The sequence below is a fragment of the Helicoverpa armigera genome, chromosome 2 (genome assembly GCF_030705265.1).
Source record: "Helicoverpa armigera isolate CAAS_96S chromosome 2, ASM3070526v1, whole genome shotgun sequence".
NCBI lineage: Eukaryota > Metazoa > Arthropoda > Insecta > Lepidoptera > Noctuidae > Helicoverpa > Helicoverpa armigera.
The window spans coordinates 13377332-13846549 of record NC_087121.1 but is presented as its reverse complement, the minus strand read 5'-3'; the positions used below and the strand labels follow the sequence as shown (position 1 = coordinate 13846549).

Genomic DNA, 469218 nt, shown 5'->3' with positions numbered 1-469218 from the left:
TCAAAAACCTAGACCACTTCCAATGGTCGTATTGACTTGAAATTTGGCATGGAGGTAGGTCTTTATGTCAAGGTAAAGGAAAAAATCGGAAAATGGCCAAGTGTGAGTCGGTTTCAAAATAATGAAGGTGTAAATTTATATCCCTAAGGAACTAAAACGAACTAAATTTATCTATATTTATATATCTTCGAATGGTCGTACCGATCTGAAATTCGTTACAAAGGTTTGAGTCAAAGTAAAGTAAAAATCTGAAAACGGCCAAGTGTGAGTCACTTTCGATAATAACGAATGTAACTATGATCCACGAACATAATATATGATAACATGTCATGTCAGTCAGTTGGTAAATCTAGTCCATTTAGTTATTCTAGATCACTTCTTTGTAAGAAGCATAGTGCATATTCAAAATCTGAAAGATAGTATAAATGAGACATTTCCTTAACTAACTTAATCATAAAGAAAAAAATAAACAACCTTACAAAAATAAATGAAATCTCGTTGAGAGCTGAATAAATGCCAAGATACATACCTCAGTTAAAATAGTTACTTTTTAATGATGTTACTTGGCAAGTTTTAATAGAAAATTAAATACTTGATTCCTTGCGTTTAGTAGTTTTTTTAACAAGGTGTGTCAAAACTTGCCAAGTAACATTATTAAAAAGTAACTATTTTTAACTGAGGTATGTGTATGGAACTTGGTACCTACTTATTCAGATCTCACTTCTTTTATAGGCGAAGCATTCCCATATCATCGGACTTGGCAGTCTTTCACATTTTTGTTTTGGGTGGGATTTACATGACTCCAATCAAAATGATATCTTAACAAATTATAAAATAAATACTGTTTTCATGGTAGGGCTCTCTCGCTGGGTCTCAATAGCTCCCGTAATAGGTTATTGCAAACAACCAATAACTTTGATGGGCGCTCAAATCTTGATTGATAACTTGAGTTTATCCGCTTCTAAACTTTCCAAATCACCAACTTGGGAAACTATTTTTAATACTCAGTTTCTAAGAAGGAAGGATCTTGAAGGATATAAATGTGTTTTTTGTAAGAATTTGCTTTCTAGTGCTAATGGTCACTGAGATTAAACGAGCGTTCCTAGTTGACAACGAAACCTTAAAAACCCACCTTTATTACTTCGGCAGGCTTTATATACTGGGGAAAATATTAATAAATGTCACTGAAATTAGGTGCCTGTACTTCACTACCTACGAAAAAAAAGGTTATATCACCAAGAACTTTTCTATGTTTCATCATTCGATCATTACAATATTAGATCAACCATAAAAAAACTCAGCCAATCCGATAAAAGGGCTCGAATGCTTTTAGCCTTTTGCCCTCCAAATATCAAATGTGAAACTTGAAATAGTTTCGGGCCTTTCTAAAATATATCGATATAAATAAACTTATTGATAACAACATAGGACTTCCACTTCGAAACACGTGCAAAAGCTTATGAGTTGAGGAAATAATAATAATGTTCGCAAGGGCGTTGTGTAGGCGACAACCCTAATTAGCTGTATTGATTACTACAGTTAATTGTGTAATAACATCCTCCTTTTGTACTCTGTTACTTTACTATTATTCATTTAAGCAAGCTGTCCGTATTTGTAATTTTGTCACTTCACTACGCATGACAAAGGCATATCTTAAAAAACACAAAGGAAGAATAACAAAGCGCACCCTTTGTAAGAGATTTACCAATAAATAAAACATTTAGAACATCTCGTTATTCCCCCGGATGTCAATTCAAACGAATGAGCCGAAAAACATTTTTATCGGGCCGAAAATACACATTCGTTTGCCTTTGTAATTCACAAGCCAGATAAAATTTATCACCGAACAGAAGCAATGTTACATCCATCAATAGAATCCCTACATTGGAAGCCACATGTACATCGATATTAATGACCCAGAGATTTATTACCGACCTACATAAATTAAACATTTTCATAGCTGGCAACATTAACAGGCGAACTTCCCCGTTGCCTTAGTTATTATGCCTTGACAGTTATTGTTGAAAGTTTCACAGCACGACGCTTTGATTGCGACCAAAAGCCTTCTATCCCCCCCAATCGGTATAATACTTACATTCAACAGTGTTGCCATCTCACTTGGTAAAGTAAGAAAGTAGAGGACGGAGATGGTACAGGTGGGAAAGATTATCGGAAGCTGTAAGTCTGATCGGTCAAGGCAGTTATCATGAAGTCGTTTCGAACGTCGAATTTATGGAGTCTGCTAGTCTCTGGAAGATGATAAATGATAATCGAGTGATCGGAAAACTCCTGTTCGATATTTTACCTTTGACGGCAACCTGATTGGTTTTGCACAAAGAATATATTTCGTAAACAATAATATTAGCTCTATTTTTGTGTTGTTTTCCTGCTAAGTTGGATTGTGTTATCTTGTGATAGACGTTCTCGAAGTTTTAATGGGTTTATGTTGTTCCTTTTATAGAAAAATTGGAAAACTCTTTGTTATTATTAGGTAAGGTAGAAAAATAATGCGATTGAAGATAAACAAAAGTATTTCCTTTTTTATATATTTTGAGGCTAATTTTGGTTTGGTCATATTGCCTGAATATACCATTTTATACTTCATCTTCTTTACCATTGGAGAAAACATATATGAAAAAAAAAGGTTTTATTTGCGTACATTTCCGCTGAAACCGAACAAAAGATCTCCACATCCTAAATAACGTACAATATTAAATGACGAACATCATTTATTTAATACATTTGGAATAAACCCTCATTATTGCGAAAGGAAATTAAAAAATGAACTGTGCGAAGGGTTGAGCGATGAGGAATTATAATTGGCTAGGCTGTTGGCTGAAACAAAGGTCCGTAAAGGGCGAGCGAAGCTTCCGCGAGCTGGCTACGTATCGAGTACTCCCCGCCCGGATGGGAGGGTGCCACAGACTAGTTTCACGAAGACTGTGCAATAGGCATGAAGATAACAAGGAAATAAATCCATGATATATTTTTGTTGTCACTATTTTCAAGTTTATACGTTTAGATCAATGAATAACAAATCAGCGTAGAAGATGAGTGTTTATTTGACTACTCGATGTATCAGATATTTTCTAGTATTAATGGTCACTAAAATACTATTTGAATCTACAACCTATTCAATTATTATCACATTGATATTGGTTATCGCACATTAAAAACAAACAATTCAATCAACTTAATATTATTCTTACAATAATACATACTTCTAGAACTTCATTTCATTATTGCCTTTACAAACATAAGCAACCCCTATTGTACCTATTCAGCCATCTTGTCTCCGCCATCTTTCAGGTTTTCGCGCGTTGTTCGCAGCGGGTGGCGCGGCGCAGCCAGTGTTGGTCAGTGCCCCGCGCGTCGCGTACCGAACGATACGCGTATCGCCGAACCCTACGCACACCACTAGCATTCCTATTCTCTTTTTAAAATTTAAATATTCAAACCGATGCTTGACATTTAAATTTTATTTTCGGCCAGTGTTTTTGTAAGGAATGTGGAGGTTAGATTAGGAGGAACGCGATTAAAGAAGGTAAGGTTATATTTTATCCTCTTTTATCAGTTACGTTTCAGGGACTGGCACGTGTTTTTGCTTGAGCAAATGTTGTCTGGAATTATTTATTTAACGTAATGGCAACGGTTAATGGAATGCTTTGTGTTTGCCTTAAAATATTTTTAAAAGGTTGTTTATATTTAATGTGTGTTTATTTACGTGAAGTAGCTCCGGATATTTATTTCACATCAAGTATTCAATAATATTATTATCTATCTCCTAAGAATAATATGCCATGACATCATTGTTTCACGTAAGAAAAATATTTTCCAAAATTCAGTGGAACATATTTCAAAATTAAAAAAGTTAAAAAAACTACATATATTACTTATATCTTTTAAAAAACTTAGGTATTTGATAAAAGCAGTTCTTCTGAGCTCCTTCGCCGTATCAACAGAAAAATAGGGGTCAACGTACTCTTCTTTCACTGGCCTTGGTCATATCACGTAGGCCCGTAAAAAAAAATATTTAAGCCTAGTCTAGATAATATTGCTTTCTTCATCAGTTTTTATGAATTTACCTAGCTTAATATTCCTCGTTGCTACGAGCTACGGTGCCTACGGCGTAGCAGTTTTAATCGTAGCACGTCTACGAATGACTCATTACTCTAGCATGAGTATTATTTTTCACTACTGAATTCATTCTACTGAGTAAATATTTATATTCTGAGACCGTAGAATATCTGTATTTCCTATTTCCTATTTTCATTAAAACAAAGGTATTAGGTAAGACTATACAATAATTACCGTCTGTTTTAATTTTCGCCCTGAGTTTATTTTCACAAAAAGGCTTTCAGAACAGAAATCCTGTTATATTAAACACAATAGGAGCAACCTTATTGTCATTAATTCAGATTCTAGTCTTATTTTGAGAATATAATCTAACTATTAAGTTTTAAAACAATATGTAATAAAAAACTATATGTACCTAATGGTTTTTCAAATATTTGAATACAATCCTAACTTTAATTTTCTTTTATAGTCAGCCATTCTGCAGCGTAGAGTTTTTATTCGCTGTAACGTTAACCCGTAAAACGTCGAGTGTAGTTCTACAGCACCCGTAGACAGCAAACTTTTAGTCGACCGATAGTTGGTTTGGGCTCATGAATCAGTATGATGATAAATTAATGTACTCATATTACTCAGATCAGGCACTTAGTCGGTATCCGGCTGACTAAAAAAATATTGGAACAAGTATAGAAAGATACATTTATTTATTTATTTGTTGGGGACAGCAAACAGTTAAATAATTACTTTATTATGTACCTACACCACACATACATTTTTGATCTTAAAACCAATAAAATTAGGTGACATAATGGGCTGTCTTATCGCTAAGGAAAAAAAATCTTTGCAAAAAAAATGTATGCCAGCCAACGCGTCAACTGTTGGCCGACTGTTTAGTCTATAGTCTGCTACTCTTTCGGTTTAATGACTATGGCTGTTCGTCGTTTGTTTCATTTGAGTTCTGAGACACGACAGGGTTATGGCCCGAATTCTCGCGTTCTGTTTACGAATATTTAATTAATAAAGTTTAGGGTACGCCCTTATTGGCCTTTAAATGAATGCGCCTTTATTTTTTTATGGGCGCTTGTGTTACGAATTTACGGTTCGCTGGAATTAAAAATTTGGATACTTTTATATCTAGTAATCTCCATAATGTTTATTGACATTAGATTTTTCTTATCGTTGAATAAAAAATGCAGATTATTCGTTTTGAACAATTTTTAATGCAATTAATATTTTTACCCAAACCATTCTCAAATCCCGACAATAATTTTCAAAGACCCTCTTAAATTATATGAAAAATTTAATTAAACTGTAGACAAATCATTACAGCCCTAATTATATAACTAATACAAAACATAATTTAATTATATTAGGAGAGGGCTTCATCAAGACCCGTCCTTCAATTTAGGCACGCTCCTTGAGTCGGTTCTAATTGATATAACCTTAGACTCACGTAATCAAGATACCAAGTAATGTTATTAAAAATACTATACTGAAAATCGCTTAAAAATCGGCTCAGACAAATGTGAAATAATCGCGCACATACATACGTACAGGTCAAACTGAGAATTTTCTTTTTTGAATTCGGTCAAAAAGAAAATATGTATTAGTTGGAAATAAAAACAGAATATATCCTTCGCCTATTTCATAAGAAACTGCAGCAGTAATTTGTCTTATATTAACAGTAAAAAATACATCTGGAAAAAACATAAAAATATCAAAATTAATGTCGCTAACATAAACAATAAAAAACAAATGCTTTAACAACAGGTTTCATGCAAACATAAACTTTATTTTTATCCATATAAAGATACATTTACAACTACAAACTGGAAACAAATATTGTCTTTCAAAGAAACCGACAGTTGGGAATAAAACAAGTTAATACGAGTTCCAAAGAAAAAGTATAAATAGCGGAAAAACTTCTTTCACATTAATAGACGAGTTCTTGGAAACAAAACTGAATTATTCACAATTTATTTCAATATGAAGCATAGCAATTTTAATATCGCACACCTCGATCTAAAGAGGTATAACCAGGTATAACTCAAAAAAAAATCTTTTTTGAGAAAGACGAAAAACTGATTCCTTCGCCCCTGTCCGTTGTAGAAAAATTCTATAAAGAACAATGGTCTTTGTACGCATCTAGAACATCTTTTTATATCCGTTTTATTGGTCAATGGGTATTTTTTAAAGGAATTTTATGGTATTAAAAAACTTTTTTTTGAGTTATTATCCCTTAGAATCTGGTGAGCGATATATTCCTTTGAAAACGTAACAGGGAAACGCTTTCAATGCTTGGACTATACCACTACCAATTTAAATAGACACGTCACAGGAGCGCTGTATGTAAAGACAAAGGGTCATTTCAAAACAATATTTTAGTTCCATACTTTTCCGAGTGTCATTATAAATTGGTCGGTTATCATTGAATGAGTTGATATATGTATGAGTGAGCTTATAAAATATTCAATGCAGATAATTTGAAAAGAAGTCTTGTTAGTTATTAGTGACATAGTAAGCCGAACTAATGACTCTTTCGAGTATACATTTATAATGCATATTGGGTATCAACTGGGGTATCATTTGGAGCTATGATTTTATTATTTATTGGTTTAATGGTAGCTTTGTCTACATAGTAATCAATTGTGTGGGCTTCGTTATTAAGACGTATTCGTGAATAAATGATTAATGACTTTTAGAGGATTTACGGGTGGTATATTTGGATTTAGAGAAATAAATAATGTTTAATTACGAACTAAAGTCAGTTTTACCACTCTTTATAAAGCCCTTAAAGCCTTTACAATATGATATATATATAAATATTTTATAAAGAAATAAACAATTCCACGTTGCAACTTATATTCCAGGAGACAGACAGAATGTTCTCAACCACATATGCTAAAACTTAAATAGGTATCTAAAAATACATAAAACCAAAATAAAGCACGCTAGAAACAGCCGAGACAATACGCAGATATGACATTAAAGCCAGTAATTCGACGTAATTGTTAGTACACAGACCGAAGCAGCCATTAGCAGTAACAGAATTAGTAGAGCCGACGTCGCCCAATTAGCGAGGGGGATACACCGACTGCCTTTTATCATTTCCAACTGCGTTTTTTAAAAAACGAAACGTTCGAAAACGAAGTTTGAAATGGTAAAAGCAACCTTTTTGGTGTGACGGTGTCGTATGTATTTTTGAACAAATATTGAGTTAATTGGCCGTTTTTAAACGATGTTTTGTGTGTCAAACGAGCTTTGATTGAATATTTGTGCGATTTCAAACATGGAATATATCGTGTGTCGACTGATGATAGGTTTCGTTTTACGGTCGTTCCCAATATTTTACCTATCTGTTGTTTTGTTTACTAGAGATAGGGGATTTGACATTACATGTATGGGCCTACTGTCAAAATCTCTCTCTAGTAATTAATAGATAGATCGAATATTGGGAACGGTCGTTGTACAATCGGCCGGTCGTTTCGTTTCGTTTCTTCAATTGGATCATAATTCTCTAGTTATAAGTATCTATATTGATTTTGTTTCATGAATTATAAAGGTTGCCTACTTTTATTCGATTTCAATTGTTAAGTTCAAAAGAATCCATTATTAAAGTTCTTGTTAAAAACAGAATTGAAATAGAAGCTTTTTAAATATTTACACAAATATAAAACTGTGTTTTATTTGCTTTAATATTTTATTATGAATAGACGAACTAATAAAAAAATCGTAGAACTGTAGAGAGCTTTGAAGAAATCTTTTTGAACAATTGAATTGTTTTCAAAATGAAATTTTAAAATGAAGTAAAATATTATATAGTATTGGGAAATTTAAAATTACAAATGGACTCGTGTCTTAAAAACTAGATAATGGAGCAGTATTTACTGGCAGATCTACATACTAAAATAATTAATTATAATTAATTATTTTTACATACACAATTACATAAGTAATTACATAAGTAATGGTCAAATTATGCATTTGACAGGATTTAAAGAATCCTAATAAAACGATTAATAATTATTAATCGTACACCAGAGAGTATTTATGGCATCCAGGTACTAGGTACATTACCAACCTATTTTGAGATTCACCAAAAATAATATTTTTCCTCGTCAAAGAAACCTCAAAAATGACACGCAAATACCGAATGGCCAAATTAGAACCAACCTCCCAAAACTTTGGCTGAAACCATTGAAAAACAACCAAATTAAACTGGGACATATTCTTGAGAAGTTTCACAGAAAACATCCATACAGTTTGGGCTGGGTCGTCACAAATACATACCAACATGACGCAAAAATATCTACATAATACACGTATATAGATAAACAAACAAGGTATTTTGAACTTAATTAGCACCTAGTTAAGTATTCAATTGGTGTGGCAAACAATTATGAAATAGTTTAGCTTTTGAATAGCTTCTTGTTTGTTGATCACAGAATTTGATAGTCATAAGATTATTCATTAAGATTTTGAATAATTCATATCACTCTTTGGATTAATTGTAATATATTGTATAGCTTAAGGCAGGAGAGCTGGCTTACGTGACATTTTTTAACATGGAATGAACAATATTTTGTACATAATTGTTCTTGTTCTAGAATGTGAGTTAAAACTTGAATATTAAAACATTATATGAAATAATTAACATAACACATATGCTCTTTTATATAATCCCACATGGATAAGCTTCAGCAAAAACTTTCAAAACAACTTATAAGAAAACCGAAAACATTTCTAACGCGAATCCTCCGAGACTAAAGTTCTTGTAATGGAGTCAAGCTGTCGACATTTCTGTCCGTTCAATTTGGCTCTCTACCCACAAACTGGTCTTATTTTAGACGGCTCTTGTTCCCTAGTTGTTCCTAGAAATTCCTAGAAAATTGTCATTTTACTGTCGGACTTTTAAAAAGAAAGTTCCTTAGAAAAAGTCAGGAAAACGATCGAGAAAATTACAAACGGATGCGTTGCCGAGATAAAAAGAAATGAAAAAATATATACTAGGTATCTGAAGATTACAATAATAATACTGAGATTTAAATAAGCTACATTATTATCTACATTTCGTGAGTTAAGTAATCTAAATAACTTTTCTTGTATCTACTTTGTAAGGATCTCTGAGTCTGAGACGCTCCGACGTGTCCCAAGCGGACTTAGTCTGGAAACTTCTAACTGAGCCAACCTGTCGACAGCTTTTTGTTGAGAGAAACCCGCGAACCAGCACGGAATTACGATAATTCAGTCGACTTTCGTACCTAAATATACGTATCTACAGTTTAGTTATTCTTTATTTTAATATTAGTACATGCCCTTTTAAACTTTCTTCTACTATCAAAAGTCCAAACAATGCGAAAGAAAGATATCTCAAGCACATTTTCTTTATTTGAAATGGACTTTCAAACTTTCACGGTTGCTGTCGTCATCTGTCCGCTCAATTTCGACTTTCTGTTATTTCAACGACTTTTTTGGAGTTCGTAGAGGGTTGAAATCGAAACGGCAGCCACAATTTCGCAGATTCGCAGTTACAAATGACATGAATGAGGGAAGTGAGCGACGATGTGGAGAGCTCTCGTGCGGAACCCTGCAGCCCTTTTCGAGCCTTTCATTTCGAACGGCCCTTGCACGTCGTTTCGGTGCTTGACCTCTCTCGCAAATTAAGAATGTTCTGCTTTATTAATGTTAGTTCGGATGATATTTAAAAATACGTCAGTGATGTGTGAGTGTAATGTAATTATTTCGTAGTAAGCGATCATTGGTTTAGAGGCTTAAAGGCTAGCCATAGAATTTTCTGTTATCGCGTATGTCTAACAACTTTCATATTACGTATTTATGCGACTTACCAAACAAATATATTGCGACGAAGTCAGAAGACTCCTCTATCTCGCTGTCAACAAAGTTAGCAAGTAATATCTGTCGCGCTCGTTTTTCTGTGCGACCGCCCAAAGTTTCAGGATCTTCAAACTTGGGTAACGAAAGCCGAAATTGATCGAAAACTTTACGCCTGATAAACAATTGGTGTATTCGCAATTTGCACACAAATGAAACCGGCTGTTAAGTTAGTTATGGTGCCGGGAGGGGATAAGTGAGTTATGGCGGCCCTCGGCACCTAACAGCCCATTCCTACCCTCGCTCCAAAATCGAAGACGATTATTAAAACCGTTTTAATAGAGGAACGTTTTTATAGCGAGCCGCGGGCAGCGTAAATAACACAGCGAAATTACTTTCAGGAAATTCACGATTTTCGAAAGGCGCTGCGGAGGCGAAAACAGATATTTCTCGCTTGCTATTTTCAGGAGACTTCCATTAAATGTCCTGCTTTTAAAAGCAAATAACAACAAGGCGTCAAACAATGAATGGAATTAATTAAGCATTTGTACTGGAAATGACTCGGTCATCTGTTTACTCTGTGCACCTGTCGCAAAAACCACGCTGTCCCGAATATAATAATTATCTTGGACATTACTGTGGAGTGGTGCCTCTTCCATGAGGAGTAGCAAACAACGCAAACAACCATTATAATAAATGGTTTTGCTGTTCAAACAGAAGCTTGAAAAGGGACTTAGATCTCCCAACAAAGCCAGGGAACGTTTTCTATTGTTGTCGGAGGAAACAAAGAATTTCCCAATACAAATCGAGCACTATTTGCTTTCCATAATTCAGTGTTTGTCGTACAACTGCTGATAGCCGACGTAATGGGAGGTTGAGACTCGTGTAAGTGGAAATGCCTCTGTTTGGAAGGACAGATGGATGTGTGAGAAGCTTTTGGCGTATTTACCTATTGTGCTAAGAATTAAGATAGTGTTTTGTTTGGCCTTGCAATCCATCATGTGTGGTACAGCACTGAGTTGACAAAAATATGAACACCATAATATACCCTCTTCATCTAATAGAGTCTGTTCAGACATCGTAAAAGAATGTTTACCATGTTTTCTTGAACCTTTGAATCATTATTTTTTTCTAAAAATATGATATAGCCATACTTCAAAATGGGCATATACTCATACTCAACATACATTTTTCGTACCACGATTTAACAGTCCAAAAAACAAAGACAATTTTAACGCTCATCAAAACCATACTCATCTAAAACTGCATCAGGCACAGCCATACACACATAACTCAGGACATTCAACAGCTCTCAGTGCACAGTGGGCTGCGAGAGCACATCACTGGGATACAAGGGCCCTCCGTCATGCTCGCTCTAGCCGTATCGACCGACGTATTAATATCCCGACAAATGCCAGGACACTGGTGATAGCTTTGATAATAGAATGTTGAAAAATACCGACCATTTTATCACTCATTCAAAACTGCATCAAACACAGCCACATAACTCAGGACAGTCAAAAGGCCTCAGTGCACAGTGGGCTGCGAGAGCACAACACTGGGACACAAGGGCCCTCCGTCATGCTCGCTCTAGCCGTATCGACCGACGTATTAATATCCCGAACAAATGCAAGGACGGTATTATGCGTAATGGTAACTGCGATAATGGAATGTTGAAAACATTGAAAATAATGTTGAACATTATATGTACCGATGTCAGAATTCAGATAGAGGATATATAAGTATGTAAAGGGCAAGGAAGGGCAGGAGAACGAAGATGATGACTGCGACTATGATGTGAAATAAATAAATTATTTATATAACCATTAACTTCTCCATGCTTATAAGCAATTCTAACCATATTAGAGTCTAAAACAAGGGCATACCTAAATTGAAATATGACACAACAAATAAGACAACAAATGACTGCAGCATTATATAATATATTGCCATGAGTGTGGGAAAAATAGACCTCAAACTACTTATTAAACTTACAAAACGACGAACTTTCTTGCAATTCTTTGTTTCATAGAAATAGTCTTACCTACGTATTTGCTACTCAAAAGATAATGAGTTCACCTATATCGCCTTGCCAACTTCTAGCTTAAAATCTGAATGCATTGTCTCAAAAAACAATAAATATTTAACTGGACATACTATAAAAGGGAAGCAAGGCAACTTTCAGCATGATTAAGTATTTTCCAGCGATTTGAAGGTCAAACTGTATGTAGGTCGACGCTAAGCGACGCGAGCGAAGGTCACGCTCCGAGTTAATTTAAAAGAAGTATGTACTGAAACCTTATTGTTTTACTTATTTATATAGACTGGTTTACTTAAACTGGAATGATTTGACAATCAGCTATCATACGGGTGTCAAAGAGACTGAGTTGCACAATTTAACTGTAACGATATCCATCACCATCATCCATCATCAAATTGGCGATTTCGTTATAATTGAATGGTGCAACTGACTGTAAGGTTTCTAGCTGGTGTTATAGCATTTCCCTTGTTATACTTAAATATGTAACGGCTGAAACTAAATACCTATGTATTGCAATTTGCCATATACAGATACTTTAAGCTATCATCACAAAACTATATTTTGAATTCAGTGGACCAATTTTCAACCCATACCTACCCGAGTTCAAACCAACCCCCGATAAACAAAGGGACCTTTTAAAATAATTACGGGCAGACGCGACTCCTGTTTCAACAAATTCATTAGTACGCACACTTCGTTAAAATGTACGCCAAATGCGAGTTTGATGTTACGCTAATGAGAATCGGCGTTTCTATCAATAGTGTATTATTTTAGCGAGTGTGAAATAATTATACGGGTATTTTACTAGTTGTGCATTGCTGTTTTGAGTAAGCAAGAAAGACGTTAGCCAATGTGGGTGAGAATTTTAGGTAGCCCATAGTACCTATTTATAAGCGTTAATTATCAATTATTTATTTGAAGTTTTAAAGTTTAAGTGTTTGTAACAAAATAAAAAAATTACACGTAAATAAATCATTTAGTAAGTACATCTCAATCTATCAAATTCATTTGACATTCATTCATAAAGGATTTCCGAAACTGCAAAAGGCACTAAAAGGAAAAGAAATTAATGATACTCGGAACGGTATGCATTTTAGTTTGACACATGAGTTATGCTCCTAAACACGACATCGGGTTGTTGAATTTGTAAATCGTAATGTTCAGTTTCCTTTACATTTTAATATTATTTTACCTTTAGGGATTTAAAAAGTATGGTCATGGGAAGGTTTTCATAGTTTTTTATAAATAACTATAACTAAATAATCTTGTTGTATAGAATAAATACATACACAAAAAAGTCGTGTGAGTTACACTACTTATAACTCAAGAATAACTGAATCGTTTAAGCTAAAAATTTGTGGGGAGGAAGCTTACACCCGGGATAAGGACATAGGATTTCAGAAGTTTTTGTTACCATCCGGCTATGGGAACTAGCTATCCTCAAGACGTGGGTAAAACCGCGGGCGGAAGTTTGTTATCAATAAGATAGGTGAAATATGAAAAAAAAAGATGTTAAAATCTTCAAACCAATACAAAGAAAGACCTTGTATATCATTTTCCCCGTTCACAGCAGAAATACAAACATTAACTTACACTGTAATTGCTATACCTTTCTTATTTCACATAGTGACCTAAATAGCGTCGGTTTCAAACAAAACATGACCAAAACCGAAGCGAACTATGTCACGGTCGCACAAGTATTTTCAACTTGTTTTCGCTTCCACAATTGAATTTCAACTTGTTTTAAAGTCAAATAACAATGAAAATAGGTTTAGAATTCATTTTGAATTCTTTCTTTAGTTAGCTTGTATTTTTGGTGCAAATAACGTAATGCAGTAGGTTGAAGTTACTCTACATTATATTTCGGAATTAACATGTCTAATAAATAAAATTTGCCATACCTAACATGAATTATGTAGTATAAGTTATACAAAAATGAAGCCACTTTTATGTCGAGGCTGTAATGTTAGTCAATCACCCCTTTTAATTACTTAACTACTACTATATAAATATTTAAGTGCTCATTTTCTTTGTTCTCTATATGAGTTGAATAGGTTTCCTAACACGCTGCATATAAGGGTTAATCTTTACAACTACTGCAGAGATTTCAAACAAAACGACCACTTATACAAACCTCCTTCCATTATCCAAAGTCTTAACCATCACGTGCAACAGCGATTCTTAAAAACCAACTCCGTTTTATCCTTGTCACTAAAAATAAAGGGAATAGTGTCACTTTACGAGCTTCACCCATGCAACTAGGTACTAACAAGTAAGCACCGAATAAATTGTGCCGATAGCATCCGAAACATAAAGAATTTTTATACAGCAAAGATAGGGTTAAGTCGTAACTTTAGTACGGCAGTTGTAGTACAAGTTAGAACTAGTTTCCGAGGTAGAAAGTATGCGTTTGTGTTACCTTAGTTTCAGGATTCAGGTAACTTTATTTTGTTTAAAGTTTTTGTATCGTTAGGTAGGAATTTGTGGCTGAATTTTGAAGAATATTCTTTGGGAAAAACGCAGTCTTATAATGCAATCCGTATCGGAGATAGGACCCAATCCGCGTGTATTATAAGCAGTGAACGAGCTGTATCATGATTGACAGAATAGATTCCTTTTGTTTTCATTCTTTTCTTTTCAAGGCAAAGAAACTGTCAAGCATTTTAAGATGAAATGAACATCGCAAGTTATAGGTAATAAGGTCTAGTTTCTACTGGTAAAACTATGGGTGCAAAAAGTTCCCTCTGGATGCGGGTGAAAAGGCTATTTAAACAATAAAGCTATCAGCAGTTACTACAGAAAGTGCAATATCTATATACTAACCTAATGTACGGTAACAGTGCAACTGAATGTACGGTGTGAGGTTAAATACATTGACGTGAAGCTCGCGTGCTCTGAACATTTACTCTGTTTATCTATTCCGCGTTGTATAGTGTCGTGTTTTAGCGTTTCTTGTTTATTTTATAAAGCTATATGTACGTAGATACTTGCCCCAAGGTAGGCACTTAAACATAAGTACTTGTACACATTAATGTATCTCTCAAATTCGTATTCCATATTGTGAAAGTAACTCTGTCTGTCTGAAAGTCATTCACTCAAAAACTACAAAGCCGATTTTCTACGGGTACCTTTTATCTGGCTGCGGGAAGTAGTTCCCTTGGGATGCGGGTGAAGACACAGCGAACAGCTAGTATTCATAAAAGCACAAACAAAGCGAACATTTCAAGACCGCTATGACATAGTCAAACCATAAACTTCTTAATCAGATAACAGAAAGTTGTAAAACAAAGCGCCCTAGTTCTGATCAGAACAAAAGATATGAATTCAACACATCCCGAGTTTAACGCGATAATAACTTGCGGTAATACGACTTTAACAAGACTTCTGAAGTTTGTAGTTTTTGTTATACCACCTACAAATTATTTCGACATCGCGAACTAGCCTTGAATCAAATAACTATGGTAGAATCTAAAATTCTGAGAAGTAAAAAACGCATTATCAAAATAAGATAGTTTACTTTGAGAACTAGATGATGCAACTTCATCAATGCATATCATATATGTATAACTTAAAAGTAGGTAATGAAAATCAAAAGCAGCTTCCACTAAATTAAATATCATTCTCTCTATTGTATATTCTTACTTCATACTTCACTATAAAATGTTTTATGTAGAGGTAAATACTACACTAATGTCCATCCAATTATTGAAACCATTGGTTTATGAAACCATCATAGATTCAATGGTATGTAGGTACATACTTACATAATATGAGCCAGTACATGCTTACTGTATCTCTACACACCCATTGAACTGAACCTTTACAATTCCCTTCACAACACTACCGACACCTTTAAAGACACTCACTCACCTAATCCCATATAAATGTAAATGAAAATCTACCCAACTGTCCCATTTCACCAACAAAAATAACTGACTACTACAAAGAAATGTTCCCTAAGCGGCATTTGTGGTAAACTAAAACCTCCAAACTACACACAGAGCCACAAAATTCGCGTGTAAAGCTATCGCATAAAAATTAAAGGAACAAAAAAAAAGGGTAGCACTAAAAAGCCCAAAGTGAAAAGTCTCTGTGGCTTCCCGCGGTAACATTCTTTTGTTTGGCTCCGCAATTATTTTTCAACTGCCGGGCTAGGGTTGCTCAATGCATGGAATGGAATAGACAAGTTGTGTTTGGGAGTTTTATATTTTTGAAAAGATTGAGTGATACTTGAAATTGGAAGAGTAGGTAGACTTGAAAGTATGTAGGTAAGGTTTTATATAATTTCATCATGTTCGTGTGAAAATAGGGATGGGTGATTAAGAATACAATTTTGATCAAATGTATGATCTCAAACCAAAAGCAGCATTTATTCTGTATAAAAAATGAGTAATATCAAAATACGTGCACATTTGTAAAGTCTGAAGTGCCACAACCCTATTCAGTAGAAAGATAAGAATTTATTTACATAGCTCAAACTAGTGTTTTGAGCACTGCCACTGGTAAATTTGCATTTTGTCCACATTTCGTACACATTAAACGGAGAGTGCTTGAAATAATTGTCGCACTGGTTATTGCAGTTTCCTATGTTCGTGAGTTTGTTGTCTGTGGTTGTTTTGGACCTCTGCGCGTGACAAGGAAGGACGTGGCCGAATTAATGTGGAAATTGTACGTCTGCAGTCTGAGTAATGTAGACCAGTGTTTTAGTCATACCTAAAGTAGTGTCCAGTTTTGGGAGTAGCATTTAATATGGGTTACAAGTACAATGTGTATTTACATACCTAACCGCTTGACTGGTATTATGATAGTTAAAAATTATGCCATAAGTAGGTTTTTACATACATGGGATCATACAAATACAAATACTTAATTATGTTTGATTATAACTGGAAGAAAAATTTAATTTATCAAATAAACTTTCTATTTTACGAGTAGGTTCTCTTATTTTCTTCATCACAACACTATAAGATAATCATTTTCATTATAAACTAAATCAAAACTTTACCATATTCAAAGCCACCATAATTTCCAATATGGCGTCCCCGCGTCATTGTTGGGCCAACATGCGCGATCGAGAGTCATCGACTGCGCCGTTCATTATACGGAATTTTGCTTCGCTGTACGATGCTGAAGTACCCTCCTAACGTTACCGGCTCCAATGGGGCTCTATGGCTCGAAAATGTCCCAGTTTTGAGCTCGGAAATGCTTCAGCAGAAGCCTCTTATGATCTTCAGGTGGATTTACGAGTTTTGAAGTGCATGGTAGAGGAAGAGTTGCGTTCGGACTAAGATTTGAAATATGAACTTTGATATTATGGCTAGATATTTTTGGTGCATGATTATCAGTTTATAATGGGTTAATTCAGGAGCTCAGAATTTCTGAATTTCTGCATAGCAATATATTAGTAAGTTATAGTTTTATGCTAAGACTTTTTATTAGTTTATTGAGTAGTAATCTTCTACAATGTTATTGACCTGCGATTGATTCAAGCTTAGCAGCTTTTCTTCGAATAGGGTAATTTTTTTCGCCAAAAAACAACACCACTTTATATTTCGCGTAACTCAATCGTCTCATATTTAATTTATGCACACCCTCACCTTCCGCAGAAGGAAAAGGAAAATACGTATACATTACACCCCTCAAACGTCACGACCCTCAGACGTGACGTATCGATTGACGAATATTAAAATGCTGTGTTGAGTGACACCGCTGATGTAAAAGAGTATTATGCGCGCACAGAGAGCCAAGTTGGTAATATACTAGTACCTACATGAGTACATTTGCTAAATTAATTTAGCAGTTTGTATTTAAGACAAGGTTAGTGAAGTTGTCAAGAATAGTGCCTAGTATCGCTTCGAGTCCCAATAAATTGACTTAACACTTTGCTAAGGCGCATTAGCAGTATGAGAGATTCGATCGAACAGTGTGAGATATAGATACTGACATACCATGCTTTCTCATATTGATTGAAACCTATACATGTGTAGTATTATGTATATCTGAGTAAATCTTTAAAATTTTGCAAAGTTTTAATTACGATTTTACTACAATACTTAAATTATTGTAAAAGTTTTATTTGAAGATGTAATCATTATTTTATCTTGACCTCTCTGTATGTTATTTACTCCGTGGTCAGAGCGGAAGCATAGCCGACTGAACCAACGGTATCAATTCCTTTCATAATAATAGATATTGAAGGTTCACATTAACTGCCATTATTGATGCGTAGATATTATATTAGTCAAACGAATTTTGATACAGATATGTTACACGCAATGCGGGTTAAACAATACCTGTGTATTTTAACCGACATAAACGTATAATTATATCAATTTGTATATTATTCTAATGACCTAAAATAATTTCAGCAAGAATATCCTTTTGATGGGAAATCATCTAATGATACCTCCAGCCTTAAGTGTAGTAGTAGTAGTAGTAGTATTCCTGACTAAAACCTATCTCAGTTTCTTCTTCTAGAACCCTTTGTAAACCAAGGCCGCGGTACCTCTTTCGAACGATCCCTCACCCCTACAGGACAAATAGTATTTCATGAATAGATTGTAAACAATTTGACCTTTAATCACAAAATCTATTTCATTCCCAGCCAAATTCTACTTCTATTAATTTAATATTTCGTTGACCTTTATAAGTTTAGAGACACAAAGCACGGTATTATTATAAAAATATTTAGCGACGGAGCTATTTGGCTGGCGCTAGCTTGAGTGTGCCAAAACCTTGGAACTTAGCTAGCTTAGCTTGGAACTTAGCACAAAACGTTGGCTGCAATGCCACCACAAATGGAAAATGGTAATCACGTGTCTATGTGTAAAAATATAGTGGTTATTTATTATTTATATTGAAAAGAATTAGTTGGGTAGAAAAGTTCGTGTAATTTAAAAAAGCTACTTTCAGACAAAAATAGCAGTAAAAAAATAAACTCACAGCAATGAATTAAAGTTTATCGTTGCAAAAAGCTAAAATATAATGCAGACAAATTAACTTGAACAAACGGCTACACATAGACATACTTACATAGAGCTACACTTTTTACTTTAAGAAATGTAAATACCTATGCACCATGTTTAGTATTAATTATAGCCATATATGAATACACTCTTCTCAACACTAACTCAGGAAATGAGGTACTTTGTAAGAAAATGTAATATTTTCCCAGCAAGATTAAGTTAGTAGCTTAACAAGCGAGCGAGCCAGGACACTAAGTTGATGTTATGCTTTCGCTATCAAATTAACATAGTTGAGACGAGGTGAGACTTTATAAGACTTTGTAGCTAAATCTACTCTAAGAACCTGAGGAGCAAGTTCATTGCAGAACTTGAGTACGGCGCAAATTTTGACAAAATTCTGATGAAGTTCTTTCAAAGAAAAATATTTAACTTTGATTAGGTACCTAAAGTAGATGAAAGATCGTAACACAAGCAATCAACAATAAAATAAAACATATGTTCATGAGATTGTAGCCATCAATACATTTACTAATTTACACAATTATTATCATCATAAGGATCATAATTATAAGCAATGAAGCAGAATGTAGTAAAAATCACGAATGTTAGCTAAGTAATAAAAAATCAAATAAAAACCAAAGATACTTAAACTGTTTTTTTAACAACAATGAAAACCACAGCACCAAAATTGCCACCAAATTCTCAAACCGTAAACGTAAACTCATGCAATCCAACTCGACCAGTGTTTCTCAAACTCGCAAAACTAATTCTAATTCCAAATTAACTGAACCTTAGAAGCAACTCACGCTTAACTAGTAATATAACATCAGATAATTACTCGACTGAAAACTAAGAGGTACTGAAACTTGGCTCCAGTCGACAACTTACAGACTTCAGTAACTTTACAGGTATATTTAGATAGCAAACTATCTCGGATTCATCTGCTTTACCAACTCATGTATTTTTGATTCGATTCGCGAACTATCTTGTGCAAGTATGAAACTGATTTTCTTTACATAAATATGAGGCAGAGTTAGTTGTAATGTTGCTTTTTGAAGTTTTTGTTTTGATATTAATAATGCTGATTTTATTTATGATTTTGTATTTTGATTTTAAATAAAAAAAAATGCCTAATTGCAGAAAAAATTGTAACTAGTCGGCCGATAGTTCTCTTGATTAAAATCGAAGTTTTCAGTCAGTCTGACACCGACTGAAATACCTGATTTCTGAAATGTGCGTAGGTACGTTCATCTCCATACTGATCGGCCGACTAAAATGTTGAATTGTGGTACTCTAAAAGTTACTTAAAACTGGTCTTTTAATTAGCAAATTGTCATAACGTTGTGTTTATGGAATTCTCAAGTAATAAATTGCAGGTGTGCGAAGCTAGGATCAGTCGGTAATAAGTAATTAATATTTTATGACTAACAGCGTACGATATTAATATTAATGTCACGTTTTAATAAAAAGTTAATAAAATATAATTAAATACGTACATAATCTGAAGGAATTTTCCTCATCTATGTACTACTTACGTTGTGTCTAGTATTGAGTTGCTAGCTCATAAAGTTGTTTTTGTTATGTTGGCAGTATTGAACTAAAAAAAATAGATCGCTCTAATAAAAGTGTCCTCCATAAATTCCATAGGACCCTTGGCGACGTATCTAGGTCCTAATGTTCGTCCAGGAGCCCTATTTTCGTGCTTGAGTTACTGTTACTGTCCCTTGTTTGAACCCATATACATGTGTGTTTTGTCTTGGAAATGCTGAAATATACTGCCCGTACCGACATAAAATGTGTAAATGTAAACCTATGTTATTCGGGAAGAGTGTAGCTTTACAACAGTTTAAGAATTTTTCAAATCGGTTCAATAGTTTCGAAGGGGTACATACAAACACAAAAATGTTGTTTGTTAGTATAAATTGTAAACCTTAATTCGTATTTCTGAAATTGCAAATTAAAACATTAGAAGAGCAATAGAAAGTTCTTCATTCAATATATACCTAGAGACAATTATATTTACAATTCAAAAACAAGCAACTAAGTAGGTACATATTTATCAAAACGTCTAAGACAGGGTACCTCACAGAAACATAATTCCGTCCTGTTGGATTCGCTCGCTTGCCCTCCGACCGTTTATCCATCATTCTATCTTTTGTCTTTGTTGGTCCTCAGATCTTAATCACCGTCTTTTTAATTAAACACGAGAAAATTCCTATCTTTACGTCCAATAGGGGAAATTGTTTAAGAAAAATGGTCGACGATGTAACAAAGGAAATTTTGTAATAGCTGCACGTTCTGTCATTATTCTTTTTGAAGCTTTTATGAAACTTTGTCTACGTTTAAGCGTTTATTATGGCGATAAGCAGGAGGTAGAATTCATATTTTCAACATTTGTGCGAGACTTAAGCAAAAGATTCTAAGGATATAATATGATGCTATACAAAACACTGACTCTTAACATTCCACACACACAGTTTTTATTTCACGCCTAACTCCAGTAAATAATTTCTCGAACAATTCTTCACTGAAATATTCACATTTTCCACCATCTTCAAACATAGCCTTCCAATAATAGTAATTCCAAAACCTATCCAACAATTAAAACCGCAAACGGACCCAAACAAACAATAAGTTGTTATAACGCAACTGTCCTTTATACATAATCTGAAGTTTCATTAATTATACCGCGGGAGAGAGCTTTTAATTAAAAGCTAACATTAGGGAGACAAAAGGTCTGTCGCACACGATCTGTAGCCGCCCAGAGTTTTTTAACGATTCAATTAAATGAGAATGCTCGGTATTCGTAAGCCTAGCTAGACGTTTAGTTACTCTTCTTTAATTGCTAATTAAGATTTTTATGTTACGTTTAGGCTATAAGCAACTTGTGATTACTGGCCCGCTTATATGGAAGTCGTAATTTAGCAAAAAAATGCCATTCCACTCTGAAAATGCAGCATATATTTAACATCCGAAAATTAAGATATCATTTTATAACAACGTTGCAACGAGGCTATCAAATAACAAACTTTAGGAGCACCTGCAACAGTTGCCTTTTCAGCTAAATGTGCATAATTATGTGAACATTCTCACTGAATACTCGTGTAAAAGTTTCGAACTGGGTATCTGGCGTTCATTGTCATAAATATGAACATTTCAACTGTAAACTGTTTTTTGTCTGCGGACAATTTTGTCCGTTCAACTTTCAGTGGGGTAGTAAACTTTTATATAACTGAATCAATAGCATTGCTAACAATATTTTGTTATAAATTTTTGTAGTTGAGAACACTATTTCTCATCCTACAAAGACAGTTTACTAACACTAGTTTTACAGTCCATCCATTAACCACATTTAAAAGTATTAAAACCCAATTAAACACTTGACAACGAAGCATATCTCCGATCATTAATCAGACTTGCTTCTGACGGTCCATTAATAATATTAATCACTATCTGTTTACCTTCGTGTTTATCCAGCGGTCAGTTCAAAACATAGAAGATATCTGCAAACTCCGTAATGCTTGTTTAATTAAACTTGTTCCGCAATTTGATATCGTGCCAAATTATCGGACTACCTTTGAAACTGGGAGATCGGAATAACTTCTTTGAACATCCCCCTCTCTCTCCTAGCTACTTTAATGCTGGCTGGTATGTTTGTAGTTGTCGGTTGTAAACAAAGGATTTATTCTGAAGTTGTGAAATGTTTTCTTTGTTTTGTATTTATGTGAAAGAAAAACGAGAAATTCGAAATAAAAATAATACCTAAGTGTGTCTATAGTTCTATTACCTACTGTTAAAGATTAATTGAACTACATAGGTATAACTTTATATAACACTAGCTGTTGCCCGCGACTTCGTACGCGGATCCTGTCCCTTACGCCAGCGACTACGGGGTCAGCAAAATCAAAGATCTAAATAGTCTGATATTGAATTTTAAGGGACCGAAGAGAAACGTTCTATATACTTAATTTTTGTACTTTAACAGCAAAAGCACAGCAGACTAAACAAAACGCTGAGAACTGAACCGCAATAGACGTGACCATAGGGATAAAAGTAGTGATTCTAATTAGTCCGCATTTGTGTGTGGCAAAAATATTACACAAGTATTATTACGTAGAAACACATTAAATAGATGACAAAGTCGTGGCGACTTAGTGGAAGTCGTGGTGGTTTAGTGGGTAGAGAACCAATCTCTCAAGTATGAGCGTGCGTCTTTGATTCCAGGTCTGGCAAGTGCCTGCCAATGCAACTTTTCTAAGTTCATGTGTACTTTCTACGTATATTTTGGATACCAATGACCGTCATTTGGAGGGGATGTTAAACTGTAGGTTCCGGCTGTCATTGAACATTCTTGGCATTCTATAGTCCCGAGGTCTGGAAGAGACATACAATATAATAATGAGATATAACGCAACAAAGTCAGAGAGTGGGGGCTCGTGACGCCACGTCTAGGTATGTAAAATTTGTACTAAGCAGTGAATTCAAGCGTTGTTGTATCTTCGTTATTATTTGTTTGTGAGAGAGAGAAAAGAAAAATACGTGTCTAAAAGACGGACTAATTACTTTTTTGATTCACCATACCTATTTCATAACATTCATTTCTATACATTTCAAGTGTAGTATTGCTCCTGAAGTTCCACATCAGGTGTTCCAGATTTTCGATGTTTATACGTCAATAGAGAGTGCATCAGATTGAACCACTTTTGCTAAAACGTCATATCTTCATATGCTATAGTCTAGCTGGGCTCCTGGAGTTCCATATCAGGTGTAGGTATGGTTCAATTTTTATAAGTCAACAGAGAGTGCTTATCAGATTGAACAACTTTTGCTAAAACGTCATACCTCTATATGCTATAGTCTAGCTGGGCCCCTGGAGTTCCACATCAGGTGTTTTAGATCTTCAATTTGTGTAAGTCAATAGAAAGTGCTTATCAAATTGAACAACTTTTGCTAAAACGTCATACCTCTATATGCTATAGTCTAGCTGGGCCCCTGGAGTTCCACATCAGGTGTTTTAGATCTTCAATTTGTGTAAGTCTTAAAATTTATTATCTCAGCTGAAAATGCTCATCACATGAAACAATTTTTGCCATGGCACCATTTTTGTATCTCTAATAGTTTTGTTGGTCTGTAGGAGTTCTGCATCAGGTCTTCAAGTTTCGAAGATAAATTATAGCCTATATGTTGACCAGGCTTAATACTGATACAACAAAGAAAAAATCATTGAAATCCGTTCAGTAGTTCGGAAGATTAGCGTGTACAAATCTAAGAAGATGTATACAAACTTTCATCCCCTATTTTATCCCCTTAGGGATGGAATTTATCAAAATCCTTTCTTAAGGGTTGCCTACCCCATAGTAGCTTTATGCATGCAAAGTCTCAGTCCGATCGGTTTAAAATTGACAAAGTTTCATACAAACTTTCATCCCCTATTTTATCCCCTTGGGGGTAGAATTGATCAAAATCCTTTCTTAGCGGATGCCTACGTCATAACATCTACCTGCATGCCAAATTTCAGCCCGATCCGTCCAGTGGTTTCAGCTGTGCGTTGATAGATCACTATGTCAGTCAGTCAGTCAGTCAGTCAGTCACCTTTGAGTTTTATATATTTAGATAGGTTAACATAGGTATGTTACTTTATTATTGTACTTTTTATGTTACAATTAATCTCATTACAAAAGCACATAACGACTTAGAGGGTAATTCAGAGTCACAGCCAAATAGGTCGAGGGTGTAGTAAAAATTGGCAGACACACTTGGCCGACATTCGCTGAACAGAGATGCACTTAGACGTTCGTCGACATTAGGCTTATGTGGAATCTATTTAGGTACTATGTGTTGCATTGTGAATTATGCCGTTTCTTACAACAGTAGTAATTTTGTCAGACACGTTAAATTAATAATACGTATGTGATGAGTATTAAAAAATAATGGTATGAATGGATCCCTCTTGTAAATAAGAAGAAGAAGTCTCTGACGCTAGGCTTGTTAGGTGATTAAAACCTGCAGCTCACTCGATAAGAAGAAGAAGCATTTTTGTATCACAGACGTGACGCAAAATAGTATATTGCAATGTTTATGTATAATCGCCAACTATTTTCGTTGTTACTTGTTTTTAATTTCCTCGTCCGCTTTTCTAAAACGCGACCCAAATTGATAAAGCCTATCTGGGTCACGTAACCCTTTACAAATGAACACTATTATCATTAAACCTTTCAATATCCATTGCATTTAGTATAATTAGTCCAATAAAACCCAATCACAATATGTAAATATTAACTCCTTTACATACACATCGATATATCAAAGTAAAAAATAAAGTGGAAAGTCATTACGATGGCTTGGCCGGCTATATATCAACCGCCAACATTAGGTCGGACCTGCAGAGTGTGGGCCCGTCCTACCCTTGTCAAACAGTTAATAATTGCTACCCGGCCGCATCATGTACAGTTTGCACCCTGAATAATAAAACTTTGATAGTAATAATAATAAATGAAGGAGAGTTTTGTGTGAATAGTTTATTTATGGGTTCGGTTGGAGGATAGTTTTTGTTTATTTTTTATTCCTCTTTTTATTGGGCCCACTATTTCCTCGATATAAAAGATAAATACTACGAGATACTACTAGATAAAGTCTACAGTTATTTATAAGAGTGTACAGTCTTCTGCATACGATATTTAAAGCAACACCTACTATTTATTTGGATTGAACAAGGAGGTTTTAGTACTGGGAGTCAAAGTTTCGAGAGACAGTCGTAGTTCGCCTTAATGCACCACTTCGTTACAATAACATGTTTGTTTGAGTATGCGTTTCTCTTCTATGCAGTTATAACAGCTGGGTACTTTATAATAAGGTTTATAAGCTAGAAAGAAATACCCCTTTACCCTGAATTATTTCTTTGAGAAATGGTATTACTCTTATTTCAAAAACACGAAAGTAATAACTAAAAACAATTGAATGTACAAGAAAATAAAATAACCCCAGACAATAAGGTTTCTTATTTTTTTCAATTTTTCCAGAACATCTGAAATTGTACAAAGATTGGCTTAACCATAGAGCCGTGAAATTAGAACAAACATTCTCTGTGGTATTAGCTTGTTGGATTATTATAATCTAGGCTTAGACATAGCTTCTACTGATCTAGACTTACAGCGCTTGAAAGCTGCGTGTTATTGCTAGAATGTGTATTTACTCAGTCTATTGCGCTTAGGATTCAGAAGTTAGTTTTGCTATGTATATTTTAAGATTACGTTTCGGTTTTAATACATTTGTGGATGTTTCAAATTGCTGGTATAAATAAACACAATAAACTTACAGAAAATATTTAAGACATTGTTGTTTGTCGTTTAATAGACGACATATTAAAAAAGTATTGAGAAGTTGGTTAATAATATATTATCCCATTTCTCCTGCAGCAACAAGTAACAAAAATACTAAACATCGATTTAAAGTTCTCGTTCTCGTCAAGTAGATACATACATAACCTAAACTGAAAATCCAATCCCATATTTAATCGATCACATGCAGAGTCAAGTATGCAGCACACAAACCCACTCCCGTTTGCAATTACCAGTCTGCTGATCATGGCACACGGCGCATGGTGTTCCAACCACATCAAAGCCGAACTGAATTGCTTAACCCTTTGAACACTCACTGACTTGCAACCCTTTGTAAACTCGCGCTGCACTACCAAGGGACGTGAAACTGGGAACAAAAAGTGGGAATTTCTTAGCAAACTTGCGGTTTTCTTTATTTTAAAATAGCTTAGAAGTTTCCGTGCAAAGAGGAAAACTTTCCTTCGATTGTTCTTTAAATTTAAGGAGTATTGGAAATAATTGGAGCGACGAATAGAGGGGAACTGTGTGTGTGAACTTTTAGATTTAAATTGTATGAAAAATAGCTCGATGTAGTTTTTATTTGGCATAGCATCGGCTCAGTAGATATAGAGTCATCAATGACCGGTCAAAATTCTCACACCAAGACTACTGAAACATACTTGGATAAAATATAAGTATTTCATTTGAAAACCACGGAGCTTATTATATTTATCTTTTATGAAAGCAAAAAGAAAATTAAATTCAGTTCGTGTAACATCTGTTCGTGCTCCTGCATCGTATCTAAGGAAAAACTTTGTAAAAGATAAATAAACGCAGAGATTACCTTTAACCTCAGCACCTTTACCGGTATTTACTTTTCAACGAAATAAAATGATAAATGAGTAGCCAACTTACCATCTTTAATGGATTTTTAACTTTATCTCCAAAGTATAAGGTTCAATATTGATTGGCAAAAATTACAGATTGGTCTAGCTGGATGTTGGCGTCAGTACCTCCCAACATACAGGCAGACTAAAATGAGAGAAAAAAACCTTTCCTACCTCCGTCCTTTTCGCTTTAAACACCTATCTCCGTTAGGTCCTTTCATGAGGTCCTTCACTGGGGAGCATTTGCAAGTTTAATGATACGCTCTGCTGAAGAAAAGACTTCACTTAGCAACCGCCCCTAAATGAAACCAACGTTAATGTCCCAACTTTGACTTTTCAAAGCGACGAAAATAGCTCCAACGTAGGCAGTTTCGTATAAACACGGCCTTACTGAACCAAGTTTTCTTGTCAATTAAAGTCGCGAACAGAAAATACAAGAATTAATGAAAGCAACAATTTCTAGGCTTACTTATTTCGAATCGTCTGACAGTTCAGTTGCTTTCGTAACAAAAAAACGAGTTCAGTTCGCTTGTACAAGATGAATTCATCAGAGCGAGTTAATGAACGCTGAAAAACTCTTGAATTGAAAATTTTGCTGAGTCAGCGAGTCGGCCGCTGCCGTGGACATCTGCCGCGCCGCTGTTTTTTAGACGTGATAAATTAAAAAATACTTCTCATCTTGCATTTTTAGCGGAACCATTTTTCATAAAATTATCGTGGAAATGGAATTAGCTGCTACATTTATTTATACAGTATCAGCGGTTTAGTGGTTACATATTCAGCACGTATAAAGATTCAGGGTTAAGTTCTGATTAAGTGTCTTTTGGGCAATTCGCATGCAGTAATTCACTGTTCAGTGCCTTTTTGTATCATTCGATGACAATGACTTATCAAGAGGTTTTAACATAAATGGAAAAATGTGCTACTTCTCTGACTACCACTCAGTAAAATACATTTGATATTTAATTGTATTATTGCTTCAATATTCAAAACAATCAATTTCCAATACAACCGTATTGAGAACAGCAGAACGCCGCAGCTTCCTATTTGCAACAGAATTCGATTTAGTTTCGTGTTGCGGTTGCACGCAGTCGGTAATGAACAACCATCTACCCAGTCAGAATGCTAGCTAGGCACTCCATTCCTCCAACGATGGCCTAATTAACGTCCTTAACTATGCCACTAACACTACTGCAGCGATAGAACGGTAACTGACTAAATATGAGCATAAAAACTGAGAAAACCTTTGAGGAATTCAATTTTCCCAAACAAGGTTTACTTAGAATTTAAAAGGGATATTTCTAGCTACACTCTAAAAGTCACTGTAGATACATTACATCTTCCAGGAATCCACCGATTACGTATTTACATCTAAACATTTCTGCGAAACCGTGGGGGGATGAATGTGCCTCATCTTGGGACATAAAAGGTGACCTCCCTTTGAGTGCCCCCTCCACCCACTACCCGTGACACAATGAGAGACGTTGTTTGAAAGTAGGCTACCGTTAAAAGAGTTACATTCAACTTTTGTCGACTGACTCAGGAATTGTTACACATGACATCTGCCCCGCTTATTTTCATGTAAACAGCGACATCTGCAGGCCATTCTATTAAAGTTTATCTTGTTTTTCGTTTTACGCAGCACGGCTGTGCGAAATAAAAGTCTGTGTTGCCGTTCAAATCAAACAAACGTTACGGTGGCATTGCGTTTAGTTTCAGTGGAGAGAAAAGTAATCAAAATAGCAGACGTGCTTTCAAATGTTGAGGTTTTTCATTCGAAAATACTGATCGTTCTAAAAGGATCTGTAGCTATTTTGAAGATATTTCAATAATGTGTTTCTCCATAAAAACAGATATTTTGTAGAAAAACAGGTATAAATCCGTACTCCCCTTTATGATCCTTTCCCTTTGTTTAACTTAAGTTGTCTTGTTTAATTAGGTTGTGTAAAATTTACGGGGAGGTCAACCCTAATGGGAGCCAAAATGTCGTCCGCGGTTGTCACTGCACCTAACTTTGCTCCCCCGGTTAAGTTGAAGTTAGCTTTAGAACGTTTGATTAAGTTATTTGGAAGTCGCTCCCCAATGTATGTTAAATTCAATGTACCACCGTAAGGTGTAAATTCGACTGTAATATGTACCTAAGTGTAACTTTTGGGCGTGAAATGAAATTTCTTGATGAAGGCTAATACGCAATTTTACGGTGTGTCTATTTCCAATATATTTACAGACACCTTTTGCAAAATGGTGTCATTCGCATTTTAAGTATAAATCATCTCGTCAGCTTTATTCAGTAAATGTATATATCAAAAAAATATTTTAGTGCAGTTTCTTATTTTAATTTAGTTAAACTATTTGCGACTATCACGAGTCAGAATCCCAAAATGTACCTTAACTCTTTCCGGATTAGTGAACAAGATCATTAAAAACCAAGTTTCAAACACACAAAAAAAATATATACATACAAATGTCATTATTTCGAAGCGTATATCCAGCATACGTGAATTACTTAAAAGTATTTAAACGACAAAATAAGAACCCTCGTACGTTAGAGTCTCGCTGACGGCAGTTTAATTTTCTACAAATCCCCGTTTACAGAGCAGAACAAAACTTGTATAATCTCTAACCCAAACACCATACGCTTGCTGAAGCTTTCGGTACAAATACTCATGCACATAAGTGTGTATCTTACTTATACGTAACTGTAGGTATTATTGCTTCATGTATATGGTTTTATCGGTCCATATGTCTTAGTACAATTTTCGTTACTTTGTCTATACATATGGTAAATAATAAATATTGTTGAAACTTCTCAATGATAGCTGGACTGCTGTGCACGAGGTCTTAAGTTCGATTTCCTGGTGGGATCTCTGTGTAGGTTTTTAAACAACTTTCACGGTGTATGAATAATGTATGTCGATATGTTCGTTATCTATGAAAATAGCTTTAAAAAATATGTATATTCTTAAATTTTTTTCATTGTTATATTGAATTCAATTTTCTTGTCACATTATAGGTTATAGGAGGGACAGCTATGTAGTTTTCTCATAATTCTAACCTTATCTTCTTGGTTCCAGGTACAATGCTTCGCGCGTGGTGGCTGATGCTGGCGGCTGTGCTCGCGAGCGCCGCCGCTGATGAAGCCTCCGACCCTGAGGGGCTACTCGAACCTGTAGCTGGTAGGTACACTATACTTACATTATGAAATTGATTTTAATTTAATACTTCTTAGGATTTTTTGACAACAACTAGGATGTACATGTGAATTTTACACATTGGTTTTCATGACTTATATCGTAGTAATAATTTTTTGAATTATTAAAAATTTTGCGCACAAATGTCACCAATATTTCTTTAAATCTAAAATATTGACTAATACTTGTAATACGTTACAGAATTTATTTTCATTATTCTCATTCACATCCGGACTTGAGTTAATTAAAGGAAACTGCTATTTAAAAGACAAAAAAACACATCCATAATTTACTCCAAATGAGAAAAGGAACAAGAAAATACTATCTTTAGATTACTTCCTCAATAAAACCCAGCTTAATTACAGCTCGTAGCCTCGTAGCAGCGTAGCACCCTACGACCGCTCGTAGCACGGCGTAGCACATAATTCTCCGTAGCCATTACTCTAGATATTATATAGTCTTATAACTGTTAAGCTGACAAAGAAATTGCCAGATAAAAAAAAAAGTATAATAAGATAACATATTTAATCTGTGTGTTAATAAATAATTTGACAAAGCTATATGTGCTTTGTGATAAAATGAGGTGATTTAGGAGGATTATGAGGGGAAAAGGTGACTCATATATTCACAATTCATTTTTGAATTACAAAAAAATACAGTACGTTTAAAATTCAGCAAAACAATATAAATAAGTGCTTATGATGAATTTAAAATATTCAGCAAAACTAAGTGTTTTGTATACCGATTTAAACTCAATCCTTTGTTTGTTACCAGAATTAACAAAGTAAAACACCAATTTTAATTCGTGAACTAGACAAAAGCTCTTAGATATTTAAAAAAATGTTACATAAAATCCATTACACCACATTATTTTAAAACTAAAAAACTTTTTTACAAAAAAATTAAACCGACTTCCCAAAACACTAAAAAGCCAAAAAATAACTAATTTTAGGTGCATCGGCCTACAAGTCGGTGTCTAATCAAGGATATGCCTAAGTTAATTTTGCCACCGACTTCTAGGCCGATGCACCTAAAATTAGTTATTTTTTGGCTTTTTAGTGTTTTGGGAAGTCGGTTTAATTTTTTTGTAAAAAAGTTTTTTATTTACAGCTTTTCAGTGATACAAATAGCTGTCACTATCCATATAAGTAGAAAGTTCTCATCAATACAAATATTTTAAGCCCAAATACGAGGTATTTTACATATTCAGTTGTCGAGTTCCCTCGACCTTCTCTGGTCTTCATCATCAGGTCAGCTCCGAACCTTCACTGTTGCAAAGATCTCGTCAATACAAATATTATAAGCCCAAACACGAGGTAGTTTACATACCTATTCAGTTGTCGAGTTCCCTCGACCCTCTCTGGTGTCCATCATCAGGTCAGCTCCAAACCTTCACTGTTGAATAATGCTTTCAGGCATACATCTGAGTGTCAACTTTTTACCCTATGTTTGCCTACAACTTTCGAAGGTTGCTCTCGATTTCTCAGGGTTTCCATCATCAGTTCCTGACCTGATGACTATGGGACCATCTGGCAGCTATTCCGCGTCGAACAAAAAAAGAATCACGTAAAACGGTCAATAAACCTCGGCGTAATCGATGTACATACATAGAAAAAAAAAAAAAACATACCGGCCGAATTGATAACCTCCTCCTTTTTGGGAAGTCGGTTAAAAACTATTCCTCTAACACATCAAACACAGAGCCACATAATTCGCGGCGTAACATTTTAAAATTCATAACTTTCAGTTTCGCGTGCCGACCCGAGCCGGACGCCGTCGCGCCTACCGGACCGGCGCGATAAAACTATTTTTAATTAACTAACTGTTTAATATTCTCTGTGAAAAATGTTCACGGAGTAAGTAATGAATGGAGATGCCATAGTGTAGGTAGGTCAGACACCTTCTTGTAAGTCAAATTTGTATTGTGGGCACAACCAAGATGATCAGTTACGGGTGAACAAACGATTTTTTTTTGTGATGGGAATCATCAAATGACCTCTTCCGCTGTGGGTTGGCGTAAGGGCGTGCCAGTCTCTAGCTGACTAAAATCCACCATGTTCTCTCTTAAGCCCCTTATGAACCAGGGCCGCGGTAACTCTTTCGAACAATCCCGCAGCCCCGGCAATTCTTTGAGTCAACGACTTTTGGTATTACAAAACATAGTCGGGTCCAAAGAAAGCGTATAAGGGCGAAAATAGTAACGATCCTCGTCCGCCGCTCACCCGCATTTTGGTGCTCTACTTTCTTAGGCGATTTTCCGTCATGGCACCTCCTTAAAAACGCTATACTTCATACTTAGCTCTTTTCTTAAGTAATTCAAGGTAAAAATTCTTTAAGATTTAGATTAATTTTGTTGTGAAAGGATTCAAGTTTGAACTATGTTGGGAAAGTGCTGGATTACAGCCCCAAGTTTTTAAGAGCAACTTGTTATTTTACAAGTTTTTCATATTAAAGTATAAGTTTTTAGTTGGGCATTCTTCTTTGTACTATGATGCAGAAGTAGCTACTCTTCAGTCTCCTTCTTCTTTAATTTAAGAGCCTAGCTCTTTTCGGCGCAGCTCCTTCCATTTTTGCCTATTGCGAGTCAATTCCTGGGCTAGCTTTTGTCTATTTCAATGAAATTCCAAAGACAACAGAATGGTTCAGAGTTCAAATATTCTTTCAAACAAATAAACTAAGAAACCAAAACAAAACAATAACAGTTGAAAGACTGATAGTTATTCTAAAAAACATTTTAGCAATACCTAAAGATAAGTCTTTTACGACTAATATTACGAACTTATTCACTTCAAATAATAAGAATATGATACATACAAACTTTCTGTGGATAATAAAAGCAACATACTCGTACAATGTTACGACAGTCATATTTAACGACAGCTGCACATATCGTAATGTTGGAGTTACCAGACTATCCCTTTATTGTTCTTGCTAAGTATTTATTTACTTAGACGTGTGTAAGAGCTTGAAATAATATACACAACTTGAAATAACAGAATGGGTAGGTACTAGTATTTTGACAGTCATATTATGAAGATTCTGCCAGTGGTTGCACCCGCGTCTTGTACAAACTTCTTTACGCACCCGGATATAAAAGTAGCCTATAGGTTTAGTTTCTCTCAATAAACGATTCCCCACGTTGTCCAATAATTTTTAAAATCTGACCGTAATGCGTCTCTATCATTAAAAAGAGCACTTTTCTCGTAACAGATATTTTTCTAATGTAATAAAGTCAATTTTTTTTATGAAACCAGTCATTTTAAGTTTTTATTTCTTAAATCTCTTGTTAAGTATTAAAATCACATAACGACTATCTGAGTGTGCCAACTTGGGTCATTCTCTACACCCATAATAAACCACATATGCCATAATAAAATGCTTTACCACGTCAACCATAAAACTAGGAATATTAATGCTCTATGTAGTTAGCAAAGAAATACAAATGTATTAGTATAAACGATTGCGGGCCACGGTATGCTAATTTATGCCATTTATTACACGAACCCTTTTTTTGTTTTTCCTTCACAGCACTTTGCTTATCCAATGCTGTTTTCCACTTATATTTATTCTTATCGTCTGAGTTGTGGATATTGTAAAGTAGTACTAACAACAATGAAACGACTGAAGGAATAAGTTACATTTGCAAGGTGAAGTTTATATTTTATAGTTAAATTACCTCACCATTAAATACATACCAGATACTGTAATCTTTTCAATCCAAAACAAAGTATTTTCAAAATTAAGAAACCTAAATAATGTATATGTTACCGGCCGAACCCGATTTTAGGACAAACCAGTTTTGCCTAGGCTCAACTAGTTCTTCCTATACGCGTTAGGATTAACTAGTATAGCCTAGTCCAAACTAATTTGTCCTAAGCCCGATAGGACGGACCAGTTTAGGCTAGGCAAAACTAGTTGATCCTAATATCAATACGCACACTCTAGGATAAACTGGTTGGGCCTAGTCAACACATAACTTTTAACGACAACAATTTTAATTTGAGATTTGATTATTGCTTCTATTAAAAAAAAAATACTTACCTATTATTTGTTAGTTTGCTACATATATGTAGTATGATTGTTCGTATTATCAATTTATCCATAACGACGAATCATCATAGTTTAATAAAGATGATTATTTTTCTAAACACGGAGTAGTTTATTTAGTTCATCTATTTATTTAGACTTTTAGATATGTATATGTTTTGACTAGGCTATACCAGTTTATCCTAGAGTGTGCTTATTGATATTAGGATCAACTAGTTTTGCCTAGCCTAAACTGGTCCGTCCTATCGGGCTCAGGACAAATTAGTTTGGACTAGGCTATACTAGTTAATCCTAACGCGTATAGGAAGAACTAGTTGAGCCTAGGCAAAACTGGTTTGTCCTAAAATCGGGTTCGGCCGGTAACATATATAAACATAAGAAAAATTCGCTCATGGATTAAAAATACACGAAATCAAATAGATTTGTCGAATACACACCAAAACACCAATAAAATAGATCGATACAAGCTACATTACATAACATATTGTCTATGGGAGTAATATACAAAGAGTTTGCATGTAAATTCAATATTCCCTTGATCCGGGCCATAGAGGCGGAATGCTTTCGCTCCTTTGCCTCAAACGTCATGTTATGTTACGAGCAAAATAAAATAAAATCTCTCGCTGGATTTTATATTACAAGATTTATGATTATTTTGTAATAAAATGTTTTATGCAGCTGTATTTTGAAGATCATAATAAAATGTTACAATGCAATATTTCAAATTGACAATAGCTTTAAAACCTTAAACTTTATAGTTGTTTCTTATAGTTTTTACCACGATTTTACGTTAATATGAATTATGTAACTTAAGCAGCAATACGTATAAGATTTTCCTTGTACGTTCGTATATAAACAAACATGTCTGCCGCTGTGTAAACAGTCCAGTAAACAGATCCCGAGCATTGCAAACAAGCTTACGTGTGTAGTTGGCCCGTTACAAAGATTAGCAAACACATGGATCAACAGCTTGGCGTTTTAAAAAGGAAAATATTCTATAACATATGCATGGGACCTAGAAAAAAATACCTAGCTATTTTGCTTTTGAATATTCGTATATGAAAGATATTTTCACTTATTTGTTCGGTTTTAACGGTAATTAAACTACCCTTGCCCATTGTCTACATCATGCATGCGATTTAATATATAAATATCTTTTTAATAGTGAGATCTTAATTTTGAAAATTAATAATGATATTGTTTGAGTCAGTGCACGATACTTAAACATTCAAAATTTGTTAAACTATGATGAGGCGCTGAAATTCATGCACGTTCAACAACACTCATCTAGAAACTGACATGACCATTCCATTACCTAACTACTCCATGTTCACAACTCACATACATAGCACGCGCCCGCAGATTTAGGCTTAACTTCGTTAAATCAATATTAACACGTTTTCGCCGATGCAACCCGGGAACTGGGTATTACAACGAGGATCTGAACAGTACACTATTACACATCACTTATTAGTGTTCGGGTTGATGGCTTACTTACTAAATAATACGATGGGATGATGTTGCAGAAAAAATGTAGCGAAATATACAAAGAGTTAGGGGTGCGTTACTTCATTATGTAGATGTATTTCTTGACAGTTATTAAACGTTTTAAAAATAATCACAGTTTTAAAGATTTTTTCCTGGTTGAAAGCGATGAGGAATTTTTTTACGCTTTTTAGTTTTAGCGAAAATATGTCTTTTGTAAAAACTTGTAAATAACTCAGTACATTTTTTTATTGTTAATAAAACTGTCTAATACTAAAAAGATAATTTAATAGTATATTCGGCTAAAATATGAACAACGTATTTTATCCTCACTAAAATCCTTCACATGTTATTGACAAAAAAGGCAAAATATAACAGCATAATATGGCCCACAGGGTTCGCTGCCCCAAACATGTTTTTCAGGCACGTCCTATCAAAAAATATTGCATGACCCAAAACAAAACACGGTTGTAACATACCTATATGTGTTCTGATATACCAGAACCCACCCTAAGAGTAGCCGCACACAGCCAGCTAAAAAGTCGGCCGACAGTTGGCCGATGGTTGGCAAAACTGACTTTTTAAATAAAATCAATTTTTTAAAAGAAAATATTGATTCCAATAAAAGTTTTCAGTCGGTCTTATACCGGCTAAATACCTGATCTTTGTAATGTGCGTACTACCATTCATCTTCATACTGATTTATCAGCCCAAAACTATCGGCCGACTAAAACTTAGCAGTATGTGGGAGGTTTAAGACGAAACTGAAGCTGATAAAAACGATATATAAAAGCGCAAATTTCCCCGAAGAATATACACAGTATAATACAAAAGATATTTTCGTAAAATGGCCTGAAAAATTGGCGGCTACCGTCGATAAGTAAAGGTGAATAGTTACCCACGCGGGCTCCCTGACCTAAATAAACACTTGCTGGCTGGCTTATGTTATTATCTTTTCTCGTAAATTTACCGGTTTCGTATTCAGGGTTCTTGTGTATTTTGGTTTAATGTAGATTCTTTCTTGGGATAAGATTTTTGCAGAAAAAACAACCTGTGTAATAAGTAGCGACTGGATTTGAATTGAACTGCTGATATTTACAGCATTTGATTTCTATTTCTTCTTATTTACGACCACGCGCAACTGTTCCGAGCACTTTAAGGTTAAATAACATTACTTATTTTTAGCATTTTTAATTCTACTGCAGAATAAACACACATATTTTTTTCCGAAGAATTGAAAACTTCCTTCTTTGTTGAAAAATCGGCTAAAATATATTCTTATGACCCATTTCTCAATATAAATACTACCAAAACAAAACACAAACCACTCTCCATCACTTACAAACAGCACACATCTCTCCACGACAATCCATTGTATATAATTTTATTTGTATTACATTGAATGCTGCGCTCACGTCTTTGCAGCACTGTCGGAACATTAGCCGACATGTTTGCTCAACTGCTAGCAGACAGAAAAGGCTCGGGCACTGCGAGTTTGACAGGCCGATGTGTCAGCACTTTACTGCAAATGGACGCTTAGATACTTGGAAATATTGAGGGTTTGAAGGAGTCGGTTGTTTCAAGTCTTATGTGATTTTAGGCTAGAAAAGTTTCTAGTGGATCTGACAATATCTTATTCATTTAACTGATAAAAATAAATGACTTATGAACGCTGCGACGCTAAACAAATATGACGCTAAACCTTAGCACGAAAACTGCAAAATGTACAACCATTTTGGCAACGTTAATAATCGAGAACACAAAATTAAACCTTAACCCTCTCAACATAAAGTATGTACATTATAAGAATAACCCACAAACACACATTTCACACATGTACAAAGACAAGAAACTTTTTTATTCGCATAGGGAGGCACTGCCTGGCCTGCCCGATAAGCCACGCTGTCGAATACGGCACCATATTGAGCTCATAGATACTAGCGACCTCCACGCAACCACTAATTGGAACCAAGGTTCTGTATAATTTACTGCTTTGTGGGAACATGATGTATAGATATTATGTAGGTACGTACAGAAACTGATGCCAAATAATTATGTCCTTTGTATATGTTGATTCGATTTATTTGAAGTTATAGTGGCGTAAAGTTCTATGTATCTTACGAGTTTACAAAATTTAAATTAAAAAATATATGTTTATAAAATCAGTTTAACAGTGTTTCTTGGACATCATAAAGTAATTACAATATGAAATACATCAGTATAATTACGATCGAATTTGAGAATTTTAGTTTAGAAAGAGTGAGTTCCCAAACCGCTATAAAAACATAGTGTTTTCTCTCCAAAGTCTTATGAAGATCTAACAATTACAACTATTCTTTATAAGAATCTGTAGCACCTACATACAATCATAACCACTCCAAAAAACAATAATCATTACAGAAAACGTTATTCGCAACAACCGTAACAAAGCACTTAATATTATTCCAATTGAAACAGTTCGAGATTGCCAGCGCTTGATAAAGTTTCCACTATTATTGCGGCTTCCCCCCGTATTGTCTCAACGCTATTGATGCGGAGTTTATAAGCTGGAAGCTGTAATACTTAGCTTTAGGTATTGTAGGCGAACATTAAAGTAATTAGTGTAATACCCTTGTGAATGCTTTCGACTGGAAACAGAGTTTATGGACTAAGTTGTCTATATCTAGTTCGTTATGTTTTGTATGTACTTATTATCGAGACTCTTTTGTGCCCAGGAAACTCGTCCAGCATAGTTTGATGCTTCCTGGTTAAATTGATATAAAATATCAAGTCAGTTTTTTATCTGTGATTACTTCCTGACTTTGTTTTTTGTGCAAAGAGACATCGGTAAAGTTATTTGGTTAAGTGGCATTTGGAATATACTTAAACTCAAAAACGTATACTCACATTTTAGGCTGATAAAACTAAACTTTTTTTAAAACACACCTCTCAAAAATGACTACATTTTACTAATCTTATTTAGAGGTATTTTTGCTGGTAAGAAGTAATGGAACAACATACTCCCCAGCAACTAACTGAAGAACATTCAACTGATCACCCAAAATGTCTTAAAATTGTCCGAAAATAAGTCACGTACTTGTAAAAAACTGGGTTGGTTGGTTAGGCGTCCAGTTCCGGAGTAAGTCGCGCCGGATACAGAGGAAATGAAGACGCGGAGACCACACGACAGTGGCGCCTCTGCCGGATATCGACCAATGTGGCTGACACCTCAACGAACATGTCACTATTGGCAGGGTTTTGGGAACTGGGAAATGGTGTGAGAGCACAATACATATATGTACACACTTACCTTTATTATATAGGTTTTGGTAGGTAGGTACATAGTTACATTACATTGTTGGATATTTTGCACATTTTTATACAGTTATACCTTTTAAGTTTTTCCAATAGGTACTCGGCAATGTTGACGAAAAGCCGATTTCAAATCACAGTGCGAAAGAGCCAATGCATTTAAATATTAAATCTGGTGACAAAATAAGTAACTTTTCCAATGTTTTTGAGTAATTATAGTCGGGTTAAAACTATTGTCCCCTATAAGTTACTTAACTGAACCACATTCTACCATTATCAGTACACTAAAACTAAAAACTGAAGTAAAAATATACATAATTGAATAAAAGTTAAGCCTACTACCTAGCTTCTGATATTCCAGTATATAGCGTCCGCAGAGCGCTATTACAAAATCGAATCGCTCAGGTTTAGGTAAATTAGACGATAGCCGGCAGCACTTGCGCGCGTGTGCGTCTAGTGAAATACGCAACGCACACCTGCGGACCGCTACGCGGCACAAACAAACTTGAGACTTTGCCACTTTTTTTCCGAAATAGTTTATTGGTTTTATAGTTTATGAAATATAATTTGTACTGATGAATTTTATAACCTAGAATAGCTCGATTGAGTTACAATAAACGAATAATCGTTTACAATTTTTTAATTATTTAATCGACAACCAAACTTTTCACCATGTTTATCAATTAGGTATAAGTAATTGATTTATAAAAAAACTAAAATCTATAATTCGTCTTCCATGTATTGTATCTTCATTTTCCTGCAACAATACAAACTAGGAATGTAAATAGTTTATTAAAACAAATATGTCTATTTTTATTTAAAGTTATTATTGCTCCTATAATTTATTTACATAGATATTTACAATACATATTTACAATAAAAATCAAAAACTATCCTAGTAAAACAAACAACTAAAAAGCGTCAAAAAATTCGTCCCCATCGCTGTCAACTGGGAGCGTGCCCAAGAGGCTGGCAGCATTACCTCGTTGGATCGCCATGCTGATTCTTTGTCCGAGGCCAGCCTTCTGGTCACGAGAAGAGTCAACCAGCCGCCTTGAGAGATCTTTAAATAGAATGTGGGCATTCGGACCCCACGACCCGAGGGTTTCAACCCCAAACGGTTCGAAAATATAGTTTCCGACAAGGCCACTATATTTCCGCCGCTTGAGGTTCTCCGCAGCCGCAGCGGCAGCAGCAGCACAGCACGAAGAACTTGGAAGGTGTGATGGCGCAAGAGTATCGACACAGGTTGCGTCCCATACTAAAGGCCTACCCATCTTCCAAGGGAATAACGACATGCCGTCTGGTCTCTTACCGTCGTCGCGTGCTGCCGTTTGGTTCTAATACAGCTGGTACCCCGACGGCAACAAGAGCTCGACGTATAATGTCATTGATGTTTGCATGCCGGGCAATACGGCCCGCACTGCGGCTGCACGACAGGCCGTGGTGTCCGAGGCTGGTGACAGCCTCACCACAGTGGCAGCGATGAGGGGAGCAGCACGGTGCTCCTATACGTAAGCAAGTAGCGAGGCGGAAAGTTGTATCGTCAAACATGGTGCCAATATTTGACGACGGTAGTGCCTGAAGCCAAAGCCCCGACTCCCATCTACCCACAGCCAGTAGGCGAGCTCGCTCAGCAGGAGTAATTGCCGTTTCTATCAAACTATTCCGGGTTACTCTGCAGAGCGGCTCATCCCACTGTCTTTGGGAAGACGGGTTGCTGGGTAAATTTTCGTTCGGGCAAGTAATGTTCCATGTATCCATAGCCTCGGCTAAATACGGCACCTCGAAATCAGCCAGTGTTGGAGTAAGAATATTCCTGGTTAATTTCTCAGTGCCGTGAACCGAGGATAGAGTCTGGCCAACGAAAGCTGACCACGAATTAATTTCTAAACTTTTAATATGGCAATATTTTAGAACTGTCAAAATTGTCCCATTGACGTTTCATAATAAAGTCAGTTTGTTATTTTATTTCATTGATTTTATATAAAATTATGCCGAAAACAATCAAAAGTTCGACGAGAATGCTTCTATTTACCATGATTGACAAATATAAAGACGTACAAAGTGATTTGAATCAGTAATTTGCAGAGAAAATACGACGACTGGATTCAGTCATTTCACTTTTAGGTTAGTTTTTTGAATTTCCATTGAAACATCTTGATACTTTTGACTTATTTGCAAAAAACGCAATAGTTTTCACGGTGTATCTACTTTTCAGATAATATTAACGAGGACAACGACTACGAGGAAACAAACTTACAATTGCGGAAACAGTAAAGAAATTAAAATATCTATTCCATCAAATAAACGTTTTGTAATAACTTTTTTTTTAATTCATCCCTGTGGACTTCAATGCATGCAGAAGTTAATAAATGCCGTACCCTGGCTATGCTATGGCATTGTTTACTAATGTTATTACACTCGTAATGTTCTGATATGAAACACATATAAATATCGCTTATTAGTTTAGAATTATAATAAAGTATCAACTCCGTTTAGGCAGCGTATAACCGGGGTTGGCAGCTCTTGATTTTTTAAAATTGCCGCCTTTTTTCTTGGACAGCTTTCGTTGGCCAGACTCTATGAATACCGGTAAACTAATACTGGTAATTTTGCGGACGCCGAGACCTCCCATCCGGATGGGCAATGTGGCTTGTTGCCAGGCTCGGTCATCCAGGGCCACATTGAGAATGGAGCTGAGGGTATGGCGGATAATTTTATCAATTGGGTCTAAAAGGTGGCTATGTTTAAAGAGATGAGAAGAACGGAGGTAATATGTAAATTTAGGACCAAAACAGCAGTGTCGAATAATTGTGATGGCCGAATGCATTGTAATTTTTTGTAGGCGTTCCGAAATATCGTTGAAATTATCAATTTTTTCCGAAATAAATGTAGAAAAAGATTGGTCTAGGATGGGAGCCCCAAGGAGGCGGAGAGACTGTTTATCTATAATTTTAATCTGTGGTGCTAATGATTAAAATTTGGATATTGTCATTTGTCTGTCAGTCGTGTCAGTAATAAATAATTCACATTTTGTACAATTTAGTTCTAAACCAATGGAATGAAATTTATGTTTTAAATGAATGAAATCCTGAAATACGGTCTCTACATCGCCTCCCAGGGTCCAGGAAATATGTCTGTCGCCAGTGACAAAAAATACTTCTCATATTATTTGTACTTGTATCCGATTGAGTCAGATAATCTGAATTAAACATGTTTTCATTATCCTGCAAGAATCAAATATATCCAATAATATTATTATGCAACAGCGAAACTAACGACGATGACATTTACGTACATATTTCTATATAACCAACATCAAAAAAAGAGAACCCAATCTATAAAATTTTCGCATTAGAATATCATGGGCTAATACTTATGTATATTACATTTCAATCAGATCATTATAACTAATAAATAAATTAAAAACTCACTAGTATCAAAACGTGTTAGATGCGTAGGTTGCGCTATATTTTTCGAACTCCGGCGAGTTTACGCGGCGCAACAGCGAGCGATACGTCCCTCCTCGGTAAGCGCTTGGCGCTGACTAAAGTTGAACACCGCGCGTCACAAGATTTATTTTGATTCTTTGCATTGCAAACAAAAATTATTTTAAAATATTGTTTTACTTTTAAATGGGCCATTTTTTTTTCAAGCATAACAATACCACCCTTATTATTAAATATGTTTTATTTGAATTTGGATTATACTTTCATAGATAAAAAATATAGTTTTGTACGGAAAATTGTCAGTAACTCTCAGTTTTATAGAATTATTTTTGGTGTATTACTGTATGAATTGTAATAAATTGTTGTAAGCAAGCACAAGTACAAGATATAGTTGTATCTTGAACATTTTTATAAATGGTTAAATTCCTATATCCTCGGAGTACTGAAGCATCAAAAGATCCCCAAAAGCAACATTTTATGAAACATCCTTTGCAGAGACAAAGATTTTACTGATGTACGTGGACAAATTAATATATTTATTGAAAACAGCCCCAAGATAAATGATCAAACTTTCTTAATCTTATTTTTGTTTTTTTTTTTGTGACTATATCCAAAGCATAATGACGCATCAAAACTCGTATAAAACTCGAAAATTTGTGATAGCCCTCTTAACTAAATGGACGATTAGTATTTAGTCCGGCTGACTTACATTAAATACAGCCTGATTTTCTCCTCAGAGATTTGTACAATAAACGGAATTGCGAAAACTTTGGAGACCTTTCAAACATTAATGGATGTTAAGAAATAAGATTTTACAGTTCTTGGAAATCAGTCTAAGGAAAAGACTTATTTATTTATTGTAACTTCCTTGTAGAACAATAGTAGTTCCTAAAACAAAAAATAACTTATAAAAACTGTAATCCATCTTAAAATGAAAATAAGATCAATTTCTTATGGGTACCTACAGATGTAACAAAACAACTGAAGCGATTTAAATTCTACGTAGTATAAGTATTCTAACTACATTATCACCGATGTACATACATATATACGTTTTAGAACCCCCTCAACATTTATTTTTTTTATATTTTATTCATAACAAAAGCGGCTGATAAATTCAGAAGCCTTCAAAAATATCGTTGCCCCACACGCCACACTGGATTCAGTAAACTCAGTGACATATTGCGCTCAATGATGCGTTAAGAGGACGAATTGGAATTTTTGGCGCCAAGGATGTCAATTTTTCTCAGTAAATACAAAACGGATCAAAATACAACTTGGTTACCTGAAAGTTCATGATATAAGCCTTATTTTGTTAGTTGTAGAAACATGATTAGGTAACTTTTATAACAGAGAAAAATATATCAAACATACCTCTTTTTAAAAAGAGATTCACATAATATGGGCAAACGGGACCGATTTAAGCCTCGTAACTTTTTTAGTAGTTGAGTATATACATACTCTTTAAAATGGTAGTAGGAATTTTTATTAAATTATCATTTCTAAATATTAAAATTACAAAACCATTTTGTCGCTTACGACTTTTAGTTATAAGCTAGCGCGCGTATTGTTATCCTCGCCCCGCTCAGACGCTCCGACCCCTTTTGGCGCCTTAGATGCGCGTGCCGGTTATGGAATTATTGTTGACCACTTCCTCGCCTTAACCGCTTTCCGATAAACAATCGGTCTCCAATCTGAGTGACAACGGCAAAAATCGGTCAGGACGGCCAATTCAGGTCAATTCCACGCGTTGTTCATTTTTATGTCCATTATTTCGGACAGACTCGGATCTCGGATTCCAATTATGAATTCCTTTTTGACCTTAGTTTGGTTTTATTTTTAGTTGTTACCTAGGTTATTTTCCAAGATTGTTATGTTATACTGTTAGTTTAATTACACTTATATAACAACCTAAACTCTAAGGATTTCATAATGTAAATTCTGAAATCCTTAGATTTTAGGCCACTATTTACAACACCCTATTGGATTCAGTTAAATATTTCAGGAATTTACTTTTCAAATCGATTTAAAATCAATATAGCATAATCTATTTTCACTAGTAAAGGTATGTGAGAATTTAACATAGAATTTTATCCCTATGTTAGTTCTATACAATTCAAAAATAGAAGCTCAATCCCGTCCGTCCTTCATCCGTCGTTTTACAGAGAATTTTTGATTCTATTCATATTTTACCTGCCGACAACACGCCTGGCTTTTTCACAAGGATGACTGAAAGCCAGCCTGCGAGGTTTATCTATTTTCAGACTTCCTTTTTGTGTGAATATTCGTTGCCAGCATTTTATGAAGCATAGAGGTTTTATTTTCCTGCATGCAGAGTAATGGATTTTTAATTTTTGTGAAAGAATGTATTTTTGTGGTGCAAGAATCTCTGTTTTGCGATGTGCTGATTTATGGTTTTATTTTTTCTTTCTATATGTGAGTTTCGTTTGAAAATAAAACCATAGACGAACTTGGGTTAGATACTCTGACTACTACGTGAATATTTTTGGTGGAAAATTGAAAATAAACATGTCGACTTGGGGTTAGGAAACAAAACATTTTTCTTAACCAAATGATAAAAAAGCAACAAGTTAATTTTATAATAACGCCTCCGTGTATCGAGGCCCGTATAATCCGATGAGCCTGTAATCAGATTGGCCCACACCTACGCTCTCGCCGCATAACACGGTACCTACCACGGAGAGAGGAAAGATGAGCGGAGATGCCATAATACAGGTAGGCGCCTTAACCTAAGCGACCAGTTACGAGTGAACTAACGGAGCTTTAGGTTCTTTGAGACTTCTGTCAACGATTTTTGCTATTCCAAAAACTGGTCGAGTCTAATGAAGGTATATAAGGAACAAGACAGTAACGTTCCTCGTCCCCCGCATTTTGGCGCGCTGTTTTCTAAGGAGATGTCCCGTTATGGCACGTCCGCTAGTTATTTTGTTCTCCATGGTGGCTGCCAATTCTACTTAGTTCGGGCTGTGACGGGATACGGGTATGTTATCCAGCCCATTGTTGTGAGTTAAGCAATATTGATGAGGTTTCCAATATCCTAGCCGTTTAATATTCACGTTAGAATTAGGCTGTATCGACAGTTTTGTGTATCGAGTTTGTGATGTGAAAAATAACTTTGATATCCTGTTTTGTGTAGGATTTTCAATACTGTAGCTGTCTGTTTTGTCAAATAAATATCAGCCAAAGGAACAGATTTTTAACATAACAGCGTTTATTTAAACACTAGCCGTTTTATTCTGTTGTTTCACTCGCGTCCCGAGGAAACTACTGCCGGTACCGACATAAAATATAGCCTGCGTTACTCACAAAGAAATAAATAAAATCTCTTTATTATATTGGTAAATGCAGATTACACTTTTGTGGGAAATAAAACGTGAACAAAACTTGAAAGTTTTCTCTTTACAATAAAATTGACATAACTTTAATAACAGCTCGAATGATAGTTACCTATAACATTATCCCTCATAATAGCTGGACTATCATTATCATTTACATGAGTCCATCGATGTTCCACTATTACACCGCTTGGCACTGTAATAACATTAGTTTTTACGAGTTTTTCACCTTATCTCGTCGGCACATGCGTTCATGTGAAATATTTCTTTGGTAGTCTTATTTATGTAACGTGTTTAAACATGTCTGAGTATACTTATGTAAAAATCGTACTGGAAAAGCAGATGATAGATATCGGGTGGTGTTTCGAGGACCGATGTTGATTTTGAATAAAACACATTTAGAATACTGTGTTATTTTTGCAGCTGTAAAAAACTGGATAAAAGCGGTAATGTTTACCGTGCACATAAAAATTACTTGGTTTTTTTTTCTAGTCCCTTTCGATTTTCCTTTTCGATCATTGAAACCTTTTTGTCATAAGTACTCGAGTGATGCTTGAATGTAATCCCGGCTCATCATCTCGTCCATCATCCCGGCTTTATCCCATCAATAACTTACAAATACATTATCCAAATCAAAGAAGAAGACAATGTTTTTTTATTACTTAAAGAAATAATCCCAATACTTGTAATAAAAAACAATGATATTTAGGTTGTATGCACCACATAATTTATTCTTCAAATTCTTTATAAAATAACAACTCTAGTTATCATTTCATTTATTACCTACGTAAGGCCTGAAAAATTATCATCATCATCACATGACCATAGCAATCGTACACTTTCCTAACTTCAATGAACACCATCTTCAGCTCTAGGAGAGCTGAACCTCTCCTATCCTTAACCAATAAGTACAGAGACACAGATAAAATTAAAAATGCGATCCAGTACTTCTAGCTATGAGCACTGAGAGTCTAAAGTGGGGGGGAGAGTAAGTCCAGTGGGTATCAGCGTCCCGCGTCAGTCGGGCCCCGACTGGCTAGCTAGCGGACGAGCCAGTCAACCAATGCGTGGCCTGCGAGAAACCACATGTAGCGCGTGGTTTTTCTAATAAGCTTGTTAATTTAAAATTCTAGTTAAAAAAATGAGACAACTTGTTCTGTTTTTGGATGAAACAAGTTAGAGAATCAAGTTAATTAATAATATAAAGTTAATATAATATACATAATATCAAGTTAATTAATAACTTACCATGGGGCTAACCGACCGTGTGTGAAAAGGTGTTACGACACGACATATTATGCTTTTTTAGACAAAGCATTATGCAATATCGTCGTCGTCACGGTCGTTACGGGTAGTCAGAAGCCAGTAAATCTGACACCAGTCTAACCAAGGGGTATTAGGTTGCCCAGGAAACTGGGTTGAGGAGGTCAGGCAGGGCAGTCGCTCCTTGTAAAGCACTGGTACTCAGCTACATCCGGTTAGACTGGAAGCCGACCCCAACATAGTTTGGGAAAAAGGCTCGGAGGATGGATATGCAATATCTCACCATCTTTCAAAATACATAATTCAGAATATTCATTTCTCAAGATAGTTTTAAACGAAACAGCTTAACTGACACCTAAGCTCTGATTTCCCTTAAAAATGTAAAATCTTTCGCCTTTTATAACACTAAACGCTTGTCTATGAAAATAATTACAACCTGTAAAATCTACATTGACTTATAAATAAAGGTACACAGAATAAGCATAATCATAAAATAATTTACATTAAGAATAATATTAAACCGATCTTCGGATTAAATAGATCACCCCTTTTCTATGCCGCGGGCGTCGTCAATTTGATTGAATTTCAAAATTGAAAATCGGTTTTCATAACAACATGCTATTTAAACCAATAACATGATTTATTGCGAATATTTTGATAAATCGATTTCTTTTCCTTACATTTATTCAAAATACTGCAGCTATTATATAGTCTCTCATACATTTTATAGGTCTTCTTATTCAAAACTGATGAAAACTGAAAACTCTTATTCAAAACTGCAGAAGCTAATAGCTATTCAACTTTTCTCGGTATTTTCATCACGATGCGATGCTCGAGATGACAGCAATTAAAAAATTAAACTTTACAAAGCCCCAATAACATACATAAGAAGTCTATTTTCAGACTGGAGAGATTATTATAATGTTCTTTGACTAAAATCACAAAAGATACTTATACGTAGGAATATTTTTAATTTTAAGAGCAACCATACTATTTTCTTTTGTTTTCTCTAATAAGAAGCCTGCCTGTCCGACACGCCAAAAGTAATACTAGTAATAGTGGTACTTGTACACAGATATTCTACAGCCTAAAAAACCTATAAGCGACTATTTTATGTTTGCGGCAAGTATTTTCCTCGAAACGTAGGTGGATCACGGAAACAGCTTGTGGTTTATAAAACTAATTTTGCTACTACAAACGCATCCTCTCCCAATCAAACATTCATATCATGCCTATACCTAAGTCTTCTGTCTACCGGTAGCCACAAGCCCGTTACTTCCCCACTCTTGTTGGGCAAAACACGGCAAATTGGTTCCATTAGTGTGCATTAGAGGGCGCTTCGGCACAACTGGGACCGTTTCAAAGTGTTTGCCTCGGCGAGCGTCGTCTGGCGCAAATGTTTTGGTCCTTTAGACGTTGTTAATTGTACGTACATTGAATTTGTTCGTAAACTTCGTTAGTATACATACTTTTTTTAGCATTACCTTTTTTCTTCGACAATATAGACATCCGTGAGAGCGAAAGTTCATAGTAAACTGTTGTTTTAAAATAAGTGACGTTTATGTTGTAGGTAAGCTTGGGCCTATCTGTAGTAAATGTGGTAAAACCTTTCCTTAGGATGACTACCTGGAGTGAGAAGTATGAACGTTTAATATTCCTCTCTCCGGGAGGTTATTTTAATTAAGATATATGCTAGCTCCTGCTATAGGTTTAGTAATTTAGGGGCTTATTATTTGATAATATGATGGAAATTTTTAGAAGGCCGAGATTAGCATAAACGTGGTACTAATAAAAAATGGTGGCTTCATTTTTCATAAACAATAACATTGATTAATTCCTTTTTGTAACGGACTTAACGACGTATTTCTGTGCTTATTTTCCTCTCTCCATTATATGTATAATTAATTTCATTACGTAATGTCATGGGGATAGAAAATCCGTTCCACGCAGCTCGTCGTTGGTAAGTTTATACGCGTGTAAATGTCACCGGGTTCAGATTCGCATTGTATATTAGTTTGCGGTGTCTGCATGGCACGGAACGCATGAGTTATGTTGATTATATTGTTCAGCCAGCAGAATAGAGCACTCAGATAATGGGATACTGTTTTTTTATTAACATTCATACATAGTAATTAGATTGTAGAATGTAACATATGAATTTTGCTATACATATTCGTAACTAAGAGGACTTCATCACAATTTGAGCTCTTTCATTTCGGCTTTCAAAACTTTACAATATGTTTCTTCTTTTGCTTCATAAAATCCATACATAAAACCAAAAACAATTCAATAAACGTCCAGCATTGCAATCCTTCTCAATAAATCCTTTCCAAAAACAAATATGAAACGGCTGCTGGCTCTCACAGATTCATGCAAGCCTCCGGGACATACGTAAGCATGTTGGTCTCTGAATATAAACCAGGGTATTGAGCACTGCAGAAATTTTAGCTAGAACATACAAGGTGGACTGCAAAAGGAGCGTTTGGTGACTTTGAGAGTACGTTTATGTGCAACTGGGAATGAGTTTATGTGCAAATGAGAGTTTCTGTGCAATTGAGATTAGGTTTTTGGGTACTATGGTTGTAAACCTCGGTAGAAAGTAAGTTTGGTCTCCCGAGGACTTATTACGATTTTAGGAACTAAGACCACAAAAGTTTTGGTATTACCTAATTAAAAGTGTGTGCTTTAACAATGATTTCATTTTTAATCATCACATAGCGCACACATAAGTTAACAATTACTAACCATTTTTTGTTGCACAAAAAAGCTCTACATTCGTGTCCCTGAATAAAAAATCTTGCTAAAACATTGTCCAACCATTAAATTCAACCCTTTTTCCTCAAAAGGGTTATACAAAATAATTCACTGAAAACGGGCCCTGAAAATCAATGTACTGGAAATCTGTCAATACAAAATGCAATTTCGGAATCGCTCACTAAAATTCAGAACATCATTTCAGTGGAAATAATTGGGAAAATCTCAGCTGAACCCGTTCGATGGAATATGTATGTATGTATGTATGTATATTTGTATACATCAGTGAGTGGCAACTGAAATCGTCATATGCCACAATCAAGGGGTTAAATGTATTCAATACTGTATACATAAGGAAGTAAATAGGTACGTAGTACTATGTTACTGTAAGTAAGATTACACGCTTGCCAATTATTTGAACCCAACAAATAATTTTGTTGAATAAACTGAGTATTTATTTGTTTAGTATGCTTTTACGAAGTTTGTTATTTGTAATCTAAACTTATTCCATTAGTTTAGGACTAGCCTTATTTTAATTTGAAAATATTTGAGATGTATTCTGTGTTTAATTAAATAATCCATAATATACTTACACGTGTTCATATTAACAAAAGCAACTAACACGCACCCATTAAATTCTAATAATAATCGTGAATTCAAACCATTTGTATCTCGTACACAGAACATTACACGCGAACATCAATTTATTTCTATTACATACACGTATTTCTGAAACACAATAATTCGTAATATCATTTAACAAAACACGGAAAAGCTCTACTCGAACAATGTTTCGCGAATATTCCTATAAGTAAATAGAATGAAAATATATTATCAACAAGCTTTTGTTTTTGGGAGGTTAGACAGAAGTGTATAAATGTTTCATGCCGTGTAACTTATAGCGATTTAAACTTCAATAAATAGCTACCTACGTACGTACCCACTTCAATAAATAGCTTATTTCAATATTTTCAAGTACCACGTTCGATACGATTGAAATATATTGAACATACATTTATTATACAGCAATTCAATGAATAACTCACAGAATTATTGAAAATTTCTTTGAAAAAAATACTATTATCGTTCACTCAATAACAAAATAACTAATTCATGAATAAAATCTTCTTTTAACAAGCTTTCGTGAGCTATTTGCGAAAAATAGTAAATACCTAATATTATATGATGCAAACGAACAAAGGCAAACTAAGTCCCTTTGAGAAATAATTTCTCATAGAATATGAGCTTAGAGAGGGTGGTATGAAAGGTCGCGTCGCCGTGACCTAGGCCGATAGGTCAGTTTAAAATAGACCGAGTTGCTGATACTAAAGGTCAACAAACTACGTACTATGTGACATCAACTATATTATTTAGAGAAGTTGGAGTAGGGACTAACTTTGAGATGTTAGGTGTAATTGGTAGCTAATAATATCCTCCTAATTTATACTCTTTACTAGAGACTAAAAGTGTTATTATTTTTCTTAATTATGACTACCTTTTTTTTGTGATTGGAGAAGATACATCACTATTCATATAAAGTTCAGTTAAATTAAGCGTAGCATTGTTGCTTTTCTCAGTGAAAACCATTTAAAAGCAAAATTATTCTTAATTATTTCAGTAAACTGAAGCTCAGATACGAGCTTTTAAAATATAAAAGTATTATCTTTTTCATATGAGCCTCGTAATTCTATATATTCTGTGTATATTAAACGGGCTTTTCAGCTTCTCTCATTAACTTGTAAATGTGTTCATAATATTAAATATTTCATATATTTTTACATTCGTATCGCAAATAATAACTGTGGGATGAGTTTAATTAAAATTTTCTGTTGAAAATATATTAGCTTTAATATTTTATACTTTGATATGCTGTAATATATGAAAAGTCTGAAATTGTATTAATACTAGCACTACTCGCGCTACGTTTAACGTATTTACGCTTAATTACGTTGAAGTCATCATCAAAATATATGATTATGTAAAACAAAATATGATTTATTTTTTGTCATGTTTTTGTAACGATATTAAAATAGTTTATACAATCCGCACTAAGGTTTCTAATAAAACCTTTGTATGAATCTGTAAACTATTAAAAAGCTCGATAAAATCATTTTGCTCAAGCATTAATAACATTACTTAGACGTAATCAAAGTTGTTGAGTAAGTAAATACTAATTATTTCGTAATTTAACATAATCAACGTAATTTTTGCTTTTTCAAATAAAAATAGAAATAGACAAATTACTTTTTGAGGTGACTTTGATCGAAGAAGGTCATATACAAAAAAAAAAACAACATTAAATAAAAAAAAGTTTAAAATGTTAGAGTTCTATTTTCAAACAGATTAAAAAGTAGAGAAGTAAAACATTAATCTCCTTACCTGATAAGGCCCTTGTACATGAGCAGTGTTTAAAAAAGAATGGATTTCCCGGGAACGCTTGAAGATAATCTGGTTTTACCATCATTGCCTGAAAGGTTGAGAGAGTAAAAAGCTTTAATGGATGGGTATGATGTTAAATAATTGCGTTGTTCCTTCATAAAGCAAAGATTTTAATAACTTTGCATAAATTGTTTTTTAAGCAGCCACTTATCTAGATTTTGTTGTTTCGTCGAAACATTCGCCTACGCTGTAGCTGGCGTAGCACTGCTACGAGCTACGGCGTAGTCTTAAGACTAAACTTATAGGTTTACTAAGTAACTTTTTATTTGTATGTTTATATGGTTTATATATAACGTGGCTAACAAAGAAATATTGACTCCCTTAATAACTGTTCACTAATAACTCACACTACACAGATTACCCAATATTTGCCTCACCAAATTGAAGTAAATTTAGGTCAACAAAGAAGAAAATTACAGTCCGTGATATAATGTTAGACCATTTGGTGCTCGGTATTGTCGGTTAACTAAATGTGACTTATATGTGTTCAGCGGACTGAGTTACTGCGCCCTGAGCCTGACAGCAAAATAATAGGGACGAAATAAGCTGTATTACACGACCACCGCCGAACAACATTACGGAATAAATTGAACACAGCTTTGTGACACCGTTGGGTGTGTCTTCAGTTGATTTTGATTACTATTTTAATGAAAATATAATTATTTCTTTCTTCATCAATGTTCGAACATATTTCTTGTAGTCCTTTCGAATGATTGGAAAATTATAAAATTTGTGATTAAATACTAATAAGGCTAGAATAATATTAGTGTAAAGATTTTTTAAAGTTTTTTTTTCTATTCTATGTTCAATTATTGGGCATTCATATCATCTTCAAATTATTTCTCCGAAACTGCATCCCTGTTCCATAGAAAGCACATAGGCACATACTCGGAAAAGGTAACAAAATACAAAACAGAACACAATAACTCAAGTGCTCGTGCACTGTCAACTGTTCAGTCTACTCATCAATATGCCAGTCACCGACTGAAGGCAGGCTGGCATACAAAGCGAATACACTGACGACTCACTTCGTTATTAACTGAACACGAAGCTAATGGAGTCATCAATGTATGCTCTAGTGTGCTCACGCATAATTACGTTTTGTGATTATCTTGAAAAAATATACTTTACGTCTTGTCTTACTGTTTCACCCATGTCCCGTAGAAACTACTGTCCATACCGGGATAAAATATAACCTATGTTACTCGGGAAGAGTACAGCTTTCCAATTGTGTTTTTTATTTCTTTTCAAATCGATTCAGTGGTTTCGGAGTCTTGGCGCAAACTCTTTATCATAATGAAACAGAAAGCTGTCATGTCAATACACTGAAGTTCCTACAGTAAAAGCAAAACAATACAATCCTTGATTCAAAAGCAACTGATAAAGTCTTGCTGTTTATCCTAACTAATATTATAAATGTGAAAGTAACTCTGTCTGTCTGTCTGTCTGTCTATCTGTCTGTCTGTCTGTCTGTCTGTCTTTTCTTCACGCCTAAACTACTGAACCGATTTGTGTGAAATTTGGTACAGACATAGTTTGGAACTTGAGAAAGGACATAGGATAGTTTTTATTAAAAAAAAAAAAAAAATTAAAATTTATTCCGGACATATAGCGCCATCTATTGGTCAAACCAAAAATATGCCGGAAGTCACTATCCCATGCGAACGAAGTCGCGGGCAAAAGCTAGTTCTCTATATACTCTAAAAACACTTTGTATGCCTTACCGTCTGTATTATTGAGTCATCAATCCATAGAAAACTACGAACATCTCAGCGAGCGATGTCTTCACAATAGCGTCGAGATAACATCGTTACATGACGGTGCAAACGCGGCCGAGCGAAGCACTTCACTTCGCTCTCCACAGTACTTCAATATCGCAAGCTTATTGTTGTTATGGAAACAATAGATATTTTACTCCGTCTGATATTTACGAAGTGTAAGCCCATTTTAATTGCAATTATTTCAAGTGCGGAAAATCTCCATGATTGCTAAAATTGATTCACTGAAAATAGCAACATTTCGAGTTCCAATTCTATTTGAAATAACATTTGATGAAATATGCATGATATGTCGTATTTGCGGTTTTATTTTGAATAACTATGCGCTAACTGATGGTACTCTAAATAATTAGTACATACACAAACAGGTAATCAACATTCTCATTAAATGTAAATTACATTCCGTTGTGCTATTGCGGTGCGAGAGAGCAGCGAAAATCACATTTGTACATCGTTAATTAATTGACGGCAAAAATATTTATTTAATCCCATTAAAAACAGGTTAACACTGTGTTCAAAAATATTCTGTGACACCGACTAGTCTGTATCCTGCTTGCAACTTTTGATTCGCAAAAAGATCAAGTGGCAATTTATTTCTAAGCTTGCTTTGATATTTACCAAAGTTTTCCGCATTATTATTCTACAATAGCTTTTACCACTAGTGTCCAAACCAAATGGCTACAACAATAAACAATCAATTAGCTAATAGTCACATTTGTAATTAGTAGAATGCACTCAAACGATAAGCAACATACCAATCATGCGTCTAGCGCATCCATCTGTAATAATTGTTTCGAAGATGCGTCTAACTATATACTGAGTAGAGTCGGCTCAGTCAAGGATATACAAAGATACGTATATTGTATGTGAATATACACATATGTGTTTGAAGCGAGAAATATACGGTAGTTTGTGTTTGCTCGAGTTAACTGATGTGTACTTTAGTGCGTGTATGTCGATTGATAGGCGTCTATCTATGCATCGACATTCATCATAGATGCAATAATTGGAAAGCTATTACTAAGGTCCATCTTTTATATTTTCAGGGTAAACAAATGGTCCAGTAATGACGTTTTGATCCTTCTAAATCTGTACGTTTCGTTAAAACTAAAGTCCCAATTTAATAATAAAAGCCAGTGTTATTATAACATTTCAGCAACAAAACTGTATTAATTTCGCCAACTAAAATTAGTTCACAGACCACTAATTTTAACACTTGCCATCGGCTGGCCTTTTGATACTATTATTGGAATGTTTAATTAATAACAAAAGCTAATAGTTGGGAATGTTACCGTTGGCCATTTATTTTATAGCTATTAGTTCATCGAACTTTAGGCTCAGAATCCCTTCCTATTTATTTTAAACTTAGAATTAGTGCCATAGCCATTGGCGATGCAAAGATTCTAACTAGCGCCTCTAGTGTCAAAATTGTGAAGCAGTCTAAGAACGACACTTTGACAGATATCCGTACATTTTGTGCCAAAATACCGCGCGTCAAATTAAAAAGAAAAAAGTGACAGTGACATAAATTGCATAGAAAAGGCTGTCAGTGTCGTTCTTAGACAGCTTCTTAATGTCGCCACTAGAGGCGTGCGCGTAATCTTTGCATCGCCAATAGTGTCTTAAACATCTCTTGAACACTTGTCTAAAAATGTGTCTGCACTTACCTTACTTCAACAACATTATCTGACATTTTTTTGACAAGTGTTCAACAGACGTCGATGGAATATGTTTACGGTAAAGAGTTTTTAAGCTACAAGCTTCTCTTTGATAAAATGCTGTACCTTTAGGGCCTACGCAGACCGGGACGTCATGGCAAGGGATTTTGTCGTGAGTCAGCGCACACCGGCTGCTTAGATACCGCGGCATACCGGCATTTTACCACGGCATGCCACGGCGTGCCGCGGCATTCCAGCACTTTGCCACGGCATGCCCCGGCATGCCCCGGGGTGCCGCGGCATGACAAAGCACGCCTCAGCGACTCCTGCTGCCTGCAGTATATTAATACCCCGCAGTATATTACTACGAGCGCTGGAGTCCGTGTCATGCCGTTGCCTACCGCAGTATGCCGCGGCATCCCGCCACGGGAGCCTGTGACGAGCGCCGGAGTCCGTGTCATGCCGTTGCCTACCGCAGTATGCCGCGGCATCCCGCCACGGGAGCCTGTGACGAGCGCCGGAGTCCGTGTCATGCCGTTGCCTACCGCAGTATGCCGCGGCATCCCGCCACGGGAGCCTGTGGCGTGTCTTTTCGATTAAATCCCTTTCAATGCCACGGCATCATTTTAAAGCATAGCAATTTATGTCGTATTTCTGTAACAGTACGGTTGAATGTCCATTAGTAAAAATTAAAATCCCTTGCCATTCCGTCCCGGTCTGCGTAGGCCTTTAGCGTACTCTCTCACATGTCTAATACATCAGTATCACTCAACTGTCAATTTACTTCGAAGCCAGAAGTCACTTTGAACATACGTACAGAAAATCCGTCACAAAAAAACTCAGAGTTATTTTCTGGTTGCAAGCGTCAATTAGGACTTGGATAGTTGACTAGGAAAAAAATAAATTGCGTTGCCATATTCATTTAAAGCCTCTAAAAATAATGACACATACTTTTTTCGTTTTGATGGCAAATTGATTTCATGTTTTTCTTGACATTAGAAGCTCAATTAGCATACAGCTTGATGTGAAAAATCTGCGACTTTATAATGCACAGTTTCATACATAGAAAGTTTTTGACAGTTCAGCGCAATACAAGTAATGAATTTGACCCGTTAAAAACTATCGCATTTTTGACAGCCTTTCTACACTTGTAAAGACATAAAATTAAAATGTGTTAAAATTTCGCGTATTTGCGGCCGTCCGCCAACAGTCTGGGTGCAGTAGAGTGACCATCTGTTCGGCGTACTCCGGAAATTCCGGCCCCAAGTCCCATTGTAGTCTGACCTGTTTTTGAATTCAGTCTTTTAACGGCTGCCTTTTGAATGCTTGAATACTCACGGGTATGGTTTAGGCTACTAAAAATCTGTGTGGACCAGCGAAATGTGCAGAAGTTTTTTGTGCTTGGTTTTTTGCTTTAATGCATGTGAACTGCATCTGAATGTTCTTTTAAATAATGATTTACCCTCGTAAAACGTAGAAATGTGCTCATGATTTAAAGGTATTGGTAGACAAGTAAAGGATAAATGCCGTCCAGTAACAACATCAGTTATTTTAAACATCCTTTGCCTAAACAACGATTCGTCAAAAAAAATTAAGAGCCTAAATATAACGTTGCTGAAAAAGTTCATTGACCTTACACCCTTTTCCATCCTACAAAAATGTGCTCAATTAATCAATTACGCAAAAATCAAACGGGAGCAAAATTATCTTTCATAAAATTCATCCGCTAAAATCCGGGCTGCGTCAATATTCTCTGTTTGCAGTCATCTCCACGTATTGGTCTATAGTCTGCAGCATTTTATCGCACCGTGGACTCACGGCTGTGAAGCAGCAGATATAAACCCCCCAGCTTCGTCCTCCCCCCCTCCAACCCCTGAGGGTATTTCCCTCGCCCCCATATCACCCTGTATAATCGATCGACTCTCCGAATACAGTGTTAAGGAGACGTTGAATCGGTAGAAATAAATGTATTTAAACCGACAGCCCCAGATATATGTTGTTACAAATGTGTTTTAGCAATTGACATGTGAGATGTGGCGTCGGTTTCAATATGGATATTCGTATTTCGTTTTGTTTATTTTGTGTGGTTTAAGTACCAAAATTTTCTCGTAATATGTTCCTGTATTCTTTTCTGTGGAATGAATAGACTAGTCGGCATTTGAAAAAAAATAGAATCTTTTAATAACCTTCTATTTTAGACCTCTTGTATTCCGTAAACATTTAGTCGGGTGATAGTTTGATCGGGTTCATAAATCAGTACGGAGACAAATGACAGTGCGCACATTATAACGATCAGGTATCCAGCCGATCACACAGTTAGTAAATAGTTTGATAGAATCCACGATTACCTTCGGCCAACTATCAGCCGATAGGTTAGTCTGTGGGCGACTCTAGCTCGAGCAGATCGGATCGACGCGTAGTCACGCGGGTTACGTAAGGCGAATGGCCACACCGCTTGCGTAACGACGCGCGTGTCTACGTTACGCAAGCGGTGTGGCCTGTCTCATACATTTCCATACATTACAACTCATGGTTACGCCGTAACTACGCGCGTGACTACGCGCGTGGTTACGCATACGCATCCGGTCTGCTCGAGCCTTTCATAGAGTTAATAGTTTACAACTCGAACTAATTAAATAAAGAATTACCTGTACCTACATATTTGTTCAATGAGCAACAAAAACAGGAAAACTTGAGTAGAAAATACACGGTATCCTCTTTTAATGAATTGAAATTAATTCCAGTCGACATTTATTTGTTCCCGAAATGGATGGTAATGATGTTTGTCAAACCGTGTCAAAGCAATGTGACCAATGAGTGTTACGCTTCATTAAATCAAATTAATTGAAACAAAATGGTAAATTATTTACATAATATAAGAAAAATACTGGCAACTTAAAATAAAAACGTTGGCCTCCAAACATTGAGGTTATCTTTCCCAGCTTGTTTAATGAGAACGTAAACATCAAGAACTTGTTAAAAGCCGAGAACCCAAAAGAAACTTCTTAAGAAAGCCCACAAAAACGTGAAATTATGCTAACTACCGAAAATATTTCCTTATGTAAAGAAAACTTTTCTGAACAAATATTTTGACTACTTTGCTGTTTTATTACAAGACGGTGAGCAGAATAAATGTTTATTAAACATTTTTAGGTGGTACTTAAAAATTCACGGTCGCCATTTTTAATTCTAACCCTTCTAGAAAATTCTTTAGAGTTTCGCCGCAACTTCGTTAAAGTGAGTAGAATTCGAAGGCTTTGATGTATCCTCCTTAAGTTGAAGCTTGAAACTCGAGTGTTCGGAACAAGTTCGTGTCACACAGAATCCGATTAACGTAATATATAAAGATGTGGGGGGTGGTAACAGGTTTATAACGATTTATATCATTAAATTAATGATGTGGGAACGGTGGGAAGTAATGGTTACGACTTTAAGCGAGCAAAGATATGACAGTTTTCTGTTGTTTGTGGAGCATTGGTTTTAACCTGTGTTGATGTGATTGAGAAGGTATCTTATATTCTATGTAGGTATATAGTAATTTTATTATAGAATATTTATTTATATAATGCTTCTGCACAATCTGCACATATTGTACAAGGACGGACTTAACGCCTTAGGCGTTTTCTACCAGTCTACCTTTGGGTGGTGGAGAAATAGCAGTGGTAGGTGCAAAGGTTATATATATATATATGATATTAAGTGTAAAAAAATAATAATAATGTCTCAAAAGGGCTTCAGCGTGTTGGCTTCGGCCCCACGTTCGCCTCCCAAAAATCCGGGACTCTGTAGTCCCGAGGTCAAAAAGAGACATATATATTATACATAGTAATACATAAATATACTATACATACATACTTATTACAATTGCCAGGAGAGACAAAAAAAATAATAATCTATGAATATCTGTTCTGTATGAAGGTAAGGATGAGTAGTATGATTACATAAATATATCAATGTTATCCGGTCTAATAATTTTCATATGAAACGCTATAAATATCTCATCTAATTATGTTATAATTGGATATACACACCGTCAATAAATATTGAGAAGCTACAAATTAGGCGGATCGTGTAATGAATATTGATGCTCACTGCTATAGATAAGTAATTAATGGCGCTAATTAATATCTGAGAATCGATGAAAGCTTTTTGTTTATCGCCAATGTTCATAAATAATTGCTTTAATGATGGCTTTACGTCATTTGTATCGGAATTGATCCGGGCTCTAATTATACGGAATATACCTGCCTATTTACCATCCGCATAGGTGTATCTTTTAGAAACACTTATAGAAAAATCATTTTTTTTAAACGGTTTTATTTAGCTCACCCAGTTTGTTTTATTATTTATTCATTCTTGGGTCAAATTTAGTAATTCAAATTTCACCCTCTTCCTGTCAACCGATTAATCTGAAATTTTGTATACACCTTTAATTCCGATGACAATACAATATAGTAATATCAATAACATTGTAAATCCAATATGGCCGCCGGCACAAAATGGCGGATAACGTAGATTTTATCAATCCCATCAATATGGGTATCAAATGAAAGGGCTCAACAAGCAGAATACAATATACTATAAAAAATTGAAATCCAAGATGGCGGCCGCTACAAAATGGCGGATAACGTAGGTACATTTGATACCCATGTTGATGGGTCTCAACAAGTAGAATACAATTTACTATGCAAAATTGAAATCTAAGATGGCCGCCGCTACCAAATGGCTGATAACAATTTTTTATCAATCCCACCAATATGGGTATCAAATGAAAGGGCTTCACAAGTAGAAAACTGTCAGTAACTCCAGCGGGCCCAACAGGCCAAGGCCTGCCTGGGCTGCGAGATTGTTCGAAAGTGTTACCGCGGCCCTGGTACATAAAAGGCCTACGACGGAACAAAACGGTTCTTATTCAAGAGTCTGGCACTCCCTCACCGCTGCTGACCCACAGCAGGAGAGGTCATGTGATGATTTTGGGGTCGTTAAAAAAGTATCTGGAAGGGCTATGTATTGAGGAATTAGATTGTAATAAATTGTCAGGTAAGAGACCGTGTAATAATGATGCACTAAATGAATTAGATAGAATGAGGAATATTCGGTAGGCATTTTCATTAAATACTAAAACTAGAAATAAAATCGGTAAAAACTTTTAGTTAAACGGTTTTATCTTATGTGCACTGAAAACTAGAAAATAAAAATATTACTTATCTGTCCACGTAGGTGGTCCCGGTCATATTAGACTAAAATAAAACGTGGGCCCCTGTGAAATCCTACCTATGGCAAAGCATATCTTTATACTTTGGTAGATCATGAGCTACGGCTGATTATTGATTGTCAAAATCTCCAGTTACGATTATAGTAAGTCGATGCAATCCACACCTATTATACCTCTAGAAGAGAGTCTACAGCAATAGTTAATGGGCCCCACGTTTTTATTTTAGTCTAATATGACCGGGACCACCTACGTAGGTTGACAGATAAGTAACTATTTTTTTATTTTCTAGTTTTCAGTGCACATAAGATAAAACCGTTTAACTTAAAAGTTTTTTTACCGATTTTTTATTTAATCTTTTATTTCTACAGGCTTACGCGCTATGTGCTACGTCAGCCTCGTTGGGTTTGATAAAATAATTAAAAACACAATTATAAAAAAAAAAACTATTTAAAGTTACACAGAGTATCTCGCTCTCCGCTTGGTAACACCTTGTGTGCATTTTTCAATGTTCCTCACAATATTCTACCTAAATCTGTTTCCATGTTATTTATAACCACAAAAAAAGCGGCTTTAACTGTAAAGTTTCACCATCGAAATGTTTAAAACCAATATCCACCGTGAATACAGTATATATGACTTGTAAGTCCCACAAATGTCCAATAATGTTTGTAGCTACAGCAATCTCGTCACATTTCTATTTCCGAACTTTCGACGTTTATCGCGACATAAGAAGCGACGCCAACGATCTTTATGCGATACCAATTGAATCTAGCAGCCAGTTTATATCACTTGGTCAATGCTTGTCAAAACTGATGTATTTTTTAAAGCCAGCTTTTGAAAAATTAATTTATTTTATTTATTTAGGGTTAGCTTTTGCCGATGTTTTGGTGATGAAGTGTTTCAAGTGTTACAAATTAAACTATTTATTCATTATTTAGAAACAATTCTTGCTGTGCCTCTAGAATCTTAGTAGGTACAACAATTGAAAAGCTTTTAATTGGAGGAAATTAATCTCCTATGTTTATTTTGCCTACTACATGTAGCAACAAGTATACCTATATTGGAATAGATCTATAACCAGTAAGGGTATATTTTTTACAACAAATACACAAAAGGCACAAGAAAACTATGAGTTAGAGATTATTAATACCTACCTCTACAAACTATTTCAATAGTCACACACAACTTTTGACATACAAAAACGTTATTCTATAAAACGCTATCTCTTAAAGGTCGGGGCCTTGATCGGACAGACCTTTGTAGTCCCAAAAATATAAAGCGGGGAGGTCAGACTTCTGACACAGAACTCGTAACTACCCACGTTTTATTTACATGATAAAGAGGTAGGTTCACATCTGCGTCATGACAGGCTGGCTGCTGAATAGCAAGAAATCAATAAGTTATAAAAGAAAGATCACCTTTTATCCGAATGGTTTTGATGACACAGAAGTTTTTGTCCAACGCCAGTCCGACTTTTATTAGTAGTAGCCACAGCGTTTATGTTAGAAAGTTTCATGAATGAAAGTTATGCGTGTTATTTAAGAAAAGCTTCTACTTTTCCTGTAAGAATATGGTCAAATATCGCAAAAGGAAAACTTAAAGCTGGATGTAATAGGCGATCGCTGATAATGAAAAAATCTGTGTTATTTCATCCAAAAAGTCAATACATTACAATATTACTGTTGTGAACTCTAATTTCTCTGAAGAACACAAGAGCAGGGCAAACAACATCAAGCTAAATAATAAATCAAATAAACTTCCAGCTTTACATATTACTTTCAACATCCTAAGAATACTTAATCCGTGAGTAAAAACTCTCTAAGTAACAGAGGCTTTCAAGATGAGATTAATTCAGCGCGGGCCGACAGGGTAAATCGTCAGAATTCATTACTCGAATCTGTGTGCCGGATCTGTACTCAGGTGACGGATTCAGAGCTTCGATAATGTGCTCCCAAAGCCGTTTCTAGCAACCTTGACCTCGTTGGATCATAGACCAAGGCGCTAGCTTGAGAACCTCCTTGGAATTCAAGGATTTGTTCTTAAGGTTTCTTTTTAGATCTTCGTATAAAATCACGCAATTACTATTTACACTTACAGTATCTCGAACAGGTCACGAAAGTTTCAAAACTAGATTTGAAGAATAGGATCCTAATTCGGAAATAAATTGAAAAAAAAGAAATTGTCGCTGAAAAATCGCAGACATACGCCAGCTAATTTCAAAAATAAAAGAACGCCATTTACCTTACTTATGAATTAACAAGAGACCCTCATCAAAACTGGAGTTACTCCATTAAATAGCCACTCTTTTCTGAACCAGGAAACAAAAATAAAAATCCTTCAAGGTTTGGGGCATTAGAGCCAGTCATCAATAATGGCAGTCAAGACCGAAATGCGCGCGCTGAGTGAAAGGGGATTATCGCCCTCTAAAAGCAATAGGTGTAAATATATTCATAGTACAGCTTCTCAATACTTTTCTTTCGGGAAACTTGAAAACAAATATTAATATTGGTATTTTATAATGTGACTTCAAGAAGGAAGTAAAATTCTTGGATATAAGTTAAAACTTTCTTTGCATGTTGAATACACATCTTGAAATCACTCGTATAGTATGCCAAAGAAGTCGATTCCTACTTTACAAACATCTGAACATAATAGACTACATAAGTCTGGAACAAGATAACCTTATCCTCTTTGGATCAGTATAAAGAGGAGCACAAAGGAGGCCGGAACAATAGTCCACACGGGCGCTCTTACAACAGTCAAACGATTGCCCCAATGATAAGCATTATGTAGGCCTAGGGATGAATAATGTCGTGTGACATACATAAGCTAACTTATTAAGGTTAATAACATAATATGAATGTTTGTGTACGTAAAAATAGGTAAAGAAATCTAAGAGTTTTGAGCAGAAAAATAACAAGTCCAATTTTTAAACGTCAAATAACAAACTTCTCCGTCCTGAGAAATGAGGAAAATGGCTGTCAATTTAGATGTGAAAATCTGACGTCGAATCGAACTTTATGCGTCAAACAACGCGTAAAAATTGTTGTTCCCTTCCCTTGGCACGTTTTAATATAAGTAGATTTCTACTTCTGAGAAGTTGAGCATGACGTGATTTATTTATAACATGGTTGATGCATTATGGGGGGTTCAAGAGCTTCGAACCATAAGCGTACTTTTTCAAAGTCACGTAAGCTTTTTATGTTCGTGGATGCCACTAAGAGCGAAAAAGAATATCATAAAGAAGCAGTAAAGTTAAAAGACCAAAGTCAAAGTGAAATTTTTCAAATAGCGCGTCACACTAGTTGCACGGTTCCAAAAAGTTGGTGTCATGGAGTCGGTAAGAAACGGACTCCACGGACTTTTTAAGAAGGTAACATGCTCACCATAATTCGACCATAAAGCATCAATAAAAGCGCCAACTTCTAATATTCCATTTTCAAATTCCACAAGAAACATATAAATACTCGTGTAACAAACAGACTAGGGCCGTTACTCGCCGACACGTACACTGCTGATGTATGCATGAGTGCGGTTCCACTGCTCTGATTTATGAGAGTAATCTCCATGGCGACGCCAACACAGTATTTTCCACTTAGGAACACATCCTGACTACTATTTATAGATAATTTTGAGGAATGGAGTTGGTGAGACTCAACCTTATGAATAAGTAATGGAATAATGTGTTGCAATGTAAACAAGTACTTTGTGAGTGTGTGATACATCTTCTCTTTATATGAGTTTACCTTCAGCCAGATTTTACGTAAAAGCAAATTGTCGACTACTTATTTTGGGGATGTTCATGATCTATCCTGATAATAACATATTCAGACTAACAAAAATATAAATTGAACTGAGTTTTTGAATAGCAACCGGCACGTGTATTAAAAATCTTAGACAACCTACGTACTTAACGTGGGACGTCTTTTAACAAAACTGAAAAAAACACCATTAAAATCGTCTTACTGATAAATTATTTTCGACCTTCTATTCAGCGTGGTAGAATATAAAATTGTGTAAAAGATGTTGTGAAAGACACTCAATAGTCCCGTCGTAGACACAAGTAAGCGGCTTATTCCAGAAATAGAATGATTCGTTGACGAAAAGGGTTGTTATTTTAAACCTTCAACGTCGTTACAGAGATAAAATATAACCATTGAAGATGTTCCTACACATAATAAGCAGTATCGTGCCTCTTTGGTGTCTATGACGCTTTATATCTCTTTGTGTGGTTATGATTTTAGACCTACCAGATATTTAAATACTTGTTTATAAATATATATCGCTGTGGTAATTGTATTCGTTTAGATAATTCTGAAAACGAATACAATAGACAGCCTACTAAGTTATTTAGTAAATCTACGTCTACCGTAGTGATTTCAGTACCAATTAAAACTTGTCAAAAATCACTTGTCTTTTTTTGTTACCGATACTTACCAAATAGTTTTGGAGTGAATTTAACGCTGTATTCACGGTTTTACGATCCTGTTCGAAGTGAATGCATTCGTCTGTACCTCAAGTAGTGAGTTCCTGCTTTACCTGGGTGCACTTAATTCCGGTATTTGAGCACGAGACCTGGTCGAATTCCGTTTAAGTGGTGAATAGCATTTTATACGTCGTAAGAAAGTGTTAGTGGAATAGTTTTAAATAAAGGAAACTTTTACTTATATCTTAGACAAAATTACCAACTCTTACAAATGAAGACTACTTTCGCGAAATACGCGAGATAGTATTCCAACAATAGATCTTTTATTTTAAAGATGAGTGACGAGTACAATATTTCTATAATGTAAATGAGTTTTAAGTACTTTTGACGACAGCCAGATAATATTGTTCGTTGGATGAGGAAAATTAATAATTCGAACCGTGTCTTTCGACTAAGCCAGTAACCAAATAATATGAATCCCAAGTGAAGTCACTTATATTCATTATATTGGTAAAACATTTTTGATCAAAAGGAAACCTTCCATATTATTATCTACTGAATTTCAGTGTACATACATAAGGTTTACATATACATATAATAGAAGAGAGAACGTAGATTAAAAACATTGAATAGATTTCGTTAACAAAAAGCTCTTTTGGTCTATTTGTACAAATGGGAGGTTTGCTTCTACGAATATCTCTACCCTTACATGTATATGTAGGTATATTATGTTTGTACATTTGAGTGTGGCCATAAAACGCCGCTATCCGAAATAACCGAAAAAAGCCGGAATATAATATCCGAAAATATCAAGGGTCAACTCGGAATGGATAACAATGGGGAAAATATCGTATTACCGGCCAAGGGTAAAACCGATATTTCATACAAAATAAATATGTCCGGCTTATGAAGGAATTTATGGACAAATGAATAAATCATGTCGAATCGTTGGCGGTAAAACACGGCAGAAAGACGTTTGAGGCCTTATTCTTTTTCTCCAAAGTTTGTGTTGCTATGCGAACCTCGTATCAATGACCACGTTGAAAATAGGTAATATGCTGAAACACAAATACACCTACCTATATTTTCTGGAAAGAATAAAAAATCATTAATGTTATTTCGCACAAAGCGAGAAATCTAGTACCTATGCTATATTTGATAAGACTATATATAGAAAGAAAGAAAGATGCCTTTGTACGTTTATTAGGAACATATGCAGATACAAAAATATAACAAGCTTTTTAATAAAATCCGAACTAATTTGATTCGTTATTTAGTTATTTGCAATCCTGTCATCTGGTATACATTCAGAGCGTCCAATCAAAACTAAATGAATGTAGTTTGCAAAAATAAATGTCGAACAATGCAAGCTACCGCCATTTTGCCGGATTTGATTGGAATATGTTTCATCGCACAAATTCAATATCGTTAATTGTTTTGATAACCATTTTAAACGTAAAAGGCTGAAAGAAGTGCATTCAAAACGTACCGATTGTGCACACACGTAGGTAAATACAATTTTAATTGCTCCCATTGTGTTTTTATATAAATGTTTAACGAGTGGATTGGCTGATTTTTGCTTCCACATATACGTTTTCATAGGCCGTCATATATACATTAAGGCTTAAGATTTCATCATCTAGCTATCATCCTCAATTAAATAATATCTAAATCGGTCTTCTTTCATTAACCCCTCTGCTCGACAAGATTTTGACATATGACTTTACCGTTGATTCGGCGGGATATTTTGAATCGCGACATGGAAGTCAAAAATTTGTACTAACTTTCAACACATGAATTCTAAGTCCGTAATGCCTGATCAGAAGTATTTTAACTATAACTTTAGAGTTCACTTATTTGACAACAACGTGCAAAGGTCAAATGGGGTCAGTTAATTCAGAAAAAGATAATAATTACGGTGTTTTTAAGTCTATCGAAAAGTTAGGCATTTCAAATTTGGTGAAAACTTACCAATAAATAATCGCATCACTTTCTCAAACACAACACAAACGTCATATTTATAACATTTTCAATCCGTTGCAATAGATTTCGTGCACTTATTTATGTTCAATAACTAAAAAATCAGCACATAAAATACACAATAAAAATGAACAATTTACAAGATCAAAGAGAAGTAGACTTTGGAATGGAGTATGTATTTTTTTTTTCAATCAGCGTTGTGCATTCGATACCTAAATCGGATATTTATTATAAAAAATCGAATACCAATTTTATATATACATACCTATTTTTTAATAGCAACTTATTTCAATTTTATTTATTAATTTTAAATTATAGGTTCAATTTGTTTTTGTTGTTAAGAAAAAAGATATTTAAGTTTTATGAAAGTTTTTAGCATTAAATTTTTATATGTATTATTTATTTTGGTGTTGCGTCATTTGTAATAATTTTTAACTTTAATTGAATTTTTATTACCTATTACGGAATTTTAATTTATTCTTATATTATTTCTCAACAATTCTAAGATTTTTGTTTCGGCGGAGGGTAAGCCTGGTGTTCTGAAATATAATGCAATTTGTAACTACCAAAGTAATGTACTTATTTGATGATGAGAAACAATAATAATAATTGATTGATTTTAAAGTCACCAAATATTTTTAACCGAATCCCAAAAAGGAGGTGGTTCTCAATTTGGATGTTTGTTTTTGGTCGAAAGGGTATATTCCCCATATTTGTTATTAGGTCCAGGATCTGATGATGGAAACCTTGAGAAATCGAGGGCAACTCTCGAAAATTGTAAGCATAGATAAGGTTATAACTTGACACTCAGATGTATGTCTGATAACACTATGAAACAGTAAAGGTTTGGAGCTGACCTGATGATGGAGACCAGAGAAGGTCGAGGGAACTCGACAACCGAACTTCTCTCGTCTACATCTCCTTCACTGTTGCAGAGGCCTCGTAAATACGAATAATATAAGCACAAACACGAGAAAGTTTAAATATTCAGTTGTCGAGTTCCCTCGACCTTCACTGGTCTCCATCATCAGGTCAGCTCAAAGCCTTCACTGTTGAATAGTGCTACCAGGCAAACACCTGAGTGATAAGATTTCAACCTATGTATTTCTGCAACTTTCGAAAGTCGCCCTCGATTTCTCAAGGTTCCATCATCAGATCCTGACCTGGGCCCCGATTCTCCTAAGTTAATAATGTCAAAATCGAATAGAAATCGAATCGCAATATGATCGTAATAGCAGTTTTAACCATATCGGGCATTCTGCTACTAATAAAAGACCAATCGTATTCGATTGACATTTGATTGGTGTGCGATTGGTCTGCTATTTTGATGATTTTGGTCTATACGGTAGTTTGCTGTACAATCATTTTGCAATCGTAAATCATTTGCAGACAAAATGATTCATTATTGAATGACAGAAAAGGATAAAAACGTTTATTTCAAAGAAAAAATAGCGGAATGCTACATACGCTTCAATCGTAATCGAGTCGGGATTGGATCTCAGTCGAATCGAGTCGAACGTCAATCGAATGGCGCTTAAGTAAAATTAGGAGAATCGGGCCCCAGATGATAATGGGACCACCTCGGAAGTATACGCTATCAAACAAAAAAAGAATCATCAAAATCGATAAATAAATGGCTGAGTAATCGCGTAACAAACATACAAAAAAAAAACGGTCGAATTGAGAACCTCCGCTTTTTGGGAAGTCGGTTAAAAATAAGTCGGCGGCGGCCATCTTTCCATCTTGGACCAGCTTTCGATGAACAGCGAACTATTTGCCCTTTCAAACAATAAACTCGTCATAAAATTTTGCGATAACTACACCTAACTACGGCTCTCGTCAAATAGCTTTGCCGCTCAGTTAAAAAGTTGGAAGTAACGAATCGCCATTAAGTTTGGCAGGTCTACAGGAATCCTGCACATAAAACACCCGAAGAAATAAATAAGTCTTCATTTGCCGTCTTCAGAAACCCTAAAAACCGAAGATTTTTTTTATTTCCGGCTAGAACGTATTTACCACCACTGATTTTCTAGCATTTTTTTCAAAATAAATTAAGTCATTTTACTTTTCCTAATTTATTTTCAGATTATGGTAAGTATACAAAAGTGCAATTTAGTAATAATATAATATCAAATAAAATAAAATTATTAAATCGATTCTTTATTTTAACGATTCGGATCATTCGATGCAAAACTTCTATCACCGTCGCCATCTTGTCTATGCGTCTTCAAATTTAAAAAAACAACTAATGTAAACAAACATGGCGAGTTCGATCAGAATTCCCGGTAATTACGATTGGATTTTAAAAAGGTATATTTCTAACGGGATGCTAAATATGAAAGGTTTGAATGCGTAAAAATAATTTAAATTTATTGAGTTATTTTATTTAGTACTCACAAATGTGGTTTGATTGGAAAGAAAATAAATATGAGCGTAAATAATTAGGAAAGTGTATGATTGATTCTTAGACCCCAATTGGGGTCTAAACCGAGCTTACGGTAACATTGATGTTCAGACCCCGATTGGGGTCCGCTACGGATTTGACGGTTAAGTAGGTATACTAAATAAGACACATAAGATTTCCACAATCCAACCTACGCTTATTTACACCATGTTGACCCTCGCTTATATACACCATGTCGAAATTAAACTTCAAACATTTAACATTTAAACAAACCGACCAAGGAAAGGGTGTAACTGCCTTTACACAGCACTCTTCACACTCCATATATCTCTGGTGTAACGCTAAAAACTAAAATGGCGTCCGTGCAATAAATCTGGTGCGTGCCGAGGCGATTTTTTACTCAGCTGTGAGAATACAGGCGGCCAGGTTTTCAGGCCTTCAGGGTTTAATGACCCGTTATCTACGTGCCAAGTTTGGGTGATCGTGTCGCCCTGAATTTGGAAACGTTTCACCGGATTTTTAGGTGTCTGTGTACATATAAATATAATTACTCGTTTGTCTAGTACCTACCCTTAATGAAGATGTGTTGGCTAAATGATAACTGTATTGTAAAGAACAAAATACAAATTCAATCTTAAAAGCTATGATCATTTAATAATAATATCTCTTCAATATCTGAACGTCCAAACACTAGCATCAAAACATCAAAATAAATATTCCACGCCAACGATTCCATTCTTCACAAATAGATGTCCATTGATAAAGGTCACTGACCTCGGGATCCACAAAATGGGCGTAGTGGCCTAACCTAAATTGGAAAAGTTTGCTCTAGTAAACGTCTCGCGAGAAATCATAGAGACGTTCCCTCAAAGTTTTAATGGATTCGCAATAGACACCCGAAAATACGCATGAAGTTTTTATGAGCGTTGCTTTAAATATAATGTCTGGGAAGAGGAGGAAAAAAGACAGGTGCCCATATAATATTTACCGTTTCCCATTTAGCGGTAATGTGGTCGTTTATATAAGTTGCCAAGGAGACGTCGTCTTAGCGACGGGAGCTTGACGAGCACAATGAGGCTTCAGACTTTTGTGATAAGAATCCTGTTGCTTAGTTACGGCTAGTAAGCTGGTACCAACGTAACATTATGTAGAGATAATTATTACAGTAGGTACAGTTTCTACTAAATAAGTATTCTATGATTCAATCTTTAAAATATTCAGTAGGTTGGTTCAGAATGTCTTTTTTCTCATTAAAGAAAGCCACATAAAATCCGTTATTCCTACAATAAATCATAATATCTATCGTCTGCGATAAACTCAGTGAACTTCAAATAACGAGCTTCCACCTTTATTGGAAAATGAAAGATAATTCCCTTTCTTTCCGATTTGAACTGAAGTTAATCCTAGTTATTAGTACTTTCTTGTTCCGAGATAAGTTACCTAATACTAAAAATTGAAGTTTGTTACTGTAATAAGCTTCGATTAAAGAGTAATATAATCAAGCTAAAACGGTAATTAGGTACGATACTATAGTAAAAAAAAATATAAAAAATAAAATCAAAACTATGCATTTAAAACACTTGTAACAAACTTTCTATGTTACATCTATGTAAAATATACAGAGTAGGCAGAGCGTTGAGGGCTCTAAACGGGCAGGTGTGGACTTGTGGAGCCGACGATTGCATTAGCCTCGGTCAGGCCGTGGCTCGTTTCGCTCCCACCGCTCCCGTCGCTCCCATCGCTCTCACCGCTCGCTTTCCGCATTCCGCACACCCCCCAGCCTCTTATTAAGGAGCAATGTAGCTGCATTTCAAATGTAACAGGAGAATACTTCAGCATTTCAAATAAGTCTCGCTTTTGAAAAGAATACGTTTGTAGAATATATTTTTGATTACAAATGGACTTTTTAACCGGAGGCGAAAAGGGATGTTGTGAGCAAAAGTTTGACAGAGGTAGTCGTTTCCATTTTGATAGGGTGTGAATTGGCGTGCGTCTATCGAACTCAGCGTATCTTCGAGGTCAGTTACCTTTTCAAAGTTGGGTATACCATTATCTACACACCTACATTTGCTGAAACATTCCAGACTATATTCAAAGAACGTTTATTTAGCATGTATTAAATAGGGAGGCTTAGAACAAAGCCTGAACACAGTAAACAAACATAAACAACATAATTTCGATGTCTTATCGGCATTAAATTACCGGCGGCCGATCGCATAAACCCCAGTCCGGGACCGTTGTACCCACAGGGCCGGTTGTACCCGAATAATCCCGTTCAGCCCATTAGGACTTCCAATTGTCTTAATGTACTTATATCGGTTCATTGAACTAAGAGTTTGATCGGCCTCCGTTTATTAGGTGTCTGATAAATATATTTGCTATAGATATGTAGAAATTAAGCTATATTTTACGCTTGGGGGTTAACAAGTCTTCCACTGAAGTGCAACACAAGCTTGTGCCTGAAAAATAATGACTAACAGGACATTTATGAGCATAATTCAGAACTGCCGAACCCCCGAATAATAATTCAATACTCTATAACAAACTTAAAATTCATACTTCCTGCTCACAATAGCCCAATCTCCGCAATCCTTTAACATGTAAATTGCAGCGTGCCGATTATCCGTACATAAATTATGTATATGCCACGGAGAAAGGAAAGATGGGTGGAGATGCCATCATGCAGGTAGGTCAGGCGCCTTCTTCTAGGTCAAAACGAAAATAATTAGGGTGTGCATTACTTTTAATCAGTTACGAGTAACGAGGCGTTCGGGTTCTTTGAGGCATATGTCAACAATTATTTGTAAGTATTACAAATAATGATCGGATCCAAAGTATGCGTATCAGGGCGAAAACAGTAACGTTGCTCGTCGCTCGCTCACTTGCGCGCTACTTAAGAGATTTTCCGTTATGTTACCTCCGATAGTCATGTTGTTCTCCATGGTACATAGCCGTGTATATATAGATGTACATACACGTGTATATATGTAGGTGTGCGTGTTGAACTACAATAGCCCTTGTTATGATGATCGATATTGTGTCCGCCAGTGTAGAGCGCACATGACAATGTTTAAACAGTCTGCTACATTAAACGTTGACTGTCTGATGCTCGGATGAGTGGTATGAGTGTCGGTTTTGTAGGTTTGTTTGTTAGGATGTAACTACTGTTTCTAAAATTTCATACATGTTATGTAGTTGGCCACTAAATGGTCGAATACGGGTGTTCTTTTCATTTGAGATTTTTAAATGCTAACCATGTACCGAGTAGTAGAATAATATTACCTTTTTTTTAAGGCTTTGTATATGGTCCAATTGATCAACAATAATTTGAGTTGTAAGATCACATATGTATAGTTAGATTTTTAGTACAAACTTGGGGCAGAGCTGATGAATATTCTATAACCCAAACCCACTTAGGACTAAATACGTACTTCAGAAAAAATGCTGTCCAGCCCTTATGAACCCTTCTTCCAAAAAAAATGTATTTTGACACAAAATATCCTAAAGGCTCGAGCAGACCGGATGCGTATGCGTAGACGTAAGCGTAGACGCGCGTTACGCAAGCGGTGTGGCCTGTCTCATACATTTCCATATATTACAACTCAGTGGTACGTGCACGTCTACGCTTACGTCTACGCATACGCATCCGGTCTGCTCGAGCCTTAAATATGAAGAAGGCACACGAAACTTCAGTAGTTCAGTTTGAGAGGTCGCGTATAGTAAACTTTGTCTTATTACATTATGTGAGAGGGCTCAACTCAAGTCTGTTTTACCGTGGAATGGAACGTAAAATTCAAGTAGCTCTAGCAAATGTCTGTGTTTGCATCGTACATAAGTAAAGACAATTGTAAAAATTGAGACAAACACAGGAGAAAAACATGTTTACATGGTTCTGTTTGAAGGTGCCCAGGTTTTGACGTCTCGAAGACTTTACACTAGAAAATTCTTATTCTTAATATATAACATTAAAAATCCAAAAAGAATAAAGATCAAAAAGTCGAGCAGCGATGGGTGGTTCAACTTCTATACCTTTCAACCTCGACACAAGTTTCTCACCTATCTAATCCTTGCAGATTCCAGTTATGTATTAAGTATTTTGTGAACCTATATTATTGTCTTTTATGAATCTGAACTTTAGCAACCACAAACTAAAATTAAATCACGAAGTATTCTTCGTATCCAAAAACTTGTGTCTTTTAAAAATGCAAGAAACAAGGATGTGTGTGTTCTCAAATAAATGCTAAATCATCAATAACTATACACATATACCCCATCTACCCCTTTTTACACAAGATGCTGTACTTATCCTAATTCGAGGGTCTTGGGCTCCAACATTATGGTGTCCGCTGGAAGTTTTACATTGTATCGTTATGCTCCATTTGCCTCTATTATTAGGAGCACCTTATTCAGTAAGCATTTGCATTAAAAGTAGTACAATGCATATTATGGCGAGTTCCCTGAGAAATATAAGCTTTTGTAAATTTTTAAATTACATCATATTTATACGTATACAATTTTGACGTGAAGGATAAATGTGGATGTTATCAAACAAGTATTTTGTATACTTAAAAGCCAGCTTTCTCGTAGAAAATATGATATGTATTTTCGTACATATAAGTAATCTCTTACAAGAAATTGTATGATTTGCCTTCACTGACAACACAATTTCAGCTCAAGTTAATAACAACGATACCGCGGTTCTAAAATGATATTCCCTCTACGAAATGTAACTTACATATTGCAGAGATATTCAAAACGTTATCTAGTCGAGAAATTACATTACCGGTCGAGGATTGAGCGCGCCATCTGTATGCAAATGCATGCCGACTCATAGCGGGTTGTGTTCCCGGACGAAACACGCCGGCAGATCCGACAACATATTGCGTGTATCTGAGGATATAGGGACGTGACGAACTCTGCTTGCAGCCTGCAGGCAGGTTTGTCAATGTCTTAGAAGCTAGATTATAGAATCGATTTTACTTTTGCCGCTGAAAAAGGTAAAGTTGATCAAACCTTTTTTTTCGGAATTAATTAGTGCCGTTATAAATTAGTTAAGTCATAGTTAATGCAAACTAGGGTATTGTCCAAACATTTGCCAAATAGACAGCCACATTAAAATATGTAAAATTAATTTCTGGCAAACACAAACCTACTCAGAGTAAACAATTACAACGTTTTAATTGAATTTGAAATTAAATACACAAACTTCATCAAATATATATTCGAAAATGAGTGTTTTCAATCAACAAGCACTTATAATAAATTACTTTATCGACGGAGCGGCGCGTCGTCCACATTAATTTGATGAAACCCAAACGGCAGCCGACAAATGACTTTACTCGTTAATTTCCTTAGAACCACCCCGCGGACACTGCTCATCATTTATATCAGAAATTCGGCCCTTCACTAAATTGACGTTTATTTTTTTCAATTACGCCGCCCTATTTTCGTAAGCACACCAAATTAAATTAATTTGAAACATCAAACTTATCTAATATTCTAATTATGAATTAACCTTGTCACATTAGCTTAAATATTCAATGTTTCAAGTTTCTGTTCGCAAGATACAAAGTTCTGTATTAAGGTCCACATAGAATTCTAAACTAAACCGAAGTTAGGCGTATTAAAGTAAATTTCGAAGATTATTTCAATTCAACAGGGGCTGAATAACCCAACTGACAATAGAAATTACAATCAGTTACCAAAGTTGGGAATAATTTAATTTCTCACGCTCCCAAGTTTTGGTTGTTGAACGAAAAAGTTGCGAACGAGTTATCCAAATAGAATTTACGACGGTATAAAGTCAATTACCTACAAACATAAGTTAACAGATAAAAAACCGGAAGGGTTTGTATAGATTTGGTTTCGACTTTCCTAAATAAAAAAGTTATGCATTATTGATGCTTCGTAGATTTTAGGGATAACTTTCTAGTGTTAGAAAACTAGCTAGTAGGTAAGTAAATGAAATGTTATCGATGTAGTATCAAAATTCCTTAAAACTTTATCCTAAGAACATACACTGCAAATTAAAAGAACCTTCATTTGGTTAAACGAACCGTACTATTGTACGGTAGGAATATTTTCCTATCTGCAATAAATAAAGCAACCCCAATCACATATGGGGTGAAAAATATATAAAAAATAACAAGCGCCTGGCAACACAGCCACTCTTGTGTCAATGTAAGCGATGAAGATAACAAGCCTGCATAAATAGATCGTATCGCCCCTCGGGCACAGAATATAAATATTTCGCAAAAAGTAGGTCACTAAAATGCTTTGATCACGCCAAAATATAGCATACCTGTTCCGTTTTGTTGGTTCGTGTTGTTATACTAAACATCTCTTTACCTTTTTACGAGAAGGTACTGTACGAAAAATCTCTTTATGTTACCCCACGCTGAGAAAAACAAACAAGTATGATTTCACCTTTTGTTTTTACTACGGCTAAGCAGCGTAGCCACGTAGCAAGCGTAGCACCGTAGTAACTACGAAAACGCTACATAAAGATTCCTACTCAATACATTCAATTACACTACATTGCAGAAAAACATACACACCTTATAAAAAGAAAATGTACGCTTTAATTAAAGACTGCCAGCAATGTATACAAGGACCACTTAAATACAAGGCAATTCATATCCCGACCTCCGTGCTACAAAGTGCGACACGAGCCATCCACTCCGAGCAAAGCACTGCCATTATAGGTTAGAGAGCAAACAAATCGTTCTCCCCAGGCTAATTCGATATCGTGCACTTAATTAATCTGAGTGAAAACTGCCGCGTCTGGGAACTACTCGCTCCCTCTGAACGTGTACGGGAGAACACAGAATAATCACTCTTGAAGTCCTTTAAAAAAAACATACTTTAGTTAGTTAAAAATACTAAAATATTTTAAATTAATATATGATCGTAATATCAAAATAATATGCTCCGCCATATTTGTAAATTCTGTCCTTGTTATGTCAGAATTTAAATTCTGACCTTCTGCATATATTTGTCGGGTACCAACGCCATCTAATCACATTACAGCGAGATTTTAAAAAGGGACCTTCACTGTCTACAGTAATTGTATAGGTTTTTCATTAGTCTGTTGTCTGCTAAGAATTTTAGCTCGTCGTCTCATTGTTTTGTTTACTGGTATTTTTTAGAGATCATTTCAGAAAATTGGAGATGAAAATAGTATTGAAATAATAAAAATGAGGTTTTTTTACGAACATTTTAAGTCTGCTCAGGCCTATTAACCTTATTTTTTTAAGAAATAACCTTCAGAAATAAAATTCTTGGTTTTCATTTGGCAAATTAGTGATGAAATTAGGATTAGACAAAAAGTTTATTATTTTATAAGTCTTTTGAGCCCTATTAGCATCATTCATTGAAGAGAGAATATTCAAAAATAACATTCTTGTCTACATATTGCAATATTTACAAGCGAGTTCACAAAAAAGTAGTCAGCATTTCAGCATTTACTTGTTAAAAAGATTACGAGCACTTCCCGGGGCTATTTTCGCGCGTATAATAGCATTACGTTTAGGCTCGTGCATTATGAAGGAGAGCTTACCACGTCTCTCATGATTAATGCTCTGCAAGCTTCATTATGCACTGAGCTATTACGTCAAGTAGTGCCAGAAATGTACAGAATTTACCTAGAATGCCGAGTCATATTTCTGGGGCGATTTATTTGCAATGCTGTGTAATGCTTTTAATGTTACAGTACAAATTGCAGCCCTATTTTTATGGGATATTTTAACCATTTCAAATAACGGAAAATAAAAACATTTATAATTTCAGTACGCAAGACTAAAATTATTATATCCAAGAGTAAAATACGTACACAATTCTCTGTTTACACGAACGTAATCTAAAATTATTACGAACGCAGCACGTATTGTTCTAGCTGACGGTAGCGCGTACGTGACCAACAGACTGTAGTAGGTAGCACGGAGGAATACACAAACAATTTCATAAACTCACAGTTCTCTGAACATAATTACACGTGCTGAAGACAAGGTGTGTCAATGCAAGTTGCACTTTCAAGCCCACTTATACAAAATGCAAGCTAGTATTTCACACTGTTTAATTTAAACTCGTTTCATGGCATAACATTTAAATTTTGCTAAATTAAGTCACTGTTCCCTACCATGTTGGCCGCATGTGTATTTTACCTTTGTATTCTATATTTAACCGACTGCCTAGTTTGGTTAACTAACCATGGTTTGGATTAAACTTTGGGCTTATGTATTAACAATGAGCTAACCATAGTTTATGCCAACGTTTCTATCAGAAAAGGTTTTATTGAATGTGAAGGTCAGATGAGTAAATACTGGCCACTATCCTATCGAAATATAATAAGCTGCCATTTAAAAAATTAAAGTCGCTCTTTTGTTTTCTTTATTTACCTAATTTGTGTTATGTGAACCATTGAATGATAATAATTAATTACTAATAAGTTGATTAAAATTATGAAACGAAAATAGGTGATTATGAAAGAAAAAATATGTCTAAAATTTCCTCAGTGTAAACCCTTGTTGTTCACCTTTTTGTTTTTCACATAACCATTCAATTATTTTTTCTGTTGTTTCAGAACCATCGACAAATGATTCTGAATTCTCGATCTACGTTGGAAAATGGACTGAATGCAATCCCCTAGGCGCGGGGGAGCACGCCGCCCGTACCATAGAGAGGTACCAAACATTCCACTGTTATTTGCTTTCACAAAAATATATATCTGCATATTTTTTAATCTCTGTGGTACTTATTATTTATCATGTAAAAGTTATATAGTAATAATATTTTTTGGTACATCACAAAAAGTGACCGATATATACAGATCAGGCCCTTGCCCAGCAGTGAGACAGTACAGACCAATAAAAAAAATCAATAAAAAAAGGGTATCCTTCATTGAACTTGAGATAAAAAATTGCGTAGTATTCATAGATCATTAATCTACCTATGCACGGCACGTAGATACCATTATTTTATCCAATTTCATAGTATCATATATCATGTGAAATCTATCTTTTGAAAATTCTTTCGCATTTTGACTAATTGGATGCCAGACGATCCATCTCTATCGCTAGCAACTTGTTTCTAAAAAATCAATTTATCTTCGTAGACTAGATTATTTTGTAGCCTATTTATACTAGATTGTAAATCAATTTGTTATCTGTGCAAAAAATGTATTGGCTGGATATCGAACTTTGATAAAGAACGTTTTCTATAATGAATGAGTTCGATTGAAGTTATTAGACCATCAGTAGATGACATTATGGAGTAAGGTAATCTTTGAATGAAAAATATCAAAGTATAACTACGTTAATAAAGAATATTTTTTGAAATCCTGAAGTAATATAGGTCAAAATAGAAGTCAAACATAGTGGAATGCATTCTATGAAAATTCATTCGAAATAAATGAAGATACTTTGTTCAATATCGATTCTTTACTGAACAAAGTAAGATACTTTTTGATGTAACATTTGCAAGTATTCCCGGACTTTGTGTTATTTGGACCTTTCTTGTATCTTTTTCACGTTCATCCATTCCTCCCTCTAACATTATTCCGCGTAGAGAATTCCTGAGTAAAAAGCACGTATCATCGCTTTTCTATATTACTAGTAACCCGACCCGATGCCGCTTCAATGGAAATTAATTTGTTCTATTTCAAAATATTTCTCGAGAAATTCGTTGGCTTTTATCTAGAACCTCATTCATTGTATCTATCAGTAGAAAGGCATCTAAATACCCAAACAACGGATCTTATTATTTGCTATTTACAAATTGAAAAGCCGTGAGCATGTATGTGAACAAAATGTAGGAGGGGAACGACCAAAGAAACTATGTATAAAATGCGTCTCAAAGGGTATATTACAAAAAGGTCTCTATGTGAAACAACTTATATATTTTTACGGGCAACATTTATACATCTGTGTGTTTATTCTTTCAATAGATACATGCGGACAGAAACGGACTCGTTAGTGCACACGCCCCGGCTGGGCCTGCAGCGGCGGCAAGTGCAGTGTCGCAAGAAGGACGGACAGTTTGTTGAAGCCATGTAAGTTTGATTGCTATAGTTTATCTTTAAATAATGTTAGCTTTTGAACTTCAGTTTGAATTAGCTGAATTGGTACATTATCTAGACTGGGATAGTTAGCAACGCATTTCGGCCTTTTGATGAATACTTTAAAATTATGGGTCATTTAATATGTATTTAAATTATATCATAATTTTATAAGTTACATCAAATTATATCCTTAACGTTAAAAAGGTTGCGTAAACAAGCCGACTATTCTAATATGAAAATAAATGTAAACTTGCAAGCATATTCCTAACATAAATTCCTGTTTCCCGTAAATCTTGTTAAAATTACCTTCTCATACATACTTTAGTGTGGTACAGCATATTTTATTATTCAGATGTTGTGAAAGAAATTTCATATCGTCAAAGTTGTCGGATCTTGGGGCTGAAGCCCTGCATTCTTACGACACTTGTAGAAGTAGGTCAATTTACTCGCATATTGATCTAATGCCACTTGGCCGTATAAAAAGTTTTATATCATAAGTTATGAGATGGGACATTTTTCATCTCCACATCACGTGCCAAGCACAGCTTTACTCGATCATTATGGGACTTTATGCTGACATTTATTTTTGGCATTATAATGGGTAGTGCCGAAAACTGAAGAGGTGCTCTTTGGCAAATGGAGTTTCGATGTACTTATCGTTTAAATCTGGTCATTTCAGTTTCTACGTATTCCTAGAATAAATTAATAGTCAGTCCATAGTCAATCATGAGTAGTTTGGCAAAGTATAGCGTATATTAGACACACAACCTACCGGTGTTAGATACTACAGTATCACTTAGAAATACAATTTTAATCTCTCAGGTACTGCGGTCCGACACTAGCGCAGATAGGAACCGCTCGCGTGTGCGTGATACGGGAAGACTGCGTGCTGGCCGAGTGGTTGCCATGGCGACCGCGGCCTGATGGCGCGCTGGTACGAACGCGGAGGCTCAAACGATTACCACAAGGTTTGTAATCATTCAGTTTTTCAACACTTAAGACATTGAGCAGTTCAGTTAACTTCAAAAGGAGTGGAGGCCACCGTCCTAATAAAAAACACCCGTGACTATTTACTTTTTACCCCATCTCCTCAATACTGATTTCCTCCCAGGTGGAGGTAGGGAATGTGACGTAGTAGAAGAGGTGCGACCTGCGGCGTTAGAAGCGAGCGCGCACTGGACTCCCGGGCCCTGGGGACAGTGTCGCGTGGCTGTTGAGATCGGACACGCTACTGCACTACCAGGTTGGTATTAATTTATTTTATCTTTACAGATTAATAAGTAATAAAAACTAGAGATTACTCACATCTTCTTGATTATCTACTGTATTTGAATATGTTCGAATTTTCGTATATTTGTACATGTTGGAGCTATTTTTTTATTCTGTACCTAAAATAATTTTCTCAGAAATGACAACAGTGCATATTTCTCATTTAACATAATTAGGTTTATTTGACACATAAAGTATATAAATATGTAAATGTTAATAGAGCTCCTTAGATTTTTAACGCGTTTCAATCCAAGGCAATAATTAAGACGGTATGCAATTAATTCCTACCCAATACCAGATGAAAAAGCATTCACAATGTCTTCCTTATTAAACAAAATGGCGACTTAATTACGGCGTTTCTATTATTGGCGTTCTTTTGTTCTGTTAAGCGAGTGTACGATAATAAGCTTCATTTGGATGAGTAATGGCGCGAACGCCGGCTGACCCATTGGGCTGGCTCGATTCATTGATAAACTGGCGTGATTTGTTGCTATCATTATGGTAAACCAGGATGCGAACAGCAATTTGTATATGTGTAGATAAGGGTAATAACCTCACTGCTAAATATATTCGAGGGTAGGATCGAGATCTCTGCACACCTTTTATAATGGTCAATTCCAGGAGAATTAAATAACGTAAGTTACAAAATCAATGTTTTTATAGAAAAGAATCAGGCGAATTTACTTAAAAGATTTTTGAAGACTATATATTCTATATACTTTTTAACTTTCTGTTTAAGATAAAAATACAGACATTTTTAAATATACCCAATCGTTAGAGGTAGAACCAAAATGTCCCTTACGTTTTTTCATATTTTCGGTCAAGTGCTCAAGCAATTTCCAGAAAGATTATAGTAAGTGTAGCTACTGCTTTTGAGTATAGTTAAATTTCTGATACAGTGAACACAGATGACGATGATGACGCAGACGACAACGACGCGATCTACGACGACGATGATGATGATGACGATGAAGACGACGGCAAAGCAGCTCGTGACGCGGGCTGCGGTGGCGGCGTGCAGCGACGCGACGCTACTTGCGTGCGCGCTGACGGACGCGCGTTACATCCCGCACAGTGCGCCCATGCGCCCATGCCGACGCTAGTGCAGCCTTGTGAGGTAAGATATGCAGCTAATGTTATATGATGATGACGGCAAGGCAGCCCCTGACGCCGGCTGCGGTGGCAGCGTGCAGCGACGTTACGCTACTTGCGTGCGCGCTGACGGACGCGCGCTACATCCCGCACAGTGTGCCCATGCGCCCATGCCGACGCTAGTGCAGCCTTGTGAGGTAAGACATGTAGCTAGTATGATGATGAAGATGATGGCAAAGCGGCACGGGACGCCAGATGTTTCTCTAGCTGAATCATGGGAGTGACAAGATCAGAAAGGTTAAGAACCACTATAAAGTCTAGGTTTTATCAGTGTTCAGTGAATATTAATAGTTACTTACTTTCATAATGTGAGTCACTATGACTAATATCGTCATTAAAGTAATAGGTTTCAGGTATAAATGACTCATGATTTCATGGCCAAGTTCCAGCAATATCGTCTGATAATCCAATCAATAACTCCACGTTTCACGGTTAAGCTCATTATTTTATGTTACTCACCAAATAGGGGCGAGTGATGATTCATCAGGGATAACTAACCATATCAATACTGTTTGAAGGTCGAGAAACGTGTCTCACTGTCTCCAACAGGCTTAGTGGCTAAAGATGCAAATATATAAAAAAACAATTCTTTAAACAGTGTCGGATCCTTAGAAACCGTAGCTGAAATTACGATCTTCGAACTAATGTGTTAGGTCCGTTTATGGTAGCTGACAAAACTAATTCGAAATTCTCTTTAAGATGGTCAATAAGTGTTTCTTGTTATCTTATTGTAGGTCCCTTGTCCACGAGATTGTGAAGTTGGTGAATGGAGCGAGTGGGGGGCGTGCCAGCCTACCGATGGATGTCCTCTGTTCCCGGTGCAACAACTTACTACTACTGGTAAATTCTTAACCAATATGATAATTTAAAGTCTGGAAGGTCTATGTAAGGAAGATATATAATATGGCTGGGGCACTGCCGTGCCCTCAGATAATAAATAGCCTTCCTCTCTTCTAATTATCTTGCTGAGCCTATTAGGGTCCTTAATTGTGATAATTATTTTATATTTACCATCTAATGTGTATTATGGATGCAACAAACAATATATATAAATGAATATTCGCCCTCATTTAGTTCAGACGTCAAAAACAAAGTACACACCTTAAAAAAAGTGGGTAGATTTCAATCTCCTCCGTAATCCCCAGGTTACAGTGTCCGCCGTCGCCGCGTGATATCCGCGTCGTCAGGTGGTGGAGCACCTTGCCCCCCTCTAGAAGAGAAGCGAACGTGCAGCACTCCTCGCTGCGCCTCGTGGAAGGCGCTGCCCTGGGGACCGTGCGTGCTCAACCAGCCTCACACTACCTGCGGACCTGGCAAGAGGAGCCGGGAGTTGAGATGCGTTGGACATGATGGGGTAAGAAAATATTTGACAGAATATAATCTCCAATATCGTACTTATTTGATCTTTGCAAGAGACCTGTTACGAAAAATTTATTCTGGATCAGTGAAAATGTTTATGTGTATGTACTTACAATGTTGGGAAATAACTTGAAATCCACTATGAACTTTTAATCCACACCACCACAGTCTATCAGCCTTTTGATGCAGTAAATCTATTTTTTTACCTGATTTTACTTTACCAACGACAAAGCATGTAAAAATGAGAAAATATGTTCTATTTACATATACTTTCTCTTTATTCAATTTAACTTATCTAATACAATATCTAACCATCTCCATATCTCAACAGAAAGAAGCTCAACGCGCTTGGTGCAGCGGTACCGGCGCGCCGCCCCGCAGTGAGAGATGCCGCATCGCCTGCGCGGGCGACTGCGTGGTGTCTTCCTGGGCGGCGTGGAGCCATTGCTCAGCTCCCTGTGCTGCTGCGGCCCATCCTCGACCTTCCAGAACTAGGAGGCGGCATATACTGGCTCATGCTGCTCCAAGTAAGAAAATGTGTAATGCTAAAATACAGTGAGAGATGCCGCATCGCTTGCGCGGGTGAGTGCGTGGTGTCATCCTGGGCGGCGTGGAGCCATTGTTCAGCTCCTTGTGCTGCTGCGGCCCATCCACGACCTTCTAGGACTAGGAGACGGCATATACTGGCTCATGCTGCTCCAAGTAAGGAAATACGATGCTCCCTATGTCTCTTATCGTGGTATAGTGGTAATATATGGTATAAGTATTTTTTCGGGATTTGATGAATTTTCACATCTGGAGACCAGCGAAATAGGTTACACTTTTCTAGCAGTATCGACATCTTCCCCCAATAACATAAGCATATCCTTTTGTCTGCAATTGGTTCATTCCAATAATACTACACAACCAACACCCAAAGACCATTCGCAGGGTAGTAAAAACCGCATAAGCACCTTCTCCCGTATTTCAGACGGCTGGCCATGCCCTCCAGAAGACCAGTTACTTCAGAATGAGACGTGCAACAGCCACGCTTGTGCCACATACTCGTGGCTCGCGACTCCCTGGGGACCCTGCGAGAGACGCCGCCAGGACTACATGCCTGTTAACAATTATACGGATTTACTGGTAAGTTAGCAAAAAGAAAACTTATCAAAAGTTTAGATCCATATTCTTAGATAAATTATTGCAAAGTCTTTACAGTTTTCCTGAAAGGACCCATTTTCAATCTATGATAATATATGATAATTCTTCAATTGATGAGCTAATGTTAAAATGAAACCTAAAGATGGTCCGACAGATATATAAACCTAGAAATGAAGTTTATCCAAGATATGTGTGATATCAAATGTTGAAAATAATCCAGAATATCTATTTTCTGTAAATGTTTGCAGGATGGAGAAACATACAATGAGAGTGACGAAGAAGAACCGTGTATAGAGGAAGGTGAAATGGTGCGGGACGTAATGTGTGTCCAGAACAATGCTGATGTTGTACGCGAGGCTTTGTAAGTATTTCGAGTACACAAAGATATTGCCATTAAAACCCCTTTGTGACGATTTTCACCATCTATCTCTCATAGAATTTCAATTAGAGGTTGCAATCTGGAGATTCTATGTTATCTACTAGTACCATTGTCCTCTGTATAATTTGTTCTTTAGATGTGCTCCCCTGAGACGTCCCGCGTCTCGTCGCGCGTGCACGGTGCGATGTCGCCGTGGATGCAGGGTCGAAGCCTGGATGCCGTGGTCACCATGCCCTAATACTTGCGGTGAGTGCAGTCACTTTGACATTATTTAAGGAGTGACCTTTGTCTCCTACGTCCTGAGGGGAAACTGTCATATTATTAATCATTTACATATCAGCATATTTCTACTTCGACATGAACTTATGTAATTTGATCTATATTCTTCTTTTTGTACTACTTGATTTACTTTCTTAGGTACTTTCTTATGCACTCGCTTATGTCCTCCCTTATGTACTCCTTTATGTACTCCCTTATAACAGTCCTACTGCTACATTCTATGTCATCTCAAAATTTCTTTCTTCCTCCACAGAGCCAGGCAAACAGGTCAGAGTCCGAGTCGTCCATGGCGGCCCAAGCTGCGGGTCCCGCATGGAGACGCGCGACTGCCCCGTGTCACGCACGTGTCGCGCTCGCGACGCCGCCTGGGTAGCGGGAGATTGGAGCACCTGCAAGCTGCCGCCCGTGCAGCGCTGCGGCGTCGGGTACAGGGTTAGGAGTAAGTATCCCTTGTTGGCAAACAAGTCTGCGTCCGCGTAGTCTACGGCGGGCCAAGCTGCGGCTCGCGCATGGAGACGCGCGACTGCCCCGTGTCGCGCACGTGTCGTGCTCGTGACGCCGTGGAGGGGTGAATTAGCATTTGCATAATACCCATGAAAGTAGTACAAGTCCAAGCTTCGGTTTATTGTCTTATGGAATTAATGCTACTTATATTCCTAACATTTTATGTCATGGGTTTCCGCAAAGTCACGCCTGATTCAATAATTCAGCCCATACTGTTTCTGACAGAAGACCCAAATTCCGAGAACCGATAAATAAAGAGAGCAGCATCCCTGATCAAGCAGCTTACCAAGTTACTTATTTTACCAATTTGTTTCAGGCATATGGTGCGGTTCTGAATCTCACCGCGTGGAAGCGGGTGCCTGTGCCGGTCAGCTGATCCCTCGCAGTGTGGCTGCCTGCCGCGTCACTTGCGAACATATCCCGCCTCTGACTTGTGACGTCATCTGCTCTGATCCGCTCAAGTAAGTCACATTAAAAAGACCCCAATATCTGTGGGAAATAAACCTGAGGTAAAATTGACATTATTGGAAACATTCATGTGGTACCAGAGCTAAAATATCTGGAAAACTTTCAAATACTTGGAATACATGGTATACTCTCAACTGGTCTCAAATACTTATAACCACGTACAAAAACATTAAAAGTGAGTCAAATTCGATGCTTTAAATAAGCTATCTTCTTGTTTGCAGATACCTGGACGCTTCGGATCCTGACGTTCCAAACTGCGTTTGCAAAAACGTTTCCTTGGAGCTGTTACCTACTGACTCTGACTGCATTCTACCTTCGGGGTATGCTTAACTTCTTTATTTAAACAGTTTTGTCAAAAGACGACCGGTCTTCCTTTGGTATTCTATATCTATTTGTCTTTTTATTTCAGAATGGAATGCGGTGAAGGTAGATCTCTACGTGCTGCCCGTTGCATGGTGGGAGGAAGAGATGTACCTATGGATGTCTGCAAGAAATATCATCCGCTTACTGGTACCTAGATATTTATATCTCAAAATGATCCTAATTTAGTTAAGCGAAATAAAATATTTGAATCATGAATATTATCCCCTCTTGTATTTACTGAATTGTATTACTGATTGTGAATGTACCTTGCTGATTGAACAGGGCTTACTAAGCTTTGACATAACTACCGAAGTTTTATGAGTTGTTTTCCTTAATAATTAACCAATTGCCAGTTTTTTCTTTTTTATATTCACACACATCACATCATGATTGCTTCCTTCAGGTCCAAGCCGTGTCCGCGAAGCCTCCACTGACGGTTATTCCTACGACATCGAGTTCCCCTCTCTGCTCCGCGGCGCGTGTAGCGTGCGGTGCGCGCGGGACTGCGCCGTCGGCGAGTGGGGCGAATGGGGACCCTGTGCCTCCGAGCCGGGGTCTAGGGCTGCTTTTAGATTCCGGACAAGGTAGGGATATACTTTTAGCAAATATGCTGTGGAATATTGGTGATGATGTCCTCCTAGCCGATTATCGGCTACGGCGGCTGTTCTCATGTAAGGAGATTAGCCAACTACGCAGGACATATTATAGTGCACGAGCATTTGCGCAGACACAAGTGCACTCCCTATTCCTTCACTCTCATAGTCCGATGGGACGGTAATCCGACACGACCGGAGAGAGATCAGGCGCAGGACCGACATTTACGTGCTCTCCGATGCACGGGTGAATCAATCACCAGCTTCCAGGGTCCGGGCTGCTTTGTGAAAGTCTTCTAAAACCCACAAAGCGATTTCGGCCCGACTCGGGAATCGAACCCGAGACCTCGTGCTCAGCAGCCGCACTTGCGACCACTAGACCAACGAGGCAGTTAATATTGGTATTCTTTAGCTAAATCAGTGACTACATCTTTTTAAAAAATATGATTCACAGAGTTGCGTTGATGTCGAATTGATAAAAGGATCCTCCAGTCAATTCCTTAGTTCCTATTCTGTTCTACACATGTATTTCTGTTGTTTTAATCAGATTGATGGTTTATAAAAAGGAGTTTGGTTTTTTGTAATTAAATTGTTCTTGGGAATGCTGTACTAGATTGCCTATCAGGGTCCAAAATTTTGACAACTTTGTAAAATTTTGCATAATGGAATATAATTTTGGTCTCCAGGGAAGTAATTGAGGAAGGATCGGGCGGTGGTCGGGAATGCGGCGCCACGTTACAACGCGCGACATGCGGCGTGTCAGAGCCGCGCTGGCAGCTCGGCGAGTGGAGCGTGTGTGCTCCGCCGCGAGCGCTGTGCGGGAGAGCTCTCATCAACAGGACCGTCACGTATGTACCGACACTGTATAGTACGCGCTGGCAGCTCGGCGAGTGGAGCGTGTGTGCTCCGCCGCGAGCGCTGTGCGGGAGAGCTCTCATCAACAGGACCGTCACGTATGTACCGACACTGTATAGTACGCGCTGGCAGCTCGGCGAGTGGAGCGTGTGTGCTCCGCCGCGAGCGCTGTGCGGGAGAGCTCTCATCAACAGGACCGTCACGTATGTACCGACACTGTATAGTACGCGCTGGCAGCTCGGCGAGTGGAGCGTGTGTGCTCCGCCGCGAGCGCTGTGCGGAGAGCTCTCATCAACAGGACCGTCACGTATGTACCGACACTGTATAGTACGCGCTGGCAGCTCGGCGAGTGGAGCGTGTGTGCTCCGCCGCGAGCGCTGTGCGGGAGAGCTCATCAACAGGACCGTCACGTATGTACCGACACTGTATAGTACGCGCTGGCAGCTCGGCGAGTGGAGCGTGTGTGCCCGCCGCGAGCGCTGTGCGGGAGAGCTCATCAACAGGACCGTCACGTATGTACCGACACTGTATAGTACGCGCTGGCAGCTCGGCGAGTGGAGCGTGTGTGCTCCGCCGCGAGCGCTGTGCGGGAGAGCTCTCATCAACAGGACCGTCACGTATGTACCGACACTGTATAGTACGCGCTGGCAGCTCGGCGAGTGGAGCGTGTGTGCTCCGCCGCGAGCGCTGTGCGGGAGAGCTCTCATCAACAGGACCGTCACGTATGTACCGACACTGTATAGTACGCGCTGGCAGCTCGGCGAGTGGAGCGTGTGCTCCGCCGCGAGCGCTGTGCGGGAGAGCTCATCAACAGGACCGTCACGTATGTACCGACACTGTATAGTACGCGCTGGCAGCTCGGCGAGTGGAGCGTGTGTGCTCCGCCGCGAGCGCTGTGCGGAGAGCTCATCAACAGGACCGTCACGTATGTACCGACACTGTATAGTACGCGCTGGCAGCTCGGCGAGTGGAGCGTGTGTGCCCCGCCGCGAGCGCTGTGCGGGAGAGCTCTCATCAACAGGACCGTCACGTATGTACCGACACTGTATAGTACCTGAGGTGTACCAAAGGTGTATATTTACATAAGTAATAGAAGAGGGATCGGGTGGTGGTCGGGCATGCGGCGCCACGTTACAACGAGCCACAAGCGGCGTGTCGAAGGCAACCCTCGAAGGATTCTTCTATGAGTTTGATTCTTCAGGACTCTTCCAAAATCTCGCTGTAACAGCTCCCCACTGCTATTGCTTTCGTCTGCCTTTTTAAACGTAGCATCTAATTTACACAAGCTACAATTGGTCTGATCATCTACCTTATGTACTATATTTTGTTGGCTATGTGTCATATTCCAGATGTTTTCCACAACATATGGCCTTAAAATATAATCTCACCATTCTGATTTACTCTTGTTTACAGTTGCGTAGACGCAGAAGGCACAATCCTAGAGGCAGCTACATGCGAAGCGGCCGGCGCGGGTCCGGCTCCGTCACGTGACGCCACGTGCCGCGCGCCCTGTCCTAATGATTGCGTCGTCAGCTCCTGGTCCGAGTGGAGTCCTTGTGAACAGGTACTGATTATAAATCTTGATGAATAATTAATTGGAAAATTATAGGTGCAATGAATGAAAGGGTGTGATTAGATTCTTAGGGTGCATCTGTACTTTGCAAGTAGTTGGAGCAAGTTACCACACTCCACCATGCGCAAGTGACAAGAGCACGCGGGTGGGTAATTTGCTTTGGTACATGCGCGAGCGACTGGGCCCACACGTTTTTAAAATGCATGTAACCTTCGCTTGTGCCTCAACATTCGAAAGCTACTTGCACCGTAGATGTACCCTTATATCGAACTGAGAATGGGTATTAGAAAAATGGGCAAATTAATACCTATATCACCAAATTGTAATCCCTAATTATTCTTTAGACGAAGTGGGGAGGACGTCGTGACCGGACTCGAGTGGTGCTCCGCCCCGCTGACGATGGTGGTTCACCTTGCCCGCACCTGGTTGGGGCAGAGCCCTGCTCGCCACATGCTTACTCCTGGCACGTTGCACCCTGGGACGACTGCCAACCTCTTGGTATGTCAAAATCTGAAAAAGTTTAGAGATTCTGTTTCTGCATTTACTTACTTATGTTGGGTGTAATTATTAAAATATTTTATTTTAGGAGGATCACCTTGTGGTGAAGGCACGAAGAAGCGGGCTGTCAGATGTCTTCGAAGTGATGGAATTTTTGTCAACGACTCTTACTGCCCTGTAAGTAACTCAGAAATCCAACAAATGGCAATCTAGCTTTTATCACAAGACAACAAAATCCAAGAAAAGAATAATCATCGTTATTAATAATGGTATTTCTTTACCACAGAACACAACTGCAACTGAAGCCAAAGAGTCTTGGTGCTATGTGCCGTGTGGCGTGGACTGTGAGCTGAGCGAGTGGGGACCCTGGGACACGTCAGCCTGCTCCTGCGGTGACGCCAACACTGCTAGCCATATGCGACGAACCAGGTAATCACGACTTTATTTCAACAGAAACAGAACTTAACCTAAAGTATTCAAAAACTTTCTAAAACCTTTAAAAAAACTATATGCAGATACCTGTAACCTAGCCATTCAACTTCTGCAGCCATCTCTATTTCCTAAACTGTCATTGCGTTAATACCTATCACCAAAAGAACACATGAAATGATTGTTAAAGTTTCGTATTCTCAATTTATGTACTTGATTGCCTCATTATTTATATTAGTAAACTATTTAGTTCTCAGCAATATAAAAACTACACTTCCTGTGCTAAAATATGAATTCCTCTCTCTACAGACAACACCTGACGGCAGCGGTGTGGCCGGGTCGCGCATGCCCGGCGACGGAGCAGCGCGCGCCGTGCCCGCGCGAGCCCTGCCTCAAGCTCGTCGCCAGGCCCACGCTCGGCTGCCACATACAGGTCGCTAACGAGGTAAACCTACGCAATATTTATTTCATTTATTCATAACATAAAATATTTTAGTTTTAAGATTTTATTTATGACAATTTTATACATTTGGACACCAATGCATCATATCCCTACCCTTTTCCCAACCATGTTCGGGTAGGATTCCATTCTCACCGGGCAACCCAATACCCCTTGGTAAGAATGGTCATCACATTTGGACACCAATTATTATGTTTCAGTTACTGTTTATGTTTTGCTGGATGAGTTAGTAGGAAAAACCTGAAGGTAGAGTTCACTGGCGTGCAATGTAACTGATGTCTAGTATTGACACGTGCTGATGTTAAAATCTTTCAAATGGTATTTAAAATCTCTGAGAATTTATTACAAAGCTACTCCATTTCGATATTGTCAGTGGATAATTAGAAATCTTTATATTTCGCCCAGACATCATCAGGCGAGGAAGCGGTAGGCGCGTGTGGCTGGGGTGTGAAGGTGTCCCACGCGCGCTGCGAGCTGACAGCTGCTGCTGACGACGCCGCCGACCTGTTCCTGCAGCCGTGGCGCTGCGCCGCCGTGCTGCCCGGCAGGATCGTCGCCCCACCCATGCATTACCAGGTAACTGTGTTATTATCATCATCCTCCTGCCTTTATCATACAGATAATTTGGAATCACCGCAGCATTTGCTCTCTTCTGTCTGCTACCATCTCACAAGTACCATTATTTCTAGTGTGACATATTTCACTTACATTTATAAATATATAGCATACCTATATGTACAAAAATACAAGCCAACCTCGATAGCAGTTATGAAGTTACAGGAAGCTATTAACCGTATATACCGTTACGTTTTTCAGGAGGATGAAGTGTGCGAGGTTGAATGTGGTTGCAAGCAGTCGGAGTCAGGACAGCCGGGCCCCTGGGGGGCATGGGGTGCATGCCGCGGCGGGGCCCGCTCGCGCACTCGACAGCTGCTCGTGCCCGCGCGACGTGCCTGCAGCACTCCTTCTAGGTAACCGAACGATATTCATATAGCTATTATACCTTCCCGGACAAGCATTTTCTACAACCTATTTCAGTAGATATCAAAATCTTCAGACGCTTATGCATATAATTTCTTTAATGAGGGTATAGGGGGAGCCTTCATTTAAACCGCCTACACCCTATATAGCGAGAGTGCACAAGGGAGTTAATAAGTCACAAGTAAATTGCCCACAGAGCCCACTACGATAGATCCACCACCGTCATAGTACATACATTTGCCATACTCTAACTAAAGGTTCTCCTGAAGTCGTAAGCTGCAAAGAGAATATTACGAATGCTAGCCTGATCGTGCTGACAAAAAAAATATGTTATATACCAGATACGTAACGATCGAGTGGGCGAACTGCACGGGCGAGCTGGACGACATCCCCGACCTGCTGGCGGTGGAGCCGCGCGACGAGCGCCCGCGCCGCGCGCACGTGCATCATGATGTGTACCACGACGGATATATCGGTCAGTGTTGTGTATTCCACCATTAACAGCCGATCCCAATATGCTATCTATCTATTGTGTGTACAGATATGAATTTGACATAGCTTCTATGTGGCTAATGTCAAAATTCTCATAAGATTCCACCAAAAAAATAAATAATTCGGGTGATAACCAATTCTGGAAGATCTAGAGGGGCAATCATAAAATTGAACTGAAATTCGTGTCGTCTATCTAGAATATTCAAGACCTAAAACGTACTCTGAATTTTAATGAGTACAATTAAATAACTGGTCCCCAAACAGTTTTGTCAGCAGAGTCCTTGATATTTCATTTTTAAGCCTTTCGAAAGACCTGTTAAAGTATATAGACTCAACAATGTTTTTCAGAGGAGCAATGTGCAGTGTGGCAAATCTATACTTATGTAAATCCAAGAATCGTCTGAATATCTTTGAGCCTTTAACAAATATTTTGCTACATTACAGAGGGCAGCACTTCAGTTCTGGCGGTGGTGTGGACTGCGACCATCGTACTCAGCTTGTACGGAGCATACATGTTGTACCGCGGCTTTATCAGGTACATATGCTGATCAACTTACACTGACTTGTAGCCAGAACATACTCTTTTATGAAGATCAAGATACCTTACTCCTATAAAATTGTTTCAGATGCTTGAGGAGTAGAAAACTGAAGACCATTACCAAGGTGTAAGGCTGGAGCAGGTAGTACCTGTGAGTAGTCGCTCGCCTGTGACGTCACCAGCGCCGTCGCCGGCTCCACGTCAGAAGGACATCGTTCTGTTGTCTGATCCAATATGTTACCTTCATTGCGTTGTTCTAGTGTTCGCAAGTCTACTGTTGTTGAGTTTCACTATCACCTAAGTTGATGTTAAATTATTACAAACATGAGTTTGCTCATTTTATTCGCGACGATTATTTGCGAATTGTAAAATGTTTACCATTACTACAATATATATCTACAACTGTAACCACATCAACTACTGGCAGTTTGTACTCGTTAGTAATATTACAAATGATAGCCAGCAAAGAGTCTGTCCGCAGGAGTGCTTCCATGTTTTTACTACGTATATAAAAATAATGCTTTAGACGGTTTTTATAACTCCACGCTAAACGATTAGCCGAAGCGTTGGTCGGGCTTTTTGATCGACAATATACTCGTTAGCTGTAATACTGTACTAGCTAGCTACGCCCGTAGCTGTCTCGGTAGACGAGTCTACGCCTTCTATTCGAGTTGTTAAGGAGTAGCCCTCTAGGATCCCGTTACATTCCAGCCGTCGGAAACTGAGGCAATGTGCTTAACACAGAGCCGTCCATTTTAATAAGCGATACTTGAAACGACGACGACGTACGTTCGACACGATATTGTTATCAAACATTCCATTCCAAAACTTGTAATTATGTACTTTCAATTCAACACTTATGAATAATTAAAATAATATATTCAGCAAATTTCTTTACAATTGCAATTTACGCAAAAAGCAGCAAATCTATTTTCATGACTCTTTCAGTGACTACTATTTTTATAAAACAAAACTTTTACAGTATTTCTTTCGCACAAATATTAAACATAATTTTAAGTGTAATTTCAACGCTTAGTTAATTTAACAGTATTTATAATAAGCATTTTAACGATACAGTAAGGTAAGTCGGTGTCGAGGATGATGCGGTACTGACCGGTGAGACTTGTGTTGACCAAGTAAGACGTGACACATCATGCCACATATCAGTGTTTAATATAAAGAATCGTCGTAATTACTATAAAACATCTTCTGCGTATGAATATAAATGAACTCATTACTTTTAACATTTACCAGACTACTATGTCACGTAGGCATCTATCATGTATTAACAGATTTGTAATATCTCATGCGCTGATAGTGTGAATGCAAGTCATGTGCGGAAGATTTTTATATAACGCTTAATATCATCCAAGTAGAGCTTTGGCGCACAAAAACTACCTAATATGAATAGTTTATAAGACCTATTATTAACTGATCATACCGTTTTGAGATAATAATCGTGTATAACACTTTTTTGTAGATTTTGCATTTAAGCCCATGTATTGTGACAAGTATTTATAATGTGAGTGTGTTCTAAGTCTCGTCGACTTCTTTCTCCTATTTTATCTTATTTCCTGTTTCATATTTCATACTTTGAGACTCGTAGACTTTATGAATAAACTTGGTATTTATTCTTCAATAAGTTTCATCGACGTAAGCTTGTCTTTTCTCATTCTTCTGACTTAAGAATTATATGATTGTTTATATCTTTGTATAGTATTGTTAAGTTTTTATGCACGAGTATAATATGTAATTATTATCCTTGGCTACTTCTTGTTCCTTCAAGACAATATTGATGAAAATGTTAATTATATCGTATTCTATAACTGTCTATTGCAACACCTGTGTACTTTCCATTCTGTCCTTTATCTTTTGATCTGTCAATACTTTATCGACCCAATGTATTTGTAACCGTATTATTATTACGCCATTACGAGATATTGATGTGAAACATGATAGTTAAGGAATCGTGTTAGACAATACAATATTTGATATTTAATAAAATTTGATTGTGTTTTTATATTTTTGACTTTAATTTACACCTCAGATCCAAACAAAATCAAATAACTCATTCCTGCTGCACCCTCATATATGCATTTTACACTACGGACGGAGGACATGCATTTACCTTCCTATACTTTTTGAATAAGCAAGGGTAATACTGGCTCTCAAATGAAACTAAATCTTTAAAATAATATTTAATATCTATAAAGTCGTAGCATATCATTGTTATAATCCGTCATTTCATAGCGACATTCAAATTAGTGAGCGCTTTGGGCTCATACTTGAGTTCAGCTAGTCCTCGCTTCACAATATCGTTGACCCTGGCCGATCGCAGCTCTTTCCTGCAATTAGCTACGTCTTTCTCAGCGGCTGTCAAATTCTCCAGGTTGTTGAGTAACACCTAAGTAATTGGGCAGATAGCAAAATATGTGTTAATTAATAATATGTTAACCCAGCTTATTCAACACTCGAATACTTAAAAATAAACTATAAGGGCGCGTTCACACGAGACGAGCACGCCCAGCGCACGCCACCCGCGTCAAACTCGCATTGAAATTTGTTAAATAAGAATTTGAGTCTTATAATGCATCAATAGATATCAAATTGCATTTAACGAGGTCTACACGCGCACGTCATGCGCACGCCCCGCGCCCGCCTCGCGCCAACCCTGCACTCGCCCTGGCCGCGCTCTGCACCCTCCCAGCGTACGCGTTGTGATACCTGGAAGCCACTATGCCTAGTGAACGAAGTAGTCCAGTCACTAGTAGTAGTGGGCGCGAGGCGTGTGCGAGGCGGATGCAACGCGTGTGCGGGTTTAACGCGGGCACAACGCGTGCACGGGTGCTGTGCGTGATCGGCGCGTGTCATCTGAATACGCCCTAACTGAAATTAAACCCGCCAATTTTAGAGATCTCAATTTGAACGGGTTGAGCTAAGCAATAGTTGGTGAGGTTTCAATGGCACTTAACTGATCAAAACGCAGCTATAATCAATTATAGCCTGTTATAGTTCTCGACAAATGTTTTGTCGACACGGAACGGAGTCTCACACACAAACTATTTTAACTAACTGCGAGTGATGGAGGTGTGGAATGCCAAGGACCACATACATGTACTTATCCTCGGAATTTAGTTGCAAAACAACACTGAGTTAAGCGAGAACCATAAATAACTGCAAAAATTAAGAAATAAAACACATAATTTCCAATTGCAAACACTGCTGATCAAATTAAAGCACATATATTTAATTAAAAATAAAGAGCATAGCATAAATGAAAAAATGTTTAAATTGACTACAAAGCGTAATAAGGTGACTTTTCAAAATTGGTTGCCGCTTTCTGAGTCTTTATCATAGTAGGAGAATTGTAACTGAAAACATCGGAACAATAATAGTCTTTCAGAGTTCGCATATCAACGCACATACCATCATCTTTTGATTCAGCTGATTCACTTTCCATTAATTTTGTTACAAAGTCTCCGAATACTTTCGGTTGAAATTTACCTAAACTCGCGAAGTTAGGGCTGATTTGTGCCATTCTGGTGCAGAGAGAATGATGATCGGAGTAAAATAAGCAAAGGTTACAGGACTCGGCTAAAGCACGGAATATTTTCCAGTCAGCTCTCGCTTTCCCTGGAGGAGTGACGGCAGGATAGGCATACTGTGATCTTCCTTCCATATTCAAGTAGAGCCCGCCTGCCTCTGTATATGCACATCCTGGTAAAATCAAATTGGCAAACTCAGATCCACGATCGCCTTGGAAACCGACGTAAATTATTTTACAAGCGGAAGGCGGGTTCCATTGATAGAAAATTTCATCAGCTCCTAAGGATATAATAACTTTTGGGGATTTTGTCTCCAATGCACATAGAGCTCCAGTTTTCCATCCTGCCTCTAAGGCTCCGGCAAAGCTCGCTTCTCTGGTTACGATGTTAACAATGCCATAGCCCGCCTTTAATGATTCAGTCATTTTGTGACACATTTTCATAATCTTAGCACCCGAATTACCTTCCAATTGTGCCACTCCCACTAATACCAAGGGCCTTTTAGCACACTTTAAAATGTCAGCAGCCTTTGGTAGCGCCTTGATATCGTCTCCTAAATAGGTAACACGATAATTATAGTCGCAGCACGGTCCAACCACAAATATATCTGCTTCGTTAGTTCGATACGCCTGTCTAATCCACATATTTAAAATTGGTGCTTCAAATCTAGGATTAGTACCAACTAACAAAATTTTATCAGCTTGAGCAATATCTTTGAACTTGATATTAAATGAATATGACGCTCGAATGTCTGTACCAGTTTTCGTGTAGGACATATCTCGCTCCACGTAAGTATTCTCACACCCCAGCATGTTAAGCATGTCTTTACAAGTTACTAAAGTTTCCACGCTAGCATGTGGTCCTGCTATAGCCAGTATTTTTTCAGGCGCACATTTTCTAATCATTTCACTTGCTGTATCAAGAGCAGCATTCCACTCGAGAGGACAGCAGCACGTTCCCACACGTTTCATAGGTGTCACCAACCTCTGCATCTCGAGCGAGTCTATTGCCCATCTGCCCTTATCAGACACCCATTCCTGATTGATTTCATCATGTTCTCTAGGCAAGACGCGGAGCACTCGGTCAAATCTATAATTTATTATTATGTTAGTACCTGTAGCGTCTGTGACGTCAATTGAATTAGCTTTCTTGAGTTCCCAATGCCTGGCTTTGAATTTATAAGGTATGTTCGTAAGAGCACCCACAGGACATAAGTCAATAATATTCCCAGAAAGTTCAGATAAAAATAGTTTCGGAACAAAAGTTCCAATGAGCATGTCGTGACCGCGCCCCGTAGACCCTAAGATATCGAGACCACATACTTGTGAACCGAAGCGGATGCATCTCGTGCAGTGAATGCATCGATTCATTTCCGCTCGAATAAGTGGACTTAAAGTTTTGTTTTCTACCGCTCTTTTTCCTTCGAAATGTATGTCGGTAAACCGGGAACGATCATTGCCAAATCTCACAGACAAATCTTGTAGGTCACACTCGCCCCCCTGGTCGCATATGGGGCAATCTAAAGGATGGTCTACCAGTATAAACTCTAGAACAGCTTCTTGCGCTTTACCGGTCATTTCAGAGTTTGTGCGGATCTTCATGCCCTTGCCGACATTCACAGCGCAAGCAATTTGTGGTTTGTTCCAGCCCTCTATCTCCACAAGACACATTCGACAGTTCCCGGCTATAGACAAGCGTTCGTGGTAACAAAATGAAGGTATTGTCAGATTTTCTCTGCGCAGGGCTTGCATTATCGTATAATATGAAGGTACAGAAACAGACTTCCCATTTATCACTATGGGGATATTATTGCTTTTTTTTCTCTTTAGCAAAATCTGATGGACCTTGTTGCTTTTCAATACTTTGCTTGAAAATGATTTAAACATTTTCTTCTATATATTTGGAAACTGTCTCATGCATAAACGAATATCAATCAAATAATAAAATTGACATGCATGTCAATTTCGAGCAAAACATTTTTGACATTATTTTGTACGAGGTTTTATTGCTGAGGCTCTACAAAACTACAAAATAAAAACTTCAAATACCTGATGAATTGAGTCGATTAACAACACAAGGGCGTCTTTGAACTGGAAAAAGATTTCTGTAGCTCTCTGGTACCTGTGGAGAAGAACCGGGTCAGTGCAAAACGGTTTGATCACAATAAGTAATTTAATTTCAAATGGAGTATGAGAGAGTAAAGTAAGTAGATGGCCGACGGGGTCGAAACTTGCTAGAGTGACCACGGCCTAGCAAGCGCAGCGTAAGACGTCCACCAACAAGATGGACAGACAGACGACCTAATAGAGGTCGTCGGAAGACGTTTGATGCAGGTCGCTTTCAACCGGTATCTGTGGAGATCTAAGGGGCAGACCTATGTTCAGCAGTGGACGTCCTATGGCTGAGATAATGATGGTGATGATGATGTTGGGTCGGTACATACTTGTGGTCATGCACAGCATCAGTAAAGGCGTAGTCGAGTGCTAGTCGCAGGGACCGCGCGGCTCGAGGCGCGGCCGGCGCGGCCAGAACTCGCCGTGCCCCGCGCTCCGCACAGCGCGCCGCTACCAGTCGCGAGCACGCGTCCGCGCAAGCTGATGTACGCTCCCATCCGCTTCTAGGAAACACTTTACTATGGGAACTACAGAATGTTTCTTGTTCTGTTAGTAATATGAAGTATGTTAGTGTTTCAAAGCCCATAGTAAAAGGATTATCCTAAATTGAATATTACTTAATCTACCTATAGGCATGTAAATACTTGCTAGCTTTTACCTCATAGCTGACCTGACCTGATCTTGCACAAGAAGGAACTTTTAATCTTCCCTTCACAATATTTTTCTTAGGTGGTAAATTATAAATTATGAGATCATCATCATAATGTTCATTATGTGCCATATATTGAACTTTACAAAATAAAATTAACTTTTTAAAACTATTATAGACAGCCAAAAAGTTCTGACCTTCTAAACAAAAAAAGTTAAAATTACTCCTCACTTGCTAACAGTAGTGAGCTTCCAAGCCGGCATTGCATCGTCCAGCACCCTGACCGCCGCGTGCGCATACTCGGCGGCGGCGCGGAGTCGAGCCGACACCGTAGCGAGGGCGTCTCGGAGACCTAATGCCTTCGTCAACTCGCTCTCTTGAGCTGTCCCCGGGCGAGTACCATTGCCCCAGATGGACTCTAGAGATGATGAGTGATCCAAGGGTATAGGAAAAAGAATAAGAACACTGAACTATCAAGAGTAATTTACAATCTTAACAGGAAAGCAATGTATGTATGGTGGCTACGAGTGCTACGATTCTCGTAGTAGTCGTAGCCGCGCTACGTATCTCAGCGCGACTACGCAGCGTCTAAAGCAAACTTATATGCGAGTTCAACAAAAGAGAGAAGTCCTCAATGAAGTACAAGAACTTATTTTAAATACATAACATGTGTCAAATAACGCACTGTGTTTAATTTAGGCTTCATAAAAGATGTTTACGAAACGCGCTACTACATTGGCACGGAAAGTCATGATAGACGAGACCCTTACAAAAATACCCATAACCAAACTGAAAACTTCACCCTTTTTTAATTCGTCTAAAACTTACAACTTACCCAACAAATGTTGTAACTGTGCATACAGTGAGCGAGAACGCAATATCTGCGCGTGTAGAACTCGGCGTTCCCGCACAAGTTCCGCGTAGCGAACTCGCAGCCAGCTCAGTTCCAAACGACGCATTTCCTATATCAAATTACGGAAAAGAAAAAATATTCACTTAAATATGAACATTGAATGTGCCATTCCATTAAGCTATATACGTTTATTTCAATTAATATTAAGAGTTTATAGACACGCCATACCTTTCTATTAACATTAGCAATGAAATCTTCATTTTCTGAAGCCAACATCGGTCGTCTGTAGAGATCTAAATTTATGAACAGCTGAAAACAAAGAAGTGAAGTTCAGTAAATAAGGGTATTAGAAATGAGTACATGTTAGATGTAAATATTTATTACTGACCTGATGAATAGTTTTGGCATAGTTATCCTTAGTTACTGCAGCAGTGATCTCTTCAAACGTCCTAATTTCCTAAAAAGCGAAAATATTTACATATTTAAAACATTTTTCTATAACAAGTAAGTACTGGAAACCTATAACAGAACCAGGAGAGAACTCTCTTCTACGTTGCCGTGCCCTACAGGGTCCATACTGTACTATATTATTATGTAACACCTTTTAAACATATGGAGTGCAATAAACGTATTGAGTATTGAGTATTGAGAAAACTCTGACAATACAGCTTTTTAGGTCTGCAAACTCTTTGCGCTTTGGAATCGAGATTCTAATTTAAGGACAGGGCTCAGGGGCTCGTTATACGTGCTTCTTGGCTTTATTTCTTACCTGTTGTATGCTCTCAAGCTCAATAGCCACTACAGCAAGCCTGGCAGCAGGATGAGTCCTCTCACTCTTAGCTATCTCATCATCAAGTCTTGTCAACGCTGCCAGCACCGTCTCCACTTTACTCGAGTTCGATGTAGATTTCTGGTGTTCGGAGTACTGAGCAAATATAACACGTCGTAACTTTAATGAAAATTGATAAATGAAGAAGAACAATAACTACCCAACGTTTTGCAAAGCACAGGTACGCTTTTGTTTTGAATAGGAAAAGCAACTTATATTTTTTCAAGAATTATAGATCCTTTATTCTAGAGAACTATAACTCTTGAATAAAACTTTATGCAATTTCAAAATTAGGTACAATTTTAAGATGTCTTACAGCAGCAACGCTTCTTTTTTGTGAACTCGCCTTACACCCCATGCCCGACCCATTCACCATCACTGACTTACTACTCCGAGCACGTCTTGAACGACTAAATAGCAAAGCAAATAAAGGCGGTAAACGGGCCAAGGCTACTACGATACGGCCAGTATTCTTCAGGTTTTCATTCCGTAGACAATAGAGCGACGCGCCGCACGGTACCGAATGGCTTGACAAGTACTTTTTAAAATAATTATTGCGATGTATAAAAATGCGATCAAGTGAAAGTTGGATATGTTAAGTAGACAATCGGATTATATGGTGCATAATTATGTTACGAGTGGCTCATGTCTAGCAATAAATAAATAAAAATTGAAATACAGTCTCTTATGTTCTACACCTATGTACTCCCATATACATATACTGCCCCTACATGCTCCCCTTATGTACTACCTTAAACACTCCCGCTATGTACTTACCTCTCTCTCTTTCCTGCTATGCATCCCACATGATGGTTGAGTCAGCTTTCCTTATTTTTCTTCTCCACTTCGCTCTATCCGCTATGTACTTACCTACCTGAACTAAATGAATGTGAATGTACCTATGTAAGTGTAAGTAAATTTTCAGCCATTTCTCTCGCGTCAACACCTTCTTTGAGGGCTGGATCCGTCCCAGAAATCAATGATGTGCAAGCAGCAACCGTGGCATTAGGCCTTGTGTTTTTATACCCTGAAAGATAATATAAACCAGAGCAGAATACTACCTATTAGGTAATTTCTTCTCTTATGTAATTGGCAAATAACCAAATATATTATTCATATAATAGTTTGTGTTTCAATACTTACCGCTTATCCGATTATGCTTTAACAAGAATGTTTCGTACATCAGCGTAACATAATTAGTCACGATCACGGTATGTTTCATACATAACATGAAACTAGCATGATTTGCACCATTCTAAACATAAATAACGATACGCATTGCAGTGATTCAGCGAAACTATCAAATGTAAGGTAGGTTTAATAATATAAAGTACTTTTACCAAACCTGTGATTCATTTTAACAATTTTTTCTTCCAATACTTTTAATTTCTAAGAACCAGCCTAAATTGCGTAGTTCACTAACTATAAAAGGTTTTTCAACTATTTACTAAACGACAGCAAATTCTGTAAATATAACTCACATTACTATTAATTTTTCCCGCCTTTAACAAATGACACGTCGCGTCGTGTCGTAGTTGCGCTTCTGTTTCTGTTGAGACAACGAGAATATCATCCTCAACAATATGACGGCAGTGATTAAAATACTTTGGATTTTGGAACTATGCTGCATTAATATTTTATAAATAATTTACCATGTGATTATGATAAATCTTAGTAATATATTTTTTCTGAGATTTTTTTGTTAGAAATGAAAAATGTATTTTCGCTGATGCAAGCTGCAACGAAAAACTGTCAACGTCGACCGCCCTCCCCTTCACCCTTCTTCCGAATCCGAATCATCCTTGTCATATCGTTAAAGTTATTACAATTTTATAAATTATTAAATTATTTTAGTTTATTTTTTGTTACTTTATAGTTATTTTTAACAAAAACGTATCGATAGAAAAAACAAACAAGTGGTGAGTCAACAACAACATCTTATATTTTAGAAAGTGGCACATGTCGGTTGCTCTCGAATTTGATAACAATTTACCATTTTTAATAATTTCAGGTAGGGTTAAACGGTTAACTCTAGACCTCAGGCTTCGGCCTGCGGTCACAACATCACCGCAACAACAAAAAAAAACAAACGTAAACTGCAAAATTGTTTGCCATACTTCCCCCAGTATAACACAATTATTTCACAACATATTTTGTTACCTCGCTATCATGTCTCAGTGGAACAACACATACGCTTACAACAACCAGTACCAAGCCTGGAACGGCGACCCGAACGTCCAATATGTTAACCAAGCCTACTATCCCAATAGACCAGACCAACCTAATCAGTATGTGAGCTTTAATGAGTTTATTTCTCAAATGCAAAATAATGGTGCCCCAACTGCTAGCAACTATAACAATGTGCAATACGAGAGTTATCCTACTAGACAATATAATTACCAGAACATGCCTGCCACCCCACACAATCCCCAGTTAGACAGCTATGGATATGCAGCAACCGCTACCAACCTAGCTGGCACTGAAGCATACCCAATGAATGTACAAAATCAATACAACCCAGTGGCATCTGATCCCAGTGCATACACAAACGCAATGATACTCAAATCTAATCTCACTCCAACAGCTACTGAATTTGTGCCAAAAAGTTCTATGATGACACCGTCAACAAGCACTCAGAACATTCCTGAATCTAGTACTGTACATGACGACAATGAATCTAGAAGTAATTATAGTAATGTTAATGAATCTAGGAATCACTACAGTAGTGGGAATGATTCACAAAGTAACTATTCTAGTAATAATGAACCTCGAAATACCAACAGTAGTTCATCAGACACTAACTGGAGAGAGAGGTCACAGAACTCCCAGAAAAATGAAATCCATAAATCTGAATCATACCACCGTCCACAAGAGCATTCTAGGAACCAAGAATCTAATGGTCGCTACCGTGATGGGCATTATCGTAATAATGAATCAAACGGTCGAAATTACGAATCAAAGGGCCGTAATCATGAATCTAATAACCGCAATCAGGACCAAGAAGATAGGCAATATGAATCAAATAGCCGCCACCAAGATTCTAGTAGTCGCAACTATGAATCAAATAATCGTAATTATGATTCAAGTAACAAAAGGGGCCAAGGAAAATCTAATTATAAGTCAAAGAATAAAGATGATGCTCGTACCTTCTACAATAGTGCTATCAGTAAAGACAGTCAAGATGTGAGAAATGGCAGAGGAGAAGGTTCAGGTCGGGTAAAATTGGAATGGAACTCAAAGGCTTAAATGGAACCAGGCGTATATGAAGATGATCGTCAGATAGAAGAGAATCAAGATCGAGATCGAAACAGAAAAGGAAAACAGAAGAGAAGACAAAGATCGGCTGAAAAAAGAACGACAAGGCCAGCAAGAGCAGGAACGAAAAAGAGAGGAAAGAAAACAGAAAAGAGAAAGATCAAGAAATCTGATAATGGACCAAGTCCTGCTCGGTCTAAAAGTAAATACAATTTTGATCAAGGTATGTGCATACTTTATTTATTTTCCTAATGACTATTGCTTGGCCATTTATAAATCAAACAGTTTTATGCAATGCATTATTTAATCACCTATATTTTGATGATGTCATTTGACAATATACAATTCTTTAGACCCCTTTACTGCACATAGGTACAACAATAACACAGTTCTTTAATGTTCTATTGTAGCGAACAAAGAGATGACCCAGCGTGAACGCCTCACTGAGCAGTTGGATAAGGGAACGCTGGAATGCCTGGTCTGCTGCGACAGGGTCAAGCAGTTTGACCAGGTCTGGTCTTGCAGCAACTGTTACCATGTGTTACATCTCAGGTGTATTAGGAAGTGGGCCATGAGTAGTATGGTTGGTGAGTAGACTACATATTTACAGATATCCCATAAACATAAATTGTGTTTACGGCGCTCCCTAGACTAAGTAAATTGCGCAAAATTATGTACTGATATTACAAACATTGAAGACTAGCCGTTTTCCCGCGGTTTCACCCGCGTCCCGTTGGAACTACTGCCTGTACCGGAATAAAACATAGCCTGTGGCACTCAGGAACAATGTAGCTACTTTCAGTGTAAGAGTTTTGGAAATCTGACCGTTCTAAAGGTTACCCCCTACATACAAACTTACAAATTTTACCGCTTTATAATATTAGTACAGATTGCACAATTATTTTATGTGACGAAAATTTTTATTGCACAATGTTATTGTAGGTCTAGGTGTCTACCTATCTTGCAAGCTATGCAATATGACCTGAAAATATAACCTAATGCTATAAATGAAAACACAGTAGTTATTACATGAACTTGTTTTACAATAGAGTTAATTTCTCAAAACATTGCACAATATTACTAGACGAATGACTCATCAATTCAATATCTATAACATATCTTACTCATCAAAACATTGTAGTTATAAAAAAATGTTTACAAGATTATTATACAATGTACTCTTAAACTATCTAATATTTTTCCTCAATTTATAGATAACGATATTACCTAATGTCAAAATTGTTTCTATGCTAATATAATCTCAAGGCTCTAAACTATATTTAAAAATTCTTTCACTATTTGTAAGCTAAACTATTGGCATTATTTTGTCCGGGTAAAGGAAGTAGTTTTCAAGGGACGCGGGGGAAACCGCGCTAAACAAGTTTCTGCTATATTTATAAACATTTTAAAAAAGCAATTTCGAACATAAACTTCTTTAACTTCTACCTTTTTTTTTATCAGAGGGCAAATGGCGTTGCCCAGCCTGCCAGAACACGAACGAGGCCATTCCTACGGAATACCGCTGCATGTGCGGGGCTGTGCGAGCGCCTGAGTACCAGCGCGGCGCCGCAGGGGCGCACACCTGTGGTCGTGCCTGTCGCAGGGCAAGGGCCTGTCCGCACCCCTGTACGCTGTTGTGCCATCCCGGACCCTGTCCGCCGTGTCAGGCTACTGTCGTTAAGTACGTATTAGGAACGTTTATCTTGCAGGCACTTTGAAATAGAAGTAATTAGATTTGACTTTATTTTTAAATTTCTTTTTTGTGGATGAATTAATATTCTTATTCTTACTTATTGAATTTACTAGTTTTGTTTATTAACGTTTCAGTTAATTGCTATTGATATTTTTCAAACTAGCTGTGTCCCTTGGTATTATTTACCCTCTGCACTGGTATTGTGTTATATCTACTGCCCACACTATTGTTTTCAGACTACATTCTTCACACTTACCTCATTTTTTCGCGTTATCATTCATCTTTTATATTTTGTACCCCTATTTTATATGATATTCGTATTTATTTTCACACCATCAATATCCAGATAACCATACTTCAATTGCTTACCATGACTATCCTAACAAAATGGTCACTATCCATTTTTCCCACAGACAATGTGGTTGCGGCGCCGAGAGCCGCTCGATCCTCTGCAGCAGCAAGTTACCTCAAGTGTGCGGGCGTACCTGTGGCCGTACCCTGGAGTGTGGCGTGCATACCTGTGCTAAAGACTGCCACGAAGGACCCTGCAATACCTGTACTGAGACTGTCGAACAAGGTACAATCTCTTTAATCACTCATTTGTTACTAACAGTCATTCATTGCTTGATGTTTTAGCAGTAGAAAGATTGATGTTTTAGATATTATTGCTTCTTGATCTCGAGGATATTGATGTCAAAAATCAATAATTTATGTTAGAATCTAAAATTGCCATTGGTGTTGTGCCTGTTTATCAGTGCTTATATCTTTTCCACAGTATGCTTCTGCCCAGCCGCGAAATCCCGTTCAGTTCCCTGCACCGCAGAAACGGGCGGCGTCAGTAGCTGGGAGTGCGGCGACGCGTGCGGACGTGTGCTCGCGTGTGGCGCACACGTGTGTCGCGCTAAGTGTCACGCGCCACCCTGTCCTGCTTGCCAGTTGCTCCCGAAACATGTGAAGACTTGCCCTTGTGGGAATACGCAGTTAGTATATTTATAGATTACCTACCTCGCAAATAAATCAGAAAAAAAGTTTTCAAAAAAATCTTCTAATTTGTACATATTTAAAGTCATAACAATATTATGTAGGCTTTAAGTTGACCGAAACCCATTTCAAGTAGTCGGTTCAGTTGCCAAGAACTTGCTTAGTAAGCTTAGCAAGTCTAAAGTGTACTTACGATGTTACGATTATTGTTATGTTTTTATTCATCAACCCTTAAAATTAAATAGATCAAAATTTTTTACCCGAATTTTCTAAGTAACATGATTGTCCTTAGGTTGGCGAAAGACTCGCGCAAATCGTGCACTGATCCCATCCCACTGTGTGGTAACATTTGCGCCAAGCCTCTGAACTGCGGCCCGGCTGGAGACAAACACTTCTGCAAACTAAACTGCCATGAAGGTAAGACTACTTTCACATAAACCACAAAAAAGAATCTAAGTGTCTTTCTATCACTACTTCTTATGTCTATTCCATAGGATGAACAAAAAAAAGCTTCTTCCCATTGCCAGACTCTGATACCACAAAGATAAAAAAAAAAAAAACAGGTCATTAGATAAATAGCAACATATTTACCCAGAGTACCTGAATTGAACTTGACACTACAACATCCTATCCAAAAGCATATAGCGAAACAGTTTCGCTATATGCTTTTGGATGTATATAGTTTCGCCGAAACTCAAAATCATTTATTGAAAGTACGCTAAATTACCTAATTACATTAGCACTTTTCCAAGTCAAAAATTACAAAAAGACAGTACCCCTAACAACGTATCTCTTACACCATTTTCTTATGTATATGGTTTGCCATCAGGTCCCTGCCCCGAATGTCCCGACAAGACGGTGCTACAATGTCTGTGCGGACACTCCAGCCGCGAGGTGCCGTGCGCCGACCTGCCTGCTATGTACAACAATGTTATGTGCCAAAAGAAGTGTAACAAGGTTGGTTTTTCACTACTCCAAGACTATTGATACTCAGAATCGGTTATATCCAAGTTAGAAAATGAGGATATCTGCTTCAAAATTGAGTTATAAGATTTCAGCTGAACAGACTTTCATTGACATTGCAAGTTAAATGAAAGCTTGTGTTAAAAAAAACAGTACGTAATTCTCATAGCCCTTAGCATTACAATGGCATACAACAGACTGAACAAACAACCAGCATTTATGTTGTAAGAGTTTATTCTTTAGAATTCACTATTCAAACATGGCTTTACATAGCAACAAAAAAATCGCAATAACTGTATTATTGCTGACAAATTAATTCCTCTACAGCAAAAACTTAAGATTTTGTAATTTTTAGCAAATCAGAATATATTTGTAAAATATTGCCTCTATTTTCAAACTCTTATATCCCTGGTCATATTTATCACATTTACTGTACTTGTCTACAGAAATTATCCTGCGGTCGTCACCGCTGCCGCACGCTGTGCTGCGCGGCGACGTCGCACCGCTGCGGCGTGGTGTGCGGCCGCACGCTGTCCTGCCAGACGCACCGCTGTGAGGAGTTCTGTCACACGGGCCACTGTGCTCCATGTCCGCGCGTCAGTCAGTATCCTACATTACGATATTAACACACAATTCTGAACACAATAATGGTGTTTTCATATATAAAATTACCTCCCAGGTTTCGAAGAACTTACATGCGAATGCGGCGCCGAAGTAATCCTACCACCAGTCCGCTGTGGAACTAGACCTCCCGCCTGCAGCGCCCCCTGCATCCGCGAGCGTCCCTGCAAGCATCCACCCCACCACTCGTGCCACTCCGGCGACTGTCCGCCCTGTGTCGTGCTCACTACCAAGCGCTGCCACGGTGACCATGAGGTACGGCTTATGTAGCACCCGCCGCACCACTCGTGCCACTCCGGCGACTGTCCGCCCTGTGTCGTGCTCACTACCAAGCGCTGCCACGGTGACCATGAGGTACGGCTTATGTAGCACCCGCCGCACCACTCGTGCCACTCCGGCGACTGTCCGCCCTGTGTCGTGCTCACTACCAAGCGCTGCCACGGTGACCATGAGGGTACGGCTTATGTAGCACCCGCCGCACCACTCGTGCCACTCCGGCGACTGTCCGCCCTGTGTCGTGCTCACTACCAAGCGCTGCCACGGTGACCATGAGGTACGGCTTATGTAGCACCCGCCGCACCACTCGTGCCACTCCGGCGACTGTCCGCCCTGTGTCGTGCTCACTACCAAGCGCTGCCACGGTGACCATGAGGTACGGCTTATGTAGCACCGCCGCACCACTCGTGCCACTCCGGCCACTGTCCGCCCTGTGTCGTGCTCACTACCAAGCGCTGCCACGGTGACCATGAGGTACGGCTTATGTAGCACCCGCCGCACCACTCGTGCCACTCCGGCCACTGTCCGCCCTGTGTCGTGCTCACTACCAAGCGCTGCCACGGTGACCATGAGGTACGGCTTATGTAGCACCCGCCGCACCACTCGTGCCACTCCGGCCACTGTCCGCCCTGTGTCGTGCTCACTACCAAGCGCTGCCACGGTGACCATGAGGTACGGCTTATGTAGCACCCGCCGCACCACTCGTGCCACTCCGGCGACTGTCCGCCCTGTGTCGTGCTCACTACCAAGCGCTGCCACGGTGACCATGAGGTACGGCTTATGTAGCACCCGCCGCACCACTCGTGCCACTCCGGCGGCTGTCCGCCAGCCCAGGAACTATTATATATCTGGCAAATAATTTTCCCCTTTCCGTAAGATAGATACTTATTAATACTAAAAATTTTCATAATTCATAAGTAATTTCTTCTTCGACAGGAACGCAAAACAATACCGTGTTCTCAAGAAGAGTTCTCGTGCGGATTGCCTTGCGGTAAGCCGCTGCCATGCGGCAAACACACCTGCATCAAGACCTGTCATAAAGGACCTTGTGATACTGGCAAGTGAGTACACTTCGATATATTGAATTTTGTCTGTACATATTCATATCTATAATATAAAAATGAATCGCAAAATGTGTTGGTAAGCGCATAACTCAACAACGCCTGGACCAATTTGGCTAATTCTTTTTTTGTTGTGTTCGTTATTGTCAGGAGAAGGTTCTTATGAAAAAAAAATAGGGTAAAGTAGAGAAGTCAGTTGACGGGAGCGAAGCCGCGGGCAAAAGCTAGTATAAATTATAAAAATATAAAGAAGGTCTAGTTTGGAATATAATTGTGGGTTTGATAATCCAATGGAAATAATCAAGACACTGACCAACTCTTAACGCTCTTCTAAAAACACCGAACGGCTGTCCCAATATACGCATGTGTCTTAAGCGATGTTGCCGCTATATTCCCTACACACTGAGCCACGCCACGCAACGTTGCCACACTTCTCAGAGCACTCCTAACCTCCTACAATTCACCAGGTGCACCCAACCTTGCATGGAGAAGCGTCCCAGCTGCGGTCACCCGTGCGCAGCCCCGTGCCACGTGGCGGCCGGCACAGCCTGCCCCAGCACGGCGCCGTGCCGCCGTCCCGTGCGGGCTACCTGCCCCTGTAACCGCAGGCACGCGGAGCGAGCTTGCGCGGATAATGCACGGGATTTAGCCAAGTAAGTTATTAATATAGATCAAATATAGCTCATTGGTAAGCTCATATTCGGCCAGCACGGCGCCGTGCCGCCGTCCCGTCAGGGCTACCTGCCCCTGTAACCGCAGGCACGCGGAGCGAGCTTGCGCGGATAATGCACGGGATTTAGCTAAGTAAGTCACTGATAATTTATTTATTTATTTTTGTACACACACATAATATACATAGTTAGTTAGATAGGTTAGGTATGTAATTAAGATAATATATGTAGTTGAAATATGGCTTTTTGGCAAAGTCATTTGTATTATTGTATTGTTCCTAGTTTTATTTATTTGTTGTTTCTTGCGTCATTTTTGTGATGAATAAATGGTTTTCTTCTATTATCTTATCAATACGAAATTCATGGTTTCTGTTTTATTTTTGGTCAGTTTTGGGATTTTTTTTTACAATAACAGAAAAACGAGTTTTGTGTTCAAATGGTAGAGTGTTGGGTTATTCACGAATATCACGCATCTCCTGTACAACATTACTAAAAGTTTGAATTGTTTACCTAACTGAATTTATTTTTTTGCAGAATGATGAGTGCTCTAGCGGCCACGAAGATGTCAGAAGGCGGATCAGTAGACCTATCAGATGTACAACGCCCTGGCAACATGCTTAAAACGTAAGTTGTTTCTGCTGCCAATGGTGGGTCTATTGTAGTGGGCACCGGTTTTCCCTTATGTACTTAATTATGTTATCACCCTATGTGCTCTCTAGAGATGTAAAGTGACCGTCACGTTATATGTGACCGATTTATCTGACCGAGCATATTGGACATTTATCCAATTTGACCGGTCACTTATTGTCATTTATTGTCAGCAACGTCAGAATCGTTTTTTTTTTGTATAAAAATAGAATTTATTAGAAATAAACGTTTTTTCTTTCTTTATTTTATAAAACTACAGAAGTTTTAGAATCATCGAAGCTAACCAAATGTCATTCATCGATCTTTAAGATAAGATTTCGCCCGGCGAGAGATGTCGTGCGGTGTTCCGCAGGGGTCGGTTCTGGGCCGCTCTTGTGGAACATCGGCTACGACTAGGTGCTGCGCGCCGACCTCCCTAGCGGCGTCAGCGTGGTCTGCTACGCTGACGACACGCTGGTTCTGGCACAGGGGAGGTCGCACCAGGAGGCGGCCGACATAATGACGCGCGGGGTTGCGACGATCATCGAGAGGATCTAGCTGCTGGGCCTGGAGGTGACCTTGCACTAATCCGAGGCCATGTGCTTTCATGGGCTTCGAAACGCGCCACCTTCAGGCTCCCAAGTCACGGTGGGACTCGTCCTCGACAGCCGGTGGAACTTCGTTGAGCATTTCCGACGTTTGGGCCCCAAACTGGAGAAGGCAGGTGCTGCCTTCAAACGGTTCCTGCCCATTCTGGGAGGCCCAAACGCCCCCTGCCGTAAACTCTACGTGGGGGTCATGCGGTCCATGGCCCTTTACGGGGCCCCGGTATGGGGACGTTCGGTACGGCCGCGGGCTGTACAGTACCTGAACGTGCCCCAAAAGGTGATAGCCATTAGGCTAATCCGGGGGTACCGTACGATCTCCCGCGAAGCAGCTGGCCTACTTGCTGGACTGCCACCGTGGAATCTGGAGGCGAGAGTCTTCTTGCGCCTGTACGACTGGCGCGAGGAGACCCTGCGCCGGGGGGAAACTCCGCTACCGCGGCCAGTTGTCGCGCAGCGGGCGGAGCTCCGGCGCGATCTCATGGTGGCCTGGAGGGAGCGACTGTCGCAACCCAGTAGAGGGCACGCCACCATCGTGGCGGTAAGTCCCCTCTTTGGGGAGTGGCTCGGGAGGAGTCATGGCGCCCTCACGTACCGCATGACGCAGGTCCTCACCGGACACGGTTGTTTCGGGAGGTACCTGCACCGAATCGGTCGTGAGGAGGCGCCCGGGTGTCACCACTGTGCGGACAGCCCCGAGGACATGGTGGAGCACACAGTCCAGGTGTGCCCCGCATGGGATGGGCACCGCCGGGTCCTCGTCGAGGCTTTAGGCGGCGGCGACCTCTCGCGTCCGGCCCTGATCCAGGCCATAGTCCGGGGCGAGAGGGAATGGGATGCCGTCGCCTCCTTCTGCGAAGCAATCATGCTCGAGAAGGAGGAGGCGGAACGCCAGAGAGTTCGCACCTCTCATCCCAGCCGCCGTGCTGGACCAGGCAGACACCACGGGCGCCGGGTGTCGCGAGATGACTCCCGGCCACCGTAGGTGTGGGCCTGTGGGCGGTGAGTTCGGGTGGCTCATCGTCCCTCTGTCTACTTAGACGACAGACCCGTGTCGACGGCGCGCGTTGCTCCACGCGCTCCTCAAAGAGATGTCAGCAACCCCAGAGGGGCCCAGTTGGGCTAAGGCCTGCCGGGGCTGCGGGTTGTTCGAAAGAGTTACCGCGGCTCTGGTACATAAAAGGCCTACGACGGAACACGACGGTTTTTAGGCAGTAAGAGTCTGACACTCCCTCACCGCTGCTAACCCACAGCGGGAGGGCTCATTTGATGATTTTTAACGTCGATAAAAAAAAAAATTTCGCCGACACTCTATGATTAATAAAAATAAATACGTACTTGAGAGTATATCTTTTTAAAAGGTTATCTATGCACTATGTTAGTTTAGAAAGGCAGTAGGTAGGTAGGTATTATTTCACATTCATAATGTTTTTAATTTGCTTGAGACGAAAATAATAATTGTACCAAGTAAAAATACTTATTTAATATATCTGAACAGTCTGACAATAAATGTCCAATGTGACCGGTCATTTAATATTAATTGACGGTCACTTATCGTTTGTGACCGTCAGTTTACAACACTAGTGCTCTCCCATTATTTTCCCTCAATGCACTACCCCTATGAGCTCCCCTGTCTACGCCCTTATTCACTCATACATACCAATACATACTCTCCTATGTAGTTACCCCAATGTACTTCCTTATTTTATCCCCTATGTACTCCCCTACATACACCTTTATGTACTAGCCTTGTTCACTCCCACATGTTCTTGAATTAAATAATGTGCATATGTATGATTTAATGTGTAAAAAAAATAATCCTAGCTATTGGATGTGTCCAATTTTCAACGCAATATTTTATTCTACAGTCTAGAATGCGACGACGAATGCCGCGTCGAAGCCCGCACCCGTCAACTGGCACTAGCCCTTCAGATCCGCAACCCCGACGTATCAGCGAAGCTAGCGCCGCGGTACAGCGAACATGTTCGAGCTACGGCTGCAAGAGAACCTGCTTTTGCCAACCAGATACATGATAAACTTACTGAGCTGGTTCAGCTTGCTAAGAAGGTAATTTTTTAACTAAAATACATGTATTTTACATATGATGTCCTCCTAGCCGATTATCGGCTGCGGTGGCTGTTCTCATGTAAGGAGATTAGCCAACTGCGCAGGACATATTATAGTGCACAAGCAGACACAAGTGCACTCACTATTCCTCCACTCTCATAGCCCGATGGGACGGTAATCCGACATGACCGGAGAGGGATCAGGCAAGAGAAAAGACATGTATGAATAATATAATATAAAAAATAAGTTACAACAAGTCTTGTTAATAAAGTCGAACAAATTCGTACGTAACACTCCCATTTATTCGTGGTTTGTTCCCACTAGTTCTACTGCTTAGTTCTACCGTAGAACTAATGGGAACTTTTTTCCCCACTAGTTCTACTATTTGAGGTGTAACAAAATAGTAGAACTAGTGGGAATTATGGTTTTTATTGGTATTCCCACTAGTTCCACTGAACATTGGCAGTAGAACTAATGGGACATAATTTTGTTCTACTAGACAGAAGAAGTACAATGTGTACATGCTCAAAACTATCCTACTATCAAAACTATCTTCTTATGATTTTTTTTAATGAAAATCTTTGTAACATTAACCTGGTATTTGTTTTGCCAGTCGAAACAGAAGACTCGAGCGCACTCGTTCCCGTCGATGAACTGGCAGAAGCGTCAGTTCATACACGAGCTGTGTGAACACTTCGGCTGTGAGAGCGTCGCCTACGATGCCGAGCCTAACAGAAACGTTGTGGCCACTGCTGATAGAGAGAAGGTGAGTCGAATAAAACTGTTTTTCCTTTGCATTCGAAATTCGATTTATATAATAATAATAATGTCGGGACACCTTTTCAACCACGGTCAGTTAGCCCCATGGTAAGTTATTAATAAACCTGAGTTATGGGTGCTAACACAACTGATAAACTACATTTAGCTACGTAACAAATACATATTTATAAATACATTAACATCCAGACCACGGCCATCAAGCATGCTCATCACACAAATGTCGACCACCGAACCGGGAATCAAACCCGGGACCTCAGGTTCGGCAGTCCAGAAATGAAATCGGTTCGGCTTAAACCAAACCTCAGGTTCGGCAGTCCGGCAAGGTGACATCGTGGTCGTCGTTTTCTTTTTATGGAAAATAACTTATCTTTTTCCAGTCTTGGCTGCCAGCAATGAGTGTATTGGAGGTGTTGGCACGCGAGGCAGGCAAGCGTCGCGTGCCCGGCCCCGTGCTGCGCGCCCCGCCCGCCGCCTCGCCCGCCGCGCCCGCGCCTTCGCACTCCACACAGCATGCAGTCACCAAGTAAGTATAAGCGTAATTTATGAAGGGATTTTGTTTGTGTCTGGTACCCTCACTAATTGAACCATACACAGCTATTACACCGCCGCATTGGTCTTTTGTACGAACTTACTTCCCAGTTTAAGCCAACCGAGATACTCCAGCCAGAGTCTACCACACTTCACACTTCATTTAACTACAAAGTCTCGGGTTCGATTCCCGGGTCGGGACGAAATCGCTTTGTGGGTTTTAGAAGACTCACACGGAGCCTGAAAGTTAGTGATTGATACACCCGTGCATCGGAGAGCACGTAAATGTCGGTCCTGCGCCTGATCTTTCTCCGGTCGCGTCGGATAATATGTCCTTCGCAGTTGGCTTATCTCCTTATATGAGAACACCCGCCGTAGCCGTAAATCGGCTAGGAGGACATCATCATCATATTCCCAGACCTCCAACAATTAACCATCTTTTCAGATCAACAGGCGGCTGGGCGACACTAACGTCCACGAACGCATGGGCGGCTCGCAGCCAGCCGAAGCCACAACCGGCAGCCGCGCCACCCGCCGAGAAGATCGACTACTTCGACAACCCGCCTGACAACTAGGCCAATTAGCTCAAATTATATAGCTTAGTCGTACACTCAGTGCTTATTATGTCAAAATAATTTACTATATTTATTTATTGGGATCAAAATTCTGGCCAGGCGCCATTTTTAACTAATTTGGTCTATAGAACGTGTGTTGGGACCACGGATAACAAATCTATCTACTACTATCGGAGAAGTCATAACGGAAAATCTTCAAAGAAAATAGCACGCCGAAATGCATGTGTTCGGGAACGTTACTGGCTCCGCCCTCATACGCCTTCTTCGTAACCCGCTTAATTTTTCAAAAACCAAATCGCCAATTAATCAAGACCAATCTGTTCACAGATATGTCAAGATATCCAAACTTTCGTTCTAGTAACTTATCGTTTTGGTCACGCCTATCGCATGTTACGTGACCTACAAGAAGCCACCTGACCTATCATGCTTTATGGCATCTCCGCTCATCTTTCCTTCCTCCATGGTTGGGACGTTCAATGAGGGTTTTTGAAATTTTTTCTGCCACCGGGTGGCGCCACGTATGCGTCTGGTCCAAACAGCTGTCAAATAGTATGGAATTGTAGGTGCCGAACTTATTGTTTATTGAAATTCTGTTATATTGGAAGTGTTATTGATTTTATTATGGACTACGGTCAGAATAAGGTTTCCGAACTAAAATTGAGCTAAGAGAGGGTGCAAAAGTCACTGGTACTAAGGAAAAGCTTGTTGAAAAATTTGTTAACACAATATGATTTAGTTTTTTTTATTTACTCAACCTCAATAGTAAAACAATAATGCAGTGCTTTAATTATAAAATAAAAAAAAACCACTAAAATCGTTCACTATTCATAGTAAAGATAAGCACTTTGACAGTTACCTGGACCTGACGACTCAGTGCGCCACCTGGTGGACGCCATTTTAGAAAACCCTCATTCGAAGTGTTCTCAATTTAAAATCACTGAGACGGTAATCTCATCAGATATCAGAGCAAGTAAATTGTTGGAAAATAACTGGTTATTTATTGAGTTGAGATTGTGTTCATTAGAAAATAATGAAGTAGGTTCGAACGGTGAATGAATTTTAGGTTCAGAGTCGAAGGTAATTCTGTCTTAACTACCCAGTGGTGATTGTAATCTACTTAAATTATCTTGTTTATTTAATCAATTTATTAATCCCGCACAAATAATTTTGAATGATGAATATAGAATGTTCTCCTAATTATTTATTGAATTAACAAATTATATTCGTGTTTACGGTATGATACGATTTTATTTTCTTTATTTTTTTCTGCGCTGAGTGTACTTTAACAGACAATAGAGTCAATTTTATAATTGTTTACTATTCTTATTGTAATGTATTGTACACTAAATCAAAATATCAAATAGTTAATGTATAGAGTTTTCTAATGGGGCAACTATATTCATCGTATTGTATGAATTTATCGCACGGCGGAGGAAAGTCTGCTTTTCGCATAATTAAATTAAAACATGTATGCATAATCTCTAAATTGTAATATCCTGTACATATTAGCGGAAGTTCTCGAATTCTCATTGCATGTACTTCAGATACTTTCAAAAAACAACTGCTAATGTGAACAGGAAATTTAAAAAAAATCTAGCACAAATGCACGTAATATTAAAGCCAGCCCCTTTACACATGTTGTTTTTCCCTCTCCAAGCATATTTTGTTGAACATGTTAGTGAGTGAGTACACGCCTTAACAACCAAACAATAGTGAAGCACGCCTTACATTTTAACGTCACACAATATATGTAACGATATATAAAATATGATACATATTTACATGAATGTTTAGAGAATAATAATCGTTTAGATTTGTATTTCACATCTAGCTTTTACCCGACTACGGCGTCACTGGTTTTTATTCTACCGACTTCCCAAAAAGGAGAGGTTCCCAAGTTCCAACCGGTATAGTTTTCGCCAAACTTCGCGTGTGTCGCTGCGCAGAAACCATTTTAAAGTATAGAGGGCGGAGAAGGTTTGCGAAGTTCGCGTTCATGTGTTCGGAAATTAGCTACAAACCGCACCTCAAGTGTGGCGAAAACTGTACTAATTTATGTTGTGCCTCCTATTTTGTTTGTCAACATTTTAACCTAACGTTGACCATACGATAACTCCGCGGGTTAAAAAAAAAAGATTACATTAATTAAATATTCAGTTTTATACAAGGACTATATTTTTATTTATTGACATTATAGAATGCTCACTCTGTAGTCGGGTATAAGTTAATGATTTTTATATATGGCACCCATTCTATGTGAAACCGCAGAAAGCATGGTATGGGTCCATGACACCAATATACAATCTGGCCCTCGATATATGTATACTGGGCATACTGTCGCAATTGTTAATGTTTTTCAAATTGTGACATAGGTTAATAGACTACTTACCGGTTATATATTATATGATTACCATAAATGTTGTTCAACAAGCTCGCTGTTATCATCAAGTTATTTTTTATCCAAGTGATCTATCTTGTTCATATTGTTACGCTTCTTTCCTTATAAATAATTATCATGTCTCACACGGAAGATTTAAAATACAAAATGCACAGTCTTCGGAACGAATGAGTTTTATTTTTTTATAAGGAAAGATTTTAACTACAGAAAACTAGTTTCTTAAAATTTAGGGATTGTTCACACCAAACGTATTGTCCGCCGCTGACTGTGAGTATACTCACTGTCTGCCCCAGTGTGAACGTCGACTCAATCTGCAGTACGCGTACTCACCAAGCCGACAATAGGCTATAGCGTACGATGCGCTACATGTGTGAACAAAAGAATAGGCTCTTATAGGTTCACACTAGATGCGTACGCTGAGCGGCTGACTATTCTACACATAAAAGGGCTCAGTATTTGAAGTTGCTAGTAGTATTTTATAAACGATAAAACTAGCGTAATTTATTTTTTTCAAATCAGACGTACTGATATTTCAATTAAATGATCCGCATTCAGATAGTTGCCATTTGCGAAGCTCTAGAGGAAGACGAAAATAATAAAAAGAAGAGATTGTGGGTACATCCCTTAAATTTGAAGAGATGTTTTCTTGGTCAATTTCATACTTTATATTTCGAATATAGACTTTATCCAAATAAGTTCAAGAAATATTTTCGTATGACAGTAAAACACTATCTTTAATACGTTTAAGTTTATATAAAAGGGACACTAATTATCGACGTGCTATACCGAGGCGCGGCGGTGCGTACGCGGCGGAGCGGCGCTATTCGGCAACTGCGTCCGCGTAGCCAATCCGCGTCCGCCGTGCATAGTCGCGTAGTAAAATAATATGCCACTGAGAGTCAGCTACAACAGACGACGTAACAGCGTATAGTCGGTTCGGTGTGAACGACAATTTCTATATATATGGAAAAGCAATAAACTGCGTAACGCGCGCTCACAGTCAGCGGCTGACAATACGTTTGGTCTGAACGATGCCTTAATTTGATATTATTTTAGTTGACGACCATTTACTACCATTATTTTATTGTCATTGAATGTTTACTGGCCTATTGCGATTTATTCATTTATTCTCATAATTGAGTGTGGAAGTAGGTATCCCCAGTGTTTCTTTTTTTTCCAAACACTGTCTAAATTGCTACTTATTTTAGAAAAGATAGGCACAGAAAAATATTCTAAAGACTTCCAACTGATATTTAAAGAAATTAATTTAAAAATTTTATGTCAATTTTGTTTTACATATATCTTTCTGTGGCTTTCTTTTTAATACGAATTAAAGGTGAAGGGGGATGCGTCCTTGTGAAACATTTTCGAAAACTTCTACGTAGAAATCTTTAAAAAATAATGTAACTGACTTAAATTCGCTGTTGTACAGGCGACAAGTGTATTAAAGTGTTACATATTTGTTATATCTGTTTTAATTTTTCATTAACCTCCTTTTCCAGCCCTTTTTTAAGAGCTCTAGTTCGAAGCTTGAAGGTGTGGCAACACATGCTGGAGGTGTTACCAGGTCTGTCGTGTTATGTCACCCTACAATTTTAGCTACAGGTGCATAAGTCTGCACTCATCTGCGACCATTATAAGTTATCTAGCAATAGCTCGTAGATTCTCACTGATGTCGTTACAATTATTTTCAAAGAAAAACAGGGATTGTAATTATTATTTTAATGTGTAACAAAAATTTCACATATCATGCTTAGAGTCGTCAATGTCCTTTAATATTCTATCTATATAATGAGCTATTTTCAACATTGGATTCAAGGCCTTGTTGTGGTAACAACAATAGCGTTTTCTCGAGAGTTTAGGAACTCGTTCTTGCCAAATGTCTGGCCATATACTGCTACTTGCGGAAGAAGGGAGGCTGTATTCGTCTCTGGAAGTGTAAAACTTGGCAGCACTGCGCCATGGTTCGCTCGCGTGCCGAGTCCTCGGATAGGTATCGGTCCGACCAATCGAATTCTTACCAAGCGCTTGCCAACAGTTTTCTGAGTATTTTCGATTTGACCGTCTTGTTTTGGACCATGTTTTTGCTTTCTTGCTTGATAATGGCTAAAAAGTAGTTTATAAATTATATATATTAAAGTTTGTACTTATAAGCTGTATATATGCTAATAATCATTAGTTGAATATTTTTAACCTGTAAGATTATTGTTAAAAAGAATAATTACCTTATCACATATTTTCCTGCATTTTCTTGATTGTACTAATTTTTTCCGTTTAATATTTAAGTTAAAAATCGGGTTGGACACGTCCGAATCGTCAGTAGCAAACTTTATTGGTGAGACGTAAGGCTGCAAAATATTACCTAAAATTAAAACTTCTACTAATTAATATAAACGAAGGGTGCTCTTTTTTCAATTCTGGCAACAAAATACATATAATTAAAGTATATTTGCAGCTGCACAAAGTACCTACACATACGATCCACAAACTGAAAAAGACAATAAACTGAACCGATTCCCATTTACTAGCAATTAGAACGATAATTACTCACACATTCTGTTGACGCCCCTTCGCAACACATCACACGCCAGCACCGCCGTCAGGAACTGCGAGCTGTAGTCACAGTAGCAGTTGCCTGCAACCAAACATTGCCAGTGTTAAGTCCAAATCTGCGGCTCAGCTAATCCACATTTAATCTTTCAAACAATCACCATGGTTTAATTGTACAACTTGATATGCGAACGAGACTAGCCGGGACCATATTGCGATTACGTTATTATTATATTCCTGAACAGTTTTTTCGCTAACCGTATCAGGCTTCGACTCGCATTCATCAACGGTGTTCAAACTTTCGTCTTCAGATATTTTATCAACGTCTTCAATTTTTGCTAAGTTTTCTAAACATATAATATCCTCTTTGACCGAGTCAAGTTGCATATTTATATCTTCTACTATAGAGTTCTGCGAAAGCTCCATGTTCTCTTTTGTTGGTAAAAACTCGTCGTTAAAAGGTTTCAAATTCTCTACTACGCTATTTACGCTCTCAGTATAGCTGCAGTCATCCTTGTGCTCTTCAGTTTTGAAATCGTTTATGCAGCATTTACTAGCCGACAAGCCGTCTTGACTGAAGGAATCTTCAGAAAACTCTGTTCCCGTAATTTGGGTAACACGTTCGTCGTCTTGCAAGACGCAGAAACTCTCGAAGAAGTCGTCGTTACTGGCACTCACTGAACTCCTGGTGCTGTCGCTCCTCTCTTTCTTTAATCTGGACTCGCTCTGACAAAGTCCGAATTGATCGTATAGTTTGCGTCTGGCTCGTCTTTCCGACAATTCCTGGCGCAGAATTCTCTCCTGGTAGGAGCGATCTTTCAGTTTCTGCGCGGCATCCAACTGACTTCTTTCGAGAGATTTATATTGCTCGTACAGATACCAAGACCGCACCCGGTGCGACTTCTTATCGATCGTGTCTAGATCTACAAAGGAATAAAAAAATTGTATGAGATCCAGATATGCGTGTATAACAATAAAAATAAAAATGTTCTGACTTACCCAGCGAATCCAAAAACTCCATATCACGATTCGAGGCAAATATTATTTGATTGTGTTTTGACTAACTGACGCGCTAAATATATGATTTACATAGTTAAAGCAAATTTTTTCTTCAATTTTCAAGAAATTAGGTGTATCGTAAATTGTGTTTTCAATGCTTTTTCTGCCAGGCCAGAAGTTACCAAATCTTGTTTAATTTTATATGACATACCAGCCTTATGAAAAGTATTTTAAAAGATCTGCTGCCAGTACCTACCGTGACGATAAAAGCTCTTTTGTAATTTGTTAATATTTATGTTGGCCTATTTGGGGCATAGATATCAAGAATTTTGGCGTAGGTACGTTATAGGATAGTAGATAGATCGGCAATGACTCAGACTTTTCATGTGTTAGTAAATATGTGCTGCTTTCTTCAACTTGAAAATCGGTATTCGTGGTGTTACCTACGGGGCCACTACAGGCCTCGTTATTGTAGCCCTCTAGCTAGAGTGCCCGAGTTCTGTTTTTTGAACATACCGTTTTTTGAGGTGCTCGTGCGATGCCATGCGAATGTGGCTTGATTTTTCTTCTTGCACCACATCCAGCAGTGCGTATATTGAATTACTGATAGGCATACCGTTATGGGCCTAGTCTAGAACTTCGTTGGCTATAGGTAGGGCTGCCATCCGTCCGGGTTTCCCCGGATTTGTCCTCGTTTGGAGGCCGTCCGGGGGCCGTCCGGGCGGGGTTTCAAGAAGTGTCCGGGGAAAACCCGGACATTTTTCATAGGGCCATCTTAACCTATGGTGCCTGGGTATGCGATTACCCGGGCGCCTAATATCTGAAGTCGAAGTGTCCCAAAACTCCAAAATTTTCGCGCTCGCTTCGCTCGCGGCTTCTTTTCTAACCACATTTTTTTTACGTTTAGCTACTTTAATATCCCAATATTCAAAAAATTTTGCGCTCGCTTCGCTTGCGGCTTCTTCACTTTGCGGATTTTTTTATTATACAAGTTTAGGTGCTTTAGTGACCCAAAACTCAAAAATTTTCGCGCTCGCTGCGCTCGCAGCGACTTCACTTTACAGTTGTTTGTATTTTTCAACATTTTTTTGGTCTAACCTATCAAGAAGGTAACTCCTAGTTTCCATATGAGCTTTCTTAATTATGGCCTTCGAAATACATTAAGTCACAATCATTCAATACTAGGTACTACATGAGCTAGAGACGGCCCTGACTTTTCATGTAAGGAAGGACTTCATTGAATTTAAGTAATATGGTAATATTAAAAATTAGGTCTTGTTTTGTTAAACAAAAAAAAATCGGACTCGTCCGGGGAAAAAATGCTATTTACGCCAAATGTCCGGGTTTTTTTTAATATTTGTCCGGGTTTGGCGAAATTCGAAATGGCAGCCCTAGCTATAGGTAGCTTGGTGATATTAAGAACTCCTTATTGTTTACTAAGTGGAATTTAGCTATTTATTACCTGAATTGCTGAGTACTCTTAAAAGGGTATACAAGTGAGACAATGACTTGTACTTAAAGGAAACTTCCCTTTGTGTAAAGTTATCGCAATGAGGCTATTTAAAAAGAGCTCCATCTTCCTGGAAAGGTACATACTATACACTCACAAAGTTCAATAACATCGGGATACTGGTAGCTTAGAAACAGGTATTTAAGTAGGTTCTTGGTATTATGAACTTCTTAATGACACGTGCGCTGAGTTCCTACTGTTGAAGTTGGTTAGGACCGGACGAAATCGTTAAAAAAATAAAGCTCTCCCTACATCTTTCATCTTCCTTTCTTTAAACTTTTCAAACCTCGTGTATGAGTATCTTCTCTAGCAGGTGCACGCGCATAAAAAATAAAAATGGAAAATAAAACAGCAATTAAAAAAACTACTACGTATATTTTAACTTGAAGACCAAATATTAACAACAGACGAAAACAAACGAAACACATATTATTGTCAACGAAAACAAAAAGGAAACAGCTGCAATATAATTAAAAATTTTAAAATTACATTAGATTAGTAACATTACAAAAAATAACAGATAGTTCTCTAGAAAACCATTGAATCTTATTTTCGAACGAAATAAGTACAATGTGTACTTGTTAATAAATAATTATAAAGTAAACATAGGAATACTACCTGAACCGGTCCAATAAGACCGAACATGATTATCTTAATTTAATTACATAAGTTTTAGATTTAGGTTCTACAGCTAGCTACACTGTTCTACTTGTTGCCTCTGGGTGTATACTACCCTACACACATTCATTACGCGTCCCCTGATGCCATTGCGACTTTGCGACACATTTGTATATAACGTGGTCTTAAAAAAGTGCTTCTGTAGTGCTAAGTTTAAACCATGCATTGTTTTTGACACTAAGTACGATACTTTTTCAGACCACAGTAAATTTGTCGAGCGTTTTACCTAGATGAAACCAATGTGTGATATTAGTAAACACACAGAGATATAGTACTCCCTACTCATAGAAAAGGTAGATAGCTAATAAAAAGAAATGAGTGCAACTAGTAGAAGAAGATGGCGCCACCAGCGGGCTGTCGGCTGTATCCCGGGTTGGTTTGCGACGAATGGACACCAGAGTTCATGAGTTTCACGCTGAATGGAGATCGGTGCTCCTTTATTCCACCCCGCTTCATTGGGTGGCCCTAAAACCAAGAGACAATATTACGACGAGTAGGGTAGATGCTACCTCTACATGTAATAAAGAATATCCCATATATATAGAATATATATTGCAGCCGAAACCTCTTATTTTTAGCCCTTGAGTATTAAGGCGCTTAAGACAAATGGTCAGTCTGCATACTGGGACAGCAGGGGTATTCTAAAGTACCGAGTGAATGACGCTATCTTCTGTAAAGATTGAAAATATGAATGTCTACCATCAAGACCACGAGAATATAAAATATTACCAAAGGTATAACGACAGGTGGATGTTTGTCGTAAGTATTCCGAAGTCGCCGCCAAGTGTCACAGCCAATCGTCTCTGGCTGTAGATACAGGTCCTCCTGATCCGGGAACCTTTCTGTTGAGTGATTGTACGTGGTAGCCAACATAAAATCCAGACTATCCTTTGGCAAGCTGAAAGGATTAATGAAGGCCTTTACACCAACAATCTTTTATTTACAACCAGTAACACATGATTACACTATTTTCACGACATGCTCAATTTTTATTATTATTACAATCAAGTTTTCTTATAGCCTATATCTTAAATCTATTATTTTTAATTTGCATGAATCGGTTTCCACGAGTTTTGAAGTCCACATAAAGTTATGATTCTCCCCTTAAAAGAGCGCATTCTATCTAATAAATAATATGTCATCATCTCTAGTTTCCCAACTATGTTGGGATCGGCTTCCAGTCTAACCTTATGCAACTGACTACTACTGTGTAGTAAATAAATAGTAATGTAATAGGGATTGACCCTAAGGCAGTAAGCCACTGAAGATCAACCCTCAACTGGGAGATTGAGGATAAAAAGATTTATTCAATAAACTTACAAAAATGGATGGTAAAAACTAAGCCGCCTTATACTTGCAAGTGTATGGTGCGAAAAAAGTCTAGATCCAGCTGGGCCAACATGTTTATCTTGGGTAGAAAGCAGTACGTCTTTGGTAAGTACACCCTCTTTCCTCAAATCAGGCAGTAGACCTTTATTTCTAATTTGTTTTATCCCAGACATTTTCTTGGTAAGCTTGATTTGTGGTTAACTGTACACGGGTTGGACAAATGTAGAAATTATCGGAATCAAATTTTTTGAAGGCAATTTAATACTAGACAATAGATTTCTTGACATAGTTAATAACACCATAGCAACCAATAAATAAACAATTCAGCAAATTATAAGAAGTAATTTCTAAACTTATTATCCAATTTCCTTTAAATTTCGTTAATATGTTATTTAAAGTAATTTTAAATCAATAAAATAAAAACGTTCGACTGCTAAACTATTTCTCTAGCTTTAATTTCTTCTAAAAAAATCATGTTTATATTTTTTTAATTAACAACACTGAAATACACTTCCGCTTGTATTGAAAAAAATCTTTCCATCCGGCACGAACGGCAGCCATATTTTATTGTACGCTTGCACGCCGCGGTCGCCAGAGAAATTTGGTGCCGCCATTTTAGCTTCTTGTTAGTTGTTGTGACCAAACAGTGAAATTTGTAAATTATTGAATACAGTGCAGTAAAATATAAACCAAGATGAGTTACGGAAGGCCGCCGCCGCGTATAGACGGCATGGTGTCGTTGAAAGTGGACAATCTTACTTACCGTACAACGCCTGAAGATCTGCGTCGTGTGTTCGAAAGATGTGGTGAAGTTGGTGATATTTACATACCCAGGGATCGCTACACTAGAGAAAGCAGAGGATTTGCTTTCGTCAGGTAATTACTTTACTAAATCGTCCTTATGACGTCATAAGCCGTTACCGGTAAAATACCACCTGCCCGATGCTCTGCCTTTACCTACTTTTTTCCGCTCCAACCATACAAATGTAAAGTACACATTTTACAAATGATGCAATAGAAGCAAGTTTTGTTCAATCAGCATCTTACACTACCATTATCTCCATTCAAGGTTCTACGACCGCCGCGACGCGGAAGAAGCCCTGGACTCTCTGGATGGACGCATGCTGGATGGCAGGGAGCTTCGTGTACAGATGGCTCGTTATGGGCGGCCATCGTCACCATACAGAAGCCGTTACGACCGTCGTCGCAGGTAATATACAAACATAAATTTTCAAGTCACAATGCCTTCCGCAGCACTAGCTGACCACTAGTATTTGCTTTCAATTTCTTTAGTTTCCAGTTATGTTTACTAAATTTTCACTGATATTTACAGTACATGACTTGTACGTACAGCCAGTGTGCTACAAATTTTATCTAAATTGGGTGTATTGATGCACTAATATCCAAACTGTTTACAATATATATATTCCCACAGTATAATATCTGAACTGACCACAATTCTACTAACAATTTTAATTATGTTTCTTAATCTATATTCATTCTTACTCTAATTTTGATTATGTTGTGGTCAGCTAGTTAAATTAATATGCTGTTTATGTTGTTCAGCTCGCACAGACGGAGGTGGTACATGTCGCAATTGTGTAACTCCAACGTCTCCAGCTGTGTTTATCGCATTGGGAGGGGTGCTTGAAACTTTGGCCGAGGATATATTCATATGTTTTGTGTGATGGTTATTCTTTTAGCAACTCGCGTTCACGGTCTCGTTCACGTCGTCGATCCAGGTCTCGTTCCCGTTCCCGAAGGCGATCGCGCTCGTACAGCCGTAGCCGCTCTCGCTCTCGCAGTCGTTCCGACTCGAAGAGCTCGCGAGGGCGGTCTCGCAGCCGCTCCCGCTCACGATCTCGCTCCAGGCATTGAACTGCTGAGTAAGTTGAAAATCTTTACATTTTTCTACTTTCTGTACAATTTATAGCCTCAGTTTAGATCTCAATACTTTAGCGTTCACTACCCTTTATTGTCAATTTTAACTACATATTTATATCCTGGATTTAATCAGTTTAAATTACAATATTTTTCTTTGGAGATAATAATAATACAAAATTTTCTCTTCCAACAGGTAGAGAGTACCAGCTGTGAGCTGAAGTGCTGTACTACATGTCTCTCTGAGCAGCCTTCAGCCAAGGTACTAAACTCATCAGTAACTCATAAGCCATCCACAGACCTAACTATGATCAACATAGTGGCAAAACATGCAACGTAACAAATTATATTTTAAGTTCCCTTAACTTTAACATAGGCTAACTGCATAATGTAAGAATTGTATCTCTACAGACTTTCACACTTAATTTTTTCTTTGTATAGAACTTTCATGAAATTCTCAAACATATCTTATAATATGGATTACTGAATACAATAAACTGAATTGAGTTTATTTCATGTGTTGAAATACTTTTAGTTTTATCTTTTTTACTGAGTTAGGGAATTTGTTTAGATTAGTCAGTCACTTGTATTTGAGTCTTCATATTCATATTGTACTAGATTAAAATGTATGTAATTAATCAGCACTAGGTGTAAGACCACTGTGGTCTAAGATATTATTTCAGGTTTAATATAACAAAATAACTGGAAGATCATGTGTACTACCACTCCACAAGTGATTATTGGGCTAAATTGGGCATTAATGTGGGACATCATCATTCATAATTCTTGGTAAATAACTCATAAGAATGTGATGCCTGGAGTCCTTAGTTTTGTATTTTTATGTTTAACATTGTCAATGTGTATTATCTTAAGTAGTAGGCCTTTGCTTATGCCAAAACCTTTTGGTCATCAGTTGTTTGTTAGGCTTGTTAATTGAAAACATGAGTGCACTAAATTTTTATTTAAAAGTGAAGCCAACATTAGAGAGTGAAAGGTTTAGGTTGCTTTATTAGTAGACTACAATATAATCAACAAAGTAGAGCATGCGGCCTATTACTTACGAGTTTTACTTTAAGTACAGCATTTGTTGCAAATATTTTAGATAAAACTGATCCTGTAATATTAATTGAAATGTTGGTATGCTCAGGGCGTGGAGTACGCGGGGAGCGAGGCTGTATGCGGGGAGGGGGGGTTTGCTGTTTGCTGACAACTGCTGAATTGCTGTTGTTGCCGTACATAAGTTATGAGTAAACTTTTATATTTATTGACGAGTCACGCATAAAGTAGGTACTTGACGACTTGTACGTAACACCAAAATAATGTATATGATTGGAGTTTTAAAACACGGCACGTAGGACGATTCGCGCACATTACTAAACTAATTTCACTCATTCAATTTATATAAGTGCCAACTCGAAAGTTCTTCGATTTGTCGCCTCTTGTATCAGGGGTATCAATGTAACTGCGTCAACAACCACCAAATTAGAACAAGTGCGCGTCGTAGGTGGCGGCCGACAGACCAGCAGACTGCGAACTAATATACTCGTTTGTTTGGCAGGCCGGTGCAGCACGCTGGCCTGTTTGCTGTGGCAGTATCCTGTGCTGATTTGCAGATTCGCATGCGGCTAGGTTTATTGGTAAAATGGAACGCCCTCCCTGCCTCTCCGGTTAACGAGCGATCTAAGTACATGATGCGGTTAACTTTTTTCTTTTTATTTAGCACTAGGATCTCTCGGTAACAGATACAAAGGATTGATTGTTTGTACCTTTCATTACATGAAGATTACTGAAGATCGTCAAAGATGAAGACGCCGTGCACAGGATTTAAGTAGGTTTTGTCGGAAATAAACTAATTTAAGGAAATATTTTGTTTTTTCTTTAACCAACCGCCTTTACACAACTTAGGGCTGATTTTTCAATCGTCAGATAACTCCTATCTGAGGAATATTTTTAACGTTTTGACAGCTTTTGTATGGAAAATATGTCAAACCGCCATATTTATTCCTCAGATAGAACTTAACTGATGATTGAAAAATCAGCCCTAAGAAAGACAAGTTTACTCCATGGGAGCGATTGGTCCAATTTTTAACAAGGATCAAGTGTAAATAATTTTATTATATTTTAAATTAATATAAATATTTCAATTATATTCAATGTCGTTCATATTTTGCATCAATCTTACTTAGAGAAGTGCAATTGTCTTTTATGCCTCACACGATGCCGATGGCTTCCCAAATTGATAAAAGTTAATTCCAGTCCTTAATTTATAACTTCAAAAAGGGTAGGTAGCAGAGTGTGCGTTCGCGCAGCGGAATGTTGTTGAATTTAAAGATTTTAATTATGCAGATAATTAGTGTAAGACGTCCTTTGTGTATGGTAAATAAAAATTTGTGTATGCAGCCATTGTGGAGAAATTCACCAAAAACAGATTCCGCTGGGCGAACGTTGTCCTGGCGGAACTTTTTTTAATCCATAGACTTTACAAGAAAAGAGATGTGTCCGAAAATTAGTGTGTATTTGTGTATAATTGATTATGTATGAATGAAATCAGTGCATGCATAAACTTCGGAGAAATTCAAGTTTCCGCTACGCGGGTGTTTGGCCATTAGCTAGTTTTCATATAAAGCGCTTACATAGAGAGCTGTAGATTTTTACATACGTTGTTTTGAATTTGTTTATATTTGTTTAAAAAACAGGTTTAGAAAAAGTCGTAGGGTTTAAAAGATAAAAATATAAACGTAAAATACACTTATTAGGTCTTAGTTCTTAAAGTATGCAGTTTGGGGTCTAGATTTTCACGTTTCCACAAACCTTGTAAGTGTCTCCAACATGTTGCCAAGTATCAATGATGTTCCGTTGGTAATTAAAAAGTTATAGGATATTTTACCATGAACAGATCACTGTTTACAAAGCAGTCGAATATCACGACGTTCTAAAGGAATTGCATGGTAAAATGTATGCCAATAATTAGTTTAATCGTTCAACTATTCACTTGCAAAATTTCATGTCATTAAATTCAGTAATTAAAGAAAGACAATTAAAATATCGAAACCCTACATAATCCGACCAAGTTCGGATAGCTACAAAAAAGCGGCCGTGTCATTGTCTAAGCAACGTTCTTAACTTGGTAGGTTAGTATTTATTAATATGGTACAGTTGCGTACACAAGCGTTAGGAAAAAATAAAACAATTGTATTTCTGGATTGTAAATATTTTTTTAATAATAATGCCACAATCTACGATAGAAATAAATCTTCAATTAACAAGTACTTCTCTATTTAAGTATCCGTGTACAAAAATATTTTTATTATTATTACTTACATAAATTACTTGACTACGTGATTAAAAATAACGTTAATAAACGTTACGTATTTTAACTAAAATGTCGTAGATAGTGGCATTTTATTAGAAGAAAAGAGATGTGTCCGAAAATTAGTGTGTATTTGTGTATAATTGATTATGTATGAATGAAATCAGTGCATGCATAAACTTCGGAGAAATTCAAGTTTCCGCTACGCGAACGTTTGGCCATTAGCTAGTTTTCATATAAAGCGCTTACATAGAGAGCTGTAGATTTTTACATACCTTGTTTTGAATTTGTTTATATTTGTTTAAAAAACAGATTTAGAAAAAGTCGTAGGGTTTAAAAGATAAAAATATAAACGTAAAATATACTTATTAGGTCTTAGTTCTTAAAGTATGCAGTTTGGGGTCTAGATTTTCACGTTTACACAAACCTTGTAAGTGTCTCCAACATGTTGCCAAGTATCAATGATGTTCCGTTAGTAATTAAAAAGTTATAGGATATTTTACCATGAACAGGCTCACTGTTTACAAAGCAGTCGAATATCACGACGTTCTAAAGGAATTGCATGGTAAAATGTATGCCAATAATTAGTTTAATCGTTCAACTATTCACTTGCAAAATTTCATGTCATTAAATTCAGTAATTAAAGAAAGACAATTATAATACTGACGGAGCATCGAAACCCTACATTATCCGACCAAGTTCGGATAGCTACAAAAAAGCGGCCGTGCCATTGTCTAAGCACCGTTCTTAACTTGGTAGGTTAGTATTTATTAATATGGCACAGTTGCGTACACAAGCGTTAGGAAAAAATAAAACAATTGTATTTCTTGATTGAAAAATATTTTTTTAATAATAATGCCACTATGTCGACACGGCTGTTGTTGTGCCGATTGTCGTTACGGCCAATGGTTTAATAGCCAAGAGCCTCGACGAACACCTCAGGAGGCTCTCGTTGGGCGGCTGGATCAAGGGACTGATTCAGAAGGCAGTACTCCTTGATACGGCACGTATTGTGAGGAGGTTTCTGTCTCTGGGACCCTAACCACCGGTACCTTGGACCCTGTGCCCGATATCGGTGGCAACCTATTTTTTATATTTTTAAATGTTTTTTATTTTTATATTTAATATTTAAAAATGTAAATCATATGTTAGAAAATAAATAAATGATAAGAAAATGCCACTATCTACGATAAAAATAAATCTTCAATTAACAAGTACTTCTCTATTTAAATATCCGTGTACAAAAATATTTTTATTATTATTACTTACATAAATTACTTGACTACGTGATTAAAAATAACGTTAATAAACGTTACGTATTTTAACTAAAATGTCGCAGATAGTGGCATTATTATTAAAAAAATATTTTTCATTCAAGATATGCAATTGTTTTATTTTTTCCTAACGCTTGTGTACGCAACTGTACCATATTAATAAAGATACTAACCTTCCAAGTTAAGAACGTTGCTTAGACATATGGAACGGCCGCTTTTTTGTAGCTAAGCTAAGAACCTACATTAGTAGCTAAGCTAAGAAACTACATTCCGCTGCGCGAACGCACACATAGTTAGTGTGCGTTCGCGCAGCGGAATGTTGTTGAATTTAAAGATTTTAATTATGCAGATAATTAGTGTAAGACGTCCTATAATTGTGTATGGTAAATAAAAATTTGTGTATGAAGCCATTGTGGAGAAATTCACCAAAAACAGATTCCGCTGGGCGAACGTTGGCGAACGTTGTCCTGGCGGAACTTTTTTTAATCCATAGACTTTAGAAGAAAAGAGATGTGTCCTAAAATTAGTGTGTATTTGTGTATAATTGATTATGTATGAATGAAATCAGTGCATGCATAAACTTCGGAGAAATTCAAGTTTCCGCTACGGTTTGGTTTGCTATTTTCATAGCGCTTACATGTAGATTTTTACATACGTTGTTTTGAATTTGTTTATATTTGTTTAAAAAACAGATTTAGAAAAAGTCGTAGGGTTTAAAAGATAAAAATATAAACGTAAAATACACTTATTAGGTCTTAGTTCTTAAAGTATGCAGTTTGGGGTCTAGATTTTCACGTTCACACAAACCTTGTAAGTGTCTCCAACATGTTGCCAAGTATCAATGATGTTCCGTTAGTAATTAAAAAGTTATAGGATATTTTACCATGAACAGGCTCACTGTTTACAAAGCAGTCGAATATCACGACGTTCTAAAGGAATTGCATGGTAAAATGTATGCCAATAATTAGTTTAATCGTTCAACTATTCACTTGCAAAATTTCATGTCATTAAATTCAGTAATTAAAGAAAGACAATTATAATACTGACGGAGCATCGAAACCCTACATAATCCGACCAAGTTCGGATAGCTACAAAAAAGCGGCCGTTCCATATGTCTAAGCAACGTTCTTAACTTGGAAGGTTAGTATCTTTATTAATATGGTACAGTTGCGTACACAAGCGTTAGGAAAAAATAAAACAATTGCATATCTTGAATGAAAAATATTTTTTTAATAATAATGCCACTATCTGCGACATTTTAGTTAAAATACGTAACGTTTATTAACGTTATTTTTAATCACGTAGTCAAGTAATTTATGTAAGTAATAATAATAAAAATATTTTTGTACACGGATATTTAAATAGAAGTACTTGTTAATTGAAGATTTATTTTTATCGTAGATAGTGGCATTATTATTAAAAATATTTTTCAATCAAAAATACAATTGTTTTATTTTTTCCTAACGCTTGTGTACGCAACTGTGCCATATTAATAAATACTAACCTACCAAGTTAACGTTGTTAGACAATGGCACGGCCGCTTTTTGTAGCTATCCGAACTGGTCGGATTATGTAGGGTTTCGATGCTCCGTCAGTATTATAATTGTCTTTCTTTAATACTGAATTTAATGACATGAAATTTTGCAAGTGAATAGTTGAACGATTAAACTAATTATTGGCATACATTTTACCATGCAATTCCTTTAGAACGTCGTGATATTCGACTGCTTTGTAAACAGTGAGCCTGTTCATGGTAAAATATCCTATAACAATTACTAACGGAACATCATTGATGGCAACATGTTGAGACACTTAGAAGGTTTTGTAAACGTGAAAATCTAGACCCCAAACTGCATACTTTAAAACTAAGAACTAATAAGTATATTTTACGTTTATATTTTTATCTTTTAAACCCTACGACTTTTCTAAATCTGTTTTTAAACAAATATAAACAAATTCAAAACAACGTATGTAAAATCTACAGCTCTCTATGTAAGCGCTTTATATGAAAGCTAATGGCAAACGTTCGCGTAGCAAAAATTTCTCCGAAGTTTATGCATGCACTGATTTCATTCATACATAATCAATTATACACAAATACACTAATTTTCGGACATCTCTTTTCTTCTAAAGTCTATGGATTAAAAGTTCCGCCAGGACAACGTTCGCCAACGTTCGCCTGTTTTGGTGAATTTCTCCACAATGGCTTCATACACAAATTTTTATTTACCATACACAATTATAGGACGTCTTACACTAATTATCTGCATAATTAAAATCTTTAAATTCAACAACATTCCGCTGCGCGAACGCACACTAATAGTAAGTAGTAGTAAAATGTAGAACGCTGAAGTTTGCCTTTTGGATTTTTATTAATAGTACCTATATAGAGAGATTCATAAGAATTTCTTATATTAATTAATCTAAAAAGATGTAGGTAAAACATTAAGTAGGTACTATCAAGATTGTTTACTTTTAGTTAAGTGGCTACTCAAACGGACTGCCTATAGTTGCTTTAATGCCTGTAATCCATTGTAAGGAGAAAATTAGGCTTTAAGTGACAGGAAAATATTTGGGTTATGGTTCTGTAAAACAGAACACAGTTCTTATAATAAAATATACAAATAAAACTACCTTGTGTAAATTAAATTGTTTATTACAACATTATTATATTACTCCTTAATATTAAAATTAACAACTAAAAGTCCATTTTTGGCACCTCCTAACTTGAACCATCTGCCAGCCTTATGTTCCTGGCCAACCGCCACATACAACTGTTTACCATCACTTGTAAACTGCATAGAGTTTACAAAACCACACACATTTACACTAAACATAGGTAAAACTTTCCTATATTGGTCACAGACTCTCCATAGCCTAATACTAAGATCATAGGACCCGGATGCAAAAACATCAGAATTCAATAAAGTTGCCAGACTAGTAATCCACCGAGGTACTTCATTCTCAGAACCATGGGCCTCTGGAACTGTGCACAGAGGCTTCTTTTTAAGCACACTCCATACACATATTGAGCCATTGTCACTGCCTGACACAAAATGCTCCTCATCTAAAAGCTTGACTTCATCAAGACTACCGATTGGTCCATTGTATATCAACTGTGACTCCTCAGCTATCTTCCATATTCTAACTGTAGTGTCTCTGCCTCCTGCAGTCAGTGCTCTCTCCCTGGTCAGTGCATCAATGGAAGTGATGGGTGACTGGTGCCCAAACAATGTTTCAACATATGCCATCTCATCTAAAGACCAAATTTTCACAGATCTATCTTTACTAGCCGAGTATAAATCATGTGTATTCTTTCTAAAAACCAGTCCTGTTACTACGTCTTTGTGTCCCTTGAATGTATGTACATGTTTGAGTGTTTGAGGATCCCACACTTGAATATATGGACTGTCATCAGACGAAACTAAATATTTGCCGTCAGTGGATATTGCAAGAGATTTAACATCACCTTTGATAAAATTGGAATGAGTTTTATAAGTTAAACAACCAAGTTTTCTTTTCTCTTTGATTCCCCATTTAATAACGGAGCCACATTTGCTGCCAGTGAACGCGAAGTTGTTATCACTGCTGATACAAACACATGTCAGTGTTAGACGGTGTTCCTTGGCACGAATGAGTCTCAGCTCATCTTCACTCGGTTCTACGTACTTTTCAGCTACCTCAATTTTTAATTTACCCTTCTGTTCTAAATAGTCTTTCTTTAAACGGTTTTCTACAGCATCGTCGACCTCTTTCAGCTCCGCTCGTTTCGCCTCTTCTTTCTCGATTTCCTCGAGGTACTTCTTAGCTAGCCGCAACTTCTTCTCCTCAGCAGTTTCATGATCACTTTCGGATTCTTCTGCGTCGGAAAACTTTCGTAAATCAAGTTCACTATCTGAAGATTCCTGACCATTTTCTAGGTTAGGCGCGTTCGCTTTCTTCGGAGCCTTTTTCTTTACTTTCTCGCCTTTTCTTTTTTGAACTTGCCTGGATTTCCCTTTCAAAAAGAAGGAGGAAGACATTCTTTACACTAAAATGATTGTCTTATTACAAAAATATAGAAAAACTTTTAAAATTTTGATTCTGAACGGGCATGCTATGCACGTTGACTTATTATTCTAGAATTGACATTGACAATTAGTGTCAAAATTTCGAATGACAGCATCGTGAACTTGTAACGTTCAGAAATATCATAGAAATATTTAGAAAAAAAAAACAGTATCACACTATCAGAAACTCAGTTTTTAAGCATGTGTTTTTGATGATTGCATGCGAGCCTAGACAACTGTTCGATTGAAATGCTGTAGCAAATATGGAGCTGCTCATTTAAATAATTCGATATTAAAGAAGCATCATAACGCGAAGCATCCACATAAACTGTAGGCATAAAAAGAGCATGTCAGAAATGAGCTGATAGAAGTGAAAAAAAAACCATAAGTCAGAAAACCCGCAGCTGCTTTATTCATTGGGGTGAAGTTCTGCAGTTCTGGAGATATTTGAATCTGTAGGCTTTATTGAAAATTACCTTAAAATCAACATGGATGAATAAATACCTTTCTAAAAACTGCTTCCAACACAATCTTCTTTCTCTAAATAAAACAACCTTCTTCATGTCAGTTACTTAACCTTTTTATTTAAGATCATTCATATTTTTATTTATAATTTTATTTTATTTACCAACAGCTTCTATGTAGATAAAGCTTACAAGTACCTACAATTTCTGTTATTAGTAGGACTTTACAAACTAAAATTATTATACATCCAGAACAAGTAAATATCACAATATCAGCATAGATACAACACTGTGGGTATGAAGTCAGCAAATATTCTGCACTATTTAAATATAGGTAACTTATGCTTATCATCTTCACGAAAAGCCATATTGTGAACTTTATAAAAGTTACATAACAAAGGTTCACAAAGTTTATTTCAACACTTGTCTCTAAGTCTTTATAGCTCATCCAACAATTGTGTTAGCTCCTCTCAACTGAAGGTATCCAGCTGTAATATCCATAGGTAAACTTCTAACTGTAGCAAACTCCTCCACGTTGCTGTAAAACAGCTTGGAGTGACGATCTATGTACGGAGCCGGGAGGCCAGATATATCCGAATATTTCTTAGTTGGTTTGAATGTTGGTGGGGCATTGATGGAATAATCTGAAAACGAAAGGTTATAAGTAAATAAAAACTTTATAATTCTCATTCAAATTGAGATAATGAAAATAACTTACATAGAACAGCTTCGTTAGGCCATGGAAGTGCTCTTTCTGCCGTCAATATTTGTTTCAGAGATCTCCACATACGTTTTTTACATCCACTTTTGACGACAAACTTGTTTTCATTTTTGAAGCAATAGGTTTTCTCTGTGTCGCCGGTCATACTTTTGAAACACTATGTGTAACTTACGTTTATAAAAAGCACTCTGTAAGCGGGAGGAGACAACAGTAATTATTATAAAATATAATCGAAACAGTAAAATACAACAACAAACGGCTATCCACCTCACCTCCATCAACAATGCGTCAACGTCAATGTCAATTTTGTCAACGCTGTCCATTTGCAAAGATGGATAAAGCACAAAATGAATAACGATTAATTTTAGCTCTCTCAGTTCTTCGTTGACCCATGATATTTTAAACAAAATAACATAACTATTTGATAAGCTGAATATCTCACCTCAAACCACCGCTGTAAAATACATATTGTTTGGCATTGCATAACGATTCACGGAGATAGCTTTGACTATAGTTGGTTTTGCACGTGTGGATTGCGCGACCGAATGAAATCAAATTAAAACGTCAAAATAAGTTTGAGGTTATTTATTGTGCAGTAGGAAATGTGTTAATATTTTCAATTTCACGAAAATGGATATCGTAAATGAAATACTGCAAAAAGAACACAAGAAGTCTGAGAAGTATAAACCTATAACAGTAGAGAAGCATTTGGATGTCGAACTTGATTTGGGCACACTACTCGCATCAGATACCAACGATTTGGACGTAAAATTACTGCAGTAAGTTTAATTGCATGCATGCTCTCTTTATAAATATGAAATAAACCTCTATATAATAATCTTCACATCTTCCAGGTCTAAGAAAGACTCATATTTAGAGTCGTTAACTCGTGACAACACACAGTTACTGCTGAACAAAATATGGGAGCTCCCTACCGAGCGAGTTGACGAAGCTATCGTGGTCCGCCTGCCTGAGCCCAAGACTGTGCTCCCACGAGCTAAGCCTTGCCCCAAGCCGAAGCCACTGACTAAATGGCAAGAATTCGCCAAAGCTAAGGGCATCACTAAGAAGAAGAAGGATAAACTGCAATGGGATGAACAGCTACAGAAATGGGTGCCATTATATGGGTATGTTCATCTGTCACTAGTACAATGTGTACACTTTGTTCTTTAATTCACATTATAGCTAGCTAGGGAGAATAGAGAGATAGAAACATGCATGTGGTATTTAATACAATACGACACAAACGGCTGATGTAACTATAAGTTTTTTGCAACATATGAATACTGACAAAAAAAAAAACAGTTATTTGTGCTTCCCAAAAGTTTGATCACCATTTATTTCTTCAACAATCCTTTATATGAAGATCAGCTTTAATAAAAACAATGAATTTATTTTAATTTCAGTTTCAAGAAGGCAGCTGCAGAGAAAGAGAAGAATTGGCTGATAGAAGTACCACAGAACCTGGACCCCATGACTGACATGTTTGAGAAGAAAGCCAGTGAGAAGTCAGAGAAAGTTGCCAAGAACGAGTTGCAGAGACTCAAGAATATTGCTAGAGCCCGGAAGGTCAAGATACCTCGAGTTGGCTTGCCTGTCACGTCTGATAAAGCTTCGGCTAACCAGGTAAATTAATTTACCATATACCTATTTATTACCAAAAAGGTTTAACAGTTTTTATAACTTCATGTTATTTATTTACAGTTAGACACTGCAGCAACCATAGCCAAGGCATCCACAGCATCGCTCGGCAAGTTCCAAGACAAACTGCCCAAAGAGAAGGAAGCCAGAGGCAAAGGCATTCATGAACTTATTCCAGGCAAAGACAGGAAGCGCAAACTGCCTATACCAACCCCAGCACAAGAGAGGGAGAATAATTTAAATATGCTTGATAACATTTTGAATAAGAGACCTAAAATTGATATGGAGAAAGCTGTAGCTAAGCACATACATGAAGAACAAGTACAGTAAGTACCTTTACATTTATAACATTTTTAACAGAGCTGTTAGAAATATTTTGGCTTTGAAAAGTGACTACTAATTGAATGTGAACACTTATCAATGTGATGAATAGTGATATTATTATCATCATCAGCCTAGCCTTTTTACTCAACTATGTTGGAGTTAGCTTCCAGTCTAACCGGATTGTCATCATCATCATGATAGTGCTCTTAAATATTGATGTTAGATTAAGGGTCAATTCCCACTGAAAGAGCAGCGGCCGGCAGCGGCCGTAATTGCAAGGGATCGAGCGCGAGCGGGCGGGCCGCGCGGTGCCGCACCGCGCCGCGCTCTTACGGCCGCTGCTCTTTCAGTGGGAATTGACCCTAAAACTTCCCATAACCATGTTTCCAACCAGTTTATTTCTCTTGTAACATTATTTTCTTTCTTTTTACAGCCGATCAGAAGAAAAGAAAACCATGAAACCAGCCAAGGGCAAGCGTAACTTCAAGGCCAAGACCAAGGGAAACAATGCCACTAACTTCACAGCCAAGAAACCTAAGGCTGGCAAAGGACAGAGGAATCCTAGTAAAAAGGCTGGCGGTAGGAAGAGAAGATAAACATTGTGATACTTGAAAACTGACTTTATAATAGTTTAAGGGTGTTTCCACATTTATCGACGCGGAATCGGTCCAACACCAGTCCAGAAAGCATTTTATGCAATGAGGGAATTACTAATACCATTCACATCGGCTCGGCTCAGACGACGTGTAGCGACGCACTTGGCGGCGATAAGTGTGGGAACACCCTAAGACTCAGCTGCACCATTTAACTACGATTAGCAAACCATAACTGTCGTAAAGTTTCCGCCCATTGGTCTAATCGGCGGACAACTGAAAATCGTTTGGTTATCGTTATAGTCAAATGGTGCAACTCACTGTAAAAGTTCTAGAATATTCTTGCATACTTTAAGTGGTTTTCAACATAACACCTGATTTGAATAGGAAAAGTGTTGTCTCTACTTCTTATTTAAGTTATTTTAGTACATGTACATTGTACAAGCAAATGTTTTTCTGATACATGATTTAGGATAAACCAAAAAAAACAGGTGAATAAGTTATATGTATGATTATTCTACTATGTATAAATTCAGAAATACTCCATGAAACAGCTTAGTTAGGACGTAGGCAATTCCTGGAGCTCCGCCTTTTCATGCAATGTAATTACTTTTTATCAAAATATGTTCCATAGATGTGTAAAGGGTTGAAATAATAAACAAGTTAACCTTTTTAAAATTATGTTTTATTTCATTCAACAAAAAGGTTATGGACTAGTAACTGTTTTATAATTGTTTAAAATCTATAAATTATGGCATTATGTTACATGTAAAATTAATTAGATTTTACAAAAACTGCACATGTGAAGAAAATATAGATCTCATTATTTTACTTGATATTGAAAATTCATAACTTTACTTATTCTATGGGCGTATAATGAATCCACTGAGTACTCAGTAGTTAGTATTATCTACAATTTTGCTAGTATGGGTGTGTTCACCTAAATATACGTAAAGTATACAATGTAACAATATTTACGCGCATATTTTATGATCATTTACTTAAAGCCTACATATCCATAAAACAAATTTTCAACAAGAGATCGAGATTGAGATCAAGAAGGACACCTTCACTTTTATTGAACTAATTAGACATAACTTTTTTGATGATGGCACATCATTTATTGCGGATATCGATAACATCTCTAACACAACAGATCGGTTATTGAAATTCGCAGTTGTACAATCCTTACGCAATATTGTTACATTGCATACTCTTCATCACTTAACCTCCTTGGAGCTAAATTAGCATCCTAATTCCAACATGTGCAGTATTAGATCTAGTTTTGTACTAGTGTACTACGTATAATGATATTTCCCTTAGTCTACGGTTACGCAACTACTTAGGCAAAAAGGAGAAGGTATATCGATTAATACTGTATATCGAGAAGTCTACACAACACGCTACACTACGCAAACAACTTCACTATAAGCTATGGAAGCTTCTACTATAAAGTAAGTATTATCTAAATATACTTTACTCCATAGAGTAGAAAATCGTGTCGCCAAACAAGTACAGTGACAAGTCACAAGTGCTGGACAATCTTAAAAAATCAGTAGATGAATAAAAATTGGTAATTTTGCTTTGGATTCAGACGCAATGCAAATAACTTTTGATATCAGCACTTTACATACTTATTTGTCTTTTTATTGATATAATTTTGCTAAACGCAACTTGCAATTAAGCGGTTCATGATTGTTAGATATCATTTGAAGGTAAGTACATACTCTTGCGGTAAATTATTGCAGTAGTTCAATTAGCCAGAAATTCATCAAGTCCCTAAGTGCAATAAGGCAATTTTGGGACCTAACGACCTTTTTCGGCAAGTCCACGGACAAGCAGACTTTCTATCTGTATGGAGCAAGGTATATACATCGCACTATATTTTTTTTCTATTATTGACACTAACCACGTTGATTATTCAGCGAATGGCATCAATAGCTCTAAGACTTATTTACTCGTTTTGCTGGAACACATTCTTACGGTGAGTTTCAAAAAAACATTTTTAGCTGTCAAATCGTCGATTTGACCAATTAGCGGCAAGTATACGGCTGGTTATGGACTGGTTATCGTTAACCCACCCTTAGATATTTTAACGAGTATTATTGCTTCCTTTCACCATTCGCTTATAACCAACGCATCTAAATTCTAATCTACAAACAGCTTACACATTAATATTGCTATGCATTGCTACCCTAATCTATCTAAACAAGTTGGTAAACGATTGTCACAAAATAGGATTTCTGATATATTAACTTACATTACACACTGGTCCAGCTCAGAATCGTCGTCAGCGAAATTTGAACAATATTCGGAAATCGATCCCAATATTAGATAGATAGATAGAATATTGAAACCGGCCGTTAGACGATTGCGAGATAGACAGCCATTAGAATAGTATAGAATGGAAATACATTTTAGCTTAATATAAGAATAGGAAAGGTAAATAGAGATGTCTCGATAATAAAGAAGACATTACTTAGAATAACTTATTAAGAAAATTCGGCACAGTACTCTTGACACAACCATGAGAGGCCTTTCCACATTGTGCTTACAAAATGATGACCTATGTATAGATTTTGCAAATCTATTATTTGGACTCTGTCCTCAATAGGTGAGAAATGAAGATAAAAAGATGAATAACTTTCATAAAAACTGCCATTTGCAAGGAGTTTGTCCCGCTTTGCAGGCTGAAAATATGTACTCCAATTTATCTGTGGTCTCTCGAATTTTGTGGTAAGCCTGTGGAAAAACCCCTCGATCCATTTCATAAGTCCTATCTAAGATTACAATTATTATAAAATTCAATTTACAAATAATACAAAAATCACAAAATTATAATTAATTAAATTGTAACTACATAGATTTGAAATATAAAATATTCTAAATTATTCGATAGTTTGGTACCAAGTACCGAATCAGTCAATAAATAAATCATTTGGCTTGACAAAGCAACGGTCAATTCTCTTTTAGCACCATCTGTTGGTAAAAACAGGTAACTTAAGTAATTCTAGACCAGTTTATCCAAGTTAAAGAACATGAACAATTTTACGTCCCATTAGAGATTATATCTACTGTTTAGGATAACTGATCTAGATAACATTATGCCGTTTTCAAAACGTATTGTGCTTTGCCTAAATCAAAATAAAATCATTTCAGTTTTAAGACTAGGTACATAACAATATAGTTAAGTAGGTAAGTCATAAGGAATGATTATTTTCTTGATTATGATTTGTAGGTTTTAAAATACTCCGTGGCATTTTGATTTTATTGATATTTAAATAGTTTTTTTATTTATTTATTTTGACCACTATCACACTTGTTTTTTTTAGGATTATGCGTGAGAGTTGTTACACGCGACAACTTTAGCCAAAACAGCGTCGACCTTTCTCTATTCAGTAAAACCACGTATCTCTCTTTACAGCAATTCCAAAAAAACATAGTATGATAGGTTTCAAAATATTCCAATTTAAAGATTTTCTCATCCAAACATTTTTATTTCCAATGATATTTATCGATTTTTCCGTTTAAATGATGTTTCGGTTCGTTTGTTAGACAAAAATATTGTTTACGGCTATCTAATAACCCTGTATCAATAATGAGGTTTTTCAAAATCCTGTATTCAACAATATTTCGAACGAATACAACCTCTACACGAGGACAGCTTAGATTTGTAAAAACGTGCCATCAAATATTTAACTTCAACTTAAGACGTTATACAAACCTAAAAAAATAACACAAAAGCATTGAATATTTACAAAATGTCTTAATACTAATAATTAACCGATGAGATGTCGCCGCTCCGCATTCACGATGAGAATCTCGTGAAAATATAGGATAATGGCCAAGAGCCTCGATCAACATCTCAAGAGCCTAGACTCTCGCTAGGCGACTGGGCCAAGGGACTGATTCTAAAGGACGTATCCCGGTAGACCAATATATATTTTTTTCTTTTTATTAAACGAATATTCAAAAAGCATAAATATGCTGTTAAATAAACGGACTTATTTATCGATGTAATAAGACATTTTTATATGAAATGCAACAACTAGGCTGTCGTAAAATAAAACTAAGCTGTCCCCACATAGATTCAAAGAAACACAAAAAACGCACCACAACGCACGGTTTTCGACATTTAGAGCACGTAGTGCTTTTTGTCGGGAATTTATTTGTAGGTGCATTAATAGGTAAAAATAAATACAATTTCAATACATTCTTAAACCACACCTGAAGACGCCTGAAGCCGTTACGCACTTTAGATTTTCCTATAATTTTACATTATGCTACAATCGTGTTATTCCGCCTCACAGCGAAATTGTTTTGGTATAATAATTTTCCGTCTTGATGGGTTTACGTGAAAATGTCCCTGAGCGTTATGAAAATATCGCTCCGTATTCTAAACACAAATATTTCGTAAACATTTTTATAGAAAAATCTATAGCGCAATCACGGACAACATCCAATTCTACTAAGATAAAATCTGGGTAAAGATATGTATTTAAATTAAAAATTAAACTTAATTAAATAAGTACAAATGTGTATAATAGCTCTAATACTATGTCATGAAGGGTTAGGAGATCAATCAAGGAATAGAAATGGTTTAATATCAACAATAAAAAGTTTTAAATATATAGTTATAAAAGGAACAACCACTACGTATAAAAACTACATGATTTCTAGTGAACATAGCCGTTTCATTGCTTAATAAACATTGCAAATAAAAATATATTTAGCTATACATACTTAAAGATAATATGAATAATTCATGAAACTTGCGTAAAAAAATATCTACTGAAACGAAGTCTTTAAAATAAAAACAAGTTTTAGATGTCGTGGACAATTTTACAAAGTACACCAATTTCGATATGCTAAGCAGGCCCGAACAAACTATAAGCCGGGGACATTGCGATGTTGTAGAATACAAAATGTCCAATAAAAAGTTTAATTTGTTTTTCTCAAGCTCGGTATAAAAATGTTGTGTAGCTACTGATTTTATTATCAGACATCGATTCTATTGGAGTTTAGTTGTAAAATATAATGCGCTTTCGCAATTTGTATTATAAATTATAATTATCCCATGATCTTTGGTAAAATAATATAATAAATTATAAGAAATATTTAAATAATAATCAAATCAAGCGATGCAAGACAACAACGCAACAAGATTTCATTCTATCACAGGTTGCGAAGAAAATATCATATAAGTCTATAGCATACAATACAATATAACATATGAATAGAAATATACTTTGTTTGAAAAAATATTGCAGCTATGTGTTCAATTACAAATTCAGTATTCAGAGAACATATTTCATACGAGAAAATAAATTATTATCAGGCCACAGTTGCGTTTGTCTGGCTTGTATTAAACTCCGAGCAAGTACAATAACGCTCGTAAATCTTAAGGACTGGGCAATTTTTCTCGCGTCACAAATACGCCTCTAAATCCTAAATATGTATTGAACGCTTTTTAGAAACATCTCTTACTTATATTCAATACTTTGGCCGCCAAAGCACTTCTTGCACAGAGTGTACACGCCCGACTCGGCGTCATGCTTGCCTTTATAATGGCACACAATGTGTACCAGCTTAAGGTTTTCGCGCGTAAATATTTGCAAGTAATACCTATCGGCTTCGATGCCGCCTACCTTCGAATCCCTATCACATGAAATACATTTAATGTCACCGCTGTACAAGCCGTCGATCGCTTGGAGAATTTTCGGGATTATGGACCTTGATAGCTCAATCTTATGGTCGAGATTCCATGTTTGGAATATGATGCGTTCCTCGCGGCTCCTGTAGGGGTTGATGACGTGCTCGCCTTCGTAGAGACACTTGTCGGTGCTCCAGAGGCCGCCGCATTGGAACAGGCCGCTCTCGTCACAAATGCGCGCGTTTTTGTTTGCTTTGCGGTTGAAGTAAGTCTCGTTGTATTTGTGAGACTCGAGAATGTTCCGCAGATCTGTTAGGAACTGATCTATGAGCTTCTTACCTCGGCCGTTCTTCGAGTGTATGTAAACGTCAGATGACTGGAGAGCAGACTTTGTCTTGTAGTAGTATCCTCGCATTCGTTCTTTAACGCGTTTGGACATCGACTGCTCTTTCGTTTTCTCTGATGGTTCTAGTCCTGGAACATCATAGGCTCTTCAGTTTGAAGGAAAAGTTAATCGCAATAATTAGGTACGATCTCTTTCGTCCACGACCTTCCCAAGTTTAAGCGTAATTGCCACGCGTTAATTTGGATTTAATATGCCTAATTGTAAACTGGGTTCATCTGGGCTTCAAAGGGCTGCCTAATTAATACGTTGGAACAACTTTTTATTTACGCTCCGTAATTTGAAAGAAAAACCAAGCCTTAATTAGCGCGCAGGTACTTTTTCAAGGAGAGTAAAACAGCGTAAAATTAGACAAAAGATAAATGGCCCTTTAGATCCTCGAAAACATTCATTACAGTTAGCTCTGTCCGGTTTTAGAGCCTTATTAATGAGCTAAACAGTACCTACTTGGGCAATTTTAATAAACATAATTAGCTAAATGACGTCTTAAAAAGCCGAAAGAGTGCCTTTCGATGTATAAAAATTGTATGCAGAAAAGTACACATTGAAATTGGCTAACAGTTTCGCTAACTAGGCAATTTCGCGGAACTCAGTCTGGTCCCACAAAACCTCGTTATTTATGTTCAGAGAAGCGTTAAAACAGCGGCTTATTATCTGCAGGACTTTATATACTCAATATTCCGGTTGATTTGGCATTCAATACATTTATGTTGACTGTCTAAGGAAAAATGATTGAAAGTAGGCTATTGTTAGAGAAGGAAATCGAGTCAGTCCCTTGGGGTCTGTGCAGTAGGTACCTTATTGGACATCTTATTTTTTGGAAGAAATATTAATTGAAATGTGACATAACGCTATGTTATAACGTCGTAAATGAACGAAGGCCTAGGATATCCCGCATTTCTGTATCGTAAATGAAAGGTTGTGCTAAAATTACTAGGAAATTACTAATTAGTTAAAAGTCTCACCTTCAAACCAGTCAGGGTCCTGAGCCCTCTCACTAAGCATGGTCTTGGCATCATCAGCAGCCTGAATGTACCTCTGGAACACCTTGAACTTCTCCTTGATGTTGGTGCTAAGGAACTCTTTAGCTGCAGCCCCAGTTTCTATGTACTCTTTCTTTTGTGATCGGATCAAATCATAGTAGTAGTCAAAGTCTGATAAAAGATGATTATTGATTAATTTTATGTGTGCCTTTATCATTTGTTAATTTATTAATTGAGATGTTTTTTTATTCAGATAAAGCTAAAGATGGAGTCTTTGTGCTTATCTACTGTAGTGCAACTTTTGTGACATTGATATTCCTGTAATAAAGCCTATACCTACCATTGACCATTTTTTCAGTATTTTTCAATAATATAAAGAGCGTTTGCGGAGGCAGTGTGGCCAGGTACTCGTCGTCGTCGACGTGCGTCCCGTCCTCCGCCACACATAGCCGGCATTCTGCGCAGCTGACATTGAACTGAAAGTCCCGACTCGCGGAATTAGGTCAAGGTACATGAATATCGGTCAAGGCTTCACCCTGACCCGTTTGTCGCAACGATAAACACAGCTAATCATGACTAAAACTAGCGTCTAAATACATTAAACTAATCAAAAATTTACAATTTATGCACTAAAACTGAATATAAACAAAGAAGTTTCCACTTACGCCTAACTTTTTGCAGGATTTCTCGATCAACTCTTCCAGATTTTCAGCCGCGACGCCAATTTTCTTTTCTCTCTTCACATCAGTAACCTTGTATCCCTTTTTCATGATTGTAGTATTTTTTTACACGGATTAAGTTACATTAATTTATAAAAATAAAAACAAAGAAATCCAACAGCCGAAAGCGGGCCCTTGCAGCGCAGTTTGATTCTGAAATGACATTTGTGAAATCGTGAATGAATATGTCAAATTGATAAGAATGTTACCAGTTGCAAAACATTGCGTTTTTTACCACTGCTGTCAAATCCACGAAGCAAAGAGTAAAGTACCTAATATAGAGGGAAGCCAAGCCACGAAGAAAGACAGCATCAGCATTGACAGCATGTTTCATGTTTCTATGCTGAAGAGAAAAAAAAACGGATACCGAAAGTAAATATTGTTTTGGAACATTCGTTCTTTAGGTTCTTTATCTAAGTATCTTGTGTTGTATTATCCAGAAACTCATAGTTACTGTGTTTAACTGACAGCATCCTGTGTTTATTTTTACACAGGCATTAATTGATTCAACGGCACAGTTCACCGGAACGTACAATAACCCTTCGAATATACTAGGAAGGTCGTTTTTAATTAACAGAAGATACATACTACTGATATAAAGATGAAACGTGGAGCACTAATAGTTATTGAGGGGGTGGATAGGACAGGAAAGTCGACTCAAGCCAGAACGCTTGGTAAGTTTTGTTTTTTCTGCAGTATGTATGCTCTAATGCATAACCGGTTTACCGGACATGTATGCACATACGCCCGAGGGCATTTGCTTATCAAAAATAGAATCTTAAAACCATGTTCAATATAGGACAAAATACATTTTGATCCAGACCTTAACTTTATTTTTAAAGTTCATTTTGTACATAGTAATGCACAGAGCAAGAAGATTCTAGTCATTTTTTTTTAAATGACCCAATTTTGTTATCAAAATATAGTAAAAGTTTTTTTAAATGTTTTCTTTTCCAGTTGAGAATTTGAAAAACAAGAACATCCAGGCTGAGTACACAAATTTCCCGGCCAGAAACACAGATGTTGGGAAAATTATAAATAATTACTTGCAAATGAAGGTATAGCATTCTTTTTTATTTAATTATAATAATTTCAGTTTTATGTAACCTTATCAACAAAACTTGCTATCTATATTTTTTCTATGCCTACGGCAGATTGCTGTAGATAAGATTAAAGAATAACCTACATTTGAGCCTAACACAATCTTATCTATTCTCAATCCTATCCGTTCATGATAAATTAATTGTAAGCATTTTTATCCCACAATGGCACCGCAGAACTAAACTTGTAATTTAAAACCCTATCACATAATTATAACAAAAATTTTGTCTTAACAATTATTTAAATTACAATAGCTTCAAATACAAAAACATGTTAAGGATTTTTGTTTTGTTTATTTTTCAGAATGATTTATCAGATGAAGTAATCCACTTGTTGTTCTCAGCAAATAGATGGGAAAGAGCTAAGAATATAATTAAGAAATTAGAAGCCGGCACCACAATCATTGTAGATAGATATTGCTACTCTGGGGTTGCATTCTCGGCCGCTAAAGGTGTGACTATATTTCTACCCCTTATTGCCATACCAAATCTCATTTATCAATCATTTTAGAGCAAATCCGAAAAAACTCACTTTTACATTTACAGACTGGGTTAAAATGGATGGGTACCTGAAACTTATTATTTAGCTGTGTAGGATGAAGTTCCAAAGGCTTATATCCTTCTTATTGCTAAAGGAATATCATAATTTATATTATATCAATAGTACTTTTATGTAACAATAACAAACCTATTGGTTCCAGGTTTAGATTTCAATTGGTGCAAGTCTCCTGATGTAGGTCTCCCGAAACCAGATAAAGTGTTCTTCCTCACAATGCCTGTTGACTCCATCAAAGAAAGAAATGGCTTTGGAAATGAAAGGTCAGTCACTGAGATAGATAAATGTTATCAAACTAGGCCAAAGATGTTTTGGCTAATGGTCCATTTACAGGTCAATCAACAAAAATATTATTTGCTCACAGGTATGAGGTACTGAACTTCCAAAAGAAAGTATCTGAAACCTATCAGAAGTTAAAAGAAGACAACTGGGAAGTTTTAGATGCTAACAGGTAATTTATTGTAGAATTCTGTATACTTTTTGCTTTTCATGCAGTTTTCAATGGGCAAGCTGCTTGGATACAAACTTACCGTGTAAAGTAAATTATCGTCTTAAAAAAGAATTCTTTTATTTATAGGTCTATTGAGTCCATCCAAGAAGATTTGTTGCAGCAATCACTGAACATTATCAATGATGTGCCAGAGAAGCCTATAGGCAAGCTTTGGAAAAAGGAATGACATCCAAAGTACTTACTTAATAACAAATGTACAAAGTAAGGCCGTATACAGAAAGAAAGCTGGAAGAAGCTGGCGCTTGGCAGCGCTGGTAACCCGCGCCGATAAGTTTCCAGCTTTTGTCTGCGCCGGTCAGCGCTTATCGGCGCGTGTTCATATATTTTCCTGCGCGGGTTACCAGCGCTGTCAAGCGCCGATAAGCGCTGTTTCAGCTTCTTCCAGCTTTCATTCTGTATGCGGCCTAAATAACGGCCGGTTCACACATGTCTCCGTTTTACTGTTCCGTTTTATCGTGTACGTTTTTTTTTCGTCGATGGCGTATGTAGTTGCATGAGTGACTTCACACATGGCACAGTATTCTGTATACAGTAAAAACGCCATCGACGAAGAAAAAACGTACACGATAAAACAGGTAAATAATGTGTGAACCAATTGTAGAAGTTCCTTCAAAATTGGGTTAGAAAATAATGTTTAAAAATAAGTTGTGACTTTTATTAGGGAAATTAACGTAGGTACAAACTTGTGCTGCTAAGCCGCTGTACTAAGCCTCTGTTGTATGTTAACTAGCTGTAAAATAATTATGTAAAAATATTTTTTGAAAAGTTTGTAGTGTCTTAGATGATGTTGAAAGTCAATTATTTTTATAAATCTTATTAATATGCGTAACTCATGCCTCCATTATAATTCGAATGGCTTAAGATATTAATATGGGTACTACTATTGTGGAACTCATATTTTGATTATAATTCGAATAGTTTGTCTTCACTTATAACTCTGGTAGTGAGCTTCTACTTAAGAATTATCTTTAAAAATATTTTGTGTTATTTTAATGCATTTTTTTAAATTAGAGTTTAGCTACTGGTATTCAGAATATCTTAGTCGTAGTTGAGATCTGAAATAGCCCTAACATTATATAAATAGACTGGAATACAACCTACAATATTGCATTTTGTCATAACTAGTTGTAGTAGAAACACTCGAAGTTACAATAATAGCATTTAAGTCTTGCCTCACGTTATACTAATTAAAAAATAATGATTTATTAGCGAATTGTTATTTATAAGTAAGCACAATTGAGTATTTTTGGCCTGTGCATAATAGACATTAATTTCAATAAAGAATTTTAAAAAATTACAATGTGTTTTATATTATATTGTTCTATTGACCACAAGCAGCCAATCAGCTAACTTACCCTGAATAACACTTATGTACCTACTTTAAAATAAAAATATAAAATGCTAAAAAAATACATTTATTTCTTCTGTACATTTTGTAACAGATGTTTTGCACCTTCTGAAGACTGTTGTTTCAGGATATTGATGTGGGGCTTAATTTTCTTTTTCAAAGCACTAGCAATGGCGGCATTATTGCTTTCGATTAACTTTAGGAGGAAGAAGCAACCTCTGTTGGTAGGCAACCACAGCTTAATCTGAAAAAAGTTTGATTAAAAAAATATTTGATATAGGTAAAGAAAAGAAAGAAAGAAAATAAATTTTAGGTACTTCTTTGTGTTAGTTACACTACTTATAATTCAAGAATGGCTGAACCTTTTAAGTTGAAAATTAGACCCGAGAGAAGGGCAATAATAATAATTGATACTTTTTGTCACCATTTGGCAACCGGAAGCAGTTATCTCGGAACGCAGACGGAAGCTAGTATTATGTATTACGAAGTTACTCAGATTAAATTACATGTTTCAGAAAATCTATCATAGACAAAAACTTAAATATAAACTCACAGTTTCATCCTCCAAGTGTTCAGAGATAGCTTCGCCCAAAGTATTGCCATCCTTGTCCTTATCCAGTGTTGCCAGTTTCTTGAGGCACATGTGAATGCCGGCGTCCTCTACCGCCAGTGAATCTTTGCCGTCAGAGGTAATGCGCCAATCAGGTTTGCAAATAACCTTAGCTAAGGCTTCTAGGATCTCCTTACTTGACTCTGTGAGACAAAAATATCGAATTAAATATAGCATAATGAGAATTTTTGTGAAGGCTTCCATCGGAAACAGAGTTCTCAAATAGTAAAAGTTATGCTTGTTTTTTTTTTTATATTTTTTAGTATTCTATTGATGTGCTTCAGAAAAACATAGGCACAGCATTGTAAATGACGACGCAATGCCATTACAAGGTAGCTTTATCAATGACTTAAGTTTAACGTACCTATCGACAACACAGCGACCGCCAAAAGCATATTAGTTTTACTACTGAGCCAGAACTCGGGATCCTCTTCTATATCCTTTTTCAAAGCAGGCAAGATTGCCTCTCTGAGCTCCGACACTCGAAGCTCTGCATCCTTCTTAGAGGTACCGCTTTTGGCCCCCTCTTCAAGGAACTTTATGAAACTGGGGTGGAATGCCCCCGAGTCTTTGGGTTTTACCAGCCAGTGTAATGTCTGAAAAAATATTCATATTTATGGTACACATATCCTTATAAACTGAAGAATAGATTATTTTAAAGCAGTAGTCAGCAAAATGTATGCATATGAAACGTAAAATGTGTGAAAAAACAGTAGTATAAAGACTGTGTTGTGTAAGAATGTGGATGGATAGAGACCAGAAAAGATGGATTGCCAGAAATTTGACATGAATAAGAAGGGGGGGATGTTAGTATGATAGCTGACAAAGATGAATGAAAATGGAAATCACATTGTGACCACAGAAAATAACTTGGGAACAGGGCAGGAAGAAGACACAAATGTAAAACTTACCATGTTACCCCAGTGGTCCTTAGCAATGTCCTTCAGATTACTAGCCAGAGTAGAAACAATAGCTTTCTTCACAAGAACTGTGTCGTCAACAGAGTCAAATATGGCGATGAGTAGGCGGTAGCCAGTCTTGTGCTTGCTGAGAGGTACTGCATGCTCCTTTACTACTTTTAGGATAGTCTGCGAAAGAGGATTAAGTTTATTTAAGAGATTGTCACACGACTATTGTATTTAATATTTTTATAGTGTAAACAATTGTAAATTGTGCCAAATAAATAAAATAAATTTATGTTTCTTCATTCTTAAAATTATTACAACTCAGAAGGTATTGTGATAGCAGATTATAGTATTTATTTTTTTAACTACTATTTTTCGCAACTTTTCATCCAACCTGAGCCATTTAGCGCAAAAGAATGATGCGGTAATAAAATTCAATATCTCTGACATATTTTTAATGATGTGTGTCATTTTAAATAGCTACTTCGCACAATTAGATCATGACAAAGTATACAACATTGGCGTTCAAACGTTGCATTTTTTTAAAGATTCCATACTTATTTATAGTTTGTTTATTTTTCTATTTTCTCACCTTCTTATCTTTATTAGTGCCCTGCCACACACAGATAGACGCGGCGTTGGCGCCCGGCAGCGAGTTGCTGAGCGGCACTATGAGAGGGCTGAGCGTCGATATCAACTCCACGCGGTCTTCAGCGCTGCACTCGCGTATGTAGTCATATAGGATTGAGTGGAATAATCTGGAAAATTGTGGCAAAATTTTAGGTAAAAAATTCACATAACTGCTAAAATGAAAAAAGCTAACATTTGAAGTGCTGGCTGTCTTTCTTATTGTAATGAGTTGCTTTCTTTTTTTACCAGAACTTCTCTTTTGAACTATGCAACTCCTCTAACTTTTCCTGCAAAGGCATATGTTTGAAAAAAAAAACTTGATTTGTTGTCAAGCATTTTAATGGACATGCAAGAAGTTTTTTAATATAACAGCTAAAGTAATTTTAATACTTACTCTCCATCATGTAAGTTTTTGTCCAGAATCTTCTGTATGTTGGCTTTACAGGCCTGCAGTATAGCAGTCTTCATTTCAGGGCTGTCCTTATATGTGTCACTGATTGTCTTCACTTTGTCATCTTTTGTCTGCAAGGGCAAGCAGGGGTAACAATTTATATGTCATCTATTTATACAAAATCTTTATCTATATAAAAGGGCATCTTTTTTTTGTTTGTTTGTATGCTAAAGGCACCAAGCAACATAGTCTATATTTCATATTCTGGTACTGGCAGTAGTCCTCATGGTGCGTGAGACAGTGGTGAAACGGATAGTTATTTTTATTTTAGCACAAAAATGAACTTACATTCTTATAAATATCTCCATAAAACTCCTGCTGCATATGACATTTCTCCTTCTTTGTGGCAAACTCTCCGTACGCATAATCCAACACAGGAGCACTAATCGCATGAGTAGCTATGGACACTATGTGACCGAAAAACTTCTTCAACACTTCATGTCTTATGAACTCGGTACCATATTTCAGAATACGTTTGACCGCATGCTGTCCGTACTTGGACTGTACCATTTGTACCATTAAGTCTAATAATTCTTCTGTAATTTCGTTCTTAATGTCATCTGGTCCGTATTTGAGTAACACTTGTATGACTCGGCTTAGATCATGTGTGAGGGCTATGGACTTGTAATGCCCTTTCAGTAAACAGTGCAGCTCCTTGCAAGAGTTCATTCTGAAATCTTGCTTCACTACTTTCCTGTAAATTGAAGTGTTAGTTATGAAATAATTGTAGATGCATAATTAAAAAGAAATTGGCAAGATGTATTTTACGTTTCATTACTTGCTCCATGTGTTGTAAGAATGTAAATAATTGAGTTTCAAATTAAAAAATACTATGTATACGCCATATCTCCAGAATATAAATTTTGAATTCTTAGATGTTTATAGAACCTGTTAACGTGGTCACATTTTACACAAAACTTACAAATGTTAATAACTTAATATTACCTTTGAATCTGTGCAGCCAACAGCTTAGCCTTGTGTGACACTTCAAACACTTCAGCAGTGGCCTTCGCCTTGCGCCTCACAAGCCTCAATTCCTTCTTCTCTTTCTTCATTTCAGACCATTTTGGTTTCTCTCCATTAGCTTGGTCTTTCGAAAAGTTTGGCTTTCCCTTACCATCTTTGGAGAAATTGGGCTTACCTTTACCATCTTTGGTGAAATTAGGCTTACCTTTATCACCTTTTACAAAATTAGGCTTCCCTTTGCCGTCTTTGTTAAATTTTGGCTTCCCAAACGTATTGGGGCCTTTTGCTCCATCCTTCTTAAAATCCTTCTTGAACTTATTGTTCTTTCCATTCTCGCCCTGCGCAGGTTTGCTGTCAGTGTTTTCAAAGTTTACCTTTTTCTTCTTTGATGGGCTAACACCATCTTCATTGGATTTTCTTTTAACTTTCTGCATTTTTTTAACGGATTACACCAATAACACACGAGGTTATGAAATTTGTGGCAATTTGCGGAGATGCTGAGGATTATTACTGTATACGATGCAAGTAATAAAAAATATCGTAGACTAAGCGATAACTTAATGAATTGTAAAATAGACTTATATTTCCTTAATATAATAACGTGTGTTTAATTTAACCGCACGTGTATTTTCTATTTATTCGACATTTTGCTAGTCTGTCAAGTAAGTACTGATTTCCGTCAATGTCATTACAACATTGACATCACGTAGACTGTTTAAGAAGATTGTGCATTCCCCCGGTTCTAAATTTTTGCAACGATTTTATTGCTTAAAGATATTTTGTTAATCTAAAATCTAGATTTCTGAGAAAAGAATATTTAAAATGAGCAATTACAGCCATTTTTATTCCAGAATTGTGTAGATATAACATATATGTCTGCAGTAACGCTACTGCAGATGACTCAAAGGTGTCTTCGTAATAAGGCATGATAATGTCATTAATGCAGAAAGGAATGCCGACAGGTAGAAACAAGTTAATATTTATTTAATTTTCCAATAAGTTTATGGTTTCGTAAATTTGAAATGAAAGAAATATGTGAAAAAGTAAACAAAACCACATGACTTTCATAGACCATGGTTGATATAAACAAATATTTGGAGAGCCAGCTAGCTCTTGCAAAACAAAGAGAAGTAATTAAAAGTAAGAAGGACAATGTTTCTCAAAAAAGCAAAGCTGCCGCTGAACTTATATCCAAGAAACAATCTAAGCAGTTTGGAAAGCAATCTCCTAAAGAAACGACCAAGGACGCTGCAGTACCCACCACTTCAAGGTCGCGATCAACGACTATTTCGTCAGACAAGGATTCAGATCATGAGTACTTACCCTCAGACGAAGACGTTGATGATGATATAATTAACATAAACTCAGGACCGTCTACCTCAAACACTAGAACTAAGCAAACCCTAAAGAAAATTGTGGACGATGGAGACACAGCTCTCTACAATGAGAGACTGGAAACTTGGAAGGCAAACTTAGCAGCAGCTAAAGCGAGTAATTACGATGGTGGAACTATGACAGCTGATGTACAATATGTGCTGGAGGGAAACACTGACCCTGAGGAACTTCATGAGTTGCAGAATGGCTTAGGTGTACCCAATTTTATTTGGAGACAGTTGTACAAATTTCAAAAGATTGGTGTTAAGTGGCTCTGGGAACTACATCAGGTAGAATCTGGGGGCTTGCTAGGAGATGAAATGGGTCTGGGTAAAACAATCCAGATAATTGCATTCCTAGCTGGCTTGTCTAAAAGTGACTTGGGTGCTTGGGGAGGCCTTGGGCCTACCATCATTGTGGCTCCGGCTACTGTTATTTACCAGTGGGTGTCTCATTTCCACTTTTGGTGTCCACATTTGAGAGTGGCGGTACTCCACCATACTGGTTCTCATGCAGGTAATCATAACCAACTGATTAGGGACCTGCATACATCTCATGGAATACTATTGATAACATATGCTGGCATTGTTAAGTACACAAAAGATCTGACTGCAAGGAAATGGCATTACATCATATTAGATGAAGGTCACAAGATCAGAAACCCTGACACCCAAGTCAGTAAGCTGGTAAAAAAGTTTCAAACTCCTCATAAGATACTTATTACAGGCTCTCCCATGCAAAACAGCCTGCAAGAACTGTGGTCATTGTTTGACTTCATGAGACCAGGACTACTGGGCACATACAATGTTTTTATGGATCATTTTGCTACACCCATCACCCAAGGAGGATATGCTAATGCCACAGAATATCAAGAAGCAACTGCTTTAGAAATAGCAAAAGCCTTAAAAAATATTATTACACCTTACATGTTAAGACGCACAAAGGCTGAAGTTCAAAGTCATATAAAACTGCCGGAGAAGAATGAGCAAGTCTTGTTCTGTGCTTTAACTCAGGAACAAAAAGATCTTTATATGGGCTACCTCACTGGTACCACTGTTAGGAGTATTTTGGACAAAGATAACAAATATGGAGACCCTATAAGAGCAAGAATACTGGTTGCTCTGTGTACTTTAAGGAAGATTTGCAATCACCCTGACTTGTACCTGTACGAAGCTCATGAAGAGTGTGATGAGATTGACGAAGAAAGATTTGGCAACTACAAAAGATCTGGGAAAATGACTGTTGTTAATTCATTATTGAAAATTTGGCAGAAACAAGGTCATAGAGCCCTGATATTTTCTCAGTCAAGAGGTATGTTATGTTTACTAGAGCAGTATTTACAAGTTCAAGAATTTAAGTATTTAAGAATGGATGGCTCAGTAAATGTAGGTCAGAGGCAAAACATGATAAAAACATTTAATGAGAATCCTGAATATTTGGTGTTTCTTGCCACCACAAGAGTTGGAGGATTAGGAGTTAATCTAACAGGTGCTGATAGAGTTATCATTTATGATCCTGATTGGAACCCAGCTACTGATGACCAAGCTAAAGAAAGAGCCTGGAGAATAGGTCAGCAGAGAAATGTTACAGTTTACAGACTTCTGTCAGCTGGAACTATTGAAGAAAAGATATATCAAAGACAGATATTCAAACATTTTCTCAGCAACAAAATATTAATTGACCCCAACCAAAAGAATGTGTTAACCACTAGTACACTACAAGGATTATTCACTCTTGAAGAACTTAACTGTGATGGTGACACTGAAACTGCATCACTTTTCAAACATACAAAAATAAATGTTGATAACAATACCAAAAGTAAGAAAAGTAATGATAAAACTTCTAGTGATGTCTCATTTTCAAAGAAGAAAAAGATAGAAGCTATGAGAAGGATGGCAAGAGAGATAAGTAGGAAGATTTCAAAAGATAAAGTAGATAAAAAGGTTATGAAAGAAGAGAAAGATCCCAGAGAAGAATACAAAAAGAAAAGAGAAATGCTACTCAACCCACCTAAAGTCGAAGTACCTGAAATAAACTTAGTTGATGATCAAGTGACAAATGTTCCTTTTGAAAACATATTGTCAGAATTGGATATAGTAAATATGCATGTAAAGAAAGACTATGAAGAGAATTTGCTGAAAACAGTTTTAAATAGTCAAGAAAAGGCAGCTGAAGATGGTGAGCCTGGTGAAGGAGAGGAAGAGAGTCTTGATAACGATAAAGGAGTTCCTGACCCTCAGGAAACATTTGTAAATGAAAAACCAATCAGAGAAAGAACACCTGAAAGAGATAAACCTTGCATTGATAAGGAAATAAAGAAATCTAAGAAAAGAAAACATTCCCCAAGTCCAGAATCTAAACTAGAAAATCTAGTGGCAGTTAAGAAAGTTAAAAAGAAAAAACATAGACGTAAGGAAAAAGAGGATAATGATGATGATTATGTGTTGAGTAAACTTTTTGCTAAAGCTAATGTTAAGAGCGCATTACAACATGATGTGGTTGTTGGGTTGGCTGAAAAAGAGAAACGGCATAAAATAAAAGAAGACGCAGTCAAGAAAGCGAAGGATGCTATTAGAGCTATCAGATTTTCTTCCAAATAAACCGATCCATGTTTTTTTAAGGGCTGATTTTTCAATCGCCAGATAACTTTTATCTGAAGAATATTTTTAACGAGTTGACAGTTTTTGTATGGAAAATATGTCAACCCGCCATATTTATTCCTCAGATAGGAGTTAACTGATGATTGAAAAATCAGCCCTAAGAAATATTTAAATAGTAACGTAAGAAATAAACGATTATTGTTGTTTAAACATGTTTCATTTACTTAATACCTACCACTTGGTGTCATATTTTCCACTAAATCAATTGAACTTTGATTAGCTGTAATAAATAAGAAGTTTTTGATTGGTAATGTGATTCCTATCTTCAGCCATCATGGCGCAGGGCGCTATGGCGATTAAATAGGCTAAATTATCTATCGAATCGAGAATATCAACCGAAAGAAGCTGTTGGCTTGGTACGAAATTTTGTTTTATTGGCAACACCACCTAATTAAATGTCAAAACCTAGCTGCCTGCTTTCCGAGTGCATAATCTTTAGAATTATTAAAATATTATTGTATAATTCGACATAAACAACTGTAAAGCTTACGCCTAAAATTGCCTTAAAATATGTTCGCGTGATTTAGATGTAAAGTTAGTGTTTTATAACGTAAAGTCAATAATTTGATCTGGAGCAATCGTGGAGGGATTTTGTGAAATTCTAATAGGATTCACAGATTTTAACTTGATTCTCGCTGGGAGGACGTCGGCGCAATGTCGAGGAGAAAACTGCCGCCGCCGGGCTTCAACTTCAAGCCCCCAGAAGAGCAGGTCGTGTAAGTGTCAGCTGAGTATAATTCTGCCTACCTGACATAATAATATCCATTGCCTGGAACTGGAGTTCTATAATTATATCGAAATATATGTATTTATTTATATAATTTTTATGTGCATTTCTTTTTAGCTCACTAGGCACAAGTTGTAGTTCAAAATTGCAAAAAAATTACATCAGATAATAGTAAACAATTGATGGAATAGATAAGTTTTTAAGCAAATATCATGAATACTAATATTATCAATCACCTACGCCCCTTACTCCACAGTTTGTCGAAATTCTGGTTGTACACTAATGAGTTGGTTGCACTAACCTTGACTGAACAAATACTTGTAATCAGCACTGAGGTTACCAGATAGCTAGAGGGTTACTCATTAAATATAAGCAGAGAATAAGCTGACTGTGAAATTATCTTGTTGACGGTTTAATATCATTTTTATAGTGGATTAAACTTGTGAGGGGATATATGGTTACTATCCAATCTTGATTAACGGGTCATTGACCCTGATAACTTTTTTATCCTCATTCTAGTCTTACTAAAATAAATACGTTTTTAATCTTACCATTCTGAACCTAATTTTGGTTAAAATTCTGTAAGTCTAACTAGATCGTGGGTATATCTGACTCTGATTACCTGTATTTTTGAAAACTGCACTATCACATTCTTTGACCAGAACTTGTAAAAGACAACCTATAAAAACATTACCTCTATTGGTAGTATTATGTAAGTACTGATTCTACCATCTTGTTTCCTCAGAACCCCACCAAGGAATTTGGATAAGCAGACAACAATTACAGTTGACGACAAGACATTCACGGTCCACGCAGATGACCTGATAAAGATCTGTGACCTCGGCCGGGGAGCCTACGGCATTGTGGAGAAGATGAAGCATATTCCCAGTGATACTACAATGGCAGTCAAGGTAAAAACTAAATTAAAATAATGTCCAATGTATTTGTAAACTAAATTATTCTTTGGAGGTGTGGAGACAAAATGGGGAGGCCTTTGCCCAGCAGTGGGACAGTTCAGGCACGGGAAAAAATATACATGTACTTGTGTCCACCATTTGAGAATACAAAACTCATTAAATATTTTTTAACATAACTATATTCACACTATATTTTCTTATTTATATTTAGAGAATCACAGCATCATTCAACAGTCAGTCTACAGAACTGAAACGTCTGCTCATGGACCTGGATGTGTCCATGAGAGCCAGTGCCTGCCCATACACGGTGCATTTCTACGGTGCCATGTTCCGCGAGGGAGACGTCTGGATCTGCATGGAGGTCATGGACATGAGCCTCGACAAATTCTATATGAAAGTCTACCATAACAACCGCACCATACCTGAAAACATTCTTGGAAAGATCACATTTTCTGTGGTCAGTGCTTTACACTATTTATATTCTAAGCTCAGAGTCATTCATAGAGATGTGAAACCATCCAATATCCTGATCAATAGGAAAGGAGAGGTGAAGATGTGTGACTTTGGTATCTCTGGATATTTAGTGGATTCTGTTGCTAAGACTATTGACGCAGGGTGTAAACCTTACATGGCTCCCGAGAGGATCGACCCGAGCGGCAACCCGGGACAGTACGACATCCGCAGCGACGTGTGGTCGCTCGGCATATCCCTGATCGAGCTGGCGACGGGCAAGTTCCCCTACAACACGTGGGGCACGCCGTTTGAGCAGCTCAAACAAGTCGTCAAAGACGATCCCCCGAGACTGCCGAGCGGACAGTTCTCTCCAGAGTTCGAGGACCTCATAGTTCAAAGTCTTCAAAAAGATTACAAACAGAGACCGAACTACGACGCGCTGCTGACGCACCCCTTCTGCCTGGAGCACAGTCAGAAGGAGATAGACGTCGCGTCGTTCGTTCAACAAATATTAGACTTACCCGATGAATCCTAGTGATAGGAACATTATTTACGTACCTACTAAGTACAAGCGTTTACCGACTAACCTTAATGTAGTTTAATAATTGAAAAGATATAAAATAATGTTATTAACCATAAAATAAATTAAATTATGTATTCTTTTTAGAGTGCCCATCACTATGGGCGTACGCGGCGTTTTTAAATGTTTGATTTCAAAGATGATTTAGTGTCTACTACAGAAGTAATCAAGTCTCGTGTAAGTGGAACTTTGTCAATTTAGTAATGTAGCAGTAGTTAGAGGGTAGATGAAGTAAGAGTAACATTTCGCTAATATGGTTTTATCTATGTGTAGTCTGTTTTATTATTGACCTCAAAGCGAACAAAGGAATTGGTATAACAAAATAATGACTGGCAACATTTTAAGCATCACAAAATTATAATAATTTAGTTTTAAATAAAAATATTTGTTTTCAATTTGTGGTTTCTTTATTTCACCTATTTTGATATCTAATTAAAATATTTTACTTATACACTATAAGGCTACAAATAAAATCCAGGTGTATATTATGAAATTTATTTAAAATCATCAAAACATCATATAAATAAAGTAAGTACAAAATAGTACTAAGTACAATGTCACATTTCTCTTACAAAATAAACGCCGTAGGCTCTGATAAGTTATATTCACAGTTGAACTAAAGCGTAATTGACTAGACGTGGTTAGAACGGCGAGTTCATCCCCAACTTAGTGCCGAAATCCAGGCGAGCGCGTCTTTGATTGCGCCCGTCCGCTCTGGGAAAGAAAAGTAAAAAAGTTATACATGCAGCAAAATAAAATAATTGTATTTTGTAGAACCTCCTTATACTGCTCAGCATGCTAATTTGTAACACAAAATGTTCTCGGGGTCGCCCATCCTGTCCTATATAAATCAGAAGAATTTGTTTGTTTGAATGTACTAATCCCATTAATTACTTCAGTGAGCTTTCAGTGTTAGATAGCCCATTTATTGGTACAATGTATGTACATTATATCTGGGTGCATGAAGTAGGTATATACCCACGAAACTCCTGGTAGAAGCTAGTCCCAAATAGTTTGTGTGGCATGGAAACCGGCTATTAGACACCCTAAGCTGTTTAAAGGTAAACTTCTGACTTTGGGACGCGGGTGGAACCAAACAGCATAAGCATTTTCACAAATCATAAACTTAGTTATTCCAACATACTTGATCTCCTGCCACTTAATGAACTCGTTGAGCGCGAACACGAGGAACAGTGAGGCGGAGTACCCCACCCCCAGCGGCCACGGCACGAAGTAGCGGAGACCACACACCCCCCATTTGGCACAGAACCCATAGCTACTGCTTAGCATTATGGCGCTGAAACATAGCTGGGCTACGGCTCTGGAAGGTAAAAGGTCGAATTTAGTACGTATAAAAATCTGTATTTGATTGAAAGAGGATTAAGTTAAGTAAGATTGAAGCAGATTTTTATCTACACAAATATCCGAAATTAAAGGTAAAGTATAGGGACTAAATAAAAGAAAATTTTTAGTACCTTTCTTCGCAACTTTGAATGATATATAAAAAAATTAAAACCTGTTGTAAAATCATTGTAAAAAAGAAGTTAAAACTAATAACCAAGTAAAAAGGGTCCTACTGCCATGAAAATAAAATAATTTATTGGTCACATACAAAGATGAAATTAGAATTAGTATTGCTACATCGAAATATTAGTAACAAATGGTAGAAATGTATACTTACAAGACGACGACAGTGACCGACCACACTTTGTTCGCCCAAAAGCTCTTCTGCCATATAGAAGATTGTCGGTGAACAAATGACAATGATATCACGACTGAAAACAATTTACATTTATGAACTATCACTACAGATTATAGAAAATGTACACATATTGAATGGAAATAATGATTATGGGACAACTATGGAATATTCTAAAATGAATAAAATATACATAATTATAATATCACACCGAAACAGGTAATAAAAAAAAGTGTAGGTGACCTAACTCTAACGGCCAAATTTTGACCCAAAAATCGTCCCAAGAATACACTAAGGTCTTACTTTGAAGGGACAAGGAAGTCACAAATATGACTATAGATATAATATATACAAAAATGACTCACTTAAATGCGAAGTAATCAACGCCAGCGTGATATGCTGCGCCAAATAGAACCCATCATAGAAGTCGTCTCCCCACCCGTGCCAACTCTTCAAAGTCAGGTCATGTGTTACATTAAATTCACCCTTATTTATAGGGTAGACGATCCAACACGCGGTGGCGTTGGTCGCTTGAGACAATTGCTCGCAGAAAGTGCGCAATGTAAACGCGTATAGGACTAGTATTGATAGGACCGCTGGTAGAAACTTTAATGCGTAGCACCAGAATACGAAGACCGCCATCTGTGGGGGGAAAAAATAACTTGTTAAAACAAAACTTAAACAAATATTATATGCTATAATAAGGATGTTAACAAAAAGCAAAACAAATAATATCTACTATAATCTAAAGAGATTCAGACATATTTTTTATATGTTATTAACCCTTAGTTTCACCCTGGAAAAGTTCCGTGTTGCGGCACGAACGTGCACAGGGACCCCACCTGTGGTTATCCTAGAGAGAATGTTACCTTAGCATTGAGCACGAGATGCGGCCTCGTGGCGGCGCGCTGCATGAGCGCGGGGTCGAGCGGCGCGAAGGCGAGCGCGGCCGCCAGCGCCGGCACAGGGACCCCACCTGTGGTTATCCTAGAGAGAATGTTACCTTAGCATTGAGCACGAGATGCGGCCTCGTGGCGGCGCGCTGCATGAGCGCGGGGTCGAGCGGCGCGAAGGCGAGCGCGGCCGCCAGCGCCGGCACAGGGACCCACCTGTGGTTATCCTAGAGAGATGTTACCTTAGCATTGAGCACGAGATGCGGCCTCGTGGCGGCGCGCTGCATGAGCGCGGGGTCGAGCGGCGCGAAGGCGAGCGCGGCCGCCAGCGCCGGCACAGGGACCTGTGGTTATCCTAGAGAATGTTACCTTAGCATTGAGCACGAGATGCGGCCTCGTGGCGGCGCGCTGCATGAGCGCGGGGTCGAGCGGCGCGAAGGCGAGCGCGGCCGCCAGCGCCGGCACAGGGACCCCACCTGTGGTTATCCTAGAGAGAATGTTACCTTAGCATTGAGCACGAGATGCGGCCTCGTGGCGGCGCGCTGCATGAGCGCGGGTCGAGCGGCGCGAAGGCGAGCGCGGCCGCCAGCGCCGGCACAGGGACCCCACCTGTGGTTATCCTAGAGAATGTTACCTTAGCATTGAGCACGAGATGCGGCCTCGTGGCGGCGCTGCATGAGCGCGGGGTCGAGCGGCGCGAAGGCGAGCGCGGCCGCCAGCGCCGGCACAGGGACCCCACCTGTGGTTATCCTAGAGAATGTTACCTTAGCATTGAGCACGAGATGCGGCCTCGTGGCGGCGCGCTGCATGAGCGCGGGGTCGAGCGGCGCGAAGGCGAGCGCGGCCGCCAGCGCCGGCACAGGGACCCCACCTGTGGTTATCCTAGAGAATGTTACCTTAGCATTGAGCACGAGATGCGGCCTCGTGGCGGCGCGCTGCATGAGCGCGGGTCGAGCGGCGCGAAGGCGAGCGCGCCGCCAGCGCCGGCACAGGGACCCCACCTGTGGTTATCCTAGAGAATGTTACCTTAGCATTGAGCACGAGATGCGGCCTCGTGGCGGCGCGCTGCATGAGCGCGGGGTCGAGCGGCGCGAAGGCGAGCGCGGCCGCCAGCGCCGGCACAGGGACCCCACCTGTGGTTATCCTAGAGAGAATGTTACCTTAGCATTGAGCACGAGATGCGGCCTCGTGGCGGCGCGCTGCATGAGCGCGGGGTCGAGCGGCGCGAAGGCGAGCGCGGCCGCCAGCGCCGGCACAGGGACCCCACCTGTGGTTATCCTAGAGAATGTTACCTTAGCATTGAGCACGAGATGCGGCCTCGTGGCGGCGCGCTGCATGAGCGCGGGGTCGAGCGGCGCGAAGGCGAGCGCGGCCGCCAGCGCCGGCACGCACACGGCGCCGCCCCACAGTGCTCCGCCCACCGACAGCGACAGCGGCACGAACGCGCACAGGGACCCCACCTGGGGTCATCAAATATATCATTGTACCTACTGAGCAAATCTTAGTAGGGGACGGCACGTGGTAAGAAAATTCAGCTAGATAACGTTGAGGACATAGAGGACATCACGGTGTCCAAAAAGTAGCAAGCGCCCATACGATCTTACAGAAGCTGCGGTGGTTTTTTAAAGTTACTTCTTTCTGCTCCGCCCACGAATGACGTCAACTGACGTGTCCATTTGATGATTGGTAAAGAGGTTGATTGTTGTAGACAAAGTCTTCAAAGTGCCACTTGTGTGTAGGAGCACTTGGGAAGGGGAAAACCCTTTTGGTAGATCAATTGGGCAGTTATCGACTCCGATAAATTTTTAGACATTCACGCAATACCGGTTGCCCTATTAGGCTCAAGTAAATATATTACCTAATTTCGAAAAGAAACTAAAATTTTCGGACCAATATTTATTTACTTAACAAATTACACCTACCTGCAACAGCGCGATGAAGCACACGCTACATATCCAGAACTGCGTGCTGTTCCACAGACACGTCATGTAGTGGCGCGACATCGTGATCAGCGTGAACAGCGACACGTCCGCGTCGCGCGTCATCTGTATTTACAGATAGGTTAAGTTGGTAGGCGTGAGGTTAGAAGTTGAAATGTTCCGGTTAAAGAAATATGGACTTCATGAAGCTTATTTATAGCTTAATTTGCATTGTTCAGCTAGGTTTCTGTATTTGAGTAAATGTACCGCCTACTACGGTAAAAGGTTTTAGGGGCATTTTGTTGAGCTTATAAAAAGCTTGTAAAAATAGACACCAATACAATTTCAATTCGAATGAAGTCAGCTTTACATACCTTTTGGCTACAGTAGTTAGTGAATGGTTGATCCTGCCATTTATTTTGTAACTGAGCAGCGTGAAAACATTCATTTAAAAATTATGAAGCACATGAGTAAATTATTTTATTTGCCTTGAATTTTGTCAGTGTTAGATAGCTTACCGATAGTGAACAAGGTACTGAGTTGAGTGCTCTCGCCAGGTCGATGGGCCCGATGCAGGACTCCGGCACTTGGTACGGCGGCATCTTCTGACATAGTACTGGGTATAACGGCTCTACTGCTATGCTATAATGGAAAAGGAAAAATAAACCCTGGCCGAAAGAAGAAACGAGGTCGTATTGTATGACCTCTTTTCGAACTGGCTGGGGAGAATTGATTATGCTTTTTTTTTATTCTCCCGCTTTTTTATAATTACGTTCAAGTTTTGCAGAATAATCAAATGTCGCCAACTTTTTCTAATTTGAAACAGTTTTTGTTCACCCAAATGAATAACTTCAAAACTGTCGCCAAAATTGCTTTGGTTTATTCTTTATATTTTTTTTTTTTTATCTTTATAGGTACTTATTTATTTATCAAATATTGAATGGATTGTAGAAGATCAAAATACAGTTCCATTATTCTATTTTAATTATATTTTTATTTGGGTAGGTGTTAGTTTGTAATTATTTTTATTTTCTTTTAAAAAGAGTGTCCATGGAGTTTCTTGCCGGTTCTTCTCCATGAGACCAACTCTTTGGAACCGTGCACCTAACTTTAACGTTTCGAAAGAGCTTTCATAGGCCTATTTGAAATAAAAAATTTTGAGTTTGAGTTTGAGTTTGATTCTCTTACGAAAATCAATAACACAATAAGTAGTAATTCCACTTACCTGGCATCAGCCTGCATAAATATCTCCATGTTCAAACAGTTAGCAGCCGACCCCATCACACACACGACTTCTCCGTAATCCTGCATGATCTGTATCATGAGCTGCACGGAGCGAGCCGTACAGTCCGTGAATAGTGACACGAGGAGCGGCACGTTGTCCACCTGCTCTATGTGAGGACGGATGTTCTCGATGCCGCGGGGGAGTTTCGCCTGGTATTAACGATAGATAGATGATGTTATTAGGCGGGTATAACTGTACAGGTGACACAATGGGCGGTCTTATCACTAAGATTGAGAGCTCTTTTAGACAACCTTAGGATGGATTGAGACGACAAGGAAAAGATTACGGTACAAATATGGAATGTTCGAGACTGTTTGATAGTGACTGTATGGAGAGAGGGATATAGTGGGTGAATGACACGAGGAGCGGCACGTTGTCTACTTGTTCTATGTCAGGGCGAATGTTCTCGATGCCGCGGGTGAGTTTCGCTTGGACAAAATTTGAGGGTTCAAGGACATTATATACAAAAAAATATCTAACTTCGACCCGCCCTCCTCGTCCTCGTCTAGTAGCGAGTCGGCTGACGGGTGGCTCGTGGCTATGTATAACACAGTACAGGCAGCACGTACCCTGTTGCTCATGTCGAAGTTGACGGGCGCGGAGTGGTCGGTGGAGTCAGTGAGGCAGGAGAGCGAGCGACACGCGTCCGCCGGCGACCCGCCCTCCTCGTCCTCGTCTAGTAGCGAGTCGGCTGACGGGTGGCTCGTTGATATGCTGCTGCGTTGGAACTGGCCAAATACAAAATAGGTATCATTAGAGTCCGCATTTCAACTCAAGTTTTGCAAGAAAATGTGGAACTAATTTATTTACGTGTGTAGGTAAATTCTAAGCAATGGTACAGACATTATCCCCGAATTATCGGACTTGGATCGTGGCGTTGACTCTACGTTTCAAATCTTGAAAGTCAAGATTGGAATTAAATGTTGTATGGATATTATGTGACGTGGTAATACCAATATGGCGCCGAAACAAATGCGATTGGTTCTCAGGAGTCCGTTGTTTTTTTATTATTTCTGAAGTACCTGACGACCTGAATTAGTCAAGCTGCATTGCCGTAGACTTCGACGCATGATAGCTGCCAAAAAATCTCAAAAAACACATTTACCTTCAAATTAGTATGCGTGGTGATAGAATGCCTCGCCTTCTTGATCTCGTTGTCGAACTTAACGGTGCTGTGGTCCAAGTTGATGGCGCCCGGTGCCGACATAGACAAGGCTTTTGATGTCGCGATGTTCGTACTGTAGTAGTCGGTAGATATTTATAAAATAATTATTAATAATTTGTTTGAGTATTAATATATTATTTGGTTTACTATAAATCATAGATGCTCACTAAATTACATACAATTTTACAGTTGACTAGCACTAAATACATATACCTAATCATTTGTTGACAATATTTTTTTGAATGAAATACATAATGTGGCCTAAGTTTTAATGGCTACGATTTATTTATAAAACCAAATGCAGTAAATATGGCCTTATGTATGGCAATATGGACTGTTCATAAAATGTAACCATATACAAGGGATAATATCTCTCATGCAAGTTATGGTCACCCAAGTCAACTGCAAAATGCAACCGTGGTGGTATCCAGTTTAGGATGGGTATAATTATAAAAGGCGATTGACAATTTTCAGTACTTTAAAGAACTTATAAAGAAAAATTTGTATATAAGTATCTCGTTTTTCATGAACAGTTAAACAGGTACTGAGAATTATTATTCTAAACCTTAATTTTAAAGATATTTGAACCAAAACTTAAAGCAGGTTTACTACGTTTTTCTAGATCTAGTAACTAAATTATTATTTCAATATAAGTATTATTTCACTAGACTAATTATTTCAGTACTAATATTATTTGGCTAAGAATTTGTCCTGGTTCAAATGTTTATTATTGATGTAGGTATACCTTATTATCTAAGTTGTTATGAGATTATACACTGTTGTTAGTTTAGCGTTGAATGTTATAAATGCAGTGTGTATGTGATTATTAAAGTTAGGTTATTACAAATAAGAGTTTAAGTTAGCTCAAGCTAAAGTGCGAAGCGAACTTAAAATAATGTCGTATGATTTTATTCACATTCACCAAGTTAATTTGGATGTCGTGCAAAAGAGAGTCTTATACAGATGTAGATAAAGTCCATTTTACAGTTAAATGGGAATTATGAATATAATCATACGTGAAGATTAATAATAATATGCAGCATTGTTATGTCACGCCTAGACTTAGTTTAATGTCTGTCTAATATAAGAAAGTTATTTGATTTACATCGAATTCACTCCTTTAAATAAATAACGCAACGCTAATAAATAAATGCGTTATAACGATAAATATATTTTAATAATGTGTCAATCAGACACTATTTCTTTTTTGCTCTCTAGCAAGTTTGACATGAATGACGTCAGCCGTGACATAACAAGCAAGCGCGATAGAGCGATAGAAAACAAACCTATAATACAAGCCGAGCGCGGCAGCATCACAGTCAATGTGCCTATTGAGTCTCGAGCCTCGCTCCTTGCCCTGCGCCAGCGTCTGTGACGACAATGGCGACGCGCTCTTGCTGTCAACAACCACTCATAAGTGACCAACCACAGCCCCGAAGCTGGTGAAACACTTCAACATTTTATTTCCGTGGCGTCACAATTTTAATCGTGCAGCAAAGTGGCAACATTTCTTTGCACCTGGCAACACTGGCCATTTTTTTTTCGTGTGGCAACATTACATTGTATCTTGCAACACTGGTCATATTATTTGTGAATGGCAACACAGATCAGAATTCGGAACATCCTTCCCATTTGAATAAAGAATCTCGTCCATAAAGGCTGTAGTTCTTCACAATAAAAAAATTCTAACATTGAGATTTTGAAAGACATTTACTATATTTTCTTTCTAAAGAGGGTTTAAAAGGACAACATTCATTTCTAAACAGTGCTGGGTTCTATATAAGTCGTTTCACATATTTTTTTTATTCCTGTACCCATACACTTTGAAAAACATCAATTTAACATCAAAAAGTTAAATCAAAGACAGAAGAAAACGTCTAACTTGTGCTGTGTATTGTTCAATGGTGTGATAGTTATTTGCCAATCGAAGCTTCCTGTTAATGATACACAAGCATTAAGGACAACCTTTTCAATAGCCAGACAACTTCTATCTGAGGAAAATTTCTGAGCTTTTGTATAGAAAATGTGTCAAACCACTATATTTATTCCTCTATTACTATCGGCTACGTCGGCTGTTCTCAAGTAAGAAGATTAGCCAACTGCGCAGGTCATATAGTGCACAAGCAATTGCGCAGAGCACACGTGCACTCACTATTCCTTCACTCTCATAGGCCGATGGATAGAATGGCCTCAGATAGAAGTTAACTGATGATTGAAAAATCGCCCCTAAATAAATAAATTGGTCCCAAAATATTGAACTTTATTGTGTATGAAGGTTGATTGTAACCCCAATAAGTGTATGCGCTTGCGCATAATGGTATCTTATTTTAGTAAATGCCTTGTATATGTTTATGTACATAATGAAGGGTTATTTTTATATTAATTTTGCCCTTTACAATCTGTTGTGTTTGTATGTTACCAATTGATGAAATGTTTTGTTGGTTAAGTTTCCTTTCGGTTGTATCTTGGTCGGTGTGAGAATAAATGATATCATTTACGAATAAGGTTGAAAATCAGTTGACATTTTGCTTATAACCCAATTTTTTAACCACTTATTCTCACACAAACATAACACAGAAAAAAAATCTATCGAAAAAACCTACATCAAATTAAAAAAAAAAAAACTTTAACGAGTTTCTATAACCAAGAAGTCTACATTACCTGGCACTCTCTTCACTAATGAGCGATATATGGCAGTTCCAGCCAGATTCTAAGCCCATTTTCTCGCTAAACACTCTGGATCTCAGTTCGTTCTCTTTGCTGAAGTGAACGAAGCGAATGCAGGCCCGTTCTAGACGTTCTATTAGTTCTACCATGTCGCTTTGAGCTTGGTACTGCATGGTTACCATGCCTATGAATACCTGTAGAAGTATTTATGTATTACAAAAAAAAAAACTTTACGTATGATTAAGCTGCCGATTTGGTTTGTTTGGTTAAAATGCAGGAACTGCTAATTTGAAATTCGGCCAAAATTTTGGGAAACAGTTTTTAAAACAAGCCCAGTTTTCTGAAGGCATAGAATAATTTCGATTTTGCAAGATGCTTTTCTAAATTACATTTGATCGTTGGGAAAATATAACCGATTTTTTTTACATCACCTGGTTACATTGCATATCGAAGAATCCTTCGGCGTCCTTTACATCGTCATCAGTCACCTCATTGAACAGCAATGAGTCTGCAATTTCAAAAGAAAATATTTAGTTTAAACATAGAACAATGTTTGACATTTGAATTTAAACCTTATTGCCCAAGCAACAGGGTTCAATTTATCTTATATTTTTCGATTGTCAAAACAAAAAAGAATGCGCGGTCTCACCGTTCATTTGTTTAAATACAATCTGTTTTCGACCTTATCACTAAGAACATAGGGTTGAATTTTAGTTGTGTAAGTACCTGTTGAATGGAAGTGCAGTGCTGGAGCATCAGCCCAATGTTGTGAAAGAGGCGCGTACAGTTGTCTACTGTCCGCCGGTAGTTCTAAGTACATCGCCGATAGGGAAGACGAGATGCCACGGGTTAGGGGCCTGAGAAAATGAACTATGTTAAAGGAAGAATATTTATTGGATCAAGACTTACAAATAAAGATGAAGGGAAATGTATTATCAGGAATAAATTATGCAAAAAAAGTTTCATAGCGATTTAGTCAGTAATTGTGAGACAGAAAATTAAAGCTTATGTACTATAAATAAATTGGTAGCTACGAAAGCGTATAAAAGATGTTGTGCTACTTACTTATAAGCGAAGGCGGTACAATATGCTGTAAGGGAGTTTCTTTGGTAGAAGTCAATAATTTTCTTTCGGTCAGCGGGAGAGATCGGGGTGAGATCCCGTCCGTTCCAATAGTCCACGCAAGAGTCTAGGATAATGTCGGCTGTGCCCTATAAGATGAACAAAAACTTAGATGAAATTCCAAAAAAGTATAAATTAAGCGCAGACGATAATTATAGATGGTGTTGCGCAAAGGTGATCTATGCGCAAAAGTTTTGCGCAATGATCGTTCAAAGTTTGCGCAAAGTTAACTTATTGCGCAAAATTTGGGTAACGTTTACTTAATGTGCCTTCATTTTCTCTATTGCTCTGTTCATCATGTTTTATATGGAAGCATGTTTTTAACATGAACACTCAAAGAAACAAGACAAATAAATTTTTGAATTCAATAAATATTTTTAGGCAACTTACCTGTGTAAGCATCTGCAGCTGGTTGGCTTGATCTTTTACGACCACAGCCAACATATGAGGCAGAGGAACTTTCACCTTCGTGCTGAGTTGCAGCGAGCGAACGAAACGCGTCTCGCGGCGTATCGTGTCTGCTTGCTGGAGGTAAATAGACGATATTATTGTACTGAGATATTTTCTGTTTTTTGTATAGTTCTGGGGTGGATCCGATCTAGGCTGTTAGGAAATCCAGGAAGGCACATCATAGAGTATGTAAGGAGAACATAAGCGTACATAAGGTAGTAAATAAGGAACTATCCCTCATAGTGGAGTACATAAGGCCGAGTATATAGAAAAGTAAATAAGGGAGTTTAAAAGGATCCATAACGGAGTATATAAGAGAAGACGATAAGTGAGGTATGTAAGGGAGTTTATAGAGGGAATGAGTATGTCTCCACAAGTACATAATACACAATTTACTCAAAGAATAACTTACCAATTGTCTAAATATAGCTAGGCACTCTTGCACGTGATAGTTCTCGGTGACCGCGTCAGTGAATCCTATCTGCTTGGCGAGCTCGCACAGACATCGTCTGTTCGTCACTGGTACTAGGTCTTCACTGAAATTGACATAATTTATTGTTGGTAAATTTGTGGACCTGAATTTTCAATAGCGGGTCAGATTTGCTAATTGTGATAATCGATAAGAATGAGAAAGAAATATATGTTTCAGGGTTTTTCTTTACCCCTTTTTCGTAGTTTGGACAACCAAAATCAAAGACACATAACTGCTGTTTATTTCACCCAAGCTACACTATATGAGAGGTATGCGCAAAATTGCGGTAATATTTGAGTTATGCGCAAAACTGCGCTAAAATCGTGGTTACAATCAAAAATGAGCTCTTATGTGAGTTATGCGCAAAACTGCGCTTAAAAGTAACTTATGCGCAAAATTGCGCTAACATGTCAATTCTGCGCTTGTGGTGCTGCCGCCAGCGCTGCTCGTGTCACTAACCTGTACTGCGCTTCACAGGTGAGATGTGCGCAGAAGTGCGCATACGTGTGCCTCGGCGCGGGCGCGCACGTGTTCAGCAGCGCGGCCAGCCCCAGCGGCTTGAGGCGGGCCAGGTGCTGCCGCCAGCGCTGCTCGTGTCACTAACCTGTACTGCGCTTCACAGGTGAGATGTGCGCAGAAGTGCGCATACGTGTGCCTCGGCGCGGGCGCGCACGTGTTCAGCAGCGCGGCCAGCCCCAGCGGCAGGCGGGCCAGGTGCTGCCGCCAGCGCTGCTCGTGTCACTAACCTGTACTGCGCTTCACAGGTGAGATGTGCGCAGAAGTGCGCATACGTGTGCCTCGGCGCGGGCGCGCACGTGTTCAGCAGCGCGGCCAGCCCCAGCGGCAGGGCGGGCCAGGTGCTGCCGCCAGCGCTGCTCGTGTCACTAACCTGTACTGCGCTTCACAGGTGAGATGTGCGCAGAAGTGCGCATACGTGTGCCCTCGGCGCGGGCGCACGTGTTCAGCAGCGCGGCCAGCCCAGCGGCTTGAGGCGGGCCAGGTGCTGCCGCCAGCGCTGCTCGTGTCACTAACCTGTACTGCGCTTCACAGGTGAGATGTGCGCAGAAGTGCGCATACGTGTGCCTCGGCGCGGGCGCGCACGTGTTCAGCAGCGCGGCCAGCCCCAGCGGCTTGAGGCGGGCCAGGTGCTGCCGCCAGCGCTGCTCGTGTCACTAACCTGTACTGCGCTTCACAGGTGAGATGTGCGCAGAAGTGCGCATACGTGTGCCTCGGCGCGGGCGCGCACGTGTTCAGCAGCGCGGCCAGCCCCAGCGGCTTGAGGCGGGCCAGGTGCTGCCGCCAGCGCTGCTCGTGTCACTAACCTGTACTGCGCTTCACAGGTGAGATGTGCGCAGAAGTGCGCATACGTGTGCCTCGGCGCGGGCGCGCACGTGTTCAGCAGCGCGGCCAGCCCCAGCGGCTTGAGGCGGGCCAGGTGCTGCCGCCAGCGCTGGTCATCAAATTCCACGCAGAATGGGGCGTTTTGGTCGTGGGTTAAGTCAAGCACCTGAAGGGGACAGGATGGTTTTAAAAGCCAACCAAATAAATTCAAAACTTTCATATTAAATTAGCGCTAATACTGGGACCTAACCTTCATCTGGACGTCGTACAGATTCCCCAAAATTATCATAAGATTTCATTGCTAAAAGTCTCATCATATGTGAATGTCCAATTGATAACGCGTTTCTCTTACGCAAAATACCCTGACTTGACGCTTATAAATCCATTACAAAGACACAATACACGAACAAATTACTCACCTCAACAATAGTAGACGGTTCAACAGTCTTGTTCCCCTCTATGGGCGTATCAACGTGCTCATCACTATGATGACCCATAGAGCCGACCAGGCTGGTCTTACTGGAGTTGTGCGATGAGGGGCTCGAGTTGCGCAGGAAGAACACCTTCTCAGCAGTCGGGTTGGGCCAGGAAAGGATGCCTTTCTTGTCAACGCAGCTCAAGGCCTAGGAAATAGCAAAAATATATTTTCCATGCTGTGGATAGGGGTCTACATAGGTAGATTACTTGGAAGATGAAACAATAAAGATAAAAAAGTTTTTGAGGACTAGTTTCCGCCAGCGATTTCATCCACGTACCACGGCAACTACTTCATGATCTAACTAAATAAAGAAGTAGCCTCGATAAATGGGCTATCTAACACTGAAATAATTTTTCAAATGTTCAGTAGGGCCTAAAATTAGCGCGTTCAAGGGAACATAAAAGTGAACTGCAATATTAATACACATCAAGTTACTTTTGACATCGTCTCCTTATAGTAACCTCAGTTCATCAAAATTGATACTGGCATAATTCATACCTCCTTATGGCTGAGTAACATCTACAAGTACTCACCGACAAAGACCCCAACACGTGCACTATATTAGCAGTTCTGCAGACCATATCCTCTCTCCCAGTGAGTATGCTGAAGAATGTCTTCCCCAAAGACTTGAGGCTCTCCGGCTGTAAGTTGGACTCACTCATCGCTTGTATGAGTGGGTCGCTTGCGTCTTCTGATATCGAACACGATTTCGGACGGACGTATTTCTGACGAGTTTCTGATAGAAGTTTGAATCTGGGAATAAAGGGTAATTAAAATAAATAGATTATGTTCAAGTTATGACAGAGTTTTTGTACCTATAATGCAATAAATAGTAAGTAGGTTAGCATCTGAAAAGCGAAAACATCTATCATCATCAAGGATAGCGGTTACGGGTAGTCAAAAACCAGAAAGTCTGACAAACGGTCATACCAAATATCGGGTTGAACTAAAACTGTTTTTTTTTTTTTTACACATTTTCACACACGGTCGGTTAGCCCCATGGTAAGTTATTAATTAACTTGTGTTATGGGTGCTAACACAACTGATAAACTACATATAGCTACATACATACATATTGATAAATAGATATTGTAACACCCAGACCACGGCCAACAAACATGCTCATTACACACATGTCGACCGAACCGGGAATCGAACCCGGGACCTCAGGTTCGGCAGTCCGGCATGGTGACCATTGCGCCATCGAGGTCGTCAAAATAAGAGGTTTGAGGATGTCGGAAAGGCAGCCGCGCCATATCAAATCTCTGAGGTACTCAGCTTCAACCGGTTAGACTGGAAGCCTACACCTACATAATAGGAAACATATTGAACGATAATAAACAGAAACTCACCTAGCCAACCCATAGCAATTCAAGGTCACCCAAGCAATAGGGAACACAATCTGCAGCAACGGTAACGAAGCGGCGATGGTCTGCAGAAAGTAGATCTCGGTCCAGTGCGTGATCCCTGGCAGGTGGTAGACGTGACGCACGAAGCTTGCGATCACGACTAGAGATATTACTAACGGCAGGACTATGCCTTCCATTATTTTTACTGTGCACTGTAACAAAGTTTAGGACGATTATACAGCAAAAAATATTGGAATGTGGACGCAACTATAGGAAATTAATAAATAATGTATTCAAAAGCCTTAAAATAGAACACATCTGTAGTGTAGTTGCAAAAGATGGCTTTCACCAGCAGTTTCCTGAGTTCTGAGGGTACTTCCTGTACCCAGATAAAAGTAGTCTATTTTATTCCAGTGTATGAGCTACTTTACTGCCGAGTTTTATCAAATTCCGTTGAGACATTTGGCCATGAAGAAGTTACAAACATACACAAACACATACACAAACACACACTTTCAAACATTCGCCTTTAAATATGGCACTTAAAACATAACTATTATATAATCTGTGCTTAAAAGTTAATTTCCAAGCCTGCTGATTATAGATTTAAGAGGGAAAAATAGTTAACTGTTATGAAGAGATGCTTACCAAATACCTTTGTTTCTCAAACACAGTGACAGGCCTGATGGTGGCCTGTTCTAGCGCTAGCTTCAGGTTCTTCAAGTAAGGGGTCTCGCACATCCGGTACGCTTTGTTACGATGCGGGGTGCGAATGCGCGGCGTGCTAAAGTTGTCTTTTTGCTGGAATACATTATTTGCTGTTATTTATTGATATATGCCCTGCATATCTTATGCTGAGCTTTCTTCTGTCATATAGTTTTGTATAGTTCCGAAATTAAGGCCACTGAGAAATGGTGTATAATACATATAGATTAGACGAGAATATAACAGGTTGATTTGATAAATATTCCTTTCATGAGATACTCATTATCACTTCAGCTACATCATAAACTGTGCAAATAACAATATTCATGTTAGTATTATTTACAGACACAGTATAAACAAACATTAAGTGGTCATATGTTCTATTTTCAGACAAGAAAATTGTGCTGCACCTTTAGAGGTCAAAAAAATAAAATAATTACTGGTGTGGTAGGCTGGAAGATCTGTCCAAAGAACTGTTCTGGGTCTTCTGGCTGCAACCCTCGGCAGTGGCCCGGTACTTCCTGACCAGGTCTTAACACTATTACATCCCCTTCCACTAGCAGTGCCCATGGTAAGTTCACTATGGTTGCTGAAATAAGACTTCTTTGTTTTAAATGTTTGGTGAATTGTTAAGGTTTAGTCTTTGCTGCCACTGGTAATGCTGTGTGTGTGGCAAATACTGGGCCTCAACTTTTTTTTGTTGATTTCTATTGACTCCCAGAAAGAATAAGAACTCTTTGGATATCGAATGAATGTCTATGCCCCTATGTTTTGAGTGTTTTTTATATATATTGTATTAATTAATTGGTACTAAAAGAACTTATTGCATTATTTTAAAGATCCTCTGCTGTGCATAAAAGAGTATTTATTCAACTTGTCCCAGTATAGGTATTTTAGTGTAATAATAACAAGAATTCCTTACAATCGCGATAAGTCCACTGAAGGATCACACAAGGGGAATATGGAGCACATAAATGTGGATAGTGATTCTCCTTCCATTTGGAACTTTCTATGGCTTCATCCAACGTTTCTGTAATTAACAAATACTACTATTAACTTATGAATAAACATAATTTCAATTAAGAATGACTTAGAAACTTTTTTTTTAGATTCTTATTAGTCATTAAAATATTATGATTACTGCTAATTAATAAACACAAGTGATTAAGAATGAATGGTTTATTTAAATTCCTAATTATATTGTTTTTATAACATTAGGACCATTTTTTTGGCATTATATCTGACAATGAATACTTTTAACAGATAACATCTTAATTATATATTTCCAATAGATAAAAGATTTACCTTGAAATAACTAGTTCACCAATAGCAAGTAAACAAGTACTTCAATGAGAAATATTAACTTTACCTCTTATTAATTTAATAAGCCACAATAAATCTGGCTTAATGTTTAAGTAATGATAATAATGTAAACATAACATGCATTATCATTAAGTAAACAAACAAAACATGTTGTATACTTACCTAAAACTTTCCTTATCCTATGAGGTATTTCATTCCTGTATAAATACTCTTCATTGAAAGCCACCAAGAAGTTTACTAACAGTATAACAAATAAAAAAAATGCTTCCCATAACAAATAGGCATGGGCTTGTACAGATTCACCAAAGAGGTAAGTAAGTATCAAGCAGACAATGTATACTAGAGTGATTGTGTAAGCGACGCCTGACAATAGCACTTTCTCTGATGAAAACGAAATAATATTCCGCACCAAGCCAAATCTGGAAACAAATGGAGTGTCTATAATTAAACTCATAACCTTATACAATTAATGAAATGTAACTATTTAAAAAATACATACTGACATAATAAAATTACTTTCTTGTTAGATTTATCAGAAAATGATAATCATAACATACCCGGTTGGATTTTTCTTCCTATGTTCTTCAATAACATTACGTATATCATCACGAAGTTTCAAAAGTGCTGTTTTAGTTGTATATCCCAAAGAATGTAAGTTATTATCATCCATTGTATCTTATTCCATTTACATAATTGTTGCTTTAGGTAGTACACTCGGACACAGAATGAGTTTAATTAAATAAATTATTTTTATCAACACCATCAACACAGAGGATTCAGGCAAGGGTGAGGAAGGTACGTTCTGAATCTTAAAAATAATATAGCTTAATTTAAATTGTAAGCATTGTCTTGGTTATTAGACATGGATATTTAATAAATATGTGCATATGAGAACATCTGTGTATAAAATATTTTATTTTGTAAAGAGATTTGAATGAGGAATAATGTAAAGTCAGAAGTAGTTTATTTGTGTTTTTGAACGTACTTTCGTTATAAAATGTCAAGTGAATGTCAAAGTCACATGTTTAATTTGTTCGGATACTTACCGGTGGTTCCTATTCTCCTATCTTTGCTGCAAAAATATATTATGTTAGTTGTTTATCGCAGTTTCACACGCATGCAAGGTGGCTACTCCTAAAGAATATATGTTACCACCAACATTCAGACTCGGGGCTAAAGAAGTCCTAAATGTTACTTAAACCGACGTAGCGATTTCAGCTTGACCCGAGAATCGAACTGTAATCGAATCCGAGATCCTGCACAATACGAGACAATTTATACATTATGCCAATAAAATTATGATAACTTTGAAATATAAAAAAAAAAACATTTTAATCCAAACATGCTTAAACATTTCGTGGACAGCATCTGTTAGCTATATATTTAGAGACTCTGTTGACAGGCTTTGCTGTTTTAAAACACGAATACGCATAAGTACGTGAACAAACCAATAAGTTTTCTGTGAACTGATTTGGGCTGATACGAGGCGCTGCTTTGAGGCAAACTTTATTTACATGCCACTTTTCAAAGCTATTTTACTATATTTATGGGAATACTATTACTGTGGCAACATTTTTTTTAGTTTACATGGTTTTCTATTCTATTCTATTCTATTCTTCTTTATGGCAAATTGTCGATGCCTATGTCGACGATTCTGCCACTGACGAGTGAAAAGAGAAGCACGTAGTGTTGCCATCAAACAAACAACTTTGGAAGAAGAACAAGGATTTTACATAACTGATTGTAGAGCTTGTTGGGTTAGTAGGACGGCACTGAAACAAAAATATACATATATAAATAATAAATACAAGAAGGTTAGAACATTGATATATAATATGTAATATATAGATAAAAAAAAGTAAAACATTAAAACACCACATTCACCTAAACGGTGGCCAACAGTAGGCCACAGTCTATAATTTAATATTATTTCGAAGGATAGATATCATGAGGGCTTGGAGTAGTTCTGGACAGGGATATGTTAAGAGGGCAGGAAAGTTAATTGGTACAGGAATCTTTAATTTTGGGAGACGGCTATAAAGGTCGTAGGATGAGGTGTTGATGGGGCAGTTGAAAAATATGTGCTCCAGGCTACCTTCATCCAGTCCGCACTCACAGAGGGATGAGTCCTGTACATGAATTTTTCGCAGAAAAACAGGAGTACAGCAGTGGCCTAAACGAATTCTGCAAAGGACTGATATTACAAATTTTGGAAACTTTTTGTAACGGAAAAACCAGGGTTTAGTTTGTATGAGGGGTTGGATAGCATAATAGGAACTACCCTTTTTCTTACTTGACAAATTCCAACATTCCTGCCATGAAGTCTCCAGATGCGCTTTTGGAAGGTTTAGCAGATCATACCCTTGAAGGGAGAAGTGGGCAGGATCGGCTGAGACTGACGTGCAAGCATCTTTGGCATTTGCGTCAGCGCATTCATTCCCCTTGATACCGCAATGACTAGGTATCCACACGAGGTGAACTACTTTTTGCTTCTGTGCACAAGATAAAAGGGACTTTTTGATATTGAGGATTATAGGACTGTGGAGTTTGCTTTTAAAGGGATTTTGGGATAGGGCTTGGAGACAGCTTAAGGAATCTGTAAAGATGACACTAAGACTGATTTCATGGGACTCAATGAAAAGACAAGCTTCCAATAATGCCACACACTCGCCTGTAAATACGGAGGACTCCCTTGGACATTTAAATTTTAAAATAATTTTCGAGTTCTGGTAATATACAGCAGCACCAGTGTTACTGCTTGAGGAAAATTTGGAAGCATCCGTGAAAAATCTATGAAATCCATTCCATCGTTCTCCCACCACAGCATTAAAGGTCGAATTTGCCGAAGGGGACTTCTTGGAGATACCAATATCATAGAATATTTGTGGAATAAAGCATAGAACTTCATAAGAAAAGTTGTAAAGAGGAAGTCTAGGATACTGGGCAATAGGACAATTTAAATTTAGGATAAAACGGTAAGCTTTTAGGATGAGAGGGATTTCTTTATGTTCCCAGTACTTTGTGGTTCTACATAAAGCGTCTAAATCTTCAAGTTTAGGGATGAGGGGGTGAGAAGTCTTAGGAATGACTCTTGAAATGAAGCAGGAAGCTAGATACTGCCTCCTTAAGGCCAAAGGAGGTTCGGCACATTCAACCTGTAAAGCGTTGATGGGAGAGGACTTCATGCAACCTGAGATGATCCGAAGGCATTGAGACTGAAGCCTATCTAATTCAGCCAAGGCACCCCTGTTGCAAGGAATCAAAACAAATGAACCATAATCTAATATGCTACGAACGAGGGCGTTATAAACCAGTTTCATGGTGTAAGGGTGAGCCCCACCATACACCAGAAAGGACTTTAGGATCGAAATCACCCTTTCGCACCTTTTGACTAAATAGCAAAATGCTCAACTCCCGTTAATTTTGCGTCCAGATAGACCCCTAAAAATTTTGCCTTTTTAACAACAGGGATCCCTTGGCCCTGAATTTTAATAGCTACCTGAGGGATTGAACGTTTCCGCGAAAAAATGACTACCGAGCTTTTAGGAGCAGACAGAGAAAGGCCGTGGTCAAGAAGCCACTGGTGCAGAGAGTCCAGAGAAAGGCAGAGGGATTTAGATGCATCAACAATCGAGGCATTGGTTACATAAAGTGCCAGATCGTCGGCATATTGCAAAATACGGCAGTCGTTATTTAAGCAGGAACCAATGTCGAAAGTGTATAAGTTGTAGAGCAACGGGCTAAGAACAGAGCCTTGGGGAAGGCCCTTCCAAGTAGTTCTTTCCTCAAATACCTCACCCTGCACTCTCAGCACCAAGGATCGAGACGTAAGTAATCCACATATGCACTGAATCATCCTTACCGGGAGACTCAGCTGTTGCAGTTTCTGCCTGAGAATGGGAAGGAGGACGCTGTCATATGCGGAGGAAACATCTAGGAAGGCGGCTACAGCAGATTCATTTTTAGAAAAGGCTGTGCGAACATCAGTTACCAATGTTGCCACACTATCCATAGTGCCAAGACCCTTTCTGAACCCAAATTGATGGCTCGGCAGCAAGCCCTTAGATTCGACCAACCACTCAAGCCTATTTTTAATGAGGTGTTCTATTAGTTTAGCCAAAACGGAGGACAGGGCAATTGGTCTAAGGCCATTCGGATCATCAGCATTTTTGCCTGGTTTCAAAAGAGGGATAATAATCTGAAGTTTCCATTGATCAGGAACCCAACCAAAGGAATAACAATAATTTACAATACTGAGGAAGTAGCTTTTCGCGTTACTGCTGGCATGAGTAATAAATGAATACGGTATGCCATCAATGCCCGGGGCAGAGTCCCGAACATGACGTAATACCGCATTCAGTTCTTCCATAGTAAATGGATCATCAAAGGGTCGCCCGTTGAACCCACAGGCGAGTGAACGAATTCTGAAAGTAAAGGAACATAGGCTGGAGCAATTTTGTCAAAGAATAATTCAGCCGTCTCTCTAGTTATAGGGGACGAGACAGATGGAGAGCACCCACGTCTGAAGCGGTTTATACTCTTCCATACTGCTGAAACTGGGGTTGAGGGAGAGAGAGAGGTGCAGAACTTTACCCAACCACGACGTTTCTTCTTGCGAAGAAGCCGTTGGGATTGGGCGAACACTCGTCTGTACTGTAGTAGGTTGTCGTTGTTCATCGCTTCATTGTACTGTATTTCAGCTTCCTTTCTATCCCGTATTACTGACGTGCAATCTTGGTCCCACCAAGGAGGTGAGGGGATTTTATTCTTAGCACAATTGCGCAGAGGAAATGAAGAATCAGCGCTAAGAGTAATGGCTGAGACAAAGCCGTCATAGCAACTTTTTGCATGGCAATGATCAGAAGTGGGCGGAAAAGAAGAAGTTAAATTTGGAAGAATACTAATTTTCTCCTCCAATAATGAAGCAAATCTTGACCAGTCCGGTTTCGACAAGTTATACTTCAGAAGTGGAGGAGAAGTTTTCTCTAAATATGTTTTATTTAATAAGGTAACAACAATAGGATAATGATCACTGCCATGGGTCAGAGGAGTACATTGCCAATGAAATGATGCCGCCAACTCTACAGAACAAAATGTGAGATCTACACAACTCTTCTGCTGTCCTGGAAGGGATCTACGAGTAGGACAACCATCATTTAAGATGCAAAGGTTGAGGTCATCGAGGATTGCTACTAAACCTTCCCCAAACGCATCGCAACGGTTGGAGCCCCATCTAAAATGGTGACAATTAAAATCACCCATAACTAACATAGGCCCATCTATGTTAGTAAAAACGTTTCTAAGAGGACCTAAAAAGTTTTGATGTGGGTGAGATATATAAATAGATAATACGGTAATACCTTCGAATTTTGCAGCAACTATATTAATATCACCATCCAGAGCAGGAAGAGACAGGGTCGAGAATGGGACTCTATTATTGAGAAAAAGAGCCGACCCTCCATAACCATCAGACCTATCACATCTTAAAATATTAAAATGTGGCATGCGAAAACTAAGACTTGGGGTAAGCCAAGTCTCAGCAATAGAACAAGCCAAGGGCTTGTATTTGTTGAGTAGGAATATGAGGTCGTGCTTCTTATGAAACACGCTCCTCACATTCCATTGTAGGAACACCTGGCGAGGCGCCATTTTTAATATTAAGCAACATAGTTACAAGTTGATGGGCGACGTTGGACGGTATTTGAGAATTGTTAGACATTATAGTTGTCAGAACTTTAATAAGGATTTCAATTAAAGAAGATGTATTGTTAGAAGCGTAAGGGTTATTAAGAGCGCAGCCATCAGGCTGTGAAAGTGCGGGAGAGTTAACAATACGCTGATGAGCAGCTTTGTCATAAGAAGGCGGGAGGGGAGCATGGGTCTTTGGCTTTAAAAATACTGTTTTGCGATATGACTGAGATTGATTTGGACTTGATGTTACAGCATTCGCATAACTACGGGAAGCAGGTGGAACTGTTTTGCTGACCTCAGCATAAGATAAGGACTTCTCAGCCATAATGGTTTTAATGGCTTTCTGTCTGCCATGCTCCGGGCATGACCTGCTGTTGGCAAAGTGATTACCAGAGCATAACACACAAAGGCCTCATCTTCTGAAATGTTGCAACCATCACCGGGTGATCGTGGCCACATTTACAACAGCGTGGTTTTGACCTACACGGACTCCACATGCCCGAACCTGCAGCACTTGCGGCACTGGATGGTGGGGTATACATATTGCACAACAGGGAGGAGGTGTAACAACAATAGACTCTATTTGGTAAAACCTGGCCATCAAAGGTGATAACACAGGTCTCCGTTGGTTTAAATTCTGTAATACCATCGTTGAAGACTTTTCTATTGATGCGACGAACTTTAAGAATCTGCCCACATCCTGAGGGCACTGTGAGGTATGTTTTTGCTTCCTCTTCACTTAAATCGCTGGGGACGCCAGTGACAACGCCCATGCGGGTTACATTAAAAGTAGGGATTGCTGCAACATAACTGTTTTTGGATAGAATTCCATTGATTATAAATGAGTTTGCATCCTGGGGGGATGAAAACTCGACAGAAACTCTATTGCGGCCAACTTTCTTGACACCATCACGAACAACGTTTGCAATGTTGTTTTTGAGCAAAAACATGCCAAAGGTTACCGGGTGCAGTGTAGTACCAGTATTAGGTTGAGGCTCCAAACGCGACACATGAACTATAAAGGGAGCTTTATCTGTTGCAGAGTATCTGCTGCGACCTACTTGATTTCTCTGCTGTTTTGGTGGTATGCGACTATTTTCAACATCTGCAGTACGCTTCCTACCGTTCGGATTGGGAGGGTTCTGGGATTCGGGATGGGATAGATTTTGGGACTCCGCGACGCTGCAAGCAACCTCAGCGAATTGGGAAAGAGGGAAGTTAGGGGATAACGGTGCATAAGAAGATATATCGGGCGGATCTGGGTCCGGAGGTTTGTTTCGATCCATAATTGTTATTAAAACTTACTTAGCTAGACGAAAAGACGTACACACACGAGAACACACACAAGGACAACACACCGCAACAAAAACAAGTCACAAAAAGCCAGTAATTCACTGAAAATAAACAAAAATCCTAGACACACGTGCTAACCAAAAACACTCTGTGGCGAGAATCTACATGGTTTTCTATTGATTTGTTTTCAACTGCAGTCACATTAATTGCTAACTTCATTTGCTGTCAACCACAATGTTGCTAGCATCAATAGTATACCTGTATTGTTCAGTAATAATGTAAAAACACTGGAATTAACGTTAAAATAGTTATCTGTCTTTGTGTGTTCTACAAAAATAATGAATTCAAAATGACCAGCTATTATTACTGTCTACACTTATAATAATAACACATCACTTATGATAGTCACTCCTCTTTTCTAAAGTAAATTTAATTAAAATGTATTATCAATACATACGTGCTAGATACACAAAGAATCACTTTGCACATTGATTTACGAAGTTAAGTTTGATTTCAGCTATGACGTTCTATTGAGTGCTTCGATACACATGGACGCAATTAATTTTTGAGCACTTATTTTAAAATGCTCATCCCATACCTATACGAAGGAAGATGATCCTCGATTTATTTTTCTTCCAAAATGTAATGTATCGTTTAATCATAACTTATGATAGTTAAAACTGGTTATTATATGGAATGGGCAAATTAATAGATAAACAATGGCAACATCGCTTTCAATCATCGCTGCAACTGCATGAACCGAGCTGAAGTTGGCTTTTCTGAGAATTTCAATACTCCCAAAGTTTTCTTCTATTTTTTTATGTAAGTACAGTACTGCAGGCGTTTCAAAATTTTCAATGCAGAATCATTAGACGACTCCCGAACCCGCGCTCACATCTTTTATCAAGTATTCGAAGTCGGATAATAGTAGCGTTAGATAAATAAATGTGGTGCGCGTATTGTGACGGTGCTCAGTTCAGTCAGTGTGTGTCATCGTGTTGGGACCATCGGTGCGCCATTTAGCTCGCGAGATAAAAAAACAAGGAATGTGTTCATCGCCGCGATCGGTTTAGTTGAAACCAGTGTACCAGTTCGTGATGGAGTGACATATTAACGCAGCAGTTATGGCAAATATATGTACAAATACTCGAAGAAAGTGCAAAGGGTTCCGAAGGGGGCCGCAGTTCGGACTATGGATGTGGTGTATAGTAATCAAATGTTTGATCAGTTTACCGTGTATATTTTCGATGTGTCAAGGAGTAGACATATCAGTTTCAGTGTATCCTCCAAACATGATCAAACTTCTGTATGGAAAGCCACTGGAGATCTTTTGTGTGGCTGATGACAACTATACTGCTGACAACTTGGAGTTCTATATTGGTGGAAAACATATAGACACGGAAATTGTCAACTCCACCACAAGAAGGTTGTATCTTGAAAATTTAGAGAAGAAAGTTTACACATACTATTGCAGAAACACTGTGACAAACAAACAGTGCACCAGCAGAGTGCTAGTGGATGTGCCTCCCTCCAATGTGACTGACTTTGGTTGTGTATCAAAAAACCTTGATGGACTCAACTGTACCTGGACCTCTCCGGAGAACTACAGTGTAATAAACTACAACTTAACATTCTCCATACATGGAAATGAAGTGGATCCGTGCATAGCCACCAGGATTGGCAAATTAAGGTACTGTTCATGGAATACCGTCAGCCAGCCCAGGTACAAACAGATGGAGGAATATTATTATTTTCATTTAAAATCTTGCAATTATTTTGGATGCATTCACCAGAATTTCACTATTGACCATTTTTCTGTGGTGAAACCTTATCCACCTGAACAGCTGAAGGTGCTCGGCAATGACACCCACAGTGTGCTCCTTCAGTGGAAGATTCCAAACAATATCTATGACTTCTTGAAATGTGCCATTGTGCACAGGATAGAGTACCAAATAGCTAAGATTGATAACATGCAGTACTTCCGTAGTGTCAATGCCTCCAGCCTACCACCCAAGAATAAGACTTACACATTTTTGCTGTCCAACCTACCCTATGCACACATGTCATATGAGGTCAGGATCTACATAAAGTCAGAGTCTGCCACTGAAGATAAATTCTGGTCAGATTTTGCTTACGTGATGTTTACAACTGCAAGCGAGAGGCCTCGGCGGCCACCAGACACTATTGCTGGAGCATTTGACCAATCCATATATGAAAATAAAAGGGTAATATATGTGTACTGGAAACAACTTGAGGAATATGAGGAGGCTGGAGCTAATTTCACTTATAGAGTGGTTACAAAAGGCTCTAGGAACCCGCAAACAATATTCCCAGATAAAAACAAAAGCTTGAGTTATGTCATACTTGATGATGCAACTTTAGAAGCTATTGATGTTTCCATTTCATCCGTAAATGCTATGGGCTCATCTGTCAACAGCAGCCATCTTTATATACCATCCAGAGCAGACACAGAATCACTGAATGTACCTTCTTTCACTAAACTTGCTTATGAAAATGGAACATATAAACTGTCATGGGTTGGCATCAGAAAAATTGACAACTACACTCTCTTCTGGTGTCAGCATAATACAAGTCAAATCTGTACTGGACGTATGAATTTCACTGTGTTGGATCCTAATCAGAACACCCACGTCATAGATCTGCCAAGGGATAGCAGGTATCAGTTTGCAATATCAGCTAACAATGGATCCAAAACAAGTGGTATGACATGGGCATCTTGTGACATATCTAAAGATGGTATTCCTATGTATGGGTTTCCTGTAAAGGTAAACCATGATGCTCCAGGAAAGTCTTTTGTCAAAATAACTTGGACAATGTCTTGTACTTTGCAAGAAGGAATAATTAAAGGATACCTCATCTCCTACTGCCCAGTCTTAGCCACTAGCAATGTGTGCGACACTACATTTGGAAACAAATCAACATATTATGTTTCTGATCCAAAACAAAAGGAAGTTAATATTACCGGCCTTAAACCATACACAACATATCAGTTTATCCTGGCTCTGAACACTACTTATGGATTAAAAACTATTGAAAACGCCTCTACAGGTGTGACTACTATTGAAGATACACCCACAAGTCCCAGGAATGTCAGTATTTCTGAAGTGCAGAGTGACTCTCTATTAATATCTTGGTATCCACCAAATCAGAAAAATGGAATTATTGGAAAATATGTAATTTTAAATTATGGAGAAGAATGGAGAGTTGAAAAAGTGGCTGATAAAGATAAGAATATCTCTAGACTGCATGTCCAACTAACTGGTCTTCAGGGATTCACCAATTATTCATTTTCTGTTCAGGCTTGTAACTCGGCTATAAGAAGTTGCTCTAAGCCCAGCCCTGAAAAAGGCATCTTTGTCAGAACTAGAATTGGCCCTCCAAGTATCTTAAAGGCACCTTCTGTTAAAAGCAATCCAGATTACTTGACATGGGAACCTCCAGAATTTCCTGGAGGGACAGTAGATCTCTACCAAATAAAAAGGGTAAAAGACGAAAGCACTTCGGCTAAAACGGAGATACTGAATACAACTAATTTGTCATATTCTCTAATTCTTTGTGAAGGAGTAGATGAAAGTGAAACATATCAAGTTAGAGCAATCAACTTTGACGAAGATCCCTTCTATGGCATATTAACTGATGGATTAGAAGTGGCTATGCCTTCAGTTAAAAATAAAGGACAACTCGAGTATCCTGGTCCATGGAGTCCTGCTAGCTCAGTATCATGCAAGAGCAGGGATGGACTTACCATGATACTTATTCTCACTACAATATGTGCATTAATAGGTGTAATGTATGGTTCAATAAAACTATACAAAAAGTATAGGAAAATGGAAGACATTAAGCCTGTACTACCAAACGGCTTAGGTATACCAGAGAAAGATATATCAAAATACGCATTTGGAGGATGGAATCCCACAAATAAGGATGATAAACCATCTTCAGACGAGATGTTATTGCTACCGAATAGCAGAACTACTGTGTCGACTCCAGAAACTAAACAAAATACTGAAAACAATTGTGGGTCTAGTGACCACACGGACAGCACGGCCCTGTCGGATACGTCGCGCGGAGCCGTCGAGAGACAAGCCTCTACCTCAGATGACGGCTCAGACTCCTCCTTAAATTTGGAAGTCGAACCTGTAAGGGCTGACGATATTACTGCTACCCAAGATGAGGAGTCTTCAAATTCTTCTGATACTGACAATTCTAGAGAAAATACTCCCTATTTTAGTGACAAAGCATTCAAGAAGAATCCTAGTGGTTATGTGCAACCAGTAGTAAATCCCATCAGCGGATACGTACAATCGGCACCGGCACCACATGCGAGTCCTATTGCAAAACCTACAGCACAGCCTGCCAGCTCGAGTTACGTAATGGCTGCTCTAGCCCCGCCTATATTCACGACAGGAGTTGCACAACCTAGCGTCCCGAGCCAACCACCAGCGTCGTCAGGCTATGTGATGCCAGAGGACGCCCAGGCAAAGTCCATGATGAACTTCCCTAAATTGGGACCCTCGCCCACAAAAGTTTTCGGGTCGGAAAGCTTGCCGATAATGCCTACCTTGCCACAGCCAGTGAAACATGGCGCCGACAGCAGCTATATTCAGTTGCAGTCTTTGGACGCTTTACCTAGTCATAAGCAACCGGTACGAAACAGTGTGCCGCTAAAGCCGCCGGCGTCGAGTGGCTACGTGAGCCCCGGCGACGCCGTCATCAACAAGCACCTCAACAACATGCTGTCGGGAGGACAGCACGAGGAGTCCGCCATTCTGGACCCGACCATGTCACCCGATGCTTACTGCCGATTCTCTTGGAGCACTGACCCCGCGAACGATAATCTTCACTCGTTGCTTGCCGACTCGCATACGTTGAACTTGTCGAAAAATTGAGCCCAACCTAGCATACAATAAGTGACACAGTACTGATAAATAAAATAGACTTTTAGTGACTGAGTTGTAAATAATGAACTTTAGGAGCTTTACAAAGTGCTATAAAATTATTGGACATAATATAATTACACACAAGAATGTGGATGTGTTGTCTAGTGATAATTCTTGTGCCTTATTAATTTATTTTAGGTGATTTTTAAGAAGCTTAGTAGGTAAGATTTCATCTGCAGCTTTAATAATGTAGAACTTTGAAATCCGTAGAAGAATTTGTTTATTCGCATTATTTGAACATCGCTAAACCTCCGTGGGCGTTACAACACATAATGTTTGTTACAGAAATTAAATACGCGCGTAAAAGAGGTTAAATATGGAGGGTATTTATAAAGTTAATTTAGTCCCAAGTGATCTGAGCGTTGAGGAGACGATACTGCAAATAGCCGACACTTTGGATAATCTAAACGGCATTGTAGACGACGTGTTCACACGGCTCACGACAAGAATCAAGCAGAACATGGACAAGACAATGAAGTTGAGCGAGAGAATAGAGGCTTCGAGGTGTAAAGTGGAGAAACTCAACGGTATGCAGAAAGCGATCAAGGTGTTCTCGAGTGCCAAGTACCCGGCGTCGATCACTCACGAACATTACCGATCAGTGTTTGATGCTGACGGGTACGAGCACAAGCCCAAAAAGGTTACTCTGAGCGGGAAAACTCAGGGGCAGACTAACGAGAAGGAATTACAGGTACGTCTATCTGTGCAATTTATAATGTTGTGTTACGAGTATGTGCTCATAAACATTGTGTGGGCTTGTTATCGACACTTTGAATTCAATACCATTTCCGAAGTGCATAAGGAAATAATTATCCTATTAACTGCCATCTAACTGTTCAATTTTGTTATTTAATTTGAAAACTAATTTGCTCTTTGGGTTCTTCACGAATTAGGAGTTTCAACCCTATCATATGTAACTCTCGTTTTAACACTACCTCTCTTAACATTTAGTTGCATTTAGTTCATTTCTAAAACACTGGTTCTTTATTTAGTGATAGATTACATCTGTTTTATGAAGGTATCGCATTATTATCGTTAATACCTAATCATATCAGTTGTAGTAAATCATTCTAAAGATTTATGCTCATTAGAGAACGAACAATTAATAAGTTCCATGAAGTCAGAAATAATGTTATTATTTATTTTAGGAAAAACTTCACTTCTACCACGTGAAAGTGGCAGAACCCAGGAATGCGACACCCAAACAGGATTTCAATTTGAGTACTATGATAGATACGTTATCAAGCGTGGGTGACCTGTTAATCTTTAACACTGACGAGAGTCCTTATCTGGGTGGCACTCGGCGGCCATCGGAGTACGTGCCGATAGTGACCTCTAAGGTTGAGAGCAAGAGCCTATTGGAAGCGGCGCCAAGCTCTATCATGAAACGAGATGTTCTGAAGCGCGATGCCGACGAATATCTGTACGCACCGGGAATGGGCATGGTAAGTTTGATTTCCTTTGGGTAGTTTATAGAAAACTCGCCTATAAACATGATCTCAAATATCGTCCCGTATCTACCAGGTTCCCGAGCTGGAGATGCCGCTAGACCTCCCTCACCTGCCAGGCATAGCAGGGGACGTACAATTCTCCAACACGACGGAGGGTTCCATTGCGCCATCAGTCGTAACATCCCCCGTAGCTCCCGTCATGGCTGTACCGGAGTTAGAACTCCCGGATTTAAAGGAATTGCCCGATGTTAGTGTGGCTAAAGAAGAGGTGAATGTGCCTGTGGTGGTGCCTGATATCCCTGACGCGCCGCCCCCGCCGCCTGCGCAGGCCCTGCCCCCGCCCCCGCCACCTCCACCCCCGCCGCCGCCGCCAATGGAGGCCGTACCACCCGTCGATGTCAAACGGTGAGAATTTTGATAGTAATACTTTCTTTCCGAAGATTTTTTAACAGGGATTTTAAAGACACTGTGAACATTGTTTTTTTATAACGTTAACATTTAATAGCAATACATTGTTCTCGAAGGTTTTGGTGAAAAACATTACAATAGGAATACCTATAGGTACCTACATAATCTGCTTTTCATGAAGACTAATATAGTTCATAGATTCGGAGTTCATTAATCCGAATATTGTATAAATCATCAACCCATATTTTCACAGTAATCCAGCCGTATTTTTTTAAAGACCGCTCGAGCCTCTATTTTTAAATAAATATTTTCAATTTCATGAAACCTGAAGCTTTATAATATTATTTTACATTTTTCTATCCGATATGGACAGAATAAGGTTAAACCAATATAACGGGGATAAAATATATATTAATATACGAACAATGAACATTCAGTTATTATTTTCCAGGTCTATTTTTTATCAGCGTTTTGACTAATTAATTGTCTAACCATTTTGAGCAAACCAAATTCGATTGAATGCTATTATCACGTCGTAAACGTCTTCATTGCATAAAACCGCGCATGTATTCATCGATAATAATACCCTTTTCTTCGCCATCATTAATTTTCTTCCTATTGTTTAAGTTACGTAATTATCATCGGAAACGTGTTCTGTTTTCCACTCAGTCATTGTTAATGCCATTCCTAGAACATTCGCGAAATAGATGATACAACAAAAACAGTTTACCGAATTCCTTAGATCCAACACGTGTTTATTTTTTACCCATCAAGACCCATTAGTCTTATCATATATCGTTACCTGATTTTTTTGTGTCTCGCCCCGAGCCATATGCGCTGCGGACAGATTTTTTTCAACCCTAGATAAATAGTTGTAAAGTTAATATTAAATATGAAACTCATTCCAGTGGCAAGGTGCCCGTCAAACCCGCTGTATGCATTAAACATTAATGCTAAAACACTCGATGTATCCACTGATTGACTATGGGATTTTGTGTAATTAAACGTCCATAATAGACGCGACTCAAAAAAGTCGTTTGGTGAATGCATCATATGCTACTAATTAACTAAGCTATTTATGATAGAAGTTCCATAAGATTACTATCAATTGCTCAATTAATTCATTTATGTTCGTGTAAACCTTTGAGAAGACAGCTTTAGGAACGGACCGACCAGTACCACTTTGTTGTATATTCAATACTTGGTACGTAACATGCGAATAAAAATACGCATTTAATGCACATTACCTGGTCATTTTCCCTTGAAAGATAAGAGAAACGAGTTGCTTCTTAATTATTCGTGATGTTCAGATAAGCTATCTGCTTAGTATTAACATATTCATGCCTGTGGTCTGATGCCAGTTTAGGCATCGACTGCAAATTTTCTAGTAGCTACCAGGTTATGGTGCTTGAAGTAAGCTTCTCACGATAGTAATGTGGGAATATTCAAATAAAATACTAATTTAGTGGCAATCGGGGCTGATTCTCACAGTTCGTGGTAAGAGCGCCAAGCTTGCCGACGCTTCAGGGTTTGCCGCCAAGCCACGGTTCCCAGTAGATGCATTGAATTACATGAATCGTAAGCACCTTCGCTACAAAAGAAAGGCGTTATAATAGATACAATTTCGTAGAAAAATGTAAATCGCCGTGTTTTCCACCTCCGGATTAGAGTTATGGGTCACTTGACCCCTGTTTACTCCATCAATGGAATATTAAATAGCTCTAAAGTTGTATAAACAAGCTCTACTGCGTTTTAAAGAGCTTCATAAAATAAATGTTTGTTTTATACGCGGTGTATGCGCGTACATGACAAGTAGAGTGTAGGACCGCGTGCATTATTTAATGTTTACCCAAACTGGACCAGATAATGGAGCAAAAAACTCCATCATCGGTAATTAGGTACTTATTGACAGAAAAGACGTGTCCTGTAGCTTGAATGTACAAACAAGAGTATGGCTCTAGTTGACAGTGAGCTACTTAAAGCGGTCCACATTAATTGATGCGATCACCAATGAGATGAAGTGGTATTAGAAAGAACCTTGATTAATTAACACATGAAACAAAAAATACTGATGATTTAGTTTAATGAATGCTTCGAAGTACTCTCGTTTATGACCAAAGACCACTTTTTCAAAAGTATGCGTGTGGTAACAGAATAAGAATGGTCTGAATTGATGTTGAACGTTACTGCTATGTATTTAATTAAAGATTTTAATTTAAGATTGTTGTCCATGAATCTTGTTAATTAGTCTTGATTTAAAAAAATAATTTCCATTGGGAGTGAAAGAAAAAGTGCTGCTAATCAGGCTGGCTAGGTGTTGCATATATGGGTGTGCGTTGATTAAGGAGGCCGTGCAGACTACGATTAGGGACTCTTTAGGTGGCATCGTGTGGCGCTAATTAATATTGATACTGCGTCCTACTTCTTAGCCTTATTCTCAGGCGAGGAGTACTCGCTAAGTAACTTAAACTAGTTCGTTTAGTCCTCAAAAAACATCGTACACTGGCAATGGTACATCGTTTAATATTGTTTATTGTTTTTTGTGCTAGTAATGTAATAATTACAATCCTAGTAGTCATATGGATAGACAAAGGTTGAATATTAATTATTGATACGTTCATTCATCTGAATATACAAGGAGTTTCCTGGAAACCTATTTTAAACTAGCTGTTGCCCGCGACTTCGTCTGCGTGGGCAATTTGGAATTGTCAAAATACTACTTATGCCGTAGCGTAGGTGTATTCTTTTACATAACAATATAATTAGGATTACCACTTAGCAGCAGCACGGGTTGATCAATCAATGTGGTGTCGACGATGTGTGACTAATTATCTAAACAAAAGAAGTTAAGTTTGTGACGTTGAGGAAATCTCTGGATCTAGTCAACCGTATTACGTAATTCTCACATAAAACAAAGGTCTGACAAAGTTGTCATTTGTACATTTTCTGCAGCAGCTGCGACAAATCAGGAGCCAGAAAGTCTGTCAAACAGTTTTACTTACCATGGATAACGCGGTGTCTAGTTCATTGGGTTGAAGAGATCAGATAGGCACTCCAAGTAAACATTGGTACTCAAAAAGATTCGGTTTGACTGGAAGCCAAGACCCACACAATTGAGGAATAGCTGGGTAGATGATGACTGAGTCATCAGGCAAGCGCATAGTTTCACTACTTGTATTTCGGGGATTTTCTGTGCACTCAGTCACTATGTTATGTTGGAAATCCACCGAAATGTTTGCATTAGTTCACGATCAGGTAAAGTATACGTCCGAGAGAGTAAGTCCAATTCGTGTGTTGGCACTTGAAGCCTGCAGTTCTTCCAAGATTTTCAAAATGTACGCTCGCAATTTGTCATTTCTTGGTGGAGCCAGCAGATCAGAAGAAACATAAGTGCTGTGTATACTGTGCGTCACTACTGCACAACGGTAAAATTTCGTCTTTATAAATAGCACAAACGTTCGCTCTCTTGCCGAGGACGTTTAAATGCCATATTATGTGTCACACGTAGGTAAACAGGACAACAGTATATTATCATCGAACCGCTTTCAAAGATCTGATGAGCGAACAGACCAGAACTGACTTGATCGCCTCGAGAAAATCAGAGCTCTATGAAGCGATCATTCGCTTTGTTTCCTACTGTTATTGTGGTTTCTGAAAATGTATTCAATTAACCAACGATGAATATAATTCTTAGCCGGCCGACTCTTTTGACTTCTCGAAAATCATAACGTTGGTTTTTGTGCAATGCACAAACGGAAATTCGATACATTACACATTCGATATTCACACTTCTACAGAATTGATATTAAAAGGTTTGACAACGGGCTATAGTAGCGTAGTTAAACTAACTGAAACAATTTTAGTGATCCTTCAATAAAGTTAGAGAAGCGGGTGTGCATGATGAACATTAAGAGTTGGCAAATACGTGATGAAGATGACCTAATTCATTACTATTCTAATTTGTTCATGTACCACAAAACTCAAGTTAAGGTGGAGAAAAAGATTACCAACCTCCCAAAGGCCTGGGCATTTGCAACACGTTGCATGGCATCCTGGAAAGTTACGTAATTCTCAGCCATCAGTTTGAGCAGCCTGAGGGAGTGTCAGGCTTTGGCCTAGTGGGCCTCACAGGGTTTGCTGAATCTCCTTGAGGGGCGCGTGAAATAACGGGTCTCCCAGAAGCCAGAACGTCGATGACCCACTCAAAACTAATCGCTGACGCCTACGGTGGCCGGGAGTCATCTCTCGACATCCGGCTTTCGTGGTGTCTTACCGCAGTGGCTGGGATGAGAGTTGGGAATTTTCAGTCGCTCCGCCGCCTCATTCTTTGTCATCCCATTTCTTCTCGCTCCAGATCATGGTTTAAACCGGGGCCGGGTGCGATAGGTCGCACAGTCCGCACAGTGGTGACACCCGGGCGCCACCTCCATGAGATCAGAGTTGGGAATGTATGTTTGCAAAAACTAATAGAACATTTAGCGAAAACACGTTTGCTAGTAATTCTGTCTTTGTAACTGAATAATATAAATGATATAAACGTAGCTATATAAAAGGTGTTTTTTTAGACTCTGTCCGTGGGTCTGACTGTGACTGTTCGTAATTGTAAACCGTGTATTTGTGATATAATTCTTAGCTCGATGATTTGTGATCAGAAGTTGAAAGCAAGTATGTCTCTGGCCTGCGACGCGTAATTTGTACGTTTTCAGAACGAACGAACTCTTGTCTTCTGTTGACATCTTGTTGACGTATTGTGACAGGTAGTTATTCCCATTGATGTTAATTTTAGAAGTGACACAATGTTTTCGGTCGTATTTTGCCTACATTTTTCATTACTCAAAAAGTATATTAATAAGGACCTTCTATTTATATGTAAGTGAATTCAAAATAATGTAATATATTAAAACCAGAAACTTTTTTTTAAGGATGTTTGAATATTAATTACAATGTTTTTTTATAATAATAAAATCTTAGACTCGCAATGCACTTTCAGTGTGATGCATGTTTGTTATTGAATGAAATGAATGGATATTCATGTTTATGAGAGGTATAGCTTATATTATTTCAGAACAACATATGTAGACTTTTTAAGAATGTGGGGAAGTTCATAATTTCTTCGGGACGTGGGTGCCGCTTCCCATGGGAACTACTGCCTGCACCTCGCAGATAATGTAGCTTTCTAATGGTGAAAGAATTATAAAAATGTCCCTGATGATGCGCTGATATTTCTTGTAGTGTTTTTATAGTAGCGAAATACACACGTTGTCATATAATTTTTTCTTAAAAGTAAGAGCATACCATGACAAAGTGAAGTCTGTTTTCATTGATATTTTACCTACTACCAGTTTTATGGCACATCTGTTTCTGCATGATTTTCTTCATCTATAATTTTAGGATATCATTTCTTTAAATTCAGTTTTTTGCTCAAGTTACTCATAAAAGCGTTATTTTCTATGTAAAGATTGATAATAGGTCGATAAACTTACAAAGTTCAACATTCAAATATGTGTCATTATTGCACCCGCTGTTGCAGAAACGTTAACAGAAATTATCGTTCATTGCTCATCCCCCGTAGGTGATAGCGTGATAATATATATCCTATATGTTGAACCGGCTCTCAGATAATATTCATGCAAAATTTGATTTAAATCTATGCAGTACTTTTGGAGTTCAGTGAGACCAAACATACAGACAAACAGACATACAGACAAACAGACAAAAATTCTAAAAACTATATATTTGGGTTCAGAATCGATAATAGATCACCCCCCAAGTATTCTTTTTAAAAAATATTCAATGTACAGTTTTGACTTTTCTATCATTTTATTATATGTATAGATAAGCCTGATTTAATATATGTAATTTTAAGTCATTTCACCCGCGAGTCATGATTGTTCTACAACTTTATTCAAGTGTGAGAAAAACAATTCATTTAGTAAGTAAGTGTATGATGTTTTAGAATTTCCTATCAAATAGACTGATTTATAGATAAGGAAGTGGATCTATAGAACTAGCTATTCAAAATAGAAAATAGTCACGTTCTATACATAGATCATAGTTACGACTGGGCACATACGAAACAATTTTGAAATGTCTTTTTTTCTTGTTTTACATACATTTATAAATGTCGTTGTTTGTAGAAATATATCTTGTTTCAGCGATATATTTGCTTATGGTATACGTACTATCGAAGAGATAAATACAACATTTTTTTTCAAGTACGTTTAATCTTATTTCTTATCAGTATTTGTTTCTCGTAAATTATTATGTCATTGCACTTAATGATATCACACAATTAGTAGGTATATTTTTTAAAGATATGAAATAATACTATTATGTAATAGTCTAAGATAATATACCGTAATGCATACATACATATAATATCGAGAAGAAATGTATCTGTAAGAAACTAAAAACTAAAGACATCAAGCCCGTTAACTGTAAACAAATATTTTTGAAATGAATGAAATGTTAAATATTTCAGTTTTTTCTATAATTACTTTCTTTTTCGAAGAGGCAAACAAATAGAATCTTATATTTGTGCTAAACTTCTACTTGCAGCTGCTGATGCAAAAAAGAATAAATATTTACTTTAAATTAGATTACACAAACGCGAATAGCGATGTGTCGATCGCCAATTACTGCAGAAGTATTGAAGCACTAGACTTTCGAATATTCGAGAATAAGGGGACTATTTACAAACCGCACGGCTTTCCCAGTACCGTGTTCTTAAGTAGAAACAGTCGTTTTGAAAACAAGCCGCGTATGTTCCACAGAACGATGTATTGTACAAATAATATTAATGTTTACTTTCTTATGTTTCTGCGGTTATCCCTCACCTTGATAGCTAACAAACTACCTCTTCAAAATGTCGCTCGATTAGGAGAAGCAAGATGTTAACAAATTCAGCTTTAACCAATGTCTGACTTCTAAAAAACTTTTAATGGTAAGCTATAATACCTAAAAAGTCGCGGTTTCTGGTCTTACAAGTCTTCAAAATAGCTCTGTCGGTAATCTGTTTCAATTATACAAGAGGCCTACAAAGCCAGGATAAATCGATCAAGCTTGGAGACAATGTTCGCAAACCAGCGCTGACAGCTCTTGAGATATCAATGGATGAGTTCCGATGTCCGACAGATACGATATCCAATTAACCGCTCCCCAAGTACCTACTATGTGAAATACGTACCGCAATGAAATTGAACGTGACTTTGACTGGAATCAACCCAATTAGACTTGTTACTGACTTGTGATCAGTTTTCTTATAAGGGAAAATAAATAGATTGTTAGTTTTTGCCGTAACCGAAGCCTATTCAGCTATCAATCTAGTACCAATTCCAAAGAATAGTGCTGAGGAATTAGCAAAATGATCACATTCATAGAAAGTTGCAACACGATGCTTTAACTGTAACGAGTCCTGTTCCCATTCCGCTTACATGAAGTACCTATGGCTTTACTATTGTTATACACATTCAGCTAAATAGGTGTTACAATACGTAGTATTCATACGATTCCTCAACATTTATTATTGAGCTGATTGATAATTCTTGTAACAGTTTGCGTGAACTGAATTTTATTGCTACAAAACAATAGCTGTTATTGTTTTAAAAATTGTTTCGTTAATTTTATGTGAATTGAGGTCTAGAAGGAAGGTCATAGTGTTCTATTGAACTCATTTACACTTCGTGCCATTTAATTAGCCGCCGTTTCGAGAACGCAAGCAAGGCAAGTAGCGCATTAAAGTTATTTTCAGTCGCGATAAAATGCATGAAAAACATTTCTGTCGCCTGATAAAAGTCGCTAATGCGGCGCTTGTATGGCCTATGGTCAACATGGTAGTATTTTTAGCGGTAATAAATCTTGCGTTTAATCGTACCGCGGCGCAGAGCCTAATGCGGCGAGTTGCAGCCTTCAGTAATAAGTATTGCAGTAATGCAGTACAAGTGGCAGCTTATTGACAGCTACCTAGTCATTAGTCCTATTAAAACGTCTATAGTTAAAATATCTTTAACTTTCAGATGTCCGTCACAATGATTGATTATTATTGATTACCATCCGACTTCTGGCTTCTATTAATGGATGTTTCTATTTTAGTCTAGAGTAAAATTATAAGCCGATATATTCACGTTAAAAACGCTATATTCATGGGCACTAATTAAATCGGAGCGAGCATAATAATATCGGCGTACAAACAATTTTGCGAGAGAAAACAATACCGTGAGGTAGTATTCCCGTGAGGGTGGATGCAAATTGCAGCGGCCGCAATTGTTTTCGGATTCGGTTTTCATACAGAAAACCTTACACCAGTGTATTTACCAAACAAAACAACTCCCATTTTACCAGTACCAGTAATCGTAACAGCTAATTATAAATCCTTCAGCAATCTATATTGCACATTTCTCGGTAATTGTCGAAGGTGCACTAGAACAATCAGAAGAATGGTAATTAAGTTTGATTTAACGGTTATTGTTTTGCAGTGTTGGTAAGTGGAATTTACAAAAAATAAACCGTTGGTACTTAAAGGTTTCGGATTAGCTTTGGCGTCGTGCTTGAGGATTTAGGCCTGCCTATTAATCGGGGACGCATTGCGAATCGATTATGTTGGACATTTTTTTCGTGAGATATGAAGAAAAGCAAAATGTATCTACTCGGTGCAGTATCGGCACAATTTATAGAGAAAATGCGATCGTAAAATACATGTTAAACGGCCCTCGCTCCGCATAATGCTGCGACCCTACGAGACAGACTGATTTTCGACGAAATCCGAGGCTGAAGTTAAAATTTCGGTATTGCAATTCCCACTCCCTCAGCTTTTAAACAACATCGCTCCTTACAGTGCAGAATCGAATTTCCGTGTAAATATATTAAACCACAAAAGAACGTATGATTCGCCGAAACGTTTTCCATACAGCGATCAGCCAATAGAGCGGATTTAACAATTGAAGCAGCAGCGAAAGAGTCCAATGATTGTATAAAATATAACGTTGTTACATTGACTGCCAGTAACAGGCGGCTTCCTTCTCGCGAAGTGAGCAGTTATAGAGCTTCAAACGACGTGGACTTTGCACAGTTTTAAAATAGAACGAAAATTGCGAACCAGGTGAAGGATACAATCTTTTACTAGAGGACTTTTTAACATTCTGCGAATATTAAAAGAGAAATTTTGAAACAAATCCTCTACAAAAATTTTAGAAGAATGTAATCGATAAGGAACTCCATAGATTATGCGTAGTATGTAGGCTGAAGAGCGTGCCAGAAATAATTTGTAAAGATCGAAATTTTCAGATACAAAAGCGAATACAATGAATATTATAATGACACAATAGGTTATCGCATTTCTCTGCCAGTTATCAATAGTCTGACAAGGAAAACGAAAGAAAAATTATGTCAGACGGTTTATATCTGTTTGGTTTAACCACCTACATGCTTACATTCTGGCAAGAATAAAAATCTTTTCATAATACATCAGTTTTTCCTCGATGAACTTTTTTCGACTGTTGAGTAAACATTATAAAAGCATTTCGTAGTTCACAGCTTCAAAATGATAAATAACTAATTTCTAATGTGTATTTGATTTGTTATCTATATTTATGATATTTATCTATCTAGCGCGTAGTCAAGCGTCGATTCCTTCACTAATCTTGTCGATTAACTATTTAAACAACATAATGTTTCGATTATATCGATAGTTTTCCGAGAAATTATTACTTAAGACCTTTTAATTCTTATCTTGCAATAATAAAATTCTAACGAAAAGGCATTACTTTATTGCCTTACTTTTTATCTAGGGTATCTGTATTTTAATGGGCTTACGACAAAGGCCTAAATAAGTACCTAATACTGAGTGATTTCTAAGACTCTTACAGCAGCCTGCTTATCTACCGTCAGAAGTAAAGTTGCAGTTTTATTTATTTATTTTTCCTTATCATTCAGGATCGTTTTGGTTAGAAACGTTACTAGGGGCACCTAAAAAAACTCTGCCCCACATTATAAACCCATGTTTCCAATTAACTGTAACAATATCTAGTACTTATAGCGGTCGATCGCGAAGCTTCTGCCTTAAGTCTGTGTCTACATTGCCCAATGAAAAATAAGGGGATTACAACGAAATTATAAAAATGTTTACTACAAAATAATTGAATTTTGTAGCCTGGTCATTAAACCTCACCCAAAAATAATTGCTTGGAACTCTGAAAAGCTCCAGATGATTGAAAAGTTGATCAAGGGGTGCCAAATTGGCCTCCTACGCACTTATTTCTTAGGCTTTATTTTCATAAGCCGCTTTTGTTAGCTTCAACGAAATTCAGAAGTTGGGTAGAACTAGTTATACTTTCCGAGTCGTTCAGTTTAAGGTGTGAGAAATTCTCCACAAATCAAAGAGATCGACAAGGTGGAAGGTAATAAAACAAAGGCTCATCCGTGGAAAAGCTTTCAACCTTGACCAGTGTGTCAATTGGCCGGCCGACAAGGTTAAGAACAATTAAAGATCCCAGTCTATATGGGGTACTGAGTTTTATTCCCAGTGCCTATACAAAAAGTGTTAATTTGAATGTTTATATTCTTACCAAGAATACGCATTTACTACTTATCAGAAGATCGTTAATGTATTTTCCGAGTAGTCTGACATTCAAAAAATCCTCTCCATATTGGTAGTTAAGTTCGCGAAAGATAAATCATCGTCTGCATCGAAATTGTTTATGCAAACGTCCTTGTCGGACTGCATTGTTTCCCGTATGCTAATGACTTTCCCCCTACTTGGGCGTGCCCATAACTGAATGGTTAATGTTATATTATGTATTTACATAAACGTATGTGTGATGCGTTTTGACTCGTATGTACTCCGGGACGGGGTAGCACCTTATTAGGCTAATGGATGGGGTTATGTCACCATGCCGAGTCAATATATGGAACGGTTTGTTCTGAAATATAGGACGTTATTTACCAAGGGTTTTATGTAATTGTTTTATTAAAATACGTGAGGCAGAAAGCGTACACATTGTTGTTGCACATCAAATATATTAAGTTAGCTTGAAATTTGCAGGTACTGCATTGTGCGTCTATTCTATTCTTCGTTCGGCTACTAACTACATTTTCTTTCGAGATAAACGACTATAATTATGTTTGAAATTCAAGTCTAACTTTGCCAGTCTCTGCTAATTAATTTTAACTTCATTGTATGTTTAAAAAAACTTTTTTACAATTCTTAATTAACTCTGCATAATTAGAAAAAACATACATCTACTGTATATGTATGAACACAGTAGCAACTAATATGTTGCTGGACCGACAGTGTACGGAGGACCGCAGTCTATTTATAGATTTCTTATGAACTTGAGAACTTCAATTGGTCGCTTTCTATCGCAGGTGGAAAGTGTACTACGAATGTCTCGTCTCGTATGTGCGTGCAATAACAAATAAGTATTTACTCTCACAGAGAATTGTCTATGATGTGTGTTGTACTTAAAATTAAAATGAAGTGTTCTTTTGCTTTTAAAATATCCAATATTCAGATCTTTGTTTAAAATTTTACCCGCTTTAATTAAAATAATAGTACCTTTCAACCATATTTTTTAACACACGTTGTAACATTAATACGAGCGGCCAGCACACAACTGAAAAAGGAATCATTTATTATGAATTTAAAATCGGTTTCCGATTCTGAAAACCGAACGAGTACAAAAACCACAAAGGCTGAATACACTGTAATATCAAATTCGTGAAGTCAATTTACATGTAGGTAAACATAAAATATTAATTTCTTCATATTTTTGTTATACGTAGAATAATTATTACCAGTATAATATCAAAGTATAACTAAATGTTTATGAAGTTTGTTGGAGCGAATGTTTCGAACTCAAATTATGCACGCTATATAGTTTTCATTGAAGTTTGGCACACTGATTTTCTGCTTAACCAAATACTCATTTATGTAGATAGGAAAACAAAATATATATTTTTCTAGGAAACTAGTGAAACCGGTAGGAAAATCGTACTAACATTGTAAATGCAGAGTGAGGGTTTTTGTTTGAGCGGATTTTCATGAAACTTAATACGTAGAGTACCGGATATAAATTTATCCATACACCCGAATAATTAATTTTGTAAGCATTTTTTTAATCTCTTCACTGAAGCCGTAGATGGGAACTACTCTAGTATGTTTACATGTATGTATGCATCAGGACACATGTACTAAAGCGGCTCGTGTCACTTCTTCGTCGATAGGTTAACAAAGTGTCCGATGATGGTTCGATCATCGATGGCATATTGATCGGTACACGGCCGTCCCTTGCATTCGAAAATAGTGACGCGCACTTTCATCGTAATCGGTATTCCTTATTGTGGTATGGTTCCAAGTGTCAAGGGTATTTAGTGCAATTAATTTCCCGTCAACAGGGTTTATTTACGTCATTTAAGCTGAATATGGTTTTAACTAACGGATGACGTATTCGCACGTAGGCCGTGCCTATTAAATAACGGTCTGACTAAAGACAACCCGTATTGTGTTGTAGCATCAATGGATATTAATATGTAGACTCATCAACACCATTTACAAACACCATTGTTTAATCATGCGATCCTATTCCATAAAGTTCACTTATAAGGCTTCAGCCACGAACCCTAAATCATTATCGGCGACAAATAAACACGCGCACGCGCAAATTAAATTATCGCATGCATGCAAATTATGTATTGTTCTGTAAAAAATGTTCTGTCCGGCTCGTTACGGCGAAACACTTGATTTGAGACACGATAACAGATTTGTTAGGCGGGTTTTATAGACTTGTTTTATGGAGTTCGAAATAACACTCTGACTTACAATCAACATAATTTTTCAAAATACCTTTTTATACAGAAATAGCATCACGGCTGGACTGTATGAGGTAACGTAGATACTTCGCGGAACGTGCGGCCCTAGCTGTTGATATTCATAGAGTAAAAGATTTTGCGAACCTATTACCATCAGCGCCGACTATAAACTGATACTGGAAGATCGCCAAACTATAAGCCTTAAACGAGCCACGTGACTGAAGTTCCATAATAAGGAGTGGGATTCCCTGATTACGTCATGTGGCTACTAGAAGATGTATTATCTCGTCAGGTCGATAAACCTTTTGACGGAAACCATCCTGAAAATGCTCTTACCTGACTTTGAAGTACCTCAATGTCACGGCCGGTAGATCTGCACGTAAAGATACGCTGCAGCACTGGTTCTTAGAAGTAGGTCATTATGTAGATAATAACTTAATAGGTTCTCCTTATAGTTATTTGGTCGGTGGTCACCCACGTAATACAGGTACTTTATATAAGTTTACATGATCAATATTTTGTTATTTCCATATTGGATTACGTCACCCGGAGATGTGTCAATAAACCCTAGTTTCATAACTTTGTCCTGAAATAGCCATGTATCTGTGTTGTGTGCCTATGTGACTCCGATAAAGAGTATCTAGATTTAGCTAGAAGATGAAAGTAATGGAATAAAAAGATAATAATTTTACTTCTGTCGGTTTGGAGAAGTAAGTATCTTGTCCATACACTCTTCTTTTCGGTAAATTAGACATTTGCTTAGTAGGATAAAAGGACCAGCTTGTCAATAACTATAATCACGTTGTACTCGTTGCTATGATCATTTAGGTTAATGGCACTCAGTCCTTTACATTAAGGACGGTAAAATTATTAACATTTGCGGTTTCGTCCTTCTAGAAATGACCGCGGTAGGCCATTCCCTGTTTTCACGAAATAAATAAATGACGTAAATAGCCGCATCATTCCCGTACTTATTAATAGAATTTCCGAGCATATTATTCATTAGCTAGCATCCATTGATATGACGTTGCGTGCTCGCGATAACATGTAATTAGAAGAATAGAGCATCGCGTGTAATCCGCTCAAGTAGGTCTTACGCAAGCGTAACCTGCCAGTACGTTTTAGAACGCAAATTGTACTGATTTATCCATTACACCCAATCTTGTTGTCAATATTTTAGTGTATTATAACCTGTTTCCATAATATTGGCTGTCAAAACAAAACCTTTCACTTGAGAGCCTTGAGTTGAAATTATGATTATTAATTTTAGATAGGGCTTGGATAATGTTGGATCAAATTCATGCAAAGTGTATTACGCGTTGTATTGAGTTTGACAGGTTGCAATCATGTACCGTGTTCGGGTATTTACGAGATTGCTGTTCATTATGGCGCACCGTCTTTTGCATAGGAATATTGATTTTCTAATCGTATACACTTAAGCCCTTTAATTATTTCGATTCAAGTCTTTCACTTTCTATAGCATTCGCATTATAATTCTGTTTATCGATCCATAAAAGGCTTGGAAATACAACAATAGATACAAAAAAAAAATCTTATAATACAATACAATGTAGAGTAATTGTTCAGCTGAAAAGACCTTGCGAACACAATTATGCGGGTGCTCAGAGCCATCTCTCTTAGTTCTAAATACACAGAACTTTATACATCAGTATATGTACATTATATACCACGAAATTCTATTTCTGTAACGGTCTGTTCATACAGGTCGGTCCAAAGCGAATTTTAGCGAAGTGTTTAATTTAGACTTCTAGAAATGGAGAAACTGTTCAAATAGAGCTTGTAATTATTCAAATGTTTAATTAAAATATAGTTACCTAGTTTAGATAAAACAAATACATATCTACATAGTAAAATATTTGTTCATAATATCATGTGTTTTCAGTATCCATATCTAAATACTGACAACTTGCATTACCTATTTTGGTAAGGGGTCACATTGTCAAGTGGCTATAGGTAAACAATTGAATAGTTATCGGTCATTAATTTTTCTGTTCCATCAGTATAATTGCCAGTTATCAAGACTTCGGTAAATAAGGACAGAATGGAGGATTATTGGTATTCCTCTTTAAATAGAATACGTTAGCTGGCTAAGCAATATCAAAATAATTAAGCAATTAAGTTGTTATAATGATATTAACAAAAACTATAATAACCACTATTTAAATAGGAATAATAATTCATTTAAATATCTTTATTGCAGCTTTTGCGAATTTGATCTCATCAGGTTACTTGGAATGATAGCCGGACTGGAATGTCTTGTTTGGTTTCGTTTTGACCGCGCCACTGACTGAATCCTGCCTTACCATTCACACAAATTTCTCCTTTAACACAATGTAACAAGGTTCATATTTGTTTAACTTAGACTCAGTAAATATGAATATGGAAAGAAATATAAAAGCTAGGGTAGTAGGGTTGAGTGTGAAGCTTTTTAACGTTCCCATTCCGATGTTGCAATGTTATGTACTGTCTCGGAATGGCGGGCAATTACGGAGGAGAATCATATTTTTCTTCAACTGTAAATGGGGATAATAAATTGCGTACATGGCTCTTTGTGTTACAACCAGTGGGAGCTAAGCTCGGTTGTTTTTGTTGTAGCTTTAAGTGCTTAGTGCTATGCTGTGAATATTAGCTTTAAGTAAGGAATTCATACCTTGTTAACTACTTTTATTGCAGAAGGTGTGATAATTATGTTTACAGACTATTTTTTGACGCGGTGACGGTTTTGAATCCTACAGTTTTTGTCATCTTTGTAATTCTTAACGAGTGTTCAGTTTTTCTAACGCCGGATACGCATTCAGTTTTAATCATCCCGTACTCACATTGTGATGCTTGTCAATATGCATTATTTATACAAATGCTGAATTAAATTCCAATTAATGTTTTCTTCGTCTTGAGCAAGTTTTTTGTCGCCAAGTAAGCACAATGCTCTGGCTTAGTCGACACATAACTTTGTTTTATGCTTTGCCTTAGGAATGTTTAAATAATGAATTTTCTTGTCATGTATTTAGTTAAGAATCTATATATAGCTCCTTCAAACTCAATAGAACGACGTACATAGTTGCCAGATGGAACAATAGAGACGTCAAAGCTAATAAAGGTCTTTGACTAGGAGAGTTTCAGTGAACGGTCTCCCTGTTCCAAAATAGGTTAGGCGCGTCCATTACGCTTCCCGACCACAACCAAATTACCCGTGTGTCACCGAACCGGGGCCAGCCTTCAACGCACATCAACAGTACATTGATACCGACAGGAGTATAAGTAACGTGGTCATTTTCAAATCATACTGTAAACAGTTGAATTAGTTACGTCCGCTGCAGGTCAAAACCTCAGGCTATCGACGCAATCAGTCGTGACAATAATACTGCCGATTAATAGATTCTTATCGGTGGGAGTGGTCCGATTTGCGACAAGAGCCAACGTACCGGACTAACAAATCTTGCCTAGTAATAGCCGCTATTGTCTTTGCCTAGAGGCTCGTCTTGATGGGTGATTTGGTTTGACGATAGTAAATTGATTACATTTTCATTTAATGTGAAGTTTAATTTATCTACTCTATTTGTAGATAATTGTGCTTTTGCACTACGTATAAACTCCCTTCTCTCAAAGTATAATAAAACTTCCTTTGCTGCTTGTGAATCCCTGACTGCTGCAGATCCAGTATAAGCTACAAATTGATGAAAATTATGAACTGCAAAGCAGGAGTCTTCATAAGTTTCATCGGAGCTTCAAACTAGTTCGTACTACAAATATCAGTTGCATCACTGAATAACTAAACACTTATATCGATCACCCCTACCTTAACAACTTATCGATCGTCATGAAGTTATTTCGAGACGTTAAATTGCCGCTTTATAATTTTTCCATCTCGTCATTAGGTATTTTCCTATAAAAGCTTTTGTATTTATAAAAGCAATTATGAAGATGCTTTGGTTCCATTTAATCACCCTGTCCTTTTCAGCATATTCAGCGTTAAGTAAGCAATATTTTCCGTATTGATACGAAAATAGGGCCGTCTAATAACATCTAACGGACCAATCAGGCTTAAATGATATGCTTATTTCCGTAAAGCCTCCAGGTAAAAGTTGTATGTGTACTAGTAAAATAAAACGTTTAATTGGGTTAGGATATTTTGTGTTTCTTAGGACTTATAGTAAAAATGTATGAGGGAAACTTCGTTCTGAATAAGATTTCAAGCCTGGCTTATCTAAGCAACAACAAAACAACGATGACGCAATGTGGTGTTCTCCTGAAATTGTTGGTTCAGATTCGCTTCCCCAAGGGTCTCTGCGTTTATGTAAGTTTTCGGGTCATGCGGCCTAAAAGAATATTTTCTTTTGTCACCCTTTATTATATAAAATGAGTTACGTTTAGAAATGAGAAACTAATGTCACCCGACAAGAACGTATCTCGTAATTTCATTTACAAATTCAATTTTGTTTTATATTCTCTACAGAATTCTTCTCGCCAAACTTCTGTCTCTCACTCTTAATCAACCTTATAGTTGTGGAACATATTTAATTACGGTGACGTAATAACGTTTGGAACTAGTCTAGACCGTAGACGAGCCTGACCGAATCAATACTCGCCCCAAAGGTCAGAATTAATATAATGCAGTATAAACTTATACACACGTGGATCAGTAGTACTAACAGTAACTCACACATACATACAGCATTGTATTTGTTGTTTATGTTTCTCTGTTATAGATGTTACACGTGTTTTTGCGTGTGTGCGTGACGTTTGCGCCTTACGAAGGATTTGCTTTGAGCTAGCTTTTAGTCATGTCAAGTTGTTATGACGAGGGTACACTCTTGACACGGAATATAAGACGTGTTAAAGTATTCTATGATACACAGCGTGTTAAATGTAGGGCTTTTCTTCATCACTTTTGCTAAGATTAACTTTAATAGACTAAAATCTTTGAGTGTTAGCCTTTTTTTCTTGACACTCCAAACTAATTCTATCATGAAAATTCTATTGAGATTCGCAAGACGTGGGGGTTATCTTTTTATTATCAATCATCTCATCGAGTCGATTTGAATTTAATTTGTTTATTCAATACATTAGAATAAGTACTTTGAACGTCTGAACTTAGTCTGGTGAAGGTGCCCTTTGTATTTGTCATCTCATTTACATAATGGCTACATTTTATTACTCTCCTTCTAAGTACTGAGTTCTAAGTTGCGAGGGTTTTACTGCCCTCGAAATGTTACTTGTAATGCTTAGGACACATCTGCCTTTAATTTAATACCGGACGCGATTTTGTTCCGAGATAAGAGGAAGAATCATCAAGTCACGGTGTATAAACGCAGGTGTGTAACTAACTTAAATTCATATCGTGATTCTATCTATGTAGGTGTAGGTATCATTAATAATACTATACTGAGAATCATACAAGGATCCAGTAAACAAATTAATAGATGTTTAATTTAATTATTAATGCGAATCGCGAGGATTTCGCGAAGAGAATCCTTAGTAATGGGCAGGTTGTAATCTTTTAATTGGTATTGATGTGGTTTCTCACGGTCTGTCATCAGTGTCACTGTCAGTACAAGCTATTAATTAAAAATGTAGAAAATTTTTATGGCTTGTCATTTCTTTACAGATAAGTAATGTAATCTATTCAAGTAAATAGAATATGAGAATCGATATAGGTTTTTCTTACCACAAGTATATTATAGATTCGCGTAATAACCAGGTCTTTCCCCTTTTACAATATGTTGATTGTTACTTACAAATAATTCAATTCATATTAACCAATCGAGGTTTTTTATTTTGAAAATGAGTAATGCCTTATTCAATGTATCGTTTCTTTTGTCCCCAGAGTGGAGAAGGCTGCACCATCACCCTTGCCCCCCTCAGGCGGCGATGCTCACTCAAACCTGATGGAAGCCATTCGCCAAGCGGGCGGGGCTGGTCGCGCCAAGCTTCGCTCTGCTGCAGAGTCCACACCAGCTAAGGTAAGATACACATTATCTTCGCGACTATAGGGGGACAGGAGGACACAATGCGGGAGATTGGAATTTAATTAAACTAAAGCTCAGCTTCCATTAAAACTTTAATTATTTATCTCCAAGCTAATTAATTGGTGTTAAATTCAATTTATCACACGAATTTTAACGAAGATAAGGTTCAAAGTGTCAAAAGTTCGATCCAATCTTTCAAATACTGATGAAACATTCCAAGAATTGTAGGTATCTTATTCAATTTACGAAAGTCGCAAAGTTACGCATTCATAGTGACGCGAACTAGTGCCATTCATAAGGTCAAATTATCTCGCCGGTTCAAAATCGTAAACAGAACAAGTTATTGAAAAGCCGAATTCCATGAATTCAGTTTATTATACAATAACAAGTTTATCTTCGGAATGACCGACCCCTGGTGCAGGGGAATATGAAAATAGACGCCGAGACCTTTGAGATAAGCACTCACTTATTGCTATAGTATTACTAGAATTTATAATGCATAGAAATAATTCGAGAAAATATATCAAAAGAACTTCAAACAACGCTTAAAGAATAAAATATGAATTTGCAGAATTAAATATTTACAAATGTTTGCATTCCCTGTAATCTCAGAATGTTTGCATATGTGTAGTTACCAAGTAAATAGTCCACGTGTAAAAAAGAGGTATTAAGGCGTAAATCTTGCAGTTCGGAGAAATAGTAATAAGCCATTGATGAGCAATTAACATTTTACGACGCGCCCCATTAGCAGCGTACAATCAGCATGAAAATTCTTTCGTGATACGTTACTAAAATACATGTTCGTAATCTTTGGGACTTTTCTATTTTTGTATATTTATGTTCGATGATATCGAAAAAGATTTAATTGGTTATCATTCCAAATATAACCTATTCAAAACTTCTTAATTACTGTAAAGTAATCTGGTCATGATTTTCTCAAAATTAACCAATTATTTGTGAGGTTGTTAAAATCGCCACCGCCTCAGAAGCAAGTTTAATTCGTTACCAAATAAACTTTTGCTCTTGACAGTACTTCGCACAGCCGTTGAAAGTTACTTTTACCATCGAATAAAAGAATTCTAAGAATTAATTTGATGGGAGGGGATTATAGGAATAACTTTGATATTCTTCTGTCTTGTATGCTAAAATATTTTAATACTTGTAATAACGTCTAACGAATTTATATGGATGCTAATTAATTCGCATAACATTGATAGATCATCAATAGATTTTTTTATAAATAAACATGTTTGTTATTGTTAAAGATAAATCAACACGTTATCTTTCCATTCAGCTGTCTTGCAGACTACATTAGTTATTATGTCTGGCAGATAGACTTGGCAGCTAGCTCCGTCGGCAATCTGAACTTAGATTACACATGGGTTTTTACGACCAATTCGACCAATGTGTACTCTCGATTTTCACATTAATTCAACTTCTAGACAATGTTTCAAGAGAAGTATAGCATACACATGTTGTTTTCGTCCTTCAGGGATTTTCGTTTCGTTTGGGTTTTAACTAAATCGTGTCTAACACAGCCTCACATATGTATGTAATGTACCTAGAATATTACGTAATAATACAGTAATGTTACTTATTCTCTAACGTCTAAGTATCTCGGCTGGCGTCCGTGACTCGCGTTACACACATATTTCCCCGTAATCTATTGTTTTCTTATCTAAACTATCTATAATAGTTTCAATTTTTGTAAGTTTAACAACGAAACCTTGGTAGTGGGTACACCCACATAATTACGAGCACAGACTGACGGTTCACAGAAGCAGCGATAATTGTACGCCAGGCTATTTCGCTTCTAAGAAAGCCCATTATAGTGCATGATAACGTTACGATAATGGTATCAGCACCCATTGTGAGCGTCTCCACGTGCTTAATGCATTCTTGTCTACTACAGTTTTTCCTTATTGACGTCGCTACATTTTGCGCATTTTTGTTCCGGAACCTTGATATGATTCCGCTGACTTGCTCAAATCAAATGCAAATAGCCGGCCTATGTGTAAACACACAGCATTGTGAATGAACAGACTGTTTTTTGCGAATGTAAACACTGGCGATTTATGATGGCAACATTGACGCGTTACGATTTTACTTGAAATCTGTACAGCTACACGTACTGGACACCAGAGTATTTGCGTAGCTTGTTGCATTTATCACGAGCGAATGCCACTCACAGTTTACATAAACAGGAGTAAATGAGAAATGTGACTTGAATTCACTAGAGCACATACAGTTACACAGATGTGCCCTCTCGAGGGACTGCTACTGTTTAATATATGTTTAGACGAAGTCCACTCGGAAATTCTCACTGACAAGTGTGTGTCTTTCAGCTGGTCTACATTTGCTTTAAGCACTTGTAGGGACTTAATAAATAGTTAATTCGCTATAAAATACGGTCCCCAAGAGTCTGACTTACAAATAAACAGTAACCAGCATAACTGGTAGCAAAGCTGTTGTAACTACAACCCACAGGTACAATAACGAACAAAAGCCCATAACTGTGTTAAAGAAATATTTCTAAAAGTCATGCATACTAAATGCACATTGTTATTTTAAAGGCGTGCGCTTGCATAAGAGCATCGTAAATGCAGTTATTATCGGGTACAGACGAGAGCACTGTTCAAGCGTGGGCTGTAGCGACAATCTTATCTGTATTTTGTCGAAGATTGTACAAGATAAAGTTCGATTCATAAAAACCTTTTTGTTTTCCGATAGCGATGAGTCAAACTCACGTCACTTGATTCATTCTGTTATTTTAGATCGTGATATGCATTTTTTATTCAGCTCTTATAAGGGGACTTTCCAAACAGGCTTTAATTTTATATCGGCATTTATTTATTTCTCTGTTACTAAGAATGTAGATGCGTTTTATCGGTCCTAAAGTGCTTAGCTGTTAGTTGAGTATGTATCAATTGTTTTTTCCTTTCGGAGTAAAGTGATAACAACGTGAGGCGCCTGGACAGTGGTCGTTTCAATTGCACTTACGTGTAAATAGGTGTCATTTATCGTCTGCGGAGATTGCGATACTTGTAACAGTGACAGGTTAATAGACGCCCGCGAGCGTTGTTATTCTGTATTTATTTGCTAGTTCGTTTTGACACCTGAACTTCAGTAGTACTATGGAATTAATAATAGTGTTGTAGACACTGTTATTATTGTAATAATGTAGCGATTCGCAGTAGGTTTAGAATTAATTAAATATATTCACTGATTTCCCTAATTTTAATAAAATTCTGCTGTACTTAACAAAAAACCGGTAAGGTTAATAACCTATCCTAAAGATCGTCATACAAGTAATTTTACTAGACGGCAGTCGTAGTCCGCACTCAGTAGCGCTCGTATTGGTGTGAATCGCCTTGATGTCCCTTTTGAAGTTCTGCTGGCTCCGCAGTACCAACGACCCGTGAGGATACAAACACAGCAATAAAATGTCTTCCCAAACATTTATTTAGCGCGCGTCGTGTGGTATCGATCGTCTTACAGTTTAACGGAATCCGCGCTTCTCATCATTCCACTTTGTTGTGCGTTTCCAGCTAACATTGTGTATGCTTCCAGCGACCGTATGCATGTATGCATCTCTGGCGTCCATGTGATTTGTCCGTATATTCAAATTGGGCCTTCAATCTCTGAACCTACTGTACTTAGCCAGAATGCGGAACAACTAAACCTTCTATGAATTCAAAGGTTTTTTGTTGGCTCCATTATTCTGTGAATTAGATTATTGAGTTAGGTGTGTTGGGTTTTACAATTTATGTTTTTTGCAATAGAATTAAGTTTCGATTATACGACTCGTGTGTAGGCGCACCAAAAACGAGAATACAAGAAAATAATCTCATATTGTAAAATTTTAAATTTGGACTCGTAAACTGTGTGTAATAAATTACATCCTTTAGATAGCACTTCCACGAAACATTAAAATAATATGATGGTCACTGCTATTTGCCAACGCCTCACACTACGAGAGTGCCAAAATTTGTTAGTAACATTAAGTAATCATTGTCGATGACGCGGCCAGGTATGGCGTAAAATACGTTTCAAAATATTTGCCATACAGTGTCATCTCATGTCACGACTCTTGGTGACCTAACCTTCTCCAGTTATCGTATCCACGTCGCACCGTGAGCTTCAACAAACGAACTCACTTATCATCATTCTGAGAGCATACACTCGCTCAGAATTTATTATGAACGCGTGGGCTTGAATGGACGTTAGCATTTACGTGAACACAACGAATAAATGAATGGTCAGTTTACATTACTTACCCGCTTCACGTTCGCTACAATTCCGTTGAGAACTCGCTAAGGGGTTAATCGTGACGTCACTACAAGTTGACATTTAGCTCTAAGCTCAGATCGCATGGATGACTAACTCTGTTAATAAATAGTTTTTGTTGAACTACCGTCCGTGCGAGGTACAGTAACGCATATTACATTTACGTCGTACATATGGACAGGTTCCTAGAAGAATTGCTGATTTCTAAGTACGGTTTTTGTGGACTCAATAATGGCTATCGTTCGGGATTTTTTCCTTACCACCGTAATAGGAGCTTCGAGCGGTAACCGCGGGATGTGTTAGTTATTATAACAGTGCGAATATATTACAGAAACTGTAACGATTGCCAACGCAAAAAATACATATGGAAAAGTTCTATATTGGCAGTGTTTACGTGACCCAGTATAACACTATTGGGATCCGTCCGGATTAATCTCATCCCAATGTCCCGTGAATGTGATTAGATGTGACTCGAGTGAACTTGCTAATTTGTTGTGACTTGCCCATTAATTCAATCAAGTGTTAAATTTTACCGTCTGCAAACCACTAATTAATACTATAATGTAGTCCTTAACGTTAATTTAGTTGCGCTAATTAGCAGAAAGCAAATTAGCTCTAGGCAAACGTAGACAGCATTTAATTCAAAAGATTGGATGTTCTTTGAGAACTTTGTTAGTGACTTGACTGTACACAACATACTCGTGCGACATTTTGTCTGTCGCTCTAATTAAACGAGTTTACATTAGCTGTTGCCAGTTGGCGCCGCTCGCTGTGACAAACGTTCATCTATTTTAAGTTCTCTGTACGATATTATTAGTGATCTACCTACAGTCGCCAGTAGGCGCCAAAGATCTTCATAGATGATGTGATCGGTCAAAGTCGTCACGGATTCTAAGAAAATACTATTGGGCTTACGATTCTACTAATCTCGTTTATAGAAGCACAAGGTTCAAGTCTAAATCCCAACCATCACCAAGCTGTCTACGTACAAACGTCTTTGATAAATCACCTTTATATAAGTGTTAACTTGGCTTGTTTATTTATTCAGTTTCTTAGTGATGTCTGTTTATTAATATTTATGTAACATAAGATTCGTGGCAATACGATTATTCCACCTAGTGCTCAAATGGTATAATCCATTCGGATCGATCTGTCTAGACTAGTGGCGCCGTCCGTTACGTACCTGTCCGAAATCTAATTACTACATTAACATTGATTTTCATAAAAGGACAGCGAGACTGATTTAATTACAGTTTCACGTTGTCACTTTAAAGTTGAGTAATGGTGGGTGGAATGTTTGAATTTTCAATTCAGTTAATGGATAATTCTGACAAATATGAGCTATATTCTTACACGAAATATAAAATGAAAGCTTTATCATACTCGTATTTAAACTGTCGCCATTCCTTGTGGTCGGGCGGACTGCATTCCGGCCGGCGCAGCCAATTATACGCCACATTTCAGATGTTTGATTTGCCACGGTCCGGCCGAGCTCCGAACAACCCGACGGATCTATACAACGGATCGTGACGACTTATAATGCCCTTTATATTTTACTTATAAGGACTTAGACACAATACAAATTGGTCCTTATTTTATGCCTATACAGCCTGTGGTTTTATTTACGTGGGCTCGAAGCAACTTTTTTGGATTTATTTATTTCGCGAACATTAACGTTGTAGGTGGCGCTTATGGCTCAAAAATGTTGAATATTTATTTTATTCGAATGCGGATTTCATTTTTGTGAGTGCTCTCCAGTAGGTATAATTTGGATATAAAAACGTTGAGTTCCTTTTTGAATAAAATGTTTGGTACATTTCGAATTCAACGTTGATTATGTAAATAAATACAAAGTTGCAGGGATTGTAGGCGGCACTTGACAGACTTATGAGTGGGAGTGGTTATAACCATAATTTACTCTGCGCCTTTACCCGTAAAATGTCGCTGTAATTTGAAAAATCTAAAAAAGTAACTTAAAGGGAAAATCTAAGGCTTCATTCAGTAACTTAATGCAATCAAATAGATGTTGGTTGAGTTTTGCGATACGGCAAGATGTTCATCGGACTCGTTAAGGGTACTAGAAAAATAAAAAGCACGCGCTGTATAAGTTGGGTCCATCAGAAGGACATGACAATGGCGAGGCACTCCTTGAATTCAGGCGCAGGGCTGGAACTGGGACGTGTCCATTGTGGCGCACAATGCGCGATTGGTCGCGGCGCGGCGGGCCCCTGCGGCCTTCAATACAAATAGCCTCGTTACTCTAGAATTTCTATCAACTTTTCGGAACTCGCCTTTAGTACTTGTTTGACAATATGTTGTGCGAAATCACATTTTGTGCTTGTATCTGGTAAATATGCAACTTACTCGTTCGTTAGTCACATTTACCGAGACATTTTTAATTCAATGGAAATTCACAATATAATTTTTTTTATAAAGATATTCCAATGTGACATAAGTATATACGTAGACTTTTTGACATAACATACCAATTACGAAGTCGTTAATTGAATATACCGTACTCACTCATGAATTATTCTTGATGGCAATTAATAATTCAGGCTTGTTCGTAATTAGCTAAGTGTAATTAAGGCATGGTAATTATATTCTTGTCAATTGATTAAAGTTGACAAAGGGAAGCCTCTAGCGACGTGTACTTCTAATTGTGAGTATTTACTGAGCCGTGCAAGAGGGCCTTGTTATCTGAATATTGTCTGCTAACATTCTAGACATCAAAAGCACAAATGGCTCCTTGAGCAGTAACATTGTACATTGTACAGGATGCTAAGATGAACATGTGTAACTGTGTTGCCAGATACAAATGTATTCAGCACATTCCGACTCATGAATTTTTTCCTCGTAAAATATCCCGGCAAGGTTGACAATGCTACGAGAAAGGAGATGGTTTCTGCGAAGTGCACGTCCGTTAAGGTAATGAGTGAGATAAGGTCATAATATATCTGTCAGTGCGCCCGAGGCTCCGGCTGGCATAATGGTCCAGGTGGACCACTTCCACACTTCGGATCTATGCTTTCTTGTACATAAACAACCACAAACTCGCTGGCTGTTTAGAAGCATACCCTCTCAATCCATCATTTATGTCCGTATCTCTCTAAATTGTAGAGTCCAATGTACCTGATGCGGATGTTATAAACCCAGCTGAAACCTACAAAGCAGCATTTCCAAAAGTAGGTTTTACAACGAATAAACGTGAGTAGTATAATCCGTTTTGGCGCGTGCGTAGGATTAAGTGCTTATTGCCGTCCGAAAGTACTAAAGCTCAGTTCCTAGTAGCTTGATCAAGTCTAACCAGTTATTAGGCCGGCTTTACACTGCAGCGAGTTTCTGAAACATTGCACCTTGCCCACTGTACACCGTGTTCCAAGATTGATTGGACAGGCAACAACGGGCGACATGCTAATACTCCCTAGATTAATTAATAGATTAATAAGACGCAATATTGGACGATGATGCCGCGAGCTAAGAAAAGCCGGCTTTAAACAACTTTACCTCTCCACTGAAAGGAAAATATTAAAATTTACAGCAGGATATTTTTCAGCAGTAATAGATTGAAACATACCTCGAATCGCAATTTCGAAAATTTACATAAGCTGGCCTTGTTCGGTTTACATTTTAAGTTATTTATATCGTACATCTTATTTCTCAGAACAAGACGAGTCGTTGCCTTAATAAGATTCTGACAAACAGGCTTTTCGGTCAGAATTCTATATAAATCCCCAAAAAAACAGATTCATTAATTCCTTTGAAAATATCATTAAATAAATTGTTACCTACGTAGGTATCTTAAGGAACCTTTGTCTTCTGTGAATGATATAATAATTATGTAAAATGCGAAACAGGGGAAAAACCGTTATTACTAGAATAGGCAATTTCTGAAGAATCGATTAAATTATTTTGAAGAATATTATCAATTGTCATTTTCTAGTGTATGAAGCTTCCATTTAATTGCATGCCATTGACCTTTATATGTCAGCGAGATAAGTTGTTTGTGTGATAGATAGGCGCTTCTTCGTAAAGCAATGGTTGCGTCCGCGCAGTGTCAGTTATCATCGACTATTTTATAATTAAAACGTTTATCAGCTTGACGCCCGCGGCGCTTACAAGAATCTCTGTCGGAAGTGAACCGGTTACGAATCAAGGTTCATCATCATTTTCTCATTAAATATGTTTACATTTAGATACTTGTAATATACATTAGGTATATTAATTTATTCACTGATTTTGATCTCGCTACACGAACTTCAGTCACTCGAAATGTACCGTGAATTTAGGTAACGAAATATTTTTTTTTACTAAAATATCTAATTGATATTTCTTCTAAAAAAAAAATGTACTAACCATATTCGCCGATCTAGCTTAGTTAAGCTTTGTTTTTATTCGTTTTGACTGACAGGAATAAAAACAATACTGTTATCGTTGTAGTTTCGTATTGTGATAACACTAAACGTCATTGTCCTAATCGGTCAGATAACGATATACGTCAAACATATTTGCGTACATGTTACGCCACAAATCCTTAAGTAAATCCTTTCGGAGAAACAACAAAGGTGACTCATGCTTGTGTACGAGAAACGTCATAGATAAATAATATTTTTGATTGATAATAAGTATAAACGAATGCAATATGTGGGTAATAAATTTTATTCTTCACGTCTTCCACTATGTATCGTTTGTTCGTCTATTTGTATTCAACATAATAAAGAGGGTTTTAGACTCCACAACTACTGAACCGATTTGAAACCGATCTTTCAGTATTAGGAAGGTACGTAGATTGTCCCCGAGTAACATAGGCTATGTATTCTGTCCGGGAACAGGAAGAAACAGCTAGTCGTTGAGGCGTGTAAGATTCCAGTAGTTACTTTGTATTTGTAACAATAAAGTCACGTTTCCCGGACGGGTGCGTTACGTACTCAAAAGGCTTTTAATAACTGCCACACAATACGTCACGTTGGACTCCAGAACACTCTGTTTGTGACTACGGTCCATCGAACTCTCCGCACAATAAAAGTAATTGTGCTTAACAAAAGCAATTAAGCGACAGGACTTACTTGATAGTAACAGGAAAATCAGAATTAGTAGAAACGATTTCTACTTTCACTAGTTTATGTGTTTATTGGCAAGTTTCTATTGACGACGCCCGCACCCAATCACCGTAACACACAGACATATTGACACTTTTTCCTCTAAATCAGGAATGGTAAGCTTGAGGAAACTTTTATTTGCGAATAAACGGGATGATGAACTCCTAAAGCGATTCCTTGAAATCGTCGGGATTGGATTTCCCTATATTGTTAAGTATTTACCACTGCTAAAATATATATTTGGAGATCCTGTACCTACCAGGAAGTGATAAATTATGTTGTTCTGAATATTCAAATGGCTTTTATTAGTTATTGTTATCCCACGTTTTGATCCTTATTCGGTTCAGAATTGTTTCTGGTACAACGGAAATCCCTGTCTTTGAATACAATGAATCTGTTGGCCAAATGTTCTGCGTCTATAATTTAATTAAATTAGTTATTACGACGCAACTTGAACTCGAACATCTTGCTTATTGAAGTCGGATCTTAAACTTTGATGTTTTTTCTCAAGAGAATGAATCGTGTATGTGACGTATCTAAATTGATCGGATTGTGTTGGTATTGTTTGGCAGTGGTGTCAGAAGGCGAGGTTATTGGCACCAGCGGCCGTCGCCCACTGCCGCCCTGGCAATTGGCCGCACTGCCTGACTCGTTCAACTCTTGCTGTAACGAACTACAATGTACACTTCATTAACCACTATTATATCCTCCACGCCTTTCCGTCTAATCAATTGATTGATTGGCGGATTTCGAGAAATTATTTTCCCGTATTTCATGGGTCAAACAATTTAAACGAAATATTATTTATCATATGCATAGCCAACTCCATTCGTAGAAGGCAGGTGACGTACCACTACTGTTAATTGCCTTTGTACTATTTAGAGCACTTGGCCTAGTTCTGCGATGTAATACATTATCTACATACCTTTTAGACGGCGCAAATTAGTTACACAATTTGGTTACGATTCCCCGAAGCGTCCCGCCTGTAAACATGTCAAGGTATCAATTAATGACGATCAAATATTTAACTGTGTATATCATACTTTAATATTTTATTGAGGCGCGCTCTGTGCGAGCTCTTAGCTGTTTGAATATTTAAAGCCCACGCCTCAATCTTCAGTAGCAAGGATTCGAATTACATAATACAAAATCAGATAAAGTACTTACTCTCAGTTAAAATTTATACCGCTTCAGGTGAAAACTGATTCGTTATCTCACGGCCTATTTTCAACCAAGATTTCTACGGAGGTCTGCTGTTGAAAATACATTAAATCATGATATAATTACTGATTCTTCTGCATCATCATTGCAATCTTAAAAAGCTTTTTGCACATTTTTCGAAGTTTACTAAAAAACTGGTTGTTCCTACAGGGTGGGTCCAAACCAAGCGGCGGCGACCTGATGGCAGATCTTCACGCGAAGCTATCAATGCGAAGACGAGGAATATCCGGGGCTGAACGATCAGGGGGCTCCGTACTCCATACCCTGGCCAGCTACATTCCGGAGCCCGAGCAGTCCTCACCAGCGCGCTCCTCCAGCGAAGACGACTGGGAGTAACTCTTGGATATTCACAAGATTTTGTATTTACCATTTAATTACCCGTAAGTGCGCTTAGAAACGAGAAATGCTTACTTTAGACAATCTGAAACAACTGTAAGAGAAGGAATCTTGTTACAAAAAAACTAGGAATACAATCTTCAACATATTTGTCTAAAGCAAGCGTCTCCTGGATCTTATAAGCTTTCCTGTAAATATTTAGCAGCATTCACGTGAACTAAGTTGCAGCTGCAATTAAAAAAAAAACGAGAATACAGAGACAAAGGCGACAGAGATGCAAAGAAAATTCAATAGCGCCATCCTGCTCTTAAGATTTATTCATAGTACCAGTACAGTAATAGATGTAGTATCAAAGTGAGTAATATTCTTAAATAAAGTCCGTACAGAAATATACGGTGGATGTAAATGCAAGTCCTTTGAGTTCTCCGACGATTGAAGAGTGCTTGCCCCGGGCTCGGCTCCCCAGACATGCAGATTAATATTTGTAGCCATTGCGTTTCATTACACTGTATTTTAACTTCTACAAAGAATATCCTTCATTTTGAAATCCGAAATGAAATCGTAAAAGGAAATGTATTTATGTTTTTTACATAATATTTATTAAGAAAAGGTTTATTTGTAAAAATATCGTAATGGTCGGTTATATCTCCGAATGAGTAGTATTTCCTCCCGGCCCCCAATTAAGAGGTTCTCTCGAGATAATTTTCCCGGTACTGCCATCTGTATGTTCTAAGTAAAAACATTAATTTGTTCTCCGAAAACTCGTTATCGATTGTTGGTCTTATAATAGGTATATTTACGGCCATTCCGTATTAGGTTTTTATGTAAGTCTAATCTTCATACCTTCTCGGAAGCCGTGGGACATATAATTGTGAATCGATTAGCGTTGACCTCTATCTCGCCCGCTTCCGAATACTTAGAACAGCCTAATTCATCTAATCAAACCTACCCGTACATGTTGTAAAACAAAAACTGTCCGATTATTTACGAAATTCTTAGTTTTGTTTATTACGATTGCTGGGGCCGTTTCCTGCGATTTTCCTCAATTCTCGCTATGTTTACGAATAACTCGGCAAAGTTCGGTGGGATGGCAAGCAAACTTATAATGGTCACTATTTAGAAAACGGTTTTCCTTATTATACGATAATAGTTGTTAATGTTGAACTAAATAATAAATTAATAGTTTACTATATTGTCGGTGTATCTTCTTTGTGTGTAGATAAGTGTTCTATTCGAATTACTGGCAGTAGCTACATAAATCATAAATATACGGATGTTATGTCTACTTAAACGGACAGCGAAAGGCTGACTTGATTGAATGAAAATTATTACATTTGAAGTTCTATAAGAAATAAAATACGGCGGAATTGATGGTATGTAATGTACTCAAGGAAGAATGATTCGAGTTTATCGATTAATCAGCAAACGTAAGATAGCGTCACAGATAACTGAGAAAACACTTAACGTCAGGCAAACGTCACGGTTGCATAGGAAATAATTAGTACCTACTGAGTGTGCGCTATGCGGGGATTTACCTAGCTAGTTAAAATTTAATTCGTCTACTCTAATAAAAAATATTTTTATCGATAATATTTTATAATTCTTTAAATGTACATGATTAATTAATATAGTTAATTGTATAACGTGAAAATAAATATTTAACTATCTAATTCGAAAATGGAAAACACAATTGGTACTGAATAATGAAAGGGGATCATAGAAACTATCCAATTCTACAACGACGGTAGTATTCCGTGAAGTTTTTAATAGTCAGTTCTATTTACAAACAGAGATTGGAAAAGGGCTCTCGTTCCGGGAGGTTATTACGATAATCGTATTTCTCACTAGTGACTATCTCGCTTTCGTTTCTAGGAAGGAGCTCGGCCACATTAACAGTGTTCCCCGCAAACTATCAACTGGTTCGGCTGATTAGCATTTCCAGAATTGAGAAAAACCTGCCGCGGCTGCACGGCCGACTTCTCGATTTAACCAAATAGGACCATTTCTAACGACCAGACAAATAAATCGATATTTTAGGCCTAATAAGTAGGGAAAGTTACAGGTTAGATTTGAAACGAGTTAGAGAATAGATCAAACACTATTGCTAACGTCACTATGAGTAGCGTTAGTTGTGTCTGAGACTATCATCGAACGCGCAGCAAACAGGATGGAATCTAGGTTGTTAAGAGCTTGTGATGATCATGCCTTCATCGTGCGACAGACAGGTGCTAAATATATAAACGAACGTAGGAAAGTATGCTTAACGAAATTAAAATCTGTGACCAATTTAAAATTTGAATTGCATAGCGTGAGGTAAATGTAAGGTCAAGCAAGACTGGTTGTATACAGGGGACGGGTGACGTAGCCAGCGGTATTCGCACGAGGCGCCGCAAATATTGGCAATGAATGATATTACGCATTTCATTGCGAATGTTCGCGCTTGCCAATAGGAAACTGCCTGGTGTTCAGCGTCATAATACGTAGAATTTCTTTACACTGTTGAAATTGAAACATAGTTCAGATTTTATGCGCAAATTAATTATTCGTCTAGATTGTTTAGGATGTTAGATAAAATAACGTTTTCTAATAACGGCACGTAATTGTTTAGCTCCGAGAATCACCTAAAGGTGTGACTTCTCATTAAAAGTACGTAGTTAGCTTAGCTTTCAAGTAATAAGGAAAAACCTACGTAAAAGTTTATGTAAGTAATAAAAGCAGTGACTAAAAACCCGAGTCGTCTATTAGAAAGGTAAATGTTTAAATTCGTCATTCAAAGTGAATCAATATTATCAGACATGACAGGTTTTTTTACAATCTATTATAGTGCAAAGCTCCAAAAGAATAAACATAAATAACCGTAACCACAGATTACTAGCATAACACGTAGACAATTTGGCTGTTAGTTTATGAGCATTCGCGTGCCGAACACATGTGCTGCATCTGTGCACGTGACGAGGATTTATTATCTGTGAATTAGGTAAAATGGCGGTGTGGCGGTTTATTTTGTTTTGGTAATCAGTATGCATCGCGGAGGCGCGCTGTCAACAGTTATTCACGTGAAATAGCCGTGAGCATCCTTACAACACGGAGTAGGGACAAATAGTAGCCCTCATTTTTTACAATAAGCTTTTTTAATGTTGGTGTTCTAAACTCATCGACAGTTTCTAAAAATAAGGTCTAGCTTTATGATATTGTAATTTGAACGAGAATTTCTATTTTAACACAAATCAATTGGAATAGTTTACATGTACATATTTGTTAAGTTTTCTGATTAATCAGTAACTATTAAATTTGACTATTTTCCGTGATCACGAATCAATATTTGCTATGCAACATTAACTGTTTTAAATTGAATATATTACCTATACGTATAATTAATATTAGCGACCCTTTAAACATTAATCCCTTTGTTATTTTTAAATCCATCCATGGTTCGAATAATTCATGAGTGTATAACATACGTATATTGTAAACTGGACCTTATTGTAAATATATTACGGTGTATTGTAACATCGCAGTATGAATTTGATGTGTTATGAGTTCCGTTGAAATTAATGTTCCGCTTGAGCCGATGGAATATGAAAATACTGGCACATGCTGTCCAAGCGAAATTATGGCGGTACTAAAATCCCTATGATTTTCATATTTGGTGCTTTTTTAAAGAATATTTGAGATTTTATGAAAATATATAAAATACCTTTGATAATGGATTAAGTATATTGCTATGTTTTATATCGCAAGATATGTTTCGTGTTCTGTGAGATTTGAGTCGGCATAGTATTTGTCCAACATGCCAGGTCCGCGTCGTAAGATTTCCGCAATAGCTTAGAAGCCGGGTCTTGCCTGTTACACGTCAGACCTCAAAGCTATCGTTCTGTGCGATTTCCTATAGTTTTAAAGTAGGTATGTAAGTTTAAAGCCGGAAATTGCTTTTCCTACTTTAGAGCAGAGTCGATACGAATTGAAACTTTACGAGCAAGCCTTTCAAAGTACCCGACACGTTATTTCAAAGTCTTGCAAACATGCATAGAGCGATGGACCGTGCTCTGCTTGAAAATATATTGCATTTTACTTGGAAATGAAGTAAAAACTATATCTCTCGGATAGTTAGTTTCGTATCGATTCTCCTGAAAGCGAAAAGTTCAGTAGTTTAGGCAGAATTGCACAGTTACGTCAGAGATTATGTAAACAAATTATAACGCAGCTGTTTGTGTGTGGGTGCTTTACGTAATGCCATTGTTTTAGCTTATATCGTATTAAAAGTTAAGTTTTAAATCCGCCAATATTATACTTATTATAATGAATTATATATTATGCAGGCTGCACTAATCCTCTGCGCCATCACACAGATGTAATATAAAATCAACATTTTACTACTTAATTTTGTAATTAGCTGGTAGTAGTAATTGTGGGGCACACCTACAGGCGTCAGACTGGCGTGTGTCATTGGATGGCTAACGCTAGCCTTCGATGTCTCGTGTCGATTAGCACCATGATGAAGCCGCCATTTGCAATGTTTACCAAACTACGTTTTAAGGAGAGAAATTCATTACACGCATGCTGTGGACATGTGAGAATTTAATTAAGACTTTTTATTCTATCGTTGACCTGTATCAATTAGTTTGCCGAAGGGCTCGTGAATTTACCATCTCGTCAAAAGCGAATTACAGTATTTTTGTAAACGTTGCAAATTGAAGACTTCATGAACTGTCACGATATTGGACATCGAAGCAGCTCTAGCATAAGACTGAAACCACATCTGAACATTTCAAAATTGAACGATTTTAATAAATAATGTAAAATGTATGGTGTAAGTTAAAGTGCATCGTAAGCCTGCTAAGTTGTAAGTAAGCGTTGAAAGAAATCTGAATAGTTATTAAGTTTGAATGAATTCCGACTAACTGTCTGTAGCTTATTGGTAAAGTAAATTAAAACTATGTTGATATTATAATGAATTTAAACGAAATTATGTATATAGGTACATAGAACTTAATGTAGATGTTTTTAATTGTATAAAAACTGTTAGCGTATGTTAAAATTATTACGGTATGACGTCATTGTCCATTGAGGCGTATTGTTATAGATTCGTCTTATACATATTATGTATTTAAGTGAAATGAGGTTTTACGAGGTTTTTATGAATGTTACGTCTCAGTGTTCAGTGCTCCTTAGTGATACTTGCCTTCATAGTTTTATTTAAGTTTTGACTGACTGTTTTAAATGTTCACGTGTTATAGTTTATAGTGACTTTTTTACACTCCATGCATTTTTTTTTTAAGTCAATGCAAATATTTTTTTAACTATTTAGGTACAACAAACAATAGTCAACTACATATTTTAAGATGGATTAGTGTAAATTGTTTATCTATAACGGTGTGTAAGTCATTAATTTATTTGCAGCGAATATTTACAGTAATTTGTTACTATAGTAATAATCTTATTTGTCCTGAATCGAATCCATGTAAAGCACTAATCCGTCTCATAGTTGTAATTTGTAAATATAAAGTCGATATATGTAACTGTTCACTGGATTGTATCACGTTGTCATTTATACGTACGTTTGTTGTATGATGGATTTTACATGTTACGAAGTATGGTATGTTCATTCATTAATTATGTATAACGAAATTTAAAATATCTACAACTACTTATGCAGTTTTATTTCCAATTCCCCGAGGAAGCTGTTCCTCCGAAATATATAATTGTAAGAGAAGCAGAAAAGATGTTTCTCGGTACGAGAAATGATGAGTGTGTGTAATTGAGGGTCAGCGACTCCTTTTTACGCATTCTGATTATTTATAACGGCGGGCAGAGCCACCTCGCTAGAAAGCTACGTGTTTCGGGTTTTACACGGCATTGCCCCAGAATAACACCGTCAAGATTTCCTGGTATCACCGCGCCGAGTATTTCGGATCGGAAATAAGGATTCTAGGAAATCGCTGGCCTCAGCCGGCCGCGTGTGGAGGACGCGCGACGAGCTTACGCGCCTGTGTGGGTGTCGCTAATGGACTTATCGCGGGTAGCTTTGACGAATAGGGTCGTAATTGACTAAGGTCAAGATTTCAATAAATTAGCTAAATACTTAAACAAAAATAAAATGATACCATGTTGGCTGGTAAAATCTAAAAGTGAGTAAAATATTTTTTACGTAGGAGCAGTGACTCGCCATACAAGACGTAGACAACGGAAAACATCATTCAAATAAAAATGTAACGCAGTAAATGTTGAGTACAAGATATGCCGCCTGCGAGTCATGACAATATCCGAGTGTAAACACATCTATCCGTGAGATAGCTTATAAAAAATAATGAATTGTAGATAATAATGTTAGTAATTTAATTTCTTCAAAAGGCATATTTAGCGCCTTCTAAAGTGTAAAAACAAGATATATCATCTGCGAGAATAACTTCCTCTGCAAATGCACCACAAGCACGAGCACAGCTGATCAATGACAGCTGTCACTACAATGACGAACTTGACAGTTGGTTTGCCAAATAATCACAAAATGTTGTTTTTGTGATTATTTACTTTGAAAATAGTAAATAAAAACATTATATCGATCAAATTGGTGCACAACAGGATATTGAACTTGGAGTTAATTTATAGTAGCGATGGCGGCGGCATTCCAACAGCAGATATTTGCACTGGATGCACGGTTCAATGCGTACAGAGCACCAAACAATCCGAATTTCAGTAAGTAAAGCCATGCAAGTTGTAAAACTAGACAAAGAATGAATTCATGCATTACTGGATCATCTTAGGGAAACGCTTACGTACATGTTTTTTACTAAAAAAACTTATAAAAATGTATGTTCACTGTTTTGTTGTTTAATTTTATAGAAACACTGTACATACGTCGCCGAAGTCAACTTCTGAGAGAGAATGCAAAATTTAAGGTATCATAACAACCTATTTCATTAAATACTGACTACCATGACTGTTTTTTCGTTTTAAACTTTAATAGTAAACAATATGGTTGTAGGACATAGAAACTATAAAGAAATACATAAATGTTCGGAGTCAGCTGCTACAGCGTCGGTATGGAGTTCAGGACAACATCTCCATCAGCTCATCTTCCTCTCGACAGCGCTCCAGTAGCAAGGTATCTTGGTGATGGGTTTAACCCATAAGAAGTCTCTGTATGTAGTATGTACTTGAATGAGTATGGTAGGGAATCATAACAAATCAATGGAAATAGAAAGATAACATATTTTAAATAACTCTCTAATTGTTCACAAGTTTTATAAATTCCTTATTAAAATTCTTTAGTTGTAGTAACAACTAAAGAATTTTAATAAGGAATTTGATTAGTGATCTCTAGGTTAGAATTCAGAAGAGTCTTGTTTTATTTATTTCTGGAAACATGCAGAGATAATTACTTTTAACTCGTAAACATTAATTGTGGCAGCTTTACGTTTTGAAGATATAATTTTGATGAAATATCTCCTAAAGCCCACTTGTTATTTTAAATATCATCATGCCCAGAGCCATACTTCTGTTCCCCAGAAGACCTGTAGACCTACAGATGCCAGTAGACCTATTTACTGATGTTCTTATATTTCAGGCTAGTATACTGGTGGATGAAGGTCCATCCAGCACAAATGCAAAGAAGAAGAATGACATGACTATATCAGAGAACTATGCATTCTCTGGAGTTCATCACATATTTGATCAGGTACAACAATACAACAATATTTCTATTCTTATAAATAAACAGACGTTTATATACCATTGTCATGAGCATGAATATGAATGTGGATGGATATAGTCGAAGGCGACAAACAAAGAAAGGATGAATTGATTGTAAGAAAATTGACATGGCTAGAAAGAATGTGACTCGTGAGATAATGGCAGATAAATGAGTATGGAAGAAGAAAACATGCTGTGCCGTCAACGCGGAACATTTCCTATCCTCATTTAACAAACTCTTATTAATTACCTTTCTTTCTGTAGCATACTGAACAAGTAAGCGTAGTGAAGTTCGCGAACAACGACCGCTCGAAGCTGTGCTGTGGCTCCGACGATGGCACGGTGTCCATCTGTGACGTCACCGCCTCCCCTCCGCGCGTCTCCTTCATTCTTGACGGCCACACCAAGCCTGTTACAGGTACTAAGATTACTTTTTCTAAATAATAAACTATGAAAATTCCATTCATTCCATGATGGAATGATGGTTCCAGATGTAAGTTTTATTTCAGTAAATCAAAAATGTTTAATCAGCCTATCAGTGAATGAGCCACTCTACCACCTTATAAAATGTCATGTAAATTATTTTTTTTCTTTCCCCCACCATCCAAGTTATATATTTTTAAGTCTACGAAATGGACTATTTTCAACTTATAACATCCTTATTCATGTTCAATTCACATGAACTTCATTTTTCTTTAAAAAACTGTTTGCTTTGAAAATTGGACATTAAACTTAGTATATTTGTTGGTAAGGTTGCGACTGGTCAGCATCTAACGAGCTGTTGGTAACATGTGCACTGGACGGGGCGCTGAGTCTGTGGGAGGTGAACGCGCGGCGCCGACTGCGGGCCGTGCCCGACCAGCTCGGAGCACCCCTGCTCTGCTGCGTCTTCCAGCCAGCCAATAATAATATGGTTATTGTATCCTTTGAAATGAATTAAAACACGAATAGCGAAGACAAGACATATACATATATTTTCCCATTTTGCACGTCCATATAAAATATAAACAAATGAATTTGAGATATTTTACTGTATCAAATGGCATGTTTTCATACTTTCGAGACGGAAAGTATACTTTCCTTAACATATGCTTTAGGCTGGAAATGCAAGAGGTATGGTGGAAGTGCTCAATATATCTACTGGGATTTACCCTAGAGGTAATTATATTATATTTCTCATAACTATATCCCACCTACATACGTCCATATTAAAGTGAAAAGGTAGAATATTATAAGTAGAAAAATAAGTATGAATCATGTAAATTGACAGTATGAAGTCATGTAGGATGTGTAAATCAATTGCATTACCTGTGAAGCACAGCTTAAGTAAGGATAAAACCGCAAAAACTAATTTTGTGACACCCAGTGGGCCTTATACTGATGTAATAAATGAAAGGTAGGTGTACTTTGACAAATTTCTGAGAAGTACCCACATATTTACCATAATTTTTTACCCATGCAAACTGATACTGAGAACATATTTGGAATGCTGGGCTGGGGGTCATGGAATATCAAATTAATTCACCATTTCTTTTCCGTCTGAAAAACATGCGAACTCAAAAACGACATAGTTTGATAAAGTACATAGTTTGATATCCGATCTATCTAAAGACCATACGATATTCTGACTAATTAATCAATTAAAATTATGTGTTCGTGGTATACATGCCCGTTGTGTTTCAGGTGGTAGCAGTATTTTGGGAGGTCGAGTGCTTTCAATAGCATGCGAGTCCAGCGGCAGAATGTTCTGGGCGGCCAATGACAAAGTACGAGCGGTTTTCCGCTAACCACTTTAATTTTAGACGTGATCAGTACTCAGAACTCATAACTCGCTACATAGTTTACCACGAATAGTTGAAATTTGTTTGTGGAACATATCAGAAACTACCTAATGTTTATTGCAAACATTCCTAAGTATTCGCTTAGTTTCCTGAAATAATATTATTATGAAATGTTTTCGAACAAAGGCAACAAATACCTACGCGTAATTTTAATATATTTTTGTATAGTAACCTTCGTCTAGATTAGTGAATATCGGCAGCTACTGCTTCCGTCCGAAAGGATAACGGATTCTATTGAAACGGTTGACTAATTTTATCTATTGCGCATAACTATGATACCAAAAAATATTTTCCGTTAAGAGTAGGTACCCACTCTAGAGAATTATTTTTAAAAATCTATTATGAAAAGTTTCACAGCCAAGTTTAACATCCAGGACAAGGCATGAGTGTAGCTTTTCAACAGTGAATTTTTCAAATCGGTTCAGTAGTTTCGCCTGTAGGTGCCGGTAAATGGAACTCATGTTCCATTTTAAAAAATCAACGTAGGTAACATATTGAGTTTTTAACACGCTTCTACTAGCTTCACTTGTAAGTATGTAACCATGTAAGTAAATCTTGGAATATTAATTTGACCCACTTTCCGGTCTTCGATTAGGATTCTTTTTTTCTGAAGTTGCTAGTAACATAGCCCCTATTCTCCAGGGCGTGATAGTGAGCTACCGCATGGACAGCGCGGGCGGCGGGCTGAGCAAGCTGCGGCGCTGCGCGGTGGGCGGCGCCGTCACCTGCCTCAGTTGGAGCCCCTGGCTTGCGAGACACCCTGCATTGCTCGTCAGTGCTGCTGATAACTCGCTGTATCTCTTCAGGTATGTCACTATTAATATGAGCCTTAAATAAAAAGTAGGTAGGTAACTTACCTTACTGATCGGTTGATCAATACAATCAAATCTTGCAAATACATAATATAAAAATCTATTGTAATTCGTTCTCAGGTATAATTTTCTTTTTTTTTGTACAAAATCTCACACTGTGCCTCTTGCAGTCTTATAATACACAAAGTTATTTTAACTTCAGCACTCCATTACAGAATTCTACCAAACAGACCTACCTGTAGTTTCAAATATCCAATGCTACTAAATACTCATTGCTCCCACAGGATAGCCGACCGCGAAGGCAACCTTCAACTGAAGAAGCGTTTCGACGTATTACACACTCAACACAGCGTCAAGTCAACGTTCTGCCCCATCATGTCGTTCCGCAGAGGCGTCTGTGTGGTCAGCGGCAGCGAGGACTCCTGCGTCTACTTCTTGGACATAGAAGGGCATGCCGAACACCCGGTTGTTAATAAGTTACAAGGTAAATAGATAATGTAATAAATATAATTCTATAATAGAAGCACGTTTCGGATCTTTTACGGCATCCATGGTCACGGGCAGACTAAGGTGTTGGTCGTCTTGATATTTTAGTTACAAACAGCTACCTTATGTTTTGTTGATTATGTATTGACAATCCGATTCACGCAGAACGAGCTCACTGTATCCTTAGTTCTAGCAGTTTTCGGCTTGGATTTGGATTTAAGGGTCAATCCCCACTGAGAGAGTAGCGGCCGTAAATGCAAGTGATTGAGCGCGAGCGCGGCGCCGCGCCGCGCTCTTACATTGTCCGTGCTCTTACGGCCGCTGGTCTTTCAGTGGGAATTGACCCTAATAGTTTCTATGATTTTGTCCACTTGTTTGACACGACATATTTTTAATTTACTTCCCAAACTAAGGCATTTTTCAATTCGATCGCGTATGTAGGTATACTTTTTCATTCTGACTTGCTGACTAATCGCTATATTAGCATAGACAATTTTTTTAAATATGCTCGTTTCGTTCCTCAGGTCACGCGTCTCCAGTGATCGGCGTGAGCTTCAGCTACGACGAGAGCCTGCTGGCCACCAGTGACGTCACCGGCCTCGTCATCATATGGCGACGTAGCTGACCGACACCGCACCGACACACTTAGATCTGAATTCTGATACTTGTAGTATTATCATGAAAAACATTCCTTAACTTATTGTAAAGTATTATAAATAAAATGCTTATATTGAGTCACAAGTTTTATTAATTATTATTTTTTTCATAGAAATACTTTTAAAAGACTCGACAAAGTCACAATATGAAAAGACTTCCAATGCGTTCACATTCACTAAATACTGCCGACAACTCATACAAATCAATAACAACTTACGATCAATAAATACCATAATTAAAACTGGACAATTCATTCAAATAAATTCCTTATTTTTTATATCATAAGCTTGAAGTAAACTAATCTGCTGAGTAAGGTTTTCTACAAACGAATAGAATTGTATAGGTTGCACAGCCGAGCTCCGGACGCCCGTCCGAGGCTCGCGACAACAGACGTATCAGCTACCTTCCCTACGCATCGTAACAAAATGAACATCTATCACTTATTTACATCTGTACATTAACGAAAATATTCTAAAACTGTAAAAAATAATGTTCAGAACAATAAACGTGTAGTACAATTAATACAATCAATAAATTTTCATATTCAAAAAGATTATTTTCTTCAATACATAATAACATTAAATTATATTTACAGCAGTAACTAAACAACTAAAACGCGATGATATGGAAATGAGAAGAATTGCACATTAGGTTCACACTTGGACGTATTGCATACTATAGTGATGACGTTAATATAGTGGCACACACTCGTGTACTCTCAGCAACAGCATGACCTGTCGGTGCCGCGGCGGTACGCTTCAATAATAATAAATAATAACTGGGAATTTAACGACTGAGCGAGACATTCTGTTGCTGAGTGCACGTAATACGCAATGTCGATCTATCACCACAACTTGTTACATCTAACACTACACTTATCTAATATAAACTTTTACTTAACTAAGAATTGGCTTTTTAACCTCAATCGTAGACCGAAACGCTTTAATTTAGATATTCTTTGAGGTTTAAAAGATGGAAGATGCGTACTCACTTGTGCGTAATGTATAGGTCGTCACAAATAACAAGTAATTTAGACATTGAGATATCGGCTCTGCGCCCGGCTGCCCGTCAGACGCCACACAACGCCACATTTGTTCACGTAGCAACATAATAAGTAATTTTGGTGGGAATCATACAATACTATACATAAAACATATAATTTTAGTAGGCGGGCAGGTCGGGCGCAGCGCTAGCATATTCTATCACTACAACATACGAAATAAGAGTAAAAAACGTTACGTATGAAAATTTCTAACAAGTACGACGATTGGCTGCCTTCATTGTAAATCCATTGGATAGGCCAGACCTTCTACAATTCATTTATTACGAATATAAAATGGGAAATTAACTAATTAGTATTATGGATGTAATTCACAGAGAGAGAGTTATGTTACGGTACTTGAAACTGAGTTATCTACGAGAGAGAAGTCTGCAGGGCCGCGTGCGTACATACAGCGGCGTGCACAGTAAATCCGAATATACGTTACACGCGAATTAAAATTCAATTCATATCTCCACATTAGTAAACTCATACTGCAATTTGAATGCATGCAATGCAGTTCTACGTGCATCATAAATGTATAAAAAAACTTGATCTAACAAAAACATTTTCAAAAGTCCCGGACGCGACTGGTCTCATAATATTAGGCTGTTGTGTAAAAGTATCAAAGCCCTTAACTTACGATAAAGAAAGCGATACACCTATAGATATATTGATGGCGATTTGTACCTTTGTATCTGATCACGGAGCGATCCGAGTCGCTCTTGCATTGACTATAGACTGCCTTACACTTCACGGAATACTGTATATGGAATCGAGTTAGGAAACCAAAACGTGCCCGTGATTATTCTAAATATTACGTAGTTTATTGATATTATTTTAATTTAGAATTAGGCTTGAGTATCTTAGATTTTTTTATTCGAAATAGGCGAAGCGAAATTTTGTTTGCTACCTTGATAGAACCGATTTTCTATCAATGGCAACATTAAAATGGTAAAAGATGAATTAATTTGAACGCACACTTTAGTTTCCTATCTCGATGTCAGAGTTATGATTGGCTATAAAACATCGATGTCCATAATTCCGATATGTATATCAAGTTTATGTCCAGCACTTAATACTTTTGCTGAGTGTAATACTATTTACTTATTAATGGCATAATTCGTCGATTATTACGTTCGTTCGACACATTGACGTGTGGTTATCAAAACCACTAGAAACGAAATCATTAGTTTGAATTAGAACCAGAAGAAACCTAAGTACTACAAGAACGTACATTCAGGTAATGAGAATTAAAAAATCATTGGATTAACAACACATTCACGCTGACCATGCCGTTCACGCTGGTAAAATAGAAAGACTAACTGATACCAAAGCGGTTGTAATCCAAACTAATATACGTCCTCTTTAGCGTAACGATAAACTTTATTCGTACAACAAAGTTCCGGTTACGTTCAGATCTATGAATCAGTACTATTTATACAAAACTACTGCTACTTTGTTCTAATTACGAGACGTTCGTCTTGTTCCTCTCCAGCGTGGCCTTGGAGCTGCTTTCTATGCCGGAGTCCTCATCACCACTGTCGAGGACTGTACCTTCGCCTTTCACAGCTTCCACGACCTTGGGACTCTCGTCCTTGACCTCTGTATTGTCTTCAACTTCGTCGGTGAGTATGAGCTTTTGTTCTGGCTCCACTTTGGGGGGGCTCTTGCCGAATGTCGAGAACGTTGGCTCGGGAACGGGTAAGTCTTCGGCATCCTTTTGTAGTGGTAGTGACGTAGTGACGATTGGAGTGTCATCGGTCATCACTAGAGGTGTTGTGCCGATTTCAGCAGGTCTGTCTTCCCTTCGCTTGGGCTTGTCGAGCACGAAGTTGAACACTCTGTTGTGTCTCGGGGACGGTATATGCGGGCTCGGGGGCAGGTCCAGCTTGAGCTTGTCCCTCGTGTGTCGCAGGCCGCCTAGGGCCTCGCCCCCCGGGGAACTCGGGCTGACGGACTCACTAGAGCTCGCGCTATCGACTGGTCTCCACGTCAATTCTGTTTCTGGAAGCTTCTTTTTGAAGTCTTCATCGGTTGTGGAGCCTGGGGTGATGTCTTCAACTCCTGAGTCTGGAGTAGTGAAGTCTAGTGAGGGTGTTCGAGTTTGCATTAAAGTGGTGGTTGGTAAGGGAGAGGGCGGCGGAGGGAAGTCATCGGGGAGGTCATCGGAGAGGTCACGCTCGAGGAGTGACGGCTTCACGTGCTTGCCGGGGAAGAACTGGCTGGTGGTCGACATGATGCCCAGGCTCTCGAACGGCCGAGCTGATGACGAGATGAAGAAGTCTTCGTCGTAATCTGGGGAGAAAGTTACTGTTATTCCCCATACTAAAAGGTAATAATCATATTTATTTCGGTTTTTAATGTAACTTGCCAGGTCCGAAGGCGATGCCAGCTCTGAGCGGGTAGAGGTCGAGAGGGCTGGGTGCGCCGAACAGCTGTCCGTAGCCGAGCTCAGCTTCCTCTGCACTTGTTGGGTCCCATTCTATAACAGTAAAACAAACCCTGTTAAAACTTTCAAGTTGACATAAAAGACATGGTAAATTGAGAACTTTATTTTTAATCTGCTGCATCTTCTTCACGGGAAAAATACAAAAGTTAGCGTTGTGATTATAAACAGATTTATAATCACTACACAACATTCGTCAAAAGTAAAAAATATAACAGGAGATCCTATATTGTTTGCAGACAAACGAAATTTTAATCTAGGGTAAGGCAGGTAGAATTTTATCACACATATTTGAAGGGACGAATATCATACTTTGGAAATTAAAATAAACCTTTACTCTCTACTCTTTACTAATCTCCACATTTATACTCTACCAAACTCGTTCGTTATATTCCCATGTTCCGGCCCCACACACCGCAAACCACTGTAGTAACGAATTTGACAAGCTATAGGGAGTATCGAATACCTTCAATATTTAGTGTTTGTACGTAGTATATAATACCTGAGTAAGTGGAGAGGTCGGGCAGGTATGCGGCGGGCGAGTGCGCGTCGATGTCGGCCGCCTCGCGCGGGTACTCGTACACGCAGTGGTACTTCTGGCGCTTGAACACCACGCGTTTTTTGTTGTCCTGGTAAATAACCGCACTATTAAGACACACACTATTTCCCCTATTATATACACATACTTTTCCGCAATTTTACCCATATTTACCCATACCCATATATACCCATATTCGCGAAATAAATTAATTTGAATTTTGCTTAGCTCGTCTGGTATGAGATCATTCATTCTGTGATACGGGATATCAGGTTTCCCAGGGAACTGGGTTGAGGAGGTCACATAGGCAGTCGTTCCATGTAAAACACTGGTACTGGTACTCAATAACGTTTATGAGACCGATTACCATTGAAAACAATCTATTAACGTTATAGAATGTTTCGAAAATACGAACTGAATATCACTGGAACACCGTTGAAATATTTTCAAAATCAAGTAACCACACAAAATGCATTATAAAACTGGGCAGACTAAATTGGCAGAGTAACTGTTGATAATATATTAAAGTGCCATAAATAAACAATGTGCACATCATTGTAATATAAATTGGTAGAGATATTTATTTATATTGGTATTTTCCTTCCCTATATTGGTTAGCATTATTTAAATGATATAAGGTATATTTTAAAATTGACTTATTTCCTAAGCGTCCTGGAGGATTAATTATCTACGAGGTCCAAATAACCCTGGTTCATTCTTTAATCTTCAAACATAAGAATCACATTTCTTATATCAATTAGCATAAATATACATACGGGTGTAGCCTGCTCCAAACTCCTGAGCGAAGACTTGGCGGGCGCTGCTCGGCAGTCCCACGAAGATGGCACGAACTCCACCTCATCACCTTCAGACCCTGACCCTGAGTCCCCCGAGGCGTCAGAAGCCCCCGACCCCGCGGACCCGGCCGACCCACCAGTTGGGGAACCGTGACGTTCACCCCCGCTGTTGTCGCGAGATTCACCTGTACGCTGCTGCGAAGGAAATTACACCCTAAAGTAACGTAATAAAGTAGAAGATTGGGTAACAGCCGTGATGAGACTACACGACAATGATGATGTTACTGTGAGAAAATTATAATGACGATGGCTTTTTCTTATATAGACAAAGTAATGAATTGATAATGTAGAATGGATACAAAAAGGCACTAAAGGAAAGTTTTCTAATTACAAATATTCGGCTAATAAAAGCATGTCTCATAACAGGATGATGCTAACCCAAAATGGTGTTACATACATAAAAGGTTTTGAAATGCTGAAGAAATTATTAATGAACCACATATCTACGAATTAATGAATACAAATAAATTTATCATGGCAAAGTATATAGAAATGTAAAAAATAACTAATATTAAATCAACATTTCAAAACCGATGAGCAACGAAAAGTACCAGGCATGCATAAACACATAGAAGGTAAGGGCACAACTTACGTGGTCGAAGTGCGTGGATGGTACGACCGAGGTCTCGTGGCCGTCGCCGTCCTAACACACACACATATCACGTCACATGCACACCACACCAACACCCATATTTATATACATGTACTGTTATGTGGCTTGGTGCAGAGATGCCATTTTGGATTTAGAACAAGATGAGATGGTGAAACATAGATTGAATAGTAGATAGATTGGCAATGGAGTGATTTTAGTTAAGCAAAAAATTATGTACATCAGCTGAGTGAACTTTTTCATTAATGAGTAAAATGCTTTCCTCAACTTAAAAATCGGTATTGGTAGTATAGTTTCTTGATTCATAGAATGTTAAAACTTTTTCTAAACATCGCGGGTTTTTTGTGAAAACTTTGTGTATGATACGGGACACACAGGCCCCTAGCGTGTGCAGTTTTTGGACTAATGCCACATAGTCATCTGTCAAGCATTGCCAATCTATCAAACGGTGGTGGTATCCTAAATCTATGAAGTGAATAAACAAAAAAAAAATATTTACAAAAAATACTGTTAATAAATGATAATCTTTTTTAATGGCATCAACAGCACCATGGCCCATAAAAGCGACCATATGGAGGCATAACAATGGTTTCTGTGTACATATGTATAAATACAATAACAGAGAGCTAAACTGTAGAGCTCAGGGAAGCGACGAATAACTTTAATAAGGAAACTGCATTATAAAATCTTTTTGTTTAACCTGATGACTGTTCTAAAGAGGTTGGAATAGAATTCAAATTCAAATAAAAAAGAGGTTTGAATATCTACAGGTTCATTAAAAAATATGCAACCTTTTTGGAGAGTTATCAAGTTAAACATCATCACATATCTATAATATATGGTATATTACCAACACAAAGCGGGGACAGAAACTACAGAGTATCCACACCATTACATTATTCACATTTTGTAGTAAATATTATTATTATTTAAAATATTGCTTTAGTTACAACAGCCCGCGAAATCTCACACCGGCTTAAATGTTAACACAAGATTTGGTTGAGTGAGACTTGGTCACTTAGTAGAGGTATTTTTGAGGTAGGTATTATTGTGCAGGGTATATCGTACTACTCAGGGGATATCCTAAACATTCAGTACAGTTTCTTTGTTGCAAATTCAAAGCTTAAGGTTATCCTGTAAAATATTTTTAATATAACAGGTTTCTATCTGGCATACTTTATATACCGCTAAAATGCAAAACATGCCTTTAAACAACCTCTTGATATACAGAAAGGAACTACACGGAATCAGGGTCATTACTATTATTGCAAATTGCCTCTATTTCTAACCAAACAATTTTCACTCACTATCACGACCACTAAGGGACAAAATCACCATCACACCAAGTACCAAGTCTCACTCACCCAACCCACTCACCCACTCACTCTCACTACAAACTCACCTTCCAAATGAACTCTCCGCTGGATGAGTTGCTGGTATGCGAGTCGGAATCGCTGTCCCACTCCTTGAGCAGTTCTGCTGCAGTGTCGCGCTTGTCCGCGCTTTCTGGGGATGTGGGTTCTGTAGGGGAGTCTTGTGTGAACGATGTGCTCATTATTTCTGTTGCTGGTCCTAGTAAGTAAAAAAAACATGTTAATACATAGATATATGAGCTGGAAGATCTCATTCTACAAACAAACATACACGTTTCTAAAATGATAATGATGAAATTACAACATCAACCATCGCTTTTTTGAACATTTTTTGGTAATAGCAATACATAAAAATCGAATGAGAGTATTCAAACCCAAATTTTACCAGCACATGAAACACAAAATTTCATAAAACGTAAATAAAATAGAAAAGAATTATTCCTAGGTAATTTGTAAGTAAGCAGTATCTAATTAATTAATCGTCTAAACAAAGTAAATATAAAAAATCGCTTACCAGTGAATCTAATATCACTCAGCATCGGAAAATACGAATCTATCTGACAGAACTTCTTTTCGTTCTGCAAAAAATCTTCCGTGACCACGGTCAACTTATCGTTCTCTTCGGAAACCCCGTTCGCTAGTTCACCAATCTCTTGCAACTCGTCTCTAATGCTTTTAGATTCCTTAGGACTTTCAAGAACTTCTAATTCATCGGAGATTGAAGTTTCAGTAGGTTTCAAGCTGTTTGTAGAGTTTCCTTCACTAGGTTCCTCAGTCTTCAGGTCTTTCGTATCGTCGTCTACGTTACTCTCGATCAGTTCCTCAAAGGTCTCGTTAAGAAAGTTCACGGTAGCAAACTTCTCACTACCACCGTTGCACACTTCGTTAACTTTGCGACTCTTATCGATCGACTTCGAAGTATTTGGACTTGCTTTGTGGATTTCAGTTAGAAATATACTGTTCGCTGTATCAGTTCTCTCCGATACGGTTTCCACTTTCGGCGATAAATGCTCAGAGTTAATAACATTTTCTTCTTCGTTTAATTCCCCATTAATCTTGTGTTCTAGTAGTTTCTCGAAGTCGTCGTTCGCGTGAAATCTACTGGTGTGAGGATCGTAGGAGTGGTTTACATCTAAGATTTTCACGTCCGTTGGGTCGTATGACCTAGTCGGACTCTCTTTGAATGCATCCATCGTAGTTTCGGTTATTATAATCGAATGCGGTTGTTCGGTCTCATCGTCAGCATCGAAATTGATTAAAAAATTTGGTTCTCTAAAATTAACTAAGCTGTGAGATTCTCTTAAATTCGTAATGATAGGCGGACATGTTTGAGATTGCGGCTCGTTCGCGATTTCTCGGCTCTCCGACTGACTAGTCTGATCGAAGTCTGTGGGCAGTGAAGCCATTGCGAGTTCACTGGACATCCTCTCACTCTTGAGCAGTAGGGAGCTGGCGTCTATCAACGACGACAGGTCTTGTGGCCGGCTCCTCACGGATGTCTCAAACCTCTGAAAATCCTCCGAACTGATTCCGCTTTCCATGCTCTGACTAGACTTATCTTTCGAGTTTACGTCTTGAGGCTTCGACACAGCCGAGTTTTCGAAGTCGGAATAAGTAGGCGTCCGTTCGGAAACGACTAGACTGTCTCTGTTGCTGTTCCTGCTTATGGTCTTGCTGTCTCCTTCGAGCAGTACCTCTGTCTCATGGCTCGCGCATTCATTGCTGGCGTTAGAAGACAAATCTTGCGGTCTGACCTCAGCGGACTGCATGAACGCCTGAAAGTTCAGAGCATTGCTGCTGTCTTCAGGAGATTCCGTATGTTGTTCAGGAAGTCTCATGGGTATGCCTGCCACATTCTCAGCTTCATCTACCAGGTCGGTAAGAGGCGTGCTTGTTACTGACGGCTCCATGTTTTTGTAGCCGTAGTTCGGACTGTCGGTATGAACTAACATTATTTGGGCTTCAACGTTGTCAGTCTGATTGTGGCTGTCTATCACATTGTCTTCCAGGCAGGATATGTCGACACTCTCCATTTTCTTGATGCAAGGTTCTGCTACAAGCTGCGGGCTCGCGGTTTCGGTCACCTTGTCATCGGTGGGGTTGGGCGGCGTCATGTCGGCGTCTCCGGGCATCGGAGACTTCCTCACAAGCTCTGGTTGAGCTACCTTCCAATCATCGAATCCTGACGCGAGTTCCGTCGTACAATTCGAGTATGACGGCATCCCTGACATCAGGGTACCGTAGGCCAAGTCTTTGGTAGTATTCTTGGTGGAATCGTTAACATCTGACTTGGTTAATACGGACGGCGTGGTACCAGCGTTCTCAGTCTTGACTTTCGTATACGTGTAGTTATCGTTGGCGGTTATCGAGTCTGGGGAGAAAGTTTCGCAGGCTTCAGACTTGCTGTCGTGTATGATGTAGGTGGAACAATGACTGACTTCTTTGTCATCATCATTGTGGGTTAAAGTGTCAGTGCTTTCGCTGTTCCCTTCCTCCCTTTCTGGTTCGAACTCGGGGACGTCGGGGTCCATGGCGAGGTCGTCGAAGTTTTCCTCGACATTGTATAGCGTGTCGTTTGAGCACCAGGAGTCGATACTGGTAGCTTTGGACAGGCACTGGGTTTCGGACGGCTTCGAATGTTTGGCGTCAGTGGGGAGGGTGGTTTTGGACAAAGTGGACACTCCCGTGGCGTTGTCGAGGTTGTCGGAGTTCTCCGGGGCGGAGGTGTCGGTCGTAGGGCTCAGGAGAAAGGGCGACACTTGCGATATCCTCTCTAAGGACTCTTTCTCCTCCTCTTTAGTGTACGTTTTGTCGTCGATCGGTGAATCGGCGTCGGTTTCGGGCAAACGCTTTTTGAAAGGGCTGGCGTTTAAGCTGTCTGCGCTCATCGTAATTCTGTAAATAGATAATTTATAGATAAGTTTTACGCACCTGCTGTTAGAAGCTCAGCTGTTTGAAATGTGATAATAGCTGCATTTTTACGAGAATGCTTTAATTAGCGCTGCATAATTTCGCAATCGAATACCTTGCGTGTCGGTGTTCAATATGAGTCGATTTAAATAACCTATTAGATAACGATCATAATGACCGGACCGTCATACTGGCGATGCGTTTTAATAAACATTTCGAGGAATTGTTTCTATTAACACTAGTTTCTAATTCATAAATAGTATAATGGCATAAATAACACTCAATAGACAGTGTAAGCATCTAAATATAAACTAATTATTCCACATTTTTTCACAGATTAATAACCGCACAGAAATCCATGTTAATCAATAAATAATTAACCACATATTGTTCACAATGATTGGTCTGGCTTAGGCGACCACTACGGCTTAACGTCTAGCAACAAATAAATCGTACTGTTGCATTCAAGGCGAAGTACATTGCCCTGTACATATTCAGTTAACTCTCACTGCCTGTAATTATTACTTCCACATCCTAACTAATGTAAACAGGAATTTGTTTGTTACGCATTTACAGAAAAATAACATCTGAATTGGCAAATAAAACTTATGTGATTATTTGAGGAAAGGTTTTGCCAATTTTGTAACTTGAAATCTGAGGAGATTTTGCCCAGGTATGCGAGTTCAAAACACGACACGCTACTATCATTATCAGTCTTATTACTTACTAACATGGACCTCCGTAACATATAATGACTCTTAATTCTTCAAGAAGAAATTTCAGAATTGCTGACTTTATATCCGATATTTTCCCAGCAGCGTTCTGGTTGTCAATCATTTTATTCTCAAGGATTCTACCACTTATACTTACATCTAGACAGCTCCGTGGTGTCATCAGTATTGTTGTTGCAAGGCTCCGGGTAGCTTACTATATTATACATAATGTTACTTGTTGTATACTCACTCTCTGCTGCTAACAACATCTCTGTGCAAGGTGTAGGTATGATGCGAGTGTTCCCGCGACTGTATGGTGTAGGTGGAGTGTTGTTGCAAGGCTCCGGGTAGCTTACTATATTATACATAATGTTACTTGTTGTATACTCACTCTCTGCTGCTAACAACATCTCTGTGCAAGGTGTAAGTATGATGCGAGTGTTCCCGCGACTGTATCGTGTAGGTGGAGTGTTGTTGCAAGGCTCGGGGTAGCTTGCTATATTATACATAATGTTACTTGTTGTATACTCACTCTCTGCTGCTAACAACATCTCTGTGCAAGGTGTAAGTATGATGCGAGTGTTCCCGCGACTGTATCGTGTAGGTGGAGTGTTGTTGCAAGGCTCGGGTAGCTTACTATATTATACATAATGTTACTTGTTGTATACTCACTCTCTACTGCTAACAACATCTCTGTGCAAGGTGTAAGTATGATGCGAGTGTTCCCGCGACTGTATCGTGTAGGTGGAGTGTTGTTGCAAGGCTCCGGGTAGCTTACTATATTATACATAATGTTACTTGTTGTATACTCACTCTCTGCTGCTAACAACGTCTCTGTGCAAGGTGTAAGTATGATGCGAGTGTTCCCGCGACTGTATGGTGTAGGTGGAGTGTTGTTGCAAGGCTCCGGGTAGCTTACTATATTATACATAATGTTACTTGTTGTATACTCACTCTCTGCTGCTAACAAGTTCGACATCTCTGTGCAAGGTGTAAGTATGATGCGAGTGTTCCCGCGACTGTATCGTGTAGGTGGAGTGTTGTTGCAAGGCTCCGGGTAGCTTACTATATTATACATAATGTTACTTGTTGTATACTCACTCTCTGCTGCTAACAACATCTCTGTGCAAGGTGTAAGTATGATGCGAGTGTTCCCGCGACTGTATCGTGTAGGTGGAGTGTTGTTGCAAGGCTCCGGGTAGCTTACTATATTATACATAATGTTACTTGTTGTATACTCACTCTGCTGCTAACAACATCTCTGTGCAAGGTGTAAGTATGATGCGAGTGTTCCCGCGACTGTATCGTGTAGGTGGAGTGTTGTTGTAAGGCTCCGGGTAGCTTACTATATTATACATAATGTTACTTGTTGTATACTCACTCTCTGCTGCTAACAACATCTCTGTGCAAGGTGTAAGTATGATGCGAGTGTTCCCGCGACTGTATCGTGTAGGTGGAGTGTTGTTGCAAGGCTCCGGGTAGCTTACTATATTATACATAATGTTACTTGTTGTATACTCACTCTCTGCTGCTAACAACATCTCTGTGCAAGGTGTAAGTATGATGCGAGTGTTCCCGCGACTGTATCGTGTAGGTGGAGTGTTGTTGCAAGGCTCCGGGTAGCTTACTATATTATACATAATGTTACTTGTTGTATACTCACTCTGCTGCTAACAAGTTCGACATCTCTGTGCAAGGTGTAAGTATGATGCGAGTGTTCCCGCGACTGTATCGTGTAGGTGGAGTGTTGTTGCAAGGCTCCGGGTAGCTTACTATATTATACATAATGTTACTTGTTGTATACTCACTCTCTGCTGCTAACAACATCTCTGTGCAAGGTGTAAGTATGATGCGAGTGTTCCCGCGACTGTATCGTGTAGGTGGAGTGTTGTTGCAAGGCTCCGGGTAGCTTACTATATTATACATAATGTTACTTGTTGTATACTCACTCTCTGCTGCTAACAACATCTCTGTGCAAGGTGTAAGTATGATGCGAGTGTTCCCGCGACTGTATCGTGTAGGTGGAGTGTTGTTGCAAGGCTCCGGGTAGCTTACTATATTATACATAATGTTACTTGTTGTATACTCACTCTCTGCTGCTAACAACATCTCTGTGCAAGGTGTAAGTATGATGCGAGTGTTCCCGCGACTGTATCGTGTAGGTGGAGTGTTGTTGCAAGGCTCCGGGTAGCTTACTATATTATACATAATGTTACTTGTTGTATACTCACTCTCTGCTGCTAACAACATCTCTGTGCAAGGTGTAAGTATGATGCGAGTGTTCCCGCGACTGTATCGTGTAGGTGGAGTGTTGTTGCAAGGCTCCGGTAGCTTACTATATTATACATAATGTTACTTGTTGTATACTCACTCTCTGCTGCTAACAACATCTCTGTGCAAGGTGTAAGTATGATGCGAGTGTTCCCGCGACTGTATCGTGTAGGTGGAGTGTTGTTGCAAGGCTCCGGTAGCTTACTATATTATACATAATGTTACTTGTTGTATACTCACTCTCTGCTGCTAACAACATCTCTGTGCAAGGTGTAAGTATGATGCGAGTGTTCCCGCGACTGTATGGTGTAGGTGGAGTGGTTGTCGCCGCTCTGAGCGCCGGTCGGCAGCTCGGTGACGTCATCGGTACTGTTGTTGCAAGGCTCGGGATAGCTTTCTGATGATTCTGTGCGGGTTGAGAGGTTCCCTGAAAAATAAGGCAGGTTGGAGAATTGGTGAAAATTATTCTAATTTAACAGATGTCATAATGAAGAGTATGGAAGGAGAAATCAAGCTGCGCCGACCCCAAATAAAATTGGGATAAGGGCAGGAGGATGATGATGATGATGAGATGTCATAATAAGTTTGATACAACTGAAAATACAATTTTGCAATTAATAATAGCCATACCTCTGACGGTTTTCAAGCCAAAACTATACTCAACCAATCATGAAAATATTTTATCTTTTTTATTGTTGCCATTTGTCAATTTTTGAAAAGATAAGGACATAAACCTTCAAATGACATTGCAAGCACGCATTTTATATGTATTTATATCTGAATATAACTTACAATTAGTATCGTTTTCATACGCCGACAGTTGCTGTCCAGTTTCTTCGGCTATAGGGCTGAGCGCCCCGGGATAGCTGACGATGAGTTCGGGCGGCGGCGGTAGTTCGGCCGACCACTCTTGTTCGCAAGGAGGTTCTATTGCAGCTACCTATGACATTAGGTGAAGTTTTATGTAAATATATAATAATATTGAAATGTAATGTACATATACCGACACTAACCGTCGTACCACAAAAACTTTTAAACGTATGTTGAACACTTGTCTAAAAAATATCGCGATTATGACGTTGAGTTAAGATTTGTACAGTAAAAAAATTGACAGGTTTTCAACAGATCTTTAAGTTTTTATAGTAAGGCCGTAAATGTCTAAAAAATCGTGTATTTTATAAGAGGAGAACTAATGTATACAAAAACTTGATAGTTGTGTTTGCTCCTAGAAGATAATTTCATTTATATTGCGTTCACAAACAAGAATTATTCATAGTTTACAAATAAATTAAGAAATTATTATTTTTTTGTTTAAAACCAACAAACATATAAACCCAATTTTGTAAATAAATACCTTTTATTCTTCCCACATTTTTATTTTCATTCTAGGATAAACTTATTTTTTTTTTATTAATTCAATGTGATGACATTAAACTAATCATAAATCAACATAAACAATTACTATGTCAAACTATTGGTATTTATCAATACCGGTTGAAATATATATAGTATACACATATTCTTATAATTTTTATCAATGAACATGGATAAGTAATTGAACAACTTCTCGCAATAGATTGCACCCGATATGACGTTTGCCAATAGATAACGGTATAATCCCAGATAAAGAACAAGTAAATTTTATAGCTACACAGTCTAGCCCCATTATATAAAAATATATATATGCTTCTGTCTACAAGTGATCTCATTCATAACAAGGAAAATATAATAACTTATCAATCAATCTACAAATCGGTTTTAGTCGGAAATTTCAATCTGCCTAATTGTGCTAAAATTCTTACTAAAACAGATACGGCCGGATATGGGGATCTCCTAATTACGTCATTTTGTTAAATAAAGATAAAAATGAATGAAGATATCTTACCTGTGCTAAAGGCAACTTCAGTTCAAGCTCGTTCCTCAACGCCTTGACACATTCTTCGTCAAGCGTCAAGTTTTCTCGCAAGTCTTCAACAGATCCACCATTCCCTGCTAAATAAGACTCGGGTAAGGTGTCACTCTCTCTCAGCAGCATCTCCTCATCGGAAACCAGACCCTCGACAGTCAACGGCCCAGAGTACTCAATGTTCATGTTATTCTCGTTTTCCGCCATTGCTAGCTTGGAAGTGATTTGCAACTCTATCTGGTTGAGTTCTATCTCATTTTGCAGTGACAGGTCGGGTTCCATCAGAGGCGCTGGTTCGGGAGTCAGATCTATGTCCACGAGGTATTTCTGCTGTGATGTCGACGCTAGGAATACTCCGGGAGAGTTTGGGGGAGTTAAAGGGGAGATTCTTTTCTCAGTGCCTGAGTTTCCACTCTCAGTCTCAGTCTGTGGGTCCGACTGCTTCTCGCTAAGACTTTGTACGTCATCGAATTGTAAATCATCGTGAATGATGTCCGGAACTTCGTTCAGAAAGTTGCCGTCACGTAGTGGAGATGGAGTTTCGAGATTCATCTCGCTGAAGTTTGAGGAGAAAGCTAGTAGCTCTTCCTTGGGTATATCAACTAGTTCGGATGATTTCACTCCTCTAAACAGTTCTAAGGTGCAGTTTTCAAATGGGCCTAGCACTACTGAGCTGTTCTCATCATAAGTGTCAGTATGGTGGCTTTTAGTAGGAGATTCAAAAGGGCTCATGCTATCGGGAACATATCTCTGCTCTTGCCTTGTCATAGACGTTCCCAAACCATATTCAGGGACTTTAGTTTCCGATAAGATTTGCGTATCACATTCTTTTACAGAGTTTTCAACGGTGCTGTTAACTTCGACGGAACTGTCACTCGCTAGAGGCGTACTGGACACGACTTCAGTATTGTGACTGTTGAAAACCCTTTCCATGTGTAAGAAATTATCAACCTCTTTAATCCCGAAGCTAGGTGGATCGAAGTATTCAGTAGACTCGTTTCTGATGAGAGAGCATTGTGTGTTAGCAGTATTTTCTGCAGTCGAACCTTCGAGACACTGTTCTATGACGTTTCTTACATGACTATCTAAGGCGTTATCGTTTAAAATTTCGTTATTCGTATCATTAATGAGATCCATGTATATATTGCTGTGGTCTGGCCGATCTCCAGCAGCCAGTATATCGTTTTCAGATCTAGGTGTATTATCATCATCCTGTTTGGATTTGTCTTCAGAAACGGGCATAGTAGGAACTTTGGCGTTCTCGCTAGATGTTACTTTGATATTTTCTTCTTTAACAATGTCACCAGAGTTTTCGGCAATTTCTACTTTCTCAGGAATTTCATCGAATTCCTCTTCAAATTTTGCCGCTTCCACACTAACGTCAGCTATGACAGAGATTAATGACTGTTCATTATGTTCTTGTTCCACTTTAGTTACGGGTAAATTCTCATGCACAGTTTGTTCCACTTTGGACATGGAAGCTTCATCGAACCAATCTTCTATAACATCTTTAGTGAGATTTACTTCTCCCATCTCCATTTTGCTTATGGCAAACGAATCATCGATGTTTTTTGATTCATCATTTACTAAAGGGATGGGTTCAGTTTCTTTAGAGACGGTAAATGTTTCATTGGAAACTTTGTCTTCATCTATGTGTACGATAGGTTCTTTATCGGCTTCTGTATTCAGTGAATCTTTCGGATTATTATTGTCATTATCTAACGACACTTCTTTAAGAATATCTTCTTTAGATTCAATAACAGCAGAAGTAGCTGTTTCATGTTGGTCTAAAGGGACAAGTCTTTCGATGACATTAGAATCAGCAATTATTACATCTTTGACTCCATTTTCGGTTACAGTAACACTTTCTGCTTTTTCTTCAACTTGTGGCTCAACATTTTCTAATTTATTTTCTTCGGTTGATGAACTTTCTAGATCTTTTTCAACAACTTTTTCAAGTATTTCATTTTCGATTTTGTGTTCATTTGTGAATGTGCTTTCCGTTTTAGGTGCACTATTTATTTCGTGTAATGTTGCAATCTTTCTTTCCTCCATAATGAAATCTGAAACATCTTTAGCAATATTTGTGTGAGATTTCGTTATAAGATCATTTGTAGTTTCAGTTACATTTTCAGTGATGACTGTTTTTATTGCAGTATCATTTTCAACATGTTCTTTAGAGACAAAACTTTCTTCAGTTATATTGGCAACTTGATTATTATCCTCCTCTATTCTACTGATAACAGATTCTGTTCCAGGCTTACCATGATCTATCAATACATCTTCAGTTTCATCAGTTACTGTGGTGCATTCTTCTTGATTTTCTTCCTTAAAATTACTTTGTACTATTTCAGGTGGCAATTCGGGCGTTGGAGATTTCACTTCATCTATTACAATTGTTGGTATTTCAGTCTCTTGTGTTACATTCAAGTTAGAACTTTCATTATTCTTACTTTGTACTGGCTCAGGTGTCTGTTGCGGAGATAAGGGTTCAGAGGGCTCTAGTTCACTCAGGTCTCCTAAACTATCCTCTTTTGAGTCTTCAAGGGATTTAGAACTTTCAGTAACTTTTATGAGATCACTAACTAGGACTTCTTCAATATCACTTTTGACGTCTGTAACAGACATTGTATTGTCTGTTTTAACTCCTTCCTTATCTTCAGGCAATTCATCTCGTGACTCTACTTCACTAGTTGTTATTCCATGCACCATTATCGGCAAGAATATATCATCTACCATTTGTTCCAGTTCGATCTTATCTAAAGAATCCTTATTCTCTACTTCTCGAGGCGTTTCGTTCACCTCCCCTACTTCATCTATTGACTTAGTTTCATTCTTAATATCAGTACTTATTTCTTTTAAGTTACTATCACATGATGTTTGACAGTCTTTTCTAACGTTCAATTGTTCGATATCACTAGCACTAGGTATTGACGCTACACATAATTCCTTCAGCTTGGGTATTTCACTATCACTACTCACTATTTTGTTATCATTTGGCAATTTAGTATGTTGATGTAGTGACTCGGCTGCACTATCAACAATAATTTCCTGTGTATGATCTCTTTCTACTTCGACGGTTATTTCGAAAGTTTTGACGACATGCATGTCTTTGATTGGCGTATCGGGAGTTAGGTTTTCGAGAGTGTGTTGACTGGTTGTATCGACCTCACTGTGCCTCTCGAACGAGTGACTGAGAGTGCCAATAGTGTCGCGATCGAGATCGTCATCATCACCAGTCTCAGCATCCTCGGACTTAGAGCTAAAACCAGTATCTAGAATATTCTGGAAATTCGTAATACCAGGGGACTTGACCATACTGGACTGCATCGGATAATCCTTCTTGCAGTCTAAGCTCAAGTTATCTCTAGAAGGACTGGCCTGGTGGCTGGATTCAGAACTTGAAGTTTTCTCAGAGTTCAGTATGTTATCAAGATTTTTGATAACATCGCTGACATCTTTGTAGTAGCTGACGTCATCGGTGCTGCCAGCTATGATGTCCTTGAGCCAGGGATCCATGGAGGCGTCTGATCTATCTTGTTCTTTCTCTCTAGTCTCTTCAAGACTGATGTTGCCTTGATGGCATTCAAGGGCAGCCGTCTCGTTATGAGTAAGGTAGATGTTCCTGACATCTTCTAGGGACCCGTGTAGGTTCGTTAAGCTTTCTGACTTAATTTGTACGGACATATCTTTGTCCGACATAATGCTGCTGGATCGTGAGACTGCCGTATCCATATCAACGCTTAGTGAATCTTGTATGTGTTGGTTGAGCTCTTGTTCGGAGCCCGTGAAGTGTGACGTCATAGACGTTGAAGGGGCATGTACTATGGCTATGTGTTCGTCTAGTTTGGGTATTGTGTTGGGCTTGAGTCGTTGCCAACGTTCCTCGAAGTCCGCACTTCCGTATCCGTCGTCGCTGGCCGGTTCGGAGGCGGAGCGGTGAGTGCGGTGTAGGTGGTTGATTAGCGCGTGTACTTGTGACGAAGTGGGCCGGCTCTCAGGGTTGGGGTTCCAACATAGCTGCATTACTTGGTAGCTGGAACAATGATAAGTATAAGTTAGTCATGTGTTATTTTTTTGATAAACTAGAAATAGTTACCATGTGATAAAACGAACTGCAAATATTAATTTAAACCAATTTAAAAATGTGTTACTCACACATTCATTTATATCTCAAATATAATGTACATATAGAAAGTAATTAACTCTACATTGAAGTATATCGGTCAACTGTGCAAACGCAAATAATTGTGCGATCCTCCTTTGACGCGTTCTCAAAAACTGACAGGGAGGGATCGCTGCACGGCATAATCATTGGTTAAGCAGAGCAATGATCGAGTTGCCGCGTACACAGACATTATTTATCACATCTACATTGTACGCATCTTTTAAGAAATATCACAGTATTCTCAACTTATTTTGACATTTAGCACTAAGCACACAAAGTTGTTGTTGTTGGTATGGTATTGTGCTAAATGTGTACATATCAGTGTATACTCACAGATGGTCTCTGTAGGGACAGGGCAGGTCGGGCGGCGGCGGCACGTGCCGCGCGGGGGTGCCGCCCCACGCGCACACCTCCCACACCAGTGTGCCCAGCGACCAGCACTCGCTGCTAGCCTGCAAATAATATATTAAAAATTATAAATAAACTACAAAAAAATATTCTTATTTTTGTTTGTGGTGGATTAACTCAAACTCAAATTCGTTAAAATTATTTTACTGGACTTTGTTGGAAAGCTACACTCTTCCAGAGTAACGTAAGCTATATTTTATCCCGGTACGTGCAGTAGTTCCCACTTTACGCGGGTGAAATAAATAAAAAAGCTAGTTAATTGACAAACAAACATTCTAAGCCAGACTTATTGAGGGGTACCGGGTTTTTGAGTTGAGGAGGTCAGATAAGCAGTCGCTCTTTGTATAACACTGGTACTCAACTGCATGCGATTAGGCGGGAAGCCGACTCCAAACATTTTGGCTAGACAGATGATGTTGGATGCAGAAAAAAAAATACCACGTGGTGTTCTTATTAGCTGTTACTAACATACACATAATTATTGCTAAATACGATTTTTAAAAATTAAGAACACATTAATTGATTTATTTAAGGCGAGGAATTGGTCAACAATAATTCCATAACCGGCACGCGCATCTAAGGCGCCAAAAGGGGTCGGAGCGTCTGAGCGGGGCGAGGATAACAATACGCGCGCTAGCTTATAACTAAAAGTCGTAAGCGACAAAATGGTTTTGTAATTTTAATATTTAGAAATGATAATTTAATAAAAATTCCTACTACAATTTTAAAGAGTATGTATATACTCAACTACTAAAAAAGTTAAGAGGCTTAAATCGGTCCCGTTTGCCCATAATATGTGAATCTCTTTTTAAAAAGAGGTATGTTTGATATATTTTTCTCTGTTATAAAAATTACCTAATCATGTTTCTACAACTAACAAAATAAGGTTTATATCATGAACTTTCAGGTAACCAAGTTGTATTTTGATCCGTTTTGTATTTACTGAGAAAAATTGACATCCTTGGCGCCAAAAATTCCAATTCGTCCTCTTAAATGATTATTATTTCGACATACCGTATAAACAGGTGGGTGTGTACGAGTTTCGGGCGCGGAGAGATCGTACGGTGGTTCAGCTGACACGTATCTGCCGAGCACCGCGCGAGCGTTGTCCGACGCACCGCGAACTAGCACTGAGCCGCACCATACGTTGCTGTGGGAGAAATGATAAGAAATTAGTAAATATTTATTTAGTCAAGAAATAAATTCTAACATTATGGGGAGATGCTGGAGGTTGGTTCGGTGGAAATAGGTATATGTTACTTTAAGTATTATATATGTATATGTGGGAGTACGTGTTAGTTTAATTTATATCTACGGGCCATAGTTTCCTATGAGCGATGGGTTTAAGTACATAATAAATAAACTGTTATGAGTAGGTAACATGAGTAGAGCGCTAGGTAAAGTAATGGATTATCTCCGTAGCAACGCTAGATAATCTAGTGATGCTTATAAATATAGATATAATTTACTCATAAATAGCACTGTCTCTTTTTATTTTAGGTATTTATTATAACAAAGTTCGGATGTACAACACATAGCAACAGTTTGTAAGCCTAATGATTACGCATTTCAGCCTAAACCCATGATAATGAAGACAAGTGATCTATCAGCTGTGTAAAATACATACCCATACAAGTATCCCCGCGAGTGCAGGTGCGCGAGCGCAGCGCTGACGTCACACATGAGCCGCAGCGGGACGCCGCCCTCGTTCAGGATGGCCATCTTGGGACGGTTCACTATCAAGTACTGTTGGAGATCCTGTAAAGAGAATGAAAAGATTTAAGAATTAAATTCATATTTAGGCATTAGGTTTCAAAAATGTAACCTTTCTCAAATTTTAACTTGTTATCCCAAATAAAAACACATAAGTACCCCCGTCCTTTTGCTCTCCTCCTCTCCTCCATTGCTAAAATACTCTGAACATTGTACATAAAACATTATTTCCAAACCAACGAAAGTCCAACAACGAGGTCGCCAATAAAGAAGTCTAAAGGGGACTCCAACTCACCATAGAACAAAGCTCAAAGATCAATATCCAGGGATTCTCCTGCAGACACTTAGTGACGAACGCGAGCACATTCTCATGTCTCACGTCGCGGTACATGCGAGCTTCGTTCAGGAACCTCGCCTTGTCTTCTAGGCTCGCGTTCTGATTGAGGATCTTGACTGCTACTGTGCTTGAGCCGCTGTCCTCTAAAACTACTTACTCTACGAAGAAGAAGAACACTAGAGAGGTTTCACTCACCATAGAACAAAGCTCAAAGATCAATATCCAGGGATCCTCCTGCAGACACTTAGTGACGAACGCGAGCACATTCTCATGTCTCACGTCGCGGTACATGCGAGCTTCGTTCAGGAACCTCGCCTTGTCTTCTAGGCTCGCGTTCTGATTGAGGATCTTGACTGCTACTGTGCTTGTTGAGCCACTGTCCTCTAAAAACTACTTACTCTACGAAGAAGAACACTACAGAGTTTTCACTCACCATAGAACAAAGCTCAAAGATCAATATCCAGGGATCCTCCTGCAGACACTTAGTGACGAACGCGAGCACATTCTCATGTCTCACGTCGCGGTACATGCGAGCTTCGTTGAGGAACCGCGCCTTGTCTTCTAGGCTCGCGTTCTGATTGAGGATCTTGACTACTACTGTGCTTGCGCCCCTATCCTCTAAAAACTACTTACTCTACGAAGAAGAAGAAAACTGCAGAGGTTCCAACTCACCATAGAACAAAGCTCAAAGATCAATATCCAGGGATCCTCCTGCAGACACTTAGTGACGAACGCGAGCACATTCTCATGTCTCACGTCGCGGTACATGCGAGCTTCGTTCAGGAATCGTGCCTTGTCTTCCAGGCTCGCGTTCTGATTGAGAATCTTGACAGCTACTGTGCTTGTTGAGCCGCTGTCTTCTATTTCGCCTTCTACTACCTGTGGAGGTTTAATGTTGCTGTGAGATTAGGGTTTAGTTTGTAAATGTTGTAAAGCTCTGTTATACTAAGACTGGAATATTAAAACGCCATTCAATTCTTAGGACTGCTGAAATATCATAATTTCACACGTTCCTTTTCTACGGCAGAAACACGTTTACTTGAGTAGAACCTGTTCAGTAATATTTGAGTACTTCGAGGTAAGTCTTTTTGAATGTGCTTTATTAGGTAAATAGAATGTGCTTTCCTACTAAGTTCGTGTTTCAAAATGCAATCTCACAGTAATCAATATTTATTGATAAAAGATCTACCAAAAATTTAATTTTGTCTACGAACATTAACTTTTGTCTCAGTAAAGTTGATGTCTGTGATTCGATATACAAGTCCATGCCATATTCAGTACCATGTTAGTGATCGACGTTTGATGTAATCATTACCGTGTAGCAGTGGCGAGGCGTCCTTATAAGCCGATTCCCATCGGCTTCCCTTTCGAATTTCAAGAAAGAAGCATAGGTATAAGTTATAATATAGTTATAGGTATAATTAATATAATCATTTAAACCACACAATTTAAATATGTAGGTATAACAAAACGCCTACCACCGTAAAAAAATTGTCTATAAATTACTTGAAACATTTTGCTCCTACTAAACAAGCCGCGGCTTCCTCCTCCATACAAAACTACGCTTGCGTGACGTCATCCACGCCGCGCCGCGCGATGTTCGCAAAATAAGGGCAAGCGGTAAGCCGGCTCACGGAGCGGGTTCCACCAATCAAAACTCGCGAGTGAACGAGAAAGAACGCGTCAAGAGTAGAGTAGCTATATCTGTCTACGCGCGAGTGACAGAGCGCTTAGAGCTCTCAAATAGGTAAACAAACAAATCAGACATAATTCACTCTCATTGTTCTTATTTTGTTTTAGATAATACCATTAACAATTTGTTCTTTGTATTACTTAATTGAATTTATTAGTGTTTGTATCATTTAGAAATAACATAGTTCGTGTGTGTACAATATTTTATGTTAGTTTAAGTGTTTTAGTTACATTATGTCAACATAGATGGCGTTGTGCATTTTTATGCAAATCCTGAATCGCGGTGTTAAGATTCTCCGCGATTTAATGACCCAACTTGGGAATTTATAATTTTTCTGTTCATCAAGTATATAATTTTGGTTCAGTAGTTGGCAGTATCATACTCCCTACTAATCACCGCAATCGCACTGTGACCTGGTACTCAGTATAAGTACAGTGTGTGTAGTGAAAATAGAGAGCCTACGTTGAAATGAGTTATTTTGATACGTAGACAGTTTGCATCAGGTTTTTTTTTAGTGTACCTATTTTAAAAACTTAACTAGGACAGCATTTACCGCATTAGACGTTTTCCGACAGATTATTTACTTTAGGAAGGAACTTATTTTTTATAAAGATAATAAAGTTTTATACCTAGATATTAATAATCTGCCGAATTCCTCGAGAAAACATGTTCAAACTATCAGTCTGTCAGTCAGTGCTAAAAGGTGGACTGAGAAATTACCTCCATTACCTCTCCCCCCCATCCCTGAGTACTCCCCCCCCCCAGTTTTTTTTGCTGCGGCTTCCCTATTTCATTAAACCACCCTTCGCCACTGCCGTGTAGGTAAATAAAATGCAATCGAAGTGCCATCAACCATGACATCGGAAAACGTGATTATAATGGCATAAATAAAATATTCCATTAATCGACTACCTAAGTGTTTACAACATTATTAGTTTCCATAATGTACATACAATAAATTGTAGGAAAAACCAATAAAAATAATTGATGAAGTTTATCACATTTCGGCTGAGTCATCTCATAAACTTATGTTTTTTTATTGTTCTGTTGACACCTATGCTGTTTGCTATATATATGTTATGGACCATGTGATTAATTCGGGCATTATAAATAATGCCCGAGCATTATGAATAATGTCTAGCTTTATCGGGCCAAGTGATTAATAACTATCTTAACTACATTATTTATCACATTGCACGGGCATTATCATATTGCTACATGATAGTTGGGCAATTTGATAATAAAGCTATATTTTATGCGGTGCGAGGGTGGCAGTTGTTCTAATAAATAAATCCTGTTACTTGCTACATATTTTATGATTATTGTTTTAAATTATATGTTCTATTTTAATGGGAAATTATAAGTCTAGCCACAAAATTATTAATTGGACAATTGTCATCTAATTTACTAACTCGGCCTAATTTTTCTTGGCTCGTTTTTTTATGGTAGAATTTAATTTGGATTCAAAACATTGTATTAAAAACTGAACTTAGTGACGAAAACGAATCGCTGCAAAACCGACTCCACGTAGTCTTGTCTGCCCTACCCCTAGAGTGCAATTCAAAACCGCGTAGGCGCGGAGGGGTGAGGCGGTCCCATGCGAGCTTATCGTCGCAGATAGTTTTCACGCTCAACTATCTGCGACGATAAGCTCGCATGGGACCGCCGGAGCCCCGCAGCGCCGGAGCCGTGACGGAAGCCATGCTTGCTGCATGTTGCATGCTTACTTCTATGCTCTGTCAATTGATATGGGATGTGTTATATTTAGTTTATTTTAAGTTAAATGTCATTAACAATAAAAAAAATGAAATTAAATATGTTTGTATTACTTTGCCCAAAAGGTCACGGGCAATATGTATAGTGCCCGGTCAATTTGATTGTTTGAATAATTATTATCAAACTGCACTCTCATATTGGGCATTATTCATAATGACCGGGCATTATGTATACTGCCCAATTTATCACTTGGTCCATAACATATACATACATGTAGATACAAACGCTAGTAATCAAACTATCCCAATCTGTTCAATATTGAACCTTATACTTTGGAGATAAAGTTAAAAATCTATTAAAGATATTAAACAGATTATAGTAGCTTGATCTGCTGGCATCTGTAACATAAAATCTGATGAATAGAAGTACTGACCCTTCCAAACCATCCTCTGCCGATTTCTCGCAGATACTGCAATCGATTGCGCGGGAAATCATCGTCGCCTGTAACCAAATACGGATAATTACATACATTTAAAATCAATTTGCAGTATGTCTCTTTGTATGTAGTATACTAAAAACATACTGGTTTAAAATAGGTGCGGTTGCATTGAGAAACGCATAGATTTGGAACTAAATCGTATCTAATCGGGTGCATTATTTCAATGCAAATAATACACCGTATATACCGAGAAAACCAATAACAATAGAAAAGCCTTCGGTGACATGGTTCTCAGGAAACCAGTTCCTTTATCAATACTTGCTAAATAGCACTCAGGATATCAAAATACAAACGCGCGTGCCTGTTCCCAAGCCACTTTGTACGTATGTTTCTACTATACTTAGCTAAGCAATGATCGGTCATGGGAACTCTGTAATGGTCGAACGATAACAATGGTGCATGCTATATGCTCCTAAAGGTCTTAGGTTCTTATAACACTGCTATCTAAAACTGATCTAAATCACAAGGTCTTAAGATCGAGATTTGGTTGAAGTGTAATCGATGTTTTAAGTAGGCTTAGCCACTGATCTAGACACACGGCAGTGTGTCCGCCAAGTTCGAGCAAAAAAAGCGACACACCGGCCGTGGGTTATATTACACGAACCATTTCGGGCCGAATTCGACCCCCCTATAACTCAAAATCTATTTTATTTACGCATACCAAAGGACCATGGGCAAAAATGTATGAAGCCTGGGCTCACCCACCAACAGAGATGAGACCACTTTGAATATACTTGTAAAGCACTATATATAAAGATTTAAACTCATTTTTGCGAAGAATCCATGGGGTTATTTTGCTATAAATATTTTTCTCCGACCATAAATAAACTAATATTCTGCAAAAAGTAATGCTGTTATGCCATTGTAGGTTTTGTTATTGAACACCTTTAACTAGTTTTAATTCCAGGTTTAATGTATACATAAAAAATAAAACAACTGCTAACAGTAAAAATTATTTTTGTTAACATTTCAATCAATACCAATAATAATGTCGTCTAAATATCCTGCCGGTGGATTAAATTGTGTGTGCCTTAGTTTCGTTATATAGATACCGAGGACAGTCCGTGGACGATTTCTTCTTTGTGCTAGAGATGGTGTCTCCTGATGTCTCCTATGGATGTTCCTGAGTTTATACGCCACCGACTTCTATGCCGATGCACCTAAGAATAATTTTTTTTGCTTTTCAGTGTTTTTGGGAGTCGGTTTTATTTTTTTGTAAAAAGTTTTTTATTTTTGGCTTTTCAGTGACAAGCATAGTTGTCACTATCCGCATTTGTGGAAAGTTCTCATCAATACGAATACTATAAGCCCAAACACGAGGTAGTTTACATATTCAGTTGTCGAGTTCCCTCGACCTTCTCCGGTCTCCATCATCAGGTCAACTCCAAACCTTCACTGTTGCATAGTGTTATCAAACGTACACCTCATTGTCAAGTTTTTAACCTATGCACGCCTACAATTTTCGAAAGTTGCCCTCGATTTCTCAGGGTTTCCATCATCAGACCCTGACCTGGTGATGAAGGTGGTCCCATAATCCTAGCATAATCAAATCCTGCGAATTAGGTTTTATGTCATGAACAACCAAGCGCACTACGAATCCTAACAATTCTTTTTCTACAAAACCTGTTAAGGTGCATATCTTTTTTTTGCCATGGAATTGAAGGTAGTGCCCATAGTAAAAATTTTAGTACAAACAAAAACCTTCACAACGGCATATGCTATAACTCTGTTGGACAATGAGCCCAATTTGACTCATGGTCCTTTCTAGTATCTGTTGAGACCCCCTCACTCATCTAAAATACAAAATTTCATTAATATACCTATTGTAGGTCTTGAGATATTGACGTCAGAAAATCGTTATTTTTTCTATACACTCACTGACTGACTGACTGACTGACTGACTCACTCATCAAAAACCTAGACCACTTCCAATGATCGTATTGACTTGAAATTTGGCATGGAGGTAGGTCTTTATGTCAAGGTAAAGGGAAAAATCTGAAAATGGCCAAGTGTGAGTCGGTTTCAAAAAAATGAAGGTGTTTTATACCCGGTGTAAATTTATACCCCTAAGGAACTAAAACGAAATAAATCTATCTATTTATATAATATATCTTCGAATGGTCGTACCGATCTGAAATTCGTTACAAAGGTTTGTATTAAGTCAAAGTAAAGTAAAAATCTGATCTGAAAACGACCAAATGTGCGTCAGTTTCGAAAATAACGAATGTGTAACTTTGATCCACGAACATAATATATGATAACATGTCATGTCAGTCAGTTGGTAAATCTAGTCCATTTAGTTAATCTAGTTCATTTCTTTGTAAGAAGCATAAATCTGAAAGATAGTATAAATGAGACATTTCCTTAACTAACTTAATCATAAGAAAAAATAAAATAATCAACCTTACAAAAATAAATGAAATCCCACCCAAAACAATAATGTGAAAGACTGCCAAGTTCGATAATATGGGAATGCTTCGCCTATAAAAGAAGTGAGATCTGAATAAGTACCAAGTTCCATAGTTACATATACCTCAGTTCAAAATAGTTACTTTTTAATGATGTTACTTGGCAAGTTTTAATAGAAAATTAAATACTTGATTCATTGCGTTTAGTAGGTTTATAACAAGGTGTGTGAAAACTTGCCAAGTAGCATCATTAAAAAGTAACTATTTTGAACTGAGGTATATGTAACTATGGAACTTGGTACTTATTCAGATCTCACTTCTTTTATAGGCGAAGCATTCCCATATTATCGAACTTGGCAGTCTTTCACATTATTGTTTTGGGTGGGATTTACGGATTACGGGACATGGCCCCAAATATTTAAGGCTTTTAAATTGCCAATTCATTTCCTTTGAAGCGAGGATGGATGTCAATTGTTGACGCTTCGTAGACAATTCAATGTCATTTAATTACCTTATTTCTTTGAAACATAAAATCTAATAGGATAAGCCACGTTCTGTGTCTTTTAAGAGGTCTTATTGGCAACTTTGGTGGCATTTTATTACAATGATTTATGGCTCAAGTTACCTTAAGCTAGATACCTCCAGCATTTGAAATAGTAGAAATAAAGCCGGACTAAACTAAACGTGGTCTTCTAGAAAACAAAAGACAATTAATAAGAAAAATGTCCGTTTAATAAAAAAGAATTTATGGAGACCGCGTGATCCGACTGATGAAGGCAGGGCATTTCAAAGAATGGCGATCACACTCAATTCATGTTTACTTACCGAACCAATCTGCGCAGTGCTCCAAGGGATCCGCAACGCGTATCCCTGTAGGCAGGGGCTCAAACTCCACAACAGACTCGCGGCTGACTCTGTTCCTCTCTTCGTTCTCGCTCACGATGTAAGCCGCAGCATTGTTGTTGGCAATGTTCTGCATTTCCCGCAGAGATATCGGCCCATTGTTGTTGTCTTCGCTGATGTTGTTGTTGACTGGTTCCGCGAAGCCCGAGTCGGGAGGATGGGCACGGCGCCCATCGTGCAGGTGTGTCGCGCTAGCCGTGAACAACTGTAGAAGTTTTGGTACATGTTAGTTTCTGAAGGTTGTAAAGTAAATAGGTGATTGTAAAATAATATTGATGAGAAGGTATTCTAAGTCGGAAGTTAGCGATCTGTTAATGGGATTGATAATAACATGTCATGCAAAAACAACAGAATTGTATGGGTTCACATAAGACGTCACATGTCATGAGGGAATATGGTAACAAATACAAAATATGCAACACAATGTTATTTCGTTGGAAGCCTTTTGCTAATCAAAAGCTTTCCAATCCCCAAACACACGAGGGGTATCCTCTAATTAAAACCGCCACCAGATTCAATACTCACACACACAAAGCGAAAACTAAATGCAATAATGGGACATACACAACTACGTCATCTACTAAGTACCTGATTGTCCGCTCCTTCGTTCGGCTGGCGACAAGAGAAAACAATGCATCAGACATTTGATCTTGTTCATATAGAGGTATAATATTTTGTATTGTTCTTACAAGGACCTGTGAGGTAACGTGTATTACCGAGAAGGGACGACGTCGGACAGTCGTGGACTAGATTTATACACAAGCTTCAGCTTTAATCTACTTTATAGCTTGGAAATGCGTTGCATGCATTAGGCAGATTCCGAGCGTGACTGTACTGGCATACTTCTGTCACATGTAATTGGCTAATGCGATCTAGCTGCAGCCGTCGCCCCTCGGATTAGCTCATCCAAGAGAATTACTAGAACTCGTGTCTGATCGGCAATTCTATTGGTCAGGGTCAAAAGCTACAAGATTACTAAAGTATTATAGATTAGTACTAGTTTTTTAACAATATTCTATAAGTATCCAACTAAGAGACAGTGTGCGTGTATGTGGTCGCAATAATAAATGTAGAAAAGTCGAGCAGTACCAGGTAATCCTCGCTTTTACATACAAACATAATTGGTCAATTACTGTCTGTGAATACGAGAGTTGCAGGAAAACTGCGCTCGCTAGCTTTCACAAAGGATACTTACAACTGGCGTATAATAATGTGTACTACTTCAGATAACTAGGTCATTAGTAGTATTGTGCATGTTAGCTTCGTAACTATATGTAATTACATATAGACATACATTGACGTCTTCATAAATATTGTTGGCTTAAATATAAAAATCTAGCTGTGCAGTCATTTAGAACTAAGCTACATCTAAATAATCTTTTCAGCCCTGATAACATGATGTCATACTGTTATGGCTATGCAAATCAATTCTGTCTGACCACACCTCCTTCCAGAAACTAGGTTACGTTAGAATTTTAGCTTCAACACAACCGCTCGTAAAACGATCTTCACATAAGTAGTAAATTACAGAAGCAGAATATATAAAAAAATATGTATATGCTAAAAGCGAAAACCTCTAACAATAATTGTATGACCTTGATTGGCGCTCTATTCACGTACAGCCGTGCCCATTGACTGTGGGATCGGTTGACACAAAGAGGTATTCAGCCAATGCAGCCAATCCGAAGGCTTTTTGACAATAACTAGCTTATACGAGGCCAAATTTTGGATGTTTGGTGGAAACGTCCGATAGTATTCATGGAAGAGAAAGGAACTAAAGGTACAGAATACACAAGCCATTGAATATGAACAGACAAGGATATTACCGCAGGTGGTACTGAAGAGCGTGATTTAGTAACTTCCTGTGAATGTCGTGACAAACAGGTTAACAGCAGGTGTTCGGGGACAAAACGACCACTGAGTTTAAAGGATTGTGAAGAAAATACTTCGAGAGATGTTGTCAACGACCAAGTTGAAGGCAATCTCGCAAAACGAATTTTGAATGAAACAAAAAGTCCCCAGCGCGTAGTAACACTACGATAGGTAGAACTAGGACAAAGGTATCATAGCATAAAGATTTGTCATTACAAATCACTGAAGCCGGAAGACGTTCATTGTAGAGCACGGGCCTCCCTCACCATTTGATAGGATTGATTCAGAGCCGCTTGCATGCATCTGCCCTCTGCATTTTTATAGGTCGACGATTCGATCTATTTAGCAATTTGGGTCAACTTTTCTACACTGAATTGGTAGGCGCGGATTAATAGACTAAATTCATAAGAGGATTGGCTGTTAATGTAATGGCCAGTAATTTAGATTAAGCCCAAAAAGGCTGTTGAAGGCTAGAGAGGCACTTAATTCGCTAGAGATGTTTTTTTAAACATGTAACAACATAATTGAATAAAGAGTGTTGTATGTAGCGTGTATAGAGTACAATCGGTGACAAAATAGTTTGTCCATTACTCGGTACACCTGAATACTTGGAAGGCAAGGTTTCATTATAGCAATCGTGCTGCATCTCTCGAGGTGTCACACGCAAACGTCGTGTGAACTGGCACAAATGCTTAAATGTTGTCTTACTTGTAATCTTATCGACTACCACTTTTTACGCCATAATAATATTTCTCGTTAACGGATTATGGGGTAGGGATTACCTTAAATAATTATGTTATTAGGTACAATCAGTTACAAAGTCGCTGCCATAACCAATCAAACCATATTTTTTTGCACAAGAGCGTTGAAAAATATTACTTATTACTTCGTTTAGATCTTTAGCAAGTTCTGTATCTAACTTTAGGAGCCTGTTTAAAGTACCCTTTGAACACCTAATTAGCTTTACAAGCCAAACCTAAATTCTCTTTGTACACCTTGAAAATCCCTTGCACTTGAACCATCTCAAAAGATCATCATTATCATCATCATCAGCCTATCGCAGTCCACTGCTGGACATAGGCCTCTCCAAGTACACGCCACTGAGATCTATTTTCGGCTTCTCGCATCCAGCTCCTGCCAGCCGCCTTGCGCAAGTCATCACTCCACCGTGCCTGAGGACGTCCTACACTACGTTTGCCGAGGCGTGGTCTCCACTCTAGAACTCGTTTACCCCAACGGTTATCGGTTCTTCGGCTAATATGGCCAGCCCTCTGCCACTTCAGCTTGCTGATTCGGTAGGCTATGTCGATGACCTTGGTTCTCTGACGGATTACCTCATTTCTGATGCGATCCCTCAGAGAAACGCCGAGCATAGCTCTTTCCATAGCCCGCTGAGCGACTTTAAACTTGTGGACCAGCCGTACCGTCAGTGTCCACGTTTCGGCTCCGGTTTCGGCTCAAAAGATCACTAAATCTAAAAACCCCTCTTGGAGGAAAGCTGTCAGCTCTCACTAAATAATCTCAAGCCCATAGCGACACCTGCGGTTAATTGCAATCAATGACGTAACATTAAAAGTTACGCGGGCCGCGGTTAACAAGATAATTGTTCGTGCATGTGTGTCTGTGTGTGTGACTGAACGTATTCAACATAGGATCGTATTACGATTCATGTTATGCAGTTCATCGCGGGTTACGGCAGATTTGCAACGAGCGTTTATTTTTAGTTCACACTGTATGTACACCGACTTATTTCCGGACATTGTTGTCATATTATTGTGAATGGTTTATTTATAGCCTCGCCATAAGTTTAAGCTAATGGTGGTTAGTAGCTTTAGGAGCGTAAGTATGAATGAAATTGCGGCTTTATAATGAAGAGAAGTATTCGTGCTTGAATCTTACTCAATTGTATTTAAATCTTCAAAAATCGTTATTGTGATATCACCCAAAAAAGCACGTAACATTCAAGGAAACACAATTGCGCAATAACAGAACATAATATGCACGTAAAAAGCGTTGTCTGTTTCCGCGGCAACAATAGGCGACAATTCGTATGAACACGAGTCCCACACAATGAAGTTATAAACTTTATAGAGTCCACAACTCCACACATTGTTTGATCCGAGCCTTGTTAGGGAAAGTGAATGATAACGGTGTTCAAATGTAGGACGTCTACTGACTGTGACAACTTGACTTTGGATGGCCGGATCTATCCGTTGCTTCCTCGTTTTGTCGAAAAAAAAGAACTTCTGGTCATTGATTTTGATTTTTTTTTTGTTTTGTTGCCTTCGTAAAATTGGCGTTTATCCGGCGGTCTGGGGTCATCTTTGGTTAAATGAAGAAATATTTCATTCAATTATCAGATTTGAAAAAGTCTGTCGCGTATTGAGCAATGCCACTTGAGTTATCTCTCATATGAATTCCGCAATCAGTGTTACTAATCATATCGAGTTTCATTTGCCTCTCACGACAGCCGAGTATTTGTGGAAATAACTGTTGATCTATTTAATATCTTGCTATTAGCAGATGTACTGCGTGCAAGTAGCATGAACGCACCAACCGCGCCTTTTTTCATAGTAATTTTAATGAAAAAGCTTTTAATAGAATGATAAGTTTTTAATCCAATAAACCTGAAATTAGTCCTGCGTAACGCAAAGTGGAAAACTTAATTAATATCCCACCCTCTCTAATTACTCAGGCCGACCACCTAAGCAAATTGGACGTAGTTATGCAGAAACGTTCCAACCCACTGTACGCGTAAATGCTTATATCTCAAATTAAACTTGAATTTGAGATATAAGCATTTACGCGTTTCAGTTGTATTCTTTTTTATGCTAACTAGTAAAGGTACTAGAGGTTTTATTGTTGAATTATATTGAGTTTAGATAACCATATGCTAAATTTTAGGCTGTTCAATCACAATAACTCGATTTCGGGTGACTTGTGGGTTGGAACGTTTCTGCATAACTACGTCCAATTGTGGAAGTTTCAGTAAACAGTACAATGGATAAGCTTTATGCCGTTGGTGGTTATATTTTTAGAAGCCAATATAATCACCAGAAGCAACAAAATCTAGTCATTTTATAATCTGCACTAAATCTAATCGAGAATGGATTAAAGACTACAACCACCGTATCATCTTTCACTTATCAAAAGATGGTCAGTTTCAGAATTATAACGGATAATAATCAATTTATATAAGCAACAAAACAAAAACTCGACAAAGTAGCCATTAACCTAATCACACAATTTATAACTTTTACTCAATTTACATGAGACAATGCAAGGCCTTTAGAAATGTTCAAATAAGGGCTCGGTTTCTTTTAGTGCCAATATGTGTCAATGTCATTTCGTAATCGCTTCCAATGTGCAGTATTTAGTCATTTACAATACCATTTATATGTCCATTCGCGTGTTCATAATACTGCATCAGTCTGATAATTGTGTGAATTGATGACGCGAACTGTTACAACAGTGCTACGAGATACCTTGCAAACATAACATAGGTATAAGCAGTGGGTGTATTGTGCAAAATATTTCTTCACGAGAGCAATTTTACGAAACTAGATTAAACGTAATACCTATTGGAACGTAACCGATGTCGCGTGTCCGAATGTTATAAAATCGCGATGTACGATTTAATGGTGGATTACAATAACGTACAATCTGTGAAGTAGATGAATTATGTTCCGGAACCGAGACATTAACGAGTTTTTTGTCGATTTTGGCGTTCCATAAACCTCTATAATGCTGAATGGTGCCCAAATCGATTTAACAAAATATGCGAATCGATTTTAGTGTAAAGTTAGCAAATCACTAATGACGAAAGTTTGGGCACGTTCGTGGTTGGAAAGAAGATCATAATCCTGACCAAACAACACCGTAGCCCTACGAGGTACGAGAAGAAGCAGAGTTTGTAATATCCAGGAGCAGGAACTTCAATATTTCAACAAGGAAATCGTATACAACAAACTTTAATCCTTCTAAAGAAAACTGACTTATAGTGAAATATTACAAAGATACATCAACAAGGCAGGCGAGATATAGGCAAGATGAGGAAACTGACATATTATTATAAGAATAGTACATAAACAAGGCTCTTCTCGGTAAAATTGCGTAGCAGTACGGACTAATCTTAATGGAATTCTGTATCGGATGGTGGCTGATAAAAATAATTGCTTTATTGATTGCTCCCTGGTTTAGCGTGGTGTCGCCTGGGGCCAAGGACATGAAGCCTTATTAACTTCGAAATGTAGCAAGTCATTTTCGGGTATTTCTTGGTTAATTTTAGGAACGAATGCAGGTTGAACTGAGCGACCTTTTGCTGAATTGCCGAATCTCAATATGAACTGCGTAGAAAACCTTGGCATTGGAAAATTGCATCAAGCTTGGTTTTACGAGCCTGTGTAATAAAACTCAACCATCTATACTATTTACTTTAAGCGTTTTTGTGGCCGACAGTACCCCGTTAAGTATTAATTATCAGGCAGTGTGCGTGTAAGTATCCTTGTTGTTACAATAATTGCTCACTTCCTGAGGCATGCAAGACGCCGCACTACAGAAAAGAAAGGTAATGGTTTGGAGAGAAACGATTTTTTCTTTAAGTCTATTGCCTATTAAGTATATAGCTGGATGAAGTTGTTACGCTCAGAAAGATAACATTTTTAAACACTTTTTCGACCTGTTTATTTTGAAGTCATGTTTCAAATAAATCATACTAATAATCTTGTGGAATCATTAATTTTTCCGTCTCAAACACTTTTTTTATTACAATAACACGAAATGGGCCGGATTAGCCAGCCAGCAGACTTCGCAAAAAATGGCAGGAAAGTGTAATTTAACAAGACCACATGCATTTCTCATTTGATGTACACATTGTGAATTCCAAACAAAAATAGATTTAAAATGAATGACACCGCGTTGGTGCCAAAATAATTGGAATAGCGGTGTGGGCATTGACATTCTTCGAAATAAAATTTCAGAAAAAAGTATTTTAATAAAAAATAAAGATTATAATGTAGCGATCAAATGACTGATATTTTTTTATGAGTGGTTGAATAAATCTATTCTGTCATAAAACTGGGTGAAGTGACTAAGTGACAGAAATACTGTGTGAACATTATCTTTCAACGCTCGACTACGTTTTGTATGGTAAAGTTTTTTGGCGACCATACTTATGACACATCAACGCTAAAAGCTTCATGTTAGCCAAAAGTCTGAAAAGAATAGAAAGTGAAACATAATACGCGTGACAATAAGATGTTCTTGTGACTTCAGTATAATAGAGCTCTCTTCTCAAGGAGAAATTCATATCTAAACAATTTCTAATGAACATCATAACCGCATAAGTGGACAGGGATCAGTTAGTTAAAACAGAAGAAGATTCATTAACCAAGAGTTATCAATAAACGAGCCGTTTCAAGGCGAACACGTGCTCTGTACATTGTAATTAGCGTGCGCGTGAGTCACCGCGGTGATGCGCCAGCGCATATAAAACACGCGTTTATCGCGTTTATCTTGCGCGTGTCGTCGGCACCAAGCAGACGGATAAAGTTGTTTGGACCATTGTGTGTGATAGACACAACTTTAACAATGACTGAGTATAAATAAATAAGAATGTCTTGACGTAAATCAATTGACATTTATAATTCACACTCGAGTAGACTTTAATAGGTGGTTTTAATAGCTATGTCAATAAGTACGAGTGTTGAGACGAATATTTTTATGCGTAGGTCTCCCGATGATCTATTTCCGTCAGCTGAATCACTTGCACTGATAAACCAGTAACGTCATTACATCAGAATGCAAGTGCATTTCATTTTATTTTTAGTATGTAAAGTGACCCTTGTTGGAACTCTGGCGCGTAACTCTCGTCTGGATGGTCTTCGAGACGAACAGAGAATCTTATGTGCTTTCTACAGCAAATAGCAATGAAGAATAAATAGTTACGATAAATAAAACCATCCTAATATAAAACGCTTCCACTAACGAAGAGAAACACCACTTATAAAAAGACAAGTCAGTTCCATTAGCATAAAGCCCCAAAAAATCAAGCCATTCCGGAAACAATGATAACCAAGGAGCGGAGCGGTCGTATTACATTGACACAATTAATTGGCCATTACGTTGCATTATAGCGATGGGCTTTCAAAGGTTCGGCTTTTATGTCGTTACTGCCGCGCATCCGGCTTGCGACCGCAACACGGTAGCTCCTAGCGGCCTGTGGTCGCCTAACAGGAAATTTATGAGAACTTTGATACGCAGAAATTGCTGTCCTAGACATTCTGGGAATGTGAGAGGTATGGCTGATATTAGCTTTGTTCTTATCCATCAGATTAGGTGTAGGAAGGCCAGTTAACCAACTATAAAATCTTCAGTTTCGTGGGAAAGGAAACACGGAACGCGAAATGTTATCCGCGTTCTGAATTTTGAACTAGGACAAACAAAAGGCCAAAAGCCGTAGCCGCATGCACTAATCTTATTACGGAACAGATCTATGTTGGGATGATGACGTGTACTGCAAATGTAGGCAAGGGTAAACGAATTTAACTTGTAAATCGTATGCAGCAGATTTAAAATATTCATCGGAGCAAGATTATAATTCAAAAGGGTTACACAATGGTGCACGCTGCCGTTCGGAGTATATACGGCCCCAGGCTTGCTAAAGAGCTGTTGACATCTTTGCTAAAAGCATACGGCAATTGTACGAGCCTACCGTATGTATGTAGGCTTTGCAAGGGTGTGTGTGCTTCTCCATACTTGAACTGTATAAAATAGCTTCGACTTTTACATAACAACAATCCTTGAAACTTCGCGAATGCTATTCGGCATAAAGTCAAGTTAGGAAAAATGTAGGTGTTAGTTGTCCCATTTAAATACTTGATTTAACAAATGAGTTCACAACCACATTTACACACAAATGCAAAATATTACGACATCACTCGTTCTGGTTTATTTGTTTCCGTTTTTCTTTTAGAAAGAAATCATTTACTTACATTTCATACAAAAAGTTCTGTTTACGGAACATAGAATCGTGAAAAGTAAATTTTGTGAGACCTGCCTCAACTCGGGCCGTTTGGTGCGAACTCGTGTGAGCCTTAATTCGACTTTGATTAACCTGTCAAGGTGTTAGCTTTGAGCATATAATAGCTGAGTCAGTAGTGTGTGAACTCGGTTTCATAATAGACGTCCTTTTAATGAAGGATCTTTATTATTCGCAGTAAAAACTGTGACGTAAAACTTAAACAAACATGTTTATTCGGCAATGTCAGATGTTCTGAGAATAACAATATGGTCATGATTCTCAGGATACAGAAAATTCATCTATTTGTTTGTATTCTTTGTAAACGGGGCTTAAAATTATCTTGTAAATATAAGAACCAGATTCAGAATTACACAAATAATTTGTTTTATCATACACAAGCTCTTCGTATTCTGTATCTTTTCTCGTATATTTTCTGATCATTTTGGTTTCATCAGCTTACAACTACAAACCCTAAATCTACGCATCAGCTAACAGATATTTTAATGGCAAGACAGGTCTCGTTTAGCTTTGCCATAAATACAGTTCGGACAGATCTGGTGAGGAGTTACAATACTGATGCTGGCACGTGACGAACGTTACTCAGGTACCCGCATTACTTCACAAATGATCTAAATCGCATTCTACTCCCATGACAGTACATTGCCGGTTTTATAGCCGCTTCATATTTTAATACGTGAATCAGAGTAGCGATGGGAGAGGTGTGAAGCGATGACAGCGTGGGAGGGGCACGACTGTGGGGTGTGCCCGCCTCGGGCTCTTTGCCAAGTAGAAGCGCCACTGCATCGTCAGATGACTGGCATTATATTGCACCCACTACATCCACTTCCAATCTTAATCTTTAACACATACGGTTCATTTTAAATGTTGATGGATGAAACATATCAAATTGTTGTTCCGCCGTGTCACTCGTGTGAATGTCTCGCGCGTAGTCTAGGGTTTTTGTGTGAAGTATCTCAAAGTCCGCTGTGCAAAGAATTCGCGACGAATTGTTTAAGCGTACTGTGAGAAATGTGCTGTGTATTTTTGGCGCCCCCTTTTGTTTTTTCCTTGAGCTTGATGGCATAAACAGATTTATTTAATAACCACAAGGGACACTTAAGCGCGATGGAATTCTACAGCATTGCACATTCTACTTTCAGTCAAAACATGCTAGGCTAGAGAAAGAATTAAACAATTCCTTTTTTATTATATAAGGTAAACGCTGGTGAAGTCGTCATGCCCCAATAGTCGTCAATTAATCTTAAAACTTTTATTATTATTTTCTACTGAACTTAAAATGGGCCGGTTTATATATCAACATATTCTTGATAATATATTGCACAATTGAAATAACAATACGGGGTTTTAACGATCACGGCTTCTAAGATATGTTATTTGAAACGTGTGTGCCCTAACAAAATCGTTTTTTCGTGAAGTTCAGCTGTCAAAAGTGAAACTCTGCACGTGGTTTTGTGTTTTGATTTACATAACTCCAGTGGGGTCTGTGGTATGTTTCTTTGCTTAATTAGATAGTTAAGTTTATTTGCTAGCCATGTAATATGCAATTTGGAATACTTTTAACATAGAAGATATATTTTTTTAATGTGACATCTATTGGTACTTCAAAACTCCCATTTGACCCAAAACCCGTCAATTTTACAATTATTATGACGACTACTGGGACATGCTCAAAAGTTGCACCTAAACTCGTCATAATGAGGATATTTTGTGTTTTACAGTACAAAATGCGAATAAATAGCTAATATCAGGACTTTTACAAAATTGATAACTGTCTAGAACAAACATATTTAAGGCTTAGACTACATTTGTTCATAAAACTGCGTTTCTTTTAAGCTTTTTCTTAGGGGTAAATTTTACTCTGCTAGTTCTAGTTGCACGTACACAGTCAGGTTATTCGATTCAATTCATATGTTTTTTAATGGTTAAATCCCCTGTTTTCTTTAAGTATGCACTTTCTACGAGTGTTTTTTCAGGTATATATTGGCCGCTGTAGGCTTCCGCCATTCGATTAAGATCTACCGCTTTGGGTACAAGTAGGTCTTGCACTAGCCTTTGTTTCTACTACGCTTGGATTACAATTTGTGGCAAACAAAAATTGACTGTTCTTACACTACGCTTTTTGTTCGAAATAACTGCATTTCGTCACGCGTATTGTACCGCGTCTTCTTAACGTGCCTTAATAGCGCCTGTATAAAAATTATGTCATTCAACTAGTTTTGACGCAAAAAATATGAAAATCAGTTTTAAAACTAAGGTGACGTAGCTTCCATCGCTGTCACTTCTTTGCTTGTCGTATTCGATATTGATGGGTAAAGAGTAATCTTAAGTAAGATTTTTTTATTTAAAATTGTCTGTATTTAGTGATTGCATGATCGTAATTTTAATAGCAGATCATGACTGAAAGAAACTACAAGCAAGAGGGCCTTTTAAAAGTCATAAAAGCTGTAAATCAAGGGCCCACACACAACATCAGATGCAGCAAAAAAAATTAAAACGCCCTTTTGAGACAACTTTAATGAAATGGTGACACAAAACCGACGATTATCCCTGTATATATACTATAGAAATTAACCCAAGAACAAGTATAGGCGATAAGAGGGCGTGGGTTCGATTCCAGGTGAGGCAAGTACCAACACGATTTTTCTAAGTTTGTATGTACTTTCTAAGTATATCCTGCAATGACACCAATGACTGTGTTTCGGATGGCATGTTAAAATGTAGGTCCCGGCTATCCTTGAACATCCTTGGTAGTCGTTACGGGTAGTCAAAAGACAGTAAGTCTCACACCAGTCTAACCAAGGGGTATTGGGTTGCCTGGGTAACTGGGTTGAGGAGGTCAGATAGGCAGTCGCTTCTTGTAAAGTACTGGTACTCGGCTGAATCCGGTTAGACTGGAAGCTGACCCCAACATAGTTGGGAAAAAAGGCTCGGAGGATGATGATGATGAGGAACTATGGCACCTGCCGATGACAATGTATAAAATACATGTTAAAATGGCAGGTGGAGACTCGCCACCTCACTTACTGGGCCCCCGGGAATCAGTTGCTAAATCGCAACAAGAGGGCAACAGGTACATGAGCGGCTGAAGGGTGAGGATACCTCGGCGGACTTTAAACGCAGATCCCGCGCTCCCTGTGGGTCCAGCATCACCGGCCCACTCGCCACTTACCACGAGGCACCTACCCTCCGAGCAGGGCTGCTAACCCTGCTCTAGCGACTCCACTCTGGTCGGCCAATGAAGGCAAGCCAAGAGGCGGAAGACCTTCACTCCGGCAGGCCGGAGATGGGGGACAGTATACTCTCCCCGGAGCACTGGGATATATAGCCCCGCGGGGTCGCTAGTCCCCGTCATCAATCATCATTACAATTTAAATATTTTAAAAGTAATTATTTTACTCGTGCTACATATGCAAATGACTGCATCGTTATTATGATTAAGAAATATAACATACTAGCTTCTGCCAGCGGTTTCACCCGCAACCCATGGGAACTACTTCCCGTACCGGGATAAAAAGTAGCCTATAGCCTTCCTCGATAAATGGGCTATCTAACACTGAAAGAAATTTTCAAATCGGACCAGAAGCTCCTGAGATTAGCGCGTTCAAACAAACAAACTCTTCAGCTTTATAATATTAATATAGATATTTATAGACTGGTTTTGTCATTCCAAGCGTTTGATAGATAGGAATATAAATTAAAATGCAACCATGTATCTGTTTTTTTGAATACCTGCTCTTCTAACAGATTATGACCTGCTATTCTAAATAGGAATTTGGTTTTTTATCTATCTACCAAACTAATGTTTCAAAAGCACAAGTATGCTTAACAAATTCAAGCACAAAAAAATGTACATAACTTGAACCTTATGTTCAAGAGCAGAGAGTTTACATTAGCATTAAAAGTTGACGAGTACTGGGATAATTTGACGAGTGTCCGTACAAATCAGACGACTATTGGTACAAATCGCCCTTTTTTTACTTTTGCCTTAATAAGTATATAAACCCATCAAAATGATTAAAACAGCATTAGTTACTTAGAATAATGAATAAATACTCTATCACGTCATGAAAAATTTTTCATTTTCTATTGAATATTTAACACACAGTAGCGCTTCAAAGTCAGTGATTTCCGAAATCCGACGACTATTGGTACGTTTACCTTACATATAAAAACGAGGATTACAACAAGTGAACCTGGTCTATATCAGTCTCACTTACAACTATTACTATAAAATTAATATTAAATATATCATATCACAGCTGTGTCTTAGAAAAAAACTGATGCAAAAGCATTGCATGTCAACATGTTTACGTTAGTGCGTTGTCAGGACAGGTGGGCGTGCTGACTCACAGATAACGATAATCACGATGTTTTAGACAATTATAAGTGTGAATAACTCTGTTTACTACTGTCAGTGCGTAATCTGGGCCGCTGCAATCAAGGCTTCCTACAAGGTCAACGATGACTGTACTTAGTGCCCCCAATAACACTCGTATCGTAATGCGTAGTTCCATGTACGAACAAATAGATTCGCTCTCAATTCATCGATTGCCCATGAAGATAAAACATTCTTTGACAAGAGTAAAATTCATCACAATCATTGTTTCATTGCTTCGTAGTAAATATGTCATTGTGTAAACGAAGTATCCTTGTTACAGGCTTTCTTATCAGGAAATGGAACCGCAGGGAATTCGGGCAACCAGCAGCTATAATTCACATCGAGCTGGGCAGAGTTTTGGCACGATTTAGCCTTTATCTCTATCTCAGTTAAGTAAGGAGACTTCGACTATAGGACTTAAATCTCCGGAAACGCGGTGGTTACTTTCGATATTTCCCAATTCCTTTATTTGCGGAATTCGATTTCGGAACATGAGCCTTCAACGTTCAGTGCTCCATTTTACAAATAACCAAATAGCTTTACAGAAAACGCATTGGAATATATGCAGTGAGTCGTAAACCTAATGAATTAAAGTGTACTAAAACATTAATCTAGTTAGTACAATCAATGGCAGGAGTCGCAGGTCACAGAAAAACAGTAAATTTTCGTTAGCGATTCCAATTCCATTTCACTAATTGGCTTATAATGGTGTGGTGAGGCTTGTAGTTTTTATTTAAAGTATAATATTCTTCCACGAAATAAATAACTACCTTTGGATAGACCGATGTCCCAATTAAATAGATTGGATTGTTTGAAACAAAAGGGATGTAAAGTTAAGAAGTTTTGTTTGCAATTGCGTACTTTGCTTTTGGGACCATATCGGTTTTGTTTCTGTATTTTTTTTTCATAAAACGGTTTACGACCTTTTACTAGACATGACATTTACGCCAAATTAACCTGATTAAACGCCAATTTGTAAAAATAATAGACGCTCGTTTTAGAAAAGTACTAAAATGCCAGAGGTAGCCTCGATCAGGCAGGTCTAAGTAAAGTCTAAAGTTCATCGAATCTATCGAGGCCTGTCCTGGCGCCATACACAAGCCCCACTTTGTAACACTTACTATAATCACTTAATTACAATAAGTGCTGTGATAAACTTCTATGGGCACTTTCAGCTTGGATGGTGATCCAGATTGATAAATTGGTTCGAGGACTAAGCAACGATTGTGGTTTAATTACTGGCCTATATAATAAATCAATTAGGATCGCCCTCTTATGATATCGTCAATAAGGGCTTTTAGAGATAAAGAAAGCCTAGTGGATGCGTCATTTCATCCATACAAACAAATGAATTGCTGTTCAAACTAGAACTACAAAATTTACGATACTTTTACCATTACGATCTCCATTTTTTGAACCCTGTCTCATATTTTTTCATCTCTTGACGAGAAAAATAAGTCCCTTCTAAAAAGACTGGTGTTACAGAGAAAACTGCGTTTTAAAGCTGCCCCTGGGATTTCCCCTCAATTGGTAATACTAGAGCTCAACTGTCCCTGGAGGCACGTAAAGCCCCAAAACACGTACTAACCTTTGAATCGGTAATTTGTTTGGGGTTAGAACTATTTTATACGGATGAAATACAGTCTATTTTAACCAGAAATATGGTGAGATCATATTTATTGATTACTTTAAACCAAGTGGTATTAATACATACAGAAAAGTCAATGTGGACAAGGTCATAATGTGCAAAATAAATAGTCTGCTTTCAATAAACAGAAATATTCGCTGTATAAGTCGTGAAAGAAATAACTAAAGCAGAAGTAGGTACTTAATCAATAATAATAATGGGGATTTCGTAAATTTTGCCTACTTGAACAAGGAATTTATAAAGGAAGTTTCAAACATGTTTTGTACACAGACAATGACAGGACTATTCTTATGCGGGTCCATGTAATACTTCACCAGAGATGCGGGCAAAACTGCAGACAAGAGCAGTATATATCTTTCAACATTTGTTTAGGCTAAACTCAAATATGTCATAATACTTTTTTGCCATTCTGGTTTGGTTCAAATTGCAAAGCATTTGTCAAGAACTTTTTTATAATAGGCTTAGATACACCTTGACTATATCTCCCCAGTCTTCGGAAACTAACCAGTCATGCCTACTACGATTGTTAAGTTGTATTGCTAATCGATTTCCATTAATGGTCTCGTGATGATAGATCTGCTAATTCATTGTACGCTATACAATTATGATATTACTCAGTGTGCATGTCTTAAGTGTTCGTATTAAGATCTATACGGAACAGTTCCTTACCGTATCTGGTAGGAACTAAGCGATCAAACTCATACAGACCGGAACATGTAACAAATAGCTACGCTCACTCATTACGGTCAAGTCTGATCCAGCAACAATCCAAGATATGAGATGCAGATCAATATCGAGGGTAATAAATACCAGAAATAAACAGTGTGACTAATAACCGTATGCTTGTTGGTGTAGACTTGTGTGCAGACGCATCATCGCGTGGAATAGAACGATATTGGTGCCAAACAACGGCCGAGTGTCGGGTAGACCCGGTGCGTCTACTGTTACTGTTTGGCTGCCATCTCGATAAGCGTAGGCTTTCCTCAGTCACTGAAAGGCTTAACGATGATTAAGTATCTATCTTTGGACCAGGATATTCGGTATTTTTTGGTAACACCTACACTGGTCCATAGATACAAGCCGAGAACTACCTACCTACTGTTAACTTTACGTAATTTTGCTTGAATAGGTTCTTAGAAATTGTTTCAGCTTTGAACCAGTAGGGACACGCATACATGTGGGTTGCATACAAAGAGCCAGCTCCGTGAGTTTGTTAAGTAACAGTAGTTCAATTAGTATTGTGGCCGTGATTGTGTGCATATAAAGGACTGATTGATATCGCTTTCAATTAGTGCGTTTCGTGTAACAGAAAGGGTTTATTGATGTACAGGACTATATGTATAAAATAAATATGTATTTCAAAAGTCTAGATTTTCAAAAGTAGCTCGTTGAATCTCCAACTACATAACTAAAGTATTCCTTTCATGAAAGGCTTACATTATTTAATACTCTTGTAACATTTAAAGCTCGTGTGTGTGGTTTGTTGACATATGCATAACTAGTAACATACATTTCCACTTCACTATTTACCCACATTCGTTTTGCGGTTTCCTTTTCAAACAGATTACGTCATTCTCTATTGAGAGAATTATAAATATAAATAAAAAATGTACTAAAATGTCCGCAGCTTACCTCATCCTCATGCAGACGATAATAAAATGCGACAGCTACGAACTTATAGCAATGTGCGAATAATTTTGCCTAAACGGCGTACAGTAACACAAGTAAATTACGTCATGAAAGGGACAGTTAGAAGGCCGAGAATAGCGTAACAATGACGTCACAGACGACCCACGCGAAAAATAAACAGTTATCGTCTCCCATTACTCTGAAGGGGCTCTCAACAAAATCTTTGTTCGTCACACTATACCCCGCTTTTCTCGAAATGTTTGCGGATATTTTATCAAATCTCTCGCGACAGAACACCCCTATTCAGGCCACAACGGCATAATGAGGGACAGGCCAGAAGTTTAATTTGGAGAGAATACGGTACAAGAGTAATTCGCATGTGGAATACAAGCAAACAATCATTTAGAAGACCTGGTTTCCTTACTTTCTTTGCACCAGATTTACAACCTTGATATTTGGCATGCTGCACGTTGCTGTATTTAACCGTTTAGGGATATTATTATGTAGAGCATTTTCTCATCTTGTAAGGAAATTTTTCAGGGTTCCGCGTATTTTTGTGGTACGGATGTTAATTCTGAGGGCGCCCGAGATCTGCACTATTGTAATGTGCACGCATTGTGCTCGAGGGCGTGCCGAGTGCGTTGACCCCGCCGGCTACTGATTAGACGCACAACTGCAACTTTTATGAGCACATGGAAAACAGATTATGAAGCGACAAGGATCAATTATTTGTGATCGAGATCCGCTGTTTATTCATCAGTTTATGTAAACATATCGATTGTTCGTGATCATTATAGAGTTTAATTATATTCTTAGAGTTGACTCTAAATAGAATGGGTTTGATTTATATGTTACTTGTTTTCCTCTTTCCGATCTCACGAGATTTCTATTCATAATATTTATTATAATTTTGCATTTCTTTATAAATAACAGTAATTAAGAGGAAATGTTCAAGATTAAGAACAGATAAAAAAATATGTGAACCATTTGTAAACTATAAACTTACAAATTATGTTAATGCCCTCTAATATTAACATATTAGGTACACTTCTAAACAGTCTGGTGAGCTAAAAACAATGTTTTTGTATACAAACTGATAAAGTTCAATGACCTACATTTGGTACGGCCGAACACTATCTGAGTCTGGAATTGGCTTTATTGGGTCATAGTCAATAAAGATTTATAGAAAAGAGTATGAATACCTACAAACTTCCGTCTTTTTAATTTATGTGACAAGATACCTAATTGGTTGTAAACGCCGACGTAGGAAAGACGGATTGCTAAGTTTTCCTGTGATATCTGAAATGTTGGGGAAACAAGTAGCTAAATGAAAAATGTCTTCTATCAATTAATCAGGGGTAGATATGATATTTTTTGTCCACTACTCACAATTTCCATCTACAAAGCGAAAAGAAAACAAAAGCAGTCCCGCCAGTGGATTAAAATACTACAACGTCGTGTAAACTGTCACAAGTTATTAACCCGTCACCTCCATACAATGGTGACCCTTGGTGACTCTTGTTGCATGTATGGGAAGTGGCAGCTTGCATTCCGTCCCCTTTTACATAAGAATCGATGAGGAAACGTCGCGACTTTTGTCACTAGACATACTAAATCATCTAATCTAGGAAACTACAAAAACAAATGAACTTGGTGAGATAAATTGGATATTAGGAAGCAGCTATCCTATAGATATTGAAATTGGAACATAGATGACTTGATGACTGGTAGCGTGTGAAACCGCGAAGAAATGTTAATGGCGAAATGTAAATTATGATACATATTTTTGTATCCACCTTGAACTCTTTAGAAAGATGTGTGACTAAATTCCAAGAATCACCACTCGTTAGCTAAAAATATGTGTCCACATTGTTTCTTCCCGTGGGTGTTGTTATGAGTAACATAGCAATGAGTTGCTTTGTATACAAAGTTTACAAAGTTAGTACTACGATAATTAGCCCTTTTGTTCACGGAAATAAGATTTCTGAGTAACCAGATACCTACTAGTTTTAGTAATGAGTCAGGTTACTTTTGTAAGGGAAGACCGACGCAAGTTGGCGCACGGCTAGTTCCTTTATCTAAGCAAGCCTTGAAGATAGAGTACTTCATATAAAAACAAGATTAACATTTTTATTAAGCTCTAATCTTGTCTAGAATCAAGTTTATTCAAGCTGAGAACATTAAGCGCGAAATAGGTTTTCTAAATTAAAAGAATAGTAAAATGCAGGAGAAAGTTAGCGATTGTAATATAATGTTGAGAAATTATTTATGTGGGAAATGACTATTATTATATTTTGTACCGGTATAGTTAATAACTTTCCATTAGACTGTAGACATAGACTAATCTAGTCTTGTAATCTAAGCTAGAGTTTCCTAAAGATATGATTTTTTATCACACTAGATTGAATTACACCTATAACATGATTTGTATCACACTACATTGAGGTGACAAAGAATTCCAATATTAAAACACAGTGACACAATAAGAACAATATCAATTACAATACATGAAAATTCTGCAGTAATTACATATTTTATTTACTGGGGAAAAAACAAGACTATTGCTTCTGACTTTACCAACACAAGCCAAACAACGTGCATACTTTATGCAAACTCAGCATTGTCTTATCTCAAAGAGCTGGAGTACATACCTTGCAGTCTTTGTGCCGGTAGCACCAGGTACATCCGAGGAGCAGGACGATGGCGGTGATGAGAAGCGCCAGCGCAGGCACCGCCGCGTACAGGCCGCCCTGGGAGCCCCAGCCCTCCAACTGGGACTGAGTCCTTGCATCTATAAAATATTATTGTATATGGCATCTGTGGTACCCATTAAGAGTTCATGATGTAGCAATGACACCAATCAAGTACAATTAACAAATCTTTAGGTGTATTTTTTCTATTGTTTTATAATTGTATTAGAATAGAAAGCTGATATCTTAGAGACCTTTCACTTGAGTTTCAAGTTACTGCATAATTTTTTAACAATTACTATTGTTGTCTTTACTTTTTATATTATCAGCAGAAACAGTTTAAAACTCAGCCTTTCCCTAAGAAGCAATTTGTACAAATTATAGACAGTCCTTGAACATAATCAGCACAATTATTTATAGTCCAAAATAAGAGTGTTCCAATTCTTGTTAGAATCTGTTTATCTATTCTATGTATATAATTGTAATGTAGAATTTGTTGTTGTTTATTTTTTATTTATTAATCTTTATTTACAATGGGATACTAATGTGCATAAAAAAAACAACAGAGTGAATAATAATGCTCTGTAATGTTTTATAGGAAATAGTAATAACTTATTTCTGTAGTAATCGGCAGGTGATTCCTTATCATAATGTGATAATAACACAATTATAATGCCCAAACATAAATAAGAGTGTTGATAACAGTGTTTAGATAACAAACGCTAACATAATGCAGTGTTTGTTTACTTTACACATTTTTCTTCTTTTAATAAGGTAAGCAGGCATTGTTTAGATGTTATTATCATTATATGCCATTGTATCATTGTTGAGTCAATATTTAGCTCTGCTAGAGGATACATACTGCTGATAAAGGAAGCACAGATTGCTCAATGCATTGACATTTCGTATAGATGCGTATATAAACATATATATATTTATATGCATACATATTTTATAACAAGGACAAGCATTCAAACAAAGTGTCAGCAAAATATGAAATCCTAAACTTTTAAATTCATATTTATAAATATTTGAGGGTACTTTTGCAGTAATTAGTTTTAATTTGTAACGGAAATCTGTATCGCCTCTTCCTAAACATGAATTGATACCAATTTCTAATTTGAACAGATGTTAGCATTTGTGAACACAATGTCAATGACAAAAAATTTAATTATTACAGGTTTTCCTTTCACTTGCTCTCGAAAGGGATGCGCAGAGAGATGAATACTCGTTTAATTAGTGTAAAACATGCATTTTTCGACAAAATGACTCACCATGAGGGTAGGTTTGCGGCGTTGATCGGAGAGGCGAACAGTGTCCCAAGTGTGAGCCGGTCAAGGCCACCAATAACACCACCCATATCATACCCATCATTGTCACATTATTTGCACAGCCGCATTATTTTCCGTTTCATTATTTATCGTTTTCATACATCACAACACAAAAAATACACGGTCCATGACAGGTTTGCACTGAACTAAAAATATAATTACACTATACGATTTTTACTATTTAAATTACATAAAAAGATCATGCCCACAGTCTGAAGTATTTGTTGCACTTAAAACTTAATTTTTCTAATAAATTTCGTGCACATTTACATAAAAATTGCGCAACCCGCAGCTCATAGAGTATAGTAAATAGATTGGGAATAGAGAACCCACTTCGATTTTTTTCTGCAACCTTCAAACGATTTTTGAAGCGCCATCTGGTATCGTCTGCCGAAACAAATTGTTTATGTGTGCGTACATCCCATTTCACACACATGTATACATCAGTATTGTCTACAGGTTATTCGTCATCTCGACAGACTAAACTCACCATTAAAGTGTCGAGTTGGTGAAACTCGAAATTTGTACATTTATCATGTCGTCAACTCGCCACTCAAGATTTTCATTCGTGTCCAGTTAGTGAAACTTAGATTTTATCACTTTTATGTTTTCGCCAACTGGATACATTGTGTCACAAACATCATCGGCCACTGAACGTCCATTTTGCAAACGTTTGAAACGCGAAAAGTTGATTCCCAAACTTGGCGAAAACATAAAAGTGATAAAATCTAAGTTTCACTAACTGGACACGAATTAAAATCTTGACGTGGCGAGTTGACGACATGATAAATGTACAAATTTTGAGTTTCACCAACTCGACACATTCGTGGTGAGTTTAGTGTGTCGAGATGACGAATAACCGTCTATAGATATTCTAGGGGAATTTGTTCATACGTACGTACTTACAAAATATAGCCACAGAATGTAGAAAATAGTTATTTATTGAAATATGGAAATACAACACAGATTACTACAACTCAACAGAACAACGTTATGTAGGAACATTTAGAAAGTACTTAGTAGGCGACCTGGAATTAAATAAAATCATATTTACTTATGTTTATGTTTATTGTAATAAATTTGTGCTGAAAGTTTAGTTTCATCATCCTCATCACGATATTGGATTTTACCTGATAAAATTCGATTAATTGAGCGGCACCAACTATATACCAAAATATTTATTGTAATGTTTTCAAAACATTTCTTAATTCTATCTTGTGGATATCGCAGGTGAAAGGATAATCCACAAATATGTCTAAAACATTTTTATCTTTTCTTTTAATTTAGTTTTGGCACATTCTTTTCAAAATTTCTACTACAATATTTTGTATGTCTTTAAAACTTTTTCCGCCACTATATTGGGATACAACAGACAATGTTTTCCTTTTGTATATTCTTTTGCCCTTATATAACTATTTGATTTTAATTGACTGTCGCCAGTTAGTTCAGTTTTGCAGTGCCTGCATGATTTAGCAACTTTTTTAAAACATTTAGCCAGCACCCACCCACATACATAATTGGCCTGACCAGCATCAGCAGGCTCAGAATTTAAATTTATAAAAGGCACCTCAATTTCGTCATTTTCTTCTTGCTGAAATGGTAGAACCTCATTACTGGGAACATTAGAAGTGTTTTCTAAAGTTTGTCTTCCAAAAGAAACTCAATGTCTGAAGACAATCATTGTCATCATTTTCACAGTTAGCGTTAAGTGAATGGGGTGAGTTATAATTATTTAAAAGAAGTGATTTATAGGCACCTTCAAAGCTAATTGTGTTGGGTGCCGATTCCTCACCCCAAAACTTCTAATGTTCCCAAAAATTTTCCAGTGGGTCCTGGTTAAAGTTTCTGGTCATCATTGTATCAAATAAATATTTTGGGATAATATTTTCCACAACTGTTGCATGCCCTCAATAGTACGTATAAAATTTTTATTGAAGGTACCGAACTCGTTTCAATTAATCTTATTTTATTTTCCTTTTCTTTTTAACTTTAATAAATTTTATTGATTTTAATACCTTTTGGCATTTTCCCATAATTCATGATGAGGAGAATTGTTTCTAACACCACATTTATACATTTTCCATGTATCATATTAAATGAGCTTGAATTTAAGGAATCAAATAAATTGTCCATCATTTTGGTAAATGTAATTACTTGGCGGCACTCATTAGATAAATCGCCCCTAGCAGATAAATGTTCTGCAGCTGTAGCAACACTGCGGCTAAAAATTTGGGTTGCGTGTTTGACCTTCATTTTTTATTTTCTCCACATAAATATGTTCATCAGTTAGTTTCTGACATATTTTTAATTCACCATGTAATTTGTCCGCTTCATAAATTTTCTGGTAATATTCCCATTTTATCGTCTTTTCAACCTTTTCTTCGAAGTCGAAATATTTTAAGTCCTTCGTAAGTAAATTGTTTCTTACCCTTTCAATAAATGAGGGACATCAAATAATGGGATAATTTTAGATTTCCTACTTCCATTACATCATGTCTCCATTCCTTATTTTCTTTTATGAATTTTATTCTACTATCTTCAATAATTTCATTCACTACACTGACATTTACTGTGCTTTGGTCGCACACTGTGCACAAAATATTAAGCCCTGTACCCTGAACATATTTAATGACTTTTATAGTCAAGGCTTTTAATTCTGCTTTGTTAACAGAATTTGTAAAAAGTATGCAACAGGCTGTTTAAATTTTTCTTTAATCCTTTGACCATGTAAACTAAAACATGGTCAGCAATTTTACTACGCCAAGCGAATCCTTTAATTTATCCTTAGATCCGTCGTAATGGATCTGCGGCGATATTGACATCTCGTCAAAAATAAGACAGCAGAGGCGATCTTCTGGACTTAATTCCTTCACAGTCTTTCTCATTTTTATGAATAAAACTTATTTAGCCCGACTCTATTTCAATTTTCGCAAGAAGCCTTTTAATGATTTTATAGAGGGCAATGTAAAGTATTTATATAAAAGAGTATAACTCTTGGGACTCTTTTGTACATGGAGAGACAAAACTTTTTCCTTTAAAGTAAACCTCCGCCACGAGCTCTCTTGTGAGTTTGGGTGTACTGCATGTTTGTGAATATTTTGCTGCAGTTGTCATATTTCTCGTTATTTTTTAAACAATTTGTATTGCTAATTTTATCAACGCTGGCTAATCTTTCTTTCAAACTACTACTCCGTTTACGTAACCGAATAATTTCGGTTTTTAAATTCTTCATTTGGAATCTTGAAATCTTTAATTCATTCTCCAGCGATGAAGTTGATTTCAGTTTTTCTGCAAAAAAAACTTTTACTTTACTACTTTCCACACCCAGATAAAAGTAGCCTATGTATAAACATTTTTTTTGGATATCTTATGGTATAAACTACATTGGCACTTACTTTTGTCTCCTTTAAGTTTCCGTCTTTGTTGTATACCATGTTTACTGCAATAATTATGTTCTGCTGCTATAACACACGCATTGGGAGGTGCAGCTGAAAATAAAATAATAATAATTCACCATTGTCATTGTAAACATCAAAATTACTAGTGTGAGTTACATGAGGATTATTAACCTAAATTGTCATTACAATAAATCAAGTTGAAGTGTGTTTGTAATGACTACACAACAGTTACATATTACTTAATGCAGTAATTAATTATGGTAGCTAGTTAAACATAATTTGAGAATGTAGGTAGCCAAGCGTTTACATACCAGTGATTATTTGCTTTGATGTAGAAGGCAGATCCCATATATTATGTTCAGGCATAGGAAGTTCAGTTGGTATATGTGGAGTTGCAGGAGGCATATGAGCATCTTGTGATGGAGCACCTGGAAATAGTAAAACAAGTCTAAGATCCCACTAAACAACAACCTTCACCGAGTTGGTTAAGGGGTGAATGAACAGTATTTTATATCCAATTAAATATTACTATACTGCAAACAGGTGGCCTTAAAGGTATCTATGAAAAAATGAAATTTAAAAGCGTCGCCCCACCCAGAATACAAGGGGCGGGATTCTCCATCGCGATTAGCTCCGGTACCCGCCTGGGGTATTATTACTCTATTTCGTAGTCGCATTAAATTATATTAGGAGCAATGTTTTAAAACTTAAGAAAAGAAAAGTTAAGAGGTGAAAGAGAAGGTGACTGCAGAGTACATATTTTAAAGTAATAAGATATATATTTTATCAGACACTGAAGAGAAGGTAAAGGGAAAGGGAAGGTTAGTTGGGAAGTTGGGACCGTTAGTTGGAAAGGGTTAGCCGAGGTGTTATGACTATATTTTCTGATGGTACCTCATGTTTACCAATTGGCACAGGGTCGTCTAGTTCTTACTGACTTCTTTAAGCGTTCATGCCTTCCCCCATCACGTCAAGGTGGCCCCATGGGGGGGGGGATTATTATTATAAAAAAAATGCAGTATTTAATTATGGCAGCTAGTTAAACATAATTTGAGAATGTAGGTAGCCAAGCATTTACGTACCAGTGACTATTTGCTTTGATGTAGAAGGCAGATTCCATATATTATGTTCAGGCATAGGAAGTTCAGTTGGTATATGTGGAGTTGCAGGAGGCATATGAGCATCTTGTGATGGAGCACCTGGAAATAGTAAAACAAGTCTAAGATCCCACTAAACAACAACCTTCACCGAGTTGGTTAAGGGTGAATGAACTGCATTTTATATCCAATTAAATATTAATATACTGCAAACAGGTGGCCTAAAAGATTTCAGTTCAGTTTAATTGTGAATAATTAAGAATTTTGTTTTCTTAATGGCAATTTTAACTCAGTAGGTGGCATTGCGATCTAGTTCAAGAATAAAGATCTAAATCTTACCCTGAAGATGGAGAGTAGGAACAGCTATGTTATTTAAACGGTTGTTGCGATTCTTAAACTTGTCTGCAAAATGTATGTCACAGATGACTCGCTTTCTGTAAAATTTGATATCATCTGCAGTCTCCAGTTTTCCACCAACTATATTAACCCAGGCTTTGAATAACTCAGGATTCTTTTCTGGGTGTGGAAATTGATGTTGTGTCACACCTGAAAAATAAATTACAAAAATATGAAGTTTGTATGCTGATATTGTATAGTGTATGTATGAATGAATACCTATTACCTATGTATGTGTGCGCGTGTCTATCTATGTATGTCTATCTTATTAAATCATGTATCATTTCATATGGGATTCAGTAATAAATGGTTACCGTAAGGAACTGTGTTTCTCTAAACGCCCAACCTTATAATTGACTGAGTTGGTATCTCCCGTGATGACAAGTTTATCCGGATGACTAGGAGCTTTCAGGAGCACGATTCTGGGGCCCGATTCTGTTAAGTTAATAATGTCAAAATTGAATAGAAATTGCATCGCAACAGCTTTTTTAACCATATCGGGCATTCTGTTACTAATATAAGACCAATCGTATTCCAACGACATTCGATTGGTTTGCGATTGGTCTGCCATTTTGGTCTATATTACCATAATATTCTTAGTCTATATTGCCATATTGCAATCGTAAATCATTTGCAGACAAAATGATTCATTATTGAATGACAGAAAGGATAAAACGTTTATTTCAAAGAAAAAATTGCGCAGAATCCTGCCCCTGCTAATTTTACTTTAGCGACATGCGATTCACATCCGACTGAGATCCAATCACGACTCAATTACGATTGAAGCGTATGTGGCATTCCACTATTTTTTCTTTTAAATAAACGTGTTTATCCTTTTCTGTGATTCAATAATGAATCATATTGTCTGCAAACGATTTACGATTGCAATATGGCAATATCATCATCCTCCGAGCCTTTTCCCAACTATGTTGGGGTCGGCTTCCAGTCTAACCGATTCGAATTATTCCCAACTAGCGACCCGCCCGGCTTCGCACGGGTAACAGTATTTCTCCATTATTTAATAGATGTTATTATACATAAAAACCTTCTCATGAGTTACTCTATCTATTAAAAAAAACCGCATCAAAATCCGTTGCGTAGTTTTAAAGATTTGAGCGTTCATAGGGACATACAACATGACACATGACAGAAAAAGCGACTTTGTTTTATACTATGTAGTAATAGTCCCCTCTAGCTGTCCTCCGGGTGATAGCGGAATTGTCTTCCAGTTATCACCGGGTGACAATTGTGCCGACTGTTCCCTTTGAAAACTGACTAGAGGGACAAATGGAAGTCTATTTCTCAGTTGTCACCGGGTGACATTTGCTACGTTTCTTCTTCCTTCCAAAGAAAAAAAATGTAATTACCATAGATTTCAGGTTTTTATTTATTATGCTACATAGAATCTTCCAAAGAAAAAATGTAATTATCATAGATTTCAGGTTTTATTTCTTATAACAAACAACATTGTGTTTCCTTTAATAGGTACATCACATATTATTAATTTCTATTAACACCAATCGTTTTCTTAATTTTATTTAATTTAACAAGATTACAAACTGTGTTACAAATAAGCATGCGACTAATAAGCACTTTTAACTTAACCATTAGTGATTATCTGTGATTAGTATTAATTAAAGTTATCTGTGATTGTGCCTATTATAGGAAACATAATGTTTTGTTTTTTTATAGTAGTATTAACTACTATAAAAAATCGATTTTGTAAGCCTGTTGACATTGTGTTAGTTAAAATAATAATATATATATTTTTATGTGATTCTATGTAACATAATAAATAAAACCTGAAATCTATGGTAATTACATTTTTTTCTTAGGAAGGAAGAAGGAACCGTGCAATGTCACCCCGTGACAACTGAGAAATAGACTTCCCATTTGTCCCTCTAGTCAGTTTTCAAAGGAACAGTCGGCACAAATTGTCACCCGGTGATAACTGGGAAGACACCCCGCTGTCACCCCGAGGACAGCTAGAGGGACTATTGGGAATAATTCCCGATTCAGCTGAGTACCAGTGCTGTACAAGGAGCGACTGCCTATCTGACCTCCTCAACCCAGCTACCCGGCAACCCGATACCCCTTGGTTAGACTGGTGTCAGACTTACTGGCTTCTGACTACCCGTAACGACTGCCAAGGATGTTAAATGATAGCCGGGACCTACAGTTTAACGTGCCATCCGAAACACAGTCATTGGTTTCTAAGATATACTTAGAAAGTACATACAAACTTAGAAAAGTTGCATGGGTACTTGCCTGACCTGGAATCGAACCCACGCCCTCATACTTGTGAGGTTGGCTCTTTACCCACTAGGCCACCACGACTTTGAGGCAATATGGCAATATAGACTAAGAATAATATGGTAATATGTACCTATAAACCAAAACGGCAGACCAATAGCAACCAATCGAATGTCGTTGGAATACGATTGGTCTTATAAATATTAGTAGCAGAATGCCCGAAATGGTTAAAACTGATATTGCGATTTAATTTCTATTCAATTTTGATATTAATAACTTAATGATACTATTAACAGAATCGGGCCCTAGGTACTATGAACTTGATAAAGAAAGCACTTACCCGGGTTGTGTGAACATCCCAATTCGCACCGCCTCGGCATGATTATATGCACTCAAACAAGCGTCTCTAATCGCTAATAACACAATAACAGTGTCTATTTCACAAATATCACAAAAGGCGTCTTTATCGCAAATAATACTAAACACTAATGGCGTCTTTTCGCAAGTTATGTGAAACAATGAAACAGAGGAGCACAGCTCAACTCACTCACTAATTCACCGAAAACACAGCGGATGAGTAAAACTCAAATCAACGCAAGTCAACAGCAGAAAACACTTAAATGGACGAAAACTTAACACACAAATTGTATGTACTGTACTCGCCATTAAAATTCAAATTCTAACTTCAGCATTGGCAGTTGGCACGGTTTATTGCCAACCAAAAAAATAATTATAGAAAAATAATTTATGTATATAAAATAGTGTACAGATTTAATAAAAATAATTGATAGATTTCCTACGTAATACTAATATATAAAATAATTTTTAGATTTCAATAATTTTAGTGATATTTTATGGAAGTTAATTTTTGATTAAAGAGCCATCTATTATCACTTGAAGATATTAAATACTTTAGGAAGAGGATTGCAGATGGCGCTTTTCTAAATTTTTTACCGAAATCTAGTCAAGTACGGCAGTGACCAGCCCCTGCCGCAGCTGTATAGAACGCCATTTTTCTAAATCAGTGTTGCATTGTATTTGTTTCATTTTCTACTACTACCATTGTATTGTCAAAAAGCCTCGCAACGTGGGAACTTTTTTTAGGAACTTTTAGATTAGATTGCAACCCTGATTTCGAAAAGGTTTGGTTTCTTATATATAAAATTGGAACAATGAACTTAATATGTGTAAATATGTGTACTTTAATTTGATAATGTATAAATAAAAGCAGTTCCTTTTCTAAATCAGTCTGATATAACTTTACATTTTCGACTTGTCAGTCAAGCTATCGCGAATGTCAGCCGCGAATGTCTGTCACTGTCAAATGCGAAAAGTTCGGAAAATGCCCGAATGTCGCGGAGGAAAACTCAAATATGTTCCAAATCTGAAAATCTGTCATGAAAACCAATAAGTAAATAATATGAATTATGCCAAAAATAGTAATTCCAATTAAAATCTGGGACGAATGCTCGTAAACTTTCTCTTCAAATAACAATAACCTCAAAACACATGTACGGTATAAGTGTATTGTTTAGTTACCGTGTAGTTAGCAAATGTAGCATACGCTCTCACTCGTCTGATAGTACTAAGAAGCTATTGGAATTTCTAGCCGACATGCCTAAAGCGAATTCAGGACGAATCGCTGAGGCGCAACGTCAGAGGCAACAGATATCGAGGAAGAGTGAGAAGTATGGTCCTAGCACAGTATATCTCCAGGTACTGGGATCAGGTGCTAGAGGTGCACCCAACACACTGTATCTCTTCACAGATCAGAAACGGTAAGTTGCTGTGTAGAGAACTCAAGAGATTGTTTTAATGGAGTACTTTGTTGACTTAGCCTCATAATATTATATTGCAAGTATGTTGTTATTATTTTGACATGTTTCTCAATACTTTTATAGGTTGGAATAGACTTGGTAGTGAACTACTGTAATTATGAAATTTTAGTAATCTTGCAATTAATTTTCTTCTTTCGAAAAGAAATAGAGAGTGAGTAAATAATTTCACAACATAGATAGTTGTTTCATCTTCTCCATTATTTCACAACTATAATTTTTTTTTCGTTGGAATGTTCAACTTTTAATTCTTGTTCTAAATAAGTGAATTTAGTGCAGCTAGCTAACTCTACATAATTATTTGTATAAACATTTATAATGAACACATAAGGTACTAATATATCATCCTCCGAGCCTTTTTCCCAACTATGTTAGGATCAGCTTCCAATCTCAATGGATATATAATATTTTTCCCTATGCATTAATAATCTTGCAGATATCTTTTCAACTGCGGTGAGTGCACACAGAGGTTAGCCCACGAGCACAAAGTAAAACTGTCCAGACTCGACCACATATTCATCACAACCAAGACATGGCAGAATATCGGAGGCTTACCGGGACTGTCACTCACACTGCAGGACGTTGGGGTACCCAATATAACATTGCATGGACCTGAGGGCTTGGTATGTAGTCTAAGAAAATCATACACGCATTATACATATAGATAGATGATGTAATTTTTTGTTTTTGTACAGAGGGTAAAAAGTGATCCTATTACTAATACTTTGCTGTCTATCTGTCCCTGTCACCAGGCTATATATCTTGTACTGTGACAGTCAAACAGTAGATCTTTTTATAGATGATGTATTTCTGTTACTGATTTGGTAGTAAAAACTGGACACAATATTATATATCTTTTAATTAAGTATTTGTATAATAATATTCAATTCAACCTTGCAATCAGCTAGTTTTTTATAAATTCTTGTAAGTTATGTATGATACATTCATAACTCCCTCAAAAGAGATAAACTGGACTGGAACCTTGTGTAGGAAATTCAGAACTGAGAAAATACAGCTAATAATTATTTTTGTTTTAGGATGAGTTGTATGCTGCAACAAGGCGGTTTGTCATAATGAAGGACATGCAAGTAACTATGGCTAAGTGTAGCCCCAGTGAAGACTTTGAAGACAATGTTATGAATGTTAAATATGTGTTATTGTGAGTATAAATAGCATTTCTTAAAACCTAGACATAAATATTTTTGAGGATCTTATAAAAATACAAATTTTCTGTCTGAACATAATCTTAGAATTCCAATTAAAATTCTCTTGTGAGTTAAATTAATACTTAGAATTGCATCATTTTATCCATCCATAATTCGCTCTCTATAAACATATCTTAACTTCATAATTTCAGGGGCCCACACGACAACCTATTAACAGGGAAGGAATTCAAGCAACAAGCAGTAAAGAAGCCAAAATTAGACCCCAACATAGACAAAGAGTACGAGGAGTTCATTCATGACGACACAGATTATTACAGGCCTGAGATGCGGAACCTAGAGCCTGGTACGCACTCTGCCAAGGCCAGGCAGCTTAGAGAACTGGCTAGTAAAGAGAAAAATAAACCAAAGTCTGCTGTAGAGAAAGGTATTTTTTTTTAATCTCTCATAAACTTACTTGCAAATAGAATAGATTTATTTATTTGCATGCAATTGTAGGTAATTGATGTTTGAAATGTGATGGAAAGTTTGTATGTATGGATGTATTTTAATGAAACTTGGCAGTAATATATCAGAATAACACAGGCTTGCCTACAATGTTTATGTTCATAATTTTCAGATCCATTGAAGAAAAAGACTGAAAAGGTTCTACATGAACTACAGAAGAAAACCCATTGTTCTGTTGCATACATCTGTACATTAAAGGTAAGCTGTTTGTCTTCTAAACTATATGGTATATGTACTATGAAACATTCATTTACGAGCCATGTTTCGTGTTTCGTACTGTCGTTTATCTCGGAAGCTCCATAAATTTTCACACTATAAAGTCATTAGCTAGCTTTTAATCTACATTATTAAAAAGAAAGACGTCTCGTTTTTATTATCTTATTATCTTCTTTTTTTTGGTGGGGAGGTACGTAAGCAGGTAGCTTGAAACTGGCCGATGAACATAGTACTTTCCACCCGAGACTGGGAAGTAGTTCCCTCAGATCGGGATTAAAACCGCTGACGAAATCTAGTCCTTTACTGTCCTTTTTACACATCCTTTAAGAATAAGCTTGTCCACAGAAACGACTAGGGACCCTAGACTTGGCGAAGTGTGTGGAGAAAGGTGTGAAGCCCGGTCCGATGCTGGGACAACTGAAGAATGGCCAGGATGTGGTGCTGCCTGATGGGTCACTCGTGCTGTCCAGGGATGTGAAGACTCCTGATGAATCTGGGCCCGTGTTTATTGGTAAGATCACACCAACATCTTCATACTTGTAGTTTTACTATCTTATTTATTAAGTATGTAAATTTTCTTCTGTCTAATTTGTGATCATCAGTCTTTTTTACCTTGCAAGATCCTAATAACCAAATTTTTTGGCAGAAATATTTATTGTGTTTATATGTAACACGCGAAAAGTATAAAACCGATTAATATGAATTTTTATACACAGATAGATTTACAATCTGAATCAGGTATTCCCGTCTCCCGGGACGTTGGGGAAACCGCGAGGAACAGCTAACTGGTCACTAGTGACTAAAAAATGATTTCCAGTATTTAATCTTATGATTCTGATGTATTGAAATATTTTTGTACTAATTGTGCAGTAATAGACGTGCCGGAGCTAGCGTACCTGAAGGAGGCGGAGTTCTCAGCTCACTTCGACAACGGCATTAATCCTCCTGAGAACATTCCTACGCTTATAGTCCACTTCACACCGCCTCACGTCTTCCATAATCCTGCGTGAGTTGAACATGGTCTACTTAATTACTTGGTGCTAAATTGCTGGGTATAATTTATGTGCTCTAAAAAACTGATTTGTTTAATTTTACCTTTTATCTATAAAAATATAAATAAGAGGCTTCTCGTCTAATCACATAAAATCTGATCTTAGCAAAAAATACTTTTAAACCAAAAGGTCAACCTATAATACGCTATATAGAGTTGTCACCTTACAACATTTCCACTCCAAAGGTGGTATGAACAAAACTACTGAGCATGCGCGGGTTGTCATATAGCTGACTTCACAGCGCTAAAGTTATTTTGTCAATTAGATTTATTACTGTTTTGAAATAATAGAACTTTACATATATCTTTGTTAACCAGGTACCGCGCCTTCATGGCTCTCTTCGGTCCCTGCACCCGTCACCTTGTCCTCAACTCTCAGAACTCCTGCCTCGGCTCAGAAGCCGTTCACCGCACACAACACAAACTTCATCTCCTCGACCCTGACATATTTCCCCTACTCCGGGATGTGAGCGTACCAGCGGTGTGGAACTCGCACCCGCCCGTGCCGAAGACGAATAGTCCTGTTCGATTGAAAGGATTGGAGGAGCTTAAGAATAAGGTATGTTGTGTGTGTGTGTGTGTGCTTTGGGCTATTGCTATTGCTTCTGTTTATTACCTATGGAGTTTTTTTCATTTTGTGGTTGTGTTTTGTTCATGGGAACATTATTTTCAAGTTAACATATATTTGGGTATGGTCCTACGAGTAGGAAAAGACAACGGTATACTTTGTTAGCAAAGTCTACTATAGAAAATAAGTTGTGAAGAGAAAACACTAGGAATGTAATGTTTAAAACGAAAAATGCTAGATATTCCTACAAATTAATAAAAAAAAATCTTTAAGCAATAACGATTATGATTCTGAAGTATCCATTTGCATATTGATACTTCGCAAGCCAGTTCAAGAAACCAAAAATGTTTCATTCATATCATATCCCAATAGCATTTCGCTGACCTCTTACTAATCTATCATTATTGTACCTCATTGATTCTTACTAACAACTCATTATACTGTCTGAAAAGCTTCTAATACTCAGTACTGTTATGTCCTGCAACTTACACGTAGCTTAGCTTGCATGCGGTGAAGGGTTGACATAAGCAATCATTTGTAGATAGCGCTCGCGCAGTTCCAGAATATTATTAACTTGGAGGGATCAGCTAAGGGGGATGGTCATCAGCCTGCCATGGATGACTGCGATGCCGTGTCTAAGGTCGAAATGTTGGCGGGACGGACCCTCACTATGTATCACTTGAGGCCCAAGAAACAGCTGGACAGGTTAGTTGTATGTTTATTTTATTTTTTAAGTTTTAAGCAGGTTATGGCGGCCATTTTCGCTGTCTCGTTTTGTAAAGATGTATGTAATTTTATGTTGACACCAAAGTTACTTGGATTATCAAGTCGAAGTCGTAGCATTGTTTGAATATTTATATTATCCAAAATGTATGTAAAACTTGAAGAATATTGTCTTTGTAAAAATGAAATAAAACTTTTATAAATGCATCTATTAGAAAAAAAAAATCAACTACATAAAAAAAAACTAAATTAAATTTTAACGTAAACCTTCTACTCCCTCACTCACACAACCATCCTCCATTTTACCCCCCAGGACAGCAGAACCGAAACTGCACATACAAGACTACATCCAGGAGACCATGGACGTCGACGGCTTCGTGGGCAGCTTGGAGCAGTTCCGTCGACTCGTGGACAGCATGCGTTACGCCAGATGTGATACTAAGGAGTACCCCAAGGTCGTATTCTTGGGCACAGGCTCTTGCATACCGAGTAAGACCAGGAATACTAGTGCCATTGTACTGCATATTGAGTGAGTTTTGTTTTTGTGTTTTTTTATGTAAATACTAGCTGTTTACCGCGGTTACATTCGCATCCCGGAAGAACTTTTTCCCGCATCTGGATAAAAAATAGCATATGTCTTTCATCAGCCTCCAGACTTTCTGAATTTCATCTATATTGGTTCAGTGGTGTTCGCGTAAAAGCGTGACCGACATTTTCGCATTTACAATTATTTAATAAGAATTATTTTTATAATGTTAAATGTATATAGAAATATTTTTTGAGGATAATTGTGGTTATTATATGCTTAACTGGAATATAGATCCGCGTTCACAAATCTACATTAGATACAGGACATAGGAAGTATTACATAAATAAACAAAACTTGTACATTTTAGTGAAAATCGTTCAATGTTGTTGGACTGCGGCGAAGGCACTTTCGGTCAGCTGGTGCGTTTCTACGGACCGAAGAAGGTCAACGCGTTCCTCAGGACACTGAAGGCGATATACATCTCACATTTACATGCTGACCATCATATTGGTAAGTTGGCTATTCAAAATGGTGTTATTTTTAAGTTTAATGGGATTTTCGGTGTTAATTTTAAAACTGATGAAATATTTTTGTCTCTGAAAAAATTTTGGATAGTTGTATCTACATAAAAAAAAAGTAAAAAAAAAATTACATATACATTGCCCACTAAAAATCTGTAGTTAAATATAGCAGGTTAAAAGAATAAAAAAGCATTAGTAATTGCTCTGTTATTTTTTTATGGTTTTCTCGTCATTTTGAGATCAGCGAATTTCCCTAATCAACACAGCAGACCATTTTGTTTTTACTAATAGAAATTCATTTTATTATGCTCATAAAGGGCCATAGTATATATTCATGCAACACCATAATAAGGACAGTTAATATACGTCTTTCTTTCCCTAGGTCTAATCGGCGTCCTCCAAGCCCGTCGCCAAGCTATGCAGGAGCTGGCCCCAGGGGAGGGTGCTTCGCCCCCCACGCCGGTGTACCTGCTGGCGCCGGGACAGATCGTCACGTGGCTCACGCTCTATGATCACCAGTTTGAGAGGCTCAAGAGCGATTATACTCTCATTCCTAATCAGAATTTGGTGAGTTTTTAATGTGTTACTACAGTTAATGGAAGGAAAAAGTGGTGCTTGCTTTACACCATCTTTACATAAAAAGAATTTAGACTGTATTTTTTATTTTGACTTTAATTTGCGTCTAAGGCTTGTATATTATCCGGGGCTGCGGGTTGTTCGAAAGAGATACCGCGGCCCTGGTACATAAAAGGCCTATGACGGTACACGACGGTTTTTAGTCAGTAAGAGTCTGACACTGGGGTCATTTGATGAATTTTTGAAAAAAAAAGGTACTAGTTATGTATCACAGAGCTTACGATTTATAGTATGTATCTAATAATTTAAAAAAAATATATCGCGGGTTGCGTTGTTATTTTTTTATTTAATGCCAGTCTTGTTACTTCTTATTCATTCTCTTTTTCCTCACCATGTATTGTATTGTGTTCAAAATTACATAAGTAATTTTGACCATTTGATCTATTCGCGAAATCGTGACACTTGTGATGAACTTAAAACTAACCAATCATCCCTTTCTTCCACCAGCACCATGAGCATCCAGAGAAATTGGATTTAACGGCAGCAGCCCTCTCATCAATGGGGGTAGAAGCTATAAAGACGTGTTTCGTCGCCCACTGTCCCAACGCGTTCGGCGTCGCTATCAATGTGGATGAACGATATAAGGTTACATACTCAGGGGATACGCTGCCTTGTGAAGAGCTGGTTAAGATCGGTAAGTGTGACTTCGTCTGTGTTCTTAGGTTGGAACGTGCCTTGGGATTGTCATAACCAGACAATGGGTTGCTAGTCCTAAAAATATATGCAGGGTGTTACAAAAGTACAAGTAAAGCCGAAAGGTTAAAAGGCCCCTTCAAAAGAGTCAACTAACCATGTTTTTAAATCGTCATCCTCATCCTCCGAGCCTTTTCCCAACTATGTTGGGGTCGGCTTCCAGTCCATGTTTTTAAATCAATTTGTTCATTTTTGTCATTTTTATTTTTTATGTCACTATAACGAGGGAGCCACCCTTGTGTGTGTAAATGGTACTTGTCCGTCTTTGTACGACTCGGAGACTAGGCCACTACTGAGCGCTCTTGAATTTACGCATAGAATGACTTAGTGCAATTTATACATCCACGTATGATGACTCACCCGCTTCATGAGATTACATATACTATTGTCCCTACTTACTACTATAACCATGGCGTTATACTTACACTATTGTCCCTAAGGTTTTGTTTTATATTCCAGGAACAGACTCAACCCTCCTCATCCACGAAGCCACAATGGAGGACGAATTAGCCGACGAGGCTCGCATCAAGATGCACTCCACCACCACCCAGGCCATAGACATCGGCCGTCAGATGAACGCCCGCTACACAGTACTGACGCACTTCAGCCAGAGATACGCAAGGCTGCCGCGCTTGAACGCGCATATACTGAACGATAATAACAGTGTCGGCATCGCTTTTGATAATATGCAGGTTTGTATTCCCATGCAACATTGAACCGTATGCTTTAGAGATAAAGTTGACAATCTATAGAAAAAAAATGTCATCATCTCTCGAGCCTTTTCAGTCCCTTCCAGTCTTACTGAATGCATCTGAGTACCAGTGTTTTACATTTAGCGACTGTCAATCCGACCTCCTCAACCCAGTTATGTAGGCAACCCGATACCCCCTGGTAAGACTGGTTGTCAGAGTTTCTGGTATTTGACTACCAGTAATGACTGCCAAAGGTGACAACCGGGACATAGAAGTTTATCGTGCCTTCAGAAACACGGAAGAACTCGTTACGACAAGATGGTCACCTTATGATCCGCTCGGTATTGACTTAGCCCCGAGCTCTTATTATATTTTTCATTTGTCCGCAGATAACAATGAGCGACCTAGAACTGCTGCCGCACATGTACGCCCCCCTACAGCTGATGTTCGCGGAGCACTGCGTGGAGATGGAGCTGAAGGCTTCGCAGCGGCAACGAGTCCGCTCCCGCCGCTCCTCAACGCCCAGCCTGCCCCCCGGTACTCACACGCCTAAACGCTCCCGTAACCATAGCGACGCCTCCGACGATGACGTACCTAAACGATCACGTAACCATGGCAACGCGGATATTGTTGACAATGACCCGCTTAAAAGCACCCGTAACCATGGCAACGAGAACATTGTTGACGATGACGCGCCAAAACGCTCCCGTAACCATGGCAACAGAAATAACAGCGATTCGGAAAGTAGCTTGCCAGGTATTGGTACTAGAAAAGATAAAATTAGTAGTGTTTCTTCGGTACAGTCGCGTAAATTGAGCACTGATTGTACATCAGAAAATGATAGCAATCCTGGTACGGAACCCGATAATGTAGAATCTAATTCATCTGAAAATAATGTCAGCTAGACTATCAGAAATGACTTAGGTAGGTATATTCTATTAACTTTTAATTTGATGGCGTGTCCAATCCTGCCAAAGTTGTAGGTAAATAATATAATATTTTTGGAGCTTTGCATATAAAATATTGGGGAATAATGTTCTAGATTTTACTGATTCTTATGTTTAAAATGATATTGAAAAGATTTTCGGAATGAATTTCGGAGATCATGGTAATTGGTCACGTCCTCAAATTGAAGTAATAGTTGTTGCATTTTAAGATTACACATAATTTTATTTGTGACTTTAAACTCTTGGAATAAGGTTTAAACTTGCTTAACTTTATCGTCTTAACAAAATGCGATTACCACAAATGTTGAAAATAAATTGCCTTACAAGTAAAAAAATTGCTCCAAAAAGTTTTTGTCATTGAGTGTTAAAAGTAAGTTATTGAAAAACATAGATTGTAATAAGTTTGCATAGAATGCATTAGTTTTGTATACACAGTACATCTAGTTGGTATGTATGTTGTTATATTAATAAATAATTTCATGTAATCTTTGTTTCATTATATCTATTCCCATATCCTGTAGAATCTTATGTATTTATGTAATGTACTTCTATTTAGTTTTGGGTTCGTGAAATATGCAAGCTACGAGGCTTTTTATTATGTAAGTATAACTATATTTTCTTTTATAATGTACTATTCAGTTCCAAAGTAGCCATGTCAGAACGTTAGCGTCTTGGAAAAAGCAGACTTATTGCATGACTATCAGTTTTTACTTCTGAGTTAAAACCAATTTCCCCCTTTTTTTATTGATGGCAAAAATACCAGGGTTGCGGTGACACTTTCGAACAATCCCGCAGCCTTTGAGCACACATCTTCTTAGGTACCTAATGGAAAATTGATTGTATATGATAGTCGTATATTTTAGATACTTCGCCGCAAAGTCGGCAAGTGAGCAGCACGCGGCGCGTGGCGGGCGGCCGCACCGCCACCGCCGCGCCGCAGCCACACGCGCGGTACAGGGAGAGCAACGCCTCACGTAAGTGGCGATCACTCAACAGTTTCGCAATTTTTTTTAAAGTAGGTAGTTCGATTGTAGGTTTAAAAATATTGTCTGAAGTTCTTTGAATAAATGTTGCTTAGTACTTTTTGTACTAAGCAACATTTTTGTGTAGAATATTAATTTCACGAATATGATCAAAAACCCATAAATGAAGATTGCTTCTTTAAATAAGTAAGTAAGTATCAGTCTGACCAGGACCATAGATGCTGCAAAGGATCCGAAACCGCGAAAAAATCCGTAAAAGTAGTTTTATTTAAAAATAAGTACCTATATAGTTACTGCTGTCACATAAGTGGAATTTATCCAGGGCTTCGTCAAGAGATCAAGGGCATGACGGTGACAGGCACGGTGCGGCGGCCGCGGAGTCGAAGCAACTCGGCCTCCACGTCCGGCTCGCCTGCTTCACGGAAGAGTGCCCCACAAAGTGCTTCGCGTATGTTCCATATGTATACAATTCTCTAAGTTAGGAATTTTTCAGCTAGGTACATCCAGTTAGGCTGAAAGCCAAACCCAACATAGGTCTATGAAAAGGACACGCAGGTGATGACAGATGTAAAAATTTGTAATCGCCCTATTCCAAAAAAGATGTTTCTTACCAATTTCTTTGAATACTGACCTGACTGATTAACCTAGTCTGATTTTAGAGACACGGTTCTGCCGTACAACACAACCTAATTAAGACCTTTCATAGTACCACAGACTTTCATAGACTTTCATAGTAGTCACCAATAAATAATTGTAATATTTGTTATAACTTTACCTACTGGAAATATTTTACGTTCATAGGCCAACAAAGCAAGGAGCGGCCGACTTCAAAAGGCCGGCAAGAAGCAACAGCCGATAAGGATAATAAACCTGCGGATTTATCTTCAACACGTAAATACACAATTTCTTTTTAACTGCGTTGCTGGGATTTGGGTGGTTATCGTTGTAATTACATGGTGCAACCTACCCTTAATTTTATTACTTACATCATTATTTATTCCTGATGTGTTAATTCAAAAGGGATCCACTTATTGAAAATCATATTAGATTTCAACAGCCTTATGGTCTCTTTATGGGATTTTTATCAATAGGTCCTCTTGACTTCTGCTGGTTTAAAGTTGTTACCTCAAAAATACCTCTCTTACCTACTACTCTCTCTTGTTGTCGCCAGCCCGCTCAGTGAGCGAAAACTTCAGTAGAGACACGATACCTTCTGTGAAAGCATCAAGCATTTCCTCTGGTCCTATAATAGATTGTAAGTACGAATTATTTTAATTTATGATCTTTATTAATTTTTTGTATTTGCCATGACAGCCACACTTTACACCCCTTAAATTTGACCTCCCCATTATGATCTAATCACATTAATTTGTAAGGAATGTACTGTACTTATGTACTTCGATTGATGTAGTTGACTGTTGGAGGCGTGTTTATGTTCTAAATGTAAAAAATGACATCTTCAAAGTTTTCTCTTTTTTCAACGAACAAAGTTATTAAAATAATCGATGTTCAATTAGTGATAGCGGCTAAATCGAAAACCTTGAGTACAGTGGGTCCCGGGTATTCGTCGACACCTGAAGAGCTTCTCGATGTCATGAGCATCGGTAGTAAGAAGAATATTCGTGAGTACCTATCCTTTGTTGTCAAGCCTATGGGCCAAGTTAAAGGACAACGTACAAACGACAGTTATTTTTAAAACAACTGTTGAATTCGAAAATTGAAAGGGACACCCGATAAATTAGAAAAAAACCATGTCTGTGAACTTCGGCCCTAACCAAAAGATTTATTCCACCATTGGTTTATGTATGGGTTTCATTATCAATTATCCACATTTATAGCAAAAGCAGCGATAGTTATGGGCCCAGGGCAGATCTAGCGATTTTCAGAAGGAAAGTTTCTGTCTTTTAAGACTGCAGGATTCTGCCCTAATATTTGCTACGGGCCTGCTTGATAATCTTAGGTACTGTGGTGTCCTCAAAATTCTGATTCCTTTTCCGTTTTTGATCATAGGTGCTAATGGTTACTCTAGATGCGATGGCAATTCGGGTTATGGCAAGCCATTAGTCACGCCAGTCAACAAAAGATTAACCCTCAGAAGAGATCTGCCTTGGCCGCAGCTCAGTGCTGGTAAGACATTCCTTCTAACGCTCCAACGGATATTTATTTACTTTAATTCAGGTTTTATTTACCCTAATACCAATTTCTTATCAAATGTTTACTTCTTTATTTATATTAGAAATTTTTTTGTTTGTGTGTAAAGGCTCCGAAACTTCTTTGACCTATTTGAAAAAAATATTTTACTGTTGGTAGAAGCTACACTATGCCCGAATGACATGGACTATACATTATCCAGTTACAGAAAGTAGTTTCCACGAAACGCTAATTAAACTACAGGAACCAGCTGGCGTTTAATAATTATTCAGTTTGTTCGACATGAGTTTGCTTTATGTTTTTTAGACGGTGTCCCCGATCCGAATATCCGGTGCACGCCAAGTATCGGAAACCACACGAAATCCCCCACTAGAGCATGGAAAGGTACATAAGTATATAGTAGTGTTTATATATATAATCGTCTTTAAAGCCTAGGTTTTGAGGACCTGCCCCTCATACATGCTACGGATATCCTTCGCGAGAAAACCAGGCCAAGTATAAAGGTTTTAAGTGCTTTTACTTATTTTCTTTATTCAGAAAAATTAACCTTAGTGTAGGAACACATGTAGGAATTATTCATTGTTAACTATATTACAAGTTCTTAACATATGTAATCTTCTCTATCTGTGACAAGAGACCGAGTAGAATGTGACGCTACTGCGTATTTCTGTTGATTAATGGAATATTTTTTCAAGCGGAAAACAGAGAGTCTTCTACTCGAAGTGCTCCGCAACGAACCGATTTGATCAGAAACAAATTACGTGAGTAACAGCTTCCGTTCTATCTAATGCTGTGTGCTGTTGCATGTAGGTCCCTGAACCCTCAATGGTCAACTTATGACCCTTAGCTATTGCGCTGTACTGTTGCTAGACTGTAGCGCCATTGCTGCCCAACTGTTTAACGACTGTTGCCCGATCGTTTAGCCACAGAGGACCGTGTGTTTTATCTCAGCTGCAATGCAACAGCTGCACAACATTTGATTCCATTAATTTAATTAAACGCAAAAGTAAGCAGTTTAACAGGCGATATTTGGACTGTTCTATTTCAGTAACGCTTAATAAATTAGATGTTCTCACGAGCGTGCTAGGACACTTAATATTTTGGCGCGTGGCCCGCATCACTGCATACGTGTACCCCCGCTGGGGTACCGGAGGGAGTTTGCTTGCCACTGTAATAGTATTTGCCGTTTTGTTTTGGACAGCAACGAAGGCCTCTGTATCCGGGAACAAGTTACGGGCATCGAATACTAATCCCAATGTATATCCGGATACTAAAATACCCATCATGCGGAGCAATATCGGCGCTAAATGTGAGTCTGAAATTCAGTTTAACTTTTTGTACGCAACGGAAAATTAAGTATTGCCAACTTAAGAATTAATAAAATTCAAAGGGATGGCAACAAATTGCATTTTCTATTGTGCGTTCCATGATAGACGTTAGCTTAGCCCAAACATTTATATACTGTGATAAATTAATGAATAAGCATTGATGCGCGTGGTCGCCTCGTGTCATCTCTCCGAAGTGCAACTTAGAACTTAGGTACATTTTCTCAACATTTTTCAACTTTCCAGCATTACGACCTTCCGTCTCGTCTCTTCACCGATCTAATAGCAGAAGTCCAGCTAGGAAACAAAAGTCTTTCAACAGCACATCAAGTAACTTCCAAGGTAATTATTTTTATCTCTGCCATCGCCAAATGAGCAGCGCCGCAGTGTCCCGAAAAGCGTCAATTACCTATTTTTTTGTCCTAATAAATTGCCTTTTCACAGACCTAATGAGTGCTACGGCTAGTAAAATGAAGCCACCGTACAACGACTCTAAAATTATCAAGCATTGGACACCAGGTATTGCCAACAACACAAAATTGTCAGTATTGCCATACTAGATTTCGTACTCCATAATATTAAACCCCATAAAATTATTTTTACAGAAATGAGCAAAATACCATCAAGATCGCCGAGTAAAATTACGAAAAGATTCCTAAATGGTGGTAAATGTAGTATTTTAATAGTTTAAAATTAGGGCACTAATTCTGTCAAAAAAAGGAAATATACATGGCAATGTGTCTGGACCTGTATTACTTCAGATACGAAACTGCACATATCGAAAAAATCTGATAGAAGATAGCATAAATTAGTGTGCGAAGTATGCTGCGATAAAAATAAATAAATAAATAAATATAAATAAATATAATGTCGAGACACCTTTTCACACACGGTTGGTTAGCCCCATGGTAGGTTATTAATTAACTTGTGTTATGGGTGCTAACACAACTGTTAACCTACATACATATAGCTACACATATACATATTTATAAATACATATTATGTAACACCCAGACCACGATCAACAAGCATGCTCATCACACAAATGTCGACCGAACCGGGAATCGAACCCGGGACCTCAGATTCGGCAGTCCGGCCGATCCCGAGTCCGGGCAATCGAGCTTAAAATGGATTTCTTGACGACATGTTAAACATATTTTTTCAGAACCAATGAGGAGAGCAACATCGATCAAAGATGTTAACGCGTCTGTGGACAAAATGAAATCCTTGCCTAGGGAACCATACGGGGTTCCACCGCTGACCAGGCCAGCCCGTGAGTTATTTTTGTCATATAGATGTAATTTGGCTATCCTTTCACAAAGAAGATTTTTCAAATAAGAAGATTGGTACGACGCATGTATTTGGCCACACTGGTGATTGGGTCCAGGAAATTCGGCGATCAAAAGATCACCTGTATCCATAACTTACGCCAATAGAGAGAGAACGCGTCGTGATCAATTAACGTCGTCCCAATCTTTTTGAAAAGTGCAGAACAGTAGTTAAATGGTAGTATTCAGAAATCAGAACAGGTTAAAAGTACATTATAACGCGATCGTTAACACATTTGCAAGGTGTAGGGTAGGCGAGTACCGTTAATTTAAAATTGTAACGACTTATCTGGGTTACCAACACCACTAACTGTTTAATGTTCCTTTGTTGTCTAGGTAAATTAAATAAATACAATTTTAGGACATTTATTTAATTCAATCACTCTTCTAGCAATGAGAATAAAAAATAAATAATTTTACTTCACATGCAGTTATACTAAATTCAAAATGATTGACTCATTTTACGATTTTTCAGCACCTGGCTACAGCAATAGAAGTTTCAGACCTCAATTAGAAGATATAAAGAGCTCATATCTATTGTTAAACAAAAAGCCTCAGGATATTAACATGAAACCATGTTCTACCGCCGGTATAAGAATTCTATAAAATGTGTTACCAAATAAATGGGGCTGTCTGCACAAAAGTGTCCCAACCCACATTTTAATGTTCTTTTTTTTCATTTATGGCCGAATACACACCTTGCATTTGTACATTTCTAGGTAAGCCGCGCCCCCGATTTCACTTATGAAACAAGAAAATATATCTCATTGCTTGGATGATAATGATTTTAAATAGTATTAAAAAGGGTCATAAGTTAAATGTGGGTTAGTACACTTTTGAATTGCCCATACTACTACCTAATTCTGATTTCCTGAATAGTTCCATTTATAATATGTTTCTATTATTTTAGTGAAAACTGGGATTGGTCTGCATTCCTATTCATTTGCAAGAGTGACTGATTATTGATTTGTCTAATGGATGTTTGTAGCTAAAGGAATCCAGTCCAATTTCACACAAGGTAAAATAGAACACTTACTTATGCAATTTCACATATTTATCTTACTCCACTAACATTCTGTCTAATTTTAGGTGAAGAAAAAATAGATAGACCATCAGTAAACAAATTCGATGACGAATTAAGAAGACAGCAACTGCTAGAAATAAAAAAAAAGTTCCAAAGTAAACGATTTTGGAATGATTCAAGTATGTATCAAAGACAATGTTTTAGAAAGCATTTAATTACCTTCAAACTTTCATTACAAATATTTATTCTAATTGGATAATATTAATTTTCAGAGTACGACAAAATTGAAGGTTTGAACTGGATATCATGGAAATAAACACTTTTTTTTTATATTATAAACAATCTGTATTTTATAAATTTAAAGTGGTAGTAACACTGCAGTGTGGAGTCTAATGTTAAAGTTTACGAGCATAATGTCAATTAAAAAAATTGAAAAATCATGCTGTGTTTACTTGGAGCTAGAACCACCTGATCCTTTGCTATCCTTATCTTTTTGATCCTTGTCATCTTTCTCATCCTTGTCTTTTTTGATGGTCGACATAGCATTGCGAATAGCTTCACTTTGAGGATCAACTCCTGGCAGATTTTCCAATACACTTTGAAGGAATGCTGGGTCATTCATGACTTCAGCATACTCTTCCGAGACATCCATGCTCTCTTCAGCTGCTGGAGCCTCTTGTTGCATGCTCATTTGCATGGCAAGAGCAATCTGCTCTTCCTCAGATAACTCCATAGCTTCATGACCAAGTGACATGGCTAAAGCTCTCTCCATGCCAGTGTTTTCTGGTTCCCCAGGCTTGCTTGCATCTCCTTCAGTTGTAGTTTGTTGGCGGCGTGACTCCTCCTCCTGGCGTTGTCTTTGCTCTTCCATAGAGACACGTAGGGCAAGTGCAAGTTCAGGATCTTCATTTGGATCAACACCAAATTCAAATGGTGACAAGCCTGAGCCAGATGGGCCTGCTCCATCGCCACCAATCAATGGGCTGGAAATCAAAGCTTCAGAGAGTACCACGCACCCACCAGCGGGGACAGACACTAGGTGGCTGCCTCCAGTATTGCTGTCTTTACCGTTCAAAGTGTTAACAAATGTGGTCAGAAGAGGGTTGTTGTCGGCATCCTCGCCAAATGAGACCACGTCGCAGTTTACCTTCTCTTTCTTCAGCCTCTTAGCTAGTTTAACTAATTCTTTCTCATCGAGCTCTACTGGAGAGCCGACGAACACCACGATACGCATCTTATGGTTCTTTCCCTGGCGATGTTTCAGCGCTAAGTGAGCAATCCTGATGCCAGTCAGAAGATTGATGTTTCCGTTGGGCTGAACACGGTGTAACTTGGACATTATACGCCCGACATCGCTAGTTAGTGTAGCTAGCACTTCCACATTCGCTAGCGTCAATAAACCCACATTATTTTCAGGATTTGACCGTGTTTTAGAATGACATACCAAGTTTACGGCATCTTGCTGAGCCTGCAGCCGAGTGGGTAAGAAATCTCCGTTTCTCATATAGTCACTGTTGTCCACACAAATCATAGTACTTTCTAAGACCATTTTGCTTGATTATTCAGCGACTTTTTAGGAAATAAACAAATTGCGGACACCTCACAAAGAATGAAATCTGCTGTATAATCATAGACTAGCAAATTTTGAAAGATAGAGATGGATGGTTAGATCCACAGATAATGAATTCAAGTTATGATAATTTTGTTTGCTAAAAGACAAATAGACATTAAAAACATTGTTTCAAGAATAATTTGTTAATGAAATTAAGAAAGTCGGTATTACTGAATTAAGAATATAATTTCAAGATCCTCAGCTAACCTGAGAAAAATCGATAAACCAAGTTACAAATTGTCTATGGTTGACAATTTTGACAGATTGACTGAACACCGAAATCCGAGGTCAATTTCATTCCGTAAAATTTGGTCCAAACCCCAAGAATCATGGGTTTCGGTGATTATCCCAAGGAATATAACCCTTCAGTCCACGGGCCTTATGACCCAGCCCGTTATTATGGCAAACGTAAGTATTCTTCTCGATAAACAATGTCGCCCTTCAATTTACCATTTTCGATTATGTAATTTTCTTTCTCGTTTTCAGCTGATACTCCGTTCGGTCAGGTGAAAATCAGTGAACTTGGATCCTGGTTCGCACGCAGGAATAAGTCGCCCCAGGCTCTCGCTGGCGTATTCAGCCGAGGTAAGAAACTGGTTCCATACATATTTATATGTGAACTTTGAGGTTATAGGTGTATTGTAGTTATCAATCAATTTGGAGGTACTACTGGGTCAGTTTTAAACTAAATAAAAAACGCATATGTAGGTGGTCAATCTTGTCTGCAGTGACAAAGTAGGCAATGTTGCTGTGTAAAATTTGTACCTTACTTTGAGAATTTCTAACAGGAATGCAGTACCCACATATTCTAAGATAACCAGATCAATATCATTTACATTTAAAGAAATTTTCCCTACCATGTTCTGACATTATATTCGTGTTTATCATGAACATTGTAAGCTGAGAAGAAAAGTAACCAATTATGTAAAAATATTGAATTGTCTTAATAAACTTTTTATTATGGTTTAAACTTAATGTTAAGTAATTAACTCGCAATTTCCAACATACATCTATATTTCAAATTAATTTGTTACATAGTCACTGGCAATTAACATTGTAAACAACGGGGAAGTTATTGTTAAAATAAGGTTGCACTAAGAAGTATCTATGCAATTATTTCAGCTTGGTGGAGGTGGCAGCACAAGTATGTGCAGCCTAAGAAGGTGGGCATTGCTCCCTTCTTGCAGCTGCTGGTGGGCAGCATGACTTTCTTCTATGTTATCAACTACGGAAAGATGAGTAAGTACAGTGGACGAGCAGTAACATCCAGGAGACTATATATCATTTATTTATCCTGGATTACAACACCACATTAAAAAAACTCATTTGTGAAGGGATTTCAATATTGAAGTTTTTCTGCATATAATACTGTTCAGATGCAAGATATTCTTGTCAGTAGCCAGCAATATACAAATAGAATTACTGGTAATTTCAAGTAAATTCTGGAAATTACACTGAACCAATTTCAACATTCACCATGAAGTTGAGACTGATTGATTCATAAGTAATAGTATATTAAAAATACCTTTTTTTCTATTTTCAGAGCACCACAGGAACTACAAGTACCACTAATCTGGAACCCTCTCAATGCCATCAAATGCATGTAATTTATGTATTCGAAAATGTTATGTTAAATGTATGTGCTAGATCTTACATACTTGCAATAAAGCTATTAGTGTGAACCATTTGTCTATGTTTTCTTTTTTTCTAATAATCCTGCAGGAGAGGGCAAACTGCATAATCAAGACAGGTAGCTTTGATTAAGTTATTTCTTTCATTCTCAAAACTAGCAATTAAAACCTGAACTAAAAGTTAACAGTTTTTTTAGACTCAAGATATGCAAGTGCATACAAGACTTGTAGCAGATGGTTACATGATTAGTAGGCAGATGCACTTCCAATAAATGCAAAGGAAATAAAATGTGACTATGTTTTGAAATTAAATAGAGGTGCCAACAAAAAAAAGGAAAATAAATATCTGAGTAAGGACAATTTGAAGAATAATGCAGTAAATTGTTTGTATTTTTTACACACACAAATTTTAAAACACAAATAAAAATCAAACCAGATGACTTGAAAAAAATATCTTTAATTACTTATAGCAATAATAACACTAGTTTACAAAAAAATATTTTTTTTTTGTTCATGAAATGAAACCTATATTATTTAAGTAGGCTATGGACGGTTACTAAAAAAATATTTTTTTATTTTTCGTAGCACGTCACAATTCGGAGATATCGATGACTTTTTTTTATCTACCCGCAATTGTTTAAATGCGTTTATCGTTCTGTTTTGTAAGCAACTGTGTGAATCAAAAGTCTCATTTTTATATAAAAATGACATCTAGAGTGTGTAAACTACATCCAGATCGATTTTGTTATGTTTGTGGGAAAATTGTTCAGTGAAATCGTGGTTTCCCTTTAACAAAACCATTGCAAGAAGCCTATTTACAATATTTTGGATTTCCGGTGTCAAATCAAGATAAAAATTGGGTTCCTCATGTCATTTGCACTAATTGCAGATTGGGCCTCAGCTCCTGGTATTCAGGTAAAAATAGATCACTGAAATTTGGTAAACCAATGATGAAAAATTTTACCAAAGCTTTGGATAAGTCCAAGCCTGCATTTCAATATCTCTGCTCTGTATTTACGAATCTTTCTGCGGCTAAATTAAAGGAAGATCAAGACCCACAAATATCAGGAGAATATTGGACGATACAAAATTCGAGAGCCTTTTAACCGATGTAGAAAAAGCAGCCTGGAACTCTTTCAAAAGTGTCGCTAAAAATTTTTTACGCAATAAAAAAAGTGATAATTACAAAGAGATCGTTGAAAATTTATTGCATAATTATGAGCGTATGGGTGTAAATATGTCACTAAAAAATCATTTTTTGCATTCCTACTTAGATTTTTTCCAGAAAATCTTGGTAGTGTGAGTGATGAACACGGTGAGCGATTTCACCAAGATTTAAAATTATTTGAGCAAAATTATCAAGGTTTTTTTGACGAAAACATGCTGGGGCACTATTGTTGGTCTGTTGTGAGAGATACAATGAACAAAAGTCTATCGAAAAAAATCAATAAATATTTCAGACACCTGAGATTGTCCAAAGTCTGTATCCTACGGTAGGCACACATACTTGAGATGTATTATCACATGCAAATTATCTGAAACATAAAACACATATTTGAATAAAAAAATATATGCTGGTTTAGCTAACAGGGTAGGTTTGAACTTAGTGTTTCTTACTATTAGGTTTCCTAAATTAAATTTAATAATTGTACCTATAATCAAAACGTTCAAGCTCTGTGTTATGGGTCAATTAATCACAAAGTATGTATACAATTGCTATAAAGCAAGAGTAGGACCTCTATAGAGTAGAGATTTCATCATCCTAATAAAAGAGTGGTTTAACAACTTAATTACATGTAACTTTTACACAATTTATAGTAAAATTAAGTAGGTGTATCTATGACTCATGCGTGGGTGTAAACTAAAGGTTAACATGCAGGTCAGATATGGTTTTCTGATGAGTGTTCTAGAAAAGTGACCAGGTATAAATTTGAATGTTTCCAAATGGTTAAAGATATAAGGGCTTATCATAGGACATATACCATTTATTTAAGCTATTCAATAAATAGTCACGGTTTAAATAATATCAACTGTAAGCAATAGGAGCAGTTTTGTTATTATTTTTCATTTGCATGTATTTGGTAATGAGATTAGTAACAGGGTTATTGACCTTTTCACTACTTGACAACCTTAGAATATTCTCATTGGAATATTTTATTCATATAGATTGCATCATTTCCCACATGCAAAATTCAATTACCAAATTAGCTACAGTGACTAATTCGACATGGTAAAAGTAGTTAGAAAATTAATATCACCATATGTGGATAACCTTACCTAAAATTTGAATTGAGCTATTTTACAATTCAGTTTTGCCCATGTACTTGGGTTTTAGCTCCTCTATTCTCTTGATGAAGTCAGTCTTCTCGATGCAGCCGTCGCAGACCTCATCCCAGTCGTTCAGAATCTTCTTCAGATCTCGTACTTTGAGTTTCTTCAGATCAACATTGTTCAAGTCAATCTGTTTGTCGAATCTGAGGTCGCAGATCTGTGCGTCCTTCTTCCTCAACTTTTCACAGATTTTGTCAGCGGGCATGGACCAACTGAGCGGCTTCGACAGCTCACCCAGGATGCCGGTGGCGGACTCCTCTAGGCCGCCTAAGTAGTAACAAAATCTGTTCTCTTTATTCTTGGAACCTTTACAAAACTTCTTGAACTCAGTTTCGATTGATTTGGGGTTCTTCTTGACATCGTCTGTTAACGTGGCTGCGAATTTCTCCACAGTTTTAATACAGACTTCACATTCGCCTTCCTTCAGTGCAAGCGATACCTGCACGATTGCCGCGATGAATAATAAATGAAACACACTTAATTTATACATTTTGCACTAATATTTGATAACGGGCTACGCTAAATTTAACTCCAGCTGCTACGTATACCGTAACTTGTAACAGAATAAATAGAAATAGTACGAAATTTAAAGTGATAGAAGAATCTCGTCCATTCATGGAAATGAAAACGTTGACAGCTTTACTTGGCGAGCTGTGATTGGTGCACGTTGTTGGCATGCTAGAGATGATTAGATTTTTCTTGTCTATGAATAGTCGATTATGTATTTTAAGAAATATAAATCGACTAAATGAATATATTTTTCAATAATCCATTTAGATTATGTTTGAAGTTAGTTTTAGTGAAGTATGTACAGATAAAACGTGTGTATTTCAGATAAAAAAAATCATATCATATTTATAAAAACTTTTCATTAGCTTAAAACACACGTACCACATTGGAAGATGGGAAGGTCTTTGGTGTGGGACGCAACCTGCGTCGACACCCTTGCACCTTCCCACCTTCCCAGTACGGCGAGCTGTGTCGGTGCAGCTGCTGCAGCCGCGGAAAACCTCAAGCGGCACAAATATGTAAACCTCACCGGCAATTGCATTTTTGAGCCGTTTGGGGTTGAAACCCTGGGACCATGGGGCCCAAGTGCCCACAGACTATTTCGAGAAATTAGTAAGCGATTAGTGGAGTCCACTCGTGACCAAAGGGCTGGCCTATACTTCGGTCAAAGGATATGCATTGCCATCCAGCGTGGCAATGCAGCCAGCCTTTTGGGCACGATCCCAGCTGACAGCGATGCGGATGAATATTTTGATACCTAGTTTTAATATTTCCCTATAATAAGATCATTTTGTATAACTATTGAATAAAAACAACTAGAAATAAATAAACATGTCAAATGAAAAGATTCATACTGAAGTAGCTCAGAGAATCCCTTGCAATACAAACATTCGTACCACATTACAAAAATATATTTACAATCAAATAATCTAACCAATTTTAGTCGATTTCATATATTGATTTACTTCTCCATAATTGTCTTTGAATAATAACTTTTCCTTTATCACGACACTGTCAATTTCATGTCAATGTCTTCGTAGTCGTCATGGAAACAAATTTTTGTTTATCAATATTTCATTTTTGTTTTGTCGATATTTTTGATTTTGCGGTCTTCGAGTTAAAATATCAAGAAAATGGGTGAAATAAAACCTTCACTGATGGACAATCCACGAGCTGCTTTGGAGGTCTATATTACTGCATTGCAGAGCGAGTCCAAAATGGCTCGAAAGCAGGCTCTGGTTAAAATCAATGAAGAAATATTTGAAACTCCTGCCAACAAGGACTGCGACCTCACTGTGGTATTCCCTGAAGTATATGCTTACGTCTTGAAAAGTTTCTCTGACGCCTCAGAGGGCTGTCGAGAAACCTCAGCCTTGATAATATCGAACTTCATCGAGAAGTTACCACTGAACGACTATTACTTGACGTACATCCTACCGGTGATAGTCCGTCGTATAGGCTGCCCAGAAATCGTGGAAGACTCTGAAGAGATCCGCTTAGTCCTCATTGAACTGGTGCATAAGATATTAGACAAGTATAAAGTGTCTTACTTGCTGAGTCCTTTCATTAATGACTTTACCAGCATTTTGACTAAAACGGTGACTGATCCGTTTCCAAAAGTGAAGCTTGAGGCGTGCGAATGTATCATTATGATGACAAAGGTCCTGCAAAGAGACTTCCATTTCCAATCCTCAAGTTATGTCAAGCCAATTCTGACTAATTTTGCACATCAGCACTTCCGAGTGAGAGTTGCTGCTATTAGAGCTATTGGTAATATTTTTTTTAACTTACTATTGTTACTATATGCTAGTATATAGAGCTATAGAGCTAGAAGACCTCCTCCTTGCGCCGTAATTCCTCAATGCTGAGGGTCGTGACCTCCCTGTGTCATCACCTTCGATCGTATGATGTTCTTCCATTTGTTTCTGTCTCTGGCGGTGTGAAGGGCACTGTGCACCGTGGAGTCAAGAGCCAAAAGACCAGAAAACATATTTACATCATAATTAGCTTGGACAATTCAGCATACCTGCTTTTAAGTTAAGAGTACAAAAAAACTACCTAAATCTCTCTTAAATACAATTTCTCCGCTAAGGTAAACATACCATTTCCCATCTGTGTTACAGGAGCTGTAGTTCTAGCAGGAGATGCGAAGTGCTTCGAGCTGTCCATCACTCCTATGGCTGAGAAGCTGTTTGATGAGAACAATCTGGTTAGAATGCAGGTCACCCTGGAAGTGGGGAACTGGATGCTCAGCTATAGAGATAGATACTCTTTCTGGCATCGCATGATACCTTTGTTGTTGACGAGGTAAGGTGTAGTTTTGTTAAGCTTACCTGCCTGCTTCTTCGGATTTGAAATAAGATAAGGCCAAGGGATAATTGTCACTAGCTCAATAGCTGCTGAGGAAATCAGTATACCTGGGGTCTGTTCTGTGTTACAGAAATTCTATCTATAAAAGCCATAGCAAAAACAGCTAACAAACGTGCACATCACATAAATATCGACTATGCTGGTAACCACCCCTGCAAATTCAGTTCGGCTTGGCGATCATTGTGCCAGTAGATTTTATCGCTATCGAGCAGTAGGTATTATCGTTATAATAATATTTCAGCCTAAGTGACGTAATGGAAGACATAAGAAACACTGCTACAAGTCTCTGGAACGACATCGGAATCCAGTACATGGAGGAAAACGAGGAAGACTTCAAGAAGAAGACGGATTTCTTGAAAGACGTCCCAACCCACTACCCTGATGTTAAGAGACCTAACTTCGGCTGCAGGTCGCTGGTACAAAGCAATATTGGCAAGATTGTACCAGCTATTGGGAAAGGTAAGAGAATGGAGTAAAGTAGGTATCTTACGATCACTATCAGAGCTTTCTTTCGCCGATTTTGAGATCCTTATAAGTACCTAATGCCCTCCATTCTGAAAAAATGGGGATCCCGTCTATCATATTTTTTCTCTACTGCCTACGAAGCTTTAGGTATTTGTATGTGACCTGATCTACTAGGTACTGTTATCGGACTTTGAAGAAGTTTATTTTTGGCGCTCTTACGAAACCGTAAGAAAAGGGGGGTCCGGCCAAATACCTTTCTCATATACGATCAATGGATAGTCTTTTCGCCTACTCTCAGTGTACGAATTATCTTCTAACATGGTAACTCCTCAGAAATGGATGGCTGGCAAGCTGACGCGCGACTCCGCGTCTCCCAGCTGCTATGCTGGTTGATTCTATGTGCGGAAGAAGGTTCCACTCAGCATGCCAACGCTATTGTGAGAGCTATGCTGCGAGGAGCTACTGATGAAGATCCTAGGGTTATACTTGAGGTGAGGATTAAACTTAATGAGGAAAACTGATTAGAATAAAAGAAATATAGCCATCCTAATTGAGAACGTCCTAATAATTGAGAAGTTGGTTGATTAGAATAAATCTGGTTTGCATTTGTAAATTCTGTTGAAGAGGAGAACTTTTGAAAATTATACCTACTTTATGTGATTAATTGCATCTTCTCGTAGGTACCTATCACTCCCAAAATAGCTTTTAGGTATTACTCTTTTAGTGCCAGCCTGGTTAAAATCAAAGTGCTATCGTAGTTTTCAAGTCTTGAAATATATTCAAATGTAGCATCCGTCGATCTTCTTAAAAGCCTTAAGTATAAAGTCCTTCTTTTAACCTTACCCCAACAGATAAAACGTGCAGCCGAGTTATTCGGCTACTTCATAACGCCTACCACTTGGTGGCCGCTACTCGAAGCCGAAGTAGACTCCTGGGCGGCGCTGCTGGTTATAGCCAATATCATCAAGGGTTCCCGCCCAGAACTGCTCCAGGAGAAGGTGTTAGTAGAGCTGTGTAGAGAGGCCGCTGATCCTGATAGATGCAGGACTAGGAAGGTAGGTGGAATTATGATGTTAGGGTCCAATGTACCTATTAGCTATAGACAGTTATGAGTTTGTGACTTCAGAACGTAATTTATTTTTTTTGCCATTTTATAGCCTTTATTGATATGAAATTCCGGTTTAGGTTTTGTCTTGGGCTCTTTTTTAACTCAATTTTTATTCGAGTTTCTAAGTCTGGGTCAATTTCAAACAGAGAATTAGCAATATTAGTCTTACTGATAAAATGTAGACCCCTTAAAGTGGGGACACCCAACCTTCAGGAAAATATGATTTGCACCAAAAAGTTTCCTATACCTACACTCAATAACTTTATTTCTTCACTTTTAACCAAAAATAATACAAATTCCAGCCAAAATACCAAACGAATCTCCTATACACTTGCGAAGCCCTACTGGATGTGTGCGGGGAGGCTTGCGCTACAGTCTCAGAAGACCTGTTCACTATCATCTTCTCTGTGTACGCCATGCCCTTCGATAATAAGATACAGTTTATGGCCCTGTGTGAGTAATTAATATTTATTTTTCTAGATAGGGCAGTTGAAAACGGGCATATAGATAGGATAAAAACTTCCAGTAAAATAGGGAGATTGAAACTTAAAGGGGTTCAAATGGGGATGAAAGTTTTGCTTGAATAAATTGATTAAGGCTCCTTCTCCGCCTGAGAGGAGGCCTGTGCCCAGCAGTTGGACGATAAAAAGGCTAAAACGACAAATCGAGTGGTATAGAGATAACTAAGCAATAAGCAGTGGATGTGAATTGCCGAAGACCGACAAAAGTGGGAGAGGCCTTTGTCCAGCTATGGACGATAGAGATATCTGATAATCTGGAGATAGTTTAAATCTACTTTATCACCACACAATGTGACATAAGTTGGTATGAGTAGAGGAAACTGACTGAACCAATTTACATGCTTTACTTCCTAATAACTATTAGTATTACTTACTAAAATTGTTCTACTATACTATAACTAAAGATGTTCAGAAAAGTGGTCAACGGTATCCTCAATTTCCAGCAAACCTAGACAAACTACGTTACGCCGAGAAATGCGGCAAGACCCTAACCAGTTTGTACGAGAAGCACATTGGTAAGGTGCTCGGCGGCATCACCAGTGACGCGCTGACTTGGACGCAACTGTCACCGGATAAGTGTCTACTGGAGTGCACCATGTTGCATACAGGTGAGAATACAACCTCCTTATTGATGTTACCTTTTTTCAACTTTTTCCTTTATGCTGTTTGAATTTAGATTGTGGTTCTTGAGGGTGGATTGATTGCAAATGGAATGGCTTATTTTATTTCTTTGATGTTTATTGCTAGATTATCGCTAGTTTCGCTAGATATATGATGTAAGTAATGGTTATGTTCAATTGCCTTTAAAATCCTTAAATATTCAAAATTCAGTATGTTCGGTACACCGTTACTACTATATGTAGTTTTTTAAATCTTAATATCAAAATCAGACTTTAAAGAACTGCCTTTATCGATATCCCTTTATTCTTACCCTGTAACTTTGATCAGGCTCTGCAATGGGTGGCCAACTGCACCTGATCGCTCCTCTCCTAAAAGAATGCCTGGCGACCCCCAAAGTGGACCCGGAGGTGAAACTGAAGATCTTCACCTGTTTGTCCACCGTGCTGCTCAAGAAAGACACCAACTTCAGGACCTGTGACACTGACAAGTTGGAGGCTTTCCTCAAGATTGTCATTGAAGGTATGATCTTCGACATTAAAGGAATTTGTTAACGACTAAAGGAGACTTGACTTTGATTCGATAGCTTACAAAATACCTAATCCTCTTAAAAATATCTTTAGATAATTCAGCTTAGCAGCAGTAGTTAGTTGGTAGAAAGGAATATGGTACATACCTATTTTTAGGTAATTGAAATTTACTAAAAAGGAGTTTGGTGAGTCAGATTTGCCGTTGTCGATTCTTTGCTACAGACTATTTTCTTGATTCGGACACCCCATTAAAAATCAGTCTATCCTCTGCGCTTCTCAATATGCCATATCTGTTACAGCCCAGAACCATTAACATATTTTTTATTTAAAAACTACCAAGGACATAACTGTCTTGTAATCTGCAAAGTTATCTGCATTTTCAATCTTAACGCAGAGGTAATAATGCCGAATTTGGTGTGGTGTGCTGGCCGTACCGCCGAGGCCATACGTACCGCGGCTGTCGCTTGCCTCTGCTCGGCGCTGCAGGAAAACCCTTATAATGAAGAAATATTAACCACGGATAAGGGTGGCGATGGCGATAAGGATGATAAGGTGAATATCGTAGCAGGGTCTATTTCTTTCTCTTGATGACTTTAAATGTCTCAAACTTTTTTCAATTAAATTAATCCTACAAAGTTTTTGTTCGCTACTTTATTTACTCATTTACTGTCACCGCTTATGTCTCTGGTACCAGGAGTATGTATTTTATAAAAGACCACGGCGGCTGATCTCTTTAATGAGAACAGCAGCCGAAATCGGCATTGGACGCCATTATTATTTATTTATTTTAAGCACTACTAACTTACTTTCCGCACAGGTGGTAAACCTATTCCCAACGAAAGATTCCTTGGAGCCGTTCTTGGAGCAAATGGTACCACTTCTAGTGGGGCTAGCGGATGACAACTCGACGTTGACGCGACAGCATACATTGCGTGCTGTGTGCTGTCTCGCTGTGTTAGCTGGCCAGCGGGGATGTTTTACTGCGGAAACACTGCATAAGCTGTATTTTGGTAAGAATTTTTATTTTTATTGCAACAGTAAAAATAGTGTTTTGAGTTGGGCCAATTGGATGCTCTATATTTTTGATCAGATTAACCTTTGACTATTTCGATATTTAGTTTCTAACATTATAATGTATCTGAGTTACATATCAAATGATTTAATGACCTTTTACTACGACCCCTATTTTTTTAAGTCCTTTACTCAGTCTTTGATGTCCAAGACACACGTAGACGTAACTTAGAAAATTACTTGCTTGAAAAGCAGATTTCTCAACCAGTATTATTAACCAGTAGTAGTACCAGTAGTAGGCCACTACGATTTTCTTGTTCTTAACTCTGTATACATTTTCCCAGTGGTACTAAAACGTCTAGACGACAGCAGCGACAAGGTCCGTTCATACGCCGTACAAACGCTAGTGACTCTCTTCAGCTACCGTCCCGACCCTTACGATACGACGCTATACGGGGCCCATATCGATGCTCTGTACAGCGCCATGCTGATACACCTCGATGATGCTGACGAGGCCTTTAGGAAACAGATGCTTGGTGAGTCTGGTCTATGAATAGGTAACTCTTTAGTGATAGTGTTGACCCTTACGATACAACGCTATACGGGGCCCATATCGATGCTCTGTACAGTGCTATGCTGATTACACCTCGATGACGCTGACGAGGCCTTTAGAAAACAGATGCTTGGTGAGTCTAGTCTATGAATAGGTAACTCTTTAGTAACAGTCTAGAGAAGGAAGATGCGACGCTATACGGGGCCCATATCGATGCTTTATACAGCGCCATGCTGATACACCTCGATGACGCTGACGAGGCCTTTAGGAAACAGATGCTTGGTGAGTCTCGACTATCAATAGGTATTCCTTTAGTAACCTTCTAGAAAAGGAAGATACGACGCTATACGGGGCCCATATCGATGCTCTATACAGTGCCATGCTGATACACCTCGATGATGCAGACGAGGCCTTTAGGAAACAGATGCTTGGTGAGTCTCGTTCGTCTATCAATAGGTATCTCTTTAGTAACCATCTAGAGAAGGAAGATACGACGCTATACGGGGCCCATATCGATGCTCTGTACAGCGCCATGCTGATACACCTCGATGACGCTGATGAGGCCTTTAGGAAACAGATGCTTGGTGAGTCTGGTCTATGAATAGGTAACTCTTTAGTGATAGTGTTGACCCTTACGATACAACGCTATACGGGGCCCATATCGATGCTCTGTACAGTGCTATGCTGATTACACCTCGATGACGCTGACGAGGCCTTTAGAAAACAGATGCTTGGTGAGTCTAGTCTATGAATAGGTAACTCTTTAGTAACAGTCTAGAGAAGGAAGATGCGACGCTATACGGGGCCCATATCGATGCTTTATACAGCGCCATGCTGATACACCTCGATGACGCTGACGAGGCCTTTAGGAAACAGATGCTTGGTGAGTCTCGACTATCAATAGGTATTCCTTTAGTAACCTTCTAGAAAAGGAAGATACGACGCTATACGGGGCCCATATCGATGCTCTATACAGTGCCATGCTGATACACCTCGATGATGCAGACGAGGCCTTTAGGAAACAGATGCTTGGTGAGTCTCGTTCGTCTATCAATAGGTATCTCTTTAGTAACCATCTAGAGAAGGAAGATACGACGCTATACGGGGCCCATATCGATGCTCTGTACAGCGCCATGCTGATACACCTCGATGACGCCGACGAGGCCTTTAGGAAACAGATGCTTGGTGAGTCTGGTCTTTCTGTATATATCTCTACAGCAAAGGTCCAGGACGTTATGATATGACACTATATAGGGCCAGTATCGATGCTTTATACAGCGCCATGCTAATATACCTACCTCCAAGATGTCGACGAGGCCTTTAGGAAACAGATGCTTGGTGAGTCTGGTCTTCTACATAATACATATGTCTTTAGCAATAGTCTGGACCCGTACGATACCACGCTTTACCGGGTCAATGCTTGGTAAGTTCCTCGGCACCGACTTCAAAAATCTTCTAGTTTTGGATAGCCCATTTATCGAGGAAGGTTATATGTGCCGGGAAGTTAATTAGTTACTAAATAGATTGATGATAAGGATGGAGAGTTGAAAGGAGTATTTTTTCAAAATTGTGTTCTTGTTTCAGAGGCACTGATCAAGCTCAGCGACATAGACCCGCGCACTCTCATGAAGAAGGTTAAGGCCAATATACATCTTTATAGGAACAAAATGGCGTATGAAAAATTGTCTAGTCATATTGAAAAACTATTGTAAGAATAAAATGATTCTTGTACACGATAACCATTGCTGTCGGCTGTTGTAATTTGAATCGATAATGATAATGGATAATGGGAAGGAATATTAGCACCTCTCACACGCAATGGTATTGTTGCATGTACTTAATTTCTCATCAAAAAGTACCTTCAGTAGGTTATTTGTGTACAGAATTGCCTTAAAAAGGTGCAGCTAGCTAGTCGGTGTTTTGTTCTAGCTGTACTTTTTATGAAATGTGCCTTAGCGTAATGTTATTTTAATTGTGAGGTGAATGATTAGGTTTAGTTTTATTTTGTTTCTGAACAAAGCGTGTTCGCTTGATGTGGAAATGCCTTAATATTTAATTTTACGTGCAATATAATAAAATATAAAAAATAATGACTGTGGTTTCATTTTTAAAAACTGGTAGGAGGGAGCTTCCAATAGTTCCAATATTTCAAGTAAATGAAATCGGCTGCAACTAATTCGCATATAAATAGACTTCATAGTAAATTCATTTAATTAGCAAACAAATGAAGGCTAATTTTGCTTGCAAGATTTATTTTTCCAAAAGCTAAAAGACTTCTATCCGAATAGAAGCGAAAAATCGATAGTGTTGACTTGACGTTTTGTATTTTTTGACTGTGTCAATTAATGTTTGACATGCGCATGTTAGCCGTGCGTTATCTTTGTTTGTTCTGTTTGACCATTTTATTAGATAAATATAAATAAATTAAATATACAAATCTTTTTCTAAATGTCATTTTATTAATCTAACTGTTTTATTATATGTAAATAATGGAGGTTGTTCGTAAGAGTAAGTACAACTTATAATAAATTCACTCGAGTTAAAGCGCGGCAATACTTACAGATTTGTTATATTTTTGCAGATTTTAAGGAGACATTGCCTTTAATAAAGGATTCAATAGAGAAAGCTGACTTCTTATCCATAGATGCGGAGTTTACAGGTCTTATAAATGGTCGGGATGTATCTATTTACGATTCGCCGGAAGACTACTACACCCGAACCATGAATGGTTCCAGTGACTTTTTACTGATACAGTATGGGTTATGTGCATTTTACTGGGACGAGAAGAAGAAGCATTACATGAATGACACGTACAATTTTTATTTGTATCCTCGTGGAAGGCCTGGCCCTGATAGAATGTTCCTTTGTCAGAGCTCCAGCTTAGATTTCTTGGCGTCTAATGGATTTGACTTCAACAAGCTTATAAGAGAAGGTGAGTGGCAATAATTGAAATAATATACTTGCTTTTCAACACTAGAGCAGAACAAAGGTAATTAGAATATAACAAGATTATGGTAACAAGCAACATATTGGGTGATTACAAATATCTAGAAACATTAAATTTAAAAATTCTGCATTCCAATTACTTTTATTTTACATTTATTGTATTTTCTTTAATCGATCTTATTTTTCAAAATCTTCACACCTTCGCTGCAAATAAGACCTCATTTAGTAACCTCAATTATTAGTACAATAAAATAGCTCTTTGCTTATATCAATATTCTTTCAGGTATATCATACATGACAGCTTCAACTGAAGCAAAGCTTAGAGAATCCCTGATTGAGAGACAGCAGACATATTCCAAGGAGAAAGATGCAGTCAGAATACCCGATGAAAATAAACAACAAATTGAAGATATTTGGTAATTGATTGATTTACTAGAAATTTTTTGAACTCTATATTTAGCGCTTGGATGTAAAAACTGCAAGATAGGCAGGCGCTCTATGTGAAACACCGATACTTAGCTGGGTTAGACAGGAAGTCAACCCGAACAGAGTTCGTAAAAGGTTAGGCAATTGATGATTAAGTATTCTTCTGCCCAAAAAAACCTGTGATTAAATCACAAGGCCAAATTCTAAGAGAATCTTTATTCCTAAGACATACTTGGTAGACATAAGATCACATTTTTCTCACAATATTACTTTCTAAATGCAATAAATCATCACTACATTCATTGTGTAAGAAAACATTTCTTTTGTAATTTATTGCATGCCATGTAGGAATGTAACTGGCAATTGTTTTTTTTTGTTATAATGAGCTGTAATGTGATAGTCGCTGACAACCTATTATTGTGCTAGGAAGTGTGTTTGTCTTATTGTTTTTATATTGATTGACAGGCTCGGGGCTCTATGAGCAATCATTTTATTTTTTTACTGTATGATAAGGTTCCACCATTCCTGAATTATCCCAGCAACATATGAGACCTTAATTGACATAGTGTCAGATGCACAAAGCTCCATTAAAGTTAAAGCTACATTAAATCTATTGCTGACTCTTTCTTTGTCAACAAGATAAAAAGTAACAGCAATAGATTTAATGAAGCTTTGTGCAACTGACGGATAGACTCATAGACTCTGCTGTTCTTGATGCAGTAGTGCTTTTATGTAATAAGTTCTTAATAACTTAACAACCTGTATTTTTTCACAGTAAAAAGGTAAAAGATTTCATAGACAACAAGACAGAAGATGAGATGGAGATTGACAGATGCAACGCGTTCATCAGGATGCTGCTATTCCAAGAACTTAAGGCTCGCTTCAAAGATGATGTCATGATTGATACCAAGATTTTAGAAAATAAAAATAGGTAAGTAAAGCTTTTTTGATTGAAGCTTGTTCAAATGTTTTATATATTTTTTTAAAGACCTTGTGGGGGAAAAAATGAGTGGTTAGCAAAAATTACTACACTTTTGTACTATAGTTTTTGGAAAGTACATAATGTGGCTAATCAAGGTATCATTGGATAAAATTGCAATGCAAACCAAACTATAATGGTGTTGTAGTGTTTTACACATGGTGACACTCACACATAATATTATTTGCATTTTTATAACATGTTTGGACTTTAAAAGAGACTATGGCCCTTGAGTTTGTTTCGGCGTTTCTTCTCAGGGATCAGTCAGTTAGGAAATGCCGACCTCAGCGTTCTTAAAATGACGTGTAAAAGTGATGTAATGTCCAACTTGCAAAATAAACGATTTCATTTCATTTCATTATTATCCGACTGCCAAAAAGGGTTATTTTTTTGTGTTAACTTTACACTTAAAGAATAACTTATTTTTCAGAGTTCTGAAAGTAATACGCAAGAAAGCTGACATGGAAGATCAGGACACGATAAGGAAAAAGAGAGAATGGGACGAATTGGAAGAGGCAGTCGGATTCTCTAAAGTGGCCAAGATGATAAGTCAATCTGTAAGTTATTTATTTATTTTCTATTTGTAACACTACCTTTGTTGTGTAGAAATAATTAAATACTTTAATTAAACAATTTACCAAACTATGGTGTCTAAAGTAATTCAAATGGAAATGGAACAGTGATGACAGTTTTAACCAATATTTTTGTTTATGTGCGTTAAGTAGTTACTTCAGGGTGCAGTAATAAAATCAGTCTATTTTGCCGTAAAAAAATTGTGATTGCATAAAAAGTTTAATTATATCAAAGTCAAAGTCAAATTTTTTTATTGAAAATAGGCTAGTTTTTAGCACTTTTCCACGTCAAATAATAAAAAAGGACAGCACCCACAAAACGCCCCCTTTTCACCACTTCCTAGTGTTATGGCTGGGAAGAAGAAGTGGTGAAGAACAAACTTCCCAGCAAAAATGTCTTTGTTTACTCGATAACAATAAACAATGCCATGTATATCTAAAGAAAAATTCCTTGTTCTACAGGAAAAACTGGTGGTTGGTCACAACATGTTGCTAGATGTACTCCACACACTGGGCCACTTCTTCCAACAGCTGCCCGGTGACTACACCTCATTCAAAGAGTTCACACATTGTATGTTCCCCAAGTAAGACATTTTGTTTTATATTTGTTGGTAAGCTTTTATAAACCTTATATGTAGTTAAATTTAGAATATCAGCTATATAAATATAAAGAGGTATCAGTTTTTGTTTGTTTGTTTGTCCTGAAGGTCCTGAAACTTCTGAACTGATTTGAATAACTCTTTCACTGTAGGAAAGCTAGACTATCCCCGAGTTACATAGGTAGGTTATTATATTGTCCGGGTAGGGTAGAAATCGTGGGTAACAGCTAGTTTAATATAAAAAAGTACACTTAGGTGAAGTAGATATTTGTATTACATACGATTTGTCGATACGATTTGTATTACATACGTATTTAATTATTCTGCGGTCAAAAGGATATGAAGGCAAAAGCGAGTGTTATGCAAGTAGTGTTTACATACAAAACGATTAACCTATTTTCTTGGCTATAAATCTCGTTCACAATACAAATATTAATTTTTATTTCCAGATTATTAGACACGAAGTACATGTCGAGTTTGCCGCCGTTCAAAGACAAGCTCAATTCCAATGTGCTGCCAGAGTTGTTGGCCACCCTCACTGAACCACCCTTCACTTTGCCTAAAGTTGGTGAGTTTGATCTATTATTCATTTCTTTACGATAAGGCAAAAAAATATGTCTAGAATTAATTTAAACAGTTCTGAATTTGAAAAGCAATTTAAATGTTAGTTTATTACATTAATTAATCCTAACAATTTTGAAGAGGTTTGGCCGACTAAGCAATATCGAAGTTTATTACCTTTTTTATTATTGCAGCCATATCGATAAATATTTATTTTAAAACGTTTTTGCATAGTACCTAAATTCTGTAGCTAGCTATTCCCATTTTGACAAAAAAACAACATGAATTACATTGTACAGAATCGCCTAAAAGTTTGCGCGTTTATACTTGGGAAATGAAATGATAAGTCGTCGTTCATCGCTTAGTTTATAAAGTCCCATTTCTACCACATAATGTTTTCTACCACCATCCACAACCAATCTCAAATCACAATACTCAACTCAATATTATACCCTAAACCCTTACCACAAGGTTCAAATTCCTCCACAGATTCCCTCGAAGGCCGCGGCTACTCTCACCTAGACGAGAAGGAGCACGAGGCGGGTTACGACGCGTACATCACGGGCCTCTGCTTCCTCGCCATGCACGCGCATCTGTCGCGCATGCGCGGCGACGACTCCATACGATTGGTGCCCCAGTCTGCTACATTGAAACCTTTCTTGAATAAACTCTTTTTGGCAAGAACGGCGCGGCAGGATAGCCCGTATATTAATTTGGTGGGGGCTGATCGTGAGTATCTGTGTTTTGTATATTTTTGTAATAATAATTATTTATTTATCTACTTCATCCTCTTTAAAGTTATACATAGATTTGTAGTAAAATTGTAGTTGAGTAGCAGTGGTTTTCTTGGAGCGACTACCTAACTGACCTCTTCAACCCAGTTACCTGACTGGTTGTCGGTGTTTTTGGCTTCTGACGATATGTGCGGCTGTCACCTAGCCACAAGCTCCATAATAGACAAGTAAAACCAATAGACATCAGGTCGTAATGTCGGAAGTTTACAAGACCGTAAACTTCAGTACCTATTTAGTTAATACATACAAATTAATGAATGTTATTATTCATTGGAACTATTACTATATACATGCTATTTGCCTAAATAAAGTATATTTTTGTTTCAGCGACACCACCCCGTGATCACGTATTCCACCTCATCTTCCCCAAGGAATGGCAGAGAAGTGACCTAAACCAGCTGTTCAGTCCTTTCGGTAAACACATTGGCAGTTTTCTTTCAGACAGATGTCAACAAAGCAACCTACCCGAATCTGACAAATTGTACCAATCGAATATTAACCTTCCACTATTGTGATAAAGTTGTAAATCTATTGAAGAAAGTTTACAGATTGACGTAGGTTGATGTGCTATCTGTATAATGTGATTTTAATTTAGTAAACATATTACTTTTTTCTTAATAAAATCTCTAGAAAGACAGACACTTTTGTATGTTCAGATGTTAAATTCTTAAGTTATTTCTTTTTCGTCAAAAAATCTTGTTTTATTTTGTTGAATCTTGGCTGTAATATACCAAAGTATATTATATCAAAGTGGCACGAAGGCTTTTTAGCCATGTACGGAAAGTTGTTCAATCTTGACTCGGGTGAAATAGCGGGCGGAAGATAGTTAAAAATATTTAGTAATCTTTTATTTTATTTTCCCTATCATACAAAAATGAACCTTATTTCAGGCGCGGTAACAGTGCATTTCCTAGACGACACGTCTGCGTACATCGGACTGGACCGCCGCGATCAGGCCGCTGACGTCATGCGGGCGCTGGCCAAGAACGGACGCGTCACACTCACTCCCTATGTGAAGTATAAGAGCCAGGCTGGCGGGGATGCTGAGGTAATTTATATTTTTTTGTATATAAATATAGAGCTTTTTGGGTATATTGTAGCGATCAAAAGGGATCAAATATTATTGAAAAAATAATAATAAAGCTACTGGGAAGAGGTGCTAAGTGTTCCGTGAAAGGTTTAAAATTACGGGTTCAATTATTGATAAAGTTAATTGCAAAGTTCGATTATAGTAAAAAATATAATTATTGAAAGTAATTTAGGTTTAAAAATCTAGTAACATACAAGTTGTACCATCGATTGTCTGTTTTAAAAATGAAATTATAAAATGTGCTCTAAGCCGCAAATTAGTTCCTAGTCCTAGATCCCATGGGATTGACATACCGTCATCGGCATTGTCCATCTCTTTTATTCATCTCTGAGTTACTCTTTGGAAGGGACTGGCCACCAACAAAAAGGTTTTAAGCTCCCAAATGTCAAATGAACATGACACCTGTCATTTAAATAAACGTCATTGTAGTTTCGATTTCCAAAGCGTGAAGCAAAGGTGTTTTACTGTACAGCCAGTAAGCCGATGTCAGTATTAAGTCCCATGTTGGCGGCGAATGTATTAGAATTCGTTTTTTTCTCCTATTTGCCCCATCCTGGGCCGGCTGAAAGCAAGTAAGTATAAGTACTGACTTTTTATTTTTCCAAAAGTTAGTATACATTTTCATTTGTATAATTTATAACTTGATTGTATTATCACTTCAAATTTTTCGAGATAATTATGTACTATATGGAAAAATAAAAAATAAATGGCTTTACTGCTCAAAAAATAGTCTTAGTCGTTTTTTTGGTCATAAAAATAACTAAAATCCGAGAATTATTGGCAACCCGTTTATTCCCTTCACTATTACCCTTTATTTTGCTTAAAAAATACTTGAAGTTGACTATGATTTGTCCACAGATGGCGCTACGGGGCGAGCGGGCCAAAACGGATACGTATAAACTAATGTTCGTATGTGTTTTCATGTTCTCGATAGCTCTGTTAGTGTTGTACTACTGCAGTAACTATCTGACTTCGACGGTAGTCAGGGATATTGTAGACGCTATCATTATACTGCCTGAGAAGAAAGAGCTTTAGGTTTTACAAACGATATTAATCGAAAGTATTCTCCATCTAGTGGTTGATACAATATATAATTGCATTTCTAACTTCTCATAAAGTAACCATAATCATGTCTTTCCATTCACGATAACTTAACAACAGTATCGACATATTTTTTTATACTTGGCCATTCTTTCTAATATCGATACATCGGCTGAATAATAACTACAACTAGACTTTATTTTCGAAGACTCATAGCGGGATCTCATTTCTGAAACTAGATGCCTAAACTACGTGATTTTTATATTTTTCATAATAGCTGTAAAACAGCAAAATTAAGCTGCATACAGACTCGTAACCAACTTTGCGTAGTGGAAATGTCTGTACGTAGCTTTAGAATAAGCGTAGACCTAAGTTGTTTCAAGTTTTTACTTTTGGTGAAAGAGAGTGAATGTAAGTTTATTATGTATATTCAAATAGTTGTGTGTAGAGGCATGTGTGTGTTAGTTATTTTATCTCTCGAATATTTGGTATTATTATTTTTTATAATTAATCGTTCTTCGCATTTATTCTTCAGTTCTCTATAGGCTATTCCACGTTGTAGTTTTTAATTGTCGTGGTTTTTATTATCCCTATTTGTTAGACTGCTTGCATGTCGGTCTGTCATGTCTATATAGCAACAGATATCTTTGTGCGTCTAATGTTTATAGAGAAAACAAACTTTAACATGCATGTTCTTGGGGTTTAAGCTTGGGTTAGTTAAAAAAAAACGTTGGTCAATGGAAACCTTAACTATCCCTATTTTTTGTTCATAAGTGTTGTTAAAAAGGGGTTTTGCTTCGTAAGATATTAAGTTTAATATTATCATTGCATGTCTCACGCTTGTCCGTTCGTTTGTATGCTTATATCTCCGTGTTTACTAAATGTCGACACTTAGAATTATCGTAGGATAAGTAAATAGTTACTAGTTCCTGTGACGTTTATAATTTATTAGCAGTAGTTATCACCGCTGTGTATAGGATAGTTCAATAAATACTGAACGCACTATTTTTTTATTTATTTTTTTCTTCCCAACATTTTCTATGCCAAGTTTCATCAAAATCTATTTAAGTTGTGGCATGAGAAAGACACATACTTAAAGAAGACAAAGATACATACTTACAAACTTGTATTCTTTTAATTAGTAATTAGTAAGATACTCATTATTATCGGCCGAGTTCCACTTGCTATGCATATTCGTAATATTAGAGATACAATCAATTGGTGAAAAAACCTAATTTCGCCGAATACAAACAACCGGATGAAATTGTTAGATTTGAAAATTTTCAAGACAGAATAAAATAATGATATGCAAAATCAAATCTGGCGCGTTAAATTCAGAGTTCATTAGACTATCCATTTCGGGGAATCCCCAGATAAAAATAACAGAGTTGCCGTCCGATAAAAAGTAGGCACAGATCCATACAGATATAAAAAAAGCAGCCGTTTCACCACGAAAGAGTCACTATACATACTTAGGATTTGAATCATATTCATATATTATTCATTTCATTTATTTCCATTCCACAACATACAGAATAGGTATTTCAAAATGTCAAACTATTTACATGACTTTTCGAAAAAATCTCTAACAAATCGAACCTCACATTTAATACTGTAAATTATAATAAAACCGGGCTATACAGGACAGTATTAACCGACCTATATAAATGGTCCATAAATAATCTTACCGTACACATACAAGCTTAGCTGTGAATCTACTTTGTTTTAGCGGACCCAACCACCGCTATTGTACGCCGCGATTTAGCGGATCGTGAGAAGATATCACTAGTGTGTATCGCTCTTTGTGGGACGAGAGACTGTCTGTAATTAGTGGGGATAGCATAAAGAATTAGGGAATATTCTGTAAACTATTATTATATTTTTTTCCCATTTAAGTCCCGTATATATTTTTTTCTGGACCGAATTAATACAATTATGTAGTTAGCGTTAAAAAATAGTTTATAGTAAACTAGAGAATACTGAGCTTTCACAATATCTCAAGCATGGGGCTAATCAACTCTCAATTAATTAACAGTTGTGGGTTGTATAAAATTTCACACAACACTTGATAGTATATCATTTGCCTATTATCCATGCTCACAACTTTGACTTTGCATCTGACGAAACATCCCCATTTACAACAAGACCACACACTACCCGACTGATAACATTTCATTCCACGTTGGCACGAACAAATAGGCCTAACCACCCTATGTAATAGTTATCCTTATATATCCCGGTATCGTAGTAATAGATGTTGCCCTACTCGGTAGCCGGGACAATGGCGCGTGGCGATACCGGCGACCCGGCGACCTCGCGTGCGCGCTTCCGCCATCTTGCATTTTAATGCGCCCGCGCACCGCCCCATTTGCATACCTAAGACGTGTGCGATGATATTTTATTCTCATTTAGTTTACTTATTTACGTAAATGGTACCTTGGATGTTTGTTTTGTTTGCTGTTCGTTGTTTGTGGTTGTGGGTTGCATTTAATTGTTTTGCGTTTGTTCTTTGTTGTGCCACGTTTGTTTATGATAGGAGAGCATTTGTTTGGTGGCACATATTTTGGGGATACTGACTATCATTTCACCACATAACCTCTCTATTTTATACTGAATACTTTCTTAATTTCATATGTGCAAAGGCATAACATGTAGTTAGAAAATCACCTCAATAAAAGACGATCAAGTAACAGAAAAAAACAAACTTTTTGCTAATTGCTACAGAAATGAAAACATGCATGAACAACATTAAATACAAACCCTATACAAATCGTGGCTGTCCACTCTTTCCCTTTCATATCTAAGCATGTCAACTACTATTAACATTTTACCACACAGTTCATAAATATCCTCGTAGCTCGTATTTGCATGCGCCACCGACGGAGATTCGGAGATTTCCGCCCACAGCCCGCTTTATGCCTTCCCTGTCTATTTGGCAAATCTTTCAAGTCCTATTATGGTGTTTTCTGAATAAGCTGTGCGTGTTCCTCCCCAAAATTGAGCCGACTTTGATGTTTTGCCTTTGATCTTAGGTTCTGTGTAGGAAGTAAGAACTTCTATCTACCTATGCATGCAGAATTTTGCAATGCCAAATGTGGGCTGTTATGGATGGATTTTATCTTTGTCATTTAGGAAGATAGAGAGGTCGTGTGATTTGTTTGATAGTGTATGCGGTATCTTTCTGATAGAAGTAAAGTTAGTGAGTCTTTCAAATGCACCAGAATTTAAACATAATGTAGAGGGAAACGTATTAGGAATAAATGTCCATCCAGGACCAGTCTTTTATTACCAATGACCAAAGATTGAAGTCCAGTAGTTTTTCCCAATCAATTAATTTGCATACCCACCAATCGATTACCTAAGTACATCACCCACCTTGCCTTATTACGCCCAACTTCGATGCCTTGTACTACAAAAACCACGAACTCCCATCAAAGATGCATACGCTTAAAACCATTAAGGGTATATACTCCATACTCCTTACCATCGCTACCAGGAATCCATAGGAACAGACAAGTGCATAGATAAAGGCTCAAAACCCTATAAAAACCCCCGTGGCCGCAATCTGGAGGTAGCCTCGTAAACTGGCGCGATGCATCGCTCGTGCCGATGATATCGGGCTGGCTGACTTACGTCGTGAGCCAAAGATTAGACTACCCAGAAGCGAACTATCGATCATCTCTGTTTGGGTCTATTGTTTTGATGATATACCTGATGAAGGGAGTTGTTAATTCGAATCATGCATTTGTTGGAGGATAGTTTCAATAAAGTAAATTTTGATATTATTGTATTTAAAATTGTGTACTCAATAACAGCGTCGTGATGCCTATGATAAATTGTTATTTCCTGACACTGGTTGCCCTTAGCATGGTTATTTACTTCCCATACATTGAGGTGTTCCTTACAATAATACGTAGACAGAAATCGTATAATTTATTATACATAAACAATCCAGCTTCTTCCTCCTGCCCTGTCACCAATTTTATTTGGGGTAGGCGCAATATGTCATCCTCTTCCATTTCCCCTGTCACTCGTCATACTGATACCTATTCCCTTCCTATTCATAAACAATCCGACTCCAAATCCTAAAATGTAGCATACACAATAGGCAAAAACCGATAGCCTACCAATTATAAATCGGGCAACGAAACCCGGTGGTCTGTCATTAATCAGTTGATCTTTGTTTCGCACGCGCCGAACTGGGTCGTTCGCGCCTCGCCGGAGATAGTGACGACGGTAGTTGCACATTCTACCTGATTTAATAGCTCGTGATGTGGCCACATGCTAATGTATAGAACACTGGTCGATCACGCGATAATTGCGGATTAAATTTATTGTTTGTTTTAAGGCTTGTTTCTTGTAGGTTAATGGGGGTAGATTGATAAGGGAATTTGGGGCCTTACTTTCTTCTTATAATGAATTAGTAGAATTTTGTCTGCGTAGAACAAATCCATTCAGGTTCTTAGTTTTTCATGATCATCCTACTGTTCTTATCCCAATTTGTTAAGCATGTGTTATCCTTACATACTCTTCTATCTGCCGTCATCTCACAAGTAACATTCTTTCTTACCATATCGACTTTCACGCAATCCATCTCAGTTCTTCATGATGATGTAGTTATGTAGTAACTGGGATACCTATCATAACAGTTCTTTGCACGCATTTAATACAGTTACAAATTCCCCTATCCCACTTAGCAACAAATCAAAGCTGTCATAAATTAAGTGCATTAACTGCACTCCTGCGCATTTCCATTTCTAAAGCTTAATCTACACTTTGTAAGACTGAAACATACGGAGCCGTTGAGCCGGCGGCGGAGTTCGCGACAATAAATCGCGGGCATCGTCGGGTGGTGGCATTAGTATCACGTCAGCGAATAAAGTGCTGGATACACGGGGAGATTTTTAATCATAGTTTCTGTTATAAAGGTCATGAAGTGTAGGAAGTTGATTACTAAATAAAATCTTTGTTACTGCATTGTGACACTAATTTATATGACGGGTGTCTGCATTGTTATTATTAGTCATGGGTATACTATAGATTTTTAAAATAGGAATTCTTCTGTTTTTAGATTTTGACAAATAAAAAGGCACCATCTCACGTTGAGCTTGAGGTTAGCTCAACGTCTATCTCAAACGTATATGCCTTCGTTGTAGCGTCAAAGGCTAAAACAGAGCAATCAATTAGGTTTACTTATGCCGAAATTATCAAATTATATCACTCTCAGCTTCCATATTCAAAAGCACGAATCGCATAGTGTGTCCCCACAGTAGCACAGATTACTACAGATACTTCACTCAGTAGAAAACTTCCAATACCTATTACGATAATTGCCTACTCCTTCGCGTCAACAACCACTGTATGCTAAAATGCGCCTAAATGCTCAAGCGTACAGCAGTGATTGCTTCGCACCGCGCGATTCCACAGTAATCGCAGGGCTGCCTCTTCGGTAAAATTAAATTAACATAACTTTTTATCTATGTTATTGAGAACTGTGAATATGTTCTGACTTTTATGTGGCAGTTAAAAACTTTATCATTTATAAAATATTTAACCAACTTAAAAAAAGGAGGTGATTAGACATAGGTACATGCCAAACTGAGAAGTTTGACTTGTATGGTTTGTAGGTATGTATGTTTGTGCGCGATAATCTCGCGTTTGGCTAAACCGATATCGATGCGATTTTCAGAAAAGGATTTGTTACATTTAGGAGAACGTTTTAAAATAAGTATAATACTTCTTAGTTTGATGATGATCTTCGGAGATGTTCACTAGGAATGAAAAAAAAAAGCCTTAAAAAAAGAGAACCGACTTCAAATAAGGCACAAAGCCGTAAGAAATAATTTGTTTTTTTTTATGTTGGTGCTAACAGCTGGTAATTATGTTGGTGCTAACAGCTGGTTATTACGAATCGAAAAAGCACCGACATCAAAAAATAAATTATTTCTTACGGTTTAGTGTTTTGAAGTCGGTTCTCTTTTTTTTAAGTTTGTTTTATTATTTTTGTAAGTTTGTTTTGTTTTATATACCTATTGGTGCTGACTGTAGAAGAAACCTAGATAAAACATAATTATATACATCAGTGTGTAGGTAAAATAAAAAAATCTTTAAAGTTACAGCACATAAGGCACCACACGGCATCGTAATGCGCATACGAACGAACGGCACTATTATAAGTCGGTTAAAAATTGAACGGCGTGCGCGCGCTTCGCTTGTGAAAACCGCAACTGAATTTGATCCGCCGGCGGACCGAGACCGCTCGGCTGGGCGGTAGGCACTTATAGCGCGCAAGTACATGGAGTGACGGAGGCCTGACAGTAGTTTGAAGCCGTGCGCTCGCGCAGCTATTGCCGCTATCATTCACCTTTTGTTTCTGTGGCACGTGCGCCTGAGTTCCTTCCCTGACTAATACCTTGAAGCCTTTGCTTTAGATCTTATAAGACTCCCGTGTAGATCCCCGTTGAATCGTGAAAGAGTGTCATTTGTCACCACTCCTCTGTAGGACTTTGCCCCTCTATTGTAGAGAAATGAATGGATGATATATGAGGTGGCAGTTTTTAGTTTCTGGTATGGCCTGTGGCTACGGGGGTCCTTTAGTGCAGTTCAGTCAAATTAGATTGTGTAGGAAAATGTGAATTGTTGTCGTGAATTACTGCTTTTATTATTTGGTGTTTACGTACCTATATGTTGTTATTTGGTGTTTATGTATATGTTGTATATACCATACTAGCGACAAGCCCCGGCTCGTAAATCCCCCTATCTATATTATGAAAACCTCATGAAAATGGCGTACATGCCTTCAAACGCACCGTAGAACTTTGTTCTATAGATTCTTTGTGTTATTTTCTGCAGTATGGACTTTAAACCCTTAGACAAATACAAGTCTAATTACCCAGATTTTCCTTCACTAGAAAGTGAACAAACTAAGAAAATAAATAGCGTTAAATCTTCTGCCTAAAGGTCACACCAGCTTGTAACCGACCGTTCTGCGAAATTAACGCTTCGTTTAAAGTCGAGGTTCAAGTCGACACCGCGACAGGTCGCTCTAAACGTGTAAGGATTTCTTTACACGTTCCTTTCTACGGAAGATTAACCCCGGGATTGTAAGTTCATTAAGTAAGCGGTCCTAATGGATAGACAATGCGGTTTTGTTTTGTGGATTGAGTTATTTAGAGGTGAATTTGGTTTTTAAGCTGTTAAGTTTGAAGGGTTAAAGAAAGGACACAACATTTTAAAGAAATTGATGTCAAAGTTTCTCAAAAATATTGACAGGGAAAACTTCACATACGAGATAAATTAATCTCTATCGTAGTTTCTGATGGTACTTTCATAAAGTTTCAATTTACTTCGCCACTGCTGATGTCGTATCAGGACAGTTCTAATCAATACCAAACTGCTAAAGATATCCTCACGACAGATGCGATGACTTAGAAAGAACAGGTGGCTAATAAACAACTCCTATTAATTTACTCGCAACATCCGAGCACTTGTGACCTCTCATCCGAAGCCCTAATAAGGATCTGCTATCAGGTCTCGATAGGTACATTCGCACATCGTATCTCGGTAAATCCCTTTCGTCTTGTCGCCTGCCCGCTGTCATCGTCTGATCGTCTGGCACCTAACGGGGCGCTTTCGATATAAGCGATATTCGCTTTGCGTCGCCGACCAGATAACTATCTTAGAATCTCATTAGCTAATAGCCAATTAAGTTGAGCGACGTGTCCGGGCCGTTTTGTCAATGACATTTCGAGTTTTACGTATTTGGGCCCGCTTTGGGCGCGACAACGCTTGTCAAATGCTCGTCAATTACTGCGCTCGCGTCGGTCGGGCGACGTGAACTCTTGAGTGTGAATGTCGTTTGAATGAGATTTCGTGTGCTGTCTGCTTTTATAATGTTTGGAGTGATGAAGCATCTTAAAAACATTGATCTGCAAAACTTTCCAAAGGTTAGGTTAAACTATAATTTGAACTTATGGGAAATCTCAAGCTTACTAATATTTTTTGTGGAAACTTTAATGTGATGGCATTTGCGTTGACACATTACTAACACTGTAACAAAACATTAACAAGCAATAAAACCTCAAACAACACACCACTACATAAAAAAAGGTAAAGTGCTACGCCAGAGATGCATCTCCGTAGCTTCGAAGTAAAAATGCGCGCTAACAATGTGAGATTTGTGCGGCAGTGATCGACCGTGCGCACGCGACGGACCGATGTGTCGCTCGACGCGCGATTAGCTCGCCTTGTTAGTACGCGCTCGGCGTACATGACGGCTAAACAAGTGCACAATTTTGCTTTAATACCCCTCAAAGTATTCCCATTTAAAAAAGTCGTGGTGGCATACTGGATAAACCACCAACCTCTCATGTATGAGTGTGTGGGTTCGTTTCCAGGTCAGGCAAGTACCAATGCAACTTTTCTAAGTTTGTATGTATATCTTAGATACCAATGCCTGAAAGGGTGAAGAAAAACACCTTGAGGAAAAATCGATTATAAAGTCTGAAATCATCAACCCGCATTGAGCAAGAGTGGTGATTAACGCTCAATCCGTCTCCGCGTGAAGGGAGGCCTGTGCCCAGCAGTGGGACGATAAAAAGGCTGTAACTGTAACATTAAAGTACGGCAGAGTGCGTCAAAACCAACTAAATCTCAGTTCATTGGCAGTAAAATGCGCTAACTATGCGTGGTTTGTGTGGCAGTGATCGAATGCGGTGCCGTGACGTACCGATGTGTCGCCGCCACGTGCGATTAGCGCGCCTTGTTAGCACGCTACGCGTAAACAACGTGAAGAATGTACTGACTTGTAACCTGTGGTTGTCGTTTAATACGTCATGTCTAGGTTTCGTAATTTCTTACACATAAACTGTCGATTAATGACGGGTCAGGGATCATTGAAACACTTGCTGTGGTTGGTAAAGCAAGAAATTTCTGCTCGATACAAAAGTTGAGAGTCTTACAATTTGTACACTAGGAAAGAAAATTCTAGTGTCTCCAAGAAAGGCACACGACACCCATTAAACGCTCACAGCTAGTTTAATAGCATTAACCCCCACCTTAGACGACACCAAAAAACAGTCACCTAACACCGAAACAATCCCTTTTCTTTGTTTAACCGTTTATGGGTGGTAACACCAAAAGTGGCTTGGTACCATGTAACCGTGGCTTACCTAGCAGGCACTAGTACTTGGTACCTCAGGTGATTTACCCGCCGTGCGCCCTTGTCCCCTTGCTAAGCGACACGACCAATAAATACTGGTAGCGATTTAAAGACGAGACCTAAACGTTAATCCGGAACAAGAACGTGTAGGGTTACGTTTGATAGCTTTAGGAGCTGGTTTTTGTAGCAGTTTAGTGTTAGACTTGAGCTACGGAAATTATTTCGGCCTAGAAAAACGTGCTCTGTATTTGATGCTTCTATGTGCCGCGTTAAGCTCGAAGTTCAGTTAATGGCACCGACTGTTTATGGTCACTTAAGTTAAAAGGAGACCAGAAACTATCTTAGAACTGTGTGAGAACATTTTTCTGTGAATTTATATTTTCGTTTACAGGTTCATTTAAGTGGTGGTTCGTATATTAAGTAGCATTTTTTCAGGCATTTTATCGAACCTTACTTCTCCGGTATTTCATTCAACCTTATTTCTTCGGTCTTTCAAGACATTCCTGGAGCTTGTCCTGACACAAACAGCGTGTAAAATACTGTAACAAACATGAATATTTTACTCAAATTACCTGCTAGGTACACTCAATTTTCTACAGCTATCTAAAATTTACATAATCTAGTGGACGTCGAAGTTTTGCAACAACTGCAGAGTAAGGTTACATTTGCAACGGAACACCTGTACACAAATTCTCGCTTCGATTTATTTACATTTATCTGCACCGAAATACTCGCAAGTTATTCGAATCATAAGTTCTTGTTTTCACCTGACTGTTTGCCTAAATGTCAACGGTGTAAAATGTAATAAGATTTCTTGTAGCCCTATTATTATTCAGGGTGTCGATAAGGCAACTGCCGTGCGAAATCAGTATTGTAAGTTGTGACATCTGAAAATGTGTGCGCTTGCTACACTTCGGAGAAATGGGTTTGGTTTTGATATTGGACTTGTTGTTTTATGTGCTGTGTTTTGGTTTGGAATGCGAAGACGTATAGTCAGTAGTTTTTCATACAACTGGAAACTAAAATGTGTTTTGGGAAGAGATGCCTTGACCTGACCATCGTACCATGTTTTTTTTATATTCTTCATCCTCTGTACTGGAAGCATCTTTTATCTTTAATGGTATTTTATCTAAGTTAGTAAGTCGGTTCACATTGCTATTGAATTTATGATGAAAGATTACTTAAAGGTTGTTCTTATCTTTCGATAGAGAGTTAGCGACAAGAAAATTATTGATACGCATTTGAGACTTTCAGTTATTTTATTACAAAATACCATCGTCTTTTAACACACCATTTATCTCTCATTATCATACAGGATACGATTAATTCTTATTGAGAGGCAATCACTAGTAGATCGATGTCGAGTCGCGTGTGTCGACATCGATATTCAGATAACATCACTACTTTCAAGTGTCAGTTGTACGCGGCAAATCGCATGAAATTCCTGTAAATGGCGATTAGTCAGTGATCGCGTTAATGGCTCTCAAAACGGCGCCGTAACGCGCGTGCGCGCACGCACCCGACTCATAATGTCTAGGGTTGCTAGTGCTAATATTGAGAAATTCAAATAGGTCTGCAACGTAGTCCGGGTCATATATACAATTATTTTTCTTCAAAAGGGTCACTAATTGACTGATTTGCAAGTTTCTCTCCTTTTTAACTCCTTTTTAAAATTCTTAGTGAAGTTTCTTACATATCTAACTTTTTGATCAAGAATAAGTACTTATCTATTTTTAATAATTCGACTAGTTTTTTGATAGACAGTTAAATGACCAGTTATGTACTTATAATATTCTATTCAGCCAATAGTTTCATCTTTTATTTTAAGCAAGTATAAACAAGGAATCTTCATTTGAAGTTATACTATATGCAATATAAGTTAGTTGCTTTCTCGACATCAATATTCAATCCACGATTGGAACCCTAGCGCCGGAGACAACAGATTAAACCAAAAACAAGTCCCAGCCCTAAGAGGATCGCGCGCACCGAATAGTTCCCACTAACAACGATTACTCTCGGCGATAATCACCCATAGTTGTTCACTACATTCTATTAACATAAAGCTAAGGGAACGCTGAGTCGCCGCGACAACTCCAACCACTATAAAAATGTAATCATTTCACAGAATATTACTATGAAAATGTGGCCCCTCCGTGTCAATATGCTGCTTATGAAATAACGAGAGCTTATTATCTATTTTAAACCCAGAACCGCACTTCGCCATCCGCTGACTTTATTAAGGCATCAATTAGAGTAATTGGATATGTATGATAAATAAATACCAAAAATGTATTGGGAATTAGCCAGTTTTTTCTGGGACAGTGTTAAGCTCCAATTAAAAATGCTCCAGTGAAACGTGCGGCTCAGATGAAAGGCTATTTTTAATTCAATAAAAAAATGATTACGAGAAATTGCTAAACCACAGACCACAATAGTAATAAAGTGCCAATTTTCAAACAACGGCCGGCAGACTAGAGGTGATCACGCAACGGACTATGAAATGAAATTCTATGCTTATTGTCTCGCTATCGAACGGAAATCATTTGATTGCTAAGATCATTAACGCTGATTTAATTCAACATGATTTTAGCTCAATCTTGCGAAATTTAATAACTCCGAGTATTTCAACGTGGAGCCATTTGTGTGTAATAAATGCGGAGTGACCTGTAACATAGCCGTGTAGAATTACGATGAAAACTAATAATCATAATGTCCACCAGACAGAAATAATGATGAATAAATTAGAACTTAGCTTCGTACGTTGTTGCAAAATTGACTGGAGTGTCACAATGTTCGACTGTCACAATTTTGGTAAATCCGTGCAAGATCCGTCGACACAGTATGTGTATTTCTGGGATATAATTCTTCCTATGGGAAGATATAGGTCTTGTGCTAAAAAACTCCCAAAAATATTTGCTGGTTCCCTCAGCCGTTCTAAAACAAAATTGCTCGTTGGCAAGAGGATAAACTGAATTTTTGATAGCTTAAACAGCTCGGAGAGAATCCCCGTTGAATTATTTCATTCCACATTCAATCATACAATAAAAGACACTTAATGACACTGTTCCATTTTACAATATCTTTCGCTGTTGACTTAACACAGTCCCCGGTCTCCCTGAAAGTTATCCCGATAAGGCAAAACGCGTGAAGGCACATAAATCGCATGTATTTGACGCTCGTTACACGTTGTTTTCAGATGAGCCTCCATCATACTCGTACTAACAATATGTCCTTAGCCTTGTATAAGGGCTGTTAGCTTTCTAGTTTTCTGTACTTATAAGGTTGTTATTTGCGCCGTAACACGTCGCCCCGATACGATCGCATTGTGTGAGCATTTTAGATCATGTGAGCCAAATTGAGGGTTTGTTTCGATGTACGAGGGATACTGGTTTGTCGGTTCGTATTAGGAATGGGTAATGGTGGAAGATGTATTGTATTTGAATCGGAATCGAGAATCGGGGGCTTGGTTTTGAAATTTGTGTCTGCTTGAAAGTTGATGTGTCTGCAGGTGAGCTGATGGGGCGTTATTGACAGAGTTGCCTAGCAACATTGTAATATCTCCAATAATGCAGGAAACTCAGTCTGCCGCATAATATTTTATTTATTATAAAACTCGCGATTGGAACAGAACATCTTATCTATCAAGCAGAAGTAGGTTTAAGCTCTTATGAACCAAAGGACCAAGTTTTTCCTCATGAAGAATTTTTGCTGCCACTCGCAATAAACATCCTCAGCTTTTAGAACAAGTTTTCTTCGCTTATTAATAAGGCTGCCTTTTTATGAGATTCTATTTGAAAAATGTAACGACTAATTCAATGGAATTTCTAGTTTCATTATCGCAATGTAAAAAATCTAAACGGCACCAGGAACTCGTTTCGTCTATGAAAAAAGAAAAAAATTGCCTCAGCATCTGCTAGGCCTAGCCATTCATTTACGCTTTTAGATTTAATTTTATGCGTGACCGGATTCACACAGCGGGGGTGTTGATTCTAAAAGGTACTTGAATAGCACATTTACTTGATGCAGAAAATCGGTAGGTAGGCTCAAAATTAGATTTGGTTCTTCCAAGAATAGGAGTCGGATCTGGTTCGTTCGTTTGTGATCTGTATACTTCTTAGGTCTGTTTTCTGCCATTTGAAACGGAATGTTGTGTTTATATTTTGCTAAACGCTCGACAATAATGCTTTTCTGCTTTTAAGATAACTAAGTTATCTTCGCTGTGATTGTGGGGCAGGACAGTTACTCGTGCGGTCGTGGTGCTGTAATCAGCCGCAGTTTCCTCGCGATAAGATGCGAAAGAAACATGTGATCGCGATTCACCAGGATACGTTCGTTCATCCGCGTTTCCGAGCGCTGCCTTAACGGCGGGAACATAGCTTATTAGCGAGCGTTACAACAAAAAATAAAAAGTTACAAGTCAATCAAACGTTGTCTCTGGTGTGTCATCTGCGAGGCGCGCCGCTCATATACGGACAAACGTTTGATAGATGAACCGTCGTCAGCTTTGAATCCCTTACGTCCGCAACTATAACATATAAATAACATTTTTATATAAAAATATCAAAGGCCTCCTCTAATACTTCCAATCTAATCACGTAGAAGTTTTTATTGGACTATGTTTTGCCTCATCGTATATAATTGATTGATCTCCAGTACCGGGTATTAGATTTAAAATAAGTCAATTTATATCCAATGCGAGGGTTAGATGAAGAGAATTGCGACGTTTTATGTCCGGCCGTATGTTAGTTTGAGATTGAAGAGGTCTCTTAGTAAGGTATAAGGATCGTCTTAGATTTAAGTAGGCTATTCCATAAATCTATAGAAAATACGTCCGCGTCAACGTGTGAACGTCTAATACATTTTTATAAGTTAACAATAGATTCTGAAGTCTGTCAGTCAACTCGTTCAACAGAACTTCAAGAAAACCTTTTGGTAACTTAATTGGATTGCACGTGTATTTTATACGATTTCGTAATGGCTACGAGCCACAAGTCCGCAGCAATTGATCATTTATTTTAAAATGTACATTTCAAAGAAAACAGGACACAGTCGTTTCGAGAATTCCGTGAAAAAACAAACGTAAAAAAGAGTTTGGTTAGTCGTGACCGCGTTGGAGTAATTTGGTTTGCCGGCGGCGTGTTCCCGCGCCCGCGACAGGTGAATGCGCGACTGCGGCGCTAGTGTCGCCCGATACTTCACCCACAATTAGCGGATGCGTTCGGATACCAATTAAACGGACACGGCGACAACTCCTGCGCCTTTGCTTTACAAAAAAAAGAGCACTGTCTTAGCATTCCACGTTCAAATTGAAAAATGCAGACCTTTATCACAGAATAAGTACGTCTACTAACTTTTCTTTTTTGTTACAGAATGAGGAATGACATGAAGTCGCGGCAAGGTTCGTTAATCTCTTTTTTTATGTCACGTTATCAGAGTACGAAACCATGGAATCTCAGAAGTAATGGCTCCCAAGCAAAACCAATTTTTCCCTTATAACAGCACTGGGTTAAGAGACCTTCGCGCAGCCCTGACACCCTTAAATTCTTTTTATATTAGTTTGTTCCTTTGATCTAATCTTTTACCAATTATTTGAATGTCATCCCCCAGTGGTGAGCCGGAGCCCGATAGCGGTCCCTCGGACGCCGCCGCAGTTCCCGACGAGCCCCGCGCCGCTGCCGCAGAAAGTCAACCGCACTCGCTCCAACAGTACTTCGATGACCTCGCCGCCCGCCTCTACAAGAAAGAGAACCTCCTCCGGGGTCTTCCAAGTTAGTATACTTTCATATGACAGTTTTTTTGTAAAAAATTTTGGGCCACTGGTCTATCATCAGTGAACTCAACTTATTACTATTCTATTTTAGCAACAAGTTTGTTGGATATTTCATAAGGTTGTTCTCCAATATTGCCAAACGTTATGTAACAATTGCGTGACAAATTGTATGGTACTATTATTTATTTGTTAGCCTCGTGGATTGGTCTTAAATTATTGAGCTATATACCTATATGTCATCGAAATTCATACGAAATCTTGATCCCCATTTGCCAATTTAGTTCTAAACTGCTTGTGAACCTTTGCGTATTTTAATTAGGAGTTTGATATTATCACATATCTTACCATTTCCCTCTCAAAGGTTGACGAGTCAGAACCTCTACCCAAGAAGCCAGAAGTGTCGCCCCGCCAGCCCGACACGCCGCGCCCTCGCGCCGACCCAGCGAACGGACGCAAAAAGACTGACGCAGCACAACCCGACAAAAAAGATACCATCGCAAAGAAAAAAGATGTCCCAGAAAAGAAAAAGATAGACAATGTAGATAATAAAAGTGATAAAGTAATTGAGAAGTTTGACAGCAAAGCTAAGTCGAACTGTGTGACTGCTTTCAAGGAAAGCGATAGTTGGGACTGAATGTATTAAATAAGTTGATGTTGTATTCTGTTGTTTTATTTTTTAAATGTAGTCATATATCTTTTTTTTAATCCTTCCCGGTTCAATTAGAATTCCATTACTCACCCAGTTGTGCAAGTTGTTTTGTTGAAGCCTGTGAAAGAGTAACAATAGCAAAAAGGGTGGTAGTATTTATGAGTACGATTCTCTCCAGCCACTTAGTTTTTCATACAATCCTACATAATCTCCAGTTAATTAATTCTTCTCATCATTTTCCTCTTATTGTTTCCCGTTATCATTCTACCTGCTAGTGTTTCGAAATTTGTCGCTCTCACGTATCTCAAAAAACTTCATATCTCTGAAAGTACATATGAACCATTTTCATTCTTAAATTGACATACATATTTAACAATATTTATTGGCAATAAAAATAAGATCATTAAAAATAAACAAATAAATGAATGTCGATATATCTTCAGAGTTCCTCTTCATATCGCAGTGTTGTCGAGAGTGGTCGCCAGCACTTTTGGGATTTCCAAGGGCATTGCATAGCGGGAGGCACATGCCGCTTTGAAACCCCAGCTCTACGGCGACATACTTCCTTACTAATGTTAATTAATATAAAACAAGCTATTTACATCACATGAACATGAATGTGTAATACATAGGACAGACACTTCTACATAAGAAGCATACACAAAACATCGAATTGAAATCATTAAGGCTTATTTACACCGATAACATAAACGTCGATTTTTCTTAAAACTACTTTGGGAATGAACGCAAAAATATAATATAAAAAAGCATGTTAACCAGAAACAGGTATTAAGAAAACTGACGTTTATGTAATAGTATACGTAGCTATTTATCATCAACAGTTTTTGCAACGCCAAAAACAATGATAGTTTTATCAAATCGGAGTCCTTTGAACACATTATTGCAGGTTTCGGACGTGATATCTTAAAAACATAGCCTAGATGTCTGTCAAAAATAAAGATATCTGGAAAAGTTAGATGCCAAAATGTAAAACATCGATACTACATCACCAAACCGATTCTCATAGACCATCTAATAACCAATACCAACATTCAAGCATTAATTGACCAAATACCCAGGAGCATCAGTCTCCTACTGCGGCCACTAATTGTGCCATACAATGTCAGTGGTTAATTAAGAGCTCTGAGGGGGTTCATGTAGCCGCATCGCTTTGTATTGTTCGTCAGTTCATGACATTGTCACCTGTGGTTGTGTCTGTTGGTAGTTTAGACTTGGGACTGTTTTGGTGTGCTGTTTGTGGCTGTATTTTCAATTAACAAGGTCTAATATTAGAAATTTGCTTACAGTATTGTAAGTAATTATATTTTGAACTGTAGCTGCCTTTTATGTATAAAAGGATACCCTATCTAGTCTATTCTTTTGTCAACTATAAAGTTGTGAAACCGCTGAAAAGCTTGGTTTTTATGTGCGTCATCTGACTAAAGCTGTAAAAATAAAGTATTTAAATACTTATCTACTTATAAATATAACAAATATTTTAATATTAATTATTACGGACTTAAAATAAGAAATTGTAAAGGTAAATTAGCCAAGTAATATATCGTCTTCTTGATGAGAATCTCTTCAATCGCTGGTAAGGTCCACCATAGCTTGGGACTTAGCAGGCCAGTAAGAATCGCACACCGACCAGACCGCCAAGACCCTTGCCGTGGATGGACCGTTCATCCTCCAAGTAATCCTCATGTGTAAACCTACGATTAGATACTGTTCTTAAAGTTATATACCCAATTGCCAACCTCATCTGCCTGTGGTGCGCACACATGCCCAACTCTGTGAATATGAGCAAATCCACCCAGCCAGGGGGAAGGCTTTGTTAAGCAGCGGGTTGCTGTCCTATCAGACCATTCTCCCCTGCCAGTGCTCTGTCTTATTAGACTTTCGTATAGAACACCTTTATCTGAAACAAAATAAATAGCGTTTATTAGAAATGGTAGAACGATTTACAATTCAGTAAAACATTAACAGGAGCATTTTATTGTTAACCATTTATTGACATTGCTTGAAAAGAAGGAGTTCATAAGGGAGAGAGACATCATGGAGTATATACTTAGAGGTGAACATAAGGAGGATAAAGAAGCAAGGGGTGACTTGACAGTCCACTGAGGTAGAGTTAACTCAATTAGTTTCCACACTAATAACCCCAGGAATAGTAGGACTCAATTACATTACCGACTTGTTAGCAGTTTCATTAATTAAAACTGGCGACATCGTTAGTAGCTACTCAATTTTATAAACAGGCAACCTATTTAGATCAACTCCGTTAGGGATGTTAAAGTGATATAAAATTATACATTCTTGCTTTTCAAGTTGTTCTTTTTATTAGAGCATTTAACCATGGAGGTTAACACTGGAGGCGAACCAAAAAGCTCACTCACGCATTTTCGATCTCATCGCTATACCGCACACGAAAAATTGACAAACACAAATAAACATACAGGCAAGGCATGGTAGCACTCTCAATAGGTCTGATATTTGGGACTCCATCATATATGAGACTCCATTCACTAATGCCTGTAGTAACTAATTCCTGTTCAATATTTTTTTCTTTCTTTCTTCAGTCTTCTCCGGTTGTTTAAACGCTCTAAGTTCTTTCTAGTCTCATTTAATCTGCTTTTATGAAAGTCTTATGTCTCATCGTTATATCGATAGCCTACAATAAAATGTAACATGGCCCGTTTATTGTTTTATGGCTAATTGAGCCATTGCTGCAGTTTCATAGACGTCATTGAATAGCTGTCGTACTCAAGACGATTAGTCCGAGTAATAAGAAAATGCCGTTTTAATTGAAATCACATAATTGTAAAACTGTTTTAAGCACGTTAGACTTTAGCATACGCGATGGTTCGAAAGAATTAAACACAAGGGAAGTGGTGAAGGGCGGGCGTTTTAGTGGGCTGTCTTTTGTTTCGACCTTCAAAAAGATTCAGCCTACTTTGAATAAATGACTTTTGATTTTGATTTATTCGTTTATCTTTATGACTATCGTACTAATACCGTAGGAAATAGGTATCAAATTAGTGACTCTGATCGTAACACAATTTTGATCGTAAAAATCATACTTAAACGTTAGAAGACTACAAATTGTAGTTGTAAACACATTCATAAAACATCAACGTTCACATCGCCCAAGGACTATCAGAATTAAAATAATACAAACGCCAACTTTTACACTTGCATTTCGTTGCATATTACAATCGTATCTTAGTGGTCGTCCGTAGGCGTTAGGGTATCTACACACCGGCGATTAATCAAGCTCACATCGTCGGCAAGTGAAGAATGGCTCGCGTGTTGGCCTGGGGCGAGCGATTACAGATTGTGCCGCTGCTTCACGTCTGGTCGAACTTGTGCAGCTTGCCTAAGAGAGATGGTGTTAAAATGTTTTTAGGATTGGCCACTTAGCTTTGTTTTTTATGTGGTAGTGTTTATGCGTCGATTTTGGCACAGATTTTGGTGAGCACAGGATAAAGGAACCTCTATTGATCGAATAGGGTCTCTATTTGTTTGTCGGTTATAACTTTATATAAAAAAATACTTATCGATTAAGTTACTTTTACCTCTGTGGACACTCTTTTGGGAAAAAAATGTGGTGTCTATTGCATTCAATAAAAAGTATTCAGCATCTATTTAAATTTTACTGCAACAAAAATCACGTTTTCTCAAACAAAACACAGTAGTAGATATGGATACGTAAGAGGCATGAAAACGGCACGCACGACTGAAACGTACGACTATTGCAATTGTCGTCGCAATACCGCCGATGGCAAGTGCCGCGTCTCCTTCGTACGTGTGTACGCAGCTTTATAAATGTAGTCTAGTGGGCTCGATTAATTATTGTTTATGCAGTCGAGGAATCTTAGCTGCGAGGATTTTTATGATAAATAGGAATTTCATTTATAATTTTATGATTAGTAATTTGTATGCTGTTTCTTGGACCTATGTGTACCTATGTATAATGCAGAGGCAAGTAGCATGTATGTATTTAAGAAAATTGTTTCAGTTTTCCTTTAATTAAATACCTTTTTCCGTCACCTATTTCCTTGTAAATATAGGAGACTCCTCGTCATTGTAGTTATGCTTACTTATACAATTTGTAACTTTTATACTTACCCAACAAGATACTTGTACAATAATTATGTATCTTTCAAGCTTTGCACGCTTGCGGTTTCAGGACAGGTACCTATTACACGATAGGGTCGCAGAATAATGACTCGATTTCAGTTCTCGATTATCATAAAATACGCGATCGTTTCCAGTCCGAATGTTTTATGTGATTCGACTATTTGTACGCTATGACTGCCTCCAAGTTATTTATTTACCTGTTGCAATTACACTACTGTCGCTACCAGTGATCTATAAACAATATATTATTAAGTATTGTTCAGCAAACCTGATAGCGACGCCATTGTCCCCGCGGGAAGCTAATACAACCTTCATTATCCGCGAATATAAATCATAAGATTTGTATTTAGATGATAAATTCGTCTAAAATAATCCCGTCCGAATCGAATAATGGCTGTCGCATCGTTACTCGCTGCGGGCAAATCGATTCATTCGAATAATAGAAATCGCGAGACGTCGCCCGCGATTCAGTTATCGATAGTTTTGTTATTATACCGAGTGCTGACGGGAAATTGAGTGCTGAATCGATTATTCGTTTATAAGTAATGCGACGCTTCGGGCTAAAATAAATAAAGGTGGATTTTGTTGTTTGTAAATCGATACCGTTTTACCGTATTCGATTATTCATTCGTGGTATCGTTATCTGTTATTTCTGGGTTTGTTGATTTAATAGGTAAATAACAGTTTGGTTGGCCCGAGGACGAAGGAGGTTCGCAGTCTTGTGTCGATGGTCCCTGTAAGTGATTGCTGCAATTTTCGAAATGGGATGTCTGGACAATGGACGAGGACAGATATTAACGGTGTTTGTCGCAAGGCACTACTTTGCGGCCCGTGTAAGGTCAGCGGAGTTAGGTACGGCACTTTGTCTGTTTATCGAAAACTTATTGCTGAAAACAATTTGTTCTATTTGATTCGCGTACATGTGGCTCGGGAATAGGGTAGTTTCCTAAAAAATAATATTAGTCCGTCTTGTAGATTGTCCAAAATTAAGCGATACGTATTTTTTCTTTTTTAAATTGGATCAGAACTTGTTAAGATATAGCGTGTTAAAGTTGAGTGTGACGTCACAAGTTGCTACAATTTTCAGGAGACTGTGACGTAAAGGCCCCACTCTAATTTTTGAAGCGTATTATCTTTGTCATTTTATGTTTAATTAAAAAAAGAAAAAATACGTATCCAATATTTTTTGATTATCTAAAAAGCGGACTAAATATTATTTCATTATTTCGACCCTGGACACTACCCTATTACTTTGATGACTGCACTCAATAAAGTGTATACTTACATTATGTAAATTCCTCTCCGATTGCGACCTGAAGTATTTAAAATCTTACCTATATTATGATTGTTTTTCCTATAATCTATCATCTAAACTGCCCAATACAGGTCGACAAAACTATGTTCACGAATGCTTAAGATCTGTTTAAAAAACCTTTATCAAATACAATATGTCTCCATACTCCATAATGCTCTTACTGATCCTGAAAATAATATAATAGCTCATTCTAAATCTAAAATACATTAACAAAAGCCGAACATCATCAAAAGTCCTCACGAGCAACCCAGATACATACACTAGAAGATTCCCCCCCTCTAGGAACCGTTGCATCAGCCATAAATAATGCATCAGATACTCCTTGTAATGATAACGAGCTCCCGACTCGATATTATTTAAAACATACCACCATTGTTTGTGTACTAATGGCGGATTTAGATCACGGAGTTAAGTTCGGATGGGTGGGATCTGGTTTTAAGTATTTTGTGCTGTTATTACTGTTGCAGTATTGTAAACTAGATAAATGCAGGTTTTAAGAGAACTTGCAATATCGGAGATACTGAAATTCTAGTAGTAGGATTTAATTATAGATTTTGCTTAAAAAATCGAGCTAAATGATTTTCCTCAGAAAGTACGTATTTTCCTACTAAGTTTTCATGCTTTTTTCAACTGAAAAATATAAGTTAAATGTCATGAACAAAAACATATATTTATAGTAGTTTCAACTGAATTTAATGAATTCTTTTAAAGGGTCGAATAGGGTCTACGAAAATTCGAATTTCCTATTTTTATTCAAACTACAAATCCTGGGGTTGAACGGTCTGTTATTTTTTTTTCATTCCAAATAAAACCCGGAAAGAACAATGATCATCCCGTAACAAAAGAACATAAACTTTCGCCGTTTCCTAAACTTCAGAAATCCAGCAAGCACATCTAAAATCCTACCTCAAAAGGCAGTTATTAATATAAATCAGTGTTGGAGCCTCCAGCGACTTAACCCCAGTTCCTGTGTGGCGTTCGCCAAGGAAACAGGTGTGCGCGCGCGCCGTTATCTATGCCCGCATCGCAAGAAGAACCGGCAACGAGGTACTTTATCTATGGTTCCTGCTTTATGGTTAAGGGGTAAATTGTGAAGAGTTTTTGCTAGGTTTTTTGGGTTGAAAGTTAGTAGTTAGGTAAATAGTTTTTGAATATTTTTTCAGGATCATGTCTCAAATCTACACACGTAGCATTGATAGTCAATAAGGGAGGTACAGTCGCTTACTGAAAATATTTATCTTTATTTTTAGGTGGAAAGTCATCAATCGATTTGATTACTTTTAAAATGAAACAAAATTTTGTCGTTACGGCTTAGATCCTTTATTCGATGTTACGCTGAACTACACAACCAATGAAGACATCTGACCTAGTGTAAGGTACAACTTGCTCAATTTTTTTGTATTTTTAATAATTCAGCTGCTCTCATATGGCTCACATTTCTAGAAAAATAGTCTGGCTTCTAAATTGTAACCACTTAAAAATTAAAAAATAAACCGAACCACAGTACACATCATCTTCAACAATTGAAAAGCGGTCGTGCTCAAACCTTAAACAAAAGAGGGATTAAACAAACAGTGATATGCAGTCTAGGAGAGGGGGGAGGGGGACAAAGTAGCACTCAGATTCAAAAGCTCAATTGATTCTGTGTAAAGTCAGCCTAGGATTTATTGTTCGGTTTCATTTCCAGCCTTTTGTTTAGCGAGCGATGGGCCGGTCACGACTCCGCAAGAATTTCTAATACACCCAATGGCTTGATTTTATTTCTATCTATTAATCTGACTGAAAGCTTTTTTGACTTAAGGATTTGTTTGTAATGCAAGAATCGAGAGTTGCTGATAGGTGAATGGCATAACTTTTTCAGTTAGGTACTACTTTATTTAGAAAGCTTTCGGCATATCACGATTGTCAAACAGCTACCATTACAGCTAAAATGGAAACTGAGTTTTTATTTTCCAGTATTTTGCAAGATTTCCTATGAAAAACTTACATAGATGCTCTGAGAGCCTCTACATATAACGCCTCTATAGATGTCTGCTTTTTTAAAACTCCTACAATTACATCTTCCAATCGAATAGAGAAAAAAAATCCGTAGTCATATTAAAATATTTTCTCCCATTTTACTTCTAAATACAGCCTCTAATCTCCCAGCAAGACAATGACAATAACAAACAAGCTCGTTTCTCACTATAATCCTCTGCAATGTCGGATAAGCGATACAGACACTCCAAATATGCAAACAACACATCATTGTTTCGTGGATGAACACTGTTGCCTTATCCAGTAAGTGTCTTATTATTAAGGTATAATATAAGTAGTACCGGATAGCCAGATTAATATAGATTCCAGACTAAAGACTATACCGCTTTTTTTTAAGGAGATCAACCAGAACTGCGGAAAATCATGGCGTATCGACAATATACATATGTATTCCCTAACTATCATATTCCAATGGAACGGTAATGCTACACGACAAGAGAGATTCAGGTGCAGGACCTACAGCTTACATCCTTATGTGCACCTAGGCATGGAATCTTCATTGTTATTTATTAGTGCCGGATTAAACCCTATAGTAACGTCCAGTTCCAAAATTTTATCTATTTGCTGATTTTCTTATTAGTAATTCTCAAAGTGTCGATAAATGTTTTAATAAGAGCAAAAAAAGTTCTTGCAACGCTTTTCAAGGGACATCCTGGATCCTCCACTGGTGCCCTGGCTGTGTCATACTTATACGGGGATCTATAACGTTGTTCTATGATAATTCCGGCACTGTACAGTTGCCATATCCAGTAGGTACGTTTCGTTGTCCTCATCGAACACAATGCCATTGGCGAGTATTTCATAAATGCGTTTACATTGCACTGGAATTGAGCTCAGGCATGTACGGATCATGGGTACGGATAGACTAAATATTATATTAGAGTCCATTATTTTTTATTCAAGATGAAAGAAGATGTACCTTAATGGCTATATGTAACAAAAAGAATACTTTTGAAACCTCATAACCCCCCCAGGTGAAATATCGTTTTACGTTTCTTGAAAATAAAAGTACATTTATCTGTATGTTTATTCACATCTATCTGTAACTATTTAATAGTATTTCTTACTACATATTCACTGAAGTACCTATCATCCTGGATAACAACTATTCACAAAAAAAGAAATTTTTGTGTCTAAATATACCAATCTTATATGCTATGTCTGTATGTATAATATGTACAAAACATAGTATTTCATATACGATCCACTACTATGCACACACTTCACAGAATAAAACCAAAATTCAATATCAACTATAGACTGACCAAAACTCCATTGACGTAAGATAATTCATTTATTATCTTCAAAGCGAATGGATTAATCTTGTCTTAAGCTAACAAGGGGTTATCATAATTATAGTGAAAGATTAATCGTGCTAGGTTAAGAGTGCCTCGTTTATGTTGGTACTACCAACTACCAACCTACTGGGTGCAAACACGATTGCTCTGTTTAATGGCTTTTTCAGTAACGAAGTATTTGCTAACTGCTAAACAATTCTTCAATATGAGTTAATAGATCTAATAGGAGATAGGGTTCGTATAGTTGATTATGAAGGCTTTTTTGACGTATGTTAAGAAAAGAGAAATATAAAACAAATAAACATTATTGCTCCCCCGTTGGCAGGGAAAAGGTTAAAGGTCACCATGGCGGACTGCTGAACTGATTGTCTCGTGTTGGATTTCTGTTGGCTGTGGTCCGGGTGATATAACATCTATTTATAATTATATACGTATAATATTATTTAGAATATCAGTTTGTTAGCACCAGCACCATAACACAAGCTAAAAATAGCTTATCGCCCCATGGGGCTAACCGACCTTGCGTGAAATGTCCAACTGAAATAAAGCATCAAAAAGTCATCACGCCTCTTTTGGAACGTTCCAGAACTTTTCAGAACTTTTACCAAAATAAATGTTCTATATTTAAAATCCACCTTTAAATATAGAACATTCAACAAGCCCTGCACTTCTATGCAGCCAGTACTAGTGTACAAAGGCTCGGCGGGGGCGTCGGGCCCACGCGACACGTCTCTAATTAACCGGCCTCAATTAACTCGCGCAGTAATTGTGTTGCTGACTCTACTCGCCGTTGTAAAGGAAATATTTGTTCCTCTGATTGTTATTGCTTTGTTTTGGACTGGACTTGTGTCTGTGGTGCTAGAGGTGTATCTATGTGGTAGGAAGGGATGCTTTTTGCTTGTGGTAGCTTTTTGACGTTAGTTCTGTGGGACATGTTACAAAACTACTTACTTTTAGGAAAACGAACTGTTTTATAAAATGAGCATGAGATAAAATTTTAATTCTAAGATTATAAAATAGTTCTAGCTAAAACAGTAAGTCCAACCCTTTCCGTTCTTTCGAAACATTCAATTATTTTTCGCAAAATTTTTGACAGAGGGTGCAAAACGTAATTTGGCTGTTAGAAAAAAATGGAAGCTTAAATTATAAAAGGCCGTATAGTCAGGTCCCTTTTAGGAGGTTGTTATTAAAATATGCAAAAAAAATGTATGTTTAATTTAAATATTTCATATAGGTATTGAGGAAAGTAATACAACTCATGATTTAAATTCCCCAAGATACAGGTGCATCGATTCGAAATAAACCTCACAACGGAACCCATCTTTAGTTTATTTGACAGCACATAGGTCAGGGTTCTCCCCGAGGGTGCAACCTGCGAGGAGTGCCAATTACAAGTAACGAGGACTTGAACTAATACTGCAGTTTTGCGTTTGATATCAACCATTAGTGTGAGTCAGGTTGATCATTCATAACGTCTTTAGAATCATTTTGTTTTATAGTGTTGGTATTGTTAAGAAATTTTAACTTCTTTTTTTAAGATCTATACTTATACCACGCTCTGAAGAGTACGTTTCTTTGATATTAGCTATCTTAGGAACTACGGGAATCCAATTTGAAAAACCGTTTAGTTTTAGATAGTTAATTTATCGAGTAAGGTTTCAGGCCATTTTTATCCAATAGTTTACACGAGATGCGAAACTGCTTTCGGAAGCTAGTGTAAGATATATTTATTGAATAAACAATTATTGATGTGGAACCAACAGCTGGTCATTTTGACACAATCCTACAATACAATGATGAATGATGGGTGAAACAATTTCAACAATAATTTCAGAAAACGGTATCACACCATACACGGTCTCGACAACAAACATCTCGTAAACGCTTCATTACAAACACTTAATTGGTTAACCGACGATCAAATCAATCAATGTGTCAACGGGCGGTGACGTTGACGTCTCGTTAGCCACGCCCACTTGCGCACGCGACGCGTCCGGACCTACGTGTTAATATTATGCCTTTGATTGGATGGGTGACACTTTGGTGTCGGGTTGTATCGCGGTATAATTACTTGCACTTAGTGTTGGGGCTGTGTTCTTGTTTTAATTATGGTTAATAAACTTGGGGGTTTCATATACGGTAATTGAAATTAATGACTTCTTAATGGGCGCATCTTTAGTTATGAAAAACTCAAACGTAGTTTGAAAATAATACTATCTAGCTCTTATGGTTAAATGGTTGATACTCTATAAATAACTGAAAACGACACACAGTCTTACTGTAAATTGCTCACCATATTAGGACATACCACCGGGCACTAAATTAACATGTCGAAGTATAAATCTAAGCTTAAACTCAAGATATCTTCTCTAGCATCTACCTGCTTCCCAATCTTTGTATATCGCAATTTACCTCCCAGTCCGATTACCACGAAACCCAGCGTTCGTTACGGGCGATATGGCAATCGCCAACCCTCCTAGATCGAGAGCCTGCGACTGCCAGACCTACGTTATTACTACGAAGTTTGACTGACGACGGTATATAAAGTGGTCCGTATTTATATACTCTTATATCTTATTAGATTAAGTAACTGTAAAATTGACAATATAGTTTATTGCATTAGGTTCCCCCGTAATAATAGATGTATTTTGTGATAAACAAATAAATATTAAGGAGGAAAAAAAAACTGTTAGGTAAAGTATATATTTTTTATATTTTCTAAAGCAGTCAGTCAAACTTCATAGTAGCTGTATATCGTTCACAGCCGCTGTAAGGTAGACGCACAAAGTATCCGCTTTTATAAAATAACGTATGTAGTTCTGGCGCTCGCTGGCTCTTGGGCTATCTTGTTTTGTATAAAATATTAAATTTATCAGATACCTACGTATCAACAAGCTTAAGTATGCAGACTTCATAAATAAAGCGTGCTGTACCAATCTTAATGATTTCACGTTAATGAACCCTCGGGCTTGTGATTGGGTACAAAGATTAGGCTTTCTGGTTTAGAGGATATATTCCTGTTGAGCAGAATAACTTAATATAAAATAGAAGATTTGAAAGTAAATATGCATATGTTTTAATAATCATAATACCTACACATTCACACAACGTTATGTCTTCTAGTTCCATATTAAGCAGAGCTGAACTTGTGTTTTTTTGTAAATACAGAGGATACACAGAAAGATCCAGTCTTTTCTAGAGATATTTAGCGACAAAGACCGCGAAAGATTTAAAATAGAATCCTATAAAAATATCAAATTATCAATAGCATAATTCAGCTTCTGATTAAGGCGATCAATTCAGGTCTTAAGTAAATTACATTTTGTGAATTATTAAAACTGGGCAGCCATTCCCAACCGACCAATTACAGCAGTGTATCACTTGAAGATCTTCAGTAACGGTGTTGCCAATATAAACTGCGGTATTGCTAACAAAATCGAACATTTAATCTAATCCAGTTAAGTGGAAGCTAATGCCGTCGTGACAAGCGCTGTATTTATTTATTTAGCGATGTTAGTTATCGGCCCTTAATGGGCGGCCAGCTAAGAGCTTGATTATAGATGTTAGGCTGACCACTGACCGGAGTGGCTTAGAAAAAAATGCGCAATATGGTGCTGCGTTGAAAAAAAAAGTCATGGTGCTACGAAATATGGAAGAAGCAGTGACTGTAAAAATCCACAAGATTTAGAAGATATTTTTTTACTAAGCAAAGGTAACCAGACAAAGTAGCCATCATCGGTTTCTTTTACTGAAATGTATGAACGATAACCTGTCAACAATTTGGTCATTTTTCTGCAAAATATTTTGTAGACTAAAGCTGGCTGCAAAGAGAAGTCGTCATTAGGTATGTCGTCATACAGAGAAGTATGGAAGAAGAAGATATGCTGCGCTGACCAGAAATAAAATGTACTTCCAAAAGAAAATTTATGATGATTTACCAAAAATAAAATGATAAATTATTCATATTAGAACCTCTTATTAACAGCCAGTCCCCACACTACGTAGCTGCACTAACCTGGGATAAATTTAAAGTAGCACCCAGATATATGTATCTTATTACCTCCGGTTAAACTTAACCGTCGATTGCGGTAGCGTGCGCTTCGCAGATACCCAGCCACCGTGGGTCATATAGTCAACGTTTAAAGGTAGGTAAACTAAAATAAAGAAGTTGGATACTTCAAGCCGTGTGTGATTTAGCACTCACTTGATGAGATGGCTACGTAATAACCGCCTATACATGTATATGTTTAATTCGAACTGATCAAATATGCAGCGTCATGTTGGTTCGACTATAGAAAGGACCGTGTTATGGCATAAAAGAGGATAAAAAATTCGATAAAACAGGACAAAACACGCATTTTTCAAAAACAAAAAGGACTTAATAACATTGCCCACAAAGATAACTTAAACAAACAACAACAGCTGAAATACAATATCACAATCCAGTTAAAGACAAACATTTGATGCAGTTTGCGTGAAACGGAACGTAATTACAGGTATGTAATGATTAGGGCTGTACACACATACCCTTGAGCGGTGCTGTGCGTGATTACCTGCTTGCTGCCGCTGCTACTTTATCTTTCAGTGGAGTCCAAGCGTTAGCGAGATGGATGTAGTTTAGTGTCTTTTAACGTTATTTAAATTGACATCTGTAATTTTAGAGATAAGTTTGAGGTAAGTTTAGAGGTTAGTATCTTAAGATATGGGCCTCTCATCACAATTTTTCAGGTAGGCGAGCACAAGTACAAAAAGTTTTTAATGTTGCAGTTTTAAGTGCATATGTAGAGGTATATGTGCATTTTGGACACCAAAAACCGAGTTAAAGTTAAGGAAATAATGTTGAGAAAACCTCGGCTTCAGATTTGAAATCGCCAATCCGCCTTGAGCAAGTGTGGTGATTAACGCTCATTCCTTTTCTATATGAGAAGAGGCCCTAGTCCTGCAGTGGGATAATAAGAAGGCTGATGATGTATAACCAAATTTTTAGGTATCATCGCTTATAAATTGTACCAAGCGTAATGAGAGCCCGGAGCGGTGGTCACTCAGTTCGAATCTCGGCCGATGCAGTCTCACTACAAATAATATTTAAACCAATGGACGCTAGATGTTAAGTGGAGATAATTGTGTAATTATACTAACATAAATTAATCTTAGTTCCTTGTTCTTGAACGTAAGTGGTTCGCGCCGTTGTAAAGTTGTTAAGAAGTTTTAGACTAACAGATGTTATAGATAGATGGTAGATACTTAGATAAGTATGCATATATTGGGATTTAAATTCAGTAAAGGATTTTTATAGAAGATATGCTCTTAGAATTAACACTTTTATTTCAAACACAATTTCTGGTGTAAAATCTAGTCAAGAAATGAAACAACTTGCAGAGAATGTAAAAAAATACCAAGCATAGACACACGTAGCTGGAGGTTGAAACCTTAGAATAATAGTTTTCAATATAGCGGGAAACATTTTTGAATTTCGAACAAGCCTCGAACACTACACGAACCATAAAGCAAGCTCGTTCGGATACGCGCATCGTATAAAAGCTACTTTATAATGTCAGCGCCTAACATATGTAGAGGGCGACGTTATCGCGTCGAGATCGGCGTGTTATCGACAATCGAATCTCTTCTTAGTTCGAGTTATCGATATCGATACCTCAGGCGAATCGATCTGATAGAATATATTTTAGAACTGTCTGTTTGTAACTGTAAAGTACCAAGTTAGTGCACGAATGGTATGTGCGTGCCGATCAGATTAGGGTGGTTTTGAGAATCATCGTATTTCTAGGATGTCAGAGCTTAGAATACGTTCTTTATAGCGATTTTCGACTTCCCCATTGTCTAAGTACCTACAACCAAATATCACACATTAAGTCTACGAGTCTTTTCCAAATTATGCTGGGGGTCGTCTTCTAGTCTAAATGGATGCAGCTGAGTACCAATATGAGTGTCTTAGCTACAAATTTTAACAACGAGCAACAACAGAACCCACTGTATCAAACTCATTATAAACCAATTACGGTACATAATAACCGAATCAAAGCCAAACACTATACGCAAGTACCAACATAACAAAACTTAACATGCACCGTTCGGAATTTAATTAATTTGCGCCTGCGCACACGTGTAGCGATGTTCTGTTATCGCATCGCATCTACATCGCGTCTTATCGCTTAGTATCGCTGTACGTGAGCTTACATGAAGGTTTGTGAAAACGTGAAATACTCCTTTTGGTATTGTAATGTCTTATTTTAGGGTACGTATATTTGACTTAAAAGATGTTATGTAAATTAAAACCACAACCCTTGAGTTAAAAACCTGAGGTTTGCCATATATGTAGGTACTTCTACTATAAATAGTAGGTACTCGGGTATAATCTGATGATAACCGGGATAAGAAAATATCGATAAACATTATTTAAAACTTTGAAGCTCTTAACACGTTATGAAGGGCATCTAAGGAATTCTAATAGCACATTTTCTGCTAACCATAGATGTCGGAGATGGTTATCTAAATTAAAACCATAGATTAAACAAACTCTATCTCCGATGTAAGATGTGTAAGCGAAACACCGCCATTGATTACCTCATTATGTAAAAAGGCATTACATATTTAAATTAAACTTCATGCAAAAACACAAATTCAATTAGAATTTTCATCCCAGTAAATTATAATCTAACATTGCTATGACGGTGTTGCCAGAGGGAAAAATGGAACAGGTATTCGTCGTTTATTGCTGGTTACTTAATAAAATGGTTTATACCGTTACTAAATGGATGAGGAATTATGGGTTTTATAGTATTAACCTGATTATAACAGATTGTTAGTACTTAATGAGAGGTAAGTAATATTTATGAAACTTAACTATGAAGGTTAGGTTGCTGTAGTATTCAGCGGAAAGTATATATTCAACCTCTACCGTTGTTACTCGCTTATGACACTGGCAGCTAATAAAAGAACGGAGTAAAAGCTGGAATTATAAAGTATGCCTGCTAAAGAACTGCGGATTATTAGATAAGCTTCATAATATAAATTATGTCCTTATTGCAATCTGCAGTAAGACAACTATAAAGACAATGACTGAAGATTCTTTTAATTCAACACTGTACAAGAGTAGGGTAAACTGGGTACGGTTGTGCCAGGGTACGGTAGTGACAGTCGCAGTTGTAACGAAACTATACGTAAAACGGGGGAGGTTGTGAGGGAGAAAGACGTGGCTCACAAGCCTAAACACGTTCCCCAGTATTGCGTTAGCCGGCGCACGACGTTGACGTAAGCAGGAGCCCACATTGCTTTTCAACAATCAAAAGTAAGTATTTTTGTTCGATTTCGTTTCCTAATTACTGTTATTTTTATACAGATAGATTATCTTGTTATTTTTTTCTTTAAAAGTTGAATATTAATATTTAATTACAAGTGATTTCTTTTTACGTAAAGTATTTGGCAAAATCATGGCGATTTTTTGTTTTCAAAATGATGCGTTGGGTACGGTTGTGTCAATTTTATTATATAATAAATCTCATATTATTGTTTTTTGCTTTTAGATGTCCAGGATACGTTTGCGGAAGACCGAAAGAGCGCAGTGTGATATCAAAAAATAAAAAGATGCCGATGAAGAAGTGAAACAAGGGATTTCGTACGTGTAGCTCAAGCTACAAGCCTTTCTACAGCTACAAGTTTGAACAGAGCAAATGTTGTTTTGTTGATTGTTAAAACTATGTTTGTAAGCTTATTATGTTAAACATTTCTACAATAAAAGATATTATAGACCATTTTGATATATGTTTATGCATGTCACAACCGCCCTTGGTATGTGGCCGGTTGTGACACTTTCCCATTTTTTTTTAAATTGATCTTATGAGTAATACATTGTATTAAGGAACAATATATGAGTGTTTTTACGTACACAAATGTACAAATTGCGATACAAGTTCCTTTTCTGCGAGCTAATTAGTCAAATATCAAAATTATTGGTGATCAAACGAAAATTGGCACAACTGTACCCAGTCTACCCTAGACAACAAAACCATATATCTACAAATCAATCAGAAAACTATGCTCGTTAAAACAACCACGTTTGTTTTACCCTACGAAGTTTCAATATTCAATATTTTCCAACCATTTCCGCAACAATTCATAGGTAACAGATTTAACACCCCTGCCTAATCACTTTTCTACCAAATACTAGAGGTATAACCAAATATGGTAGAAACTATTACATTCTACCGTTTACTAGTTTGAGCAACCAGCGGATGTAGCGCTTAAATATAAACTGTAAAGCGATGGAAGCGCTTAGCACACGCGATTCTCTAATATCGAGATATTCTAATATCGATAAATAATACGTCAAGATGGTAGCTGTATGTGGTGCGATTATTTTTGCTACTGAATGGGACATACGGTTGGAAAGTTAGGGGAACCAAATGCCCTTAAGATGTCTAGAAAAGTGTTTTCTTAAGCGAATCGATGTTAGTGTTTATCGTCATTGTCACAGTCCAAAAACGCCTCGCTTAGCCCGAGGGATTTGCTCATACTCTTCAACGCTGGGAATTGATTTTGCTGACCGCATTTACATATATCAGTATAACAAACATTTTCACATTGGTAGATTTTCCGAGCTGAGCAGTATCTTGCGAAAATCCGCCATTGTTAAAAGCATATACCTAAATTATAATTACAATTTACAATAATTATTGTTATGCATACTCCTCTAGCGGCAAATTGTGGACAGCATAAAAATAGGCGCAATAAAATGAACAATAATACCATTCAAAGAAATTAATATACAATCAAGATAGCCATTTAAACAATGCAATCAAAACGCCTCCATTTTTAGCAACATTCAATTTGCCGTCCATTTGTATCGTACGTGTGTATCATGTAATGGGCTCGTTCTAATTTTAATATTTTATCTGTAGCGTTTCGCGCCATAAACAAATAGTAGCCAACTGCCGTTTGACATGCAAATCTTGGGTATTGTTTTTAAAAGTTGTAATTTTCTATGCAGTAATTAATTGCTTACCAAAGTTTGGATAAAAAAGGCTTTTGATCGCAATTCGAATATCTGTAACAAAAGAAAAATACATTAATAAATATAAATCAAAAAGGGTTTATTCAAAGTAAGCTGAAAATGAGCACTTTTTGAACGTCATTTTTATTCCTATGGGCTATTACTAGGAATATGAAATGGCGCAACAAACTCCCCAGCAACACATACATATGTCTATCTGTCATAGGTATACAAAAAATCTAAATTTAAATAAAAAAAAATAGTATCTATGAACAAAAGAACTGGCCATTACAAAAAAGAGATGCTACATAAAGTTCCAATGCGGTGTTGTTTCAGCCGACATAATGTCGTGTACCGTGTCGTGGATAGGAGCGTGTACCGGACGTGATCGAAGACGTCAGACGGTCTAGCACGAGTTTTTGCGTAACAGTTCTCTCTTAGGGCTGATTTACTAATACCTAGTTGCATATTTTTTCTGTGAGGGACTAATATGTAGGTATAAGTACATATCGTGAAACAAGGAGACAGTAAGATATTTTAGAAATTTTCGATAATATGAAATAAATAATTTATTTCAATAAAATAATAGTTTTGTACAGCGCTACTTTTTAATACTATACAAATGTCTAAAAGGGCACCGAAAGTTTTGTGCAGATGACAGCTGTCAGTTTTCAATGAGGGTTTCCTAAAATGGCGTCCACGAGGTGGCAGCACCGAGTCGTCAGGTCCAGGTAACTGTCAAAGTGCTTATCTTTACTATGAATAGTGAACGATTTTAGTGTTTTTTTATTTTATAATTAAAGCACTGCATTATTGTTTTACTATTGCGGTTGAGTAAATAAAAAAAACTAAATCATATTGTGTTAACAAATTTTTCAACAAGCTTTTCCTTAGTACCAGTGACTTTTGCACCCTCTCTCTTAGCTCAATTTTTAGTTCGGAAACCTTATTCTGACCGTAGTCCATAATAAAATCAATAACACTTCCAATATAACAGAATTTCAATAAACAATAAGTTCGGACCCTACAATTCCATACTATTTGACAGCTGTTTGGACCAGACGCATACGTGGCGCCACCCTGTGGCAGAAAAAATTGAGAAGACCCTCATTGTGACATGTCAATAATTTTTTTTATTTTTGTACTGGCTGACAAAACTGAACTGGTACCAATGAACTGTCACACTCTACAACCCAAAATTCAATCACCAATACTTTGACATTTATATAATCAAAGCACCAAAAGTGGTTTGTCTTTTTAACAGAAAGCAAACCCATAAGTTTGAATCAAGAACATAATTTTGAATCCCGCCAATAGAGTTATAGAGTGCGTGAACACCAAAGAGTTTAACAAGGTGCGTACATTTACTAAGTAAGTATCGCTACTAGTGAGGGCTTCATAAACCTGAAACCACATACTTCATTTAATTAACGTAATTAGATACTGCAGCTATTAAATACAGTCTATTGAGCATCAAGATGCTTATGCTTAGCATCGTAGTTTAGATGTTACATTATATTTCATTCAAGCGGTTAACAGACTATAAAAATGTCATCGTAACTACTAAGACAGGTTAAAAATGTTTTGCGAAAAATGGTGCTTTTGTTCCTTCATATAGCTATAGTAAAATATGTAGCATTTTTGTTATGTAATTAAATAACTATGACACATAGAGATGTTACTTTTTAACTGATCGCATTCTTGATGTGTGAATTTTTATCGAATTTACCATCGACAAAATTGAAGTTTTAAATATGGATCGGGCCACCGTCAACCCTAAACAAAATTAAATCGAATTAATCGTTCTTATAGCTGATAACGTTAAATAACTACACCCAGCGTTTACCGGGAACAAGTAATAAGGGCCTAGGCGCAACATTATGCAAATACTTCTAGAATTACCGACTTACTAACGGTCATCGGTCGCTCAAGCACCGGTAACAGTAACGTATGCGTGTATCTTAAGTGCCTGGATGATGGAGATGCTTTGCTTAATACAGTATTTAAGGCACATATCTGAGTCCTGTATAATGTATAAAGTTCTTTGAATAAGAGTAGTCTGTAAGCGCCGCATTCTAGGTAGAGTCCGCTAGAGAATCTCGATTCGTCAGTGATGGGTGCGCGAATTCGCTTACGGACACCTAAAAGATAGTGTTGACTGAAAAGCACATATCTTTTATGAAACTCACCTAATCTTTTAAAGAAAATATTTACAGAAATCGGGAATTCTTAGTCATTTTAAAAAAAGTGTTCTTTAAGGTTTCCGTCACAGTTTGCCTTTGAAATGAAGCCTCCTTTTACGACCTTTTTGCGATGTTCAAAATTAATCATAGCATTATGACATTAACAATTCTAATGCTAATTTCAAAAGCTTTTCCTACAGGGCTCCTGCACTAACCAGGTCACTAACCATGGTAATAATGCAATCTTTACCGCTAACTATTAATAACAAAACGATTATGTGCAAGCCAGGGATTTCCTCAGAGCCCAAAGGTCGGCTTACCCGTGTCATTATATTGCTAGCGTAATGAAAACTGCTCGGGGCAACTCTTTGTTATGTCAGTACACCTTGTTAGAATATTTCATTTCCTAGCTTCTATTTTCTTATTATAAACTTTACGTGTATGTATTCAATTTTAGAAAGAATGTTTGTTTGGACTTTTCGTTTTCGCGGTATTGTGATTTTTATAAAGATGGCGTCGTCGTCGGTGATTATAGAGTTGCAACACTGTGGTTACTAAATCGGCGTCACAGTTTTAGTCGATTTTATTCATATCGATATTTTTAAACATTCAGGAATGGCTATGAAATAACCAGCGAGTTTTTATACTTATCTTGCCTTTCATCTCAGCAGAATAAAGGCAAAGAAAGTAAAAAGTAATTGAAAATCTTGATTTGACTTCTAAAACGGGCGAATTTAAATACTGCTTTGAATACTATTATTTACTTTTTCAGCAATCTAAACTGAGCCTTGTTTTAAATATTTTAAAGTTCAAAATAGTGTGCTAGATAACAACAGTTTTCCGTATTCAGCAGTAATGCAGGAGTCATGTTAAGTTTTTTCTAGGATCGAGTAAACTGGCTTATATGGCAATTACTATCTGGTAGAAGCTGGATGAAGCTGTTTCTGCAATGAAAAAACCTGTAAATAATGCTCTAAAGTTGTAGTGCCCGTACCTTTAAAAAAAGTTAAGTGGTTCATAGACATTGTAGAGATTCTGAGAATGTTAAACTCTCTAGCTAATCAATTACCGAGTAATTGATATTATTATCGATCGATTATTCCACCGATTTATTTATCGATTTGTAAGACGCGCGTTTCTAGTGTTGCTTCTCGGAGGAGCTTGTAATTATTTTTTTAATTGGATTCTGAATTCAAAGTTGGAACAGTAAATCTTATTGGAGAAACATTTGAAATGAGAATGGTATTGTTTTGTTGTGTCCACTTTATGGCTGTCCAGAGAATCGACGTATTGTATTTTTGATATCCCGATCGCAATGGTAATAAGGCAACGTATAAATCCATGTTATGGGAGTTTAATTCAGCAAGTGTTGAAACTATGTCGGATCGATGAATTTCAAATTTGTTCAATTTACTGCTGTGATGCAAATGTCCAGTCCTGCGGCTTGACACCGTAATTTATTCATTGGAAAATCCTGTGTCGGCTGATATTCCCAATATGGATGACTATTTCTGTATTTGCTGCTGAAAAGTTTGAATATCGGTAGCTCAGCGATTAATCGGTAGCACTTTTGTAGGAACATATTTTGTTTTAATTAGAAATTGAATCTTTGGTAATGTCAATTTTGTTAGTAATTTTAAAGGCAAAGCTCTGTAAGAAATACTTAACATATTTTTTTGACATTTAAATGGTGAGCAAAACAAAGCAATTTCTTCAAAATAAACAACTTTCCTCGTCAAAATTCGAGAAGCTCCGATCCATCAACTGAGTATCGATACTCAATACAAATCGGCTAGTTACACACATGCGTTTGTGCGTCAAACGCCTCCCACATAATTGGTGTACTTATTCAATCTACGCGCGTTCCGTATTCGAACGTTCTCTGCTATCATTTGCGCGTTTTCACGCTAAGAAAATAGTTTGTAGCCGGCCTTATATTTATTTGTACTGCAATAAATACGTGTAATTTTCAATAATTTGTATGATGTTGGTTTTATGTTATAGAAATGGTATGATGTGTAAACCAGCCAATAATTTCTAGTTATGGAAAATAATTTTCCTGGTTGTCTCGATCTTATTTATTATTGTTTCAAACATAAGTTCCATCTGTAGTAAACTAATTATTAATAAAATCTCAACGTAGACCACAAAACAAATAACTATACATAAATAAACGAAAATTTTAAGATGCATACAAAAAAACAAAGAAAAAAATAGATGAAAACAAAAGACGTTCTCTTAGAAAGCTCCTCTGCATAATAAAATCAAGAATCCTAAATTACAGTCAATTTGAAAGCAGACAGTAGTTGGCATACGAAATAAAGGGTGACCATTTATAGTATAACAATGTGGGATATTTCCGCGGCAGAGTGTCCCAACAATGAGCCGCCAATGGGACAATTTGGCGCGACCCGTGATCCTGTACCATACTAATAGCGCGTGGTCCAAGTGAGCAGAGAACGCGTCTTGCTACTATGTCATACATATAGTTTGTAACACAAAAAATATTTATTGATTTATATGTATTGTGTCCTTTGAGTTATTTTAGACCCATCCATCCCACATCCATTGCTCCCATATCCATCTTGGAACCTTGGCCAGATCATCCGTCCAACTACTACTTTTCTGCTTATTGATAAGCATATGCCTAAGAAACATGCTTGCATTTTCAGATGTAAAGAATTGCCTATAAAAAAACTTCCTGTCTGACTTCCTCAACCCAGTTACCCGTGCAAAAATTTACACCTTGGTAAGACCGGTTGTCAGAAGTTCTCGCGGTTACCCGTTACGACTGCTATAGATGTTCAAGTGGCAGCCGGAACCTGCAGTGTTTTACGTTGCTTGCTTATGGTGCTTTCCGAAACACGGAAGAACTCGTTGTAACAAGATGGTCACCCTACGGATCGATCGAGCCAAGCGTTACTTAACTATATGATCGATCGAACCGCGCGGTTTTAACTTAGCTGTGACTTTTCTTCCTCAAATCTTTTATACTTGCTACATAAGTTTATGACTTGTACCACATAACTTCTATTACAGTTGACCATTTAAAGCGATGATGCGTCGCATTGTGCGTGCACTCGCGGCGCGGCGTCGCGCGGTGCGGCAATGCGCTCGCTTCGCTTGGAACGCGCGATTTATGCGTGGTAAAGAACATTGCGAGGTTATAGTATTTACGCTAGTTGCTGTAGAGGGTGGCTTCTGTATTTTGTGTAAATACTGTGCAGTTATTATTTAGTGGAAAGATTGGGAACGCTGACCCACTATGCCCACTATGTAAAATATCTCTTGTCAATGTAATTTCTGGCAGTAAATTAATGCAGTCATGAGAGCAATATTTAGGTACACAATATAATCGTTTATGATATATTGGTACCTAAGACGTTCATTGTGACATACAGAAAAGGCAACATTTACTTTTGCCAGGTGCTGCCTAATTTGCTCTGACTTTCTGACTTTCCACTGCTGGACAGAGGTTTGGGTGCTTTGTGGTTTTCAGCGATTAGCATCTAGTGATTCCTACTATTGAGTGGCGAACACAAGATGTTTGGATAACGAATTTCTATTGATTTTTTAAAAACTCCACTGTACGCCACTAAGGTGTAATAAACTGGGCCTAACTGACGAAAATTGAAAAACCCTCGACCCTCGAAAATTAACTATTTAATTTTGTACATGCAATTTTGAACTAGGCACCCATTAAAGTAACGGTAGATTGCAATTGAATAGCAATAACAGTAGTCTTCAGAGGTGGTTATTATGAACCCTGGCGCCTGTATTCACCGCACACAATGCCAGCCCCTAGGGAAGACCTATGAAGTATGTTTAGTGTTAAACTTCACTATCCAAACCAAAACTAATGATACCATACTCTATTATTTTAAATCACTTAAGTACCAACCTACACACATGCAAAAGTAAACTTTAGTAGCAAGGAGTATGGTTGAATTTTAGATCTAAACTTCACTATCCAAACCAAAACTAATGATACCATACTACATCATTTTATATCACTTAAGTACCAACCTACACACATGCAAAAGAAAACTCTAGCTAGAAAAAATAAGGTTGAATGTTCGCTGGCATGTTTGAACAATATAATCTTCCGATCACAAATCAAATGAACAATCATACAATAGTCAATGTGTCGCTCAATTGTTTATAGTATCGCGAATGGTGCGTGTTTGTTCCCGCCTTTGGACACACTCCTCCATCATTGTTGTTACATATTACCACTTCTTATACCACCAAAACATAGCATTTTAAACCTTATAGCCTTTGACATAAGAGCTACGTGAAGTGCAAATATTTTGGCAATCGGAATCGCTGGCTGGGTGGTGCAGCTTAATATGGGTAATAACAAAATTATGCGGAAAGCCCTGAAATCGCAATTGATATGGATTACTTAATGTAAAGTTTGAGCCATTAAGTTAAATGTGGTACATTAATCTCTCGTCGCAGGACTGTCAGCCATATTGGTTTTGTGGCCCATATGACCGTCACGCAATCATCTGTCATCATGAAAAAAAAACAAAGGTTCAAACTGAAAAGGAGGTAAGGAATATTAAAAGCCTCAAAGGTGTTCAAGGGTAACAGCTATTAGTTTTCCTTTACACGTATTGACCAAAGTACCTAATCATTAGTTGATTTGTCAAAAAAGGGTGGTTTAACCATAGTTTTCTTACAAAGTAACGTCAATAAAATAAATAAGCATTCACTTAGTCGGAAGACAGTAATTGGACTTAATAGATGTGTAAGATAGGTTTATTACAGTTTTCATTAAGTTGGAAATGTTAAGTAAAACACCCATTGTTTTATTACCATCAAACAGTCGTCAGCGCCACACGCTTTGTCATTCTGAATTTAATTAATGACCTGTAAACCGTTAATCCATGTAAATTAAGTCTACGTGATGATTGCTTTAACGATACCTCAAGAAATTATAACCACGAACATAGTAATTTATATTGAAGCCATATGAACGCTAATGACAGATGACAAAGTTGCAAGCTGTTTTTAAAAAGAGAATTAATCAATTTTGTTTCGAAACTTAATTAAATATTGTAGGTTGTGCCAAAAAGTTTTGCCACCTATCTTACTTAGGATTCGTTTGACAGGCAGAATACAAGATAATGCTGGCACGCCAGAAAATTTAAAAAAAGATGTCGCCGTTTGCCGACCAAAGAAAACATAATTATATGATCTGGTACAAGCTATTAAATGTTGGAACGTCTAAATAATAACTACATGAAGTTTTAATTAATTAAATGATGTATAATTTTCCCATTGTTTTTTCAAAAGGTCACATATCTAGGTTTGAAATTTAGTACGTCAAGAAAAGATAGCGATCTATGGGCAATTACCTACCAATAGTTTGATTACCATAACGAATAGTTCAAATCGTGTGTGTCTGAATTACGAAATAGTTTCTGAATAAATCAAATAAATTCAGATTCTTTAGGAAGTCGTGTTAGTCGAAATTGGGTTAGTCGAAAGGGACCACGATGTTGTCAGGATAGACGTCAGTTTAAATCCAATAATAAATGACTGCCCCACTCTTCCAATGGTAGTGTGACTGTTGACCACGGGGTCTTCGTATCGATCTGCTTGAAGGTTTTATTTCAGAAACTTCCGCAAAGAAGCCTAGAGCATTTAAGCAGGTGGTAACAAACCCGCCCCTGATTCAGCCGTAGGTATATATTGAACCATTGGACTTTGAGTCTGAATAAAATTATCAATACACCGTGGTTTTCGGTAAAAGTTTTTGTGAATATAAAACGGCCTTATCCATACCATACTGTTTATAGCAGAACTTATCATTATGTCAGCTTTTATCCAAGCTATCGTACCTATAACTTCTCTGAAAAGAAGGATGAAATCGGGAAACAGCTTTACAGCCTGACATACGGCCTTCAACCACCAACAGAAACTGCAGGCAACACTTAAGAGGTAGTTTATTTCAACTTTTCCACATAACTACTCTTTAAAACGAGTCTACGATACAAACACATCTTTTATTACCGCCGAAGGAGCTTCGACGATAATTTTAACAGAGCCTACAATGGTTTCCTGTGTTAGCATTGTAACCTGTCATCTATACGTTCCGTTGTACGAAGCACTTGTCTTATTAGCATTGTCTGTGCGGACTAAACGCAACGTTCGCTGCGTGATTTGGAACGCCTTTTACGTACGAATAAGACAAAATTATTTGTGCTATCAAAAAAGTTAGGGACGGTCTAATTTTGAGGAGCTTAGAGGTGTTTTTTGAGTGGTTCGATGGTAAAGAAAAGTTGGTGGTGCTATAGTAGGCTGTCATGTAATGTATTGCTGGACAAAGGGTATGATTGTGTAGCTTCTCTGTTGGCTTAATTACAAATGTTTACCGTATTGGTCTCATTGTCCTGTCATATATTGTGTTATGTAATAAATATTGTGCCAACAAAATTACGTAGCTTTATTCTCGTTTTGTTTACGATGGCAAGAGGATTACGTCTGAAGCCACTATTATAGTTTTCAGTACCGTTCATTACTGGTTAAAATAAGACAGGTATTGTAATAATGAATGGATTACGAGCGGGTACAGAACTAACTGCCTTTTCTGGCTTACTTGATATGCATTTAACTAGTAGCAATGTATAAATTTGTCATAAGCAACGGTTACCTCTAATAAAAAGACGATTAATCATACTAGTGATATAATCTAAGCCAACTTTGGGTTGTTACATGCACACATTACAATAATATATTCAGCAAATAATCCATAATACGTATGAGAGTCGCACGCGCTGTCGTAACGAATGCTATCCCCTGCATATCAAGCGAAGATTTGACTGATGTAGTCACGATCGGAACACGCGCTTCCAACGTTTTTCTTGTACATGTGTGACAAGCAACCTCGTCGTTTACATCGGCTTATGGCCGCCCCGCAACCAGCGGACCATTAATTAATCCCATAACGGGCCACCGACTGGTTTCAACGATTTTGAATGACAAAATTGCTGCCCCTAGAGAATCAACTTGACGGATGGTGTAATTGAGGTTTGAAATATTATTTCGCGATCTACCGCTAACGATGTCGCGTGAAACGGAACGTTACAGTAAAAAAACAAACATGGCGCTGCAGCGTTTCCCGCGCAAACCGCACTCTTTGATTGTAATCGCGCGCGTGAAGTTCTAATTTCGAATAGATTACTGTGATTGGTCGGCGCGGCGTGGGAGGGGCGGGGGGTGCGTAAAGGCGCCAGACGTGCCGAGCCGCGTAAATGGTGAGGTGCGTTTTTGCGGTGCAATTGGCGAGTAGAAATCTTGCCGGATCGCGTGAACGCGCGGAATCAATTGCAAACGCGTACGCACGCCACTGTAAAAAAAGTGATATATAGCTCGGGATAATTATAAGTCATGTCTGTGGGTAACGCGCACCCGATAAGGGAATAAGCAACATTTGTACAGGAATACTGCGATGTAATTGGGATCCCGCCTATAAGTAGCCTCCGCATGCTCTTATATCGAGTTATGGGTATAATGAGAGCTGATAAGTAGCCTCTTCGTGTATTCATTTATCATTAACGGTCTTCAAACGACGCAAGTGGGGAATACATAGTATCAAATGTTTCAGGTATTTGCCGACGCAACATTGTATGGGAAATAAATAACGCGAAAAGTACTTTTCCAGAATGAAAGGTGTTGTAGATAAAAATACCTGAATTTTATCGAGAGCCATATTGATAAATGTCAATTGCTTTCTAATCTTCTTGAATACTACTTAATTAATTGAATTATTTTAATTTTAATAAATGCTTTTTTTATGGATACAAACCACCCGCTGCTTTCTCCTTAACACAACGGGAGCTAACAACACATTCTTAATTCTCCCAACCCACGTCCGACATACACCCGTGGGTGCAATTCTAATTCTAACAAATTCGCCATTGAAGTGACACGAAATAAATCAAGTGGTTTGTATAAAATAATAAATAACATAACGTGAGTCGACAGTAACGCGAATAAATCGCGCTGGGCTAACGAGTGCAGCCGTGACCGCGGAACCGCGCGACAACCGTGAACCATTGGTAATCGTCTGGGCTCACTCTTACATATTTTTGTCAATGTCAACACTTGTAATAGTTTTGGTTGATTTGTGTTGTTTGAATTTGTGCAGGTGAGGTAAACAAGTATTTATTCATTTTTTTATTGGTTTTTAAGATATTTTACAGGAGTTATTGCTGAAATTACTTCAGTGACTACCTTTATGGTTAGTGTTAGCCGGCTTTTCCGATCGAATGACTGGCTTTTTAAATCGCACCAGTAGTACCTGATATTAGTGTGTTCAAGTGAGGAAACAGACAATTTCTTCAGTATATTCAGTATAGTGTAGTGAGTATGGTTAGTAACCTAGCCATACTCACTACACTATACTGAATACTAATAATATACACTATAATAATAATATACCTCCCTCCTCATTTTAAAATTGTATTTTCTGCTTATAAAACTATATATATTTTTATTACTATAAAATCGCAACAGAAAATACAAAAGATATTTAAAAGGCACCTTCATTACATGGGGATTAAATTTCAGTGTTCCGCCGTTCCGTTTCAGAATCTACCAATTAATTATTCTGTAACAAACAAGCAAAGGCATTTAAATCCGTAACATGCTTTTTAAGGCTAAATAAGTTTTTTTAATGCGACCTTTTATCTATGATCACGCTCATTCTCTTTTACGAGGTAGGCAGAACGGGTGGACTAATTAAAATGCGTCGTGAACGCCATTTGAGTAAAGATTAAAGTTAAATTTACGTTTATAGACGGATTGTAAGGTGCGAAATGTTTTATACTTCCTCCCCGAATACACGGAGAAACTCGTGCGCCTACAAATTATTTCAGGAACCCTAAAAAGCTATTTGGTGCCTCCTTTCAGTCTTTTACAGCCAACTTCCTTTGGTGGGCACGCTTTCTCCAATAAATGTACGTAATTAAATTGGCGAATGGTAGTCACGTACTGGTAATTTGTTTTCAAATAACCACTCAGTTTTTTTTCTAACTATAGGGGTGGGACGCTTCTCCATGTAAGGCCTGTGGTCAGTAGAGAAAGGAAAAAAAAGTGATGACAAGGATGTTCTCTTAACTCAACTCTTGTTCAACATTAGTTTATTTTACACCTAATGCGACTGACTCTAACCTATGAACCGTAAAAATTCATCACGAAAATTGTAATTTATTCTACTAATAGAACAATCAATAGTTTCTACCACCAACACACATACCAAACTAGATTCCAATAGCAATTCCATTTAATTTTAAACTAATTTTAAAACAAAATTCTTGCTAATCTTTGACTAGAGATTCATGCAGAATCCAATATGGACATCGGTGTGCATTGTGCAAACGAATCGCCGAGATCTAATGAATCGATCCATTATCAATACATTCGATCAATTAAGGACGTCCGAGAATCGATAAATCACGATCGACTCGACTTTGAGGAGCGTGCCTAATAAAGAATTACAGTTCGATCAAGGAGAAAACTGTTTAGAACTTATTCAAAAACATCTTCCTAGTAGTCGGGTAAAAATAAAGGAAAAACGAAAAGAGAAAATTCGATTCAAAAAAATACCAAAGCACTTTGATAGTGTTTTAACGACATCTTTTCAAAATACATGTAGTAATAAATCATAACTATAAATATTTATAACCTCATTCTGTCAATACACATGTTTCATTAATATTATTATGACAAACTTAAAAGCAAAAAAAAAATACTAATAACTGCCCAAAAACGGCCATGTCATATCATAACAAGTTTTCATAACTCGATTCTCAAATCGATTTAATAATAATCGATAAATGAACTCGACGTCTGTGAATTCTTGAACTTTTTAAAAATACAGAGATAGCCATAAAGGATCGATATTATTCAATGAATCGATACCGAGTGAAACATTAACTGAAATCGGTACGGACAATCTTAATGTTTACTCGATACTTTTAAGGCGTTAAATGTATTTTTTTGTGTTATTTTGTATGTTTGTAATATATTCATTTATTACATAAAGGTTGAGATGGTTTATTTATATTGGTAGACTAGCCGTTTTCCCGCGGTTTCACCCGCGTCCCGTGGGAGCTAATGCCTGCACCGGGATAAAATATAGCCTATGTTACTCGCAAATTATATAGCTTTCTAATGGTGAAAGAATATTTAAAATCGGTCCAGTAGTTTTTGAGTTTATCCATTACTACCAAACAAACAAAGTTTTCCTCTTTATTATCACTATAGTTACTATATATCTAGTAGTCTATATCGAAGTTTATTGGTCAAGACGTCCGAATTATAGTAAACCAAATTACTTATCAACTTGTGAAATTCCCAAAGCAAACAACAAGGATATTAGGTATTAATCCAAAACAATTATTTTGGAGCTACGTAAGTTAGACAAGGCAGAGATTTTTCGATAATTATCCATATACATTTAATATGTTTCTTTTCTCACTCAAGATTATGTTTACACAGTTCCGATGTAAAGTAAACTAAGAAATATGATCCAATTGGCATTGCGTGTTTAGCACACATTTCGGTCATCTTGCTGCGCGCGCGTCGATTTACAACGCATGATCTAGCATGTCATTATGTAGTCAGAACTACAAAGATCATGGCTGAAATTAGCTGTGATGTGATCCACTTATAAAGAATCCTTGGTAAATTAAAAATGCGAAATGATCCTTTTATTTGGTATCCTAATTCAAATAAAAAATGTGAAAGGGAATAGGTGAATTTGTCTGTTCGTTACGGTTGGACAGGGTTATTGCAGAACCTATTTTGTCCAAACTTTTTACCTACATGGAATAGATTTTATCAAGGTCAGTTTTCAAGTTCAGGCTTAGTTTTAAGCTCTTTTTACTAGGAGACGAGATGAGGTGTGAATATTTAAGTAAAGAGTATTGTGTATGTATGTGTGATAGTATTTAAATCTTTTATGTGTGTGTTTAGAGTATTTTCTTCTAAAATTATTTTAACAGTAGCTGTTCATCGCGGTTCCACCCACCTCCTGGGTAACTTTTCAGGACCCGGATAGAATAAATCGTATGTTACCTTAGGATAGTGTACCTTCGTAGTGAAAATGAAGTTCAGTAGATTCGAAGCCTTTCTGGTACCAGGAAACATTTCCTTTCTTTTATATATTAGTTTATAAATGATGCAGAACATTCTCTTGCTGTTCTCCCAAAGATAGGTACAGATAGAATGAGCTCATATGTATGTTTTAAACGCACTCTAAGAATGCAAGTAAAACCGCGGGAAACACGTAGTAAGCTGTAATGGAGGTAATTTTTATAGCTCAGTTGGCGAAGTCAAATGTGTTAAGTAGTTAGTAAGCTGTTAAAGATAATCAAGTTCTTTCCAAGACGAGTTTGCAAATGTGAGCTCATTGCATTCCTTTAGAAAAGTGATTTGCAAAATAAAATATGTGGAGTAAAAACTTTTATCAATAACTGTTTAGTATATTATTGAGAGTTTTATTAGGTTGAAGGTTCCTGCGTATTTAGGTAACGTGTCCTAGTAATCGTTAACATTTTCTGGCATAAAAAAGAGTGCCTTAACTTTCATCAAAGTTCGTTCAGCTGTTTAATTGGACAATCGATAGATTTAGGTAACTAGCTAAAAAAGCTAAAAAACTACTTCCCGGATAAAAAGTAGCTTATTTATTTCTTTAACCATTTATGTACACAGTAACCACATGACAGAGAAAAGTAATAATATAAAATAGTACAAAGGCACTACTGCTTAATTCTAATAAAATCTCTTCTAGTAGACACCTACATATGTCATTTCTCAGGCTCTTAGCCATCTGTGTACCAATTTCAATTGGTTCAATGGTGTGAAAGCTGCCACATACAGTAACTTTCGCATTTGTAATATTAAATATGGCAAGGATAATTTAATATTCAACAGAATAATAAATATCCAGTCTCCAATTAGCTTTTTCACACAAGATAAACAGTTGATAAGAACCCCATCGATCTTCATTATGCATCAAGACGTTACAATTTTATCCACGTGGAAATCAAAATAAATTATATTTTACTTATTTCATAATAAAGTGATAACATTATTTATATTAACAAACAAATGAGCTTCAATTTACATATAATTAACACCTTTTTTAACGAGACAATTAATCATAAACTTAATAAGAATTGCATTAAACCTGTAACAAATGATTTGCATAGACAACAAGATCTATTGCATGGTAAAAGTAATTTGCAGTGTTGCCAGCAGTAAAATATAAATTGTTTAGAAAAAAGTGTTAAGTGCGCGTGCTCATATCGTTAAACGCCTTATTAGAATATACACAATAGATAATATTTGCATAAGTGTGGGAAAATGTGTTGTTGTGTCCGTTCATTTGTTTATGACATACTCGTAGTACCCTAGAAGTGACATCCACGACCACTCTGTCAAAAGGGTGACGATGAAAGAAAAAAAATGTTAATGTTGAGCTGTGTTAAATGGAAATAGGAGGAAGAAATTGATATTTGCTAGTGATAGTCGAAGTTAAGGGGTCTACACACCAAAGCCGCTGACCCGGCGGCACAGCCCGGCGGCACGACTGCCGCGGCATGTGGTGTTCTAGTAATTGTCAAATACTCTATGAAAGCCGGCGGCATGATTGTACAAAATACGGCCGGCGGGTAGGGCCGCCGGGCTGTGCCGCCGGCATCAGCGGCTTTGGTGTGTAGACACCATTATGTTCAGAGTTAAAATCTTGTAAATATTTAATTACTTTGTAATTATCTTTTTCTACTTGTAGGTATACATGATATGATCTTTCGTGCTTGTGTATGTTACCTTTTCATGTTTACAAATTATTAAATTTATTTTATTATAACTGAAAGATTCAGGACATATTGTGTTTCTTTTGTGTATAATAATAACTCTCTGTTGAGTGATTCTATTTTGATCGTTTAAGTTTAATGTGTCAATGAAAACTGTCATTAAGTTGCGTTTGGTGTTTGAAAAAAATTGGCGTCAATAAGTAAGCTCTAGGAAGACGAAATGTGGAATATGAAATTGTGTATTTTAGATTAAACATAAAAAGATGGATGCTACTTTACAATAAAAAAGACATTATGATTGTGTATAAATATTGATATAAAATAATAAATTCTTATCACAATACCGCAAAGAAATTGTATTACTGCAGTATAAGTAGCTAGTTCGTATTTAAATAATTTTATTATGTAAATGCGCTGAAACAAATGCGATTAAAATGGAAACTACGTTCCATTACGCTTAGAATTAGCATTACTTTAGTGGACCTCTAAATGTAAGATGGGATAAAGAGCAGCTATTTCGTGTATGTATCTATGTGTTTTCCGGTTCATTTTGACTTCAAATTCAAACTCAAAAACGTTTATTCAAATTAGGCTGACAAATCAGCACTCGCGATAGAACGTCAGAAACAAAAGACAGCCACCAAAACGCCCGCCCTGAAGGTGTTGTAGTGAACCACTAACCCACCTTTTTACTGGAAAGAAGAAGCAACAAACTCCCCAGCAGCACATGCCTGTCTATTAGGTTAACCAAGATTTATACAAATCAAGTCCAACTCCAGGTATATAAGGATATAGGTTCTTCATGAACCAGTGTGTCCATTTGTGAATACCGCACGAAAGCCCATTCACTTGCTTTTGAGTTACTCGCGAACATACATCTAAATGAGCTGGAGTAATTTTTTCCATGGATGAAGTAAGTTAAAATGTGATAAGTAAGGTGGGATACCCTGAGTGCATTGTAAGCTAAAATATCTAAAAATGACATCATCATAAGTACAGGATGTCCACAAACACTTATAGAATTTCAAAAAGTATCCTTTATGAAATATCCTCATTAAGTACTGAGAGCAAATGGCTGCAATACATGAATACTGCTCGATGCGACATCGCGCATAAATGTACCGATAAATTATACGTTGATTACTCGTCCGGCGACTTACTGCGATTAATAGCGTTTTAAGCGATCGCCGCGTGCCGCCCGCTTGTGTTGCGTAGGCTTTATAAGGCGGTGTGCTCATGGGCAACTGAAGATGAAATAATAAGCAGGTTATTCTGACTGTATCGATGTTATTTTAAATTAATCTTGGACGAGGGATGCCTTGCGACTCTTGTAAACCACCACACAGGAGCTATATTTTATCCGGGTGCAGAAAGTACTTCCTCAGGGATGAAACTAAAATTATATAATTAAGTGATTTGAGTAAATAACCAAAATACGCTATGTTTATGACTGGTCAGTATCAGTCGGATTTATAGTTGCTGGTTTTACTATTCAAAATTTCTTATTGAATTAAATAAAAATATTTACAGTTACAATGACACTTCATAAGAAATGGAGACAGCTTCTACTTTTTCCTGCCCTGTTCCGAGGATCATTGGGAGATATCTTAAAAGCGCTCATACATACTAGCTTCTGCCCTTGGTTCCGCACTCAATACGGTTGTATCTAAATAGGTTGAATACTGAAACTATTTGCTAAAATTAAGTATACAAACATTTTAAAGGTATCGGATAGACAATCTCAAAACACATGTTACAAATATTCACTCTACTCCTCATGAGCACCACTATTTATTCATACAACCATTTCATTGTGGATTCAGCATTATCATATCATATAATAATATACATACATATACATATCCTGTCGTGTTATATCCTATCTTAATGCACGGCCATTTTGAAATGTACTGCGAAATTGAGACACAAAATATTATAACGAATAAGTCGTCATTTTAAGAGTATTTTGATAAAAGTTTTCATATCCAAGGAATGGTGTTTTCTTACTTTGTATTTTATGATAGAAAGGTGCAAGTACGTGATGTTCTAATTTAAAAAGTAAGAGAAATGTAATGTCAAGATGTTTTCGAATGTTACCTATAACAAAATTAATTATGGTGAGAGAATAGCTGGCTGCTTTTAGATTACATTTTGAGAAGGCAAGGCAGCAGTTTTTGAGAATTGCAAGTATATTACGGTTAGCCCAACGAGAGTTTCTAAATATCCGCAAAATTGCAGAGTTTGTACGCGAACACACCGCGTACACGAATTTGTTCGTGACACCTTTAGATAGCATCATCATTCAGCTACATTGCAAAATAAATGGGTCATATTTTGTGGTGCTAAAAACAAAGTTTAAGTTCTCGGTTAATAAATAAGTATGTTCTAAAGGAGGCTTCATTACAATTCGTCATCGGCTTGACATGGCCGCGGATATAAACAGTTTTTTTACCACAAATTGTCACATCTTTCTCCATTAGCTAATGACAGATGTCACAATAATTGTCAGTGACAGGTTTACCGTGACATTTCTATTACTACAGTTACCGGCACGGATGTCGGGCTCTCGGCGGAAGAGTGGGGATCGCTTTGCACCCGTACGCATAAGGCAATAAGGCAGTAAATCGCTTGTGCGCAGGTGAAGGTCAGGGCTCGACATCCGTGCCGGTAACTGTACTATTCTAAGTAAGAAAGCTATTTATTTTGTACCTCATTGAGGAATGAGGAAAAATATCTCTTAGCTTAGAAGTTTTAGAAAAGTTCAAAAGAAAATGATTTTTTTATAGAATTTACGCATGGAGAAGAACATCGTTTCAAGACTTTCTTCAAAATTGAGGATATTAATTTTATTAAAATTAAAAATGCTTAGTTAATGATTATTTCTCAGATACAGGCGGATGGCAGCTCTGAAGTGAAGAAAAAGTGTTGTTTCTTGTAGGAAATACATACATATTTTGTATTGAAACAATTGTTTATCACGCAGTTGTAATATGATCATGTAAATCATGTTCCTATTCATACAACCATAAATCGTTAAACGTATGTTTTTCTATAAATCGTTTATGCCATAACTGTTTAACACCATTAGCATAATATGAAAATCCATTTTTTCTCTCACATTATTATAATACGTAACAAAGATTATAATGAGCCTCACTAAGTAGCTGGATTGACTAATATGGATACTTGATCATTATTGTAATTAAATCTATCATGATTTCTTAGCTAAGATATCGCTCTTTCTCTCCAACCAACAATGATCGTTTACTTGTTTTCTACCAGCATTCCGCCATTTTCCATTACATTCGAATTTCAAGGAAGTGTCATGGACGAACACACTCGCTACCATTGGTCAGTTTTGTGCATAAAGTTGCCATATAATTGTGAACAGTTACTACCAATGTTGCCATAAATGCTGACCATATAATATATTTCTACGAATATTTGTGTATTAGTTACCAGGAAACGAGGAAGAGGCGGAGAAATGGTAATGTAATTATTGCGGTTTGTTTTCTTGCATAATAGATGTTCTTAGTGGGCGGTGACTGAACAAACTTGGCTTCCTAGAAGTATTTTTTGCCACAATTATGGTAAAAGAAGCGCATAACCTGCTTAGTGGACGGCGGTTGTCGTTGTCTCTGCATGATTGCAAAGTGCGGTAGGCAGACCTTTTATAAATATGGAGATAACTATCAGTTCCTTTTTTGAATAACCCTAGTCTTAAAACTTTTAAGGCAACTTTTGTTTTTCTTTTAAGCGCTCGTTCATCTATAACCGCATAAGTATTTCGAACCACCCTCTATTTATGTAGGTCTATGTTTGGAATAGAAGTTACTTTTAACTGGTAATTGTCACATACTTACTCCAAATAACTAAAAAAGCAACTGAATGTGACTAGAAGATGTCATAATCTATGGATACGGAATGATTGGGGCTTGCTTAAATGCCCAATATTATCTAGCTTATTAAGTTTTCATAATAGAGAGCAGAGTGTAGAAATAAACACGAAAATATAAGATTTTTATCCATTGCTATCTTCCGAATCCTTTCCCACTACGCTATCGGCTTCAAAATCGCGGTTCCCATAAACATTTCAGCTTCTGTTTTATATCTCCGTGACTGTCGCCAAGTGGGAAATGGTCCCACATGCTGTCCCGTATAAACATACGTGTGGTATGCTCATAAACAATACAAATGTGATCAGTTTGCTTGGAGCAGTTCAACTACTGGAGCCGCCGCGCCGTGACCACAAAATTCTGTACTTGGCACAAAACTGCGCAAGCCTGGAGTCGCCTTGAGAAATAAATGTTTCTTCTTGGTCAGTGCTTATCTACTGTTACAGCCTTTTTTATCGTCCCACTGTTGGGCACACCTCTCACACGGAGAAGGATTGAGCATTAATCACCACGCTTGCTCAATGCAGGTTGGCGATTTCAGACTTTATAGTCCAGGTTTCCTCAAGATGTTTTCCTTCACCTTTTACAGTCAGGTCAGTGCTTAGCTTCAAGTAAATTAACTGCTATCCGTTGTTTTGAGATTAAAGATTTCAATTTGATTTAATTGTGTAATTGCAAATCCACGGATAGATAGGATATTTAAATCCGCTGTAACTGATGGAAAAATCTCTACGTGAAAATGTCTAACAATTCCCGAGCGAGCGATAAGGCAACGCCAGAAATGAAAATAGCTGACTCATGCATTTTCGATCTCTTCGTTACGAATGTTTATAAGAAAATTGCCAAATACAGCATAAACTTTCGCAACGGTTTCGCACCTTTTGCCTTTTGCAAAGGAGAAGACACGGCCATAGGGTCTCCAGTTGGTTCAACACTCTAAGTAAGTTCTGTATCGTGTATAGTATTGTGTGCCTGGCTTAGCAGTTCTCACGGCAAGTGATGCTGGGAGGCTCGGCGTCTGTGTTGGAAATATACGAAAAGTTACTAGGAGCGGGACTGGTAGATATTTGAGAGTCGAAAATAATGTGGGGATAAAAAAGTTTTGATTTTTTGAGCTGACTAAGTACCTGAAGTTGAATGAAAAAATCTTGGGAAAACTTGGACTTCAAAGTCTAAAATTGCCAATCCGCTACAAGCAAGTGTGGAGACTAACGACCATTCCTTTCCCCGTATGAGAAGCCAGCAGCCCTGCAGTGGGAAAGTAAAAACGCTGAATGATGATCACAGTACTTGTATGAAGTTCAGACGTACCAGTCCCAACTATACCTCCGTATGTTCCACCAAGATTCCTCTACGTGATAAGCATAATATAAAAATATGCGGCTTGTCCAGTGGTGCCGGTTTAGCGTCACTTTGACACGGTGTCTGTCCGGATACTGGGGAACCACATAGTTGTGCAGACATACATACATACAGGTTTTATGGCAATGCCACGTGAAAATGTGCTCTTTGAATTAATTAAGCCGTTTCATTGGATTGTAAGTAGACTATAAGTAAAGAAGTAGCTTATGATGATTAGCTTAGCTACATGTTTATGACGATTTTAATTGTCTGAAAAACTACCCAACATACAAGGATTGAAGATAGCCTATGTGACCCGGGGATAGTTACGTAGCTTTCTAACAGGGAAATAATTTTTCAAAGTGATGTTGTGGTTTCGGAGTCTTTAACAAAGCAGCAAACTTTATTACATTTGTTATACAAGTAGGTAGTTATAGGAGTATAGAGAGATGAACAGTATAGTAAGATTAATTGTAAAATTCGGATAACTGCTAAGTTAGTACTTGAGTAAGTTATACCCTTGATATTAATAATGACCGAACCTAGTCTTTTAGCTTTTTACTTTTTACAATACATATTTTAACAATTTATTGATTAAACCACAATTAAAACTAGTCCAGTATTTAGTCACTTTCACAGCTGGCCACCCAATCAGAACTACAAAATGTGGTGTAGACTGGATAGGCGACGATTCTCGTCCAATTATTCAGCGATAGGCGCGCAAACATCGGAATATATTAACACACAATGTATTCTGTGGCTGTACTGCCGTACATTCAGAGTACAACCCGCTACGTAGGCTGTGGACTTCGGCCTTTTGAGAAGCTACTTCTCAAATCATTTATTTTGCTGCTCTGAAGTTGGTTACTCAAGGGACTGCTCGTGAAGTAGTCCTTTTGAAGCAAATTTTCTCTGATTAACAAACTGGCATCAAATAAAAAATAAAAAGCAGCCCATATTGACGAAAGCTGCGATCTGGGTGATATTTACCACTGCAGTTATAATTTCAGGAAAAAAATACTGTATGAGAATTTAATCTGGTAGACAACATTTCCAGGTCGAGTTATTTAAATGTATAAGTGGGGTCATGTAACACTGGGCATTCTATGAACTAACGGCTGATGCACCCTTTTGGTCACAGGTGACCAGGTGACAATAACAGTGAGTCGGCAGAAAGTCTGAATAAATACTTATACTTATTTATTGTACAGGATATTCGTTAATATAAGACCCTGAGCTTAACTTTAATATAACATATTGGTTCACATAATTTATTGAAAAGATAATCCCAAAGTACATACTTCCAGGTCCATATTTACAGTAGTAGTAACATCTCGTTCGAGCTGATGTATTCAAGAGATAGCATCTAAGATTGTGACGATAACAATCTCCGATATGACACGAGTTTATACTACAGATTAACCGAGTATTTACTTTGTAATGTTACCTACGTACTGCCGCTGTAATGAGCAAGATTATGTGGAGTTTGTGACTTAAGGACTTCATCTTCAGGCTATTTTATCGTCCCACTGCTGGGTACAATCCTCTTCTTATACAGAGAAGGATTGAGCGTTAATCACCACGCTTGCTAAATACGGTTTAGTGATTTTAGACTTTATGATCCGACTATTCTTGAGATACTTAACTCGAAGAAATATTTTAGAACATAAGTCGACCACAGAGATAATAACGGAAATATATTTTCAGTAACAGGAGAAATGGAGGTAAATAAAGGTGAATAGTTCATGGTATCTATGTAGAGGCAAAAAGTTGTTTACCGAAATAAGAAATAAACAACTTTTCTGCAAAAAGTTTTGAAGCTTCCGATCGCGGTTTCAACCCAAAGGGAAGTATGTGCTGCATATATAATATTTTTAAAAAGGTGTTGAAAAAACATCCGAATTGAGAACCCTAGCATTTGCTAACCCAAGATCGAAAAAAAAAGCAGTGTAACTACAATGGTAAAAACTAAGAAGAATACCATAGAAGGAGTGTTTTAAGTGTCAAGGTATATGTTACGACTGTCACGATAAAATCATAGATACGACAAGTCTAGATATTATGATATCAATCAGTGATAAAAACTCGCTGTCGAAGGCAGTTTTTTCAATAAATCCTAGCTGTATTAGATGCCGTATTTTTTAGATCGTTATTGTAGGCAATTGGACGTAGTTTTTATGGGGAGCTAATGGGACTGCTGTAGTTAAAGCTGAAGATATTGAAGATTTGCCGTTTTTTAAAACCAGTTTATTTTATCACTTTATTTTCTTCTAACATCACGAAAACTACGAGTTGTAATTCATTCGATTGTCGATTATTCATTCCATAGAAAATCTTTGCGAAAAGCAGAAAAATAGACCCACGTATTTTTAACAGAAGAAAATGGTAAGTATCGTAAAACTATGCATTTCAAATAAAACATCAGTTTTTTTATTTTACAATATCCTCTAAACGCATGATAAGCATATCCAAACTTACAACTGTTTAGCTTATTACCTAAAAGAATATAGACAGAGCATGTAGCCTTGCATCCTTTAATCTACATCTAAAACATAAGCTACATACGTCATTTTAGCAGCTCGTCAGCTAACGTCGGCAGTCGTCAGTCGATGACATGTGTCGCACGTCTGTTCTCGCCCTTACAGCTCGGTACAGTCAAGATATCAATCGCTGATTGAAACAGGTTCATAGTTTTTGTTCTATTAAGTCTACATTGTGATTCAAGAGTCATTAGAACATAACGCTAAAATTATGAATGTATTTTTTTTTTAATTAAGGTTGTGGCTCTTTCGGGAAAAAAACTTTCTGTATTTAAAAAATATCATGAAATAAAGTGTGATCGCAGCTTTAAGATCAGGTACACTGTCTAAAAGCATCACAAAAGCTTTAGCATTCTCCTACCCTTATAGCCGCTAAGTTCAACTTCTGCTGTTACTGTATGTAATATTAATCAAAGTTGCTCCATCATCAACTTGTATCCAAAGCCATTCCTATCCCACTAAGGAAAAGGCTAGACGGATAATATTTACTGTGTTCATAAAGAACCTATATTATTCACCATCTTGGACCAAGTTTTACTCCACATTAATAAAGATATATTTATATCTTAAAAGCCCATTTTCTCTTTCAAATAGACACGTCGAGAATATATGCAATTCCAATGCCGCTTTCAAAACTAGGCTGTATGCAAACGTGGTATGTAAATGACCAAAGTGTTGCCATTAACAAGATGATAAGAATTCACTAACGAGCATCTATATTAATATCCGATGTTGCCAGCTTCTTGACTTGATTGACAGATGTCAGAATGGCCGTGTGCACAGACAACTGAGACGCAATTTTGTATTTTAAGTTGATGGTTCGGTGTTGCCATCTTAATAAAGAAAGACTTGAAGAGTTTCAGTGTGGCGATGTCACAGAAAAATTTTTAAGCAGCTGTAATATTAAATGGATGTCACTACCGATGTAATTGACCTCCTAACTGACCCGTACTACTCAGGTAATGTTGACTTTTTAAGTTTTTTTATTCTGATTTAAATCCGTAACGGTTCACATCTTTCCTCATTTCACTTTTTAATGCAAACTTTTTGTCGTTTAACTCATCTTGTGTCACCAAATGTGAATGAATATCAGTATTTTCCTCCTTTCACTGAAAAATGTGCATGTGGTCTAAGAAAAAACTGTAATAGACTTTTCGAAACCGTCTTTTGTGTTGCCAAAGTTGATAATGTGACACAACTAGATACTTGTCACTGGCACAATAGATACCTAATAATTGAGTTACATTACAAAAAAAAAATATGAGCATAGAGTTTATACAGCAGAGATCGTTAGGCAACTTAGAAATAACTTACGAATACTGGGAACGGCCGTAAGTGTCATTGAATTCCCATCAGTAGTTAATTAAACATTCAAATATTTACAATAAATTAATTATACATTATTTTACGAATTTATTTTCATAAAACTCCGCAAAATAAACCAATTATCTAACTAAGCCCTATGAACAAATCCCAACAGATATTATTAACATCACAAATTCACACAAACTTATTCGCAAGGAAGCGAAACTTCACAGAAATATACACGAGCCAAAGCGGAGGTAACCAGAATACCCCATTAATTTTCCCGCGAATGACCCGGGAATGTCCGGGAAGGGGGCGTTTTGCATAGCGGCAATCCCGGGAACTTAGGTCTTCCGTCTAGTGCTTGATAGCTGACGATACAATGTTTCGACAGCTTTATGTACGAGATTGTATTACAATGTTTTAAGTAAGATATTGGAGGGTTTGGATTGAAATTGCAAGGTTATAAGGTATCGGTTTGCTGGTAAGAATTGTTGGGAATTATGTATTTGAAATACTCGTCCATATTCATTTGGCATATATCAAGGAAACTCTCTGATGACTTAATGGGCTACTGTTAGCATCAGTTAGGGCATTATTTTCACCATACGGATTGTAAATTGATTGAAATGTAAACGTCACATACCAGCATTTACATAAGCCCGCTAAAGAGATCTAATCAAAAGGTTGTTGTAGTTAATCAAACGACCTATAGTCTCCACCTATCACTTTGGCTCATAAAAACACCTCATTACTCTAGCGCTGTTTACAAGCCGCCATGAAAGATAAGCATATAGGCGCTATTTTTCATTCGTAACTCCAATAAAAACGCGTTAAATAGACTTAATATATTAGATAAAAATATCCATATAAAGTTATCTAGTATCTAGTCGGTGTACTTTTTCCTGACATATCTGTTTTCCCGCTCAATTCACCAAGTGTTGCCATGCGCGAATTAAAAAAATGCGTCCATACCGCGCGGTTCGGTGTAGGCGAACGCACCATTCATCATTTATGATGAATTTACTTCTTCGCAACTGGCAACATCCGCGCACCTGCACACGTCAACACTTCACCGATGTAAAAAAGGAGTATGGCGTCTATCGTCATACGCCATTCAAGTCAATTGGTTACAATAAAATTAATGATCGGACATAATTCTGTCTGGTTTATGACAACTTACATAAATATTTAAGCTGTTTCAATAAATAAATGGGTACCTACCCTTTACGATTGATCTCGTGCTTAGCTTTTCTGACATGTTGGTGAGTGAGGAATAGATTAGATTCAAATAATTTACTTATATCTACTTAAGTAGTCACGAGCTCAACTACTCCTTCCCTATTTCAAAGATATTTTATTCCTGTTTGTTGTGGATATCAGATGAGTAGCTTTCATAACTCGCTTTCATCGACATCGGCATTGACGAATCGCTTGCCCTCAACCAATACACCTAATACCTAAGTGGTAATTTAAAGACACACATTTTTATGTCTAACATCTACATATGTAACTGTCGATCCTCATGAAAAGCAGGATGCTATATTTTAACAGCTCTCTGATTCCTATCTAATCTGTGCATGTAAACTTCAATTTTATATTTTCAATTTATATTTTTCGCGTCACATCATCTTTTAAGTCCATATCCGTCAGTCTAGTCTATAATCCACAACAGTCAAAGAGCTTACTCAAAATAACATCGGAACTGTCGGAACAGCTATAAATAACATGTTCCCGATCACTAGCCTGCACGACAAGATTTTGACACATGTCATACCAGCTGACTCAGCGGGATGTAGCGCATTAACACGTGAAATGCTAGAATTTACAACAACCTTTACTTTGAGTATTTTATAGTTATTGCTTACGGCAAAATTACTTTGTATTTTTGTGGACACACGAAGAATCATTTTTATATTGCTTTTTTAATACTTTATAGTTCACTTTCGTCCAAGAAGGTTTGTTGTGATCTCATTTTGACAACTAAACTTTATCCGTCTTACCACAAAAACTTTAAAACGTCAGTTTATGCCTTGTCTAAAAAAATGACAAATTATAACGTTGACATATGGTTCATTTTGCAGCCAAATTTTTTTTAGACAAGAGTAAAACAGGGTTTAAAGTTATTGTAGTAAGGCCATATAAGTTTTTTGTCTAAGCTATTCAAGTTCTCCTTATAAATAAACAAACTGCGTAAAAATAGAAAGATTGCTTCTGTTTACACTTAAAATTAACAATGAACCATTTAAACGTTAATTGTTCACTTAAATTTTAAGTGAACGGGCAAGAATGTATCATTACCATTAAGTGAACAACAAAAACTGCCCTCATTATTCTTATGGCCGCCATGATCAACATTTTTATTCGACAATTCATTACATTTGGCCGTAATCCATTGTAGTTTGTAATAAATAAAGAACGCAGCTATGTATTATTAACTTTAACTTGTACTACATATGTTAGAACTTGAATGTGTGGCGTTACTCATTGTTTGAAACACAGCGTGACTCCAAACGACTAAAGGCCGTCCCATAATTCTATCTATCGCTGGTTTGCTTACCAGAGATAGGAGCTTGACAGTACATGTAGGGGGCTAATGTCAAAATCCATCTATAGTAAGCAAAGGATAGATAGAGTATTGGGAGCGATCGTAAATACTAAATATTTATTGTAACTGGCAACACTAAGTATGCGCGCGAAAAATTACAACTGTCAAGTAACCTTTGGCTGTGACTAATTTTTGAACGTTCGATGGTAAAGATTCCATGTTCAGTTTCTTTTTAATTTATTAAATAATTGTTTTTATCATTGGTCGTGATCTTAAGCTTGTTGTACTGGTTGTTAATTCTCTGATGTGCGTAGGCGATAGTGTGTGATCGATCTAGCTTAGTCAATGAAAACACGACGGAGGATATAAAATTATATCGGTACTTAGAGCAAATATACTCGGTAAAAGTAAACAGCTTATAAACGCTGTTATCTAAGTCATTGAAAGCTTGTAAGTTATGTACAAGGTGTCAGCATCCATAAATTCGTAATAAAACCTTAAACTGCATGCTAAACAAGAAACAACACTTATTCACAATAAGACTAAAAACTTATTTTATCCTCTGGATTAAACCATAACACAAGTAAGAGATTTTTATGTAGGTACTCAATACACGAGGAATGTCGGCCGGTGCTGCCAGCAAGAATAAATATTTACACCAAGCACAAGAAAGCTTCGGCCTGATAATGTTATTCATTCACTGGCTCTAAGAAATGAGTGTAAGGCTGTACTTGTAATGTATACCTTTGCTTGCTTTGTGTTTCACAGATAAGTTTAAAAGTTAACTTGTCTATGGTGGTGTTGTTCTGTATTTGTGTTTTTTCGAAGCGTAAAATTTTTTGACGTTTAAAAATTGAGAAATGGTATATGGGCAATCTAATCTAATTAAGGATTTGATTTTTGAAATGCGAACAAACATAGATGATGAGGAATTGTAAGTATTTACTTTTGCAAGACGATCGTTTATAATGATTAAGGTAAATTGAGTATAAAGCAGACAATTATTGTGTTAATATAACATCATAGATAACCTGATACATAATTAAACCACGTCTCCTAACGGGAACGAAGGAACAATCACCAACATTCATAAAAGCAATCGCTCAAATTGCCACGACGAATCACTTGTCAAAAAAGTTATTTTTACAAGTTTCCCTGACAATATCTAGGAACATATCTTTCTGTTAGTCATAACCCGATACATAATAAAACAAGGCAACCAGAAACGAAGGACCAGTCACAACCTTTCGGAACAGCGATCGCTCAAATCGCCACGACGAATCACTTTTCAAAAAAGTTATTTTTACAACTTTCTGACAATATCTAGGATCACATCTTTATGTTAGGCATAATCCGACACATAATAAAACATATCAAACAGAAACGAAAGAACATCACATGTAGAACAGTCACTAGCTTTCGGAACAGCGATCGCTCAAATCGCCACGACGAATCACTTTTCAAAAAAAGTTCTTTTTACAACTTTCTGACAATATCTAGGAACACATCTTTAGGTTGTGGACTTATCTGTTCGATCGATACCTTATTGTTGACGTGGTGAATGCCTCGATTGAGCTGTCAGCGGTCAGGGCAGAGCGTGAAGAGCTAATGTACAAGCCATTGAGCTGCACCTTTTAAAATACGTTGAATATTTATTGTGGCGCGCTCAGTTTAGGTGTTGCGTTTATTTACGTGGTGTGCAGAGTTATAGAATGTATTGTTGGGTTGCAATGTCCTTAGTTTTTTTAAGGAAAGTGGTTTAATTTTCTTGTGGTAATTTTACTGCTAAATGTGGGGCAGAATTTTAAATATAATAAAGGAAAAGTATTTTTTAGGTTATATGACAATGAGAAAGAGGTTTTGGGAATGGCAATTAACGTTGAAAATTGAACATCAAAAATCATACTAAGAAACAGTTGTTTTAAGAAAACTAGCGTCTATGTTGTCGGTGAACTTGAGCGTAAATGCCCATAAAAATAACTGAAAAACATGCCCATATTGATCAACTATGTACAGCAATCTAAACAACCTCACTTATCAATACTATTACCATTCACACATACATTACGCATCCCCCACTAAAATGTAAATAAAACGAATAAAACTGAGCTCCTCTTATAAATACCAACATTACAGTTAGCTCAAATATATAGCGAAGTACAGGAATATCAGATATTCCGTACCTACCTGTCCCGGTATTCAAACGTACCGTATTTCGCGTAATGATTTAAGTAAAGTCTGAGATCTCGTTCATTAGGCGTCTTCAGCCGAAAATAAATAATCGTGGTACAGACACATCTGTGTCGCGTACTCTTAGATAAGGGAATCAACTGGATACGCCATTACCAAGACAAAATACAAGAGCTTTTACCTCCATCTTCTTATCCTAATCTTGTCATCATCGAAAGTGAATGAGTGAGCTTTTAGAATTTTTTCACCTCTATTTCCCGATTTTTTCGCTACTACGTTTGTGGTGATTTCGGTTCCAGTATGTTAAATGCTCTAAGCATGTACTGGTGGAGTTAAGATCGAGGATTGTCACATTAATCACGATTTGCTGGATGCGGCCAGTAGGCAGTGCGCATCACTGACTTGAGATGGGGCCATGAAGTATGTGGTCCGAAGGATGTTACGAGGAGAGCAAGGAATTATCCTTGTGAAAATCATTTATGTCCATTATAATAATCCTGTTAGCTGTTTTAAAGGTTCCTAAACATATGTAGAAATCTTTGTGGAATTGAGCAATTGAGAAACCAAAGTAATATTTAACTTTTAAGATTACCGAGAAGAGACCTACCTACATAACAGCTGTTTAAGTGGTAGAGAAAATTGCATTACTTTTTTCACTTTCCCACTTTTTTATACATGAAATTCTCTAATTATTAGAGAATGAAATGACCTTCAAAGAACTAAGGACCGTCAGTACCGTCACATTTCTAAATTACTAAACCCGCGATTTCCCATTTTAATAAAATACTTTTACGGTTTTTATAGCGGTTATATGACTATTATTTGACCGCGAAGTTTCGGATTCTGTACAACATCCATGGTCACGGGCAGACTAACCCGCTATTTCTTCTTCACCCGCTGTTTTACCAACCCCACAGTCTCCAAAGAACTAGTTTGGCAAATGGGCGGCAGCATCAATCATTACATCGATATGTATCGGTCACCGGCAGCACATCCCTACTCCACACTCCGTGATACGGTAATGCTGTCCACCTTCCAATCGTGAGGATTTATTCCCCCCTGATACCGGGGTGTAGGCTGATAGCCAAATGATTTAAACGCTCGTTATTTTAAACGATTGATTAGGAGATTGATTGGAGAGAAGACGGCTTTGGTGTTTGCTTTGCTAGGGGCTAATTTATGCTGATGAGATGAGATAATGCTGTTTGAAGGACTTATCGATATATAGCAGACGCCAGTGCATGAAGAGTAAGAAGATTTTTAAAGAGGTTAGTTTAGGTACAAGGTGTAGCCTCGATCAAAATGGCTAATTGACATTAATACAGTAACGAAAAAGCTACATAATTTAGAAGAAAGTCTTTCATCATCAGAGAAACTAACACTGTATGATTTAAGTGACATAAATCTCCACTTCTAGGCGAACACAGCTTTGTTGAACGTTATGTGGGAGGAGCAAGATCTTGAGTTGTCAGGACACTCGGAACCAACTTCGAAGGCGGATGGCCACTCACAGCGTGATATTTTGATATTTTCAGTGTACAAGTGCCAAAGCCAGCCTTTAATATCTGATACATTTTGAAAACGTCATGCTTCCCTTCAAGATGTTATCTTTGACTCGGTTTAACTCCCACGGCGAGGGACGCAAAAATTTAATTGTCCAGCCTGTATTTTATGAACGGCTTGACAAAATGTCAAAGGTATTATTTCTGTTGTACACTGCCTGAAGTTTGAAATCGGAATTCAATGAATTTATTTTATAACATCTGTCAATTGTTTTGTGCCAATAATGTTAATAGCAATAAATATAGGAGTATCCTACACTGCAGACTAAACAGTTGGCTGACAGTTGACCCATCTTGATTGCAATCAAAGTTTTCAGTCGGTCTGATACCGCCTAAATACCTGATCTTTGTCATGTGCTTTTATCTTCAAATAAGCCAAAATATACCATCGGCCGACTAAAAGTTCGCAGTGTGCATTTACTCCAAGTCTTTAAATTAAAACTCGAACTTCAAAATAGCTCAACAAAAGTTTCGCATCAACCTGTATACCGCCATATCAATGTTTAAACATGTGTTCACGGCTGAACAGGTTGAGTGACTAACTGACATCAAGAACACTTGTTACGTATGAATTGACCACTAATTATAATTGATGCCTAACCCGCGTGGGACTGACGTGGAATTTTGACATAAATATTTAACCCGGATCGTGGTATGGTTAGACTATATTTTATGTTGTTCATTGGCCGTGAGACTTTTGGCGTACGTACCTAATTATAGTGAAGTTCTGAGCTCTGAAGCGACTGACGAAAATATTGTGTTACAAGTTACCTGAATGTTTAAAGTATGGATTTATTTCATTGAGATTTTATCTTTTGGTCCAAAGTTTTGGCAAACAATACAACTGTCACATGTTTTGTATCTTACCAGAGACCGCTGGATACACATCTTTTACACTAGTGCTTGTCATGCTACCGAAACCTGCCCACGCAATGTGGAGAAAATCAAAAGACCTTTTCATTATTTTTTCAACAGCACTACCAACATTTCATGATCAATACCCTAATTTAATTATCAATAAACCTTTTTAATCCGTGCCAACTCCTATCTCTCTCCTAACTCTCGACAAAATCAGACGTACTCGACTCTAGGTCCTATAATCCGATTAATTTCCACAATCAGTACAACATTACCAGTCATTCCATGATCCGATTCAGAGCCTAACAGGTCTTTATGAATATTTCCATGAAGCCAACGATTCTGATTGGATAGCCAGGATATATCATGAAATATGACCGTCCTTTGTTACGGACCATCATCTGATAACTTTGTATGAAGAACCCGTAATACCTATGTAAGTAGCAACCAGTTCTAAGATACTACTGGAATGTATTTATGTAAACGGCTTATTGCCATTTAAGGGTTAGTGGACGATTTTTGTTTTAAAATTGCTGTTTTATGGTTGCAATTTCTCTGAGAGAAATGTTTGTTGGTTGTTAAAAATGTTTGAGGTTAAGGCTATCGTTGTATCAGGTAAGAGAGGCCAGAAGCTGTATAACCCTGGTATCTGTTGTCATGTTGACCTTTATCCTGAGTTTTTCGTTTAATAATCTTGTAATTTGTGAAAAAGGAGCTTGTGGCTAAGTACCAGCTGTACCATAAGGTTAAGCAACGGTTGGCGCGGTCGGTACGTGAATGAGTAAAATTTTGGCAATCAGTCTTGTCGAGAGTATACGTTGGGTTCGCTAGATAACTGGCTTATGAAGGTCAAATCGTCAGTCGCTCCATATTAAACACGTGCATTCAGCTGCATCTGGTTAGACTAGACACATATACATATAGCTTGGGAAAAATTGTGTTAAGTATGTCCTACAAATTACAATTAATAAATTCTTTTACATCAAAGCTCTAATTAGAACCAAAATCACAAAACATGAATTCTTAACAAATCTAACATTAATAGAGTAATAATTAGTGGTTGAAATAGTAATCTGGGCTCAGGATCGATAGTAATCTTCCGGGCAGGGTCCAAATGGGCGTATCTAGTCTACAATCAGGATATTTGCATATACTATGCACTAGTACGTGTTAGATCAGACAGATATGGAATTACTAGGGATGCTTATAGTAATGAATGGCGGTATTTGTGTCGATGTGTGCGTGTGTGTGTGTGTGGAGTCGTGATTAGAGATGTGCTGGTTACGGAATTCCGGTGTTTAAGAGTTAGTTGTTAAGTATTTTGAATAATAAATGACTAACTTAAGATTTGCCTATGTAGGTTTCGGTGCCTATTGAGGTATTTTAGGGGTGAACAATCATTCATTGTTGAGGTTTGTAGAATATTAAATCCAGCTCTGAAATCCTGCCACCAGCCGAGGAGTTGTTTTTTCACTATTGAACAACAAATTTGAAACAGTTACCATTTAAAATGTCTCCAATCTTTTTTATGCCAGAATAATTTGAAAAGATGGAAGCCTAAAGAAATACGTTAAAAAAATACTAGATATTAAAAATATCGACAGCCCTACAAAACCGGCATGCGCTCGCACATCTAAGCATACGATATTTAAAACCACAGATCACTTTAAATGATTAATTTGGTAAATGTGTATCAATAACTCATAATAACTCAATGGACAGCTGATTGATACCACACTTAATAAACAAAGGCGGTTTTATTACAAAATGGCTTCTTGTCTATGTATGCATCTCTGAAGTTGAATGTGCCATTTGAAATTGGCTATGCGAAATAATTTAATAGTTAAAGTAAGAATAGAAAGTTAAAGGAGTATAGATAGATAGCGAAGTTGCAGAAAGTTGTATCAAGAAAAATATGTTAAGTTTTGTAGGAAAATAATTTAAGTACATAATTACTTAAATAGAGACTTGTAACGGAATTTGTCTGTGCAGAGCTTTCTGTAAAAATGAATTCCTGTTTTCTGTCAAATAAGCCAAGTCCACCCACATCCCAAACCTGTGCAAACTAAAATCAAAATCCATTCAGTAGTTTTCAGGAAAAAAGAGTAACGAGCATCCACACATGCCAGCTTTCACGTTCATTAATTGGATACAAACATTTTTAATACAGATACTTAGATACTAGACAAACTATCAATACCAACAATAAAAAAATACTACCAATACTACTATTCCTAGTAGAAAAATCATGCAGGTATTTTAACACAAAGTCCGTATGTGTTACAGAGATAGAGAATCTCTTGTAATCGGCGTATCTAAATAGTAGATCAGTATTAATACTTTTTGTTCTAACCTCCTTATATGCGAACTAATGTGCTTGAACTATATTATGTCAACGACTATGGGGTCCTAATATGGGTTGTTAGTATTTGTGCATTTATTTTATTGTGGTATTGGGTTCCGTATGCGAGTGTGAGGCTATTGGCGATTTCGTTTTTATTGCCTTGAAAGATATTATTTTATTTAATTTAGGCTAAGTTTTTATACATATTTTAAACGCAAAATTAGTTTTTTTATAAGTATAACATGAATTATACTTGGTCCATTATTTTGGGAATCCAACCCAGGTCGCATAAATGTTATTAAACCCTTAGCTTAATAGTTTGCACCTTTTTACTAGGCTTGGTGGCCACGAGAGACCTAGTGTAGGTAATTATAATTACAAAGGAAAAGTTTCATTTTATCCACGGAACACAACATGCCATTCCATTTAACATTTTTCAAAACCAAATAGTTCTTAGCAATGATATGTATTATCTATGTCATTATCTATCATCTATCTAGTTTATAGTTCACGATGCAACTAAGCAAGTCAATTGAATTGATAATACTTGCTCTTAATCTGTATCCATCCACATTTTTATCCTTAGAGGTTGACAATCTTAGAACATCTAACCAATCGGACACGGCATGAGCACAGATCTTGAAAGAATTCGCCAATTTAGCCGTGGTAAAGCAACGCAAGATATAGTGATAGCTCGCTCAAGTATATTTGATCACATTCTTACGAACAGACATGACATAGTTGTCAAACACAACCAACATTTGACGCTAACACAAGTATGATCAGTGCTTTCTTATCTTTGGCCCTTCCCGTCTGTCACAAGCCAGGATGGCGTATCCAGTCAGTTGAATGTTCTAAGTGTGTACCTAATCGTAGAAATTCCAACAGGTTATAAGAATTGTTAAGTGATATGTAGTTATAGCTTACATATTGTCCTATGTAGAGCAATTAAAATATCTTTGGTAGGTAAAAACACATAAGATGAGAATGCAGTGAGATGCTAGTTTCATATAGGTATTTAATAAACATTTATTGCTATTTCTTAAATCATTTACCTAGGATAAAAATCCCTGAGTTCAATCCTTCTCCGTGTGAGAGGGGGCCTGTGCCCAGCAGTGGGACGATAAAAAGGCTGTAACAGTAACAGCTTTTTAAGATGATATTATTTAAAAGCTCAGTCTAAAAATAAAATGTGGCTAAAAACTATGTAAACACAAGTAGATTACTTTGTTTCAAGTTAGTTTAGTTTAGTTAAGTGCTAACTCGTAAGAAATAGGACATTTCCAAAACCGAAAATGAACCTTTCATCAGAAACTGAATTCAGTTTCTGATGAAAGGTCACTAAACTACCTCACGAACCTACGGTTAAAAGAATGGCGCCGACAAGAAAAACCAGCCCACAACTATTGAACTGAATAAAATACAAGTTCACTACCCGTAATAAGTCGATTAACCTGAACTATAAGAATTTATGAATAAGAAAACTGCCCATTTGAAATATTATCGGCTAAATGCAATAGACAATATCATAGATTTTAATTCGAACAGGATGCATTAGTGAGGTTTATGTTCTATAGTCTATGCTTTATGGTTACCACAGACTTTTATGGATAAAGCCTATCGATTTTTAATAAAATGTTAATCGATATCTCTAAGAGTTTTTTCTTCGGTTTGTGGGTGGTACAATGAGGGAAACTGGTTTTTGATTGAGTTTCTATAAGATAAGAGATAAAGACAGATGAGGTGAGGATATCTACATAGACCTAATTAAAATAATGTAATGGGGTACATAATCTTTTGTGCAGTTGACAACTGTCAATTTTCAAAAATAGCATTTTTTTTACAGACTGACCGGGCGGTCAACTTCACAAAAAACAGTCAGACCATAAGAGAATGATTATTCTCATGACCGCATGGAGTGCCTCTCTTATAAGAGAACTGCAGCATTTTTTTATGCACATAGAACTTTAAGCTCAATCTAAGAATATAAGAGTAACAAATCAAGACACAATACAAATGATACACGAATAGAATCCTAGAATAAAATAAATATCCCGTTAACCAGGGTCCACTCACACAAAACCCAAACCACAGATTAACTCATAATCTGCGCTTTTCACACCAAAACCAGGCCTGAATACAGTCAATTGGTTCAATTGAACGCCAACAGTCAACTGGTTGAGTTATTGCGTTAAATTAAACCCCTGTTTGCGTCCAAAGTTTACATTTGAATGGTTTAGTCGAGTTTAAGAGACTATAAGTTAGTATTTGTGTCGTCGTTCAATTTTGTGATGCAGATGCTGGGTTGTTGAGAGAAATTGTTTGGTGTATAAAAAGGCATATTTGTGGATAAAACCTAATACTTGCACCATTTTATAATCATTACACATTAGGTCCCTTTTTTTGATTAGGCTTCGTTGCTTTTTTTTCACATTAGGTTCTAGTACTTAGCTAAAAATATGGTTTTAAGCTTCTTCCCGTAGAGCACCCTGTTGTGAGTATCAGTGGATGGCAAGCAATACATTGCGCTCATTTGAGCACCCATAATATCCTATCTTCTACTTAGGATTAGGAGAATATGATGTGACTACAAAAAGATAGAGAAAGGTACGTACATAAGTATTCGGGTCATGATTCTAAAGCACTTGGTTAATTGTTACATAAATACGTTTTCTAAGAAGATGACTCCGTTAATTCATGACGAATCACTTTAAGAACAGCTAGAAAAAAACCCAACGACCACTCGTAATGGTTCGCGACGGGCGTAACTAGTAACCTGTACCTAATACATCTAAAAATGCAATAAAACAGTGTTGCTACAATCGGTAACGTTTTTGTTGTCCGTACTAATTTACCACCTGGAGTTTACTATTGATTGGCAATTACGGAGTAAGGAAAGAATGGAGATGCTATAATGCAGGTAGGTCAGGCACCTTCTTCTAGGTCAAATTCTTAGAAAGATATCATAAAGAAAATTATTTATTGACATAACACAAGATATACAGACAAATATAAATAAAAAAATATAAATGTAATATAAAGTTGCATCAAATAGGTCCACTTCAGCATTATGCCAGACAGCGCTGGTTTTCTACTGGACCTATGTGGAGTTGCGGATATCAATCGCAAAAATAATAAAGCTATGAAACTACTAAACTACTAAATCGAAACTATTTTATACAATCTTACGGTGGTCATGACCGAAGGATCTGTTACGTGTGAACTAACGAGGCGTTCGGGTTCTTTGAGACATCCATCCGATTTTTGGTATAACAAAAAATGGTCGGATCCAAAGAAGGCGTATAAGAGCGAAAACAGTAACGCTCCTCGTCCACCGCACACCCGCATTTTGGTGCTTTATTTTCTTAGGAGATTGTCCGTTATGGCACCTCCGCTAGTCATTTTGTTCTCCATGGGTAGGGCAATACTGATTGGTACTAATAGTTATAGTTCGGCCGTTCAGAGAATGCGTTCCTGACACCTATCAGTTAGTGACGACTAGTGATGGGCACAACATAACACTGAGTTCGTTACCGTTCCTTCAAAATGAACCGCCGCATTATTTTAAGATTATTTTCGTATTAAATTGGCGGAATCATTTGTTTCATATTTTAGTTATTTAAGTGGAAACCAAAAAAAGGTAATATTCATATAATAAAATTGTTTTATTTATTCTTTGTTACAAGTACATTGAATTGAATGTGCGTACAGAATATTAATCAGACTCCGATTTGCTTGAGGAAGTGGTGTCTTCATCATCATCTTCGCCTACATGTATAATTATATTATTATCAATAACAGAATCAATCCTGATATCTCGGTTAAACGAAAGCCGGGTAATCAAATAAAAACAGATCGAAAACACTTGAAAACGTGGTCTATGCGCACGAAACGACAACAGACGACTGTTTTAGCGTCACAAAATGGCGGCCCATAACGCCATTTGGGGTTACCATTTTTAATCTAAGTATAAAAATGCGGTTTGGTCATAGTTTTATTTTTATATTTCATAAAAGTTATAATTAAATCTTATAGTCCATTATTTTCCAATTCTTAAAAAGAAAAACAAAACGTATTATTTTATATTATAACTGTATAAGAACAGATTACGATACTTGCCTGTTATTTTTAGCACAGCACTACAAAATATAAACCGCTGACATAACCTTGTAATAGCGCAGTATAGATTTAGAAAAATATTGTTTACCAAGTTATTTGACACTCAGTTTGGACCAAAATTATAACATTCATTGATTATTGATATAATAATGTTGTTTTAAATTTATTTCATCAATTGTTAAAACGGTAAACAATCAGCAAAAAATTTTTATCGTAACTGCAACGCCATTACAAAGTTACGTCGTCAGTTCAATCGCGATGTGTCAGGAACGCATTCTCTGAACGGCCGAACTATAGTGGTTCAAATGGTGGATTAGTAATACGTTCTCATACGTTTGACGCGTTTTAATCAGTTCTGCCGGTAGAACTGTTAACAGAAATGTGATATTGATATGGAGATTAATTGTTCTGTGTTTTGGCTTGTTGTCTAATGGGAAATGTACAGAAACTATATGCTAATAAACGCGCTTATAATTATGCTTATGTTCGATAATGTTTCATACAAAGGGAACAGTGGTTTCAAGTGTTTTGTCGGGGTTATTAACGTAAATAAGTTTTGATTCTTGACTGAAGATAAAATTGAAAGAGGTATTCGCACTTTCCTAATCTTCAAAATGAAACCAACAAACAAAGTTAACCTACTCAACGCAAAGCTACAGAAATACAAACAATCTAATCCGACGATCACACCTTATTCCTAAACTAATATTTTGTTCAGACACACGACATTTTCCTTACAAATTCCACAGTTATGTCTACACGTCTGTCCGCGGCTTTAGAGGACGTAAATTTTAGAGACCTCATTGTGCCTTAAATCGCTCGAGGCGATATCACTTTACTATCTCGGGCATTTGTCTCTCATTGCGGATTTGCAGGCGGAACGCACACGCGCGAATTTGCGATTAAGATTTCAAATTAATTTGTGTGGGCTTGTAGGAAGAATGTTAGGCTGAATGCAAGGTGCAACTAGGTACAACGCAATTATTTTCAGAAGTTGTAAGTATTAATAGCAAGGTGTATTTGGTTCAGGTACAAGAACTAATTAATAAGATTTTATAATCACATGCAGTTTCTACAATATCTAAAACAAACGCCCGTTATGAAGTTCACCTGAAATCATTTAGTCTACCATTAAATCAAAGAGACTAGTGGATATAATAAAAAATCGTGTACTCGTAAACCAATTTAATTGACTATTAAAGCCAACCACCTTTGTTTAGCACCTTCATCATTACATAACACGCAACCAGAGCAACATTTTTCCATTACCGTAACACTTCCCATCAATCAAACAGAACCTTAACATCATAGATATAAAGACTAGAATCCCACAAAAAAAAAGACGCTTGTTATCAAGAAATCGAGAAAATTCTTCGCGACAAAAAAATCGCCAAACGATGATGTTAAACAGCAGTTAAGGTCTTGTGCGCGTGTAACCTGCCTAAAGGTCTCCGCACATTTATCGACGTGGTGGCTTGAGCCGCGTGCGTAATACCACACCACTCGACTTATCGCTGATCATCTATACAAACGGTTCGTTTCGGCAAGCGTCGCGACATACATAGTCATACATTTTCTTAACACAAAGTAAGACAAGCGTTCGACACGTGTTTAAAGGATTTAATTCTCCATATAATTTTCTCCATTCATTATTTTCTTAAACATGTAACGAACGCCAGTATAACTTTTTTGTAGTAAGACCAAGAGCCCTTTTGACGGGCGTTAGGCGATTCCGCGTCAACAAATGTGTTTAGACCCTAACCTAACCACGCCTAACATGGTTGTCAATTCCTAAAGTACTACTCCTAGTGGTGTTACGCTTAGGGCCATTATTCACGGCTTCGGAACAGTGGTAAATCAAAAGAGCCGCGTTGCCACTTCTGTTGCTAAAACGGCGTATCTGATCTTTGACGAAGACTGGTCGACCGTGTTTTCTCTTTGTACTTACTGCATATTTGTTTTATTGAGCTTATTGGGCCGTGTGGGATGAATTGTTTAAAGTTTAAAGGGCAAAATGTACTTTGGATTATACCTATAGTACCTTTTTGGAGTAATTGGTAAGTGCTGTACGGAAGCTGGTACTAGAGATACGTAGGTTTACTGAAATAGGGTATTGTAAAGAAAAGATACAAGATGTTACATCACTACATAGAATAAAACAAAGTCGATTTTTCTGTCCCTATGTTCCTTTGTACGCTTAAATCTTCAAAACTACGCAACCGATTTACATGCGGTTTTTTTTAAATAGATAGAGTGATTAAAGAGAAAGGTTTATATGTATAGTAACATACATTAAATAGTGGAGAGACTGTTATCCTGTGCGAAGCCGGGGCGGGTCGCTAGTTAATAAATAAATTAAAGAAAGTTGTCGTCAAAGTAAGGAAATCAAGTTGAAATTCGCTTTCGAATGATCTATCTACTGAACCCACACTCGCCCACGAAGATTAGTCTTCAATCTGTCATCCTCATTTATAGGGTTCCGCAATACAAAGGGTAAAACGGGACCGGGATAACTAACATTAGTTCACTTTAAAAGAAAACTCACCAATTTGAAGAAGTTGCTAGTATTCAAGGATACCAAAAAATCTGAAAAATAAAATAATTAACCACAAATATGATAAATATAATAATCAACGTTCTTTTATATATGTTTTGTATAAAGATAAGTAGTTTAAGTTTATATAAAACATTTTTTCTTTCAATAATATATTTTTCTATCCGGATTACGTTGTCGTTGAAAGCCAGTCCATCGACATCGGAGGTCGTATTATGGCAGTTGTATCATAAACAATGTAGAAGATAATGCCAGAACAATGATAGCTTTCTAGATTTCAATCTGACGAGCGATCCGATGTGTGCAGTTGTGTTAAGGTTGTTGTACACGAATGCTACATTTGTTCGATACAACTTCTTATTTATAACGTTGTTGCTCAACGTAAAGTAACTTATTTTTTTATATCCACAGTTCAATATAGAGGATCAGGATATTTTGATAAAAGTTGGTTTTATATAGCAAATTATTTAGAAAATGAGACTTTATATATTACAACTTATAATTATTGCACCACAGATTTTCGATTACTAGAAAATAGCTAAAATTATTACAATATTTAAAATGCGCCAGCCCCAAATAGCACATAAATTGGGATAAAGGCAATGAGATGAATGATGAATGAATGATGATGACTTAATAATGAGAAAAAGAATCGTGAAAAAACAATTGTGTCTTGCGTGTACACCAAGCCTTAAACTTGGCACGTGTCACTCCGCATCGGGTCGGACACGTCGTGATCGAGTGCTTATTGTTGTCTAACGCTCCAAAATAACTGTATTAATCACTGTATTATACATTGTAAGTACAGTAAGTATATACTAGCTTCTACTTACAGTTGCGTCTGCTTCTTATCTTTATTTTAATTGTAACGGACTTAAGATTGTTTTGAAACGTTATATGCAAAAGGAGTTGATTTCAACTTGAACTTATTTATTAAGTTGACATAGCTTTCTTTATTTTTGAGAATTGTTCTCATAAAATAACATTTTTGGTTTACGATGATTTGTCCAACAGCTTTCTTATCTTCCTGCCACGCATACTTTAGGTAAGTATTTACTATGTACTTTAAGGTAATAAAAAATGTAACTGTCAAAATGTGTTTTAAAAGTAATTAACCTTTTAATTCTGTCTCCCTTGACCTAAGTCAAAGTAAAACCAAGTTGAGATAGTAAAAAGTAAAATTGACTTTACGCATTGCCTTACCGATATCTATCTTACTAAATTCTTAAGTCTTTCTTAATATATTATTTACCAATTTAAGTTTGCATATTAATCTTCTGCATCGTCTACTTATTAACTATGCACATTTGCATCAATGCAAATACTACTTACAAATGGAATTATCATATCATCAGCATAACATTCGTCATTGTCAGTGTGACAAAACTCCTTATCTCAATGTATTGTAATAAGATTTATTATAATATCGAACAGTCATTTGTTTTAGACCAACGATTGTTGCTATGAGGATCTAGTTGGTAGTTCGAGGTAGTGTAATATTCAAGTATTTACTTGCTCCCGTTAGTGGTTTCACTCAAGTCCAGGTGAAGCTACTTCGCTTACCCGGATGAAAAATAGCCTCCTTCGATAGAGGGACTGTTTAATAGACATAGCCCAGTGGTCTCTGAGATAGCGCGTTCAAACAAACAAACTCTTCAGCTTTATAATACAATATAAGTAGAAATGTTCCTGTTACCTGAAAATTTTCTTTTGTGTCTTTTTACTACATTGAATAGATATTTTGAGACAAAAGATCTTCAATCAAGTACCATGATTATTTTCTAACTGTATCAAGTTATGAATATTAAAAATATAATTGTAATTTCCAAAGAATTTTCAATTGCCTTTTCTTTACCTATCTACAGATAAGTAAAACAGAAATATATTCTGAAACAAAAACCCCATAAAATCTTCAATTATGCACGAACAAATGCAGATTTTTCTACGAATGCTCTTACTCTCAAATCGCATATTTTCATCATCTACACGCCGATATCTCATAACAGTTCCAGCTTTCGATATCAGATGGCCGTATAAAAGTGGATGACACGCTGTATTTATGTATCGACGGCAGAATTATTTAAATATGCCTACACTTGTTCCGTCAGATGCCGCAGGCTAGTGGTTGGGCTTTGAAATCAGCGGGAGTTAGTGACTGGAGCGTTAAGCGGTAGCGACTGCTTGATACTCGGTATAAAAATATTTCTGCTGTAGGTATGTATCAAGGCGTAATCACATTATAACATTAATATTACGGGTATAAACGTCGAAGTTCAGACGTGTCTCTTTCGCTCATAAACCTTAGTAATGGATTTTGATGAAAGTAGGCAGGGCCTTAACCAGAATAAAATATGGGCTGCTTTACAAATCATTTGATAATAACAATTCTATGGAGAGCATAGGTATAAAAGACGTGTTATGTCACAATTGTTTATATTGAATTGCCAATGACTGCACAACTTTACATAGCTCACCAATAAACAGGAATATGATCCGACTACATCTCTTTTTATGAAATCCTACTCCCCGCTGATCTCATGGCCGCACACGTACAAAATGAACGGTGACAGCGCCATTTGATCAACTAATAAAGTAAAAGGCGCGTTAATTCCTCTCATAAAGCAGCGTTACTGATATTTGCAAAACATTAACTTTACGAGCCCCGCTCTAATCGCGACTATACGGGAAATGGCGGTAAATACTAACGCTATTTCATATTGAACGCGGATTTAGGAGACTGGGTTGACAAGGTGAAGGACCACCGTTTGAGGCCAAAGTTATGTTACTATACAGTACACCCTCTTTAAATTATTTTTAATATTCATGATTATTGCTCCATTTTATGATTCGGTGGAATTCCAGCACAGTTTTTGACGATGTGTGGAAAAATTTCAGTGGTAGCTAAGTGGGAAATTGAACAAAATACCTACTAAGGTTGATGACACACACACATACAGCTGTTTTCTTCCATTTCAATTTCTTTCCTTTTACACACTGTCTACACCTCTTTTATTCTCTTTTTCCTTTCGCAGGTATGCTGGAAGATTTCTTCAGAAATAAGCATCACCTTTGTAAATTCTTTCTTTCCTGTCATCTTTCTTTATTATGTGTGTGTACATAAATTTGTAAATAAATAAATGTTGAGTTTATGCTTTCACTTATTTGTAGGGCCTGTAGTGTAGCTTATTGATGGAACTGCCGAAACTGTACGTACTATATGTGTCATGACTTAATCGATGCTCATTAAAAATACGAACATACCTTGTACCACCCAACCCTAGCACATGATATACCCCGTTAAAGTCACAAGGTTGGACGCTTCAAACTCGTACCTATCGCTCACCCTCCAGCCACGTAATAAACCGCTCCGACTTTAATGCAAAATTAATTGATATTACGGAGCGAATGCTGTGACCGTAATAAGAAGTTCTCACTAGTAAATTTAGTAAATAGTGTTAGGGTGTTCAGCCGCTGGCTGGTCGGTGATATACGATAATTGACGGTAAAATTGAAGAAGATTGAACAGGAATGGTCTAGGATGCTAGGGAATTTATTCGATATCATTTTGTTGTAGATGGTTGCAAGAAATTTACTGAAAGTCTCGGGAGATCCAAGCAGAAATCAGAATTCTGGATGTTAAAATTTCTCATCGTAAACAATTTTTGGTCGAGATTAATCTATGCATTGGGTTTGAGTTTTCAGGAATTAAATGGCATTTAAGTACCGTAATTTAGGAATACTATAATGTCACAGCGCAAGATTCTGTATGTAAAGATCTTACGACTTCGAATACTGAAATATGTAATTTTATTTATTCGTTTATGAATGTGAAACTATAATACCAAACGGCTCTTGCTATGGGAAGTCTTAGACATATGTGGTCTTACCACGAAAAAGTTAAACACATAGATGAGACAGACACGTGTCCAAGATATTTTCAGTTAACCTTGGCGTTCAGGCGTAAACTCAAACAATCCTGTTTTCAAAAAACGCAGGCATTCTTAGCAAATATTCCTCTTCCCAGCAGCCCTAACAATCGGAACCAGTAAAACAAGTACTTTACATTATTAAGTCCTCTTACATTAGGTAATCACACCTAATTGGTATTCTCACTAGTGTTATTTCCATGTTTATCTCAAACGAGAGGAATATATAGACCTCAGTATTCTACGCTTTTAGAGCCCGATAGTGATGTGCTAAACCTAGGAATAGTGTGGGGAACATAGGCAGTAAAAGTAATATCGATGTTACGACTCGGCGATAATTGTTTTATGACTTAATTTATAAAGCTGTTTAATAAATAATTGTGTTTTTATTGGGGTTTAATTATGTTTTGTTTTTTTTAGGTTGTGTTAAAATATATGTGTTTTTATTAGAATCTACTGAGTTTCCAGAAACTGGCACTTTTACACAGCCCAAAGAGAATATATGCCAGTCTAATTATTTAGAACAGCATTTAGTAAAACACCATATAAGTAGTTTACTACTCCTCTTTTCGTGTACATTATTACAACCATCTACAGACTACATAGCGTTTAGCAAACAAAACACCTAATCGTCCCTATATGGAAAAGATTTTCTAATCCAAACAACTGTAGAATATTAATATCAAAACAGCTCATTAAAAGGGCTCATAATTTATGGCTACCTCAAAAAACTGTACGAACTGCCATCAGAGCTTGCTAATTTTCCACCACCTTCTACGGTTCCAGGCCTTAGGAGTCCGTTAGACTCCGAAGTCGTATCATAGCCACAATAGTTAAACCAAACCGTAGAGTAAGGAACGATGAACCGAGATGCACTAGTGCAGGTAGGTCAGGCGCCTTCTTATAGGTCAAATATGTATGGTAGGCTTGATAAAAGGCAAAGATCAGTTACGAGTGAACTACCGAGGCGTTCGGGTTCTTTGAGATATCTGTCAACGAATTTTTTTTGGTATTGCAAAAAAAATCGGGTCTGACGAAGGTGTATAAAGGTGAAGACAGTAACGTTCCTCGTCCCCCGCTCACCCGCATTTTGGCACGCTGCTTTCTAAGGAGCTTTTCCGTTATGGCACCTCCGCTATTCATTTTGTTCTCCATGGATCAAACCAACCTGACGTACATTGTAATTAACCCATGAATACACAAGTACAGGCAATTATTGAATTCTCTGCCATAGGTGTGATGCAAAAACCCGTCTCCGAAGGCGTCATATAATTATTCAGATTGCAATTAATGGTGGTATACCAATAGTTTTTACTTTACAACCACTGCTGGTATTTTAACTATTTCCTTACGAGTATTGTTTGTGGTAAAAAACGTTGATGGATTGTCGTTGCAACTGGTTGGCGTATTATAATTGGATTTTAGTACTGCATTTTGTTATGATATCCTCATTCAAGGGTTTCCTTAGTGGGTGTTTGTATCTTGTATTGTTAAGTAACAGTTGATTTATTGCTCTTTTTAGTGACGTAATAAAGATAGATGAACTCTAGAAAGTGGGGTGGACTGATTAGAAAAACTTTATGTTTACATATCATTAATGCCAGACTAAGGAGTGGTAGGATCATTTTATGGCATGTAGAAACTGCTCTCTGATTAACGCTCAATTCTTCTCTCTGTGAGGGACACTGAAAAAAACGCTGATGATGAAAAACTGCTCTCGTCTTTATCTTATGAGAGAACAAAAAAACCTCTTTAATCATATTAGAAACACTACTTTATGAAGTCAATATTTTTTAAAGTAACTATTGGGTAGTTTTTCAGGGCAGTAATTACAGTAATATTTCCGACGATCAGACTCACAGTTGACACTGCGACGTTTAAGGGTGCTATAAGTCAGCAGCGACGCGACGGCGGACGCGTTAAGTCCAACTTGCGTGATTTAAACGTACGCCGATAACGTACCGTCTGCAAAGAGACTTGAGAAAAAAGTTTATATAATTTTTGTCGTTATTTTGCAAGATTTTTACTTTTTTGTGGCCCTATTATTATGTTTCAAGTCAAATCTTCAAGATTGGATGTAAAAAAAAGTTATTTTAATTTTACTACAAAGAAGGTGAAAGAATATGTGACAGTATTACATTATGTATAGCAATATGGACTCAAGCTTGTTAAAAGCAGAAAACTTCATCCAATTTATGCCCAAAAAAAAGCTAAACAATCTCGCGTAAGTTTTTGTCGCAATTGCACATCAAACCCTTACTAAACCTGCTTTAAACATCAATAAATTAGAATCCTTACAAAGAAATAGACAACTGTTGAACGACAAGGAGAACGCACTAGATAAACTCATAGATATGCCTCTTTACCTAGGTGTACTCACGACGTATGCATAACCAAACAGTTTTTTCATCGAATCTGAGAGAACGACTTGATACTCTTAGAGCATTTAACAACTGGAGACGCCTTCGTTGCATCTTCCTCTTTAAAAAAGGTATGAGATGAACGCTTATCGTAAACGGTGTGCGTGTACATGCTCGTGTTAGAAAATAATGTGGTGTGCGTGTCTAATGATAGCGACAGCTATCAATATTCGGGTCGTGGCTTCGTTGGACCTCGATTCCAAGCTTCATAATACTTTTCGCAAAGAGATTTGTGCTCATTGTGGAATGCTTTTTAAGTTGGTGGGTCCCAGCTGCAATTTGAACAACTTTGGGAGAAGTTAAGGGCGCAAGCCTTAAAGTCTGACTGGGTTGTAGAGGTCAGATAGGTAGTCGCTCTACATATAATACGGTTACTCAGCTGCATCCGGTTAAGAATGGAAGCCGATGCCAATTGTTTGGGAAAAGTTGGTTAGTGCTCATTACGTCTCCATTTAGTTAAATGCTCTAAGTTGATACTCGAAGTCGCGTTGATAAACCCATTTGTATGTAGGAGAGACTATCAGACGATACTAAATATGTATATAGCTCAGTAATTGAATCAAAAAGTTAAATAAGGCGTACATTTTATCCACGTTTATAATAAAGTCACTAACATATGACATCAGTTGTGTGTTGGTTTAGAAAATCTTAAATTATAGTGGATAATTATATGTCAATTGTATCTAAACTCTGTAGACGATTTACACATTGAAGCTTAATTTAAAAGAATTATAGGTAACATCAAAGTTATCAAAACAATTATTTTCCAACATTTAAAATGTAGCAGTTAGACTGATAAAACCCGCCACGATTCATAGACGCAGCATGTGCAGGCCTCCCACTGACGTTCTAGCCAAGGTCGCCGGGAAGCAGTGGATGTGGGTTGTTGAGAAAAAAGACCGGAGCTAAGTGACAAAAGAGTGTCTATGGAGTTTCTTGCCGGCTCTTCTCCATGAGACCAACTTTTTAAAATCGTGCAATTAATTTCACGTTTCACAAGAGCCTGCAAAGGCCTATTTGAAATAAAAGCAATTTGATTTTGATTTTGACGAAACTTGAGGAAGCTTTTGTCCAGTGGTGGACGTCTTTTGGCTGAAACAACAACCTTTATGCATGAAAACATAAACAAACTAAAATAACAAAACACAAGTCTATCCTAACCACAGCCACAGGCAAAGCTAGTCTCTAATATATTCAGGGATGAGAAACTTTTTATCATTTTTATTGGTTTTCATATCGGGTCGAATAAAGTGATGTGTCCATAACAAGGATGAAGCCACGACGCCTAGGGGAGTGTAAAATACTGAATATATATAGTACTATTATTTAAAACAAAGTATGTGTCACAGCGGGTTATAAATTAACACTTTTTCATGTCATTTTTGCTTGTTAACGGGTGTCGTTTGAATTGTTCGAGGTGACATTTTTTGTAAATATTATTTCAGAACGTGGAGTTATATTTACTTACAATTCCTGATTTTAATTCTTTTGCTTTTCAGTCTATTTTTGACTTCGAAATGACATCGCAACATTCGAAATTCTTGACAAGCTTATTTTGTTCCGTTACAGTAAATGGGCTTTTGCATAACATAGCTTTAATCATAAAGACGCATTTAGGCCAACAAGATAAATGCCCAGAAAAACAGTTAAAGCTAAAGAAACTCTAATTCTCGAAGGTAATCATTTTATATTAAACTTATGTTCCTAGAAATATGTATTGATTCCAAAAGCAAGATGTGATTAAAAGTAAGTTTGACTGATAACATAAAAGAGAAAATTTTTGCAAAATAACAAAAAATATACTTTTTTTCTGCAAACGTTACGACGCACCAACGACAATGCATTCCACCCCACTTGTAATACATTTCAATTTAACACATTCACTGCGGCAGCGTTAAATCTAAACTTTCTACTAGTGCGATACGAGACAAATGCTGCCCGTATCTATATTTCCTGATATGCGTTACGGCTTCTACTTTGCCGTACCAGAACCTGACTTTCAAAGCCTATACAGACGTGGAAACCACCTATATCAATGGTTTTTATCAACAAATCGATAGACTATATCCTTGTATACACCTAGCTGCAGTCGCCCCGGGTTCTCTGTTATACTTTGAAAGATACAGAGATTTTTCAAAATCTTTCATTCGCGGCAATATATATGCCGTACAGCGTAGAAGTGAAAAAATGCTAGGGATGGGGTTTACTTCTGGAATGATAGTCGATAGTTTAAAAATATTTTTTTATTGTAGATAAAATATTCATATTTATCAGTGTTATATTATTATATAAATCAACATTATTATGTAACTTAATTATATAATATGTATAAATATGTATTTATATTCTACCACAATCACACTACAGCGCCACCTAGTCCCAAATACATATAATGCATAGTATAGTTAGAAAATACACCCAGACCAAGACAACTAGACAAAGAATGTTTGATTTGTGTGGGAATCGAACCCACAACCACTACGCCAACAGACCAATTTAAAAAAAAACTAAAAACTATTAAAGGACGTGTATGAAACTTAGTAAGTAGGTAGTTATTCCACTGAATTATTTTCACACTTGACATCTTTGGCATCAAGATGATGATTTCCCCTCTCTCTCTCTACTCAAATCCAGTTTTTTATGTGAACTTCTCATTGTAGCAGAACCGCGTAATATTTTTCACAAAAAATATCGTTAATATTGTCTTGCTTACGGCCAGCACTAGCGCACACTGAACCGCCGCGCGGACGCATGCAGTGTGGTGCGGGTTAGGGTACGGCAAGATATTCGCCGTACCGCACTGAATGAAAATAATTATTTTACTGTGCGTTACGGCAACTATTTTGCCGTATATTGTTAGTGTACAATATTATTATATTAAAAGCAACAATATTGAAAATATCACTATCTCATTCCTACGCGCAAGGGAACTTAGATAAATCGCCCCCGCACAGTACGCAAAACAAGGACAACGAGCTACCGCACTGGCTGAGAGTCAAATACGGCCAAATACTTGCCGTAACGCAGTGAATGTGTTAACTCGGAATCGTAGCATTACCTCGAGTTATAACAGCTTAGACCTTTATTTAGTGTCAGACCACCGCGACCTTACGTCCACAACTACAGACTATACAAGGAACTCTTTTCTATCATTTACTTTTAACATCCATCTTCTAAGTGTTTTTATTGAATTTATGTAAAGAGTCAACAAGTGCTTGTCAGTTGTCTGTGTGATGTTTAGTCTGTAGTGACTCTTATACCAGCTTACACTCTAATTTAGTTTCAGACCACCGTGACCTCAGGTCTAAGGTATTATGAACTGCTGTAAAATATACATATAGTTTTATTAGGTAATAGAAAGAAATTCTAGCGATTGACAGCCGTCAGAATCGACTGACCATAACGTTTGGCACGCTAAAGTGAAAGGCTAAAAAGGAAAATCAAAGAAAACCTCTCTCATTTTCCTTCACATGATTGTCAGTTAACTTTCAAAACTCTTTCATCACGTAACATAATATAGCAAAAAAGCAACAGCAGTTGCCGATAGCAACAGCTCGATAGCAACAAGTATGGCTCCACCGCAAGGTCGCACCGTGGGAGGCTGATTTACATTCAATCGCCGCGGACCCGCAACGCTGGCTGGTGATAAACTTATAACGAAAAACTGCAACCAGAAAGTGTCCGGTGTTTGAAATTATGTTTATGCTTTTGTTTCTTTGAGAAGTTAGAGAGATGACCAGAGATGTCATCGATTATTGCGAAATTATAAACTATCATTTTAAAAAGCTTCCAAAACAATGAGAGGACAAAGTAAATGTAATTATTTAGATACTAAAAAACAAATTATGTATGAAACTTTATGGTATTGGGTAGCTAAGACATATTTTAATTAGAATGTTATAATCAGAGTAAAAAGTAATTTTGAAAGGTTCTCATTTGCATCTCTTATCTCAGCAGTTATCATGAACGCAAGTAAAGAACCCACGCTACTCAATCAAGACCATTATCGAGACAGATTTAAATATCACATCATATATGAAAACATAGCTGTCAAAAAAATATATATATCATATTCAAATTAAGAACACAGTGTCTATAATATACCGCAATAATGTGATCCATAAACAATTGCTACCGCCAAGAATTCTATTCACGACTAAAGTTTGCTATTCATCATACTACTTTCCTGTCCCCAGGCAACCCCTATCCATTGAATCGTCCATTTTGCATGAATTATCATACAATTAGCCGTCAGAAGCACCGCGACTATACCCGTCATTGTTAACTGGGTTTTAATCAGTGTTAGAGATTTATGCGTTCGCGCAGTCGGGTGAGTTAGAGAGCCGCGGGCAGTTGTCGCCAATGATTAAGAGGGGTTTGGTCGCCGAATATGGATTTGTATTGCGGTTTTATTGTAGTATTAGATGGGTTATTAGGTTAGTAAAGTGTTAGTCAGGTGAGCCTTGTGGAGTAGGTTTGTGGATAGTAGTCATCATTTTCAGTTTGGGACCATTTCATTAATAGCTTGTAATTATGGCAGACTTTCTTACTTTGCTCAGCTTTGTCTTAGAAAACCAGCCTTATTGAATGTTATACTACCCAGTGCAAACTTATTGTTATGAAGGATGCAATGTGACATGTCTGTATGTAATTTAGTGTAGTACCTAAGCTTCATCTGCTTAGAATGGAAGCTTGCTTAGAATGGACGCTATCAACTAATCTGTCAATATACAAGAAGTGCTAAATAGCTTTTGAATAAAAACCTACGAAATATCATTTATAGGAATCTAGGAATAAGTGCATTGCTTGAACAACGTTAATCTAACTCTACAAACTGCAATTGCTGCAGGTACATATACAAATAGCGGTTGGTAAGAGTGTCCTGTGTGTATTAGATACACACAGGACACTTTTAGTCAGCTGATATAAAGCTGATATAAATTGGTGGGGCTCATTAATCAGTAGGTATAGAGATGGATGGTATTGCGCACATTACAACGATCAGACCGACTAAAAAGTTTAATAATCAGATACCAGTCATCGGGTCCACAATCGGTTGACTATTTTGTCTGCAGTGGGCTCTTAAAGAGACTGGGCTACCAAACATTCAAAACATCCAGACCTACTACAACAAAATATCGTAACAAAAATGTTAGTTGGCACAGTTTATTAGCTATCTGCGTATTAGCTTCGTGATCTGCCACGGGACAGACTATAACTAATGTAATAATCTAGATTCACTGGGCGTAGTAATTAAATACGGCTATAAACAAGCACTGCGCCCCCGGCAGAGAGAATCTCACGACTGGCTAAGAGGATAGACGAGGAGAAAAACAGTAGGGAAACTATGGTAAGGGAATGGTGATTGGTGAAATAGTGACTTGTGAACTCTTTAATGCGTAGGGGCTATGCAGTACGTAACTGTTTTTTTAACACATGTTGCTTAAACAATTCATTAGATGTGTCTTGTTTAACCTGCGTCACGAGGGAACTGCTTCCAGCATCTGGATAAAAAGTAGACTTCGTTGTATTCTGATGTACTTATGAGCTATAGGTTAATACTGCCATCAAATAAGCGTTGAAACGACATGACACTTTCAATATGGGGTCTATTATTTTTTTGGATATTTACTTGGCAATTTGGATCTGCCTAACATTGTCAAACAATTAAACGAAGATTGAAGCATTCCACCTAAACCTTACCAGCTCTCGCTATTTCAAAGACACAACCAACTAGCCCTACTGTTAATCCTCCACTACATCTTAAACCCCGACATACATTACGCCAACAAGTAGATATCATGGGCCAAGTCCCAAGGGTGTGAGGAGTCCTCGTAAATAGCTCGTCAGCATATTACAACCAAATGAAAGGATAGGGAAGTACTTCTAATGTAGTGTGACGGTTAATGGCCGCTTTATATCGTAGTTTCAAATAGTTCTTGATGTGGGTATCAGGTATGGATGACGTGAAAGTTATGCGTAGCAGTTCTCGTGACTCCTTTGACTAGAAAGCGGGAGTTGGAGATGGCAGCTGATTTTTTGGTTTGGTTTCTCCGAACCATAAAGTCTTTGCTCCAAACGTTATCGGTATGCCCTTAGGCATTTCCTTCGTTTGACAAGAAAAATATTTTTTTGTTACTTTCGTTACACTCTAGACTGGAGTTTAACGAGAGCAACCAAAAGAGTTTATAGTACCTTGCAACTGGCATCCAAGCACAGTCATACAGCCATACCGTCAAGCATCTCCACCGATGCGCTGATCATGTTAAAAATGAATCATGTTATCACTTAAAATTAAGAAAGCACAAATAAGGCATATTAGACATTCTATGAACTTCAATGATCCTGCTAGAATAAAGCTCAGGTTTAAAAAGTTTAGGACCTGAATAATGCAACAAAAAAAACAAAAGCTTTTGAGCTCTAGTGGTCAAAGAAAAAACAAAAGACGCGTGAAATGGCCTCACAAAAAGTTTACTCTGTGGAAAAAGGTGGCAACCAATTCGAAACACCCATTTAAATTTCAATGAATCCAATGTAATATATCAATTAATCCGTTAAGCAAGTTACCACTTATTGCAGTGCCTACAATAAAGAACTGTTATTATAATAAGCGCCAATTATTGGGCTGTTATTAAACAATTTAACAATTATAAATGCATTACAGTAATATTTATTGGGAGGTAACAAATTGTACGATACAATTTTGCCGTCAGACTTCGCTAAGTTTTAATTTGTTTGGCTAGACGTTTTTGCATCGAATTATTATAAATCTTGATGTTTGTTACAGTTTATATTGGTTGGTTATTAAATTAGGGAGTCAACAAAAAAAAGTCTAAAAAGATTAATGATCTTTACAGTGTTTGTTTGTATAGAGTTTCAAATATTGAACCTATATTTAAGTCAAAAAGACAGCGTGAATGAATCTTATTTTCCTGTTGATAGGCTTAAAAATACTGAAGCCCATGATATTATTGAGTACATAATGTGAATCTGATCAGCAAGTAGGCATCTTCCCCTTTCTTTCATGCGTATTTTGTAGTAGGTAATTGTACAACGAAGGCTGCTCCGAATCCTAATGGTACGTGATAAGGGCTAATTTTTGCATTTTTCTGCTAAAATCATTATATTTCCAGAGGTGCAAGATCAATAAAACATATGCATAACTCAATCTACATCTACAGAGCCTAAAAAAAACTATAATATGCATCATAACCGCACAATTTCCATGTACCAACATAATTTTTTAACCAGCTCAGCGGATAACTCGATAGGAAAATATCTCAACGACAGACCAGCCATCTATTAGTACATAGCCACAGCCCTAAGGCTTCAGAAACTAAAGTAAACAGACTAACAACCATTAACTTTAATTATGTACAGAAACATGACTTATGTAATATTTATGCTTTGAGAATATTTTAAGTATTGCAACCCTCGGGATATGGCTATTTGTAATCGTTGGATTTAAAGATTGTTGGTATAAATAAAGTAATAAGGACTATGGTGATTGAGTTGGTATAGTAAAACTGTGTTGGATTTTATTATAATTGGGTGATTTATTGGAAAACGATTTTAAACGACTGTTATAAACCTAAGATTGTGCATGTGTGCTATCACTGTTAAAAACTTTGATATAGTCAAGCATTCAAGGAGGCCCAGGCTGTTAAAATTAGCAAAGACAATTTTTTTTTTCGTTTTTTTTTTTCAGACACAGTCCATACTTATTACAATAAATTTGATTAACGAAAGATAAAAAATTGTCACGAGATTTCACAAGAACATACACACAAAAATTAATAATACAGAGTCAACATCAATAAAATTCATATACAAATTAAGGAAAAAAATAAATAGATATATATATAAGTGTACAAAAGTCAATTTAAATCTAAAATTCTTAACAATATTAGAACATTATTCCTAACATTGTCTTCATCCATCTGTTCTGAATGGGGCAATCGAACCTTGAAGCAATCATCTTCAGAATGCCATTGCTACTCTCTTATGCGTTTGAAGATCGATGCTACTTTCTTACGTATTATCGCATGATAGCCATCTGTATGCGCTTCTGCGAATATTCTAGACGCACTGCAATCTCGAGGGAGCCGCAATAGCATTCTGAATATGTTGTTGTATTGAACGCGCAAGGTATTGGCGGCTCGACGGGTATGACATACCCACAGGCCGCTTGAATAAAAAGACTGACAGTAAGATTTAAAAAGAGTTATCTTAACTTCCATCGAGCACTTCGCGAACCTGCGAGCGATCATATTCCCCTAACCGCCAACGCCCTGCACTCGCTCCAAGTCAGCGTCATCTTTATGAGTGAGTCAATGAGTTAAATTATAATTAAGATTATAATTTTCCCTTCTTATGAAGAGGAATTATAATTTAACGATCGCAATAATATGCAGCTTTATTATTTCCTTGAATACATCTTTGAAGGGATAACGATACAACCGTAAATATTTTTTGAAGTATTTTATTTTGCGTTGTGCACTTAATATTTTTCTCCCCGACATCGCGATATGTCAATAACAAAACATTTTCTTCAACGATTAACTACCAACGTACTATTATTTTGTGGAAACATTTCCAAGCAATTTATTGCTTTGTTCCCAGAAAACATTTATTTAAAGCTTATGCCGTTTTAATAAGGATATTTAAAAGCGCAAGGGATGAAAAAAAAAAATGCAACTATTGTTCCCTTAACAGTCATTGTTTATGGTTTAAGCCCGACTTGTTGACAAAGTTGCCATCGTAAAAAATATAATGTGTTCTCTATAACTATAAAAGCCATTTATCTTTTGTAGGATCAGACTTGGGATCATAACTTAGTGTTTGAGCAAGTTAATTAACAGTTCTTTAGCAATTAACGCGTGTTCTCTGAATTGAAGAACTTCGTCTAATTGATCATAAAAAATAGGCTGGTGATAGGCCTTTTGAATTATTTATTATATGAAATTAGACATAATTTATGCAATCGATAAACGGCTTAGTAAACATGATGAAAGGCTGTCCATGTTGCATAAAAATTAAGAAGTCCATGGAAATTTATTTAAAAAAATAGAATAAAGGGAAATTAAAGGAAAAAAAGTCGGTCATATGCTAATCAAATCAAATAAATTGGTATTTTTGCAAACGCCCAGTAACGTAGGAGGTACAACGCCATCTATCATATCTTGGGAACAATTTGTTTTATTCTTAAAAAGAAAACCTATGATAAGATTGAGTGGCCAGTTATCGTAAGAAGGTTTATTATCTTTATTAAAACTCTGTGGTGTTTTTAATTCGGCAGCACGGTACCTAAAACGTTGTTTTAAAATTACTGATGCGTGTCTAGTTGGCTCATTCTAGAATGCGGAATGTGAGATAGTCTCAAAAACATAGGGCGATTTGGTTGATGGGATTTCCAAACAGATGTACACATGGCCCTTGCAATAATAAATGCATATTAATATGGTGGAATTTTAAAGCAATTGTTTTTACAAAAATAAAATGATAAACGCCCAGCCATGTGTCAAATAATTGCATATTTAATAAAAATTGTCTATGGACACGTCTTCCTAGAATTGCTGTCACTAAAATGGCCGCCAAATACCTATAAACGGTTCGAAATTGAAAAATACAATAAAAAAGGAAAACACAAGTAATAAACGTAATTCTCAGGTCACGTTCCAACATTCCGTAGTAAAAAGTCGCATAATTATAACAAACTTACTACGTTAGCAAGTTAGCCTTATTATAAAGCGTTCACTAGTTGTAATATCCTTATTTCCACGAAATAATACGTATTCAACGGTATTATAGTGCTTTTCAAAGCAAAAAGTGTGAAATTATTGTATACTTCATGCGCTGGGTGGGTTCGCCAATTTGTACTCGTTAAAGAGGTAAAAAAATATGCAAAAAATATAAAAAATCGCAGTTTGATTTAAGAAAAAAGGCGTTAAGTGAGCGTAAATGATATTTGTGTTATCTATAGCCTGTAATTAATTACGTAAAGTCTGAAGGGAATGTTAATAAAGTACACCATAAGGTACCATAGTGCAGTGGTTCTCGATCTTTTTTTATGAGATTAAGCAACGGTTCCACTAGTTACCTGTAAAGTGTTAGTTGGCTGTCCGAAACTTAACGAAATAAAGGCTGCTTATAATTTCTGTCAAAGATGAAACTGTGATACGAAAATTTAATATTTATCTGTCAGATAAGTTCCTGATAGCGTGACAGACTTTTTATCAGGAACCGGTTATACTAGCCATGAACATTTTATACTTGTGTATATTAATTATCATTTTTAATAAGTAACAATAAAAACTAACTGCTATCCGTAGGTATATTGCGAGTTTCTCGTGCCATAACAAAGGGGGTTTTAATCCAACCAATTGATAAATTGGAAAGTATTTAAAACCACCATTAAAATACTGTACAACCATCAAAACATTTTTATTATCGTTTTAGTTATTACAAAATAACAACGTGGCCACGACATTTACTAATTAAATTCCCTATGTGAACGGCGCTTAACAAGAGGCCAAGTACCATAAATTCTTAACCAGAGGAAATTCCAAAAAAATATATTAAACTTAATATCACATTTCTCGCAAAACACTCCAAGTATTTATTAAGTAATCAACATTATCTAAATATAATTTAAATAACAGCTGACAAACTACTTGTATCTTACGATTGAACTTTGCCGAAAAGATACCTATTTGAGATAAGAACTACATAAATTGCTATTAAAATTAGTTGTGCAACCGAGATCCGTATCGGTCCACTGCTTAAGTCTTTATAATTCTTAATTATTGCACTGGCAACACCGTTGGCGGTAAACTGTGGATCTTGCTACATTTTACTCTGTGGTCTAACGTCAAACGACCATAGATAATCTTGGCTCGTTTTACAAAATTTTACTAGCGAAGTAAAGTAATGATTAAGAAATTAGGATATAATTTATGGTGGTAACAAGTTGTTTGCTATGCTCAATTTATGTTTGTTGCGTATTAACTATTAGGTTTAGTTTTTAATGAGCTTCACAATATGCTTTGACGCATTTACACAGGCAAGCCAAGCTTGATAAAGGAAAATCTAGCTAGCAAAATCATAACATCATCATCATCAATAGCTTTTTTATTGATTATTTTTAAAGTAAGTTAAGTAGGCAGGTGGGTACATATTCATTAAAAACTCTGTTGTTAATAATATCTTTTGATGTATGTATGTAAATACTAAAAGTACAATTTACAAACAAAAGACACCCATATCAAAACATTTTTACCTTACTAAACAAACAATTCATCACTTCATCGATTAATTGCGAAACGATTCGATTTCCGATAGACAGGCAAGTATTTTAATTAATAAATGAATGCTAACAATTATAAGGTGTAATTGTACCGGCCCGGTTATCTGTCCAAGTTATGTTATATCGACTAATTGAATGTCTGAACGCAAGATCCGAGGTACGCAATGCGTGCTAGTGTGACCAAACGATCGGCGAGATTAGAGGGCCCGCGCAATATATTTTATCGATTTATCGATACGGTGGTAGCTAAAGCGAAGCTAGGATTGTTTGGGTGTGTTCGTTATGGGACTACAGTAAATATCTGTGTTGTTGAATAGGACGAGGTCGAGGCGCGTTTTGGTATGCAGGTTGTGTCATATGCTTGTGTTATTGTTGGAATTTATGAGGCATAATTTGCTTTCAACTGAATTGCATTTGAAATCTTTTACACTGCTAAATAATTTTACAGCGATCCTCAACCATTTAACAGATAACAACAAAAAATCCCAGCGAGTAAAATTCCCGATCTCAATTACGATAAAAATAACCGTAGGTACTGCTTACAACTTAACAAATGGTGCCCCTACTTCGAGATGACATACGACTATTTGAAGTTAACTAATAATCGGCCTTCATTCCACCTTGGCAGGGTAATGAGCAACTATTAGAGATTTCATCTTCTGCACTAACATCCCCGATGGACTAAAAGATAATACGGACAAGTTAGCAAGCACTGAACTTCTTAATGAAAGCTGTATATTTCTATATTGGCAGGGTAATTATGGACGTAGATTAGCTATTACGTTGGTATTGGATAGTTGGCCCAATGTTTGATATTGGTTATTGGTTGAGCGCAGTCGTTTGTTTTTGTGAGTTATGAACAGAATTTATAAATGGTACGTTTATGTGTTCCTCGAGAATTACAGTGCCTGTTGGTTAAGACAAACTTGGTTAACTTGCAATGAATTAAAAATTGAGAAAAACTATCATTTAATGATATTTAAGTGATGCATATGTTTTCCATGGATGTAAATGACTACTTTCTTGGTCTTGTTGTTATGTTGTAAAATCCATGGACAAACTAAAATCGATAAATAAATGCAAAATCCAAAGCAATGTCAAGTTTACATTGTGCGTTTATCTAAATAGAGTTATGCATTGTAAATAGGATTACTCGGACATACTGCAGCTAGCAATCGGTACCTATTATTGAAAGTAAATTCCAGCAACAGATTACTTCTTTTAAATTATTATTTCTTTATAATTTTCTACAATAATTTATCATATTTTTCCCCAAAGCTTGTGCCCTTTCCCTAAACTAAGTGGCTTGTAACGGTCTCGTAAAAATATTGATAAAAAAAAATAAAGTAAAAAATCCACAGACCAAAAAATTCTGGCCACTCTAAACTAATTAACAGTAAAGAAAAGCCTTATGATATTCAGTTTACATGGAAATGTAGTTAATAAGAGTCTCCATCCAGAGAATAGTAAAATGGCTTAATTTCAGAGCGAGCTACTTAATGATCGAGCGGCGAACACATCTAATTGTGTTCTCACTTGGACGAATAAAATCCTATAATTTCGTCTCAGTATAAAATCGTATAATTTTATATGAGAAAGCTCTCATTTCGGTGGATGGGTCAATTTGGAGATCACGTATCAGTTAATGATATGTTGTACCTCGCTTTTCTCAATAAGTAGCTGGATGAAGTTGGACTGGTCTAAGATTTATCGAGATATTGTACCCACCAAAATAAGTCATTCACTTATTTAATTTTTTATCAGTCAAAAACTGTTGCTACTTAAACATTATACATAGATACCACAATATTAAATCGTACATTGTCAATGCATCCCTAGTTTTGAACACCAGGATTAGAATTGAAAACTTCAGATTGAATCCTAAAAATGTTATAGGTAATTGCGAAAAAGACTCTGAATCTACTGAACCGATTTTAATGTTTATTTCACTTATAGTCTAGAGCCTGAGAAAAGATTAGGCCGTTTTTTATCCGACTTTAGGAAGTTGTTCCCTAAACACGCGGAAATTTTACGCCATCCACGTAAGTACTTACCTAATATTAAAATTAGCATAACCCATAAAACAGGAGTTTGTAACACGATCCCCGCTACAAGTCTTTGTTGACGGATAAATTGAAATTACACCAACGTTGGGGAATTTATCTGCGTTTGCGCAGTTCAGCCGGATTAATGTTATTCAATGCGCCGGCGCTTCGGACTGCTCGCCTTTACTGGGGTGACCAGAATTTGTGGGGATTTTGGAGCTGTAGGAAAAAAGTGATGAATAACAGTTCTTGTCAAATAACTTTTCCGTCATTTAGTTAGCCAAACGACGACTAAGTAGTCTGTGCTTTTTTTGTTCATTGACTATCATCAACTACTAGATGCTAAGTTATTTGACAGACAATCGTCCTCCTTCACAGCAGTGAAGTTTCACTGAAAGAAATCTGATAACTTATATTACGCCATTAACAAACAAGCAAACTCTTGAGCTTATGTATTAGAATTGATATGTTTAGATACGTAGTTATAGTGAACATATTTTGCTGTCTCTTCCTTTTCAAAATTCATAGTCATAATAAAACGCAGCAGCAGGAGGCAGAGGCTACGAGGCAGACTGCCTACTTGTCTACTTCATGCCAAAATATAAAGCGAAGTATGGGGAATTATAGAAATCTCGTCACTTGCAAATTCATGTTTTACTTCAATATTTTTATAAATTAAATACTTTACAGAATAGTATAATATAGGACATACAGAATTCAAGTTATATTTTTATCTGTATTCACTGCTAATATCTGTGTGTTCAGAGCAGAGTACTCACTTAAATATCTTACTACGTGTAACATATTTTTCTAGTTAGGTAAATACTTAGTATCGTAAATATTTTAAATAATTTTAGAGTTTTGTACATAATCTGGAAATATAATACATTAATCTTTAAAAAAAAACAGTAATAAAATATTTCCCGCCATCAACAGACTAAAAATACCATTCACACTTTTCTCCGAGCTGTCAGCCGCAGGCAAAGGCCACAAGCTATCCAGCCAGCGTATGGCAACCTTTATAACGAGTATGTATGTAAATAGCGGATCGTGACCAGCTCCCGAAGTAATTAGCGTGAAGAAGTGCGGATGCCGGGGTTGCCAGTCTGATTGATGCGCGGGAAATTGAATGTTTTAACTTGGTAATTATGTGTGTAAAAAAAACTATATCCGTTTATAGACATGGTTATAAGGATTTCATCTGTCGAGGTGTCTTTGCTAGAATATGCGGAGCTTTAATTTAGATTAAAATTTAAAACTAGGATGACCTGTGCTTGTGAACCATTACTGATACATTTGACTGCAGTGTGTTGCTAGCCGCAAAAAAATCGATGATTGTCTTTGACAGTAGAAAAAAGCCGTTAGTTTTAAAACTCCTTACACTTCAATAAAATAAATAAAAATACACCTAAAATACCCAATAAATAAAAAAGCTTTCTATTATAATTAGACAAACTCAAGCATTATAATATTCCGTATGTAAATAGCTTACTGTTGGCTCGTGACTCGGTCTAAAAGCCTGGCCTACACTTAATTAGCCTTAGTAATTAAATGTTAGACCTAAGATAGCGACTAACAGCGATAAAGGGCAATTATTTTGATTTTATGCGCTGTAACATTTAATGATTGCCTTTATTATATTGTATCTTTTGATTTCGAGATGGTGGCATTTGCTTATTACGAGTTTGGCTTCTTATAATGTCTCAGGTAGATATTTAATTGATTTTCTTACGCGCTTGTAGTGCTATACGTAGAGATTCATATTCTTATAAACAATAAGCCGATTCTTAACTTGCTGTCAGTTTAAGTAGATACATTTTAAGACATACATAGTTGCCAGAAAAATGTTAGGTACCTAAATGTACTTCGTGAAATGATTTTTCTGCTTTAAAGTTACACATTAGCTGCCTCGCTAGCTATTTCGTTCATACATGCGTTGTGAATAGGGCTGCCATCCGTCCGGGTTTCCCCGGATTTGTCCTCGTTTGAGGCCGTCCGGGGCCGTCCGGGTTTAGAAAGTGTCCGGGAAAACCCGACACTTTTCACGTAAGGAAGCACCTCATTGAATTTAAGTATATGTTAATAGTAAATGGATTACAAACTAGGTATTATTTTGTTTAAAAAAAATCGTACTCGTTCGGGGAAAAAATGCAATTTACGCCAAATGTCCGGGTTTTTTAAATGTTTGCCCGGGTTTGGCGAAATTCGAGATGGCAGCCCTAGTTGTGAATGATGTTTTTATGTACTAGTAACTATATCACAATCTTCTCTTTAAATAAAAACACGTATCTGTTATAGATGAATCATACAGGCGCCACTCGATAAAATCACTCAAACGAAAACGTCAACAAAAATCCCATAATTCAATCTAAACCAAGACGAATAGCTCTCAAAGATTAATCCGAAATTTCGGTCTCGGATTTTAGCCTCAATTCACAATGGCTGAGTCATCGATTGGCTTGTAAATCAAATCAGCAAGATCTAGCTAGTTATTTGACACAATTAGTCACTGTCGAAGCATTTAGGGCCTGTTCTCAGCTGCTCCACAAATTCCTTCCCAAAGCGAGAAAAAACAATTCTTTAATAAACGGTTTTATCTTATGTGCACTGAAAACTAGAAAAAAACTTTACTTACCTTAAACATAGGATTAAAATAAAAACGTGGGGCCTATTACCTAACTATTGCTGTAATACTTTCTTCTAGAGGTATAATAGGTGTGGATTGCATCGACTTACTATAATCGTAACTGGAGATTTTGACAATCAATAATCAGCCGTAGCGGCTTCACCAGCGAACGCCGAGCTCACGATCTACCAAAGTATAAAGATATGTTTTGCCATAGGTAGGATTTCAGAGGGCCCCACGTTTTTATTTTAGTCTAATATGACCGGGACCACCTACGTAGGTTTAAGGTAAGTAACAGTTTTTTTTTTTTTTTCTAGTTTTCAGTGCACATAAGATAAAACCGTTTAACTTAAAAGTTTTTTTACCGATTTTTATTTTCTAGCTTTTAGTATTTAATGAAAATACCGAATATTCCTCATTCTATATATGGGTCAGCAGCGGTGAGGGAGTGCCAAACTCTTTCTGACTAAAAAACCGTTGTGTTTCGTCGTAGGCCTTTTCTATACCAAGACCACGGTAACTCTTTCGAACAATCCCCCAGCCCAGACAGGCCTTGTTGGGCCCCGCTGGGGTTGCTGACAGTATTCTACTTGACTAGCCCTTTCATTTGATACCCATATTGAGGGGGTTGTGGAAAAAATATGTAATCCGCCATTTTGTACCGGCGGCCATCTTGGATTTACAATGTTATTGATATTACTATATTGTATTGTCATCGGAATCCAAGGTGTGTACCAAATTTCAGATCAATCTGACAACAGGAAGATACTTAAATTTGAATTACTAAATTTGACCCAAGAAAGAATAAATAATAAATAAAACAAACAGGGTGAGCTAAATAAAACCGTTTAAAAATAATGAAAGCCTTCCCCCGAGCTCCATAGATTTTAAGGATGTAATTTTGATATTCTGCTGACGATACAAATACATGACGATACAATTTTTTTTGGTGCCAAATGTTTTATTTCAAATAGGCTTTTGCAGACCCTTATGAAACGTCACACTAATTGCATGGTTCCAAAGCAAGCAGAGAATAGCCGGCAAGAACTACATAAAGGAAGGAATTATGAAGGTACATTTTAATTTATTTATTTTGTTCTACAAAGCTTTGAACCCCAGTGGAAGAAATGTATGTAAACTTTGATAACAGAAAACAACAGAGTTTGGAGTAAATGGGAACAAGCCACATTTAGATTCCCGGAGCACGCCATGATTAATTTTATAATGGATTGCTATTTTATTGTTATTGGCAATTTGCTATTGAGTTGTTTGGTTTGTCTGTTAGACTGTTGGTGACTTCATTCGTGTAAACAATGGATTAATTAATGATCTAAATGGAGTTTAAAGTGCGAGTTTGTGCAAGAATGGAAGTGGATGTAGGAACTACGGATTTCCATAACCTTCCAAATTAGTTACTGGCTTACTAGAGATAGGATTGGACTTGGATTATTTATTTATTGCTTTATGTATGAACACAATTCCTTATAAGTATATACTTCACCCTATAAGACGCAGGAAATTACTTAAAATTAAATATTGTAACTTATCATAATGGGATAACAATTTATAACAATTTTTTATACAGTTTGACTTTTTGTCGTTATTTAAGAATTCCTATCCATAGTTAGCTAATGTTAGATAGTACAGGTGGATATTGAGATCCCCCGTTCCCCCGTCTCGAAGTAGGTATAGAGATAGCCGACTCTTTGCTTTCGATAGAAAATCGTAAATAATCATGTACGTAGTAAATGTCAATAAGTAGGTTTCCTTATAGACATAAAGTCAGAAAGAAAATAGGTGTGATTTCATAAAAATAAATCAAACTTCGATTGTAAACACGATTACAAGCACAATTATTACACTCGTACCATTATTATTTCTAGTACGTAATTATTTACAACTAATTGTCGTTTGTATTGCTGTGTGTGGGTCTATCTAGTGCCTATATCTGCCCTGAATTGGTCCCATATATCTAAACAAAAGGTCATAACTGGAATGTAGAAGGAATTCCTATGTAATGAACGATTTATTTTAGTTGAAATAATTTAATATTATTTTTTTCTAGCGGTTTTTTACCTACTTTCAATGTGGACTAATTTGTGCACCTCTAGGCAATAGCCTTCTTTGATAAAATAAATACTGAAAGAATTTCTCAAATCGGTCCAGTAGTTCAAGAGATTTCATACAAACGAATTCTTTAACTTCACGAGTACCTTATTATTATACATAGATTTAAATACATTTGGTTTCAAAGATAATTTTAATTTAACTTCTCCTTAATTTAAATTAATAACGATATTAGCAAAGACGATTAATCTAGTTAATATTAATCAATCAAGATAAGTTGTGATGTATTACCGGAAATTGTTGCTCTTGTCAATCGCTAATTAATGTAAATTAACCAATATTGATTCAATATTACCATCCATCATGTAATCTAAATATACTGATGCAAATAAGCTCTATTTATATATTAAAATTATGTATTTTTAAAGAATGTTAACATCCTAAGTTTTAAGGTTACATACTGGCTGATTTTTCACTCGGCTTTTCCGAGCGTCATTCATACACGCAACATATCTCTCGGCAGAATTAGGCCGGTAATACACGAACCGCTTGAAGCAGTCAGGGGCGACAGCATCAAGCTGTCGACTGCACAGTGAACTGCAGAGTTCTATGGACGCACATACACGAAGTGCCTAAGCAGTTGCATCTGATTCGGGCGGTCGACAGCTTGAAGTTGTGGCATCTGACTGCTTTAAGCGGTAAGCGTATTGCCGGCCTTGTCTCTCACGTGTTTTTTGTACCGGCAGTTGTCAAATGTTTGATGTACGAGTCCAGCTTAGTAACTCGGAAAAACTGAAGGGAAAATCCGCTAGTGTGATAGTCACATCGCTAGGTGTAGGGAAGATACATAATATTAATTGTCTGATTGAGACAATTTATGAGCACCAACGGTCAACGAGTAAAGAAACAAAAACAACGCTATGCTTAGAACATGATATTTATAATCGTAATTTTTATTTGTTACACACTCCTGTTTTAAGTAAATAAACTTTACACCTCTTACTTAAGGTTCAAAATTGATCCCTCAAGTTGAAAATTATGCAGCATTAAGCAAACCAATAAAGTTGTATAATAGATCATTAAAATTACAACTAATTATATTGTAACACGTTAAATTAGTCGATAAAGAGGTGACATAACACTTACCATAGACATTTATTGGCCAACAATGTGGCGAAAAACTTGGGCCAATTATTAGCGATGTCCCTGTCACACTTATGAAATACCAATATGATGGATAGAGACAAAAGTGAATTGGGGTAGGCTATAGAAAGTTATGGGATTTTGATGTCATATTCATGCTGAAGGTACCTAATTATAATTAAGATACATGGTAATTTGGTTGTAATGTCTCTATCATAAAACTTTATAGTGTTAAAGATGTTCTTTATTGTTATGGCATAAAAAAATATGTTAGTAGCTACTTACGAGTTTATTTTCTACATGGCGTCTATACACAGACAGGGTGTGTTTTAGGCAAAACAAAAGAATGAACTGCTGATAAAAAATGTGCTTTATTTGGAAATAGCAAAGATCATAATCCATTTGAAATGAATAAGTACATACTCATTGAAACCGACTACAATAAATTTACAAGTTAGCAGTATTGAACTCTCTGTTTTCTACATAAACCTAGTTTAAAAGGTTATCGCACAACAATAAGACAGACAAATCTATCTAAGATCTAGCTATCGAGTTTATATCAGGCTCGATAGTAAGTATAACTAAATTAGGTAATATCGATGATCAGTAAGTAGTGGCCGCGGGCAGGGAAAACTTACGGCGAGCCAAGGAGGTTAGATACAAGCGGAGAGGCTGCATATTGCAAAGTTAAAATATTGTATGAATATGTTGCAAAACTCAAAGTGTTTGAACCAAAGAAAGAACTAATGAAATAATGATACCTGTCGTTATTTGTACCTGAACCATCACCCATGAACTAAATGTCTGCCTTTTGTAAATTAAATCTCCTTTGAAGAGAATTCATCCAAAAAGAATAACAGGTATGAATATTTACAGATGGGCCTGGAGATTGGTACATACAGTTTTACCTTTAGCAGCGTAAACAAACGGACCTGTATAAGTTTACGTCACGAACGTCAATATCTTTAACACAATCGCTTGTCGAGCTATCAATCTCGTGCTCAGCTTCCTACCTCATTGCTTCCACATAAACCAGCTGCTATTAGTGATATAATGGTTCTCAGATAAGGGTTTAAACGCACACTCCAAGGGGGAAAGCGCTCTAACCACAGAAGCCTCAAACGACAGATTTAGTGCTGTTTAATTAAGTGATTCACGATACAGCCCGCTTTAATGTATTTTATCTGATTTTTGAAGTTATTTACAACGAGTTATCAGCGTAAACGACTAGTTTAGATGTTAAATTTTGTGATAACAAAGCGTTTAAGTTCGATTTATGGCTTTTCGAGAAATTCGATGTGGTAAGAAGCTGTGTAGGTAGTACAGTAGGTAAGAGTCATACTGCAGATTCAGACTAAACAATCGGCCGAGAGTTGGTTGGCAAATCATTTTTTGATAAATAAAATCTTTTCAGTTGGTCTGATACAGCTAGCTAAATGCCTGATCTTTGTAATGTGCGTACTATCATTCATCTTCATACTGATTTATGAGCCCAAACAAATTATCGGCCGACTAAAAGTTTGTAGTTTGCTCGTACTCTAATCGTTGTTGTTCGACGTCGGTCTTAATCGGACGTAGTGACGGGAAGCAACGCCGGACGTCGGAACAAGCATGCAATATTTTTTATTATAGGCACTGTAATATGAATTTCCTTGCGGTAATTTTTAATCAGAGTTAATTTGTTAACAAAGTCGATCAGGTAATGTAAAACGGATATTTTCGCACAATTTCATTTCTTATTAGAACTGTGACTAAGCTCACTGCAAAAAAAAAACGATTTTTTTTTTCAATTTTTATATATTTTTATTTGTAAATAGTTTAAATATGTACATAGTGGAAATATGTCGTAGCTTATTTATTTGATACATTAAATACATTTTCATTTTTTCTAAGGGGACGGCAACAGGCTCATATAACGAAGACCTAGCGACTAGCTAAAATATGCAATAAAACATTTGAGACAAACATGTCCTTGTTTCGATATCTGATTAATAGAAGTTTCAATGTGTGCCATTCGAAGGGTAATTCACGTTCATAAGTTTTAGCCAGCCTTTTTCTTCTTTCCCAGCGGGTCATTTGATAATATCCCAAACTCAAATGGGATTTTTCAAGATACCCAATATCCCAGGCCAACAATACAGAATTTGCAGAGCTTAAAGCAATTTTGCAACAAAAAGCAACAACGTGCTTCCACGGCTAATGGTCAGCGTGCTTTAAATTATATCGAACAAGTATTTCTAGTTGTCCGATAAACAAAATTAATTACTGTACAGATAGTATTTTAGTTACCGACGTATCTCAAAATGTTGAGTTCATCGGATTGATTTAGGTGCGCTCAGCTTTGTTTGTTTTGCTTGGAGTTGTGAAGTAATTGTTGTGTTGTGAAAATATTTTTATTAATTATTAAATGGTTTTATTTAGCTTACCCTGTTTGTTTTATTTATTATTTATTCTTGGGTCAAATTTAGTAATTCAAATTTAAGTACCTTGCTGTTGTCAGATTGATCTGAAATTTGGTACACACCTTTAATTCCGATGACAATACAATATACTAATATCAATAACATTGTAAATCCAAGATGGCCGCCGGTACAAAATGGCGGATTACATATTTTTTCCACAACCCCCTCAATATGGGTATCAAATGAAAGGGCTACTCAAGTAGAATACTGTCAGCAACCCAGCGGGCCCAACAGGGCCAAGGCCTACCTGGGCTGCGGGATTGTCCTGGTACATAAAATGCCTACGACGAAACACAACGGTTTTTAGTCAGTAAGAGTCTGGCACTCCCTCACCGCTGCTGACCCATATATAGAATGAGGAATATTCGGTAGGCATTTTCATTAAATACTAAAAACTAGAAAATAAAAAATCGGTAAAAAAACTTTTAAGTTAAACGGTTTTATCTTATGTGCACTGAAAACTAGAAAATAAAAAAAACTGTTACTTACCTATAAACCTACATAGGTGGTCCCGGTCATATTAGACTAAAATAAAACGTGAATATGGACTGTTTTTGTAAGTAGGTATCTAAATTGGTAAAGATAGATATTAATTAGTTTCCCACAACACGTCTAAAATTAAATAAAAATAGGACATCAAAGACCTGACTCAGACTGAACACCGCTTAAAATTTGACCCAAACAGTCAAACAGCTCCAAATCTAAGCAGACAAGATCTCGAAACATTCCGTAATAGGAACCTCAGATGGCAAGTCATTTACCATATTTATCTCCCAAATCTGAAGCCCAATGAATAATAACAGTCTAATGGTCAAAATTCCTTGAAAGTCTTTCTATAATAACTGCTCCTATCTGAGTTAAACGTTAATTTGGTATAAACTTTAAATGTCAGGTGGTTGGTGTAACATAAATGCCAGCGGACAGAACAACAATGGTAAGATATGTCGAGACCTTTATACCAATTACTATTGAAGGAGGTTTGATTTGATCTATGAAGAATAGAAGTGAGAATAATGCTTGGATACTGTAAATGAGAAACGATTCGTTTTGCTTACGAGTTACGGATAGCATGCTTTTAACTTTATTTATGAGGTTTATGTCAAACAGCTAGCTACCGTCCGTCAGCGAAAGGAATTATTCTTCTTGATGGGCATAAAACAAAAGAATATAGTAAGGTTTTGATTGACGTGACGTCATTTGTCACGTTTGTGATATTTGAACAGCATTTTAATATGGATTTCAACCATAATCATGTTCTATTCTTAGTTACGTTTTCATAGCTGAAAGTTTGTAATGTTCAAAAACACCCTGTCACTTGTAAGCCAGTGTTCTAGAGCTTCAGAGCTAGCCAGTTATTTCTAATGGTTAGGTGTTTATATGGATTGGTCGACATTTAATGGGAGTTTACTTTACCTAATAGGCAAATTATGTGCACCCTTGTCCATTACATTGTTGCACCCCATACTAGAAGAAAAGTTATGCCGTATATACACACACCTACTCTTAACAAAAACCAAGTGCAATCGCACATACCAGAATTGTGTTAATGAGGTTCAATTACTGAATTTAAAATTTAACGATGCGTTTAACAGGTGGACTATTTAATGACATAGGTATCAGCATTTTTAATACTTAACGAATCTACTTAATTTAATTTTTATAATAAATTCAATATCCTGATAAAAACCGCTTCAAATTGAGAAATATAACAACGGAACTTAAAATCAACTTTCAGTAAAATTGTGGTAACGCAAGAATAAAGTCGTAAAGTGAAATAAGTTGCATTGAAAAACCAACCATATGCATTTTGCTTAAAGGTTTTAAATTAAGTGTGTGTGTGCTTACAAAGTAGTTGATGAATGTTATCAATTAATGTCTTTTGTAGTTGTTATTAATTCCCATTTACTTAATGCCAGACAGTTTTGGCGTTTTTAAACATGATAGGCGCAAAAGTGCCTGATCTGACCCTTTGATAAGTTTTTAAGAAGCATTGCCTCCAATTTGAAATCTAAAACATGAAAGCCGTTATTGTATGAACGCTACTTTCGAAGATTTAATTAACCTTTTAGACAAACGGGTATTGTTAATAAGGTAAGCACAATTTATTTAATATGATATAGAACCTACTTCTAAAATTGAAATATATGTGACAGTGAGAGTTAAAAAGATGCCATATGAATAGAGAATATTCTTCTTTTTCGAATTAATTTAAAAATAAAAACATTTGTATACAGCCAGTCCTACTGACGTCACGGTGTTGTCGCTCCAATTTACGGAAGCACGCAAAACACGCCACCATCTGCCAGTAAAGATGCCATAAAATATTTTCGGTGCCCCATAGCCCTTTTTATGGCTTTATACAACGACTGATTCGCATTCCCAAGCTTTGTGGCGGATAGAAACTGTTTACCCGTATCCTGTTTTTATCGTAATTAAAATAAAATGCTATTTAAAGTACAGAGTGCCCAGTTTACTTCAATAAGTCTATGGTCTATGCGGTGCTGTCAAGATACGTCAAAATTCCGTCTGTCAAGATATGTTGGTCGTTCTGTAGTTATTTTTATGGAAGTAACAGGTTTAAATTACTTCAAATTCATGTTGTGGATGTTTTGTTAAATATCTGAATGTGTATTATGGGCTTTTATTAAGCGTTCTTTGTTAATTACAGTAGCGTGTTTATGACATGATACGAAGTTAATGAAAATAAACTGTTACGGTTAAACGGTTCTGTGAGTGGCGCTATTGTTGTTTTACACAGGTTACAAAAATTATTTTTTTATTTTACTAAAAGTGAAATTATATTATAAATTCAGGGCTCCAGAACATGGGTGGTTAGTTAATAAAAGGCTGACACTCCAACGATACCTTCTCATTGTAGAGTCCTTTACACATCTTTACACTACATCCTCAGAAGTATTTTTTTAGGTAATGAAACAACGAAAGAGTATTTATTATACAATTTATCTTCATAAACTAATTTTTCTTCGCAGTGCAAAATTAAAAGTATAACCTATTTACTACTGTATTGTCAATAAATAATAAATCATACGTTCCATTTCTTGCGTGTTTGTATAATTCGTCACTAGACACTTAGTAGATGTAGTGATTTGCATGAGCTATGGCTGTGCTTACCCGCTATCTGCCGCAATCGGTAAAGACGGCCAATCTGTAACAAACGACACTTCTTTAATACATGGTTAAGATAAATTACGTCTGTGTATGGTAAAAATATTTCTGTATTAATATTATGAAGCTGTAGAATTTGTTTGTTTGAAAATTTGGTCCGATTTGAAAAACCCATGGTTAGATAGCCCGTGAGGCTAGCTAAGCTATATCTACATATTCGCGAAGAAAATTAGACTAAGTACGGGCAAAATCTAATAATTATTTCAATCCACTGAATTTGCACTGCAAAGTTAGTAACTTTGAAATAATTCGCGACAATAATCGCACATAATTTTGTTTCGTCTCGATACCTAACAAATGACGATCACAACTCGCAACAACATTTAACGTTTAAACTAATTCCATCAATCGATACTCCTACGTTACTTACAAATCGATTTACTGTATCGATCCAGGCAGCAACCATTAGGTAAACCATTTGTTATCCGCTAGTTGTTTGCCGCGGTTTCACTTGCTATTTCCCGTACTTGGATAAATAGTAGCAACGTTTAAGATGGTAGGTATAGCTATAAATCTATTAATGGGACAAGTTTCATCTTAATACTTCTCATCATCACCATCTCCCGAAAAACTAATAAAAATATAACTAAACTGGATCAACAGTAGCAACGAAATATTAAAGATTTTTGACCTCATCGCAACAGTGGAAGGTCTAATATTCGTTTGGTAAAGTCACAGTCTTTATATCTATGAATCTATCGATAGAACCAAGCTTCTTTGAATTATATTCAGCCGAAAAAGATAAAGCTCTCTCCTATGTACATCTTTGAAAAGGCAAGAAAATACGTGTCGTAATTTTTAATTTTGTAAACAGACATACACTGCAGATTTGTTATAACATACATAGTAGTGATATAACAGATGAAAGGATTAACTGAGTGGCTGTGACTTACCATTACCTACTTTACAGTTGAACAGCTCTTTAGCATCCATTTGCCTTTAAAAATATTACCTTTGGTAAGTAGACCACGAGTTATGGCCACTTTAGGAGCTTAGTGTTAGAATACTTTAGGGTAAATTCATTCTGTGTAAAGTACACGAGGTAAGAGGTTGGTAAATAATTTTCTAGTTGAATGTTAGTTGTAACCATGTAAAATGCTAATATTCTTGGAAAGAAGAAAAGATGGGATAGATTGTGTGAAAGACGATATGATTTGAAAGAATGTCACTCATTAAATGATTCCAAAGAATTTAAAAAAATAAATTATGGATGCTGCTCTGAACCTAAATAAAAACTGCTTAGGGCCGGTTTTTTAATCGCCAGATTACTTTCCTAAGAATAAGTTTGACGTTCCGATAGCATGCTTTTGTATAGAAAATATATGCAACCGCCATATTTATTCCTCAGATAGAAGTCAACTGACATTATGGTATGGCATACGACCTTCAATCCGTGTAATTTTTTTAATCTGTGAAAATGGAATTAAATCATTTCAATTCCAGTTCTAAACTCAAAAAATCTTTACCAGCCTGATCTAAAAATATCAACGAGACCAAAGCAATAGGCAGTACAGATGAGACAGCCGATTGCGACATGGTCCAGCAATCTCCCTGATCTGAACACCAATGGACTGACATCATAAATTTGGCTTTGGTTCTTCGTGACAAACCCCCATTCGGCCTAACGAGGTTCCGAACAGCATCAGGCAGTATCTTCTATCTCAAATGGTGTAGTGTTACTTTGTTTAATATGTGTGTAGTGAAGTGATTATTTTTCGTTTGCATGTAGGTTAATTAGAACTTGTATTTTGTGGGAAAGTTGTGCGACATTTATGTTGTAATGGTAAGGGTAAATAATATCTTTGTAGGACTCTATAACACTTTCTTTCAATTCCTCTAGCTAGATATAACTTCAACCAATAAACTACGGCTTCATATAATAATTCTATTGGTTATGTTATTGGAATAATTATATTTATTTTGGTTTTCAGACACATTTTAAATAAAAATAATAATTCGAGATTTTTGTCTTTAATCCAGGGCGTACTCAAATAGAATATCCTAATATACACTCCAAATACTTGTATGTAACATCAAAACTTACATTTGGTGAGGTTCTTTCAAGACGAGACAAAATAATTTTAGTACCCAGTTAATTATTCTTACTTAAAATAAACCTATTTTAATTGTGTTCCTACTGGCATCGTAAATACGAGCATGAGAAACGCAAAGGTCACGTTTTAACCGTTTACTGATGAAAGGACCAAATTACCGGAACCGGCGACAGACATAAGTCTTATTAAGGTTATGTGCTTTCTCTAATAAATTTTCTTTTGTTTCTGAATTTTACTGTTGGTCTTGTCTATTGATAGCATTATAAAGCTAAAGAATTTCTTTGGAATTTAGAAGCGTCTATAACCGCGGTCGAAATCCAGTGTTATGTTCAATACAAATAGGTAAAATAGGTTGGTAAAGAGCATACGTTACGTACGTATGCTCCTTAGTATATATGTTATGGATTAATTCGGGCATTATTTATAATGCCCGAGCATTATGAATAATGTCTAGCTTTATCGGGCCAAGTGATTAATAACTATCTTAACTTCATTATTTATCACATTGCACGGGCATTATTATATTGCTACATGACAGTTGGGCAATTTGATAATAAAGCTATATTTTATGCGGTGCGAGGGTGGCAGTTGTTCTAATAAATAAATTCTGTTACTTGCTACATATTTTATGATTATTGTTTCCAAAATTATATGTTCTTTTTTAGTGGGAAATTATAAGTCTAACCACAAAATTATTTATTGGACAATTGTCATCTAATTTACTTACTCAGCATCGTTTTTCTTGATCTAATTTTTCTTGGTTTTTTTTTTATGATAGAATTTAATTTGGATTCAAAACATTGTATTTAAAATTGAAGTCAGTGACGAAAACGAATCGCTGCAAACCTGACTCCACGTAGTCTTGTCTGCCCTACCCCTAGAGTGCAATTCAAAACCGCGTAGGCGCGGAGGGGCGAGGCGGCCTGCGAGCTGAGGCGCAGGTAGTCTTAACGCTCGCCGCCGCGGCTGAGGCTGGCCGGCAGGGCCGGCCAGCAAGCCGAAGCTGCGGTGGTGAGCGTGAAAACCATCTGCGACGATAAGCTCGCATGGGACCGCCGGAGCCCCGTAGCGCCGGAGCCGTGACAGAAGCCGTGCTTGCTGCATGTTGCATGCTATTAATATTTAGTTTAAGTTGAATGTCAATAACAATAAAAAAAAATGAAATTAAATATGTTTATATTACTTTGCCCAAAAGGTCACGGGCAATATGTATAGTGCCCGGTCAATTTGATTATTTGAATAATTATTATCAAATTGCACTCTCATATTGGGCATTTTTCATAATGACCGGGCATTATGTATACTGCCCAATTTATCACTTGGTCCATAACATATATACCTTATAAAATTCTGCTTTTTTCTGAGACTGACTCTAATTGTCAAAGATTTACATATACCACGTTTCAGGCCCATAAAATTCCTACAAACTGTCTGACCTATCAATTTTTTTGATGGGACGTCGTCAAATGACGCCCGCCCCTCCCGCTATGAGGGAGTATCAGACTCTTACTGACTAAAACCCACCATGTTCCTTCTTAAGCCCTTTATATACCAGAGCCACGGTAACACTTTCGAACAATCCCGCAGCCCCAGCAGGTCATAACATTCCCCTTAAAAAATCATTCTTGTCGAAACGACAGGTGAGATCGGTACCTGTTTAAGACCAGCTTATTTTTACTGCATTTCACTTAGCTGTTATTCGGCGCTTGCCATTCTTTATAATATTGCTTAACTCCAGATATTCTTAATGGAAAGGAGATAATTTTAATTTGTTATCAATTGCGCCAAAGAGAAATGGAAGCTCATTTTTAATTATATATCTTATCAGTTGTATTAACTAAATTAAAGGGTATTTTAATTTGGCACTTAGTATTTACTGGCATCTGCCCCGCTTTTGTAATTAAAAGTTTTTAACTACTGACAGGCGTTAAAAAGTATGTATTTAAAATTCACAGTGAACATAATTAGTACCTACTCTATTTTTATCCATGTGATAAAGGCACCGCTTTTAAAACTGTTTCTTTTATAAACACAACTTGCCAAAACTGAAACTTAAAACATAGTTTGTTCCTATCATAAGAATACATAAGATGCAATTATAGGTTATGCATATTTTTACGCTATATGTTAGTTACCGTAACATTTATTTATCAGACTTACAACATTCAAAGTCAACAAAAAAATTGCACCACTTTTAGTTATGCAAAAATTAACATTACTCACATGCCTAAAGCCTGTTTTAAAAGCTAAAATCTATAAAAAAATAATATATTTTTAACGGACAACAAATATTTACAATCATCTACTACCGATGTACAGTTAGTTCAATTTAGCTGCGCAGGCGTTCTTGCCGATATAAAGAGATCTCAATATGATCGGACAACAAATTGCGCGCGCAGGGTTTGCGCAAGGAGTCTATAGTCTTGCTTTTATTGTTTATGGTGGAAATAGATTAGTTTTTAGCGGTTGGCTGCTAGCTTAGGTTGTCCAGATAAATCTTGTTGTTAGAGCAAAAAGTGGTAAGTTTTTATGTGGAACATTTGTTAGGATATTGTTAGCTGTTTTATTCGTGGAATTATTGTTGCAAAAAGATTGTTATGTAGTCTGAAACTTCGACTTTTTTTTGAGTACACGCAAAAATATGTTCAGATCCTGATAATACTAAAATCATGGAGTGAAGAATTCCCATATTTAGGTACCTACATTATTTTGTAGGACAATTTTCTTCCGTTGCCATGGCAACGAGTAAACACAAATTCTTCGCCAACATAGCCCTAACGTGATACCGTGAAATGAAGATGGCGGATAGAGGCGAAATAATTTCATTTGGCCCTCACAGCCGTTAATCCCTCTATCGAGCTCACGAACCAGCCCGTTGTTTGTAACCGACTGATTTTTACACTGATTATTAAAATACAAGCTCTTGTAATTGGCTGTTCTAATTGTAACACTTATTTTAATGGAGATATGTTCGTTTAATATGTTTTATTATTATATCGATTTGTTTGATGTTAGTTTTTTGTCAAGAATTATTGTCCGTTAGGAAAATGAAACGTTAAGGTGAAGGGCGGGCGTTTTTGGGGGCTGTCTTTTGTTTTTGACGTTCGAAAAGTGCTGATTTATCAGCCTAATTTGAATAAACGATTTTGAGTTTGAGAGTTTGAGTTTGAGTTAGTTTGAATATATACCGGACTTGATCCTTTGAAGTGTTTGTAAAGATAAATTATTATTTACAAAAATCATAATGGAATAGGTTGCTGTTAAAATCCATTAACCAAGAACCACTAACGAAAGGACAAAGTATTTAGTATACAGACACCATTCTTAGGCATAATTACTTTTTCGATATCCATCGGCTTTTGAACTTAGGTAACTTTAGCCACTCTAGATAAAGCGCTATGAAAAACTGCACCAATATCATTGCATCAACATTACGACACGACAAACAATTTCGCTCCCGATCGCGATTCAAAGCAACTATTAATCTACAACCCAGAGTACAAAACTACGATTTACAGCTTACAGTTTACCCACAAAATAACCTATTAATATTGTAAATAGTTACGATTTAATACCAACCTTACGGTGGCTAGATAAGTAAGGAGTTACAAATGATGCAACCTTTTTATAGCTTTAACATGAAGATGTTGGTAGCTTGGTAGTTCTTTTTTCAAATAATTTGTACGGAATTAAAAAGTATATGTTTTCGTTCAGGAACATACTCATTTGTAGTGCTATATGTATTGTAAAAGATTAAGTGTGGCCTTTTTGTTGGATTGTAAGAAGGTACGATTGATAACTTAATTGAACCAAGAAAATAAAATTACAATAAAGTTTTTTTAAATATTAGCACCGTAATCTATCTTTTGTGACAAATACAAGGAGTATTTATTTGAAACAAAAAATATACTAGGTGATATTAAATGTGTACAGTAGAGTGGTATTTATGGTTAGTTAAAACTTAAAAGAAACGATGTTGAAAAATTTTATTTGGGACTTTTTGTTCCTAAAGCAATTGATTTTCAAACCAAGCTTGGACAACAAGCCTTGTAGTAAAAAACTATCGATTACTTACATAAACTTCTGTCGGTGAATATATAGCTCTTAGTGGAAATTATAGGCAGATAATATGTACCGAGAAATTATACCTAGTTGACATTTAAGGAGATCCGTCCCATCGGTAGCTGGATTCTAAAACCCATACCACATTTAATAACAGAGTACTTTTTAATTTAAAAGCTTGTAAAGATAATGTAAATATTTTAAAATGTCAAAATACCCATTATGATTACACGCTATAATTATATTGGTCGTGCTTGTTAAGGTCATAGTATCTAGTTAATCACATCTTAACTACTTTGTTCCTTTGGTACAAGGACCACCTTGGTACAACGATCACGTGTACCTACCTACTCTTGCTAATGCGATAACGAACCTATAATGAGGAAATAATCATGAAATAAAATCATCATGAAGTAGTATTACAGGAGCGCCAACTGTTAGTTTGTAGTTTGGACGCCATTTTTTGTACCATATTATTATCATGCTGCTTATTAAGTATATCTTTAATTGGGCACCTCGCTTGTCTTGCCCCTAGTCTTATAAGAATTTATTGGGTTTCGGAATAGTAATTTTCTTCTGCATACATTCATTGAACAATTTTTACTACTTAATATTTTTGTTCTCCTTCCACACAAGAACTACACAGTGGATCTTCGTGATGCTTGGCAGTAATACAGCTTATAAAATACCAGAATGACATGGCATAAGCTTCTTTTATTCAAATGCGGGATCCGGTCAAACCGCCGGTGGAAACAAACTAAAGCCTAGCTAGTGCACTCCTAGTCTAAGAGATAGGCTTTCCCAAAAACCATTCGAACTTCCTTCAATAACAATAGTTCACACTAATTACAGTACAAAAAGATAAGCCAGAACATCCATAAAACCTAATAAAACAGCGCAGATGATGTTAATATGATAATCACAGTACTCCCAGCTTGAACTTTGTCCTTTCACCCGACTACCGAGCCGTGAGCCCGCACGCCCCGACAAAACAGCTCGATGTTATGATAAACTCAATCATTCCTGCTTTAGTTGGGGAAATATTTATTTACTGTCGAAAGATAATATTAAGGATTTTTATTGTAATAAAACTTAGTAGAACTCGTTTAAGCTGAAATGGCGCGTCCTACTATCTACTGGCGTTAAGTTTGCCGTGCATCGTACGTAAATGTGGTACTGGTAGGTCATTTCAGCTTCGACAAGCTAGGCACCTTTATGTTTTACTAACTTACAAGAAAGCACTAAGCCTTTTTGTAACATTTGGTTCTTTTTTGTTGTTCTGAATATTGAACTAATAAATACTAAGTTTATCGTGCTAGTTAGTTTGTTAACTTTAATAAATATTTGATAGTTTGGACATTTCTTGATACAGAACCATGGAGAATGACGCTTTAGTAGGTACACTGTATTATCTTTTACGCCCTCAGGCAAAACACTAACCACATTTCCAGTTACCATTACATAATAACTTCAAACCATCAGCAGTTTACGTTATAGCGCCATAAAAGTTTACCTTCCTATCATACACGGCGTTGATATGATAATCACAAGGCCTGAACCCACGGGCCCGATTCTCCTAAGTTAATAATGTCAAAATCGAATAGAAATTGAATCGCAATATGATCGGAATAGCAGTTTTAACCTTATCGGGCATTCTGCAACTTATAAAAGACCAATCGTATTCGATTGACATTTGATTGGTTTGCGATTGGTCTGCTATTTTGGTGATTTTGGTCTATACGGTAGTTTGCTGTACAATCATTTTGCAATTGTAAATCATTTGCAGACAAAATGATTCGTTATTGAATGACAGAAAAGGATAAAAAGGTTTATTTCAAAGAAAAAATAGCGGAATGCCACATACGCTTCAATCGCAATCGAGTCGGGATTGGATCTCAGTCGAACCGAGTCGAACGTGAATCGTACCTATGTCGCTTAAGTAAAATTAGGAGAATCGGGGCCCAGGTCCTTTCATCCGGACTACCGGCGTCGTGATCTCACACACCCAGTCCCGACCTTACGGCTTACAACTTGCTTGATATTTAGATAAATGCGATCGGTTTCATTGTAACGTGAAAGCTGAATAATGTTGTGATTTATTTTAGATGTTGTTTTGTTTGGAGTTAAAGGTTGGACTCACTTTTATTCCTATATCTTTCATTTAAGTTTTGGGCTTTGGAATGTACCTTTCGTAATTACTGCTATGATGTTTGTATTCTACAAAACAGCCTATGTTTTCTACTATACCTAATAATACCTAAGGACATAATTTCACTAGCCTTTTCAGAACTAAATATGTTGAGGTCGGCTTCTAGTCTAACTAAAGCGACTTACCAGGGCAGCCCCTTGGTAAGAGTGCTAAACCTATGCACACATTATTGAAATGCGTAATAATGTCTTGTCTATCTGCAATATAGGTCTTACCTCCTTATATCTATGCAGAGACATCTTATAAATAATCTCACAGTTACTTCTTATATCAACGTCTAAAATGATCAGATGCTTGTCAACCGATAAGCTAGTTCTATAACCTTTACTACACCTACCAACAAAAAGACAAAAATAAATTACATACATACGTTTGTTTGGTCTTTATAATTTAGTTCCGATTAATCGTCAGATAATATCAAAAAGACGCAAGTGTAATTATATTATTAACATTTCATTTATTTAATTGTAAAAATGCATTATTCTCAACAATTATATTAAAGTAAGCTTTTAGTTTTATTTGCTTTTCGATAGTGAATCACCTGCATTTAATAAGTGTAACAAAAAAGTAGGTAAACTGCGGTAATAAAAAAATACTAATATTTGTTTCTGACAGACTTCTCCGTATATTTTACGTATATCTTGATAGTAATCTACGATGCTATATATACTAATATAGTTACAGCCTATTTTATCGTCCCACTGCTGGGCACAGGCCTCCTCTCACACGGAGAAGGAAGGATACTAATATAAAATACTAATATAAGGGTACTAATATAAAAGACGAAAATTTTTTTGTTTATTTGTGTAAAGACTCCGAAACTATGAATAGATTTGCAAAATTCTTTCACTATCGGAAAGCTATACTATTCCCGAGTCAGTTTCCTCAGAATGCGGGTGAAACCTCGGGAAAACAACCAGTATTAAATAAAGGGCTATTTGTAACCTTTCAATTATTAGCCTATGGGCTACCGAGACTACCTATATAAAGGTATTTGGGCGTAACCTCAGCAAACTGTTTCATTATATTCACACAATAAAGGTAAAAGTCAATCCATTAGAATTTGTACAATTCTACAACCTTTTAACAGAATATGAATGGTCCTAGGTTCCGCAAAGGCTAAGTATTTATCAAAGCCATTATATTCTACATTTTCGGAGTTGTAAGAAAATTGTTTATACCTCTAAATTGATTTCTCTATATATAACCACTTGGATTCACAAAAACTTGAAGCTATTTGAAAACATGGCATCCAGCCATGTAAAATGACCTCCTTTACATACCTAAGTTACACCGCCGTACTTAGGTACCTACCTAGGTTATTTTAATTTCAAATACTTAGTCAAAAAGTATAAAGTTTTATAACTTCGTAATCAAAAACGAATTTATCTTTGTAATCTCATGTATTACCGCTATCATTAATTACATCTAATACGTTTTGTGATTCCATTATATTATTTCTTCAAAATATATAATCCTTTTGTCGAAATACATTACTGTGTCTTCAAAATCTATACTTAATCCTTGTCTCCCAAACATCCTGTATCAAAGGACCAAAAAACCTCGTGACAGCCACCCAGGCCGAAAGCCCAGCTCAAGACGTCTCATCCGCGAGTCGAATCGCTCAAGATTAGCATGTGTAGCCAAGAATGGTATTAGCATAATTACTTATAGCAAGCTTAATGCCTTCGTGACATGCCATGGCTGTGGCAAATTGCCAAAGAAGTATGCCTGTATCGGATAACACTTTCACGAGATTGGTTTTGATAGATGTTTTATTGGTTACATTATGGTTAGATGGAAGAAATAAGACAGACCCCAAATAATTGGGATAGGGGCAGGAGGGTGATGATAATGTGGGAGAATTTTAAAGCCTGTTGCTTGTTAAGTGGATGCTTTCTTCATTTAGAAATTGAAATATGGTGGGAAAATTGATAACAGGTTTTTGGGGAGCTGTCTTACTTTTTTTTTTTTTTTTTATTTATATAAAAACACGTCGTGTTTCACATGTCGGTAGGTACGCCCAAAAACTATACCTATTTTCACTGAATGGAGTATTGTTATATGTTCCTTATGTCCCTTATGTTCTCTCTTTTTTTTGTTTTTTTTTACACATTATATATATATATTTTTTTTGTAGCTGCTTGAGCAATAGGTATGGGTAAGGTGTGTACTAGCTAACATGATTACATGTTTACTTGCTTTTTTTTTATACAAATTTATGTGTATAATTTTGAGTGATATTTTTATTTATTTTTTTTTTGTATACGGTTCTTCAAACCATACAGACAGAATTGTGTTGCTGGGGAGTTTGTTCCACCACTTCTTCTTCCCAGCAAAAACACATAGGAAGTGGTGAAGGGCGGGCGTTTTGGGGGCTGTCTTTTGTAGATTTGACGTTCAAAAAGTGCTGATTTTCAGCCTACTTTGAATAAATGACTTTTGATTTTGATTTTGATTTTATACAGGTGAAAAGTAAAATATATTTTATTTTTGGTCACGGTGCATATCTGAACTTTTGTATGTTGAATTTTATTCCAGGATAATATTCTATAATTATAATTATAAATGTCATGTTCGTTATGGTATAGCTAGCTACTTTACTAAGTCTTTTTGAATCAGAATCTAAAACGCGCATTCTTGATAAGCATTGAAGATACAGTTTGCAAATATGTCTGCGATGGAACGAGTCAAGATAAAACACCGTCTGTCTGTCCAAGTTGAATGAACAGTAACGCAGACAACTTAATCAATGAACTGCTTTTTCTATCACTCAGAAAAACTGGACCAAAAGATCGTGCAAGTTCCGTCTAGAACAAAAACTAGTTCAATACATTACTTCCACGAAGTATTTGTTGAAAAAACTGTAAAAAAATATACTTAAGCGAAGTTCGATTTTTCATCCGCGAACAGTTCTTAAAAAGTGAACAAATGTGAACGAACTTTGGTTCTTGGAAAAGTAGTTAACTGACGAATTTCAATCAGAACTTGGTCGACAGTTAGATAGGCTTTTGGCTTTGACACAAAAAACTTTATAAAATAAGAACGCTTTTTGTCGATCAATGCGAGAGATGTGGAGTCGCCTTTGTTGTTAGTTTTTGTTGAAAATATAATATTGGATGTTTGTGTTTTGTTTTTTTAAACAATGAGTATTGTACATTCTGATTTTGTCTCATTTTATTTATTCTTTGCTTGTTCCAATTAAGGTTTATCATGTACAATTTTAAATTATTATCTATTTTGTCTTTTCTACTTTCGTCTATTGATACATTATTAATTTACCTCTATTTTCGTATCTATTTATACCTTGAAACAATCTACTAAATATTTAATAACTGTTGCTGCTTCATAATATTTCCTTCCAACATAGCCTCTTTACCAACACCATGGAAACAAGATGACACTCAAATTACACAGCTCGCTATTTCTGCCACTCATTATTAAAATCGTGACATGTATGAATAAACACCCACTCCATGCCACTCTTGTGCAAGCGCGCTCATGCGTTTTTGTTCAGCCAAGATGGTTGATACGCGGTGCATTAAATCTTATAATTAAACGCGGATAGGCATATTATAAGAAGCTGGTTCGACACCACTCACGTACTTTACTAGGTCTTGCTTTGACTTTGTCCGTGGTATTAAGGTCTTTTCGAACTATCAGTTGAGTCTGCCAGAGATGAAGTATGCGTATCTCTCAAATGTTTTGAAAATTGATTTTGTACTAGTTATGCCTCAATAGAACCTAATAGGTTGCCAATATTGCAGCTTAGTCGTTAGACTTATGTTCTATTTTATTGCTGATCTTTACTGGTTCCGTAGCTGTCCTTAGCAGGTTAGGTGGCGTTCCTCTTTTAAAGATACTAAACAAAATCATCATATTTAGATTTTTTTACCCGACAACATATCAACGTTTTGCGAAAAAACAGCAAAAAAATATGTAGCTTTCATGTATTTGTAGCATATCAAAACAGACATACGCACTGTAACATCAAGAACGGTGTAGGAACTTAAGATAGGCGCATGTAGTGATTATTAAAAGCGGATAGGCGTATTAGAAGGAGCTGGTTTAACACCGCTCGGAATATATTTCAAAGATTACTTGCTGTGGGACAACTATGAATGGATATATTTGTTGCGATTACCTTTTGGATATGGTTGATGTATGTGGTTAAGCAAGGGAGATTGCTGAAGAAAATATTTGTTTAAAAAAGGTTCTACAAGTTTGAAGTACTTATGTAATAACAAATCCATACTTGGAAAGACAAAGAATTAAAATAGTCATAAGATTCCGGGTATTTATTAACCCGTTAATTGTTAAGGTATCCAAACCAAATAAGCACACGATGAATACTGGCGAATATTCTAATATTATAATGACGATAAATAGAAAAAAAATTTGGTCCTTTTATCCTAATGTCAAACTGGTCCTTTTATACGAGTTTGAAGATTTTCATCGTCAATTATAATTCTGTTCAAGTCCCCAGAAATTTATAACAGTGTTGCTATGCTGTTGTAAATAAATAAAAAGAAAAAAACATTTAATGAATCATTCGTAACAGTAACTGGTCATGATAAATTGTTAACATTCATTGAACAAAGAGCTAGTTTTTTAGTCTGTGGCATGAGATCAGATGGACCCATTCCTTACGTACTGAGTTTAACTTCGTAGTTTTTGTCTTTAAATATTTATTAGTTGGTTAGTTAATAAATATGCGGTCATTATGGGGCCATTATGATAAAATAGCTAAGCTTGCTGTAAGTAGGTACGTTATGTATTGGGGACAAGATTTTCTAAAGTAGGATTATGTTTTACTTACTGCCTTTGATACAGTCACTACTTCAAAGAGGTTTGTGCAGAACATGCATTCATAATTTCAACTTAGTTTTCAGTTTATTGTCTCATAAGCCTCTTTTCATACAGAGAAGGAATAAGTGTTAATTTGCATTAAATTAGCGTAAGCTAAAGCGGAGGCTTTGAATTTGAGGATTCCAGGTGTCCTCAAGATGTTTTACTTCAACTTTATTCAGTTATTGGTGTCCAAGATACATATTTGTGCATTGTACGTAAGATTCATAAGAATGTATGATTATATACCTTAATGCTCTTGACTTTTACCACAACTTTTAATATCTACAATAAAATAAACTTAACAAGAGTTAACACTTACTTGCCCACTACATACAGGCAACAAAACGATCATTTAAACCTATATACCATTGCCACTAGTTAAAGTTAGTTAAACACAACACATAGCATGTGTAAAGGCAATAGTCGTTAGAACGATCAGTAGCTAGTTAACCGAACTGTTAACTGGCTGTTTGTTTATGGGCGTTACCACACTAGCCCTTAACTAAGGGTGTAGGGTGTGTGTTAATGTTATCATTTATATCGGGTAACAACTTATTTACTTACAGAAATTGATGCTTTTTTGTTTTTAAGCAATTTTGAATTCTGTTTTGAAAGTGTGAAGGTGCAATATCTATTGAAGAACTATGTTTAAAAGTATTGCTGTTGATTTAGGGCTCTCTTCTATTCAATATTGTAAATTATTTATTTTAAGTAGGACAACAGTATGTTTGTTGAAGTAGTCACTCAATCTTTTGCAAGTTAATAGAATAGGCTATCCAAACTTACATGAGGCACATGTATGTGCTGTATATATCTTTGCACACTTATATCACCCCTCACACCTTAACTGATCTCCTTAAACGCACTACAACCACAGTTATGATTAATCATTTCCAATTTACTCCGTGTGAAACCAGATTACTATTCCAGTCTCAATTGCAATTTAGAAATCAAACATTGTACTATCGATAATTGGTCTCAAACAGCGATACTAAAAGCTTGTTGGGACCCACCCTTAAACGCAGTGAAAACCACCGTTAACCGTTGATAAATCATATCACGGACAAACATTTGGTATTCATTACACACAGCGGGACGACTTGCTTAAAATAATAATTAAAATTTATGAAGGTACAGTTAATTATTGGAGCGCCTGTGACCACATAGTCTCACTTAGGAATTTGCTCATGAATACTGAGACCGGTTGAGGTGCTTTAGATCGTACGATACGATGTGCTGACAGAGATGTGAGATCGAAGTCGGAAATTGAGATTCTTTTGCAGTCATTTTGGTTACATGAGTATTCCAAATATTTTGAAGAAGCTTAATTCATGATAGAACAATAACTGCTATAATAACGACCATTATTTTAGTTGCCATTCTGCTAACAAATGCAATCAGTTAAGAACTGAATATTCTTTGATTTCAATCTCTCACTTAAAGATAAGCAGACCTTTCCAAAAGCTAGTTAGTTACAGCCTATTTATCGTCCCACTGCTGGGCTGCGGCCTCCTCTCACACGGAGAAGGATTGAGCATTAATCACCACGCTTGCTCAATGCGGGTTGGTGATTTCAGACTATATAGTCCAGGTTTCCTCAAGATGTTTTCCTTCACCTTTTTATCAGCCATTAGTGTCTAAGATATACTTAGAAAGTACATACAAACTTAGAAAAGTTGCATTGGTACTTGCCTGACCTGGATTCGAACCCGCGCCCTCATACTCACGAGGTGGGTTCTTTGCCCACTAGGCCACCACGACTTTTTTCAGGCACTTCACACCAAAAGCTATTCATACTATATTATAGGATAAAAAATATCAAATCAAGATTAAATTACAAGCTTTTCACTATTATATTCATAGAAAGATTACTTTTAAAGATTCAAGATTCTGATTATTTATTTTATACCAATATATTTGCATATCAAAAGGACTAACTAAAAAACACATCTCTCATTTAACAAAATGTCATAAAATAGCTGAAACGAATCATCAAAAAAACAACATCGTATCGCACCCGTATCGCCAACAATAAAATGCTCTAACAAAATTGAGACGTTCTAAGCAGGATTACGTCGAACTGTAATCGCTAATCTAATTAATATGGAGCCGTTTATACCATACGATTAGCTAACGTTTCGTTTTACGCAATCTTTAGTAAATTGTCTACCGATTAGTTCGGTCTACTGATTGTTTGTGATATTTCTGTTAATTGCTAATCACTGGCTTGTTGATCGATGTTGAACGTCCAAATTGACATTTTGCGAAGTGCTGGTCCTTGTTGATCATGCTATAATTGGATTGAGTATTAATTGGCGTTTTGATGTCGTTTGAGGTAAACCTAGATTTACTTTGAATGGTATGGCTTTGATACCAAGACAAAATTATTTTGAGGGTTAGAACACCCTCACCCGCAGCCAGCAGGTTGGTTCTGGCTAATGCAGTGGTGGTCACCGTCGCTAACGCAGCACACCTGGGATATGCTTATATCCGCGAAATCCCTGTGAGGGATAATTAAGATAACCGAGTAATGCCTTATTTTGATAAGGCAATACTCGGTTATCTTATCTCAAAGAGATCTGTATTACAAAGATAAAGAAGAGAAAATATAAATAATATGTACCTTTCTACATTTACAAAATATATCTTCACATTCACAACTTCACATTAGTACATCGAGCTATTTAGAATTTAATGTCCAAACCACATTTTTTCCCACGGAAATTCTCCGTATATCAGGACCAAAAACACGGTAGGCTTACACCAACATAGGCCAACTTAAACTTAATAACTGCAGTACATTTTTACGTTGCTAGATCATAGTAATTTCTCCATGCTTTCGCTGGAAAACCTGCTATATTATGGTCATAGAACAAAATTAGACCCCTCTATCGCCGTGTTGGACTTAATTAAACGAAATTACGTAGCCTGGGTGTATAGAAAATTGAGGCAGCGCGTGCGCAAGTATCGAAGCAGGTTAAGAAGTGGTGCTATTATATTATGGTAGGATAATAGTTGCGGAGTTCTGTAGTTAGAGATTGTAGGTATTGGTAGGAACAAAGCAGAAATGACCATATTTATTTTTCTACGAATTTGTTGTACACACGCATTATAAGGAAAGACGACAGGAAAGAGTTGACAAAGGTAATGCTTAGTTCTGAAGAAATTTCTTCGAGCATACCTGCGAAATGAAAATGAGAAAATGTATGGACAATGAAAAACAAAGTGATTATTTCATAACGCTTAAATTATGTAGATATTTATTTACATAGCTATGCATGTTTGATTATTCATATGTGTAATCGGCTCTTTATACAGCTGAAACATTGTTGCAAAATATGAATCGATTTTTCGATTAAAAAATACACATATACTTGTTTGCACATTGTTTATGCTAAACAGACAGAATAGCCACATTTACAAAGCTCGTTATAACAAAACTGATCAATAAGCAAGCATGTAAACTATTGCCAATTTTTTGTTGAATTTTCACGTCTACTTTGTTCCATGCAATCAACGAAATTTGAATAAAATTGCCATTGAAACCAGCGCGAATTCATCCATGAAATAAAGCTACTAAAATCATGTATTTCACTTGTTACTGAGCTACTGCGCATGAGCAAGCGTTTGCTATGAACTGATTATATTAGTGAGTAACGCCCAAGTTTAGATCTAAGGGGGGGATTTACCTTCTACTTAATAAGTGGGAGGTGTCACGAATCGCAGTAATAGTGGGGGTGCGCGCACATTTTCATGTATGGCGTAAACGGAAGATGGGAGTGGTGAAGCATTATATGTTGGTATGATAGAAAAGGCGGTCGTTTCTACGATTTAATATTCAAATGGTTTTCTAATAGTTCTGTAGTCGTTGTAGGAGGTATTACTAAATAGGTTTTTGTTCGGTGTGTCGTATTGGAAAGCTGATTTAGTATTTAAATTAGGGATTTGTGTAATCATTTAAGCAGCACGATATGTTGATTATTGATTGTTTGTGCAATTAAGAAATTGCGCTTTCACATATTTAAATATTCAATTATTGTGATCAGTAGTCAATGTAAGAATTTACGACCACCAATCACAATATCGATTATAATTTACAATGATAGTTTCTGTAATAATGTAGTAAAGAACAAAGCGTCTGGTAGTGTGGGCTCGTGAAAGAATGATTAATTTTATTAATATGTACACTATGAGTTTAATTTATTAGGTAATATTTAAAAATTATAAATTAAAGTTTTTGAAATTGTCGAAATCTTTCCTAAGAATCTAAACGTTGAGAAAAGATGGCTCAGTTTTAGTTTTCTATGTAGGTAAGAAGTGTATTTTGCATGGTGTATAGAGGTACTAACGAATAAATCCGCAGCTTCCATTTTTGAATATTTATTTGTCAACAATTATTATCATAATTATCGGAGAGAAAATACGCTGCAGCACTCTATCAACAAATTCTGACATAATCTGAATGTAGATTAAATACCAATTTTACCAAATATCGCAAAATCTCAACCAAACTTGACAAGCTCACCCAAGCAAGGCCTCAGGTCATACCAAGTAGCCCAACCATCAGATTACAAGGTCAATCAGTAACTATGACTTACGGCGCATAATTTAAGCGGTAAGTGCTTTCGCTTATCGCTTAAACCGCTCGTAATGAACACGGGTGTAAGTAAGCGACGTCGTTTATACTTGAGATGTAATTTCCGATGCGATCCACTACGTTACGGCCAACAAATGGTGAAGTAACCTGTTTTGGGTTAAATGGTGGGTTGGTGAGGTTGCTGGTGATAGGGGAAAGGCTTCTGTATGTGATTTGGTTTTTGTTTGGCGATTATGTATGAAAGGACCAAGTTTTGCATGCTTGCGGAAGGCAGAACCAGATTTCGGGTGCATGATAGGTACGACGCTTTGCATATGGAGCAACTATTGCAGCAACTGCCAATTTGATTTTTACATAAAATGTTATCAAATGTAATTGAGCATACACTTAACTTTTTAATATAGAAACCAAATAGATGATGATAAAAACCGTTCAAAAAGTTGATGGTTCCTTCAACTGAAGTTGCTACGTTTGTAAAGCACCTAAATGTCGTACAAAAAAGCTACAAAGCGAGCAAAGCTATTGAAACGTTGGGATTTACATCTATACTATGTAACTCTTAATTTTTTCTATAAAGTATTCTTAACAAAACCAGTTGACAAAACTAAAGAAGGTACGTACTCCTAGAAGCAAACTTCTCATCTATGTAATTACATTTCTACTCCATAAAGCAAGGATTACCGACTGGCTCGTGGTAATCCTGGCTCCTTACGGATTATTCATGGGTATTATATACAAAGTTGTGCACATTCCTTGTTACGACACCATATATCACTGGACGGGCTTTAGAGTAAGCGGGCTTGTCCGCGAGTGAGAGAGCGTCTGTTGAAAATGTATCACACATGTACACCTTGATTTTTTGAAGAAAAAAAAGAATAATTTTGGTTGGGGAATATCTAATAAAAGGTATTATTTTGTATGTTAAAATAATGCTGTATTGAAAAAAATGAACTTTGAAAGTAATTCAAGGTTTCTTTCTATGTACCGAAGTAGCATTTACTTAAAATTGCTATGAAATGTAGATAAATCACCTTGATTAGGATCTTATTTACTTAATAAGCAAGCGTAAATAAAATTTTGTTATACAATCCATTCATAAAATAAATAAGTCGTAAAGAACTCTCCGACCCACTCTAAAGTGTGGTAGAATTTGAAAAGGTCTTTCAGACACATATAAACTCTTTTGCAAAAAAAGCGGGCACCTATGCGAAATCTTAGTTTTAAGGACTTTACGTGTATTTCAAAGGGTTTTAATGATTGTAGTATGTTTCTAGCATCAAAAGAGTTAGCCGAGCATGCGTGAGAGTGTATTCTAAATTTGAATTTTGTACAATTGCTAAGAAATTGGTTAAACCTTGTTATGGACTAATTGCTAGCAGAAAGTTCGTCGGTGTTTCGAAAAGTTTTTGAAGTGATTTTCATAAAAATGATAATGCAGTTTTAATGAATGATTAATGTACTTTTTTGTTAGATCAAAACATTTTTGAAAATCTATGCGTATTTGATAAAATTTTCACCTGCTCTAAATGGGCTATACTGATGGTTGATGGTAATGTTAAGAGTTTCGCTATTTTAGTGTAAAGCGTTCTATTGTTTAGATATTGTACCCACGTGTTTTAAAATATCACTTTTTCATAAATAAACACTATTTAGAAGAGTATCAGTACTTTGAGCTGCGACAAAACCAATTGAAAGTAAGCAGTGCCGATCACAACTCGTCTCCTATAAGACTTTGACATTTTTGAAAGTCTTGAAATTCTACAAAATACGGAAAATAGCGCATAGGCTGTGAGCACGAGGTCTTAAGGTCTCATAATCACTGATTTTTAAACAACCTCGTCTCTTGGGAAACTCCGTAGAACTCTGAAGATCTATGAGTCTGAGCGTTCAAATAGCGTGTTTTCATCCCACGGACATTTGATTAAATAAACTTGCCTACAATGAGATTTTCTGGCATCTACAGCACTTTCCTGCTTAAATCATAACAATAATTGGCTATTTACTCATTTCTTAAGAACCATACGTTTGACCAATAATTTTGAATTCTTGACTCCCTTTCAGCTAAATCGTCGTTTAGTAACCCGATACCTATGGAGTTATCGAGAGCTTCAACGCGGCAATAATTTGACTTTTTAGATAGCTTTAACCCTCCTCATAATTTTTCATGTGGTTAATTTTAACATTTATCACAAAATTTGGTATTTTTAAATGACAAAGTCCGATAGGAGACGAGTTGTGATCGGCACTGCTTACTTTAAATAGGTTTTGTCGCAGCCAAAGGTACTGATACTCTTCTAAATAGTGTTTATCTATGAAAAAGTGATATTTTAAAACACGTGGGTACAATATCTAAACAATAGAACGCTTTACACTAAAATACCGAAACTCTTAACATTGCCATCAATCATCAGTATAACCCATTTAGAGCAGGTGAAAATTTTATCAAATACGCACAGTTTTTCAAAAATGTTTTGATCTAACAAAAAGTACATTAATCATTAATTAAAACTGCATTATCATTTTCCTGAAAATCACTTCAAAAACTTTTCAAAACGCCGACGAACTTTCTGCTAGCAATTAGTCCATAACAAGGTTTAACCAATTTCTTAGCAATTGTACAAAATTCAAATTTAGAATACACTCTCACGCATGCTTGGCAAACCCTTTTGATGCTAGAAACTTACTACAATCATTAAAACCCTTTGAAATACACGTAAAGTCCTTAAAACCAAGATTTCGCATAGGTGCCCGCTTTTTTTGCAAAAGAGTGTATTTCTTGTTCATCAGTTTCATGGCCCACCATTTGAAAACATGTCTATCGGACGGGACGTATTTTATCGTAAAATAATATTTCTGTTATTAGACACCTCTAAATCTACGTATTGTCCCTATAAATTATATGTGTACGAGAAATGAAGTGATAATATGCAGGACAATGCCTCTATTGGTGTTAGGTTTCATAGTGAAGTGACACTCTGACATATACCTTTGATGATATCGATATTTTTGAAATTCGACACCGAGCGCTTGTTCAACAACAATCGATATTGTGACAACGATTTTAAATGCCAATAAACTTTAGACAAATATTTTAAGTTACCTTAAAATTATGTTAGACTGATTAAACGAAATAAAACAACTGTCATTCAATCGCACCAATTAACTGAAAAACAAGTAGGTACTAACCTAACAAACGTCACAAACTTAAATCACGTTAATATTAATGATGTTAAAACTGTGCAGTATTTATCGATATCGATAGACTGGTCGGAATGACGCGTGTCAGCAATTTACGATGCAATAACTCATAAGTGTTGTATAAGACGACAGTAACAGCTTTAGCGCGAGCCGTTAATGTATGTCGACCGACTTCACTTGATTGATAACCACTGATATTTATGACATTTCATACCACTTTTTTTGAAGATGATTGAGTAAGAAGGGTTTTGATTGTGGCTAATGAGATTTGTTATGCGGAAAAAGTAGGTAAACATCTTTTTTGTTAAGTTTTTGATAATGTATTCCTTCTCTGTGTAAGAAGAGGTCTGCAACCAATAGTGAGAGAATGGAAAGGACGATAATGATGATGAGTGCATTGATTGAACCCCAGTTTCGATGTGGTTAAAAACTGTGTAGGTACATCTGACATGGTAAATTTTTCAGTTTTTTCTTGTTCTCGGCTTAAGTTCTCAGATAAAATGTATGAACGGTAAATTATAGTTATTTGTTCAGTTGTAATAGGATTTTTAATTAAAAGCCTCGGATATGATAAACAATAGTAATCATGACGGCACTTGATTAAGTCTAAATGAATGTAACGTTTAAAATCGTAATTAAAAACGTCGGCGTAACCGTCCATGTTGTAATTCATATAATTAAAGTTATGTTCTATCTTAACATGTTTCATATATGTTAAATTACATGAACATCCGTGAATGTCTATCAGTGGTTTAGATAAAGACACATGATGACCACTTGACGGGGTACATTTCAATGGCAATAATATTAAATAAATATTATTGACCAAAATTGCAGTTCATTTGCTCCTCAATAATGTGGTTATTTGTATTTAATTCTTTTTTGATACTTTTTATGTTTTTTCTTTTATATTCAACAAATGGCCATTCTTGCTGGTGGGTGTCGGACTTTGTCAGGCTAAAACCCATCATGTTTCTTCTGGATTTCATTGTGTTTCAGGGCCACGGTAACTCGCGCGAACATCTCTTAGCCCTTGGCTGACTTAAAACCAAACGTATATAACCGGTACCCACTGTTGAAGGGTGGGCGTTCTGGGGTTTCCTTTTGTTCTTGACGTTCGAAAAGTGCTGATTTGTCAGCTTAGTATATTAATAAACGTTTTGAGTTTGATCAACGTATACAAATATTTTTTTTGTTTGTAGTCTAAAGGCTCCGAAACTCCTAACCGATTTGAAAAATTCTTTCACTGTTGGAAAGCTACACTCTTCCCGAGTAACATACGCTATACTTTATGTAGGTACGTGCAGAACTTCAAACGGGATGTAATAAATAAATAGATTCTATATATATCCTGCTATTTAGTACATACAATACCAATACACGGATCCAGAATCCAGTTATAGTTGAAGTTAACAATAAACCTCGGAATTTCCTCAATCGTACCAATAATGCAATAACATATAGGAGTGGGGAATGATTCTCGTTAGCTTGGCTGTTAGCCCATTGAACAGCGAGTAATAAGTAGGTAATAACTCATTTCCCTCAGCCTGTCTCACGGTGAGGAGGATATCCTTTGATGAAGATATGTTTATGTAGTATGTGCACTTACTTTAACTTATTTCCGACAGAATCCGTGTTTATCCAAAAATCGGTGTCTTTTCTCAAGTTCAAGTTTCTATACGTACGACCAGTAATTGAGCTCATCTGTTCTGTAAGAAAGACTTAATAAACTCATATTGGTATTGTAAGTTAGAAAAAAATAAACATGAAGTTGGTCTGGCTAAGCTTGGCTATTATTGAAATGCAGGAAGACTTAAAAATATTTTCTACCTTTTGAACTTGTTGGAGTTTGGAATTAAAATATGATACACGAATACAGAAAATCATACAAAAATGAATGCATAAATCTTCATCATTACATAATCAAATTATATTAGCGTAAAAATAAAATTAAATAATCATAAAACCATTATTTTATCGATATCGAATCCTCCCATCACTAGTTTATGACGTGTGGCAGGCAGTTTAGACGGCTATAACTCATCGACGCTTACGATATGACATTAACAGGCACAGCACTAGCTAGACGGTAATATTATGTGGTGCAACACTAAAATTGATCGTTATTCATGCGGTTCTTATGTTTGTAGCAGATTTTATTTTGTTGTACAGGAAATTTACAGCAAAATAAGTATTTGAGTACAGGGGAGTATTTTTATTCAGTGTAAGGGTTTGAGGGAATCCTTGTAATGCCATGATGTCTAATTTAAAACATGCACCATACCTACTGTTCATTACAAACATGCTTCCTTCAGTAGTATCCTCGATAAATAGGTTGTCTAACTCGGAAAGAATTTTTCAAATCGGCCATAAACAAAATTCATTATTAGTACCTATAGATGAAACTTATATCCAATCCTGTAAGTTAAAAGCACAGACTAAAAACAATTACGTCACTGCATTTCAAACCCTAACATCCATCTAAGCTACAAAGTAAGTAAAAAATCATAAACTAATACGCCTACTTATTACACCTCGTTCCTAAGTACCTCTAATTCCGCCTCTAAGCCTTAAGAGACACAAATTGCAACTTCTCACCATTTTTCCTTACAATTTTCACGTCACTCGCATTCTAAGCCCGCAGCTACCGTTTGTCTCTGCTACTAACGATAATAGTCGATAAATATTGTGCTTTGAGTTATGATGGGACACAATAGTCGATAGTAGTCGCAGCACTATTAAGTGGAATTTAGTGTTTACATGGTGTTAAATGCATTGTTGCTGTTTTTGTAAATCAATACCTACTACCATTTTACCATTAATTTATTTGTTATCAAATTATCAGTTCCGGTTTCAAATTAGAAATATTTCAATTAGCAATATTTCGATTTCCAATTTGTTAGGTGTATCTTGTAGCATACACTTTGAAATATTTAGCTACGTGATAACTTTTTTAAATATTTAGGTAATAGCTTGGGTCAGCGTTGCTTCTAACTTTAAACATAAACACTACCTACTATATGCTCTACAACTGTCTGATCAGTAGTGGAATCTGTAAACATTTGAAAAATCCTCAGACAATCCTTGCAATGACCACAAATTCAAAGCCCATTAAAAAAAAACGTTTTAATCATCTCTGGCTAACAACGCCTTATTTCACCTTACCCGACCATATAACAATAATAGCGTTTTTACGTCCATTTTCTCAAATTGATATAGTTACGCAGATACTCGTATCAGGGCTCGCTATTAAGTGCTCTCTGTGGAGGTCTGACAATAATCTATATTGTATTGTGTCGCCGTAACTCATCTCTTGCCTTATTTATCGATAATACATAAACAATATTATGGTTTGTCCTTTGCTAGCATTTGAATTCAATTTAGCTTAGTGACAAACCATAAACTACCATTGTAGATATCAAGGAATTTATTGTTGTTTATTTTATTGGTTTAGAAGAGAATAGGAAATCAGTTGCATGCTGATTGAAGGACCAAAATAATGTTTTATAACACTCGGCAGTAGTAACATTTGGTAGTTTGACAAATTATCATAAGTACATAGAAACTTTTAGCTTCTCTCTTGAGTTGATTGACTATAGAAATAAAAATATTCTTAAATTAAGATCACCATAAATATACCAACTTTAATATCTTCTTTCCAATCCTAATGTCTAGTCCTCAAAAGATTCTCTCACATGTTTACCTAACAAAGATTAATATTCAAATAATTTTCTAGATCCTGGATTATCCAAAGCCTAACCCTATTAAGAGCAGCATACTTCATAAACCTCACCACAAACCCGGTACATCTATTTCGGGATCACAATTTCGGTACAGCATCTAAGTACGGGAGATAACAATCTCTATTGTACGTTGTCGCAATAAGTCATCCCATGGTTTATTTATAGGTGTATTATCACGTCCTCTGGCGGAAATTTACGGCAAAATGTTTCGTTTTGAATAGATTTCGCGGTAGATTGGATGGCTGGATGTTTGGATGCTGTTATTTTTTTTGGATTTTCTGGATTTGGGTAATGAGGATGTAAGTGCGTGTTTAATTCTTGACATTCAAAAGATGGTTGTTAAGTCTACATTAAAGTCATACATTGAATAAATAACTTTGACTTAGATATGGAACTTAAATCAAAACAGTTCCAATTACAGTAAGGTTAGTCTTAAGAATGTGACATAAAATGGGTACCTTTCTTTTCTATCTAATTTGAACCAACCATTTAAAAAGCTTATAGTCCCTCTAGATAGGTCACAAAAACATCGCTCTGTTTACACAAACATTTTTAAAATCACTAAATAAATCCTTTAGCCAACCAACTCAACCAGAAACTACATTTTTTCCGCCCCACTTTCAACCATACTAAATCCATGTTATTTCATATTACAAGTACAGTACATTGTCAATATTGCACACAACATTACACGTTGAACAGTGGCTGTTAACTTTGCAGCCGTAACTCCTGACCTCAAGCCACTTCATCATACGTTTCACCAGCCTGTCTGACCCCGCAAGATACAAGTATTTCATGTATATGCCGATATTAACTTGGTAATGTCGATTTATTTAGATCTGTACCAATGTATGGTGGGCACGATTGTTTTGAGTTAAAGTTGGGTATTGGAAAATGGTGCAAGGCTTGTCTTACTTATATTCTTACTAGCTTTCCGCCCGCGGCTTCGCCCGCGTGGAATTCGGTTATATTGCGGTTTAAATCACAACTATAAGAAAACTTCTCATTCCCACGGAAAAATCTAAGAAGCGCGATGTAACGCTGGATACGATTAGTTGTTAAACCAAAACTGAATGGTACACTATATTATACGTTTTCCCTTGTGGAGCAAAAACATGCAGATTTTGGGCACTGGAAACCCGGGAACACGCTACATAGAGCTGACCATGCGAAAAACAATGTTTTTCTAAGTGTACTCCAGCCACCCTTAGAGTTTGGCCTTGTGCTTTATTAATGGTCATTGCAAATGAAACCCTTATAGGAAATTGTAGTCTTTTAAATTGAAATGGGAGGTCTGTTGGAATAATCGGAATCCGAGGAATGAGTACACTTTCACCCTTTGCTGCGCCAGTTAAAATAGTGGCTGTAATAATGTTCCGCCCAAGCTGAGTGACACGCAGCCTGGTACTTCTCCTGGTCATTATCGTATCATTTAGCTTCTAAATTTACATGTTTATATTCGTTTGCAATATATTACCTTGTTTTAAACGACACACAGCGCCATCTACAATCCATCCATCAAGCAAACAATATTTTTGCTTTCCCTCGGGAATATCTATTTTTTTCGGGATAAAAAGTACCCTATTATTTAATCCGGACTTCTAACTTTACGTCTGCAAAATTTCAAAGCAATCGGTTCAGTAGTTACGGCGTGAAAGCGGAACAAACAAACAAACAAACTCACTTTCCGATTTATAATATTAGTAAGGATATAGTAAGGATTTACATCTAACTAATGGAATCAAAATCAGAACAAAATCAAAGATTTTCTGGGTCTGTTATGTGGCCCTGGAAGGAGCTTTTAATCTTTCTGGGACACACGAAGCTGATACATGTGGCCACGTAGTCCTCCGAGCCTTTTCCCAAATTTGTTGGGGTTGGCTATGAGTCTAACTGGATACAGCTGAGTACCAGTGGTTTACATGGCCCAACTACCTATCTGACCTCCTTAACCCAGTTACCTAGGTAACCAAATACTCCTTAATAAGACTGGATAAATATCACCGTAGTTGGTGTATAGTAATATTAGGTATACTTATTTACCTATAATAAGTCTACGTGGTACCTAAGCCTAGTAAATACCCAGTAGTTAAACTTAATTAGCTGCCTACACAAACACAATATAGTGCCACTATATAACAGTGATGAGTTATACCGCCGCTGTACAATAGCGATCGTTATCGTCCGTGCGCGTGCGCAGACCACTCTCACTCACCCGTGTCCGATGTAAGGACCACCTAATTTGTAAATATCATATTTCTTCGGGTTTGCAAAATATCTTATATGGAACGCGTTACTTAGAAAATGATTTTTTTCTCCAAAGCAAATATTGCTAATAGAAAGAAAACAATCAGGCTATTGGTGGATTTCTATAACCTATTTTATGCGATATCATTTGCGATTAGACATTGAAAAAAAAATTGACTCTGTATGATACGTTTCAATATTTAATCACAAAGCAACAGTTAGGTAGGTTACAGAAATTCACCGATAGTCTGATTATTTTTTTACTATATTATATTTGATATATTTGATTCTCTAAAGAAAAGGGTTCCATATACACGAAGTATTTTGTCGTCTAGTCCTTCCAGCTTATAGTCTTTTCTTCTGCTACAATACAAAGCAATCAATTATGTAACAATTAACAAAATGCCCACAAGAAAGCCACCACACAAGAACTGCTACAATTTTAATCTATCAACTGGAAGGACCAGAAAATGGCAATATGGCAGTACCCAGAAAAATCGCAGGCACGCCTTATCCTACCATCGGAGCTGCCAGCCATAACCCTGGTATTTATCACCCATAACGACATCCACTATAAAAATATTTTCACACAAAAAACGACATAAAATCATCTCTCATATCGTGTCATCAATAAAACCAGTTCGAAACAGGAATTTTATGAAAAAAACTTCACGAATACACGTCGACACTTCCTTAGTGAAGTATTTTCTTGGGTAAAAAAATCATATTGAGAGCAAGTTCCTGGGAACATCCATATGGATTACATCCTCAATTAATGTTCAATAGCATTTATCCTGATTAGGTGCGCTGGTATGTCCGTAGTCGAGGGGCCACAGAGAATCAAGTCTGCTCAGTGCTTTGAAAGATTTTGTAGTGTAAAATAATCCTACTTTCAGTGAAAATCCACTGGAAACCTCACTCATATTAATGAAGAAATCTTTACTAAATGCAAAAGTTTGTTTGTTTGAACGCGCTAATCTTAGGAAGAATTTTGGTCTGATGTAAAAAAATATTTCGCTGTTAGATTTGCTGTGACATTTATAGAGGAAAGCTTTAGGTTCATTTTTGTCTGGTGTAAATAGGTATGGGAAATCGTTAACTAGCTTCTTAGTTTTCTGATAAATTATGAACATGTGTAGGATATTTCAACCTGATCATTTCATCTTTTCGATACACATTCCAACAAGTACTTCTTAACTACCACTACTTTATCAGTATTAATCAAATATGTAGTTAGCTATTTGCTACTTGAACGCTTCTAAATCACCTGCTCGAAGACGGTATAGCTTCTACCAGATTACAGTATCAAGCGCGCTCCGAAATGCCAAGTTTCGTTCACCAAGCTATCCTTAACACGGAAGCAAATATTACCCTTAAAACAGTTATTTAAGCTACATAAAGAATCACTTGAAACTCCAAGTTATTTCCAAGCGCCGTTTCCAATAATCAATCCATCTTTTTTCGTTCACTGGAGATAGGAGTTTGATATCCAAACTAATATTATAAATAAGTACGAAAGTAACTCTGTCTGTCTGTCTTTTCTTCACGCCTAAACTACTGAACCGATTTGTGTGATATTTTGTACGGACATAGTCTGGAACTTGAAAAAGGACATAGGGCAGTGTTTATTACAAAAAAATACGCAGCGCCATCTATCCCGCGAGATCGGGAACTATGTAGGTAAAACCAATAAATAATCTGCCGGAAGTCACTATTCCACGCGAACGAAGTCGCGGGCAAATGCTAGTTACTTGTGTAAGGAAATTCGCAGATAGATTGAATATTGGGATCGACCGTAAGTTGATTTACTGCGTTTTACTGTGTGCTTAGGTATTATTACAGTGCGCCCGTGATCGCGGCTCAGCAGTAATGGGTAGAACAGGGAATAATAACAGCATCCAACCTTTTTCGTAATTGAAACATCCAAGAGAAGGTATTTTGTATGGGTTATAATGTTATTACGGAAATGGTGGATTTTTACGCAGTGTTTGATATTGTTACGTTGTCATCATGTTTTGAGCGTATCAATCATCAGTCATAAATTGTTTAAAATATTTTTTACAGTGGAAAAGTCCATAATTTGGTTTCAAAGATTTTTGTGACGGATAGGTTAGTTGCTTCTTCTTCTTCTCATCGAGTGAAGAAGAGTTTTCTCAAAACCGCCCGACGCAAGTGGTTGGTGAAGCATTTTGTAACTATTTTCAAAGTGCTGTACGTAATATTTAACTAAATAATCATTTCTAAAAAAGCTTCTCAATCAATAAAAGCGTTTAGACCAAGCCCTCTACCGCCTAAATAATAACTCTTTTGACGTTCCATTTAATTCATCTAATGACACCTAAGCATCACTTGAGTATAGCTATTAGCGCCCATTCTACTTTTATGATAACATTAGAATTCCTACACACCAATCGCTTAAGTTTAAATATTCAGAAAACATAATATAGCTTCAAAACATATTTTAAAATAAGAACGCGGCAGTTTTTCTTAAAGGTTTGAACACAATTACGTTTCGTTTCACTTCTTGCTCGCGTCACTTGGCTGTATAAAATTTAAATGTCAAGTTTAATTATTATAACGTAAAATGGAACGAATGTGTGAAGAGAGGGCTAATTGTAATGTGTAGGACTTGGCATTGAATGGGTGTGAAAACTTAATGACTACGATATAGGTTTTTTTGATAAGGAATTTAGTATAACAAGCGGTGATCCTGAGTGTCTGAGTAATTACATTACATGCAAACTTAGAAAAATTGCATTGGTATTTAGCCAATTTCCAAAGTTAGCAAAAACCCTAATTTAGAGGTAAACATTTTTTTTAATGTTCTAACTAAGAATGCTGGAAACCATTTATCAACGGAAGCCGATAGTTTATCTAAACAAGGTAACAGTAAAAGTACCAGCAATGAATTTGCATAAACCTCTGTTATGATTCCATAAAATATCGACAAAATGCAAAACTTAAGCTTCGCCAACATGGGAGGCCCTAGATACACCCACAAAAAATCATGCATATTTTAACATTCATCACTAAACTTCACCGTTCATACATTTTCATACATACATGCATGACAGTTATTAAAATCTAAAGGAAACCAACCATAAAGTCCTTTATCGTCATACAAAAACCTCCATGGTATCAATAAGGTCTAAATGTTACAACAATCAGCTATAACTAATGGAACTGGCATTAACTTAATCCTATTTTAGTCACGTACCAGAATCTGATTATGTTTTTATCGGTAATTAAATTATTTTATATGGCAACTTTGTGTATTAGGGGAAATGCGATAGAAAAAGTGCTCTACTTATATTCATATTTTTATGGAGTCCAATTGTGTGGAGGGTGGCTAAAATAGAGCATACTTCATATGCATAGTTGTTTGTTTGATTTTTTTGTAAAGAATTGTATTAATTTGCAATTATTTATAGGATAACGGCTCAATCTTGTTGTAATTAACTCTCGTACAATGGTGTGTGGGTCCTTAAGGTGACATTATAACAACACAATAACATTTGTATAAGGGCTCATAATCGTCTTTAATTATTAATAGTGTAATAAATTCTCATCATTATCGGGAGTAAATTATAGCTTTGCTGATTGATCAGGATAAAATGTTAAGCCACGCTTGGTGCGGCCGGTCCATAGCTTCATGTAAAAATATATTTCTAATGGGAGCGTTATTTATTGCATTATTCTTTTATGTGGTAAATTAAATAGTAAGAGCAACAAGCGAGTACTTACACCTTTTTTCGCATTCTCAGCATTAATCATTTATCTTTTATTTCTTATTCACAATTTTCAACACACCCAAACGTTTAAAAATGTAATTGACTCGTACTTAGGCACACAAAAAGTAAAGAGTCCATAACCACATCATTTCAGAAGTCGATTAAATAGGTAGTCTTTTACAGTTAAAGCACAATGATATGACAATAAACGGCAAATTATTACGTTAAGCCCACTGTTAACCGGCAAAACCGAGTATCACTCGTTATTACCGCAAAAATGACAGAGCTATTAGTCCTAAAAGATCAGTAATTAGATGCCACTATAAAAACTGAAATATCCTAAAGAACGCCCAGTCACTACCAGAAAACACTACAGATAAAACAGTCGGCCGGCAGCTAGCTCCCCCCCCCCCCATGGATAGTTTGTTTTTAAAGAAATCGTAAATTCAATCAAAGTTTTTAGTCGATCTGATACCGGCCTAACACTTGTCCGTTGTTATGTGCATACTAACGTCCATTTCCATACTGATATATTTACTCGAACAAACTGTCGGCCGACTAAAAGTTTGCTGTGCACTCTTAACCTGCAGTATTTTTCAGTCTTATTATAATTTCTACGCCTTCAAAGATAAAACACCCCTACTAATGATGGCTAATGACAATAAATTGTTTTAGAAGTACCACCCACTGTCCATAACCATGGTAAATAAATACAATTTATTTTTCGCAATTAGTTTAACCAGTCGCAAACAAGAGTTGATTTATGTAAAATTCTTAGAAAATAACTATTCAACATTTTAATGGTAATATTCTTGTCAACAACACATGATCGATGATCTATCAAAGTTAACAAAAACAAATTTTCGTTTTGCCCATTTCACACCGTGTTTACAAAGGTGTTAACAAATACCGCCCAAGAGTAAAAAAAAACAATTTTTCGAAAAAAAAATCGACGCCATTTTGTTTTCTACGCAATTAACAATATTATAAAATTGCTCTATCTTGTTCTTTCTGTATATAATAGAAGAGGACGGGTAGATTTTTCGGAATCAGTAATTGGTTGCTAGCCCCATTTTCTCGAAATGCTGAAAAAAAAGTGAAAAAGTGAGTGGTGTTAGCGAAATTCGTGGTATTGTTGTCCACGCTGTGGGTCCTGGAAACATTATAATTTCTATGGTACAAGCACACGCTAAATGTTCTGCGGAACTCGCGGTTTACTGGATCCACGGTATTTTTTTACATTTACGTCGACACTAAAAACGGCTGATAGTGATGTACTGGGTTTATAATTCCCTAAATAAAATGCCGAGTTGATATTTTTTTGAATCTTAAATGGAAGTATTCTCGTATTGAGACTGGTTCGATAAGAGAGTAATTAGAAGACATTTGATTAGATGTACCTACGTAATCATTTAGATATGTGAGAATGAGAGTATTATAAAACTCTCTGTAATGATCTCTTATACTTTTAAATCTGCAGAGGAATATTCAAATTGAACAAAAACAACAAAACACTAAACATAAAAGCCGGCAATAAATCAGTTAAAGGAAAACATAAACATGGGAACTACTAATCAAATCAAATAACCAAGAATCACAATTAAGATGGCCGAACCACAAAAGAATTAATCACACACCCAATTCTACTAAACTGTCATGTCACAAAAACCGCTTGTTTGACCAATCAAACGACCACCGACCAGCGGTAACATATCCTTCTAACATTACACTCTAAAAACTATTAACACGAAGAGAAACAAATTACCAGAACCATAAACGACTTAAAACTAAGTAAAACGAAATAAACAGAATTATCGTACGATTTCTCGACCCTTTTTCCATTGAAGTTATCGATATACCGGCTTCACAACACTATGAAATGAAAAATACCGTACCGACATTTCCAAATACTGTTTATACGAGTTTCCGAGATTCCTTGACCATTGCACTTTTGCTGTCGACGCCATGTTTTTTTTCCGAGTTTGTACCAGACTTGCTAATGTCTTAATCATGTGTTTGTTTGTAATTATGTTTATGTGACATTTTTATAATGATAGTTTGTTAGATAAGTTTAGTCGTGGTTTTATAATAGACAGTATGTTGTCGTCAGCCTGGGAAACACAGTAATGTTAGTTACGTGGTTTATAAAGTAAGGTATATGATATTTCATATGTATTGTACACAAACTTAATATCTAGATACTGACTGTGAGCAGGTGACACAATGATTATCCACATTTTGACATAGATACATCTAACTCTTTTGAATAATTTGAATCTAAAAAAAATAGGTATGGTTTTTTGCAAACTTACCTAAACACGTGTTGAGCTTTTATTTATACCGAAGTTCTTGTAATGGAAGAGTACCTGAAAAATTAAAAAGATTTTTAGCTTTTGCTTTCTTTTTAGTTTCCCGCTTTCGTGACATTAGGTTATCTTATCTGGTTACTAAAATATTTGACACAATTTTTTTATTATATTTCCTAAGTTTCATACTTTTTACTTGTGTGAAAATCACAGTATAAGTACACCGTTCAATAATTGTGTACCATTATCTCACTTAATTCTACTACATCACTGCCTGTATCCTCGCCAGTCGCAGCCCAATTATTTTCACAAACGGACAGACAGTCCGTGTAGTATAAAATATCATTTCTAATACATTTAGGTATTCGTATCAGCTGTAACGAATGCACCGCCGTCCTATGCAGATCGTCGCTTTGATTTACATCCTACCTTGTTACTAGCGGGGAGAAAAACTTTAGAGCTGTGTACACTGCTTACTAAGGATTTTTTTTTATTAATTTGTACCTACCACTAAGTACTGAAAAGCTGAAGAGTTTGTTTGTTTGAACGCGTAAATCTCAGGAGCTACTGGTCTGATTTGAAAAAAGTATTTCAAATAGTATTAGATACAATACATCAATCCGGAAGACGCTGGATGCAGGTCGCCTAGAACAGGTATCTGTGGAGATCTAAGGGAAGCCTATGTTCTGAAGTGGACGTCCTATGGCTGAGATGATGATGATGATGATGATGACATCAATCAGTGTTAGACTATAGGTTTTGGGTTCGCGATCTCACGTTAAAATATTAGCCTTGTTATTAGAGAAATGATATGATAAGTTTGTATAGAAAACCTATCTAAAGAAAAGAAACAGAACAATAAAAACGAAAGTGGAATTTAATTACGGAAATGTTTTCGCGAGTCAATGACCTAATTTGGGGTCGTTTACCTACTCCGATTTTATATTTATGTTACTGATGACTGCACGAGTGAATGAACAAAAATAAAATAACGAGCCTATTATAAATAATATAATCATCTTTTTGACAAATTATAATTACATATAATTTTTCTTTGAATCTAGCTAACAGTTTCAGAATTTGTTTATAACGTCCCAAAAAATCAATTCCATGCATTTTGATGATATTCGACATAACTTTTTTTATGTTTCAGTTCACTATCATACCTATTTCTAAATTGAGATAGGTAAGTATAGGTCATGCTTTAATTTCATACCGACAGCGTTCGCAGAATCTGTGGCTCGTGACCAATTCTCTATTTGAATTCCGATAGAAGTTCTAAATTCGATTTGTTGAATGGTTTGACAGTTCGGAGAAATTCGGCCATTCGTGACGACTCGTTTCAAAGAGGTCACAGATTTGAGTTTATACGAGTATTAAAATGCGTGAAATACAAATTGTACATCTTATTGTAGATTTGTTGCTTGGTGTAGAATTTTGTGTGTAGTAATTATAGGTAGCAGAATAATCGGTACTAATACGTATTTTGAAAATAATGATTGAAAAATTGGCTCTGTGTTGGCCTTCATACCTATGTTATGGGTGAATTTCAACAGGTCCAATAAAATCTTCATTTCCGTGGATTTTTTATACTTCAACTTTAGAACAAGAAAAAATAGTGTTTACTAAAGTTTTTGATAAGATATGTATTCTTACTTAATATCTAGTAGATAGCTTAAAAAACTAACGAGATATACAAGACTAAAATTTTCATGCCACGGCGGTGAAACTTGCATGCACGGCAATGAAACATGCGTCCATGGCAATGAAAACTATTCCTGCACCCATCGTTTTGACATATCTTTCTTTCTTTCTTAAATACTCCCCTAGTAAAACAACCTAAGTGAACCTGAACCTGAAGTGGTGTGTGTAAGTTTATCATTTTGTGAGGTGAACGTGGAAATATCTTTTTGTAGTTGCCTATATAGTACAAATTGTTTTTTTCTTAATCATGCCGTGGCGATGAAAACATAAGTCACGGTAATGAAACATGCGGTCACGGCAATGAAACGAAATTGTTTTACAAGGCATGGCAATGAAAATTTTTTCATTGCTGTGTATTTTTCTTCATTTCCATAGCAAATTTTGACCACGGAAACCACGGCAATGAGAGCACGGCAATGAATATCAAGGCAAAAACATCAAAAAACTAAAAATCTGTTAATAATTCACAGTAATTAATACGTCACAAATAAACATAAGATAGATGGCATTGTACCGAATGATCAATTAAGAGGACAAACTTATTCAAACAGAAGTAAGACCTATCCACGGCGATGAAAGAAAAAATGTCCAGTGATAAAAAAATTGCATACTTGCATTTATGGCGCGAAAACGCAGGCACGTGCACACGTCATTCCACGTCGAACACTTGACGACCACTAATATGCAACATTTAGCGCACAGCGGGAGGGACGCAAACCGTTAGAAAAAGCAATATTCTCAAATATGTTTAGGACATGGCGATGAATGGTAGTTCTGGGACAAACTATTTTTTATTTACCATTTGTTGTATTGTTCAAATATTTGAACAAATGTAGTCCGTAACAATACTTTAACTATTCACGAATCAAATAAAAGTAGGTTTTAATATAAATAACTAATACATTTTTGTCAAGAAGGTCTAGTACACATCAAGGTGACGTGTGGACAAACACGGCAATGAAAGATTTTGAGGTTAAATTTTTTTTTTTTGGAGATCCTATTAATCCTATTAACAAAATATTTAGTGCTACACATAGATTACTATTTCACCTACTTAGAAAAAAATATTAGAATATTATAACAATGAATTTTAGTACCGATTTCATCGATGCCACGCAATTTTTGGTCTCGGGAAATTCACCCTTATACGAAATTGACATTCCTATTTTCCAATATCATATTAAA

At 37.2% G+C, this 469218-nt stretch overlaps 28 protein-coding genes and 2 long non-coding RNA genes across 41 annotated transcripts; 18 read left to right on the top strand and 12 right to left on the bottom strand.

Moving 5' to 3' along the window:
* Nucleotides 1-40985: 40985 nt before the first annotated feature.
* LOC126055221 (uncharacterized) lies at nucleotides 40986-41453 on the top strand. Its single transcript, XR_007511321.2, has 2 exons — nucleotides 40986-41259; nucleotides 41351-41453. It is a non-coding gene; the product is annotated as an uncharacterized LOC126055221 (long non-coding RNA).
* A 36450-nt stretch (nucleotides 41454-77903) lies between these two features.
* Nucleotides 77904-95266, top strand: LOC135118765 (thrombospondin type-1 domain-containing protein 7A-like). The gene is made up of 28 exons (XM_064041598.1): nucleotides 77904-77913; nucleotides 78436-78535; nucleotides 79798-79902; nucleotides 80734-80879; nucleotides 81023-81154; nucleotides 82080-82297; nucleotides 83067-83172; nucleotides 83478-83686; nucleotides 84023-84218; nucleotides 84662-84816; nucleotides 85083-85195; nucleotides 85350-85459; nucleotides 85746-85931; nucleotides 86313-86457; nucleotides 86686-86784; nucleotides 86874-86974; nucleotides 87231-87411; nucleotides 88107-88268; nucleotides 89689-89839; nucleotides 90193-90346; nucleotides 90435-90523; nucleotides 90633-90775; nucleotides 91085-91208; nucleotides 91641-91811; nucleotides 92052-92206; nucleotides 92558-92691; nucleotides 93153-93243; nucleotides 93335-95266. Exons 1-28 carry the CDS (start codon nucleotides 77904-77906, stop codon nucleotides 93375-93377), a joined length of 3729 nt encoding a protein of 1242 aa, XP_063897668.1. The 3' UTR covers nucleotides 93378-95266.
* Nucleotides 95267-95480: 214 nt separating this feature from the next.
* LOC135118763 (uncharacterized) lies at nucleotides 95481-102037 on the bottom strand. Its single transcript, XM_064041591.1, has 9 exons — nucleotides 102014-102037; nucleotides 101177-101332; nucleotides 100796-100864; nucleotides 100636-100716; nucleotides 100390-100516; nucleotides 99786-99972; nucleotides 99235-99408; nucleotides 98840-98912; nucleotides 95481-95650 (listed from the first exon to the last, which is right to left on the bottom strand). The coding sequence occupies exons 1-9, from the start codon at nucleotides 102035-102037 to the stop codon at nucleotides 95486-95488; spliced, it is 1056 nt and encodes a 351-aa protein (XP_063897661.1). The 3' UTR covers nucleotides 95481-95485.
* LOC126055260 (NADH-ubiquinone oxidoreductase 75 kDa subunit, mitochondrial) lies at nucleotides 96465-98713 on the bottom strand. Its single transcript, XM_049843768.2, has one exon. The coding sequence runs from the start codon at nucleotides 98675-98677 to the stop codon at nucleotides 96542-96544; it is 2136 nt and encodes a 711-aa protein (XP_049699725.2). The 5' UTR covers nucleotides 98678-98713; the 3' UTR covers nucleotides 96465-96541.
* A 932-nt stretch (nucleotides 102038-102969) lies between the features above and the next one.
* On the top strand, nucleotides 102970-116417 carry LOC110378011 (protein shuttle craft). Its single transcript, XM_064041575.1, has 18 exons — nucleotides 102970-103155; nucleotides 103248-104447; nucleotides 104493-104714; nucleotides 104902-105078; nucleotides 105953-106172; nucleotides 106598-106761; nucleotides 106960-107164; nucleotides 107458-107582; nucleotides 107995-108122; nucleotides 108575-108728; nucleotides 108808-109004; nucleotides 109962-110086; nucleotides 110554-110739; nucleotides 111292-111381; nucleotides 113858-114056; nucleotides 114670-114822; nucleotides 115214-115359; nucleotides 115810-116417. Exons 2-18 carry the CDS (start codon nucleotides 103406-103408, stop codon nucleotides 115937-115939), a joined length of 3663 nt encoding a protein of 1220 aa, XP_063897645.1. The 5' UTR covers nucleotides 102970-103155; nucleotides 103248-103405; the 3' UTR covers nucleotides 115940-116417.
* Nucleotides 116418-120160: 3743 nt separating this feature from the next.
* LOC135118488 (uncharacterized) lies at nucleotides 120161-122132 on the bottom strand. Of its 8 annotated transcripts, none has more exons than XM_064040687.1 (5): nucleotides 121887-122125; nucleotides 121049-121810; nucleotides 120889-120972; nucleotides 120563-120685; nucleotides 120161-120443 (listed from the first exon to the last, which is right to left on the bottom strand). In XM_064040687.1, the coding sequence occupies exons 1-4, from the start codon at nucleotides 121906-121908 to the stop codon at nucleotides 120654-120656; spliced, it is 900 nt and encodes a 299-aa protein (XP_063896757.1). In that variant the 5' UTR covers nucleotides 121909-122125; the 3' UTR covers nucleotides 120161-120443; nucleotides 120563-120653. The 8 variants fall into 8 exon arrangements, with proteins under 8 accessions (XP_063896757.1, XP_063896774.1, XP_063896760.1 ...); XM_064040704.1 differs by having other exon boundaries at nucleotides 120427-120443; nucleotides 120885-120972; nucleotides 121146-121810; nucleotides 121887-122132; XM_064040690.1 differs by having other exon boundaries at nucleotides 120427-120443; nucleotides 120885-120972; nucleotides 121887-122130.
* Nucleotides 122133-124284: 2152 nt separating this feature from the next.
* Nucleotides 124285-125827, bottom strand: LOC135118485 (cilia- and flagella-associated protein 276-like). The gene is made up of 3 exons (XM_064040684.1): nucleotides 125395-125827; nucleotides 124804-124972; nucleotides 124285-124539 (listed from the first exon to the last, which is right to left on the bottom strand). Exons 1-3 carry the CDS (start codon nucleotides 125574-125576, stop codon nucleotides 124399-124401), a joined length of 492 nt encoding a protein of 163 aa, XP_063896754.1. The 5' UTR covers nucleotides 125577-125827; the 3' UTR covers nucleotides 124285-124398.
* Nucleotides 125828-125943: 116 nt separating this feature from the next.
* LOC110377982 (serine/arginine-rich splicing factor 2) lies at nucleotides 125944-129147 on the top strand. 3 transcript variants are annotated; one of them, XR_002429640.3, is made up of 5 exons: nucleotides 125944-126279; nucleotides 126473-126613; nucleotides 127107-127289; nucleotides 127481-127546; nucleotides 128432-129147. XR_002429640.3 is itself a non-coding variant. In XM_021337061.3 (4 exons), exons 1-3 carry the CDS (start codon nucleotides 126098-126100, stop codon nucleotides 127279-127281), a joined length of 459 nt encoding a protein of 152 aa, XP_021192736.1. In that variant the 5' UTR covers nucleotides 125944-126097; the 3' UTR covers nucleotides 127282-127289; nucleotides 127481-129147. The 3 variants fall into 3 exon arrangements, 2 of the variants coding, with proteins under 2 accessions (XP_021192736.1, XP_021192727.1); XM_021337061.3 differs by having other exon boundaries at nucleotides 127146-127289; nucleotides 127481-129147; XM_021337052.3 differs by having other exon boundaries at nucleotides 125945-126279; nucleotides 127481-129147.
* Nucleotides 129148-134503: 5356 nt separating this feature from the next.
* On the bottom strand, nucleotides 134504-136007 carry LOC110378918 (U3 small nucleolar RNA-interacting protein 2). The gene has a single exon (XM_021338368.3). It carries the CDS (start codon nucleotides 135888-135890, stop codon nucleotides 134541-134543), a length of 1350 nt encoding a protein of 449 aa, XP_021194043.3. The 5' UTR covers nucleotides 135891-136007; the 3' UTR covers nucleotides 134504-134540.
* A 1634-nt stretch (nucleotides 136008-137641) lies between these two features.
* LOC110378697 (ribosome biogenesis regulatory protein homolog) lies at nucleotides 137642-139728 on the top strand. Its single transcript, XM_064040665.1, has 5 exons — nucleotides 137642-137881; nucleotides 137957-138229; nucleotides 138509-138728; nucleotides 138807-139069; nucleotides 139501-139728. Exons 1-5 carry the CDS (start codon nucleotides 137733-137735, stop codon nucleotides 139661-139663), a joined length of 1068 nt encoding a protein of 355 aa, XP_063896735.1. The 5' UTR covers nucleotides 137642-137732; the 3' UTR covers nucleotides 139664-139728.
* Nucleotides 139729-144804: 5076 nt separating this feature from the next.
* On the bottom strand, nucleotides 144805-147605 carry LOC135118477 (DNA fragmentation factor subunit beta-like). Its single transcript, XM_064040643.1, has 4 exons — nucleotides 147365-147605; nucleotides 147040-147175; nucleotides 146682-146870; nucleotides 144805-145787 (listed from the first exon to the last, which is right to left on the bottom strand). The coding sequence occupies exons 1-4, from the start codon at nucleotides 147467-147469 to the stop codon at nucleotides 145144-145146; spliced, it is 1074 nt and encodes a 357-aa protein (XP_063896713.1). The 5' UTR covers nucleotides 147470-147605; the 3' UTR covers nucleotides 144805-145143.
* Nucleotides 147606-147714: 109 nt separating this feature from the next.
* LOC110378092 (thymidylate kinase) lies at nucleotides 147715-149843 on the top strand. Its single transcript, XM_064040648.1, has 7 exons — nucleotides 147715-147790; nucleotides 147913-148092; nucleotides 148376-148476; nucleotides 148823-148970; nucleotides 149220-149337; nucleotides 149439-149525; nucleotides 149652-149843. The coding sequence occupies exons 2-7, from the start codon at nucleotides 148020-148022 to the stop codon at nucleotides 149749-149751; spliced, it is 627 nt and encodes a 208-aa protein (XP_063896718.1). The 5' UTR covers nucleotides 147715-147790; nucleotides 147913-148019; the 3' UTR covers nucleotides 149752-149843.
* Nucleotides 149844-150984: 1141 nt separating this feature from the next.
* Nucleotides 150985-155148, bottom strand: LOC135118476 (protein penguin-like). The gene is made up of 8 exons (XM_064040639.1): nucleotides 154475-155148; nucleotides 153818-154223; nucleotides 153473-153600; nucleotides 153041-153206; nucleotides 152455-152631; nucleotides 151908-152139; nucleotides 151487-151686; nucleotides 150985-151177 (listed from the first exon to the last, which is right to left on the bottom strand). The coding sequence occupies exons 1-8, from the start codon at nucleotides 154927-154929 to the stop codon at nucleotides 151001-151003; spliced, it is 1941 nt and encodes a 646-aa protein (XP_063896709.1). The 5' UTR covers nucleotides 154930-155148; the 3' UTR covers nucleotides 150985-151000.
* A 297-nt stretch (nucleotides 155149-155445) lies between these two features.
* On the top strand, nucleotides 155446-158484 carry LOC135118474 (DNA excision repair protein ERCC-6-like). The gene has a single exon (XM_064040627.1). The coding sequence runs from the start codon at nucleotides 155569-155571 to the stop codon at nucleotides 158467-158469; it is 2901 nt and encodes a 966-aa protein (XP_063896697.1). The 5' UTR covers nucleotides 155446-155568; the 3' UTR covers nucleotides 158470-158484.
* Nucleotides 158485-158920: 436 nt separating this feature from the next.
* On the top strand, nucleotides 158921-161308 carry LOC135118475 (dual specificity mitogen-activated protein kinase kinase 6-like). The gene is made up of 3 exons (XM_064040630.1): nucleotides 158921-159245; nucleotides 160002-160167; nucleotides 160385-161308. The coding sequence occupies exons 1-3, from the start codon at nucleotides 159184-159186 to the stop codon at nucleotides 161159-161161; spliced, it is 1005 nt and encodes a 334-aa protein (XP_063896700.1). The 5' UTR covers nucleotides 158921-159183; the 3' UTR covers nucleotides 161162-161308.
* Nucleotides 161309-161687: 379 nt separating this feature from the next.
* LOC110378302 (transmembrane protein 94) lies at nucleotides 161688-178946 on the bottom strand. The gene is made up of 26 exons (XM_064040617.1): nucleotides 178632-178946; nucleotides 178237-178493; nucleotides 177674-177781; nucleotides 177192-177340; nucleotides 176695-176847; nucleotides 176050-176258; nucleotides 175231-175450; nucleotides 174639-174842; nucleotides 174201-174385; nucleotides 172819-172942; nucleotides 172347-172481; nucleotides 171900-172045; nucleotides 171561-171691; nucleotides 171266-171342; nucleotides 170829-171028; nucleotides 169454-169564; nucleotides 168108-168240; nucleotides 167572-167730; nucleotides 166943-167151; nucleotides 166236-166359; nucleotides 165721-165843; nucleotides 165091-165258; nucleotides 163271-163547; nucleotides 162888-162981; nucleotides 162351-162527; nucleotides 161688-161920 (listed from the first exon to the last, which is right to left on the bottom strand). Exons 1-26 carry the CDS (start codon nucleotides 178742-178744, stop codon nucleotides 161848-161850), a joined length of 4059 nt encoding a protein of 1352 aa, XP_063896687.1. The 5' UTR covers nucleotides 178745-178946; the 3' UTR covers nucleotides 161688-161847.
* A 6839-nt stretch (nucleotides 178947-185785) lies between these two features.
* LOC135118470 (WASH complex subunit 1-like) lies at nucleotides 185786-227259 on the top strand. 2 transcript variants are annotated; one of them, XM_064040611.1, is made up of 6 exons: nucleotides 185786-185880; nucleotides 190305-190710; nucleotides 191168-191464; nucleotides 191544-191875; nucleotides 210528-210663; nucleotides 221427-227259. In XM_064040611.1, exons 2-6 carry the CDS (start codon nucleotides 190336-190338, stop codon nucleotides 221610-221612), a joined length of 1326 nt encoding a protein of 441 aa, XP_063896681.1. In that variant the 5' UTR covers nucleotides 185786-185880; nucleotides 190305-190335; the 3' UTR covers nucleotides 221613-227259. The 2 variants fall into 2 exon arrangements, with proteins under 2 accessions (XP_063896681.1, XP_063896678.1); XM_064040608.1 differs by lacking the exon at nucleotides 185786-185880 and adding an exon at nucleotides 190006-190180.
* On the top strand, nucleotides 185911-189970 carry LOC135118468 (cytokine receptor-like). The gene has a single exon (XM_064040607.1). The coding sequence runs from the start codon at nucleotides 186183-186185 to the stop codon at nucleotides 189966-189968; it is 3786 nt and encodes a 1261-aa protein (XP_063896677.1). The 5' UTR covers nucleotides 185911-186182; the 3' UTR covers nucleotides 189969-189970.
* An 834-nt stretch (nucleotides 227260-228093) lies between the features above and the next one.
* Nucleotides 228094-233095, top strand: LOC135118479 (WD repeat-containing protein 13-like). Its single transcript, XM_064040656.1, has 11 exons — nucleotides 228094-228305; nucleotides 228453-228508; nucleotides 228595-228714; nucleotides 229177-229287; nucleotides 229566-229719; nucleotides 230054-230220; nucleotides 230399-230459; nucleotides 230985-231067; nucleotides 231785-231948; nucleotides 232239-232438; nucleotides 232965-233095. Exons 1-11 carry the CDS (start codon nucleotides 228224-228226, stop codon nucleotides 233063-233065), a joined length of 1299 nt encoding a protein of 432 aa, XP_063896726.1. The 5' UTR covers nucleotides 228094-228223; the 3' UTR covers nucleotides 233066-233095.
* Nucleotides 233096-233165: 70 nt separating this feature from the next.
* On the bottom strand, nucleotides 233166-282486 carry LOC110378203 (uncharacterized). Its single transcript, XM_064040651.1, has 19 exons — nucleotides 282142-282486; nucleotides 280829-280968; nucleotides 262197-262220; nucleotides 261531-261813; nucleotides 258232-258299; nucleotides 255062-255268; nucleotides 253967-254097; nucleotides 253354-253489; nucleotides 252265-252383; nucleotides 247743-251799; nucleotides 246650-246797; nucleotides 246098-246284; nucleotides 240478-242858; nucleotides 239993-240162; nucleotides 238573-238623; nucleotides 237900-238115; nucleotides 237088-237214; nucleotides 236511-236621; nucleotides 233166-236434 (listed from the first exon to the last, which is right to left on the bottom strand). The coding sequence occupies exons 1-19, from the start codon at nucleotides 282239-282241 to the stop codon at nucleotides 235605-235607; spliced, it is 9486 nt and encodes a 3161-aa protein (XP_063896721.1). The 5' UTR covers nucleotides 282242-282486; the 3' UTR covers nucleotides 233166-235604.
* Nucleotides 282487-285536: 3050 nt separating this feature from the next.
* On the bottom strand, nucleotides 285537-290326 carry LOC135118462 (uncharacterized). 2 transcript variants are annotated; one of them, XM_064040599.1, is made up of 5 exons: nucleotides 289683-290326; nucleotides 287033-287239; nucleotides 286679-286795; nucleotides 285908-286024; nucleotides 285537-285686 (listed from the first exon to the last, which is right to left on the bottom strand). In XM_064040599.1, exons 1-5 carry the CDS (start codon nucleotides 289720-289722, stop codon nucleotides 285538-285540), a joined length of 630 nt encoding a protein of 209 aa, XP_063896669.1. In that variant the 5' UTR covers nucleotides 289723-290326; the 3' UTR covers nucleotide 285537. The 2 variants fall into 2 exon arrangements, with proteins under 2 accessions (XP_063896669.1, XP_063896673.1); XM_064040603.1 differs by having other exon boundaries at nucleotides 285594-286024.
* A 318-nt stretch (nucleotides 290327-290644) lies between these two features.
* On the top strand, nucleotides 290645-299908 carry LOC135118458 (ribonuclease Z, mitochondrial-like). The gene is given in 16 exon segments (XM_064040592.1): nucleotides 290645-290820; nucleotides 290823-291120; nucleotides 291614-291800; nucleotides 292215-292336; nucleotides 292535-292767; nucleotides 292960-293045; nucleotides 293409-293574; nucleotides 293934-294069; nucleotides 294433-294673; nucleotides 295224-295387; nucleotides 295719-295934; nucleotides 296302-296444; nucleotides 296838-297022; nucleotides 297539-297725; nucleotides 298244-298476; nucleotides 298866-299908. Coding segments are annotated over 16 exon segments (3126 nt in total). The 5' UTR covers nucleotides 290645-290807; the 3' UTR covers nucleotides 299382-299908.
* Nucleotides 299566-302818, top strand: LOC135118762 (uncharacterized). The gene is made up of 8 exons (XM_064041567.1): nucleotides 299566-299584; nucleotides 300287-300397; nucleotides 300729-300854; nucleotides 301208-301297; nucleotides 301578-301661; nucleotides 301924-302028; nucleotides 302417-302533; nucleotides 302760-302818. Exons 1-8 carry the CDS (start codon nucleotides 299566-299568, stop codon nucleotides 302816-302818), a joined length of 711 nt encoding a protein of 236 aa, XP_063897637.1.
* Nucleotides 302819-302823: 5 nt separating this feature from the next.
* Nucleotides 302824-307194, top strand: LOC135118452 (uncharacterized). The gene is made up of 9 exons (XM_064040578.1): nucleotides 302824-302941; nucleotides 303253-303318; nucleotides 303606-303866; nucleotides 304129-304224; nucleotides 304327-304401; nucleotides 304488-304547; nucleotides 305048-305155; nucleotides 306300-306413; nucleotides 306507-307194. Exons 3-9 carry the CDS (start codon nucleotides 303842-303844, stop codon nucleotides 306548-306550), a joined length of 522 nt encoding a protein of 173 aa, XP_063896648.1. The 5' UTR covers nucleotides 302824-302941; nucleotides 303253-303318; nucleotides 303606-303841; the 3' UTR covers nucleotides 306551-307194.
* Nucleotides 306462-307872, bottom strand: LOC135118450 (26S proteasome non-ATPase regulatory subunit 4-like). Its single transcript, XM_064040572.1, has one exon. It carries the CDS (start codon nucleotides 307781-307783, stop codon nucleotides 306683-306685), a length of 1101 nt encoding a protein of 366 aa, XP_063896642.1. The 5' UTR covers nucleotides 307784-307872; the 3' UTR covers nucleotides 306462-306682.
* Nucleotides 307873-308090: 218 nt separating this feature from the next.
* Nucleotides 308091-309533, top strand: LOC110379217 (putative ATP synthase subunit f, mitochondrial). Its single transcript, XM_021338772.3, has 4 exons — nucleotides 308091-308254; nucleotides 308333-308431; nucleotides 308969-309085; nucleotides 309390-309533. The coding sequence occupies exons 1-4, from the start codon at nucleotides 308176-308178 to the stop codon at nucleotides 309416-309418; spliced, it is 324 nt and encodes a 107-aa protein (XP_021194447.1). The 5' UTR covers nucleotides 308091-308175; the 3' UTR covers nucleotides 309419-309533.
* A 2241-nt stretch (nucleotides 309534-311774) lies between these two features.
* Nucleotides 311775-312466, bottom strand: LOC135118449 (mesencephalic astrocyte-derived neurotrophic factor homolog). Its single transcript, XM_064040560.1, has one exon. The coding sequence runs from the start codon at nucleotides 312296-312298 to the stop codon at nucleotides 311777-311779; it is 522 nt and encodes a 173-aa protein (XP_063896630.1). The 5' UTR covers nucleotides 312299-312466; the 3' UTR covers nucleotides 311775-311776.
* Nucleotides 312467-313371: 905 nt separating this feature from the next.
* LOC110379273 (dynein axonemal assembly factor 5) lies at nucleotides 313372-321246 on the top strand. Its single transcript, XM_064040553.1, has 12 exons — nucleotides 313372-314088; nucleotides 314442-314625; nucleotides 314930-315147; nucleotides 315487-315644; nucleotides 316005-316208; nucleotides 316564-316714; nucleotides 317226-317390; nucleotides 317731-317922; nucleotides 318325-318482; nucleotides 318748-318940; nucleotides 319286-319477; nucleotides 321079-321246. Exons 1-12 carry the CDS (start codon nucleotides 313452-313454, stop codon nucleotides 321204-321206), a joined length of 2580 nt encoding a protein of 859 aa, XP_063896623.1. The 5' UTR covers nucleotides 313372-313451; the 3' UTR covers nucleotides 321207-321246.
* Nucleotides 321247-321832: 586 nt separating this feature from the next.
* LOC135118760 (poly(A)-specific ribonuclease PARN-like) lies at nucleotides 321833-344091 on the top strand. The gene is made up of 14 exons (XM_064041561.1): nucleotides 321833-322002; nucleotides 322076-322426; nucleotides 322724-322856; nucleotides 323642-323797; nucleotides 324276-324402; nucleotides 324880-325001; nucleotides 325466-325584; nucleotides 326067-326306; nucleotides 326699-326797; nucleotides 327262-327419; nucleotides 328320-328366; nucleotides 343032-343060; nucleotides 343270-343430; nucleotides 343794-344091. Exons 1-14 carry the CDS (start codon nucleotides 321984-321986, stop codon nucleotides 344064-344066), a joined length of 2034 nt encoding a protein of 677 aa, XP_063897631.1. The 5' UTR covers nucleotides 321833-321983; the 3' UTR covers nucleotides 344067-344091.
* Nucleotides 344092-359985: 15894 nt separating this feature from the next.
* Nucleotides 359986-360640, top strand: LOC135118816 (uncharacterized). Its single transcript, XR_010277801.1, has 2 exons — nucleotides 359986-360177; nucleotides 360413-360640. It is a non-coding gene; the product is annotated as an uncharacterized LOC135118816 (long non-coding RNA).
* The last annotated feature ends 108578 nt before the right edge of the window (nucleotides 360641-469218 follow it).

Excerpts from the sequence above, each read along its gene's own strand:
- LOC110377982 (XM_021337052.3), top strand. The coding sequence starts at position 126,098 with ATGAGTTACGGAAGGCCGCCGCCGCGTATAGACGGCATGGTGTCGTTG. Across the intron at positions 126,280-126,472 it reads AGAGGATTTGCTTTCGTCAG|GTTCTACGACCGCCGCGACG; the intron begins GTAATTACTTTA and ends TCTCCATTCAAG. Across the intron at positions 126,614-127,106 it reads CGTTACGACCGTCGTCGCAG|CAACTCGCGTTCACGGTCTC; the intron begins GTAATATACAAA and ends TTATTCTTTTAG.
- LOC135118450 (XM_064040572.1), bottom strand. The coding sequence starts at position 307,783 with ATGGTCTTAGAAAGTACTATGATTTGTGTGGACAACAGTGACTATATG.
- LOC135118476 (XM_064040639.1), bottom strand. The coding sequence starts at position 154,929 with ATGCAGAAAGTTAAAAGAAAATCCAATGAAGATGGTGTTAGCCCATCA. Across the intron at positions 152,632-153,040 it reads GCACTAATAAAGATAAGAAG|ACTATCCTAAAAGTAGTAAA; the intron begins GTGAGAAAATAG and ends CCTCTTTCGCAG. Across the intron at positions 151,178-151,486 it reads AACACTTGGAGGATGAAACT|ATTAAGCTGTGGTTGCCTAC; the intron begins GTGAGTTTATAT and ends AACTTTTTTCAG.
- LOC110378302 (XM_064040617.1), bottom strand. The coding sequence starts at position 178,744 with ATGGATGATAATAACTTACATTCTTTGGGATATACAACTAAAACAGCA. Across the intron at positions 165,844-166,235 it reads CAGTACCTTGTTCACTATCG|ATGACGCGCGACGCGGACGT; the intron begins GTAAGCTATCTA and ends CTGTAAATACAG. Across the intron at positions 165,259-165,720 it reads GCTTCATCGCGCTGTTGCAG|GTGGGGTCCCTGTGCGCGTT; the intron begins GTAGGTGTAATT and ends TGATGACCCCAG.
- LOC135118470 (XM_064040611.1), top strand. The coding sequence starts at position 190,336 with ATGGAGGGTATTTATAAAGTTAATTTAGTCCCAAGTGATCTGAGCGTT. Across the intron at positions 190,711-191,167 it reads CTAACGAGAAGGAATTACAG|GAAAAACTTCACTTCTACCA; the intron begins GTACGTCTATCT and ends TATTTATTTTAG. Across the intron at positions 191,465-191,543 it reads ACGCACCGGGAATGGGCATG|GTTCCCGAGCTGGAGATGCC; the intron begins GTAAGTTTGATT and ends CGTATCTACCAG.
- LOC135118762 (XM_064041567.1), top strand. Across the intron at positions 300,855-301,207 it reads TGCCCCACAAAGTGCTTCGC|GCCAACAAAGCAAGGAGCGG; the intron begins GTATGTTCCATA and ends TTACGTTCATAG. Across the intron at positions 302,029-302,416 it reads CGGTAGTAAGAAGAATATTC|GTGCTAATGGTTACTCTAGA; the intron begins GTGAGTACCTAT and ends TTTTGATCATAG.
- LOC135118462 (XM_064040599.1), bottom strand. The coding sequence starts at position 289,722 with ATGCCGAGGCGGTGCGAATTGGGATGTTCACACAACCCGG. Across the intron at positions 287,240-289,682 it reads GGGATGTTCACACAACCCGG|GTGTGACACAACATCAATTT; the intron begins GTAAGTGCTTTC and ends TTTATTTTTCAG. Across the intron at positions 285,687-285,907 it reads ATCAAAGCAAATAATCACTG|CTGCACCTCCCAATGCGTGT; the intron begins GTATGTAAACGC and ends TTTTATTTTCAG.
- LOC110378092 (XM_064040648.1), top strand. The coding sequence starts at position 148,020 with ATGAAACGTGGAGCACTAATAGTTATTGAGGGGGTGGATAGGACAGGA. Across the intron at positions 148,477-148,822 it reads ATAATTACTTGCAAATGAAG|AATGATTTATCAGATGAAGT; the intron begins GTATAGCATTCT and ends TTTATTTTTCAG. Across the intron at positions 149,526-149,651 it reads GAAGTTTTAGATGCTAACAG|GTCTATTGAGTCCATCCAAG; the intron begins GTAATTTATTGT and ends TTTTATTTATAG.
- LOC135118468 (XM_064040607.1), top strand. The coding sequence starts at position 186,183 with ATGGCAAATATATGTACAAATACTCGAAGAAAGTGCAAAGGGTTCCGA.
- LOC110378203 (XM_064040651.1), bottom strand. The coding sequence starts at position 282,241 with ATGATGGGTATGATATGGGTGGTGTTATTGGTGGCCTTGACCGGCTCA. Across the intron at positions 240,163-240,477 it reads GAGTGATATTAGATTCACTG|GACCAGCAACAGAAATAATG; the intron begins GTAAGCGATTTT and ends TTTACTTACTAG. Across the intron at positions 237,215-237,899 it reads GTTTGGAGCAGGCTACACCC|GACAACAAAAAACGCGTGGT; the intron begins GTATGTATATTT and ends GTTATTTACCAG.
- LOC135118477 (XM_064040643.1), bottom strand. The coding sequence starts at position 147,469 with ATGAAAAAGGGATACAAGGTTACTGATGTGAAGAGAGAAAAGAAAATT. Across the intron at positions 146,871-147,039 it reads TACTGAAAAAATGGTCAATG|ACTTTGACTACTACTATGAT; the intron begins GTAGGTATAGGC and ends ATCTTTTATCAG. Across the intron at positions 145,788-146,681 it reads GGACCCTGACTGGTTTGAAG|GACTAGAACCATCAGAGAAA; the intron begins GTGAGACTTTTA and ends ATGATGTTCCAG.
- LOC110379273 (XM_064040553.1), top strand. The coding sequence starts at position 313,452 with ATGGGTGAAATAAAACCTTCACTGATGGACAATCCACGAGCTGCTTTG. Across the intron at positions 315,645-316,004 it reads ATCCTAGGGTTATACTTGAG|ATAAAACGTGCAGCCGAGTT; the intron begins GTGAGGATTAAA and ends TTACCCCAACAG. Across the intron at positions 316,715-317,225 it reads GATACAGTTTATGGCCCTGT|CAAACCTAGACAAACTACGT; the intron begins GTGAGTAATTAA and ends CTCAATTTCCAG.
- LOC135118485 (XM_064040684.1), bottom strand. The coding sequence starts at position 125,576 with ATGTCTGGGATAAAACAAATTAGAAATAAAGGTCTACTGCCTGATTTG. Across the intron at positions 124,973-125,394 it reads AGTTTTTACCATCCATTTTT|CTTGCCAAAGGATAGTCTGG; the intron begins GTAAGTTTATTG and ends TAATCCTTTCAG. Across the intron at positions 124,540-124,803 it reads CACCTGTCGTTATACCTTTG|GGCCACCCAATGAAGCGGGG; the intron begins GTAATATTTTAT and ends TCTTGGTTTTAG.
- LOC126055260 (XM_049843768.2), bottom strand. The coding sequence starts at position 98,677 with ATGTTTAAATCATTTTCAAGCAAAGTATTGAAAAGCAACAAGGTCCAT.
- LOC135118452 (XM_064040578.1), top strand. The coding sequence starts at position 303,842 with ATGCGGAGCAATATCGGCGCTAAAT. Across the intron at positions 304,225-304,326 it reads CACATCAAGTAACTTCCAAG|ACCTAATGAGTGCTACGGCT; the intron begins GTAATTATTTTT and ends GCCTTTTCACAG. Across the intron at positions 304,402-304,487 it reads TATCAAGCATTGGACACCAG|AAATGAGCAAAATACCATCA; the intron begins GTATTGCCAACA and ends TTATTTTTACAG.
- LOC110378918 (XM_021338368.3), bottom strand. The coding sequence starts at position 135,890 with ATGTCTTCCTCCTTCTTTTTGAAAGGGAAATCCAGGCAAGTTCAAAAA.
- LOC135118760 (XM_064041561.1), top strand. Across the intron at positions 325,585-326,066 it reads CTTCACTTTGCCTAAAGTTG|ATTCCCTCGAAGGCCGCGGC; the intron begins GTGAGTTTGATC and ends ATTCCTCCACAG. Across the intron at positions 328,367-343,031 it reads ACGGATACGTATAAACTAAT|AATGAGGAATGACATGAAGT; the intron begins GTTCGTATGTGT and ends TTTTTGTTACAG.
- LOC135118763 (XM_064041591.1), bottom strand. The coding sequence starts at position 102,037 with ATGCATAGCAGGAAAGAGAGAGAG. Across the intron at positions 100,717-100,795 it reads ATGCCAAAACTATTCATCAG|CTGTTCATAAATTTAGATCT; the intron begins GTCAGTAATAAA and ends CTTTGTTTTCAG. Across the intron at positions 100,517-100,635 it reads TTGCTAATGTTAATAGAAAG|GAAATGCGTCGTTTGGAACT; the intron begins GTATGGCGTGTC and ends AATTTGATATAG.
- LOC110378011 (XM_064041575.1), top strand. The coding sequence starts at position 103,406 with ATGTCTCAGTGGAACAACACATACGCTTACAACAACCAGTACCAAGCC. Across the intron at positions 107,583-107,994 it reads CAAACTAAACTGCCATGAAG|GTCCCTGCCCCGAATGTCCC; the intron begins GTAAGACTACTT and ends GTTTGCCATCAG. Across the intron at positions 108,123-108,574 it reads GCCAAAAGAAGTGTAACAAG|AAATTATCCTGCGGTCGTCA; the intron begins GTTGGTTTTTCA and ends ACTTGTCTACAG.
- LOC135118488 (XM_064040687.1), bottom strand. The coding sequence starts at position 121,908 with ATGGAGTTTTTGGATTCGCTGG. Across the intron at positions 121,811-121,886 it reads GGAGTTTTTGGATTCGCTGG|ATCTAGACACGATCGATAAG; the intron begins GTAAGTCAGAAC and ends ATTCCTTTGTAG. Across the intron at positions 120,686-120,888 it reads AAGGGGCGTCAACAGAATGT|CCTTACGTCTCACCAATAAA; the intron begins GTGAGTAATTAT and ends AATATTTTGCAG.
- LOC135118475 (XM_064040630.1), top strand. The coding sequence starts at position 159,184 with ATGTCGAGGAGAAAACTGCCGCCGCCGGGCTTCAACTTCAAGCCCCCA. Across the intron at positions 159,246-160,001 it reads CCCCCAGAAGAGCAGGTCGT|AACCCCACCAAGGAATTTGG; the intron begins GTAAGTGTCAGC and ends TTGTTTCCTCAG. Across the intron at positions 160,168-160,384 it reads ATACTACAATGGCAGTCAAG|AGAATCACAGCATCATTCAA; the intron begins GTAAAAACTAAA and ends ATTTATATTTAG.
- LOC110378697 (XM_064040665.1), top strand. The coding sequence starts at position 137,733 with ATGGATATCGTAAATGAAATACTGCAAAAAGAACACAAGAAGTCTGAG. Across the intron at positions 137,882-137,956 it reads TTGGACGTAAAATTACTGCA|GTCTAAGAAAGACTCATATT; the intron begins GTAAGTTTAATT and ends CACATCTTCCAG. Across the intron at positions 139,070-139,500 it reads ATACATGAAGAACAAGTACA|CCGATCAGAAGAAAAGAAAA; the intron begins GTAAGTACCTTT and ends TTCTTTTTACAG.
- LOC110379217 (XM_021338772.3), top strand. The coding sequence starts at position 308,176 with ATGGGTTTCGGTGATTATCCCAAGGAATATAACCCTTCAGTCCACGGG. Across the intron at positions 308,255-308,332 it reads AGCCCGTTATTATGGCAAAC|CTGATACTCCGTTCGGTCAG; the intron begins GTAAGTATTCTT and ends TCTCGTTTTCAG. Across the intron at positions 309,086-309,389 it reads TATCAACTACGGAAAGATGA|AGCACCACAGGAACTACAAG; the intron begins GTAAGTACAGTG and ends TTCTATTTTCAG.
- LOC135118479 (XM_064040656.1), top strand. The coding sequence starts at position 228,224 with ATGGCGGCGGCATTCCAACAGCAGATATTTGCACTGGATGCACGGTTC. Across the intron at positions 228,509-228,594 it reads GAGAGAATGCAAAATTTAAG|GACATAGAAACTATAAAGAA; the intron begins GTATCATAACAA and ends ATATGGTTGTAG. Across the intron at positions 232,439-232,964 it reads GGTTGTTAATAAGTTACAAG|GTCACGCGTCTCCAGTGATC; the intron begins GTAAATAGATAA and ends TTCGTTCCTCAG.
- LOC135118474 (XM_064040627.1), top strand. The coding sequence starts at position 155,569 with ATGGTTGATATAAACAAATATTTGGAGAGCCAGCTAGCTCTTGCAAAA.
- LOC135118449 (XM_064040560.1), bottom strand. The coding sequence starts at position 312,298 with ATGTATAAATTAAGTGTGTTTCATTTATTATTCATCGCGGCAATCGTG.
- LOC135118765 (XM_064041598.1), top strand. Across the intron at positions 89,840-90,192 it reads AGTGGAGTCCTTGTGAACAG|ACGAAGTGGGGAGGACGTCG; the intron begins GTACTGATTATA and ends ATTATTCTTTAG. Across the intron at positions 92,207-92,557 it reads GCCTGCAGCACTCCTTCTAG|ATACGTAACGATCGAGTGGG; the intron begins GTAACCGAACGA and ends GTTATATACCAG.